This window comes from Rhineura floridana, chromosome 1 (genome assembly GCF_030035675.1).
Source record: "Rhineura floridana isolate rRhiFlo1 chromosome 1, rRhiFlo1.hap2, whole genome shotgun sequence".
NCBI lineage: Eukaryota > Metazoa > Chordata > Lepidosauria > Squamata > Rhineuridae > Rhineura > Rhineura floridana.
Genome location: NC_084480.1, coordinates 268,382,757 through 268,860,849, shown reverse-complemented (window position 1 = coordinate 268,860,849; position 478,093 = coordinate 268,382,757). Strand labels below are relative to the sequence as shown.

Genomic DNA, 478,093 nt, shown 5'->3' with positions numbered 1-478,093 from the left:
CGAGAAGCAAAAACTGAGGGGAACATGTGGGTGAATTCACCTTTCATTTCTGGGTTATTCAAAAGCAGCAAGGGTGAGCCCATCTATTTCCCCCCATTATTCCATCCAGGAGTACTATCAGAGCAAGCTTAAAGCCTGTATAATGTAAAGTGGTTGCAAGAAACTTTAAGATAACAGCCACTCCAAAACTTCTAGCTATTTCCTTCTGTCTATGGTGTGGTGAGATCTGCAGTGATATCGTATCTCTAGGCTACCTGTGTGTGATAAAAGATAGACGTAACACAGGGTTTACAAACTGAGTCCCTATCAGCAACTGCTACCCCAAAAACATTTATTTGGGAGACAAACTCAGATGATTAGCACATTAAGAACCACCCATACACACAAATCTGTATATGTTAGCTCATCAGGGTCTCTACCAGTACTATATTCAGTTGCTAAGTAACAGATCCCTTCTACACAGAAATTATAATGACAGAGGAAGAGGTTGCAAGTAAGTGGAGGAAAATAATTCTTCTGTGGTCTACAAACACTGACAGATTTTTCTGAGGAGGTATTGCAACCAAGTAGTACAGAAGGGAGTAGAAAAAGAGGAAGGCCAAACGAGATGGATTGATTCCATAAAGGAAGCCACAGGCCCGAACTTAAAAGATCTGGGTTGTTCATGACAGATGCTCTTGGAGGTCACTGATTCATAGGGTCGCCATAAGTCGTAATCAACATGAAGGCACATAACAGTACTGCTTCAGCTTTGTTGCACAACAGACCAGTATTCTCACTTGTCCTTAAAGACATAGGAAACTGCCTTATACCAAATCAGACCAGTGATACATCTAGCTTAGTATTGTCTACATTGACTGTGGCTTCCTAGGATTTCTAGCAGAAACGGGTTCCCAGCCTACCTGGAGATACTAGGGACCAGACCTGGAACCTACATGCAAAGCCATGTGCTTTGCTACTTGAGCCTTAGGTCTCCCTATCTTTACAGACCACAATTTACTATGTTGTTTGTGTTCCTATGAAATAAACTTGACTGTAGACTTACTTTACACAATACATAATTATACTTACAGAATCCACAGTTACAAGATATGTTTGCACAGGCATAGATGGCTTTAAAAAACATGCTGGGTAGTTCCATCAACTATTTATTAACCATGATAGCTAAATGGAATTTCATTTACCAGAGGCAATACACCTCTCAATACCAGTTGCTGGGGACAAGTAGGAGGGAAAGGCTGAAATATATATCTGATTCCTATTGGATACTGCTGAACTAAACAAACATTCTGATCTAGCAAAGCTCTTGGAAGTTTTTGCTCTGGTGTTTTAAAAGGTTTCCATATTAACTCTCTTTGTTGCATGTTAATGCTTCATTGAGGCCACATTTAAATGAGCACAATGGATAATTATGCATGTCAGGGGTGGCTAACGTTTCTCTGCTGGAAGGCTGTATTGACCCTCCAAGGGCCACTTGGTCAAGGGGATATGGCCAGAATGGAAAATGAATGCCTTTCCTGCAATTGCACCAAATGTATTTCTTTCTTAGTACTTCATTACCAGCACTACCACAATCTTTGCTTTCATTCATTTATTCAATACACTCCTTCCAAATTAATTCCTTTCTCTTAATTGTATTAATTATCCCTTCTTCATTAATCCCCAAACTAATTTTACTTTATCTCCACCCCAAAGTCAGTCCATTTCCTTCCTTCATCCCCCCAAAAGTCATTCTCTTTGTAACTTTACTTTTAAAATATTTTAACTGATTATTAGTGCCTTTTTGTGACTACTCACTGTCAGTACCAGCACCTCTTGTTTCTGCTGCCCATGCCAGCCATTTTGCGCTGGCACTCACCGTATTTTTGTCAACATATGAGATCAGTACCTCATTGTTTTACCAAAAAAGCACTCTTAGTATTATACCTTGTGTGCAGACTGCTTATTTTATGTTTGCACTGCAGAAGGGGGGGGGATCCATTTTTTACTGTTTCAAACCACTAAGTATAATTGAAGCAAGGCATAAATAACTAGCTTGCCTGTTATTTCTCCTTAAAAGAAAAGATGTTTATGAATACAGCACAGATGACAGAATTAAGCACAAGCATTAAAATTTTATTGGATTGGAAAGGATTTTCTTGGTTGGATTAGCTGTACTGTATGCTCACTAAAGAATAATGAATTATCAGGCTTATCTACTGGGGCACTACATATAACTGAGGTACACACCACTACTTAGGGTTATACTCCGCAACCTCTTGGACTGCTCTGCTGTGCTCTCCCTACCCCCAAGTCTCCCAAGTGCTTCATCAACTAACTACTTTTTTTGTGAGCGTTGAGCCATGAAATTGAAGCCTCTCCTATAATACTCTTTTCAGGGCTTTCCCTAAGTGGTCAAGGCGGTCACCAAGGCAGACATTCTGGGCCCCATTCAGTAGAAAGAGCAAGAAGGCCCTCAAACTCAGAAGGGCTAGTTTACCAGGTGAAGTATACACATTGCTCTCTAAAGAAGGGAGGGGCACTGCTTCTGTTTGTGAGATGATCATTCCTGGATGTTTCCAAGTCAAATTCCTCTCTGAAATAAAATGTATCTGATCACCCTGTGGAGGAGGGTCCTCATGTCAGGACCTAGCCTCAGTCTTTGGCGAGGCACAGAATCATTTTGTTGAGCTGCTTTCAGCTTCATACTTAGCATCAGTTTCAGGCCAAACAGTTGAAGAGCCAAAAGGGCAAGTCCAAGTATTCTAAGTACCACCTGCAATAGAAAACCAAGAAGGCACCTGGCTACCTCATCATACCCCAGCTGGCCAATTATGAAGGTGAACCCCCCTTCCCAAAAGTATACACTCCCAGGTGCTACTGGCAAAGAATACCAACAAAATTGCTACTTAACCCTAACAGGTAGGATAATTGCATACTGCAAAATCCAGGAATAGAGAGACCACTGCAGATGGGAGGTGGTGCCAGATTACAGCTTCTATTGACCCACCAATGGGGTTGAGCATCTTCAGCACTCATGCCTTATGCTTCCTCCAGTGGGAATGGAAAGCAAAGTCACTCCCACTCATTGGCCAGCAGGTTTAAATTACATTCTCAACTCCATGGCTGGAGAAGGCTTGTCTTAAGTACAAGTAACACCAGATAGGCTCCTCATGCTAATAGACTTTCTTGTAAAGGGGGAAAAGAGCCACTTGCACCCAGTCTAGATTATCTAGCATCTGAAAGTAATTCTGGATTCAGTTTATTGCTTGTTCTTATCTTCTGATAATTGATTGTCCAGCAATAAGGACTATGCGGACAGCACCACTCAGATATTTTCCAGTCTTCAGAGTTAGAGTCTCATTGAAAGGATGGTATAGGCTGCAAAATGCACCTGCTGGGAGCAACTCTGCTGGTGTGCAGGTTGTGCTTGAAAGGGAAACTGCACTGTTTCTTAGGATACAGGTTGGACAAATTTTTCTCCTTTAGTGATTTCCACTAGCACCTGCTTGATCTGATCTTGTCAGCTCAGCATATGGAGTACAATCTGCTGCATGTATCCAGAAGTAAGTCCCCAACTGGGTTTGATGGGGCTTACTCCCTTGTAAATGACTTTGATAGCAGCCTAAGACTGGAATCCTAGTAGGAAGTAAACCCCACTGAATACTGTGGGAGACTTACATGCTTATGTGAGTATGCACACCTAGGGCACACACAGGATTACACTGTTCATTAAGCTCTTAAGACTTGATAGTTACCTGTCATAGGTTAAACTTTTTGTTTTTTAGCCAGATGGTTTTTGTATACACTTTCTTCATGATGGCAGACAGTAATGAAAGTGTTCCTTTCAGAGTTTTAATTTGAGCAGTATCTCACTAAAGGTCATGCAAGTAAATAATAAAATCAAAACATGCACACAGCGATTTTTGCCTCAATTATACACCAAACTATAGGTTTTTAAGGCTCTGACCTTTGGTCCCTCTCGTTTTGAAGGGTGAAACCTGGTTTGGTTACATTTGGATGTCTAAGGAAGTCGGGACAAACATCATCATACCTTCCTCCTAAGGGCTTCCCACCAAGGCTTTGTTGTAGGGGTAAATACCGCCAACCATTAAAGACTAACAGAAGATGGGTATCTTCACCTTAAAGACGTGTAATTGAGAACATCTCCCTCTAGTGTCAGTAGAGCATATTTTCGCTTGAGTTTGGCTAGGCTAATACGTCATGAAAGCATGTAGTTAATAATCGCCTGGCTGCATATATCAGGGGATTTTTAAAAGGCATTGTTACTCCGTGTCCATTTTTTTTCATTCAGATAGCTTGCACGGGGAAGTCTCTCTGCCATGTACAACCTCTGACATTTGAATGAAGGCGAAAGTGGTTCAAACTAAACAAACGGAGTGAATGCAGGCTTGCAAATGCATTTACACCAGTTACTAGCCTGCCCAGCCATTAGTAAAGACATAAATTAAAAAGCAAATTAAAATTAAAAACTGCTGCTTATGATCCTCGTCCTGCTGTAGTGTACAGTGTACAGGGAGATTTTGTTGGGAAGTTTTTAAGAAAGGCTGTCAGTTTGTAATAACCTTAAGGATGATTGTGTAACGTATTCTCCTGTTATTCAATTTCACTAAAAATTCATACCTCTAGGCAGTGTTCAGTGGCTTCCAATCCAAGTTCGTGTTCTTGGTTCGTTGATTAAATTTTATGTGTAATTTGTGTCCACTGGGTGTCGATTTGGACACACTACTAGAAAAATATCTTGACATGTATAGAAACAAGCGTCGCAGCTCAAACACCCCAAGAGAGTTTCGGTGGCGCTTGGCATCCTTTCAAACAGTTCTTGACATATAAAAAACACTTCACACTTACCAAAGCTTCCGGTCATCCGATCATGACTCCACAGCGAGCCAAGCAAATAATAGACGCGAATCAACACTCAAATCCCTGTGGCATCGTGGAACGAACTTGGGTGGGCGCTGTGGTACCTGCTCCTGGACATGCTGCCCTGTGCGATGTGCAGCGAGGCTTTTGCTTTGCGTCCTGCGCCAGCTTGCTCTAGGCAGCCATGTCCTTGTTCCTTGCCTTTTCCTCCTCTTTCTCTCCCCCTCCAGAACTTCCTGGAGATGTGCAGGAGAGATGGCTTTGAATGGGATTGCTTAAAGAACTTGAATGGACGTTACAACGAGAGCTGATTTTAAAAAAAAAAAAATCTCCGGAAGCGCTCGAACAAATGCAACAATTCAGCCGGGAATCTCGGAGCACAGATTGAACGCAGGGCGCTCTTAAAGGACCTTCCTCTTTTCACCTTCCTCTTTTTGGCGTTTCCGAGTCGCTGAAGCCTTAGATGAATTCAGCACGCCCTGTTCTTTTCAGCGCAGAGCCAAATCTCTTTGCCGAATTTGCCGTCATTAGAGTCAGGCCCACACCCGCCGCTTGGACAGCTTCCGTTGATTGCTGACCAAGTAAGTGCGCTTGCAATTGAAAGCAAAGCCCCATCTCTGGTAGCCATTGTCCCATAAGAACATAAGGAGAGCCTGCTGGATGTAGTCCAGCATCCTGTTCTCACAGTGGCCAACCAGGTGCCTGGGGGAAGCCCGCAAGCAGGACCTGAGTGCAAGTCCCGTCGTTGACTGTAGTGCAGAGTTGAAAACACCTCTGCGGCTTGAGTGTCGGGCTGGCTTCCCCTCCAAGGTCTGCCGAGTCGTTGCAATGAGCCACGCTCCACGGATGGTGGCTGGCTTCCTTCCTTTTCGCCCAGCTGTGCTATCCCGGCGACAAAACCTACCTTGAATCATCTCAGCAGGACGGGGAGGAGTTGTACTCTTAGCTTCCTTCCCATTCCGAAAAGGTGCATTATCGTCTTGCACGTTGAAGGCCCCAATTGCAATACGTGCAGGCTGTTCCAAAGTCGCTTGTCGTGGAACACCGACGGCCAAGGACAAAAGGACAGGACGCCTGCTGCCCCTTTAATCACAGGATAGGAGCGGGGCAGAGGACAGGCGATCGGGCTTACCGTGTAAGCTTCACCTGCTCGAATTCTCTCTTAATGGTGCAGGAGGAGCCCTGCCCTCTTTTCCATCTAACGCCCCACCCCCACCCCCACCCCCACCCCCACCCGGAAGTGAAAGTCCCATAGAAATAAATGGGGGCCTGCTTTTCCTTCTGTTTCTTGCTTCCTTCTGTTTGTAATCTTATCACATTATTTAATGAACGTCACTAAAATATACCCTAACGACAAGATAATAAATTAGTATTGACAGCTTATTGATAGTTTGCATACATTGACTACATTGTGTATGTGTTTTTAAATACATTCTGACTATTAAATATCATTGGGACTTTCTTCCAAGTAAATGTTGTTGGAACCGGGGACAGTGTCGGGATGTAAATAGTAAATATTTAAATGACTTTTTGTGTACACAAATCCCTCAGATATTTTAAAGCCATCCTTTTTATTTGTATGCCGCTTTTCCACACAACAAATTGTACTCAAAGTGGCTTACAAGTCGATTCAAACAACTATCTTTCCAAAAGCAAAACAGACTGATAAAAATGTATGCTTTGGAGGTACTTTGAGCACCAGTTTGGTAGAATTCTGCATGGTTTTTAATACTGAAAGGATCGATTTAAATACAAATAACATTTTAAAAATCTCAGTATGTATCAAGGGGTGGGCGCTGCTCTAAAGGGCACTTGGGATATGGGGGAAGAAATTGTCCTTGGCTTTAAAAGCACCCCTAAATTGTAAATATTTCCCCCGTGCCTGCCACTTCAAGTTCTTTTGAAACTCCACGCTGCTGGTGTGCATGTGTGAAAGAAATAGAAGCCGGATTGAATCTGACTACTCAGAGTAGACCCGCTGGAATCAATGGACTTAAATCCACATTTATTTCAGTGGGTCTACTCTGAGTATGACTTAGTCAGATTCAGTCCGTAGTCTTCAAATGCTCCTGTATCAGATCTTTAATCTATTGGTGGCAAATGCGGAAAGGTGAGTTTATATTTTAATTTCAGCTTTCTTGCGTTTTTTTGTATCAGTGAACACAACTGTCTGAAGCGCACAACTATCTTAGTCTTTCACACACCATTCCCCCCATGGAATAGCGTCCCTCCCTCCCGCCACACGTCTGCATGTATAGAAGTGTTAATTTTATTAACAGGCACCATTCCCTTACGCGATTCCTCCTCTTCCATGATTGTGGACATCTGTATCACGAGGCATTTCTTTCACATTTTGGTGAAAATTACAAGGTCGAGAGAAAGCCTCTTTGCCTGCTCACCCGCCTTTTCCCTTTCAAGTTATAACCGGAATCAGTAACATTATCAAAGGTTTCCTTACCTTTATCAGTTTCATCAGCAGAATGTGAAATTTAGAGGACATCGGTATTTTGGATGAAATTGATACTACTTTCTGTTTGTCATTTTCAACTGAAACTAGACCCGAGCACAGGTGAAATTGACAAGACTTTCCGGAATACCAAGGAATGATGGGCAGAGAATAATCTGCGAACGGTGGTAAAGCATATTCTTGAATGATCCTTAAAATGTTTGGAAAATGCACGTTTTAAATTTTTTTTAAGGAATATGCCTCCGAGATTTATCCTGGGCAATCTAATGTATTATTCCTGCAAGTCTGGGAAGGATCGCACCCCCCCTTAAGTAGTGATTGAAGGAAAGAGGGAAGAATGTAAATCTGGGCAGTATTCCTTTAGGTGCCTTCGAAATTCACCTAATTTCCGTTTAAGATCTGCGGACTCTTTCACTTGGAGATCAAAGGAACAAACTTCGGACTGCGGATATTTTCACTTCGCTAATATCAAAGGGACAAAACATTCTTTCAATTAAATGTGTTTATGAGACAACAACCAGTCAACGCTGGCTTGTGCTGCTTAGGCAGGGTTCTTGCACCTTTAACGGTGGGGGAGGAAACTGAATTTCAGCAGGTGTAATAGGTTACATGAGGAACCGTGCGCACTATAACTCCCGTTCCTAAGCTCAGGCACTTCTTTCTGTCTAGCCCCACGAAGAGCTGTTGGCAAGTATCTCAGCTTCTTCTCAAATTCGAAAGTGTGAACGGAGGGGGGGGGAAGCAGAGGTGGTGAGGAACTATTACTACCTTCGGAGATCTTCCTACCAACTCGTTCTTAGTCTGTTTCAACGGCCCTTTTGCAACATTCCAAGTAGGAAAATAATTAAGGATCGTGGAACGCGGTTTGGACCAGTTATTTTCCCCCCTGATTCCTCCTATTAGTTTGTCATTCCATTCTACTTTTAAATAAGGCTATGTTTAAAGCTATAGAACTGTTATCATTATCATCATCTCTTTCTCTGCTCCAAATATTTATCTTTAGTTGACCTCCATTCGCAGGCGATGCCTGTTTTTCTCTCCCTCCTCCTCCCTGGGGGGTCTCCTCCTAGTGTGCGAGGGGGAAAGCCTCGCGCAGCGCAATTCTATGCGAGATTGGTCAGCAGGAAGTTTAATGGGGCTTATTCCCTGGAAGATGTACGGAGAGTAGCAACCATGAAGTGGGATCTACAGGATAGTCTTGGAACATTTAACAGACGAACGGATTTATTATGGCATAATAAGTTTTCCTAGACTTTTCAACTGCATGGAGAGTTTTCTTGAGTTGCATATGCCTATGGGTTTTTTTGACACGGGAGGAGAGGTATTGTAAAAAGTGAAGTCAGAGGGTTATGACAAACAAGTGCTGATCACATAATTAACATATCTGCTTACATATGGCACATTCCACAGAATCAGGCTCCTGTAATGAGGCATAATTTACAGCTCGCTGTTCGTTCTTGGCTAACGCTAACTCGGCTTCGATCATAAGCATCCGTAGAAGTGGTTCGAAACGAAGGCGCTCAGCTGAGTGGGTGGCTAGACTTGGATGTTGAGGAACTCCTCATGTTTGAGAGGTCTGGAATAAACGCTTTTTTTCTTTCCTAGTGCAAGTGGGCCTACGGATGTTTTCCCATTAAGGCTGAAAAGACCTTTCATTCGCACTTCATGTACCTAAAAGCTGTTAAATTGGAGCTGGTGGGGAGAACGGAAGAGAGTTTGAAATAAAACTGAGCATCGGTGCAGGTTACATCTTAGGTGGCTGTCGCCAAGATGTGGTGCTGGAGAGAGTGTTCTCCACCTCCTCCTCTAAGCCAAGCCGGTCTTTTGACCAATAGCTGGTGCCGTCTGGGCGGGCGGCAGGGGGAGGGGAGTGATGGGCCTCAGAGAGACGTGCATCCCCCCTTCCTCTCAGCGGGCATCTTTCAGCACCATCTGCCCGCAAGGCACGTGGCTCTTCCTTAAGTGGCTGCTTCTCACTAAGTACAGCGTAGATCGTGGCAGCCGGACGAACCATCGCGGCCCTTGAGCAGGGCAGAGGAAGTTGAGCAACTCCATAGTGAGTAACTTCCCCGCCAAACCTGCCTTCCCTGCGGCCTCTAACTCGGGGAGAGTCTAGTCTTGGCTGGGAGGAGTGGAAAGAAGCGCGGGGCGATCCGAACGCCAGCCGCCCGGGGCGGCTCCTGCCGCCCAGAGACCGGAGCTGGTCCAGTGGTTCGCGTGGGAGACCTGACGCCGCTAGCAGGAGCGAAAGGATCCTTCTCTCCCCAGATGTTTGGGAAGAGCACTGCGACCAGAATGGGGCCGCCGGGACCCTCCGCCTGTCCTCCAGGGTGACCCTCCGGTTGAGGCAGCTAAGCGCCAAATGTGCTGCCAAGGTCTGCCGGAAACAACCGCTGCTAGCCCGTTACGCGGCGCGCGTTTGCCAGGCGCTGCATGAGGGTGGCTTTTCTTTCTCTTCCTCTCTTCCCAGTTTTCTGCCCTTGTTCTATGTGGTGGGTAGCCACGTTGTGCAGACCACGAGACTTGTGACTCTTTAAAGACGACATTTATTGCAAGCAGGGAGCATAAATGAGTCTTTAAACTAAGGCACCGGCAACGTCTCTGGGGTCCTTTTTATTTCATATGCATAGATAACTTCCCACTTGGGATCTGAATAGTGTATCTAGCCTTTTAGTGTCTATACTAGGCTTGATCATTCCACTTTGTGTCGGATGTGTGAGGCAAGCAGACCTGTGCGCCACGTCCTACATGCGGCATACAAGTCTACCCAGAAGTCAGCGCTCTCATTGAGTTCAACGGTACTTAGCTCCTAGATAAGGGAATATGGTCTGCAATCCTACGAGTGCATCATCTAAGCCTATGAGGGGATATTCATCGTCAGTTCTCGTCAGGCTAGACCCACTGAAGTTAATAGCCATAACTAACTTTTGTTGTTATGTGCCTTCAAGTCGATCACAACTTATGGCGACCCTATGAATCAGCGACCTCCAACAGCATCTGTCATGAACCACCCTGTTCAGATCTTGTAAGTTCAGGTCTGTGGCTTCCTTTATGGAATCAATCCATCTCTTGTTTGGTCTACTCGGAGTAGGGCTTAGTTGAATATGACCCTAAGTGTGCAGAAGGGTGGCCAGATGCAAAAGAGTCCGGAGCTCCTGTACGATTACTAGCTGTGTAGAAGAGGGCATTAAAGATGCAGGAGCCCTGAACTCTTTTGCGTCTGGCCACAGTGGAGTACGCCTATCGAAGTATTCTAGAGAAGGCAGCACTTTAAGGACTAAAAGATTTGCTGCGGCATAAACTGTCCTGGGTCACAGCTTTCAAAAATCCCTTACAGCCCCGTCCTGTGTGTGTTTAACTTACAACCAGAGTTCAATGGAGCTTATTCTTTAATATGCACAGGGTTCATAGCCTAATCTTATGCAGGCTTACTCGGAAATAAGCTGGTATAGTGTCTTGATCCAGCAAAAATGTTTTGATATATTTATATATGTTTATAGAGAGAGGTTTTAAATGGTGTAAATTATACTACACGAAGCTGATCTATAACGCTTGAAAGACAGCTTTGGGCTTTTTTTCATCTCAGCATTGCTTGGGTAAACAAACTACCAGTCAGCTGGTTTTCATTGGATGTTTTGCCCCAAGCGCTGTAAAAGTGTGGCGGGATGCATTTCAACTCCGTTTTTCAACATGATTGTTTAGCAGTACAGTCTAACAGCACAATCTCTTGCAGGTCTATTCAGAAGCCAGACCCTTTGAGACCAATAGGACTTACCACCGCCTTACTCTTGTCATGAGCCACCAAATTCTCATTTGTACATACAGTTAGTGTTTTCAAGAATCCATGTTGCCAAACGGGAAAAGGTTCAGGAGGTGATGGCAAGTCACGGAAAAAAACCTTGACAAGGAAAGGCTGAAGGGAACTAAGCACGTATGGCGGGTATACAAAAATGGAGACTGGGCTGCAATCCTACGGTGGGAGGAAGATGGCGATCCAATGTGGGAGTAAGTTCCATTGAACTAGGCGGTGCTTACTTTTGAGTAGACCCTTATAGGAGGGCACTGTAACGGCTGGTTTCTGAACACAGACACGGATAGGATTGCACCGTGGTAAGGCATGTTACAAGCTACTACTTATAGCGTCCGCTGCCATCGTCCAGCTCTCCTTTCATGAAGCGCCGCTTGAAAAATACGTCTTGTATAGACATTTAAACTTGACAATACAACTGTCACAGCTGTGGCTCTTGTGGGTTCATGGCTATTTGCCTCCTGGTCCTAGCTCTTGTGTCCGTATGTGGTAGGTGGGTACGCCCCCTTCCCACCCAGGAGAAAGACCCAGAAGGTAGCGGGAGGGTCCTCCTGGGTGGGAACTTATGAAAGCGTCTCGGGACAATAGGCTGGAGAAAGTGCCAGTGTGCTTTATATAAGTCTCTGGGGACAGAAGCTCTCAGCAGTTGAGGTAAACCCGACAGTGCCCAAGGAAAAGTTCTCCTTCCATCAGTTTCCTCACCAGCGTCTTATCCTATGGCTCGTCATGAAAACCTCCTTCCCAAGAAAGTAGCTTCAGCTTCTAGGTTGACGGCGACCCCTTCGTGAAGGCGGCGCGCCTAAGCTCACATTTGTGTCTCGTTTCTCCTCGCAGGTTCCCGCGCTTTTCCTTGCTCCCGGCACTTCTATGGCCGCTTCACTGCCGGGAAGCAGCTCCGTCTCCAAAGAGCCCAGCGGGGGAGATACCGGCAGCGAGTCCTTGCTGCTGCTGCTGCGGAGCTGTCCGGCCAGGCCCGACACCACCTCCTTCCTGCCACCGCCGCGTTTTCTGGAGGCCCTGCCCTCAGCGGGCCCTTTCCAGCCCCGGACCATAACAGCTGGAGGACCGAGTCCCGGCTCGCTTCACCTGGCGCCCTTCCCCTTCTCGGGCCTGCCCGCTGTCTTCGTGGCCCCTCCGCCCGGTCTGCCTCTGCCCCGGCCCTCGCCTCTGCCCCGGCCCTTGCCGGTCCTCGCCGCGCCCTTCCCCGGGAAGCGAGACTCGCCGCGCCGGCGCATCCCCGAGGGAGCCTCGCCCAAGAAGAGAAGCCCCGACGGAACTCAGGACTGCGAGAGGGGCCCGCCCAGCTACCACTTCACCGCCCAGGAGCTCCACGCCGTCCTTTACGGGACCATGCCAGGCGTGAGGCAGCAGCGCGCCGCCTGTGGAGTCGGACACCCTCCCCGCAACCCGGGTAAGGAAGCCCTTCACCACCACCACCCCGGACTCCCTCGGCCTCGGCAGCAAGCGCCGTAGGGCGGGAAGTAGAAGGCGGCGAGGGAGGGTGGTTCGGAGCATGCGCCTTGCTTTGTCCTGCCGGGGGATATAGCTGTATAGAAACTGCAGATACCTCTTCTCAAACAGCAACTGGTTTTCAACTTTTTTGGGGGAGGGGGGGAGGGAGAGTCTTCACTACCCCAAGCCAAATTTCAGTGTATCTCAGGATACTAAAATGTCCAGAAACAAAGACGTGTGTGGTGTCAGAAGAGAACAATTCTTTCTCCCATCAGTCTTTTGTTTGGGGGGAAAGGAAGAATGTGGCATTCCGTTCTGCGATACTTGCCATTGATTGGAGTGAGAAGTACCCCAAATAGCGGAGTCGGTTGAGAGTTTGGGGGATGTTTGAAAAGTCTCTATACGGGCACTTTGCTTCCATGGATCGGTTTTCGCTGGAAAACGTTTACAGATTCTCCCACACGCAGCCCATCAAATACAAGGAATTTTTTGGGGGGGGGGATTTTTGTTCTTCTGGGCACGTTCTGTGTACAGAAAGAAAACTACAAATGGTAAGTGGCCGCAATTTGGAGGCGATATTGTTATTGTGCAGGTAACAATATCCCAGAAGGACTATGGTGTGAGGTGTGGGTCAACTTCTGTGTAAGTTCTGCATAAATAAAAATACACCTTGGGTTGATTTTTACCCCATTTCATTAGAAGAAGATGGGGGGGCAGTGAAGTAGTAGTTCGGTCTATTATTTGGTGAGAGGAATCAATACATTAATTAGAGATAAATTTAAATTGTGGGTTTTTACAAATGGGAGCATTACTCTGGGGAAACTAGAGAAGCCTAATGGCATAGCTGGAACCAATTCATATCTTTATTTCAACCTAGTAGCTTCTTTAGACTATTTGTCTATATGGGTTAACTGCTTTCTTTCAGTGAGGAATTAGTATAATTATTTTATTCTTTTCAATGTGTTGCTTAAATTACGTTTTCAAGGCAAAAACCTCTCACTGGAAAGAGAATTTCTGAATGCTTCAGGAGAGTGTTATGGTTATTTTTCTGTCAACTTTATCCCCCCCCCAAAATGAACCTAAATTTGGCTCACAAGGGTCCCTATTCCAAAATAAGACCCAGATCATGCAGTCCAATCCGTTTGCTAGACAGAATTTTTAACAGCATTCTTACTAAATAAAGTAGCTCCTAACCCAGTGGTAGCCAACATGGCACTCTCTAGTTGTTGGATTCTTGCACTTATCAGCCTCAACCAGCTTGGCCAATGATTAGGGATGCTGGGAATTGTAGTCCAACAGCATCTGGGGGGAACCACATTGGCGATGCCTGCCCTAACCCATTGTAACCATCAATTTCCTAAGCCTAATAGAAGTGGAAACTCTGGACACACACATGCGGGTGTGGAGTTGGTCTCTAATATTGTCTTTCTTACTCGTTGTCGGTATAGAATCAGGGTGTGCGGTAGCTTATTTCGGATTCATTATTCTGGTGTACCCGGGTTTGAGCTTGTATCGACACTTCATTTCCCCTTGACTCGCAGCGCAATTTTATGCGCGTCTGCTAAGAAGTCTCCATGAGACGAATGCTGTCGGTTGCAGCCTGTTTTGTTATACCGTCACAGACCCTGTAAAACTGTAACCCGAACTCTTCCTTTCCTGGGAGTAAACTCTATTGCATTCAGTAGGACTTCCATCTGAGCAGGCATGATTAGGATTGCGCTGTTGCTCCCAGTTAAGGATGCATAAGATTCCCGCCTGAGTTGTTCCCATTCGCTTTCCCTTTAGGCGCAGTTGACGGGCAGCCGCCGCTCCTAGACAGGTCGTCTCTGCAACTCCCCGAAGGTAGCTCCGTTTGTCTGGTCTAGCTTCGCTTTTGAAAGGGGGGGGAATCGCCGGTCCTATTTTGAACTATCCCCTCTTCCTCCAACCTGCAACCCATCTCTCCCTTCCACAGGGCTGACTGTGTTGCAGACTGTCTACCAGGACGGCCCGCAGCTGGGCGTGTTCTGCACCGAAACCCTTCGGAAGGGGGTTCGTTTCGGCCCTTTCCAGGGCAAAGTGGTCAACACGAGCGAGATCAAGACTTACGATGACAATTCCCTGATGTGGGAGGTAACCGAGCTTCCTCCTTTGCTTTCTCTGAGGGGAGGGGCTGGGGCTACAGGCGGGCTGGGAGCGGCAAGCCTTCTGCCTCCCAAACTCGGCTGGGCTGAGGCACCGCTGGTCGCCGCGCTTAGCGGGGAAGGGAGTTTCGTTGGGTTCCCCGGGGTCTCACTCGCGGGTACGTGCGCATGGGACTGCAGAGGTTTATTAAGCTGTTTTGGTTCCTGATCCCGAACTCCAGCGCTGGAGAGAGCGCATTGCCTTCCTTGACCACACAGGTTAAGGACAGCCGGTGATGCCTGGGTGTTTTAGGTAAAGACAGGGCCTGGCGCAGCACGAGATATTACCCTGATTCCTGAGTGTTTAGGGATGGACGTGCTGTTCGTGGAGGAGGAGAAATATTGATTCACCTCGGAGAAAGCGGCGGCGGGGGGAGGAAATCCCTCTCAGCCTTATCCTCACAGGCTTGATCCTCTCCTAGCCCGTCGTGCTCACATCGCTGCGTGCTCCTGTGTAAATAGTGGTGCGATGGGGCAGCTTTTCCTCCACCCCATTTCCTGGCAAAGGAATGTACAAGCTTCCCAGCTGCACAGAAATTCTGTGGCTAGACTTTAGAGCAGGGGTGGGGAACTTGTAGTTCTCCAGATGTTGCTGGACTCCCATTGCCCCCAGCCAGCATGGCCAGTGGTTAGGAATGATGGGCGTTTTAGTTCTCCAACATCTGGAGGGCCGCCACCCCGACCCGTAGAAGAATAGATGGCTGGATACAAAAAGATCCCCGTATAGATTGGCTTGGAAGTAATCCCCGCCGAGCTCAATGACACTTACGCAGAACCAAGGGTGTACATAGGTACTGCAGCTGGCTGAATGCCAGTTTCCCTTCCTTTGAACTGGGGTGGGGAGTAGGATGGAGTGCCGAGAGCCCTCCTGCCGGGAACAGCTGCTGTCTATTATAAGCGGGCAAGAGTGGGTTTGCGTGTTGGTCCCGCAGATTTTTGAGGACGGCCGCTTGAGTCACTTCATCGACGGCAAGGGCTCCTCGGGCAACTGGATGTCCTTGGTGAACTGCGCCCGCTTCCCCGAGGAGCAGAACTTGACGGCCCTTCAGTGCCAGGGGCAGATCTACTACGAAAGCTGCAAAGAGATCACGCCCGGCCAAGAGCTGCTGGTCTGGTACGGGGATTGCTACTTGCAGTTCCTCGGCATCCCCATCAGCCTGAAAGGAACGGCAGAAGGGAAGCCGGCCCAACAGCACAGTGAAGGTCAGTTGGCAACCTTGTAGGCTCAAGAGGAGGAGCGGGAGGCCGCTCTCAAAATCTGGATGGTCTGCTCTGTTCTTATCCTGGCCTTCCCTTCATCCTTTGTAATTTTTTAAAGTTAAAATGCTTCATTTTCCATTGCTGTCTTCTTTGTCTTTAAACTCCTCGTTTCATTGTTTTCTTCTTCTTCCACTCCTTTTATGTGCATCTTTAAACTTGTGAAACTAGCTGCGATAGTAAATAAAAACAACTCTGACGATGGCTTCCTCCCCCCTTGTCGCCTACCCCCCCCCCCCAGAGCCTGTGGAGGGCTATAAATGCGAGCGCTGTGGGAAGGTGTTCGCCTACAAATACTACCGGGACAAACATCTGAAATACACCCGGTGCGTGGACCAAGGGGACAGGAAATTCCCGTGCAGTCTTTGCAACCGATCTTTTGACAAAAGAGACCGGCTGAGGATCCACGTTCTCCATGTCCACGAGAAGCACAGGCCTCACAAAGTAAGGACCGCCTCGGCATCTTTCCGGGCGAAACTAACTCATATCTGAAATATTTAAAGAAAAAGCTAGCTGGCTGTAGCTTTGTCCTAGAATGTGGAGATGAGGAACCCTCCCTGCCCTGCAACACAGCAGGAAATAAGAGCGTTTTTAAGCACGTGCAGCGTGCCATCTCCCCCAACACACGTCTGAGTAATGAAAGCAAGCCCCAGGGAATTAGGGGAGGGCTTTGCGGCAGGCACCTCGGATAGGAGATTGAGGACTGCCAGAGAGAGATATCGAAATTGCATGCTTCAATTAGCCTTGAACAGAGGGTGGAGAGGAGCTGAACAATCAGGGTGTCTATTTGTTTTTCTATATTTTGCTCGTGTGGGATTTTTTTCAGCCCATGAAATTTTTTTTCAAGGCTTTGGTCGTTTTCATAAGGAGCGCAGACAGAGTAGCTTCACTTGGAGTAAGTCCCGTTAATCGCAAATGGGACTTCACTTCTGAGTAAAGAGATTAACCCAAATGAATCTCCTACTGAGACCTAAAACATGGTGTCCCAAATAATGTCCTTGAGAACGTCTGGCGCTGTTGTGTTGTTCACGTGTGCGTGTGTATGAAGATGACATGGATGACGCGGAAGAGTAAAATAGCATTTGTGTCCCGTCCTTCTGGCCAGTGCAGGTGTTCCGCTGGCACTTCCTGCTTTAAAGGGCATGTAGCTTAAGCTGGACCAGATCGCTGCAGTGGAGTTAGGGACCGTTGTCTACGTCCCCCGTCCCTCCAGTTAGAGTGAAGGAGAACTACCGACACACACTCAGGAAGGTGTCCTGTTTGTGCCCCCCTCCGCCTGGTTGGCCTAGGAAAGAGCAAACAAACAGCGCAGAGAGTTAAAGCCGCCTGTCTGTTTCCCTGAAGGAAGTGGGTGGAGCCTTGATGCCGGTTTCTAGACTTCTCCTGAGACTCTGAAAGCTTTTTTGTTGCTGTTGTTACAATTCTTTCTTCTTTGGTATCCATAGTTTGTTAATCCTCCTTTTTTTGTTTTCTGGTGTTGTTGTCCTCATTTTATTGGCTTACTCACGATTTATTGAGCAAATGTTCAGCCTCAACTCTGGAGCACGCTTGTCTGGGAGTAGATCCTATTCTATCAAAACCAATGGGATTTGCTTCTGAGTAAACTTTTTATGACGGTAGTGATCTTCACACAGCACTCTTAAGAATGAAATCAGGTGGAGCAAGTTCTTCAAGCTCTTAAGGTAGTATTTTGGATATATATCACCTGCCAGCTGAAGGGAATTATAAAATTTAGAGCTGTGGTTTTGCATTTAATTGTAACTGCACCACACTTTTAGAAACAGAATCACCTAATGGAAAGGTTATGAAACTTCTAAATGTAACCGGTGGTGTAGTTTGTCTCTCTCTCCCCCCCCTTCTTAGATCCAACTATTCCACAGCACTGAAATGTTTGGTAGTCTCTCCAGTATCTTCAATAGGCTGGAATAATTAAAGATTCTTCAAAGGGGGAGAATTCCCATAAGTGCCATATTTTAAAGAGCAGTTCCCTATTTGGATTGTGTTAGAGCTCTTGGCAGGGGGAAAGGAGATCTTTCATTCATAACTTACAGACTGATCTATCTGTTTTACCTTAAAAGTAAATTATACTGTGTTTTTATTGCAATGTAATTATGAATAGAACTGCAGTCTGAGGTTGCAATCTTAGATATTGGGTAAGTCTAACTGAATTCACTGGGGCTTACTTCTGTAGGAATGTGCTCTTAAATTCTAAACAGCTACCCAGATCAGAGGTGTCACTTGCCTTGAGTTCTATTTCAGACAATAGTTAAACACTACCTATGTTTAATTAGTCAGCTGACATAAAGGTTGGTAAATCTAAATCCAGACAATTGAAGGATTAGATCCAACATGAAAAAAAATTGCTGATGCCTCTGGGTTCTAACAATTTTTTCTTTAAAACAGAATAGATAGTAGTAACAAAGAATTACTTTGAATTTATTTTGTTTTGAGAATGTTTTTAATGCCAATAGCTTTATATTTAAACAAGCAAAATTGTTTCTATGTTATTATTTTGAACATTGCAAAATGCCTTTTCTGTCATGATTAAAATAACAAAACCTCTGCTACCTTTGATATAAATATTCTATAGGTTTGCTTCCTAATTGAGTTTTATTATAATTAAAGTTTTCTTTTAAAGCAGGTTTGTAAACTTTAATATAATCTTGTGACTGTAAAACTGCAAGCATCTTAGTAATAATGTACACTGTATAAAATAATGTTCTATGCATTTTATATATAAGAAAAGCAATTTATCTATCCCCAGGTTAATTAGTCTCTGTTCAATACAACAAGCTTAGGATAGCTTTACAATACTTCAGCTGCATCTTGATTTGGGCCACTAGATAGAGTTTAGATAATCTAAAACCTGCGAGGAATGTCTCAGGAGCACAGTAGGCTCCTTTCTTCACACATTTGCTTTCCACAAATTGGAGGTGGTAGGGATGGGAATGGAGCTAGCACATTAACTTATTAACATCCAGCAACAACTGCTGAAGAAGGATGCATATAGTTAAAAACAAGCAAACAGTAACAACTATTTCTGAACAAACAATATCCTTCCTCAAGTCTAGCTGATCATAAATCAAGGCTTGGCATATAAAGCTGACTTCAGCTTGGTTGCCTCATTCCCTATCCTTTAAATCTGATCTGAGGGGAGAGAGAAGCAAAAAAGAGGTCTCCTTTTTCTCTCCTCCTTTGTGTCCAATGGTTAGCACCCTGGGGTTGCTCCACAGGCTGCTATAGGCATGCATTTTCATCTGTCTGTTAAGTCACAGAATGAAGCACAACTTGGTGGCAATTAAGTGAGTTATTCCCAGACAGTAAGCAATGTTAAAATAGTTGTAAATAAGGTATATTTTTAATTTTAATCAGCTTCTGCTTTAAAAGTATCAAGTGCTTTGAAATGGCCCAATACTAGCAGGCACAGAAACTGGAGTACTGGGTAAGACTATAGCCCTGTGCCAGATGTTGATAAATGTATATGTGGGCGGGGAAATATTATGATCCTAGGCCTTGCTGTCGCTGTGCACCCAAGTGTTCATACATTGATCAAAACATCTTTATAGAGGACATAAAGATTACTGTGTAAACCTTGGGTACACAGTACAAATAGGGACTGCTGCTACAATTAAGTTTTGATGGTCACAGAAATCATCTTCTTGATGTGCTTCATATGTATAAGCTGAAAACTTGTTTATTTCTAAATAAATTGTTCTTATAAAACAGATTGCTTTATCAATTTTGTCTCTCTTATATTCCTATCTAAATGCACATACTTGCTGCACACCAACATAAATGTCTGTAACTGTTGCTACAGCCACAGAACTGTTAAATGTGTTCTCTCTTTTCAGTGTTCCATATGTGGTAAAAGTTTCTCTCAGTCTTCCAGCCTCAACAAGCACATGAGGGTGCACTCTGGAGAACGACCCTATAAATGTGTGTACTGCAACAAGGTGAGGATAACTATGCCCCTTTAAATTCTTTTGAGGAGGTTTCAGTTGCTTGTAGAATGCTATTTTCTGCGACCAGTGCCATTTTCTCTGTTTTAATGTTGCAGTTATTTTTGAGGCCTACTATACTAGATATAATGCAGAAGACACATAGCAGGTCTCTCAGTTATATATATATATATTATTACTGCATGTAGGAAAGCATGGCAGTGCCCTCCCTCATACATATCAAAATTGTACCTCCAACTGCTTCATTCTTTGCAGTGAAAATATGCTATATTCCAGCCAGTGGTGGAAGATGCCAGTTTGACTGGGGAAAGAACCTGACAGTGTTAAGTGTGTGTACACTTGCCGCCCTGGGCTCATGCTGGGAGGAAGGGCGGGCTATAAATAAAATAATAAATAAATAAATAAAATGCCTCCCTCCCAAAACAACTACTGTATTCATCAGACTGAGTGCTCTACAACTGCAATAAAGATTTCATGCGTCTCCCATGGCACATCTCATTTTGGTCTATGCTTATGTAACTTGGCCTGTAACCGTAGCTGTAACCTTTACTTGGAAGTAAACACTATTGAACTCAGTGTGACTTACTTTTGAGTACACATACCTAAGGTCAGGTTGCAGGAAACTCTTAAAGTATCACTTTATAGCCTTGTAAGAAGACTGTGGTTAATGCGCTTAACCATAGTTTGAAATGTGTGCCTGATTGTGATACTTTCCTGTAGAAATAAGCAACCTAGCTTAACTATGCATTTTGTGAGCAAGCAATTACTTTCTCCTCCCTTTGCCACTTGAAATCCAAAAGCAGCTGGGTTAAATGATTTAAGTGCCAAGCTTTATCTTTGCCTTGGTTGGTTATCTGGGCTAGGTTTTTATTTCTAGGAACTTGGGTCTAACTGTTGTTTTTCTTCTCTCCCTTTCTCCTGCCCCTACAATTCCTTCTGTTCACCATCCCCACAGGCATTTACAGCCTCCAGCATCCTGCGTACCCACATCCGCCAGCATTCAGGAGAGAAGCCTTTTAAATGTAGACACTGTGGCAAAACATTTGCTTCTCATGCTGCCCATGACAGCCATGTGCGGCGCACACATGCTACTAAAAAGAATGCCCGCACATGTGCTCTGTGTGGCAAGATCTTTCTAGAGGCAGAAGAATTCCGCTTCCATATGAAGTTCCACACAGGCCTTTAGCCAGCAAGCTAATGGTTGGGTCCTTCCTCACTTGTACATCTATGGTATTGTGTGTTTTGTTTTAAAGAATCTCTAGCTACCCAATGATCTGGAGATGTATGGTTGCATATTTACAGTTTCTCAGGGCATGATCTCTCCTCTTTCTTAGTACCAGGGACTAGGAACCTCCCTCCCCACCTCCTAAGGACCACATTCCCTTGGGCTAACGTGATCAGGGGCCATATAATGGTGTCCCACAATCTCTCCCTTGAACACTCATGCACAATAATAACTTTTCCATGCAGATCAGCTGAGGAAGAAGGGTTATTTTCATTCTCATTGCAGCACACTTAGCAAGGAGGTTTAACCCTCCCCATGTGTTAATGGGCCCTCCCCACTCCTCTGGTGATATGTGCATCTGAGGAATGGGAAAGTCTGCATTTTCAACACATTGTTCCCCCCCCCCAGCCAGTGCACTGCAGTGGGGATGAAAACCATCCACTGGTCCTTGGTTGATCCCACTGTAATCAGCTGGAGGGGTAGTTTTCATACCCATCCTACCTAGCAGGCCACAGTGGGAATTACCCCTCCCCTCACCGAGCTGATTGGAGTGGTTCAGCTGAGAAGTGGTCACTTGCTATTGCAGCAAGCTGGGCCTGAAAACAGCTTTCCCCTCTCAGCTGAGGATGGGGAGGACCTGCCTAGTTTTCACCTTCGTCATGGTATTCAAGGAGGCATAGTGATGGAAATGAAAACTGGGTCCTCCTAACCACCTGAGGAAGTGGGCATGGCTCCAGGAAAGTGCTGAGGGAAAGAGGACTGATGGGCTCAAGGTTCCACATGCCTTCTTTTGATAGAAGAATCCAGTAAATTTGGTCCTGAGATGCCAAAGACTTTTTAGTAACCACCTATACCAAATTAAAATACAACACTCTATTATGGCAAATACTTCGGCACTTCAAAAAAAAAAAGTCTTTTCTGTCAGCTTTTTAAAAAGGCATTTATGCAGTTTTTTCTGGGTCATTTCTAGGATTTTGTGCTGGTGGAATTGTTGGAAGATTTGTTGACTTGAGTTGTGTGTGTGTTTGCTTTTAGAGATACTGGATTGTATCCAGCTGTGTCCTTCAACTGATAAGACTTGCCTCAGCAGAGCGAGTGAAGCAATTTTCAGCTGTTTCTTCTGCCCCCTCCCCCCAGACTGCTCTGGAGCAGGTTTAGGGGTATTGCAGAGGGGAGGGAGAATTGCTGGAAATGGCCTCCTTCCCTGTTCTTGGTTCATTTCTTTGATTTCTGTTATCAGTAGGGAGTGTATCCAACACCACAGCTCCACTCACACAACAGACTTCTTGGTGTGCAATGGAATTTCCTTTCCTGTCTCCTCGAGCCCTCAAAATTGGCAATGGAAGATTAGGGGACACTTGGAGCAGATTTTAGGGGCACATGGGAGGAGGAAACGGAAGTGGTGTTGGTGTGAGTAGAACTCCACTTGCACAGAATTAGATACAACCCCTTCAGTCTCTTTGGAAAATTAGGATTTTTTAAAAATGTTCATAATGTTCTGCTTCAGAGGGAAATGCATGCCCAAGTAATTATTGGTACCTTCACCTTTGGGTGATTCCCTGCTTTGAATTGCTGTTTAGACTTAACAAACCCCACCACCTCACAATTTGAGGGGTTAATGTGAGAACAGCTGGAAAGAGACCTTGCAGGGCAGTAGTGTGGTGGAAAAGCTGTTTATTTAGAAGCAGCCTTCACTTCAAGTCCTGAAACTGCTTTTTAAACAAATACGAAGCTTAAAAGTAATTTAGGAATTCCGTAGGTAGACATTCTGAAAGGAAGCAACACCTGTTATTTTCTGTTTAGGTCCTCATATCTTTTGATGTATCATAACACTCTGTGTGACTTATGCCTTATAAATCAGTGTACTCCTATTTTACTTCTGGTGTGCTAGTCATAGTTCTTTATTTTTTTTATTTAACAAGATATACATACTGCTTATTCATCAAAACCTCTAAGTGGTTTATCTAAAATATGCATTAAAATTACTGATAAAAACAGTTTTAACTTTTTTCAAAAACCTGATTTTTCAAAATAGCAGCAGTTTTTTAAAAACAAAATTTAAAAAATTACATATTAAAATCCATGTCAAATTTACATGTGTGGGTAGGTTTTCCTAAAGCTTTCAACAGGTGTCTGCCTATTATCAATGGGCAGAGAATGAAAATTATGTGGTATTTGTAGTGCCATCTAGAGAGCCAGTGTGGTTTAGTGGTTAGAGTGTTAGACTATGACCTGGGAGACCAGGGTTCAAATCCCCACACAGCCATGAAGCTCTCTGGGTGACCTTGGGCCAGTCACTGCCTCCCAGCCTCAGAGGAAGGTAATGGTATACCAACCCTGTTTATCATGAATACCCTATTCATAGGGTCGTCATAAGTCAGGACTGACTTGAGGGCAGACCCATTTTTCCCCCCATAGTGCCATCTGTGTGAATGGTGCTTCTAAAGAGGAGAGGTCCCTGACCTGAGTAGCTTACAACATAAAATCATCACAGGGGAAACAGAGGAAGAGTTATTTTAATGTTTTAAACTTACAGATAAATATTCTTAAGATAAATTTTGTAAAAGCAAACTTAACTCTGAGCTTGCAAGGTGAGCCTCATGGACCAGCAGCAGACTGGGACAGTGGTGAAGTAAGTGGCAGCTCACAACCCATCCAGAGAGAGAAAAGCTAGGTGTGGTGTGACTAGCTACCATCCTTCCACCCAACTGCTGCTGCTTCACTTGCTGTCTCCCACCTGTTCTTTCCCTCATTCTCCTACTTATTTGCTCTATGTCCGCAAGTGCTCTTGGCTGACTAAGCAATTGGCAGTACAGTGGTGTCCACCTCCCTTCCTGCCCAGTGTGTCAGCCCATCAGTCACTTAGGACACACCCATCTGTCTATTACAGCTGGAGAACAGAGCAGCGAACCCCCGCAGGTATATCTATCTTTTTTCATTACACTTATATTCTGCCTTTCCTACAGGAGCTGAAGGTATGATGTAAATAACCTCTTCATTTATATTCTTGCAATAGCCCTCTGAAATAAGAGGCTGAGAGGCAGTGATTGGCCCAAAGTCATCCATTAATGGGGGAGAGAGAGAGAGACATAGGAAGCTGCTTTATACCAAGTCATACCACTAGTCCATTTAGCTCTGTACTGTTAGCACTGACTGTAGTGTTGCTCCAGGGTTTCAGATGGGGACCTTTCCAGCCCTGTTGTGAGATTCCAGGGATCGAACCTGGGATTGAAAGCAGATGCTCTACCACTGAAAAGGACATTTGCTGGTCTGCTTTGGGTAGTAACATGTCTTGCAGTGGCCCATTCTATAATGAGACAAATGTATCTTGGGTGCTCTACTCACTTTTGTTACTGGCCCCTACCCACCATTGACATATGACCCCCCAGAAGGTTGCTTGGCAGGGAATGCAGCTCTCTGATTGAAAATGCACCAGGGTCCAATTGGTAGAAATGACTCATTTTAAAATGTAAACCGTTCTACCACTTGCTTTTGATTTCAGAACCCCAGATCGCAGGAAGTGCTGAGTCTAGATTGTCGCCATAATGGGAGCATTTAATTTTTGAAAATGAGCTCAATTTTTTTCAATAAAACACAAATGTGAAATTAATCCAGTACAATAGTTGAGAACTACTGAGGCACTCTTGGAGTGACAAGACTTCTAGATAATGCCTTATTTGCACTTTTAAGTGGTGAAGGAAAAAAAGTATGACATGTTATTTAAGCATTGTCTACAGTAAATTGGAATATATGAATTTATGTATTGTGCATAAATATAAGAAATATGGGCTGGCATGTTTGTGGCTATGGTTTGAGAGTTGCCCTGTAAATATGGTGTGATTGTCAGCTGCCATTGGAACTAGAATGCAATTTTTTGTTTGGGTATGCTTGGCTAGTGGATTGCATGGATCTATTTATTGTTGCTCAAAAGTGATGTATGTCTTGCTGTTTTGATGGGTGAAATCCTGTAAAGATAGAGTTGTGTTTTAGCTTTGGATTTTTCATTTTGCATGTTGGTACTTGTTCTGTAGTCTTTAAACAGTTATCATGTACACAGTAGCATCAGTTTCCTCTGGGTTGGGCTACTGTGAATTGGTGTATGTGCGGCTGTCTTTGAAGATGTTTTGGAAACTATAGCTAATTCAGAACACTGTTGTTGAACTACAAATTGGGACTGGGCATTTAGGTCATATCTTGCTAGTGCTCAAATAGTTCCACCAACTCCTAATTCAACGTTGAGCTCAATTCGGACTGCTTATACTTGTACTTGGTTTAGAGCAGGAGTAGTTAGAAGATCGACTGAGTGATCTGCAAGGATTTCTGACTCTCAAATTCTGATAATGCCTACTGTATAAAGATAACTCCAACAAGACACTGGCTTTTTCCACCTAAATTAGGCTGCTAAATAAAGAGCCATCCAGAAATGGACTTCTGTGTGAAGAAGATGAACCAAGTCCAGTTCTGGTAGTGGAAACAAAATATGCTCAGGGGCACCCTGTTTAATTATTCCATCACTTTGCTACCAGAAAAAAAGTCTTCCCCCATGCTTAAAAAACCTTTCATTGTGGTGATTGTGTCCTGTTTCTGTTTTGATTTTTATGAATGAACTGCTATTGATTTTTGGTATGCATTTTTATTTTTATGCAGTGCTGTTTTTGGTTAAAAAAAAAAAGTGAAGTGCTGGTACTCATATATTGATAAAGGTGCTGAGTGTGCCAGCACAAAATGGCTGCCAGGGGCAGTACACCAAAAAAAGAAGTGACAGTACTCCATACCAGTGAGTACTGTCATAAAAAGCGCTGTTTTTATGTATGAATTGTATTCTTTATTTGTGAGCTGCCCTGAATGCTTTTATGCGGAAGACGTGGCATATAAATAAACCAACATTATTTTAAAATGTGATTAGTCTCTGTCTTTTTCATGAGATCAATAGGCCCAGAGTTAATATGTGCTTTTTGCTGCAGAAATGACTTAAGAGCCCCAAAGCTCATCAGCCAATTACACGTGGACTAATATGAAATTTTAAGACTGCAGTTTCCTGTACCAGGGATGTGGGCAGGGCTGTAGAGTCAGAGTCAGAGTCGGGAGCAATTTTGGGTGGAGTCGGAGTCGGTAGAAATGTACCGACTCCGACTCCAGCTTCAAAATAAATTTTGATTGACACGTTTTTTAAAATATAAATTCAAAATGTCAAAGAAGCTTCCCATGAAGTCAGCTGTAGTTGAGCATTTCACCATAACTCAAGATGGAAAACATTTTGTGTGTCAGTGTATGACACAGGACCCAGATGAAGACAAATGCTGTGATGCAAAGATCAGCACATATTCAGGCAGCAATAAAAATGCTCCTATGAGAGTTTCCATTTTAAAAACACATTTACAGCCCTTTCCAGGGCTGTGGAGTTGGAAGCAATTTTGGGTGGAGTCGGAGTCCTAGTCTGAGTCGGACAGTAGAAAAACAGAGGAGTCGGAGTCGAAGGTTTGGTGTACAGACTCCACAGTCCTGGATGTGGGAACCTGTGGCCCTCTATGTGTTGGGACTCCCAGCTCTATATCAGCCCCAGCCAGGTTGGCCAATGATCAGGGTTGATGAGAGTTGTAGTCCAACAACGTCTAGAGGGCAACAGGTTCCTCACTGCTGCTCTGCACACTGAAGTGGCAGTAAGTCACACTGAACTCAATGAGTTTGAGTTCAGGATTTGAACTCAACTTCTACATAGACATGTATAGGTTTGCATTGCAAATAACTTAAATGCAGGATACCTCTGTCACACAGTTTACACACTGAGAATGATAGCTATCCCTGTATAAAGAGCAAGGTACACTTTTAAAATTGACTTCTGTTTAAGGGATATAGGAATAGAAATAATTTAAGTAGTACGTGCATGCTAGAATAACACCCTATCATTTCAACTGGACCTGCTCATTCAATGTTTATACCCAAACAACAAAAAGTCATCTGGAAATATACTTTGAAGTAAACCTGCTAAAATAGCGAGGAACAATAATGTAAAAGTTTTCACGTGCACTTGGAACCAGACTAAGCATATAGAATAGGGCTGGGAAACCTCAAATGTGGCTCTCCAGGCCTTGATCAGACCCTTAGGATTCCCCCTGGGCCACATCCTTCTTTGCACCCTCCTTGAGTGTGTTTGTCTGGCTGGAATATGTCATTGGATTCTAATAATGCCTATTGTGCAATGGTAAAGATAATAATTGCTCTGCTCACTTTTATTACTGCCCCCCCAGAAGGTTGCTTGGAAAGGAATGCAGCCCTCTGACTAAATGGTTCCTCACCCCAATATAGAAGAGCAAGTCTTGCTGAAGAACTGCCATGGTTTCCATGAGGATATGTTCTGTCTCGCAAACCTTTCTGAGAATATCAAGCATATGGACATGGATGATCTAGTCACACTGTGTTTGGACTTCAAAAAGCTTTCAGTAAAGTCCTTTACCAAAGATACCTCAGTAAATCTAGCAGTCATGCGATAAGGGGACAGGCCCCCTCATGATTCAGTAATGTTAAAAAACAGGAAGTAGAGTAAAAATAAATACATCTCAAAATCGAGAGGTGTAAGAAGTTGGGTCCCTTAAGGCTCAATATGGGGAATGTCACTTTAAGTCTGCTGATGACATTGCAAAGAACTCTAGAAGGATCTCTGCAAACTGGGTGACTGTTAAAATGCAGGTGTAATTATTTAATTTATTAATTTGTCAGAATTGCTGCTCAGCATAGAACTACCTTAGCAGTGTACACTAATGTAAAAACATAAAACTATATATATGCAGTTCAGTAATGAAATATATGGCTAGGTAGGTCACACTGCAGGGAAAGCCTGTGTAAATGAAGTATTGAACAAGTGCCTAAAACAATACTGCGTGTATCTATCTAAGGGAGGGATTTCCTCTAGAAGAGGAGTTTTAAAGGTCCTGCTCTGAATGATCAAGGAGCAGACCTTGAGGGGCATGTGGAACAGTCAAAAGTGACTCTCCTGAAGACCTCTGTCACTAGACAGGTCCATATGGCATAAGGCACTCCCTCAAATGAGCTGGTCCCAAGCTTCATATTTATATACCATCAGCAAGACTTTAATGTTGGTGTGGAAGCATCCTGGCAGTCAGTATGGTTCCTTTAGCACTGGTGTTTTATGCTGACAATAGGCTCCTTAAGTCATGGACCTGGCTGCTGTGTTCTGCACTAGCTGCAGTTTCTGGGGAAACCTCCTTAAGGGTAGTCCCACGTAAAGCAATCTAATGAAGATGTGATTCAGCATAAGCAAGTGTGAAATGATGCACATGGGGACACAATACCTAACATTATTTGCTTATGGCAGGAGGGAGAAACAGGATCTGGTCAGAGAGTTGGATATGGAAGTAGCCTACTCTCCATGGGCCACACTTCAGAGTGTACTCCCAACCCTTCTTTTTTAATTTGGCACTGCAGGTTTACCTATCCATCACATGATGTCAGATGACAGACGGGGGGCTTGAATTGGGCCAAATAATTGTAGTGAATCTAGTAAGGCCCCCAGGCCAGATGTTCCCCACCACTGGCTCATGGGGCCTGTACTAGTTTGGGGCTGTGATGGATTGCTCAAATTTCATTTTAGGGATCAACAAGAAATGGGCTGAAAACAAAACTGCCAAAATCATCATGCTGTCATACAAATATGTGACCCAGCTACATGTGGCATACTGCATAGGGTTCTCATTTTCCCAGCTCAAAAAAGGGTTATTATTGGAAAAGATACAACTCCCCAATTAGGAAAGGTTGTAACATTTGGGGCTTTTCAGTTTGATAAAACAGGGAGTTCATGACAGAGGTATATAAAATTATGCAAGATTTGGAGAAAACAGATAGAAAGGTCTTTCTCCCTCTCTTGTAACACTAGAACCCAATGAAGCTGAATGTTGAGGCAACAAAAGGAAGTGTTTCATATAGCACATAGTTGTTGGAGAATTCACTACTATGAGAAGCAGTGATGGCTTTCAACTTGAATGACTTGGGATAAAGTTATCAATGGGTACTGACCATGATGGCTGTGTAGTACATCCAGTATCATAAACTCTGTCTCTGGACACCGATGGCTGGGGGACACAAATGAGGAGAATGCTATTGCAATTTTGTACACTTGGTACTTTCGATAGACCTCTGGTTGGCCCTGTGAGAAGATGTTGGATGGGCCTTTGGCCTGATCCATCAGGGCTGCTCTTATGCACTAATTTTCTTACCAGCGATTCATGTTCATTCCTTACGTTTTAGAGGGCATGCAGGTAAACAGCTTACTAAGTAAGGAGTGATTTCGCCATTCGATACATTTTCATGTTATGTTTGGGTGTTCTGTTTTTCTTCTGAACACATAAGCCTGAAGAAGAGTTAACTGTTAGCACTTCTGAACTTATGAAAAGTGCCTTTCACTTTTGGCTTTGAAAAGGACAGATCTTAATGTCTGAGACCAAAGAGCTAGCCTGCCTCTTCTGATTATGGGCCTCAACAATAATGAACCTCAATTCAAATTAGTCACTTCAGTTAGTCAAATTAGTTCCTTTATTGCCGTAGCTGTCTGTCATAGTTTCCTGCCACATAAAACTAGCTGGATGACATGTTAAGTCCAGTGCTCACATTATGATGGGGGAGTACAAAGATGTCCTGGCCCCCTTTTATTTTTGTGATGGTCCCTTAACTACTAGAAGGCAATGGGAATACAATTTTGTATTTTTGGCTAAATGTGATGGGTGTCAGGGGGCTGGGGATTTCCTTAAGATCCTTCTGTGTTATCTCACAAGTTGAGTATTGATTTAAGTGCACCTGTATAGGGAATAATCTGTTATCAGAGGTGGGGAACCACTTTGGACATGACAGCCGGATCTGAAAGTGGCCAATCCTCAGTGGGCCACATTGACAGATGGGCAGGCCTGCCCACCTGTTAGTCACCTGATGTCATATGACCTCTGACATGGGAAAGTTCAAGTCTCAAGTCAGTTAGTGCTCTCCCCATCATTCCTTTGCAGTCACAGCTTGAACTTTCCACTGCCTGGTGTCATTTTATTTATTTATTTAGATTCTCTCTATGAACTACTTCCCATAAAATATCTTGAAGCAATTTCACGGAAAAATCATGAACAATAAAAAACATTTCAATGTGTAAAAACAAACAATTTTATCTATAAAAACAACTGCAAATCTAATACAGATATAGACTGGGGTAAAGACTGACATACCAGGTGGACATTGTTTTCCTCAAACTGCCTGGTGGACCAAATCAAGAGGCCTGGCAAGGATCACTAGCTGCTTCTGTTGCTCATCTTCTTCATCATTGCTACCATCTGCTTCTTTACTTGCTAGCGGAGAGCCAATGACCAAGCAGGCAGTTATCTAATGCTGCTCCTTACCACCAGCATTGTCTGGGCCAGAACAAGAGGTGGGTGAACAAGCAGGTTGCAAAGATGAAGAAGAGGAGCAGGTTCAGAAGAGTCTCTTGTTAGCGGCTTCCTGCTGGGGTGTAAGCCTTCAGCAGATGGCCAACCATGCCAACCCTTGGCATCAGTCCTGCTTTTAAAGTTGTTAACTTCTTCTGAACAAATGGGGAGGGGTGCTGCAGGGGGAGGGGGAATTGCCAATGATCACCTCAGTCCTTGTTCTTCTGACGGAAGGCTTTGCTGGATCGAAGAGCTATCAGTAGTGGGGCACAAATTAGATGCAATCCCTTAACCTCATAATCAAACAAAACAGGAGTTTGCAGGTGGAGGCATGGCAAAAGATTTATTTTCACAAAGCGCAGGGTTCATGGCAAGAGCTAAGCTTGTAGCAAAATGGAGGCGGCGAGGCAGAATGGGGCAGAGCAAAATAAACTGAAGTAAGTCAAGTCAGGAGTTCCAGATTCATATAAGCACCCTGGACAGCTCCCTGGGGAAGCTCAAGCAAGAAACTTTGTATGAACAAGGCTTGAATGTTCCAGCCGCAGGCAACTGCAAGCCAGGTCTGCCTCCAGTATGACAAGTATATTCAACTAAAGGGGCCTGTTTCAACAATTGTTAACTTGGATGTAGGGGAGACTGGGGTTGTTCTGGAGCAGTGGTTCCCAAACTTTTCTCCCAAGGACCACCTGAAAATTGCTGAGGGTCCTGCCAGACCACTTAATTATTATTTTTCTGCCTCTTGTAGAAATTGTGATGCACTGTGCTAGATGCTGCATTATTTCTAATTTATTTTATTGCTTCTTTTGTTTCTTATATTTTATTGTATTACAACTTGAATTCCATATAACTATTTAGAATTCAAATTGTGTGTTTTTCACAGATAAGCCATGGACCAGCTTAATGAAGCTCCCAGACCAGTGGTGATCCAGAGACCACAGTTTGGGAATTGCTGCTTTGGAGGCTTGGGACTGAGAGTCACAGGAAGCACACAATCTCCTCCAGTTTAGGAGTTGTGATCAAATAGGCTTCTATTGTACTGGAATTTTCAGGGCAGTAGAAATGTCCTGAACTGCTTCTGAGGGCAATTCTTCTTTATCCCCATCTGATGCTTCAAATTCCATGGGTTAATCTCTCTAAGATGGGTAGTTGGCCCCAGGGTCATAAGAGGATCTTTGAGTGTGATGTGAAGCCATGTAAGACCCCCCACATTGCTGAATCCAATCATGTCTGGATCTGGTCAGTGCCTGGAAAGATCTCCCAGGAACCACACATTGGGTTCCAAGGTGGAAGAAAGGTAGGATATATATACATAGTGACTCTCTTTCTCTCTCTCTCTCTTTCTTTGTACATATGTATGTGCCTGTGCATGCATGTGATTTTTCAAGCCATAGAAGGGGAAGTTCTTAAATATAACTTTTACTTCTGTAGTCCTTCCTCTCTGGAAATAGCTTCTCCTGTTTTGTGTGTTTAAATGTCCACTGAGTAATGTTATATGCCTCTGCTGCAGATAATGTCTACACTTGCTTTCTTCAGCCAGAGCAGAGCTTGGAAAAGTTACTTTTTTTAACTACAACTCCCATCAGTCCCAGCCAGCATGGCCACTGGATTGGGCTGATGGGAGTTGTAGTTCAAAAAAGTAATGTTTCCAAGCTCTGAGCCAGAGATAGAAATGCAGGAGACAGCTACTATTGAGGCTGACTCTCTGGCATCAAAAACAGGGTAAGGGTCAAGCTCCAGTGCAAATTTAGCCCCACACATTCTCTGGAATATGTGTTATAGGAAGCAGGAGAGAGGTCAGTAATATAGAATGCTTTAGAAATCTCTTGTACCTTGTATACATCCTGGCTAGGAAAGACTGATGTTTTGATGTATACAGAATTTAAAATAGAAGAATGTGTGTTCTGTCTGTTGAAAGGAGGAGCTTGGGAAAAATTAAGGGTATCCATTTGCCAATTCAGGTGGAAATAGGATTCCATGTATTTTTTCTATGTATACACTTAGTAAGTGTCTGAACTTAAGAGAGGTATGTGTGCCTCCATGTTTACTGTATTTTTTAAAACTGGGTTGATCCCTGAGGGTTACCATAAATTAGACTTTTAGAAATGTACTTTTGGGAAGCACTAACGCTGTTTGTGTTCTGTTGGAGGCAGAATAATTAAGATGGAGGAAAAAGGTAAATTCTCAAAAAAACAACCTCATTCCTCAGAGGACTGGGTCCTATACAATCGTTCTTTGAGCATAACACCTTACAATTATATTTATCATTAGCTAATGCAGCAGCATCTGCAGTTATCTGTTACTGCATTTGCCCTTTCACAGTTCAAGGGCTTGTTCCGAAAGTATGTTTTAGATGTTCTTCTTAAAATTTTCTTCCTCTAATTTTTGTCAGGTGGCCTTTATATTTGTGCCCATTCGGTGGATGTCTTTTCCCATCTGGCCTACTGAAACTAATCTCTCTCTCTCTCTTTCTGTCTCACTCACTCACTCACTCTTACTTTTCATGGTAAAAGCCCTCATAAAGCATGTATATATGAGATATATTTGCCTATATTAGGATGGTTTTCAGTGTTTTTCCATGTTCCTTTAAGCAATATCAAGTCTCAGACCTAATGCACAGCAGTGAATTGTACTGGGCCAAATGAACAGAGGCAGCTGCAGAAGTGGCCATGTTATAATGTGGCTAGAGGGCCCCTGGTCCCCTTATATTTTTGTGATGGTCCCCTTAGCTACTGTTTTTTAAGACAGGAACAGGTGGGGCTGGGTAGTTAATTAATTGGGCAAAAAGTGAGAGAAGTTGGGGTTGCACTTCATACTTTCATAAAGGGCCACATATCACTTCCTCCATAATTCAAGTATCATTCTGCTGGGAAGGTCAGAAGAGGACCAAAAAGTAAGAGTAATAATGATGGCTGAGTTTGTGGTTAATGCAAAGGGCTTCTCTCACTCTCCTACTTTCAGTTTTAGTGGGAATGTTAGTTCCTTTTCAGTGCACAAGTGCCCATGCACCTCATATTCCTCCCCTCCCCCCACATACACAGAGATGTGGTTGGTCAATCACCAATTAATTCAGTTCAGCACTGATGCAGGGAAGCCACTGTGGCTGATTGCAAGCCTGCAAATATTAGATGCTGGAACAGATTATAATAAAAATGGATAATATTCAATATCGTTGATGTATCTCTGGAAAATGTGAGTATAGGCATATCTTTGTATTATACCCAGTTTGAGATGCTGAATATTTTTCTTCTGTCTATTGATCTATCAAAAGAAAAAGGCACCGCGTAAGTCCCAGCAGAAAGTCATCACAATGAATCTAACCTATAGGAAGCTAATTTATTTTCACTGCTTTGCATTATCTCCCTAAGAGTATTTTAAATGCTAAATAAGAAGTCATCTAAGCACAAGCCAGAGGCTCCTGGCAATCCCTTGTTGGGATTTTAAACAGAGGGGAATGTCTCCTTAAAACATGAATGACAATAGAGCAGCTAAAACAGTAGTATGGCCCTTAAAACTCAGGCTTGGGGACTTGCAGCACAACAAAAGCCACCCCAGTGACATCTGGTGCCCTTTGGCTGAATCCAGCATGTCTTGCCAAATGTTCAAATGTTTTCTTCCTCTCTCCCCCTCTCTTTTTCAAATAGTGCTTGTTTTACTGTACTTAATGGGGGTAGGGTGGGTAAGAGAATGAAAGGAGGAGAGTTGCTTCCCTCCATGGAATGGCAGAAAGCAGCAAGAGATTAGTGAGCTGCAGATAATGCAGCAAACAAATATTGATTAAACCAAACTGTTCATTAAACAAGGAAAATCATTCTACCCAACATGCTTCCCAACTCAAGTGCTGGGAGAGATCAGCATTCTCAGTTGGATTCCAAAGGGTTAAATGGAATATGAGTGTTCACTCTTTCTCTCACTGTCCCCACCCCCATCCCAATTTTTGCAGGTATAGGACTGCATGGGGAAAGATTAATTTGAAGTGAAGGGACAACAAGGACACAGAGTCAGGTGCAACCATTTCCATGAACTTGCCAAATGGAATAAGTGAGCCACTATCTCTGCACAGCCCTTCCAGCTCTTAGGGTGAGCCTCTGAAGGGCTGTTGCAAACCCGCTGCATATTACATAAAGATGTCTACTTTTATAAATAGGCAGCCCTATTTGACAGACCCTGAGAGGTCCAGTCCAGGTCTGATTTAAAGAGAAAGAACTATAAGTGACCCATTCACAGTTTAAGAACATAAGAATAGCCCGCTGGATCAGGTTAGTGGCTCATCTGGTCCAACATCCTGTTCTCACAGTGGTCAACCATATGCCAATGGGAAGCCCAAGAGCAGGACCTGAGTGCAAACAGCATCCATCTAGACAAGAAAAGTCACCTGGTCACAGTCTTCCCTCCTACGGTGAGATGAATTGTGTTTCTGTTGAAATCATAGCAGTTATTCCTAAATTTGAATCTATACATTTATTTAGAAGAATGATAAATGGCTTCATCAAAGAGAGTGTAGAAATTAGCATATGCAGATCTGTATCTCTGTTATTACAGTTGCGTATATCCTGCCTTTCGTAATGCAAACTCTACCAAGGTGGCTTACAAGTATCATTCAGTTACATATTTCATAAATGCAATAAACAATATTAGCACACTAACAACTCATTGGATTCATCCTACAGGACAGTGGATGGCAGCACCATGTGAGGGGGGGTGAGGATGGGAGTGTAGCTGGAAGATGCCCTGAGAGGTGGTCTTCATCTCCTTCTCTTTCTTACAATTCTTCCTACAAGGCAGCTTTTGTCCTTTTTGTTGGTGATGCTTTTTTTTAGTGATACATAAGTGGGCTCCTACTGCGAGGAAGCGTGAGATATAAATCAAATAAATAAGTGGCAGTTCACTCTAACTCTCAGAAAATGGCTTTATACAGAGTTGCACCATGGTATTGTTTCAATACAGACAGCAAGATTTTATACAGAAGTCTGTCCCAGCCCAATTTAAGGATGCTAGAGACTGAACCAGGCAACTTGTGCATGCAAAACATGTACTTTACTACAGACAGTAGAGGCTGGTGGCTCCATGTCAGTGGGGCAGTGGAATCTACTCTGGGTTTTAATCCAACCTTTCAAGTTCACACTAAAACCTGGAGCAGATTCCATTGCCCCACTGACATGAAGCCACTAGCTGCCACTGACTACCAAAGCCTATTTTTTTAAAAAGGCAGGACAACCCATAGACTCCCATGGTATATAGCCTTTGGTATTAGGAGCATTATGCCTCAAATCTAACACTCAGCTGTGAGGTACTGTTGGTAAAGTTTGGGTGAGTTTTTTTAAAGATTGATTATTAATGCACATACAACAATGCTAATTATAAATTCCATTTGATACACAGCTTTTTCCCCTTGGTATTTTTGTCCCCCTGCCCTAATCCATTATGCTGGAAATTGAAATTGAAATATGGTTGTTGTTTTTCAATTGCAAGCAGGATTAAGGGGCTTGTCACTGACTTTTCCCTGTTCTGCTGGTATAACGATGAAAGTCAGGCCTTGTACTTCCATGAGGATTTTAGCAATGGTTAGAGTTCCATTTGGGAACATGCAGCTTTGTTTCTGTTACCTGCCAAACCATGAAACTCTCTGGATGGCGTTATTCAAAACAGTCTTTGTGCCTCTTATTAACCTAAGAGTTATTACGAGATTAAATGCCTTGAGCTGCTTGGAGGAAGTAGGATTTCATATGTAGCTAGCAACAAACATTGCCCAGGTGCCACCCATACCTTTATGGTGCATCTCTAGAGCTGTGTTCTAGTCCCTTGGTACATTTTAGCATTGACCATGAAAGCTCACCAGCAGCATGGGATTGCACCACATGGAAGTGACACACACACACTATGTGTGTGTGTGTCTGTGTGTGAAGTGGGCAATAGCTTGGATGCTGCTGTCAGTGCTGCACTCAGTTAAAACAATTCAATATGAATCCGAAAGATCCGAGTTTGAGTGTTGCCACAGTCATGGGTCCATAGCTTGGCCAACTCACTCTTATTCTCAGTTTCCAGCTGTAAAATGGGGATAATATGTGGCCTAGCTCACAGACCTGTGTGATTGTAAAGAAGCTTTCCAATCAAAATTCTATGGAAGTGATTGACAGAAGCTGCAACTCAAAAGATCAAGATTTGAGATTAAAGTTAAGTAACAAGACACATGAGAATTTCCCCAGCTATTTCAGATTATGTCTTCCAAAGAGGAAGAGGCCCGAATGCTTCCTAAACCCTTCTGAAATTCATGATACATGTTTTGATTCTCCAGCAGCTCATTGGACAGAAGGTCATTTCCCCCCTTTGGTTCAAGGGAAAAATGCAGTGGTGCTCTGTGAGGTGTCCAGCCTTTGTGCCATCTCTCCAATCCTGGGGCCAGCTGGGGCATGCTGCTGCTCCCTCAAGGAGCTTCACTTTTCAATGTGTTTGACCCACAGACTCTAAGTGGCTACCTGTCAGTTTCCATTTCATCCTTACCTTACTATTTACAAGAGTGCTGACCACTGCCTGACATATTACCTGTATTGATTCTCTAATAGCTGTCAAGGTGGAGAGAGAGAGAGACTATTCTAAGACAAAGCTCTTGAAGCTCTTAGCCGAGTGGGATCATAAACGCCCCCCATTAAAGGTTCCATTCAATAACAATCTTTACTAAAGTAAATGGACATCAGTGACCTCCCCAGCAAGCTGCCTAATGCAAAGGCCATTACAAAACAGTGAGGCAGTGCTAGTGGAAGGTTATGGCTGCGGTATCAGTTTCAACAATGTTTTCAACTGATTCCTTTAATGAAAAGTGCATTCTTTTTCTCAGAGCCATAAAATAAGGAACACATCCCATTCGAGTTGTTTAGAATTGTCCTGAAGACATAAAACCATATCTGCCAAGAAAAAAATGTTATTTTAGCCAACATTTACTGGGGGATAACAGTAGCAGGGCAGATGCTAAAAAATCTAAAAAAAGGAAAGAATTAAATTAAATTAAAAAGAGTTCAATTTGATGGATGTGCAAGGCACTGTCCAAATATTAATGAAATAATCAGTCCCACTGCAGTGCTTGGAAGCAATATAAATCATAAATCTTAATCTGCCAGATGCTGGCTTTGTTGTGAACAGATGTAACTTTCTATATTTTTAGCAGAGCTCTGAAGACTAGAAATTTGATATCTTTTTTCTTTTCTTTTTTTAAATAAAAACTCATTTTTTTCAGGATGCAGGTCCCCTTATTTAGGAATTTACTGTTTAGACACAGATTCCTGGATCTCCTTACCTGTGCCTGTCTTATTGTAAAATTGAAACTGAAGGCCACACTGGGCATGACACAGTTTGCTGTCTTGGAAGGCATGGTGGTTTGGGATAAGAAAACATTAAGAGTAGGCATGGGGGGAGACTGATGCTCATTAGAATTGCAGTGCAGAGGATGGAGAGATTTAACTCTTTCCTTCCCTTCCGTAGCCCTGACAAAAGTCATTCCCCCCCCTCCACAAGCCTGCTATTACCCCAGAAGGGAAGCTCTCATTAGTACCAACAAAGGCTTCCCTCCTAGGGCTAAAACAAGCAAGAGAGAGCAATTATTGTGTCAGGACTACAGTGGAGAAGGAAGGGTTAAACCTCCCATTCAATGGATGTGGTTGCCAATGACATGTTTAACATCATGCTTAGTTTGGCTCTACCATTCTCCTTGCTTCAGCAGATTCATTTTCAGGACAGCTGTGAGCAATTTGTCTGAGAAAAGAGGATGGCCTTCACTGGAGCAAATGAGAGTTGCAAGGCTGCCTAGTATGTCAGCTTAGTTTGGTCCATATCTTTATTTCTTGACACAGCAACCCTTCCAGTCTGCCATGCTGGAGGGGGTTTGGATGAGGTGTAAGTGTCCCTCTACCCACCTCTGCCTGACTGTGCAACACTTTACTGGTGTTGGGCTTCTACTGCTGCAGAGTAACTGTGCCCACCTAAACTATGGCTAGGCAGAAACTACCACCAGCAGTATCCTTGCAATTTGGGATGCCCTGAAATGGGGTGTCTTCAGGGTTGGGAGAGGAGTAGAGCTAGGCTGGCTAAGGATAGCTTAAATGTTAAGCTGGTCAAGCTACTGGCAAGTGGCCGCAATAGGCCTGATCTGTGCCTCTCTGCTGCATCAGTCTAGAGCTGCTGCAGCAAAAATATCAGTTTTCTGCCCATTCCTTCAGTCATCCGCCCTGGCCTCCATGAGTGGCAAGGCTCTGGATGCAATGGTGGCTCTGCTGCTCCATTAAGCCCTGATGCTGCCTGCCAAGAGTTTTGAGTTACTCCATGTGCCAGGACCATAATAGTACAGCCTATCCTACTGGTGCAACTTATCCAAGGTACAAAGGAGGATGGGGGTTATTAAAGGCAAGCAAGGCAAATTTTCTTGTATGTGCAATAGGATGGTGCATTGACTGTCACAGCCAAAGTTTTTGTGTGTGTCCCAACAGCACAAATGGCAGTGTGGGATTAAGCTGTGAATTAAAAAGTGAATGCACTCCCCTTGCCTTGATGTTTTACTTTGTTGACTAGGAAACAGGTGCATTAGTGCCTTCACTTTATTTACATGCAGGGCTTGAAAGGATGCAGAGCAGATGACTTTACAACAATGGCAGATGGTGAGCATGCTTCTTGTGGGACCGGCTGATTAAGGCAATGTATTTTCTTCTTGATCCCCAAGGAGCTGTGGCTTACAAAGACTCCCCCTTGAAAGCTGTTGTTTGGCATGGCCTAAGCTTCTATCTCTGTCTTTGTGAAATGTCCATGCTATAGTGAAACACTGAAAGAAAGGGCCTTCTTGAAATACTGTAGGGTTGCTTGCAAGAAAAGAGTAGAATAGTTGTGGGTCTATAAGGTAGCTTCATTAATGCATTAGTTTAACATATTAGTATTGATCACCCACAGACTTTCAGCCATAGTTTCAGTGACTTCTACAAGGAGGCAAAACAAAGATCAATTGGTAAATAGTTCTAAATCTGAGGTCAAAGGTGAATGTATACAATCATTAAAAACAAATCACAGTCGATTAAGTGCTGTATTTAATTGGTGGCATATGACAACTCTCCTGAAACAGTTTAAGGTGTGATTGGCTCATCAACCTGGCCAATAACAAGGAGAGTCAGGCATTAGATTTCCCCCCCAACCTGATTATTTAGAGCTGGTGGAATGAGGTTCTTCCTCTCAAATTCAAGCTGGGCAGGTCTCTTGTTAGTAAGAAACTCAGATAGCAGCTGTAAGGCTGAAGTATTCATATGCATATGAATTCCTATGGACCTCTTTAACCAATTTCTTGATCTATTACTGCAAAGCAGTCTTGTGGCTATACTGCAATCTGACCACTCCAGCTTTTTGAATTGCATTGGGAAACAATTTAGATTCTTCCCTAACAGTCTTTTCCGTGACCCGAAGGACCTAAGAATGAATACTAAAAATATAATAATTAGATAAGAGGAAATGAGAGACAGTGTGAAAATATCTCCAAGAATTGTAGCTTATAAACCCATACAAAACAACAAATCTCAAGAAACAAATTTTGTTGCTCTCCTATGTACTCTATGTAGATTTTTAAAATGGGAACACTTTATCCAGCTCAGATCACTTTATGGGATTAAACTAGGATTGCCAGTGCATTATCTTCCTGAATAAGGCTCTGTGCATTTCACATTTGCATGGCAGGCGTAAATTCAACAGGGAGCCTCTTTTCCTGTTGCTTAATGTCAAAGCCAGAAATGCTCGTCTTGTGGAACTTTGTCATGCAGATGTGAAATGCATAGAGCTTCTGTCTGGGGTGAGATTGGGGGGAGGTTATAACCTTAGATTAAACTGATGATTTATCAGTTTACTTTATCTTAAAAGCAACATTTTCCAGAATCATTCCTAATGTGTTGGGACCCTTCTCATTTCCTCAGTCTAGCAGTAGATCCAGCCCAGGTAGATGCTGTTGGTTTCAATACAGAGGAATGTGAAACAAGCATTTAACTTTCCCATTCAAAGCAATGGATTTTAAATGTACTTTGGTTAGGCTGTGCCCATAGTTTTAGATTACATGTTTTCTAGGCTGACCAAATCCATGCAAACTTTCAGTCTACGTATTAAATCTAAACCATGAAGGATGCGTCTTCTAAATATTTTTATTTTTTGGTCCAGGCTTTCCCTTACCCACAAGGTTTGACCCTGTTAGTAATGTTCTGTTTTTATCATACGGTTTTACCATGTGGTGTGTTTATTTTTTGTTGGCATTTTTGAGTCAGTGTGGTGTAGTGGTTAAGGTGTTGGACTACGACCTGGGAGACCAGGGTTCGAATCCCCACACAGTCATGAAACTCACTGGGTGACCTTGGGCCAGTCACTGCCTCTCAGCCTCATGAAAACCCTATTCATAGGGTCGCCATAAGTCGGAATCGACTTGAAGGCAGTACATTTACATTTATTTTTTTATTGTAAACCGCCCAGAGAGCTTCGGCTATGGGGTGGTATATAAATACAATAAATAAATAAATAAATAAGTGTGTGTGTGCAGTGTTATATGGCTCAGCTGTAATGCTGTCTGTTTCTCCTACCTTTCTTGATAGGCTACAACCTTTAGCCTTGAAATCTTTAAGGCAGGGATGGAGAACTTGTGGCCCTCCAGAAGCTGTTGGACTTCAGCTCCCATCTTCCATGACTATTGCCCATCCTGCTTGGGGCTAAAGGAAACTAGAATCCAACAATGTTTGGAGGGCCACAGGTTTCCCAATCCTTGCTTTAAAAAGAATCCCAAGCTAGGAGATTTTTAAAATGGAACATTTAGCTCTGTACATAGAGCTAAACTTCCCTGTCATTCAGCAATATGAATCACAGAGTTAAGGAAATTAGTCTTTCCCTTCTTAACAATTTGTGGTACTTTTCACATGCTTCACTCTCATGGATTTCAATGGGATTTAAGTGTCTAGAATGGTGCTTTTGTCTACTTTTTAAAAAAATAATGCTTTCCTTTCATTTATATCAGGGTTCTCAAACTGTGGTCCATGGACCACTAGCGGTATGCAAGCTTATTTCAGATGTTCCGTGGCATGTCAATATTGATTTTAATTGTATTTTTATTACTGCTTTTATTTCTTATATTTTATTTGGTTGCATTAAAATTTGAATTCTGTGAAATTCAAAGTGTAATGCAATCAAATACAGTATAAGAAATAAAAGCAGCAATAAAAATACAATTAAAAACCATACAGCACCTAGCAGAACACATTATAATTGCTGCAACAGGCAGAGAACTCATTAAGTGGTATGCCAAGAGCATCAACAATTTTCAAGTACTCTGTGGGGGGCAATGTTTGGGAACTACCGCTTTAGATGCCTTTTGCCTACTGCTAATGCACTGCATTTTTACCAGTCATCTTGGACTGCTGCATTACTGTCAAATTACTGGAAGGAAATTTGTTGTCACACCAATAGGAACTCCAAAATGCCGACCACATATTGTAAAGCTGAACAAGCATATACTGGTTTTTGATGTTGTTTGAGAGTGGGGTAACCTTTTCTGGGACAGCCAGGAAGGAATAGGAAGCTAACCCCCCAAATCCATGAGTACTGTAGGGTGGTAAGGGCTTGAGCATATAACCCAGACTTTGCCAACCTGGTGCCCTCCAGATGTTTTGCACTAGGCCCCAGGTTGGCAAAGGTTGCTATAACTCAGTCTTGCCCACAAACAGATAGCATAGTAAAGGTTTGGCAGGCAAGTGTTTGCCTGATTGACAACAGGGGTGATAAAGTGAAGCTTATCAATAAATGTCACTGAGAATTAACCAAGCTGATAGGAGTAGAGCCAGAAAGAAGGCTAATTTATCTCTGAGTTGCTTCCTTCTCAGTTGAGCTTTATTGCCCACACTAATAAAGTCTAGGGTCTTTCCCCCCTGATAGATGCCTGGAAGGAGGAGCAATACATTTTCATGATAATCATGACAATGACAGTGATAATGGTTGGCTCCCTGATGATGGGTTTGTCTGAAAAGGAGCAAAGGCCAAAGGATACCACTTCCCTCCCTTCCTGCGGAGAGATTATCTCCACCTTCAGGAGTTTAACTTTTCTTGACAAGTCAACCCTCGCTGACCCTAATCCATTCTGGGTAAAAGAATTGTTATGTAAACGTATCTTAAATGCTCTCTATGGCAGGGGTGGACAGACTTTGACAGAAAGGGTTGTACCCCACTAAGACATAAGCTGAATAAACCTGATTAGTGGGCCCAAGTTAGTCCTGCAAAGGAAAAAGGTTTGACTACCCTTAACCAAATATAACTCGAAAAGAAGAGGGTTAAGGTAAAACATACAATTGTAAATTATATAAATATCAATGTTTAATTTTCCATACAATAAAATGAAAAACCTATGTTGATATAATTTAGAGTGGTATGCTTTACCTTACTCTGTTCTCCTGCGTTAGTCAAGGCCATTATTTTCAACAGGTCTTCTCTGAGTATGACTAATATTAGATACAGCTCAAAGCCTGGTGCAGCTTGGTACAGTTAGAATGAAAGAACTCTGAGGCCAGTGGTTTGTTTTCAGCAACAGAACTGAATGGAGCTCATAGTCCTGCTTCCATGAACACATCCATCTCACCCCCAAGTCCATCATTTTAGTGTTATAATTTGTAGGGGATGGGTGTTCTTTTGTTGTTGCCACTGTTAAACATTTGGGAGTCAGAAATCCTTCCTTATCTGCTTCAGATCACTCAGAGGCCTACCCACAGATTCTGATCTACCTTCTGCCCAACTCTGCTACAGTACAGCAGATGCCTATGAAAACAATAACTCAAGATTCTTGAATCATAGCTGAGTTGTGGGCTCCACGCCAACACACAACAGGGGTTCCTCAGGCAAAGGGGTTCACGTGGCAGGCCATTCCAGTCAATCCCTGGAGCAAGATATATCACCTCCCTGGCTTCTGCTAACTGCCAAATACAGAACAGATCTGTTGGCCCACAGAGATATCTAAGACTACAGGAACCAGAAGGGGCTGGAAAAATGTCAGGATGCTAAATATTTTTCAGTATTTGTTTTCTTTTCCTTTGATTCCCAAGGAAAATGCATTAGCATGAGCCTGCATCAAATTATATTGGATTGCATGTTGTAAATAAACGTATGTCTGGTGCAGTTAATACATTAAGGGGCAGTTTTAACAGCCATCTTGTGAGGGCTATTGTTAAGTTGCCTCACGTGGTGTGTGCATTAGTATCCTTCAGGAAATGTAACATTTCAGAGTGCAGGCAGGGCATCACATGATTGGATGCTTTAATGTATCAGATATTCCCTGCACATAGAAAAGTAGTTTTGTCAGGGAGAAGGGTTTAAAATGCAGTGGAGCCAAAAGTGTGTGTGTGTCATTTTTGTAGATTTGTTTTTTTTTGAGGGGGCGGGAGTGTGGTGTTATACAAGAGAAATGTAGGAAATGCTTTGTAGCACAGGTAAAAGTACTTAATTAGCCAAGGATGCAATCCAATACACACTTACCTAGGAGTAAGTCCTATTGGACCCAATGGAGCCTACTTCTGAGTAGACATGTATTGGATTACAGCTGAAGTTGCCTAGCGCAGCTTTGCTAGAGTATATGCTTTGCTCTTCTGCCTATGGAGTCATGAATAAATGCTAATGCTTACAGAAGACTGTCTTGAAGTTTATTTGAATTGCATCCTTAAGTAGTACGCATTGCAGGGTGTCAGACGCCAGCATGGATTTCTTTGCAGTTCAGAGCTTATTGGTGTGCTTTTGCATGGATTGAGAAGGCCAGCATTTGTGAATACAGATTCTTTCTGGCCTCCACTAGTTCAGTAAGGGAATTTTCTGAGAATTGGAAGAGTTGGGAGCAAGCTTTTCAACTCAGTCTCACTGAGACTGGAGTTGATCACACCCCTAAGAAACAGCAAGTAGGCCAGGCAAGGCGTGTTCAGGTTTTTTAAACTCTGCAGTATTTGTCACAATGCATTCCAAGGGAGGTAGAATTGATGGTGCATTTGAGAAAATTGTTCAGGAAGGATGCAATGTTGCAATTGCTTCCAGAATATCAGAACACTTTTGAAATGGTGAAAGAACAGTTGTGACAGGCGCCAATTCTTCAGAATTTTAATATCACCTTAATGTCACCCAACCAATTGCTGTGCAAGCTGTATCATCAAAGGATGGCCTCAGAGCATGATTACTTCCAAAGAATAGACTCAGGGCCGGTTCCAAAGGGCGGCCAGGTTGGGCACTGGCCCGAGGGCCCCGCAGTTCTAGGAGCCCCTGAGGGGCCCTCTGCTCTCCTTCCGCGATTCCACGGATCACAAGACAAGCTTCCGAGCCACCCGCCATCCCCCGCACTTCACCTACCTTTCTCTGCTGTTCGTGCAGGGTTGCCATCAATAAAGATGGCGACCGAGGTTTCCATAAGGGACTGAAGCCTCTGCCGCCATCTTGGTTGATGGCAGTAATGCGCACGCTGCATGCCATCAACCAAGATGGCGGCAAAGGCTTCAGTCCCTTATGGAAACCTCGGCCGCCATCTTTATTGATGGCAACCCTGTGCGAACAGCAGAGAAAGGTAGGTGAAGTGCTGGGGATGGCAGGGGATGGCGGGCGGTTCGGAAGCTTGTCTTGTGATCTGCAGGATTGTGGAAGGGAAGCAGAGGGGCCCAGGGTAGGCTAATGCCCAAGGGCCCCCGCATTCCTGGAGCCGGCCCTGAATAGACTGGCATTCTTTGTTTCTGGATCACTCAGTTCTTCAGAACCAAATTATATCCAGTGACAGAGTTTCATCAGAGAGGACTGAATTCTAGTCATTTTGGGGGGAGCAGGGTGGGTTTAAAATGAGGTGGCTGAAGGTTTAAATTATTATTATTTTCCATGTTACAAAAAGCTTTGCCATTGCTTCAAGTGGTGGCAGTGCTACAGAGAGCAGCCTGCCAGCATTTTCCACTTGTATAAAATGCCCCAATGGGAATGACATCATATCATAACATAATGTTGTTCCTAGAGGCATTGTAGGCCCCATTGGCCAGTGGGTAAGGCTTCACGTTCCCCCTGAAAACAAGAGAAACTATGCATCCCCTTCTTGGCAACATTGTCCTGGCTGGGGCTAATGGGAGTTGTAGTCCAAAACACCTGGAGGGCACTAGGCTGCAGTAGGCTCAACTACACTTCCATGATACCCACCTTCAGCAAAGCCAACTCTCCAGGAAAACAAAAGGGCACTGTTCTTTGAAGGCAAGGAAATGCTATGTACTTCCCTTCTCTTCAGTCTTAGTTTATCTTAGAAGAGGGGTTGCCACCCTTTTTGGACCAGAGGGCACATTTCAAATTTTGAGAGAGTGCTGGGGGCACCAGTCACAAAATGGCTGCCATGGGGTTATGGCATAATACAAAATTAGAAAGTAGTCATGGTGAAGCATTTCCCATAATTGTATTTCCATACTAGAAAAGGCTTGACCTATTGAATTTCTGCTTGCCATACAACTGTTAAAGGCACAAGAACCCCGTTTTTCTCCAATGCTAACCCTAAACCAAAGCCTAGGCTGCCATCCTGTAACCACTTATCTGGAAGGAAACCATATTAAATATAAAGAGACTTCCTTCTGAGTAGACATATATACTACTGTACTGTAAATGAATTATATAGTGGATATCAGCTCCTGCACAGCAGGAGACATGCCTAAGCCTCTTTGCAAAGTTTTCAGATTTGCCTTTGGGGTGGGGCATTCTTTAACATTCACCCACACTTATTTTGTAGTGGGATATGCAGAAAATAATTTCTAGACACTTCCTGGTCTCAGGTGAACCCAGCACAGGAAAGATGTATCCTGGTTGCTAGAGAAAAATAAACTATGGAGATACCAAGGACTAGGGGGTGGGGAAAGACAGAATCAGGAAAAGGACAAAATAGCAGTTCTTTAGGACTCCAGCGATCCCTATTACCTGGTGTCCAAGTAACTCACTTATCAATCACAGCTCTGACTTCACTCATTGGCTTATAACATTGACAGGCAGGAGCAGCCAGGCTGGCTCATTTCACATAAATTGCTTAGAAGGGTACTCACACATTTTGCTCCACAACTTTCCTGGAGGGCTAGAGACTTACTTTTTTTATATATATATGAAAGCTTGGATTCTGCACTGTCTGCTAGGGACACCACAGCCGGCCTTTGTGAGCGCCAGAGTGCCTGTGGGTGATGGATGTGGCATTTCAGTATCTGCTAAAAACTTATTTTTCTCTCAGGCTTTTGCTTGACATAGCCACTAGTTCACTGTAATAATGTAAACTTTTGGCCTAATGTTGGTGGCTCTTTTATTTATTCTATAAATAGGTTTCAATGTATTTTGGTACACTCCCTTATGATGACATGAAAAGTGGTGTAGAAATAGTTTTAATAAATAACGGAGCAGCGAGGCATCTATCTAATGGAGGATGTGGACATGTGGTTTTTTTGCTTAAGAGCCTTTTAAAAAAAGTCAAATTGAGCCATTGTCACCTGATTTGTACACATTATATTGAACTCTGACAGCCTACTTTTAATAAGTATTAAGAGTAAGAAGGCTTACTTTAGAAGTAAGATCCATTGATTTCAATTAGATTTATTACACACTGTGTAAGCATGTATGGTATGGAACTGAAAACCAAAAATTATATATGCATTGAAGTACAATTAGGGAGAAACACTGTTGAGGGTATTGAAAATGTAGCAAAGTAGAATGTAGAAGGTCATTTCATTATCCATTGCTGGTTTTTTGCTATGTGCTTGCAGTTCCCTCACAAAATTTGCTTCACTTTATAGATTTCTTTTCCTCCATCAAACCTCAATATAAAAAAGCTCAGTCAAATAATAGGCACGAGTAATCTAGGACATATATATTCTCTCGTGTTTGCTGGATGTAATAGTTACCTTTATTTTCATTGGTGGGCGCTCCCTTTTTGGCTCCTTCTGAACCATGCTGAGATCTGTACAAATATAATTTACTTCTGACTTAAAATAATCTTTCAGTGAGCAGCTCTCTGGAATTTGTCTTGGTGTTAGCTTCCAAGAATATAGATGTCCTTGGCCACTTTTCATCAATAACGTGGTGCAAGTCTCCTTCTGCATTTTTCTGCAATGTCTGGAAGACACACACACAAAAGAGAGAGATGGGAAGAACATTTGCTCGTCTTTATACTGAACGCTTCTTACTAGAAATTGATTTCTTGATTTTGTTAATGCCTTTTAGCATAAATGCCCCCATTAAATTTCAGTTTTGAAGTAGCAACAAATCTGATTGACATCTCCAAGTATGTCTATGTGCTGTATCTGTACCTTTTCCAGCTATGATATTGAACATGTTTCATTTTTTAAGAGGAATGACCTTGAGTTGTCATTGTTTTAGAAAACTCACACTGGTTAGGAAGCTTCCATTAATGTCCTCAAGTGAAAGCTACAGCCAAGTTCCCATGGGGTATGTGAGGGATAAAGGAATTTTACTGTCCTCTGGACACTAAAATCCATTTGTTAAAACATATGCTAAGTGTGGTGGAAACTAGCATGCAGTTATTGAATTCCTTTGTGGGATGAAATAGGCTGTATAGAATAGCTTTGCTTTTATACTTCGATTCTCCAGTTCCATGGATTTTGGAGGCAACCATTACAATTAAAGAAATGGCTTGATGGGAATATAAAAGATAGCTGGTGGAAAGCAAGGATCCATCTGTAAAGCAAAGTGGTGCATTGGATTTGATTCCTACTGAACTCTTTTCTGCTGGTCTTACCACCTATTTTCTTCTTTGTGGTATTTTAGGATAAAATATTTCTAACGGACCAGAATTATCTCCAACCCACTTACACAAAAACTTAACTAGGCTATAAAAACAGCAAAGAGTTTTGTGTCGCCTTAATACTAAGGCTGCAATCCTATACACAGTTAATTGGGAGTAAGGCCCATTGAGCTCCATGGACTTAACTTGCGTGCTCATACACACACACTCTTACACATTTCTCAGGTGACTTCAGTGGGAAATCATTGATTGTCTAGAAAATAGGAAAACTAAATGTTTTTTTTTTTAATTGTCTTGTGGCATCTTAACGATTAACAAATTTGTTATAGCATAAGCTTTTGTAGGCTACGGCCCAGTTCATCAGATACACTTTAAGATGCCATAAGACTCTTTCGTTTTGCTACAAAAGACTTAACACAGCTACTCCTCTGGAAATAAACACTGGTACTATTTGGTCATGTTTCAGTAGACTGGAAATAAGTATTTGTAATATCCAGTGCCCAAAAAGTTCTGAAGACATAAAATAAGGATTTTTTTAAAGTGCTTCCCACCCCCCCCAAAAAAATGGTAGCATGTGTCTTTTCCATTCAGAACGTCACTTTGCAAATGTTAAACAACACTTAAAGCCACTTACAAATGGAAGGAAGTGACTCTATTCATCCAATCTTCAAGATGCTTATCAGAGCTGGCAAAATGCTCTGAGCAGGTATTGCAGTTCTTTTATAACAGCAGTTGGGATTTCCAGTGAATTTGTAATCTGTGAAAAGTTAAACCGTTTGTGGAGTAGGGAGATAACTGATGGAAAGATTCCACCCTACCCCTCTGGCAGGACCTGGGGCAGTGTTTCTTAAAACTTGCATTTACTGAAGTTAATTTCTGTTTTGTGGACTGAAAACCATTTTCTAATCTGTACTTCCCTAGTTAGCTAAGAGCTGCAATCTATGTCTTGATTTTTGGTATACTTCCAGAAAGTACTATATGTGTGCTTTAACATGAATATTGAGCCAGTGTGGTGTAGTGGTTAAGGTGTTGGACTATGACCTAGGAGACCAGGGTTCGAATCCCCACACAGCCATGAAGCTCACTGGGTAACATTGAGCCAGTCACTGCCTCTCAGCCTCAGGTAATACTGCTTACTATGAAAACCCTATTCATAGGGTCACCATAAGTCGGAATTGACTTGAAGGCTGTCTATTTCCATTTTTTCAACATGAATATTAACACATACATTGCTGTAAAAGTAAATCTCAAGAAGTTCTTGGAAAGCATTTAAACATCACTTACTAAATCAATGACACTCCAGCCTGGTTTGTAGAGACCTGTGCAAACCAGGCCAGCAGATAATGAGAGCTGCAGTCCAACAACAGCTGGTGACCACGTTTTCCCATCCCTGAACTAAGCTATGGTTTGTTTAACATAGAAGACCCCCCCCCGCCATTTGTAGGCCAACTTTGACAGGTAGGCAGGAACACCCATCTGTCAATTACCTGATGTCATAATGACTTGTTTCTTCAAAGTTTGGTTTGTTTTCCAGCTGCTCTCGTCTTCAGCTTTTGTAGCTTGGTGAGTGTTGAGGGGCAGCTAAACAAACCATGCTTTTGGACTACAGCTAAACATCTGGTGGCTGCCAGGTTGGGGGAAGGCTGCAGTAAATTATGATTCCTTCAGCCCAGCATGTTTTTTCTCCAAAACGTTTTATTAAATGCTGTAAAGCACCACATAAGATTATTACAGTTACAATAAAAATTCAGAGGAAATAGTATAACCCACTTACATGACGTTTCACGGCAGTACACAGTAACACAAAAATTCCATGAATATAATTTAAAAGCAACCTAAATAACTATTATTCCACCCTAATGATACCCTAAAAATGCTAAAAGAATTTCTATTTGTAAATGTATTCCTTTTGAGCTCTCATAGTTACTTTACTGAAAATCATCAATTCTGGATGGGGTTGCACACCCCTGGAAGGAGCAGGTTCATAGCTTGGAGGTACTCCTCGATCCAGCATTGTCACTGGAGGCTCAGGTGGCCTTGGTGGCTGGCAGCCTATTTCCAGCTTGGGCTGGTTTGCCAGCTATGGTCCCTTTTGGGCAGAGATGATGTGGCAACAATACTCCATGCTCTGGTAACTTCCAGGTTGGATTATTGCAACATGAGGGTGCCCTTGAAGATGACTCAGAAACTTCAACTGGTCCAAAATGCAGCAGCCAGATTACTGCCTGGAATTCCTTTCAGAACTCATATAACTCCTGTTTTAAAACAGTTGCATGGGTTGCCAGTTCGTTTCTGGGCCCAATTCAAGGTGCTCGCATTAGTGTTAAAGCCCTAACAACTTAGGCCCTAAATATCTCAGAGACTGTTTCCTACCCTACAGACCCTCTTGGGTGTTAAGATCAACAGACAGAGCCTTCTTGGTAGTTCCACCACCCTCAGAACTTCAGCAGATTTGTCCCAGGAGAGAGAATTCCCTCCCTACAGAAGTGCATCTGGCACCTTCACTATACAGTTTTTGGCAAATGCTGAAGACACACCTCTATACCCTACCCTTTGGCTCCTGAGATGTATGTTTTCAGAACCCACTCTATTCTTGTGATAGAAATGTGTTTTAATTCTTTTTAATATTGTATTTTAGATTTTGTAACCTGCCCTGGGTGGGTAATTATTAAATAATGATGATGATGATGATGTCCTGGGCACCCTTTAGTTTTAGAACCCATGTTGTGTGGTGCTAGAAGTTGAAATATTGCAATATGTATATGTTGTTGTTGTTATGTGCCTTCAAGTCGATTACAATTTATGGTGATCATATGAATCAGTGACCTCCAATAGCATCTGTCATGGTTCATCCTCATGGTTCTGTTTTCTTGACTATTGTCTCCATTTTGTTTAATGACTGTGCTGAAGTATTGATAATCCTTGACAATGTCCTCATTGTCAACTTTAAAGTTACATAAAAATATCTGTTGTCATTACTTTAGTCTTTTTGACATTCAGCTGTAGTCCTGCTTTTGTGCTTTCCTCTTTAATGTTCATCAGCATTCGTTTCAAATCATTACTGGTTTCTGCTTAGTAGTATGGTATCATCTGCATATCTTAAATTACTGATATTTCTCCCTCCAATTTTCACACCTCCATCTTGGGCTAATCCTGCTTTCCGTATGATATGTTCTGTGTATAGATTAAACTAATAGGGTGATAAAATACACCCCTGTCTTGCACCCTTTCTGATGGGGAACCAATTGGTATTTCCATATTCTGCCTTATAGTAGCCTCTTGTCCAGAGTATAGGTTGCGCATCAGGACAATCAGATGCTGTGGCACCCCCATTCCTTTTAAAGTATTCCATAGTTTTTCATGATCTAAACAGTCAAAGGCTTTGCTGTAATCTATAAAACACAGGGTGATTTCCTTCTGAAATTCCTTGGTGTGTTCCATTATCCAACGTATGTTTCCGATATGATCTCTGGTGCCTCTTCCCTTTCTAAATCCAGCTTGGATGTCTGGCATTTGTCACTCCATATATGGTACGAGCCTTTGATGTAAAATCTTAAGCATATGTATATGTATATAGTATATGTATATATCTTAGGTGTTACGATCAGCAGAGAGGGCCTTCTTGGTAGTTCCGCCACCCTCAGAAGTTCAGGAGATTTGGCCCAGGCGAGAGAATTCCCTCCCTACAGAGGTGCATCTGGCACCTTCGCTACATAGTTTTTGGCAAATGCTAAAGATGCACCTCTTTGCCTTGGCCTTCATCTCCTGAGATATATGTTTTTAGAACCCACTCTATTCTTGTGATAGAAATGTGTTTTAATTCTTTTTAATATTGTATTTGGGACCTATTGGTGAAGGGTGGTAATTATTAAATGATGATGATGATGATGATGTCCTGGGCAGCCCTTAGTTTTAGAACTCGTGTTGTATGGTGCTAGAGGTTGAAATATCGCAATATGTATATGGTGGTTGCTAATCCTATCTTCTTTCTGTCTCCCTTAGACCTGAAGCAATCCTGGAGCCAATACTGCTGATGTTATATTAGTTATTATTCTGTACCAACCACAATTTCATATAAGGTGGGGGGTGTCTTAAAGGTTGTTGATGAGTTGTGAATACAATAAAGTCATACCAACCTGGAATAAATGTGTCTTTTTTATTTCGTCCACTAGCCAATTATCTTTTCAGTTAGCTTTTCTAACAAGGCCACTTACCACACCTGAGTGTTCCACATGTCCAAGTCCTCACAATGATTGCCCTTGCTGTCCTTAAGCCCAGAATATTTTGATTACAATCTTCATCAAATAAACTATAAAACAAAACAATGATCGTGTGTTCTGTTATGAAGTTGAGTCACTGGATAAATTATACTTTCATATACCTCAAAGGTTCTCTCTTTTTGTTCTGCTAGAGCAGATACAAAATTGGCAGGTGAGCCCTTTTTGGTGATGCTGCTCCTGGGGGCTGCCCAGTTGGAGCTGATTCATGGCAGGGCCTTCTCAGTGGTAGTTCCCCATTTGTGAAATGCCCTTTCTGGTGAGGTCCATCTGTCTCATGATTGACTTTCAGGAGGAATTTAAAAACATTGCTGTTTACCAAGGCATTTGATGGCTTGCAAGGATTGATGGCAACACTAAAGTCTTTCACTGAGAGAAAGCGATTGGTTTTAAACTGTTTTTAAAATGTTGTTAACAAGCTTATCTTAATGTGTTTGTCGCCCTGGGCTCCTCTGAGAGGAAGGGCAGGATATAAATTGAATAAATGAATAAAACCTGTTAACAATAAGATTACTCACCACCAGGCCGAAAAGGTAGTTTGACCAGCATGGCTGGGCTAATGGTCTGGCCAGCTGGTAGCCCAGCAATAATTCACCAGCACCATTCATTGGTGTAATAGGTCTGATTTGTAAAGTGATATGGGACAAAAAGATGACCAATGCTTTGGGAGCACAGTCAGTAGGCCCACGATATAAAGGCACTAATCTTTTGTGACACAGATTAAGGTTTGGGGAAAAGAAGGCAGTAACTAGAGAGAGTGGGTGCAGATGCACCCTTTTCTGCCACTCCCACCTTAGAACAGAAGGTTTTAGGTTGCTTTTCAACAAAATATGATCAACAGTGCCATACAGAGCCAATATTTGGGGCAGAAGTTTAGGGCCCCACTCAGCAAAATTTGCAGCAGGGGGTAGCTTTCCACATTTGAATCCAGTGAACTAATACACATTTCTATCTAAAGTGCTAAGTTGGGGAAGGCTGCACTAAATTATGATTCCTGAGCCTGACATGTTTTGATTGCAATCTTCATCAGGGCCACTAAAAAAGAGAGCAACATTCTTTCTGCTCTGTTACGAACAGAATCACTGGATCACTGAATAGGGGGTGGGAGGGAAGATCTGTAAAACCAGACCTGTAAATGTCTGGAGCCTAAAATTACCTAACTGCAGTGCTGCATGTAATAATTCTACAAACCAGGATATGAGAGCCCTCTCCAGTCGTTACTTGTAGGTTGGTTCACACATTACACTGAACCACAAGTAGGAGTTGTCTTGGCACATGTACACGTGCTTGTGCGAAAGGCACCTTTTTATTTGTACAATTCAACATTTCTGTACACAGGTACACAGACTATACACTCATTGAATGTAATGTGTGAACTCCCCTCAAGAGGACAAGCAGGGTACAAAGGAGCTGTGGGGCCACACCTTTAGCCCTGCCACTGTGCTGCCCATAATTCAGCAGTAACCTCTGCAATGGGGCACATGGGTGTTGGGGAAGGGCACTTGCCCTCCTCAGTGAACTGTAATCCTCAGTTTCCCAGCATTTGAAGAACCTGAGATATGAGGCAAAATGTACAGGCACTATTTGTCTCATTTTGAGGGCAGGGGAGCAGTTTGTGGTGTTGAAAAACTAGCCTGCTACTCCCTTTCAGTTTCCCTTTACTTTTGCAGGGGGCGGGGCTGAGAATTTCCTGTGGGCGCCCATGTCTATATCTGTTCCTCAGGCTTGGCAAATCCCCACCCCAGGCAAGCTAAGCAGCTTGGGCAAAGGACCCTTGTACCCCATGGAGTCTTCTCTCCCATCTTAGAACTCCGATCTTCCAGGTTCTGAACTACGTGGGAAACCACCAAAAGTAGCGTTACAGCTGAGCCTTGTGAGCAGCTGGCCTGACCCAGCGCAATGGTGGGGGTGTGCTCACGTTCCTTCTTCACATGAGTAAGGAGGGCTGAGGAATGAAGGAGTATCTGGTTGTCCAGAAAAAGCAAACTGGAGATGTGTTTTTTCACTCTCTCTTATACTTTGTGCCCCAATCACAGTCTTTGTGTGTTTCACTTTGGAAGAAAATAAAGTCACGACCATCACAGAAGAATCTACAATCTGCAGGGACGGGATACAATATCAACAGGATCAGAACTTTCTGTTTCCACAAAAGCATCAAGGTGCAGAAATACACATTCCAAAATACCGCTTCTCCAAATATATGCCTCCCCAGATGGGTCTGTCAAGTGTTTGTAAGTCGGGCTGGATATGACAACATAGTCTCTTCTTTTTTTTCTTTTTTTTACTTCCGATTTGTTACAGATCAGCTATAAGTATATAATATATATCAAACCTGTCTCCTAAAACATACGAAATTCACTTTTTTCCAGAGTCTATCTTAATTAATCGTCAAATCCCATTATCATCATTTCATTTTTTTCTTTCAACAAAAAGTCCAAAAGAGGCTTCCATTCCTTAAGAAATGTATCTGTCGTTTTTTCTCTAATAAGACATGTCAATTTGTCCATCTCAACTACGTCAATTAATTTCAATAGCCATTCTTCCATTGTTGGTATCGATTCCATTTTCCACTTTTGTGCATATAGTAATCTTGCTGCCGTGATCATATATAATATTATTCTTCCATATTTCTTTTCCTTTTGTTTATCCATAAAACCCAATAAAAAAAATTCTGGTTTTGACTGAATATTTATCTTTAAGATTTTTTGCATCATCCTACCTATCTGTGCCCAAAATAATTTTGCCTGTTTACACAACCACCACATATGATAAAAAGATCCTTCTTGTTGTTTACATTTCCAACATACATTAGAAACAGTACTATACATTTTTGACAACTTTTCTGGAGTCATATACCAACGATATATCATTTTATAAAATTTTTCTTTAAGATTATAGCATAATGTAAATTTCAAACCTTTTTTCCACATATTTTACCATTGATCCATTTGTATATTATAACCAAAATTTTTTGCCCACTTAACCATACACTCTTTTACTTGTTCTTCTTCCATGTCCATTTTTAATAAAAAATTATACATTTTTGCAATTATGCATTCATCATTTGTACACAAACCTATTTCAAAATCAGATTTATTTATTTCAAACCCATACATTTTCTTGTCCATTTTAAATCTTTCTAACAATTGTAAATAAGCAAACCATTGTGAACTATATCCTTCCTTTATTAGTTGTTCTCTCTCTTTCATTATATATTCACCATGCACATTTTCTAATAGTTCTTGGTAAGTTAACCATTTCTCTTTTCCAGCCATTTCTCTTCTATAAAATGCTTCTTGACTTGAAACACATAGTGGTATTTTCGAAAAGAACCTTGTTTTGCATTTATTCCATATATTCAACAAAGGACGTCTTATAAAATGATTATTAAAATCCACATTAACTTTTACTTTATCATACCATAGATATCCATGCCATCCCCACTTCAGGTTGTGACCCTCCAAATCCAATAATCTTTTATTCCTCAATAGAATCCATTCCTTTATCCAGACTAAGCAACAAGCAGCAAAATAAAGTCTCAAATTTGGTAATCCCAGCCCTCCTCTTTCTTTGGCGTCTTGTAATAATTTAAATTTAACTCTTGGTTTTTTCCCCTGCCAAACAAATTTAGAAATATCTTTTTGCCATTGTTTGAAAGGTAGATCAGAGGATATGACAGGTATTGTTTGAAATAGAAACATCATTCTCGGCAATACATTCATTTTTATTACAGATATTCTACCCATTAATGACAACTGTAATTTATCCCATTTTAACAAATCTTTCTTAATCTCTGTCCATAGTTTTTCATAATTATTATGAAACAACTTTGAATTTTTATTTGTCATAATGATACCTAAATATTTCACCTTTTCTTCTATTTTAAAATCTATCTTCTCCATTAACTCTTTTTGATCTCTTAAAGATAAATTTTTCACCAACATCTTCGTTTTTTGATTATTGATCTTAAATCCTGCTAATGGTCCAAATTCTTCTAATTTATCCATCAATACTTTGATTCCTTCCAAGGGATTTTCTAATACAATTATCAAGTCATCAGCAAATGCTCTCAATTTATATTCCTCTTTTTTTATCTTTATTCCGGAAATCCTTTTGTCTTGCCTTATGTCTCTAAGCAGCACTTCTAAAACCAGAATAAATAGAAGGGGGGACAATGGACATCCCTGTCTTGTACCCTTTTGTATTTCACAAAGTCCGTTAAATCCCCATTGACAATTATCTGCGCCTTCTGTGATGTATAAATCGATCTGATCCATTTTATAAAATTATCTCCAAAGTCCATTTGGTCTAGAACCTTAAACATAAATTTCCAATTCAAATTATCAAATGCTTTCTCAGCATCCAAGAAAATCAAAGCAGCTTGTATGTCATTTCGTTGTTCTAGATATTCCAACACATTCAAAACATTCCTGACGCTATCACATAATTGTCTTTTAGGTAAAAACCCCGCTTGATCTTCCTGAATAAATTGTTGCAATATTATTTTCATTCTTTCAGCTGTAAAAATTTTATAGTCATTATTCAGTAAAGATATTGGCCGATAATTTTTTGTTTTAGTTAAATCCTGCTCCTCTTTAGGTATTAATGTTATATTGGCATTTTTCCAACTATCCAGTATCTTCCCCTCTTGTAAAATAGAATTCATTGTATACTGTAAAGGTGGTAAAAGTTCCTCCTCCAAGCATTTGTAATACATTGCTGATAGTCCATCCGGTCCTGGCGCCTTTCCTAATTTAATTTTACTTATAGCCTCAGATATTTCTCTTGACGTAATAGGACCATTAATAGCTTGTCTCTGAAGATCTGTAATTTTAGGCAAATTGATACACAGGAAGGGATGGACATGTTCCAGAAAATTATGGAGGGATTTAGTGATTTTAAACAAGAGTTGAAACAAGAGATGAAACAGGACAGACAACAACTTAAAGATGAATTTTGCAATATGAAAAAGGATTTTAAAGATTTACAAGATCATATTAAAACAGAAGTGGGTGAGATTAAAAATAACATTGGGCAATTAACACAGGATGTAAAAAATGTTAAAGATAAGGTGCAAACCTTAGAGAATAGAATAGATATTACAAATATGGAATTGGAAAAAAATTTGGACTATATTGCTGTTATTGAACTTAGAGATAAAGAACATTGCTTGAGATTCCGTGCAATTCCTGAGGAAACAAGTGAAGATATCAGAGAGAAAATTGTTAATGTTTTGGCAAAATCCTTCGACAGGAACGAAGATCGGATGGAATTTGAAATAGACAAAGTTTATAGAATTAATTCCAGATATGCAACAATAAAAAAAATCCCAAGAGATGTGCTTGTTCATATTTTAAAAAAGAGGACCAGATATATGGTTTTGCAACATCATTTTAACAATGTCTTCAAAATTGACGGTAAAGAAATACAGGTGATGAAGGAAATTCCTGTTAGGCTTCTACGTAAGAGAAAAGATTACGCTTTCTTCACAGAAAAACTTAAACAATGTAAAATTCAATTTAGATGGGATGTTCCAGAGGGAGTGATTTTTACATTTAGACAACAGAAGTATCGATTAAATACTGTTCAAAAAGCAAGGGATTTCTTGAGAAAAGCTTCAAAAGACATGGAAGAAGATAAACTCAAAGATATGGATATAATTCCTGGGAAACAAAGTCAACAGAAACAGGTAGAGGAAGAAAAGGATGATGATGGATCAAAGGGAGCAACAGGCACAGACTTTTCTAAAATACATGCTTAAAAATGGATTACAAATATCTAACTTGGAATATAAATGGAGCTAATTCGTTGCAGAAGAGAAAGAAATTATTTCATTATTTGAAAAAATTAAAATTGGATATAATTTGTTTACAAGAAACTCATATTAAGAAGAAAGATTCTAAATATTTAATTTGTAAAAATTTGGGTGAAGAATTTATTTCGGCAGGATTCAAAAAAAAATGGTGTGGTTCTTTATATTAATTCACAATTGTCTCCTAAATTGATATTATTGGATGATAGTGGCAGATTTGTGGGAGTTGAAATCACCATTCAGGGTACAAAAATTTTGATAGTGGGCATTTATGCTCCTAATGAAGATAAAACAAGGTTTTATACTGGACTTATGGAAAAATTATCAGAGTTTGCATATGATCATTGGTGTGTCATGGGTGATTGGAATGGGGTAATTTCACCAAAAATGGATAGACTTTCTGAGAAAAATATTAAAGAGACACAGGGCAAACTGCCGAAGATCTGTTTCGAATTGATGGAAAATTTAGAATTGGTGGATGTTTGGAGATATATAAATGACAATGCAAAGGAATTTACTTACTTTTCAGAAAGACATAAAACATTTTCGAGGATTGATATGATTTGGATGTCTAAAAATTTAGTGAAAGATATTTCCAAGATGGATGTGTTACCAAAAACCTTTTCGGATCATAATCCAGTGATATTGACTTAAAAAAAAAAAATCTTGGATTTAGATGGAGACTAAATGAATCTTTATTACAGAATGATAAAATAGTGCAGGAATGTAAGAAGAAATTAAAAGAGTTTTTTGAACACAATTTACATAAAGGAACAGATGAAAATATTGTTTGGGATACAAGTAAAGCATTTATGAGGGGATATTTTATTAAATGTAATTCTGAATTAAAAAAGAAGAAACAACAGAAAATGCAATTGATCTTGGAAGAAATAAAACAAAAAGAGGAAGAATTGAAAAAGAATCCAACTAAAGCTTCTACTGTAAATCAAATTAAAATGTTACAGGAACAAGTGTCAATGTTGACAGTTAGAGAAATTGAAAGGAAATTAAATTTTGCTAAACAAAGGACTTTTGAATTTGCAAATAAACCGGGGAAATTGCTAGCATATAAATTAAGAAAAGAACGACAAAAAAATCTTATTTTAAAGATACAAGAAGGAGATGAGATGTTGACAGACAATTTAAAAATCCAAAGGGTTTTCCATCAATATTATTCAACTTTGTACAAGTGTCAGGAAATTCCCTCAGAAAAAATAGAAGAGTATATATCCATAGTATCTTCTTTTTGAACGCTCCTGCAAAAAAAAAGAAAAGAAAAAAAGAAGTAAAGTAAATAAGAAAGCAACATTTGAAGCTCCATATATTGAAATAAAAGTACTATCCTTAGTTTGCCCTTGTACTGTTAAGCATCAGTGCTTTATTGATTGGAATTAGGAAGTTAATAAGCTTCAGGCTAATTAATCAGATGGGTAGGGACTGGAACTGCACAGCAAGGCTTAATCAAGTCATCAAAACTGTCAAGGCATGGAGAAGGTAATTAAAGAAAAAGGATGCCGGTTATATAGTAACAGGAGTATAGGAAAGGACAAGAACAAGATAGAGAACTTCCATTTTCTTTTGTACATTTTTCTGAAATAAATCAGCCCAATGACCAAGGTACTGTTTCCAGCTTCCTATCAGCAAATGATGCTGGACAAATGTATAAATCAGTCCACAGAACTCATTTAGTCCAGCTTGTCGAATTGACAATGAAGTTATGTTTATTTGAAATAGATTTATTTTGGTACTATTGGGGCCTTCAGCAGAAGCTACTTCTGCTTGTGCCTGTTTACCCCAAGGTAATTTGATTTACTGATCTTGGGCTTACAAGCCTAATCAAGAAAGTTTATTTGTTAAGACAACAGATCAATTAGCACACTGGAAAATGCTATAGTTTATTGCAAGACTCATGCCATGAAATTAAAAATAAAATAGGAAAATAAATACAAAGTTTTCTGTTTTACTTCATTCGACTGAAAGTGAATAAAATGTGGTTTCATTCGGAGACAAATTTATAGTTCCTGAGGCTGTATTTTGGAACTAATTACTGTGATTTTTACAGTCACATTGGCTGGTTGTTAGCAGAGAGGACTACATGGGAGACACTTCATAATAGGTTTAATGTATTTTCAAAAAAGGGTGCTAAACTAAAAAAAACCTTTTCACCAGTTAACCTTTGCCTTTCTGATAAACAATGGCAAAAGGCGATCGTTTTTCACATCATACAAATTTAAGAACACAATATATACTATGCTTCTGGAAGTTTCCAGTACTTGTCTATAGCTGACTCTGCTTTAGTACCAGAGAGTCATATAGTTGCTCTTTTTCCTCCTGAAAGGATTGGGTCATTCTTGCTCTGGACAGTTACAAATACTTCAAGGTAGCTGCCACAAATGTAATCCTGCATGCCATGCTTCCTTCAGTCCTGGATCTGACCCCCCTGATTTGACCTTGGCTTGCTTTGAGATCAGTGCACTGTCAAATTCCTAATGAATGTCAAGAGTATCAAAAAGGGGAGATCAGGGCAAAGCTGGTCTCGCCTTGTGTGAGGCCAGTGAGCCAGGCCAGTTATCTTCTGCCGATTGCAGTCATGGGTCCTTGGCAGTGGGAGTTCTTCAAGGTGAAAGGGTCCTTGGGAGATGTTCTCTGCAATGGTTGCTAGTGTGCCTGGCATATTCAAATGGCATGGTGGTGTAAGGTGTATGAGAATGTCACACAGAGCAGTTCCTGGGGTGTAAGGTTATATACAGTAAGAAAAGTGAAGATAAAATACTACCTTTTAGATAGGTGGGGAGTAGGCTGTAGTGGAAGCATCTGGCATATGAGTCCTTTTCTGGGATTTGTGTTGGTAAGTTGAAGATAGATCTTCTGACACAGTCTGTGGCTGGAGAGAGGGGCATGGCCCAGGCTCCTTCTGTGGGTGGTGGTTGCACATTCTCTGGGAGTGTCTGAGCCACTGGCTTCTCAGCTGACTCAGGTCTTCAAGAGGTTTTGGCTTTTACCTGTGGAAAAACTCACTGGCCTTGTCCACAACACAGTGTTGGGTCTTGGCTTTGACTCCATTTGGGGTAAGGCCAAGAGACTGGGTTTCCCCCCCTCACAGAGGAGGAGGGAACAGTTTGTGGCTTGCTTCCTCTGGGCATAGTGGAGCAAGCCTGCAGTAGAACCCGTCCCCTGGGTTAGAAGAGTGAGGCTTTTATTTGGGATCTCGTTGGTCCATCCCCATGTTGATTATGAGGATGAACCATTTGTGACTTCCCTCCTCTGGGGTCGGGGGGTGAGCTGGTTCCTCATACTGGCAGTGGCTTGCGATGTGTTCAATGTATATATCCCGGGAGCACCGGATGGTATCTGACTCCATCAGCTTGCGCATGAGTTTGGCATAGTGTTAGCCCATGCTGCAAGCTCTAAGTATGGGCTTGCTATCAGGATCCCAGCCTCTTAGGGCTCCAACGAGTGTGGATGGAGACTTCATACTTCCTCTCCCTGAGTGGCTCTGCCAGGAAGGCATACTTGCAGCATTGTGTTCTCTGGCTTCCTTCATGGCTGCTTTTTTGTCCTCAAAGGGGATGATTATGTCTACCAGGTGAATGTGGCCCTTTGGCCAATTATGGTTACCCACCCACCTACCCCTGATTTAAGCTCTTGATGTCTAAGTGATATCTAAGAACAGACATTTGTAACTAGATTTCAGTTACCCAGATATGATCCAACTAAGAATTATTATCCTAATTCCCACTGAAATTATGCACCTATGTCTAGGGTTTATTTCTTAAAAACTACAGCTGAGGCTCATTTTTTTTTTATGGTGTTCCATAGCACAGTGGGGAGGAGAGCCTGGCTGGGAGTCCAGAGTCTGTGAGTTCAAATCCCTGCTCGTGTCTCCTGAGTGTAAAGGGCCAGCTAAAGATCACCCCCACAGTGAGTGGCTCAGGGGTTACGTGCCCTGCCACCTGTGCAGCCGTGGGCAAGCTGCGTAGTCCCAAGGAGCCCAGTTGCCCCCCAGCTGGCAGTTGCGGACAAGGAAGGGGCTGGCTTGTGCAGCTGTGGCAAGCTGAGCAGGCCCTAGCCAGGTGGGGAGGACTAGCCTCAGAGGGGGGCAATGGTAAAGCCCTCTGAATACCACTTACCATGAAAACACTATTCATAGGGTAGCCATAAGTCAGGATCGACTTGAAGGCAGTCCATTTCCATTTCACCACAGAGAAAAGTCACAGGGGAGCATTCAGTTATGTGACACACACACACCCCGCAGCAGTCTGAAGTGGTACAGTTCAAGCACAGATTTAGAAAATGAGAGAAAACTAGGCAATCATCACACCTGGGGGAGAGATATAAATAAGTTTCATTCAGGCTAGGACAAAATTCCTTTACAGTTTCTTGCTGGCACCTTCTATGACATGGAAATGGAAGTGACCTGCCCTCTATACAGTAGTGTATAGTAGCACATCTTTGATGTGCTAATGCTTAATCTCTTTTGTTTCCTAATTTAATCAAGCCAGCACTTTGGACACTGAACAAACAAGGTGTTATGCCAAAAGGGCAATTGCAACACCAGCTGGAGTCAGTAGAGGTCCTGGAGTTGCATGTGGTAGCCCTATCATGACCCCTCCCATATTTATTTATTTGATTTATATCCTGCCCTTCCTCCAGCAGGAGCCCATGAAGTGTGAAGGTCTAAAGAAGAGAGGGGCATTGTAAGCATGTTCAATTAAATGATACAGGGGGTGCAACTTTGGTAAAGTGTAGTATGGTATAGTTTATTCATATGCTGCTTTTTGGCCCAAAGCAGTGAACAGGGTTAATACATATTACAAAAGAAATATACAGTAGAAATGTAATACATACAACAGATCAATCAAAAGAGAATATTGATTATGTCCCAGGCTGTGGTCTGAATGAGGCCACCACCTTGCTGAGTCTGATAAGTGCCTGGATGGAAGACCACCTAGGAACCACATGTATGCTGCCTTGGGTTCTATGGTGAAAGAAAGGTGGGGTATAAATATAAGAAATAATAAAACAATAAGATCTAGTTATCAATATGTGCAACACACTGAAGGTGGAAGAAATCTGCTGCTTCTTTGCAGAAGGAAGTCATCAAAACCACCTTGTTGGCTTTCTTCTTACAAAACATGTTTGATGTTAGCCTGCCCAAAGGCTATCCCAAGTCATCTGCCCCCCCCAGTAACATCCCCAAGTGTGATACCAAGTAGGCCCTTACCATTGCACTTTGCGCGACAAGGTGTGTGCCCAGGCACTCCCTCTGGCTACTCTGTCCTAACACTAACAGAGAACAGGAAGAGATGGTATCAGGCTTGAATGGCAGGCTGAGAGCCCACCATAGCAACATAGTCTAGGTACCTGATAACCCTGAGAGGGAGGTGCAGAGGGGGCTATCCAGAGTCAGCCAGGCTGACATTTTCCCCAACAGGACCTCATCTCAAATCACCTTAAGTTTAGGGGCTCAGAGGTATGAGAAGAGACACCTAACTGAGAGCTGCAAAAGCCAGGCAGAGTGCCTGAGTTTGAAGAGTGTTAGACTCCTTAAGTGTTCCTGTGGAGACTTCCTGGAATTTCACTAAATTTTATGTTCCAAGTCCAGTTATAGTTTTAGAAAACAAATAATACAGGAGACTGAGGTGGTCTTGGAACAGTGATGATTTGCAGCCAAACAAAAGAAAGATGATTGCCTTTTCCTATTTAACAAAAGGAGGGGCATAGGGTGTCTTGCAATACTTTTTGTGAGGATACTAGAAAACTCAGGTCTCTCTGTAGGCATTTCAACAGTGATATATGCCCAATTACAGTCATAGGCATGAATAGGTAATGAGAACACATTTAGGGGTGTGTGGGGTTATGAACGCTGGCCCCACTCCCAATATCCTTGCATATACTGGCCACACCAGCTTCACCCCCAAGCTTCCAGCGTTAAGTGGAAAGGTTTGAGGGGGGTATCTAAGCACAATGAATGTGCTTTGAAGCCTTCTTGTTATCAGGGAACCTGATATAACACAAGGTTTCTGGGCCAGCTCTACCAGAGTGACCATAGCCCAACTTCCAGTCGAAAAGAACTAGGGCCACAATGGGGAGTGATTTTTGCATGGTTAGAGCTCAGTTCTTCCCAAGGCATTTGTTGTGGAGTCAGGAAGGTAATGCATTGACCAGTATGTGTGTGGGGTGGTGGTGGTAGTGAGGATGTGGCAGAAAATGCCCTGTATGTATTTCATACATCCTGCTCCCCATACTAACTTCATACACAGGCAGCAGTCCCAACTCATTGGCTTAAAGTTGACTGCACAATCCATTAGAGTGCTGACATCCCCCAGAAATGCAAGTCATTAATATTGTCATTGTGAATGTCATTAGTGTTTTCTTCAAATGTTATAATTAGTCTGATGAAAATGGGTTCTTCTAATAATGGTAAGAGATTACTGTTTTGTGTTTATTAGTCAATAATAGTGTAAATGCATAGCCTGTAAATCATTAATTTAATTATCATCAGTGTTTGTCATGTGCAATATGTTTACCTAAGTGATACATTGGCATTCAGAAGAATCTGACATGTTTTATAGATAATGATGGGTTTATCACAGGGATTATGGATAATTACTGCAGCCTTGCTTCTTCAGCCAGGTATGGCATGATGGTTTGATTTAGGAGTCAAGAGTTGAGTAGGGCGAATCATATACCTTCCTCACAAATCAGCCCCAAACTTTTTACAAAGGGGTCCCTGAAAATGATTCTGACTTGGGAGCCTGCACCCGTTCCCTGTTTGTCAAACAGTGAGATTCATGTGTTAGTACTTCAGACAATTCATTTTAGTAGGAGTTTAGAAGACTATGCAGGCCTGCTTCTGTAATTTTTTGCCCCGATACAACATTCAAATTTGGCTACTCACCTAGAAAACATCTTTTCTGTGTTAGAATCCAGCTAAATAAAAAGAACATGCTCCATAATATGTATGTATGATGGGTTGCATGTATAGGGATAACAACGGACAATTTCTCCCTGATTACAAGAAGTTAAAAGGATATGAATATTCTCCTTTTAAAAAACAAATAAATAAACAATTAATTTTCTTAATGAAATTGAGTGCCTTGATTCATTCTGAAATCAAAGTCATAATGACCATCCAAGCAAATATCATGACGTTTATTCCTTCAGAGATGGAAATAACACAGGAGAGACCAGAGCAGCTAATAAGTCTCTTTGGGTATTATCTGTGGGGAAATCATATTTGGCACACAAAAAGTGAGGTCATTATGAGGGTGATCCAACCATATTGAAATAGTACAATTAGCAAAGCTAGGTTTCCTCCATTCAGCCCAGCCCGAACCCAAAGGAAATGGGACAGGGAAGATGGTGAGTCTGTGTGAGAAAGAGAAGGTGAGCAAGAAAAAGGCAAATGGAGCAGAAGGCAGCAGAGTGGAAAATGATTTGTCATAGGAAGCTGCCTTATACAGAGTCAGACAGTTGGTCCATCTACCTCAGTATTGTCTACTAGCAGTGGCTCTCCATGGTTTCAGACGGCAGTCTTTCGCATCTCAACTTGGAGATGCCAGGGGTTAAACCAAGGTTCTTCTGCATGCAACGCATGTGCACTACAACTGACCTATGGCCCTTCTTCCATTTGACCCCCTCTATCCCCCATAATTCCTTGCAGGTACCCAGTCATCTTTTTCTTAATGCTTAGCCTAAATCTGCCACACCCAACATCTTAACATAATTATAGTGAACCTAGGTAGGCTAACATACCTAGCTGCTTATCTCAAGTTGCATATTTCAAGAATAATAAAGAGCCCACCTCAAAGGAATGTATGTATCTAAGTATGATGATTGCGTTTTTCTTTCTTTTGCCACATACCAGTGGTGGGAGACCTCCAGCCTGCAGGCTTAATGAGGCTTGCTAGGCCTCTGGGTGTTGTTTTGGCCCTTGAGGTTGTTTTGAGCAAACCATGCCCACCTTTTCCACATCTGGTGACATGAAGTCAGGGTTAGGTAGGGTCAAGCTTTGGCTGGAAAGGAAGATTCTTCCTTTGAAGAGTGGCTTGAATTTGATGCCTTTTGAATTGAATTTGTGGCTGAATTCCCTGGGGGGTTAATTTTTAAACCACTCTGGAAGTAGCTCTGTGAGGGGAATGGGGGTGTCCTAACAACTCTCGGCACCCTTAACAAATGGCAGTTTCCAGGATTCTTTAGGGGAAGCTGTGACTGTTAAAGTGGTATAATAGTACTTTAAATGCATGATATGGATGTGGCCTGGCAAGTAAAACAGAAAAGGTAGTGATGAAAAAAGGCCATGATCTAGCTAAAGTTAATTCTGTTTAAATTCCATTGATTTCAGCTGGACATTAAACAGTTGTGCTCCTGTTTCTCATTGAAATTAGTGGCATGTACACATTATTTTCAGTTTTGTTTGGTATATCCACACAAGATGTACACTGCTGTATGCTGAATGATGGATGGCAAACAATTTACGGCATGATACTTCAAAGACCAATCTGTGAATCTTTTCTTGGGTTTTCCTATATGCACTGATATATAATTAACGGTTATTAAGCAGATATTGCAGCCAATCAGTAAGACATATTTATTATATGATGGTTACTTTTAAAGGGAAACCCTTTGCCCTCTGGAATTAATGCTTATTAACCTTGGTCTAATTGTGCTCTTGAGCTGACATTCATATATTATTTATTGCTGTAGCCTCTAACCTGGTTCTCTATCCATTTCAACAAAACAAGGCCACCTTTTGAAATAATGGCTGTTCTAAAGATGTAGAAACCTCCAAAGTGGGAAAGGCCAGAGGATGTGTCAATCCTTTGAACTCTTGTGGGAAAAGGTCAGCTTCTGTCATGGCAGGGGGAAAATGGAGAGGAACATGATTACAAATCCTGCACCTTCTTTGCTACATATATGATCTAAGTGTGTGTGTGTGTGTCTGTGGTGTTTGAGCACAGGGCCAATGTGAGGGGGGCAGGAGAACCATTTGGACTGGACCAAAGGAGGCCTCAAATTTAGACACATTAATTTTTTAGTACTTCATAAGTTTTGCAACTTGTTTAAATGTGCATCAGACAAAAATGTGACACATTTTTAAAAAGATGCAAATAAGTTCATTTGCATACAAAAACACTAGAAAAAATTTTTTTTAAAGGATCGTTCTTTTTTCTTTTTGTGCCCATTCCTTTTCCTTCTTGCATGTGTGGGCCTGAGGGGGTGCTGGGATTTCTGGGAGAGTGGACACTCTTGGGTCTGACATGGCTGCAAGAATGACCCTGAAGGGTGATGGTAGCAACAGCAGATCACCAGTCCACCCACAGCTCAGATGGTAGAATCTAGCCCCTGTCAGCAAAACACTGCCACATCGACATGAACAAGAAGAGTTGGTTAAACAAGAGAGGTGAATACATCAAAACTTAGAGACCCAGATACTTCCTCCTGAAGAGCAATGGGTCATTCTTTGGGTTCAAAGAGAAGCCAGAAACATCTGACCACAGCCTGTACCAACTGAACAGCTTTTCTGTGGCAGAGGATGATAGTCAAGGGGCCCAGGCCCAACATCTCCATCATCTGCTGTTTGCAGTGGATGGCAGTAATTGAAAGGACATTATATAATAGCCCTCCTGGTGAGCAGGAGGAGTTGATCTGTGTTGTTCAGATGGCTGGCAATAGCTTAAAGAACCAGGAGCCAGAAAAGAATATGATGGATGAGTGTGCCTTTCCCAGCGGAGGAGATGGAGGCGGCCATGAGTCTGACTGTCTGAAGCTCCTTGGGAAGGGCACTTTTGGGAACAGTCATTGTGCATGAGAAAGCCATGAAGATCCTGCACAATGAAGTCATAATTACCAAAGACAAAGTGGTCCACACCATCACGGAGAGCTGAGTCTTGCAGAACATGAGGCATCCCTTCCTCATGGTACTGAAATACACTTTCCAGACCAACAACCACCTCTGCTTCATCATGGAATATGCCAAGGAAGGGGATATGTTCATTGAGGATTGTCCCTGTTTCTACAGAGCTGAGATTGTCTCTGCATTCCTGGGACATAGTTTACCATGTCATCAAGCTGGACAACCTTGTGCTAGATAAAATCAGAGACTTTGGGTTGTGTAAGGAGGGCATCACTGATGGTACCACAATGAATAACCTGGGCCTCGAGGTGCTGGAGGACATTGGTTAAGGGCAGGCTGTGGACTTGTAGGGCATGGACATGTATAAGATGATGTGTGGATGCCTCCCCTTCTACAATCATGACTATGAGAACCTCTTTGAGTTTATTTTCATGGAGGAGATTCACTTCCTGCGCATACTCAGCAATGAGGCAAAGTCCTGCTGTCTGGTTTGCTCAAGAAGGACCCCAAGTGGAGGTGAGGGCAAAGGAGTTCAAGCTGGGTTGGTGTACTGGGAACAGAGGGGTCACCCATGTCATCAGCTTTTGCCATGACATGCATTCAGAGGACGGCCCTAGCACATACAGAGTGTTAACCCAACCAGTTTTGGTTAGTTTTGTAGTATTATGATTTTTAATTTAAATTGTACTGTTTTCCTTTTGACATTTTTACAACCCACTCTGAAATCATTCAGTGAAGGGCAGGCTATCAGTACAAATTATAAATAAATAAAATAAATTAAAAAATGAATACTTCAATGACTGCCTATCCCCACATAAACCAACCCGGACCTTGCATTCTTCATCTGAGGCCCTTCTCTGTGTGCCCCCTCCAAGGGAGATGCAGAGCATGGCGACACAACAATGGACCATCTCAGTGGTGGCTTCTCATTTATGAAATTGTCTCCCCAAGGATACATGCCTGGCACCATCACTATCTATTTTTAGGCTCCTGACAAAAACATTTTTGTTCTCCCTGGCATTTGAACTTTAATTTTCTGCTCATTTTTTTTAGTAGGGAGGTTGAGTTGGATCTGTTCTTTTATATGTATTAGAAAAGTTTTTACACTTGTTTTTAATGTTTGTTTTTGTACGTCACTTTGAGTTTCACTTTTCTAGGGAAAAAGCTAACAGCAATAATAATGTCTTTTTTATTATGGCATGGGGCCATATTTCAGAAGCCGGAAGTGGCCCAGGCCTTTTTGGACCTCTAAGAGGCCTGTTTCAGCATATGAAACAGAGCAAGATAGGGCCCATGCTATTTCCTACACGTAGCTTCATCAGAACTAAAGTTAGGAGATCTCCTTCTGTGTCCTATTGCCACCTTCCTAGCCAAACAGAGATGCTGTCCCACAGCTTGTTATGCACAGAACAAGCCCATGGAACAGCAGCACAAGGCTAAAGAAGGAGCTTCCTCATAGTGAAGCTGCAGTAGCATTGAACAGTTAGGAACTGAAGATTCTTAGGGAGAGTCTGTTGGCTTCACCTCTTCCTCGAACTGCTCAGGTCAAAAAGCCAAGCACATGTGGTCCTTGACTCCCCCCCCCCCCGTAGACCAAATGGATGGATCAAAGGCCTTCGACCTCTAACCAGGTACCGGTCCTGTTGAACTGCAAACTACAGTTCAAACTATTTCCTGTCCCAGGAAATGTTCAGATTGAGGGGTTTTTTCCGGTTTGCAAAATATCCATAACATTTTGGTAGCTTTTGTGAAATGAGGCTGGTTTGTTGGTCTTCAGCATGGATGATTTTAATTATGATTGCAATGAATAAAATTGTTTCAATTTTCAGAGACTCTAAAACAGAAGATTTCATATGTATGTGTTCCCCACAGCTGGATCAGTTTGTTGAAATTGTAGGAACCAGCTCTTAAAATTCTTGGAAGAAACAAATCACCAGGAATAGATGGCATATCAACAGAGTTGCTACAAGCTACTGAGATTGAATCTGTCCAAATTTTGACAAACATTTGTCAAGACATATGGAAAACTAAACAATGGCCCACAGACTGGAAGCATTCAATATATATCCCACTTCCAAAGAAAGGGGATCCCAGGGAATGCAGTAATTATCAAACTATTGCTTTAATATCCCTTGCAAGTAAAGTAACGCTCAAGATTCTACAACAAAGGCTCTTACCATATATGGAGCGAGAAATGCCAGATGTCCAAGCTGGATTTAGAAAGGGAAGAGGCACCAGAGATCATGTCGCAAACATACGTTGGATAATGGAACGGACCAAGGAATTTCAGAAGAAAGTCACCCTGTGCTTTATAGACTACAGCAAAGCCTTTGACTGTGTAGATCATGAAAAACTATGGAATGCTTTAAAAGAAATGGGGGTGCCACAGCATCTGATTGTCCTGATGTGCAACCTATACTCTGGACAAGAGGCTACTGTAAGGACAGAATATGGAGAAACCGATTGGTTCCCAATTGGAAAGGGTGTGAGACACGGGTATATTTTATCACCCTATTTGTTTAATCTGTACGCAGAACATATCATACGGAAAGCGGGATTGGACCAAGATGAAGGAGGTGTGAAAACTGGAAGCAGAAAAATCAATAATTTAATATAGGCAGACGATCCTCCGTGGCGCAGAGTGGTAAGCGGTGGTAACGCAGCCGAAAGCTCTGCTCATGGCCGGAGTTCGATTCCAACGGAAGGAGGAAGTCGAATCTCCGGTAAAAGGGGTCGAGGTCCACTCAGCCTTCCATCCATCCGTGGTCGGTAATATGAGTACCCGGCATATGCTGGGGGGTAAAGAAAGGCCGGGGAAGGAACTGGCAATCCCACCCCATATATACAGTCTGCCTAGTAGTCGCAAGACGTCACCCTAAGAGTCGGAAACAACTCGCACTACAATTGCGGGGACACCTTTACTTTTTACCATACTCTTAGCAGAAACCAGTAATGATTTGAAATGAATGCTGATGAAAGTTAAAGAGGAAAGCACAAAAGCAGGACTACAGCTGAACGTCAAAAAGACTAAACTAATGACAACAAGATTTATGCAACTTTACAGTTGACAATGAGGACATTGAACTTGTCAAGGATTATCAATACCTCGGCACAGTCATTAACTAAAATGGAGACAATAGTCAAGAAATCAGAAGAAGGCTAGGACTGGGGAGGACAGCTGTGAGAGAACTAGAAAAGGTCCTCAAATGCAATGATGTATCACTGAACACCAAACTCAGGATCATTCAGACCATGGTATTCCTGATCTCTATGTATGGATGTGAAAGCTGGACAGTGAAAAAGGCGGATAAGAGAAAAATCAACTCATTTGAAATGTGGTGCTGGAGGAGAGCTTTGCGCATACCATGGACTGCGAAAAAGACAAATAATTGGGTGTTAGAACAAATTAAACTAGAACTGTCACTAGAAGCTAAAATGAGGAAACTGAGGTTATCATAGTTTGGACACATCATGAGAAGACATGATCCATTAGAAAAGTCAATAATGCTGAGGAAAACAGCAGGGAGTAGAAAAAGAGGAAGGCCAAACAAGAGCTGGATTGACTCCATAAAGGAAGCCACAGACCTAAACTTACAAAATCTGAACGGGGTGGTTCATGACAGATGCTGTTGGAGGTCGCTGATTCATAGGGTCGCCATAAGTCGTAATCGACTTGAAGGCACACAACAACAACAACAACAGTGTCCCAAGAATCGGTGCATGGAAGGAAGCACTTCTGAGGACAGCAGGCGAGAATTGAAACCTAAGATAACTTTAGATAAGAATGATTAGATCTTTATCACCACTACACACATCTGGTTCTTGCAGATGTGTTTAACAGCATCAGAAACAGTCCAATTCAATGCATTACAAATCTGATCAAACTGCTTAGTGCCAGCAGTATTTTATCAGCTGGTAGTTATCACTGGAGTCAAAGACTGGAAACAAATGGATCAATTTGTCATTGATCGGTTTGGTCCTATAGGGAGCTCTTTGGGGAGTGAATGATCCAATACTTTACAGCTTTGAAGACATTATGAGAGCTGATAAAACTCATTATCTTCCAGTTTTTCAGTTTCCTTCTGGCTACTACGAGGGTGTTAATTTACCATTATAGAGTTATAATTACCTAGGTTCTATTGTAGCCTATACTGATTGTATAAATACACCACAAGTTAGAAACAAGAAGTAATAAAATACAATGATCTCTCTCTCTTAAGAATGATTATTTAAATTCTGAAGGAAGGCTATTAAAATCTGTTCTCAAGGGCTCTGAGGGACAGTGATCCATTGTAGATAGCACCTTCCTCTTATAACAGATTCATTTTATATTCTCTGCTGGGTCTCACTTATTTATTTGCTGAGTTTTTCAGCCTACCCATTTGTAATGGGTAATAACAATGCTTCAAGCTGTGTTGAATCAAATAGTCACTGAGTAAAATTCAAAATGCTGTATACTAACAACAGCCCAGCTATAAAGGTCTTACAGTATTTCTGCAAGACATTCATTATTGGCCTTTAGCAAAACTTCAGAGGATAGACATTTACACAGATGCAGTAGCATTATTCACAATGTTCTGAATTGTGAGGGAGATCCTACATTTGCTCAAAGTCACATCTTGCTCAACAGCTCAAGACACTGAGGGATAGGGAAATAAAGCCAGGAAGGATGGACATTTCAAATTCAAAGCATAGGAAACAAATGTAGGATGTTCTGTTCTGTGCAGCAAGGAGCATTTGAATGGTTAATGAAGCAACAATGTGAAGAGCAGAGAAGAGGCTTTACTTGCACCATGGAGAGAATTATACCATAACAGCGCCAAATCATGCTGGCATTCTGTGATATCGTGCACTTAGCATAATGGTTAATCCAGATCTGGACAAGGAACAGAAATTAAAACAATACGAACGACAGCAATATTGTTTACGTAGTTTAGTGATTATATTTATACCCTGCCTTTCTTTTCATGATAGAAACCGAAGGCAGATTACATATGGTTCCCAGGTGGTCTCCCATCCAGGCACTGACCAAACCTGACCCTTCAGCAGGCAGCTGGTTTTACGTGACTTCAGTCCATAGACTGGGACCAAGTAGTTATACATATGGATAGTTTATTTGCTTTTCAAATAAAGAAAAAATTCAAGTGGATATTAAAGATACTGTATTACAGGCAAGGTCATTCATATAACATCAAAATGAGCCTTAAAGGACTATGACTACTTTTATTCTGCTCCAAAGTGGTTTGGTGGGGAACCTTCCATTTTCATTAGTACATTTAATAAACAACATAGAAACTAATTGAGGTCTGGAGTTGGGTTCCCAAAGGCACAGCTGAAACAACTGTAGTGCTTGGGGATTATTTTTCTATAACACATTTTCCTAGTATAGACAGAGCTTCTACTTATAAAAGCAATTAAATATGCTACAGTTGCAGCAGCTTGCTCAGCAGAGAAAACTCTTATGAACGAGATGTTGCTCAGAGTTTAAATAATTCTAAGTAGCATATTACATAAAAAGATGCCTGATCTAGAAAAATGGATATTACAGATCAGACGTAGACATGATTTTGGAAATTGTCAAGCCCACCTATGAACTAGATTTGTAGATAGCAGAATAGCATGGCAAAGAAACAAAGTTTGTATCAGTTGAGGATTTGAATATGTCCTAACCCAGTGGTTCCCAAACTTTTCCCCCATGGACTATTTGAAAATTGCTGATGGTCTTGGTGGTTTACTTAATGATTTTTCTGCCTGTTGTAGCAGTTGTAACACACTCCTAGGTCTGTGTGATTTTTAATTTTTATTGCTTTTATTTCTTGTATTACAATTTGCATTCCATAGATTTCAAATTGTACTACAATAAAATACAATATGAGAAATAAAAGCAGCAACAGAAATACAATTAGAAATCAATATGAATATTTCATGTGGACAGGCCACGGACCACCTGAATGAAGCTTGTAGACCACAGTCGGAAATCTCTGTCCTAACACATAGTCACAGCATTAGGACTATAACCCAATATTTAAAAATGTGATAGCAAACTTTGGACTATGTTGTCTTTAGGATTAAAGCAGCAAACAGGCTTATAGAGCCTTAAAGAATAACAAATGTATTATGTCATAAGCTTTCATGGCCTCAAGCCCATTCTGTCAGATACATGTAGTGAAAACTTAGTTGGCAGGTATATAATGGTGAAAAGAATAAGATGGGAGTTGAATGACAATGAGATGTAATAATTATAGTGATAATTAGAGTTCAAAGGTATGTTAAATAGGCACAGCTTTTATGGGAGCAGATTGGTGATAATTTACTCAGCATTGCTGAGATGACTGTATTTACATCTGTAGTAGGGCAGAGAACCATTCACAGGAAACAATCATAGATAGCACAGATATGCTGGCATTAGTAAGCACACTTTTGTTTCAGAATGTACACTCATTGAAAGTGAGACTTTCTTCTATGTAAACATGCTTAGTATTGGGATGTAAGTCATTCTGTTAACTGGATGACTGATCTTCATTTATTCCTTGGGATATATCTCTTGGGACTTAGCCCCTATTATGACCTGCAACTCCATTAATAAATCTAGTTCTCAGAATGTGCTGCCTATAATTCCACTATGCAAGTTCAGCTCTGCTCAGAGAGAACAAAATAGATAATGTAGCATGTGTAAATGAGATCAGACTACAAGCTGAAATACTGACCCGAATTACCCTTAATTTTATGAAAAGTAACTTACAGTGCAATCCTTTGGATATCTGCTCAGAAATAAGTCCCACTGAATTCATTTGGGCTTACTCCCAGGTAAGCGTGCATAGGATTGCAGCCTTAATTCTTCCTTGTTTATTCAGCTTACTTGCTACCCAGTGTCTCTGGGTATAAAAAGTGATTTATAAGTAGATAAAACTGTGTGTAAAATGAACATATACAAAAAATATGAGTGGTAATCATTGTTGTGTAACAATTACAACAATTTCTCCAAACACCTGAAAATGCAGTTATTATGATAAGATCTCTTCAACATTCAAATGTGTGACATTATTTAATGCATTGTACTTTTAAAGATGAACTTAGATTAACAGGTTTGAATAGTCAAAAAAGGAGCTATAAGGGGGTCTGCAGCAGCCATCTGTGAGAAATTCTCCATTTTGCTCTGATGAAGCACGAAACAGGATGCAATCCAGATCTCATTATAATTATGTAAAAATGTGACGCGTTTGGAGAAATTGTTGTAATTACTACAGAACAGTGGCTACCACTCATATTTATATATGTTAAATTTACATGCAGTCTTTTGTCTATTTATAAACCACTTTTTATACCATTTTCATTGTTTTGGGGGTTTGAGTGATTTTGTCTGTTGTTTATTAGATGCTTCTACTGAATCCTGCCCCCTGCCTATCTAAAATGTAGTACTTTATCTTTATTTTGCTTACTGTATGTAACCTTGCACTCCGGGAACTGCTGTGTGGGACATTCTCAGACACCTTGCTTAACCATGCCATTTGAATACGCAGGATACACCAGTAACCATCACAGAGAACACCTTTGAAGGACCCCCTGACCTCGGAGAAGAACTCCCGCTGCCAAAGACCAAGAACCTGAGGCTACAATCAGTGGAAGATTGCTAGTCCCACACAAGGTGAAACTGGCTTTGCCCCAATCTCCCTTCTTGATTCTCTTTCATTCATTGGACTTTGACCTTGACCTGCCGCCTTCCCTAAAAGGACTTGCATGCCTTATTATATGCTGCTTCCTACTATTATCTGTCAAAATCTTTTTCTGCACACACCCGACTTCTGCTGGAGTGATATATGCTGCTTCATTGCCGGTACGTTGATCTGTAATCAAACATACTCTTTGGGACTTTCTCCTTTGCTTTGGAAGAGCTTTGGGCAACAGAGTTGTTCATAGGGTTACAACCTTAGAATGAATATGTCAGTACAAGATTCAATAGGGTAAGTTCTTTTAATATTTCAGTTTTAGAGCTTTAAGATCCCCCCATCAGCTTTAATTGTTCCAAACAGTTTGCATGAATTAGGATTAGATTTAGTCAAAAGTCTACATACCTATCAGATCCTTCTAACAAAACACTGTAGATATTACCTTAACCTGCTGAGACATTGTCTGATTTCAAGTACATCCTGCTTCTAGGTATGCCATCTTTGATGGGTCCATGCAAATGAAGCCTAAAAAGCCTTATCAGACCTTTTGTTAGGCAAATAAAGGAATCTAAAGAATCCCATCATACACAAAGTAATTTCATTACAATATATACGGTATATAATTTTTTTTTGCATATCTGATTTATACAAAATACTGCTAAAAGATTTTTCAAGCTTGCAAAGAGCTAAGCTGTATTCGTCATTCTGGATCGTTCTTATATCCTCCTTTACCATATACATTACTTCCTTTTAATTGTAAATACCCTTTTCCAACCCTTTTTTTAAACCTACAAATTTTTATCGTACAATTTATTTGATTTTTATCGTACCTTTCTGCCCCAAACAGTTGTTGTTATGTGCCTTCAAGTCGATTATGACTTATGGCGACCCTATGAATCAGTGACCTCCAAGAGCATCTGTCGTGAACCGCCCTGTTCAGATCTTGTAAGTTCAGGTCTGTGGCTTCCTTTATGGAATCAATCCATCTCTTGTTTGGCCTTCCTCTTTTTCTACTCCCTTCTGTTTTTCCCAGCATTATTGTCTTTTCTAGTGCATCATGTCTTCTCATGATGCGTCCAAAGTAGGATAACCTCAGTTTCCTCATTTTAGCTTCTAGTGACAGTTCTAGTTTAATTTGTTGTAACACCCAATTATTTGTCTTTTTCGCAGTCCATGGTATGCGCAAAGCTCTCCTCCAACACCACATTTCAAATGAGTTGATTTTTCTCTTATCCGCTTTTTTCATTGTCCAACTTTCACATCCGCACATAGCCCTAAACAGTACATATGTGTATATTGTGGAGTAAGATGTCTGGGGAGATAGAAAGGTAATTTGTCTGCAAAGTTATTTTTCCATGGCATGTTGTGGTCAAATCTTAATGTACACAATTCAGTTGAAGTCACTGTGAAACCATTTCTCACCAGTTCCACACCTTCTGTCCTTGGGATTTATGAGACGTTTTTCTTTTGCCCCCACTTCCTTTTTTTGACCAATCTAGACCTTCAGCTCCTACCTCCTCTGCACCTTCCCCCACTATCTTTCCAGGTAATGGGCATAGCCTCTCTTAGACCTACACAAAGTGTTTCCCCAACTCCCAAGGCTTTATTGCCACTCCTGCTGCTCCCAGCTCCTGCACCTGCATTCATTAAATTATGTTCTCTTACATAGCAGTCTCCTTCCTTTTCCATGCAGAAATCTTTGTAGGTCTTTATCTCCTTCTAAGAAAAGGAGGGAGCTCTTCAGCTTTTGGAGAAAACCCAAAGGACAGCATATTTATTTACTAATTTATATTAAAGTGAAAAGAACAGCTAGAATTCCTGGCAGAAACCCATGGAGGAATTTGATCTTCAGCTTTAAAAGCAAGCTTGTTGGAAGGAAATAACAACGAAAATGGTTTAAAAGGGATGGGGAGCCTGTGGTCCTTCAGATATTGTTAGACTCTAGCTCTCATCATCCCTGACAATTGTCCACTATGGTTGAGGCTGATGGGAGTTGAGTCCAGCACCATGTAGAGAGTCCACAGGTTTACCATTCTTGCCCTAGGCAGAGTAGTGGGGATCAGGCCTGGGGTGCTCCCTTGGGAGAGTGTGATTGGCTGAGGGAGTGGTGATAGAAATGAGGAGGAGGAGCTTTTGCCATCGCTGCCCCTTTGCTTGTGCTTCCACTGTCCCAGGAAGTGGGAGGAGAGACACCCCCACCCATGGTGGCCGTAAACGTTGCCCTTGACTCAAAATACGGCTTCCTTGTGAGTAAAACTTACTTGCAAGCAAGGTTCAAGAGTCAAAAGGAAACAGTCAATGTTGGAGAGCTTCATATAAAAGGCAAATTAAGGGAAACTCTTAAGAATAAAGGCAAATAGCAATATTCCAAAAGCCGTTTTGTAACTGACATCTACTGTTGTGGTCTTTCCTTAACTGTGTTGCGTTAGTTCCAGCTTCACTGCTAGGGACAGGAAAGAGGCATTTGTGGGATTTTCCACCTTTGCTGCCTGAATAATCAGCAGAGGGCTCCATGGTGGGGCAGTGGCACTTTCCTGACCTCCCAACAGCTGAGTCGCTGCTGCTTACTGAGAGGGGAGGAGCAAGGCAGCGGGAAGGTTGGTGCAATGCAAATACACCAGCAGGAGCACTGGGTTGGCTTTACCAGTGCATATGAACCACCCCAACCTCCCCTGCTGCCTTGCCCCTCTCACTCTCCCTCCTGGGTGACTCAGCTGTCAGGAGGTCAGGTAAGCCCCCCTCCCACCCCATCCACTACTATTAATAACCTCGCTGGCCTAGGACTGTGCACCTTGATGTGAAGCAGGACAATAGTTTGCTGCTCCACCTGAGGCAGCAAAATGTCTTGGGCTGGCTCTGCTGAAGGCAATCCTCACTAACAGGACTTTTACAAGCGCACACACACAGGCAGTGTAGACATCCAATGGATTTGTTTGTTTGTTTGTTTGATTTATATCCCGCCCTTCCTCCCAGCAGGAGCCCAGGGCGGTTTATAATCCTATCATTGTTTCTAGGCCGTTCATCATGATTTCCAGTCCATATGGGGAACGGGGTGGGGGTGGGGTTATTTAACATATCCCCCCTGCCTTTCTACAAACTGTGGATTTAAAAAAAAAAAATTAACTACTACATTTTTTAATAATCTGAGGGATGATCTAGCAACAGATACACAGTTTTAAGTCTTGATAATTTCCATGGGATTTAAGCATGTGCTTGTGTATCCATTGAAATCAACTGACGCAGAAGTATTTCAGGGAAAGGCTGTATCATACCCTCAAGTGCACATGTACATTAAGATTGCAATCTTATATCCAATCACCTGGGAGTGAGCCCCCTTGATCTCAGTGGGACTTACTTCTGAGTAGGCATAGGATAGGATTGTGCTGTAAATCTCTTACAGATATTCTCATCTTCCTGACTCTTGTAGTAATCCTGTTGAAAATGTTAAATGACCCTCCAGCCCTTGCTGAGAAACATTACCTACTCAATTAATGGACCATAAAATGATCTAGATAAACGACAAGGTGCCATCAGAAGCCCAGCTAAAGAAAGCTAATACTGATTTCATAAAACTTCATGGATTTAAAAGGCTTTTGGAAATTGAGAAGTTTCCTTGCACTAGATTCTGAATAACACTTTAGGAAACTGGAAACCAGAGACATGACATTTGCTGGTTGCATGGAGATTACTAATATATTATTTCTTTCATATATATGGTTTTCTTGGCGCTCTAAATTTTGCAGTTTTTAAAGAAATAATGAAGAAACAAAGAAAAAGGAAAATAAAGTTTTCAGAAATTGAAAGGTTTTTTTAAAAAATTATTTTTAGAAAGTATGACAAGCACTAAGGTGGCTGAGATGAATTTAAGTTTTTTAAATGTTAGAACTGTTTCTGTGATACCACCTTGTTGCCATTGTCTTGGATCAGTTTCTGCTAACCTACATGCCATCTAACAAAGATGATCCGTGGTTGCCATCTGCAGGACAAAAGGAAAACGACTAAGAGAAAGATAGGTTTGCATTCATGGAACTGATGTACAATCACTGATGGACAGACATATGATGATACTATTTTCTCTCCAATATGTGGTTGTGATGTGCCACTTTTCAAAGATGGTCAGAGTCAAGCTTTGATGAGCATCTTGGCATAAATAATTCCAGAGTTGAGGAGTGGTCCCTACTCAGAATTCCTCTCTGACTGGTAAAAGCTGGCATTAAGACAGCCACTCAGTCATAGAGGTCATGATGGAATAAAGATGGGAGGGGATAAACTTCTTGTCACCGCAGGCAAACCTAATAAACTCAGGCAGGGAGTCTGCTGTGCAATGGTTATTCCACCCATCACACTCCCAGGGAAGGTTTGGCAATTCTAACGGTTTCTTTATGTACAACTTTCACCAAACTTGGCCATTCTGGTTACAGCTGCTGTTCTGTTTGCTGATTCTATTGCATAGCTTCAAGGTGAGAAAAAGGTGGGGACACCAGTAAGGAAGGATGGAGACAGGAGGGGGGCATGGGAGAGGCTTGCAGGGCAAGCTGGAGGGGCTCTGTGGGTCTGACACTTCTAGCTCAAGGGTGGGGAACTGTTGGCCCATGGGCTGGATGTGCGCCATGGGAGCCCTCCCTAACTGCCCTGCAGGCTCCTCCCCCAGCTATTATACAGTCACAAGAGTGGCCGTATACTATAGCCAGCGTGGAGTTTTCACATTCCGCAATGTTAAATTGAAAATACCCCCCATGCCATTCTGATGCTTCCCATAAGCTCATTTCAAAATAAAACCTTACCAAACTTACAGTCCTGAACCCAGAAACGCTTGCTTAACAACCCTCTCAGTTTTCATGGTGATACACAAAACAGTCGGAGAGAATAGAGAGTTCAAAGTCTAAAAAGAGAGAGAAAAAACTCAGAGCCCTTTTGGACTTTTTTCTCTGAGAGTTCTCATAATCTGTTGAAATTAATTAAAAATCAGTCATGTTCACAGAGTACCTGTAATCCTAATACTGACTTTGCCCCATACTCTGACCATCTTCTGCAGTTTAAAAGTTAACAAAATGCCTGGCTGATTTTTAATTAATTTAAGAAATTCTGGCTTGAAGCCAATGATAACGCAGGGCATGCTCAGTAAGAACCAACTGTCAGTGTTCTAAAAGCCTCACAGCTGCTGGGCTTGGCTAATCAGAGGGCCACACCCACACCAGACTTGATTTCAGTGAGACAGTCATGGCTTCCCTCAAAGAATCCTGGGAAGTGTAGTTTGTGAAGGGTGCTGAGAGGAGACTCTTATTCCCCTGACAGAATGGTTTAACAGTCAGCCACACTGATTGAAGGTCTGGGAAGGGAACAGGGCATCTCCTAGCAACTCTCAGCACCCTTCACTAACTACACTTCCCAGGATTCTTTGAGAGAAGCCATGGCTTTGAGAGAAGCCATGATAAATTGTTTTAAATTGTTTTTAAAAGATGTGTTTTTAAATTTGTATATTTGTTTTTAATGTTTTTAGTTATTGTAAACCACCCAGAGAGCTTCAGCCAGGGACAGGGACAGCTTTGTTTTAAATTTGGGTGGGAGGTAGGGTTGCCAGATTCAGGGCCTGAGACTGATCCTGTATCTTTAGGAGAAGAGAAAGTCAGCCAAGTGCAGGTGTTCTTGCAACATTGTAATGGGAAAAACCACAAGGTGGAATTCTCCCTCCCCCCTGCACAACTTTTAAAGATACAGAAGACTTCTCGGTTGCCAGGCCCAGCCTCCAAGAGGTCTTCTGTATCTTTAAAAGTTGTGCAGGGGAAGGGAGAATTCCACCTTGTGGTTTTTCCTGTATCTTTCCTCTCCCTTCCTCCTCCCCTCTCCTCTTCCTTCTTCCTCCTCCCCTGCCCACTTCAGCCCTCCGGTCAATTTTACCTATCCTAAGCATGACTGCATGGGAGTAAATCCCACTGAACTCAATAAACATGCAAATGATCACATTTGCCTTTCTTCTCCCCTCCCCCTCCTGCCTGCTCCCATCCCTGTCCTCCCCTCTGTCTTTCCATCCCTGCCTCCTCCTTCCTTCCCCATCTCCAGTGGTCAGTTTCACCTATCCTAAGCATGATTGCAGGGGAGTAAATCCCACTGAACTCAATAAGCATGCAAATGATCAATCCATTCTCAGCAAACTTGCACAGGATCCTATTTCTTACCTCCTGGATTAAAAAGCAGGGGAATTCACTAATAGGCAAAAAAACTTGCTGTTTAAGAACGTACCTAAAGACCACAGCTATTTCTATCCAACTTTTAAAAGCAGGGAAATTTTGGGCAGCTACAGTGGAGCAGGACACCTAACCTCCTCTCTGAGATATTGGACTACCCTACAAATTTGTCAAAATGCAAACACAATTTGGGTTGGTCTTTCACAATCCAATCCACTTGCTTGTGTAGCTTGGAAGAATTTGGTAACATGTGCCTTGAGCATATGGTGGCTCAGTGGCTAACATATTCCCTTTTCATGCTGATTGGCTTGTAGGACACCGGAGACATAGGGACCCTGCTGGGACCCTTTCCATAAAAGCAAAGGGTCTAAGACCCCCCAAGACCCTGGACAACTACATCCTTGCTCCCACCCTTCTCTCTCTCTAATTACCTCTTAGTCAGTTGCAAGGACTGCAAGTGCCTTGGCTAGATGGAAAGAGGAAAAGTTATTTAATGGGATCCCCACCACTTTGTGCTACTTTTAAAAAATGGGTTGTCATTTTTTACCACTTAGCAGAACTAGGATAAAATGCACAGCATGGATTTTTGAAATAGAGCAGAAAATCTGTCTTTATAAAAAAACCTCGATGCTTCCTAGTTCCAAGAAGTATTCTATAGCACTATTGGAGAAGTTCTACAAATAAACATATTTTGTAGGCAGTTTAGACTAATGTAAACATTTTTGCAAGTCATTTCTTATCATATAATGCATTTTTGTATATTACTTCCCCTCATATACTCATCTTTATGCACATTTCCCCCTAACATACCATGTAAAAATATAATTAAAAATATCAGCTTTAAAAAATAATTTATTTGCAAATTTAGGAATAAAGTTGGGAGCAGCCTGTAAAGTCAGATTGTTCATGTTTCTTCAGAGAGCTAATATTTCACAAGAGCAAACAGAAATGTGACAATACCCACTCAACATGGTTGTCTTAGGATGTACACATCCATGAGTTAATGTGCACATGGGTTGCACAGATTAGATTTTTCTGCGTGTGCTTTTGTGCACTTTTGTCCACACATGTGTGCTTTCAGTTGAACCTTTATCTCAGTGTTTCCTGTCCACATTAGTGGGTGGTGCTTGATAGGATGGGATGTATTGTCTCTTCTCCTTAATTACTATTTCCCCACCCTCCCTGGGTTCTGGAAACCTGAGATCCATTGTGGGCATGTTCAGATATGTCCAATTTCTTTTTAGATACAAGTTTTCCAATATACCAGATTTGCACAAAACAGGATTTTAAAAAAATGGTACAGTCCATCCTCCCTGAATTCTAGGAACTTGAGGTCCATTGTGGTCACACAAACATTTTGTTTACCCATGCACAGACCAATGTATATATATATATTTGAGACACAAGTTTTCCAGTATATCAGACTTGCACAAAACATCAGGTTAAAAAACAAGTGTGTGTCTTTCCCCTCACCACTACCCCATCCTGCCTGAGTTCCAGTATGGCCAATTTTTATTTTTAAAACAGCTTTTCATTCACAAAAAAATCACAAAACAGTAGGATGATGATGATGATAAAAGTGTGTGTCTTGCCTGGCCTCACTGGTGTAGCCCACTCTGGAAATCTGAGGTCCATTGAGGGCATGTGATATGTGCCAGCAGAGCCTTTTTTTTTTTTTTGAGGTATTCGTTTTCCACTATACCAGAGCTGCACAAAACAAAGAGTTGAAAAAATAAAGAAAAATATGTGTGTGCCACATCTGGCTGCACCTCACCAAGGGGATGTAGTGGCAGGTGGCACCCAGCAAAACATGACCAGACATGTTAAAAAAACACAACCACCCAACAATGCGCTTCAGTATGTCCACAGTTGGGTAACATGCAATTTCTCTTAGCATGTTATCTGTGGATCAGGAAAATGTGAATTAGATGGGGGGAAAGTGTGAGCTGCTGCTTGAATGAGGACAATATTGTGTGGAGAATGCAAAAAGCTACTTTAAATTGCTGTGTGTACACAGCCTAATAGACACTTATCGTTCCTCAGTGGGACTTGCTTCTCAGTCGACATGCATAGGACTGCACTGTTAAAATCAGGTAAGAAACCACTTTGTAAATCTGAGACAGGTTCAGGCACATCTTCACCAGAGCAGAGAGAGTTGGGGGCAGGGGAACGAAGAGTGGAAAGTAAAGGACAGCAGTAGAAAATATTCCAGCGTTGCAAAACTCAGAGGTTTCTACACATACATCTCTCTGTCCAAGCAAACAAGAGGCATTACCACACAGTTCAAGGATATGTTCCAACAAGGCAAAAGCACACAAGATGGGTGCAGAGCAGAATGTGGCCTGGGAGAGTCCAAAGGGCTGGATAAAGAATGCGGCCCTTGGGGCTCAGGGTTCCTCACCCCTGATAGTGGCATATGTGAGGAGGGTTGGAGTGTCGGACTAGGATTTGGGACATTTAGCCATGAAGGGAAGGACGTATTGGTGGCGGAGTCGCTCTATACGTGAAAGAAGGCATTGAATCCAGCAAGCTCGAAACCCCAAAAGAGGCAGACTCCTCCACAGAATCGTTGTGGGTGGTGATACCATGCCCCAGGAGGGACTTAATACTGGGAACGATCTATCGTCCCCCTGATCAAAATGCTCAGGGAGACCTTGAGATGAGATATGAAATTGAGGAAGCATCCAAACTAGGAGATGTGGTAGTAATGGGTGACTTCAACTACCCGGACATAGACTGGCTACATATGTGTTCCAGTCATGACAAAGAAGCAAAGTTTCTAGATATTCTAAATGACTATTCCCTAGACCAGTTGGTCATGGAACCGACCAGAGGGACGGCAACCCTGGACTTAATCCTCAGTGGGGACCGGGACCTGGTGCAAGATGTAAGTGTTGTTGAACCGATTGGGAGCAGTGACCACAGTGCTATTAAATTAAACATACATGTAACTGGCCAATTGCCAAGAAAATCCAACACGGTCACATTTGACTTCAAAAGAGGAAACTTCACAAAAATGAGGGGATTGGTAAAAAGAAAGCTGAAAAACAAAGTCCAGAGGGTCACATCACTCGAAAATGCTTGGAAGTTGTTTAAAAACACTATATTAGAAGCTCAACTGGAGTGCATACCGCAGATCAGAAAAGGTACCGCCAGGGCCAAGAAGATGCCAGCATGGTTAACGAGCAAAGTCAAGGAAGCTCTTAGAGGCAAAAAGTCTTCCTTCAAAAAATGGAAGTCTTGTCCAAATGAAGAAAATAAAAAAGAACACAAACTCTGGCAAAAGAAATGCAAGAAGACAATAAGGGATGCTAAAAAAGAATTTGAGGAGCACATTGCTAAGAACATAAAAACCAACAACAAAAAATTCTATCAATACATTCAAAGCAGGAGACCATCTAGGGAGACAATTGGACCCTTGGATGATAAGGGAGTCAAAGGTGTACTAAAGAACGATAAGGAGATTGCAGAGAAGCTAAATGAATTCTTTGCATCTGTCTTCACAGTGGAAGATATAGGGCAGATCCCTGAACCTGAACAATTTGCAGGAAGGGATTCTGAGGAACTGAGACAAATAGTGGTAACGAGAGAGGAAGTTCTAAGCTTAATGGACAATATAAAAACTGACAAATCACCGGGCCCGGATGGCATCCACCCGAGAGTTCTCAAAGAACTCAAATGTGAAATTGCTGATCTGCTAACTAAAATATGTAACTTGTCCCTTGGGTCCTCCTCCATGCCTGAGGACTGGAAAGTGGCAAATGTAACGCCAATCTTCAAAAAGGGATCCAGAGGGGATCCTGGAAATTACAAGCCAGTTAGCTTAACTTCTGTCCCTGGAAAACTGGTAGAAAGTATTATTAAAGCTAGATTAACTAAGCACATAGAAGAACAAGCCTTGCTGAAGCAGAGCCAGCATGGCTTCTGCAAGGGAAAGTCCTGTCTCAGTAACCTATTAGAATTCTTTGAGATGTCAACAAGCATATAGATAGAGGTGATCCAGTGGACATAGTGTACTTAGACTTTCAAAAAGCGTTTGACAAGGTACCTCACCAAAGGCTTCTGAGGAAGCTTAGCAGTCATGGAATAAGAGGAGAGGTCCTCTTGTGGATAAGGAATTGGTTAAGAAGCAGAAAGCAGAGAGTAGGAATAAACGGACAGTTCTCTCAATGGAGGGCTGTAGAAAGTGGAGTCCCTCAAGGATCGGTATTGGGACCTGTACTTTTCAACTTGTTCATTAATGACCTAGAATTAGGAGTGAGCAGTGAAGTGGCCAAGTTTGCTGATGACACTAAATTGTTCAGGGTTGTTAAAACAAAAAGGGATTGCGAAGAGCTCCAAAAAGACCTCTCCAAACTGAGTGAATGGGCAGAAAAATGGCAAATGCAATTCAATATGAACAAGTGTAAAATTATGCATATTGGAGCAAAAAATCTTAATTTCACATATACGCTCATGGGGTCTGAACTGGCGGTGACCGACCAGGAGAGAGACCTCGGGGTTGTAGTGGACAGCACGGTGAAAATGTCGACCCAGTGTGCGGCAGCTGTGAAAAAGGCAAATTCCATGCCAGCGATAATTAGGAAAGGTATTGAAAATAAAACAGCCGATATCATAATGCCATTGTATAAATCTATGGTGCGGCTGCATTTGGAATACTGTGTACAGTTCTGGTCGCCTCATCTCAAAAAGGATATTATAGAGTTGGAAAAGGTTCAGAAGAGGGCAACCAGAATGATCAAGGGGATGGAGCGACTCCCTTACGAGGAAAGGTTGCAGCATTTGGGGCTTTTTAGTTTAGAGAAAAGGCGGGTCAGAGGAGACATGATAGAAGTGTATAAAATTATGCATGGCATTGAGAAAGTGGATAGAGAAAAGTTCTTCTCCCTCTCTCATAATACTAGAACTCGTGGACATTCAAAGAAGCTGAATGTTGGAAGATTCAGGACAGACAAAAGGAAGTACTTCTTTACTCAGCGCATAGTTAAACTATGGAATTTGCTCCCACAAGATGCAGTAATGGCCACCAGCTTGGACGGCTTTAAAAGAAGATTAGACAAATTCATGGAGGACAGGGCTATCAATGGCTACTAGCCATGATGGCTGTGCTCTGCCACCCTAGTCAGAGGCAGCATGCTTCTGAAAACCAGTTGCCGGAAGCCTCAGGAGGGGAGAGTGTTCTTGCACTCGGGTCCTGCTTGCGGGCTTCCCCCAGGCACCTGGTTGGCCACTGTGAGAACAGGATGCTGGACTAGATGGGCCACTGGCCTGATCCAGCAGGCTCTTCTTATGTTCTTATGTTCTTATGATGATCTTGGGCCACAGACAACTCTCAGCCTAAACTACCTCACAGGGTTGTTGTGAGGATAGTATGGAAGGGGGGAAGCCATATATGCCACCTTGAGCACCTTGGAGGAAGGTTGGGGTATAAATGCAATAATATCTGACTAACTAAAATCTGAATAATGCTTACCATGAAAACCCTATTCATAGGGTCCCCGTAAGTTGGAATTGATATGAAGGCAGTCCATTTCCATTTCAACCAAAAACAAGACTGAGACACACATATGTGCAGAAGGGGAACTGAGCTGAAACTGAGACTTTCTCCATTCCTGAATCAGATAGTGACATATGTTAGGAGAGGAACTGAGACTGTGACATAAACGTACACTATTCTGGAGAAGAGAAACTGAGGCACGCACGCATGTGCGCACACACACACCCTAGAGAAAAAAACAGGCTATAACAAAGGCTGCGTACACACCAAACATTTAAAGGACATTTAAAGTACATGACTTCTCCCAAAGAATCCTGGAAACTGCAGTTTACCCCCCACAAAGCTACAAGTCCCAGCACCCTTAATGAAATACAGTTCCCAGGATTCCTTGGGGGAAGTGGTGTGCTTTAAATGTATGGTGTGCATGCAGCCACACACACCTGGGGAAGAGAAGAGACAAACCTATGCTGGGAAAGGAAACAGGCTAATTGAGGCACACATCACACACACACACACACATATATGATTAACAAAACAGGTTTTTATTGTATTAACAAAATGTTTCAGCTTCCGTCTTCATCAGCTGCGAACATACAAATGCTGTTACCAAGGTACCAATATATATATATATTAGGGATGGGAGAGAAATTTGATTCAGTTTGCATTTCAAGTATTTCAAGCAAAATCTGTCAAATCCACACTTTCCAAAACAATATGAGAGCTGAAACTCACAGCCATCCTTTGAAATTTGAATTTTGCAATACAGTTCACCAATCAAATAATGTTTACAAAAATGCATATGTTAGGGGAAGGTGTACATAAAGATGAGTATATGAGGGGAAGTAACATACAAAAATGCATAATATGATGAGAAATGACTTGCAAAAATGTTTACATTAGTCAAAACTACCTACAAAATGTGTTTATTAGAAGAAATTCGCACTAAAATGCTGGAGAATTTTAATGAGGATTTTTTTAAAAAAAAAATTGCAAATTGCTGCCGAAATGTGGAGTTTAAGAATGGGAAAACGAGAAAGGGAGCGAACCAAAGCGGACAGATCCTTCCATCCCTACCTACCTACCTCGTCTCGAATATAGCTAGAGCCAGGCACAGTAGACTGAGGCTAAATCAACAAGAAAAGGAGGAGGAGGAGGCCTAAATTCCAGAGTAGCCCTATTAGTTTGTTGCAGCAAAAAGCACAGAATCTTGTGACATCTTAAAGACTAGCAAATAGATTGCTGTATATGCTATTGTGGGATAGAGCCCACTTTTTAAAAAACATTAGTAATATACTAATATTTTTCATTATTTGCAAAAAAAAAAACCCAAACAACCAAACCCACCAATAAATAATAATAGAAATAAAAGAGAGCAATTGTAAATAAAATTAGAACCAAAACTTTTATTAGTCAGCAGCACCCACTCCATAAGCTACATAAAGTGATCATCTAAGTGGATGTATTCTGATATAAGAAATATTTTTATTATTGCTTATTTACATTCATTTAAAGATTCCAGTCCCGTACGTCAGCCAGAAAAGGCGCCTAGAATTGCTTGCAAATTAATGAAAACAAGACAGTACCTGCCTACATGCTTCCAATATCATACATATATTTAGGCCCAAGGGCCATGCAATGCTAGAAATGTGTCTCACCATCATTATGTAGAGTACAAATTAATATAACATTCAAGCAAATTACTACAAAATCCAGTCAGCTCCATGTCAGACAGGAGACAAGACCAAGAGAACTGATATATTTTGGGTCCAGTCAGGCTGCTGTTTCATTTCTCTCTCAGCATTTTGAGATTTCTTCTCCTCCTTTTTGCCATCCCATTTCCCCATCCTTCTCTACCTGTATGTCAGTAGCAGCAGTAACTCTCCTACTGGTTCCTTCCTTCCTTCCTCCTTCCTTGTTTACTTATTCATTCTGGTCTTTATGCAACCACAGAACAGTGTAGCAACTTCTTCATTTTGGAGGGCAGAGAAGTGCCTGATTTCCTTGTCCTGGGGCCTGGAATACATACTATTGCACCAGGGGTCGCCAGCATGGTACCCATGAGTATCTATCAACTTTCTGAGCCCTCCTCCCATTCACTGTCCCTGGTAGGGTTGCCAGGTCAGAAGCATCCCAAAACCTGAGGTTTTAGGGGCGGGCCCAAGTGATGTCATGGGGCGGGCCCAAGTGATGTCATTAAGCATGATACATTAAGCATCAATCACAGTTGCTTGGAGCGTACAATTAAAAAAAAAATCTGACTGGAAATTAAGCTAGACGTCTTAGCTAAAAGATGGAGCCTGGGTAGGGAACATTTAATCTAGCCTACTTGCTTTCGGCAACAAGGGTTTAAGTGCCTTCAGGCCAGGCCAGTCACCAGAAGGTCACTGTAGGAAGAAAGGAGCCTAGTGTTGTGGAGATGTTAGATGGGAGCATTCGGGAGTAAAGATGGATGCCCCTGAAGGCTGCAATTCTAAACACACGTACTAAGGGACTAAGCCCCCATAGAACTCAACAGGACTTACTTGTGAGTAGATATAGTTTGGATTGTGCTGTTGGTAAAGCTTGACTAGGGATCCTCTGCAAAGACATCCATATCCAAGCAGGGTTGGCAACCCCCTGCCTGGAATGCCCTGCCCTTATCTTTTAATGTGGCTGCTCCAAACTTCTTTACAGATTTGACCCTTCACTTCAGAAAGAGGTTTGAGAAATGAGTAAGAGTAAGAAGATTCTCTACCCTTTCTGTCTGCATAGATGCCCTCATCCTTCCCCTGCGCCCAGCAGAAGCTCTGGGCCAGGCGGGATGCAGTGACATCTGATAAAGGACACCCTCCCCTTTCATGGGGTGTATGATTTGTCCTGGCCCAGAGCAGATTTTGGGGTGGGCACCCCAAATTACTTATTTTTCCTGTATGTCTTCTGCTTTGTTTTTGTATAGATGCCCTCTTCCATGCCCTGCGCCCAGCAGAAGCTCTAGGCCAGGCGGGACGCAGTGGCATCTCGTAGAGGACACCCTCCCCTTTCCTGGGGCATATGATTTGTCCTGTCCCAGAGCAGATTTTGGGGTGGGCACCCCCAGTTACTTATTTTTTTCTATGTGTTTTTGTCCATTTTGATTTTGCATAGATTCCCTCCTCCGTGCCCTGCGCCCAGCAGAAGCTCTGGGCCAGGTGGGACGCAGTGGCATCTTGTAGAGGACACCCTCCCCTTTCCTGGGGTATATGATTTGTCCAGGCCCAGAGCAGATTTTGGGGTTGGCACCCCCACTTACTTATTTTTTATGATTTTATGACATCATTATGTATTTATGAAAATATCAGAAGCCTGATGGTTTTGATTGCATAAATGTGTTGTTATTCTTGATGGGTAGAGTCCCCCGATCACAGTGATATATCATACAGGGTACCCCAACATATATTTTGGGGTTTCAGAGACATGTTAAGTTTGGTTTGAAGTTGCTGTAGTTGTCAACTCTTCTTTTTTTTAGTGTTCTGAACTTTCAAGCAAATAAGGAACTGGGAACTAGGAACCAACTTCAGCGTCGTATCAGTTAAATAGATTAAACTGTTGCGGGGGGCGGTGGCTGACGTTTTGGTGTATATCTCGGGAACCAGACCACCTAGAAATTTAATTTTCTTTTAATTGAAGCTGAGAGTCCAGAGATTAATGGGTGCTAGCCGGAGAGCCGGAGCCCCCCCCAAAAAAACCGGAGACTCCAGCCGAAAACCGGAGACCTGGTAACTCTAGTCCCTGGGGCCATGAGATCGTGGTGAGGGTGATTATCTTTTTCTCCCTTACATAGAGTACACAGAGCTGCAGAATAAAGTACGAAGAGCATAAAGTGTGCAGGATAAAGTACATAGAGCTGAAGGAGGAAGTTGGAAGAGCGATGATCTTTCCCATTTCCTGTTTGAGCTCTACGTGCTTTTCAAGACTCAAATTAATTCTGCTGGGTCTGACTAGATCCCTTGGATAAGCTGTGTTCATGCTATCTTTCTGTCTCTCAGGGGAAAGAGGTACTGATAGGGAAGGAAGTAACCAGAGAGGGTGGCTCCCACAGCACTCACTCAAAAATCAAAATGTGTCCATGGGCCTAAATTGTTGGCAAGCCCTATATTACACTCTCCCCACTTTTCTGATAGTGAGAAGTTCCAGGGGCTCAGCAATTACCTGGGTTCAGTTTTCTTGGAAAGGAGGGCACTGCAGTCTTACGGTGCTTTGAATGCACATGTGTCTTAGGTAAAAAAATTCTAAATACTACAATTGTATGATTGTCCAAAGCCATGCTGGTGTTATTAATTATTTTATGAACTGTGGTCATATCATCTCGTTTCATGTATGTCACTGTGTATTATACTATGTTCAAAAAGAAAACTCTTTCTATTGGCCTTGCTAGCTGATGCCATCTAGAAAGCACTATGTTGCCTAACACAGGAAGAATGCCTTCTGGTCTGCTGTTGGTGAGGTATTGTGCTTTACATGTGAAAACAGAATGTAAAGCAAGATATATCACATTTGCCTGCACATGTGAAAAGCGGATGCTGTACTTCACCATGTGCTCTAATTTGGATAAATATGACCCCGCAAGTAAATATTTAGGAAGTCTCCTGAGTAAATGGCTGAAAATTATGGATGACAAACTAAGGAAAGTATACTCTAAGCATTAGAATTAGTTACCCACTATACATTTGCCCATCCTGGCATAGAAGTGTTTTAAAAGGCACATGATGCCTCAAGCAATTCTGGCATTAGTGTAAAATTATGAATCCCTATCTTATTTACTGTTAGTCATTCTGCTGATGGTTGAATTTTTGAAAATTCTCTGCAAAAACAAATCCACAAAAAGAGGTCATGCACAGAAGGGATGAAATATAACCACTCTCTTCTTCTAATACATACACAAATGTTAGCCAATTAATTCTTAGTTCTTATTGTCATTGAATTGTTAGGGGGTGGCCTGGAGGAGGCTGAGAATATTTTTACTTTGCTTGTAGGCTGGGCACATTACAAACACCATGCTGACCCCAGCTACCTGCCATCTTAATTGGCGCAGAAGCAGCTATACATAGACATTAACATATGCAGATTTTAGGGAAATTTGCACATGGGCATGTGGCCTAGTCTATTTGAGTACCTAGTAATGCTTATTCCCATGCCCCCCAAATTCGCCTATTAGATCATGTGCAGCATGAGAAGAGTCAAACATGGCATCTTTGCAAGAAACATTGAATGAAAGTGCCAGCAGAAGAAGCCACAGCACCTGAGTGCTATAGACAGTATGCAGAATCATTCTGAAACACTGGCAGGGAAGTGGTAGGAAAGGGAAAATGAAATGCCCTGATTGTGCGTAAAATTGTACAGTCTGAGCAAGAAGAGGAAACTCTACTACCAGTCAGGAAAAAATGATTAAATGTACCCTTTTCTTCTAATAATTAAAGGTAATGAATATTAAATTATAAGCTATCTCACACTTCCTTTAATATCTTAAAAGGACACTTATATCCAGAGTCTGGTTTGTAATACACAGACATATTTAAACAGAATCTATAAAATAATTCATTTATCATCTGTCTTTTAAGCAATTCAATCAACTAAAACATCTTTAATTGGTTGACAGGTATAGTTGACTAATTATTCATACCTATATCTTCTTTCCCGTGCAAAAAACTTGGCTCCTGAAGTGGTTTAACTGCCTTCTAAACAAAGCTAGCCTTTTCAGTCAACTGAAGCAAAAGGCAAATCCTAAATTGAGCACAAGGCCATCGAAATGAGCACAAGTCCATCTTTTGATTGCTTCAGGTCAGTGATGAAATGGCAAGTGCCAGAAAAATTAGCTCAAATATCTTCTGTTACTTCATTCCACTGGTGTTATTGTCAGCCCTAGTCAGACTGTTCGTATCTTCTGGCCATGGGAGGAAGACATTTTTGTTTCATTGGGGACAGCTTAACTATGGGTTTGGGTTACATCCCAAGTATAAAAAGCCACCTTTTTGGCAGGCTAAGTTCCTCTAGGTTGCTAGGTCATGTGACTGAGCTGAAAGGGGTTTGGAAAAGGTGTAAATCTCTCCTTGCCCTACCCTTGCCACCCCCCAAATGCTTCTCTTACACCAGCTTAAGTTACTCTAGTTTTAAGCAGAGCTTGGAAAAGTTACTTTTTTGAACTACAACTCCCATCAGCCCCAGCCAGCACCATGCTGGCTGGGGCTGATGGGAGTTGTAGTTCAAAAAAAGTAACTTTTCCAAGCTCTGGTTTTAAGGTATGCCAACTGAGGCCTGGCTGAGTCAGGATGAGGAACTTACACTGCTGAGAGTGAGGCCTGGCTGAGTTGGGAGTGGGGGATTTATGCTGGCTAGCTCTAGCTGAGCCCTGGCTCAGCCAGGAAAGTCCAAGATCCTCTGAATTCAAATTCTCTCGTCCTGAGTATGGATTATTGCATTGTTTGAAATTGTTTTAAAATGATGTAGCCTAAAGGATATGGTTCAATATAAATGTAACTGCAAATGATAAGAAATAATGATTCCTTCTCCTTTACCAGATTATTTGTCCTATATTTGGAATCAGAATGCTCTAAACATTCTTTCCATTGTCCTTGTCTTCCTTCTTTTTAGAGATGAAAAAGAAGTGAGAGTATGTGAGCGTGAGAGAGACAGAGAGAGAGAGAGAGATTCAGTCCTGAGGTTTGACTGGCTTGCCCAAGCTCCATCTGGCTCTTACATTTGCTTGTTAGCACATATGTCACATGGTTGATGACAAAGAGATCTCATAAATACAAGTGTTCTACAAACAGTGTGTGCAGCAAGTACTCTTCACAAATCTTGTTATTGTCACTGGATTGCATGTGACTCACTAGGCATTGACTTAAAATGTAGCCTTTTATATAAAAAGACTTTTGATATTTCAGCAACAGATTTATAGGGAGCTACAGAAAATGTCCTTGATGGGATTAAACTATATTGTTTTATTTTTCCCACCCACCCATTCAGCAATCTAGAATTAGCCTTAGGTTCATTAAATGGATAAAGGTATGCATATTTAATGACAGAAAAATACTGTGTTACTATTTTTAAGTGCTTTGGAGAAAAAAGCCCCAACGCATTCCTTGATGCCTCAGCATGAGAAAGCTAGCATGCTTAGGATTTTTAAAATATTTTTTCTTACTTTCCTTTCTCAAAATGAAAATGATATAAAGCTAAACCCTTTGAAGTTTGATTGTTTCTGAGTTGAACCTGTACTGAAAATTTGACACCAACTTGATTAAATCAGTGTAATAATGTTTTCTGTTCTCTAAAAATACCACAGAATTTGGTGACCTATTTTATGTTACCTTATATTTGTTTTCAGAAGTTTGAGTATCTGCATTTAGATAAAACACATGAAAGTCTGCACACTCAGCTTAAGCAAAGTGCATTTGTAAATGGGTTAATCTCTCTGCCTGCTGAGTTTATTTTTTGGGAATCTTCAACTACCACCCTAATATCCTTGTCCATGAAAACTGAGCGACAAAATTGAGGTCAGACCTGAAATGAGGGGCAGAAGATAGGCAAGGAGAATCCAATCAGTTCCCACATGTCATGTCAATGCAATGTGAAGGGATCATTGGTAATGATCCAGTCAAAACTGGTGACTCTCATCATGTGTCCTATGTGCTCTGCAAAAATGTATTGAGCCAGCTTAACAGGATTTTTCAGATGTAAACAATCTATAGACGTAAAGAGGAATTATGTTGCTTAAAGAAAGGTGTGTTTATGTGTGTTTCTCTCTGTATGATTTTGTCTTTATAACAACTGGATCCTGTTGTCACGTAATAATCCCCAGGGTTGGCATCCTCATTGGAGGAGTTGTATGAAACACTTTAATTAAAAACCTCTTTGTAATGAGGGGATTAGAGGCAATTGATGTCTTGGCTTCCCATTGCTGGAGTAATAGGAAGAAACATTATTAAGTTCAGATTTTTGAGTGGGTGGGATTCAGAGATCTTGAATACATCAATGGGTAGGCATGCACGCACGCACGCACACACACACACACACACACACACACACACACAGAGAGAGAGAGAGAGAGAGAGAGAGACTGTTGTCTACAAGGATTTCCTCCAAATAACAGATTGTCGTACTATTAGCTTTGGCAGTGCAGATTACCTAGAGAGGAAGGAACCTGCACTTCCTTCCACCTTATCTCCACAGCTGATCAATGATGTCAGTGCTGATTGCTTAGCACCAGCTATATGTTGGACTGTGTGCTCACAATGCAAGAGCATCATATATCTAGCTCAGGAAGGATGCTGGATTTGAATCTTGGATAGAACACATATTTACTTTCTCATCATACAGGTCTTTGATCAAAAAAGTATACAATCAGTGACATTTTATACTTGGCACCATCCAGCACACCAGCAGTACAGTACATCACCATGCAATGGATGGTGAGGGGGTAACCTTGTAACAGTGGGGGCAGCATTGCTGTTGTTTGCTGTTTTCAACAGGGATAATGATGAACACTGTGGTACTGTACACAGCATAACAAGGAAGCACGTAGCTAGCCAGGAAAGGAATAACAACTGCAATCATATTACATGTTTACTCACATGTAAACTTGTTGAGTTCAGTGGGACTTATTCCAGTCCAGAGGAAGATAAAATTGCCTTGCTGTTCTTCAAATTTTAATTTTAGTGCTAGATGAATAGTTCAGTACACCAAACCAATGAAAAACTCGTGTCTTTTCCTATATCAGCAACAGCAGAAAATGTTGCAATGGAAAATGTTTGGTAGATGCTTCAGAAAGAGGTTGACTTCAACCCCAGAATCAGATGCTCAATTTACCTAAACCAGGGGTGGAGAATCACAGACCTAGGAGTCAAATGCAGCCCTCCAGGCCATTCTGTCTGGCACTTGGGACTCCCTCCAGGCCACACATTTCCCCAGCCCTCTTCCGCATCCTCCTCAAGTGCTTTTGCCTGGGGGGAATGTGTTGTTGAACTATGATGATGTCTCTTGCTTGCCTGGATGGAAGATGGAGAGGTATATGTGCATTGGTGTAGAAACCTCTGACTTTCATAAGGCTAGAATGTAGACTATAATACAAAGTATTCACATCTGTTGCTCCACCTACTTTTTGATTCTGGTCCTGTTCACCACTGGCACATAGCCCCTGGATAGGGTTGCCAGGCTCAGGGCCTGAGACTGGTCCTATATCTTTAGGAGAAGAGAAAGTCAGCCAAGTGCAGGTGTTCTTGCAACACTGTAATGGGAAAAACCACAAGATGGAATTCTCTCTTCCCCCTGCACAACTTTTAAAGATACAGAAGATCTCTTGGAGGCCAAGCCTGGCAACCAAGAGGTCTTCTGTATCTTTAAAAGTTGTGCAGGGAGAAGGGAGAATTCCACCTTGTGGTTTTTCTCATTACAGTGTTGCAAGAACACCTGCACTTGGCTGACTTTCTCTTCTCCTAAAGATACAGGATCAGTCTCAGGCCCTGAGCCTGGCAACCCTACCCCCGGAAGGTTGTCTGTGAGGGAATCTGGCCCTCAAGCTAAAAGTTTCCCCACCCCTGATCTAAACATACCTAACTAAGCATTTGAGTTGTTGAAAGCAAGCAAGCTAGATTGCTATGTCTCCTAGGCTGCAATCCAATACATACTTAACTGGGAGTAAGTCCCATTGAACCCAATGGAGCTTACTTCTGAGTAGACATGTATTGGATTGCAGCCCTAGTTACTAAATGTATGAATAATAACCTATGTTTATGGGGAAAATTTATTATTTAAAATCATTTATATATCACTTTTGGTTTCAAAATAAATAGCAAGGCAATTCAGGAGGCAGCAAGCCAATAACAATGCGCAAAAATAAAAAACATGCTGATGAAACAGCAAAAAAAAACTATTATAGTAGTCAGAAATGCCAAGAGTTGGCATTAATGGTCAGGAAACACCCAGGTAAATACATCATCATCCATACCAACCCCCAAGTCCTATAACGCTACCTCTTCTCCTGAAAAGGTCTGTCCTAGACCTACAAACAAATAAGGGAATAATTGCTTTCACTGTAGAGAAATAACAGAAACAGGTGAACAACAGCATTGAAACATACACCATCAAAAGCACGGAGTCATAGCACTGTTACATTTCCACCCAACACCAGAGCAAAATTAATCCATTCCTTTAAAGCAAGTTTTCAGTTCACTACACTCTCTACAGACTTTCCTCTTCTTTCTTGGTGCTCACAGTCACAGTTCTGCATTCAAACAGCTTACCCAGTCCCCACACTTGGCATGCCTAAGATAATGGGTTTCTGACATGTTTAAGCCACGATACAGTCCCAGTACCAGAACTGCACCACCAAAGGCCTTGGTTCTATCTCTTGCCTTGTGCTACTGGAGCAAAAGCAGACTTCATGCACACACACATACATTTTCCCCTTGCTTTTCTAAACAAGTGCATGTGCACATGCGCACACATGCGCACACATGCACACACATGCACACACACACACATTCTAACAGGCATTCGATAGTGAATCTTAAACATCAAAACCTACTGCAGAAAGCTTTCAGAATAATCCTAAAAATCATTAAACAGTTCCCATCACCCTAACATGCAAAAAACACAAACCAAAAGCATATCAAAGCCAATACCAAAACTGTCAGGAAAACAATCCTACAGCAAATCAGTAAACAGTCCCAAAATTATAAACCCCATCTCCAAACCCTGCAGCTCCCAGCCCAGGTTGATCCCTGCTGTTGCATGAAAGATATTGGGACACATCTCCAGGAACATAACTGTTCTCTCACAGGCACACTGTAGACTGCATCCGTCTTTCTCACACTCGCTGCCTTAGAACAAGTCCTTGGGCCAGTTCACTTCATCTCATGTCCTAAACTGTTAATCAAAGTTCTGCCACAAGTCTTTATCTGGGGGTAACTTCTTCCGGACTAGCTGGCATAGTCCACCCAGGTTGGCAGCAAGACATTTTCCTCTCCCATCACCATCTCTCAAGTAAATAATGGACTCAAACTGAGGCAGGTAACTCTCCCAGTGCCTTCAAAACTCAGAAGACCTGGGTGATCCTTGCTGCTGGAGCTTGCTTAAAGGCTGCACCTACTATACGGACTGGATCCCATCCTGTAAGGCCATCATGGGGCACCCAAGTGGCAAAGTCAGTTGAGGATTTTTTCTAATTTATATCTCCAGGTGCTGGCAGCGCCTCTCGCTTATGCTCACACGGCTCCAATGTCTCCTCCTGCACTTTTTGTTCTATAGCTAGCACATACAGAGTGAAGACATCTATCAGCAGCAGCTCATCTCCAGCCTATAGTTTACTCTTCACCAACGCACTTTCATCCTCCTTCTCTGGCCTGACCCCCTTCAGTTCTTGGGGTTTCACCTCTAGCTTTCTGGTGGCTTTCCCACTGGCAGGCTTCTGGACAGTCAAATCTTCTTCTTCCAGGAAACTTGATCCCACCCTTGACACCAGTGTTGTGCACACCTCAATCGAGTGGTGAGAGACTCTAGGGGTTGCAGCACTTACTCATGGTTTGGTTTCCTTGGAATAAAAGTCAGCAGAGACTGTGGTATCTTTAGGATATATGGTTTTATTTACACCTATACAAATCTGCAGGTTGGTTCTTGTGTTTATTTACATCTATATACAACCTTACAGCTACAGAATCACAAGCTTGGAGGGTACCCAAAGACATCCTCCTTACCAACCCTCCAGTCTTATAATAACCCAAAGCCCTGGTAAAATTGAAACCAGGTATTCTGTAAGGCAGGGATGGGCAGATCAGAATCTACTGGTACTTCTTGGGGTAATGTGCAATAAATAACCAAGAATTTCTGAGTTACTTTCTTCCAAAAATTAAGTTGCTGAAGATAAGCAAACTTGGGGGGGGGCAGAAGTGGGTTTTTGTGTGTGACAGGACTGTGAGCTCATTTCTGGTACTGAAAACAAATTCCTGGGATGAGGATGAGCACAGAGGCAGTCTGTTCCTTTAATAGTATATTGCCTCCCTACCCCACTACTTTGTGCTTGGCTCTCTTTAGTAGATCCTCAAGGTTCTAGTAAAAAACCAAAGCAGAACAAGGCTATGCTGTGCCCATTCCTCCTGTGTGGTGGCCAGATGCAAAAGAGGACAGTGTTCCTGTTTTTTTAAATAGTTCTGAAGACAGGGCATGCTGAAGCAGATGTCAAAATTCCCTCTTCTACACAACTATTAAAGGTACAGGAGCCCTGTCTTCTGTTGCAATGGAGACATTATTTGGGTGTTTGCCTTTAAAAGCTGCTAGGTATAATCACTGACTACCATTGATACAAACAGCCAAATAAAACACAACAGTCTGAGAATGATAGTGGGGAAGGTAGGGGTTTCTTGCCTGTTAAATTGTTACATTAATTAATCATTTTAATCTGTTTCTGAAAAGTAGAGATATTTTGCTTTTCTGTCATTTTGATCTGAATGGATGCATTTTAGTACTTTTAAAACAGTAACATATCTAGAGAAAAGCACATCTTTACACAAAAAAAATTAAGAGTAAATGCAAGATAACCAGGAATAGGCTTTAAAGGGCAGGATAATCCAAAGAGCTATTTTTGTGTTCATGATGCAGAACTTTATACAATCATCCTTAAGAGACAAAACCAAGCAACTGTTTAAAAGCTGCTTTTTCTGTCTCTCTGGTTGGAATGAGATTCAAGGTTCTTCAACAATAAAAGCCCAGGGTACATTTCAGGTGAAACCATTGAAACAGCAGGAATCCTTTTACATAAAATAATGAAACCACATGTGGGAGCTTTTAGTCATGAATGACCTTGACATTTAAGTCAGACGCAGTATTTTTAACGTAAATTGGGAATAAAATATTCAAAACTGTCCATTTAACTTAGATCTGTTTGGAATAAAGCACTGTGTGGGGTGTTGAAAATTTATAAATGCTGGTTTTTAAAAATTTAATACTGTCCCATTTCTAGAGTTTAGGAACAAGAGAGTTCTAGCACTTTCAGGGATAATGGTGAAAATATTACCCATATTATTGTCAGCATCAATTGAACAAAAGCCAAAAGCAGCAGAACATCTGTGTCAAACACTTTTTTTTTTAAAAAAAATACACATTCTATGCTCTTTTTCTTCTCAGTTCTCTGTAGTAGACTATAGTATGTGTGAGAGCAGCAACAGCTGTGAAAGTGATTCCACCACCACATTTGAGAATTAGAGAAATTGGCAAGGAACAGAAACTGCCCTTTTCTTTCACATCCATCTTTATGGGTCTAATGATGGGCAAGTAGAATGATAGTATAGTATAGTGACTGGTATTCTGAGAGACATATTACCTCCAACAGTGGAGGTAGAACCTAGCCATCATGGCTAGGACACTGACTCCTGTCTCGTCCTCCTGTTTTTGCTGCTGCTGCTGGCAGTGTGGGTGTACCAAGGCTCTCCAGCCCTCCCCCAATGCCTCGCTCTGATGAAGGACCCTAGGGTCACGAGCAAGTAGTTGTAGGCAAGGTGGCTCTAAAGAGTGTTTGTATCACTGCTGCCTTGCTGCCACAAATAGTATTTAAAGTTTAAGAGTAGTAGTGGTGTTGTGGTTAGAGCGTTGGACTATGACCTTGGAGGCCAGGGTTTGAATCCCCACACAGCCATGAAACTCACTGGGTGATTTTGGGCCAGACACTGCCTCTCAGCCTCAGAAGGAGGCAATGGTAAACTACCTCTGAATACTGCTTACCATGAAAGCCCTATTCATAGGGTCACCATAAGTTGGGATCGACTTGAAGGCAGTCCACTTCCACTTCCTTCCTTCAAGCTGTTAAGTCTTCAATAGTTTATTGTTTTGTTGTTGTTATGTGCCTTCAAGTTGATTACGACTTATGGCGACCCTATGAATCAGTGACCTCCAAGAGCATCGAACATGAACTACCCTGTTCAGATCTCACATTCCATGTTCCTATTGTGTGCTTCGTACAACTCCTGACTCTCCTTTCGCATCTATGCGCATCAGCCTCTGGGCTTCCTTTCGGTTTTGACCCAGCTGAATCATTAGTTACAGCTCTACTCGTACTTGTCCTTTGTTCTTCCCCAGTAGCTGGGTGAGTGCCTTCTGACCTGGGAGTCTCATCTTCCAGCACTATCTCGTGTTGCATTTTGGATACTCTGTTCATAGGGTTTTCGTGGTAAGAGGTACCCTTTAAATAATAAATGCTGCTGCAAAACAGCAGTGGCACTAGTGATCTCTGGGGCCATCTTGCCCAGAATGCCTCATTCTGAGGAAGGACCTTCCCTCAGAGTAAGGTGTGGGTGATTTAGCACCTCTGGAGACCTTGTAGGAGCACCACTGATGACTTTGAAACAGCTGCAAAAGCAGAAGAGCACCTAGAATGCTAAAGGATGGTGGGTGGGTGGCCTGGCTGGGGAGGATGCACCAGTCTGCTGCTCTTCCCAATTTGCCACCTGAGGCAAAGGACTCAGTGAGGCTAACAGGCAGGCTGGCCCTGCTAAAGACAAAAGGGGACAGGGCTCATGAACTATAATAAGTGAATAGAAGAGGGAATCTTATCAAGTGAAACTTTTCCTTACCCCTTTGTTTGAGGCAGCACCTGCTAAAACTCCCTTTTCTACACAACTGTTAAGAGGTAAAGGAGTTGTGTCTGATGCACCTAGTCCCTCTTGCCTCATACAGGAAGCTATTTCAGCAATTCTTTTCACCCTAGTAGCTACAGTTAGTGCTGAGATTTATTTATTATGTATTTATTATGATGTATTTTAACTGAGTTGTACATCGCCTAGAGTGGCCATTGGCCAGATAGGCGACTTATAAATTAAAATTATTATTAATTATTATTATTATTATGAGATGGAGATGTCTGACTGTAATGCTATGTATGTACACAGAAGTGTGAAATTTCTGCAGAATTGCAACACAGAAGAACAACTGATCTGCTGAGCTCTGTCTTACATCATAAATAGATTTAAGATCTGTAGCCTACTAATCAAACTCTGTGTGTAGGCACATTTAAAAAACATTATGGATAAACCAGCATAGTTGTATACATTGCTAGTTCCACTGCCAGTTCCATTCTCTTTCTTGTTTATATCTAAGCTTAAACCACAGACTAATATAATGTACTGTAGTTTTAGTTATCCACATCTCAGTTCAACCTCTGGGCTGGAGCAACCAGTATTATACTAGCTTGGCTCATGGACATTGGGAGCAGTCCCTGTTTTACTTGTGGAGTGTGCTAGAAGAAAAAGTTCAGTGAAAGACTTATTTGTAGCTAGAGACTCTGTAATTATTGCTGTAATGATGTTCAATCTCCAAAGCAGTTGCTCAGGGTGGCCAAACTTCTCCATGCAGAAACTAAATGGCATAGCATAGGAAAGAGGAGTCAAAGGCAAAAGTTAAAAGGAATACTACTTCTAAATATTTATTTTATTATTAAATTTATATCCCACGCCTCCTCCCAAAGGGAGCCAAAAGAGGGGAATGCACTTTCATACTTAGCATACTTTATAAAAATAACCAATATGTTACAGCTTCAAGACATTAATGCATTTTAAGATTGTCCAGATTTCAATACAGAACTGGTTTAGATAAAGTAGATTTTTTGGAGCCCAGGGAGATTTGTTTCATATTAAGAGATGGAATTTGTTCATGTTGAACCTGATCTAGTTGAAGAAGAAGAAAGTATTGCATGTGATTAGCAGCATGAGAGAGTTGATGGTATCAGAACTGGGCCACAAGTGGCACCCATCAAGTGACACCCACCAAATAAGACTGACAAGCCAGTGAGTATTGTTGTTCAAGAAAGGAAATCTTTATAGTCTTTCTGGGCTGGGAAGAGCCAATGGGCAACCTTAGTGGGAAGAGTTATTTAGAAGCCCAGGAACCTTTAATTGGTTAGGAAATAGTTCAACATGTAGCCTGGGTAGCTTTCCACACAGGGCAACAATATGCAACATGTCCATAGCTTTGGGGTACTCCTTGAATCATCTTTGTCACTAGAAGCTCAAGTATCCTCTGTGGCTAGGAGTGTCTCTTACCAGCTTTGTATGGTTTGTCAGCTACAGTCATTCCTGGGCAGGGATAGCCTGACCACTGTAGTCCATGTGTTGGTAACCTTGAGGCTGGATTACTGCAGTGTGCTGTATGGGGGGCTGCCCCTGGGCCTGGTTTGGAAGTTCCAGCTGGTGCAAAATGAAGCAGCTAGATTGCTAATGAGGGCAAATGGCCGACACCATGTGGCACCACTGTTAAAATATCTGCACTGGCAGCCCATCTACTACCGAGCCAGGTTCAAGCTTCTTGTATTAATTTACAAAGCCCTGAACAGGGTCAATGGTACCTAAACAGGGTCAATGGTACCTTAGGAACTGCCTGAACCCTTATATTCCAGTTCGATCTCTGAGATCATGTAAAGGAGCGGCGCTGGCTGTCCCCCGAGTTGGTGAGGCTCATTTAATATCAACACAAAATCGAGCTTTCAGTGCCCCAGTTCTCTGAAATGCTCTGCTAACAGAGATTCAGTAGGAACCTTCTGTTTTAATCTTTAAATGTCTGCTGAAAACCTTTCTGTTCCGCCAGGCTTATGCAGGCATTTAAGAAGATGTCTTTTTGCAATAGTTGACCTTTTTTAAAATTGTTAATGGTTATTATTATTATTATGCCCACCTTTCACCAGTTGGTCCCAGGGCAAGTTACAGAATTATAAAATACAGTATTAAAAAGTTAACACATTGCATTAACAAGAATAGGATGGGTCCTAAAAACATACATAACGTTATATGGTTTTTACATGTAAACCTCTGTGATGTTGTTTGAAAGGAAGTAGTGATATACAAATATGTTTATAAATAAATAATAAATAAATAATAGATGAATCTGTGCATTACATCTTTGTTGCAAGGCAGGTGGGAATACATATCTACAGCAACAACATGCATCTTTCTCCAATTTACTGTTGCATTTTCAAGCACAATGAAATTAACCACAAGCAAAGGTATCACTAACTTCCCGAGCCTGCTGCCCTCTACATCTTGTTGGATTACATTATCTCTAATCATTGGCTATGCTGACTGGGGTTGAAGGGTTTTAGTCCAAAACATCCGGAGGGCACCAGGGTGGGGAAAGCTGAATTAATTTGTCAGTGTATTTAACAGTACCACCCTCTGCATATTTACTGAGAAGCATGCCCCACTGTGTTCAATGAGGCTTAGTCCTGAGTTAGTGAGTATAAGACTGCAGCCTAAGAAACGAAATAATTGGCCTGTAACATTTCATCATAAGCAGTGAGGGAATTTTCTTTCCTGATTGGATCCCACTTTCATCTTTGCTCTGTGATGTAGTAAATGTAATTAAAACAGCCCTATCTCCAGTTGATCTGAAAATAACCTAGACCAGTGGTAACTCATTCCTTCAAACTAGCTGACGTGCTAAAGAGAGCACTATGGTTATACAGTTCTCTCTCCTAACCAGTTCTCATATCACAGCTGGATTGGTTAGATCTATGTCACACCGGGTTCAGTGTTGAGCAGGTAGGTACAGACATGGAGGCAGACGCACATGTGGGACTCTGGATTCTCAGCACAGATGACTAATCAGGTTCATACAGCAGCTACTCAAGGTGACTTCATTTTCATAAACCTTGTATCTCTCCTTATTGCTAATCTGTAATAGACAATACAGACTGGTTGAGCATGAAGTATCAGGATTCACTGATATGTAACCCTACTTTCCCTACCAGCAACCCTTTGTGGGGCAAACAATCAGTCCAAAACTATAAAGCGATGGATGGGAGGAAGAATGGCGCTCCTGCCCAAATAGTGTGTGGTGCCTCCAGCCCAGCCTCCAGCCCATCAGTTCCATTTTCCAGAAAGGCTATAGAGAGAAACCAGTAGGCAACTTTAATAAAGTAGGGATAAAGTGACAACAGCTAGCATGTACTTGACAAGGAGGAGAAAAGGCAAAAGGAACAATTCCAATAAATACAAATCTGTAAACAAAAATAAATAAATAAATAAAGACCAATAAATCAGTATCCACAGGTGGACGATCAGAGTCTCTCCTCAGTCCTAGGTTCAAATACATGTGTAGGCCTCAGTCTCTGTCACTCACTGGCATGAAGTTTGCTGTTTTCTCCTCCCTTTTCTTTGGACGATTTATTCTGTCCCTCTGTACACTTATCAGCCTCTTTCCTCTCTGAAAGCTTCAACTGTCCCTCCGCAAGAATCTTCCTCCTCAAGAGTCTTCCTCCGCAGAATCTCAGAAACTCCTTCCAAAATCTCCTCAGGAAAAAAACTCTTCAGGCCCTCCCCGCCCCCTTGTGGGGAAAATCCTGATTCAGTAAGCAGGGTGGGTGGGTGTAGAACTTGAAAACAGGATGAAAAACTCAAAGGATACTATTGTGAATACAGTAAAGGGTTATCTGGTTCCATAAGTTGTGGAATCACTTAATCAAGGACCCATAATATCACATGGTGGCAGTGCTGTGGATTGCACGCACTCACAACTTGACTGAAAAAGAAAGGGAGAAAGAAAGAAAAAGGACATGAAGAGAGATCATGGTGTGCCAAGAACAGCAAAAGTGAAAGGAGGCCTATATTTTGGGCAGGGACAATCATTTACATTTACAACCGCTGAAGAATGGTCCAAATGGAGAGACAGATTTGAGAGGTTCTGGACAGCTTCATAGTTAAAAAGCAAACTGGAAGAGGAGCAGATTATTTATTTATGATTAAATGTGTATCTCACCCTTCCAAAAGGAGACCAGATTAGTATACATAAATATACAGGGGAATCAGACAAATGATACCATGCTATTGTTTGGACTGATTGTGGATGAATTAAATACAATATAAATAGCTCAATGTAAAGTTTTATGAGAAGAATTTTACTTCTCTGTATTTCCTAGCTGAGCATCGTGAGTATGGCACCCTTCACAATATTATCAGGGATGGAATTGTTGTGGGGGTCTGGGATCTCAAAGTGTCTGAAAAACTACATTTAGATGAGGGGCTCACCCTGGAAAAGTAGTTACCACTGTGAGGCAGCATGAGAGTATGAAGAAGCAACCATTAGACTGCAGCAGCAGCAGTAGTATCCTTCACGTAGACAAGTGTTCAAACACTGAGGGCAAAGTCACAGCTAAGGGGAAGTATAGTAGCAGTCCAGAAGAAACCCATGAAACAGGGAAGAAAAATGCCAGTGATGTAGTAGAAAAAAAATACAGGAAGGGTAGTTACCCAAGAGATTTGTTTTTCTTCAGCTGTAAGAAAAGGGGACATTTTGCAAGAGCATACTTTGCAGGAGCAGCAGTAGGACAAATCACGACCAGCCCAACTGGCTTTCTGGGATGCTTGGCAATCAAGCAGTAAAAATGAGAATGTGGACAATAGAAATCAAGATGGATGGAAACCCAGTAGAATTCGTGCTAGACTCTGGGGTAGATGTCCCAGCTATCCTACCGCTTGTATTTAGACTACATTCAAGACAGAGCCAGAGTCAGCTAAGAACCTGAAAGGATCATCAGGAGAACACTTAGGTACAGTGGGAAGGTTCAAAGGAAGCATACTGTGGGAAGGGTCAAAGCAATTTTGCCTGTAATGGCAAAAAATAATAAAAAAATAAGAGAAATTATGTGGTGAAGGGATTATAACAACCTCTGTTAAGATTCAGAGCATGTGAGGACCTGGAGTTGACTAAATGGGCTCCTGCTGGGAGGAAGGGTGGGATATAAATCAAATAATAAAATAAATAATAAATAAACTTGCCTGGGGACAAGTGACATTAGAAATAAAGTCACTCATGGGACATGTTTGTAGTTTATATTAGAGAGCACAGACCTGCAACAGGAATGATTGTATTTATTTATTATTTAAAACTGGGAGTATTCCTCAGGCTCTGGGACAATGACTAGAATGGTTTCAGGCCTGGTTATGGGACGGAGACGGCTTTGGTCGCCTTGGTGGACGACCTATGCAGAGAACTGGACAGGGGGAGTGTGTCCCTGTTGGTTCTGCTGGACCTCTCAGCGGCTTTCGATACGATCGACCATGGTATCCTTCTGGGCTGCCTTGCTGGGATGGGACTTGGGGGCACTGTTTTACAGTGGCTCCGTTCCTTCCTGGAGGGACGAACCCAGAAAGTGGTGCTGGGGGATTCCTGTTCGACTCCTTGGCCATTGGCCTGTGGGGTCCCTCAGGGTTCACTTTTGTCCCCCATGTTATTTAACATTTACATGAAACTGCTGGGAGAGGTTGTCCGGGGGTTTGGGGTTCGGTGCCATCAGTATGCTGATGACACCCAACTCTACTTCTCCTTTCCACCTAACTCCAAGGAAGCTGTCCTGGTCCTGAACCAGTGTCTGGCGTCAGTGGTGGACTGGATGAGGGCGAACAAATTGAAGCTTAATCCAGACAAGACAGAGGTGCTCCTGGTCAGTCGAAAGGCAAATCAGGGAATAGGGATTCAGCCTGTGCTGGATGGGGTTACACTCCCCCTGAAGACGCAGGTTCGCAGTTTGGGTGTGCTCCTGGACTCAGCTTTAAATTTGGAGGCCCAGGTTTCTGCGGTAGCCAGGAGCGCTTTTGCACAATTAAGATTAGTGCGCCAACTGCGCCCGTTCCTTGAGCCGTATGATGTGGCCACGGTGACACATGCCTTAGTTACATCCCGCTTAGATTACTGTAACGCGCTCTATGTGGGGCTGCCTCTGAAGACTGTTTGGAAACTTCAGTTGGTGCAACGTGCTGCAGCCAGAAAGTTAACTGGGGCTGGTTACAGGGACCATACTACCCCCGTTAAAAAAGCTCCACTGGTTGCCTGTCTGTTTCCAGACGCAATTCAAAGTGCTGGTGATGACCTATAAAGCCCTATACGGCTTAGGTCTAGGCTATCTGTCAGACCGTATCTCCCTATATGAGCCTGCCTGGGCCCTGAGATTCTCAGGAGAGGCCCTTCTCTCAATACCTACGTCCTCACAAGCACGACTAGTGGGGACCCGAGATAGGGCCTTTTCGGTGGCTGCCCCGAGGCTTTGGAACTCCCTTCCTAGGGAAGCAAGAATGGCCCCCTCCTTGCAGTCCTTCCGTCGGCAAGCAAAGACTTTTTTATTTCAACAAGCCTTTGGAACTGAAAGCTGTTAAGGACAGGACTTGAAGGGTGCTGCATTGCTGTTGCCTAACTGTATTATTTTAAACTTAGTTTGAATTATTTTAACTGTATGTATGAATGGTTTTAATACTGTAAATTGTTTAATTTGATTTTAATCTAGACTTTTGTATGTTTTTAATTATATGTGTGCTTTTATCTGGAAGCTGCCGTGAGTTCCAGTTTTGGAAAAAGGGCGGGGTAAAAATAATGATAATAAATAAATAAATAAATATAGAATGCGAGACAGAATTGTTGCAAAAGCAGAAAATCCTACCTCTCCCAGTTGGTTTGCAGGAATTATTAATGCTGTATATTTTATTTGTACTTAGCTATACTGACCTGTGTAATGCCATCATTAAACTGAAATCATGCCCCAAATCTTTCTCCATCTGCATTTCCAGACTAGTGTCAATTCAATTTCTCAACAAAGATGTAAGAAGCTGAGTTGCAAAATGGAAATGTTTGTATCTGTGTGGATGTAAGGGGCTGGGTTGCTGACAACAGTCTCCATGCTTCAGTGCTCCCAGACTGACCACAAGAAAAACAGGAGGGATTGTGTGGCTGTGCCTGGTTGCTCAGAACACTCTTATTTCCTCCACTAGACCATAAAGGGGAAGACAAGCAGAGGAATTGTCCTAGCTAATGCCCAAAACACAACAGCAGGTGCACTTCTTATAAGTAAGGAAGTGATGCTTTATTAAAGCAGATTAAGAGGCATGGAAGAGCCAGATACAGTCCAGGAGCTCTAAACAAGCATGAGCATGACTAGATGGTTGTCCTTTCAGTGAGTGTGACCTGAGGGAAATGGGTTGGCCAAGATAACCATCAGCTGTAGAATTTGCCCAAACCTAGCTGTGAGCACTTTACGGAAGTGTTGTAGGATTTACTTGAAAAATTAATTAATTATACTTATACCCTGCTTTTCTACCAATTTGCTTAGAGCTAACCAGGTTATGTATGGTTCCCATGCAGTCTCCCAGTAAGGGAGTGCTCAGAATCTGACTCCTTAGCTTAAACTGTAGAACTGCATGGTGTGCACCACATGATATTTTGAGGCCAGTTCAACATTGCTCCTAACAGCTAGAGTCCAAGCATGGGGATGGGGAAAACGGCAGGCATGGAGAGACCACTGTGGCAGTGGATGACTTGCCCAGTGCAATTCTTTACAGAGCTGGACTAATGGAGAATCAGGTGACTGGAGCTGTGCTGCTTTCTATTCGAGCAACTGTTTCCTTTACTGCCTGCTGCTCATCCCTATCTATCCCCTGGTAAACTTTTGGGGTTCCACTTGAAGGCACTTTGGCCAGGATTGCATCAAACATGGTGTTGGCCCTGACAAACAAGTTGACTTTGGCAAGCCCCAGGAATCCAGCGGGATCTGGTCTGGACTGCAGGTCAAATCCATTATCATGAGGGAAAAATGAGACTAAAATATAGGCTGTGTTTGAGGATGTTTATAAAACATCCCCCTCTAGGATGCAAACCTTAACATGGTGAGGGGTTTGAGAGTGTCGAAGAAGTTGACAGCAATGCTGAGAGCAATGCCGTCAGGAGTATAGACCAAGAGGCTGTACCAAAACAGTTCATAGTTTTGAACTGAATATCAGGGCTCACATCTTTATGTCAATCAGACCCTTCACCATGGAAACCTGTTATCTGAATCGCAGATTTGTAGAAACTGGTTACTAAGTACTGAACATCTGTGCATGTTCAGATACAGTCTTTTTTTTCATTGCCTCAGTGCCAGTAATGAAAATGGATTCAGTTTAGCAGCATGAATAATGCCGAATTGGGGCTTTGATGTGGCATTGAGACAAATTCACAGGCTAAGTTGGATCATACGATGCAGCTGCTTGCAGTCTAAGCATCATTTCTCTGTGCCTGTCACAAACTTGTAGCACTCTCCCTCTCAACCCCTCACCTCCCCATGATTTTGTATGTTTTGAGATTTCAGCTGAAAAGCAGTATCAACCAAATTAACAACAGAAATAGTCTGTAGACACATGACAAAACAACTTTACTGGAGCAACAGAAGTCTGGGTCTGTCTGTGTTCAGTGCCAGGAAGTGAAACTGTCTAAGACACCCATGTATGCCACCTCGTGCTCCATGAATAAATGGTAGGATTTAAATGTAATAAACAAATCATATGTGTTCTGGCTCAAATGTAAATTATGGCTTGAGAGATTTCTGTACTTAAAAGACATCCCACACTGAATGGTAATCTTCACATTGCTGTTTAAACTAGCAGTCAATCTAGCTCTTTGTTGTGTCATAATCTTCTTTCAAGAACCTTTTTGTTCCTCACATAAAGGGTCACTGAAGACTTTTTCATTCTCAAGGTGCTTTTAAGGGAAACTTGCTGTTGGTGCATTGTTCCCACATCCTTTAAAATGCTGTTTTCATCTTTGTGACTTTATTATTATTATTATTATTAAATTAATATCCTGCTCTTCCAGTAGGAGCCCAAAGGGCAAACAAAAACACTAAAAACACTAAAACATCATAAAAAACACTTTAAAATATATTAAAACAAAACATCTTTAAAAACATATTAAAAACATCTTTAAAAAACCTTTAAAAACATATTTAAAAGCAATTTCAACACAGACACATACTGGGATTAAGGTCTCTACTTAAAAGGCTTGTTGAAAGAGGAAGGTCTTCAGTAGGTGCCAAAAAGATAATGGAAATGGTGCCTGTCTAATATTTAAGAGGAGGGAATCCCAAGGGGTAGGTGCCACTACACTAAAGGTCCGCTTCCTATGTTATATGGAACTGACCTCCTGAAAAGATGATGTCTGTAGGAGGCCCTCACCTGCAAAGAGCAGTGATCGACTGGGTATATAAGGGGTAAGACCGTCTTTCAGGTATCCTGCTGTACTGCCTTAATGTGCATCAATTGGATTTTATTATATTCGTTGAAGTGCCCCAAATTTGTTTTGCTGTATTCTGAATAAATGTTCAAGATTATCATTCCTTCTACCGTTTCTAATAAAAAAGCTGAACAGCGCAATGCTAAGCGACTTTACTCAGAAGGAGCTCCCGCTAAATTCAACGGGTTTTTTCCCCTCAGTGTGCATAGGGTTGCAACTTATAATAGATTAAAAAAAAATCTCTGGAGAAAGTCCACTTGAACTGAAGGGCGAATCCATTTGGCTTCAAGGAGAACGGCGGGGCGCTAGCGAAGCGAGGGTGTGTGTCATGGAATCTTGTTTTGGAGGACTATTTTTTCCCTCCCGGAGGGAGTTCTTTGTGGCAAATTGTGCGATTCTTTACCGGCTCCCTCGCTGTCTCCAGGGAAGCCATTCTGCGTCCCTCTAGGAAAGGCAGGAGCAGGTGGGCCGACACAGCCGCTTGGAGACGCGTCTCCTCACAAAAGAGCGAGGAGGGGAGGGAGTGCGCCTGCGCGCTTTACTTGGCCTCGCTTCTGGAGACAGGGGAAACTCCGCATTGAGTGTCAGGCCGGGTGAGGAAGGGAAGGGAGTTTAAGGGGAGACGCTTGGGCTCATTACCTGCAGACGGGAACCATCTGGCTAGAGTTGGTGCTGCTGGCTTTCTGTCCTTCTGCCTCTCCCGCCCCTCCATCTCCCCTCCCAGCTTCCCACAGATACAAGCAAGCGAGCTGTGTGAGTAATAGGCTATTTCTTCATCTCGGAAGGGTACTGATGAGGGTTGGGATGCCTTGTGTTATAATCCCTCCACTGTTCGTTCCCATCCTCCTTCCCCTGCGCGGTTCTTTTGCGGGTTCTCTTTAACTTCTTTCGGATCTGCCTTCCACAGATTCACCAAGGTTTGGACTTGGCGTTGGACGGAGCGAGTCCGCACAGCCAGAAAGGAGCCGGGGGGGGGGGCGGGCGGCGGAATCTGAGGCAGTTTCTACCTGGCTGATCGTTAAGTGAACAGCTGTATGTGTGTATGGGAAGCGGGGAAACGCAGTCCACAAGGATAGAGTAATAGCATGGGGTGGAATAGGGAGACCTTACGGAAATAGAAGTCATCTAAGGTGACAGTCCTATGTCCGCTTAACTGCCAATGAACTCGGTGGAATTTACTTCAGAGGATTGGTCTGAAAGTCCTGAGATTTCAGAGATTAAGATATGTACAAACAGGCTTACATGTGCAAACTAGGTTTTAGCTTTTGTGTATCCTGAGTGCATGGAACTTATTGTGAAGTGTGTTGCATGGCAGTGGCAGCTGTCTAGATAAATAGATTCCCTGTGCCTTCCCTGGCCTTTTAATTATATATTTTTTTATCCCAGCATGTGGTAATGCCTTTGTACAAAGCCCAGGCAAATGCTCATAAAGCTACACATGGAGCTTTGGAAATGCATGACTGAGTTACTCTTCCAGATGGAGACGCAGATGGGTGCTTTCTTCTGTCCAAACACACGATGCATATGGCTGTGTGGATGACTTTTTGTGCCCCAAGAGTGCCTGTGGTGCTTCTGAGCATGAAGATGTGTGTATGAAATTGTATTTGCTTGCTGGTGCTGTATGTGCCAACAAAATCCAAATAAATTTTGTCTTGCATGTCAATATTGGGTTGGCACATGTCCATCAAATGTGCGTTGAGATTTTCTTTGTTTCCTGTGGCTATTTCTTTCCTTGTCTTTGGGAGAGCCTCCTATGAAACTTGAGTCTTTGTTATCAGGAACCCAAGGAAACAAAATGGATGGGGTGCAGACAGTCTGTGATGCCTTGATATTTATAATTAAATATTTATTCCAGTCTATTTATTTTTAGCCAGGAAAATAAAGAGTTAGTATGTTGACCTATGCTACTGCATCTGAATAAATGAAAGGTGCTGTAGTGTCTGTGTAAGGATGCTTACGTGTTATATGCTCACACCTGTGTCCTCTTTTATAAATATCTCTTTTCACAAAGAGTCTGGTGGTGGGGGAAAGAAATTGCTGAAATGAACCTGATTTTGCCTATAGACATCTCATCACATTTTGTAGGAGAAATTAATAAAGTGTTGGTCTTCTAATAGCTTCTTATGTATTAAAATGAATGTCATGTCTGATAGGCTGCTATTGCTTCTGATTTAGACTGGGTACAGGCAAAAGGGAGGGGGAGTTGTAGTGGAGGGCAAGAAGATTCCAGCCCTCCTCCTTTTATTGTTCAGGGGAGAGTGCTTGATAATAGAGATTGCTGTGTCCTTTTCTAGCCCCGGGAAGCAGTAGCTGGCAAAACAGGACAAAAGCAACATGCTGACCTTCTTTACTTGATCTCTCTCTCTTTCTGCATTACAGATTGGTAGATTTGCCATCTGAAGGCTTTTAACTGGAGACAGGGAGAAGACGTCCACCGGGTCTGCAGCCTGGTGGCCAATGATGCAGGTGGTCAGGGACTCTCTTCCAGAGTGGCTGGGCTTTGCTAGGAATTCTGTCACTTTGTCGCTGCTAAACGTGGCCAATTAATCCACGTGGGAATGTGCCTGCAGAAAAGGGAGAGGCCCAGTCCAATTTGTTTATAGCACAGCTGCTGGCAGAGTGGAACAGGTCCCTAAGCAGTGCTAAGAAGGATGGAGCCACAAAAGAATCTGCTGGACACGTGCTCTGATGCATTGATGTGACAGTGTTGAATTGTAAGCTCCCTTATTCCAGAGTGGCTGGGACTGGTTTTGAAAGCCACAGGGAATGCTTGAAAAGGCAGCAACTATTTTCAACAAGATTATGCATTTGATTGGAAATTGGTAACTCATCCCAAGCCACACTTGTGATCAGCATGCTTTTGTCAAGTATCACAAAGCAGCAGAACCACCAGCGCCCCAGTTCTCTTGGGGGAGAGCAGCCAGAAAAGCAAAATGAGAGCTTCAGGTCCAAGAGCTTACCGGTGCTGAATGGATCTGTTCCACAGATTAACACCTCACAGAGTGCTCTCATTGCAGCCAAAAGGAACTTCTTGCAGAGCTTCCAGGGGGGGGTTGATCAGAGGTGTGGCCTTGTCCCTGACACATTAGCACATCACAACAATGTTGCTGCTGCTACTGCTTCTTCTAGGACTATGTTGTCTTTTACAGCTTCCAGTTTTTCAAGAATTGGGAGTTTTGCTGAAAGAACAGGCTGCAATAACTCTACTGGCGTGAGTAAAGGGGTTTCACCAGCTTCTACTCTGCTAGCAATCCCAGGTAGAAAATTTCTCAACATAGTATTGATAGACTCCCGGTTCTTTTTGGTATGCATGTGCTTCCTGACTTTCATCCAGTCCCTAATGGTCTCTGGCTATCTGAGCAGTGTTATCACCACCATTGAAAGGAGGTACAGTCTGAAAAGTTCTGAGTCTGGACTGTTGGTCAGCTGTTTTGATATTGGCAGCCTGGTGGTAGTGGTTTTCATCAGTTACTTTGGGGGGCGAGGGCGAAGGCCTCTGTGGCTTGCTGTCGGTGGTTTTTTTATTGCACTTGGGGCTGCCATGTTTTCTTTACCTCATTTCATCTCTCCACCATATCAGATCCAGGAACTAAACTCCTCTGTCTCTAATGATGGCTTATGCATGTCTGGCAATAACTCAGTCAAAGACCATGTGGAGTCGCCAGCATGTTTCATGGATTCAGGTGGAAATGACCACTCACTCTATGTAGCTTTATTTATTTGTGCCCAAATTCTTATTGGCATGGGCTCCACACCCATCTATACGTTGGGACCAACCTACTTGGATGATAATGTCAAGAAAGAAAACTCATCGCTTTACTTAGGTAAGGTGGCTGTATGTATGTTGTAGTACGAGATCACTTTCCACTTAAAAAATCTCTGAAGATTGTGGCAACAACAGTGTTGGCTCCATATTTAAATATACTTGCATTTATGTAGTGTAAATGTAGCAGTTAATGTTCCATAGGAGCTCAGACTTTGGCAGCTGTTTCTGAGTCCTCTGAAAACTTTATTTCATTTGGCTATGCCTTATATTTTAATCTATAATGAAGTACTTTCCAAGTCTGATTGGGAGATATTTAAGCAGGTACTTGATTCTGCCATTGAAATCAATGGGACGAGACAGTGCTTCAGTTTCAGTGGCTCATGCCAGTAGCTGAAGTGTTGATTTTTATAATATAGTGGCCAGCTTGTTAGGGTAACTTGAGTCTGCTTTTTATAATGCCTGATAATAAAGTTCAATCCACCTAGGTCAGTGTTCATTAACCTTGGGCCTCCAGATGGTGTCGTCCTACAACTCCCATCATTCCCAGCCAGCCAGTCAGGGAAGATGGGAGTTGTAGGGTAACAATATCTGGGAACTTAAGATTGAAGAATGCTGACCTAGGTGAGAGGAATTATGTTTGGGGCCCAGGATATAAAAGATGATTGGAAGCAATGTGATGAAGTCCCTTTAAATACACCAGTGCTAGCAGGAATGGAGGTCCCTCAGTGCCATCTGGTCAGAGAGCTGAAAATGGCTCAAGATACCTTAATCTAGTTATTCAATGTACACTTGACAAAATGCCATACTTTCCACCAGCATTTGACCAAACCAGCATTTGACCAAAAACAGACTTTTTGCTGTGTGATGTTCTTCTGTGTATATACAAATATACACACAAATGTACTTCCAAGGAAGTGTTGGTTAACTAGATACTTAAGTTTCAAAACCTACTTTTTGGCTGAAATTCAGATTATATCAGCAACATTTGAAGGCTGACACGGCTGAAATTTATCCTCCAAACTGAAAACTAAATCAGAGATCAAATTATGAAATTTAGATTCTAAGACTTAGAGTTTTTGCTATCTATATGCAGTTTTTTGCTTCTTAAATTTGGGATTTTGATTTCTCCCTCACTTGTAACTTGGTGTACTTTGTATCTGATGTATTCATTTAAGTACACACAATGGATTTCAGTTTTATTTCTGTGAAATTATGTTGTTATAATGACATAAAATTACCATTTAATTTGTTTTAATAAGACTATTATGGTACTAATGTATATATGGGCAATATACTTGTATGATAAACCACGTAAACTTTCTTACTCTGTGTCATATTGGCTCATATGGATTTTACTGTGCTTGTAGCATCTCGCTCTACTACCAGTAACTGACCTTAGTACAAGCTGGTGCTTTCAGGTATCTTCTGTTCAGTCTGAGCAGAGTTCACCTTTCTGTAAGTCATAAATCCAGTTAAAAAATACTGGTAGCAGTTCAGTCTATTCCCTGTTTCCCTGATTCTTTGCTTGGAAAAATAGGTTTTCAAAAAAGATGACTGGTAAAAAGCAGTATGCTTTCATATAGCAGCATATCAAGAATTGAAAATGGATTTAAAAAGCTTGATGTTGCTGGAGAAAACAAACTTGATTTATGTAGCTTTAAAGAGAGCAGGAGTTCTTGAGACTGAAGATGCATACATAAAATAATTTTTCTAAAAATGTTCATGCCACCAGATAAATGAAAAAAAAAAAAAGCCCCAACCCTATGGGTTTTAATATTTTCTTTTTTTGCAAGTGAACGTTCATCATCTGGTAGCTTCTCATACTTAGTCAAGTGGCAGTAAATAGAAGATGAGCTGTGCTTTCTCCTGTAGGACAGTATAGTCTTGACCTTTTGTTTCTACACAAACTTTACAGTCTTGCATTACATTATGAATGTGTAAATCCCATTGATTTTTTTAATAGATTGCAGCCACTAAGAAAATTACTAAATTGTAATGCAAAATCATTTTTTCTGGAAATAATAGTCATCATTGCCTTCCAACTTTTTAGTTACTTTTGTCTTCCAGCTGTTGTTCTACATAATAATACAATAATATTAATTTTAAGAGTGTTTACTATATTGAGATATTATTTCTGAGCATTTAAAAGTGCAGTGCTTTACATGTTATAAAGAGAAGTGTCACCGATTTGTTGATTATACTTGCTGCAAGGAAAAGGGGCTGCAGTGGTGCCGGCTGCTTTGGGCCCTGCCGACTAGCTGATCGCTGGCGAGCGGCAGCTGCAACTGCAGCAGAAAGACCGGGTGGGGAGGGGGTGGACTCGGGTGCCCCATTTCAGTGTCCTGGCCCCAGCAAAGAGGACTGGGCAGAACCAGCGATGGGAGCTGCTGAAGGGCAAAGGGGTAGTGCCCTCAGGAAAATGCTGGGGGATGACTGAGTTGGGCTCCTGACCACGCAGCCCCAGCGGAGTCAGTCAAAAATGGTGCCCGTTCGTGCCCCAAACTGTAATATACGAAAGGAATATGAAAGGAAGAAAATCTGGGAACTAAAGGTTGGTAAGAACTCATGTGGAGAGTACTTCTGATATGTCTGCCTTGGACCAGGACAGGAAATGAACTGGGGCCTGCAAGCCAGCGACGCCTCCTTCAAGCTGCAAGCTTTGGAGCATTTCCTGTTCTTGGACTCAGACGACAAACTACTACCCACGTGATGGACTGGCATCCAGGGAAAATCTAGATGTTCTTAAAGTGCTGAGTTTTCCTGTTGTAGATGGGTTCTCATTTACTGTATGGGAGAAGGTTGTCATAAGTTGGTTTTAAACCTAGATTACTGCTATAGAAACAGCCAGTGGCTGTGACCAAGATTTTTTTTTTATCATCCCTGTCTGAAACACTATTTTATTTATTTATTTTATTATTTCAATTTATATACCGCCCTTAGCAGAATAGCTCTCAGGGCGGTGAACAAACAGATAAAATACAATATATCATAATAAAAATAATAAAAACATATACAAACAAACAACAAAAAACCACTACAAAAACACAATACGACAAAAATTAAAAAATACGGATTAAAAGATTAAAATGGTTAAGAAAATTAAAATGCCTGGGAGCATAAAAAGGTCTTTACCTGGCGCCGAAAAGATAGAAGTGTAGGCACCAGGCGTACCTCTTCGGGGAGGCTGTTCCACAACTCAGGGGCCACCACAGAAAAGGCCCTAGATCTAGTAACCACCCTCCGGGCTTCCCGATGGGTTGGTACCCGGAGGAGGGCCTTAGATTCTGAACGAAGTGAACGGGTAGGTTCGTATCGAGAGAGGCGTTCCACAAGGTATTGAGGTCCCACGCCGTGTAAGGCTTTATAGGTAAGAACCAGCACCTTGAATCTCGCCCGGAAGCAAATAGGAAGCCAGTGCAGACGCGCCAAGACAGGTGTTATATGCGAAGACCGACTGGTCCTCGTCAGTAGTCTGGCAGCTGCGTTCTGCACCAGCTGAAGCTTCCGAATTGTCTTCAAGGGCAGCCCTACGTAGAGCGCATTACAGTAATCCAATCTCGAAGTTACCAGAGCGTGAACAACGGAGGCGAGGTCGTCCCTGTCCAGATAGGGGCGTAGTTGGGCTACCAGACGAAGATGGTAAAACGCATTCCGTGCCACCGAGGCCACTTGGGCCTCGAGAGACAGGGAAGAGTCGAGAAGAACCCCCAAACTACGTACCTGTTCCTTCAGGGGGAGTGTAACCCCATCCAGAACAGGGTTAACATCCACCATCTGAGCAGGGAAGGCATTCACCAACAATGTCTCGGTCTTGTCTGGATTGAGTCTCAGTTTATTAGCTCTCATCCAGTCCATTATCGCGGTCAGGCAACGGTTCAGCACATCAACAGACTCACCTGAAGAAGATGAAAAGGAGAAATAGAGCTGCGTGTCATCAGCATACTGATGGCAACGCACTCCAAAACTCCTGATGACTGCACCCAGCGGCTGCATGTAGATGTTGAAAAGCATGGGGGACAAAACCGACCCCTGAGGGACTCCACAATGGAGAGTCCATGGTGTCGAGTGATGTTCCCCAAGCACTACCTTCTGGTGACAATCCGCGAAGTAGGAAACCGGATTGAAACGGATCTAGATAATCGGTTTCATCCAAGAGCGCTTGGAGTTGGCTGGCAACCACCCGCTCCAAAACCTTGCCCAAAAAAGGGACATTCGCCACAGATCTATAGTTGTTTAAATTATCTGGGTCCAAGGAGGGTTTCTTTAAAAGAGGTCTCACTACTGCCTCCTTGAGGCTACGAGGGACCACTCCCTCCCTCAAGGAGGCATTAACCACCTCCTTGGCCCAACCGGTGGTTCCAGCCCTGCCAGCTTTCACTAGCCAAGATGGGCAAGGATCTTGCCACTGTGATCTAGGATACCCAGATGCAAAAGAAGAAAGGGCTTCTGCACTTTTAATAGCTGTGTAGAAGAGGAAATTCAGCAGGTGTAGATTGTCATGCAAGCTACACCTGCTGAAATTCCTTCTTCTGCATTACAAAGATGCAGAAACTGTATCCTCTCTTGCATCTGGATATCCTACTGTGATTTGTGGTCATGTGACATTCAGAACTGCCTAATCTACAAGGGACATCCCTTTGAAAATATAGCTGGTGCAGATTCTTGCAACCTGTCTTCTAGATGGCGCTGGGAACATGTAAAGCCAGTACTACAGCAATAGCACTAACTTTCAAGGCCAGTTCAAGGCTGTTATTGTAAACTCCCTTGATTCTTTTTATGGAAAAGTGGGGTAGGAATAAATAATCATTCTGATTCTGACCTTATGAAGCCTTTCACAACCTTGAGATGTGTATATATATCAGCAAGTTCTTCGTTCCCATATGAACTTAATTCTTTGCTTGCTTGCTTGCTTGGAGGAGGCCTTGCCCAGAGGTCTGTTTTTTAACGAAATAAAAATAGCTTCACTGCAAGGAAGATGCTCCAATGTAGTGGAATGTGGTCCATGCCAAAGTGTATAACTTAAACTGGGGGTTACTAGAGCATGTATAGCCATAATCAAGTTGCCTCTAAGCTTGCAGCTGATGTATCAGCCTCAGCTAGTGAAAGGTGCTCTGTGTCACTGGCACTACTTGGGCTTCCAGCAACCAAGCTGGTTCAATGAGCATTCCAAGCCTGTGAATGTCATTCTTTAGGAGGAGTGAAATCCCTTCCAGAACAGGTTTAATGTCACCTCTGTGGACAGAGAAACCAAGTACCTGCATTTTGTCAGCACTGATCTTTATTTTCTTGGCCTGTATCCAGAGTCCATTACTGGTTCCAAGCATTGATTCAGAACTTTAACTGCCTCACCTGAATCAGATGTAAAGAAATGGTAGAACTGAATATAATCTCTGTATTGATGACATCAGACTGGAAGACAGTGGATGTTCTCATTCAGTGGTTTCAGGTAGCTATTAAAAGTTCTAAGATGGAATCCTGCAGGACTCAATGGCATGGGCTGAGCAGTAGTCTCCCAACACCACCTTCTGGAATTGGCTGTTCAGATAGGAGTGGAAATACCATGCTTCTAATTCCAAGTTTAGAGAGTATGTCTAGAAAAATACAATAGTTGATGGTATAGAAAGCCATGTTCCCCATTTCCTTCTCCAGTACAGGTCATCCATGTGGATAATGCAGAAACTGAGGTTGAAACCAGATTGCCTCATTCACATATATTACTAAACCAAACTTTCCCATAGTGTGTACAAGGAAGCATGCTAGTACACATTTAGAAAATCATGGCTGGTTCACTCTTGCTGCTATGCTACTGGGAGCTAAATCATAGTTTGCTTAGTGGTACATACGAATACAGGCCTGTGGTTTGTCTCACTCCAAATATACCATGAGCTGTAACCAAGGTTTGTTCTTGACTTGCTTGAACTTGCTTGATCCCTCACCCCCGCCTCATGGTTGTTAAATAAGATTTTGTGTAGCAATGTAAAGACGTGTGCATGTGGTTTACTGGGACTAACTAGAAGGGAGCAAAGCAGCTGTAGAAAATATGCAAAGGAGAGGGAAGGTCACTTGGCTGCACGTGGACTTTGTACTCAGTGAAACTAACAGCGCAATATCCCCTCAGAAGAAAGCCCTATTGAATTCAGAGGGGCTTATTTTGAAATAAGTGGGGTTAGGATTGCCACCTAAGCCAAATTTTAGTCCAGTTTTTAGTTGCCACACAGAATCGTTACACGTGGTTGGGGCTTCATGTGATTGCAGTGCTTCTGGGAACCAGAGGAGCTGGTGCGGATAACTTAATATGTGATCAGAAAAACCCATGTGAGAAGCAGATTCAAACCTTAATATAGCTAAAAACCAAGCACAAGTTTATTTTTGAAAGAAAGTCTGAACTGGCTTGAGTTCACAAAGTTGGGAAGGCACAGTGAAAACCGTGTTCACAAGAGATGCTACAAGTGAATCTAGTAGGAAATCAAAGAGAAAAGCTACAGAGCGAGCAAGCTACACTAAAGAAGCAAGTCCAGCCCCATTTTCCTCCTTTGGGGGAGGGTAGAGGGAGAGGTGATAATCTAATTAGTCTGATCAGCATTTCCCTAGCATCCAGTAAAGATCGGATTAAAACAGATAATCAGAAGTACTGTACTGAAACATTGCTCCTTTTACTGGCTGTATTTCAGGCACTGAAATCCAGCTGAATTTTTTAAAAAAAGGAAAAGAAAGTATTTCCCTATTTCTCAGAGGTATTGAGGGTTAGGTGAACCTCCAGAGAAACAAAGATCCTAGTCTTTGTGGCCGGGAGATCTAGAGAAATTTTCCCATTTCACAAGTATAAACGCTAAAGTCTGTGTGCGTGACATTTCAATGTATGGAACATTTATATGATTAATCTTTAGGGCCTGGAAGTTCAGAATTAAGGAATAGGATTTGTGAACTTTTCTCTCATCTCCAGCCATCCCCATTTTTGAAAAACACCTCTATCTGACAGATTGATTTCAGGAGGCCTGAAGGTGGAAAGCTGCTCAGGCAGTTGGAATGTGGGAATAAGCTCTGCTCTAAATGGATTAGTCAAATGAGCAGAGGGCAGGTGGGGTAGCCAAGGGCACATGATAAATGGTATTTCTCTGCTGCTCAGTCACATAGATGTTTCTTAAACTTATATGACATTCTTTCTGATGTTCAAATTGCTAAGAGTTCATTGTTCTCAATGGGGTCAACATACATGTGTGAGGGCGAGACTGTGGGACTCACATGGCCGCATTTAAGATGCGAGTCAGAAATACTTTCAAGAAAAGTTACATGGATGATGCTTAAGTGAAAAGGGCATCAGTCTGGCTTTGTGTGCCTGTACTTATAGATAAAAGGAAGAGACTCCCTTGCTTTATCCCCCAAAAATAGAACTCAGGTTTTGAATGGGGAGGTGAGAGCCAGTGTGGTGTGGTGGTGAAGGTGTTGGACTACGACCTGGGAGACCAGGGTTCGAATCCCCACACAGCCATGAGGCTCACTGGATGACCTTGGGCCAGTCACTGCCTCTCAGCCTCAGAGGAAAGCAATGGTAAACCACCTCTGAATACTGCTTACCATGAGAACCCTATTCATAGGGTTGCCATAAGTCGGAATCGACTTGAAGGCAGTCTATTTCCATTTTTTTTTAATGGGGAAGAGTTAGAAATGGGGGCGCTGAATTTTTGAAATGCATTTCTAGTGAAGACTTGTCATGTTGTAGTTAAATCACAGAATATAAACTGTCTCTGAATCATTTCTCCTGTACTGCACAACTCCTTTGAACTCAGTTCCCTGAAATGCTTTAAGATCGGCCCATTTCTACACTAATTCTACAAAGTAGTAATCCTGATTTTACAAAACTCACCTTATATAGATGTGGGAGCTATTTTATTTGTTGTCCCAAGTTAATCCAGGTCAGGGTTGAGTGGCAACGTCATATCCTCTTAAGGGCAGGCATCCAAGCTCAAGCTGGACAGCTGTTTTGACATTCCTGACTGGGTGTCCTGCTCTTAGAAAATGCATTTGATGCTTATACATAATTTCTTGGCTGTCTGCATCCCAGTCCATCTGTCAGGATGGCACTGTGCCAGTTTACAAGGTAAAGTGTCATTTTTATTCAGACTAAGGTGCCAAGCAATTATATGTTTAACAGGATAAGCCAGCAAAGTACTGTGGTTTTTCTTGCCATCTCTTTTTCTCTCCTCTCTTCCCCTGCAGTTGGTTTCCTTGCAGATGGCAATGAGCCATGAATGAATCAGTCCTCTTATTGTGTGATACTGTATTGATATTTTAAAATAGAATAATAGTAGAGTTGGAAGGGGCCTATAAGGCCTGTGAGTCCAACCCCCTGCTTGATGCAGGAATCCAGCTTAATGTGTACCCAATAGGTGGCTGTCCAGCTGCCTTTTGAATGACTCCAGTGTAGGGGAGCCTACCACTTCCCTAGGTAATTGGTTCCATTGTTGTACATCTCTAACAATTAGGAAGTTTTTCCTGATGTTCAACTGAAATCTGGCTTCCTGTAAATTGAACCCATTATTCCATGTCCTGCACTCTGGGATGATGGAGAAGAGATCCTGGGCCTCCTCAGTGTTACAACCTTTCAAGGTCTTGAACAGTGCTATCTATCTCCCCTCAGTCTTCTCTTCTCAAGGCTAAACATGCCCAGTTCCTTCAGTCTCTCCTCACAGGGCTTTGTTTCCAGTTCCTTGATGCTCCTTGTTGCCCTCCTCTGAACTTGTTTCAGTTTGTCTGCATCCTTCTTAGTGCAATGTCCACAACTGGATGCAGTACTCGAGATGAGGCTTAACCAGTGCTAAACAGAGGGAAACTAGTACTTCACACAGTTTGGAAACTATACTTCTCTTAATGTAGCCTATAATTTCATTTGTCTTTTTTGCAGCCATATAGCACTGTTGGCTCATATTCAGTTTGTGATTAACTGCAATTCTAAGATCCTCCTTGCATGTGGTGTTGCTGAGCCAAGTGTCCCCCATCTTATAACTGTGCACTTGGCTTCTTTTTCCTAGGTGAGGAACTTTGCACTTATCCTTACTAAACCTCATTCTATTGTTTTCAGCTCAATGCTCCAGCCTAGAATCATAGAATAGTAGAGTTGGAAGGGGTTTATAAGGCCATCAAGTCCAACCCCCTGCGCAATGCAGGAATCCAAATCAAAGCATTCCCGACAGATGGCTGTCCAGCTGCCTCTTGAATGCCTCCAGTGTCGGAGAGCCCACTACCTCTCTAGGTAATTGATTCCATTGTCATATGGCTCTAACAGTTAGGAAGTTTTTCCTGATGTCCAGTCGAAATCTGGCTTCCTACAACTTGAGCCCATTATTCTGTGTCCTGCACTCTGGGACAATCGAGAAGAGATCCCGGCCCTCCTCTGTGTGACAACCTTTCATGAACTTGAAGAGTGCTATCATATCTCCCTTCAGTCTTCTGTTCTCCAGGCTAAACATGCCCAGTTCTTTCAGTCTCTCCTCATAGGGCTTTGTTTCCAGTCCCTGATCATCCTTGTTGCCCTCCTCTGAACCTGTTCCAGTTTGTCTGCATCCTTCTTGAAGTGTGGAGACTAGAACTGGATGCAGTATTCAAGATGAGGCCTAACCAGTGCTGAATAGAGGGGAACGAATACTTCACGCAATTTGGAAACTATACTTCTGTTAATGCAGCCTAATATAGCTAGCCTATCAAGATCACTTTGAATTTTGCTTCTGTCTTCCAGGGTATTAGCTATCCTTCCCAATTTTGAATCATCTGCCAAGATGTAAATAGCAGTATTAGTGAGAAAAAGAATGTTTTGGATTTTATTACAAATAGGAGCTGCAGAACTTAAAAATCATATGACTTTTGGATCCTGATAACATAATGTCTGACATTAGGATGTATGGAATTTGTCCAGTCAGATCTGTCCATTTAAAGGAATTCTGGTCACAGACATGTGATCTGCATCTTTGATATGAATATTGTTCCACTAGTGGAGTGGAGCTCCAGAGAATTGTCTGAAGTCACATGGTGCAGTTGTACTGGGCTCCCTTTGGGAGGAATGGCAGGATATAAATTTAATAATAATATTGGTGAAGTAAGCAAGTCTAGTTAAGTTGCCTGGCTGTGAGACTGACTGGCGACCATATGTAAACCACTCTCTGAATGAAAGATTTACCCATAGTTTCTCATTCTGCGGAATATGCTTGCAAGTCTTGTAAAGTGTTGAATGTGTATTGGGTGCAGTGTGTCCATGCTGAGGTTTAGAAAGGGATATCAACTCCTACAGTAAACATATAGTGGGAGCAGCAAGGCCATGTTTAAGCTGCAGGAATAGCCCCCAAATTTGTTCTAGTATTCTCTCTCCTCTCCAATATTCTTCTGGCTCTTCTCTTCCTCACCCTTGTGCAGTGTTTTATTTTTCACAATAGAAGTGAATGGTAGCTGTTGACTTACACAGGAAAAATTAAACTGATTTGCTCGGCATATTATTTGGGCTGAAAGTAGACTTGCATATTTGCTCTGATGACTATAGTTATGGAGAATCAAGCTAGCTTTTGTACAGCCTTCTGCTTGGTTCTGTTCCTTGTGTGATGGTGTGGCAGGACATTGAGAAATGGATTTGATGTACAGATCCATAGCTTGAGGGTTGGCACTTCTGCAGGGATGGAAGTAAATTAATACTTCAATCAGCTGCATTGGGGGGGGTGCCAACCCAGTGGTCCTTCATTATTGGTGCTCACAGGCAGGGGCCCTAGACTCTGAGTTTTCATTTTTTAAAAAATAGTAAAAGAAATGGGGGTGCCACAGCATCTGATTGTCCTGATGCACAACCTATATACTCTTGACAAGAGGCTACTGTAAAGACAGAATATGGAGAAACTGATTGATTCCCAATCGGAAAGGGTGTGAGACAGGGGTGTATTTTATCACCCTATTTATTTAATAGGTATGCAGAACATATCATACGGAAAGCGGGATTGGACCAAGATGAAGGAGGTGTGAAAATTGGAGGGAGAAATATCAATAATTTAAGATATGCAGACGATACCATACTACTAGCAGAAACCAGTAATGATTTGAAAAGAATGCTGATGAAAGTTAAAGAGGAAAGCACAAAAGCAGGACTACAGCTGAACGTCAAAAAGACTAAAGTAATGACAACAGAAGATTTATGTAACTTTAAAGTTGACAATGAGGACATTGAACTTGTCAAGGATTATCAATATCTTGGCACAGTCATTAACCAAAATGGAAACAATAGTCAAGAAATCAGAAGAAGGATAGGACTGGGGAGGGCAGCTATAAGAGAACTAGAAAAGGTCCTCAGATGCAAAGAAGTATCACTGAACACCAAAGTCAAGATCATTCAGATGATGGTATTCCCAATCTCTATGTATGGATGTGAAAGCTGGACAGTGAAAAAAGCTGATAAGAGAAAAATCAACTCGTTTGAAATGTGGTGTTGGAGGAGAGCTTTGCACATACCATGGACTGCGAAAAAGACCAATAATTGGGTGTTAGAACAAATTAAACCAGAACTATCACTAGAAGCTAAAATGATGAAACTCAGGCTATCCTACTTTGGACACATAATGAGAAGACAGGATTCACTAGAAAAGACAATAATGCTGGGAAAAACAGAAGGGAGTAGAAAAAGAGGAAGGCCAAAGAAGAGATGGATTGATTCCATAAAGGAAGCTGCAGACCTGAACTTATAAGATCTGAACAGGGTGGTTCATGACAGATGCTCTTGGAGGTCACTGATTCATAGGGTCGCCATAAGTCGTAATCGACTTGAAGGCACATAATAACAACAGTCCTCCAAGAAAGTTATGAAGCAACTTGATTTAGTACATCTATATTCTAGCAATCCCTCTGGAAAATATGTAATCCAAGGGTAATATGAATATTTATTTAAGGCATTTATATATCACTTAATCATTTACCTTTCTAAGCAGTAATAATATTATTTTGAAGTCTCTTACAAGATGTGTGCACTTCTCTTAAACTGCTTTCTGGCAGTTATGCAATAGTAATGACTGATCTTTCAGGATCTAAGACATCATCTTATACACCCCTGCTTTGTGCTCCCACAAGGGGCAGTAATGGCCACCAGCCTGGACGGCTTCAAAAGAGGATTAGACAAATTCATAGAGGATAAGGCTATCAATGGCTACTAGCCATGATGGCTATGCTCAACTCTATTGTGGGAGGCAGTATGCTTCCAAATACCAGTTGCTGGAAACCGCAGGAGGGGAGAGTGCTCTTGCACTTGGGTCCTGATTGTGGGCTTCCCATGGGCAACTGGTTGGCCACTGTGATCCAGCAGGCTGCTCTTATGTTCTTATATTCATGATGTCAGAGGAGTAGTAATTCCTTCGCCACAATAATCTTTACAGGTTATCCTTATATATTCCTTATTTTATCCCAAAAGCAAAATTAAAAAGTAAATGAAAAATGAAAAATTAGTAAAAAAGTAAATTCCTTATTTTATCCTAAAAGTAAAATTAAAGACATTAAAAGGATGGGACAGATAACATAGACATGAGAAGGCAAAGGTGATTTGCTATGTTTTGATCTGTCCTCACCCCTCTTAAACGTTGCTAGTATGTAATGAAGGAAGGACTCTGGCTTAAGAAAACAGAATTAATTTTGAAAATATGCTATGTGACAGTCACTACAGACATTCATTTTAGAGAAGGTTGCCCAACTCTGTCTCAGGGCGTGTGAAGACACAACATGGCGTGGCTTGAAACACTTACAGTAATTTTTAGGGGTTGTAATTGGCTGAGTTTTACAGTGTTTGGCTCTTTATCTTTACAAAAAAACCAACAGCTAGCAGGTCATTTTTATTGTTTTGAGCTGCCTTATAGGCCCATGAAGTAGAAATGTGGAGGATAAATGCAAAAGAAAAAAAAAACCCTCCCATTGTATTGATGGGACTAAGGATGAGTTAGGAACTTGCTCAAGCCGTGAATTGCTGAGGTAGGCTTCTATGGAGAAAACAGCCAATTATATTCAGGAATATTATATTTTATTTAAGCTCTGCCTGGCTTATTCCCTGGTATGCAGAAAGAACCTCTCTGACCTGTAGCAGTGTATATAGGTATCATGGATAATAGTTATTGCCTAAAGATTTCTGGAGTTTCTTTCTTAAACAAATAAAACCAATCCTGTAAACTGTCAGCTCCCATTGCTCAGAGAAAAAGATAGGGCAGGTGGGAAAAACAAGAAGCCATAATTAGAAAAAGGAGTCTTTCACACCACACAATCAGTTCGAAATACTGTAGCAGACGTCCCCCAAATTCCTCCAGTATTACACTGACGTGGGGACTCAGACATTTGCACAAAGTATAGTGAAGTCTCTCGGTTTTTATAAAAGCAGGGATTTGCTTAACTCCAAGTTCCTTCTCCTTCTGATCAACCACATTTGCCCAGGTTCCACCTCTCCATTTAAAGCAAAATTGGGGCTATGTGCAACAATCCCATGCGTGCCCTGCTAAATGGATTACCAGTGCCAGGATGTCTGTGTAATCAACTACTCTCCTCTTCCCCAGCCCCCATCATGAAAGACACAGTCCTAGATTCAGAAAGAAAATAAACATCTGGTCTTCTTCAAAGTACTCCTAACCTTTTTGCTTTAATTACAATAATTTCTTGCTCTTATCCCTAATGGGTGTTGTTAATTTTGCATAAGCCAATATCAACTTTTCAAATACTTTAAATAAATAAAAAAGGTCCAGCAGTTTCAGCCTGGCAATAAAAAAGGTCTAGTCCAGGTCCAGCCCATTAAGAAAAGATTCTCCCCCCTCCCCCCCCTTATGATGGCAGCCAAACATTTTTGGGGGCGGCTTGCCACCAAGGATGGCCTCTCCTTCCCCACTTCTGAAAATAAAAAAGGCCCACCTTGGCCCATGAAAAAACCAGATTCCCCCTCCAAGATGCCAGCCAAATATTTTTAGGGGCAGCTTACTAAGAATCTCCTCTCCTTTCCCAACCCCCCTCAATAAATAGGGCGCAGCCTGGCCTACGAAGAAACCAGATTCCACCCCTGCCCACTGCCAAATATGCATTTGGGGTAGTTTGCCGCCATTCCTTTCACTGATATGTGTATTTATTTGATTCTGATACAGGCTAAGGCTACCAAGTAGAGCTGTTCTTGAATCAGTCCACGCTCCTCGCTTACTCCCTAATTTGCTATAGTGGCTGTGTTAGAGAAGCCTCATAACAATAGATGTAGGAAAATTCTAGGAGGCCTAACAAGCAGGCAGACCAGGGGGAGGGACCTCTTTGCCATAGCTACACTTTTGGGTTATGATTGGCTGAGAGGCACAGAGAGGTTATTGGTCAGAGAACAACAAAACAACAAGCTGATTGGTCAGAGAACAGTAGATTGACAACTGTTTGCAGAGCTTCTCTTGAGTTCAAATAAAGTATAAAATGTGCGTGGAACAAGAAAGAGTGTGGGGCTTTGAGATTTCGGGGGAGGGATTTTAAAAAAAAATAGCTTGACATTCTCATTGGGAGGGCTGTGTTCCAGTATCCCCAAATGGAGGTATTTGAATGACATTGCAGTGAGGGACTTGAGGAGGCTTTAAAATGTTGGCAGTAGTACAGCCAAGGGCTGGCTGGCTGTTGGTGGATGTATGCCCAGTACATTGCAGTTCAAGGCCATCAGCAATGTCATCTGGCCCTGTTGGCACCCTTGTGAAAACAATAATTCAAGGGTTTGACAGTGATGAAAGGCCTGCAGGACATCTGTGAGGAAATGAGTAGGAGCTTTTGGTCTTCATTTCCAGTCTGATTGGAATAAATAGTAAGTTGGGAATTTATGGATTGTGAATTGTATTCCAAAACAAATAATTTTACCCTTTTAATGTTATATTTTCACACATGTTTTCACCTGTAAAGAAAATATGCTAGCTTGGGGAAAGGCCATAGCTCAGTGGCAGATCACATACTTTGCATGTGTACAGTTACAGGTTCAATCCCTGGAGAGATTCCTACCTGAAACCCTAGAGGGCCTGCTGGCAGTCTGTGTTGACAATGCTTCTCAAGATAGGGCTTATCCAAACGGAGCGGGATAATCCACGGTTTCCATATTCGGTTTGTCATCTGATAGTCCTCACTTTGCCTTGTAGTTCGCTCTTTCCCAACTAAAAAACCCGCTTTTTTGCACCCGCACCCGCAGCAGTAAGACCCCTACATTCTTTTTGCTTTTTTCAAGCTCCGCCGCTAAAACCTCCCCCTATTAACCAATTGGTCAGCAAAAAAATTACATATGCTCCTTTCCCCCTTTGCAAGGAAGCACAATATGGCTGTAAAGGAATTCTCCCCTCTGAAGGAAAGGCTGCTGGTTGGTTTCACGCCTGCCTTGTTTGTATTTGCAATATTACACTTAAATGAATGTATGCTTTTCTGCCTTTATTGATATTTAAGGAGATACACACGCTGGCAATTGCACTTATTTCTCCAAAAAAGCAAGAAACTGTAACCCCCCCTCCTCCCTTTCCTTCCCAGGAGAATGAAATTGACAAAAGCTTTCTGGAGCAGGCTTGAAACCGACCAGCAATTTGCAATATTACACTTAAATGAATGTATGCTTTTTTTATTTGAAACAAAAACCCCAGCAAGTAGAATGAAATTGACAAGGCTTTCAGAGGCAGGCTGAAACCGACCACCCCCCTTTCTTGCTTGCTGTGCATTGCAGATCTCACCCAGAGCGGCCGCCCAGTTTGCAGGCTGGCAAAAAATAAAATGCATCTGCACAGTAGTTGCAGACCCCCCCAACACCCCACCATTGTGATGATTGGTTCAATTTTCCCCGGCTTATTCTCGCACATGCGCAAAAGTGCAGATACATGATTGGCTGGAATGAGGAGAAGGGGCAAGGGGAACCACCCAAGAACCGCCAATCAGCTGTAAAGTCCGCGGTATTGCATCCTAACTCCTGAAGGCACAGCGGATGATTCCCGATTTTAAACAGCAAACCACATTTTTGCCGGTATTGCAAGGAGCGGATTTAACCCGCAAAAATGCATAACAGCGCAAGACGTCATTTGGATGACTGAAAAATAATGAACACACATAGCGGGCGTGTCACACATTTTACAGTCGTCTGGATGAGCCCATAGTCTGTCTTGGTACACTTATTTTTTTATTTATGACATTTCTATCCCACCTTTCCTCCAAGGAGTACATAGTTCTCCTCCCTCTCAATTTTATCCTCACAACAACCCTCTGACGTAGGTTAGGCTGAGAGACTGTGACTGGCCCAAGGTCATCCTGTGGGCTTCATAGCTGAGTGGGGATTTGAACCCTAGTTTTCCAGGTCCCAGTCTGATACTTTAATAACTCCACCACACTGGCTGTTTTGTTCTATGTATGTTGTTGTTATATGCCCTAACTTATGGCGACCCTATGAATCAGCGACCTCCAATAGTATCTGTTATAAACCACCCTATTCAGATCTTGTAAGTTCAGGTCTGTGGCTTCCTTTATGGAATCAATCTGTCTCTTGTTTGGCCTTCCTCTTTTTCTACTCCCTTCTGTTTTTCCCAGCATTATTGTCTTTTCTAGTGAATCATGTCTTCTCATTATGCGTCCATGTACAGAGAAATTTTTAAATGGTGGAAGTTCTCAAATATGTGATTTCTTACTGGCAGACTGAGTGATACACACTGCGAAGAGATGTACCACACATTGTTTCTGCCTGTTTGAGATAGATTAATGTACTGGTTTACAAAGAGATTACTACAATAAGCTGCTGCTTGGTAACTGATTGTGAAGTAATATATGTGTATGTTCTTTGGCTTGATATATGATGGTTCATTTGATTAGTCTTTTTGACCAGCCAAATATTTTTAAAGCATCATTAAAACATAATTCTAAATATCAAATTTTTGTTGTTAGAAGAAACATACATTTATCATCAACAGATCTGATACTTACGTTAATTACAGAACAAAGAAGTTTACTGAACTTGTGAAACAATGAGATTAGCTTTAAAATTGTAATGAATTATTACAACTTTTAACAATGTTATGATTTTTGTAAATGTGAATGATGCACAGAACAGTTCTTCACTTTTGACTTTTATCCTGGAATCCCAAGGCTAGCCTACAGTTAGAAAACAAAAAGGCAGAAATTTAAGCAGAAGGAAAGGTACAGCAATTGGTTACAAAAACAATTATCAGCAGTTGTGTTAAGCAGGCAGTAGGCTACTACTTAAAATTTCATCAGGTTCAGCTTCATCATGGAAAGGTGCTTCTACCAAACAAGATGGGCAATCCTAGGCAGTGATCTTTTCCACTGTTGACTACAGTAGGGCCCCGCTTTACGGTGTTCCGCTTTAAGGCGTTCCGCTGATGCGGCGCCTTTCATTTTCAATTTTAAAAGTTTTTTCCCCATTTTGTGACATTTTGTGCCGTTTTCGCACGATGTGGCCCATTAAAGTCAATGGGGTTCCGCTTTACAGCGTTTTCCACTTTACGGTGGGGGTCCAGAACGGAACCCGCCGTATAAGCGGTACGTAAACAGACCAGAAAGTGGCAATGTGTGTTGCAAAATCCCAGCATATCCAAGTCTTCTATAAGCACCAATATTTATTAATATGACTTAGACATGGCAAAGTGCAACATATACCTTGAGAGCCTCAAACTGAGACTAGAAATACTATGGTCCAGTTCACAGAACTCCAAGGCCCCAGCAGTTGGCCCCAGTTCACATTTACTCAGGAAGTGTTTCCTATAGTTCTCTGAAAGGGACTGTTCACCACAGTGGCACATAAAGAGAAAGCTAACACATGAGAGTTTGTGTCACCTTTTATTATTTGATCTGTGACTTTAACACATTGGAACAAGTCTACATATGTTTTGGCATTGTTTTAAGGCAAAATTAACATTATAGAGTACAAATTCAAGTGTAGAGCACAGAAGATCATAGTGAGAAAAATATGAAAAAGCAAAAGTTTATTCAGCCTATTTGTTTCAAAAATCATCATGAAAGTGGTGAGGGAGATAATGAAAGCCAATTGTTGGATGCTCAAGCATTATTCAAAGATGAAAAAGCTAATGAGGATTCTGCGGAAGTAGAACAGAGATGCACTAGGACTACTCAGGGTAAGGATAAATTGGTCTCATATTCATTATTGAGTACTTTATTGTGAATTAATTTACCTGTGCATTTAACATGCCAGAAGAAATTTGCATTTTTTAAACCTTTCCTTTATTTTTGTGAGTAAAATCAAATATGAAACACTTGTTCTTCAAACAAGTTAATATTAGTGTACAGCACTTGCAGAAAATTTAGGACCACCATGATTTTTCTGGACCTCCTTTGTAGATCCTGTACTAAGTAAAAAGAAAAAAAGGAAAACTATTTACTTCACTGGAAACAGCATAAAAATTAGCCTGAACTGATATAAAGTGCATATCTCAGTGATGAGTATATTTTAAAAACTCAGTTTTTTGAAATTCCAAAATTATGCATTTTTCAGGTGTTATTTTGAACAGTTTGATTTTTTAAAATAAACATGACCTATTCTGTTCTGATAAATGTTTTTCATTTGTTTATAACTTTTCCTGCCCTAAGTTAAACTTAAGTCGGTTTAAAATTTGTTCAAAGAAAGTAGTAACATTTAGTTTATAGGAAAATTTGGGGAGAGAGGGCTGAACACGCACCTTTCCAAAGACCCACTAGCTCTCAGTAGCCGTAGAAGTGAGTTGTGTTTTAGCAACATCTAGAGGTGAGCTTTCTCACGCCTAGTTTAAGTTACATGATGTACAGAAGTTCCTAAGGCAACTTGCTCCTCATACTCGTTCATCACTGCATAGATGGATGTTTTCCCATGCTTTAGGCCTACATGCCTTTTTAAATTGTAAATAGAAAAAAATTACTATCGGAAGTGGTGTGGTTCCTTTGGAATGAGGAAGGGACTCTGTGAGTAGGCAAGAAATTCTAGGGGACCTTCATGCAGGGGAATTGAGGCACACACATGCTGTACACATTGAGGACATTCCCCTCCCATACATACTCTGCCACTATATCTTGCTATCTGAAGATCACAGAATCTGGATTTCAGAGCTGCTTGTTTGTAAAACAAGTACAGTAATACTTGAACTGATGAAGTATATGCATTTCTGGACATTACTACTTTAACAGAAACATTGGTACTATAGGTAAGAATAATGGAAAGAATAGGGATGGATTCCTACACCACAAAAAAGAGCAGTTCAACATACTTAACCAACCCGTAGATGGTGAGGTGGCTTCAATGGGTGCTGAGAGGTGTGTGTGTGAGAGAGAGAGCAAATGGAGAAAGGCATTGGTGGGTGCTTTAAGGGGCATCATACATTTTGAACTGGGGCATGCCATCCTCCCCTACACTTGAGCCGGTAGGCAAGGGACAGCAACCCCCCCGTGCACTCTCTCTCTCTTTGCCATCCTCCCCTATACTTGGGCAGGCAGGCAAGTGGCAGCCAAACCTCCCGTGCTTGCTTGCTTGCTCTCTCTGCCATCCTCCCCTACACTCAAGTAAGCAGGCCAGGGACAACCACCCCACCAACACTCCAGAGTAAAATGCAGCAGTCGCAATGAAGGAGGCAAGGAGGACTGATTTATTGGGGCTGCTGCAGGAGGCTGTCACACATGGCTTTCAGGGCATTGGAAGCACTGTTTACTACAGAGGTGTCTGCGCTCCTTGGCAATGAACGCAATTCCAGCTGCACATGAGAGAGCTGCTTGCAGCAGCTGCAATCCAGCAGACAGGGAGCCACATTTTGACTCTGTCAGAGTGTGCATCCCTCTCCCCACCGCATCCAAAAAAAAGCTTTCTCTGAAAGGAGCTTCATTCCTGGAGGATTTGTTAACTAAGATATTATTATAGTTCTCTTTAGAAAGAGATACATTTAAAAATGTCAGAATTGGAAGTTTTGTTTTCATAAATTTTAGAGGTGTGTTGTGTGTCATGGTGGTAGAATAGGAAACTATTGTCCTTTCAACCAAGTTTGCCTGAATAATATACAATTTGGGGTTTTGCAGCTTGTTACTCTCTAGCCTCACTGATAGGAGAAGAATGTGACTGAGGGGACAGATGATGACAATGGTGTTGCAGTTCAGTCTTCTTCACTGTGTCAGTTATTATCTATTGTATGGTTTGTACTGATTTCTGTTACGCATGTTGCCAAGGTAAATCCTCTCTGCTGTATTCTGAAGCAAGCAGTAAGAGGGCACAGATCAGTGGCAACAGTTCAGAGCTGTCTTTTTATTTTTAAGGAAATGGAAATGTTACATATTTTAAAATATTTTAATGCCTTCAAAATTGATTCCAAGGTTACAGCAAAATAAGAGCAAAAGACAAAAATTAAAATGCAACATACTAAAATAGGCCATAAATAAAAATACGTATTGCAATACTTCTCATTTGATTACATGGCATTTTGTCTCTCATACTAGCAGTACTTAAACTTAGTAACTCATTCTTTCCTTTTTTAACTGGAGCTGTTTAAGTATCACTGAATTTTTGTATTGCAGGGAGTTGAAGTTAAACAACATCTGGAATGGCACTGGTTCCCCACCCCTGGCTTACAATGATAGGAATCTGCCTCTGCCCTAATACTGGTTTCAGAGGCCCTAACTGTGTTTATCTGTGTCTCCCTGTTGAAGTGATGTTTGAGGGAAATTCTGGATCTTCAACATTTTTATTTTATACAATCACCAATCTGTAAAGAAGCAGACATGAACACAAATCCACATAAATCCATAAAAATATAAATGCATTTCTAATATTTGTAGGAAGGCATATCGCATTGAAAATCTGCAATGGACATATCTTAAAAAACATTTAAAAATTGTGTGTGTAAGATGCGTAAAGCTAGCTATTTCTGATGAAATAATATTTATTCACAGACAGGTGTATTCTTATGATTGATTTCTGAGAAATCCACATCTGGGAGTAATTTCTCTGAAAAGTCCACCTTTGCAATATTAACTTCTCTAAACTTAAACATCTGCAATAATTTATATGTGGCACTTTTTAACTGCCCTAAAAGTAGAGTTACTTTTTGTCAAAATCTTAAAACATTCTGTAACATATCCTGATTCTGCTTTTCACAGATCTTTCTCTCTGAGATATTGTACTGCCCTACAAATTTGTCAAAATGCAAACACCATTTGGGTTGGTCTTTCACAGTCCAATTCACTTCCTGTGTAGCTTGGAAGAATTTGGAAACGTGTGCCTCTGAGCATATGGTGAGTGGTGGCAATACCTGCAGTCAGCCCAAATAATAGAAAGAAGACATCTGCTGTGCTGATCTTCTTTTAGCAGGGAGGAAGCAACATTATTAAGACAGTTGACATAGTTCAGATAGTCACTTTAAAAATGTCTTATTTCCTTTGCAATTTTAGTGACATTTCCTATAGGAAATCATTTTCTTTTGCTTCTGTTTCTGTGAATATATGAAGTACAGCAACACTTTGCAAAATTTACACTAAAAAGACTCCAAAAATAATTGTGGAATAATCGCACTGACTATTCTGCAGAATAGTCTCCAGTGGACATGAGGAGTGTCTCAGTTTGCACAAGATAAAACAGTGGGAGGTGAAATATATTCTAGCAAAATTCTAGGTGTGCTCTATGTTTTTAATTGACCGTGCCCATCTTGCCTTAAACGAAGTGGTTTAAACATAGCAAGCTGAAAACATGCATCTTAGGCAGCCTAAGTTTGTTTTTTCCAACAGCTAGAGTCATTCCTGAAGGAGCAACATATTGTAATCAGTCTGATTTTACATCAACTGTTAAAAAATGTACTGCCTTCAAGTCGATTCCGACTTATGGCGACCCTATGAATAGGGTTTTCATGGTAAGCAGTATTCAGAGGTGGTTTACCATTGCCTTCCTATTGCACCCCAAATAGAAATAGAACATAAGCTCCAATTTGAAACACAAAAGGCTGTCTTCACCATCATATGACATTGACCAATAAAAAGGCTCTGAAATTAATAAAAATAAATTTGACAGATTTCTAGGATGAATAATGAGAGAAATAAATTTTTCTAGATTAGATTCTCTGTAGAAACCATAGTAACACAGGAATGAAGCAAAGTAAGAACACCAACAAACATACAAAAATGTAATTCTCCATCTTTGGAGATGGCAGGTTTTGCCACCATTCACCATATGCTCAGAGGCACATGTTACCAAATTCTTCTAAGCTACACAGGAAATGGATTGGACTGTGAAAGACCAACCCAAATGGTGTTTGCATTTTGACAAATTTGTAGGGCAGTACAATATCTCAGAGAGGTCAGGTCTCCTGCTCCCCTGGTGCATTCACGTTGGCTGCCCAATTTCCCTGCTTTTTAAAGTTTGATAGAAATATCTGTGGGCTATAGGTATGTTCTTAAACCGTAAGTTTTTTTGCCTATTAGTGATTAGTTCTAGATTCCCAATGCAAGTAATTTTGCAATAATTGGGACTTTCAGCAGATTTGGAAGTATAATCTGAGGAATGATGAAGGAATCAAAGACAGATGACCAGTCTTTGAGGTCTCTTGTGACTATAATTCTGTGATTCTGTAGGAATAGCTTTGCAGGCTGTTTTAATTTATAAACTGCTTTAGTAGTTACTGAAGATATGTAAAAATGTACATCAGGCATTTTGTGAGTGAGTATTTGTAGAAGAAAAAATATCTTCTTTATTCTGTCAGACATACATAATAATATTCAGCAGTAGTACTTTGATCTCTGCTGTCATCCAGTTACGTAAAAGAGAACATTAAAGTTAAAATAGAATTTTGCCTTTAATGGTTTCTTCAGTTCAGCAGATGGTGACTTTAATTAACCTGATTCAACAAAAACAGAATGTAGCACATTACATATTTCCATCTCAAAGGCATTTTGCAGAAATGAGCAAAATATTGGCAATGCAGTTTGCAAATGTAGCAGACATAATTAGTTCAGCAACATTTTACACAGACTTGCATATTTGAGTCTTATTTCAGAAAAGGGTATGCTAGTCTAGTGTGTACATGAACTGATCCTGAAAAGACTGTAAGTGATTGGGGGAAGCAGAGATGAGCAATTAATAAGCCATTGGTTTAGTTAGATTCAGCTTCTTCCTTCCTTGGTAACTAACTGGGAGTAGATGTTAGATTTAAAATAGGCAATGTGAGGTAAGTTAATGGTTCTGAGAATACAGAGGGATGGAAACAATTATTGGAAATCTGGTACTTCCCATATAAAAAGGATGTATATGTGTTCAAGAAGATTTTAAACGGTTTTGTTCTCCAAGGTAGTGTATGACTCCTGGCCTATTCTGTCATTTTATTTTCCTTCTAATCTCTTTGGATTGCTTGGTTTCTCTTCTACTTCAGGCAAACACAACTTTGGTTGGTACCTTTTATATTTATTAGTGCATGTTTCTATCCTACTTTTAAATTTGGAAAAAACGTCCAGGGTGGCTTACTAAATAATAACACTAACAAAACCAAATAGAGTCCTGCATAAGTTGTTCAGGCTTGCTCTTGGTGGCAGGTGGCATGCGGCGGGGGTGGCACCACTCACCTGGTCTCAGGTTGGTTATGTCACTGCTGCTTACTGGGAGGTAGAGGGGGATGGGCGAGGTAGTGGCCAGGCCAGTGTGGTGCAAGCTCATCGATGGAGCCAATCCAGCACTCCTGCTGGTGTGTTTTCACCACGCCAACCTCACTGTTACATTGCCCCTCCCCCTCTACCTCCCTTTTTAAAAATTAGCAATTACTGATATCTGGTTCAGTGGATGGTTTGTTCAGAATATAACTGGGAGGGCAAGCATCTTGCCATCATAATATACAATATTTATTACTTTTTTATACAGTTCATCAATAAACCTCTGGACGGTTTATAAAAACTATGAATCAATAAAATACAAAAAACCTGTTAAAACAATATCAGTACAACCAGCATAAAATCTGCATAAAGACCAGCAGAAAACCAGCACACAATTAATATATCAAATTAAATAGGAGTTTCAGATATTTCGTCTAAGCAAAATGTGAGCTCATCTAGACTTCTTAACATGCGCTATTGTTCTTGATTCTGGGATTGCAGGGTTTTTGGTTTGAACTGGAAACTGATCTATGATTTGGTTCCTGTTTCAGTAACTAATGGAGGCCTCGTAGAAGCTAGCATTAGATATTTGAGTAATGCCAAAATAGCTGTGGTGAGTGGAATGCAATTGGTGCCCTTGCATTCTTAGAAGGGCTTTTCATCTAGTGGATGCCTTTGTTGACTGAAGAGAAGGGGATGTGAGTTTTGCTCATCCTCCCCCATGTAGCTTCAAGTGCCCTCCCCTGAAAATTGGCCCCAGAGAGTTGGAAAACCCTCCAGAACAAGGTGGAGGGTGTTTTGGGGGGAAGAGTGAATCCGCAATATTCCCCTTCTTCTGTTATTTGGTTAGCCGAGGTGCCTGCTGAATCAAAAGCCCTTTGTCTCCAATTTGATTCTACCAGATGCTTCTGCAGCATGATTGGTGTAAATGGTACATAGTAAAAGCAAAAAATGCAGGCTGTATACCCCAGATTTATTGTAAATTTTGCTAGCAAGGGAGACAAAAGTGGAAGAGAGGCTAGGAAAGATGGAATGGAAAGGCAAGGGTAGTAAGCAACAGAGAAATGAGAGAAAAAGGAAAACATGGAAAAATAGGGATTGATGTGACTTAGTGCAGTTAGTTGTGCTTAGGCTCTGCTGAAATCAGTCGGACTTAAGTCAGTGAATATGACTAACTTAAATCTCATTTCTTTTAATGGCAACTAAATGAAACTACCTTGGTGGGGATCCTACAAATTATTTTTTTGCTCAGCCAAATACGCTGAATTCCCAATATTATGTGTGTTGTGTTTTTATTTTTATGTTACTATTTATTTATTTATTTATTTATTTATTTATTTATTTATTTATTGTCATTTATTTATTTATTTATACCTTATTGAAATACTTTCCTATTATCTAAACACCAGGAAAATGTGTCAAGATGTTCTGGGATAACCTGATCTTAACAATAAGTGGTGTTGATAATATTTGACTATGCTTTCCTTCGACTGTAGAGATACTGATTAATGGTCTTTACTTGACAGAAAGCAGTTGTGTTGCTACTGTTCCAGTTATGGAAGTTGAACATTCATTGGTGTGAGTAGATGCAATCTGTGCCCTCTAGTTACACTGGCAGTGGTCCTGAAGAAGTCATACACTGATGGAATCATAAATTCTATACTGTAGTCCTTTTTTAGACCTATCACCAGAAGCTACTACTCTTCTCTATTGAATTTTCTCTGCTCTTTAGCTTTAAGAATATAGTCAGTGGCGTCACTAGGGTTGGTGTCACCCGGTGCGGTAACTCATGGTGTCACCCCCATGGACCTCCTCCCGTACCAGACCATACAGAATCCTTAGTAATGTTTTTTGTACTAATGCTACTCGTAAATTGTAATTCCCGTATATCACTGAATATAATAGCACACACACACAGAGCCAGCTATGGGATCGTCACACAAACAACCTAGAACATTTTCTCCCTTTCACAAGGACATGCAAAATATTGAACCCAGGACCTTCTGCATGCAAAGCACATGCTCAGCCTACCACTGAGATATAGGATAGAAAAGCACTCACTGTTCTGCTGGCCTGGGGATAATTCTGAGGGCCAGTGGGAACCACAGATGTGATGGGAGGCAGGGAGAAGTGAGTGGGCAAAGAGTGCAGGTGCAATGCCGAGGTGCCGTCTCAGCAAAACTGACGCCAGTCCAAGTGGGTAAGCCCCATTCAACAGGGTGGGATTTACTTCTGAGTAAACATGCAGAGGATTGCAAGGTGGGGGGAGCAGCAAATCCCCCCTCCCTCAACCCCAGCTTAGCCCTTCCCTACTTTACAGTTGACAATGAGGACATTGAACTTGTCAAGGATCAATACCTCGGCACAGTCATTAACCAAAATGGAGACAACAGTCAAGAAATTAGGCTAGGACTGGGGAGGGCAGCTATTGGAGAACTCACATGCAAATATGTATCACTGAACACTAAAGTCAGGATCATTCAGACCATGGTATTCCCCATCTCTATGTATGGATGTGAAAGTTGAACAGTGAAAAAAATGGATAAGAGAAAAATAAAGTCATTTGAATTGTGGTGTTGGAGAACTTTGCGCATACCATGGACTGCAAAAAAGACAAATAATTGGGTGTTAGAACAAATTAAACCAGAGCTATCACTAGAAGCTAAAATGATGAAACTGAGGTTATCATACTTCGGACACATCATGAGAAGACCTGATTCACTAGAAAAGACAATAATGCTGGGAAAAACAGAAGGGAGTAGAAAAAGAGGAAGAACAAACAAGAGATGGATTGATTCCATAAAGGAAGCCCCAGACCTGAACTTACAAGATCTGAACAGGGCGGTTTACAACAGAAGTTACTGGAGGTTGCTTATTCATAGGGTTGCCATAAGTCATAATCAACTTGAAGGCACATAACAACAAAAACCTTGAAATGCAGGAAGCTGCTTTAGACTGAGGATAATTGGTTCATCTAGTTCAGTATTGCCTGCCCTGATTGGCAGCAGCTCTCCAAGATTTCAGGCAAGGGGTCTTTCCCAGAAATGTCGGTGATCGAACCTGGGCCCTTCTGCATCCAAGGAGGTGCTCTTCTAATGAGCTTTGTTTCGTTCCCCAAATGGTGAGTCCCCATTCAAAAGAGCCACCACGTGTCCACTGCTGAAGTGTATCCAGGGGGTGGAAGGTGGTGAGCAGCCTCAATGTCAAAGCAGGGGCAGAGAAAGGGCGGGCCTTGGCGTTGTTGGAGGAAGGTGTTCGTGGGGGCCATTACTGGCCCTGGGCTCACAGCCCCCCAAAAGTCTGGTGCCAGCCCTAGACCAACCCCTCTCATAACATCAGAGGAGCCTGGCTGCTGGGTCAGGCCAAGAGCCCAGCATCGTGCCCTCAGTGGCCAACCAGAGGCCCCACTGGGAAGCCTGAAAGCAGGCTTCGAGGGCAACAGCAACACTCACCCCCAAATGACATTCCCAGGAACTGGTATTCAGAGACATTTCCTGCGTCCGACAGTGGAGGGAGCAACAGAGCCATCGTGGTCAGCAGCCATTGAGCCTCTAGAAACGTGTGCAACCCGCTTTGAAAGCCATCCAAGTTGGCGGGCATAGAATCATAGAATAGTAGAGTTGGAAGGGGCCTATAAGACCATCAAGTCCAACCCTCTTTGGCATCCCAAAGTGCAGCCGCTGTTCCCACCCGCCCCATGCAAGGCGGCTTTCTCTGCACCAGGACAGCCCCCCCCCAAATCTGGAGGTTGCAAGAAAACCAGGCAATGGAAGCAATGGAGTTTGGGCTCTGTTTTGCATGACATTGGATTGGAGTTGATTGCACGGAGAAGCCCTCAGATTCTTAAAAGGGGTGGAGCCTGGGAGTTTATTCCCCCCTCCTCCGTCCCCGCTTTCCCCACCTTCTTTGCAAAGGAAACTGACCAGGCTGGAACAGGGAGGTGCAACGACCAGAGACTCAGAAAAGCAGTGGAAGACATGCAGCCTTCCGGTCCTCATTCGGAGGCTGGAACTGGTTTCATTGCCGTCATACCTCTTTCATCCCCCCTCCTTGTGTTTCTTTGGACTGGCACCCTTCTGCATTGCTGCTCTTGTTTGGGAACTGGAAGTGTTTCGGAGTCTAAGGACCACCCTACTCCTTTGGCCCATTAACCATTAGAGTTTCGTTGACCCTTTCCTCCACCGGAGGAGCCGCTCGCTCTCACATTTGTCATTCAATTTGAGAGCAAATCTAGCTCGAGGGAGTGCGAAGGAGCCAGCCTGTGAGGTGGCAGGGCGGGCACTGAGGGAAGAGGGCAGTCGCAGTGCTCGCTCCTGATCTCTCTCTCTCTCTCTCTCTCTTCCTTGGCTGCGCCTGCTGCTTCCCGGCGGCAGTGCCTAGGGTGGGGGGCGGCTCTGGGTGTCACCCTGTCTCGTGGTGTCACCTGGTGCGGCCCACACCGGCCGCACCGCCCTAGTGACGCCCCTTAGTACTAGTTTTCCTCAGTTGTACGTATATATAATTTACCTTCTTAAATGCTTCATTTGATGAAGGAAGCTGTTGCCCCCAAATGCTTATGCACTGAAAAACATTTGTTGTTTTTAAGGTGCCATAGGACTTTTTGTGATTTGGCTTTAGGCCCAAGAAATTACTTCATTTTCCCTCCCAATTTCTATCACTGCTTTTTTCCTAAAATTGATTTGACAGCATTTATTTTGTGGTCAGTTTATTGACTCAAATACAACGATTTAGTTAAGGATGAGATAGTGCTATCACTCATAGTAAAAATAACAATTCATTAAAACAATTTCAAGAAGATTTTCGTTGGTCTCTGATAACTCCAGTCAGTGTTACCCTTACAGCAAACACCTATAGAAATATTTTGTGCCATAATTAAAAACAGGATGTTCAATGCACAATTCTATTTTAAAAAACATTTCCATTCCTATCAGGAACTGGAACTCTGGTTGCTCTTTAGATATTCCAAGGGTCAAGTTTCAGTAAATTTCACTTTTATTATTTTTATCATTTATTGAATTTATATCCCGCCCTTCCTCCAGAAGGAGCCCAGGATGGCATAGATTGATTAAAAATTTGGGAATGAAGATTACTTTCTGTATGCTTGGGCAAGGTGTTATTGAAGCAAATATAATTATAGAGTGAACATGATTACAGGTATATGTGGAGATCTTGCAGCCAGATTTTGTTTTTGTTTTTTGCTTTCATACCATTAAAATTATGATTCAGTGAGGCGAGAAGCAGTCCTGTGAACCAGTTCTTAGGACTAAAGTAAATATGAGGCTAAATGTGTGTCCTGATGTAATTGTGATGTGTGCCATCCTAATTATTGTTGTTTAGGTTGTTTTTTACAGTTTTAATTGTGTGTTTTAAATTTGTTGTAACCCGCCCTGGGACCTCTGGGTGAAAAGTGGATAATAAATTCTAATAATAATTAACCTAACATATACATAAACCGAAAAATCAGAATATACAATCATGCTGCTTTCTAGTTCCATTAATTTGATTGATGTTTTGGAGAGATCCCATATTTTTTAAAAAAACTAAAAATCATACAGATTCATTTTCCATTTTTGAATCTGACTGGCCCCCACAGCAGCCACTGTATGACTGGCCACACCCCACAGCCATTCTGTGATTGACTATGGTTCCAGAGCACATTTTGTAGTGGTACCCACATGTGACTTACGTGCCTGCTTAGTCTGCTGGCCAGGTGATGTTTTGATGGGCAACTTCAAAGTACCTGTTCTCCCTTCTTATGGCTCTTTATCTTTTAAATTGGAATTGAACTGGGCAGTCCTTCAAATAGAGGATGCCTTCATATAGCCCTCCATATAGAGGACTGCCTTCTATAAAACAGAACATATGGATACCCTACCATCTGTGACTGCTAACTTCTAAAGAGATGGAAGATCTGATCACAGATCTTCATTGTCTTTTCTAATTAGGCCTTCATTATGGCTTTATCTCAGGAAAAATGAGGTGCACAGACAGATATCAGTTGGCTGTGTTTCTATGGCCCAGGATAATTTAATTTCTTACGCTTAATTAATGCAAACTGAAAATAAAAACCATGCAACAAAATCTGATTTATTTATTTCTAGTGGCAAAAACACTTTGTTAAAAATTTATAATTGTCCTATTTCTTTTATTAATGATAATAGCACAGCTAGATGGATTCACTGTCTCAAGTTGAAAAATAAAATAATTACTGCTTATGTGAAAGTTCCCTGGAGCTTACTTAGTGACTTTAAGTTATGAATGTGTGTATATTTGTTATATTTATATTGACATTTTGGGAATGTTTATAGAACTTGTGTATGGAAACTAACAATGATAGAGGGTCTCTGCATTTAAGTTGCTGTTAACATATATTTTCCGTCAATATTCTGAATGTAATTTTATTTTGGTAGAGTAGAAACATCGCTGCACATTGCCTAAGTCTTTTAGGAGTTGCTAACAAAGATTCCATACAGCATTTTTGGTTAATATTTGGGATAGTAAGTTCCAAAAAGATGGAGATGGAGACCTTAGGCCAGATACATCCATATATTTGGCTGCCTCTGTTGGTAGCTGCGTTATAATGCAAAAATTCAGAGCTTGGAAGATTACTTTTAAAAAGTAATAAATTACAGCTATAATTATATGGCCCCAAAAGTAGCAATTAGCGTTACAATTACAATCGCTCTGAAAGTAACTGATTACATTACTTTTTCTCAAAGGTAATCACTACAATTACATTTCAGTTACTTTTTTAAAAAAAACAGCTACAAGGTGCTGGCCTTGGCTGCTGCACATCTAAGTAGCCTAAAACAACTTTAAAAATAAACACTCATACAGAGGTAGTAGAATAATTCTTTTTATCCATAAGATAGCAATGGTGGTCTATCCTCTGGTAAGGGAGGTGGGGAGGGAGGCTGAGGCCCAGAGTACACAGAGAGGGTGGAGGCCACTTTCTGTGCCAAGTGCAAACACAGTACAGTATTCACACACACACACACGTTGTCATATTTCACCTCTACAGTTCTTTCTCTCCATTCTGCTGCTGCCTCCTCTTCCTCCTTTATCCATGTTCTTGCCCTCCAGCTCCTTTTCCCCTCCACTCCATTCTTCACCACCACCATCCATTTTGATAAACAATTGTTTTCTCCACTCCACCCTGTCTCACTCTCCACCTCCTCCCTCGTTGCCTCCTACCCACTCACAAAGTATGAGGGAAGAGCAACACTGCACAGAAGCCCACTTTGAGGCACATGATTTTCATCCACAAATCAGAGGAGCAGAAGACTTCTCCTGCTTTCCCCTCCCCCCCAAGTAATGCCCAAAAGTAATGCTGGAAACATTACAATTACTCCACAAAAGTAATAAAACTACTCCTAGTTCTATTACAATCAAAATGTAAAGGAATTATCCACTTGTTCCTCAAAAAAATAATGAATTACTTCCAGGTTCTGCAACAACCTGAGCACAGTTCCATGCACTAAGCTATAAGCAATTCCTCATGTACCTCAGGGAGATTTTGACCGTATCAGAAGAGAACTCCTGAATCTGGAATCGGCATTTTCAGAGAAAATAACTACATAGGAACCAACATGGAACCTGCATAGGAACTAATTTAATCAATTTACTTTGATCTGAGCATTGGAAAACATTTTCTATAATGCAGGCGTTGCCAATCTTTTTGCACCAGCAGGTACATTTTGAATTTTGAGAAGGTGATGGGGGACCAGTCACAAAATGGCTGCCATGGGGTGTGGCATAACCTGAAATGGGTGTTGTGAGGGTGTGACATAACACATAATTAGACAGAATACAGTCAATGCTGCTCCCCTGCCCCCGGCAACCTCAGGCTTACCATGGGAAGTCCTGCTGGTCCTGATAATGGAGAGCACACAGTCTTTTTCTCTCTCTCTGTCTCACGTGCGTGTGCACACACACACATTCACACTGATGCTGTTGCTGTCTAACAATAATAGGGAGCATTCCCAAGTGTCACGAAAAATATATGAGGTGGCCAAATTACACTCTCTCGTGTACATGCACACAGTCATCACACATAGACAACAGACACACGTGCATCTCTCTCACTCATACACACTTCACATGTACATCTCTCTCTGCCGATGTGGATTTTTCCCTCTCTTTTACAGACAACACATATACATAAACCACAAACCGTTTCTCACACACATCACATGTACACATCTCCCTCTTTTACACACATGGAGGTCTGCAGGAATGTTTTTTTTTGGTGGGGGATGGAGACAAAATAAATAACTGTAAGGGTGGAACCGGCTAATTTCTCACAAAAAAATGGGAAGAATGGTATCTGTACATTTTGCTTCATATCTCAGGTTCTAAAGAGTTAGAAACTTTTTTTAAAAAAATGAAAGCTGGGAATCTGGGGATTGTGGTCCATCCTGGGGGGGGGATCCATGGCACCTGTAGGTGCCAAGTTGGCTGCCAAATTATTTAAGACTCTTGGACTGGATTGGTTCAGCGTTTAAAGACAACTAACAAAGAAAATTGAGGAGAACTCATGTTAAATTAACTATTGTTTTTAGGAGATAAGTACATTTAATTTAAAATGATCAAATATTTAATTTTTCAGTAATGGACATCAGTATTCTTAGATGCAGAGAAAATGTTAAGAGAACTATACTTTTCATTTGGCTAAGCCCTTAATGTGTAAAAAATAAATAAATTGCCATTTAATAATACTTGTGAAAGAATTACATGTGTAAAAATTATTCAGTACATTACTGTTCACCATCTAAAATCACTAGGTGTTATGGTACTTGTGTTGATCCATAAGAAAAATTCCAAAATTCATATTAGGGCAATACCTTTATTAGTCCAGCCAAAAATATATTGTGACATTTGGGTTTGCCTATTAAAGGTACTACTCTAATACTGATTTTAGAATGAATATGGGCATCTTCTTAAGATGTTTGGGAGAACAATGAGAGGTTGGATGTATAGGGAAGCACATGAATATGAACAGCATCCCTTCTGCCTTTGGCCTTACAGATCAGTAAGTGGCTACTAAGGAGAGGAAATTTCTTGTAATGGCACCTCTACTGTGGAACAGCCTTCTCAGAGGGGCTCACCCGGTGCCCTCTTTATAGTGTTTTCAGTGCAAGGTGAAGACCTTTTTATTTACTCAGGCTTTTAAACTGTGTTTTAAATCTTAACTGTTAAAATTATTTTATGCTGCCTGTGTGCAGTCTCTCTTCATTTGTTAATTTTTAATTATTGAATATTGTGTTTTTAAAAAATATTTTGTAACCTGCCCAGATAATGTTAATTGGTAGCTATATAAATTTAATTGATAAGTCCCTGGGTCTAGTACAATCTCTATCATGAACTCAAACGGTGCTTTAAGCATGCTGCTCTCTCTGTCTGCCCTCCCCCATCTGTAGTGAAGATGAAGATGGCGGCATAGGAGGACAACGCTATAGTCGGAGCTCCACAAGCCGAATTTTAACATCTATTTTACCGCCTTTTAACATCTTTTGGGGGCTCACGTGAGGGGAGCTGAGTAGTCCTCACCCCCCCTTATGAGCCCTACCTCCCATACCTTGGGGAGAATGACGGTGGCAGCGAAAGAACATTGCGGCGGGCAGCCAGTGAGAGAGAGACCGGAGATTGGACGCGGTCTATCTTCCCTGCCTGTGGTGTGGACAGCCACGGAGAGCATCGGCCCGGTGGTGGTGAGGGCGCGGCTCGGCGATGACGGGAGAGCGCAGCAGAGGGCGGCCAGACGTGGAGGGGCCGTGGAGGGGCCATGGGGAGCGTCGGCCCGGTGGTGGTGGGAGCGCCGCAGAGGACAGCCAGGCCTTGGGTGCAGCCCGGCGGTGGCGAGAGAGCGCCGTGGAGAACGGCCGGGCGTGGAGGAGCCGCGGAGAACATCGGCCCGGCGGTGGTGAGAGCACCGCGGAGGGCGGCCAGGCTTTGGGCGCGGCCCGGCGGCGGCGGCGAGAGAGTGCCGTGGATACCGGCCGGGCGTAGAGAAGCCGTGGAGAGTATTGGCCCAGCGGCGGCTAGAGAGCGCCGCAGAGAGCGGCCTGAGTGTGGGTGCGGCCTGGCGGCGACGAGAGAGCACCATGGAGAGCGACCAGAGACTGGGTGTGGCCTGCCTCCCCTGCCTCGGCGGGTGACGACGGCGGCGAGAGAATGCCGTGGAGAACAGTCGCAGCCTGCGCCGATGAGGGGGATTGGGGGGCATCGGCCCGGTGGGCGCCCTGGTCCGTGCCTTCTGGTGGACGCTGGCGTTCCCCATTGCCGGCTTGCCGCTGCGACTCTGCTGTCGATATTTCTTAGGTGTGGGGGTTGGCTGGCTGGGGGCGTGGAGGACGTGGAGTGGCGGATCCAGGCACTGCCTGTCCTCTGTGGCTTGTGCACAGAGGAGAGGAGGAGACAGAGGGGTGGAGGACCACGAAGCACTTTAACACTTTTACGTGGTTTTGTTTGGGGGTGGGGGATTTTGCTCGAGTCCCAGGTGGGAGGGGGACATGTGCATATCGGAAAGGGCTCCTGTGGGGAGGGTGGGAGGCCACGATATTGAGAGGCTAGGTGGCAGATGCTGGAGGGTGCGAGGAGCAGGCCAGGCCAGTTTCGGGGAACAAGGGACAGATGCATAATATCCATCCCCTGTTCCGGGCCTGGCCATCACCAGAAGACAACTGGGGGATGTACGACTCCATCCAACCTTTGGCTGCTGTTGTGTAATGCCAGGTCTGTGGTACAAAAAACATCGCTCATCCATGACATGATCGTGGATGAGAACGCAGACCTTATGTGTATTACGGAAACCTGGCTGGATGAGGCCTCAGCTCCTGTGCTTGAGGCCATGTGTCCAGCCGGTTTCCAGTACGCGCAGCAGCCGAGGATTGGTAGGCGGGAAGGGGGAGTGGCAGTTATATACCGGGGGTCCTTGAGTTTTGCCAGACTCCCTCTCCATGAGACCAAGTTTGTTGACTGCATGTACTGGAGGTTGGGCCCTAAGGGCAGTTTAGGGATTCTGCTTGTGTACCGCCCACCCCGCTGCACAGCTGCCTCCCTGACCGAGGTGCTCGAGGTTGTCTCGGGCGTGCGGGTTCTCTCCCCCAACCTTTTGGTTTTGGGGGATTTTAACCTGCATGCCGAGGCAGTTCTCATAGGAGCTCCTCGGGATTTCATGGAAACCATGACTTCCTAGGAACTGCACCCTAGTATTTTGGGCCCACCCATGTAGCCGGACATGCTCTTGACCTTGTGTTTGTCTCGGGAGGGGGAGGAAGTGCTCTGAAAATGGGGGCTGTTTCTTCGAACCCCGTGTCATGGTCAGACCACTATATGGTGAACATGGACCTCTCATTGCCGCACACCCTCCGTAGGGGAAAGGGACCTATTAGGATGGTCCGTCCCAGATGCCTGATGGAGCCAAAGGGATTCCTGAATGCGCTGGGAGATTGGGAGCCGTCAGAAGGTCGCCCGGTTGAAACCCTGGTGACAGAGTGGAATGGGGAGATCACCAGGGCTATAGACCGGGTGGCTCCGAAACGTCCTCTCCCCCTGAATAGAACTCAGATTGCACCCTGGTATACACCACACTTACGGGGTCTGAGGCAGGAGGTGAGACGACTACAGCGCCGGTGGCGGAAATCTCGCTCCGAAGACAATCGGACACTGGTTAGAGCAGCAATTGCTGCCTATCAAGTGGCAACAAAGGCAACAAAGAAGGATTTCTTTGCTGCCTCTATTGCATCTGCAGAGTGTTGTCCCAGGAGGTTGTTCCAAGTGGTCCGAAGCCTGGTCGGTCCGGTTGCGCAAGAACCCGTTGGAGCATTCTAAAGCCTCCTGTGACACATTTGCCAAACACTTTGCTGATAAAATCGAGCGCCTGAAGAACACGATTCCGTACGCCGTGGATACAGGAAGTGGGCCAGAGTCGGCCAGTTGCATCCCAGTCCGGTGGGATCGGTTTCAGCCTCTTCCCTCTGAGGAAGTGGACAAGGTGCTCTCTACTGTGAGGCCGACCACCTGTCTGTTTGACCCTTGCCCTACGTGGCTCATTGTGGGCTGCAAAGAGAGACTGAGCGAAGGGATCAAGGCAGTGCTTGGAAGAGGGTGCACTGCCATTAGCCCTTAAGGAGGCAGTAAACAAGCCCATTCTGAAAAAGTCCTCCTTGGATCCCTAAGAGTTGAACAACTTTCGCCCAGTCTCTAATCTACCATTTTTGGGCAAGGTGATCGAGCGAGTGGTGGCCACACAGCTACAGTCACACTTGGATGAAGCAGATTATTTAGATCCATTCCAATCGGGCTTCAGGACTGGACATGGAACTGAAACAGCCTTGGTCGCTCTGGTGGATGATTTGAGGAGGGCGTTGGATAGGGGAGAACATGCCTTCCTCGTCCTCCTGGATCTCTCAGCGGCTTTCGATACCGTTGACCACGGTATCCTCCTGGATCGCCTGGAGGGAATGGGAATAGGGGGCACGGTTTTACGGTGGTTCCGTTCCTACCTCTCAGACAGGCACCAACGGGTGGCACTGGGAGATGAGGTTTCAGACCCTTGGCCTCTCAACTGTGGTGTGCCACAGGGTTCTATCCTCTCTCCCATGCTATTTAACATCTATGTAAAGCCGCTGGGGGCCATCATCAGGAGACTTGGGTTGCAGTGTCACCAATATGCGGATGACACTCAGCTCTATCTCTCATTTAAGTCCTCACCAGAGTTGGCTGTGGATACCATTTCCAAGTGCCTGGAGTCTGTAAGTGAATTGATGGGAGGTAATAGGCTGAAACTGAACCCCGACAAGACCGAGGCACTGCTTGTGGGAGACAAGAGGAGGTTGGGTGATATTGACCTGGTGTTAAATGGGGTAAGATTGCCCCTAAAGGACCAGGTTCGCAGCTTCGGGGTCATTCTTGACTCCCAGCTGTCCATGGAGGCTCAGGTTTTGGCAGTGAGCCGGGCAGCTTGGTATCAGTTATATCTATTACAGAGGCTGTGTCCCTATCTTCCTGTCCATCTGCTCCCACGGGTGGTACATGCCCTGGTCTCCTCTCGCTTAGACTACTGTAATGCGCTCTACGTTGGGTTACCCTTGAGGACGGTCCGGAAACTACAGCTGGTACAGAATGCGGCGGCACAGTTGATTAAGAACAGCTGCCACCGTGATCATATCACTCCAGTGCTAGAAGATCTGCACTGGTTACCAGTTGTTTACCGGGCCCAATTCAAGGTGTTGGTGTTAACCTATAAAGCCCTACACGGTTTCAGTCCAGTTTATCTAAAGGAGCGCCTCCAGCATCATCAAATATGCCGCCTGACAAGATCAGCCTCACAAGACCTTCTCTCGGTCCCGCCAGTTAAAACAGCTAGGCTGGTGCTGACCAGAGAGAGGGCGTTTTCGATTGTGGCCCCCACCCTCTGGAACTCTCTGCCATGTGACCTTCGCCATGCCCCCTCCCTGGTAGGTTTCCGCTGAGAATTGAAAACCTGACTGTTTAGGCGGGCCTACGGGACTTTTGGGTAATTTAGTTTTATTCTGTAAAGATGTGGGTGGGTTTAGATTAAGTAGAGTCTGATGTTGTATTTGTATTTATATGTTATATTTTACTTTTCTGTACGTCGCCTAGAGTGGCCGTTAATTTGGCCAGATAGGCGACTTAGAAATAAAATTTTATTATTATTATTATAGTGACTTCTCTTACAGGGTTGTTGTAAGGGTCACAACAAGATAATATATGTGAGATTAGATTGGAAATCCAGGTCTAAATGTAGAATTGTTGTTATTCATACAAGTATTTTGGAATGCAGTAGGTCAGCTTTGCTCTGCCATTTGAAAGGTCCTGTAAATCCATTCCATGTGATCAGATTAATATTTACCATGCGCTGGAAAATGTTCAACATTTGCCATGATGACAGTTGATATGAATCTTGCCATATGAAAGTACGAAAGCTACATGTGAAAATCCATAATTTCCTTCTAATAGTGACCAGCCAGATACCCCTGCAAGCTCACAAGCATGATGGCCTTCTCTGCTTATACTGAGTATCTGGAACTTGGATATGTACTGTTCTCTTTCGTATTGTAGCCGATACTTCAGTTGATATAAATATTGTATAATATATTCTGCATCAGAATCTACCTGTGCCCTAGAACTATCTAGTCTTTGGAGAGCCTTAATTGTGATTTTGAGTGAAATCTATGCAGACTCCATAAGGTCTAGGTGAATTAAGTTTGGCAAGACCACAGAGTGAATCCAAGTTTGTCCCTCTGGTTGTTGCTTTTAAAAGCAGTCTCTCTTCATTTGGAAGCACTCTTCATTTATACGAATGTAAGCCTGAAGTTTCAAAAATAGCACTGTTACCACAAGAGAGGAACTATGATTAATTTATAACATGGGAATAGTGCTTGACTTGAGAAGTTTTAAAGACAGTAACTGGATATAATAATTGTAAAAAAAGAAAAGGTTTAGCTGGGTAGGACTCTAAAACTTATCCAATGGTCACAGTTCCCATGGGGCTTGATGGAGTGGTATGGTCACTGCTGCATCTGTAGCCCCACCACTCGTGCCGGCTAAGGCAGAAGGTTTGGGGGGAGGGGGGAGGAAAAAAGCCCCTTGGTTGCACCCCCTCCCAGGCTGGTGCACCAGCAAAGAGTCCCAGTTTGAGCCTGCTGCCATCATGTGATGGCAGCAGAGCCAGGTCAGGATCCTGTGGGTTTCCACTGGCTACCACTGGTTGGGTTACTACCAATGGTAGCTTCTGTCTGCCTGCGCTTTAGGAGAGCCCATCTTTCTTCTCAGTAATTCAAACTAATTATGGTATGACATGATTCTTTAAAAATATACAGACCAGTATGGTGCAGTAGTTAAAAAGGCAGACTAGAATTGGGGAGACTGAGTTCCAACCCCTGCTAGGCCATGAAGCTCTCTGGCTGATCTTGGACCAGTCCCTAACTTACCTCACAGGATTGTTGTGAGGATGAGCTGGGGAGTGAGGATGGGGAGAAACATGTATGCTGACTTGACCTCATTGGAGGAAAGGCAGGACATAGATTAAATAAACAAATAGTGTTGGAGTAGGACTACGGAGACCTAAATTCAACTACCCACTCAGCCATGAAGTTCACTGTGTGACCTTGTGCCAGTTGCTCTGACCTAGCGTACCTTAGTTTGTTGTGTAGATAAAATTGAGGGAGTGGGGAAGAGGGACAGCAGTGTTTGCTGCCTTGAACTCCTTGCAGGAAAGGTGGGATATAAATGTAATAATAAAGTAATATGGTGAAATATCAAAACTTGAGGAAGTGAGTCTGTGCTTTTGAAAAGGTCCTTTTGAGAACCTCTTGCCTCATAACAATGGATTGAATTTAATGACCTGTATTCCAGTCGTTCAGTTCCATGATTATAAAAGCTGATTAGTGACTAGGGTTGCCAGGTCAGAAGCATCCCAAAACCTGAGATTTGAGGGGTGGGCCCTAGTGATGTCATGGAGGCGGGTCCTAGTGATGTCATGGAGGTGGGTCCTAGTGATGTCACGGGGCGGATCCAAATGATGTCATGGGGTGGGCCTGAGTGATGTCATTAAGCATGATACATTAAGCATCAATCACAGTTGCTTGGAGCATACAATTAAAAAAAATATCTGATTGGAAATAGAAATCTTAGCTAAAAGATGGAGCCTGGGTAGGGAACATTTAATCTAGCCTACTTGCTTTCAGCAAGAAGGGTTTAAGTGCCTTCAGGCCAGTTCAGTCACTAGAAGGCCACTGTAGGGACAAAGGAGCCTAGTGTTGTGGAGATGTTAGATGGGAGCACTCAGGAGTAAAGATGGATGCTCCTGAAGGCTACAATTCTAAACACACTTACTAAGGGATTAAGCCCCATAGAAAACAGGACTGACTTCTGAGTAGATATAGTTTGGATTGTGCTGTTGGTAAACCTTGTCTAGGGATCCTCTGCAAAGACATCCATATCTGAGCAGGGTTGGCAACCCCCTGCCTGGCATGCTCCTGCCCTTATCTTTTAACGTGGTTGCTCCAAACATATTTACAGATTTGACCCTTCACTTCAGAAAGAGGTCTGAGAAATGAGTAAGAGTAAGAACTATTTTTTTAAAAAAATCTTTTCAATTCACTCTTGAATGCACATCATACCTAGGGCAGATCCACACCATTCATTTAAAGCACATTCAACACCCATTTGAAACACATGAATCTCACCACAGAATCATGGGAACTGCAGTTTGTTAAGAGTGGTGAGAACTATAACTGTGAGGGGGAAACGACATTTCCCAGGATTGTTTAGGGGAAGTCGTGAGCTTTAAATGCGAGTTGGATGTGCTTTAAACGTATTGTGTGAATCCACTTAATAAATTTTGCCTGCATGTAAATTGTTTTAATTAATTTTCAAAATGGAAATGAGCTATAAACTGTAGTGGGTGACCATGGGCTACTCACCATCTCTCAGCCTATCTGCCCCTCAGGATGAAGACAATGGAGAACATTGACCACCCCAAGGCTACTTAAAATGTAGAGGAAGTATTGTACAAACATAGTGTGACATCGAATAATTATTGGGACACAGTATGACAAAATATTTATATAAGCATGACTATCAAATATGTTTATTATTTACACAACCTGTAAAGATATTTACAGAGCTTGGAAGATTACTTTTAAAAAGTAATAAATTACAGTTACAATTACTTGGCCCAAAAAAGTAGTAATTACCGTTACAATTACAATTGCTCTGAAAGTAACTGATTACTTTACTTTTTCTCAAAAGTAATCACTACAATTACATTTCAGTTACTTTTTTTAAAAAACTCCTACAAGGTGCTGGCCTTGGCTGCTGCACATCTAAGAAGCCTAAAACAATATTAAAAATAAACACACACACACACACAGGGGGTAGTAGAATAAAAAAAATTATCCATAAGATTAACATAATGGCATAACAGAATCTCACATCCCCCCAAGCAATGAAGATACCCCAACTCTTGAAATCAAATTTTACACTTGAAATGCTTTTATAATATGTTTCTGTTATGTCTCAAAAGAACAAGATGCTCAAAGAGCATGTCAGACAAGGAATGTCTTTTTACAGTCATTACGTTGCCACCAGTACTGAACAGGCGTTCTACTGCGGCGCTTGAAGGCATGCCTGTGTTGTGCTGCAAAAAACACCGCAGCACACGTGGAAAGCCATGGAGTGATGACACTTCCCTGCTGGGAGACCTCAGGTACCTCACCAGTTCCTCCTCAGCAGTGTCCACTGCTGACTTCTTGCCCTGGGGCAGAAAGTTAAAGAAGTCATCTTCTAAGTCATCTCCTTCCTGGTCTTTATCTGAAGACTGATCACTGTCCTCATTAAGTACACCCATCTTTATTTCAGCTTTCAACAAGGCTTCCATTGTGTATCTAAGAAAGAGAGAGGATATGTTAACACATATATGTTAGGAAACCATCATCTGCTCTTCATTTCCTGATGCTTGTCATGTCCCCTGGTTCAGGGTCTAGCCTGAGCCTGTGGATGATGACATGGAAGGTAGGAAGGTGACCAAGTCACCACACTCATGGGGCAGCACAGCAGACCCTTAAGGATTACCTGCAGCAACCCAAGGTTGTGATGAGGAGCCCCAGGAAGAAAAGGCCCAGCCCCTGCCTACCACCTTAAGCCCTCTGATGCCTCCCTTGAGACAACATTTCCCTTGGAGTAATCCACCCAAAGGGCTTCCCTAATGTTCTTACTTGTTGGTATGGGTGGTGGCCTGACACGATTCCAGCCAATCTAGTTTGAAGCGAGGGTGTAGGCAGGCTGCCAGAAGAAGCCTCTTGTCCTCCCAGATAGCTGCAAACCGCTTTCTTAGGGCTTTGCGCACACCTCTCAGCAGCTGAAAACAGTATGTGTACCTCTCAGGTTTGTTTTCCAGTCCTTCTAACTTGCGGTCCAGATTGCAGAGCGTTGGTAGCAAATACCCCATGAACATGCCGTTCTCCCATTGCAGGATATCTAGGGACTGGGCTAGTGGCTCCATAATCTCTGTGTATTCCTGTACCACTTCAATCTCAGCAGCTGTGATCCTGGACAAGGAGCAGCGGTCCATTATGGCATGCACTTTTAGTGGCACAGTTGACAGGAGCTCATGTAGTTGCTTCAACGCATCAAAGGTGGAATTCCACCTGGTCTTATTCGGTACCTTCAGATACACACCACATTGCGCACGGATATACTCAGCAATCTGGGCTGACTGGTTCTGCTTGGACCACAACTTGCTGCACTTTCCCATCAAGGAACGAAACTGTTTCTTGAAAGGACCAAGAAGACTACTTTTGGAGGAGTCAGAAAGCATGGCCTCTATGTCTTGTGTTGCCACAAGGTTGAGGGTGTGGCTAGCACATCTCTGGTGTGGTGGTAAAACAAAATCCTCTCCTGAGTCTACAGCTTCTTCCTCTGCCTCAGGTCCTGTGTCCAGGATCTCACAGATAGGCACAAACTCCACCTCAGCCTCCTCCTCCTCCTGGTTATCACCATCATCGTCACTGGTGCCTGCAGCTTCCACTGGTTCTTTGGCCATGAAAACTCTGAACGCTTTCACAAAGTTGGAGCCATTGTCTGTAGTAGTGCACATAACTTTGTTGTGGATCCTGTACTGCACATGTACATCATGCAGTGCTTTTGAAAAGACATCGTATGTATGGCACCCCTTCAGACGCTTACAAGCCAAGGCCCCGACCTCACGTTTCAGGGTAGTTGGGTTGATCCAGTGGGCTGTTACCCCAAAGTAACTCTTCTTGCCATTGGTCCAACAATCTGCAGTGGTTGCTATATATGCCACAGCACCCATTCTGTTTGCAAGCGTTTCTCTCATGTGGCATGCTCTCTTCTCAATTCTGTCTCTCAGAGTCTTGGCACATATGATGGTGAGATCTTTGGGGAGTCCAATGCGAACCAGATTAATGAATGATGGTTTGTCCACAGTCTGAAGTGGTAATGTCTCCTCTACAATGAAATCAATGATTCTCCTGTCGAGATTGCTCTGGGTGACAGGCTCCCTGCCAGATCCCCACCTCTCAAGGGTTGTCTGCTGCTGCTTCAGCATTTTGGGAGGAGGGGTGTCATGCATTGGTTCAGGAAGGCCACGTCTCCTTGCCTTTATTGCTTCTTCAATTGCTCTCAGCTTCTCAGGGTGTGCCCTCTGAGGAAGAAGAACAAAGCATGAATCCAAGAAAAAATGGAAGAGGAACTTCACAATTTAAACATAAATAGACAATGGACACTCTTTGAGGACCAGCATGACAAAGGCTTACCTCAAAATATTTCTTCACATTGGATGAGGAGGAAACAGCTGATCTCAGATTTTTGATCCTTGGAAGGCAGTAATTGCATCGTACAACATTTTTCCCACTCTGGCTCACAAATGTACAAGCTTTCTCAAAGCCAAACCATGGTACTTGCTGTTCTGCAGATGTGGCTGTGGGCAACTGGCACTGCTTCATGCCCTCCTCCTCCTCGTGCACAGGGCCTCCTTTCTGAACCTCACTTTCTAGTTTTGCCTCTTCAGGATCAACAAGCTGTGACTCAAGTGGCCGCACTAACTGACTGCTGCTCTCAGCAGCAAAACCTGCAACAGGCGTCTCTGTAATAAACAAGAGATAATGCTCCTATATGGGTGAACTTCAGCTGTGATGTGCCCCCATCTCTTCCCCATGCTGCAAGATGCCCCAGTCAGAGTGGAAGTAAGCAGGTCGATAGCACAATTAAAAGAGATCCTATTTGCATCATTTTTGCTCACTGAATAACCCTGCCTGGGCCAGTCTAACCTACTATCTCACAGGGTTGTTGTGAGAACCAAATGAGACTAGGGTTCAAATCCCCACATAGCCATGAAGCTCACTGGGTGACCTTGGGCCAGTCACTGCCTCTCAGCCTCATGAAAACCCTATTCATAGGGTCACCATAAGTTGGAATCAACTTGAAGGCGGTACATATATTTTTTATTTTGAATATGATGATTATGATAATAAATATGCAGCATTTCAAATTAATTCTGTATGAGAAGCATTCCATGCCAAGCTTGGAAAACCAAGGATGAGGTATAAAATGTAGACAAAAATACTTTTGACAAAATGCCGTTTATCTTTTATATCTATATCTATAATTAGCAATACAGCTGAATGATGTATGTAAAGTATTTTTTCTTTCCCTTTTCTTTTTTATTAATATTTTAGTACTACTGCTAAAGTTCTGATGAAAGAATAAAGCATTCATTAGCCAAATTCAAATGATTAGAACACATCACATAAATTCCACTGAAGTTGGAGTTTTTGCCATAGAAAATGAAAAAAACATATAACCTATGATAGCCCAATAGACAATCAGAACTAATATAAAACCCTATTGCTTCTCATTTGCAAATCTTGCAAGATCTAAGGTAACTCTAGATCATGCGAGTTCAGGTGATGCATGTTATGTACATTTGTATAGATATTAGCAGAGATTGTCAACAGTCTATCTCTCTCTGGGACTGGGAATCTCTCTCTTTCTCACAGAACATGAGTTTGAGAGCTGGGGGACTGAGAGGAGGAGCTGCAAGGACCCTACTTCTCACCTCATCTCTGCCAAGAACAAAAAAATCAGCCTTAAGCCATTTATTATACGCCTAATGATTTATTATTATTATTATTATTATTATTATTATTATTATTATTACTGAGACAGTATTTGTCCCACATACAATTCAGTCTTGTGATTAAACAGGACAAAAATACAAATAAAAAGAAAGATGGAGTTCAAATAAATATACAATAAAAAGCTAGCTGGCATTTTAAAAGGCAGCACACAGGTATGCATAGGAACAAGGGGGAGAGTTCAAAAAGGGGGGGAAGGAAGAGAAGTAGGGTAGGCCGCAGTTTCAGAAGTGCCTTGTGATTGATGGGGGGGCGGCAGCAAGGCAAGGAGAGGCAGTGGGAGGGGCAGAAGGGGCCGCGGGGGGGCAAAAATGCCACGGGGGGGCGGAAGGGGCCGCGGGCCACACACACACACACACACACACACACACAAATCATTGTCACTCACCTCCACAGCTCTTCGCCATTCTGCTGCTGCCTTCTCCGTTGTCCTTGCCCTGGTTTTTTCCTCCGGCGTCCATTTTTTCCTCTCAGACGCTAGCAGGCCCTGCCTATTCACCTCTTCCCTCATGCCTCCTAACACAGATCACGAGGGAAGAGAGAGTCTGCGCAGAGGTCCAGTCAGTGTGAGGCACATGTCTTGTGTTAACCAATCACAGCCAGGAGCTGACTTCCCCTTGTTCCCGCCCCCAAGTAACGTCCAACCTAACGTGGAAACGTTAAAGTTGCAGCTGAAAAGTAGGGAAATTACTAGTCGTTCCGTTACTTGCCAAATGTAATGGAATTACCCACTCGTTATTTAAAATTGTAACTAATTACAAGTAACTCGTTAAAAATAACAAGTTACTTCCAAGCTCTGGATATTTATAGTGCAATCCTATGTTTGTTTACTCAGACGCAAGTCCTAATGTATTCAATGAGGCTTACTCAACCAGGGAAAACTGTACCCTCAAGTGATAAGGAACTTGTTCTTTTTGTTGCGCTGTGTGTAGTTGTGTGTGCTTAATTTCATTGAAAGCAACACCACAGCAGCAGAGTAACAGCAGATGTTGAAATGCGAGTGTGCCAGCATGTGTGTGTGTTTGCCTAAGAAAGCAGGCTTTTACCCTGCATCAGCATCACTGAGACTTGAGACTTAGCAAAATAAGAAAAGCTACTTTATTTATAGAAATACATAGTAGATAGAAAAGCACACCTAGTTCTAACTAACTAACTGAGTTGGAGGCATAATGCCCAGGTGTAGGGGTTAGCCTCATGGCTTGGAGAGAGCAGAGACAAAGGGATGTCTCCTCTCTCCAGGACAGTCAGAGAACAAAGGAATGAAAAGGGCAGGAGGCGGAGGGGCAGGTAAGCTTCCCTAAAGACGTAATAGTCTAGCAACAGAAGGAAGTCAGTCACAGCATCACAGGTAAAGGTAAACAAGCCTATACATCTGGAGGACCCTAGCTCTATCTCCCTTCTGGAGCTTAAACAAAAAAACAAAACAGGAGTTGTTCTTGCCCCACTTCCAACACTTTTAACAAACCTTTTAAGTTGAGACCTTATCCTAGTCTGTTGGAATTGCTTTTTAATATGTTTTTAAACCTTTTCTTTTTAAAAAAAAGTTTTTAAAGCTTTTAAAAATGTTTTTAAAGATGTTTTGTTTTAATATATTTTAAAGTCTGTTTTTATGATTTTAAAGTGTTTTTAGTGCTTTTGTTTGCGGCCCTGGGCTCCTACTGGGAGGAAGGGTGGGATATAAATCAAATAATAAATAAATAAAAATAAATAAATAAACTTCATTCACCCAACCCAAAATTTGGAATGATGCCACTTTAAGCTGTTTTGCAACTGTTGATACTTGTTTTATGGTTATTGGTTTTTAAAGGGATTTGTTTCTTATTGTGAGCTGCCTTGGTTTCCAATCACCAACCCTACCTCACAGGGTTGTTGGAAAGGCTCTCTCTCTCTCTCTCTCTCTCTCTCTCTCTCTCTCTCTCTCTCTCTCTTTCTTTCTTGTAGGTGTAAAAATATACCCCATATAATAGTTTATTGTCAAACCAGTTGGTCATTGAGGAACATTTTTTAAAAAAACCAGTATTAGTTTCCTACATAATAAAAACTGTGATACCTAGGTAAACCCTGCCTAATTTCTTTAAAAATAGGATTGGAGAGGGAGAGAAAGATTTACAACACAAACACAAGTCTGTGCTATGTTTACTCAAAAGTCCCATTAATTTACAGCACAACCTTAACCATGTCTATTCAAAAGTTAAGTCCTAATGGAATTCAATGGCGTTTACTCCAGGTACATGGAAAGCAAGTATTGGATTAAATACTTTCATATTTCATAGCCCAGGGTCTGACTCTTGCACACAAGAGAAAAAAACCTTTAAGCCATATTACTTACGCAAACTGCAAAATCTCAAAGCCACCATTTTCTGATGTTGAAATTAAGCCTAGGCATGCCTAGATCAACAAGTCACAACCCTGGCTTCATTTATTGGCTACAATCCTGAAAGGGTGGGGTTAGAGCCAGAGCTTGGAAAAGTTACTTTTTTAAACAACTCCCATCAGCCCCAGCCAGCATGGCCACTGGATTGGGCTGATGGGAGTTGTAGTTAGAGTTAGAAGCGGTTATAAAGATCTGTAAAACAGATGTAATAGTCATGTGGGGGGCGGTGGTTGATGTTTTGGTGTATATCTTAGGAACCAGACCACCTAGAAACTTAATTTTTAAAAAAATTGAAGCTGAGAGTCTGGAGATTAAGGGGTGATAGCTGGAGAACCGGAGGGCCCCCCAAAAAACCTGAGACTCCGGCTGAAAACCAGAGATCTGGTAACCCTATTAGTGACCTCAGGTTTTTGCTCATGCTGGATTTCCATTGTGGTATATTTTCATTCCCTCTAGGTCTGCACTTTCCAGAAGCTAAGTATGACAAATGTAGAAAATGTCTTCCTGCACAGGAAGTAGACTTTTCACCCATGAGGTCCAGGCCCTGTTTTTTTTCTTCTGGTCTCTGTTCTTGTACAAGAAGAACTCGGGCTATCTTTGCACCTTCGTTGTAGTGATGGCTTGTAAATCCATTGATCTTTTCTCTAGCAAAGAGGAGCTTTGCTACTTCTATAATAATAGGCAAACATATATTGCCATTTCAAGTGAAATAAGGCAGTGTTTCTCAAACTGTGTTCTGCGGAACCCTAGGGTTCCATGAAGAAAAATGTTGTAATGGTGGACAAGTACACAATGTGCGATTTCCACTGAGCTACAGCCATAGGGATTAAATGCACTACTCAGGCAATTGCCCTGGGAATACCTCCCCTTTCTTTACATTCCTCAGTGCACTTTCCAAGGGTTAAACCAGTACAGACTGGCAAGATGGCGCAGGCAGGGTGGTGTTGCTTATCTGGTTTCCCAATGCCATTTGGTGTTGCTGGTTATGGGAGGGGGAGGGGTGCGGCAGTGGGGAGCTTGGTGCAGTGCGGGGACAGTAGCAGAGTCAATCCGTTGCTCCCTGCTCTCTCTCCCCTCTCTCTTTTGGTAATTGGCAGTGAGGCATGGCATTTGGAAGTCAGGTAAGAACGCTGCCCTGCCTGCGCCACCTCACTGCTTGATAGGGTTGCCAGGTCGGGACCATTCAAAAACCTGAGAAAATGGGGCGGGCCCTAGTGACATCACGGGGTGGGCCCTAGTGACATCACGGGGTGGGCCCTAGTGACGTCATTAAATGTGATACATTGTATCAACCACAGTTGCTTGGAGCATACCATTCAAAAAAAAATCTCTGATCAGAGATTAAAATAGAAATCTTACCTAAAATACGGTGTTCCTAGGTCCATCTGAAGTGACAAGGTCATTCTTTCTCACAGGCTTAGGGAGTATGGATGGAAAATGGAAATGGAATGCCTTCAAGTCGATCCCGACTTATGGTGACCCTATGAATAGGGTTTTCATGGTAAGAGGTATTCAGAGGTGGTTTTCCATTGCCTTCCTCTGACTTTGGACACGTATACTTTGGACACATAATGAGAAGACATGATTCATTAGAAAAGACAATAATACTGGGAAAAACAGAAGGGAGTAGAAAAAGAGGAAGACCAAACAAGAGATGGATTGATTCCATAAAGGAAGCCACAGACCTGAACTTGCAAGATCTGAACAGGGTGGTTTACGACAGATGCTATTGGAGGTCACTGATTCATAGCGGTGCCATAAGTCGTAATCCACTTGAAGGCACATAACACACACATACAATATGAAGAGAGATTCCATTCTATGCTTATATGTAATTAACCTATGAAAGTGATTGTCACATAACATCTACTAGGATATAAGGGTAGACTTATAGTTGGCTAATAGCATCATTAGGCAGAAGTGAAATCTCCATATTTTTAGAGATGATACAGTACATCTGACTACCAGGCATAAAGGAACCTAGGGGAAAGAGATCATCATGTCATGCTTGAAAAATTCTCGTTGTGTCTTCTGGCTGGCAACTATCGAAAGAGAAAGTTCTGAATCAGATGCATCATTGTTCTGATACTGCATGGCAATTTTGTTGGAGTAGTGGAGGAATTGGTCAGAATTTAATAATCAGAATTTGGTGATGCAAGCCATGTTGCATATATGACACCCTGTCTTCTAATGATGAAAGTTTCTTGCTGTTTAATGCTAGAAGAGTAAGAGACATGACATCTCATCCCATCCCATCCTGTGGCTCAGTGCAACATACAGTAAAGTGATGTTAGTTGTGCACCCAGCTATATCATTGCAATGGGCAGTTTGCATCTTGAGTACTCACCTGGGTTTTTGCTCAACATGTTTCAGATTTTTTTTGGAGGGGAGCAGAATTTGGAAAACATTGTTTCTTGTCACAGAGTTGGGAAAGCAACTTGGGATGTGTAGGAAAAAATAGAAGCAATAATTTAGAGACAGAGGAACCCAAATGTAGAATCCTAGGGAGGAATTTTTGCTGACTGAAGACCTATTTTCTTGAACACCGCTACTTGGATGGGAACTCTACCCAATTCTTTTTCTATTTATTTACTACATTTGTATTTTGCCTTTCCTCCAAGGAGTTCAGGGTGGCATACATGGACTGACTCAAGAACACCTAGTGAGCTTCACGGCTGAGTGGGGGTTTGAACACTGGTCTATAGTCTACTACTCTAACCACTACATCACACTGGCTCTCTGGTGCTTATAAAAAAATTTACCATGCTGGTTCTGTAATTGCCTATCTGCAGCATGGGCAAGTAAGGGACAAGTATGTTCTGAAGTTGTTACTACAGATGACTGTGTATATGCCTTGGGTTAGCATTACATCTGTTGCTGCTCTGAATAGGAAAGGCCAAATGCTCTTTTGCCACTGAATGACTTAGTGCAAAAGTCACATCTACAGAAGGTGATGGAAAGAGAATGAGTTGGGGGGAATCAAGAAGATACAGATGTATTTCCATGCTTTATAAAACAGTATTCAAGCTTTCTACAGCAGTGGATATGGGCAAGATATACTGGAAGGTCTCAATTTGTTGACATCACTAAATCCCTTATTATTTCCCTTGATACGGTATTATCATGTTCCCTGTTTGAGGAATGTGGAATACCGCTCCCAATGGAAATTACCCTGCAATTTTCCAGTTTCCCAATTTTTAGCTTGTGTGCACACATTTTATTTTCTGTTTTCTAATCTTTCCAGTCCTTATTAAATGTGAAGTATTTCTGGGTCTGTACTTTCTCCGTATTCTTTCTTAATAGGGACTGGATGAACTGTACAAAGAGATTGCGTTTGGTTTTCTAAGTCAGGCCACCTCTCTTTAGATTACAGGGATAGTTTGCAGAGGCAATGTACCGTTATGTCAAAATTTAATTAAAAATTGAATGATGCAGTGGAATATGAAGCGTGTGCTTCCTGATTCTTATTAGGTCTGGAGTCTGTGGTGAACCTGCCTTGAAGTAAGTTAAAATAGCACAAAGACACTGCAGGTGCAGCCAGGAACAGAACTCAACTTTTCCTTAACTGATGTTTGAATACTGAGGTGTAGACTTCTAAGCATGGGATGTGGCCTAATGACGCTTTTGCAGGGGAAGGTATAATCCAAGAGCATAACATTTTTTGAGCAGGTGAAGCTTTGTAGGAGAAAATAAATGGAGTACAAAGAGGCTTCAGATCAGCCTTAAGAGTTTTAAATCTGGATAATGTGCAGAGGCATGTTATTTTGCCTGCACTTGGAAACTAGGCAAAGATGGCAAGAATGAGCCTTTCCATAACTATTTCCTGTGGGTTTTTTGTTTAGTATGTTTATCAAACAAGGAATTTGGGGAGATTGTTCATTGCTTTAGGTAGAAGTGGTGGTCTTAACATGATGGCATACTGTATCTAATGTCTGGCTCTACTTCTGTAAATTAAGAGAGCTGCCTTATAGATAAATACATACCACATTGTCCTTGCCTCAAGAGAGCTCCCAGTCACCAAAGAACAGTGAAGTGGTACAATGAAAGAGAAAATAGGGATTCAGTACAAATGTAGATTGCTTCCATCATCATGATCTAGAATTCTAACTTCTTGGTCTGCCTTTTCACATTTTTCTGATGAAAGGGAAGTATCCTCAGGATTTTTTTATATTGAGTCCAGTTCAGGCATAGCATCAAGGAGGAGATTTTAAAGTTGTGTAGATCCTCCATAAACTAACGGCTTGTGGATGACTATAGGGACAGCACCATGTAAAGGTTTGGTAGTCAAGCTTGAACAAATCGGAGTTTCTGTTTGGTTATTTTACCCTCCCAACTGTGATTTCAACATTCAGATTAAAACAAGGTTTGGAAACTTTCTTTAAGCAAAGCTCAGAGATTTGCTACTGATAATGGCAGGGGTAGTAAGATCTAAGAAATTCTCTTTCTCTCCAGCCTGTCTCTCTTTCTCTCCAGCCAGCCTCTCTCTCTCTCCAGCCAGCCTCTCTCTCTCTCTCTCTCCAGCCTCTCTCTCTCTCTCTCTCCAGCCTCTCTCTCTCTCTCCAGCCTCTCTATCTCTCTCTCCAGCCTGTCTATCTCTCTCTCCAGCCTCTCTATCTCGCTCTCCAGCCTCTCTATCTCTCCTGCTCAGGCTGCAAGGCCGCATGGGCCCCGTCTCAGCAGTGGTTGCTAGGAGACGGCTTCCGAGTGGCCTGCAAGCCTCAGCAGGAGTGGAGGCCGGCCAGGGCCGGCTCCTTCTTAGCCCCGGAGCCGTTTCTCCTGCTCCAGAAAGGACGGCCGGCCCGGCGGCTTCACCCCTCCTGCTGTGGGTGCCACTGGGCAGCAGCGGCCGCGATGGGGCTCAGCAGTCTCTGGCTGGGGGGGCCCATCGCGGCCGCTGCCACCCAGTGGCACCCACAGCAGGAGAGGTGAAGTGGCCGGCCGTCCTTTCCGGAGCAGGGGAACTGGCTCCGGGCCGGGGCTAAGAAGGAGCCAGCCCAGCCTGGCCTCCACTCCACTGCCACCGCCTCTTCACGGGCTCCTGCTGAGGCTGCCAGGCCGCTGCTGCTGGGGGGGTCGCTGAAGGGGTGGCGGCTGGATGGAGCCCACGTCGTCGTGGCAGACGCGGGCCAGGAGGCTGCCCTCGCTCAGCCAGGCGGCTGCGGGCTCCACGTCCAGCAGCACCCTCACCTGCAATTGTGTGTGGGCTCTGGGTGGTGGCTGCTGCTGCAGCTGCGTGCTGGGGGGGTCCCTGCAGGGGCGGCGGCTGCTCAAGTCCACGCTCTCCAGTGGTCCCTGCCTGACTGACAGGGCGGGAAGGCGGCTAGCCACAGCCCAATGTATGCGTGTGTCAATCACGCATGCGTGGCTGAGGGGGCCAATGAAAAGCCGGAGATCTCCCTGTTTAAACAAAGTATTGCCGGAGGCCGGAGACGGCCCCCTTTTGCCGGAGACTCCAGCAGAAAACCGGAGACCTGGCAACCCTACTGCTTGAGCACTTTTCACTGGAATCTTTCATTCCTCTCTTAGCACCTTCCACTGAGCTGCAGCCTGGTGGCAGCAGTTAAATATGGTGCTCCTTTAATGCCCATGGAGATAAAGATTAAGGATGGCAAACAAAGCAAAGGTTTATTAGAGGAGATCAGGTCAGAAGTTTGACAGCAACGTTTTTCAAAGTTGTTGCTTTTAAAAGTTGCTTGCTCTCCCAAAAACCAACTCCCTCCCCCCTTTAAAAAAACAATTTAAAAAGTTTACTGCAAGGGTTTGGCTGTAGCTTTGTTGAAAGTGAAGGGATATGCCAGTGCAAAACGTTTGAGAACCATTGAATAAGACTTTAGGAGAGGAACTCTTGTTTGATACTGGCAGCTACTAGATACTTAAAATTTCATAGTGGGAATGGATAACCTGGTTATGGAGGTGACCTCTTCCTAATCTCTATTTTTGTACTGAAGAGTTAAGTACGTTATTTTAAGGGTCAGAGTGTTTAATATTGATATTGCCAGTAAGGTATATTTACAGAAGTTGAGAACCTTGAGAGCATACAGTATCTTTACAATAATTTTTAAATTTTAGGCATCATTCCCATCTCTAATGGAACATAGCCTGCATTTGTTATTTTTATCTCCACAATACAGTGTTTCTGCTTACTGAGAAATTTGTCTTCAGTGTTACTAAATAAATGCCTATAATGTCTGTACATTCCAATGTCAAATGCAGAAGATTTGAGCCCAAACAATAAATTCTGCAAGAGATCTGTGACTGGAGCTCCTAACAACAACAACAATAATAAATTTAAAAATCCTTGAAAAGCTGTAGAAGTTTCCAAAATAGATTGGAAAAGTGGCACTGAGGGAAAAGTGTGTTTCTCTTCTATGCCATGCAATTTTTTCAGTCTCAATCCCTTCTCAAAGCTACTATTAGCCCTTTATTTTGTTTAAATGTAGGTCACTGAATTTTAGAAAGGTAGTTAAAGCTTGATTGGGACAAATACGTATTTCCTTGTTAATGTTGATGATGTTTACAACATTACTTTAAAAATACTTTTTGTTGGGCTGTGGTTGAGGTTAAATTAGAAGAGTTTTAGTTACTTAATGTTTATCTTTAGTTTTAAGAATTTTTTTATTTAGTCACTTTTATATTCTTTTATGAGTTTGAAAAAAATCGTATTTTACATAGTCCTGGCAGATATGGTAGAAAGGAAGTTTTTTACATTTTGTAGAGAAATACAAATTGCAAAGTGAATGCATATCCAGATATGCATCCTTGTTTGAACTGCACTTGGTTCTTGCTCCAACAAGAGACAATCTCTTGGTATAAAGAACATTGTTTATCACCTTTTTAGAGTGATGTCACCAGTGAAGCCTGAGGGATGGTGAGTTGATCAAGGGCCTTTTCAGTTGTGGCATCCTCCCAGTGTGCCTTTGCAGGTCCATTGGTCATAATCTTTACTTCACTTTCACCAGTTGCTAAAGTAGTAACCCTTCCTCTGAGGCCTTCGGGCCTTCTTATTTATTTATTAGATTTATTAGTCGCCCATCTGGCTGGTTGTCCAGCCACTCTGGGCGACGTACAGAATAAAAACATACAGTAGGGCCCCGCTTTACGGCGTTCCACTTTACGGCATTCCGCTGATGCGGCGGCTTTCAATCAGAAAAAATTCCCTGTTTTAAAGCTGATTTTGCCGTTTTGCAGCATTTTGCAGCATTTTTGCACGATGCGACCCATTAAAGTCAATGGGTTCCGCTTTACGGCGATTTCCGCTTTATGGCGGGGGCCTGGTCCCTAACCCGCCGTATAAGCGGGGCCCTACTGTACAAATACATTAAAACGTTAAAATCTCAACAATATAAAAAATCTAACCCACCCCAAAAGCCTGTCTGAACAGCCAGGTCTTCAAGGCCTGGTGGAAGCTCATCATAGCAGGGGCGTGATGGAGATCGCTTGGGAGGGAATTCCACAGAGTGGGAGCCACAATAGAAAAAGCCCTCTTCTTGAGATTGACAAATAGACTCAAGAAAATTTGGTGTGTAGAACAGTCTATGGGACTGTTTACTTTCTGTCCTTTTCAGGGTGAAGTTTTTTCGAGGGGTGCGTGTTTTTGATTTGCTCTATTTGACAGTTTGATTGTCAACCGCCCTGTTTTTTAAAAAATTAAGCCCACAGCAGATAACGGTGTTTAATAAATAAATAAATAAATAAATAAATAAATAAGTTTGTGAAGTCCTGCTTTGTGCCCAGATCTCCATTGCCTCATCAGGATATGTTCAACTGTTTGTGCTGATTTAAAATGTGTTAATCATTATTGGTATTTCATGAAGCAAATGTTATTTTGGGGGCAATCGTATACTAATTGGGCAGCTGAGGGGCTGCTGGATGTGCCCATGGAGAGGGGTTTCTGCCACTGGAGGCTTCCTTGGTGCAGTGGCAGACAGCTCCCGTAAGTGGTCCAGTGGTAGGCAAAAATGAGTTGTCAGGGGTAGATTAGGGTAAACCTTGGATCCATAGGATCCCAAACCTTTCAGATTCTCTGACACCTCCCTCCCCCCTCCTAACAAGAAACAAAAATCTGTTGTAGTTATTTTCCCTTCTATTAAAATACCTAATTTTTTAAAATGGGGGTAGTCTTCTTCCCTGGCCAGCATGAGTCTGTTGTTCCCCCATCATCAGCAATCTCCACCCCACCACCAGCTGTAGGATTGCTGCTGTAAGTTGTTCAACTCCTGAATCTGGAGGTGTTATTTACTTATTTCTGAAAGTACAACTTTTTAATATGAAATATGGGTTAGGTAAGTCCTTATCAGTAAGAGATTTATTGTTCTTTGACTTTGAGAGGGTCAGGAGTGTAGTGTGGGAGGAGCAAAAGGTAAGGTATCCTCCTTACCTGTGCTAAATTTACACGTGATTGTAACAATTCCAAGTGTATTTGATAAGCAAACTGCAAGTATTTGGCCAGTTTGTTTGCAAGTTCAGATGGCTTTAAAAGGAAGCAAATTCATGGAGGCTATCAGTGGCAACTCGCCATGATGGTAATGCTCTTCCTCCACAGTCAGAGGCAGTATGATTCTGAATACCAGTTGCTGGAAACCACAGATGGGAAGAGTGCTCTTGTGCTCAGGTCCTGCTTGTAGGCTCAGAGCCACCCCTAGGCACTGGGAAGTGGGGAAGTGGGGAAGTGGGGCAGTTGCCCCGGGCCCCATGCTTTGCCCCCCCCACGCTTGGTGATCTGCTCACCAGCTGGCTCCTCCCTCCCTGCCTGTTCACCTTCGCCACGCCAGGCAAGGCAAGGCGCTCGCTTGCTCACTTTCTCTCCTGCCCACCTGCCATGCCAAAGCTGCTGCCACCACCGCTGCTCCTGCTGCGGTCAGTGAGCAGTAGCCGCCCCGGGGACAGCAAACTGGGCCGGCAGTTCCGGGACTGGTGCCTGCGCACCTACGGCGACTCGGCCAAGACCAAGACGGTGACCAGGAGCAAATGTGGGGGGCCCCCAACTATGCTTTTGCGCCGGGCCCCACACATGCTAAGGGAGGGCCTGTGTAGGCTACCCATAAATATTTGGTTGGCCACTTTGAGAACAAAATGCTGGACCAGATGGGCCATTGGCCTGATCCAACAGGCTTTTATTATGTTTCTATGTTTAAGAAATTTCTTAGTATCAAACATACTCAGTATTTAATAGATTCAAGAACGTAATTATAGTAATTCAGAGGCAGGACAGAAAACCCTTAGGTTATCACATGATTTTTTTCTATGTTGGTTTAAGATCATTTTATTGTTAGTGAGCAGAAGTTTAGAAAAGGATGACAGTTATTTTAAGTCATAGCCGTAAACATGTTCTACTTAATGAAAAATATTAAAGCATGTAAATAACTCCATCAATTAATTTGAGTTTGGAGGTTGACTCATGATTTTCCCCCTGATCATAATCCAAAAGACATTTCACTGGCAAATTTTTCTGGGCTATTTGTTAACTTCGATAGGCCTTTTACCACTGATTGGGCTAAATTCTGCGATTAAATATGCAAAGTATTTATTTATTTATTACATTTATATACCGCCCCATAGCTGAAGCTCTCTGGGCGGTTTACAGCAGTTAAAAACAATAAAAACAAATATACACATTTTAAAACACAAAACACAATTTAAAAAAAATAAAAATTAAAGCAGAACTTGAATGTATAGAACAATCTTCTCTCACTTTTAACATCATACTCTCAGGCTTAAGCCCTTTTGCTTTAAATTGAGTAAGTTGCTGTTGTGTATTGTACTGTTACTTATTTTGACTTCTGGTGGTTTTGTATTTTTTTATACGGAAGCTGTGTTGAGAATTTTTATAGAAAAGCAGGATATAAATAAAAATAAATCATACTTTTTATCTAAAAAGATCAAACCAATTCATGTACAGTATCTCAGCAATTCAGACTTTTCAGCAACCTTGTAAGGTGGGGCAATATTATTTTATTCTTACTGCATATGGAACTGAGTTGGAGCTTGTCCCTGGAGAATTTATGGGGACTGAACTGAAATTTGAAGCAGGGACTCTGTAGCTCAAACTCTTAATCACAATAGTAGGGACCTTTTTTCTTTCAAGATTTTAATTGGTCCATCAGAAGAGCTTTGGCTATAGTTTGCAAAGCCTTATCTTAAAAACAATGGTTGGGAACCTTTTAATGTTGTTTATTATTTATTTATTATATTTATATCCCACTCTTCCTCCAGAAGGAGCCCAGGGCAGCAAACAAAAACACTAAAAGCACTCTAAAACATATTTAACTAAATATTTTAAAAACATATTAAAACTAAACATCTTAAAAACTTTTTTTAAAAAAAAAACAGCTTTAGAAACATCTTAGAAAGCAATTCCAATACAGACGCAGTCTGTCTCAACTTAAAAGGCTTGTTGAAGGCCACATTCCTTCTGGATAATCTCTTTGGTGCCATATACTGATGGTGGGTGGAACCAGAGCCAAAAGTGAGTGGAGCCACTTCTTTTCACTGTCTTTTGCCTCTCTTGCTTTGGTTTCATGCTGGGTAGGAAGAAAGAGGCCCAGCATGGAAATACAACTGGCTATGGGGCAGGGCCATGAAGGAGAAGTGGGGCTGATGAGAAGAGGCCATAGACTGGACAGGAACATGCTGTGGGTCAGATCCAGCCTACCCATTGTGTTGGTTTCCCACCCTTCTCTTAAATATTGCCAGTAATCATAAGAACATAGGAACATAAGAAGAGCCTGCTGGATCAGGCCAGTGGCCCATCTAGTCCAGCATCCTGTTCTCACAGTGGCCAACCAGGCGCCTGGGGGAAGCCCGCAAGCAGGACCCGAGTGCAAGAACACTCTCCCCTCCTGAGGCTTCCGGCAACTGGTTTTCAGAAGCATGCTGCCTCTGACTAGGGTGGCAGAGCACAGACATCCTGGCTGGTAGCCATTGATAGCCCTGTCCTCCATGAATTTGTCTAATCTTTTAAAGCCATCCAAGCTGGTGGCCATAACTGCATCTTGTGGGAGCAAATTCCATAGTTTAACTATGCACTGAGTAAAGAAGTACTTCCTTTTGTCTGTCCTGAATCTTCCAACATTCAGCTTCTTTGAATGTCCACGAGTTCTAGTATTATGAGAGAGGGAGAAGAACTTTTCTCTATCCACTTTCTGAATCTCATAAACTTGCTCTTTTGTTACGCAAAGTGACCCTTCTCCACATTCTGGTGTGGACTGGTCTGTGATGGGCCATCCAGTTGTCTCTTGTGCAAAAAGACCAGCTAGGACTATCATTAGAGATCTCTTGGAGGTCACTGATTCATAGGGTCGCCATAAGTCGTAATCGACTTGAAGGCACGTAACAACAACAGGAATATCATACTCTTGTATTAGCATTTCCAGTTTCATTTTGGTCAGAGAAAAAGAAACTGGCTGAAGTTTTGGAGCTGGCTGGCAAAGAACAGTCTTGGTCTATAGAGGGCTGATGCTGCTTTTGGCCTAGCAATGCCAGTGTGCCTGCTTGCTTCCCACCTACTCTACATAGGGAAATGCAGAAAAAGCAGCAATTGGCTCTTGGTGCAAAATTATAGGAAAGTACTCTGTTTCCTGTCCTTTTGGTCTGTGAAATATTTTGTTACTTCAATATCCTGCTTTAATTATGCAGTATCTGTAATACGGTGTAATTTGATGACTTCTGGGTTTCTTTATTGTATTTTTACAGCCATCATGTATGTAATGGGAGCTCTTGGTCCTGCAGCAGGATATTTATTAGGAGGAGTTCTTATTGGATTTTATGTGGATCCTAGAAGTACTGTTTATATTGACCAGAGTGACCCTCGTTTCATTGGGAACTGGTAAGTTGTAAGTGTGTGTGTGTAATAACTGGGACCAACCATTGACATTGGTTTAATGTCCAGCTAATTAAATATTTTTGAAGGTGGTTGTGGCGGCTTTACATTTGACCTTGTCCTTGACAGGGCTGAGTTTAGTAGCTACTTTATGTGATGTATCTGTAGATTGTTTAAATGTTCTGTAATCCCATGACTGCTAGATTGTCGCTTATATTTTCTTTTGTTTGCTAGTTGTATATGTAATACTTTGAGCAATATCCAAAGCTAAAAAGTTTTTTTTTTTTTTAAAAAACAACCCAGTAATTTAACATTTGCAGCAGAGCCTATGGATTGTATTCCTTCCTGGAGTGTGTGTGTGTGTTTCATTTTCTAGTTACCCTCCTGCACCATCCAACAGTACAGCAAAGCTGCCATGTTCAAATAATTCTATTTGTATAATTAGTAATATTTTTTCATTTTACAGCTTGTTTTTATGAGACGTACTAGCACAAGTTTTGCTGCTTCCACGTGTCTGCTTAAATCAGCAAAGGGTTTGTCAAAACAGATCCTATAAAACATTTATGCTAATTTGTGGCCATAATAGCTTAATGGAATCTCCAGATACAGAGATGGTGCATCTTTAACTATCAGTTGCTGGGCGCAAACAACAGAGATGGTCAACACCTTCATGCCATGCTTGTGAGTTTCCCAGAGGTGCCTAGCTGGCTACTGTTAGAACTAGAATGCTGGACTAGATATACCTTTGGTCTGAACCAACAGGACAGTTCTTATTTTCTTTGCCACACTTCGCCATTTTGATATTTACATCTTACTTAATTGCACTCCCCTTCTTTTGGAACTCCAGAACAACTTACAGTGGAGCTCATGGGACAGTCTCTCATCCAGGCACTGACAAAGGTCAGTGTTAACAACTTTTAACACCCTCATTTCTTCAGAGTATTCTCTAAGTTGAAAACCATTGCTTGTTTAAGCAGCAACCGGCCTAGCAACAGCTGCAGCAACAATAAGGGAGTAGCAATAATTATGTAAAAGTCACAAGGATGGGAGTTACCAGTCTAACCATGACAATAATAGTTGTGGTCTTAATTTGAAGAAGTATGGGCTTCGATTTTCCAGACATTAAGTGCCAAACATCTGCCAGATAGAAATAACTGGGTACTGTACTATAATTAGGCACATTTATAAGGCACTGAGTAGCCATAAAGCCTATGGCTTCTTATTTCTACCAGATGCTCTTTAATTGGTGTTCTGCAGATGGTACATTCAGCTACTTAATGGCTGTTTCAGCAAAGCTGAACTTGGCAGCAGCTGGTGACTGGAAATGTGGAAGGTTTTCATCTCTTATCTGCTTGTATATATTCATGCTGGAAAATCTAGTACTGGTAACCCATGTGAATCACACAGAGTAGAATACTGGGGTTGAATGTCCACAGTATCCAGTTCTGCAATACTCATGCTCTAGAAAATCTTTTCCTTCAGAATGGCTGGCTGGTTTCTGTACATCAACCATACTGATAAAAGGAAAACCCTCAGTGAGCTGGAACTGACCTTGAACATAGGAAGCTGCCTTATAATGAATCAGACCTTTGGTCCATCTAGCTCAGTATTGTCTGCACTGACTGGCAGTGGTTTGCCAGGGTTTCAAGACAGGTAGTCTTTCCTAGTTTTTTCCAGAGATGCCGGGAATTGAACCAGGGATTTTCTGCATGTAAAGCAGATGCTTTACCACTGAGCTATGGCCCTTCCCCCATATGCTGACCTTTTTTCCAAGAGCCATATCTAGCTTCGTAACTAGAGACGTAAGAAGTGTTGAAAAAGTAGCATCAGTAGCCACAGAACTCTCTAGTAGGTATAATGACCAGGACTTACGTTATCTAGCTGTGGAGTAGGCTAGTATTTGGATTAAACTATGTTATGTTAAACATGTGCAGCTGTGGGTAGGTGGGTGATGAGTCAGTATTGGGATTGTGGTGTGTAGGGAGTGGAATATTAATTTCCCAGTGTTAAGAGACCCTGTTTCAATTACTGTCTTCTAGTGTGTTACAGAAGTACAAAACTTTTACTGGATCTATAAAAAGCATTTACTTTTCCCTCTTTAATGCTGATGAGGACACACTTAACTTGCTGATGAAATATACTTATGCTGTCTGCCTTGGCATCTGTTTCAAACTTTTTCTGTGTGTACTGTGAGTGCCATTTGCCTCCATACTTAATACCCTGCCTTCTTAGATTCATAGAATAGAAGAGTTGGAAGGGGCCTATAAGGCTGAGTCCAACCCTTGCTCAATGCAGGAATCCAACTTAAAGCATACCTGACAGGTGGATGTCCAGCTGCCTCTTGAATGCCTCCAGTGTTGGAGAGCCCATCACTTTCCTTGGTAATTGGTTTCATTTTCATATTTCTGTTACAGTTAGGAAGCTTTTCCTGATGTTCAGCTGACACCTGGCTTCCTGTAACTTGAGCTCATCATTCTGTGTTCTGCCCTCTGGGATGATCGAGAAGAGATCCTGGCCCTCCTCTGTGTGACAACCTTCAAGTACTTGAAGAGAGCTGTCATATCTGCCCTCAGTCTTCTCTTCTCAAGGCTCAGCATGCCCAGTTCTTTCAGTCTTTTCTCATAGGGCTTTGTTTTCAGTCCCCTGATCATCTTTGTTGTTCTCCTCTGTTTCAGTTTGTCTGCGTCCTTCTTAAAGTGCGGTGCCAAGAACTGGATGCAGTGCTCAAGATGAGGCCTAACCAGTGCCAAATAGGAAGGAACTAGTACTTCATGTGATTTGGAAACTATATTTGTATTAATGCAGCCTAAAATACCATTGGTCTTCTTTGCAGCCACATTGCATTGTTGGCTCATATTCAGCTTGTGATCAATGATTCCAAGATCCTTCTTCAATGCAGTATTGCTGAGCCAAGTGTCTTTCATCTTATAAATGTGCATTTGGTTTCTTTTTCCTAGGTGTAGAACTTTGCACTTATCCCTGTTAAATTTCATTCTGTTGTTTTCAGCCCAATGCTCCAGCCTATGAAGATCCCTTTGATTTTTTTCCCTGTCCTCCATGGTATTAGCTATCCCTCCCAATTTTTGTATCATCTGCAAATTTGATAAGCATTCCCTGCACCACCTCATCCAAATCATTAATAAAAATGTTGAAGAGCACTGGGCACAGAACTGAACGCTGCTATACCCCTCACATTACCTCTCCCCAGTGTGAGAAGGAACCATTTGTAAGCTCTCTTTGAGTATGTTTCTGGAGCCAACTGTGGATCCACCTGATAGTTGTTCCATCCAGCCCACATTTAACTAGCTTGCTAATCAGAATATCATGGGGCACTTTGTCAAAAGCTTTGCTGAAGTCAAGAGATATTATGTCCACAGCATTCCCACAGTCTCCCAGGGAGGAACAAAAATGAGAAAAAATTAGTCTGGCGGGATTTGTTCTTGACAAATCCATGTTGGCTTCTCGTAATCACTGCATTGTTTTCAGTGTGCTTACAGACTGACTGCTTTATAAACCGCTCCAGACTTTTCCCAGGGATTGATGTCAGACTGACTGGTCTGTAGTTCCCAGGTTCCTTCTGTTTGTCTTTTTTGAAGATAGGGACAACATTAGTCCTCTTTGAGTCACCCAGCACTTCACCCATCCTCCATGATTTCGCAAACATAATAGACAGATGTTCCAAGAGTTCTTCAGCCAGTTCCTTCATTACTCTAGGATGCAGTTCATCAAGCCCTGGAGATGTGAACTTGTTCAAAGTAATTAGGTATTCTTGACCATTTGTCTATCAATCTCAAGCTGCATTCCTGCCCCTTCAACTTGTACTTCACATTTGCCTAGAGGGTCATAGATCCTCTTTTGGGAGAAGACTGAGCCAAAGTAGGAGTTGAGCACTTCTGCCTTTGCTTTGTCATCCTCATTGAGTAGCTGAACCATCATTTCTTTTCTCTGTCTTTTACTACGGATGTACCTGAAGAAGCTTTTTTGTTGCTTTTAGCATCCCTCACTAAGCTCAGCTCATTCTTAGTTTTAGCCTTCCTGATGCCATCCCTGCAATTCTGTGCTATCTGTCTGTACTCTTCCTTTGTGGTCTGGGCTTCCTTCCACTTCCTATATGTGTCCTTGTTTGTTTTCAGGTCATCTCTAAGCTTTTTGTGAAGCCACATTGGCTCCTTCTGCTGTCAGCCCCCTTTTTTCCTTGACAGAATTGTTTGCCATTGTGCCTTTAGTAGTTCCTTTTTTAGAAACTCCCACCCATCTTGGATTCCTTTTCTCATTACGGTTGCTTCCCATGGAACCTTACTTATCATTGTTCTTATTAAAATTGGCTTTCCTGAAGTCCAGGGTATGCATAAGGCTATACTCAACTTTTGCTTCCTTTAAAATCAGGGAAAGTATAATCCTAGGATATAGATCCTAATTGTGGCTCTTATGTCCATTATTTGTTTTCAGTCACCATGTAAAGAAATATTTCATGTGATAAATAATAGCACAGTGGTGCATTTTTCTTTTAACATGCAGCAGTTCTTAGTACATTTGTAAACGATGTTAGCTATTACTTTTTTCCCATTTCTGTTTGCATTAGACACACAGCACTAGTTGCAATTGCTCTTTCTTATCTCCTGACTTTAGGTGGAGTGGATTTCTCCTTTGTGCCACTGCAATGCTTCTTGTTATACTCCCAATGTTTACTTTCCCCAAAAAGCTTCCACCTCGACACAAGAAGAAAAAGAAGATGCACTCTGATGATGTTTTAAGTGATGATGACATTGTGAAAGAGAAAGCAAACAGCAAAAGTCAGGTAGACAATGAAGTTCCTGCTTCAATGGGATTTGGAAAGAATGTTAAAGGTAATGTGCTTTTTTTAAAGACAGATTGGAGTGAGGTTTAAGATAATACAGTTACTCTTAGTTTCTGTTGAAAATTGATAAACACTGATGACATCTATTTATTTCATCAGAAGTGTTATTTGTTCTCTTGGGAAATGGGAGAGTGAGCCTCCTTGTATTTTGGGCCTTACATGATTCTGTCTCAGGGCCATCTATAATCTTTGGCTAATTCCACAGTGGCTGTTGGGTAAACCTCTGCATCCTGGCACATGCAGCCCACTTAAAGCATGTTAGGATCATTCAAGACATTGGCTATGTTCACTCACAGCTTCATAAGTCATGATGTGGCCTCATCTCTCCCCTCCTGCCCCCACTCCTGTTGCATACTGGCTTTGGTGCTCAGATGGATTATGCAGCTATAGACAAGAATGTAACCTATTGTTTTTGTTGCTGTCCTTGATACGCTGGGACAGCCTCTGCAGGGTGACTCTTCTCATTACCACCAAATATAGCACCAGTCTCCACTTTCTAGTTCCTCATTATGTGGATCGTCAACTGAGTCAGTCAACTGAGGCTTGGGACAATTGGGATCATGGCTACTATCCAGAAATTGGATGTTGTGAAACTGCGATTTCCAGTTAGAAGGAACCTTACTGAGCCAGGACAGTTCTAATTGATTAGCTCATTTGGCAAGAAAAAAAGTTGTAGCCAAAAGTTGCAATAATGTATACTAACCTGGGAGTAAGCCTCACTGAACACAGTGGGACTTCTGATTGGGTTGGAAATGACTGCTATCTCATTCAGCAGCCAGTGTGAGGGGTTGAATCCAGACCAACGCTATAATCCTTACCCCACTTACCCAGAGTAGTAATAGTAGACCACCTCACGTCAAACCGCTATGCCATGCCCCTTTTGAGTTTGATGGGTGACATCAGCAGAAGTCCCCCCGGAAGGCCCACCCCGGAAGGCCCACCCGCGATTTCCGTTTCCCTTGGTGACCTCACCGGATATCCTGTCCCCCAGAAGCCCCAGCCCTCGTGCCCCACCCCGGAAACGGTAGCCCTGTGACCCCCCAGGAGCACGTGGTCCTCACTGGACCAATGGGTGTATTTTTACTCAAAACGGGGTCCCGGATTGGTCCCTATAGGGGCATGTGACCCCTCTATGAGCACGTGGTCTCCAGGGGACCAATCTGAAGAGGTTTAAAACCCCAAAGGTGAAAACAGGGTACCGGAATTGCACCCCGAATGGGTGCATTTCCACCCCCTCTCCAGACTGCTCCCTATAGGGGCATGTGACCCCTCTACGAGCACGTGGTCTCCAGGGGACCAATCTGAAGAGGTTTAAAACCCCTAGGTGAATTTAGGGTGCCGGAAATGGACCCCGAAGGGGTCCATTTCCACCCCCTCCTCTCCAGAGCAGCCCAATAGGGATAAGTAACCCCTCTACAGCTATGTCACCCAAGGGGGAGGTTTTGAATCCCCAACCAATCAGGAGAGGGGACGGAGAGACCTGGTACAGAGGTGTATTATGCATGCCCAGACACGCTCTGAGGATCGAACATGGAACCAGTGTGCGAATCAGTATATGGGCTAGTAGGTTTTTCCTATCCTCCAGCCCCTTTGAAAATGCGCTCAAAAAGGCGGGTAAAGCCTCGGAGATTATCGTTTCCACCAGCGAGTATAAAAATTAGCAGTGGAAAGGAAGAATCAAAGCATTTTAGAAAAAAAGGTCTGTTTCAACCCCAAACTTACCTGTAGCGGTGTTCACGGCCGGCCAGTATCCAGACCCTGAAACCTCATTCCAGGCAAATTCTAGTGAATCTATGTCCGACACAGAGTGTGATTGTGGGTGTGATCTGAAGGCTCATTTCCTGAAGGAAGAACAACTTATGAAATCTGCTGAGGTTGTGGATGGAAGTGTACTTTTTAAACCCATGGTGGAAATGGAGGCTGAAGAAAACGAGTGGCTGGAAGATTTAAATGAAGGCATGGAGCAAGGGTGTCTACAGGTAGGTGCTTCTGAGCTGTATTTTTATTAGTGTGTTATTTTTCCCAGTTTGGTGCAACCCCGATGCTAAAGTGCCTCTCTTTTTTTTTTTCTATAGGAAGATGTGACGCATGATGGTGATATGGAAAATCTACACATTGAGAGTTCGCAGGCTGTTAATATTTCCTGCATTTCATGTGTCTGTCCCAAGCCTGAACCCTGAAAGCTTGAAGCAGGAGTTTTTTGTACCAATAAAAATAGTTTACTTTAGCCATCGGTGTCCATACCTGTATAAACCAGCAATATGGGAGAGCATGATGAAATTCTAAAAAACACATATTACACACCTGAGGAGGCTGGGAGCTTTGGGGGAGTGAACCATCTATTTCAGGAGGCAAAAAAGCATAGTAAAACACTAAGAAGGAAACATGTTATGACATGGCTTTCAGACCAAGATGCTTACACATTGCATAAGCCAGCCAGAATCCATTTTAAAAGAAACAAGACTATTGTGTCTGATATCGATGCTCAATGGCAGGCTGACTTAGTAGATATGCAACAATTTTCTAAGTACAACAAGAACTACAGGTACATTTTAACAGTCATAGATATTCTGTCTAAGTATGCACGGGCATTGCCTTTAAAAGACAAGACAGGCAAAGAGGTCTCTAAAGCTTTTAACGTTATATTCAGTCAGAGCGGAAGAAAGCCCCGAAAGCTCCAAACGGACTGTGGCAAAGAGTTTCTAAACAGAGTCATAAACGGCTTGTTAAAGCAGCATGGAGTTCACCACTTTGTCAGCAATAATGAAGTAAAAGCTGCTATTGTTGAAAGATTTAACCGTACTTTGAAATAAAAAATGTGGAGGTATTTTACAGCTAACAATACCTATAGTTATATCGATATCCTGCCACAACTCTTAAAAAGTTATAATCATAGTTTTCATAGAACTATCAGAGCAAGGCCTATTGATATTAACCATTCTAACGCCCTGGCGGTATGGAAAACCATTTATGGAGACTGTATTTACAGAAAAGAGGTATCAACGCTGTTCAGGAAAGGAGACCACGTGAGGATTTCTAAAAGCAAGGGGGTATTTGTCAAGGGTTATGAACAAAATTTCACCACAGAGCTGTTTATAGTGGATCAGGTCATCAGAAGAGGAAGGAAACCTGTCTTCCTGTTAAAAGATTATGCTGGGGAGCCTGTAATTGGTTCTTTCTATTCTGAAGAGTTGCAGAAGGTTAATGACAAACAGGACAAGTTGTACAGGATTGAATCAATTCTGTCAACAAAAGGCAGGGGTAGGAAAAAGTATCATTTAGTGAAATGGTTAGGCTGGCCCAGTAAGTTCAACAGTTGGGTACTTGCTTCTGATCTTTGTGAACCTGCACAGAAGAATGGGGGATAGTGGTTTTTACATTACTCTCCCTAGCAATGTCTGTGTAACTGTTTTTCCGCAGAACACTAGCTCAGCTTTTACTATTCGGCTAGCAAGGCCCCTGGATCTACCAGGGGCGTGGGAAGTAGGTCTGGTTGAGATACATTACCCACACTGTTGGAACAATCTAACATCTGATTCCCGATTTGAAATTGGTAATGGAGAAAAAACATGGTCCTATCGTCTGCGAAGTGGTTATTACTCAAGCATCCCTGAACTGCTGGAAAACATGAACAGCCTTATACTAGACCAGAGCAGCGAGCACCCCGATATGGTCCTACACTATGACCAAGTGACTAGAATGGTTAGACTTAAATCAGATGATGGTTGCACGTTTAAAAGCAGTGAAGAACTAGCCCACATGTTAGGGTTGTTTCCCAACATCCATGTACGTCAGCTGCCTTTTACAGCAGACATTACAGGAGGCTTCAACACTTTATACATTTACACCGACATCGTAGAGCATCAGATAGTTGGGGACTTCTATGTACCCTTATTGCGCTCTGTACCAGTGCGTGGACAGAATAACGATTGTGTCAACATTGTTTATGACAAACCACACTATATTCCTGTGAGTAAGCATCATATTGACACTATCAATGTTGAAATAAAGACGGATCAGAACAAAAACGTACCATTTTGTTTTGGAAAGGTGATTGTGAAGGTACACTTTCGCCCACGCAGAGGTTTGCCGTTTTAAAAAATGGTGATACTGAAAACCTACGGTGACCCAACCCTTTACCGGAATTATTACAGGGCCCAGGCTGGAAATGCTCTTCTGGGGTACCATGGTACGCCTGTTATGTATGGGGCAGGAATCGGGGGGATATTCAGGAGCCTTTTTCGAAAAGCCGTACCACTTTTGAGAAGAGGCCTAGAGATTATTAAGCCATATGCTAAAACAGCTGCTAGGAATATTGCTAAAGATGTGGTAGGGCAGGTTACTCAGGCAGTTTTGAATAGAGTTAATCCACAACCCCAACAAGAGGGCTCAGGGCTGATGTATATTAAAAGGAGAAAGACCTTGAAAAGAAAAGCATCACGGGTACAATTAACAGGCCCTCCTCGACCTTTTAAAAGAGCACAGCCGTTGAGGAAAAAGCCTCAGAAGCAGAAAACTTCAAGAAAGAAGAGGCAAACAGTACCGGCCCGAAAAAGAGATATATTTTAAACCAGCATGGCCTTCATCCATTGCAGTTCTGAGGAATGCACTAAATCTGAATTAGATCTATTCCAGATAGGGCCTACCCAGACCAGTATTGAGAGAAGCCTATTTATCGAGGTCCCTCCATTGGCAGCGCTAACAGAAACTGCACCACTAGAATTCTACATTGCTGGAAATGGCGAAGATTATATGGATTTAAACAATACAATGCTATATGTGTGCTGCAAAATTGTGAACCATGATGGAACAAACCTGGCCAGAGATGCTAATGTGGGTTTAGTGAATTATCCGTTGGCCTCCATCTTTAGTCAACTGGATGTGACCCTGGGAGACCGTCTCATCAGTCAGAGCAATAACTGCTACCCTTATAGAGCCTTCATAGAATCTGTGCTGAACTACAGTGATGATACGCTAGCCACACAATTCTCTGCAGGGCTATTTTACAAAGACACACCTGGAGAACACAAAACAGCAACCCTGGATGGGGATAATTTAGGATTTGTTAGAAGGGCTGCACTGACAACTGAAAGCCAGAAAATAGACCTCCTAGGACATCTCCATGCTGATCTGTTTTTTCAAGAAAAATTGCTTTTAAACGGTGTGGATGTGAAAATTAAACTAACACGCAACAAAGACACTTTCTGCCTGATGACAAATGATGCAAACAGCCACCACAAATTGCAAATTTTATCAGCTTCACTTTTTGTAAAGAAGGTGAGAGTGGCATGAGGTGTCCGGTTAGGACATGCAGAGGCATTGTTGACATCCAATGCCAAATACCCTGTGGATCGTGTCAGCATGAAAGTGTTTAGCATCCCTGAAGCCGTGTCAGCAATCAGGAGAATCTGTTTTTGGGCCAGCTACCCAAGCAAGTAGTTATAGGGTTGGTGGATAATGATTCCTTCAGTGGAATATACAATAAAAACCCTTTTAACTTTAAGCATTATGACATCAGTTTTGTATCTCTGTACGTCGATGGTTTCCAAATTCCCACAAAGCCTCATCAGCTAGAATTTGAAACCGGAAACTGTGTTCGAGAATACATGAGCCTGGTGCAGACAGCAGGCAAACATATGAAAGATAGGGCTCTTTTAATTAACCGCAAGGAGTTTGCGAGAGGCTACACTCTTTTTGCTTTCGACCTATCTCCAGACCAAGAATGCGGGGATCACTATTCTTTGATCAAAACAGGGAATCTGAGAGCAGAAGTTCGATTTGCTAGGGCTCTCCCAGCTACAGTCAACATGATAGTGTATGGAGTTTTTGACAGCGTGATAGAGATAAATCACAGAAGAAATGTATTGTATGACTATATGTAAACATGGACAGCGTGCAGTTAACACGCATCCTCTCTTCAAACCCCTACACGCGAAAACCTTTCTACGGTGTGTTTCCCTGTGACAGACTCCCCAAAGAGAGATTACTACAAAGACCTGTGGGGCTAGTAGTCAATACCCACCCAAACAACATGCCTGGAGAACATTGGCTGGCCATCTACCTGACAGAAGATAACAGTGGTGAATTTTTTGATTCCTATGGGCATCCTCCAGACCACCCGCTGATTCCCAAGACCATTATAAAATTTCTAAGGAAAAATACCTCTAGGATTGCTTTTCAACCCCGACAATTACAAGCCCCAGATTCTGTCGCCTGTGGCTACCACTGTGTATTTTTTCTACAACAGCGTTGTAAGGGTTTAACATTTAAACAGGTTCAAGAACTGTATTCTCATGATTTAGAGAGAAATGATCAGATGGTGGAACAGATTGTAAACAAGAGAAATATGCCCAGACCTTCCTCATCTGTGTTTCAACCATTCCAGAGCTGTATATCCTGCAATGATTTTCATAGCCGTGTTTCCCAATAAAGCACCCCTGAAGGTTTAAATAATTTATACTGTTGTGGTGGTTTTTATACCTGTAAAACAATCAGACACAGTCAGCATATAAGGTTAAGCACACATTTGAAAGTTTTATTTCTTTATAAAACATTCAGCAGAGATACTATAGGTCAAGCCATGCAGCAACATGTTTTTTAGAAGAGATAGAGGGGTTCTTTAACATGTCTAAAGATTCCCTGTTGGCAACATTGCCCACAACAAATGTAGGAATGTTTAGTTCAGCTAGGGCTGTCATAAAAACATCCCATCCTATGGGTCGGTGCTTTACAGAGAGGGCGCAGGACTGCGTGATTCCTTTAATCAGGTCCAATATATTGGATCCATCTATAGCGTTGCCCTTATATACAAAGACGCCGTTGTCGTTCCACGTGGAAACACTCTTGTTCTGTAGCATTTTGTTTAACAGCAACCTAGCATGATTCTTACATCTAGCAGGCAGACTGTCCAGTATTTCTTGAATGATTGCATCAGAATTTACAGGGGGTTCTGCAGAGGCCTGTTGGGGCTGTGGTAGAAATAGGTTTAGTTTTTCTTTCTCAGCCTCCCTATGTCTTACATGAATTAGATATCTCTGAAGCAGGGCATCATAACGTTTGGCTTTTTCATCCTGAGATAAATCCACCCTGTGAAGAATTTCCTTCATTTCAGTATTGAGTGAATAGATAGTGGCTTTTCTGATGTCTTCCTCCTTAGGAGGGGTTCCTTTCAATTGTTCTAATTGTTGGCTGGGAACCAGGTACATCTTTTCAGCATACTCCATCACTGTTTAGTTAACAGTCCTGTTATTAGAGGGATGGCAAAACTTAGTAGCGGTGCGAGAAAACCCCCAGACTGTTTGACTATTTGTTTCTTCCTTTTTATGGAGACCCTTTTGTTGCTGAGGCTTTTGATAAGGCTGCATTTTTTTTGTTAATATACGCACCTGGCGGGGAGACAGAGGAATATTGCCTTTTAAAGTGCTGAGGGCTATCTCTGAGATTGCAGCAATGAGATCATCTGATGCTGCACATAAAATGGCTTTCCTCTGATGTGGAGGAGCCTTAATAAGAAGATTTAAGAGAGGGAGGTTTCTTTTTACGCGGCTGGACATGTTGACCAATTGGCTAACCAGACTCAAAGAACACAGAGCGGTTAAGCTACCGCCTTTTGTAACCACGAGTGGCCTTTTTCATAGTGTATACAACAGGCCAGTCTGGAGGGAAAAGCCCTGATCTTAATCTGTAAGATTCAGGTGTGGAGGCATTTAAATCAACAACCAGGTAACCATAAGGTTTTTGTGTTGCATCTGCAAAAGCTTCCATGAAGAACTGGGCATTCCTAGGGTACATCTGCCGTGCTAAAGTTGCAATCTGTAATTTATCTCTGGGGTTCTTAAATAACACCATATATTTAGCGTTTAGGCTGATGGTGCGATTGCTTTTTCCCTTGCAGAAAATATTCTGCGTAATGAAAAAAATACTCAGATTTCTATGATGTACGTACTGTGTAAAAGCTTTTTCCACTTCTTGATCCTGTGATGCGCAATTCATCAGATAAACAATAATAACATAATTTGTTTTATTAGGAGGCAGCAAATTGTCATCATCAAATTTCTCTGGCAAACCCTTCACAAAATTAATAAAAGGGTATTTACATAGTAATTCCTGATACAACGGTTGCCAGACATTGTAAAACCATACAATATTATCAGGCATAGCTGCAAGTACGCTGTGAGCATTGTCCATCATGTTTTTTATAAAAAAACTTTTACCACAGTTACTAGGACCTGCTAGAATGGCCGAGAAGGGGTGGTGCCACTGTGTATCCATTTTAAAACCCATAAGGAATGGTTTTAAACCGTTTGGTAATCACTCTCTTGTCATAGACAACCTTCTGGGTTTTCTTGAGAGTTTTAGTTTCAAGAGTCCAGGACCTTTTGTGTCGAACAATACCCTGTTGCTGCACTACTATCTCACGCTGCGGCAACTCTTTACTGTCTGAGACGTGGGCAAAAACTAAGTCTTTCAGACTGTCGAAATTAATTTTTGTACAGTTATCAGCTGTTAAGGTTATTCCTTTGACCTTCAGGCATGCAGTCCCTCCTGACAATTTGTAACCATACATTTTAGGACGTGCTGAGACATACTCTGTGATATATTGACCTGCAGGGATTTCACTTGTGAGTTCCCCTAAAAAATCACCTAGAGGTGGAACCCATTGTCCCTTCTGACTCACAAATATAACAGAGTCTGTGTCATGATACAAACAACGCTCCTGCAACTTGTCAAGCAGGCTGTAGAGCTCCAGGCGAGAATAGGCAGTTGTAAAACATGCTATGAACACATTCTTCCCACCTGAGACTGTCATACGATCTTTTGAATGTTTCCAAGTCACACAGGCAGCAGCAGCATCAATAAATTCACACATCGAAACCTCAAAAGCATCAAAAAACAGAATGTTAAACAAGTCATCAGGATCTCTCAACACCTGGGTGTTAGCCAGATTGGGTTTCTGAGCAAATTTCCCTCACAAAGAATTTAAAAACAGTTTGGCAATATTACGCTTTGCTTTGTTTTCAGAGATCAGTTCATGGCGCAAGAACACCCCCTCTTTTTTGAGAAAGTCCTCTACATATTTCTGTTTATCGTCTCCACTGACACACCATTCAGGGTACCCTGATGCCTCCTGTTTCTGACGCAGGTGCGTGTCTATATATTCTGAAAACAGCTGCGTGGATGTCCTTTCAAAATGCCACACTTCATAGATTTCTGCCACCCTGTATCCCTTCTCTATAGCAACATCCAATTCCACGGTACACCACGTTCCTATCAGAGCCCGTTCATCATCGGAATGGTTGCAGGATTCCATGTGTGCTTTTGCACAGGTTGCACAGAGGGGAAGCATGAGTTTTCCATTCATCTTAACAGGTAGTACAGGGAAGAAAAGACCCCTGGGAGGGTACACCTTTACCTTCGCAATCCCAAAATAATTAGAGATGGGTTCAAAATTCTCATATATTACCTCTGGATGTGCTAAGGGATATTCTCTATTTTTAAGAACGAATGGATACAAGCTGCAGACATCAAAATATTCTAAATGTTCTTCAGCATTTGGTTTATAATAAAGACTGATAGCATTAGTGCATCCACCATAGAGAGCATCTCTAGGTTCTAGAGGCTCAGGAAACCTTGCTGAAGTCAGAAAGTTTTTAAGCTCCTCATCTGATTTCAACATTTGCTTCCATTCATGCTCCCATATGCTCCTGACCTCATACCCCAGCCCTCTAAGTTCAGCAGTTTTTTTCTCTGTAGAGTTGTAAAGAGACTCGTAAGATTTACCCATCAAAGGATTCCTATTTTCAGGAGGATAACATAGGACACAGCCGTGCCAAAAACACCCATTAAATTCAAAAGCCGTTTTCTTATTGTCTATGACTGCATAGCCATCAAGAAAATAATCACCAGCTTTGAATTCACCACCCTTTAGGGCATGCTGAATCTGAATATTTTCTTTATGTTCTAAGTATGATAACCATTGTACTGAAGAGGTAGAGAATCTCTTACACTGTCTGTGATAGTTGTCTGGTTGGGGTAGGGCTATGGTTGCCTCCTTCAGAAATTTAAACCGGAACATTGCTAAACTCACACTAGCCAGTGTGAGGTATTGGAATGGATCTATAGTGCGCCATTCAGTGCCAGACTTTGCTGCTTTCTGAGCCTTGGTCATTTCTATGATTTCATGTCTGTACTTGGTACAGCCTTGTACCAAAATTGCTACATCCTGCTTGCAATAAAACGCCAACTCTTTCTGCATGTCAAAAATGTTTGATTTGTTCTTCTCATACCAAATTAAAAATTTCTCCCTTTCCTCGGGCATCATCTGATGTACACCATAGTCCTCGACTCTGGGCATTGGTCCCACATAATTCCAGTTCTCTGGAGTATTAAAATAATGGGGAAAATAGCCCTTACAGCCCTCAAAACCCAAAGCAGATGGAAATTTAGAGAGGGCCATGGGTAAATGACTAAGGGAATCAATGAATTTGATACCTAGCCTGTTTACTGTCACACAGAGCAGTTTCCCCCCTTGAGCAACAATATCTACATCCATTTTTTCCTTGATCAGTTGACTAATAAAATAACAGTCATAACCTTTAGAGTTGTGAGCTATAAATGTGCTGTTGCTGAACTGGCTATCCTTAGTGAAGGTGTTTATAAACTCAGCAAGGCATGACTCACCCTTAAACTCCCAAGATTTGCCTGCAGGGGGCCACTCATTCTTTTTCTGGCTTGGCTTCTTCCTCTGTTTGTTCCCCCTTTTCTTTTTGCAATCCTTGTGCCTACCCTTAAAACATTCCACAGTTTCCCCTGCAAACGCTTGTGCAAAACAATAATTTGGAATGTGAATGCCTGTTGACTGATGACATTCAAAATCATAAAACACGTATTTTACAGACACTTTAGGTTGCTTAATAGGTGCCATGTAACACTGATGATTCTTGTCCAATGTGATAAACCCCCAGCAAACACTACATTGTCTTCCTTTACATTTTTGGTCATCATGCTCTGGATTCTGGAGAGAGGAACACTTTACACAGTAGATTCTGTGTTCACATTTTACACTTTTCTTAGAGGCCAATTGTCTGTGTCTAAATAAGCAGGATGCAGATCTGCATACCATCTTACAATTATTGCATCTCTGCAGTGTACCCACATTACTAGCACATTCTGTGCTAAGACACAGCCTGCAGCGATACATACAGTTATGCATGTGTGTGTATAACGTATTGCAATACTCACAGTAGTTTTTAGATCCAAAAACAGCTTTTACATTGTGTACTCCATAATAATGTTCATCATGAAGAAGCATAGTATAGGTTTTGGGGTATTTCGGTCCTATTGTGTGATACAGATTCCATCCCTTTTTTTTATTGAAGTGGCCTACTTGGATGTTGACCTTTAAAAGGTCTTCAAAAAAGGAAACATCATTAAGGGCAACTTTATTTTGATCACTCCAGCCTAGTTCCTTATGCAACTCCCCTGCTGCTGTCAACAATTCGTTATCTGTACGGGACTTCTCAGCCATAACAGCTAAGAGCCCCCCAGCAAAACAGAGATTGTTACCCAACGAGTTTAAATCTACCAGATATTGTCTTTTTTTACTGATGATTGCACTGTTGGGTATAAAACCTATTGCCCTATGGCCTCCACCATTTGGAGGCCTCACAATTGTAACAACCAAACGCAGAGAGACATCTGCAAGTATTTGTGCATTGCTCTGCAAGAGGTTGCTCATGTGCGTTAGAAAGTTCTCAGCATTCAGGTCATCCCTATTCCTTCTGACTGAAAATAGTGGATCTGATAGACCCTCACCCTCTAACCTTATTTGAACAAAATGCTCAGGAGCGATTCTACTATTAATATCCTGTAGAACCATCTGGATGGCATTGTATAATTCTGATACAGTGTGGGCATATGATCTGATACGGTCTAGATTAATAAATCAGAATACATCAGTAACGCGCAATGCTTGGAAGCCTTCAAAATGTCTTTGGTATGTAGCAACACGTTCCACATATACCAGCCCCTCATGATCACTGGGTGCACATTCACCTTCACTATCTGGGGGTGGTGTAGATGAATGTGAGACATAAGAACATAAGAACATAAGAACATAAGAAGAGCCTGCTGGATCAGGCCAGTGGCCCATCTAGTCCAGCATCCTGTTCTCACAGTGGCCAACCAGGTGCCTGGGGGAAGCCCGCAAGCAGGACCCGAGTGCAAGAACACTCTCCCCTCCTGAGGCTTCCGGCAACTGGTTTTCAGAAGCATGCTGCCTCTGACTAGGGTGGCAGAGCACAGCCATCATGGCTAGTAGCCATTGATAGCCCTGTCCTCCATGAATTTGTCTAATCGTCTTTTAAAGCCATCCAAGCTGGTGGCCATTACTGCATCTTGTGGGATCAAATTCCATAGTTTAACTATGCGCTGAGTAAAGAAGTACTTCCTTTTGTCTGTCCTGAATCTTCCAACATTCAGCTTCTTTGAATGTCCACGAGTTCTAGTATTATGAGAGAGGGAGAAGAACTTTTCTCTATCCACTTTTTCAATGCCATGCATAATTTTATACACTTCTATCATGTCTCCTCTGACCCGCCTTTTCTCTAAACTAAAAAGCCCCAAATGCTGCAACCTTTCCTCGTAAGGGAGTCGCTCCATCTCCTTGATCATTCTGGTTGCCCTCTTCTGAACCTTTTCCAACTCTATAATATCCTTTTTGAGATGAGGCGACCAGAACTGTACACAGTATTCCAAATGCGGCCGCACCATAGATTTATACAACGGCATTATGATATCGGCTGTTTTATTTTCAATACCTTTCCTAATTATCGCTAGCATGGAATTTGCCTTTTTCACAGCTGCCGCACACTGGGTCGACATTTTCATCGTGCTGTCCGCTACAACCCCAAGGTCTCTCTCCTGGTCGGTCACCGCCAGTTCAGACCCCATGAGCGTATATGTGAAATTAAGATTTTTTGCTCCAATATGCATAATTTTACACTTGTTTATATTGAATTGCATTTGCCATTTTTCTGCCCATTCACTCAGTTTGGAGAGGTCTTTTTGGAGCTCTTCGCAACCCCTTTTTGTTTTAACAACCCTGAACAATTTAGTGTCGTCAGCAAACTTGGCCACTTCACTGCTCACTCCTAATTCTAGGTCATTAATGAACAAGTTGAAAAGTACAGGTCCCAATACCAATCCTTGAGGGACTCCACTTTCTACAGCCCTCCATTGGGAGAACTGTCCGTTTATTCCTACTCTCTGCTTTCTGCTTCTTAACCAATTTCTTATCCACAAGAGGACCTCTCCTCTTATTCCATGACTGCTAAGCTTCCTCAGAAGCCTTTGGTGAGGTACCTTGTCAAACGCTTTTTGAAAGTGTAAGTACACTATGTCCACTGGATCACCTCTATCTATATGCTTGTTGACACTCTCAAAGAATTCTAATAGGTTACTGAGACAGGACTTTCCCTTGCAGAAGCCATGCTGGCTCTGCTTCAGCAAGGCTTGTTCTTCTATGTGCTTAGTTAATCTAGCTTTAATAATACTTTCTACCAGTTTTCCAGGGACAGAAGTTAAGCTAACTGGCCTGTAATTTCCGGGATCCCCTCTGGATCCCTTTTTGAAGATTGGCGTTACATTTGCCACTTTCCAGTCCTCAGGCACGGAGGAGGACCCAAGGGACAAGTTACATATTTTAGTTAGCAGATCAGCAATTTCACCTTTGAGTTCTTTGAGAACTCTCGGGTGGATGCCATCCGGGCCCGGTGATTTGTCAGTTTTTATATTGTCCATTAAGCTTAGAACTTCCTCTCTCGTTACCACTATTTGTCTTAGTTCCTCAGAATCCCTTCCTGCAAATGTTAGTTCAGGTTCAGGGATCTGCCCTATATCTTCCACTGTGAAGACAGATGCAAAGAATTCATTTAGCTTCTCTGCAATCTCCTTATCGTTCTTTAGTACACCTTTGACTCCCTTATCATCCAAGGGTCCAGTTGTCTCCCTAGATGGTCTCCTGCTTTGAATGTATTTATAGAATTTTTTGTTGTTGGTTTTTATGTTCTTAGCAATGTGCTCCTCAAATTCTTTTTTAGCATCCCTTATTGTCTTCTTGCATTTCTTTTGCCAGAGTTTGTGTTCTTTGTTATTTTCTTCATTCGGACAAGACTTCCATTTTCTGAAGGAAGACTTTTTGCCTCTAAGAGCTTCCTTGACTTTGCTCGTTAACCATGCTGGCATCTTCTTGGCCCTGGCGGTACCTTTTCTGATCTGCGGTATGCACTCCAGTTGAGCTTCTAATAGAGTGTTTTTAAACAACTTCCAAGCATTTTCGAGTGATGTGACCCTCTGGACTTTGTTTTTCAGCTTTCTTTTTACCAATCCCCTCATTTTTGTGAAGTTTCCTCTTTTGAAGTCAAATGTGACCGTGTTGGATTTTCTTGGCAATTGGCCAGTTACATGTATGTTTAATTTAATAGCACTGTGGTCACTGCTCCCAATCGGTTCAACAACACTTACATCTCGCACCAGGTCCCGGTCCCCACTGAGGATTAAGTCCAGGGTTGCCATCCCTCTGGTTGGTTTCATGACCAACTGGTCTAGGGAATAGTCATTTAGAATATCTAGAAACTTTGCTTCTTTGTCATGACCGGAACACATATGCAGCCAGTCTATGTCCGGGTAGTTGAAGTCACCCATTACTACCACATTTCCTAGTTTGGATGCTTCCTCAATTTCATATCTCATCTCAAGGTCTCCTTGAGCATTTTGATCAGGGGGACGATAGATCGTTCCCAGTATTAAGTCCCTCCTGGGGCACGGTATCACCACCCACAACGATTCTGTGGAGGAGTCTGCCTCTTTTGGGGTTTCGAGCTTGCTGGATTCAATGCCTTCTTTCACGTATAGAGCGACTCCGCCACCAATACGTCCTTCCCTGTCCTTCCGATATAGTTTATATCCAGGGATAACCGTATCCCACTGGTTATCCCATTCCACCAGGTCTCGGTTATGCTCACTATATCAATGCTCTTCTCTAAGACCAAGCACTCCAGTTCTCCCATCTTGGTTCGGAGGCTCCTAGCATTAGCGTACAGGCACTTGTAAGCAGTGTCTCTCTTCAAGTGTCTTTGGCACTTGTGGTTAGGCCTGTGGTAATTTTGCTCTTCTGAATTTATATCCTGTGCCCCTGCTCTCACAATGCCTACTTCTAGGCCTACCCCTTTTAAAATTTCATCATTTCTTTGGTTTTTATCCCAGGGGGGAGGTTTATTCCGAACCGGACCTTTCTCAGGTCCTGTCGGGTTTCCCCCCTCAGTCAGTTTAAAAGCTGCTCTGCTACCTTTTTAATTTTAAGTGCCAGCAGTCTGGTTCCATTCTGGTTCAAGTGGAGCCCATCCCTTTTGTACAGGCCCGGCTTGTCCCAAAATGTTCCCCCGTGCCTAACAAATCCGAACCCTTCCACCCGACACCATCGTCTCATCCACGCATCGAGACTGCGAAGCTGCGCCTGTCTGGCTGGTCCTGCGCGTGGAACCGGTAGCATTTCAGAGAAAGCCACCTTGGAGGTCCTGGCTTTCAGCATCCTACCTAGCAACCTAAATTTTGCTTCCAGGACCTCACGGCTGCATTTCCCCATGTCGTTGGTGCCAACGTGCACCACGACCACTGACTCCTTCCCAGCACTGTCTACCAAACTATCTAAACGACGGGCGATATCCGCAACCTTCGCACCAGGCAGGCAAAACACCTTGCGGTCTACACGCCCATCACACATCCCACTGTCTATGTTCCTAATGATCGAATCACCCACTACAAGGATCCCTCCAGCCCCTGGAGATATATCCTCGGCACGAGAGGATAGCTGCTCATCCCCCAAGGAATGGGTCCCTTCTAAGGGATCGTTTCCCTCTTCCTCAGCTGGATGCTCTCCTTCCCCGAGACCATCGTTGTCCATGATAGCAGGAGAGCTATCATCGTTGGAGTGGGACACAGCTATAACGTCCCTGAAGGCCTCCTCCACACACCTCTCTGCCTCTCTCAGCTTTTCCAGGTCCGCCACCTTGGCCTCAAGGAAATGAAGTCATTCCCGGAGAGCCAGGAGCTCATTGCACCGAGAGCACACCCACGACTTCTGTCCAACAGGCAGATAGTCGTACATGCTGCAGGCAGTGCTAAACACTGGAAAGCCCCCACACCCCTGCTGGCTTCTTACCTGCATAGTCTTGTTTAAGGTTTATTACGTCAATGGGTTGGAGACTGTGGTTTAGTTGAGGTCAGGGAACAGATGGGCAGAGTGGGGGGCCCTGGCCTCCTCGCCTTGCTGCCGAACTCGCTCTGCTGCTTAACTCGCCTTGACGCTTCATCAGCTGGGGCTCCCTCTATCTCGTGGAGCAGGCTCCCTCGCTAGGGTGCTCTGACTTTATATGTGTGGCTGGTTCCTCCCAGCTACTGCTGCCAGCCAATGATATGTTACTTGAGGCTGATGGCTATCAGCTGGGGCTTAACACTTTAGTATTCTCTCAGGCTTCCTTCCTTCCTGAGCGAGGGGCAGGGCTGTTTAAACTTTTGGCTGCTTTTAATCTAAGCAAGGGGCTGCGCCTTCCAGGCAAGTCTTTTGTGTTTGTTGTTTTCCCACCTAGAACAGCCTGACCTTTCTTTAACCTAGGGAAACAGAGCTTGTGGTTGTGTTTCAGGAAGGCTGAAGCTGCCCTTTTTAGCAAGGACTGAGCTGACTCTCTCCCTGTATGTGTCGGTGGAGTTTCCTTTTCCCCCTTCTCTCCGACTGGAATTTAGCCTTGTTTACAGTGTCCCCTGAAGCTTTCCTGCTAGGGTGGTGTTGAAAACTAGCTTTCTATGGGCTTCCTTCTCCTAGGATCTGTCTCCTAAGATATAGGTTCTTTCAGGATTTGGCTCCTAGCTCAGGGTGACCTTGGGCTGCCCTTATTACTTATTGCTCTGAGCTGTTTTACTTCAATTAAATAATGGAATAAATGGGAGCTACTTACCCTCTTTTCGCTCTGCTGCTTAACTCGCCTTGATGCTTTGTCAGCTGGGGCCTTGACGCTTCGTCAGCTGTGGCTCCCTCTAGCTCATGGAGACATCCTGAGCTTGTGTAGACATGTGTGAATCTGAAGACCCTGCATCCTGTGGTGTTTGGAAATGTTTTAGAACTGCTGTGCCTAGAGAAGGAGTATTTTTACAGCCTTTTTTACCTGACCACTTATGGCTTTTAGAGGCGGAGAGTGTTTTTTTAGCCATGCACAGTGTTTTTTTTAATCCTTCTCCAGTACAGCTGGGACTGGGTTGGTTTGGTTTTCCCGAACCTTTTTTTGGGTTTACCGCCACCCCTTTGTACATGCTTAGCAATACTATTAGCACTGCAGTGATACTGTTGTTGTTTTTTAATCTCTTTAAGAAGTGTTGTCATGGCTGGGGAATCAATACAGCCCCCTCTACAAAACTGATTTGCAGATGTTTGAGACTGTTTGGCATTCATCATCAGCATGCTAGCTTTTTTAAACATATTCCTAGCTTTTTTAACCATGTTCTCAATAGCTTCATATGTGTTTGATACTAGTCTATACTGCTCAATGCAGTTATGTAGATCTTGCTCCTCAGGCCCTTGTGTGGGAATCCATAATTTTAGGGATCCTTGTGATGAATGTAGGGGGCTGTCACACCTTCTCTGTATAGGTTCTGGATCAGGAACAGCCTGGATCTCTATGTCTGTAACTTCAGCTGTTGGTGGTGGTGGTTTGTTGTACACTGTGAGGAATAACAAACATATTAGCTCTTTTGATGGTTTCCTTATTGACCTTAAATGACCACTACAACTTGAAATATCTTATTTACCTATACCATCTGAGGTCTGCGGTCCTTCTATGTGGTGCGTTTTCTTTGTTTTTTTAACGGACGGTCCTGCCACCTCAATTTCCTGACCCGTTACCTACAGCCAGAAAACATCCGCGTTACACGTATGAGAATTTTACTGAAATTAGAAATTGGTTCTTTTCATAATCCTTTATCATACCATTATTTGAGATCCTGGAAGGGGTGGTGCTTATCTTTCTCTTCAGTTTAGAAACATTGCGAAAGCTTGGACCTGGAGCTTCTGAAGATAAGGAATACATGTTGAGACCTGCCCCCTTGGAACCAGTATAGAGCATGACTAGCGTTTAGCAGCACATTCAGAAAAAAATGGAGGGCCATACATTCACCATGGTTCAATGCTCCTTAAATTTTGTTTGTGGGAGAACAGTACCTAAGATACAACAATTCAAGCCGGTCCTAGTTTTTGAAAATATTGCCCGCCCAATTCAAGAGGAGATTGAAGAAAAAATAGCCCCATTTTTGAACTCTCTTGAAATTAAATCTACAGAGGCAGCATGCAATACTTTTGGTAGAGTTGTAGAATCAGTATTTGCTGATGGAAAATCAAATTGGCGTCGTCTTGTAAACTCTTCTGTTTGGAGGTATTATCGCTAAAAAATTACAGATGTGTCGAGTTCCTCTGACACAAAGCAATGAGGATCAGCTTATACATTACATCACAGCATACATCACAAGTACAAAATCAGAATGGATCTTGGAAAATGGAGGATGGGTGAGTATAACAAAAATATATTGTTCTTAAGTTTGAGAAGTTAGCTGCCTTCAGCCATAACAAATACTCTCTATCTTTATTGCAGGAATACGGTTTTGTTAAGCATTTTGAGAGACCTTTCCACAATATGAAGATCAGAATCATGGACTTATTGAAGAATTACTATCCGCCGTTTTGGTTAATATTCCCTGTTTAATATATCCTGTATAATTTCTATCTGAGAAATAAATGTACAAACCCAATAACAAGCATAAACTACCTTCAAACAGATTGGATGAATTTTGCTCCATTGTCTTTGATGCTTTCCCACCCTGAAGAACAGAATCTGTGGGGAAAAAAGGGGAAATTCTTCACGTGGGACCAGAAATAAACTATATGTTGCAAACTTGATGAGAAAAAAAAAAGAGCTTACTTGCAGACATTCTCTTATGATGCTGGGGGCTTTTTCTATACTATATTTAAAAAGAAAAGTAATTTTAAACCCTGTTATCGCAGCAGAGCGCTAACAGCTTCAAACTTATTAAAATGTGCTAGAAAAACAATAGATGTTTAAACTATGCATCGCATTAATGATTTAAAAAGGTCTAGAAACAGCCACATGGCCTCAAACTTATTAAAAAGTGCTAGAAAAACAATAGATGTTTAAACTATGCATCGCATTAATGATTTTAAAAGGTCTAGAAACAGCCACATGGCCTCAAACTTATTAAAAACTGCTAGAAAAACAATAGATGTTTAAACTATACAACGCATTAATGATTTTAAAAGGTCTAGAAACAGCCACATGGCCTCAAACTTATTAATCATGCTAGAAAAACAATAGATGGTACTCACCAATGCCTGGTAATGAAAGATAGATCCTGAGCTGCGTAGGCCCTTTTATATCATCACACCTAATGTATGCAGACCTTGGCTTTGTGATTGGTTTACACTACACCCTGGAGAGCTGCTATTTTTTTTACCTATAGAGAGCGTCCTGTATTGGCCGTTCCAATACCAGGTGATCTTCTCTAGAATCAAATGACCATACCGTGTGGTCGCGGCCATTTTTTTCTCCTGGCCCATGTGGTTGCTGCCATTTTTTCTGTCCCATGTGGTCACTGTATGGCTGGCTATTTTCTAGAGTGCCATGCAAAAACTATGTGTTTTACAAAAATAACCTGGGATAACTGCATCCTGAAAAAAACGGTATCTTTGATCTGTGATTGGTTCCACAATATTACAGGTATGTTGCAAAGTGGCTCTTTTTTGTTGTTGTTAGGGGGTGGGGGGTGGGGGTGTTATAACTGAAGCTCTCTGGTAAGCCTGAATTTAACACAGTTCATTCAGATTGTACAGTATAAAAACCCTACATCTTACAAGCATGCTGCATGCAGGGGCAGCTTCTTTAGCTCACGGGTAACCCTATATTTTAGTTTTCAGAAATTTACCTAGAGGGATATAAAAAACAGATCCTGTACATTTATTCTGTTTAAACCGTAATCTCCCCAGTTTGAATTAAGATCTAGGAGAAGCTAGGATTAAATATAGGATTAAATCCTAGGAAGCTGCTCATGGTCAGCATCCATTATATTTATTTACTTTTGGCATTAAAGCAGAAATGGTGAGGATGATTAACTCACCACCGTGAGGGCTGCCTAATTTAATCATTCATGTGTTCCACAGGAGGAGATTATTTACATCTTTATTTTAAAAAAAGAAAGAAAAACACACTGTGTTTCCAAGAGCGTTTTATTCAGAAGATTCATTGAGAGATGTAAGAAAAGTTTTGTGACTTCTGTTCTTAATAACATTTAAAATGTGGCTTAGATATGACGGGTCAGTGACTCTCAGTATCTTTTCAACAAATTTGACAGACTTCTGGGAACGGCCTACTCTTGTAACAAGGGTTAATACTGCATCAACAGTTGCTTGTGTTAGAACAAGACAATTCAGACTGTGTGCTGCTAAGATAACAACATGGAGCACACTTTTAAAACAGATCTTTCCACATATAATTCTCAACATTCTAGAAAGGATAGGATTTGTCCAGGTCAGACAGTCATGTCTTTTCTGAGATGGGGCCTGAATTAGGCACCCCTCACAAGAATTATACATATTTTGCATTAAACATTGCTTCAAAATGGCATACACAGTTGCTCTGACAATGCATTTCATTGCTGTCTTCCGTTTTCTTGGTAAAATATTGTCTGTTTCATAGGTTTGAATGCCGAGGAGGCTTCTAAAGATGAGCTGGCTGGAATGATTTCTTGGCAGATCTGCAGAGTTCTAAAGAAGAAAATAAAAAATTAGAAAAATCAAACACATACCTCTGTTTGTTTTTATAATACACATGCATATAATCCCACTACAAACCTGCATGTGAATGTTTTCTATTGATACCGTCTTCCATAAGGGTGTTGGACATGGCAGGGAGCTAGCTTCAGCAGAGTTTTCAGTTACTGAAGATCCCTAGAAAAGTAAGGACATGTTTTCACATTTTTTTTTTTGCCTCTCCTATATTTTGCAGTTCTCCACGAATGGAGTTCACACTTAAATCTTACCGGCATTACAGCGTTATCTGTTGCAATGGTCTCCAACATGCTGTTCCACATTTGGCTGTTCTCTTCCTCTTTTAGCAGTTTGGTTGGTGAAAAACGTTCATCTTCATTAGAACTTGTGCTAATAAAGCGCTTTCGAGGGTTAGGCCTCTCTGCAGGTGGCAGCATAGTTAATTCCGTAGGACTCAAAGGGGTGCTGGCAGGTTCCATGTTTGATCCTCAGAGCGTGTCTGGGCATGCATAATACACCTCTGTACCAGGTCTCTCTGTCCCCTCTCCTGATTGGTTGGGGATTCAAAACCTCCCCCTTGGGTGACGTAGCTGTAGAGGGGTTACTTATCCCTATTGGGCTGCTCTGGAGAGGAGGGGGTGGAAATGGACCCCTTCGGGGTCCATTTCCGACACCCTAATTTCACATAGGGGTTTTAAACCTCTTCAGATTGGTTCCCTGGAGACCACGTGCTCGTAGAGGGGTCACATGCCCCTATAGGGAGCAGTCTGGAGAGGGGGTGGAAATGCACCCCTTTGGGGTCCATTTCTGGCACCCTAAATTCACCTAGGGGTTTTAAACCTCTTCAGATTGGTCCCCTGGAGACCACGTGCTCATAGAGGGGTCACATGCCCCTATAGGGACCAATCCGGGACCCCATTTTGAGTAAAAATACGCCCATTGGTCCAGCGAGGACCACGTGCTCCTGGGGGGTCACAGGGCTACCGTTTCCGGGGTGGGGCACGAGGGCTGGGGCTTCTGGGGGACAGGATATCCAGTGAGGTCACCAGGGGAAACGGAAATCGCGGGTGGGCCTTCCGGGGTGGGCCTTCCGGGGGGACTTCCGCTGACGTCACCCATCAAACTCAAAAGGGGTGTGGCGTAGCGGTTTGACGTGAGGTGGTCTACTATTACTACTCCAGGTAATAAGCCCCATTGAATTCAGTGTAACTCACTTCTGAGCAGACATGGTTAGGATTGTGCGGTCAGGTATGCTTAGTCATGACTTATTAAGTCCTGTTGATTTCACTGGGTCTGGATCCAACCCAGTGGGCTTCATTTTTAGTGGTCAATGGAAATGGGGAAGTGCATAGCATTCAGAGCACACAACAGAACAAGGTTGCCCTGTATGTAGTAAAGATTTAGTCATTGTTCTACACATTAGAAAAAAAATCAGGAGAGCAAAGGAGATATGCGTTGTTGGTTGTTGAATAAATTTTTATCTAGATGAATTCTGTCTATATATTTTGTTATATGCCTTCAAGTCAATTTTGACTTATGGCAACCCTATGAATTAGCGACCTCCAGTAGCATCTGTTATAAACCATCCTGGTCAGATCTTGTAAGTTCAGGTCTGTGGCCTCCTTTATGGAATCAATCCATCTCTTGTTTGGCCTTCCTCTTTTCTACTCCCTTCTGTTTTTCCCAGCATTATTGTCTTTTCTAGTGAATCATGTCTTCTCATGATGTGTCCAAAGTGTGATAACCTCAGTTTCATCATTTTAGCTTCTAGTGATGGTTCTGGTTTAATTTGTTCTAACACCCAATTATTTGTCCTTTTCACAGTCCATGGTATCCGCAAAGCTCTCCTCCAGCACCACATTTCAAATGAGTTTATTTTTCTCTTACCCACTTTTTTCACTGTCCAACTTTCACATCCGTAGCTAGAGATCGGGAATACCATGGTCTGAATGATCCTGACTTTAGTGTTCAGTGATACATCTTTGCATTTGAGGACCTTTTTTAGTTCTCTCATAGCTGCCCTCCCCAGTCCTAGCCTTCTTCTGATTTCTTGACTATTATCTTCATTTTGGTCAATGCCTGTGCCAAGGTATTGATAACACTGGTCAACACTAATTTTATTGCCAATGATGTTTGATTGATTTTAGGGTAACTTTGTGTCGCTGATTCCGAATATGGCATCGGTTTTGCTAGATTGGCTCTAATTTTTGAGATAATGAATGCCCCCATTGAAAAACATAACAAATTCAAAAAATTTAATGGTCAGGCATAGCCTACCCACAAATGACATGGAAACTGTCTCAAATCATACAAAAGTAAACACATGATATACCTAATGGTGTTGTATTCAGTACAATAACATTAAAACAAAGTAAGCTGATTCAGATAATCACAATTAATGCATAGAAAAACGCTGTGTGTCCGATTTTCTTTTATGTGGGGCATCAGGACAATCACGTTGGAGGCTCCAGCAGTAGTCTGCCGTCATGTGTCTGTCCTATCTGCCTTGATACCTTTCCTCCATCACCTTTATATCCTGATGGAACCTTTCCCCTTGTTCCTCACTAAAATCACCAAGATTATCCGGAAATCTGTCTAAGTGGCTATGTAGATAGTGTACCTTTATGCTCATATTAGTACCCAAATGTTTAAAGTTAGCGAGCATGTTTTGCACCAATTCTTCATAATTGTCTGCTTTGTGGTTACCCAAGAAGTTCTTGACAACTGAGACATAACTGCACCAGGCAGAAGCTTCAACATCATTCATAAATTTAGTGAAATTCAAATCATTGATGAGTTTACGAATTTTAGGACCATCAAAGACTCCTGCTTTTAGTTTTTCCATAGTCAGTATAAGGAATGATCTCCAAATGTATTTGAAGCAATCACCATCTTTGTCCAAGGCCTTAACAGATTGCTTCATCAGTCCAAGCTTGATATGGATTGGTGGGAGAATGATTTTTTCTCTGTCAACCAATGGCTTGTTAATGATCGCTGCACCTAGTCATGTGTTCCCTTGAAGGCCATGTCACTTTTTTCCAATGATCTCGCTTTGCCCTACTATCCCACAAGCAGATGAAACAAGGGTACTTCGTGTATCCACTTTGCTGCCCAAGCAAGAAGTTCACCATCTTTAGATCAACACAAATAGACCACTGGTGCTCATGATAGCAGAGGTTCTGCAAGACCATTTTGATATTTTCATATTCTTCTTTAAGTTTTGTTGAGTGAGCAATTGGAAGAGATGCATAGCGGTTACCATTGTGCAATAAAACACATTTCAAGCTTCTGGTGGAGCTGTCTATAAAAAGCCGCCAATCTTCTGGTTGATATTCCGGTAGTCCCATTTGGAGAACAAGTCCAGGAATGTTATTGCAGTATACAAGTTCTTCATCTTGGCTGAAGTATGGAAGAAGTCCCTCCTCTCTTGTCCAATAAGCTGTTATGTTAGCTCCTGGCTGTAGACAGTTCTTTTCCATTAGCCTGGATGCTAAAAGTTCAGATGCTTGCTTTGACAGACTGAGGTCTCATATCAGATCATTGAGTTCTTTTTGGGAGAACTGCTCAGGTGTTGAAAAGCTTTCTTCATATCCACTTCCAGGGCTACCACTTGTGCTACACTCCACGTCCAGCATTTCTTCAACATCTGACAATGGAAGGTCAGGCAGTGAGGTAAACACTGGTATGGGAACATCTTCGCCGTGTGGCACAGGTCGCCTTGCTGAGTCCAAATCAGGATACTCCCACTTACGTTTCTTGTAGCGATTGAAGCCTTTCACATTCACAACACAAAAATAACAATCATCGTGATGGTTTTGCGGCTCTCTCCACACCATAGGCATACCAAAGTTTAAACGTTTCCTTTCTCCATTTTTCCACTGTCGTAGGCACTCTACACAGGTTTTGCAAACCTTATGGGGAGCCCAAGACTTATCTTGATCTCCAAGCTTCACTCCAAAATAAGCAAGATATGCTTGTTTTACAAAGTCAGTGATGCTTTTTCTTTGTTTTTGCAGCGTGCATTGCTGCCATCACCCAAGATGGCGGCAGAGGCTTCAGTCCCTTATGGAAACCTCGGCCGCCATCTTTATTAATGGCAACCCTGCACGAACAGCAGAGAAAGGTAGGTGAAGTGTGGGGAATGGCAGGCGGCTTGGAAGGTCGTCTTGCGATCCGCGGGATTGCGGAAGGGGAGTGGAGGGCCCCCAGGGGCTCCTAGAGCTGTGGGGCCCTCAGGCCAGTGCCCAACCTGGCCGCCCTTTGGAACCAGCCCTGTTTGCCACAAATGTAGCAGAATGCAGGATTGTTTAAGCAGCCTCTTCGTGACGAACTCATATTCCTCTTCAAAAAAAAAAAAGTATCAATATGATATTATATGCAATAGATAAACTTGCAGAGCAATGTTCAAGAGTAAAAAGACAGACCAAACCCTACTGCATATGTCACCAGCTACAGGTCATATTGGGGTACAATCGTCATTTGAGGGGTATCCATTATCTCAAAAACTAGAGCCAATTCGGCAAAACTAATGTCATTTTTGGATTTAGCACCCCCAAAATACCCTAAAGTCATTCAAACATCCTTGGCAACTAAAAAAAAATTTTTTTTTGTTGGGCTGTGTAATCCATGACAACTTCAATGTCCTCGTTGTCAACTTTAAAGTTACATAAATCTTCTGTTGTCATTACTTTAGTCTTCTTGACAATCAGCTGTAGTCCTGCTTTTGTGCTTTCCTCTTTAACTTTCATCAGCATTCGTTTCAAATCATTACTGGTTTCTGGTAGTAGTATGGTATCGTCTGCATATCTTAAATTACTGATGTTTCTCCCTCCAATTTTCACACCTCCTTCATCTTGGTCCAATCCTGCTTTCCGTATGATATGTTCTGCGTACAGATTAAACAAATAGGGTGATAAAATACACCCCTGTCTCACACCCTTTCCGATGGGGAACCAATCGGTTTCTCCAATTCTGTCCTTACAGTAGCCTTGTTCAAAATATAGGTTGTGCATCAGGACAGTCAGATGCTGTGGCATCCCCATTTCTTTTAAAGAGTTCCATAGTTTTTCATGATCTACACAATCAAAAGCGTTGCTGTGTTCTATAAAGCACAGGGTGATTTCCTTCTGAAATTCCTTGCTCCGTTCCATTATCCAACGTATGTTAGCGATATGATCTCTGGTGCCTCTTCCCTTTCTAAATCCAGCTTGGACATCTGGCACTTCTCGCTCCATATATGGTAAGAGCCTTTGTTGTAGAATCTTGAGCATTACTTTACTTGCATGGGATATTAAGGCAATAGTTCGATAATTACTGCATTCCCTGGGATCCCCTTTCTTTGGAATTGGAATGTATATTGAACGCTTCCAGTCTGTGGGCCATTGTTTTCTTTTTCATATTTGTTGACAAATTTTTGTCAAAATTTGGACAGATTCAATCTCAGTAGCTTGTAGCAACTCTATTGGTATGCCATCTGTTCCTGGTGATTTATTTCTTCCAGCTTTCACCTCACGTTCTAAAATTTCTGGTTCTTCATCATACAGTTCTTCCATGAATGAATCTGTCATCCTTGCATCTCTTTTATAGAGTTCTTCATTGTATTGCTTCAATCTTCCTTTTATTTTATCTCAGTCAGTCAGTGTGTTTCCCTTGTTGATTATTCACATTATTCAAGTTATTAAACTCTTGTTTTAAATTTCTCTATAATTTCTCTAATCTTTTGGAATAGGGCTCTTGTTCTACCTTTTTTGTTGTCCTATTTCTACACAATAACTGTTGTAATAGTTCTCTTTGTCCCTACGTACTAGTCGCTGTATAGTTGCATTTAGGGTTCAAACTGTGTTTTTATCTCCTCTTGCTTTTGCTTTCCTTCTCTCTTTAACTGTCTTGTCAGTCATCCATTGAGGTCTTTCTCTCTTTTTAACTAGAGGGATTGTCTTTTTGCATTCTTCCCTGATAATGTCTCTGACTTTAATCCATAGTTTTTCTGGTTCTCTGTCAACTAAGTTTAAAGCCTCAAATCTGTTCCTTATTTGATCTTTATATTCTTCTGGGATGTTCTTTAAATTGTATTTTGGCATTATGATTGCTTTGTTCTTCTTTAGTTTTACTCTGATTTTTGATATGACCAGTTCATGATCTGTACCGCAGTCTGCTCCTGGTCTTGTTTTTGCAGAAAGTATGGAACTTCTCCATCTTCTGCTACCAATTATATACTCAATTTGATTCATATATTGACCATTTGGTGATGTCCACATGTACAGTCATCTTTCTGGTTGCTCAAAAAAAATGTTTGTAAGAAACAAATTATTGACTTCACAGAATTCAATAAGTCTTTCTCCTGCTTCATTTCTATCTCCTAAGCTCCATTTCCCCACAATTTCTAGTTCTTCTCTGTTCCCTACTTTTGCATTCCAGTCCTCCATGATTATCAGCACATCTTGTTTTGGTATGTGATCAATTTCTTCCTGTACTTATGTGTAAAATCTTTCCAATTCCTCTTCTGCGTTTGCTGTTGGAGCATAGACTTGGATGATGGTTATGTTAATATGTTTCCCATTAAATCTCATTGACATCACTCTCTCAAACCTTGCATTATAGCTCCTAATTGCTTTTGCTACATCACTTCTCACTATTAAATCAATCCTGTTTCTTCTTAATTTCTCATTTGCTGCATAAAATATTTTGTAATTGCCTGATTGAAAGTGTCCTATTCCTGTCCATGTTAATTCACTCACGCCAAGTATTGTAATGTTGATGCGTTCCATTTCTTGCTTGACAATTTTGAACTTTCCCTGGTTCATGCTTCTCACATTCCATGTTCCTATTGCGTACGTTGTACAACTCCAGATTCTTCTTTCGCATCTGTGCACATAGCCTCTGGGCTTCCTTTTGTCTTTGACTCAATTGTGTTATTAGTCACAGCGCTACTCATAGTCCTTTGTTCTTCCCCAGTAAGAACATAAGAACATAAGAAGAGTCTGCTGGATCAGGCCAGTGGCCCATCTAGTCCAGCATCCTGTTCTCACAGTGGCCAACCAGGTGCCTGGGGGAAGCCTGCAAGCAGGACCCGAGTGCAAGAACACTCTCCCCTCCTGAGGCTTCCGGCAACTGGTTTTCAGAAGCTTGCTGCCTCTGACTAGGGTGGCAGAGCACAGCCATCATGGCTAGTAGCCATTGATAGCCCTGTCCTCCATGAATTTGTCTAATCTTCTTTTAAAGCCATCCAAGCTGGTGGCCATTACTGCATCTTGTGGGAGCAAATTCCATAGTTTAACTATGCGCTGAGTAAAGAAGTACTTCCTTTTGTCTGTCCTGAATCTTTAGCTTGTGAGTGTCTTCTGACCTAGTGGTCTCATCTTCCAGCACTATCTTGTGTTGCATTTTGGATACTCTGTTCATAGGATTTTCGTGGTAAGATGTATGCAGAGGTGCTTTACCATTGCCTTCCCTGAGTTTGGATGCATCTTAGTCTGGTGTCTCAGCCTTGACCATTCCACCTTAGGTGCCTCTGCTAGGAGTCTAGCCTCTTGGACTAGACTCCTCTCAGCATTGCTGTCAACTTCTTTGACACTCTCAAAGTCCCTCACCACGTTAAGGTGTGCATCCTAGAGGGGGTGTCTATATATTAATCTAATCAAAACCACAAGTATTTTAAGACTTTGATATAGTTATCTATGAGAACCAGTGTGGTATAGTGGTTTGAGTGTTGGACTAGGACCTGGGAGATCAGGGTTCAAATTCCGACTCATCCATAAAGCTTGCTGGGTGACCTAGGGCCAGCCACAGTCTCTCAGCCTAACCTACCTCACAGGATTGTTGTGAGGATAAAATGGAGAGGGAGGAGAATCATATACTCAACCTTGAGTTCCTTGGAGGAAAGATGGGATAGAAATGTAATAATAAATAATTTAACAGCCAAGATCTTAAACCATTGTTTGAAGTGACTTTAAGATTCTGGCTTATTTTATAGTTGGTTTCCAGTGTGACTGTCCTATAGTGTTAACGATTTTTCCTTTCAACCTTTTGTTGTCTGTAATATAATTCCAGCACCATTTGGTGACCTAGTTGTGGCATTGTTATAAAACTGCATCATCATTTCATGAACATATTGGTCCAATTTCATTTTCACTTTTTAAAATGTCACCTTTTTGTTTTGCTTTGACATTGCAGTATCACAACTGCTCAGTTAGCAATTCAGCAGATTTAATTACCTATAAGAAAATGTCCTTTGTGCCATATTTTAGTTTAGGGTTTTTTTCTTTGCATTGAAACTTTGGGATGCAGTTTCCAAACGATTTAGCTATAGATCCAAGCAAGTCCTTTGGAATAAAGACTTTCAACATTGCCCTGTAAAGGATTGTGTGGCAGGAAAAGTTGCAGAGTTGCATTTTGTTGAATTTCTGCAGTGACTGCTGTATGTCTCCATTATTTTTGATGAAAAATGGCTGCTTCCCACCTTCACCCCCCTGTGGCGTGCAGTGGTGCTTCTCTTCTTAGGCCCTTATTGAAAATATTCATTACAAACCTCTGGGGGGAATCACCCTATCTGCTGCTTGGCTGAGCTGACCTGAAAATGGTCAGGCTACGTTGCAAGATCCTCACAGTTTTAATTAATTATATTTGGCTTTACAGTCAAATTTGGCTTACAAAGTGGCTTACAACAATTCAGTACATTGCAGTGATATAAAATGTTAAGAAATATGACTGTGTTTATGGCAAGGAGTAGTGGAGGTTGGGGAGGAGGGTATTTGCTGATAATTTAGTTTTAGTTTTTCCTGTTTCTTATGTTCTGTATTGCTTTTTCATAGCCTTCTTGGCTAGTCTCTTTCTTCTTCAGCACTTTTTAATTCAGATCAGTTGCTGAAACATCAGGCCTACAAAATGTCCCTGTGAGGAGGAGGCTGGAGACTAGTGGAGGATTTCTGATAAGAAACATTGAGCAGTTCTCGCCATGCTCGTCCTGTCTCCACGTTGACCCCTTTGTCTAGTCCCACACAGAAGTGGTGGGTACATTGGGATGGACTGGATGAGAAGACGTGATAAAGAGTTTACAGAATATGGGATATCCTGTATCTACCTGCTCTGTTTGGAAAAGGTTTAGAAATTAAGCTAAGTTAGCTGACATCCCCTCCAAATATTCGTTAAGCACAACTTGAGTAGGATGAGATCTAAAGCTGTGGATACACTACTAAACACATGAAATGCAACAAGGTTCCTGTAAACAGAAAGATCTTTAATGTTTATTTATTTAAAATTTTATATACCACCCTTCATGAAAAGACCACAGCGGGGTTTACAACACAGAACATAATAAACAATATGTGTCAAAACATAACATAATATCCAGACAATATAAAAAAATTAAGCAGTATATAAATACCGTATATTCTGGCGTATAAGACGACTGGGCGTATAAGACGACCCCCAACTTTTCCAGTTAAAATATAGAGTTTGGGATATACTCGCCGTATAAGACTACCCCTGCTTATGACATGCAAGTACTTAGCAGGAAAACTGTCACTTATAAACATAAGGCTGTTTGTCATCAAACATGTAACCATAAAACAGTGCAAGTGGATTAAACTTTTCCTAATTCACTCTAAAGCTGAAAGGAAGGAAATTCCCTAACGGCTCTCAGGGAGACCGCGGCTGCAGCTCCTTTCGTTTTTTCCCCCAGTAAATTGCCTACAGCTTTCAGGGAGGCTGTGGCTGTGGCTCCTTTTGTTCTCTGGCGGCTGACGCAGCTCTAATCAGGAGCTTGCGATCGCGGCTTCCTGGCCCGCTCCGCGGCATTTTTTCCTGACTTCTTCGGCTTACTTACATAAGGAGCCTGTACATACGGCTTCCTTTTGCCTCCTGAAGCTCAGTGACGTTACGGGAGACCGGTGCTGCGGCTCTCCCCCCCCTACATAAGAAGCCTGTGCATACGGCTTCCTTTGCCTCCTGAAGCTCAGTGACGTTACGGGAGACCACGGCTGCGGTTCTCCCCCCCTCAGCAAGCCACCTAGAATTAACTGAGAGCTTGCGGCTGCTGCTCTCAGTATTGCTGCCACTTTACCTTTTTCACGGCAGCTCCAGAGCCTGCAGCTGCGGCTCTGTGTCAGAGCCCCTATCTGGGGGGGGTTGCTCTGCCTCCCCTGGCTCGTCTGCGGCATCTTAAGCCTACCGCAACTGCCTTTAGAGCCCGCAGCTGCGGCTCATTCTTTCCCTTGTTTGCTGAGCCCAATCGTGCTCTCGCAGCCCAGCGGCCCCAGAGTTTTGGTTTGAGCTTGCTGGTGCGTTCCTATGACCGCCATTGCTTCTTTATCACCCCAAGCTTCTCTGATTGGCCAATTTTCCCGCTGTTTTTTGCGGCCACCATTTCACCCAGCATATAAGACGACCCCCGACTTTTGAGAAGATTTTCCTGGGTTAAAAAGTCGTCTTATACGCCGGAATATACGGTGTATATATATAAATAGTAGAGAATAATAAATAATACATTTTGTTGTTCTGTTGTTGAGTGTTGCTTTGATTCCCCTCCCCCCATTTCAGAGATAATGGAAATAATTAAATTGACAGTTATTTTTCAGGGGGAGTTGTAAGCAAAAAGTAATTTGCCATGTTAGTCAGAACAATGCATTTGCTACAGCGAAGCCACAGTTTTCCTCTCCTTTGAGAAGTGTTGCCATAGCCATGGGCTGTATGGCATCTTTGTTGATATCTGTGTGATATACCTAAGATCATTTCTCTTATTGTAGTGCAGACCCATGTGTCTGTAGGCAAATGTGTGCTTTAATTAGTGGGCAGAATAATTTCTTAATCTTTTGAATGATTTCTTCTTGGAAAGTCAGATACTGTTTTTCTCCAATGTCAACACGTGTAACCTTGAAAGCCTCTTCTGATTTAGTAAAATGCCTTCCTGTGATGAGGCTCTGAAGTCCTTCATTATTCTCATTAAATGGATTCTGCCTTTTTCTGATGAAGCACACATAGGGATATAGGAAGCTGCTTTATACTGAGTTAGACCATTAGTCCATCTAGCTCAGTATTGTCTACATTGATTGGCAGCAGCACTCCAGGTTTCAAGCAGGAGGCTCTCCCAGCCCTACCTGGAGATGCCGGGGATTGAACCTGGGACCCTCATGCTTGCAAGGCACATAACTCCACCTTCAAGTGATCAACTTGAAGAAAACTCATAATGTAACTCAATACTCATCATTCTCCTGAACACCACACATTGTGAGATAGAACTGGTTTATACATGTCTTTTCATATCGGATAAGACTCTTTGGGCAACAGCTTGCTTCCGATGACTGATTCCTATGATTCCACCAGGACCTTTGGCTGGCTTGTTGTACAGTTGCTTGAGTGCCTGGTCCACAGCTACATCTGTGAACTGAAATAATAATAATAATAATAATAAAATTTTATTTCTAGGCCGCCTATCTGGCCGAATTAACGGCCACTCTAGGCGGCGTACATAGACTAAAATATAACATAGAGTAAAATATAACATATAATACTAAACAAAACCCCAGTAGTCTATAGACATCCCGAGCAGCAGGTTCACGCACACATACACACACATGGTCTCTGGTCCCTTCAGCAGTTGCTGCTTTTGCAGCTGGAGAGAGACAGGGCCCCGCCCTTCCAGGCCAGGTGGAAATCAGCCAGAAATGCAGGGAGCAGGTCTTGCAGAAACTCACACAGGTAGATGGTCTTTGGCCCCTTCAGCAGTTGCTGCTTTTGCAGCTGGAGAGAGACAGGGCCCCGCCCTTCCAGGCCAGGTGGAAATCAGCCAGAAATGCAGGGAGCAGGTCTTGCAGAAACTCACACAGGTAGATGGTCTTTGGCCCCTTCAGCAGTTGCTGCTTTTGCAGCTGGAGAGAGACAGGGCCCCGCCCTTCCAGGCCAGGTGGAAATCAGCCAGAAATGCAGGGAGTAGGTCTTGCAAAAACTCACACAGGTAGATGGTCTCTGGCCCCTTCAGCAGCTGCTGCTTTTGCAGCTGGAGAGAGACAGGGCCCCGCCCTTCCAGGCCAGGTGGAAATCAGCCAGAAATGCAGGGAGCAGGTCTTGCAGAAACTCACACAGGTAGATGGTCTTTGGCCCCTTCAGCAGTTGCTGCTTTTGCAGCTGGAGAGAGACAGGGCCCCACCCTTCCAGGCCAGGTGGAAATCAGCCAGAAATGCAGGGAGCAGGTCTTGCAGAAACTCACACAGGTAGATGGTCTTTGGCCCCTTCAGCAGTTGCTGCTTTTGCAGCTGGAGAGAGACAGGGCCCCGCCCTTCCAGGCCAGGTGGAAATCAGCCAGAAATGCAGGGAGCAGGTCTTGCAGAAACTCACACAGGTAGATGGTCTTTGGCCCCTTCAGCAGTTGCTGCTTTTTAAGCTGGAGAGAGACAGGGCCCCGCCCTTCCAGGCCAGGTGGAAATCAGCCAGAAATGCAGGGAGCAGGTCTTGCAGAAACTCACACAGGTAGATGGTCTCTGGCCCCTTCAGCAGCTGCTGCTTTTGCAGCTGGAGAGAGACAGGGCCCCGCCCTTCCAGGCCAGGTGGAAATCAGCCAGAAATGCAGGGAGCAGGTCTTGCAGAAACTCACACAGGTAGATGGTCTCTGGCCCCTTCAGCAGTTGCTGCTTTTGCAGCTGGAAAGAGACAGGGCCCCACCGTTCCAGGCCAGGTGGAAATCAGCCAGAAATGCAGGGAGCAGGTCTTGCAGAAACTCACACAGGTAGATGGTCTCTGGCCCCTTCAGCAGTTGCTGCTTTTGCAGCTGGAAAGAGACAGGGCCCCACCGTTCCAGGCCAGGTGGAAATCAGCCAGAAATGCAGGGAGCAGGTCTTGCAGAAACTCACACAGGTAGATGGTCTCTGGGCTTTTCAGAAATGTCCCTCTGTCTGCTGAACCACAAACCGTCCTCTCATGAAGTCTTCATAAATATTTGGATATGTTTCCTTGAGCTTCAAGCAGTCTTCAAGATGAATAGCACCCCATCTGGGGAAATTAATTTTGCCATAAACAACAACAAAAGGAAGTGCCGTACAAAGTGAAGAAACATGAAGTTCCCAGTTGCCTTCCCTGTCAGCGCGGATTATATCTTGTAAGACAGGGAACAGTAATGTAATGAATGTGTTCCAAAATCTGAACATGTTTGAAGCCTGGCAACCTTCCTGAACAAATAAATTGAAGTCCTCATTTACTTGTTTCATGACACTGGATAATAGAACAACGTCTAGTTGTATTGATTCTGTGTCTTCATGTTCACGAGACTTTTGCAGGGACCGTAATGCCACAAATAAATCGATATACTTCTTTGGAACATTATTTTTAAGAATTGCTGCCACTGTAAATGCAGAATGGATTCTGTTAAAAGGGAGAGTCTGTGGACGCCTCATGAGTAGTGACTGCCATTGAGAACACTATCAGTCACTTTTGATCCAAATATCTCTGTTTCTGTATGTATTTATTTTACACCACTGCCACTTAAATACTTTCTGATGCAACGAATTATAACCTTTCTAGTATGGAAGCAGCCAAGGCCGAGGAAAATAGCTGAAAATAGTGCTGGGAACCATACTTGTATTTTGTTTGCTAACCTGTCCACTCCCTCATCACGCCACAATGAGCTGGACTCTTTTCCAGTCTGAGACAGTGCATCTTGGCAATTGTGTAAACAGCAAACATCTGGTGGGATGGGGCAAAATCAGTGTACGTACAGTGTTGACCTTTGGAAGAACACTTACTGAGGAAATAACTGAAAGTGCTCCAAGAAGGTATGTGTTTGCTCTCCGGAAGATCAAAAACAGAGATGTTTAATGACTGTAGAAAATGGGTCAGTTACCAGATAAGATTCATTTTTGATGTTGTCTTTTGTACTTCCTTTTGCAATCATAAATGCAAATGAACAAATTCAGGTGAAATATCACCATGTACCTTTTGGCTTTTGACACTTTACAAGCTTTTGACACCCCAGGATGTCACCTAAAGTCCCCCCCCTTTTTCTAAGGTTAAGGTTGTCAAGTGTGGTCACAGGAATTTTTTCAGGAGAGCATTCACTGTCCTGAAAGAAAACCAATGCTATATCATGTGTCCTTCCAATACCAGAAACAGTGTCGTCTTCCTGACTGAAGTTATCTACTGATGCCAGTGTTTTGTTCTTTACAATAAGAGGCTGTAGTGGAATCCTGTGACCATCACTGAGAGCAACCATTTTGGATGCAAGGAGAGGACTCATGGCAATCACAGAGGTCATATAACATTTTCCTTGTCCTAGTCACAAACATAAACCCATGTACAGCATTTTTCCACAATGTACAAAATTGTATTGCAAGGCAGTCAGATACAAAGGCATAATTTACAATTACTTTTTGAATGTACTCACTTTCCTTAAAAAATGCTGTTTATAGGGCAATAAGTGTTATGAATGAAATTGTTCAAAATGTTCTTAGGAACAAAGTTTATAATAATAATTGTCTTCCTAAAATCAATGGTTTCTGAAAAAAAGACAATTTATGAAGCAAGGAAGCATAGTGACCGTTTTGTAGATTTGTGGCCATTTTGGAAAAAATTGATGTGGTTAGGATGATGTGACCAAGCCAGACAATATCGTATGCTATCCAAGAACACATCCCAGAAGAGAAACTCTCTATATGCACATTTGCCAACAGGCACATGGGTGGCCCCTAGACTATTTCTGTTTTTGGTTTCCAGAATATTCCTGTGAGTAAAATCGCAACATGGGAAGGAAGCATGAGTTAAGGCCCTTTCTTATGTAATGCTGGTAGCATGTCAGTCACAGTAGTATAACTCCTTATTGTATCACTCAGATAATACAAGGAGCACAAATCAAGGTCCTACTCCAGGCCAACTTTGCCCCAATATCCAGTGGCAATGGTGAGATAGGAATGAGTTGCAGTGTGGGCTCCTTCATAGCCAGTGGCTTCTGGCATTACCTGACCAGCACAGGAAGGAGTCACACTGTAATGGCTCCCATACCTCCAGCGATACATCAGCAGGGACCTTTTGATATCAGTATATTTTGCTGAACTGCACCCATCTGTTCCCTGTATTCAAGCCTACCACATGGCTGAGAATGCACATATGTGCATTTAGTTTACAATTTTAACTCCTGGAATTTGGATATATGATGCTGGCTTATGTTGAGTCAGAGCACTGATCAATCTAGTCCAGAACTGTCTACTCTGGCTGTCACTGACTCTCTAGGATCTTTGACAGGATTTTCCCCATCACTTATGTGGTCCTTTTAACTAGAGATGCCTGGGATTAGGCCTGGGACCTTCTACGTGCAAAGCAGGTGGTCTATTACTGAGGTATGGTACTGCTCCATAAGACATCTTCTTGTGGAAGCACACTTAGAAATGCTGGAAAGGACCTATGTTGAGATTATTTTGTGTTCACATAGTGGAACCCTCAGGTAGAATCACATTGTGTCTTGGGTAGGTAACCATTCCCTATAGTTCATTTCAGAGCAGGCTGATTTTCTTTTTGTTTTCTATACATTTTGTTTGTATAATGTTCATGTGTCATGCTTCTGTTTTTATTTAATTTGTTTTGTCATTTTGTAGAACTTCCAAGAGCAGCTGTCAGGATCTTAAGCAACATGACATTCCTTTTTGTGAGTTTGTCATACACAGCTGAGAGTGCCATTGTTACTGCTTTTATTACCTTCATTCCCAAGTTCATCGAGTCACAGTTTGGCATCCCAGCTTCCAATGCTAGCATCTACACTGGTAAGGTATTGCCATTAGTAAGGAAACTTGTAAGAATTATTTTTCTGTGACCAACAAAAGAAAACCATTAGAAAAGTCTCAGCAATGCTGTTCATAATTGTTTGTTTTTCAGTTTACAGTTATTCTGCCTTATAGGTACCTGTTGTTAATGTAAAACAATTTGCCATATGTGTAGTGTAATAAGTCTTTCTCATGGGGAAATAACATTGATCTGGCAATGCCAACACTATTCAAAAGGTTGTTCTGACCTGTTAGATAACTACTAATTGCTTAAGAGCGAACTTTACTGCTCTCTCAGCATGTCTTGCTCTCCTGTTTGCAGGTCATTCATTGGTCAAGTGACCTGTCCATGTCTTTATTCATTCCTCATCTCAGCAATAACTGAAGCTATTGTTGTTATTTAAATTCATATATCTCGTGTATGAGTGGCTATTTAAAGTCATGAAAACACAATTGCCAAGCTGGATCAGATCAAAGGTCCATCTACTGTAGGGATGGGTGAGAATTCCTCTGAATTCATGTTTAGCATGGATTTTTCAGTGGTCCACATATTCTCCAACTTTGCAGAGTGATCCTGCTTGCTGTGAACTTCAGCAGATTTCCCCCCTTAAATATTCCTTTGTATATATTGTTCTTTTATTGATTTTATTCACAGTACAGTACAGCAATATAGCTCTCTCTTGCTCTCTGCCACTCCCCCTCCAATCAAATAGCAGGGAAGAAGCAAGCCAAGCCCATAATATCCTTTAATAGCCAAGGAGGATGAGGATGTGAAGCCGCTTTCCTTTCAAAATATCACTAGTTTCTTTCAAAATATCAGTAGTAATATTGATATTTTTGGGGAGGAAAACAATTGGACTGGTAAAAGCAATGGATAGCAGACAAAGAATGAACTCAAATTGATACTGCCTGTTGGGTCAATTGAATGCTTTCAAAGCAGCACCAGCCAGCAGATCCCATCTCTAATTTACTGTCTTCCAACGGGGACAATTTGTATGCCTCTGACAATTACAAATGGCCATTCCATAACGTTTGCTTCCAGCATCTGGGAATCAGAGAAATGTTGCTTTGAATTTGGAGATTACAGTTCTAGTGATTGTGATAGGCTTTATATGCCCTCTTCTTTTAACCATACACTCAAAGCACCTTACAAAAGATATTAAATATTAAAACCAGCATTATAATTGAGACAGCATAAAATACAACTAAAACAATTAAACTAAAAAAGGTGGCATCATAAAATCATCCTGGAAATACTAAACCTGATGCCAAGATTATCCTATATGAATTTGTTTAACCCTTTTTAAAAAGCCAGCTAACATCATGATAGTGGTTTACATAGGTACTTAGAAAGAACCCATTTAGCTAAACCAAAGTAGCCTAATGCAAATTGCATCTTGGCAAAACTTCACTGCTGTAGAATGGGAAAACACTTTCTATTTACTGCAAAGGAAGAGCTCTAGGAAGAGTAGTTAAAACTGTGTAGCTAGAAGAGCTGAAGATAAGTAATAAAAGCAATTTGACCTGATGTTTCTGTAGAGGCAGGAGACGCTTACAGTTGAAATCTTACATATTTTGATCATTTTGTATAAGGGAAGAAACAGAGAAAAGTCTTGTACAAATAGTGAAATAACAATGAGAAAATAGTTGAAGGCAAGCCTGTAAAGAACATAAAGATGCCTCCATAGTTTGTGGAAGCTGTGGATTATATAACATAAATAAAGGCGGTTTTGATTGACAGGTTTATAATTCCAAGTGATCAGTACAGAAGCTTCGCAAGCCGTCTGAATGTTGCTTCTTGTTTTATGGCATACCCAAGAGCCTTAACAGTATCATTACCCAATATTAGATGTCTACTCCAAAACATAAAAGTCAGAGTAAACCAAGAATTATACATGACACAGAAAATTCTAATATCAAATTTAGGAGAGACGGAAACTGATAAGTTGATGTATTCCATTGGATCAGCTTAAATTGTTGAAAAAGCTCTGAAAAAGCACTGATACAACAAATATATTTCCATTCTCAGTTGGTATCTCTCAAGATGTTTTGAGAATTTGAATCTTTCCTGAATAACCTGATTATGGAGTTGCTCTGTAGGAGCTGTGCTATTCAAATGCTTTTTGGTTCCCTCCAAAGAAAAGCTCTCTGTCATTTGGTTTCAGGTCAGTCTTGGCATTGCCTACACCCAAAATTTGGTGCACTTGACATTGGATGAACTTTACATTCCTGAATGTTGTAGGCATTCACTAAAACAGTTAATTCTCTGTGGCAGCCCCTAAGTTGTGGAACTCCCTCCCTACCGAGGTGCATCAGGCAACTTCACTATACAGTTTTTGGTGAATGTTGAAGATGCACCTCTTTATTCAGACCTTTGATACCCAAAACATATATTTTAGGATCCACCTTATTTTTTTTTTTAGGTTGGTTTTTATTGCCACATTTTAAAATGGTTGTAATCCACCCTGAGACCTCTGGGTGAAGGGTGGGTAATAAATAATGATGGTGATGATGGGCTAATTCTAATGTTCCTTCAAAGAATAAACGTGTTATAAGGAGCTTTCCTGGTTAGGTGTGTGCCAAATTAAGTTAGAAAATGGTCACATTTACTTCAGTACTGAAAGGCAGATACAGTGCCTTGCAAAAGTAATCAGACCCCTGACCGATTCTCTCGTATTACTGAATTGCAAATGGTACATTGTAATTTTGTTCTGTATGATACTGTATTTTGAAACACTGAAACTCAAAATCAATTACTGAAAAGTAATGTTGGTTTTATGCTGGGAAATGTTTGTAAGAAATATAAAAAACTGAAACGTTGCTTGCATAGGTATTCAACTCCTACACATTAATATTTGGTACATATTTGGGTAAATATTTGGTAGAGTCATCTTTTGCTGCAATAACAGCTTTAAGTCTTTGGGGGTAGGTATGTACCAGCTTTGCACACAGTGTCAGAGGGATTTTGGCCCATATTTCTTGGCAGATTTGCTCCAGGTCATTCAGGTTGGTTGGATGTCGCTTGTGGACTGCAATTTTCAAAGAGCACCACAGATTCTCAATGGGACTGAGATCAGGCCTTTGACTGGGCCACTATAGGACATTCACCTTTTTGTTCTTGAGCTACTCCAATGTTGCTTTGGCCTTGTGACTGGGATCATTGTCCTACTGAGAAGTGAATTTCCTCCCAAGCTTCAGTTTTTTAGTAGACTGAAGCATGTTCTCTTGCAGTATTTCCCTGTATTTTGCTCCATCCATTCTTCCTTGATTTTAACAAGATGCCCAGTCCCTGCTGATGGGAAGCATCCCCACAGCATGCTGTTGCTACCACCATACTTCACTGTAGGTGTGTCTTGAGGCATGGGCAGTGTTAGGTTTGCGCCACACATAGCACTTTGAGTTTTGGCCAAAGAGCTCTATCTTGGTCTCATCTGACCACAAAACCTTTTCCCACATTGCAGCTGAGGCACTGTCATGCTTTCTGGCAAACTCCAGTTGTGCTTTCAGATGGTACTTTTTGAGTAATGGCTTCTTTCTTGCCACCCTCCCATACAGGCCAGTGTTATGCAGAGCTCTTGATATGGTTGACTGGTGCACCATTACTCCACTCCCAGCCACTGAACTCTGTAGCTCCTTCAAAGTGATGGTTGGCCTCTCTGTGGCTTCTCTCACAAGTCTCCTTGTTTGAGCGCTGAGTGTTGAGGGATGGCCTTTTCTTGGCAGTGCCTGGGTGGTGTGATGCAGCTTTCATTTGGTGATTATTGATCCAACCGTGCTCATTGGGATATCCAAACACTTGGATATTATTTTGTACCCTTTTCCTAATATATGCATTTGCATTACATTATCTCTCACTCCTTTAGAATGCTCTTTGGTCTTCATTTTCCTTAAGATCCACAGCCTGACCAATGATCCTTCAACCGTAGGGTTTTGATCCTGAGAATGTGATGGCAACTTGAACGGTTCACAGGTGGAGGTCAGTGGTAAGGTAACTGTGTCCTCGATAGGGCAATTTCTTTCACCTGTGTAAACTGGGAACTTCCACAGCACAGGGGTTGAATACTTATGCAAGCAACATGTTTCCATTTTTTATGTTTCTTATAAACATTTCCCAACATAAAACCAATGCCATCTTACAATAATTGATTTTGAGTTTCTGTGTTTCAAAATAAAATATACAGAACGAAATTACAGTGTACCATTTGTAATTCAGTAACATGAGAGCATTGGTCAGGGGTCTGATTACTTTTGCAAGGCATTGTAAATTGGGCTGCCTTCCCTGTACTTGTGTATCTATGTTGAAATAGCATCATGCCGATTCTGAAGCTTTAGGAGGAATATTTAATATGGAAGTAATATCTGAATCAGCCTTAAATTAGAGTGGGAAAAAATACTTAGGAAAAAAAGTCTTAAAAGCTAAAGTGGCAAAATCAACATGAGTGAGCAGGTCTTCTGATTGCTCCAGTATGTGTCAGATAGCAAATTACCACACCCTGGAAAATTTTGGTGAAATATGATCTACACATTTGTTAACATTCACAAAGAAATGCACCCCAGATTAAAAGACGTTCTCACAGCCTAATCCTCTGCATGTTTTCTCAGACCTAAGTCTCACTGTGCTCAGTGGGGCCTAGTCCCTTACTTAGGATTGGCCCCCATGCCACTTGTGAAAAACCCTCCAATAGGAATTTGTATAATTCTCATCTCCTCGCCTTTGCCCTCCAATGTTAGGAAACCTTTTGCTGCAACCTTTTGACACCAAACCAAGGATAGAAGTGGAAAGTAATGACTGAAAACTGATCTTGATTTGGGGCACTTAATGCAGCAGCATCTTTGACACATTCAGAATCCATTCCTAAGCCGTCTCTAGAAAATTAAGTTATGTGTGACACAGTAGCAAGCAGTTGCATATTAGATTTGAAAATGACATATGACACTCTTGCTTAGCGTATCCTTTACACTGGAATCTCCTTTGAACAAACCAAGGCATAACTGAGTGCTCTTTTTAGAATGCACTGCCTTGCATTTCACATTCATCACCAAAAGGATGGATGGGTCATTTCCCATAAGAACTTTAGACTTTTTAAAAAGTCAGCTTGATTTTAGTCTGCTTATTAAAGTCTATATGTTGTTTACCCCTAATTTCTAGGGGTTCAGTTGCTGATTCATATAAGGACCTATGCCACTACAGGGAATATAAACTAGTATCGCCTCGATTTGAAACAGAAAAACAAAATAATAATTGGAATTTAGCACATTTGGCTCACAGTTTGTCACACTAATTTTATTTTTCTTGATTGAGAAAGAATAGAAGATTTAAAAAAGAAGGAAGTCTGCATGCAGAAGATGAAAGGGATAACTCTGAGTTCAGACATGAATAAAGCAGCTGGTAGATGGAAAGAGCAAATGGGAAAAGTTATGAGGAGGTTTTGTAGAGACAGGTGAATGGTAGGGACTTCACTTAGGTTCTGGTTTGCTTCCTGGATATTCTAAAACTTCTTAGTACAGAATTTCTTACTGCAAAGCAATTAATTGCAGATTCAGAGTGGTATTCAACTAATTCTTTTGCACTAGTGTTTTGTTAGCGCTGGCACAACAGGTTTCTCCCTCCTTGCCACATGCCCTGTGCAGTCCCTGTATTCGGAAAGGAGAGGGGGAGATTGAAAACTACCCTCAGTTAATTCACTATCCTTCCATGTCTTCACTTTGCTTTGCCATGTGCATGGTTGGCTATATGGTTGCATACATGTAAAGGAATTATTTAGGCCATACTATAGAATTATGTTGAAATTTATCAAATCTATACATTTGTTGACAAACTTTTCATATTCTAGCATCAACAAAAGACAGAGATCAATAAAACAATCCTTAGTCATGAAGTCCCATGTAACAATATATTATGATCTACACCATTTGTATCTAAGTAAAGAATTATCACCCAGTTTGACCCTAAATTTGATTTTTTTCCATCTGAATTTCACATATCTTCTAACAATGCTTGGAGCTTGTTCTCTTCCCAGCTGAGCATAAAAACAAATCAATATTTCTGTTTGTATTTAACAGTAGTTCTATTTACACTATTTCTGCTGCTTGTGGGAAAATCATAAGGAAGCTTTTATTATCATTGAAGGGTGCTGAAAATTATGATACTTTTTTGCTGTAGTAAAGTTCTCTATTGAGGATGGTTAAGACGTGGTTTCGGCTGCACCACTTTTGAATTAAGATAATGGTTCATATGATGAAATGTACCTCCATGAAAAAAAAATCCTATCAGAAAAGTAGAATGTCAGGGAGAAAGCTAGGCTAGCTAGAGTCCTTCTCATTCATTTCCATTTTTTTTAAATTTTGGCATGGAAAATTATGCAACCATGTACGTACGTATTTCAGAACTTTTAGCAGCCATTCTGTGAAATCCTTTCTGAAACATAAATACAGAATTTATCATATACTTTGTAGACTCATAAAAATCATCAAACTGGAAAAAAATAAAAACATTAAAGTATTAAAACAGCAGTTAAAACAATGCAGAGTATCACATGTATTCATTAAAAACAGCTTGAAATAAAAAAGTTTACACAAAATCCAGTAAAGAGGGGATGGCACTCCATGTATATTTTTCTAGGGAGGGCATTCCACAAATATGAGGCCACCACCAAAATAGCCTATCTCTAGTTTCTGCCACTCTGATAGATGTTGATGGTGGGTCCACAGCCAGGGCCTCTGAGGCTGATCTTAAGCTAATTCCGATGTGTGCAGGCAATCATGAAATGTTATAGTCTTGGTACAATTATCACCTTATCTTCTGTTGTGAGAACTAACCTTAGGCAATGGGATCATATTGTTTTATCTTTGTAAGCCACCCTGAGAGTTCTAATTGAACTCAAGGGTGAGATGCTAAATGCTATATAACAAAAATATGAAATTTTACAGATTTCACTGGTAGAGAAGGTATCCTTCCTTCCTTCCTTCCTTCCTTCCTTCCTTCCTTCCTTCCTTCCTTCCTTCCTTCCTTCCTTCCTTCCTTCCTTCCTTCCTTGCAACATAGTCAATGTTTTAATTTTACCCTTTCCTTTCCCTCTAACCAGGTGTGATTATTGTTCCAAGTGCTGGTGTTGGCATTGTCCTAGGGGGTTACATTATAAAAAAACTCAAACTCAGTGCAAGAGAGTCTGCAAAATTGGCAATGATCTGCAGTGGTGTGTCTTTGCTGTGCTTTTCAACACTCTTCATTGTTGGATGTGAAAGCATTAATCTAGGGGGGATAAATATACCATATACCACTGGGTAAGTACCTTTTGGCTTTCTAAATAATTCATGCCTGCATCAAAGCCAGCATTTTTATATAATGGTAGTAACTTGGCATTTTTTGTAAGGATATTAAGTGCAGCCTGTAATCAAACAAGAAAATAGGGAGTTCCATTGGATAGCCACAGTTTTAAGCTCTTGTGCAGGAGTGGGGAAACCTTTTAGCCTGAGGGCCGTATTTCCCTGTGTACCATCTGCAGTTGCATGGTAGTGTTGGGTTGGGCCAGAGGCAAAAATGAGTTCGTCTTGAAGCAAAACTGAGCAGAAAAATGGTTCTGACTTTACCTTTTGTATGGTAGGTTATATTCTAGCCATGTAAAAGTCAGAGGTTTGAACACACTCACCCACATATACATCTTTCCATCTTCCATCCAGGCAAGCAAGAGGAATTTTCACAATTCAGGAACACATTCTGGCTAGGTGAAAGCACTCAAAGAAGGTGTGGAGCAGGGCCAGTGATGGGTGTGGCTTGGAGAGTCCCAAGGGCCACATAGAGATGACTGGAGGACCATATTTGGCCCTGGGCATGTGGTTCCCCATGTGTTCTCTAGCGCAAGGATGGCTAACTTGTGGCCAGATGTTGTTGGATTCAGACTACCGTCAGCTCCAGCTAGAATGACCGGTGGTCAGGGATTATGGGAGTTGTAGTTCAACAAGATCAAGAGGACCACAGGTTCCCCATTGCTGCTCTAGTGGTAGGCTTCTCCAATAGGATACAGGATTAGAGCAAGACACATCTCTGCCTTCTTCAGGCAAGGAGCAATCTCTAGAAGATATTACACATTCTATGCAGTTTACACCTACTGAAGGGCAAACACCCATGTTTTTCTAGGTAAGCTCCCCCTACACCCAAGAGATGGCTCCTAGATCATAATGTAGGCTGTGCATTACTATATTGCCTTATTTTTTCTAGTGATTCTTAAAACATTGATTTTTAACGTTCCAGCCAACTGTGGGTAAACTGTGGCAGAACTTTCCGAACCTTGGGAGCAAAGGAACTGACTAATCCCTGAGTTTCTGTGACCAAACATGAGCATAATCAGGGATTGTAGCTTTTTTTAATGTTGTGGGGAAAGCGGATAGATTTATTTTTTTCTCGTGAGAAATCAAAATCACCCAGTGAAATTGAATGGTAGTAAATTCAGGGTAGATAAAAGAACGGAATACCTGGGTTCCAGGGCATGATGTGAAGTCATATTCAGCAACCTTCTGAAGCTAAGCTGGTCTGGGACTGCCTAGGAAAACCATGTACACTTCCTTGAGTTCTATGATGGAAGAAATAAACTCCCATTTAATATATGTAGTTCTTTGTATAATGGGTAATAGACATTATTTGTTTATTTTTTGTATGTAACAAAATTTATGTATTGCTTGATTGTAAAATAAACCTCTAGCGATTTACAAACATTAAAAATTATCAATAAAACAATTAAAAACAAGTAATTAAAATCATTTTTAAAACAATTAAAGCACCACCAAATAAAAAGATTAAAACACATCAACATCTATGTGTCTGGGTGGGTTTGCCTAAACAAAAAGGTTTTAAGCAGATACCGCAAGGAATACAGCAAAGGGACAACCAACCAACACCAAGCTCCAGAGTGAGAAGAGAGGACTTAATAGTCTCAAGTAACAGGAGAATAAATGTTGCTTGAACATTAGGAGAAATGTCTTGATGGTAAGAGCAGTTGGACAATGGAACCAATCACCTGGAGGGGTAATAGGCTCACCCTTGCTCAAGGTCTTCAAACAGAGACTAGACAGCCGTTTATTGGAATATTGTGATTCTGGATTTTCTGTATCAAACAGGGAGTTGGATTAGGTGGTTACAAGACCCTTTCCAACTGTATGATTCTCTGAGTGGCAATAAATTTGGATATCGAGTTAGACTTTATCCTCAGTACATACTGATGATATACCCTACTGTATATCTTCAGCGTTACAGGCTACACGGATTGATTTGAATCCTGACTCTGGCATGTTGACAGGTGCTGTGTGTTTTTCTCCCATTAACTTTGCTGGAATTTTTTTTCTTCAGAAAGATTTCTCTGTTTCTGCTGCATCGTATGAAAAATAGTTTGTTGTGTTAGGTCAAGGGAAACATATAGCATGTGCTTTCGTCTAATAGTGTAATATGTTTGTAGTTCTTGTTTGAAATGCATTTTTTGTGGCCAATATTAGTCAGTAGATTTGCTTATTCTACTGTTGCTAGGCAGCAGTTTCTGGCAATCTTAGCCTCTGGAAGTAAAGAAGCATGCTGTTGCTAAGCAAGATTTTCATAGCCTAGGCCTCAGCCTTGAAGGGTTTACAGTTCATATAGGCCAAGAGATTAGAAGTTAAATCAAAAAGAGATAGGGAGAAGAAATCACAGGAGATGAGTAAAAGTAGTTTGAGAGGAATGGGCAGCATTTGAAGGTACAGGAGAACCTTCAAAAAAAGGGGGGGAAGATTTAGAGGATTTGAGTGTGATTTATGCTGAATTCCCTCTTTCCCATTGCAACGTTTAAAGGCTAGCCTTGCCACTTGACCTGAAAATCCTATTATCAATAATGTGTCTGTTAAGGGTATGGCCCTTAATGTAATTTCACAGCATTTTGGAGCTTGAAAGAACATGTAAAGTCCTTAACACAATCTATTAAACTGAAAAAGTTATTTGGGGGAGAATTTTGTGGATTAAAATAAGTTTTTTCACATTCTTTGTCCCTTAACTGTGTGCATTTTCAAATATTTATAAGTTTATTTCACTTGATACAGAAAATGGAGGAATTTGAGAGAAGTGAGAAGGAAGAAGAGTCAGAGCCATGTTACACTCAGACATTGCCATTGTGCTGCAGGAGCAGTATGCTTGGCATACCCCTACTTTGGACCAAATGCCTGAAGATGCTCTGTATTCTGCAACTTTTGAAGTACTTTTCCAACATTGAGTGCTGCATCTTTAGCATATGCTCCAACTGTCCTTGATTTATGGTACCAGTTCTCTGGTAAATTGTTGTCCCTACTTTTATCTTTGGGGAAATGTCTTGTTGGCGTGAGTTGTTGTCAGTTTTCAGGAGTTAGCTCCCTCCCCAGGGTCTTTGGAAGTAAATTGAGGTTACTCTACTTGGGGAATTATTATATTTTATATTTACTACTCTGTGCATGTAAATGTGTGTGCATGAACAGTAAGGCACTGTGCAGTGCACAGTCTGCTGTTTCATATGCTGGCAAGGGTCATCTTGAAGGGTCGTCTTGTAGAACATTTTTCAAGTATATCTTTAGCCCAAATAATAAATATCCTTAGAATTTAAATCGGTGCAGGAGAAATTATTGCAAGGTAAACAAATGCAGCAGGAGTGTCAATGGGAGTTATGAGATGGTAGTGTCAGGAGAAGGGATTTTGGAAGACAGTGGGGAACATTTTGGAACAAGCCAGGCCTGTACACAAAGGACAAGCTTCTCTTGAACCAGACTGCTGGCATTTGAAATAAAAAAGATAGCAGAGCAGCTTTTAAACTGATACCTGGGGGGTAAAGCTAACAGGAACTGAGAAGTGTGTGGTGTAGGATGAATCCTCCCATAGGGATGGAAATATTTATGATTGTTGGTATGGGGGTGAGGCAGAGCTAGGCAATGCAAGTGCAGGGAACATGATAGCCATTCAAAGAGTCCAAAGCATCATAGGGGAAAACACACATGCCAGAGACACTTTGAGAGAGAGATTGTGTACAGTTGTTTATGTGCTTATCCTAAAAGCCTGTGAACCAAGGTGAGTGGAGTGCTTGGGTTTTGAAGAATATAGATATGGTAGGCATAGTGGAAATCTGGTAGATTACTAATGGGAGACTGTTCCCTCTGGATACAAACTCTCTAAGGACAGGAAGAAGCATACTGGAGATGGTGTTGCTTTGTACATGAAATATAACATATAGCCAAGCAAGCTAGAAATCCCAAAAGGGGCAGATTCTTTCATAGATTTATTGTGAGTGGTGTTACCAGCCCCAAAAGTAATTGAGTACTGGGGATGCTCATCACCCACTGGACCAAATTGCTCAGGGTGATCTTAAGATGGAGAACGAAATGAAGGAGGCACCCAAAGGAGAAAATACTAATGGTCAGCTTCAGCTACCCTCACATTGACTGGGTAAGTGCATGCTCCGATCATGGCCAAGAGGTAACATTCCTAGATGCCCTAAATGGCTGTGTCATAGAGCAGTTGGCCATGGAACCATTGGAAAGGGAAGCAACCCTGGACTTCAGTGGCATCCAGGACCCGGTTCAAGATGTGTTGTTGAACCAACTGGGAACCTTGACCACAGTGCTATTAAATGCAGCATATATTTAAGTGGGCAATTACTACAATCACATTTGACTTTAAAAGAGGAAAGTTATCAAAATGAGAGGAAGAAGTTGAAAGGAAAAGTCAAATCTCTTTGAATGCTTGGGTGTTTTAAAGAAGCGTGACTTGAATATATACTGGAAAGGTACCACCAAGAACAAGGGCATGCCAGTGTGGTTAAGGATCAAAGTCAAGGAACCTATGAGAGTCAAGGATGCTTGCCCAAATGAGGAGAACAAAAAGAAACACAAACTTTGGCCAAAGAAATGCAAGCAGAAGAGTTGTGGGGGAGGGGGAAGAATTATAGGACTACATAGTTAAAAGCATTTACGACCAGCAATAAAAATTATTTACATACAGTAGAAGTGTGATACTTACATTACAGCCTCTGAATCTGATCAAATAGTATTGTAGCAATGTAATTGGCTGTACCTATATTAAAGAGATTACTCATTTTCCCCCAAAACTGTATTTTTCCAATGGAAAAATGAAAAGGGAGAATCATCCAGAAATTAGAGGAAACCCCCCTCCCTCTGATTTTAGTTATTTTCTCCCCCCACCCACCCAAGCATTCACATATCAGGCTCTGCCCTTTTGGCAGTCTTTTTTCCATTCAGAAGTTGGCACCCTTGTGACGTCAGTAGATCCTATAATTAATTCTGAGGCTTTGAGATGCTGGAGACTTGGCATCCAGGCCTTGTGCAATTTGGCTCCAGCAAATCAGAAACAGTGTTACAACAGAAGTACTCAGCAAATTTCTTCAGGCCAAGGGCTTTCTCTAGGGCAGAGCAGGGAGAAGAGAAAAGAACACACATACAGGATTAGTTTTGAGGGACAGAAGTATGCAACCTCAACCTCTCAAGATCTACTAATTTCAGTATATATGTATGTATTTATAAAAGTATTTACATACTTTCCTCTTGCAAAATATCAGGGCAGGGTACAGGAGCATAAAAACATTTAAAAGCAATATAAAACAGTCATTAAAATAACTGGCTACTCAAATTTTAAACAATTGCATAGGCCTGTTGGCATAAAGTCTGCAAGAGACACCTGAAGTTAAAAGCAGGGATGCCTGCGGAATCTCTGCTGGAAGAGTGTTCCACAGCATGGGATCAGAGACACTAAATGCCCAACTTCTGGTTGATGCCAGTCAGGCCTCTAAATAAATATTGATTAGTTGCTGCAGTCTTTTCCTATACTGAGGCATAGAGATGAAGGAGAAATTAGATTCAGTTTGCATTTAAAGCTGAATCTGTCAAATTTGCACTTTGATACAATATGAGAGCTGAAATATAATCCTTCAAAATTCACACATCTGAATGTATTAGGGGAAAGTGTGCATAAAATATAAAAAAGGTAAAGGTGTCCTCACACTTATAGTGCGAGTCGTTTCCGACTCTTAGGGTGACGTCTTGCGACGTTTACTAGGCAGACCGTATATATGGGGTGGGATTGCCAGTTCCTTTCCCGGCCTTTCTTTACCCCCCAGCATATGCCGGGTACTCATTTTACCGACCACGGATGGATGGAAGGCTGAGTGGATCTCGACCCCTTTTACCGGAGATTCGACTTCCTCCTTCCGTTGGAATTGAACTCCGGCCGTGAGCAGAGCTTTGGCTGCGTTACTGCCGCTTACCACTCTGCGCCATGGAGCATAAAATATAAGTATATAAATTAGTGAAAATAACATATAAAATGCATGATATTAGGAGAAATTGCTTGCAACAATGTACAAAACTGCATACAAAATGTGTTTTTAGGAGACTTTTGCACTAAACTGCTAAAGAATCTTCATGATGATTTTTTAAAATAAGAATTTGCAAATTGCAGCAGAAATGTGAACTGTATTGAAGACTGAAAAAATGAGAAATGGAGGGAATTGAAATTCACAGGTCCTTTCCTCCCTACTAATGGAACCAGAGTGGGGAGGGATAAGCAATGTTATAATCAGTGATATTGACATCCCTGGGATATTTGGAGTTAATGCTGCTGTTAGGATTTACAGGTCTGAGAGCATAGTGAAGAAACAATTTATTCCTTTAGTCTCCAGAGTGCAAACTGTGATACTAAATCATGGTACAGGGAAGTGTCCAAAGGGCATTTGTCGCTCATGTATAATTAATAGAATCCATACTATCCTGCCATGTCTGGCTATAGATATAAATCAGACAGTCAGCAAGGAAATGAGTTTAAGAAAGGGGACAAAAAGGCACTAAAGGACACTGTTCAGTCCTCCAGTTCTTCTCTCCTCCTCCCAATAGAGAAACCCTGTGGACGGGGGTGGGAGGAGATTCCTCAAGGAATCTGTCTAGCCACAGTTGGAAACAGGATGCCGGACTTGATGGTCTGTTTCAGCAAGGCTCTTACATTCTCCTATCTGCATGTTTTCATATTTGTGTATCATACCCTTTTCATTTATTAATCTTGTATTTTAGGTTGTAAGCTCTTTAGGGAAAGGACTTGCTTCTCCTCTTGTAGCTTAACATACATGTAGATGCTCTATAAATACAAATGGATTGATTTCTTGTGCACAGAACCAAAAGCAGAATCTTCTTGTTAAAAATCTTATCTTAACAAAAGCAAAACACAATAAAAAGCTTTGCTTTTTGAAAAGTGTATGTATCCTAAAACTATGATGCCACTGTAATAGCAAGAGTAACTGCAGTACTGATGATTCATTGTAAAAAGGCAGGTTTTAGCTGGGAAGAAACATTAATGTTTCTGTGCGTGTTGCTTACACTTGGCTGCAGAAGTTGGGAAACTACTTGAAAGTTTAGGCTGAAAAGATATTCTGCAAATTTATGTTGATGCACTCAGCCTGACACTTGCTGATGTGCCATGTTTTTCTTGATCATCTGAAAACTTAACGACATTCTGTATATATATCTTAGCATCAGTACTGATGACTCTAGGCCTTTGCATCTAGTTTATTTGGTGGGGGGGGAGGGAAGACAGTCAGAGGCATAAGAGGTTTATAAAAAAATATAAATACTGTGGAGAAGGTGGATATTGGTTATGGTAGTCAAAAGGAACCTCCACATTCCAAAGCGATATGCCTCTGAATCCCAGCTTCACGTGTGTGACAAAGAGTGGAGACGTGTTATTGCCTTTCATTAATTAAAATATTTTTATTAAGTTTTTCATGTGTGGTTGTTAATAATTTTGAAACACAAAATTGTTAAATCCAGTTGAAGTGCTAGAGTATTCAAATGCAGAGTATTCAAACCAATGGTCAAGGAGAAATTCAGGCAGGTAAAGGAAGATGGGAGATTACAACCCAATTAATATTGCACACCAAATAAGAGTAAGTTTCCAAAATGAGGCAGACGGACAGAGGAGCCCAGGAAGCTGCTGCCTTTGGGTCCTGCTTGTGGGATTCCCCAAAGCCTCTGTCTGGCCACTGCTGAGATAGGACACTGGAATTGGTGGACCCTTCCTTTGAACAAATAGGGTCCTTAGGCATACACTGTATCTAGTCTTCATTGTATTGACTAGAAATGGCAAAATAAAAATAGAACAGCTTCAGCAGTGAGCTGTTGACAAGCAAATTCAGTAGTGAGGGGTCTGTTGTTTACAAGCTGCATACATTCATGCTGTTGTTTGGGTTGGCTGCAGCTGTATCTGACTGCTACATGACAAGCATTAAGGAGCTCACAAAATGTTCTAGAGGGCAGCCAGAAATCAGCCATTATACCACTTCTTAAAGCACCAGGCACAACAGCTTCCATTCATCCTTTCTTCACCAGTTTTGTTGTTGTTATGTGCTTTCAAATTGATTACGACTTATGGCGACCCTATGAATCAGTGACCTCTGATAGCATCTGTCATGAACCACCCTGTTCAGATCTTGTAAGTTCAGGTCTGTGGCTTCTTTTATTGAATCAATCCATCTCTTGTCTGGCCTTCCTCTTTTTCTACTCCCTTCTGTTTTTCCCAGCATTATTAGCTTGATGCAAAAATCAAGCAAAGCAGACATTCATTTTTAGTGCCTTTTTAGTTGTTGTTGGGGTTTTTTTGGGTTGTTTTTTTTTGCTATGCCTAGCCTCCTTTAGGGCTTAACAGATTAAATAAATGTTTTTATATTTGGGGCTTTGAATCTGGCCCCTGTGTTTTTGTCCAGAGAATGCTGCAGTTTTGAACTGGAATTTGCATGCTACAAATTTGAAATGCAGCTCAAGAATGAATTGGTGGGAGGCTTGATGAATATTTTACTATCTTATCTAACTGAAGTAGATAGAGAACTTTTCTCAGATAGTACATACTTGACAGGAGGGCTGACTGAGGGGGATTTCCTTGTTACTTCGTTCAAAGTACTTCGAGCCATTTCGTACATTTTGCAAATCCAGGTTTGCTTCCGAGGTTACACTCCACAGAGAGCTGTAGCTAATTGCTGCTTAACGTGCTTCCTCCTATGATACACATGTTGACTAATGGATTCGCCATATTCACACTTCACATTCTTAGGTGTCCACCCCCCCAATACAGGGTTGTATTATCCCTTGTGCTTGTGCTATGTTGGAAACTCCTCCTCCCCTCTGCAGCCCCCTATGCCTTCCAAAGAGCAAGGGACTCTCAGGGAAGGCCTGGGGTGAGTAACAGGAGAGCTGAACTTGGAGAGGGGAGTTGGAGAACAATCAGGTAGAGGCAGCTAGCATGGGTTGAGTCCTGTGTGATCCCCCCCGATTCCCTCCCGCTACAGCCCCCTTCTCCACATCACAGCAGGGCAGCTGAAAGCTGGCATTGTGCCAATCCCTCCCCAAATCTTTCTACAAACCAAATGCTACCTCTTTCTTTAAATATGTTTTTAAGTGACTTGGGTTTAACTTAGGGTGAGAAAAATTGAAAATAAATGAGAGAAATTTATCAGAATGAGATAGTTAATATGTTTATTAGAAATAACACTGCTCACAAACCCAAGTGAAAATAAGCTTAACGTTTTTAATATTGCATTACTGAACTACTTAATTAGTAATATTAATACAGTTCTGTGTACTGTGAACTGAGGCTTACTACTTAGTTCTAGTCTCAAGGTATATGTTGCGCTTTGCCATGTCTGAATTGTAATAATAAATGTTGGTGCTTATTTTTAAAATTTATTTTTTTTATTTAAACAAAATTATATACCGCTTGATTGTAAGACATTACAAAAAAATTAAAATTATCGTTGCAGCAGTTAAACACAAGTAATTAAAATTTTTTAAACACAAGTAAAATAGTAACAGACTAAAATTATTAAAACCCATCGGTGTCTATATGTCTGGATAGGCTTGCCTAAACAATTTTTTTTTAAGCAGGCGCCAAAATGAATACAGTGAAGGTGTCTGCCTGATGTCAGTAGGCAGGGAGTTCCAAAGAATAGGTGCTGCCATACTAAAAGAACAATTTCTTAAAAGTGCTTAACGAGTATTATGCGGCACCTGGAACAGGGCCAGTTCCATAGATAGAAGCACTCCAATGGGCACATACGATGTACGACAGTCCTGTAAGTAAACTGGTCCCAGGTTGTTAAGGGCTTTATATACCAACAGTAATACCTTGAACTTGGCCTGGTAACAAATTGACAAGCAGTGCAGATCCCAGAGCAGAGGTGTTATATGCTGTTAGGGTGTCGCTCTCCGCAGCAGTCTGCCGGCAATGTTCCGCACTAATTGCAGTTTCTGGGTCAAGTGCAAGGGAAGCCCGGCATAAAGTAATCCAGTTTTGAAGTCACCAATGCCTGAACTACTGTGGTCAGGCTCTCTCTGCCCAGGAACGGTTGTAGCTATCTCACCAGGCACAGCTGATAAAAGGCACTTCTAGCCACTGAGACTACTTGGGCCTCCAGTGATGAAGCTGGATCCAGAAGCATCCCCAGACTATGTACCTGTTCCTTCAGGGGAGTGCAACCCCATCCAGGGCAGGCAATTGACCAATGTCTTGGGCATGGAAACCACTCACCCACAGTGCCTCCACCTTGCCATGATTCAAGGTTAGTTTATTTTTCTTCATCCATCCCACCACTGCATCCAGGCAATGGTTCAGGGCACACTTTGCCTCTTCTGATTCTGATGTTATGGAGAAATAGAGCTGGGTGTTGTCAGCAGGCTGATGACACCTTGCCCCCAAACTCCTAATGACCACTCCCAGCAGTTTGATATAGATATTACATAGCACTGGGGATAAGATGGTATCTTGCGGCACCCCACAGCACAACTGTCAGAAAGCTGAAAGACAATCACCCAATGCTGCTATCTGGACTGGGTTCTGTAGGTAAGACTGGAACCACTGTAACATGGTGCCGATCCAGGAGGATACCATGGTCAATTACATCAGGAGCAAGGTCCCACTCCCACGTCCCACTCTCTAAAAGTTATCCCAGAAGACTTGGATATGCTGAGATTTAGCAGCAAACATAGCTACTTTCTGGTCTGTTGAGATACCAAAATCTATTTGTAATGTATTTGTTTTTTCTTGGTCCAGGCCTCTCCTGGGATTTCCCCCCACCCTCGGCCCTGCATCCCAGGTGTTCAGTAGTGAGTTTTTTGAGGGTGCGGGAGGGGGGCTGCAGTGGAGAGGAGGAGCAAGGAGTTGTGAGCAGTGAGCATGCTTTGTTCTTGCACTGCATTGGATACAACCTATAATCTTTGAAATAACCCTAAGGATGGTTCCACTCTTTATGTGGTAGTTATGTTTACTGCCTGCATCCTATGTTATACTAGTGCACCTGTGGCTTAAAGTGTCGAGCTGCTTTTAGAAGTGCTTAGGTAACAATGAAGGTGAATACAGCTTCATTTGGAAATCAGGGTTTTTTTTTAAAAAAAGAGCCAAGTAATGCTTCCAAATCCAGCGCACACCATAAAATAAAATGATGGTTCTAAAGTTTTTCAGTGCTGCATTCTTACTTCAGTCTACTGCTTATCGACAGTATCGAATTGCTCAACATGTGTAAATAGAATCAGCTTTCGAAAAGCTTTTATGTTTTGCAGAATGTTGTTTGTTGAGAGCTCAGTCAGCTTCAGTTGGTGATGTCTTTTCAGTGTTGATCATGAACATTCAATAGAATTTCTGATGCAGAAGACGCACCCTTTGTGTTTCCCACCATTGCATAACCTCCTCCCTCCACTAGTACAGTAGGGCCCCGCTTATACTGTGGGTTAGGGACCAGGGCCCCGCCGTAAAGCGGAAACCGCCGTAAAGCAGAACCCATTGACTATAATGGGTTGCGTCGTGCGAAAATGACGCAAAAGCGCAAAATCAGCTTTAAAATGGGGAATTTCCCCTAATTGAAAGCCGCTGCATCAGCGGAACACTGGAAAACAGAACGCCGTAAAGCAGGGCCCTACTGTATAGCTGATTGAAGCCCATACTTCAGTCCAGTACTATAAATACAATGATTATAAAATTAGGAAATGCAGTGATAGATGAGGAATACATTTAATAAAGTGTAAAAAAATAATTGCAGATAATTTGGGTAGGAAAAGCTATAGAAAGTCACTATATATGTAAGAATAATATTAGCACACCAGGGCACACTATAAATTAATCTATGGTCTCATGACTACAATAATTAAGGATGATTTAAAATGGCAAACAGGTGCAAACTCTCACAAGTCTCATTCATTTTATTTAAATATTTATAAGCTGTCTTGCAGTACCAAGTCCAGATTTCTATGGAAACCTGTGTTATTTTTTTGAATAGATATTTATGAGAATTTCATATCAAACTAACCTATGCAACAGTATATGCCTAGAATTTTCATATTCTGGTAGATATGTATGCTCACCAGACTGATGTTTTTGAGAGGCAGGAATAGTTACTGTGCAGCTAATTTGTCCAACCATATGCAGGCATTCCTGTCGGTGAAAGGATTTCTGCTTGAGCAATGGGACTTTCCCCTCTCCTCCTCCCATGCCCTCCCCAAATCTGCTCCAGAGGGTTGGGAAAACCCCTAGAACATATTTAGGGGGCATGCAGCGGAAGGAGAGGGGAAGGTTCCACTGTGCAAGCAGAAATCCTTGCACTTACGGGACACTTACTTAATGCTATGTTGGATACGACTTCCGCTATTTAGTTGGAAACACTGATTAATGTTTAAACAATGAGTTCCATTTAAGTAACTTTTACTCAGAGTGGATCCATTGAAATTAATGGCCTTGACTAACTTAGGCCCATTAATTTCAATGGGTCTACTGTGAGTAAAGGTTCATTGAATACAGCCCAAGATGAGTATCCTAAAGATTTGGCATGTTGAACGTGGTATAAACTTGCATCTGCATGGATGGCCACAGAATGCTTTTGTAGTGTGAGCTCTTGTCCTCTAGCAGAAGTAATTAAGAGCTGATTTGCATTTTACTGCATCAACCACACACCAGTGTACATGTGATGTGTAAGCACAAATTGTGACGGGAAGATGTACATCTCCAATCATACAGTGTGCAAGTGCAAGAAACACTGCTGTCCCTGCAGTGCCACATAAAATGTGGATCTGTCTGGATACAAATTAATGGTTGCATCATATATTAGTAATTGTATAGCTGGAGAAAATAACTACTAAATTATTTGTATCGGTTGGGAATATGTCTATCGTCATTTAACATTTTCTTCAGCTAACATGTAATGTAATCTCCTTTTTTGTAGTCCTACACTCACCATGGCACATAGGAATCTGACTGGTAGCTGCAATGTCAACTGTGGCTGCAAAATCCATGAATATGAACCTGTGTGCGGGTCAGATGGAATCACATATTTCAACCCTTGCCTGGCTGGTTGCGTCAGCAGTGGAAATCACAGCAGAGGGGTAAGTATGTCCACAAGTACACAAAGCAGGTTTTTTTTGCAGAAAAAGACTTTTGCAAGTAAAACCTCGCCCCCTTTTTCCATTTTCAGTGCTATCCATCCCAAAACTGCTCCCTTAGGAGAAGATAATAGCTCAGTGGCAGAGCACATGCTTTGCATGCAAAAGGTCCCAGATTCAATCCCAGGCATCTCCAGGTAGGGCTAAAAAAGGCTTCTGTCTCCCAGTCAATGCAGGCAACACTAATCTAGATGGACCAATGGTCTGGCTTAACAAAAGACAACTCCCTGTGTTCCTAAAGATACTGACATATAACTTAACAAAAAATGGCAGGTGCCCCTATCCAAATGATTGTCCCTGCCATAAGCATGGAAAAATATCCTGGGTGCAAAGCTTAGATTGAAATACGAGACATTCTCCTTTTTCTTTGAGCAAATACCTCCAGGCGTCACAGAATCTGCTGTCAAATAAACACATTTCTAGTAATCAGCTTACTAGCTTCAAAAGCCTTTTTGTGCTTTTGCGCTTTGTCCCAAAGAGGATGGCCTTCTTCCTGCCATAACTAACTGAGGGTGTGTAGTGCCCTTTTCAGAGCACTCACCAAGATGGGGCACTTCTACTCTGGGAGAGTACATTTGGATTTTGCCAACTATGTGTATGAAGCGCACATCAGCTAACCTTTTAAAAGAAGCTGCTGGCCTGCCTGAAACTACCTGGTCAGTACCTCTAGGCTCAGCCTTCCCCAACCCTGGCTCCTCCAGATGTTGTTGGAATACAAACTCATCATCCCAGCAGTCAGGAATAATAGGATTTGTAGTTCAACAACATCTGGGAGACCTAAGTTTGGGGAAGGTTGCTTCAGCTAAATCTTGTCTGCTTTTTTGTAACTTACTTGCTTATATATTGATATTCTCCCTAAGTAGCTAAATTCTGTTTCCTTATTTTCCTATCATGCTCACTCTTTCAGCTTCACTCCTGGCTTGATTATCAGCTTGGGCCTTGCCCAGCTCTAACAGTGCCCAGCTCTACTGCTGTCTAACCTTTCCTGATAGACCCACAATAGTGAGGATCTAACTTCTTTGGCCTTGATCTGCGCTCATTTCTCTTAGACTCTAAAGTCTGTAGGCTTAATCTGCAGAGATTTAAGACTTCTCGAGTCTATAGATTGAGGGGGCTACATGATGATTTAGAATGGAACACCAATTTACTTCTGCAAATCCATGTTCCAAAACCCATGGTCGGCTGAGGTAATATGAATTTAGGGTGAAAGGTGAATTTTTAGGATAGAATAGGGGGTGGAAGGAGGAGGTACTTAATCCTTCCCACTGATTCTCACCTGCAATTACCTGTAGTCTCTTCATTAGTGTTACATGAGATCAAGAAGCCAGGTTTTTTTGTAACTCATTGTTTTGCCCATAGCAAGTGAATTGTGCTGACTCTGTGGAAGTATAGATACAAATGAGAAATCTTAGTATTTGATGCTCCCTGTCTTTGATGCTTCACAGATAAGAAATTATACAGAATGTGCCTGTGTCCAAAGCAGACAAGTTATCACACCACCGACAGTTGGACAGCGCAGCCAGCTAAGAGTGGTGATCGTCAAAACATATCTCAATGAGAATGGTTATGCTGTATCTGGGAAGTGTAATCGGACCTGCAATACACTCATCCCGTTCCTCGTTTTTCTCTTCATAGTTACACTTATTACGGCATGTGCCCAGCCATCAGCAATCATAGTAACGCTCAGGTAAGAGGTGCCTCAATCATTACACTATCACTAGAGGACTGTGAAAAAGACAAATAATTGTTGTTGTTGTTGTTATGTGCTTTCAGATCGATTACGACTTATGGCGACCCTATCAATCAGTGACTTCCAAGAGCATCTGTCATGAACCACCCTGTTCAGAGCTTGTAAGTTCAGATCTGTGGCTTCCTTTATGGAATCAATCCATCTCTTCTTTGGCCTTCCTCTTTTTCTGCTCCCTTCTGTTTTTCCCAGCATTATTGTCTTTTCTAGTGAATTATGTCTTCTCATTATGCGTCCAAAGTATGATAACCTCAGTTTCATCATTTTAGCTTCTAGTGATAGTTCTGGTTTAATTTGTTCTAACACCCAATTATTTGTCTTTTTCGCAGTCCGTGGTATGCACAAAGCTCTCCTCCAACACCACATTTCAAATGAGTTGATTTTTCTCTTATCCGCTTTTTTTCACTGTCCAACTTTCACATTCATACATAGAGATCGGGAATACCATGGTCTGAATGATCCTGACTTTAGTGTTGAGTGATACATCTTTACATTTGAGGACCTTTTTTAGTTCTCTCATAGCTGCCCTCCCCAGTCCTAGCCTTCTTCTGATTTCTTGATGATTGTCTCCATTTTGGTTAATGACTGTGCCAAGGTATTGATAATCCTTGACAAGTTCAATGTCCTCATTGTCAACTTTAAAGTTACATAAATCTTCTGTTGTCATTACTTTAGTCTTCTTGACATTCAGCTGTAGTCCTGCTTTTGTGCTTTACTCTTTAACTTTCATCAGCATTTGTTTCAAATTATTACTGGTTTCTGCTAGTAGTATGGTATCGTCTGCATATCTTAAATTATTGATATTTCTCCCTCCAATTTTCACACCTCCTTCATCTTGGTCCAATCCCTCTTTCCGTATGATATGTTCTGCGTACAGATTAAACAGATAGGGTGATAAGATACACCCTGTCTCACACCCTTTCCGATTGGGAACCAATCGGTTTCTCCATATTCTGTCCTTGCAGTAGCCTCTTGTGCAGAGTATAGGTTGTGCATCAGGACAATCAGATGCTGTGGCACCCCCATTTCTTTTAAAGTTTTCCATAGTTTTTCATGATCTACACAGTCAAAGGCTTTGCTGTAATCTATAAAGCACAGGGTGATTTTCTTCTGAAATTCCTTGGTCCATTCCATTAGCCAACATATGTTTGCAATATGATCTCTGGCGCCTCTTCCCTTTCTAAATCCAGCTTAGACGTCTGGCATTTCTTGCTCCATATATGGTAAGAGCATTAGAAGCTAAAATGATGGAACTGAGGTTATCATACTTTGGACACAATGAGAAGACATGATTCACTAGAAAAGACAATAATGCTGGGAAAAACAGAAGGTAGTACAAAAAGAGGAAGGCCAAACAAGAGATGGATTGATTCCATAAAGGAAGCCACAGACCTGAATTTACAAGATCTGAACAGAGTGGTTTATAACAGATGCTCTTGGAGGTCACTGATTCATAGGGTTGCCATAAGTCATAATCGACTTGAAGGCACATAACAACAGATGTATAGTGTGCTATTATCACTTTTTCAGCATCTGTGTCAGCTTCAGCAGCGTATGTCTTATCCTCATTTATCTGATAATAAATCATGTTATGCTGTTTTGAGTTGCAGCCTTTTGATGTGTTTTATTTATTTAAGATTTATATACTGCTTAATCATTTGCATTTTTAAGTGTACATAAAAACAAGCCAGACAGTGTTACATTCACCCAGTTTACAGAGAAACTTGGGAGTAAGAGAGTAGGAGTGGCCCATTGCAGATGAAACCGCTTAATAATTTTTCTAGGAGCTGATACAGTCAGAGAGAAGTGGATCCCCTGCTTCATTCGACAACACTGTTTCAGAATATATATGGTGAACTGCTTTTTTAAAAAATTTAACATTCCCATTTCTAAAACCCTCTGAATGTGGAAAATTTTAACGTATCAGGTTTGTAGAAGCAATAAGTGGCGTTATCACTTCTGCAACATGTTTCATACTTCTTGTTTGTGGAGTTAGGACTCCCCGCTCAGAAGCTGCAAACAGCAAAGTTTGATACCAGAGTGCAGTTTTGCTGCACCTGGCAGGACAAAACTGATTATTTTTTTATAAATAGCCAGAGCAAACTAGGAAATGTCGATGGTTCCATACACCGTCACTTTCCTTTTAATAGGTTGAGGGAAGTGATTAAGATGACCTGTGATCTCTTCAGCTGGCTTGACACACTATCCATAAAATCACCAAGGTCCTAGGATTGTAGGAATTGCATAGAAACTGCTTTACTTCAACTATTTCTGAATAAATCAATACATTTATGCTGCCCTGGGCTCCTTCTGACAGGAAGGGCGGGATATGAATTTAATAGATAAATACAGTCACCAACCTTCACAATTTAGTACAAACAGAATAAAATTCATGAAAGGAATTCAAATATCACAAAAGGGATTTCTTACTTGCCATCAGCTTCCTATTTTGTAATGAAGATAGGAAAAAAGTAGCTACTTTTGTAGTGAAGTAAGTGGAGTCATGAATTAAAAAAAAAATGGAAAGTTTCAGTGGATCTCCTGGGTAACTCTGTAATGCTGCAAATCAGAAGATTCTCCCCATCTCCCACACACACACTCACAAAAAAGTAAATATTTATTTTATGAATTTTATTGGGTGGCTGGTAGGGACTTCTTGTTTGCTCTGAGCTCTCCAAGTAGGATGGAGGGGCAATTAAATAGGCAACAGAAAAAAAAAGCCAGATAAAATTTTGATTGAGTTCACTCTTCAGTCTGGGCATACAAAGCTTGTTAGTTTGCTTCCTCACTGAAGTTACTTTCTGTGAGCGTTTGGATTTGAGTCTACTAACAAATGTTGTCTGCATTTATTATTATTATTATTATTATTAGCATTTATATACTGCTTAATATTTCAAAAATCTCTAAGCAGTGTAAAATTGGCTTGGGAGGTAAAATGCGTTCAATGACGCATGCATTTTCAGGACTCTTGCATTTGCAAAGCGCACTTCTCAGGCACTTTGACAAGGTAGGTTGGTTATTTACTCTGTAATACTCTGTAAATATTAGACAGGCGCCATCTCTGTTATCTTTTCGGCGCCTGTTGAAGACTTTCCTCTTTCATCAAGCCTTTTAAATTGAGACCTAGCCCAGTCTGCGTCTGTGTTGGAATTGCTTTTTAATATGTTCTTAAACCACCTTTTTTAATCTTAGAAGATGCTTTGAAAGCTTTTTTTAAAGAAACGTTTTAGATGGTGTGTTTTAAAGTTTGTTTTTATGATATTTTAATGTTTTTAGTGCTTTTGTTTGCCACCCTGGGCTCCTGCTGGGAGGAAGGGTTGGATATAAAACAAATAATAAACAAACAAACAAATAAATAAATGCTTGCTGGCATTTAGATAAATGGAATCATGCTCCCAGCTTATTCTCAGTAAGGAATATTTTTAATTAAAAATTGAAGGTTTTAGCAAATATGCCTTGCATTTTAAGGCTTTAAGTATCATGTGTCTTTTTTAGGTCTGTGGAAGATGGTGAGAGGCCTTTTGCACTTGGAATGCAATTTGTTTTATTAAGAACCCTTGGTAAGTGCAGAGTCAAATAGGGGTAACTTCTCTCTTCTCAGCTCATATTATTAAGCAAATCTGTCAATGCAAAATACATAATTGGAGAGAGTTAAATTTATGATGCTAGGTTTGACTTGAACCCCAGTCAAGTTGCTCAGTTAAATTTGAGCATTCCCTTAATTTCTGAACCCAGTTACTGATAATCACATTACTCACAAGACCTTCTTCCCTTCTTACATTTTATGTATATGATATTATTTTTAAAGTATTTTGGCCTTAACCACCAGATAGAATCAGCTTTACTGTGTAGTATATTAAAATTTTATAGTAACTATTTTAATCTGCGAGGCAATTAATGTTAGTTTTCCAATTTTATTTCAGCATACATTCCTACTCCAATTTATTTTGGAGCTGTCATTGACACTACCTGCATGCTGTGGCAACAGGAGTGTGGCGTGCAAGGCTCATGCTGGGAATATGATGTGACGTCATTTCGTTTCGTCTACTTTGGTCTAGCAGCTGGTCTCAAATTTGTTGGATTCCTGTTCATTTTCCTTGCTTGGTACTCCTTGAAATATAAAGAAGCGAAGCTGCAAAGGCAGATGTGGAGGGGGTCACCTATCAACACAGTGAGCGAGGTGGTGGGAAACACTGGAGCTCAACAAAACTATGCACGGACTAGATCCTGCCCCACTTTTAGCTCTCAAAGCGAGCATGCTGAAGATGCTGGTCTGACAATAGGAGTACATTACATAGCACAGACCTATCCTGGCCTCCTTATAGAAGCAATAAATGCTCCAGTTGAAAAGGCTCCAGAAGAGGCCACTCCTGAGATACAGGACCCTCCTTTTTAGTAACCTCAAATTTGGTTTGCTGGTCAATTTTTATGTATGGGGCCTTTTGAAACACCTGTGCCTTCTTTTCTTAACCTGATCTGTAACAGATAACAAACCAACAAAGCTTAATGCACAGAGCCATGACGTATCTGAGGGCTGGATACCTCAAAACAACCCAGGTAGCTCTTTCTTCCCTTTTGGGGAAGGGAGTTTTAAAGTATGTTTGTAAGTATTTCAGCTGTGTCTGTTAAATCCCCTAGTTCCAGGCAAATGTTAAAAGGTCAGAGATCGTAAATGGCAAGAGTCCTGACAGAAATGCATACATTCCTGATAACAAAAAAAAAAATGCATCCACAACTCTTGGACTGGGGAGGAATAAGTAATTATTTTGATTTCTGGTTCAAAGCACAACGAAAACTTCTCTCAGCTATGCAACTTGGATTGAATAACTTTTTTGTTCTGTGTATTTATTTTTTTCTCAGTCACCTCATTTGAAGTAGAAAAGGGTGGAGCCATAAAATGTAAAGCTACGCAATATGTCCTTTTTATTCTGTTTTAAATAAAAACTACTTAAAACCTTAAAAGCGCAGTTAAATATACCAGGTACTGTCTGAAACTGTAAGGCATAACAGTTTTAGTCTGTTAATATTTATTTAATTTTAGCATAACAATGTAATATTTCTTAGTTTAGCACCAAGATCGCAGAATTATAACCACCAGTAACTTCAGAACTAATCTGTAGTAACATTAGGGCATTTAACAAATGTGCATAAAGACCAGCTTAGTATTTACATAGTCATTCTTGCAACAAGGAACTAATCTGCCATATATACTCTACTATGGCTTCCCTCAAATTCATACTTGAATTTTCCTAGAATGAACTGACACAAAGAAAAATTGACCTCTTGGGGTGTGGCCGTTTGAGGAGAACCTGATCTTTGTTATGCCACATGGACAGATTGCTGTTCACATACCTCATCATGCACTAACTGTCAGAGTATGCAATAGTTCAGTTAAATGCCTGTTTTGCCATGAGGCCTGCTGTAACGCACACTGAATTCTTGCCAGTTCCCCAAGGGTTAATTGTTGAGTAGGTGACCTTTGGCTTCAGGGCAGCCAGAGCTGATCTCAGCTTGCTGCAGTATTAGAGGATTATAGGTTCCAAGATGTAGAGAAACTGAGGCTCAAAGCTATATAAATATTGTGTGATTATTTCATCTCACAGTTAGGTGGGGTTTTTTTTAGTGCAAAGCAACCACAGGAAGCTATGATCTAGAGTGGAGCATTGGCAGGAGGAGTTGCTTAATGCTTTCCCATCCTGCCATTTGTTCACTCAAAAATAACATCCTTCTCCCTATCATCTTTTCCTCTGTGAGTGGGAAGGTAGCTTGAAGAGGCAGTGGAATTCTGAGCAGGCAAATAGCAAGAAGGCTTCTCTCACTCTGCCTGCTTTTGATCCTAGTTTCTGATGCTATTTTCTTTTTAACTGTTCAGGAAATAATCATGCAGCTGTGTTGCATGTAGTTCAAGCCAAAGTTCCAGGCGGGCTTGTTCTGTTTAAGTTTATACAATTTTGTTAAGCATCAGTTTTGAGAGGGTATAATTTACAGTTTAAGCAGTTATATTCCCAGTGAGATCAAAAGCCTTCTGAGTGCTTAGTGAAATGGTCAGTTATCTCTTGGAAATGTTACTTGCTGTATTACATATTGCATCAAAGTTTTTGGTGTCATAAAGGATTTCTGTTGTGATTGTTTTTCTTCTTGAAGTTAAAGGGCTGTACAGTGAATTCTGTGCATGTAGTGGACTTTCTAAGTCTTCGCAGATTCAGTCATCTGTGATCCTAGGCAAGATGCTCATGAATGCAGAGGAAGTTCAGGTGAGGCTTCTAATACAATCTAAGGAGTTGCTGTCAGAAAGTTGAAACTGGAATCTGCCCTGTCTGATCACAAGCCCTTGTGGACCGATAAAATAGTGTTTTGGTTTGCAATAGATGGGAAATATGATGAGAAAAAATGCTTTATAGTAGAAGAAAACATTAAGAGAAACACTCTGGTAGAAAATGGGAAGCACATGAGGCAATGTGTGTGTAAATGGCGCTCATGGTTGCTGTGGCAGAGTGCATATGCAGTGCTGACCCTCTAAACCAGGGTTTGCATTGATGAATATTTAATGCAGAACCATGGTTAATGTTGGAAGGGAATGGCTGAGGGAGTGTAGTTCTGAAAACGTTCTGAGGCGAGTGAAGGAAGTGCTTAAATTTATGAAGCTGACTCCTGATTTTGCAAATCATGGTTTGCAGAGAGCCAACCTTGCATATGAACTAGAACTGAATGCAGTAGCCTGCATTTCAAGGAAAACGAATGCACTTCCGGTGAAAGGGTGGACTGCCCTCTATTCAGTCAGTATCTTTCAAGCGGTGTGCATTTCTGTGCAGATTCATGCTCAAGGCACCTTCAGTGTCATTGTTAAAAGCAGCAGCAAGAGGTCTAGTCATATTAATTACCTCCCAACATTATTGTTCCTTGGTTGGGCTGTTTAGATGCCATCCCTTTCAGATGTGGAAGAAGGGGAAGCACCTTAATACTTCCAACATGTAATAAAAGGGTTCCCCCTCCAACAGTGTTTTGTTTTAAAGTAATATTTTGATATGTTGAATATAATGTAAATAGAAGTAGGCAGCCATACATATTAATGTAAATAGATGTTTATACTTGTAGTATTAAGGGTATTTGTACAAACCTAATATTGCCTCAAAATCTTCAAATTCTTCTTCTAACTGCAGTTATTTCAGTGTTGGTTTTATACCCTTGAAATTTGAAACATCCAAAGTTGCCTCCAATGTACTGCATTATTCTGAGCTTATTTATTTCAGATCATTGTATCATGTATTTATAGTGTGTTACTTACTCTTGTATCCTGCGTGACATTGTCATATATAGAGGGTGTAAGGCTTAGATTTGTTCTAGGATTGCTGTGACTGTAGTTTTCTAAAGTTCCCTTTTTAGTAGAGGAAATAATGAACATTGTTCCTCCTGTAGAAACAATTGAGGCAACTGGATTCCCCTTTGAACTAGGCTGCTCTGGTGCTAATGTGATAAGTCGTCCTCTCTCTGGCATGAGAATGTTTCATATAGATTTAAACAGCTGCATGTGCTTGCCTTCTGAAATTCTAATTGTCTAAAACATAGGTGCACATAATCATTGGTATGTTGGGCATACATTCCTGCTCCACATGTTGGTCATTTGCCTGAAGTAGTACAAAATTTAAACCAATGTTTTAAAGATATTTTAGGCTTGAAGAATCAGCTGTTATTAATTCACAGCTGATCTGTAAACATAACATTCAGGAGGAGGGTATTAACCATTCAAAGACATTGCAATACCCAGTTCTGCAAAATAAATATAAGCAGCAAGTTATCAAGGTTTCTGTGGGACCTTTTGAACACACATAATATGTGCATATTGGTCACGTGACACTTCTAATTATCTCCCACCACCATTTGTTCAGGTTAATACTGAATGAATGTGGTAATAGTGTCAATGGAGAAAGGCAAGCCATGTCATTTGGCTTGTGAATTTGCAAAACAGTTGGGAAGTGTATAGTAACAACGTATGCTCAATACTCACTGAGAATATGTAATAATTCCATCTGAGAGGAAACTAAAATTGCAGGGATTAACTAAATAGAAATATTTCTAAAATATGCAATTTTGAATCGCTGTTACATTTTTTTATACTCAGATACATCTCTCTCAAGCAAATGGGACTTTTGCCATTGGTTGCACTTGCACCTAATGTTAAACATGTAACGTTAAGCACTGAATGAGCTTAAGTGTCAGGCTTACAGGTTCTCTCCTCTGCTCCTCCTGCATAGCAGGAAGAACTTCACCTGAGTTTGTTTCATTTTTAAACTTTGTGAAGTTTCATAATAAGCTGACTTCAAGCCATAGATTATGATGCTGGTTTATTAAATTAACCAATGTTTTAAACCAAGATTCTAGGATGAAACTAAATTGTAATGCTACATCAGAATTTTTTAAAAATGAAAAAAAGGTGAAACAAGGGAAAAGGGATCTTGTGAGCCTGATGCATCACTCATCTATGTAACACTAAACCATGGATAAACATTTTGTGCAAATGTGGCTAGTGATTTCAAATGAAACACCGTTATGTTGTATTTCAAATCTGATTCCAGAAAAACAACAACCTTGTATTAATCAAGGAGCAAGCTAGTTAAAAATGTTACACCGAGTAAATGTTTCTTGAAAGTGTCATACAGGAAGGTGTTTATCTATTGTGCCTGTGGTGACAAGCAATGCAGATTTGATGGACACAGTAGGTTCCTTTATAGTGAAGATTTTTCAAATGCTTCTGTCTCTGTGGAACACAGAACAGTTTTCCAAACCTATGTGCAAGCTCATGTAAAACAAACCGTATGGACAACATTTGGTGTAAACATTTGTTTGCAAGTGAACCCCTTGAATACTTGATATTTTGAAATAAAAATGGCTTCTCATTGTGTCTCATTCATGCACATTCCCTGCCTTGAATATATGTTGGAGGAAATCAGTTGCAGGAAGCAGCAGCATGTGAGGGAGTGGTTATGTATCAGTTCTCCACTGCCACTCTCTCTTCCTGTCATTTTCAGCAGAAAAATGGGGGGATGTCATGAAGTATTGGGGGGAGCAGACTTAAAGGCCCCCAAGCCCCATGGAACACAGAATGCTTTGGTTTGCAGCCTTAGTAAAAGAAAATACTTTATTTAGTGTCATGGCATGCCTTATTTTGTTCATTATTCTCTTCGCTCCGGCCCTGGGGCAAGGAACTTGTCACACTCTCCAGAAATAGCTGAACTACAACTATCAGCCCCAGTTCGCATCTCTAATGTTTGGGATGATGGGAGTTGTAGTCCAACAACATATAGAGGGCAAATGATAATGAATAAGCTATAGCTGCCCATCCACTTTACATTGCTTTTATTTGCCCATCTAAATTATACCTACGTGCTTCCCCACCCAGTGAAGATGATCCGTGCAGAAGTCTTCTTCTGTGGAACAGAATGTAAATGTTAACTACTTTAGTAATTGTGTTTGTTCAGGAACTGATGCATTACAAAATGTAAAACTCAACTTTAATTTTGGTGGGGTTTTTTTTGTCTTGCTGAATTAAATGACTGACATAAATTGCTTTGTTTTTAAATCAGTCCACACTGATTAGAGGATCCACACAAATATTTATCATCAGGTGTAATGTGGAGGTGTTACCTAAATGACAAAGAAATCTGTTTTATAAACGGCCGGGCATAGCACCCACTAACTTTACTTTTCTGAATGTTTCAAAATATCTGTAAAAAGGCCATGTCTCTGTAGAGGCTGAGCGTATTTTGCAGCAGGGCATGCTGTTAGTGTCACAGTGACATCCAATGGCAGATAAGGAACAACAGACCTATGAACAAGCAGTTTTATGCCTTCTGAAAGGACAGGCCTGTGAAAGAAGTGTGCTTATCTTATAATATTTAGCAGGCTCAAGAGATGGAAAACTGAAATCAGAGCATACCCTGCCCATGCATGCCTAATTTGATACACTTGCCAAGCCGTGTCAAGCTACTGAGTTTATTCCAGACATAACTGGGGCAGACTTGGCTACCACTAGCCGTTTTTGTCTCTCTATAGGACTAGGATTCTATAGAAGCATTGCACTGTACATCTACAAGTTCTTGCTAAGTTATTTGAAAGTCCCACTTAGAATTAACTCAAATCTGCATGAATTTGCTAATTACAGAATGTAGTTGTTTTGGCAGACCATGCTCAGCCCAAGCAAGAACACACTGTATGCTTGAATTCAAGGGATACAAACCAGGCAGCCCACTTCTGAACCTAGGGTAAGCCTTGTCTTTAGTAGACTTTTTAGACTTCAGAGTACTTCAGATAATTCAGTTAATCTACAAATTGTTCACTATACTACTGTGTAACTATTGCTCACTTACATACAGTAGACATTCGTAACTCACAACTGAGCCTACCAGTAGTCTTTACTATAATGGTAATATCAGCTTACCTTCAGGACCACTATAAAGCATACCTAAATGTCCTAAGTGATTGAAGATTGCACAGTATTAAACCATTTATTATATAGCAGCATGAAGTTTTGGTTTCACTCATTATAGCTGCTTCTGAATGTTTTTTACAGCAATTAAATTGCTTTAATTAAGTTCCTTGATTTAAGAATGACCCCACCCCTGCTTATGAACATTTGATTTGGCAAATTTCTATGAAACAGGTACAGGAACTCTTTATTTCAAGAAATATTGCTTCTAGACTTTCCTGAAGCCAGAATTGTTCTATAAAAGTATTGCAGAAGAACACAGTTTAAAGCCTAATAATGGAAAATCTATATACAAACAGCATCATTTCATGCTCATAAATAAGTTTGTTCGGTCATTCAGCTCATGACACATACATGACCTAGTTAATGTCAGCAAGTTTACAGAGTCTATCACAAGTCTGGTGACAACCTGGAACACTCAACTGCCAATTTTAACCTGTAGTAGTTAACACTTGCTTGTTTTTTTAACCATAACTCTGTTACCAAGCATAAGACATGTACTCTCCTATAGATCAGACAGCAGAGAAATAGGACTTTATAATTCAAATGCTGAGGCTAAAAAAAAATCCATAAAATGTTTGGCAAAGTCTAGCAATTAACTTTTAAAGGCATTGTACTAAAATTAAGAATTTGTCTGCCATTGTGTACCTTAACAGAATTCTGTATTTATGGCTATTGTTTTTCCACTCAACTGTTTTGTTCTAAAGCACTCTACTGCAATGCATGTATAAGCTTCACTATTCACTTCAAGTGCTCAGGGCTTTATGGAAGGTGGTGTTTTTCCCTCTTGTTGAAGTCAGTGAAGAAGCCCTTCTCTGTACATATCTTCCATGTTCACCTTCAAGATTTCCTGTGTTTAAGAAGCCTCTACAATAAGATGCATGGCTATTATTATTTATTAGATTTATATCCCACCCTTCCTCCCAGTAGAAGCCCAGGGCAGCAATCCAGGATTTATATGACTACTTAGAGATAAGGCAACACAACTGTGTAGTCTCCCACTGGGTTGGGCAAAAAATCATAGTGGCTCACCACAATGCTCCTGTTCATAAAATGCATATTATGAATATACTGGTATGAAACACTGCCATTGCATATTTGTGTAGGCACATTTTTGCATGTACCAGACCCTTCTTTGGATTGGAGTTCAATCAAAACCAGGGGTGGTTAACCTGGGGTTCTCTAGGCGTTATTGGACTCCAACTCACACCATCCCTAACCCTTGGCCATGCTGGCTGAGGCTGATGAGAGCTGAAGTCCAACAACATCTGGAGGACCACAGATCACTACCCCTATTCTAAACTCTAAAAAATAATCTTGAGTTGTTTCTGAGCACATCCATTGTCTCAGAGTAATGGAAATTAATTTTCTTTCTTAACAAAAAAAACCTAGAAATTGTAAAACCATAATTACTTATAGGCCCCTATACTTGGCAGTCTGAAAATTTAATGCCTTCTCCATTACATCTTTTGCTAGCTGTATCTGAGAAAAACCATAAAAGCAATTTGAACATAGAGGTTTAAAATCAAACATTACTTTTTGCTCCATGTTCAGATAATTGGTTTTCGCAATCCATGCTGCATATCATTTTTGCTACCAACCTATTTTATTTTGTGGCAATTGCACACTATTTAGCAAAACTAAGAACATGTAAAAGTACCAGATTAATAAAGGATATGGCACACAGATTATAAAAGTGCAATATAATTTTACTTGTCAATATGAAATTTCAGTGATTAGTTAATAAAAAATTCATTATTCAGAGAGCTTAAGTGGACAGAAACATTCATTTGTGGTGAGCCATTTTGGGAACAGAAAAAGACAAATGATTCAGACTAATTTGCAGATGCCTTTATATTGTAGAAAATCAGGGTATCACTGCAAAGTGACTTAACTGCTTCTTTTAACACTGGAACTCTGGTTCCTTCAACTACACTCTAAAAGTTCATAGATGTGTATGTAGAGCACACATCGTAGGATTCATTTTGCTACAAAAAGTGTGATTATAGTAAAATTTGGAATGTCAGTTGTGAGGGCTACTTCTATTTGTCAACTAATTGATAAGGAAGAATGTATTTAAACAACCTAATTTGAGGACAGTGGAGATGAGGCACTGCCTTCTACATTTAGAAGCTGTGAAGAATCTGGAAAATGTTTCCTTTTTGTCAACATCCTCTCTGTTTTATGCTCCACAATAAGTATGTTTAAAGCCTGGTGGATTGCATCTGAGTTCATGGGAAGATAGATCTGCTCTTCAAAAATATCTTCTGCAGAGTCATCATCTGGGACAGAGTCTTTCTGAAGAATGCTAATGGGTTGCAAGGTGAAGCTATGGCTAGACTCAAGCTCTGTCAAGTCATTCCCACTGAATTCCATTTCAATACGAACTGGTTCTTTGGTCTCCAGCCATGTGTTGGCTTGGTGACTATTCCAGTGTGATGGATTTGGACTCATGTTTGCAGGAATAACATTGCTTAATTCAGGTTTGCTCTCCTGACTTAACAAAATGGTGTTCAAAGCCAGTGTTCCAAAATCTGTTGGCATAATAGGCTGTGCCTCTTGGGCTGTCAACCAACTTGAACCTTCGTCTGATTCAGCAGAGCTCATTTCCAGCAAGGCAAATGGTGTGGATGATTCATCCAAATACTCACTGGCATGAGTAGTCTGAGTCTTTGCTCTTCCATTTTGCTCAGAGTAACTGTTCAGCAGTGCAAAGATTCTATCTACATCCTTCAAGTAATTTGACCAGTCATTAGGACTAAGTCTGTAGTCATTTCTGGCTTCATATAAACTTTCGTTCACACTGTACAAATCTTCCAGTCCTCGCCAGTTAATGTTTTCCATGAAGATTGGCAGCTTAGCCTTCCCATCCATGCCATAACTGTCCTCTGTCAAAAGAGAAGAAATAAAATTGTAGCTAGCCTAGAGTTCAGAATCAACTGTATTTGCTATTACTGTCCTATCTTGGTTCAGTAGCTGAGAATAAATGAAGCTCCTTAGATACTGAAGGCCTTTTTCGTGTTGATTGGTTATGGAAAGATATAAAGATCACAGTATGGGAAGACCCACAATGAAAACACCCCATATAACTATAGATGGGGAAAAGGCACTTTGATCCAAGTAGCAATAACCACAACAAATGACAGGAGCAGTCCACAATAAAAGCATGTGGGAGCAATGAACCTTGAACCTTGTTTGTTTTCCAACTCTGTATCAATAATAATAATGAAAGCAAAGAAGTAAAATATATGGTGGTTCCAATAATACCTTTCATGACCTACCATGATTACCAAACTGTTGTGAATAGCCAAGTTGCTGTAGGTTTTCAACTTTAAAAACATAGCAACAATGTGGTATCAGAGAAGGGGTGCTACAATACAATATAAAAACAAGTGATGGCTTCTAGCATATCACAAGTAGCTCTATGAACTTTGACAACAGAAATATTACTGAGTACTGGGCTCACTGAGGCAATCCCAGGAGTTAATCATCACATGCCTAGAGGCAAACAAATGTTTATCCTGTGTAATAATAATAAATTATTGGGTATAGAATTAGGAGGGCTGTGTAGCTAATATGAGGCTACTGAAAAACAAGAGTAAAATATTCACATGCTTGGGAGAACCCTAAGGTCTCTTCTATTGCTATCTCCTTTTACTCTACATACACAATCACTTTTCACCTACGTACTCAGGTATCCCAGTCTTTGCTTTGGTAATGAACTCCCCACACTCTAATTACAAACATGCAGAGATTTGGTTTAGCTATCCACTTACCTTTGAGGAAAAATGTTTTCTGCACAGGATTTGAGCCAGCTAATGTGGTATAATGGTTAAGAATGTCAGACTAGGAATAGAGAGACCCAGGTTCAAATCCCCACTCAGGTACAAAGCTCACTGGGTGACCTTGGGCAGGTAACTATCTCCAACACTAATCTAACCCACAGAGTTGCTGTGAGAGAGGGGGCAATGTATGCCACTTTTGAGGGAAAATGGGATATAAGATAGTTACCTACAAACCAAATAGAAACAATTGCTTAGATTGAGGGTGGGAACATGTGGCGTTCCACTTGTTGCTGGACTCCAGTTCCTATCAGCCTCAGCCAGAATGGCCATCTGTCAAGGATGAGAAGAGTTGTCCAACAACCTCTGGAGGGCCACAGGTTCCCCACATCCAACTTAGATGCTCTGAGCGAAAATGCTGATAGTCAGTGGGAATTTAAGCAGCAGAAATCTAGACAAGTTCTTGTACAAGTGGATTGCTGCAAGTAGTACAGAACGTAAACCATGATCCAACTTTACTGATCTGAGTCTAACATGTAAAGGCCCAACTTTTCTTGAAGTTTTTCAAACAGTCCAAGGATTGCTATGGCTACTCTTTGTCATTCAGGCAAATAGGTATTATCCAATAGGTCTTCCAGCCCGGCTCTCATCAGGTCCACATCTCCTTAGCGTCACCAATTGCTATGGCATCAGATGCTCTCAGACTACATACTCAGCAGTGCAACTTTTCACTTGGGTCATAGATTCAGGAAATACAAAATACATTTTGCATATCTCTTGTAGAAATGCCTCAAGTGTCTGAACATCCTGATCCAGGTTCAAATATTGCAAGGCAGTACCCATATGATCATAGTTTTACAAAATACCAGTTCCTAGTGAGCGTTAAAGTCGACAATTATGCAGTTGTTTATATGACATATAACACAGATCTAAAGTATTTTAAATTCCTATATCAGTGAGCTTGATTGCTGTTGACAGTGGCAAGAAGGTCAACATATTTATAATGTAAGATTCTGGAAAGAGCATGCAAGACAAACCTGTAACAACAAAAATGCTTCCATTGTTGTAAAATGCAACAAAAATGGGAAACCCGAAAAGGAACTGGAAGTAGAAGCAAAAAGCAATAGAATAATAAAGATAAAATTATTGATCCAATATGTTTCAGATCATACTGGTCCTCCTTCAGGGAAATTCAGAGAAACAAAGATTCAACATTTAGATGTAATCTTTTCTTACACTATGATATCCAAAACACATTGGATCAATATACATATCTTGATTGTCCATTGCTTTTTGCTTCTACTTCCAGTTCAATCATTGTAAACAATAAAGATTTTAATGGCACAGACAGAATAATGTGATGAAATGTTCTGTATAAATGTCCCCTTGTATATACTGAATGTGGTGAGAGGGGTAAGTTTGCACCCACTAGCCCTGCCATTGGTGTCCATGTGTTCAATGTTCACGTGCAAGGAGCCTACAACTGACAGCATTGGTGACAGGTTTGAGGGGGTCCTGGACAAGGGGTCCTTCTGGACCCCTCAAATACTCTGGTCATCTCTGCCCTCCATGCCACCTTCTTAGCGCCCCCCAGTAATCTGCCCAGGCAGCTGATAGGTGTCCATTTTTGTTTTATCTTAAAAAACATTTCTGCTAGAGTTGTTGGTGAACTGTAAAGCAAAGCACCAGCCAAGGCCACAGCCATCCGCCATATTCTTTCCCCCAGAATGCCATTGGGCCCTGCTACATCAAGGTCCAGATGCATTCTGGAGCTAAGGTGACAAGTGGCTGCAGACAATTTGCTTTGCAGTGCTTTCACTGTGTAAAGTGATGTGAGTGACTGCCATCATTCCTGGTGGGCCCCAGCATTGGCTGTCCATGCTGGTGACTCGGACTGACAACTGTGCATGGGTAAGATTCCTTGTCTCAAGGAACCTAATTGTATGGAAAAGCCTTATGACTGTAGAGCTGTACATGCATAGAATCCTTCCATACAAAATGCTAAAAATGTAGATGTGGAGCCAGCGGGTGCAGCTCTATTTTCCCAATATGCATCAGGTGAACATGAACAACTTTATTGAACATTTACAACTTTACTGAAACAACATACCAGAGAACTATGCCATGCCTCTCCCACACCTCCCTTCACCCCAGTACAAGGATGATGAGTGAATTTCCTGAAGCATTACTAATGCAAAATGAGCTGCATGAAGTCTCAATGTAAGCAAAGTTACATGTAAAGTGGAAGATGTAAAAACCAATGGCCAGGTGAAGAACATAGTTAGCGCTTGCATGCAGCAAAAGCTATGCAATGTGCAGCAAGAGGCAGGATACAGACATTAATTGAAATGGACCAGGTCATGCAATTATTTGGAAAGAAGCTGCTGAGGAGAATAATAAAGTGTGGATACCTGTGTGGATCATAGCTTCCTCCATCTTTATTTCCTGATATAGGAAAATACAAGAGTAACTTTTGTTAGTGCTTAGATTTGGTAAAATCATTCACAATGTAGCGTCCCATGCACAGCATCTAACTCCTAAAAAGAAATTTATTGTGTTATAATTAGGTAAAGCGGCAGTCCAACAAAGATACCTAGTAAGGAGTGTTCTAAAATAAATCTAAAATAGAAAATGTACTACAAATACAAGAGGAGGAAAATGTTACATACTGATAAAAGGAACAAATATTTGCAAAATTTGAGACACAGATTTTCCTGGAACAAATTCCATGATCTCTAATGGTTTTACATGCTTCAGATTACAGAAGATTAATATAGCTCCCCTTTTTTAAGGGAAAGTGGAACGCTAAACACAGGGAACTCAGCTCTGTACTTTCCCAGTGGGGTTTGAAGACTCTTTGCAGGTCCAGATCCAGTGCAAATTCCCATTTGTCCTACTGGCAAACCAGGCCTTTTTTTGGTCAAATCCATATAAAAGAAGATGGTGGCCTCAAGCCTTCTCTGGCCCCAAGGGAATACCTGGTCAAGAAAGGGCTGCAAAATCAGTTTCTACTAACATCTTGAGTGGCAAGGGAGACATGCATAAAATGAACCCACACATACACACTTCTTTAAGGACTCAAAACCTCACCTCCTAAAAGAGCAGTTAATTTATACAGTGAAAAGAATCTGAGCAGAAGGCTGCATGGAAGTAACATTTCCAGGTGTTTTGGATGCAGCTGGAGTTATTCAGAGATGAGGGAAAGAAGTTGCATTGTTCAAAGGCAATGACCTCTTTGTTATTGCTTCACATATCCCAAGCTGACCCCTAACAGGGAGGAAAAAGTGTCAGGGCTATTCAATACAGCATAGCCTAACAAAAAGAAGAAAATACATATGTGGAGCATGGTAAATAATGGAATTAACTCTGCTTGCTTTTGTAATATTCAATTATAATGAAGTGTCATGTATCCACCCGCTCCAAGTAACAACTGGGCATGTTTAGCCTGGAGAAGAGAAGACTGAGGGGAGATATGATAGCACTCTTCAAGTTCATGAAAGGTTGTCATACAGAGGAGGCCCGGGATCTCTTCTCGATCGTCCCAGAGTGCAGGACACGGAATAATGGGCTCAAGTTGCAGGAAGCCAGATTTCGACTGAACATCAGGAAAAACTTCCTAACTGTTAGAGCCATACGACAATGGAACCAATTACCTGGAGAGGTAGTGGGCTCTCCGACACTGGAAACACTCAAGAGGCAGCTGGACAGCCATCTGTCGGGAATGCTTTGATTTGGATTCCTGCATTGAGCAGGGGGTTGGACTTGATGGCCTTATAGGCCCCTTCCAACTCTACTATTCTATGATTCTATGATCTACATGGCTAAAAATACTGTGAAATATTCCATTCTGATTATGCTTAGAAACATTATTACTCAAACACGTTTTTCAGACGACTTAACCATTTCTTGCAGTTATTAAGGGGGGAAACAGCATTTAAAAATACCCAGAGTTTTATCTTCATTTATTGTTACCTGTTTCAAGCCCCTTAGGTCTTGGATTGCATTGCTTATAGCCTTGACAACTCCGCAGCTCCATGAGCTGTATGTGTAGCTGGTTCAAGATGCCTCTTTCTACAGTGTGTACTGTATTTGTCAGCTAGACACAGAAAGAAAGAAATGACATTTTATGAGGACCTGCAACTTCAAAGGGTGCAAATGAGCGAGGTCTATACACTTGCACATAGGCCAAACTTGGGGGGAGGCCCATAGTTCAGTGGTAAAGCACGTGTTTTGCAGGCAGAAGGTCCCAGGTTCAATCCCTGGCATGTCCAGGTAGGGCTGGGAGTGTCTCCTGTCTGAAGCCCTGGAGAGCCACTGCCAGTCAGTACAGACAATACTGAGCTAGATGGACCAATGGTCTGACCCAGTGTAAGGCAGCTTCCTAGGTTCAAGCTACCACTGCTTCTTACATAAGACTTGGCAGTTAATAGCATTTCCTTTTCAAAGAAGGCCTTTTCAGGTGTGTTCCCCTTGCATGATGAGGGGTATGCACTAGTTAGTTTTGCCCTCTATGTTGCATCCCTGTTGACGCCCTCCATGCATTGGAGGGCAAATGTCTGCAGCAGGCCGCCTGCTGTACTCGTGGAGGCTTCTCATGCAATTAGAGTTCTAAACCGCATGGAGAGCCTCCGTACATGCAGCAGGCTCCCCACTGCAGAACTCCACTCTCCTCTCCTACATGTGCAAGGCTGTGGGCTGCAGTAGCACCGTGGCAAATTCAGAAGTGCAGGGTTCCTTTATGTTAGTCACAGCCACCACCACCCTTTTTTTTTGCTGCTGGGTTAAGAATGAGATCCTTGTTAGTGCCTTCTCCCACAACAACAGACATCCCTACGATCCAATAAGCACAAAAGGGGAGAGTGTTAGCTACTGAAAAGAGTCTTCTCTGTGGCTGACTCACCTCCTTTCACTCTGATTGCTTCCAATCAGCAGGAACGGGCAAGGAAGCATGTTAGAAGATTCTTCTCAGTGACTAACACACTCCCCTTTCATGCTGATTGGCTCGTGAGATGCTAGAGACATAGGGACCCTGCTCCTAAAAAAGTAAAGTGTCTAAGACCCCCCAAGACCCTGGACCACTACACCACTTGTGGGCAGTGGAGGCCAGTCAACTGGCGCTAGTGGGGCACTCCCCCCCAACTTCAGTCTGCCCTCAGCCAGCCCTCACCTGCATACCTTTTTTCTTACAACCTGTCAAGGGGTGGTGGCACTGGCTGTCAGCTTCCTCCTCAATCTCAGTGCTGCCTTGTAGAATGCAGCAGGAAGATGGGGACAAAACTAGAATTAGTTGACTCCATCCAGCATTGGCCCTGGTTCCCTGCCTTTAGCCCCACCAGTCCCAATGGGCACCAACCACCACTGGCTGTGAGGCCAGGCATAGAGATGCAACAGAGGGGGCAGAGACAGCCAGCGTGCCTCTGCTCTTTCTCCTGCAAATTCTTAAGGGAGGCAGGAACTGAATGCCCAAATGGGGTTACATATAACTCTCAGATGACAGACATGAGTATTTGGCTGAAACTTACATGCACCTCCCCCCGTTACTGATAGCAGCCACATGAATTTTGCATACAGCCTTCCAAATCTTCATACCAAAATGTTGGAATGGTCGTCGCTCAGTGGTTGAGCACATGTTTTGCATGGAAAAGGTCCCAGGTTCAATCTCTGGCATCTCCAGGTAGGGTTGGGATTGTCCCCGCCTGCAGCCGCTTTCAGTCAGTGTCAACAATACTGAGCCAGATGGACCAATGGTCTGACTCAGTGTTAGTGGGGTTCCTATGCTCCACTTAAGAAGTGGCCCTTAGACTCGGTCCCAGGTCTGTGATTAGAAGGCACATGATGAAGCACCTTGTTGAAGTGGATGTGAAACTGCCCATGAACATCCATGAACATGCTGCCTTCAGGTCCATCATGGAAGAAAAATGGAATATAAACATACTATGTAAATAAAAGTACAGTGGCTCAACTAACCTGCAAATGGTGTACCAGTTCTGAATAATTTCATTTCATTTCTGAATTGCTTCCCATGAAACATCCCAAAGTGATTAGCAATAAAACCATAAAAACAATTTCAAATCCAGTACAGACTGAGATAAGAATTCCCACTTAAAAGCCTTGTTGAAAAATGAAGGCTTTCAACAGTGCTGAAAAGACAACAGACATGGCACTTGTATGTGATGTAACAGGAGGGACACATATTAACCACACATTTACCTGGTAGGGGTCTGTGTTCAGGTCAAAATACTCCAAGAATCCTGTAGCAAACTCACAGAAGAGGAAGTTATGTGTTTCATTTAGTGTTCGTAAGCACCAGTAAGTGTTGTTGTTTGAGCTTGTACAAGCACAAAATGATCCCACTGTTGGAAAAGGAAAAAACAAAGTTTTAAGGAAGCGCAGACTCGCTTCAATCCAGGAAGGGCAATCTGTGCGTAGCATCAAATGCAGATCACCTTTCTGTATTTCAGGCATGGGGAACCTTTGGCAAATGTGGCCAATGGCAAGGGATGATGGGAGCTTTAGTTCAGCAACATCTGGAGGGCCAAAGGTTCCCCACATCTGCTATATACAGTCTCTCATGCCTTAAAGGGCAATGCTTTAGGAAATATGCACTTGCATCCAGCATCTGAAAGTGCACACATAGGGCTGTATTTCATCACCTGGTGTGCACTGAGTAGGCACTGCTAATTTTGACAATACTGGTCATCTGTATGAGCGCCCTTTCCCTCCACTTAACGTTTACACCCAACAGCATCAACTCTCTGTTTAATAGGACAGATCCTTGTACTGCTGCTGCACACAAATTCTCTGGCTTAGGGCCACTGATGTTAAATCGATTTTCATTAAGAAAAAACTGCACTAGACAACCATAAATGCAAGCTTCGAAGTTTAAGGCTTGAACAAATGGTTTTCTGCATAAGAAAAAAATGTTTAAAATGAGCATGGAACTTTCTTGTACGTAAATATTTCCTTGCAGTTTACAGACATGAATCCATCTATGTCAAGTATTTTTAAGACCCATTGATTTCAACAAGAAAGAGATAAACACTTTGCTTAAATATCTCTCATTAAAATCAGTGGGATTCAAAGATACTTAACTGTATCACCCTGCAGTTATCTTTTGACTCTGCCTAAAATTTGTGGCTGGAAAATGTCTCACATTTAAAGTTTTTAAAAAACATATTTTCATGAATTATATTCAGGATGCTGGGATACATAATCTCTAAATGATACCAGCACTCCAATATAAATAGTTCATTTTAACAAGAAGATAAATATTGATTATAACTAACACCTGGAGCACCCCAATATACGCATGCTTAACATCCATAATATGCAGGCAACATTAACACCGACATTGGGTTGTATGCAACAAAGTCATTCTGTGAGTGCAAAGACTTCCACCTGCACAATGGGACTTCCTCTTCCCCTGAATGGAAGGGAGGCATAGGGACATGTGAGGAGAGGAATTCCCGTTGCACAGGTGGAGTCTTTGCACTCATAGAAAACAAACCGTCTTTCTTATTCTTGAATATTTGCAACCTTGAGATCAAAGTTTTATTTGAAGGGAATCACCACCATAATCTATTGACCCTGTGGAAGATTTCAGATCAAAACACGTTGGATTTTATGGCTTTAGCTCTTGAAGAATATACCTTCCATTCTTTCTCAACTGGAGGCTTGTCTCTTTTCTTCATTTTCTCCCCCTCAGCTGGTGTTGCCCCCCCTCTATATATACACACACACGTATGGGAAGACCATTTACTTGAAGTCTGGCTGCACAATTATTTGGGGCCAAGCACCACTGTCTTCAATGGGATGTATTTCTGAGTAAACTAGCATAAAACTGGTCTGGACATGCCTAGAATAGTTCAAGGAGAAAGCTTATGGACTACAGGGTAGATTCATAATGTGTCAACAGAACAAATGACAGAAAGAGGTAAAGCAGACAATATAAGACAAGAGGAAGATATCACCCAGGTGAGGTCAGTGAATGAGAGATGACATCAGGATCCTCCTGCCATGATTTTTCCGCAGCATCAAGCCTATAATAATGCAGCACATGGTATGTTGTGCCATAACCTCACAGGAACTGTAATTTTAATGTGCCTGTATTAAAATTTCTATTTTATTTTATGAGATTACTTTTTTTAATTGTTTGAAATTAAGATTACTTATTTTAGATTACTAATTGATATTAGTGCAATGCTGTCAGGAGTCTAGACCAAGAGGCTAGACTCCTAGCAGAGTCACCCAAGGTGGAATGGTCAAAGCTGAGACACCAGACTAAGATGCATCCAGACTCAGAGGAAGGCAATGGTAAATCACTTCTGAATACCTCTTACCATGAAAACCCTATGAACATAGTATCCAAAATGCAACACTAGATACTGCTGCAAGATGAGACTCCCAGAGGTCGGATGGCACTCACCGAGCTACTGGGGAAGAACAATGGACAAGAACGAGTAACACCGTGACTAATGATGCCACAGGGTCAAAGCTGAATGGAAACCCAGAGGCTGATGTGCACAGATGTGAAAGGGGAGTCCGGAGTTGTATAAAGTACACAATAGGAACATGGAATGCGAGAGGCATGAATCAGGGAAAGTTAGAAATTGTCAAGCAAGAAATGGAACATATCAACATTACAATACTTGGCTTGAGTGAATTAAAATGGACGGGAATGGGACATTTTCAATCAGGCAACTATAAAATATTTTATGCAGGAAATGAAAAATCAAGAAGAAATGGGATTGTTTTAATAGTAAGAAGTGATGTAGCAAAAGCAATTAGGAGCTACAACACAAGGTCTGAGCGAGTGATATCAATGAGATTAAATGGGAAACCTATTAGCATAGCCATCATCCAAGTCTTTGCTCCAATGGCAAATGCAGAAGAAGAGGAACTGGAGAGATTTTACGCAGAAGTACAGGAATAAATTGATCACACACCAGAAGATGTTCTGATAATCATGGGGGAGTGGAATGTAAAAGCAGGGAACAGAGTAGAACTAGAAATTGTAGAGAAATGGGACTTAGGAGATAGAAATGAAGCAGGAGAAAGACTTATTGAATTCTGTTAAGCCAATAATTTGTTTGTTACAAACTCATTTTTTGAGCAACCAAAAAGATGACTGTACACGTGGACATCACCAAATGGTCAATATAGGAATCAAATAGACTGACCGTGATAAAATAAAAGGAAAATGGAAACAATACGCTGAAGACACTAAGAGATGCCAGGATGACAGATTCATTCATGGAGGAACTGTATGATGAAGAACCAGAAATTTTAGAATGTGAGGTGAAAGCTGCTCTTAAAATACTTGAAAGAAACAAATCACCAGGAATAGATGGCATACCAATAGAGTTGCTACAAGTTACTGAGACTGAATCTGTCCAAATTTTGACATAAATTTGTCAACAAATATGGAAAATAAAACAATGGCCCACAGACTGGAAGCGTTCAATATACATCCCAATTCCAAAGAATGGGGATCCCAGGAAATGCAGCAATTATGGAACTATTGCCTTAATATCCCATGCAAGTAAAGCAATGTTCAAGGTTCTACAACAAAGGCTCTTACCATACATGGAATGAGAAATGCCAGATGTCCAAGCTGGATTTAGAAAAAGAAGAGGTACCAGCGATCATATCACAAACATACATTGGATAATGGAATGGATCAAGGAATTTCAGAAGACAATCACCCTGTGATTACAGCAAAGCCTTTGACTGTGTAGATCACAAAAAGCTATGGAATGCCTTAAAAGAAATGGGGGTGCCACAGCTTCTGATTGTCCTGATGCGCAACCTATACTCTGGACAAGAGTCTACTGTAAGGACAGAATATGGAGAAACCAATTGGTTCCCCATCACAAAGGTGTGAGACAGGGGTGTATTTTATCACCTTATTTGTTTAATCTATATGCAGAATATATCATACGGAAAGTGGGATTGGACCAAGATGAAGGAGGTGTGATAACTGGAGAGAGAAATATCAATAATCTAAGATATGCAGACAATACCATAACTAGCAGAAACTAGTACAGTAGGGCCCTACTTTACAGTGCTTTGCTTTATGGCGCTTCACTAATGTGGCAGTCTCAATTAGACGCAATTAGACTAAAGCCCCACTCATACGGCGCTTGTTCTGCTTTATGGCAGTTTTCGGGCATCCCGCACCATTCTATTGAATGAGTTCTGCTTTTCAGTGGTTTTAGCTTTTTAGTGGGGGTCCGGAACGTAACCCGCCATATGAGTCGGGCCCTATGTAATGATTTGAAACAAATGCTGATGAAAGTTAAAGAGTAAAGCACAAAAGCAGGACTACAGCTGAATGTCAAGAAGACTAAAGTAATGACAACAGAAGATTTATGTAACTTTAAAGTTGACAATGAGGACATGGAACTTGTCAAGGACTATCAATACCTTGGCACAGTCATTGACCAAAATGGAGACAACAGTCAAGAAATCAGAAGAAGGCTAGGACTGGGGAGGGCAGCTATGAGAGGACTAGAAAAGATCCTCAAATGCAAAGATGTATCACTGAACATTAAAGTCAGGATCATTCAGACCATGGTATTCCCGATCTCTATGTATGGATGTGAAAGTTGGACAGTGAAAAAGGCAGATAAGAGAAAAATCAACTCATTTGAAATGTGGTGTTGGAGGAGAGCTTTGCAAATACCATGGACTGCGAAAAGACAAATAATTGGGTGTTAGAACAAGTTAAACCAGAACTATCATTAGAAGCTAAACTGATAAACTAAGGTTATCATACTTTGGAGACATAATAAGAAGGCGTGATTCACTAGAAAAGACAATAATGCTGGGAAAAACAGAAGGGAATACAAAAAGAGGAAGACTAAACAAGAGATGGATTGATTCCACAAAGGAAGCCACAGACCTGAACTTAAAATATCTGAACATGGTGGTTTATAACAGATGCTATTGGAGGTTGCTGATTCATAAGGTCTCCATAAGTCCATAAGGCACATAACAACAATACTAATAACCTCATTAATATTCAGTTTTAGATACAAATCAGGTATGACTCTTGATATATGCCGCCCTGGGCTCCTGCTGGGAGAAAGAGCGGGATATAAATCAAATAACAAATAAATAAAATAAAATATCTGGCTTGAAAAACACAAGGGTCTAAATCTCTCAACTCTGCAAGAGCTCACACCAGCTCTTATCCCCAGGAAGACGCATCTGCTAGAAGTGGTTCTCACAGTTCCAGAATGGTGCAGTTTGCCAGTGATTGTTATCATGGGTAAAGCAAGTGAGTCCAGGAAGGCTGCATTCGTCTCCTTTCTTCTGGCGCTTTTTCCCTTTCCTTTCTTTCTTTCTCCTCCGATTCTCTTTGAAGAGCTGAAGCTTACCATCCACCTCTTGTGCTGCTTCCCTGGTCAAATTCAAGAATGTTTAATAAACAAAGACATAACCCAATAGTTTTCATAGAGCACCTAAATGGAGTTTTCATGCGAGCAAATGTTAAATGTGTTGAACTGCTGAAGGGAAGAACTGGGTTGTTTCAGTGCTGAATGGAGAGGTTACCTCCCACCTGTGCTTGCTGCTGAAATCCCCTTCCCTAAGCAGTGATTCGGATGGCACAGAATACAATAGGGTCCCGCTTTTCGGCATTCCGCTAATACGGTAGCTTTCAATTAGAGTAAGGCGCTTGTTCTGCTTTTATGGCATTTTTTGGGCATCGGGTGCCATTTTATTGACGGAGTTCTGGAGGGTCTGGAATGTAACCCACTGTATGAGTGAGGCCCTAAATGTAGATGACACACTCCAGTGTTATTTGTTGTACCAGAACTGTGCAAAGCTGGAATGTGAATGCAAAAAACAAAATCAATGTATTCAATAATATATTTCTGTACCATATATAAAAGGCTAAAAAATAACTTCACAAGGGCAATCTTACAGCCAAATCGCCAATGAGATATACAAATATAAACAATGTTTTCAAATAATAATATATAGCTTCACATCAAAGCAATGTATTCTGAAGATACTGACTGTGCTAACCAGGTATGTTCTGGAAAGTGAATGCTCCACACATTAAGTTTCTTTTACTGTGCATGCGCCTATGTTACTTCTGCTGTGCAGATCTCTAGCAATACATAGTTTTAGTGGCTTCCACAGGCATGGGTACCCACAGGGTACTCAAGGCTGCATGCATAGTTAAACTATCAAATTTGCTCCCACAAAATGTAGTGATAACCACCAACTTGGATGGCTTTAGACAAATTCATGGAGGATAGGGCTCTAATTGGCTACTAGCCGTAATGGTTATGTTCTACCCTCACTGTCAGAGGCGGCATGCTACTGAATACCAGTTGTTAAGAATCACAGGTGGGAACAGCATTGTTGCACACAGGTCCTGCTCGCAGGCTTTCCATATGAGAACTGTGAGAACAGAGTGCTGGACTAGAAGAGCCTCCAAAAGGACTCTTATGCCCTTGGGGTAGACACAAAGAGGTGATGAGGATGCTTCAGTAGTTCTCCAGGTGAATAGTTATTATTAAAAATGTTTCTATCCCACCCTTCTGCCCTACAATAGGGCACTCAGGGCATCTCACAATAAAATCATACACAATAAAAAATGCAACCCCCCCATTAAAATAGGTAAAAATGCATAAAATACAGTAAAGAAATCCAGGGGAATGATATTAAAAGGGGACTAAAGAGGTAAAACTAAAACGGCGTGGGGGGAATAAAACCAGTTTCAGGCTATGCCTTCAATCCCTCCCAAAGGCACTCCGGAACAAGAAGAGTTGGACAGGATTGTCCCTCAGGAATGGTGGAGGTGGGGAAATTTTCACAAGACATTCTTAAATACAAAACCAACAATAAAATTTTATTGTGGTTTTGCTGTCTTATAATTGCACTTTATGTAACTGAGATTCTTACCTTTGCCACTGTTTTCCCTTGTGTGGTCCCCAGAAATTACTGGCAGATTATTAATTGAACAGCAAATACAAAATGTGATTGATGGGGAAAGAAGTGGGGATGTCTACTTCTCATGGAAGGGACTGAGATCCAGCAGGGGCTCCCTTTGGAGAGGACGTGATTTTGGTCATTCCTCCATGTGGACCCCCATACCACCTCCCACACCGTTCTGGAGAATCTACCTGCTTTTCAGAGGGCATGGGGGAATCAGCAATAATCTCTGATTATTGGGAGTAGATGCTTATTCAGGCTCAGTGGAGGCACTGCCCCATCAACCTCATTCTGGCCCCTCAGCCACCTCTCATCCGCCTGCCTTCTTCCTTACAACCAGCCCGGTGGAGTGACACTGCCTGCCAGCTTCCTCTCTTCAGTCTCAGTGTTGCCCCTTGTTGAACTGCATAGGGAGGAAGATGGAGGCAACACCAGGGATGGAATTCCCCCCACCCCCTGCATTACAGAGGAGGAGGAGGCAGGAAAAGAGGGGCCCTCCCTAGGTGGCAGGACAGAGCGGCTGTTGCGCAAAAGCAGGGCCAAACCGTAGAGGAGGAAGTAGAACAGGAACTGGAGGCACCACACTGTGGGGCAAACAACAGGCAGCAACAGTTGAATATCCATTTAATTCTGACCCCCTGTAGTTGTAATTAAGCAGATTTTTTGGCCATCCAAGCCTGCAGCCTGTCGCTTGCCCTGAAGTGTGGCGCCTCCTCTCTTCCTCTTCCTCCTCTGCAGTCTGGTCTTGTGAACAGAGCAGATTGGTGAGGGGCAAAGCTCATCCCTAGACAAAACTAATATGAGTGCACGTACACACACTGCATGATAATGTGCATTCAGGGCTTGGTGCAAGTGCCTTTTAGGGGTGCCTACACATGGCCTCATCCCCATTGTTATGGAAATATGCAGAGATACTCAGCGTCTGAGCTGTGCGTGTGCCAGTGTGTATTTACCTAAGTAGCAGGCTTTTACCCTAAATTTAGATCACTGAGACTTAAGACTTGGTAAAATAAGAAAAGCTACTTTATTTATAGAAATGCATAGTAGATAGGAACGGCATACCTAGTTCTAACTAACTAAGTTGGAGGCGCAATGCCCGGACTGGTGTAGATCCAAAACTCATGGCTCAGGAGAGAGAGCAAAGACAAAGATGTCTTCTCTCTCCTTGGACAGTCGAAGAAGACAAAGGAAGGAGGGGCAGGTCAGCTTCCCTGATCATATCAGTTTACAATGGAAGGAAGTTAGGCAGAGAAGAGCACAGGTAAAGGTTGGCAAGCCTAGCCAGTTGGAGGATCCTAACTCTATCTTCCTTCTGGAATACAAACAAAAGAACCCAAACAGGAGTTGCTCTTGCCCCACTTCCAACACCCATATCATCCCTTTCCTACACTATTTGTCGATCTAAAGTGCATTCTCCTGGAATGGTTAAAATCCCTTTTGTCCCAAGAATGCACTTTGCAAGCACTTGCTGCCTCAATGTGTACACAGAGAGAGCTTCTTCAGGCGTTTTCCGACTGAGCAGACCTGCTGACACTGTAGGGCTGTACCACTTCGCCCCACCAAGTTTAAGCTACGTGTAAATGGAACAGGCAAGCTAGGAAGCAGTACAGTAACTTTGCTGCCTTTGTATTCCTATATATACAGCCCCAATCTTTCAAAAGACCGTGAAAAAAATACTTAAATAAATAAATAAATGTGAAAACTGAAGGGAGTTTGAAAACACACCCGCCTGTGTACAAACACGAATAGCAGCTGCCATTTTAGATGACGCTGTCGTGCAAAGGTGTCTACAATTGCAAACTGCTATGTACAAAAGCGCACTGTAAAAAAAAAAATCCCTGTGCATTTCAAAGGCTATGTGTGTACACAGCCTTACTCGGCTCTGCCTGTCACTGGCTCCATCTACTGTTTGTCTTCCTGCCTTTCGTCCTGCTTGCCCTAACAGGCATCGGCTACCACTGGTCAGGCAGCCTGTAAGTTAAGATGGTGATATGTAGGATTAAGGGGGAAAGAAAAGAGAGAAGAGCTTACTTGAATGGATGCAGGTGACTCGTCTTAAGCTTTTCTTGACCCTTCACCCCCTTTTCTTTATTGTAATAGCTGTAAGGAAATATGACAAAATGAGGCTTCTCATAAAAATCGCCATTTAAAAAGAGGAGCACAGCCGTAATTTTAATTCCTTAAATATCTGTACACACACTGCACCACTAGTTTTTAAAGACTAATATATGGGACTAGAAATACTCGGACACTTTATTTATATCTTCACATATTATATAAAGGAATTCAGTTTATTGTATAGGCACAGAGGCCATGGAACAATCTGTTTTTACATTAATAAAATACTGAGATGGTCATGAAATGTAACTGATATAATCCATAACAACAACAATAACAATTTATACTGACAATAGAATAACTTATTTCAAATTTATTTCAGAAATGCAAGTTACTGTTGGGTATGGAACTCTATAGCAGCAACACTTCGAACTGGAACAAAAACCCAATGAAAGCATACCTGAAATCTGGCAAAAAAAATGTATGAGGGCTCTCTTTATGCCTGAGCCCATTTTAACCAGAAAGCCAAACCTTGGGACTGATTATCCTCATCCTCATGTACATTGATTTTCCACCTGGAATTATGTACATGAGAAATTGGGATTCCTGCATGAAGCAAGGGGTTGGACTCGACGGCCTTATAGGCCCCTTCCAACTTTACTATTCCATGGTTCTATGAAAAATACATTTTGCTACCTCTTTTTACTACAGTCACAGTCATCAGGTTTTCGCCTTTTTAGGTGTCCTCTCACTTCTCGTAGGTTCTTAATTTTATCTTGGAGAGCCTCAATCTGCAAAGCAAATTGCAGGTTTAATAAGAATGTTATTCAATACTTTTATCAGTGTAGCACAGCAATACAACTAAACTATTTAATATATTTTTACTGAAATATTACCAAGAGTAATATTAGTATTTTTCTATTACCCTTTTAAAACATCCTGCACATTATTTATTGTTTATTTATTTATTGTATTTATATACTGCCCCATAGCCAAAGCTCTCTGGGCGGTTTACAGTACATTACACCTTGTACATTGCAATTACAATTAAAAATCCACTTTTTACCACTTCAGAGATGGTAAAATGACACCAAGAAATGATTTGGCCAGGGTCTCAAACATCATGTTAAACTGTGGTTTAGTATACCATGCACAAGTCCCAGCCTCACACCCTTCCCTCCTCTGATGGAGCCACTAAGTTTGTTGCTATCTGCAAACCTAGAACTATGGTTAGTTTTAGCTATGGTTTAGAGAGACAGGCCAGAATCAGAAAGTATGGCTTGTTTCCCTAAACCAGTGGCAGCCAAAGTGGTGCCCTCCAGAAATTGTTGGACTAGAGCTCCCATCAGCTCCAGCCAGCATGGGAAGATGGGAGTTGTGATCTAGCAACATCTGGAGGGCACCATGTTAGCTACTTCTGCCCTAAACCATAGTTAAGAGTAACCATAGTTTGTCCAGGTTCACACATAATGGTAAACCATGTTAGTTGAAAATAGAAGCAAAAGGATTCAATCTTCTCATAGCTGCTGGCAATGGAGGAAGAAGCTTGCAAGACCAAGGCTCATTTATACAATTCTAAGCTATGGCTTAGCATTACATCCAAACACAGACAGCATGTTTATGGGTAGCAGAGATTTGAACCTAGATCTCCCATTTCTGGTTGCAATCCCAAAATGATACATTTTGCTAGAATAGCCTTCAGCAAGATACCAGGACAGATTGTTAATGAAGGAAAAAGTCTTCAAACCTCTTTGTCAATGTAGGCTTTGTGGTCTTTCCAGGCTCTAGATGATTGATATAATTCCCTCTCGCAGTGAATAGAGTCATTTGGAAGGATAAAGCACCTGTAAATGGAAAAACAGAATAAAATATGGGTGGTATGCGTATGAGATATCTTGGGTAATTGCAGCCTAAATCCTATGAATCTGCATAGCAATAAAAAAGTATAAATGACTTTTACTACTATAGTTCCAGCATCTCATTAGAGTCAATGGGGACAAGTGCTTGCTCAGTGTCCTGCCTAGGGTGGAAGGACAGCTGGGTGGGACGAGAGTCAATAGCTGCAGCCCAATTACGGAATAGCTTGTCCCATGAAGTGCAGTTGCCCCCCCCATGGTTTTTTGACAGTTACCAAAAACCTTTTTATTCCTGAAGGCTTTCATTTTATAGGCAGACAGTGTCTTTATGATTTTTAAACTGCTGACTTTTTTTCCTTTTTTTTTGGTAATTATTTTATATTATTTTACAAAATTGTTTTGTGTTGTAAGGCACTCCAAGTAGTGTTTTTATACACTCAAAGGACAGGATATAAATGTTTCATAAAATAAATGAATAAGCCCTTATAAAGGAAAGCATTACCAAAGATCGATATATGGTGCATGTGTGTGTGTGTCTCTGAAGACATATGGAACACCATATCTGAAAATGAACTCAGCCTAATGAGTTCAAATAGACTGAACAAGGTAAAAAGAGTCATTCCAATAGCAGAGGATTATTGCTTTCAAACATATTCTAGAAACATAGGAAGCTGCCCTACCTATACTAAGTCAGATAATGGTCTACCTAGCTCAGCACTGTCTACACTGACTGAAAAACACAGACAGCACTCAAAAAACCAGAAAAAAGGAAGAGGGGGAAAAATCCCAAAATGCTGTAATCAGATTTATTTCTTGAACAAGCCCAACGCATTTTGGCCTTCATCAAGGAATGAAGTTAAAACTGTCTGTAGAGATCTCTAGTAGCAAAAATGCTTAAGTCTTTTAAGATTCTTAGTCGTTACTAGGCCGAAATGTGTTGTGCTTGTTTAAGAAATAAATCTGATTGCAGCATTTTGGGATTTTTCTCTCTCCCCCAGCCCTACCTAGAGATTGAATCTGGGACCTTCGGCATGCAAAGCAGATGCTCTAGCACTGAGCGATGGCTCTTCCCCCATATTAATTATCTACTAAGTATTTTGGAAAGATGTTCGCTATGCCTTTGGACACCTCTTAAGAGATCATAACCAAATGTTGCATGATGGTTCCTGAGGTCAAGAATAATGTTTTGTCTATGCTTGGAGACAATTTGATGACATTTTGAATCAAGATAGTAGATTAAACCACTGATTTCAAAACTGCAATGATTTTTTGGTTTCTTAAAATTCCTGAGCAGCACGGGATATGAGGCTCCTGATTCTAAATAATTCACCTCATTTCCAAACTATGCAAAGCCCCCTTTAAAATACCTGAACTAGCTCCCATTTCCTTCCACATCTAGAACAAATTTTTCGCCCTTACCTTAAAAGCTCTCCTGGCTTCCCTCCCACCCAATATAGTTTGGCTCATCTACTTGCTCCTCCAACCCTACCAGTCAGCTGCCAGAACATGTCCTCATCCCTCAAATGACTCTGCCCATTCCTCCTGCTCGCCCTTCATGCATAGAATTCCCTCCTAGAAGGCATTTTCTTTTGCCCACCTCTCTTCAATGTGCAGTTCAACACACACTTCATGATACCCTTGGCTTCATTCCTTGGTCTGCATCCCCAATGGAAGCAAAGGCTGAGCCTTTGGAATTCCTTATTCTCACTTGCCATACCCTTCTTTCTCTCTTTCCATTGCCTACCCCCATGCCTTCATATAAGAGTAGCTGCAATCTACTCGGGGCAGGGGTCTTATCTTTGTTTCCCTGTAAAACCACATAAACAAACAATCAATAATAGCAGCTGGAGCAAAAGCATTCCTACTTATGAGTCACTCGGACAGAGTCTGGTTGGCCAACTGCGTTGGTTCCATCGGCTAGCATAGCTTCTTCTTCACCAGCAATATCTTCTGAAAGCCCCTCCTCCTCTTCACTGTAACTTCCATGCCGCTTAACAATGCCTTTGGGTTGAAGAATGTGCAGTTCTTCCTCCTCCAGGTTTATATCATATATCTCCCCTTCAAATTCCACGGACAAGGAACGAGTCTGGCGTGTGTGGACAAACCGGGGTTTGTATTCTACATTGGTAAAAGCACACAGGCATGCCATTATACAACTACAAAACTGAACTCTTTCAATAGATGGCAAGTAAGTTGGACCTGGGACTGAAGCTGGTTAGTAGGGGGTAGTAAATTCATGTTGATTTCCACTACAGAACTGTTTAGTCTGAACAGTCAATGTAACAGACAAGATCTGTCCCAGCCCTGCACTGAATATTTTGCTTTGTTGTTTAATAAACTGGGACCCCACTTTTCAGAGCAAAAATCCCTCCGATTCCTAAAAGCTACTCCACATATCTGCTCAGACCTGCTATACACACAAGGTGGTTAAATCCTGAAGCGGTCGAATAGACTGTGCTACTTTTCTTCTTGGAAAGTTTTTAATTTTATTTTTAATAGAGAAGCATTCACAAATGCTATTCCCCCTTTCAAAATCTGGACTGGAACAGTCTTTTCTATAATCTCACTCTGTTCCATTTGTCAGATTTGTCAGGCAAAGTGAGTTTCCAAAGGGAAAGGAAGTTCCTAGGCATAGGGAGGATATGAAATGCCTCTCTGCGCATCTTTACTAGCTTACTATTGCACAAAAATTACAGAGGGATGGGAACGTGTGGCACAGCAGACGTTGCTGGGCTTCAACTCCCATTAACTCTAGCCAGCACGGCCAACAGTCAGGGATGATGGAGTCCAACAACATTTCTCTCCCCCGTTCCATTTAACATCTATATGAACCTGTTGGGAGCAGTAATTAGGGGTTTTGGAGCAAGGTGTCATTAAGTAGGCTGATGACATGCAGCTCTATTTCTCCATAACATCTGAATCAGGAGAGACTGTGAACGCTTTGGATTGGTGGCTGAATGCTATAGTGGACTGGATGAAGGCCAACAAACTGTGCTTGAATCCTGGGAAGATGGAGGCTCTTTGGCTAGATGGTTCCCATGCCTGGGATACAGACAAATTACCTGTTTTGGATGGGGTTGTGCTCCCTGTGAGGTCCGTATCTTAGGAGTACTCCTGGATTCATTTTTGTCACTAGAGACTGAAGTATCCTCTGTGGCTAAAAGTGCCTTTTACCAGCTTTGTCTGGTTCGTCAGCTACAGTCATTCCTGGACAGGGATAGCCTTTGGTAACCATGAGGCTGATTACTGCAATGCACTATATGTGGAGCTGCCTTTGGGCCTGATTTGTAAGTTTCAGCTGGTGCAAAATGCAGCGGCCAGTGTTGATGGGGGGCACATGTCCAACAACATGTGACATGGTTGTTAAAACATCTGCACTGGCTGCCCACCTACTAATGAGCCAGGTTCAAGCTCCTTGTATTAATTTACAAAGTCCTGAACAACTTAGGTCCAAGGTTCCTTAGGGACCAGCTGAACCTTTATATCCCAGCTTGATCACTGAGAGAATCTGAAGGGGCAGTGCTGGTTGTCGTCCCTCCCCCCCCCTGAGTTGGCGAGGCTCATCTCACATTGACATTAGATTGAGCCTTCAGTGTTAGTGGCCCAGTTCTCTGGAATGCACTGTCAGCAGAGATTCAGCAGGCACCTTCTGTTTTAACCTTTAAACACCTGCTGAAAACCTTTCTGTTTTGCCAGGCTTATGCAGGCAGTTAAAAAGATGTCTCTCATTTTTACTGTATTTTCAATCATTTTTATTAGTTGTAAACTGCCTTGGGTGTTTTGGAAATGAAATAGCAGTATACAAATATGTTTATAAATAAACAAGCAAACATCTGAAGGGAAAGAGGTTTCCCATCCCTGATTTAAGAGAGATTCACATGGAGCCCATTATAAGCACGAATGAGGCATGTGATGCTCTGCACAATGGTCTGGATTTCCACTCCCTTGTTGCTTCCTTGGATTTTTTTCTATCAAGTGTAGATGTGTTGCAAAATTATCTTCTCCACTTGCTGGGAAAATATAGGCTTGTAAATTGGCTACTTTACACCATAGTAAATTGCCACTTGTAAATTACTGGCAAATAGTAGTTTCTGTTCAGCCTCTCTGTCTCTTTAATATGAGAAGTGTACACTTTATTCAGTTTGAAAACTGGTTCATGTCCACTTGAGGGCACTGCAGAAGCATCAAAACTAGCTAGACAGGAAATTCCCTTTGAGAGAAATCTGGATGCATTAAAATGCAACTGGAACAAAGATTTTCTTGCAGATGGCTGAACAATTTAAACTTTATTTAGGGGTGAACAAAAGTGGTGAGCTGAGTGAGAGTATTGTCACAGCCATGCTGAAGTAAATAGTTAATTCTCTATGTTTTATTCCCCACAGAAAATGCAAGATCTAGCCCATATAAACATGGCTCTTTATCCTATTACACAAATTTTGAAGGCAGCAGGTACTTTTCATTAAAGATGCATTTGTTAGATATATACATCTAGATGAGAAATAACCATTCAGTAAGAAGAGAATACAGAACAGGTATTTGGGTATTTTTTTTACCGTAGTGGTTCCCAAACCTTTCCCCGCATGGACTCCTTGAAAGTTGCTGATGGTCTTGGCAGACCACTTAATGATTTTTCTGCCTGTTGGAGCAACTGTAAAGTGCTGTGCTAGATGCTGTATGGTTTTAATTGTTTTTATTGCTTCTTTTGTTTCTTATATTATATTTTATTGTAGTACAATTTACATTTCACAGAATTCAAATTGTAATATAATAAAACACAGTATCAGAAACAAATGAAGCAACAAAATATGATTAAAATTGACACAAATATTTAATGTGGACATGCCATGGGCCACTGGAATTAAGCTTGTGGACCACTCACTTTGGGAAGCTCTGTTTTATGAGATCAATTAGCCTTTATAAAAATTTGCTGGAAGCAAACTTTTGAGTTACACTACAATCTTTTCTTCAGATACAGGTATTCACATATTATTTTAACCTGGCTGAGCTCAGTGATGTTGTTTCAAATAAAACAAAACTAAATAAAACAAAACAAAACTGGAAACACACCACTCACAGTCAAACTGAGAGCAGACAGATTTAGGTTGCATATAGATGCCTGTAGAACGTATAGTTTGTAGAACACATAGATGTTTGTAGCCGCCCTGGGCTCCTACTGGGAGGAAGGGCGGGATATAAATCTAATTAATTATACAGCCACAAGGGTGGCTGTATACTATAGCCAGCATGTTTTCACATTCCGCAATGTTAAATTGAAAATACCCCCTTCCCATTCTGATGCTTCCCATAAGCTCATTTCAAAACAAAACCTTACAAAACTTATAGTCCTGAACTCAGAAATGCTTGCTTAATAACCCCGTAAATTTTCATGGCGATAAACAAAACAGTCAGAAAGAATCAAGAGTTCAAAGTCTAAAGAGAGAGGAAAAAAACCCAGAGCCCTTTTGGACTGTTTTCTGTCAGAGTTCTTATAATCTGTTGAAATTCATTAAAAATCAGCCATGGTCACAGAGTACCTGTAATCCTGTTACTGACCTTGCCCCATACACTGATCTTTATCTTCTGCAGTTTAAAAATTAAAAAAATCTCTGGCTTATTTTTAATTAATTTAATAAATTTTGGCTTGAACTCAGTGATAATGTCAGGCATGCTCAGTAAGAACCAACTGTCAGTGTTCTAAAAGCCAGACATGTAACCAAATTCTTCCAGGCTACACAGGAAGTAGATTGGACTGTGAAAGACCAACCCAAACTGTGTTTGCATTTTGACAAATTTGTAGGGCAGTCCAATATCTCAGAGAGGTCAGGTCTCCTGCTCCCCTGGTGCATTCACTATAGCTGCCCAATTTCCCTTCTTTTTAAAGTTTGTGGGCTATAGGTACATTCTTAAACCGCAAGGTTTTTTGCCTATTAGCGAATAACAACAAAAGAATCAGGAGCTGATTTACTTTGGGATGAACTCTGCTTTCCCCACAGATTTCTATACCATTTCACATATTTGGTTGGGTCTGGCCCGAAAGCTGATTGGTTGCCCCTTCCTCCATGCTTCCAGTGGGCTGTGTTGTCCTCCCTCCTCCACTTGTATAGTTATTCAATCAAAAGTGTGGTGCCCTATTATTTGTTTATCACACTTCAAAATCTGCTTTGAAGGGGTAGATGGCTTCATGACTGATGAAAGAGCCAGCCAACAAGTGCTGTGCAAATACAACTTCTGGTCTAACAAGAAAAACAACTTCCACATGAACCTGATCCTGGGGAGAAGGTTGTATGGTTGTCAAAAACTGGTAGGTTTCTGCATCAAGCTCATTGCTGAAACAGTGTACATCTGTGTGCTCCCTTATTAGAAGCCCTATTAGTCATCAGAATCTTTCAAGAGTGATGGAAGTTGGTTACAAATTTTCCAGGCATTCTTGTAGTATGATGACATCAGCATTCTAGGGTCAGGGATGAATGTGAGTGAAATGCTTTGCCAATATTCCATACCTTGAGGTACTTGAGCTCTTCACCACTAACCCTCATGGATTTAAAGGCAAAAGGCAATGAGTCTAATAAACCCTCTACAGCTTTCAGTGATATAATCTATGGTCTAGATAAGAAAGTTTCTTTCCAGCCTTTCCCATGAACTGTGATATCAACTTCCTCAGTGCCAACTCCCTACTGTATGCACCAATTCACTAACAGGCAAAAAAATCTTGCTGTTTAAAAACGTACCTATAGCCACAGATATTTATATCAAACTTTACAAAGCAGGGAAATTGGGCAGCTCTAGTGAATGCACCAGGAAGTAGGAGACCTGACCTCCTCTCTGAGATATTGTACTGGCCTACAAATGTGTAAAAATGCAAATGCAATTTGGGCTGGTCTTTTACAGTCCAATCCACCTCCCATGTAGCTTGGAATAATTTGGTAATATATGATTGACTTAAGTTTACTGGTTTCAATGGGTCTACCCTTGAGTATGACTTAGTCAGATACTAACCACAGTAATTTGTATTAAGTGGCATAATTTTTCTTTTTACAGTCTACAGTGATCTTGCAGAATTTGTCTCTCCAGATTGTGGAAGTGTGATGTCTAAACGTGCAGCAAATTAAGGTCTCTGACCCTCCTGAAAGCCTCTGATCCACTATCACCTACTTTGTACACCGGAGTTTCTCACAAAAGCTTTTCGATTTTTTCTTTGAGTCCTACTGCTTTGGTAATCAGCCTCTCCACAGTCACAGTCATTTTCTTTGCTGCTGTATCCTCGGGAATGAATGCTTCGTGTTCTCTTTCTGATAGCAAGGATGTCACTGGACCCTTTGCATTTGTGAATGCGGAGTTTGCCAGATGTGTCTTCAATGCACTGCCATTTCTGTAAGGAAAAGAAAATGAGTATGCTGTTCAAATGTATGCCTTTGAACCCTGTAGTCTGAATCATTTTTTGAGAAATATAGCAGACAATGCCTTCCTAGTGATCTTTAGTTTCTTTTTGCATTCTTCTGAAACATTACCTTTAGCTCTATGTAAAAACTGAGTTTGCATAAAATGTGAATAAAATACACTATTGCAGCTATGGGAGACACACAAAACCAAACAGATCAACTATGCAGGCAGCTGCTGGGTAGAAGCAAGAGCTGCCCTCCCAACAGCAGCACTTGGGTCACGTCTCCACTACATGTTTAAAGCAGCATTAAACCACTTTGAACAGTCATGACTTCCCTCAAAGAATCCTGGGAACTGTATGTAGCTTGTTAAGGATGGTGAGAGTTGCTAGGACTAGAGACCACTGTTCCCCTCCCAGAAGTACAGTTCCCAGAGTTCCCCAGGAAGAGGGATTGATTGTTAAATCACTTTGGGAATCATAGCTCTGTGAGGGGAACAGGGATCTCCAAATACCTCTCAAAACCCTTAACAAACGACATTTCCCAGGATTCTTTAGGGGAAGTCATGACTATTAAAGTGGCATCATACTGCTTCAAATATATAGTGAGGATATGACCTTGGATGGCATGGAAATGGGGAAGAATGGTAGCCACTGCTCTCATCAGTGCCCGTGTGGCCCCAATTTTACCACAGCCCTGCCTCACATCATTCCATTAAGCAATGCCACTATATCCCCCATCCCACTGTACCAGCCATGTCTAAACTATACATATTCTTCAAATGAATTTTGGAACAGGGATTCTGTAATTTATCAAAACTCTCAAGGCTAATTTCATGAGCCCCCTCCACCCATCATTTTTAAAACAAACTTTTTACTCTTTTTTATAATTGATTTTTAATAGGAAATTTAACAAATAAAGAAAAGACAGAAAGAATAAAACAAAAAGTGACATAAAGGAAAAACTCATGTTTTTTTAAAAAAATCATTAACACTTCCATCTAAATTTAAACATATACATCAGTATATGCCATCCAAACATCCAGATGGGTAGCCACACAAATTTGGTGATTATCAGAAATGTGTTCAAATGTAGCAAGGGCAGAAAGGTCCTCAGACCATTGCATAATAGATTGCGGGTGTTTATCCTTCTAGGCTTGAAGTATAAGTCTCTTGGCGACCATAAAGGTTCGCAAAATCCATTTTTGTTGTGCTGCTGTTAATCTCATACTACAAGAGTATAATTTAAAAGTACATTGCCATCTGTAAATACCAAGGATTTTGCCAATACAAACTATGGACAACATCCTCAGACCAAAAATAATATAACACTAGACATGCCCACCGTCATGTGCCTTATTTCTAGCATTACACCTCCAGCAACTATCTGGATTGAACAGTGCCTTCCTGTAAAGATATTGTGAAGTCCAGTATCAAGTTTTGTTGAATTAATCTCAATTTTAAGTTGAAGGGAACATTCCATATAGATTCTAAAGCAATTTTCTATTCAAAACCTTTTCATCTAGCACATCTGATGTCATATTCCTTAAGCAATTCAGGAAGCAAAGCTATACAGGACCAGAAGATTGAGGTCAGATTAGTCAGGAAAATCTGCAACACATGCATGCTTAGGATGCCAGTGTTAGATGTTTAAAGCATTCAGTGGAAATCAGTGGTGTTTGCAAGTAAGATGGTTTGTTGTCAGTACTATAGTCTGAAAGTATATGATACAGCACTTTTACTAAAGTGAAGGAGGTCTAGTACCTGATGCGATGTTTTCAGATAACCCTAATGCAAACCCACCCTGAGTTCTATTGAAGAAAATGTGGGGTATATATTTTATATGTACAATAAATACATTAAGGATTTGTACATAAAGGTCATTCAGCCTGGGTTTTTCTTAAAAGAGGGAGAAATATCTGAAGATATGCATCTTCATCAGCAAGTCATATGTTCAGTCATATACCCTGTTTTACTCCTGAAGACATGAGGGGAACATGTGGTCCTCTGGAAGTTGCTGGACTACAACTCCCATCATCCCTAACCATTGGCCATGCTGGCTGGGGTTGATGGAAGTTGAAGACCAACATCTGAAGGACCACAGATTCCCCACACCTGCCTTAAGACACAAAGTGATCCTAATGATCTGCCTCAACAGCTCATTCAGGGCTAGCTCACCAACTCATTTTTGGGCTTCCATTACCCCCATGTGACCATCACCTGTGCCATAATGTAACTGCATTTAAGTAACCCTGAAGTACACTATGCAACAATTCCTGCAAAAATAGATGAGTTTATAATGGAAGCACAAGATAGAGGTTTTGTAAATACCACTCATATTTCTATTCACTGAGACCACCCTCAAAAATACAGGGGAGAACCCCCCAGATAATTCCCTCCCTTTAGAAACAGGTTGATAGAGACCAAAAAATGAATTGCCATAAGATTTCTCTCTACAATCACATGCACTGCCAACTAATCCCACTACAGCTCTCCTTTCTCATTCTTGCATCTCCTGCTCTAGGCAGAGCCCTTGGAAGAGGGCAGGCACAAACCCTTTCCTATCCCTACTAGATGCTCCTCCCTGGTTATTACTTATTGAACTGTCTGAGCAGGTTAAATGGAAGCTATACATGTCTGAGACCAAATAAGCTGATGCTTGGGCTCACGTTCTGCAAATGATTATTGCTTTCAGTTTTTATGTACACATTTTAAAACATTTCAGTTCATCTGCTATAACCTAAAACTTTCCCCACAGGCTAATGAAAAAAGAGAATGTAGTCCTCGAGAAGGAAGTTTTCTAACAGGCACAAAGAAGTGCTTAAGCATGCTCTGCTATTGTATAAAACAGCACTTTTCATACATTGAAAATAATGGTTTCTGAGTGAAAAGAGATCTGGAGCACATCCACATCTGCTGAAGTCCAGCTTTTCCTGCTAGGTCACAGAATATCAAGAACAGCTGCGAATTGTTCCTAATGGAAGTTAAAAGCCGCATTCAAGTGACCTGCAATATCAGGGTCCTCTACTTGATTCCATATACAGCTGGAGCAGAGCCATACACACATTGCATACAGACTAGGAGTGGTGACAGAGAAAGACAAGAAGAGTCAGACACACACTCCAATGGATGTACTGCTGCTGGAACAAGTACAGACTCTGTCTGCAGGTATCAGTAAACTACAATGGACATTTAGCTATGTTTAGAAGGACCTATCCGTGTAGCCCAGTCTGTTGCAGAGTATTTCACTTAACTATGGGCATGCTAGATGCCAAAATATCAGATAGTTTCACTGCATTTGGAACAGAGCTTGGAAAAGTTACTTTTTTGAACTACAACTCCCATCAGCCCACTCCAGTGGCCATGCTGGCTGGGGCTGATGGGAGCTGTAGTTCAAAAAAGTAACTTTTCCAAGCTCTGATTTGGAATACCAGGGTTACATGGAGTTAGTTAAAATAATCCGCCTAAGTTGATGAATATCTGAGGGCAGTGCCTAACCAGCTCTCTTTGCACCACTATTGTTTTCAAGTTACAGAAATAGACAATTCATTCACTGGCTGTACAAGGACGTTTCCTCAAATTATAGCTGCCAGCAGTGCATTAAATCATCAGTGCATCTTGCCCTCACCGTGCCATGTGCATCTCCTTTAGGAAATCATACTATATTCAGTGGACCTGTGTATTTTGCTTCCTGCCGTTGCTGCTGCTGGCTCTTCAGTCACTAACCCAGATGGCTTTTCTTCAGAGCTACAGCAAGCCACCTATTGGCACAATGCCATTTTGCAGCCTGCAAAAAGAAAGTCTTGACTATCCTTACTTCTTTTGACATATTTTATGCGCTAAGCTTAAAGACATAGCCCTGAACTCCCTAAGCTGGAAAAACGCTTGGAATGTTTGCAGAAATATATAATGCTATGATGTCCACTCAGGGCAGGTTAGCCCACCAGATGTTGTTGAAATACACCTCCCATCACTCCTGGCCATTGGCCATGTTTGCTGGGGCCAATGGGAGTTGTAGTTCAGCAACATCTGGAGGACCAGAAGTTCCTCACATCTGAGTAGGGATGAGTGAGATTTTTTGCTAAAATCAAACTTGACTCTGGACTTCTCGATAGTTTACAGGCTCACTATCTTTGCAGACCAATCCTGAATACTGCAAGTTTCCCTGGCTTTTTCGGATACCAGATTATAAAAAAAAAAACAATCCAAAGGCATGGAACTTTGCTGTGCTAATGTGAAACTGACAGGTCTGCCTCTGTTTGACTGAGGTGCAACTAACGAAGCATGTTTGTTTTACTAATAATAAACTGACAAACCTTTGCTTTCCTAAGGTGAAACTGACTAGATTGTGTCTTTGCTTTCCTAAAGTGAAACTGATGAGACTGCGTGTTTGCTTTCTAAAGGATAAACTGACAAGCCTGTGTCTTTGCTTTGCTAACATGAAATTGAACAGCATGTGTCTTTGCTTTGCATTAAAGCAGTATCTTGGGGAAGAAGCCAATACCATGAGGGAGGGGGAAGAAGGGGGATTGGGTGGGTGGGCATTGGGCAGATGGAAAGCCTCTTTCCTTTCTTCTCCAAAAGGAAGAAATTGATAACCCTATCATTTTTTCAGGAGGGGGAAAACTGGAATGGTAAAAGCAAAGGATAGTGGAGAAATGGAGCTGTCTGCCAGTCTGACAGAATGCAATCAAACAGGCACCAACAAGTGGATCCCATCCCTACATCTGATCCAGGGAAACAGATTTTTACCTGAGGAAATTACTGCTGCACCTCCCTCCTGTTACAAAAAGGGGTGGTGCAGATCTCTGGGCACAGTTTAATTTCTTGACATTTTTACAAGGAATTTTCTTTTCTCTTAAGTTTTAATGCGATAACACCTACTGGTGTAAAAATAATTAATTTGCTGCCACTGAAATGCCTATGTTCGCCAGATAGTGATCAGTCCATGGGAATAATTAAATACATCCCTTACCCACAGGTAAGTTGGTATGCTGACCTTAATGCCACAGCAGCAGATTATAGCAGCCTGCAATATTAGGTCTTCCATATACAGCTCCCACAAAGCACCAATTGCTTATCTGGTACAGCATACCAAATCTAGTGCAGGCCCTGCCATATGTGTTGGGCATCTTGGACACTAAGACAGCCCAATGGTTGTCATGGTGACCACAAAGCCCTGGGGTGCCTCCTTGTCTGAGACTGCTTCCATCAGCTCAGACAGGGAATCTGCTATGCAGAGGCATGATCAGTAATGAGGTACTGATCTGCATAGTCTCTCTGTGGCCCAACACCAGGTATAAGCATTCAATATATGTTGTCTGCGTTGCAGGATACCTGCTGAATATAATTTAAGGTCATTGGAGGATTTTCTGGTATTGATTATGAATCACAGCACAGTGACAGCTCAATCCAGCCCAATGAGTGCTGAGATAAGATAAAGGAAAAACCTAGCAAGTCCAACAGTCATCTCTCTTACTGATTCCTCATAGGCTTAACAATCATATAAAAGGGCAAATGCTTAGATGTTACCTCTGCTTTTCTAAAGAGGTTACGGCAGAGAGTACCCTCCTAGAATAAGTTCCAAAGGCTAGGAATGTACAGAAGCTGTAATTATTTTCTGTTGTCAAGACAATATTCTGACTTAAGCAAGTGCATGGTTCTTTTGACATATAAAGGTTGTACCCATTCCTCATTACCCAAATAATGATTTTACCTAGCAGGAAGAGAGAATTTACAAGCACAGAGGATATTTAAAATATCAAGTATAGTTAACACACACACTTACTTTTATATTCTGCCATACATAGAATAAAAACAACAACTAAGTAACAAAGCAGACATGTGTCTTTACATTTAATATAAAGATTTTTAAAAATGCAAACAACATCAGCTGGGGGCAAGCTGATAATAATTAGAATTATTAGTAGAGAAAAAATTAACCCTTTTCTCCCCTGTTGAAGTCCTGACAGAAATCCTTCTTAGTGTCCTAGTCCTATAGACCAGTTTTTGCAACCATGATGCAACCCAAACTTTGTGCCATTACAGCTATAGCAGTATAGACATGACTCAGGCAGTGGGACCAAAGAATTCTGTTGATTAAGGAGCATTAAAGACTTTATCTGAGATGACTCAGACTGAGATGACTGAAGTGATTGGAACAGTAGCCCTTGGAAACAAAGCCCTTGATGCTGGGTACATTTCAGCCGTAACATATTTCTAGCAGTGAAGACAGCAGAGGCAACATTTTAGCTTTTCCTTTTGCAAACCTATCCAGCTCCCCACAGCCCTCTAGGAAGGAGCTTCAGTTCCTTTGAAGCCTTGCTGCTAGAATGGTGGAAGGTCCATTCTACTATCAATCCATGTGCCTCAAACAGAAGTCCCCACCTAGGAGTTCTTGGCGCATGAGACTGAAGAGCCCCTACTCAGGTCTTTGCTCTCATCCAACCACTTCCTCTGTTCATGCCTGAAAAATTAGTCTCATAAATTTAGTTAGCTAAAAGGAGCTTGAGCAGCCTCTTCAAGGAACTGCCAAGAGAACTGGTGGTGAGATGCACCATTCTGGAAAGACTTTCAATAAACCACAAGACGCAGATTATGACACCCTACACTTACTGGTTTCGTAAGAGTGTTAAGATAGCTTTACATTCAACATTGCTGAAATGCAATAAAGGCCCCAGTTAAGTATTTAAAATGAACACAGTTTACTTAATATGTTGTGACAGCTTTGAAATGGAAATGAACTGCTTTCAAGTCACTTCCGACTCATGGCGACCCTATGAATAGGGTTTTCATGGTAAGCAGTATTCAGAGAGGGTTTACCATTGACTTCCTCTGAGGCTGAGAGGCAGTGACTGGCCCAAGGTCACCCAGTGAGCTTCATGGCTGTGTGGGGATTCGAACCCTGGTCTCCCAGGTCATAGTTCAGCCACTAAAGCCTTTCATGTAATGAGGAAATTAATTGCACCATCTACAAAAGATGCCTCAGCGGTAGGTATGCTTAGAGGTTAAGGAAAATTTGGCAGCTGACTATTTAGATTTTAAGCATGTTGGAAATGCTGATCACCAAGATATAAAAAGTACAATCCAGAGTGCAGGGAGATTTAAGTTTGTATAGCTTTGCTGCATTGCACCCAGGGTCTTGAAAAGCAAAGTTTGAAAGCAGCAATAGCTCCCAAAGGAACCTTTCCAGTCCTGGCAGCCTTTAGAGAAAACCCTGCCCCTGCTTTCTCAACCTTGGTTCTCCAGTTATAGAATGTCTTCCCTCATCTAGCTCACCAAAGTCCCACATCATAAGCATTTTTGAAGCCAAGTAAAAACCCATGTGTTCAAACCGGCCTTCTTATGAACTACTGGAAGGATGTTTTTCACATTTGAAGGGGCCTTGTAAGCCGGGGGTGCGGAATATTTGGCCCTTCAGATGTCACTGAACTACAGGTCTCATCAGTGCCAGCAAGGATGGCCAATGGTCAGGGATGATGGGAGATGTAGCTCAGCAACACCTGGAGAGCAAAGGCTTCCCCATACCTCTTATAAACTTTTGTACAGGTTTTGAGTGACTGGGTAGAAAGAAATGGGAGCTGCAGCTCATATTAATCTTGACCACTGAGCGCTTAGTACAAAAGTACTCATTGCAAAGTGGATTCTGTGTGCAAGATCTGGGACAGAACAGTTTAAACCTTAAGAAATGCAAGTGATCATTCTTTCATTTACAGGTAGAGAGAAGCCCTCTTCAGGCATTAATAAAAGGGTAAGGTAAGGTAAACATGTTGGTGGGCAGGGAAGAACATGTTACTTCCGCCCCCTTCATCAAGGTGACGGAGCAGGTGGGGGAGGAAAGGTTATAAAATCCACTTTTTCTTAAAGGCTTTTGCCTGTCAACCTTTAATGAAGCCTTATTGCTTTGCATTGTTGGTTGTTGCTGTTTTAAGTATCAATATTCCTAAAATGTGTTTTCTGTTTAATTAGTATTGTGTCCCCTTGATGGAGGGAGATGGTTGCTACACCCAAGCAGCTTATCATATGGAGTCAATCTACATTCAAAGCAGCTACCTATGGAGCATGGGTAAATCAAACTTTAGCTCAGTCTCAGAAAAAATGAAAACAAAACCATTCAAGGAATTTTCACTGTACAGTTGCATTTCTCTACAGAAGGAAATGTAAAGCTCAAATTTAGCATCAAAAACTTAGGTGTTATTTCAGATTTAAAACATGATAGATTAAATGTAACAAACAATAATAAAGCAGATCAGCCTCTAGCTTAATCACCAATTTACAATGAAGAGATTTAGCTCATTGGAAGTATCTCCTATGAAAGAAGGTTCTGTAAATGCTACTACTGTAAATGGTGTCCTTGATTCAAGGTCTGCATTTAAAGATAACTTCCCAAAATGCTCTGTGTGTGTCAGTGTGTGTTTTCTTGTTTTGGGAAGCAATTTATTTTCACTGAATGCCCCCAAATATCCCTAACCATCCCTGCAGGACACTCAGGACAAAGAGATCACCTTCAGCTAATTAAATCACATTAAAGGTAACTGTGATTGTAGCACTTGCTTACAAGGAGGCATAAAATAACTGAGAGCAAGGTGGAAGGCATATTGTTTACATGTCAGTTTCCCCACTAAGTTTTCCATTTCCTAGACAGTTTAAAAACACTTTTACTGGGAGGAATGTCTTTATAGAAACTACATACACTACATGGGGCAAGTGTTATTCTGAACACATTAATATAGTGGATAAATTTAAAGTTCACAAGAGCTTGTGGCTGCCTTTGCCAGCATGCTATACTCATCAATACAGATAGCATCTATGAAAGTTTCAATGGCGTTTATAAGGAATGTGCAAATTCAGACTGAAAGATAAACTTATCATTGCTATTAATATTTAGACACACCTTTTCTATTACAAAGAAGGTTATGACCAGATTAAAATATCACCCAATTTTAAATGCACATTAAAATCTAGACTAGACCAGAAAAGCAGGGTTGGGTGTGGGTATGGGGATAAATAAATGAACAAACTATAGGACCAAAGAAATATCACAGTTGGGTGAGGACATAACCCTTAAAATGCTCCTTTCAATTGCCTTAATGCTCCTAAAAATGTATGGTACAACTCTGGAAAAGTTGCTTCACAAAGCTGTTATATGGTTGTGCTAGCACAACTGAGAAAGTCCTGTTCTAGAGTTCTGCAAGATTTTTCCCCAAAAGATGGGCTCCAAAGAAGGGACTCTACAGCATGTTTTATTGCAGGAATGCAATTAATCTCCATATTTTATGTTATGCACTTAGCAACCATGAGGGGACAAAAATGGCTTCCCCAAAGTTGTTACTTGCACTACAAGGAGAGCTCCCACTGGTGTCAATGAACATTTTCCTTGAAATGCAAATAGCAGCTTTGGACAGGTGATTTGTGCCCCAGTCTCACCCCCTATAGTTTAGAGCATTGTTCTTCAGCATTGGATCCCCAGATGTTGATGGACTACAATTCCCATCATCCCTCACCATTGACCATGCTGTCTGGGAATTAGGGGAGTTGCAGTCCAACAACATCTGGGGACCCAACATCTGGGGACCCAAGTGGTTTAGAGGATGGTTAGGCTTCCCCACAGCTGCTATTTACAGTTTGGTCCTTAACATATGTGATTGTACAGACATGAAGGGATGTTGCATCCAAACTGTACCTTGAATTGGGCCCAGGAACTATCTGAGTAAGACGTCAGTATGTTTGCTACTGCATATTTTTAAAAATAATGCCAAATGAGACTTAAGTGAGGAACAAAAACAATTTACTTAAACACTGTGCAGCTCTTACAACTAACCTCAAAATGGATTTCTGCCCTAGAATTCAGTTCTTTTCCTGTATCCCCCAGGACTACTTCTCTCATGGAATACCTTGTTCTTACTACCATCACAGTCAGTGAGAATTACCAGCCACCACAGCCATCATACATTCTACCCATCCTACTCTGCCATATTCTAAAAGACACCTAAATGGGGCTTGCACAAACAAGCAACAGTTATAACTGAAGATTCTCTGCCCAGCTGTAGGTTTGATGTTTTAAAATGTTTCTTTGGAGTAGGTACAATCTGATGCCAGCCTAAGATGTGATGCAATCCACACAGCAGTCTAGACAGGATATACTACTGCTGGCACTTGCCATTTTAAATAACTCCTCCACAATGCCTCTGAGGAGCTGACATAGTGCTGCTCTGGGTAGATTCCAGCCCAGCCAAAAGCCAGCAGGTGTCTGGCACTGAAAGGAACATCAGGCCCAGGAAGCTAGGGGCTCAGGCCAATGGCAACTGGCCACAGATGCCAACATCTGGTGCCAAGTCTGTGTGAAGTCAGCAGTACTCTCCTATTTGTCTTCCAGAATCCAAGAGATCAGAACCTGGAAGTTTCATTTAGCTATCATGGATAAGACAGAAATCTCTCTGCCATGAACTTGTCTAATCCCTTTTCAAAGTCATCTAAGCCTGTGGCCATCTCTTCATTTTATAGCAGTGAATATGCGAACCATCAGTTGGCAAACTGCAGATGCCTCTGTATAGGCACCATTTAGCTATGTCTGGACCAGATGAACCTGCCCTGTTTCTGCTTGGATCTCCCCCCCTTGCACAATGCTCATCTCCGCATGGTGACAACAAACAGGTGCACAGACTTTGCACAGATGATGACATCACCACATAGGAAGCAGCTGCCAAAATCTGTTCAATATTTTTGTTTATTTTGCTGGGAATTTTAAAACATAAACCTGGAGGGCTGGTGCCTTTCAAAAGTTTGCTCCATTTGTGAATATGTGTTGCACTAGTCCAGTTTGGTTGTGTTTGAGTAGTAGCTGAACTAAGATGAGACTAAGGCCAATATTTTGCCCCATTTAACTGCATATAAATTAGTCCATCATTAGATTGGACCTGAGAGACCAGGGTTCAGGGTTCAAATCCTCAGTCAGCCATGAAGCTCACTGGGTGATCTCAGGCCAGTCACAGATTCTCACAGGGTTGTTGCGAGGATAAAAGGGAGAAGGAGAAGAACCATGTACACAGCCTTGGACTCCTTGGAGGAAAGGTGGGATAGAAATGTAAGAAATAAAAATAATTATAAATTGTGTCATCACTTCATCTCTCAAAAAGCCACATTTGGAAAAGACATAATGAAACATTGAGAGATCATCTGTTGCTTACCTGGCCAGGCTGCTCACAAGCTGTTTGGTAACTTGCTTGCTGACATAACTCCTTCACTCGTTCATATTTTGGCAAGTGATTTGACTGCTGGGCATTTTTGCTCGGTTCTTCCTTCTTGCGCAGAAATTTACTTTTTAAAAAAAAGGGGAGGCATTAAACCACGAGTCAGAGACTTCTGCAGATCTATGGATCCAGAGACTTCTTGACATCAAACAGCTAAGAAGAGTGATTAAGAGAGAAGTTGAAGAACAATGGGATTTAGAAAATTGCTTGGAGAAGCTACGCTGAGGCAAGGAATGAGCTTCATAGATGGCCCTGTTAATGGCAGCAAATTGACCAAGCTTTAAGCAAGAAGGAAGCTAGAACTGTGAGTCTGCACACAACATCTATTGCTTTGCTGTCCATCAAAAAAAACCAACAACCAGTTGCCCACCAGGCAGATTTTCCCAGAACTCTCTCAGCCCCAATAATTACCCTCTTTCCACTAGGAATGTGTCACGCCAAACTTTGGTTTTCTTGCTTGTTCGAAACCTGAAATCAAAATAATAATATTTACTGTTGGCATCCATGACTATGTTTGTCTATGCAATTAAAAGGTGAACTATTTATTTTTCTCCCAAACCAACTATCTGTCCACATGTTCCCACAGTTATAGAAATATGCTCTTCAAAATAGTCTTAAGCTGGGAAAGCAGGAGCTGACTCCGCTAGTTTTGCCAGAGTTCATTTTCTATCCATTTATTGATTTACTCAGGCATTTGCTACCAAACAAGAGAGAGCTTTAACTCACCTGTTTCCTGGTTTTTCAAGGTCCAGGAGTTTTAGAATAGATTTGCCATCCATATCTGGAGGCGTGTCAAGTCCTGCAATATCCAAAACTGTTGGAGCAAGGTCAATATTCAGCACTACTTGAGATACTCTGCAAATTAACAGAAAAGGTCAGAGCTGTATTATGCACATTACAAGTAACTTTTCACATCCTTGTAGAATTTGAATGGTAAATAATTCTGGTGTGATACTTTGATGTAAAATTGTATATAAAGGAATGAAATCTACACATTTCCCCTTCTAAGACTGTGTGATTAGGAGGAACATGCTAACTTCAAAACATTTTTTAACATGAATCTAAGTTAAGCAGGGAGATGAAACAGCCAACCATTCTGCTCTCACCAACCGATTCATGACAAAATCAGTATTTATGCAGCCTGCTAAGTCACAATGAGTACAATATATCCTCACATGACCCCATTAACTCTTTAGCAGCAAGCTACAAAAGAAGATCTGTACAGGGCTATAATAAAATAATGGACGCTCCATTACACCTTTTAGCAAGCTCTTTATAAGTAAGTAAGTAAATAAGTATTTTCAAGAGAAGGGAAGACTTGTTCTTCATAGCCAATGCTATAATCTTGATGAAATAAAACCAGCCACTAAGAATGACAATCAAATGTGCTTACAAATATTTTACATTAGGTACAACAGCTGTGCTGCAGACATAGGAGAACGTACACTGATCCCGGCTCTATACTTGGACCACGAATAAAGAAAGGAACACGAATATCAAAGTCATACGGCATTGACTTCCCCTTGACCAGTCCAAACTGTCCAATATGGTAACCATGGTCAGCAGTGTAAATAACGTAAGTATTCTCCAGTTCTCCAGTCTCCACTAGCATGTGATATAACTGAAATGCAATAAATAAGAAAAATAAGTAGGGATGCTAAATCAGTTCTATTACACACACACATCAACTATATACAAGTATTTATATTTAAATGATCCTATAGGGCTATTTCACTGGTAAACTAACTAAAACCCAGCAGTTTTGGTGTTTGGCCAAAAGTACAACTCAGCAACTTTTCATATTGTAGTTTATGAAGGTTTTGAAAGGATGTGTGGCTTTTCTATAATGTCCACTACAGATATCCTGTACAGTGAATAACCATATTCCACAGCACAGAAGTCTGTGAACTTTTAAAGGGCTCTGTGAGTTGTAACGGTATCTGTCTCAATAGCAGAGGATGGACGAAAGCAGTTGTAATTCCCTTGCTACTGATAGGCCTTCCTTTTGTGTGATTGTGGAGCCACATGGATATGTTTTAGACATATTATCCAACTACTCATATCCAGGGTCAGTTAGTCTGGACAAGCAGTAGCTCCCCAGGGCCTTCAGTGAAGATCTTTCCCATCTCTTCTGTTAGAGATTCCCTATCGGTGGAGATGCCAAGGAATGAACCTGGAACTTTCTACACATATAGGATGTGCTCTATCAAAAGAACAACAATATAGTGAAAGTTTCACAGAAACACAGAAAGTGCTTCACGGAAATGGTGCCTACAAAACTAATGGCTCCAGATTATTTAAGCCAATGGGTCGGATTTGAGGAAGCTTCCTCTGATGGACATAGCTCCTCTGGATACAACCCAATGAGCGCAGCTTTATATATTCTTCTTTGTATTTTCTCTGTGACCTAAATGCAATCCAATCTTTTCATATCGACCATGGAATTACTTTTCTGCCACATTTAACAATAGAAAAGGATCTCATACAACCGTTGCATAGGATTATAGATGCACAATGCAGATATTTATCCAAGGAGCTCTGAGTAAGCAATATCTGCATTCAAAGCCTTCTTCTCACCCATCAGGAGCTGCAAATCTCCTTTTGAGAAAAGGTCGTAGACAAGGGAAGAAAAAGACCTCCAGAACACAAGTTAAAATGCAATCTAATCCTGCCCAACTGCTGAGAGAGATTTCATGGATTCGATTGCTTTTCAAAAAATTGCTTGTTAACATTATGAACAATACCACATTCATTCTATGGCCTTGCCCCTCATAGGGCTATGGGAGAGTACAGTTGTTGGACACGTCCCTCCTAACTCCACTAGATGCTGCAGGACTTTTATATATGCACCTATTTAGGCTAGAGAAGGCATATTCTTTTCTTGCCCACTTCCTTCCTCCCCCTTTCAATAGCGAAGTATGAACTGGTGAAAGAAAGAGGGGAACGGACCTTTCTGGGGTCAACATCAATAGGGGATATAGTACAATTCTGGGTCAAGATTTCATTATCTTACTAACACAGACTACGGGTTCATAACAGCGGTAGTATTAAAGAGAGTGGAAGATAGTGCTGAGGTACTGTTTTCAGCATTTTCATTTGCTCACCCTTTCCATGGAATCATCAACTGATAGCAGAGTTTGAAGTCGTTTGCGCTGCAAGATATTTGTAAATTCCATGTGGATAGGAAGCATGGGGCCCGTATACTGCATGATCCAATGCTTATCCATATTTGGTGCATAGTTGTAACTGGGAGTTCTGAAGAAAGAAGAGAATAATATAGAATCTTCAAAAAGTTTATTTCCCTTTGGTATTCCCTTTGTTAATATCTCCACTCTTTGCCCATATGATTTGTTCTGATTTGCATTCTTAAGCATACAAGGTTTTTGAACAAAAAATGTGATAAAAATGATGAGATAAATCAGGAGTTAAGACTAAGCAATATAACTAAATAAAGCCAGCTGTATCCACTGCAGATCTGGGATCTGACCCGAAGTCTCCCAAGCATTCTATGCGTTCACTCTCACTGAGACTTTTTCTGAAGTCTTTCATCACAATAAATGTGTGCCTGGGAATGAATACCAAGGTCAGCCAAGATTTTCTTTTCTTTAAAGCAGATTAAAATATACTGTCATATATAATTGTACCCCCAAACCTATAGGCCTCCTGTCCCTGGGTTTTTTTTCTTCTATAATGAAAAATGCACCGAGTCCAATGTTGGTTAGCACTGATTGTGTTTACATTCCAACATGGCACAGTGCTTTTGAACAGAAATGTTTTGCCTGAACACCCTCACCAATTCCTCTACATAGGTAGATTTCATCAATTCTCTGTTGGTTTGTTTCTTTGCTTTGCTCTTACAACATATATGATAGGATTGAAGAGGAGGAGTACAACTGCTAGACACAAGACAGTTTAGTACTAACAAATGGCTAACACAGAGCAGGAGCGTTACTTCAGCACTATGTATCAAGTGGGAAGGCTAGGGACAGTGGAATCTGTTCCAGGTTTTAATCTGAACTTTGAAGGAGCTGCACAAGGTGTTGGAGCCAATTCCACTACCCCACTGACATGGAGCCACAAGCCGCCACTGACTAAACAGTTACCCTATCAGGGTCCAGGCTTCAGCTGAGATGTAAAAAAAAGAAGATATTTGCATGTGCAGAAAGGAAAACAGATTCTGGACTGCACCATTACTGTTATGATTGCTTTTCCAATCTCCAATAAACTCAACCTCTCCCTTTGGCCCCTTGTGTGAAACCTTCTAAGGTTATAACACAGAGAAATACTTTAGGAACATAGAAAGTTTCCTCATGTGCTCAGTAGGAGTTTGTAGTTATTTTTTATTAAAGAGAAAATCCACCCAACTCTGCTGCATCCCTGACTTCAAAAACAGTTTGCCATGCAGTATGAGGGTGGTGGTGGTGAGGCTGAGTTTCAAACATCATAAAGCTTAGTGGGACATCTGGAACTAGTTATGGAATTCAAGGCACCCTTCTAGAAACAAAATGGTTCAAATCATTATTTCATTGAACTGGCAAATTCACAGGATCATGTCCAGCATCAAGCTAAAATCAGGAGCACCATCAGAAAGGTCTGAAGCTGTTTCATAAGTTAAATGTTTCATCCAATCCTATGTATGTGTAGTTAGTAAGCCCCACTGAGAGCAGTCTGTAGTATAGGATTACAGCCTAAACAAAGTGATGCTAAACTGGGATGCGTTTCCCATGAACAATCTCCCATTGCAAAAATGCAAATTTGATTGTCAAACATTACCTTCCACTTTCTATTGACAATTGTCAGAAATGGTTCATTGTAGATTAAGAAGCATTCCTAGTGCCATGAGTGAAAACTCCTTAACCATAGTCTCTTAGGTTGAGAAATCAAGACAACTGTATGTTTTTACATCTTATATTTCCAGACACATCAAGGGACCAAAATGGAAAGCAATTAGTCCAAGAAGTTTCCATTACAGCAAGTGACCATTTACATATTCCACAAGAGGCAAAATATGGAACAAGCTTCCTCTCTGCGATTAATCCCTGTCAACTAGTGTAAAATTAGGTACAACAAGTTGCTTCAGACCAAGTAGCCTAGCAATCCAGCACACTGTCTACCATAATCAGCAGTGGCTCATGCAGAGGCCTCTCTTGAAAAGTCCGTATTAGCAAGTACCTGCTTTATCACTGATCTAAAAGTGATCCTCGAGGGGAGAAAGTGCAATAACAGTAGCATTCCTTATTAGTCTCACTAACTTGTTTCGGCACTTATGCCACCACACCACACCTTTCTGAAGACAGTATAAATCCAAAGTACATTTTATCAGCAAATGGCAATTCTCAATATAGATTGTAAGCCTTGATCTTGTCTTCTGATGGGAATTTAAATGTGGGATTCTATGCTGAGATCCACTTGTTCTGGCAGAGCCCCACTGACTTCGACAGAGCTGTGCCAACAAAAACTTCAGTTAGAATTGCAGCCAGAACATACATGATTTTTAATGATAATTCTTGTGGTTTTCCTATTGCTTTGTCTCATATTTGTTCTTATCATTTAATGTATGTTGCATGCTTCCACTTGGTTAACGTTGAAAAATCACCTGTACTACAAACACATTTGGCACACATTACATACATTGATAAAATCTTTGTGAAGCTTTTTTTTTTTTAGCCTAAATAAGCTTAAAGCTAAATGTTTCTCATATTTTATATTCCTAACTTGGCAACTTCATAACTTGGAGAAGGCACACAAAATATTTGGACCCACTTGAGGAGCTAATTTTACCATCATGTAACTCTCAGAGCTCAATATGAAAATGAACAAATTGCACATCCCTTGCCTTCAGGGAGATCTTGAAAGGAGAAAATGACAGTTACTTCTTGAAAAAGAGATACAAGTGGTCAACGTTTTTTATGCTGATATAACATTAGCCATGTTGATTCCTGTAGGTATATGGAAGCATATATTGTTTCCAAGATAAATAGTTTACTGTATGCTTGGTTAAGGTGCTGGACTATGACCTGGGAGACCAGGGTTCGAATCCCCACACAGCCATGAAGCTCACTGGCTCACCTTGGGCCAGTCACTGCCTCTCAACCTCAGAGGAAGGCAATGGTAAACCCCCTCTGAATACCGCTTACCTATTCACAGGGTCGTCATGAGTCGGAATTGACTTGAAGGCAGTCCATTTTCATTTTTACTATGACTGCTTTCACACCATACATTTATCCCAAAGAATCCTGGAAAGTGTAGTTGGTTTTTTTTTTAATCATTAATTTTATTCAAATTTTCAAACAAAACAAAACAAAACAGAAACAAATTAAACAATAAAATAAAATGTTGACTTCCGATTTGTCGCAGATCAGTTATAGGTCTATGATATATGACAAACCTGTCTCTTAATATATTACAAAATCACTTTCCTCCAGTAGTTATCTTAATTAATCATCAAATCTCATTAACATCACTTTATTCTTTCCGCAAAAAGTCAAAGAGAGGTTTCCACTCCTTGAGAAATATATCCCTCGATTTTTCTTCAAATAAACATGTCAATTAATCCATCTCATCAAGTCTACTAGGACCAGTAATTTCAATAGCCATTTTTCCATTATCAGTATTAATTCCATCTTCCAACTTCCATCCTTGCACCCATAATAATCTTGCTGTCATAGTCATATAGTAAGAGTCTGATGGGAATTTCCTTCATCACAAATATTTCCTTGCCATCAATTCTGAATGTGTTGCTGAAATATTGTTGTAAAGTCATATCTCTATTCCTCTTTTTTACGAAATGCACTAGCACATCTCTTGAGAGTTTTTCCATTGTCACATATCTGGAATTAATTCTATAAATTTTCTCTATTTCAAGTTCCATCAAATCATTCCAGTCCAGAAATTCCGTCGAAACATTGATAGCTTTATCTCTGATATCTTCATCAATTTCTCCAGGGACAACGCCGAATTCCAAACAGTAATCTTTATCTCCAGGATCCACAAACTCCAAATATTTTTCCAGTTCCACACTTGATATATCTGTTCCAATCTCCAGGACTTGCATCCTCCCTTCAATTTTTGCCATAAAGTCCAAATCTTTTTCCAATTCCACATTTGATATATCTGATCCAATCTCCAGAATTTGCTCCTTCCCTTTAATTTCTTTTTCATATTCTATTGCTTGTCCATCTGCTTCTTTTCTCATATAATCCTTTATTTCTTTCAACTCCTGTTTCACTTTACCAAATTCAGTTGCCATCTCTTGTCTACTCTGTCCCAGTTCTTGTTTCGTTATCTTAATCTCATCCATTATCTTCTGAAACATATCCAGAGGGGAAAACCCTTCCAGGGGTACATCCAGGGTCTCTGCCACTTCTTTGATTGTCATTCTTAAAGCCGAAAAAAAAAACCCTTCAAATTTCCAATAAAGCCACAATTCCCAAGCAAAGAGTAATTTGCTTCTTTTTCCAGCAATAAGGGAGTTAATATTCCAGGCCTGTTGACATCTGGCCAGCACAGTTCTTATCTCCCCCACGTCCAAGAATGCAAAACAAATTTGGTTCACAGCGCCGAACAATTAGTAACATACACGAACAGCAGATTCATCTAAAGAAAGTAGCCCAAGAAAAAGTAGTCCCAGACATATATCAATCAAATAATCATCTAAACCAAATTTTCTCTTCGGGTAAGTTGCCCCTCATCCGTTTTAATCTTTATAGTTTCCAAATTCAGGCCTGCTTTTTGCCATAAAAAATAAGATAAGCTTTTTAAATTTTCTTTCCTCCTCCTTAATTCCTTGTATAAAGGAGAGAAGTGTAACTCACCCAGGTATCTCAATTGCTGATTCCCAAACAAATCTCTTTTACTGTAGTAATTTAAGCCAAATGATAAGGTTAGACAGAAGAAAGCTCGCCCGTTGTGGATCGTTTAAAAGAAAAAACGTCTCGCTTTTTTTCAGCCCAGCTTGCTGGAAGTCCTAACTCCGTCCTTGGCTGCTAGGTATGCCTTCCTTTCCCAGGGAATTCCTGATCAATTCCAGCCACCAACAGCCCAACGAAGTTTCTGTGGATAATCTATTTGGTTCACCCTTGCCTGGGAGAACATTTACACCAGTCAAAGTTCCCTTTTGACTGATTTTAAACTGAAAAAAGCTTCCTCTGAGACAGAGCTCATCTCAGAGGCAGCCACAAGCGGAGCAATCTTCCGGGAAGTCCGGAAAGTGTAATTGTGATAGGTACTGAGAGTTGTTAGAAGACCCCTATTCTCCTCATAGAGCTACAATTCTCAATTCTCAGAGTTCTCTGGAAAAATGGACTGACTGTCAAGCCACCTTGTGAGGAGAATAGAAGTATCCTAAAAACTCTCGGCATCCTTCACAAACTACACTTCCCAGGATTCTGTTTGAAGTGGAATGATTCTTCTATGTTGGAATTGCTTTTTAATATGCTTTTAAACCTTTTTTTTTTAAAAAAAATGTTTTTTAACCTTTTAAAAAAGTGTCTTCAAAGCTTTTAAAAATGTTTTTAAAGTTGTTTTAATGTATTTTAGTGTCTGTTTTTATGATGTTTTGGAGTGTTTTTGGTGCTTTTGTTGCCGCCGTGGGCTCCTCCTGGGAGGAAGGGCGGAATATAAATCAAATAATAAATAAATAAATAAATGATTGTAGAATAAATTTATGGTATAAATGTGGCTTCTGACAAACGATACTGACATCCTTTAGACATCAACATAACCATGATCTGTGGTGGGGGCCTCCTAGCCACTTGCCATCTTGACATTCCTATAATGCCTCAACACAGCATCACTTTGGGGCAGCTTCCTAACTGCCCACTGATGGTGCTTAGTAAATTCAGATTCAAGAAGCTGTATGGGAGAAGGTTTCAACAAAGGTGCCAGTGGGCCATCCCAGGGTGATGGACCTCTCCCTGTTGTCCTTTGACTCTGCTTTCTCTCATGGGGAAGAGCAACACAGATACTGAATAGATATTAAGAAAATTGTGGTATACTCTTGTACAGTTTTAGCACATATGTTAAACCTTATTTTCAATTTTCAATTTGTATGCTGTTCCCTAATATTAACTTTTGTTTTAGCTTTAATTTTTGTCCTTTTCATTAAATCATTTAAAAAGCAAGAGAATTTTTTTAAAAAAAATCAGCAGAGCAATGAAATTATCACCCTCTTCATCATCATTATAAACATTTTTTTAAACATATATTTCCCTGACACAAAGGCAGAAGGAAAACCTACTGGCATTAGAATGTTAATTGAAGAGGATATTTAAGCTAATGGTTAATTAACAGGAACTCTTCTTACATGCTGTATCTCAATTCTTCAACTCTTAACCTACCACCTACATTTGCAAAGCCTGTAAGCAGCCTTTGTCCTGGTTTCACTTCTCTGCAGGAGGCAATTGCTACAGTGACATACCAATACTTCTTCATTTTTAAAAAGTAAAACGGTTAGATGTCTGTAACCCAACATCAAGGCAAGAAAAACTGATCCCAAATTATGCCTGAACACCAAAGAAGAAAAATGCAAAAGGTTAAATGTTCCAATTACACACACCGCCTTGCAGGAGGACTGTGTTGCTGTGTACATTGTTTTCATGGAGTGTGTCAATTTCTTCTCTCTTTCTGAGAGACATTACATTTCTTTTCATCCCTTGGCAGTGACAAGCTGGCAATGCATCTTGACTGTAGAAACCAGCCCTTTAGCAGCTTCATTCACCAAAATTGGCAACTTGTCTGCAATTTGTCTCACTTCTTCCAAATGAACTCTCAACCTGTGCAGCCTTTCAATGTTCACACAAAATAATCCACTATCTCCTACAGCAGCCACGGAAGAAATAGTTGATAACATACCAGGGATATAAAGACAACTAGAAAGGAAAGGAGAGAGAGATTTCTGACTTGTGCTTTCAGACTTCCAGAACAATCAGTTAAGCACAAGTTGCTTTGCCTGCAAAAAAGTGTCCTACTTCTCTGGGTACCTTCTCAGGACAAAACAAGCTTCCGGAGTTACCAAACGCTCATATAACACAAGGCTTAGTGGAGACATAACATTTGCTGATCTCCTAACCATGAGATCAGAAGTTCCCCTCTGGCTCATGTGCTCTTTCCCCTCAGATTTGTGTTATCTTCCTTTCTTCTGCTCAAATTCCTCTCGCTTTTTCCTTTTCAGCATTAAGGGGGGCTAAGCCATAAGTCGTAATCAACTTGAAGGCATATAACAACAACAGCAAGGTTATGTATATGCCATGCTCACTGCTAACAATGCCTTGCTTCAAGCTGCTGTAAGAAACCTGCTCCTAACCACAGTTTCAAATTGTGGTTTGCATTTAGGTCATACCTACGCATGCAGCAGAAAGAGAGGGCAGAATTCTGAAGTGGTAAAGTGGACTGTACCACTTCTGACTACAGGAGTGTGCATCACTCATTTTGAGTGCAGTTAAAAAAAAAGTCCCCTACAAGGGAGAACTCCCACCCTCACAACAGCATTAGAGAGAAATGTTTAACTGTGCTGTGCCAGTTTAATGCTGTGCCAGTTTTGACTTGTGGGTAGATTTTAACACAGGGGAGACGTTAAACAAAATGTGATCCTCACCTACAATCTAAAGCGGTACTATCCATTCTTTCATCTCAGGTGGTACCAATATTGAATGCCAACTGCTAATCAGCTGGTGCCAACTTCTAAAAGAACAAGCGGCAAAAGCTTGCTCACTCTTGCTAAAACCAGGAATCACATGCCCAAATGTACAGCAAGTTTAAATGCCAAAGGAGAACTTTTGCTAAATCACATTTAGGAAACTTAAATGCCTCTGACACCACTGACACCATCACCCACCCAACCCTTCTTCCCACTATGAGAAGGGAATGGATGAGGAACAGCACATTCTGCACATTGCAGGAGGTCCTATGATCAGTCCCTGGAATCTCCAGTTAAAAGGCTCAGGTAGCAGGTGATGGGGAAGACATTTGCCTAAGATCCTGGAGAGTTTCTCCTAGTCAGAGTAGAAAGCACTGGGCTTGATGGACAAATAAACTGCCCTGGTATAACAGAAAGGCAGCACCTATGTTCCTAAGAAACAATATACAATAATAAGCAGATGCAGAGGCAAGGGATGGCCTTTCCTGCACTGCACCTGTGAACTATCACTACACCGTGGTTGCAGGAACATTTCTCAGACTGGGAAAGGAACACTGACACCCATTTCCTGCCAGATGATATTGTATTGGCTTCAATATTCTGAGCTGCACACACACACACACACACTTCAAGGCAGTCTGAAATGGCAGTCTGAACAAATGCATGGTGCCTTAGTGTCAGTGCACGTATATTTACATGCATTTGCCCTACCGATAAAACACACACCCCTTAAACATTTACAATCCCATATACATATTTTGAGTTCAGTGGGGCTTACTCACAGGTAAGTGGGCATAAGACAGACCGTGCGAAAAGCAGGGAGAATTGGTGTATATGACAGTACACAAAGACGTGGAAGCCTCCAAGGTTCTTCTGTACTCTTCAAAGAGGCTGAACCCTCTAACAGACAACATAATCTCCGCAGAGAAAATAATGGGCTGTTATCCTGAAGTCTAACAGCATAGTACACAATTGAGAGAGAGCCCATTTTTCCAGTTTAAATGGCAATGTCACCTTCTATGCAGAGGTATTTAAGTTGCAGAGCAAATTGTCGGCACAGCCATAGGGAAATGTTTAACTTACATGTGCTGGGAAGCATTTGGATAGAGCTCGGAGAACTGTGGTGCAGAATCCTCAGGGCCATGGGGAGCTGCATGGCTGATCACCATGATTATAGGTCTATGGGGATACATCCTCTTAGACATTTTGAAATAATTAATGCTGTCATTAGTGATTAAATCTGTGAAATAGTCCTGAAAAACATTCAACAGAAAAAGAACCATTGACAAGTGCACTGCAATATACCAGACCACATTATAGTACTTAATTTTATGGTAAGTTATGAACAAGTGTGATTTCTGTCAGGCTGTGGTTTCAGGAACTGGGCTGAAGACAAGGACATAATTCCCAGGAAAAAAGACCAGAATTACAATTCTGTTCCAAAGTCAAGTCTTTGCCCAGATGAACAGCTGTGTTCTGGGAAGGATTTATAAAAAGGGATAGCAGGGCAGAACTGAAGCAAAAGGCAGTAGGGCAAAGCAAGAAAAAAGTGGGTAGAACTGAATAGGAATGCATCTTTATAACAATGCTTGAAATATTACACCCATCAGGGAAGCACTAAAACAAGACAGGGTGGCTTAAGACTGTAAATTCAGAAATGAAAGAATTGAATGCAGGTCTTTCTGGCCCAAGCACAATACACTGATTACATATTGCAGTAATGCACAATTTAACAGAATGCAGTTAGAACATAAAATACGCAATATATTAAAAACAAAAAACAAGAGGGTTTTTTTTTTTTTGCCTTTTTCAAAATGGCTCAGGTCATAAGTAACTATAGTCATAGTTTAGCATTATAAGAACAAGCCACAGAGAGTCTCAGGCTCACACACTCCCCCCACTTTGGCACAGCTGCAAGGAGTTTCGCATTAAGTACAGTGTAGAGTTTTGTTCAGACTGACAAACTATGGTTAACATTAGCTATGATTCATTTAATCAAGCCATAACCCATGGTTTCAAACAAACCATAGCTAACATTAACCAAGTTTGCTGATCTGATTGACACAACAAGCTATGGTTAATGGAAAAAAGAAGACAAAACTCTTCATGGTTGCACCCAAGGAGGGAAGAGGGGAGTGCATGAGACAGAGGCTTGCAGCTTATTGTTCTTGTCACAATAAACAACATTTATTTATTTTTATTTATTTAGAAAATTTATATCCCACCCTTCTTCCCAGAAGGAGCCCAGGGTGGCAATGTTTAGCAGAATGTTCAAATGCAGCAATTGACTGAAAGCACAAAACACTGCCAACCTCCCATTTTTATCATATGTATGTGTTTTGTCTGAAGCATCCTAATTTTATTTCTGCATCCAGTAGGGTGGGGGATGGGGAGTTATCTGAAACTCGCATTGGTAAATTAATTATACTTAATTTATGTACTTTCAAAGCATTAGAAGCACCTGCAATCTACCTGCAGTCTTTACAAGAACCCTGTAAGGCAGTCATTATCCCCTATATTGCAGATGGAGAGGACTGTCACTGATAATGGCAAACTACTCTACGTAGCGAGTTCATGACAGAAGTGAGATCTGAACCAGGAACATTGACCAAGATCACAACTCAGATTCGTAGCCACTACACTATCCAGGGCTGTGGAGTCGGTATGCCAAACCTTCGACTCTGACTCCTCTATTTTTCTACTGTCCGACTCCGACTCCACCCAAAATTGCTTCCAACTCCACAGACCTGGAAAGGGCTGCAAATGTCTTTTTAAATTGGAAGCTCTCATAGGAACATTTTTACCGCTGCCTGAATATGCGCTGATCTTGGCATCACAGCATTTGTCTTCATCTGGGTCCTGTGTCATACACTGACACACAAAATGTTTTTCATCTTGAGTTATGGTGAAATGCTCAACTACAGCTGACTTCATGGGAAGCTTCTTTGACATTTTGAATTTACATTTTAAAAAATTTGTCAATCAAAATTTCCGACTCCACCCAAAATTGCTTCACAGCCCTGACACTATCCCCGCTCTCACTGAAAACCAGTCTTCCCATTTCTTAAGATCTGATTAAGCCCTTCTCCGATTGCTTTCTCTAGCAGAAGAACATTACTCAGCCATAAGGGAGATGGCTCACCTGGCACCCTCACTGAACATAAGAAGAGCCTGCTGGATCAGGCCAATTGCCCATCTAGTGCAACATCATGTTCACACAGCGGCCAACCAGACGCCTGTGGGAAGCCTGCAAGCAGGATGTGAGTGCAAGAGCACTCTCCCCTCCTGCGGTGTCCAGCAACTAGTATTCAGAAGCATACTGCCTCTGCCTGTGGAGGCAGAACAAAGCTATCATGGTTAGTAGCCACTGATAGTCTTATTCTCCATGAATTTGTTTAATCTTCTTTTAAAGCCATCCAAGTTGGTAGCCATCACTGCCTCTTGTAGGAGTGAATTCCATAGTTTATGAGCTGTGGGAAGAAGCACTTCCTTTTGTCTGTCCTGAATCTCCCAACATTCACTGCAATCATTTTGATGCTAGGTTAAGATATTTTTTATTTATTCAGAGGTACAATATTGTCTAAGCCTTCACATACATTGCTTCACATACATTTTAATTGCTGCATTTTATCATTTTTAATATGGTAAACATCAGTTATATATATATTGTTGTACACTGCCCTGGGATCCAAATCAGCTGAGGGGTGGCATATAAATATTTTAAATAAATTTTAAAAATGAACATTCATGCATCTAACTATCTGTGGCAGTCCTCTGTTTAAATGGCAGCAGTGCAGCTGCTGATGTTAAACTAGTGCCTTGCTAAAAAGACAAAAAACAGAATCAACTTAATGGACAGCCAAGGTAGTAAGTAGAAGCCTGCAACAAAGAGGAGAGAACAAAAATTAAAGAAAAAGATGAAAACTCAATAATTAAGCCACCTGCCACCTCTAAATGTTCCTTTTTTTGGCCCAAAGAATGGGTGTGAGCTCCAGTGAAGAGTTGCAATGTGTGCAATTTCAAACACTTCCAGGCATGACTAATCAATCAAACGATGTGGATACACGGCCCTGAACAGCTGGAAAAGCAACACTGAAAGGAGGCAGAGTGCATGTCGCACAACACTGTTAGGGCTACCCAAACAACTGTGATTGATTCCCCCCCCCATCCTGGAGAACCTACCAATTTACTGCCCACACAGAACTCCCATAAGTTCAAAATAGGTTTGAGGAGGGAATATAAGGTATTTCAAAGGGAAATTCACTCTCCACTCCCCAAAATTCCCACTATGCTTTCTCACACCTGAACCTCAACCTTCTTTTTGAGTTCAAGGGAGTTTTAAAAATGTAATAATTTTTTAAAAATAATTGTATGTCATTCTATACAATATATATACGCACAGCAGCTAACAAAAAAATTAATACATACCATAAAATACAAAACCTGGTAAAATCACATTTAAAAACTGAGAAAAAACCATTACAAACGCATAGCAGTGCAGAATAGTTTTCTCCCTTCCACGAATACACTTATGCTTTAAAGAAAGTTCTGATTATAAAGATCAGCACACTAGATTTAAGACCACGGGTGCACAGAAGTGAAGGAATCTTGAATATACCAATTCTTCTATCATGAAGAAAAAGGGGAGTTTTACAGATAGCAAAAGGAAACCTATATGTGCAATACCTTTGCATATTCAAAACCATGCTTCTCTTTGAGGCCATTGCGACAAATAGTGTAGTTATAGAAGCGAGAGTTCTTGATTAATCCAACCCATTCTCGCCAGCCAGGAGGAATGTAGCTGCCATTGTATTCATTGAGGTATTTCCCAAAAAAAGCTGTAAAAACAGAAGGGTGAAATCTAGGTTATTTGTACTTCTCAGCGTGGATCCTTGGCCTGGGTCATACTCATAATTCATGGATGGACAGACATTTGTATTAGGAAATACAGAAGGTGGTAAGAATATGTTGATGAGTTTACAGCGAACACTTGCTTTTTCTTCAAAGCCCACAAAGTTGAACCGCAGCTAGAAAAAACATGTTTAAAGTGTTCATAGAACTTGACTTCTCCTTTGTTAATACAAGAGTTAATAATTTGGGCTCCATTTTGGAGAAAGGGCAGGATATAAATTTAATAACACTAATGAATTAATTAAATAAGTCAGAGATCGGGGACCTCAGGCCCTGGGGCCAAAAGTGACCCTCCAGGCCTCTAGCTCCCCAGGGCACCCCCTTCTTTGTACGGGACACTCCTTGCCAGCCTTACTTTGTATTGGGCGCTTTTGCCTGGCTGGAATGTGCTCTCAAACTCTGATAAAGCTTCTTGCCTGCCTGGATGATGGATAGAGATGTGTGTGCGAGTGGATGTAGACACTAGCCTGCTGTACAAAGGTAAAATTAACATCCACTGTTTTTCCACTTTTGCCTCTCGCCCTGCCCAGGTTGCCCAGAAGAGGATGTGGGCTTTGTGCTGAAAAAGGTTCTGCACCCCTGAAAGCGCACATTAACTTTATTCATCGTCACACAGATCACTGAGCAGGCAGCCTCAACACCTGATCTGCAGCTGACACGGGCAACTGGAACTTCCCAAGGACACTACTATAGTTTTTCCAGCTTGGAAGGGAAGAAGATCAGGAAAAGAGATCAGCCACTACTAAGCATCAAGACAGGAATCCCCTCATGATGCTGCTGGTGGAAACGACTTTCCATGCATGGATTCAGACCAGGGATGGAAAGATCTGTCTGTTCTGGTTCTCTCAGTTTCTCATTTTTCCAATGTTAAATTCAGTTCTCTACATCTCTACAGCGATCTGCAATTTTTGTAAAAAAAATCCTCATGAAAATTTTCCACCGTTTTAGTGTGAATTTCTCTAAATAAACACAGTTTTGTAGGCAGTTTTGACAAAGATACACATTTTTGCAAGCCATTCTCATCGTTTCATGCCTTTTTGCATGTTATTTTCACTCTTGTATTCATTTTTATGCACACTTTCTCCTAACATATGCATTTTTGTAAATATTGTTTAGTTGGTGAACTGCATCCCAAAATTCTAATAAATGCGAATTTTGAAGGATGGCTGTTTCAGTTCTCAGATTGTTTTGGAAATTGCAGATTTGATAAATTCTGTTTGAAATGCAAACTGAATCGAAATTCTCACCCATCCCTAATTCAGACACAATGATTATCAGATTTCACTCATTCCGTGATTTACCCAATGGCTGTTGCTTTAATTACCACATGGAGGGACATGGAATAAATCCATCTCATCCTTTTTAACAGCAATTAATCTGGTGTTAATTCAATGAATCATCTTCTTCTAGAGTTAAGCAAACACGAGACAACTTTTTGCTTCCAAGTGACAGTGCTCTAGCCAGTGTGGAGTATTCATTAGAGAGTTGGGCTCAGCCTGGTGAAAGCCAGATTCAGATCCACAAAGTTTACCTGGGTGACCCTGGATGGGTGCTCTTTTTGACCCTACTCACAAAAATCAACCTTACAGATGACGAAAAAGGCAGTGGACCATACTCATTGCCCTGCGCTCTTTGAAGGAAGGGCCGAGACAAAAATAAACAAGACATGCTACCATCTGTGAGGTTGAATCTGATGTGAACTGAAGTCAGGATTTCCTGTCAAGACAACTTGAGAAAAAACCGACCCTAGCATCAAATCAAAATAATGAAAAAAAATGTAGTGGAGTTACCAATATAAATAATTATTTAAACTAGAATGACATGCCAAGTCAATTAATATATTCAAATGTCAGGACAGAAAGTATTACTCTTTTTCTAGTTCTTTTATACTGTGTACACCACTTGGAATGCTTTATTGATTCTCATAATAGCCAGCCCAATACGGATATCTTATTGCCACTGTACTGCAGGAGTGTCCAGTGTAGTGGGGACCATGGAGCCACCCTCCAGATACTGGCATTGCTACAGCTTTACCTGGACAGTGCAGGGGAGGGTGGTGCCAAAGTTCAGGCACTGCAGGCATACCAGCAGAGCCAATCTATTGTGCTCCACTGTGCCAGCCAACTATCCTAGTATGGAAACATGTATAATTCGGGAGGAGGAGAAGAAAGGAGATCACAGAATGGAAGAGTGAGTGGCTTTATAACAAATAACTTTATAACTCTAATACACAGATATGGACATCAGATATCCTGATCTAAAACAAAACAAGTATCAGCACCTGGCATCTTTGCCAGGGCTCCAGCACCCTGGCAGGGTGACTCTGACACCTGACCTGCCCCCCTTTAACTTTTCTGCCATATTAATCTCCTGCTTAATGCTCTGGGTATTTTGGAATATTAACATGGCAACCCTCAGCCACCCAACATGTCTCAGAGTATTGCTGCAGCCACTGCTGCTGCTATGTAAGTCTGCCAGGGTCCACCAAAGATCTGCTCTAACTAACATGGAGATATGCTACCCATTAATTGAAATATATACAGCTGATGCATGTGAGCAAAGGGATGAACACAGAATCATAGGATTGTATTCAACTAGGTCCTACTCAGAGTAGACCCATTGAAATGAATGAAGCTGTTAATCATGTCTATTAACTTTTCTGGGTCCACTCTGAGGAGTAGCAGCACTGAATACAACCCATAGAACTGGAAGGGGTGTTGTACGCTATCTATTCTTATTGCCTGCTCAACACAAAAAATCTAGAGCGAGGGCATCCCAAATCAGAAAGTTGTACCGCCTCTGCTTAGAGAACCCCAGTGAAGGAGGGTGCTCTGCCGCACTAGGTAACTGGTTCCATTGTTGAAGTGCTCTTACTGTTACAAAGTTTCTCTTATATTCATCTGAAAATTGCATTGTCAAAGGCAGTACACTTCTCAACACCAGTTGCTTGAAACCACAGGAGGACAGAGTGCTGTTGTGTTCATGTCTTGCTTTCGGGACTCCCATAAGCATCTGGTTGGCCACTGTGAGAACAGTTGTCGGACTAGATGGACCACTGGCCTGCTCTTCTGTTCTTAACCTTCTGTAACTAAAGCCCACTAGTCCCATTGGTCACAGTAGTCAGTCAGCTAATAATAATAAATTTATCCTCTTTTGGAGATAACAGACACAACTTTGCAGGTAGTTTAGAGATATATAGTGATGGTCAAAAATGGTTGTTGCCCACACTGAATTGGTAATTTCTATATGACAGCCAAAATCTGAGTCCTCCCAATATAGAATTTGGCAATATTCTTGTTCGAAAGTCTAGGAAAGTGTGCTTGGTGACTATGCATAGGTTTTGTTGTACCAGGAATTTAAATTTTAAGCTCTCCATAACTCCTGAATCATCTGAGATGGCTTCCATAATCCAAAATGGCCAACCCAGTGATCTACACTGGGTGGAGCGACTCCCTTACGAGGAAAGGTTGCAGCATTTGGGGCTTTTTAGTTTAGAGAAAAGGCGGGTCAGAGGAGACATGATAGAAGTGTATAAAATTATGCATGGCATTAAGAAAGTGGATAGAGAAAAGTTCTTCTCCCTCTCTCATAATACAAGAACTCAGGGACATTCAAAGAAGCTGAATGTTGGAAGATTCAGGACAGACAAAAGGAAGTACTTCTTTACTCAGCGCATAGTTAAACTATGGAATTTGATCCCACAAGATGCAGTAATGGCCACCAGCTTGGATGGCTTTCAAAGAAGATTAGACAAATTCATGGAGGACAGGGCTATCAATGGCTACTAGCCGTGATGGCTGTGCTCTGCCACCCTAGTCAGAGGCAGCATGCTTCTGAAAACCAGTTGCCGGAAGCCTCAGGAGGGGAGAGTGTTCTTGCACTCGGGTCCTGCTTGCGGGCTTTCCCCAGGCACCTGGTTGGCCACTGTGAGAACAGGATGCTGGACTAGATGGGCCACTGGCCTGATCCAGCAGGCTCTTCTTATGTTCTTATGTTCTTACAGGACTGCAGAACAAAATTTTTATCATTGATATAAGTTGGAAAATGAGAAATGAGAAGATGGCTGTGGTAATGATATATGCTTATTATGGGTATGGTAATTCAAGAGGTCCTTCCCCCCCCACACACACACTGACACACCCATAAAACTTTAATGTTAGATATTGTTATATAGTTATAATAATGTCTGAATAATAATTATGAAAATAAAGAACCCTGTTGAATAATAATGGTCCATTTAGTATGTGATCTCTGATATGAGTAATTTAGCTCATTGGCACAGAAGGTATTCCTGATGGTCACATGGGTGCCAAGCAGCAGAGCGGATCTGGTATTCGATGTGTACAACTTGTCTTCCATTAAAGACACTGAGAGAAACCGCAGTTCAGAGAACGCTGCACCAACAGGGGTAATTTACAGCAGCATTATGGAGTCATATGAAATCAAGGGATGGAGACAGTTCATTCAAGAATCACAAAACAAAACAGAACCTGTCAGGTTTCTTGTCAATGAATAAAAAAAGACATTCAGAGACATGCTGGGTGATAGAGAATATATGTAACAGTTGGCCACGTGTGTTGGCGAATTTGTAAAGAAGGTGCCACACATATTCCAGAACATACTTGTGTACATGAGGAGGCTGATACCAGGATGATGGTACATGTTGCACATGCAACAGACAAAAGATATGTCTTGCACACTGACGACACAGATGTTACAGTAATTGTACTCTGCCCATACCATTCAACACACAAAAGTGGCTATAGCAGTCAAAAGCCTGCAAAAGCCTGTTATGATCTTGTGATGCAGAAGATTCAGCATCTGCTTCCTGATAATATCCCGCTGCATGATTTCTTAACAGCGCTTCCTGGTATGCATGCTTTGTCTGGATGTGATTCAGTTTCTGCATTTTGCAGTAAAGGAAAACTGGATATTCTGAAGTTGTTGCTGAAATCACTGAAACATGTTAAAGCATGCATGCAACTAGGCTCATCCTGGGATGTATAGGAAGAAACGTTCCCAGCAACAGAATCACTGATGTGCCAGTTGTATGGCAAGATAAGTGATGTTAATCTATTACGATATGAGTTACATTGTGTAAGGAGTAGTGATATGCAACCAGAAGCTATGCCTCCATGCCATACATCCATGTGTCTTCATATTCAAGGGGCAAACTATCAGGTTGCAATTTGGAGACATGCAGTAATTCCAAATCCTAAAATACGCTCTCTGAATGGGCACGGTTGGATTATAACTGTTGACTACCTGAAAATCAAATGTCTCAGCAGCAAAGCTGCACCAGACATGATTTTAGAGTTTTTGGCATGTAAATGTGGGAAGTCATGTGTCATTGAAAAGTATTCCAGTTTTGTTCTGTTTTGTTTTTTGTCTTTGAATGTTTTATGATTTTGTTTTGTATGTTTTATGAAAATTTGAATAAAAATTATTGTAAAAAAAAAGAAAAGTATTCCAGTTTAACAGTAAGATTGAAGTGCACTGACATGTGCAAGATATAATGCGACAATATGAAAGAAGGAAATTATTAGACAAGAAATATAATTCACAGATGTAATATCAATGGAATTTTTTATTATCGTTTTTGTTCCAAATAAAATGTTTCTTGGAAATGTATATTATTGTATTACGTGATTGCATAACTTTCCCAGCATTGGGGGGGGGGGAGCAGGTGTAGTTTCCATAGCTTTATAAATCATTATGGTGATGGTCATTTCGGATTATGGTAGCCATCTTCGAGGATTCCAGAGTTATGGAGACCTTAAAATTTAAATTCCACATCCAACAAAACCTATACCTAAACACCAAGCACACTTTCCCATATTTTAGAACACGAATATTGCGGAATTCTACATTCCAAGGACTCACTCTTGGATTTTGGCAGCCATATAGAAAAAGCTACCGATTCAGAGTGGGCAGCAACCATTTTAGACCATCACTCTATGCCTCTAAACTACCTGCAAAGTTGCTTCTGTTATATCTGAAAGATGATAAATTTAGTTCTAACTGACTGAATATGGGGTATGGTCTTAAGACACATGAGGCCATCACCTTGCTGAAGCTAACCAAGTCTGGGTCTGGTCAGTGCCTAGATGGAAGATCACCTGGAAACCAAATGTATGCTGCCTTGGGTTCCTTGATGAAAGAAAGGCAGGATATAAATGTAAGGGGGAAAAACAAAACCAGATCTTTGCTAACCTAGGATTTGAAGAGCGCTATCATGTCTCCTTTTGATCTTCTCTTCTCCAAGAGAAATATACCTTTTCTTATAGGACTTGTTTTCCATACTGCTGACCTTCTTTGTTAACCTCCTCTGAAATTATTCCAGTTTGTCTATATACATCTTAAAGAGGTCTGACTAGGGCAGAATAAAGTGGAACTATTACTTCGCATGAGTTGAAAACAATGGTTCTATTAATGCAGCCTAAAATCACACTAGCTTTTTTTTTGTAACTGCATCACATTGCTGACTCGTATTTTACTGCTTCCATCTAGATGAGCTGGATGATCACATTGAATTCATTTAAACAAAACTTGAATTGGGGAGAAAGCCTTCCAATCACATGGTATCCTACTAGTTTAGAGAAAAAGTGAGTGACATGATACAAGCATTTAAAATTATGCATGGTGTAGAGGAAGTGGACACGGCAAAGTTTTTCTTCCTCTCGCATAACACTAGAACTCATGGACATCCAATGAAGCTGAATGTAGGAAGATTCAGGAACAACAAAAGAAGGTACAGCACATAGTTAAACTGTGGACTTCGCTCCCACAAGAAGCAGTAATGGCCACCAAATTAGATGGCTTTAAAAGAGGATTAGACAAATTCATGGAGGATAAGATTATTGGTGGTTGCTATGATGGCTATAGCCTCTGCGGTCGGAGGCAATATGCTTCCAAATACCAGTTGCTGGAAACTGCAGGAGGGGAGAGTGCTTTTGTGCTAAGATCCTGCTTGTGGACATCCCATGGGCATCTGGGTGGCCACTGTATGAACAGATGCTGGACTAGATGAGCCTTTGGCCTGATCCATCAGACCCTTCTTATGAGTAAAGATAAGGCCTCATGGAAATATCACCTCATAAAACAAGTTATTTTACTGATGGAAGGAACATGTACAGAGATACTAAACCTAATCAACTTGATGTAAAGACAGCTATCTTTTCAGTAAAATGAAAAAGGTCAGCCACTTTTCTATTAGACACCCCAAATATCATAGGGGTATTAGAGAACACAGCACCCCAAAGCTCAAATGAAGACTAGGTTTTTGACAAGTGGTGTCATGCAAAAAATATGGGGGCTGAACTGCAGCCTAAAAACAGGTAATACTGTATAGGACAATGTACAGTGCCTTACGAGAAATATATCATAGGCCTAACCAGCATCCTGCACTGGCCTTTGACATTTCCACAGTTCTAGTATGTGAACATTGTTCTCCAGTTCTTTGACGCTTGGCTCATTAAAGCAAAACAAAACCCTATCTACATGCTCCAGCCAGCTGCAACTGTAAAGTTTTTGATTTGCTCATGTCTGAGTACTATTCATGATGGCCCCAGGCAATATGCATGTTTAGAAACAGAAGCAAGGAGAATTAGGAAGTAATTTCTGTTTGTATAATTAATAAAATACGAAGTACAGCTGAGTGAATAAAAAGTCTCATTAAAAAGTAATATCATTTCAGGGAACATCTTTTCATTATTGTATCTAATGGTGCCCACAGGGATAATAGCAAATATAAATGCAGATTTTTGCATTTTAATGAAACAGATTTTATCTGCATACTGGCAGTTTTGCTAACAGTTCCCAGGACACAGTGCCATTGTTTAAACACATGTAACATACTTTGCCAGCTCAAAATAATGGCAGTCTCTTTAACTATGCCTAATTGAGCTTGTGTAAACAACCACCCTTGGCAAGGTGAACAGTTATTATACTTTATACCCACACAATTAAAAAGCATTTGGTGACAAATGAGGACTTGGTCAGGGGAAAATTACACTGTACTCCCTTAAATTTGCTTTACTTTCATTTTTCTAAGCAGCTGATTGAAGAATCTCAAAATAAATTATAAAATAAAATGGTATTGCTCAGTAAAATCCTATTGTTTTCAGGAGGAGCAGCCCTACCGTTTGGCAGAATAAGGCAGCTGCCTCAGGTAGCAGAGGCTAGGTGGCAAGGAGCGGCAGCAAGGTGTTCAAAGACAGTGCTGTGTGCCCATATAAGCTAGCCAGATGCCCTCAAGTGCAGCGGATGATGCTGTCCCAGCACCAATATTGAAGTAAAATTCAACTACCAGTTCAGACAGTTTCTGTATGTGGAACTGGTGTGGTGGTGGTGTCATCTTGTCCTTCACCTCAGGTAGCAAAATGGCTTGAGCCAGACTTTTAAAAAAACAAAACAAAAAATTCTCATGATGGGTGCATCCAACATTAGCCATACTCAGAATAGACCATTGAAATTAATGGACATGATGAACTTAGATCCATTAATTTCCAAGAATCTACTCTGAGGGGAACTTAGTCGGATACGATCTTATCGTTTTTAGACCCTTTTTGTTAGCCTTAGATGCTAATGGGTCATGGTGCTTTCCACATAGTATGTTTCAAACCAAAGCTGACTTCCCAATGTCATTCCAGTGTCTACATACACTGTCTGTAGCAAAGGAGAAGCAGCTAAGGGGCTGCCGGACCAATGCAAGCTCCCCTGTGAGAGCTGTGGACACTTGAGTATATGCCATAGGAAGAGGAATTTCATCCAAGGACATTTTTATTCTAGAACATCCTTGTAAGAGAGACGATGCTTGATAAATGTGCCATCCAGCTGCTGTTACCATTTATGCCAGGTCGATTCTACTTGTGAGACTCTTGTAGATTTAGGCCTCATCAGCTGTGATGCTGCAGTCCTTCTCCAACTGTAACAGCAGAAGGACTGGCAGATAAATCCGAGACTGTGGGGGAAGTCTTTTTTGGGGGTGGCTGTGGGTGGTGGGGTTGTTTTTGATGGTTTTAAGAGGGGGGGCTGCCTGATCTGGGGTCACCAGTGTTGGGGGTATGTGCCAAACGGAGGGGAGCGTTGGGGAACGGGAGAGGGGCCAATATATAACGAGGCTGGGAGGCAGACGCTGGTGGGGTGCTAGGGGCAGGCCATGTCAGGTAAGAGGAACTAGGGAGAGATGCATAATATCTGTCCCTTGCTCTGGGCCTGTCCAGAACCGAAAGATAACTGGGGGATGCATGGCTCTATACTCCGGCCTTCGATTGCTGCTGTGCAATGCCAGGTCAGTTGCCCAAAAAACATCTCGCATCCATGACATGATATTGGATGAGGGTGCGGACCTGGCATGCATTACAGAAACCTGGCTGGATGAAGCCTCGGCTCCTCTTCTTGAGGCCATGTGTCCAGCTGGGTATTTGTACACACAGCAGCCAAGGGCCGGTGGTCGGGGAGTGGGAGTGGCAGTCATCTACTGAGGGTCCCTGATTCTGGCCAGACCCCCTCTCCGGGAGACCAAGATTGTCGACTGCATGTACTGGAAGTTGGGCCCGAAGGGCAGTGCAGGGATTCTGCTCGTGTACCATACACCCCGCTGCATGATGGACTCCCTGGCCAAGGTGCTGGAGGTGGTCTCCGATGTGCGGGTGCAGTCCCCAAATTTGTTGGTGCTGGGGGACTTCAATGTACATTCAGAGGCCACTCTCACAGGGGTGCCTCAGGACTCCATGGAAACCATGGCTTCCTGGGAGTTGCACCTTATTCCAACCAGGCCCACCCATGTAGCTGGTCATGCACTCGACCTTGTCTACGTCTTGGGAGAGGAGGGAAATGATCTGAAAGTGGGGGATACATCTGTCACCCCCTTGTCATGGTCAGATAATTACTTGGTAAGAGTGAACCTCTCGATGCCACAAACTCTCCACAGGGGTAGAGGACCCATTAGGATGGTCCGCCCCAGGCGTCTGATGGATCCAGATGGATTCCTGAATGTGCTTGGGGATTCTTTGGAGCATGCACACGGGCACTCGGTTGAGGCTCTGGTGGAGAGGTGGAACACTGCAATCACTGGGGCAATAGACCAGGTGGCTCCGAAACGCCCTCTCCCCCTGAATAGAGCTCAGATGGCGCTGTGGTATACCCCACGGCTGCGAACTCTGAGGCGGGAGGTGAGACGGCTTGAGCGCCGGTGGCGGAAATCATGCTCTGAGGACGATCGAACACAGGTTAGAGCGGCGGTGGCAGCCTACCATGTGGTGATAGGGGCAGCAAAAAAGGATTTTTATGCTCCCTCTATTGCATCTGCAGCGTGCTGTACCAGGAGGTTGTTCCAAGTGGTCCGGAGCCTGGTTGGTCCAGTTGCCCCGGAGCCGATGGAACAGTCTAAGGCCTCCTGTGACAAATTGGCAAGGCACTTTGCGGATAAAATCAATTGTATAAAGAGTGCAATTCCGTGCGCTGTGGATACAGTAAGTGAGCCAGAGTCGGCCAGGGGCATCTCGGTGGGCTGGGATCGGTTCCAGCTTCTTCCATCCGAGGAAGTGGACAAGGTGTTTTTAACCTAAAACCCTACCACCTGCTTACTTGACCCTTGCCTGTCATGGCTCATTATGAGCTGCAAAGATAGACTGAGCAAGGGGATCAAGGCAGTGGTAAATATGTCCCTGGAAGAGGGAATAATGCCATCAGCCCTCAAGGAGGCAATAATAAAACCAATTCTAAAGAAGCCCTCCTTGGATCCCCAAGTCTTGAACAACTTTCGCCCAGTCTCGAATTTACCATTTCTGGGCAAGGTGGTGGAGCGGGTGGTGGTACAGCAGTTGTAAGTGCACTTGCAGGAAGCGGATTATCTTGATCCATTTCAATCCAGCTTCAGGCCTGGACATGGGACTGAAACGGCCTTGGTCGCCTTGGTGGATGATATGAGGATAGGGGCGAATGCACCTTCCTCGTCCTCCTGGATGTCTCAGTGGCTTTTGATACCGTTGACCATGGCATCCTCCTGGACCACCTGGAGAGGCTGGGCATTGGGGGCACTGTACTGCAGTGGTTCCGCTCCTTCCTCTCTGATAGGTACCAGAGGTTTCAGACTCATGGCCTCTCACTTGTGGGGTGCCACAGGGTTCCATCCTCTCCCCGATGCCATTTAACATCTACGTAAAGCCGCTGGGAGCTATCATCAGGAGATGTTGGCTGCAATGCCATCAGTATGCGGATGACACACAGCTCTATCTCTCATTTAAGTCTTCACCGGGGTTGGCTGTGGAAACCCTGTCCAAGTGCCTGGAGTTGGTGAGTGGCTGGATGGGAAGGAATAAGCTGAAGCTGAACCCTGACAAAACCGAAGTACTGTTCGTGGGAGACAAGATAAGGTTGGGGGATGTTAATTTGGTGCTTAATGGGGTACAATTGCCCCTGAAAGACCTCATGTTGGTGTGTGTGCGTTGTTGCGTGAAACAGCATACATTACGTTGGAGTTAAGTTGAGCAAGAAACTTCTTCAGAGCATTAGAGCATGTTAAGAGTCTTTTATTAAGACATTATGGCTTAAGGCTTAAGAGTAAATACATGTAGAGTTTCTTCAGTCATCCCCCCCTCTGGTACATCTCTCTCCAAAGGTAAACACAAAAGACAACCTCTCAGTTCAGAGGCAATATTCAGAAGACACAACTTACAGACTCTGTTAGAACTTTCCCAGTTGCTATCTCACGTTACCATGACAACCGCTGGCCTTGAATGTCTGCTCACTCTCAGGCCAAGAGATAACAGTTACTTCTCCAAACTTGCAGGCTTTATGGAAAACAACTAGAGACAGTAATGCCCATGGGTCACAGCCCAACAGTCCGCAGCCTGGGGGTCATTCTTGACTCCCAGCTGTCCATGGAGGCTCAGGTCTCGGCTGTGAGCCGGGCAGCATTGTATCAACTCCCTCTAATACAAAGGCTGAGCCCCTTCCTTCCAAACCATCTGCTCCCATTGGTGGTACATGCCCTGGTCTCCTCTCGCCTAGACTACTGTAATGCGCTCTACATGGGGTTACTCTTGAAAACAGTCTGGAAGCTGCAACTGGTACAGAATGAGGCGGCTCGCCTGATTAAGTGTAGCTGCCGGCGAGACCACATCACTCCAGTGCTGAAGGAGTTGCACTGGTTACCAGTTGCTTTCCGGGCCCAATTCAAGGTGTTGGTTTTGACCTTTAAAACCCTGCACGGTTTTGGCCCAGTCTATCTGGAAGAGCACCTCCAGCATCATCAATGTTGCCGCACAACAAGATCAGCCTCAAAAGACCTTCTCTCTGTCCCACCAGTTAAAACAGCTAGACTGGTGAGAACTAGGGAGAGAGCTTTTTCAATTGTGGCACCCACTCTGTGGAACTCCCTCCCAAATGACATCCGCCATGCCCCCTCCATGATGAGCTTCTGCCGGACCTTGAAAACCTGGCTCTTCAGGCAGGCTTTGGGGGCGGGTTAGGTTTTAGTCTTATTGTTGGAATTTTAAGGTTTTAATGTGAATTATATGTTTTTATGTTGTACGTCGCCCAGAGTGGCTGGTAAACCAGCCAGATGGGCGACTAATAACTTTAATACATAATAATAACAACAACAACAATAATAATGTGTCTGATTTCCAAGGAGACCCTTTAACTGCAACACTCCAAAACATAGCTCTGCAGTTCTCATAATTGAGAGACTGTCAGAGACAATCACAGGCACAACCCTTTCCAACAAGTACATGCATAGAAAAAGGAAGGACTTGTAGAAGCCACTCCATGTCCCAAACACCCATGTTTAGCCTGCTCCAACTATTTGCTGCGACATGACGACTCTGGCATACAGAGGTACCCCTGCCCATTTCAACTGAGTGCCTTATGTAAAATTAGAGAACACGTGCTACTCTGAATTAAAACGTGTGTGAAGCAGAAGTCTTCAGTATCTGAACTACTGTAGTACAGTATATGAGGTCATCAAGGATGTTTATTTATTTAAGAAAATGTATTATCTCACTCTCCTAGTGTAAAATCACAGTTCAGAGATAATCACTTGCATACAGGAAGTATACTCTAGATTGAAAGGGTATCTATTATTTTGAGGAGGCTTTCAAAGAAGAATAGGAGAAAAGAATGGGTCTTCTGGAGATTTTTGGGTGGAGCACTCGGTATATTGGTTTCTACCAATGAAAATATACAGTGCAAAGAATGCTGGCCTTGCTGCTATACTCACAAAGGAGTGTGGCCACTGGCGATGAGAGCAAAGACCGTAGCCAGAAGACTGTGCTCATTTTTGAGGCTTTTTTCTCATCAGGAGATGACCTGCTGGTTGTTATTGACAAGTACTCCCAATACCCTCAAGTGGAGCCTGCAAAATCAAAGTCTGCTAAAGCCGTTATCCCCAACTTGGGAAAAAATGTTTTCTATACTTGGAATCCCAGGCACACAAAAATAGACAATGGCCCATCCTTTTCCAAGGCTAATTTGCACACTTTGTACCTAATGCAGGTTTCATCTCACAGAAAAATAAGATCTTGTTGGGCATAAGTACAGAACCACACCACACAGAACAAAGGCTCATGTTCCAGTTGCAGTAACGTTCTACAGCAGAGGATGGGAACTGGACCCAGCAAGAGGGCAGGAACCTTATTTCCCCTTGTGGGCCAACTTTGAGAGGTGGGTGTGGCCACCCATCTGTCAATCACCTTAAGTCACAATGATGTCAGATGATGCATTTCACTTTGCCTGCACAGTCTGAAAGCAAACCACTGTGAACAAAGGCACAGTGCCTTTCAAGCACTGATGACCAGCTGATCAGTAGTGGTTGCAAAGTGCAAGGTTTTGCAGGCGACAATCATCATCTGATTAGTGGTGCTTGAAAAGCCTGGTGCCCTTGCAAGCATTGCCATGATTGGTGGTGTTTGCAAAACATTGTGCATCCTTGGCTGCACTAGGGAGTTTCTGATAGGTAACCCCCTAGTATAGCCAATTCCAGAATGTGAGAAGAGCCTGCTGGATCAAGCCAATGGCCTATCTCGTCCAACATCACTTTCTCACAGTGGCCAACCAGAGGCCAATGGGAAGCCCCAGAGCAGAACCTGAGCTCTCCCCACTTCCCAGCAACTGGCATCATTAAGAGGCATACTGCCTATGCAACACTTAAACCCAATCACCAGAATACTCTCCTCTGCCACAAGCTGAATGAGAAAGTTAACATCATAACAGAGAAAAGAAACTGTGCAGCCACCAGAAATTCTTATCATTTCAAGGTCTTTCAGGAACAGTTTGCTAAGGAAGAAAGAGATGTACAGCCATTCAGCAACCAGGTAACCAAGAAAACAGAGCATGCCAACAGAATAAAACAAACAACAATACCCGTCAAGACCAAGGCATGCATGAAAGTACTTGGGGGACTATTTTTGCAGAGCAGAGTTTATATAACATAGCAACTGAATGTAGCTGTTGAGTGCATTTTAAGTAGAAGAATGCAAGCTGGGAGGGATAGAATACCATAGAGAAAGAGATGTAGAAGGACTGGGGGGGGGGAACTTGTGCCTGGAGAATACTGGCTATGAGACTGACCTATAAAGCCCTGGTATGAAACTCACTTCTGCCATGAATCCCATAGCTGGCCTTAGCCAAGCCACTTTATTTCATTCTCTCACCTGCAATAACATTTACCTTCCTTATCCGGTTGTGTGATGGTTATAACAACATCATGTATGGTAAGCATTTTAAACACTCTCAAGTACTGTACAACATTAGAAGAGACTACTGCAGTTTTGTTCTATAAAAGCTCTGTTAGTGTTTGAATTAAATACTAAGAGGCATACTACCTATAAAACATTCAAACCCAATTACCAGAAGCAGTTCTTCATGATCATCTGTGCATATATAGTTATAAGTTTAGTCCAGGGGTAGCAAAAGAAATGTCCTCCAGATGTTGTTGGTGTTACAGTTCTCATCATCCCTGACCATTCACCATTCTGGCTCACTGGAGCTGGTTAGCCTGACCATTCCTGAACCAAAATAGCCTTGCTACAGTGATCTAAGACCTGGTAACCCTACCTCTAGATTACTATAATGCACTCTAGGTGGGGCTGCCCTTGAATGCAGTTCAGGGGCTGCAACGGATACAGAATGACACTCTTCAGTTTTTGAGTGGTGTGTATGGTAGGAGTCATTACACCTATTCTGAGCAATCTGCACTGGTTGCCTTTGATCTATTGAATAGTCACTTGATTGCATTATCTTGCTGCTGTTTGGAGCAGATGACCTGGTTTCAGAGTTTAATAGCATTGTCCTTTATGTTATTATCTGTAAACAGCACTGCGATTTTTTTTAGTGAAGAAAATTTTATAAATGAAATAATAAAGTAAGTGAATATTTTCATGATTGATGCATGACCAAAAATTATACCAGCAAAGACAACACCGAATAGAAACCTAATAGTGACCTAGTAAATAGTTCTGTGCCTAAATTGGCCTGCTTCATATAATACAGTGCTACATATAAACTATCTGTTATATTAATAAGTGTTTTTTCTACACAGTACAGCATGTATGCTAAGAAGATTCCATTGCACTCAGGCCAGTTTTAATCATACAAGCAAATTCCTTCAACCAAAATAAGACTTTTGTTTGTGTGCTTAGAATTAGCCTGAACCATGTTGGAGCTGATTTCTAAAGGGCTTCCCACACAGAAGGCATCTGTGTGGTACGTTTTACTCAGTGACAGCCATGCAGGCAATATAATGCATGAAACAGGTCCCAACTACAAAGTGAAATTTTCCTATCGGCATAACTCTGTTATAAAACAGAAAAGCCTTCATGCATAGCCATAAATCCCACTGTTAATCAAAAGCAACTCAATGCTGCCTTAGAAAAGTATTCAACCGTTTATCACAGGAGGGAAAAGCAAGACAAATGAAATTGGAAATGATTTTATCAGATTCATGCGACACATCTATATTAATCCTTATTCAATAATGTACCATTGACTTTGCAGCATAATCATGTGTGTGGACAGTTTCAGATTTGTGATCTCAAGTATTTCCCCCTCTACAAGTTCAGCCACTAGCAAAAACCTTGACAAAGTGGTGAGTACAGGAGGACCCTTCTTAAACGTGCAAGTAAGCACATTTATTTGGACATGACTAAAAGCACATATGGTGGTTACAATGTGGTTGAGACATAACACAAAACAATTTCAAAACAGTGAATCAGACTCTACAGTCCAAATTAAAAATAAATCAATTTTGTCTGACCTTTTGACATCTTTCCACAATATAAATGCTTCTTTGCAATTATACTGTTTGTCACTGTCCTTAAGTATGTAAGAGGTGCCTTGCTAGATCAGACCAAAAGGTCCATATAGAACAGTAGTTCTTTTCCAACAATGGCCAGCCAGATGCTTCCAGCAATACATAAATGTAGCACCCCTCACCTGCCTATCCCCTGAATCTAGCACTCAAGAGCTATGCTGCCTCTGATGGCTAACAGCAAGGCCCTCCAGATGTTGTTAGACTCTAACTCCCATCAGTCCCAGGCTACATGGCCAGTGGTCAGGGATATCAGAGCTGGAGTCCAACAACATCTGGAGAGCCAAAGGGTCCCCAACCCTGGTTCACAGCCATTGATATGTCTATTCTATGAACCTGTCTAATCCTTGAAAATGTTTTAGGTGAGGAAGGGAGAATCTGTGGCCCTCCAGATATTGCTGGACTCCAGCTCCCATCATCCCCAGGCAGCATAACCAATGGTCATGGGTGATGGGAGGTGCAGTCTAACAATACCTGGAGAGTTACAGGTTATCCATCCCTGGTTTAGGCCTTTAATCATACAGCACTCTCTCACTCTGCTCTACAAATATAGTGCAATACAAAGTTACCACTGTATTTATTTATTACATTTATGTCCCTTCAGTAGAACAATGAATCCCATCCAGGCAACAAGACCCAGCTCTTGTGTCAGCAAGGTTGATGTGCCATGTGCTGTGCTTTCCAACAGTAACCCTGGTGGCATTTTAAAATGCATCAATAGCTAGGAGGCAAACTGCTTTTATCAAAGGTTTAAAAGAAAGAAAAAAACTCTTACCAGTCCTATATCCAGTGTTGTTGAGATACACCGCAAACGTACGTGGTTCGTGTGTTGCTTGCCAGGACGGGGAAGAGCAATTCTCATTGTTGGTATAGATGTTGTGGTTATGAACATATTTTCCTGTCAACATTGAAGAACGAGATGGACAGCACATTGGGGTAGTTACAAATGCATTGACAAAACTGGCACCCCCATTCTCCATTATCTTCCTGGTTTTATTCATCACTTGCAACGAGCCTAAAAAACAAAAGCAACTATGTCAGAAATATTGTTTTATTGCACATTAGCAAAGTCAGTCAGAACTCATACAATGAGTCCATGTTCCCGTGGCATTACCTTCAAGGTCTGTATACCAATGTGGATCTCTCATCTATACATATGCTAAGTTCTATTTTCACCTAAATTAAACATTTAATTTCACCAAAAGCAGCTACAGAAGGTGTAGAGTGCAGCTGCTGAGGGGGATTACTTGATCATGAGGCTCAGGCTCTATCTAACATTCTGAAACCTTTCACTCGTGCAATCATAGAGGTTTTCACATAGATGGATGTGAAAGTTGGACAGTGAAAAAAGCTGATAAGAGAAAAATCAACTCATTTGAAATGTGGTGTTGGAGGAGAGCTTTGCAAATTCCATGGACTGCGAAAAAGACAAATAATGGGGTGTTAGAACAAATTAAACCAGAACCATCACTAGAAGCTAAAATGATGAAACTGAGGTTATTATACTTTGGACACATCATGAGAAGACATGATTCACTAGAAAAGACAATAATGCTGGGAAAAACAGAAGGGAGTGGAAAAAGAGGAAAGCCAAACAAGAGATGGATTGATTCCATAAAGGAAGCCACAGACCTGAACTTACAAGATCTGAACAGGGTGGTTTATAACATGCTATTGGAGGTTGCCGATTCATAGGGTTACCATAAGTCACAATCGACTTGAAGGCACATAACAGCAACACAGTACCAAAAAAAATTCATTTTATAAAAAAGAGTTTAGTCTTCGGGAAGATATAAAGAGCTCCTTCACATCTCATGGTAAATCATAGTTAAAAATAAAAGTATGGTTTACTGCAAACCAGCAGCTTGTTGCTCAATCATGTCCACTTTGCTCCTTCCTTTCCCCCACTGGGAGGGAACGACAGTGCTGACTTGGCGTTATGAGCAAACCAGCACTTGTAATTTGTTTCTTCCTTCATTTCTGCTCATGGTTGGTTTGGAAAGAAACAAGCCATGAGTGCTGGTTCACACTAAAAGCCAAGTCAGCACTGTGGTTTGTTTCCTCTAGGTTGGAGAATGTAGGAGTGAGGTTGTGAGACTGACCAGCATTCTGCAGTTTGCTGTCCATTTGTGGTAAACCATGCTTTATTTTTAACTATGACTTACTATAACATGCAAACAAGCTCAAAGAAACATGAAACTGTACATTGGGCTTAAATTGAAAGAAGTGAACACTCAAAGTTATGTAACCCTCTACAACGGAGCTCCCTGTGGGATCCCTGGCCTGGAACAGATTCCTTTTCTGGTCTGTCGAAATCACTGTAGGGGCTGAGAGGTTCTCTCTGAGGAGACTGGAAAGAGGGTGAAGAGACTGAGATTACAGAGGAGGGGGAGTAAACAGGAAGTATCCAGAGAAGACCACTACTGACTTGTGCACTCCTAGAGAAGCACTGATTCAGTAGCAGCTCCACTGCCAAGGTGTGTGCCAGAGCCTGAGACCTAACCTTCATCTCAAGACTGTGTGCACTAGAGCCAGTGACAGGTCTGAGACACTCTGCATGCTCACCTTTGCATTACCCCATTATTGGGCTTCATTTTACCAGGTGCTGCAAACCACAGGAGGGGAAAATGTTCTTACACTCAGATCCTGCTTGTGGGCTTCCCATGGGCACCTAGTTGGTCACTGTGTGAACAGGATGTTGGACTAGATGGGCCACTGGCCTGATCCATCAGGATCGTCATATCCTCTTATGCTATGTTCTTACTCCTATTGATTAGATTTTTCCTATAAAGTTATACAGCTACCTGAGTTCTTCCTCCCCCTTCCTTTCCCCTTTTCCCATCTCTGTTAAATAAGTCCTGGCTTTTATTTTCCCCATCACAACCATTCTATTAAGTTGGCCAGTGGTTGCTTCCTCTACCTCCTTTCAGGACGTGTGGGGGCTGGTAATATCTGCTCTATTTGGGGCTCTGGCATTCCCTCCCCCCCGCAGCTTGAACCCAGGTTCCATAGTTCTTCCTTCCACCACAGATGGGTTACTGGCAGGAAAAGTGGGCTTGCACAGCTAAACAAAAATAAATAAATACCAATACAGTCTGCATCTGTGGTGGAATTCCTTTTTAATACGTTTTAAAGCTTTTTTAAAAAATATGTTTTTAAAGATGTTTTGCTTTAATATTTTTTAAGGATGTTTTGTTTTAATGTATTTTAAAGTATTTTTTTATGATGTTTTAGAGTGGTTTTAGTGCTTTTGTTTGCTGCCGTGGGCTCCTACTGGGAGGAAGGGCAGGATATAAGTCTAATAAATAAATAAATACAATTTTATCAGCATGCAATCATAGAATAGTAGTTCTGTTATTACTAATCTATCTACTAAGAACTAATGTCATTAGAAATTTGTTCTCTTAAGTGTAAAACACAAATGGCCATTTAAAGCCAAGTTAAATGCAATTCTGCTATCTCCTGGAAAATGAAAACACTCTTCTGCTATAATGTTTTCTTTCATCAGCAGAACTGTAGTCCTTACTAGAGGCTAGATTGCCATGCCTTGTACATACAGGGAATCCCACAGTAAAGAGTAAAGTATTAGGTTTTGGCTTATGAACCTTAAAGTCAACAGATATTTAATTACGCATATGCCAAGCACTAGGGGAAAAAATGCAGTTAATTTTTAAACTTAGACACACACAGTGCAATGACAATCAGTCAGGGGTGAAATTTGCTTAGTGCATCAGACCAACTCAGGAGGCTCTCCTAGGCTGATGCTCCGAATCTGCCTTAATATTTTTAACATCCGCCTATTGCCTCCAAAAAAAAGTGTACACAAGTCCCACTAAATTCACTGTTCCCAAGTAAGTATGACCTATTCTCCAGAATAAAAATAAAACACTACACAACTGCATTGCTGCTCTCAGTTCAAAGAGAGACTTGAAAGACTTTGCAATGGAAAACCAAATTCTGTTTACAGCTTTGGAAAAAGCAATGGAGTAGCTGTACTCAGGGCTGCTCACAGATAAAAGGGTATGTTTCTAAGGGCCAGCAGGAGCCCAGACTCTACGCTTTCTTTTTTCTTTTCTTTTTTAAAGTAAACTCCTACGTGGTCTAGAAAAAAAAGATGTAGACCTGTGAAATAAGCTAGTCTGCTGCTCCAAGTCCCCACCCTTCCAGGTTTTTAGCTAGTAAAGTCACTCCAGAGAGAGAGAGAGAGAGAGAGAGAATGGACCAGGCTGGATCTTGAGAGGGACCCACATTGTTTAACGGCTGCTGCTGCCCCATTTACTCATGAGTTGCATGAGGCAAACAAGCTGATCCAGATGCAGCAGGTATCTGATCTTTGCCTTGTGCCTGGCAGCAGCAAGGAAGAGCAGAGGAATGAGGAAAAGGGACTCTCTCAACCCACCCCAACCCTGCCTCTCAGCTGCCAGCCTCCCGCTCCAGAGAGAGTGGAAAGTATGGGAGTATTTTACCCCTATCCTAGTCTAGACTACTGCCAAGACCGAAGATTCAGGTATATCGCCTCAAGAAACTGATTGCACTACTAAAGCTAAAACACCCACATTTACGGCCTGTAATGAAACATGAAAATTATTTATACATTAAAATACTTAAAATATTAAATTGGTACTTTTATCCAAGGCTTTATTCTGCTCCCAACATTTTCACTGACTTAATTGCCAGTAACAGTGGTATATCATTATGACTTGTAGCACCAGCAAATTGATAATTAGAAAAGCATGCATGGATCTCTGACCAGGAAAGATGGAGATATGTTTTTCTAATAACCTATTCATTGCTGCAACAAATCACAGTGAACACGTCATTAAAAACAGTGTACAAGTGTGCTGCTATTGAACAACATCCAGGGATTAAAACCATGTGCAATAGATAGGGGATGGAGATGCACATTACCATCTAAAGCACAAGAGCAATGTGAAGATGTGCTTACATTCACATCTAAATGGGAAATGTGCAATGTGATGTGAATTCAATTACAGGCATCCAGCCAAGGAACCTTCCTACACAGCATCCAAGTCATTCCAGGGAACTCTCAAAAGGAAGCCTGCTTGCATAGATGGATCTGCCTGGATAAAGTAGGTCTTCTGTTGGGGCAATAATATATAACAGGCATAAAAAGCCAAATTCAATAATAGCCTATATGATTTCAATATTCATTCTCAGCTTATTATGCTATTGTATGTAAACTGGACAAAATAACCAGTATAAAAGTAAAATATGAATACACACAAGAGAATATATCCACTGTGTGTGGTTAGTGCCATTATATAGCTTAGTCACTAGATGGCACTGGATTTAGTTGTATCTGGGTGGAGTCAGGAGTTTCCTTCTTATGGCCATTTGTTGGGGAAAGGCAATAAAGTTCTAGTCTAGTTTTCTGAGTGGAGTTTCCATGATACACTATTTCAAATGCTTAAATGCTGTAGAAAAATTATTAGCAAAAATTGACTGCTGTTGACAGGCAGCTTCCTGCTTTTCCAAAGAGGACTTGCTGCACACAATGTTAGAAAGTGTTTCATTTAATCAGAGGTAGCTGAATATTAACATATATTGATTCTGCAATGTACCTCTCAGCCAAATGGGAATCAATTAAGACATATCAAATGCAGTGAGAAAATGGATGTAATTTTTCCCCTTGAAACAGGATTTACAAATCTGTCAAGTAAATATAATAAAGTGCAGGAAAAGCAAATATGTTAAGGATCATTTACAGAGAAGAAAGTGATCTTTAAAAAACTACTAAAGACGATTGAGTGAAATTATGCTGTAAATCATAACAGACTCACCGAGCTCCACATCTTGGTCATCTGTGAGTACAAGGATAATGTTTGGCCTGATATTTTTTCGCTCCTGCTGTACACGTCCTCGGAACCTTGGGGATTTGACGGTAGTACAGTGGCTCCTTAACAGTTCAGTGCCAAGCACAGTCCACATAAATGCAATGCAATAATGATTCATTGTATCTGTCCAATACTGCAGTTAAACCCTTGTGCAAATGTTTCTGTTCCTTAATATTCAGGTTCTGGAGAATGAAATAGAGAGGGAGGGGAAAGAAATTGAGCAAGTGACAGAGAAACAAACCATTAAAGTTCAAGTCTTAAGCCAAAAAAAGCAAAAAACTGCATGAAGAAAAAGTGATAGACCAGCTGAGTCAGATATGGTTAGGCTTCAAGCCGCGACTCATGTACCAAGTTAGTAGTAAATTCCATTGAACTCAGTGAAGCACACATTTGATTAAATATACATAGGCCAGAACAGAAAGCTGGTTTTGCAGCTTGACATGGCTTTTTGAAAATAAAATATTTTCTTCAGCCCTGCTCTTTGTTTACCCTCTCCAAGTTTTAGGGCTAGCTGTCTTTTGTGTTTTCTGTTACGTTATGAAAATACTTCAGCTTTGTTGACAGCACAATTTAAAAACAAACAGAACTCTCCATCATTAAATTGATCCAATAAAAAGTATTTTAAGCTTCTTTAGGAAAAGCCCTCTGAAAGAGCTATGCAAACCCATAACCTTTTGATTCTCTGTTCAAAAATAAGTCTCGTGTAGTATAGTAGACATCCTTTCCCAGGAGCACTGAAAGTGAGAAGCCAATTAAACCCTTTTCTTCATAAATACTTTAATTTAAATGAGTACTTGCCCTCATGGTTGGCAAGACTAAGGTTTTCTTGGGAAAAACCAGCAAAATTAATGTGCTGGCCTTCTTCACTTCTACAAACATGATTACGTTTCTTCAAATCTTTTTTATTTAAGAGCATTAAAGTCCCAAAGTACCAGCAAAATAGCAGAGCTGTTTTAGATCAACTCACCTGCACTTAGAGACAAAGACATGGCTGTTGGCTGTAATTTGGAACATTATTTGATGCTACTCCATTTCTATTTTGCAACTTAATAGAGAGCTCCTATTAAGTGACAGTCCAGATTATATCCCGGTCTTTCATCAATCAGCAGAGGGGTTGAGTGCATCATCTATAATGCACAACAACTCTAACCAAGCCCTTGTTCCCAATTCTCCATTTCCAGATTCTGCTCACTGAGCCTATCAGAACCCCTTTCTCAGTGGCTGTCAGTCAAACAGCCTCACTATTGTAAGCCCTAATGCAACCTCAGGAGGGGTCTCTTTGCTGCGGCAGACTTAAACCCACAGCAGAAAATGATTGATGGGCCTTGTGACTAAACGGGTTAGCCATTTACACTTTAGCATTCTCTGGCCTGTTGACAGAAGCTCCACATCAAGAGGTGGAAACTTGCGATAATGCTAACTTGTTTTAGAGCTTAACTGGCTATATATTTTTATGTCAAAATACACACAGGGCTTGATGGCAGACAAAATTACAGGAGGCTTGTTCCATGGGAAAGTCTGCTTGGAAAAGACACAACACCAGCCTTAATGAGAATGGAACACAACTCATCAGACAATCAGTACTCCCACACCTGAGACTTCATATTTAGACATGCAACATTAACTAGTAGGAGATAAACCAGCAGAACTAATTAAATGGAAGCATAGCACAGCAGAGAAGGAGGGAGTGGTGGGAATGGTCCCATTACTCATTCCAAAACACAAAGGAGGGATGCAATTCCTTGGGGAGAAATTTGACACAGACCACCAGCAATATATTCTCTCTCTATAAATCTTTTAAATACTGGATTCTTCTTTCTTCTCTCACACACCCAATACTTGAAGCTTCACAACATATCCTACAGTGTCATGCACTTCACTCTTCAGGAGATAATTGCACTAGGAGTGTGTGAAGGCATTTAAAAAAACAACACCAAGCGTCTGTAAGCAAAGAAATACCAGCCTCATTGTCTGTGCATAAACATTCCAATCTCTGATTGACATCACAGCAACCTAAAGGCAGGATGCTGGAGGATTCAGCATGCTAAGTTAATGCCATTGCCCTGACTGCATGACATTCAGATAAGCAGACTGGAAGTCAGTAATTAGTTTGGGCTGTTTTTTTTAAAAAAATGTTTTAGTTCCTATCTATTTGCTCAGGCTCATATAAGATAGAAGAGGTTGGAGAACAGGATTATTGAGGAAATAAGTATTTTCTTGCCTAATACAGCACCGTCACTTGCACTTGGTGAAACAGCTAAACAGACATTTCTCCTGGGGTTCCTCCTTAAAGCACAAACCGTGGACTTCTCTCACATAAACCCAAAGGAAGAACATGTGGGAGTAAAAACAGAAATTTTTAATTTATTTATTAGATTTATATCCCGCCCTTCCCCCCAGCAGGAGCCCAGGGCAGCATTTCCTGAATCAGCTGTACTGCCTAGAAAAGTTTTTCAGATAATGTTGTACCAGAAAAGATGGCCTTTCCAGATGCACTAAAGTAAACACTGGTCACAATATGGTTTAACAGTCCCAGGTTTGACAGGGCCCTGGGTAAAGTGATCTCCAGTGGGTCCCCTCATCCATCACTAAACCCCAGCAGGCATATCTGGTGATGGCAGCAGCAAGATGGACAACTGGATCCAGTCTCCATTTTAATTTCCCACAATGCACTCAAAGCAGCATTGCTCTGAAGCATTATGGGCCATTTAAATGGCAACTAGGCACAGTTACCCAGTTAGCTGCACCTGGCCAGCAGGCATACAAGTCACCTGGCATCTTCCACGCTAGGGTGGTGAGATGCATTCTATATCTATTTAAATTATAGTAAATTATTTCGAAGCCTGCACTTCCGCATATAAATTAACTTATGCAAAGTTTATGCAAATTACCCTCCACTAAGGTTTATGAGTTGTTACTACAGGTCACTGGCAACCCACTCCAACCACTATTAGTATTTAGAATGCGGACACCTTTGTGTGTGAGTGATAAAGTGACAATTCTGAGCATGCGATTAAAAAAAATATATTTTTTTAAAAAATCAATTTGTATTGAAGCACTTTTGTACTTAGGCCTGCTGCATGATTACATTATAACTTATTTCTTTAAAAGGTAGGCTAGAAAGTGTTCAGTGCTAATTAAAAGAGTGGCTAAAAAGGAAATATGGTGCTAAAGTAATGCTAACTAGGAGAATTATTTTTTAAAAAATCAGTTATTAAATTTGCACTGTCACATATTTTAGTTAATGAGCTACTGCACAGATGCTTCAATATTTAAAAATATATATTAAAAGGGCATTTTAGCAGCAATAAAAATGTCCATTTAAAAAACAATGCTGATAAAAATGACAGACAAAAAAAGAAAAAATGAGACGTGAAAGGTGTGTTTTGGATGTGGATGCATGGCTATAGGGTAACCCACCCAATACATCACTATCATGCCTCCTAAAAAAGACAGAGGAGTGATCTACACATATGGAAATTGTGTTGTTTTTTAAAAAAAGGTAAGACACAGGAGAAAAAAACCAGGAGAACAACAATTTCCCCCGTAAAAAGTTAATTAAATTGTGGCTATACCAAAGCAAGCAGCTGATGGGAAAGCACCCAAAAAGAATTCACATAGAAAGCCGCACAAGGAATTTTGTCTTGGTCTTAACTGCATCAGTCAATGTGGGAATTAAGAAGCTGATTACAAGAGCCTGAAGAGTAGAGACTGGGATGTCTAGCACACTAACTCAAATCAACAGACATCTAGCAACCACATTTGCTAAACTATTTAACTAATTTCTTTTTAAAAACTCATTGCAAGACTAGAGCTCATGAGTTGACAAACCAGGATGTGAACTCACATAAATCAGTGGGGTATGAGTGGTTAGAGGACCAGATTAGGACTAGGGAGACCCAGCTTAAAACCTCCACTCTGCCATGAAACTCAGTGGGTGACCAGATCACTATCCTCCTATCCCAACCTACCTCAGAGAGTTTTGAGAGTAAAATGGGATTTCCAAGATGGAAATCAAGTCACCTTGATTCCTTTGGTAAAAAAGGTGGGGAAAGACTGTAGCTCTGTGACAGAGAATCTGTCTTGCATGCAGAAGGTCCCTTCAGCATCTCCAAGTAGGGCTAGGAATTTCCTCTCTCTGAAACCCTGGCAAACTGCTGCCAGTAAGTGTAGACAATACTGAATTAGATGGACCTATGATCTGACTCAGAATAAAACAGCCTCCTATGTTCCTACGATATAAATGTAATGAGTGAGGGTGAGAGTGCATGTGCATGTGTGTGCGTGTGTACACACATTTCAGAATCATGGTAGCAGGCCACGCCTCTAACTTCTGTTCAAGTTCTACATCAAGGGTTCTTAAACGGGTCCATGGACCACAAGTGGTCTATGAGCTTCATTCAGGTAGTCTATGCATTTGTTGTTGAAGACAGATGGCACACCCATTGCATTAATCATTCATATTGATTTTAATTGTACTCTTATTGCTTCTTTTATTTCTTATATTGTATTTTATTTATTAAAATTTGAATTCTATGGAATTCAGATTGTAATACTATCAAATACTATATAAGAAAGTACTATACAGTATACGAAAGAAGCCATAAAAATACAATTAAAGTCACACAGCACCTAGCACAGCACAATATGCTATAACAGGCAGAACAATCATTATGTGGTCCACCAAGACCCTCAGCAGTTTTCAAGTGGGGAAAATATTTTAGGAACCATTGGCCTAAATAGATTGTACAGACCTGTTGCACAAGCAGGCACCTTGGAAAAAACTGGGTTCCTAATGATGCAGAGAGGTGTCTAGGCACATACTGTGTTCTCTGTGCCCTCGAGCATTCATATTTGCATTTGGGGGAAAGCTGTAGTTCAGTGGTAGCGCATCTGCTATGCACTCTTATCTACTCGCTACATGCATTTCCATGTCCCCCTTGCACGAGCACTTCTTTCTTCAAAGGCCACCTTTTAAAAACCTGCCATCCTCTCACTGCCTGGCTTCTAGCTCCTGACGGAAATGAAGCAATGAAACACCCCTGGAAAATCTAGGGCTTCACAGGGGATACAAGAACATACTGTAGTGTTTGTGTTGGCTACTTTGCCCAAGTCTACAAGTGTCCTCAGAGACACTGCAATTTGTCTTTGAGAAACAGTCAAAAGCAAGAAAAATTAAAGAGAGGCCTTGTTCTTCACACATGGTAAGTGAACGCAAGGCATTGTGCAGTGTCCAAGAATCAAGAAGAGACTACAAGTTGCCTTTCTTCCATAAGGTAAATGAAAACATATTGACTGCTGAAAAATATGCTATGTGGGAAAAGTATAAATACTTCTTTTGTACAGGCATGCACGTAATCAGCAGATTTCATAGATGGAATCAGAGCAGATACATTTTGAAGTAACCCGTTTCCACATACGTTCTGATCCTACAGAAATCAATTTTGCAGCAAGATTTACATGGATCTGTAAAACTATAAACTGTTTCTCAAATAAAAATTGTACAAAGAGATGGCTCAGCCTGCTTGACATTCTGACATCCATTACAATATGCATGACCCTTCCAGCAATTACACACCTGAGCATGACTGATTTAAGGTCAGTGGTGACCAATTTCTTCAGCCTGTATTTCCCACCCCTCTTTTCCCAACAACATCAATGCAACCTCCAGTGGCCTGACTAGGGAGGGTTCTGTCACTCAGCTACAGAACCTTACATACACCCACCCCCAAAGCAAAATGGGAGGATGGATCATTCCTAACGGAGATCTTTGGAACATCCTGTCATATCTCACAAGAAGGGATGTCTGCCAAAACTGGAAGCTGGCTGTGTAGAGCTTCATGTATAGTTTTTGATCTGGAAGCACTGCTCTCTGAAGGACTTTACTTTGGAAGTAGCATTGCCTGTGACATTTGGACTGATGTCACCCCACCAGGGAGGCATCCAGGGGAAACTGTGCTCTAATACAATCCTTTGACATTGCAACAACTCTAGGGACCAGTGTGGACATGGATGTGACATTAGGTGCATGTAAGCAGTTGATGTGCATATTTTTTGAAAATGTAAATAGCCACTGAGCAGCATCAGGACCATACTATGTGGGAAAAATTACAATTTCCCCACTGCAATCCTGACACCATCCCCAACCTGCTATTTACAATGGGAAAGTGCCCATGGGAGCTCTCCTCCCAATATAAATAGCAGCTTTTGGTGTGGGTAATTAAAAAAAACCTGGATCATGCTAAGGAAAAGACAAACTTCCTTTCTTTTCTTGCACTAGAAATCCTGCACATTAACGGTGTACAGTAGAGCCCCGCTTTCCGGCGCTTTGCTTCTTGGCCCTTCGCTAATGCGGGTTTTTGGAATTGTATCCATGTTCAATATGCATAGTTTTACTTTTGTAATTTGCAATGTATTATTAATGTTTAAGCCACTGTTTTCCAGTTCTGAAATCACATCCAATATTAAAAGTTACATAAAACAGAAGTATTTTAAAGATTGCAATTTTATCCTGGGAGGCACCCCACTGAGTTCAATGGGGCTTAATTGCTATTATTATTATTATTATTATTATTATTATTATTATTATTATTATTATTATTATTAGTAGTAGTAGTAGTAGTAGTAGTAGTAGTACTATCTTCAGCCAAAAACTCTTCCAGAGTGGCTTACAATCAATCAATCAATCAATCAATCAATCAATCAATACAAGACATAAATACAGATAAACATGTATGGAACTGCACTCCATTTTTTTTAAAAAAATGTATCAGTTTTATAACTAGACAAGTTTTCTATACATATTTGCTAACTTGTTAGTAATAAATATTTAGTTACTTATAATCATTTAATATTCCATCAGATCATAGGAATATTGCAACAATTTACAAATAATTAAAAATACCAAAATTACAATTGTAAGCCAAAGGAAATCAAAATGGCAAATTTGACACACACACAAAAAAGTTAAATATCAGCCAGCTTTCACCAAAAAAAAGCTCAAACCTGCACCCCGTTATTTTAATCAATTAATTTTTATTATTGTCAGTAAAAAAGCCCTAGTGTGGTTAGCTTCTTGCAGAACCTCAGATAGGAAAGACATCCTAAGCAATGCGTCTTTTAAAGGAGGTACTTCTTCAAATGCTCTAGACCAGAGGTAGACAATGAAGTGCCATCCAGACATTTTTGGACTCCAACTCCCATCAGCCCCAGACAAAGTGGCTAATAGCCAGGTATGATAGGAACTGACCACCAACATCTCTAGACCGAGACCATTTAGGATTTAAAGGTAAAAAACTGCACTTTGAATCAAACTTGGAAACTAACAGGTAACTAGTGCAGTGGTTATAGGATCCCAGATGCAATCTAGGCCAGCTGTAAGTTATAAACATTTTTCAGATGTCAGTTCACTGCAGTAATCAAATGTGGAGGTTATTGGGCCTTTTCTCCCCAAAACCAAATATCATCAGTTAGGAGAAGCTCAGCTCGTGCACCAAGTGAAGCTGGAATAAGGCACCTTTGGCCACAGATGCCATCCAAACATTAAGTAGAAATGCACTTTCTATAGGAACTATCAAAGTGCAAACCTAATGGAATAAGATATCACCTATAGGTCAACCATCCATCCAAGACTGACAAGATTGCATACCCTCAAGAACTGTATCTTGTTTGGATTGAGTTTCCATTTATTAGCATTCATGAAGCCTATTTCCAACTCTAGATAGTTCTTCAAATATCTCACTGGGTCTGGGTAGAGGGAGAGCGTTTGGTGCCATCCACATATTGATGACACTAAACTCCAAATCTTACCAGAATTGCTGCCCTAGGCTCTTTTTGGGAGGAACAGCTGCATATAAATGTAATCATCATCTAATTTTGACCATCTAAGTTTGATCTTCCTTGTGTGAAGGTGACTGATATAGGATCAAGTGAGCTGCTAACTTTCTTTTAAGTACAAAGCTCTCAAGATCCTTCATCACTTTTGCAGCTAAAGAAACAGGAATATGGCTTGCATTTGTTGATTAGTAATATTGTTCATTGGAAAGTCATAACAAAATCAGTATCATCACTTCTATTCTGACAATGAAATAGCAAGAATTCCCCAAATGATCTGGCCACTCACCTTTTTGGTGTTAACTTGAGGAATAAATATTCATAAGATGTGGAAAGAAATGCAAAACAAATAAAATTTAAAGGGGGGGAAGCTAACACTCTTTGTTGAGAAGAAATCTTCAGTAGTTTTATTTTTCCATCAGAACCAAAATGTCAAACACACAGAAACCCCATACTTCAATTTAGAGATTAATATTAACTTCCACCAGTTAATCAACTAATTCATCTTTAACTGAGTAACATACCTATCCTGCCTGAACCCACTGAAGTCAGACATGAATGTGGAGGTAAACTTTTCTTTAGTCGTTTTAATAGAAAGATTCAGTTCAGAACGCTTCATGAATCAGTTTACAGGTTACACAGGATTCAGCATCACTACTAGGATTAACAAGGCATGACTACACCACACTAAGATGTTGTTGCAACAATGAGAAATGCCTCCTTATTGATCTTAAGTAAGGATAGGCAGGCATTTTAGTTGCATGGACTGAGAGTCACTATGCAGAGCGAGTGCTCCTTCTCAGAGGGACAGTGAAGGTTTGTTGAGATTGCTGGTGCCACAGCCTCTGAGTCCAAGGTGAGGGTGTCTGGACTGCTTCAGCAAGGAGGAGGGCAGCAGTGACAGTGGAATGGGCAAAGGAAGGGGGTGAAAGGTAGGCGAAGGGTCATCTTCCTGATTGGATCAGGCTTCCTCACTGGCAACGGGATCTATAGGGGCAGAACTGTCACTGGCTACAGTGTGGGAACTCACAGTCTCCAGCACGCTTGTAGACACATCACTGGTGCCTTCTTCCCCTTCAAAGTCTTACTCCTCTCCATTCTCACCATCCCATACCCTACAGTAATGACTGAAGCCCAGAGACCAAATCTTTGCCATCTCCAGTTAAATACATATAAGAAGGATTTTGACATTCCTTATGTTGAATAGGTCTCTGATGTAAAATCCTTGATGATTTACATATACAGAAGTTTCAAAGAGTGTGTGCAGGTGCGGAAACAAACCACACACACTCTCTCTCTCTCTTTGAAGCTTCTGTATATGTAAATTTATCCAGCTCACATGCATAGTTTCCACTGATCTTCAATTACTGTTATCATAGAGAGAATGAAATCCTACTGTATTTGAACAGATGCACTTTTAAGGAGTTTGAGTAGCTCATGAAATTAACAGCATGGAAAATGTAAGTTTTAGGATGATCCTATGTCCTACTTTGAAAAAGATATTCCTTTCATTGAAGAAATGTCAGCAGGAATCCTCTCTTTGAAGGAGTGTCCAGTCTACGCTCAGGTTTAAAGACAAAGAACCATAATATAGGAGAGCAAAGGTCTTGATAGGAACAGGTTACCTGGTCACTGATTACCCCAAAATGGTGAGGTGTATTACATTTCTATTTAACATTGAAGTAATTTTAAATATGGAGAATTTATAGTTCCAAATATGTAAATTAGGATATGCACATTGTTATGCAGATTTGCATCATGCTTTGTGCTTTTTTTGTTATGAATCCCTAGTAAGATTACATAATAGTAAATCACATGAGATTTGCTGATGAATATTGGCCAAAACCAATTCAAAATTATGGTGACTTTTCTTTTGGAAGCATACGGCTGTTGAAAAACACTAGTTTTTGCTGAGGAAAACGTATAGTCCTTGAAATAAAAGGTTTAAAAGAAAGCAATAATCCCACACTTATACTGCAGGAAAACAAGCATAACAATCATTTCAGCAAATCAGGAATAGCAGTTTAATTTCCTATGGGATATCAAGCCTCTCAGCATGGAAAATGCATTTATAATACAGCAAGTTAAGAACAGCAGGATCTACTGCCTCCTCTTAAAGGTTAATCCATTAATCTTAGTTGTAAAGCACTGGATTTATACTAAATACAAAGAATGTCATTAAATATCTAGGCCCAGCATTTATCTGTCTAATCTTCAACATATTTATCAGTCAATCAGAATTATTTGCTCACCTCTAAATAAGATCTGCCTGCAATTATGATGTTTAACCTATGCCTAGGGATAAATTAACATTCCCACCAACTATAACTTAGTTTAAATGCAAGCATGGGAATCTGTAACCCCATAAAAAGTGCATTGCAATTTCACAAACAAACTACAGACGGGATTGTCACATAAACTCTTCTGCAAACATACATTCCTACAAAGACACAAAAATGCAACACACATTGTAATACACCGTAATAGCAGTGTATATGCTAAGCAGCATCTTAAACAAGTCAAAAACTTTCATTTATTTTAAACGTGTAGGAAATGTATTCATAACTTTGGGCTGTTTTTGTCCATGTATTCATTCCCAACCAGCTCCTGGTAAATAATTACATTCATAGGAATAAATAAATTATGCACCCACATATTTAGGCTTGGATCCAAAGAACTACGAGTGGGAGGAGAAAATGGATTAGTGCTGTTCTATATGGCCTTTAAAAGAGCTCATCGAAGACTTCTCATAGCCCACTACTGAAAAGTAGCAGAGCTTATACTACAGTATACAAAACTGTGAGTAAGGAAAATGCAGGCTATCACGTGTAAATTATCAGACTTTAGAATAACCTTGTAGGAAGTCTTCCAAAAGAGCGTGCACAAACAAGGAAATTCTTGGGATTTGGGCTCACTTTTCTCACAGATTTTCCACTTGGAAACAGTCCTTCAATGAACAGGAGAGGCTTTCTGGTAGCAGGAGGACACATTGAAATTAAATCCACAGAATGTGAAGGGGGCAATCAATTTTAGCAAGCAATAACTTCCATGATTACAGAAGCACTTTTGCCAGTCACTAGGGAATCACTGCAGGCATTCTCCTCTTCGCTTGATCCAGGGGCTCCAAGTTCTCACTGTTGGGGGGCTATGTATACACAGGATATATTGGGCTGGAAGGCAGATTTGTCCTCAGAATTAGCCCTCAGTGTCCCTGCCTGCTTGGGAGTTCCAGCATCAGAGAAGCCCATCATGCCAGCACCTCTCCAGCCTGAGGACTACTAATTAGAGTCAGTGGCTCCTAAAACAGGATGGGTCCCTTTAAGAGCAGAGGCGTCACTCTTCAGGGGCAGAACTAGCTGCCCAGAGGAAGGTGCAGTCCCACTGAAGGCTCAGTCTGAGTTTCCTGGGTTTTGGAGTGACTTTCAAGTCTGTCCTGTCTGACTTCCGGTCTACACCCTACCCAGAGCTATCCTGGGTGCTACCCAATTTGCTTATTTTCCTTGTTGGATCTTGATCTCTGCTGCGCCCAACCACATTTATCTGGACTAACACTCTCCTTTGTTTGACTGACCTCACTGGGACCTGACCTTTGCTTTTTCTGCCCATGCTTGTCAGAGTCTGACCTCAGCTTGTTTGACTTTGCCCTGTTGGAACTTGACCTAACTTTGCTTGCTGTATCCTGACCTTGGGACCAGCAGTATGTGATCTTGTGTCCCTGGGTTCTGTACTTATCGCACGCCTCTCAATTGAGCTAGACAGAACACACGATTAAAACTGCATGAGAATAGGGATGCACTAGCTAACTTCATCCCCAGATGTCAGCAGTGGGAGCCTGCTGTGGTGATGGAGGTTCCTTGCACAATTTGCCTTGCTGGCAGCAGGGGCCCTGCCGGATTCACCCCAGGCAGAGATCTTACCTGCTGGCTTATTCAATGAGGGCAGCTGTGACTTCCACTGATGCCCCCAAAATGCAGAAGGACACAGAATCTAACAAAATGCTAATGAGAGCAAGGTTATTAAAAAGACCTGCCCGGTAGCTAAGATCATAATCGGAGACTCTCGTGGTTCTGCCACAGCCCGCAACAACCAGCAAGAGGGCCTTTACTGTGGTGGTGCCGACTCGTTGGAATGGCCTCATTATGTGTCCAAGGTAGGATAACCTCAGTTTCATCATTTTGGTTTCTAGTGACAGTTCTGATCTAATTTGTTCTAACACCCAATTATTTGTCTTTTTTGCAGTCCATGGTATGCACAAAGCTCTCCTCCAACACCACATTTCAAATGAGTTGATTTTTCTCTTACCCGCTTTTTTCACTGACCAACTTTCACATCCATACATAGAGATTGGGAATACCATGATCTGAATGATCCTGAGTTTGGTGTTCAGTGATATGTCTTTGCATTTGAGGACCTTTTCTAGTTCTCTCATAGCTGCCCTCCCCAGTCCTAGCCTTCTTCTGATTTCTTGACTATTGTCTCCATTTTGGTTAATGACTGTGCCAAGGTATTGATAATCCTTGACAAGTTCCATGTCCTCATTGTCAACTTTAAAGTTACATAAATCTTCTGTTGTCATTAGTTTAGTCTTTTTGATGTTCAGCTGTAGTCCTGCTTTTGTGCTTTCCGCTTTAACTTTCATCAGCATTTGTTTCAAATCATTACTGGTTTCTTCTAGTAGTATGGTATCGTCTGCATATCTTAAATTATTGATATTTCTCCCTCCAATTTTCACACCTCCTTCATCTTGGTCCAATCCTGCTTTCCGTATGGTATGTTCAGCATATAGATTAAACAAATAGGGTGATAAAATACACCCGTCTCATACCCTTTCCTATTGGGAACCAATCTGTTTCTCCATATTCTGTCCTTACAGTAGCGTCTTGTCCAGAGTATAGGTTGCACATCAGGACAATCAGATGCTGTGGCACCCCCATTTCTTTTAAAGCATTCCATAGTTTTTCATGATCTACACAGTCAAAGGCTTTGCTGTAGTCTATAAAGCACAGGGTGATTTTCTTCTGAAATTCCTTGTTTAGTTCCATTATCCAACGTATGTTTGTGATATGATCTCTGGTGCCTCTTCCCTTTCTAAATCCAGCTTGGACGTCTGGCATTTCTTACTCCATATATGGTAAGAGCCTTTGTTGTAGAATCTTGAGCATTACTTTACTTGCATGGGATATTAAGGCAATAGTTCGATAATTACTGCATTCCCAGCTGCAATAGGTTCCTTTAAAAAAACCCCTGGAAGTACAAATCTCTGTGTTTTCCCCTATAGTTGGTAGGATACAGCTGAAATACAAATCTCTGTTAGAGCAGTGCTGTGCTGTGGAAAAAAGAAGTACTGGGGGGGGAAGATTCACCCCACATCATTATCTAATGGTAGGACTGGAGATGGTGATAATAAAAATATTATAGCATCAGTCAAAGTTTAGGGTTTTTATTTTTTAAAAAAGTGTTAGAAGTGTAGTTGTGATTACTGCATTTAACCTTTAAATTTCCAAAAAACCAATACATAGTTTTCAACCACCACGGCTGAGATCGCACTGATAAGATGCAGTCCAGATTTGTATGGCAGCAAATCTGTATGGGATTTCCCATATTTCTGTATGGGAGCAAAGGAATATTCAAAAGGACTGGATTAAGAATGTGCCTCTGTGCCAGTTAGTTTACAGGGCTCAACAAAGTTAAAGTGTATCAAGCTTTAGGTTTATACAGTATTAACCATATGTGACATAAAACAATCCAAGAAAAAGTCTTTCAGCAAAAATGAGAGCTTTTACAAAACTGTGGTGTGAGCTTTTAACACATTTTCCCCTAACTTTGTTTTCTCACTATCCAGTTTGCTTTGTTTTAAAGGTTCATATTTCAACTCACTGAGAATTGCACTTGTCACACAAAAGGATGTTGATATAATTAAGCCAGATGATGTACCCCACAAGTAAAATCAGCCATTCATGAAAGCTGGTCACCAGAGGCCATTTCAAACAATGCATATTTCAGGGTAATCTAAAGTAATCCCTTCTCTCTGCTGATTTGGTTTCCAGGCAGTCTTAAGCACATGTGTGCTGCAAACAGGAGGCTTATTAAAACCCGATGTTATATTAGAGATTATTAGGGCAGTGGGCTCATGACTGAATTCAGTGTCTATTGCCCTTCAAAGTTAAAATATCAGTATGGAGATGTTTATTAAAATGGAGATGTGTCATGATACACCCAACAAGTTCTTGTTAAACGATCAGGAAAAGTAACTGAGAATTTTAGCCTCAAACCTTTTGAAAAAAGTTGGTCACAGCCCAGTTTTACTAGCTACCAGGAAATACATGACAAAACTCCAGATCTTTTCCAGCCATAAACAATGACCTTTATGTTTACAGGAATTTAAGCTATTTTCACATTCTCTTTATAAACTGCATAGTTTGCTGTGCTTCTACTCCTCAATTGTGTAAAGCATTATTTACAAATGGACTATAAAATTACTTACCTAGAATTTAGTGAACCAGTAAAAAATCTCTCAAGTCAGGATATCAAAGCTTCAAGTAAGAGGCATAATTTTTATATTTTAAATCAGAATGCTTGAAATTACAAAATGCGTGTATGTGTTTCTCGTGTAGAAAAGCACAATTTTTGGGAAAAAACCCAAAGACTTGATAAGATATATTTTACATACCAGAAAAAGTCAGCCAATCATCTTATGAAAGCATTATTTTAAAAATAATTTTTGTACATCAATGGACCTCAGTCACATCGTGCTGAACTTCATTATAAACAGTAGCCCTATTCATGCATTCAAAGAACATGTGTAGGCATAAAGTATGGAGGGATCACAGGGCTGCATGCACCAGCCCTGCCCCCACCCCCAAGGTCCCTCCTGGCTCCACCCTGATCTTTCCACATTGAGCAGGAAAGTATGAAGGAGGATTCTAAGCATGTTCAGCCAAACATACTTAGGGTAGAGACACACTTACTGTTCTGCTGGTTCCAGTGCATCTCCCCCTCTCTTTCCTTAAAATGGCGACACACGATGCTAGTCAAACTCTGCCCCTTTTTACTGTAAAATCTGGTGGGATCAGCTCAAGTGCATTTTTTTAAAAAAATTCAGCTTCAAACAGATTTTGCAATTGACTTGTGACTTACAGCACATTTTAAAAGCATACAATATACAAAATTTACAACATATACATATACTCTGTTATCAAAACTACTGTAGTAATCCAGCACCAGGGTGAATTTCTTCCTAATCACAAGTTTCCATGTTTTGCCATGTGTGTATTATCACATGTATGTCCTGAACTACTCCTGTTGTCAAGAGTTTTTTTCAGGATGTTATAAAATCCTTTTATTGCATTAGCAACTCTTTCACCTAAAATGAGAGTGAGAATTGGTCTCATAAAGATCACAGCTGAGTCAGCACTGTCCTCCACATCCCTATTTACAGTAGGGCCCTGCTTATACGGCGGGTTAGGGACCAGGCCCCCGCCGTAAAGCGGAAATCGCCGTAAAGCGGAACCCATTGACTATAATGGGTCGCGTTGCGCGAAAATGACGCAAAAGCACAAAATCGGCTTTAAAACGGGGAATTTCCCCTAATTAAAAGCCGCCGCATCAGCAGAATGCCATAAAGCGGGTCCCTACTATATAGACTTAAGGAAACCAGCAAGGAGACACTTGCTTTCCACTGGCTTCTGATAATCACAGACAGAACAGCAATTGCCATTTTTACCTTGAACATATGGGGGGGGGGTCTATTTCTAAGAAGTCCAGAAGGGTTTTGTATTTGTGTGTGTGTGTATTTGAAACGTGAGTTCAGATATGGGTATTTTCATGTGAATTTATATACCTCAATATAAACATGGGTACACTAAGACCCAAGGTTTCCCAGATGTCACTTTATAATAATAATAATAAATTTTTATTTGTTAGTCGCCCATCTGTCTGAAAAAACTTTGGAATGAAATCACTATGAAACTGACACATATGTAAGATAATGTAAAGCTTCATGAACATATCCAATTAAGGCATAAATACAAGGCCAGTAAGTAATCATGACAGAAGTAGCCTTAATAAAAATATATGTATGTCAATAAATGCTTCCAAAGAGGGATTCCAGTTCTGCAAACTCTCTCATGTGACTAGACCAGGCTTCACCAATCTGGTGTCCTTCAGATGTATTGGACTACAACTCCCATGAGCCCCAGCCAGTGTGGCCATTCTGACTGGAGTTGATGGGTGTTGTAATCCAAAACATTTGGAGGGGACCAGGTTAGCAAAAGTGGGACTAAACCAAGAACTTATATGACAAAGATTTATAGAGAAGACTAAGAGAGGGGGAAATGGTTAAGCAAGGTGTTTAAATAAAGAACTGTCTTCCATAACGGGCAGGCAGCTATTTATACTGTGCAAGTTAAAATTGTGTTACTTCTCTTCTACTTTTGCCATATTGACTAGTTGTGTAACTGACTAGTTGTTACAATGTGTTATGTTATATTTATAGTGTTGGTATGGTTTTTGTGTTGCTGTTATACCTGCCATTTGTTTTTTCTCTATTATTGTTGTATTATTTCGCTTGAAATTCTTTTTGCCATTGTTTGACTTGCTGTAAACTATTTCATATGCAGTGTGTTTTTGTTTTCCTTTTTGTACGTCGCTTTGAGTCCTATTTTTGAAAAAGCGACTAACAAATGCTATAAATAAATAAATAAATAAATAAATAGTGCTAATATTTTAATTACCCTTCTTTTAGTTTATAGAGGCACCCCTACATGTCTAAGCCATATAAAGAAGTCATCAGCCTTAATAAGCAGAGATGCAGACAAAAGTCCCTTACAGAAAACAGATGTTCCAATATCCCATTCCATAAAAGCTACAACCAGTAAGGAAGTTACTTTCACTTGAGGCTCTCTCTAAGCACATTATCACTTGCATTCATTTCCTTGTAGATGCTTTCTTTGTTGTTATTCATTTATCTCCAGAATATTTCATCAGCCTCCAAAACAACAGTCTCATTTTCTATACCCTTATGTATTATTTTAACATTCAGCCAGAGCTGACGGACCCTCACAGTCCATCATATTCTTGGAAGAAACTCTTCGTGACCTGTAATTGACCTGGTACAACAAACCCAAGAATGCTGTCTCCACAATGCTCATGATCCAGTGCCAGAAGAAATAGCAGCATTCCAGAATCTGCATACCAGAATCTGCATACCAGAATAATGCCAGGTGAAAAAAACAGCACGTTATTAATACAAAATGCCCCAATAGAGACAGCTGGTGAATACAGGTGTGTCTTAACTTACATTTGGGTCTGATCCTACAAGAACTTAGACAACCACTTGCCTAAGCGCATTAGGCTTCCCAGAGAGACCACAGCTACATACCTGTTTCAATTTAAGCAGTTTGTCCTAGCATGTAATTACTTGATCCTATGGCTTTCTGTGACCGGAAGTAATTAGGATGGAAGCCATGCCCTCCCAGCATTAATGGGTTACATCTGTGTTGTCTGCACAAATATACAGGATCACAATGCCAAACGATAATCCTATAAATTTCAAATACTGGCTTTTTAAAAAAAATGAAGCTGACATACCTAGTCTGCCATTTTTCAACTCTCCCCATGATCTTAGGCAGAAGTCTTTCCCAGACCAGTAACCGGAGATATATTGAAAATATTGATGCAAAGGACTGAATTAGGACCTTCTGTAAGCAAAGCACATGCTCTACCACTGAACTAAGATAATAGCTACATTTTATTTATTTATATTAAACAAATTTCTACCTACCGTCCCGTCTTCAGGATGGTTTACAAATATTTTTAAAACAATGACATTAAAGCAAGAACTGTTTAGCATAAAAATGTTTTAACCTGATGGTTTTTGTTCACTACAAATAGACAGATGATTGATTGAAAAGACAGACAGAGTTCAGATTATAAGGGTTCTCTACAGGTAAAAAGGTAAAGGTGTCCCCGCACTTATAGTGCAAGTTGTTTCCGACTCTTAGGGTGGCATCTTGCGACGTTTACAAGGCAGACTGTATATATAGGGTGGGATTGCCAGTTCCTTCCCCGGCCTTTCTTTACCCCCCAGCATATGCCGGGTACTCATTTTACCGACCACGGATGGATGGAAGGCTGAGTGGACCTCAACCCCTTTTACCGGAGATTCGACCTCCTTCTGTTGGAATCGAACTCCGGCTGTGAGCAGAGCTTCGGCTGCATTACCGCCGCTTACCACTCTGCGCCACGGAGAATCGTGCCTCTCTACAGGAGGAGTTCCCAAATTGTGGTCCATGGACCATCAACGGCCCATGAGCCTGATTCAGGTGGTCCACGGCATATCTGTAAAGAACACTATGGAATTCAAACTGTTATACAACAAAAATACAATATAAGCAATAAAAATACCATTAAGATCATACAGCCTCAAGTACATTGCATTGCAATTGTTACAACAGGCAGGAAAATAAGTAAGTGATCTGCCGTGATCTTCAGCAATTTTCAATTGGGGAAAATAGTCAGAGGACCACTGCTGTACAGTTGATTTCCAGGCCTAGTTTTTCAATGAAATGTACAGGAAAACTGGTTTAGCATTTGGAGAAAAAATTGCCCCCATATATTAAGGTTTCCCAGTTATTTCATGTAACATCCCTATCCCCTGCAGGGTAAGGCAGAGGGGCACTTGACCCCCTGGAATTCTAAATGTAAAGGTGGGTGGAGTAGGTTGCCAGTGACCTATAGGTAGGGTTGCCATATTCCAGTTCCACAAATCTGGGCAAGTTAATTTGCATATTATGCAAATTATTTGCATGTTATTTGCATATTATGCAAATATTTGCATATTAATATTTGGATTGTCCAGTTGTTTTGTTTTTGTGCCTAGGAATTACCACCAAAAACTGGGGAAAGATGTGAGAAATCTTTTTTTTTAAGCAACATTTTCAGCCTTAAATGCCTAGACTCTAGTTTCCAACACTATGGAGTATTTATTGATTGATTAAGAGAATTTATATCCTGCCCTTTTGCTGTTAAAAACAGAGCTCAGCACAGCTTACAAATATAATAAAAACAATAAAAATACACAATCAATATAAAAACATAATAAAAACACAAAATAGCAACAAACATAAAGTAAGTCAGGGCAGCAGCACGGTTAACCATAACATATACAATATATTTCAGATATGTGGTGGGTGGAGAAAAACAAGCCAAAATGTTAGGAAAAGGAGTCTTTCACACCACATGCTCAGTTCTAAATACTGTTGCAGCAAGTTTTACAAGTTCCTCCAGTGTTCCACTGGTGCAGGCACTCAGACATTCAAAGTATCTGTATGTTTCTTAGGTTTTATAAAAGCAGAGCTTTGCTTAACTCAAAATTTCTCAACCACATCTACACAGGTTCCACCTCCATACTCAAAATGAAACTGGGCCTGGAAGTGTGCAACAACCCCACACATACCTTGCTAATTAGATTACCAATGCCAGGATGTCTGTCTTATTGACTACTCTCCTGCTCCCCCCCCCCACCGGGCATCATGAAAGACCCAGTCCTGGGCTCAGAAACAAAATAAATATCTGGTCCTCTTCAAAGTATTGATAAGCCTCTTGTTTTAATTGAAATAATAATTATAAATTCTTGTTCTTATCACTAATGGGAGTTAATTATCTTGCATATGCTGCTGTTGCTTCTATGGCTGTAACGGAGTGAGGTTAAAGATAAGTGAAATGCAAATAGGAAAAAAAAACACAGAAGGCAGTAACACTTTCCTAAATGTAATACCATACCAACCACAACAAGATTCCTATGAGTAAGGCAGAAAACTAAGCATCTCACAACCAGTCAGGATTCCTAACCAAAAACCAAAAATATGATAAATGAAGAAATATGTATATAAGCATGACTATCAAATATATTTATTATTTACACAAACTGTAAAGATATTTATAGTGCAATCCTAAGTTTATTTATTCAGAAGCAAGTCCCAGCATATTCAGTGGGGCTTGCTCAAACAGGGACAGAACTGAAACCTCAAGTGATAAGCAACTTCATTCACACAACCCAGAATTCCGAATCATGCCACTTTACGCTGTTTTGCAACTGTTTATACTTGTTTTATGGTTATTGGATTTTAAATGGCTTTATTTCTTGTTGTGAGCTGCATTGGTTTCCAACCCTACCTCACAGGGGTGTTGGAAAGACTCCATACACGCACACGCACAAACAGCAGATGTATAAATACATACAGGCCATATAATAGTTTATTGTCAAACCAGTTGGTCATTGCAGAAAAATCAGTATTAGTTTTTTAAAAATCAGTATTACTTTCCTACAGAATAAAAACTGTAATACCTAAGTAAGCTCTGCCTACTTGCTTTAAAATTGGACTGGAGACAGAAAGAGTTAGAACACAAACATAATTCTTTTTTACATTCACTCCAAAGTCCCATTGATTTTCAGCACATTCATAATATGTCTACTCAAAGTAAGTCCTATTGAATTAAATGGGATTTACTTTGGGCATATGGGATTAGCATTGCTTTTACAAAAAGCAAGTATTGGGAAGGTTTTCAAAACACTGCCCAAGCTCTGACTCCTGCACACAAGAGGAAAAAAACCTGAAATGTATATACTTACCCAATTTATGAGATTTTCAGATAAACGGTGTGTGTGTGTGTGTGTGTGTGAAACCACCATTTTGTTTTCTAGACACTGCCTGAGGTCAATGAAACTGAAACACAATCCCTGATTGGCTGCAATGCTGAACGGGTGGGGTTAAAGCTACAAAGTGCTATAGTACAGTACTGCTTAAAGAAAGGTTTAACAGTCGAGGGGGGTGGCTGACGTTTTTATGTATATCTCGAGAACCGGACCACCTAGAAACTTTTTTTTTAAAAATTAAAGCTGAGAATCCGGGCCACGTAAGGGGCTAGCCGGGCGCCGGGTGGCATGCATAGAATCCAGGTAAAACCCGGCTATCCAGGCAATATGGCAACCCTACCTATAGGAACAATTCATAGATCTGCCCCCCCCAAATATTTCTATGGACACTCTTGCCTATCTGCATATATTTTAAATGAAATAAGTTCATTAAACATTATGAGGAATCTACCCTAACATATATCTAAACAAGGAAAAACAAAAACAAACCATGCTACTATGAAGCACACAATTTGTGGGGCTTGCCCAGCGTCCAGGCCCTCCAGTTAAAAGGACCTCATATATCAGAAATAGAAATAATCAGTGCTTCAAAGCCCATGACCAATCAAGATAGTTAGCACCAGTCTAAGCATTAGGCAGCTTCTTGTTTATGTTTACCTGCTATACTGGGTTTAAACATTCAGCACATTAGACTGCCTGCTAGCATATCATGCATGCACTTATTACACTAGCCTGGTAGTACATGCTCAATCCACCCCTCCGCCCCTTGCCTATGGCATGCATTGAAAGTTCTCAAATACAATAACCCAAAATGCTCATGGCTTTCTTCCATGTTTTGAACCCATTTGCTTTGTTCCTAATTCAGTATACAGTAGGGCCCCGCTTATACGGCAGGTTCCATTCCGGACCCCTGCCGTAAAGCGGAAATCGCCATAAGGCAGAACCCCATTGACTTTAAAGGGGCGCGTCGCATGAAAATGACCCGAAACGCCACAAAAGCACAAAACCGGCTTTTAAAGAGGGGAGGAAAGCCGCCGCATTAGCGGAACGCGAGCAAGCGGAGTGCCGGGAAGCGGGGCCCTACTGTATAGGTTGGCCAACATGCTTCAAAAATGTTTTGTTTACAAAGTAGCATTTGCCATTATTGAAGGCTTTTAAACACAGACCCAGCTGACGAAGCGTCAAGGCCCCAGCTGACAAAGCGTCAAGGCCCCAGCTGACAAAGCGTCAAGGCGAGTTAAGCAGCAGAGCGAAAAGAGGGTAAGTAGCTCCCATTTATTCCATTATTAAATTGAAGTAAAACAGCTCAGAGCAATAAGTAATAAGGGCAGCCCAAGGTCACCCTGAACTAGGAGCCAAATCCTGAAAGAACCTATATCTTAGGAGACAGATCCTAGAAGAAGGAAGCCCATAGAAAGCTAGTTTTCAACACCACCCTAGCAGGAAAGCTTCAGGGGACACTGTAAACAAGGCTAAATTCCAGTCGGAGAGAAGGGGGAAAAGGAAACTCCACCGACACATACAGGGAGAGAGTCAGCTCAGTCCTTGCTAAAAAGGGCAGCTTCAGCCTTCCTGAAACACAACCACAAGCTCTGTTTCCCTAGGTTAAAGAAAGGTCAGGCTGTTCTAGGTGGGAAAACAACAAACACAAAAGACTTGCCTGGAAGGCACAGCCCCTTGATTAGATTAAAAGCAGCCAAAAGCTTAAACAGCCCCGCCCCTCGCTCAGGAAGTAAGGAAGCCTGAGAGAATACTAAAGAGTTAAGCCCCAGCTGATAGCCATCAGCCTCAAGTAACACATCATTGGCTGGCAGCAGTAGCTGGGAGGAACCAGCTACACATATAAAGTCAGAGCACCCTAGCGAGGGAGCCTGCTCCACAAGATAGAGGGAGCCCCAGCTGATGAAGCGTCAAGGCGAGTTAAGCAGCAGAGCGAGTTCGACAGCAGGGCGAGGAGGCCAGGGCCCCCCACTCTGCCCGTCTGTTCCCTGACCTCAACTAAACCACAGTCTCCAACCCATTGACGTAATAAACCTTAAACAAAACTATGCAGGTAAGAAGCCAGCAGGGGTGTGGGGGCTTTCCAGTGTTTTGCACCGCCTGCAGCATGTACGACTATCTGCCTGTTGGACAGAAGTCGTGGGTGTGCTCTCGGTGCAATGAGCTCCTGGCTCTCCGGGAATGACTTCATTTCCTTGAGGCCAAGGTGGCGGACCTGGAAAAGCTGAGAGAGGCAGAGAGGTGTGTGGAGGAGGCCTTCAGGGACGTTATAGCTGTGTCCCACTCCAACGATGATAGCTCTCCTGCTATCATGGAGAACGATGGTCTCGGGGAAGGAGAGCATCCAGCTGAGGAAGAGGGAAACGATCCCTTAGAAGGGACCCATTGCTTGGGAGATGAGCAGCTATCCTCTCGTGCCGAGGATATATCTCCAGGGGGTGGAGGGATCCTTGTAGTGGGTGATTCGATCATTAGGAACATAGACAGTGGGGTGTGTGATGGGCGTGTAGACCGCAAGGTGTTTTGCCTGCCTGGTGCGAAGGTTGCGGATATCGCCCGTCGTTTAGATAGTTTGGTAGACAGTGCTGGGAAGGAGTCAGTGGTCGTGGTGCACGTTGGCACCAACGACATGGGGAAATGCAGCCGTGAGGTCCTGGAAGCAAAATTTAGGTTGCTAGGTAGGATGCTGAAAGCCAGGACCTCCAAGGTGGCTTTCTCTGAAATGCTACCAGTTCCACACGCAGGCCCAGCCAGACAGGCCCAGCTTCGCAGTCTCAATGCGTGGATGAGACGATGGTGTCGGGTGGAAGGGTTCGGATTTGTTAGGCACTGGGGAACATTTTGGGACAAGCCGGGCCTGTACAAAAGGGACGGGCTCCACTTGAACCAGAATGGAACCAGACTGCTGGCACTTAAAATTAAAAAGGTAGCAGAGCAGCTTTTAAACTGACTGAGGGGGGAAACCCGACAGGACCTGAGAAAGGTCCGGTTCGGAATAAACCTCCCCCCTGGGATAAAAACCAAAGAAATGATGAAATTTTAAAAAGGGTAGGCCTAGAAGTAGGCATTGTGAGAGCAGGGGCACAGGATATAAATTCAGAAGAGCAAAATTACCACAGGCCTAACCACAAGTGCCAAAGACACTTGAAGAGAGACACTGCTTACAAGTGCCTGTACGCTAATGCTAGGAGCCTCCGAACCAAGATGGGAGAACTGGAGTGCTTGGTCTTAGAGAAGAGCATTGATATAGTGAGCATAACCGAGACCTGGTGGAATGGAGAAAACCAGTGGGATACGGTTATCCCTGGATATAAACTATATCGGAAGGACAGGGAAGGAAGTATTGGTGGCGGAGTCGCTCTATACGTGAAAGAAGGCATTGAATCCAGCAAGCTCGAAACCCCAAAAGAGGCAGACTCCTCCACAGAATCGTTGTGGGTGGTGATACCGTGCCCCAGGAGGGACTTAATACTGGGAACGATCTATCGTCCCCCTGATCAAAATGCTCAGGGAGACCTTGAGATGAGATATGAAATTGAGGAAGCATCCAAACTAGGAAATGTGGTAGTAATGGGTGACTTCAACTACCCGGACATAGACTGGCTGCATATGTGTTCCAGTCATGACAAAGAAGCAAAGTTTCTAGATATTCTAAATGACTATTCCCTAGATCAGTTGGTCATGGAACCAACCAGAGAGATGGCAACCCTGGACTTAATCCTCAGTGGGGACCGGGACCTGGTGCGAGATGTAAGTGTTGTTGAACCGATTGGGAGCAGTGACCACAGTGCTATTAAATTAAACATACATGTAACTGGCCAATTGCCAAGAAAATCCAACACGGTCACATTTGACTTCAAAAGAGGAAACTTCACAAAAATGAGGGGATTGGTAAAAAGAAAGCTGAAAAACAAAGTCCAGAGGGTCACATCACTCGAAAATGCTTGGAAGTTGTTTAAAAACACTCTATTAGAAGCTCAACTGGAGTGCATACCGCAGATCAGAAAAGGTACCACCAGGGCCAAGAAGATGCCAGCATGGTTAACGAGCAAAGTTAAGGAAGCTCTTAGAGGCAAAAAGTCTTCCTTCAGAAAATGGAAGTCTTGTCCGAATGAAGAAAATAACAAAGAACACAAACTCTGACAAAAGAAATGCAAGAAGACAATAAGGGATGCTAAAAAAGAATTTGAGGAGCACATTGCTAAGAACATAAAAACCAACAACAAAAAATTCTATAAATACATTCAAAGCAGGAGACCATCTAGGGAGACAATTGGACCCTTGGATGATAAGGGAGTCAAAGGTGTACTAACGAACGATAAGGAGATTGCAGAGAAGCTAAATGAATTCTTTGCATCTGTCTTCACAGTGGAAGATATAGGGCAGATCCCTGAACCTGAACTAACATTTGCAGGAAGGGATTCTGAGGAACTAAGACAAATAGTGGTAACGAGAGAGGAAGTTCTAAGCTTAATGGACAATATAAAAACTGACAAATCACCGGGCCCGGATGGCATCCACCCGAGAGTTCTCAAAGAACTCAAAGGTGAAATTGCTGATCTGCTAACTAAAATATGTAACTTGTCCCTCGGGTCCTCCTCCGTGCCTGAGGACTGGAAAGTGGCAAATGTAACACCAATCTTCAAAAAGGGATCCAGAGGAGATCCCGGAAATTACAGGCCAGTTAGCTTAACTTCTGTCCCTGGAAAACTGGTAGAAAGTATTATTAAAGCTAGATTAACCAAGCACATAGAAGAACAAGCCTTGCTGAAGCAGAGCCAGCATGGCTTCTGCAAGGGAAAGTCCTGTCTCAGTAACCTATTAGAATTCTTTGAGAGTGTCAACAAGCATATAGATAGAGGTGATCCAGTGGACATAGTGTACTTAGACTTTCAAAAAGCGTTTGACAAGGTACCTCACCAAAGGCTTAGCAGTCATGGAATAAGAGGAGAGGTCCTCTTGTGGATAAGGAATTGGTTAAGAAGCAGAAAGTAGGAATAAACGGACAGTTCTCCCAATGGAGGGCTGTAGAAAGTGGAGTCCCTCAAGGATCGGTATTGGGACCTGTACTTTTCAACTTGTTCATTAATGACCTAGAATTAGGAGTGAGCAGTGAAGTGGCCAAGTTTGCTGACGACACTAAATTGTTCAGGGTTGTTAAAACAAAAAGGAATTGCGAAGAGCTCCAAAAAGACCTCTCCAAACTGAGTGAATGGGCGGAAAAATGGCAAATGCAATTCAATATAAACAAGTGTAAAATTATGCATATTGGAGCAAAAAATCTTAATTTCACATATACGCTCATGGGGTCTGAACTGGCGGTGACCGACCAGGAGAGAGACCTCGGGGTTGTAGTGGACAGCACGATGAAAATGTCGACCCAGTGTGCGGCAGCTGTGAAAAAGGCAAATTCCATGCTAGCAATAATTAGGAAAGGTATTGAAAATAAAACAGCCGATATCATAATGCCGTTGTATAAATCTATGGTGCGGCCGCATTTGGAATACTGTGTACAGTTCTGGTCTCCTCATCTCAAAAAGGATATTATAGAGTTGGAAAAGGTTCAGAAGAGGGCAACCAGAATGATCAAGGGGATGGAGCGACTCCCTTACGAGGAAAGGTTGCAGCATTTGGGGCTTTTTAGTTTAGAGAAAAGGCGGGTCAGAGGAGACATGATAGAAGTGTATAAAATTATGCATGGCATTGAGAAAGTGGATAGAGAAAAGTTCTTCTCCCTCTCTCATAATACTAGAACTTGTGGACATTCAAAGAAGCTGAATGTTGGAAGATTCAGGACAGACAAAAGGAAGTACTTTTTTACTCAGCGCATAGTTAAACTATGGAATTTGCTCCCACAAGATGCAGTAATGGCCACCAGCTTGGATGGCTTTCAAAGAAGATTAGACAAATTCATGGAGGACAGGGCTATCAGTGGCTACTAGCCATGATGGCTGTGCTCTGCCACCCTAGTCAGAGGCAGCATGCTTCTGAAAAGCAGTTGCCGGAAGCCTCAGGAGGGGAGAGTGTTCTTGCACTCGGGTCCTGCTTGCGGGCTTCCCCCAGGCACCTGGTTGGCCACTGTGAGAACAGGATGCTGGACTAGATGGGCCACTGGCCTGATCCAGCAGGCTCTTCTTATGTTCTTATGTTCTTACCTATTTCATATAATGACCATAAACTTAACATCCAATTTCTTTAAGTAAGAAGAGTAACTAAACATCTTGCCCATCTGACAAGATGGATTTTTTTTATTATTATGCTCTATGAAATATTTTAATGCGAATGATTGCAGAAGCAATGTGGTTTATGACACAGTACACTACTTGCTAATTATGCATGACATCAATTTTTGCAAGTATTGCACATCGGCCTCTGAAAGACTGCATAAATTTTACAATCCGGCTTGCATATCAGATTGCTGAAACAGTATCTAGGTTTCATTACTACCCTGGCTTTTTGTTCTCAGTCTCTCTAAAAGGAAAAAAATTCTCATGGAAAAAGGCTCTTAGTCACTCCAAAACAACAAGACTCAGTTGGCATGTAAAAGCTCTACCAGCATTTTCCACCTGTCAGTCACTGATACAGAACAGATACAAGCAAAAGCCAAAAGATGCTGTCTGACAAGAAGAGTTTCTAAGGCTGCTTTCAATAGTGAAGCTAACACGCATTTTGTCTAACACTCTTTTTAAAAGGGCTTTTGAATACAGCACAGAGGATAGTGGAAAGCAGCTATTTTCATTCAAAACAATACTCCCATAATTTGAATGCAACTAGAATGACTTGGTTGGCATACGTTTTACTGTGCCAGGCTACACTTGCAGTCTGAAAAATAGGCATTATCAGCACTTGTCGCTTTTTCCCCTTTTTGTCACAGAGCAATGCAGTATCCGTGCTATCAATGAAGATTCTCCCATGCCAGAAATAAGCCAGTGTAATACTTCCATGAGCTTGACAACATTAATATTCAAACATATATAATGCATGCTAGTGTGATACCACATTAATTGTACAGACATGGTTAGTACTCGAGCATCATTCCTCCACACCAGGTACAAACTTGTAACACAAGTCCCTTTTTCCTCTCAATGCAAGAATGGCTTTTACGATTTTTGAAAAATTAGAGGATTGATTGGTGTCTTTTAGTTCTTTTAGATATTCAGAAGCATGCTGCCTCCACCATGGAGGCAAAGCATAGCTACTGTGGCTAGTAGCCACTGATAACCCTATCCTCCATGTATTTGTCTAATCCTCTTTCAAAGCCATCCCATAGTAGTTTTAATTTTAAAAATACATCCAATATCACAGCAAGAATCATACGAGAAGAGAGACATTCTCTCTCACACAGAAGGACATGCTTACCCATCTACAGATTTCATTTGTACTTTTATTCAAAATATTAGAAGTTTAAAAATCTGCTACACCTGACGAATTGGGGCCACCTTTGTGTACAGTTAATAAGAATACTGTTAATCCATTAGATCAATCAAGTAAACACTGGAGCCCTTGAAATAACAATGAGCATATTCATGGAGTTGTTGTGGAAATTGACATGATCAAGACTAAACAATTCTTTGCACATTAGAAGTACTGTACAAATTATCAGCATCTTATGTCTATGGAAAAGGGCAAATGCATGTCTGTGGGGGAGGAAGAGAGAGAGAGAAGCAGTGGTACAGCTAGGTAGCTGTAGATTTTAGACTTAATGCTCTTATGGGGTAAGACCCTTTGGATGGCAATATCTGTTAGTTCACTTACTTCACATTGTAGTAAGTGAGCCCTGCTGCTGTGCTTGGAGAACCTTCTGTTCGTTCTGCTACGCAGGGCCCTGGATTTGTGCCCCTAAGTCCTACCCTGATGGCACCAGTGTTCTACATGCAGTGTGTGTGTGTATGAGAGAGAGAGAGAAAGAGAGAGTGCAAATCCACCTACCTTTTGATGGTCCTCCAAACTACTGTTTTTAGAAGGCTATGGGAGGCATGACTTGACTAAAGCTGGGGGGCAGGGTGAGTGGGGTTGTTCATTTCATTAAGGACCTCCTGTGTCCCCCCCACCCTGAAATTCAAGCATTTGCCACTGCTCCAAAATATTTATAAAAGGACCTCCCTATCTAAGTACTTTACAAAAAAATAGAGCCTAGCCCTAGGGTTTACAAGTGCACTCTTTCTCACCCACACAGTCAAATGGTTGCCTTCACCTAGCTAGTTATCAGTTCTTGTTTGCTTTCATAATATAATGGTTCCTTGAATCCTATCATTGTCTCATTCAATTGTGTGGCAATGGATACGTGTACTAATCACTATCCATTAATTTTGGCTCCCTCACTGTACCAAATTAATCTTTTACCGAGGTCTTCGAGAGCTAATTATATTTATAAATAAGTTCAGCTTGCACTTTCTCAAAAGCTTTTTGAACTCAAGGCATTTTAATGAAAGGAACTACAGAGCAAATAAACATTTCATGCCACTTGCTTCCTTCTTCCAACAAGAAGAGCACTTTTAACAATTGAATGTCCGCAACAGCCCTCTTCGTTTACGATCTCTACTTCCAAGGCAATAAGGACAGTTTCCTAGATGTGAAATTGCTTTCCTTTGTCCCTTGCTGCTGATGTAGTAAAAATAATTGCAGGATTAGGAAGGAAGCAATCTAGCTGTCCAGTGATTTTCAGTCTTCACATAATGTCTTTGATGTTTAGGTTCTTTCAGATAGACAATTAGTCACATACTGGCTCTGATAAAGGCAGCTATGGAAATCCCCTATACACCAGGATTTAATTTCTACTATTTATTTCTAAGAATCTAGTTATACTTACTGCGGGCTAAAAGATATCACACCAGGTACTTCATATCACCAATATTGCTGGAGAAAATTCAGCATTCTACTTGCTGTAAGCTAGAAACAGGAAATTGTCCTCTGAGATAAAGTCTTTCTTCAGTAAGGAGCCTAAAACATTTTTAATTGCCATTAACTTTACAGAAAGTTGTCTGAAGGCATAACAACTAATCAATGTAAATTTGGCTATCATTTCCCCCCCAGAATGATTTTGCATAGTAATATGATGTTTAAAATGCAGTAGCACTTCAAATCACTTGAGTGGCATGCAGATTTGTTCTTAATGATTAATATTAACATTTTCTTATCCTATTGGAGGAAGGACTTGCACTACTCTGCAGCAATTATTCTCGGTTCAACAATAAAGACAGCTTCTATTTGTTACACTGGCTGTCATTTGCTATCAAATACTAGACACTTTTGTAACATACTTTCTTTTGCTCAAAATACCTCTAGGTTGCTACACAGATGAAAGTCATCCCTACTGTGCATTCTTCCATGTTCCCTTTCTGCCATATTCTATACCATGCAACAGGTTAGCATTAAACAGATAGCATATAGAGACCCTGCAGCGCAACATCTGACAATTGTAGCTGTAGTCGGCATAGCAGAAAGATGGTCTGATGCTCCATTGACATGATATTGCAATTAGCACACAACGCTAGTGCAACACTTCATCTATCATGTCACCTAAAAAACATAAGGTGCTATTCAGTTCTAGTTCCACTCAGAGTAGACCCACTAAATTTAATATACATGACACACTTAGGCTCATTAATTCTGATGGGTTTATTCTGGGTAGGGCTTATCTGAATGCAACCCAAAGGGTAGATCACAGCACTATTGAGAAATTTTATGCTGCGCCAAGTTGCCATGCCCCTGCTGTCAGCTGTACCAGCTAGCTCCTGCCCCTGGTGTCTGTGCAGTCATCTGCAGGACTGACACCTTTGGACATACAACATTACATGTAAAAGCTTCCATGCAAGATGACCAGGGTTCCAGATCACATGGAAGCCTTCACATATACAGCTGAACCTGCAAAGGGCTCATCCCTGCAGACATTTGAGCTGTGTGTGCAGGCACCAGAGAGAGGGGTGTGTTAGCATGCACAATGTTGGGGGATTTGCTATTCAGCATGGTACTGCTCCCCACTAATGCACTGGTCTGATTGTATGTGTAAAGCTTCTAAACAGGGATCATGTGCACTTCTCCTCTGGTGGTAAGCTGGCAGTGAACTCCAAGATACTGTAAACCACAATTTTTATTCAATGTAAAGGAAAACTCTGCTCCTTTGCCAGCTATCATCATCTTATTGCAAGTACGTTGCAGCCTAAAAGACTGCGCACACCAATTTTAAATTGCAGAAATGATAAATTAAGTAGTTGGGCGGCTGTGTGTGTGGAGGTTGGAACTACTATTTTTCATTTAGCTCTGAAAGCAAAATTGTGGTTTTATGGCTAATTAAAAATCTTAAGCAACAGAACATATGCAATGAAGTTTAAGTGCTGGCACCTGTAAAAGGGAATTCACTGTCAACTGTCCCTTGAATTGCATCCCAGCCTCTAGTCATCCCTTGGAAAAACCCTGATTCAGGCCTGTTTTGTAGAACCCTGACAGGAAATTGTACATAACCCTGTTAATAAACCTGTTCAGTGACCAACCCTGTGTGGAACTTGAAACTGAAAGGTCAAGATTTGGCAGACAAAACAAGTCCAACATTCGAATGATGACATTCCCATGATGATATGCAGCTGAAATATGACCCAATTCACATGTATTCCAATCCTGAGAATGAATCTGAATCTAACTTGATGAATATAAAAAGATAAATTTTATATGATCAAACCATATAATATTAGTTCTACTGTTAGAGTTGTACACATTAGCCATACATATGGAAAGCAGTTAACATACTCAGTGAAAAAAGTAAAATTTAGAAAACCGATTTAGAAAATAAAGAAGGGAACACAGCACAGAATTCCTTCCCCAAAGAGGGGAAAACTGGAGTAGTTTCTGCCTCTAAATAAAAATATGAAATGTATTTCAGTATTGTGATATTTTCAGGTAGCCACATGTCACACTACACTAGAATTTAAAAACGTATGTATTTATCCTCCTCCATCTGAATGCTATGCCGTTCATGTGTAAACTTGTCTTTCAGAATCCTGGGAAAAAGAAGTCAGCCATTATCCTCTCAAAGGTCACTTGGCTACTCAAACACCAATCCTCCCAATATTGGCTGCTTCAAACTTTGCACAAGTAAGGCCACAACCATTTTCTTTCCTTCCTGTGACTCTTGTTGGTTTTATTTAATCAGCTTACGAGACCTCCCTTAGTTTTCTTGAGATGCACTATGCTAAACATCAAAAAGGTTTCTTTACCGCTGTTTTGTTTATAAAGGGGATATAAAAGAATAGCCATTTAATCATGCTGTGCTACAGCTCCAGTCTGAGCATTTTAAGAGCCATAATCCCTTTTCTCCTCAACCCTCCCAGAAGAAAGTGTTAAATTATACACACATGAGCCCCATTCTGCTCCCACTGAAAATCAGCAGGAAACTCCTGGCTGTTTTCAACAGGAACCTTAAAAGAAGTATTTAATCACTGCACATGCAAGCACTGAATTTTTATTATTTTGAAATAACACCACTTTGGAGGCATGAGCATAAGTGTGTGCTTATGGGACTGGAACAAGCACTCCCTTAATACCATCTCAGCTACAGGCAGGATACAGATCACATGGCCAACTTCAATTACTCATCTTTATGACTCAAGAAATACAATACTGTGAAAGCAAGTTACATAATAATATATTCAAGGAGACCATAGTCACAACACACACACACACACACACACACACACACACACACACACACACACACACACACACACACACACACACACACTTAGAGGTAGGTCACATCAATTTAAATGGATCATACTAACATCTAAATGTGCTTGGAATTGAAGCACCATGATTTCTCTTTAGTTGTCTTCATATTTTCTGCTCCTTACAGTCCCTTAGCAACAGAGGAAGAGCCCAGAACAGTTAACCCCACCCCATTTTTTGACCTCACAAATATCATCTTTACAAGTAAACAACCAACAATAGACAACAACCACCAATTATGAAGGTAGAAAGCCAGCAGGGCTGTTAGACCTATGTGGCGTATTGCACAGAATGTCACATGTATGAACACCTACAGGAATTAGCTTCTGGCTCTCAGGCAACAAGTTTGTTCCCTGGAGGGCAAGGTAGCAGACCTGAAGACATTCATGGATGAGATCTTCAGGAATGTATTAGCAGCATCCCACTCCCAGGGTGACAGGTCCTCTGTTGTAAAGGAGAAAGAGGATGTTACTCCAAGGAAGATAGAAATTATGCCTCAGAGGAGACCCATCCCTTTTGAGAACAACGGATACTCTATTGCACCAGGAATATGCCTGCAGAGATGGAAAACTCCTAGTAGTGGACAACTCAAGTCATTAAAAACAGAGAGATTGCTATGTAATGAGCATGTAGACTTCCTGGTGTGATGATAGCTAATATCACACTTTGGCTGGATAGGCTAGGAAGGGGTCATAAATGTAGTTATGTAGTCCTGAATGTGGATTTGTTAGATAGGAAGTTGAAACCCAGAACCTCCAAGGTAGCTTTCTCTGAAATACTATTTGTTCCACACATAGGGCCAGCTAGACAGATGGAGCTGAGGGGGTCTCAATATGTGGATGAGAGAGTGGTATCAGGAAGAGAGCTTTGGATTTATCTGGCACTAGTGCACATTTGGGGACAAGCCAGACTTGTACAAAAGGGACAGGCTTCATTTGAACCATAATGGAGCCAGAGTACAGGTACTTAATATCAGAAAGCTTGCAGTAGCTGGTAAAAAGCTGGCAGGACCTGAAGAGCATCCAGTTCAGGATGAATCCTTAAGGAATGAAGGTGAAAATGTTTCAAATGGGGATGGTGTAGAACTAGACAATAAATGTACAGTAGGGCCTGACAGCCAGTCAAAGAGGACAAATGGCTATGGGGAAAAAGGCAAACACCACAGACATTTGGAGAGGGATAGTATCTAATGCTAGAAGCCTCTGAGCCAAGATGAGGGAGTGTTTTCTTTTAAATGAGAGCTGGGATATAACAGACACCTGGCAGAATGGAAAGAACCAGTGGGATACAGTTATCTCTGGGTATAAACACTCTAGGATGAACAGGGAAGGGTGTACTGGGGGTAGGGTTACTCTGAATGTCAAGTAAAAGGGGACATAGAGTCAAACAAACTAGAAATCTCCCTGTACGATAGTAATACCAGGCCCCAAAAATAATATACTACTGGGGTTATACTGTCACCCCCAACCAGAAAACTCAGGGAGTCGTTGAGCTGGAGAATGAAATCAGGGAGGCATGCATGAGAGAAAGTGCTGAAGAAATGGGAGACTTAAATTACCCTCACATAGATTGGATAAATTCTTGTGCTGGTCATGCCAAAGAGCTATATTCCTTAAACATCTATGGCCTAGAACAGTTGGCCATGAAACTGACCAGAAGGGAGGGAGTCCCAGACTTAATCAAGAGCTCCTCATAACTTGGGATAAACTGTAAGTGTTGCTGAACCAATCAGAAACAAATCCCATTATCAAATTCAACATATAAGTAAGTGGGAAATTGTCAAGGAAATCTATACAGTCACACTGGAATTCAAAAGAGGAAACTTAAAAAAAAAGTAATAATGAGGGGTCTGGTAAAGAGGAAGCTGAAAGTCAAGAGGGTCAAATCTTTCCAAAACACTTGGAGATTATTCAAAACAACAATTATAGAAGCTCAGCTAGAATGTATATTGTAGATTAGGAAAGGTACTACAAAGTTTAAAAGGTCACCAGTGTGATTAACAAGCAGAGTCAAGAAGTGGGAGTTTTGACTAAATAAGGAGATCAAAAAGGAGCATAAACTTGGAAACAGACAATTTGGGGTGCAAAAGAGTTTTTTATGAGTATATTACTAAAAATATTAAGATCAGTAATAAAAAAGTATTTGAATACATCAGAGGCAGAATACTGGCTAGAGAGGTGGTTGGATCATTGGATAACAAGGGAGTCAAAGGTGTGGTCAAGTAGAATGACAGGTCTTCAGAAAAGCTGAATGAATTTGTGTTTGCCTTTTCTGTGGAAGATGAAAGAAAGATTCCTGTGACTAAACTGACATTTTCAGGAAGGGAGTCTGAACAGTTGAGGCAAACAGTACTGAGAAGAGATGAAGTCTAGACCTTATCGACAAATTAAAAATTGACAAATCATCAGGCCAGGATGATCCCAAGAGTTCTTAACACACTCAAATGTGAAATTGCTGATCATCTTAACAAAAATATTTAGCTTATCCCTAAATTGGCTTCCATACCTGATGACTGGAAAACACCAGTTTTTAAAAAGGGATTCAGAAGGGAATGCAGGAAATTACAGGTGAGTGAGCTTCAAGTCTTTTCCAGTTAAAATTGGTCAAAGCAATATTAAAGAAAAAATAATCAAGCATGTAGATTCCTCTGTATTATAGAACAAGTTTTGCTTTAAAATAATCAACATGGCTTCCACAAAAATAAGTTCTGTCTCACTAACCTTCTAGAGCATTAATAAGCACATGGATGGGGTAATCTAGTAGATGTTGTATATTTGGACTTTCAAAAATTCACTCACCAAACGCTCCTGAGTAAACTTACTGGGGATGGGGAGGGGTTAGTAAGGGATCCTTGCAGAAGTGGAGTAGTGGGGAAAGAACATAGTCTGCAATCCTATACCCACTTGCCTTAGACTGAGCAAGCTCCATTAAACTTAATTGGATTTACAGGATTAATTAATTCCGCTGTTAATTTTGCTACCAGACAGGAAAGTCCAGCACCTGATGCAAGGACAACTTTGTCACTTCATTGGGAGTATCAAACTGCTTAAAAGGCCAGCGAATTTACTGAAAATCAGAATGTTCTGGTTCACTCTTCAGCACACATACACAAAATCATCTCTCTTTACACTTTATGATCAATAAGGAGCCAACGACTTAGGCAAAATAAGCTCAATATTCCTCACTGCCTAGCAAAAGGTACATGAATTCCTTGGGCAGGGAATCCGAGCTAAATCAAGCTACAGATTGCAGTCTAGTAGAGGTTTCACAATTCCCTCAGCTGCATACTCAAAAGGTATACAGCCTTTCCTTTCAGGCAGACACTGTTCTATATCCCACCACTAAAAGTGCTTCACTGAATGCATGCTAAAGACGACCCTCACCTACTCAGACACAGAAAGCCTGTCCTTACTTGCTCCAGCTTTTTCCTGAAAACATGTGACCTTTGCCGCTGGTAACTTTGTCTAGCCCAGAGGCACGTTCAATGAGCTTCTTTCAGATCTACTTTGACATTACTATTAATCTACAGCTCGTGAATTTAGTAGAACCACATAACCTTTTCATTATAACTCCAGGCATTTCATAAGAGACTCAGTTTAGTCTACTATTATTATTGAGAGAAGAAACATGTCCTCTCGACCCTTGCCATTCTTGGCTTATTAAAGCTTGTCGAGGGGATTTGACCGAGTGGATCCAGGGTGTGGTCAAAGCATCATTGCGTGAGGGAGTGGTTCCAGCTGCGCTGAGAGAGGCAGTGATCTCACCACTCCTGAAAAGCCCACCCTGGACTAATTGGTCTGTGACAATTACTGACCAGTCGCAAATACCCCCTTCTTAGGAAAGGTGATTAAAAGGGTTGTGGCGCAGCAATTGTAAGTACTCTTGGATGAAGCAATTTATCTTGACCCATCCCAGTCTGGGTTCAGGACTGGTTATGGGACTAAATTGGCCTTGGTCGCCCTGATGAATGACCTTTATCGGGAGAAGGACAGGGAGAGTGTGACCCTGTTACTCTTACTTGATCTCTCAGTGACTTTTGATAACACTGACCATGGTATCCTTCTGGGCCAACTTTGTGAGCTGGGTATTGGAGGCACTGTTTTACAGTGGTTCTGATCCTATCCTCCAAGGTTGTTTTCAGAGAATAGCATTGGGTGATTGTCTTTCGGCCCCCTGGCAGTTGTGCTGTGGGGTGCCGCAGGGTACCATCTTGTCTCCCATGCTGTTTAACATCTATATGAAGCCCTTGGGAGGGGTCATCAGGAGATTTGGGGCAAAGTATCAGCAGAACACTGATGATACCCAGCTCTATTTCTCTGTAATATCTGAACTAGGAGAGGCCATGCAAGCCCTGGAACAACCTGGACTCGGTGGTGGGCTGGATGAGGGCCGATAAACTGTCTGAATCCTAGCAAGACAGAGGCGCTGTGGATTGGTGGTTCCCGAGTTCAGAAAATTGGTCAGTTGCCTGCTTTGGAAGGGGTCATACTCCCTCTGAAAGAACAGGTCCGTAGTCTGGGGGTGCTCCTGGATCCATCTTTGTCACTAGAGGTCCAGGTGACCTCTGTGGCTAGGAGTGCCTCTTACCAGCTTTGGCTGATAAGACAGATGGAGCCGTTTCTGGACCGGGATTGCCTGACCACTGTTGTCCACACACTGGTAACCTCTAGGCTCAATTACTGTAATTCGCTCTATGTGGGGCTGCCCTTGAGGTTGGTCTGGAAGCTGCAGCTGGTGCAAAATGCGGTGGCCTGACTGCTCACTGGGGCAGGGTATCACCAACATATCGCTGCTGAAAGAATTGCACTGGCTGCCCGTTAGCTACGGGGCTAAGTTCAAGGTTCTAGTCTTGGTGTACAAAGCCCTATATAGCTTAGAACCAGGATACCTGAAAGACCGTCTTATCCATTATATACCCAGTTGATCACTGCGCTCTGCAGGTGAGGACCTCCTGCAGATACCATCTTATCAGGAGGTATGTTCCGCACAACATAGGAAATGCACCTTTAGTGTGGCGGCATCTACCCTGTGGAATTCCCTCCCCTTAAATATTGTACAGGCGCCATCTCTGTTATCTTTTCGGTGCCTATTGAGGACCTTCCTGTTTCAACAAGGCTTTTAAGTTGAGACCTTATCCCAGTCTGCATCTGTGTTGGAATTGCTTTTTAATATGTTTTTAAACGTTTTTTTAAAAATGTTTTTAACCTTTTTTTAAAGATGTCTTGAAAGTTTTTAAAAAAATGTTTTTAAAGATGTTTTGTTTTAATGTATTTTAAAGTCTGTTTTTATGATGTTTTAAAGTGTTTTTAGTGCTTTTATTTGCCGCCCTGGGCTCCTGTTGGGAAGAAGGGCGGGATATAAATCAAATAATAAATAAATAAGAAAGTGCAAAGTATATATGTTTCAGTAATTCCATCTTGAACTGTCTAGATGCCCTCCATAGGCTGAGGACAACACTTTACATTGCACTTCATTAAACTGTTGCAAAATTGTATGCAAATCACTGTCCACTTTTTTGGTGATGCATAAGTAAGCTACTTTAGGAAGGGAATGTCACCTCTGGGGTACTGCCACATAAAAGGCTCTGTCTTGGGCTTCCGCCTACCAAACCTTTTTTAGTGGCGGGGTACAGAACAGGCCTCCGAGGTTGATCTCTGGGCAGGTTCAAATGGGACCAGGTGGTCTTTCAGATACCCTGGCCCTAAACCCTTTATAGGCAAGCACCAGTACCTTGAACTGGGTCTGGAAATAAATCTGAAGCCAGTGCAATCAATATAAGACTGGAGAAATGTGATCTGAAAAAACTATAATAGACAGCAAGCTTTCTACCATTATTCTGCAGTAGCTGCAGTTTCCAATTTTTTAATGGGCAACCCTGCAGAGAGTGTTTTGCAGTAATCTAATATAATTTACCACTGGGGAGCATGCACTTAGCATCACTGACTCTGCTTTATAGGATCCAGCCATCAAATACCAATAACTCTTGAATAAAAAGCAGTGTTTCCTTGCAACTTCATGCTGGCAAAGAAACCTTTGAAAGTGTGCAAGCAGCATCTGCTGGCACAAAGCGGGCTGCACACAATACAGACAAACAGAGGCGGGCCTTCTAGCTGTTCCTTCTTCAAGCTGGAAGCCCCTTTTCAATGGCCCTTACACATGTATTGCCCTCCCTTCCCCAACACATTATAGATGCCTTCCGCCCCGCTAAATACACAGTCACTACTCAAAAACTGAAATGCCACAGCTAGAATCAAGTAAGAAAATTTAAGGACATTTCTGATATTTTTCATCTATTATTCTGACAACAGGATGACAATGACTTCTCTTGTTGCAGAATTTTAGAGTGACAACTCTCAAGGTGGTCGAAATTTGCAAGGAAAATAAAAATGGAGGGAAATTAATCCACCCAGAAAGGCACTTTTATCACCAAGAGGAGCAAGACACAGAAGTGGTAAGCCCTTACCTGCCTGATTATGCGGTTTCCGGTTTCCGGTAAGACGTATCCATCTCTCTCTCTCCTTCTCTCTCTACTATAGTGAACTTTAAAACCCCTATTAAGGGAGCTGTTTGGAGAATTGAACTTTTTATAAGGACTGAGGAGTAAGGAATAGAAAGAGTTGTGGGTGTATTAACCCTAATAATAACTTACAACTCTAATCTCCGACTGCCGACCTGTTTGTATAAGGACGCTGACATGCAGGAGGCACCGCCATTAATCCTTCCTGTTAACATCCGTGCCTGACAAATAACTTGGAACTGTCGGACATAATTGCATGCTTGCAATTATTCCTGTACTATCTTCAAACCAACTTGGCAGAACCGGAGAACAGAGCCTGTTTTTTTTTATTAAATTATTCAGAGTACGGAGTGCGGAGACCAAATGGTTATGACCAGAAGGAATTATCATGAGCTGGGATTAACGCTGAATGATACTGATATGTTAAGTAATGCTCAAACTAAAATCATGAGCTACTTTCCCCCCGCACGTGACCTACCATCCTCACCATCACAGACAATATCAACACAACATCTGACTTCACAGCGGGATGATAAATGGACCTTAGGACACCCCTTAGCTGCTAAATCCTTTGTGACCTTTCCAGCTGCTAAAAGCCAGAGGAGTTGCAGGATGTGGGTCTAAACTTTTCCTTGAATGTATCTAATGACAAACCTCTGTCAGAAATCATAACCATTGACTCCTATTGTCCTTTTAAAGGGCAATCAATGACCGCTTCAGACAGCGAAAAGGAGCAGGGAAATTCCCCTCCACTTGACTCTGGTCAACAATGGTACTCTGTCCTGCTTGATGAATTCAAGTTGATTAAAGTCTATATTTCAGAGACTAACAACCTACTCACTACGTTGGTGCGGGCACTAATGATATCTCAACGCGAAACAACAGGAGCCCACAGCCCCACATTGCCACCAGTTCTCAGCCCCGAGCAGTTTCACAGTCGCTCCTGTGGAGCGGATAAGAAAAGGGGCAGAGGCAGGAAGAAACAGTCACCTCCAGCCCCAAAAACAAATAAACCAAAAAACCCTAAGAATATTAAGAATTCGAAGTCTCATAACTCTGAGAAATTGAACTTCAAACCATTATTTAAACAGTTGGATTCCTCAACGAAGGAAAATCCTCAAAGAGCTCATGGACAAACAAATCTGAGAAAATCTGTTTCCTTGAATACAGAGTCATCTTATGATCTAAAGAGCCCCTTTTCTGATGTGGATAAGCCAGAAAGAGCTTTATTTGTGAAGAGCCATCCAGCAACTAGGGGCGAGGAAAATAGAAATTATCGGAGCCCATGGTCCCTAGAACTACAACCGAAAAAGCTGGTCATTTCCTGCAACCGAAGTGTCTGTGGACGACGCCCCCTATACCCGAGCATCTCATTTCTGGACAATTGCTTTCGACAGTTTACGTACGCTTTGAGACGCATTAATTACATTAGGTCAATAACTAACATGTCTTATAATTTGCATGACTGGCATCTGATTGTCACTTGCCATACGTGTAAGGAAGCCAACCAAATTCTCAGCATAAGAGACAGTCTAGAAAAAAGGGGGATTACTGTGCAAAGATACTATATCAACACTGCACCCCTGTCGCCGCTAATCGGTTCCTTTGCTAAGCTTTCACCTATAAGCACTGTCATATCAGATGCAACCCCAAGGACCAGTAATTGCCACTTGGCTCACTCAGTTTCGGATATTTCAGATCCTCAACTCTCTCCAGCTGGTGAATTTTTAATAATGCCAGCTTTATTACAGGATCTGGAACCAGAGGAGCTTCAGCTTATGGAATTGTACTCTCAACTCCCAGAGTTTGAACGACCGGCACTTATTAATAAGCTGTGTCAGCTGATCGAACGTCTTAGAGCGGTAGACAGTATTCCAACTCTGTTGCCCCTGCCTCAATTATTCCAGCCGAAAATCCACTAAATTCTATTTCAATGGATACTAGGAATTATAAAGATATATCATCCATTCAACCACCAAGGGCAGCGGCGGAACGGGGCAAAGCTAGGTTCGCCCTTCGAAATTGGATTCTTGACCATGACGCTGCACAGGACCGTGCATCTATTGAGATGGTCCCCTTCTCAAGATGGTACCCTTGCATCAAACTCAATCACCATATCTCAAACTATTTAGAAGCCATAGATAGACCCACCATTAGAAGAGCCTTTACGGCTCTCCGTTTCCAAGTCATGCCTACGGCCTATCTTGAAGGACGGTTTCGGGGTATTCCTGTGAACCAGCGCCAATGCATTTATGGTTGCAAGGCCATCGAGGACATCGTGCACTATTTACTGCACTGCCCACTTTTTGATGACCCCAGACAAAAATTTCTTTCTCCCTTTTTAAATTTCTTAGGCCCTTGCTCTGACAGCGAAAGAGTTTACGCGCTTTTATCCGATGTTTTTAGTTTAGTGACCTTTGCAACTGCCAATTTTGCGGTTGCAGCTCAAAAACTGAGAGAGTCCTTTGCCGCAGAGACAAATGTCCTGCCAAGTCCCACATGAAATGCTTGGACATGATGTGTTAATTTTATACCTAGGTTCCTACATCCGGAGAAACTAGGTACCTTTACCAAGCAAAGATCATCCTCAACAGAAGCGTGGGGTTTCAGTAACACCCAACCTGGCCACTCCCAGAATGGTGCAGTTTTATGGGATGATGTAGGATCCCTAAATCAAATTTCGGAAACAAATTGACATTCCTTAGTCCCCGGTACCTTTTTTTCCAGTGATGAGATAAATATCCCGCAAGACTCGCTTCACACTTACAGGCCCCTTCCACTACTTAATCCTGCCCTTCAGTTTTTGTCGTGGAACATAGCTGGTTGGAGAAACAAACAAAATGACTTAGAGCTGATTTCGTATCTTAATAAATTTGATATAATACTTTTACAAGAGACTTGGGCAACTTGCAAACCTTTCCTGAATGGTTTTTCTTCTAGGCACCTTCCAGCAGTGTCTTCGGCTTCAAGAAGAGGTAGAGCAGAAGGGGGCCTGGCAATTTTGATACCAACTGGCCTGGCTATCCAAGTCAATGATTTGCAGCCCTTGAACTCCATTGCCATGGCAGTCCTTCTGAAACTTAATGCCTTAACTATACTGTGTATTAACGTATATATGCCTCCTAATTATTCGCGAGCTCACGCGGACCAGATATGGGATGAGCTAGATAACTATCTGCTAGATCTGGAGTCCACCCATCCTGGAGCGCACTTGATTATCATGGGGGACTTCAATGCGAGGATAGGCCCCAATAATGCTGCACTTTTTTCTTCAAATTTATGGCGGGGTAAAAACTGTGAACATCTCATCCCTGCCTTTAACAGACAGTTGAAGGACAATAGGATTAACTATGGGGGGATCTGCCTAGCACGTTTGGTAGGCAATCATAACCTGACAATTCTAAATGGCCTTGACCAAATAGATGGTTGTGCGGAATACACCTATATTTCTAACCGCGGAAGCAGCGTAATCGATTATGCGATAATTTCATTCCCACTATTCAAACTAATTTCTGTTTTTGACGTAGGTAATAGACAAAACAGTGATCATCTTCCACTTAATATTAACTGTCTTTTCCCAGATAATCCGCGCCTAACAAATTATTATAAATCCACACTCAATAATGCCTATTTTATAGGCAAAAGGACTATATGTTCGGCATCCTTGGCCCTTAAGATAAAAAATTTCTTCTCATCCCCGACGGCAATGTTCATTTCAGAGAACCTAAAGAATTCTAATAACTTTCAAGATGCTCTAGATGAGTATTCTTCTTTAATCTTAAATTTAAATGCCATCCTTTTCCCGAATCCACACGCTGCCAAAACAAACTTGAGTGCTAACCCGAAATGGTTCGATACTGAATGTTTGGACCTTAAACGTCAGCTAAGGTTGGCCTACTTGAAATATCGACATCATAATCTCAACCAGTTGCCTCCTGAATACTATGCTATCAAAAGGGAATATAAATTGCTGCTGGCCAAAAAAAAAAGGATGGCTGTGCTGAGAGATTGGGAGACTTTAATTTATGTATCAAGATTTAAGGACTCCAGAAACTTCTGGGCCATTATCTCTAGTGCCTTTAAATCTTCACACTCTGTAGTATGCAATATCCCCCCTCAAGTGTGGGAACAACATTTTACCTCTATCTATGCGGAATCCCGAGGTAATGATTTAATCCCTTTTGATCCCCCTGATCTTATGGCCCTCCCTCCCTGGCTCCCTGTTTCTCAGGCTGAAATTAGAGATCTAATTGCTGGGTTGAAATTGGCTAAGGTGCCTGGCCCCGATAATATTCCTCCAGAATTATTAAAAAACTTTCCAGACTGGTGGGCTCCCATCTTAGCCAATCTCTTCACCAGAATTAACAACACTGGTCAGTTTCCAGTTGCATGGCGTGAAGCAATAGTTGTACCCATATTTAAAAAAGGGGACAGAGAGGACCCCCACAACTATAGGCCTATTAGTCTACTATCAGTAATAGGTAAACTTTACGCAGCCTACTTGAAAGTTAAACTTGTCTCTTGGATAGAGGAACATGAGATACTAGGACAAGAGCAGGCCGGGTTTAGGAAAGGACGTTCAGTTCTTGATCACTGCCTTGTACTGAGTCATCTTGCAGAAAAATACAACAAGCCAAGGGGAAACGGACTCTATGTGGCTTTTGTTGATCTTAAAGCTGCTTTTGACTCCATCCCCAGAGATAGACTCTGGTCCAAGTTAGCAAACACGTCTATTGACTAAAGGCTCCTATTCCTGATCTATAATCTTTACCAACACACTTCTTTACGTGTTTGATGTGGCCATGAGGGTGGCTTATCTAATTCAATCCCCTCTAACATGGGGGTGAGGCAGGGCTGCGTTTTAGCTCCCCTGCTATTCAATTTATACCTAAATGATCTGAAAGCATGCTGCCTCTCCCAGGAATTCCATGCCCCAAAAATTGCTGATGCAAGATGTCCCTTGCTTTTATATGCAGATGACGCTGCCCTTCTCTCCTTTTCTAAAGTGGGACTTAAACCACTACTACGGGCCTTTATGGTCTATTGTAGTGAGAACCTGTTTTTTATAAACTTTTGCAAAACAAAAATCTTAGTATTTTCTAGATGTACAGCATCCTCCTCCTGGACAATTAACTGTCATCAAATTGAACAGGTCTCTCAATACAAATATTTAGGCATCATTTTTCACTCTTCGTTGAGTTGGGCCACCCATATAAGAGCGGCAATCTTGAATGCCCGGAAAACAGTAAAAGGTCTGCTGCAATACTTTCTTCTAAAGGGGGGCAGTATGTGCCAGCTGCTATTCAGGTCTTTAAAGGTAAAGTCATTCCCCAGCTCTTATATGGAGCACCGATTTGGATACACTCATTTAATCCCGCAATGGAAACAGTCCTCTCCCTTTTTTTAAGGCGAGTGTTGGGTGTACCTAGATGTGTTCCCTCGGCAGCCCTTAGATTAGAGTGTGGTTTTACTTCCTTAGAGTGCCAGGCATGGTTGATGGCTTTTAATTATTGGACCAAATTAGCGTCTAACCCTCTCCCTGGATATCAATCAGCCCTTTGGAACGATGTATATATATCTAATTTGAATAAAAAATATATTGCAAAACTCCCACGGTTAGGTCTCTCGGGAGAATATCTATCATCTCAACCTTTTAACACGGCTAAATTTTTGATTCGGACTCGGCTTAAAGACTTATACCTGCAATCTACTATAGCCATGGCTTCTAAAACATGTTCTCCTATTTTTTTTGAAATTAAAAGCGGATTTCGGTAATTCCGCCCCCTATTTGGATTTCCTTACAGTCCCTAAGTTAAAGCTGGCCTTTACCAAGGCTAGGTTCAATTCTTTACACTCAACATTGTTGGAAGGAAGGTTTGTGGGCCGTCCTTATGAGCAATGCCTTTGTCCATGCGGAGTGGGTTCTATTGAAACTCTTCAACACATGCTCCTAAACTGTACCCTATACTCCCAGATACATAACAAATTTTTATCCCCCTTACTTGCAAGACAGGTATACAACTCTCCTGATACCATAATATCTTATCTTCTATCTGGCGTAGATAGAGGGATCTCTCACCGAGTAGCGAAGTTTATCTATGCAATTCAACAAACATGATTATCCCTGTTTTCTGGATAAGAAAGGTCCCGAAATTTTAGATTTGGCACTAGTGTACTTTGGATTCAATTTTATTTTAATTTGAATTTTAGTTTATCCTTATTTTACTTCTATATGCTGTATAATTTGTACACTATATGGGTCTTTGACCGTAATAAACTGTGTGTGTGTGTGAGTCAGCCTGATTATGCAGTAGCCTGAAATGGAGCTGTATTCTATGAAATGTACTCTATGCAGAAACTTTAGTATATAGCCATTTAATCCTCTACAGCCACTTTGCAATAATCAACATTATCTGCATTCTGAACTCTTAAGTCCCAAGCATCACCAATTGGCCAATGTAGGGCTGTATTGTTTGGTATGATACTGATGTGGTTGATTAGTTTCATTCTGGGTTTAAGCCAGGAAAGGGATTTCATTCTCAGGATTTTTTCCATGCCCCAAATGCATAGCTGTAATCCTAATGATGCTATAGGGTTCCCTTCATATTAGACAGCTTGGAATACAACAGCCCACACTGGGATCACGTTACTAGTAGAAGCATGTAGTAAACAAACTATACATTCTTCCTGATTGTGGATTCAAGTATTTAGGGAGGAAAATAACCTTGATCACCTTGCAAAATATATTTTTAAAGGAGCACTCTGAAAAACATTGTTTGAAAAGTCTGTGTACCTAGCAGTTAGGTAACCACATCAACTTCCCATTAAAACTCAATAAGACAGCTGATATCGACAGGACAGAAAAAGATTCTGGTAATATGGAACCAGCAACCTAAATACAAGAAGAAATTTTTGGAACCCTTCCAAGTATCTAACAATTAGATTTACTTGCGTTGAGGCAATGGCCACAATACACATTTTGAATTTCTTGGGTATTGAGTCTCGTTTATTGGACATTGTTTACCAGTTACTTTTCATGTTCAGATTGGTTTTGTTTTTATTATCTCATTCTTTATCATGTATCAACACTGAGTTGCTCACTAAAATTCTTTTCTGGCTATCTTTGTATTATTACACGAGAACTCCTATAAGCATTTTATATTGTCTGTTTTTATATACATATTAAAAACATTTTTTGACATTATTTTAAAAAACATTGTATTTTATATCTGTACCTTAACTCCTCACTTGTAGATACGTCTTCATTATGGCCAGGGGGAGTTTCACCAAATCAGTGTATTAACTTGTAAATTTAGGTCACATAGGAACATCACTGTCAGATCAGACCAAAGACTCATCTATTCCAGCACCCAGACTATTGCTAATGTTCAATGGAAATGACAGAAGGAGAGATGGGAAGGGCAGCAACTGGCTGTGGGTGTTTCACTTGCCTTTTGAGACTTCCTCTTGGTTTCACCACCTGAATTATCCTTCCTGCCATTCTCCTCTCACAGTGTGGCACTTAGGGTGCCAGACTAAGGACTGGGGAAATCCAGGTTTAGATTGCTACTCATCTATGAAACTCACTGAGAGATTTTGGGTCAGTCACTCAGCCCAAGTCACAGGGTCACTTTGAGCATAAAAAGGGAGGGTGACTTCCTGGACCTCCTTGGGCCACATTCACACTGTAAAGTGGAATAAATGTAAACAGTCATGGTTTCCCTCAAAGAATCCTGGGAAGTGTGGTTTGTGAAGGGTGCTTGGAAGTTGTTAGGAAAGCCATATTTCCCTTACACACCTGCAATTCCCAGCATTCTCTGGGAAGAGGGACTGACTGTTAAACCACTCAGGGAACTGTAGTTCTGCGAGGAGAATTGGGGTCTCCTCGCAACTCTCAGCACCCTTCACAAACTACATTTCCCAGGATTCTTTGGGGGAAACCATGACTGTTTAAAGTAAAATAATAGTGGAATAAATGTACAGTGTGAATGTGGCCTTGGAAGAATGACAGGATATCACATCTAATAAAAAAGTAAAAAATAATATTCAGAAGCACAGCGGCTTTACCAATGTTGTTAGAAAGACCAATTAAATCTGCTTCAGACTAGCTTCAGAGTAAGGATAGTGGACAAATTTAGTTTGGTTTGCAATGTAATATAAAATGACATAAGTTGCATTTCCTGAAACAATACATGAACTGAAACACAGTTATCTTTGGAAATTTGCACTTCAAATTTTGAGATGCAGTTTTCCAACCATAGAATATATATACACAAATGTGTATATCAGGGGAAAGCATGCATAGATGCATATATTTGTGAAAACAACATTAAGATGCATTATATTTGGGGAAATTGTTTTCAAAAATGTGTATATTAGGAGAAATGTGCAGCAACATGCTGCCAAATTTTCATGAGCCTTAAAAAAAACACTTTAGAAAGTGATGTGGAAATGTGGAGAAATGGATTTAAGAGTAGAAAAATGAGGAACTAAATAACAAGGAACTAAATGAAACCAGCATTGACAGATTTGTCTATCCCTACTTCAGAGACAGTGAGGTGTTCCTCCTACTGGGGGATATCTTAAATCACCAAGACGCCATATTGCCCATGTTACCAAATTCTTCCAAGCTACACAGGAAGTTGATTGGACTGTGAAAGACCAACCCAAATTGTGTTTCCATTTGGACAAATTTGTAGGGCAGTCCAATATCTCAGAGAGGAGTTCAGGTCTCCTGCTCCCCTGGTGCATTCACTATAGCTGCCCAATTTCCCTGCTTTTTGAAGTTTGATAGATATATTTGTGGGCAATAGGTACATTCTTAAACCGCAAGGTTTTTTGCCTATTAGTGAATTAGTGAAATATATTTGTTTAGAGGTATATTGGGAAATTTATTTATTATATTTATATCTCTCCCTTCCTCCCAGTAGGAACACTTCACTCTGAGACAGGGTGAGTCTAGGGTGGGAGTGTGTGTAGCAGATGGACTAGGTCAGCACTATTTTTATTTATTTATAAACAAATTGTATACCACTATTTTGTTAAAAACATCAAAGCAGTTTACAACACGTTAAAAAACAACCACAATAGAATAAAAACATTAAAAACACAATCAAAACAAAGGTCAACGTTTGCACCAAAAAAAAAAAGCATCTTAATTAGGGTTGCCAGGCTCAGGGCCTGAGAATGATTCTGTATCTTTAAGAGAAGAGAAAATTCAGCCAAGTGCACGTTTTCTTGCAACATTGTAATAGGAAAAACGACAAGGTGAAATTCTCCCTTCCTCCTGCACAACTTTTAAAGATACAGAAGACCTCTTGGAGGCAGCAATCTTAATTGCTTGCAGAAGCCTGGCGGAACAGAAAGGTTTTTAGCAGGTATTTTAAGGTTAAAACAGAAGGCACCTGCTGAATCTGTTGGCAGAGTGTTCCAGAGAATTGGGCTGATGACACTGAAGGCTCAATTTTGTGCCAATGTGCAATGAGCCTCGACAACTGGGGGGATGACCAGAGCTGTTCCTGCAGATGATCTCAGTGATCGAGCTTGAGTGGACAAAAACACTTTATTCCCATTACCCAGAAGGCTGTCATTGTGGTTTGTGATCAAAATACTTTAGCTGCAGAAAACTCAAGATGACATAGACCCTTGGTTTTCTAGAAGCAAGTACAGAAGGCATTAACTATAGCAGAACTAGGGAGTAGATTAAAAGTGGGAGAGCTTTGGCCACGAGTCACAAATGTTTAGGTTCACATTACAAGATGAACTGCTGATTCAAAGAACACTGGGAGGGTATGTTCATTTTTTAAAAACCTCATTTCTGTGATTTAAGTGTTTGGACTGATTTTTCTTTCAATTCATTATGTATCTGAATATTAAGTATGTAATATAGTTAAAATATCATTCCAAACTTTTTTTATTGACATGCATTTTAATATTTTTAATTGTGCTATCCTTTCAAAAACTTCCTCTATCGTGTTGTATTTGGGATTGCACTTCATTCCTCCGGGTGGGGTCCCTGATGGGCTAGCCCTGCAAAGAGACAGTTTAGCCACAACCCAACGCAAAATCATTTATTCATGAAATTCATGAAAATCATTTAGCTAGTTAAAATCATTTAGCTGGTTAATTTATTCATGAAAATCATTTAGCTAGTTAAGCTGCTTATACTACCATTTACTGATTCACCACAGTACACAAATTCCTTAGCTGTTTGACAGGATGGGAATAGACTCAAAAAGATTTACTGCTGCTTAACTCCTGACTGGTGATGCAGATCATGCCAATGCCTTGTTTGGTCTAATTGATTAACCAATATAGTGTTTGATTTGGGTGCCCTTTGAAGATTTCCTGCAGGCACTGAAACCAAATCAGGATGCCCAATGATTGTGATACAGTCAACACGTACAATACCAGTCTCCCCCAGCCTGCCACCTTCCAGATGTTTTAGATTGCAATTCCCATAAATGCCATCAAGCATCGCCAATGGTCAGGGATAATGGAAGCTGTACCGGCAAATTGGTGGAGAATACCATATACTTTCATCCCTGCCCTGTTGTAATGGTGTACAAAAAAAGGTACCAGAAAGCAACACAATTTTATGTGCATCTGATTGAAACAACTTCAGCATGGGTATGCGATACCTGCTCTTGGATGTTTATTCCAATGTACATCTAATTTATCTGATTTTCGATTTTGTATCCAATTAAACTCTGCAGGGAGTTCAGAATTTTTCCATTACTGTGCCATATATTCCTAGCCTGGATTTAAGATCATCTCCCTCCTGTCTCCTCTGCGTGCCTGGAATGAAAGAACTTAGATTGTCAGGCACGTGGGAGAGAACCTTTTCAATTGTGGCTCCCAGACTTTGGAATTCCCTGCCCCAAGAATCCCGCTTTGCTCCCTCCCTGATAGTCTTCTGGAAACTCGTAAAAACTATTTTGTTCCGGAGAGCCTTTGGTTGGGACTGACGAGTCAACCTGACACTGTTTTAAGTTTTTTATCTTTTATTTTTATCTTTTAAGTTCTTTTATTCTCACCTTCTTATATGTGTATGCACATATATACATGTTTTATGTTTGTATGTGTATGCATAATGCCTTTTATGTATGTATGTGCATAATGCATTTTATGTATTTTAATAGTATTTTATACATTTTAATTTACTGTGTTTTTAAATGTTTTATTGTGTATTTTATTGTGTATTTTATTATATATGTGTGCGATTTTATTGTAGCACTCTGAGTGCCCTATTGTAGGGTAGAAGGGCAGGATAGAAATATTTTAAATAAATATTGCCAAGCACATTGCAGCTAATACACTTTGGATCACCTCTGTGTAAGAACGAGTACTATTTTCATTATTGTATTAACACAATGTTGTATGATTTTTTTAAAAACCATTGAACATTAGGGCAGGTCCAAAAAGTGGAAATGTATACCTGAATCCATAGATCTTTTCTAGAGCAACTGGAACATATACAGCAAAATTTTATCAGGGTTAAATATTAACAAATTAGAATTTTCTTTTTTATAAAAAATATAAAAATCTAATTTTAAAACATAAAACAATTAGAAGTTCTAGAAATATTGGCCAGCAATTTGGCCTAGATCAAGTAGCACTTCCCATCCTTTTAATGTAAAAAGTCTTCACATCCTGTTTCCTTTAATAACAATGGATAAAGATGAGGCTCTAGTCCCTTCCCAATATGTTCTGCATTTTCTAATAACTCAAAAGACATTAGTGACCCAGTCACTTGCAAATATAATAGATCGTTTCCCCTCATAACTCCCTTTAGTTCCATATGTTTGAGCCATGAAAAACTAAACATCTGAAGGCTGTTGTTGCAGAATGTCCAGAGGAAATTATGACAGTATTGATCTGAAAGCCTCATAAACACTTTTATTGAGGGGGAAAAAAGCTGTGTTTGATATAAAAGCTATTTTAGGAAACAGTAAGTGCATAGGAAAACATGCTAACAGATGTTCCAGAACTTTCCACCCAATAAAATCTCATGACAGGCCTCACAGTCAGATGTCTATAGAAGCATGGATCTCTTTGTGGTTTCAGCTATGCATGTTTACTCAGAAAAAAGTCTCATTAAGTTTGATGAGACTTGCTCCCAACCAGGAGTGTAGTCATCTGGGGGCTTGGGAGTGTTATCAGGGCCAGCCACAGGCAAGATTGGGCCCCTGATCACCAGACTGCCCATGCCCACAGCACCATTCACCCCAACACCCCAGGGGGTGCAGGACTTATATAGGCCCACCTGTCCAACCTACTTCTGGTGTCAGTTTGCATGCCCCATGCACTGCGCATGCATACCTGCCATCACCCAAAATGATGGTGGGAGCATGAACCTCTTCGGAATGCCCCCGCTGCCATCTTGGGAGATGGCAGGCATGTGCATGCATTGCATGAGACATGCACACTGATGCATTAACGCAACAGGTGGGTGAGGCAGGTGGGTTTATTTAAGCCCACACATCTGTATTAGGAGGTTGCCTGGGAGCTCCTGTTCTGCAGCAGCATCAGGTCACATGATCCAAACTGCCATGGATGGCAGAGCAGGCTTCACCCTCCCTACCAAAGGAGGGCCCCCAATCTGGCTGCATGCTGATGCCAGGCCTGGGTCTTCGACCCCTTACTCTTTTGGGATCAGGCTCCCAGCAGGCTCCCTATGTCTCCAGCATCCTGTGAGCCGATCAGCATGAAAGTGGAGTGTGTTAGCCACTGACAAGTATCTAACATGCATCCTTGCCCTCTCCTCTCTGATTAGAGCCAATCAGAGTGAACAGAAGTGACTCAGCTACTGAGAAGACTACAGTAGGGCCCTGCTTTGCGGCGGCCTGCTTTGCGGTGTTCTGCTAATACAGCGGCTTTCAGTTAGAGTAAGGCCCCACTCATACGCCGCTTATTCCGCTTTTACGGCATTTTTCAGGCATTGGGCGCCATTCTATTGAATGAGTTCCACTTTTTGACGGGTTTCGCTTTTAGGCAGGGGTCTGGAATGTAACCTGCCGTATGAGTGGGGCCCTACTGTATTTTCAATAGTTAACACTAGTCCTTTTCACTCTTATTGGCTCCTAGGGCCATATGTTGTTGTGGGAGAAGGCATTAACAAGGATCTCATTCTCAACCCAGCGGCAAAAAAGGGGGGAGGGGCATGGCCTGTATCATGAAGGGACCCTGCACTTCTGAACTTGCTGCTGAACTACTGCTCCCTACGTATATACTTGACTGCAGTCTTAGTAATCCACAAAAGCAGGAATCTCTTTGTGGTTTCACCAAAGCATATCTACTCAGAAATAAATCCCATTGAGTTCAGTGAGACTTGCTCTCAGACAGGTATGTACAGGATTGCAGTGTTTAACGGCTTCAGGTGACATGGAGAATATTCCCTACCATTCAAATTTCAGCCCCCTCTTGACATTACACTGAAGTATTGCAGCATGGCTACTTCCTGTACTACCAAGGTCATACAAAAAGCCTTAGCATATGAGAAGAGTCCACACTAGAGCTTCTCCCTATGCCAGTGCTGCCCCAGTTTCAGGGGGAGTCCCAGGACAGGCTCTTCATATGGGGCCCGGGGCCATGGGAAAGAGCATAAAGAAAGAAGGTAGCACCAGTAGAACTGGCAATTAAAAATTCTGAGAGTTAAATGCCTGAGAGTTCTTTGGAGGGAAAAAAGCTCTGATATTTTACAAGTTCCTATTAACATAAGAACATGGCCCATCTCGTCCAGCATCCTGTTCTCACAGTGACCAACCAGATGCGTATGGGAAGGACCTAAGTGCAACAGTGCTCTCCTCTCTTGTGGTTTCCAGCAACTACTATTTGGAAGTATACTGTCTCGATTATGGAGGCAGAGCATAGCTATCATGGCTAGTAGCCATTGATAGCCTTATCCTCTATATATTCATCTAATCTTCTTTTAAAACCATCCAAGTTGGTAGCCACCATTGCCTCTTGTGGGGGCAAATTTTATAGTTTAATTATGCACTGTGTGCAGAAGTACTTCATGCAGAATTTGTTGTTGAGAAATAGAGTGAACCTGGGATTGATGGATTTCATCAATACAGGGTGAGGTTTCAAGAAAATTGTGGTGTTCCCAAGATGGAGAAGAAGCCATGTTTACACGCATCTCCAGGCAGCAGATAAGATTCTTTTTTATGCTGCAGTTAATCAAAATTAGAATTAAGCAGTCACCATTCGTGCCCTCATCTCACTACGTTTTATCCTCTGCAAGATACATTTCATAAATTTGAGTACTTATTCTGCTACTTCACTTTCCGGTAGCATCCATGAATTGACCTTTTACTGAATTCACATCATGTTAACTTCATGTATGTATATTCTCATTTTCATCTTACAATTAATGTCTTTTACCCTTTCAGGACATTTCAAAGGTTTAAGACCTCAGAGACTTTATCAAAACATATTTAAAAGTCTATGAAGTATACTGGAAATGTCACTTAATGTGAGAGTGAGACCAGTGAAAAGGAAGCCAAAGCACTCAAAGAAATGGTGAGTCTGCAGTCCCAAGCTGGGAGATATAAAGAACTACGCCAGAGATAGCTGGAATTCAGATGTCTTGAAAGAGCAAGTGGCTATAATGGATTGCCAAAAGTGTGCATTTCATTATTACCATCTCTACTGCAGAACAAGACCATGGATTTCCTGGAGCTACACATCTGGGGAGACACAAACCAAAATCTGTAACAAAGTTGGGGAATCTTTTTCAGGCTGAGGGCTACATTCCCTTGAGGGCTACATTCCCTTGAGGGCTACATTCCCTTGAGGGCTACATTCCCTTGAGGGCAACCTTCCAGGGTGTGTGTGCCAGTTGTGGACACAGGCAGAAGAAAGTGGACAGAGCAGAGGGTGGGACACTTACCTTTATACGGTAGTAGCCTTTCCCAACCTTTGGCTCCCCAGATGTTAGAATCATAGAATCGTAGAGTTGAAAGAGGCCTATAAGGCCATCGAGTCCAACCCCTTGCTCAATGCAGGAATCCAATTTAAAGCAAATCCAACAGGTGGCTGTCCAGCTGCATCTTGAAGGCCTCCAGTGCTGGAGAGCCAACCACATCCCTGGGTAATTGATTCCATTGTTGTACCACTCTAACAGTTAGGAAGTTTTTCTTGATATTCAGTTCAAATCTAGCTTCCTGGAACTTGAGCCCATTATTCCATGACTTGCACTCTGGGTCAAGAAGAGATCCTGGCCCTCCACCTTGTGACAACCTTTCAAGTACTACTGTTGTTTCCAGTACTGTTGTTGGACTACAACTCCCATCAGGCCCAGCCAACATGGCCAATGGCCAGGAATGATGGGAATTGTAGTCCAGCAACATCTAGCGACCCAAAAGTTGGAAAAGGCAGTGGTAGGGTACATTCCAGCCACACAGAAGGCAGCAGTTTTTCTACTCCCACCGACCCACACCTTTTCGTCCTCTATCCAAGCAAGCAAGAGACTGAAGGACACATTCGAGCCAGGCAAAAGCACTCAAGGAGAGTGCAGAGCAGCACCAGTGAGGAGAGTGTCCTGGAGAGAGTCTCAAGGGCCAATTACAGAAGATTGGAGGACCACATTTGGCCCATAGGTGCAAGGTTTCCCACCCCTGTTCTAGACCAATATAGGTTTACATATATATTTGGAGCCAAGCAACATGTTACACTTAATGTGTAGCATGAAACTATGGATTCTGTTTTTTCCATAATTAATTAATTAATGGAACACAAATGCACACACTCCTGTAGTCCTGACTGCAGAACACAGAGAAGGTGCTTTATTCCTTCCTACCCACAATCACGATGGAACTTGCCTCCCATGGCTATGGGTTTAATAAACAAGTTATGAAATGATTTGTAGTAGTTGGAGATGGGATTCCCTCCCCATAGTGGCTAGGGAAGGAAGGGAAGGCATTGAGCACAGTTGGAGGGCATAACCAACATGGCAATGAAACATTGAGGGCTGGACAAGAAGTGGGGCCCTGCTGCAGCTGGAACCTTGAGTGCCTACATGCAAATAAAGCACCAATAGGGTTTGTAGCTCTGTTCCCAAGAGCATGGACTGTGACCTCAACTTCTTGGGGGCCACCACTTAAGTCCCATAGGCCCTGTAGCTGTTCAGGTACTAGGTTTTTGTGTTTCAGAAGCAGAAAGCTCTAGTGAAAGCTCTAGACCTGGCTGATATCTCAGTGTTGACCCTTGATTCAGACTTATGACCTCCCTAAGTTTTACTTTGGGCTATCTAAAAGGTAGATAGCCACCAACTTGCAGGGCAAAATCATGACTGTGAAACCTATCATGTTATAAAACAGATTATGATACCACTTGCGAGGAATACCTTCATTATAGAGCCCAGAAGAGAAAACATACATGTGAGGACACAACAGATCCCACCTGAACCAGCCTATTAATTCTATAACTTTGGAGATATGTGTGTGTGTGTGGGGGGGCACAATTAACAGTTAAAGAGAGATGTAACTCATTAATGTAGATCTCCATCTCCATTATCTTTATGAAAACAAAGAACAGCCAGAAAGGAAGTGGTGTCGCCTTTTCAGTATGATTTGATGGAAGTTAATGAGCTCAAAATTGTGTCTTCTCTGCACTCAGGCATCAGCATTTTTCTCAGCTACTGCCTTGTATTTCTGACAAATTAGTGTTTTTTCCCTGAAGCAGTCAAACATGGTCCCTGGATTAGAAAATTATGCTAACTAGAAACAACTATGGTTTAGGTTTATGCTAAAAAATATTTGAAGGCTGCATTATCAAATATTCACACAAATATACACTGTGATTTGCAAACTGTCTACTTCATATTCACCACCTGCATTCTAAACATAGAATCTTGATTCACAGCCAGATAGAAATATGTATTTTCAAAAGGAAGAATATGTAACAATCTAACAGGAAAACTGTTGGCAAGCAAGCTAGCCGATATGAGGAACAAAAATATAGTGTAGTGGCTAAGAATGAACTACAGATCAGAAAGTTCTTGGGTCTGCTCACTACTAGTCCCTAGAGCCCCTTAGCCCTAATCTCTTCTTCCCCCTTACAATCACTACCTGTTGTTCAGCTGCCTACAAGCAGTGATGAAAGAGAAAACAGGACAACATCCTTTATTGGCTTTGTGCCCCCGGCAATTATATTTATCAGGCAAATGAAGGAGTATTCCTATTCAGGGAGGGCGCCCACTTAGCAGAGTTGGCCCTGGAATAAGGCAGATTGAGTCAAACTACACAGGTGGCAGATTTGGGGGCAACTTTAAGGATGACAGATTGGCCAGCACTTGTGGAATTATCTGTCTCAAGTGCCCTCAGACACAATACACCTTGATTTTAGAGGTAAGGAGGCCACGTTCTGCATCACCTCAGGGAGCAAAATATCCAGATCTAGCCCTGCCACTGAGTGCTCTTTGCCGAAGGGTTCCCCTAAACCTGGAGCCAGCACTGAATATGGGGGATAATAGTGATCAACCTTAGGTTGTAAGAACTACAACCAGATAATACATGGAAAGTACTCTGAACACTTGAAAGCATTATTGTGATATTTATACTGCTAGGCTCTATTAGCTGCATATAGCTAAAAAGAATTTCTATTTTCTAATTTACCATCTTCTAATTATCTATTTTCTAATTTCTCCTAATATAATGAATTTTTTATTGTTACTTTCGCTAATACGGGGTTCCCAAACTGTGATCTGTGGACCACCAGTAGTCTGCAAGCTTCATTCAGGTCAGCGTGTCATTCAGGTCAGCATGTCTATATTAAGTATTCATACTAATTTTTAATTTTATTTTTATTGCTTCTTTGATTTTCTTATATTGTATTTTACTGTATCACAATCTGAATTCTGTGGAATGTAAAATGCACTACAATAAAATACGAGAAATAAAAGAAGCCATAAAAAGACAATTATGACTCATACAGCATCTAGCACAGCGCATTACAATTGTTACAACAGGCAGAGAAATCACTGAGTGGTCCGCCAAGACCATGAGAAATTTTCAAGGGGGTCCATGGAGAAAAAAAGTTTGGGAACCACTGGTCTATGTTGTAAACTGCCTTGCAGTGTTTTGACAAAGGTTGGTATATAAATTGTAATAAAATAAATAGTACCATAAATGCACACGCACACAAAACAACCCACTTTGTATTTGATAGCTAGGGAAAGAAGCCCTGTATCACACATACAAGAATTAGTCCACGGGAACAATAGTCTGGGAACCACTGCACGAATATATTCATTTTCATCCACCCTTTCCCCTAATATAGGCATTTTGTAAACATTGTATGGATGAAGAAGGGCACTGCAAAATTCAGATTAATGCAAATGTTGAAGGATGGCTATGTTTTGGTCCTCAAATTGTTTCAGAAATTGTGAATTTGAAAGATTTGGCTTTAAATGCAAACTGGAGACCCTGTGCCTGCAGGAGGAAGGGGACCACCACTGCCCAGGGAAGAAGGAGAGCCGTTTGCTGTTGCTGTGTGCCTGCTTGCTTGCCGCTGCTGCTCAGCTACCACCACTGCCCTCTCCCTGTTGGACTTCTGCTCTGCAGGAGTCATGCCTTACAGGACCAGGCCAGCAGGCACTCAGCCAGCTGTTGCTGATTTCGTCCACCTATCCCTTCCCTGGAGGGGATACATAAGCTGGCTGGCTGAGGTGGCTCCTGCTCTGCAGGTTGCCTGGCTTTTTGTGGGACTTGCAGGTCTTGAATCATGTGCGTGGGAGAGAGGACTCGGAGCCAAGTGGGGAGATTTGAAGGGGCCCCAATCAGTGTAGTGACGGGTAGAGGGAGATATGGCATTGTGAGGAGGACTTGCCAGGTAAGGGGAACGCAGCCCAGGCAGTTAACGGCTATGCCTTGTTCCAGTCCTCCCCACACCCGCAGGTTTGTTGGTTGCCCTATCAGCCAGCTCTCAGACCTCCGGATGCTGCTCCTAAACGCCAGATCGGTGCATAATAAGGTATCCCTCATTCATGATTTAATTGTGGATGAGGCAGCCAATCTGGCATGTATAACCGAGGCTTGGGTGGGTGAGCAGGGAGGAGTCAGTCTCTCCCAGCTATGTCCGCCAGGGTACCTGGTTCAGCATCAGGGTAGACCTGAGGGTTGGGGAGGAGGGTTGCTGTGGTCTATAGGAGCTCCATCTTCCTTTACAAGCACCCTGTCCATGTGACTACTGGTCTGGAGTGTTTGCACCATATGTTGGGTCAGCGGGACAGACTGGGGATCCTGTTGGTGTACTGCCGACCCCGCTGCCCAACAGGCTCCCTAGCTGAGCTGACAGAGGTGGTCTCGGGTATACTGTTGAGATCCCCCAGACTGTTGGTTCTGGGGGATGTCAACATCCATGCCGAGGCCACCTTATACAGGGCAGCTCACAACTTCATGGTCTCCATGACAACCATGTGACTGTCCCAGTATGCCATGGGCCCAACACAGGTAGCAGGGCATACTCTAGACTTGGTTTTTGCAACTGGACATGGAGATGGTGATCTGAATGTGGGGGGCCTTACATCACTCCCTCTGTCATGGACAGATCACAGCTTGCTGAAGTTTAGACTTACAGTGGCTTTTCCCCTTTGCAAGGGTAGGGGACCTATTAAGTTGGTCCGCCCCCAGAGACTAATGGATCCGGATGGTTTCCAAAGGGCTCTGGGGAGTTTTCCAGTTGATAGGGCTGGCGCTCCTGTCGAAACCCTGGTTGAACTGTGGAATACAGAAATGACCTGGGTGGTTGACATGATTGATCCTGAGTACCCTCTCCTATGTAGAGCTCGTATGGCTCCATGGTATACCCCAGAGCTGAGAGGGATGAAACAATATAGAAGATGGCTTGAGTGCAGATGGAGACAAACTCCTAGTGGATGCAATTATACACTGGTAAGTGCCTATGGTAAGCTGTATTTAGGGGCAGTGAGGACAGCAAAAAAAATCTTGCTGCCATTATCAAATCATCAATCTGCCGCCCAGCAGAGCTCTTCAGAATTCTCCGGGGGCTATTACACGCTGGCCCCAAGGACATGGTAGAACCATCTGAGGCCCGCTGTAATGAATTTGCTAGGCACTTCCAGGATAAAATCTTTAGCATCCGCCAGGACTTAGACTCCAGTGTTATAGCAAGTGAATCAAGCGAGGTATCCAGAGCACAGCCTTGTCCCGATTTCTTGGATGAGTTTCAGTTGGTACAGCTTGAGGATGTTGACAAGGTACTTGGACAGGTTTGTGCAACTACTTCTGTGCTGGATCCTTGCCCTTCTTGGCTAATAAAAGCTAGCAGGGATGGAACAGCCAGCTGGGCCAGGGAAGTGATTAATGCTTCTCTGCGAGAGGGGGTGGTCCCTGGCTGCCTGAAAGAGGAGGTAGTGAGACCACTCCTGAAGAGACCCTCCCTGTACCCAGAAAATTTTAATAACTATAGGCCAGTGGCAAATGTTCCATTCCTGCGCAAGGTTCTTGAACTAGTGGTTGCAGACCAGCTCCAGATCCATTTCAGTCGGGTTTCAGGCCTGGTTTTGGCATGGAAACAACCTTGGTCACCCTGTACGATGACCTCTGTCAGGAGAGAGACAGGGGGAGTGCGCCTCTGTTGATTCTTCTTGATCTCTCAGCGGCTTTCGATACCATCGACCATGGAATCCTTCTGGGAAGACTGGCTGAGTTGGGAGTTGGAGGGACTGCATGGCGGTGGTTCCGCTCCTACTTGGCGGGTTGGCTCCAGAAGGTGGTGCTTGGGGAACATTGCTCAGCACTCTGGACTCTCCAGTATGGGGTTCCACAGGGGTCAGTTCTGACACGCAGCTCTATTTCTCCTTTTCATCTTCTTCAGGTAAGGCTGTCAATGTGCTGAACTGGTGCCTCACTGCGACAATAGACTGGATGGGGGCTAATAAACTGAGGCTCAATCAAGACAAGACTGAGATGCTGTTAGTGGGTGGTTCTTTTGACTGGATGGTGGATATCCAAGCTGTCCTGGATGGGGTTGCACTCACTCTGAAGGAGCAGGTTCGTAGCTTAGGGGTCCTCCTAGAACCATCTCTGTCACTTGAGGCTCAGGTAGCTTCAGTGGCACGGAGTGCCTTCCACCAACATTGGTTGGTGGCCCAGCTATGCCCCTATCTGGACAGGGATAACCTGGCTTCAGTTGTCCATGCTCTGGTAACCTCCAAGTTAGATTTGCGCTCTACGTGGGGCTGCTTTTGAAGATGGTTCAGAAACTGCAGCTTGTGCAAAATGCAGCGGCCAGATTGGTAACAGGAAACAGAAGGTTTGAACATATAAAACCAATTCTGGCCCGCTTGCTTTGGCTGCCTGTATGTTTCTGAGCTCGATTCAAGGTGCTGATGTTAACCTATAAAGCCTTACATGACTTGGGACCACAATATCTGATGGAACGCCTCTCCTGACACGAACCCACCCGCACACTACGCTCAACATCCAAGGCCCTCCTCTGGGTGCCTCCTCCAAGGTAAACTGGGAGTCTGACAACAAGGGAGAGGGCCTTCTCAGTGGTGGCCCCCAAATTATGGAATGATCTCCTTGACAATGTGTGCCTGGCGCCAACACTTATCTTTTCGGCGCCAGGTCAAGACTTTCCTCTTCTCTCAGGCATTTTAGCATGTGTTTTTAAAAAATGTGTTTTTAAATTTGTATATTTGTTTTTAATGTTTTTAATTGCTCTAAACCTCCCAGAGACCTTCGGCTATGGGGCAGTATATAAATGTAATAAATAAATAAACTGAATTGAATTTTGTTCCCATCCATACCCATAATACACAGTGCTTTGGGAATATTAAATGACTTATTTCAGGCTTCACATTAAAAAATGTAGATGTTCTTTTATTTTTCCAGTGAGGTTTTAAACTTCTGAAATTGAAAACATGCTTTAAACCAACTCAGTGTGCATTCATTTCGATTAATTAAGACTGCCTCTTTTATGTTAACACAATAATAGTGGAACATTTGCAATGTATTTCTTGAGGTCTAAACAGTTAGAAATAAATTTGTGCAATGATGGTGGTAGCCTTAAGCGAATGTCTTAACAAACAGTTGCCATTTAACATCTAATAAGTGGCTTAAGAGGGTAATTAGATACATGTTTAGGAGTCTTAATTTAATGAACTGCACCACAAATATGTCTCTAAGCACAAGCTTGGGCTTTCTCCAAGCATTATTTAAACTCTTACAGATAACGAAGCTAAATAAGGAGGAATCGTATACATAATTATTCCAAGTTGGGACAAATTGTGTATTCTAGTTATGATATAACAGCATTCCATTAGCATCCCACAATTACTGGTGCCACTGTTTTTACTATGGAAGGTTTTGCCTAACCAAAATAAATGGATTTCTTAAAAAAAACTGAGGGGCATCTTAGGCCACCCAAGACTGAAAATGTTTAAAGACATTTTATTCTTACCCTCATTATTGAATATGGTAAAAGCAGCATTGGGACTAACAGCAGTCTTGTCCTCCTCACCCCACTCAGCTAGGTATTTCTAATCTTGATAATATACAAGTCCCTAAGAAATGTAGCTCAGAAATTCAGAACCCCTGTCATTTTCTTAATTTCATGCACAATTCCTTAAGGATGCTTAAGGAATTCAGTCTTTGGAAATTCCAAACGATAGGGAACCTGTGACCCTCCAGAAGTCGACGGACTACAACTCGTCATCTCTGACCATGAGGCATGCTGACTGGCTGGTGGGAGCTGGAATCCAACAACATTTAAGTAGAGACCTTATGCCAGTCTGTGCATTACTTTTTAAGATGTTTTTAAAGCTTTTTAAAAAAATGTTTTTAATGTTTTGTTTTAATAGTTTTAAAGTATATGTTTTAATATATTTTTGTTTTTAAGATGTTTTAGACTGTTTTTAGTATTTCTGTTTGTTGCCTTGGGCTCCTTCCAGGAGAATGGGTGGGATATAAATTTAGTAAATAAAATAACTAACTGACATCTGCGAGAAAGGACTTTATACAAACTTGGAATGCAATCCTAGCCATTTCTACACAGAAGTGAGTCCTGTTGCATTCAATTAGGCTTACTTCCAGATATGTGGGGTTAGGCTGCAGCCTTAATTTACTTTAAAATATCAGACAATATTTACATAACAAGATATGGTATGGTAGAACAGATACAGAGAACACAATAGTGAGTTTTAATAAGCAAAAACACATTTTAAAAGTAGCTAGCCTTTCTTTCAAAAGAAGGGGAGAAGCCAAGATGATGTGAGGGGCTAAGGTGTCAAAAGCCTCCTGAAAAAAAAAATTCTCTGAACTATTTCCTAAATATTTATAGTCATGTAAATCAGCAATAATCTCTATTTTTTTTTAAAAAAATGGATCATCTCTTTTAAATGTGCTGTCTGAACTTCAGTTTTATCAACTGAATGCCAGCGTTTCCTAAGTGATGATTTTCCACAAAGACTCAAAAATGAAACGATCGACTTTAGGTCAGGTTTGAGTTCCCTACCTGTGACCCCCAGTATAACTGCTGCAAAACTGCAAAAATATTTAGTTTCACTACATGTTCATCTTGTCATAGCTTGCAATATTAACAATACTAGATTAAGCAAAGTTCCCTCCCCTGAAATACTTTCTTTACTCTTCCAGAGATAGGAATAAAGCAAGTGGAATGCAGATGAGCAAATAAGTTCAATACTAATTACTAAAACACTGAGATAAGAGGAAACAGCTAGAAGAAAAGGTGAAACGGACAAAGATGAAAAGTTAGCTATATCAAGCTTAATAGGAGCGTGAATATAATTCACATTTTCATCCTCTTATCATTTCTGTGAGATCTCTGGCAAAATCCAATTATGAAGCAAATATTACCAGGCAGGCTATATAGGCAGCAAAATTTTACAAAGTTCATTTTAAACTGAATGAAATTATGTATGAATCACTAGAGCAGAGACATCTGGGATCAGAGTTAATCTATTTTTCTCTAATATCCATGACACCCTATCCCTGTTCTATACAAAGTGACTTGTTCCGCATCTCTAATGTGCGGATCAGAACTTAGCTATCCATCCTTCAAAATGTTGACGACTCTGGGTAAGCCACAGCTATGTTAAAGAATCTGTCCCCAGCAACACTCTCTCTCTCTCTCTCTCTCTCTCTCTCTCTCACACACACACACACACACACATTCTCTGGTCTACACCACCATCTTTTTACACTCTCTAAGGCTACAATCCTAACTCTGCTTATCTGGGAGTAAGTCCCATGGAATTCAATAGACATGCTTCTGAGTAGACATGGTTAGGATTGCATCATTAGCCAGTTTTCCCCTAATCTGGTGCCTTCCCGGTTGTTTGGATTACAGCTCCCATCAACCCCAGCCAGCATGGCTAATGGTCAGGAATGAAGGGAGATGTAGTCCAGGACGTCTGGTATGCACTAGGTGAAGGAAAGCTGTGTTGAACCTCATATGAAATTACTTGGGCTGCAACAGTTAGACTATTATCCTATGCATAAGAACATAAGAACATAAGAACATAAGAACATAAGAACATAAGAACATAAGAACATAAGAACATAAGAACATAAGAACATAAGAACATAAGAAGAGCCTGCTGGATCAGGCCAGTGGCCCATCTAGTCCAGCATCCTGTTCTCACAGTGGCCAACCAGGTGCCTGGGAGAAGCCCGCAAGCAGGACCCGAGTGCAAGAACACTCTGCCCTCCTGAGGCTTCCAGCAACTGGTTTTCAGAAGCATGCTGCCTCTGACTAGGGTGGCAGAGCACAGCCATCATGGCTAGTAGCCATTGATAGCCCTGTCCTCCATGAATTTGTCTAATCTTCTTTTAAAGCCATCCAAGCTGGTGGCCATTACTGCATCTTGTGGGAGCAAATTCCATAGTTTAACTATGCGCTGAGTAAAGAAGTACTTCCTTTTGTCTGTCCTGTATCTTCCAACATTCAGCTTCTTTGAATGTCCACGAGTTCTAGTATTATGAGAGAGGGAGAAGAACTTTTCTCTATCCACTTTCTCAATGCCATGCATAATTTTATACACTTCTATCATGTCTCCTCTGACCCGCCTTTTCTCTAAACTAAAAAGCCCCAAATGCTGCAACCTTTCCTCGTAAGGGAGTCGCTCCATCCCCTTGATCATTCTGGTTGCCCTCCTCTGAACCTTTTCCAACTCTATAATATCCTTTTTGAGATGAGGCAACCAGAACTGTACACAGTATTCCAAATGCGGCCGCACCATAGATTTATACAACGGCATTATGATATCGGCTGTTTTATTTTCAATACCTTTCCTAATTATTGCTAGCATGGAATTTGCCTTTTTCACAGCTGCCGCACACTGGGTCGACATTTTCATCGTGCTGTCCACTACAACCCCGAGGTCTCTCTCCTGGTCGGTCACCGCCAGTTCAGACCCCATGAGCGTATATGTGAAATTAAGATTTTTTGCTCCAATATGCATAATTTTACACTTGTTCATATTGAATTGCATTTGCCATTTTTCTGCCCATTCACTCAGTTTGGAGAGGTCTTTTTGGAGCTCTTCGCAACCCCTTTTTGTTTTAACAACCCTGAACAATTTAGTGTCGTCAGCAAACTTGGCCACTTCACTGCTCACTCCTAATTCTAGGTCATTAATGAACAAGTTGAAAAGTACAGGTCCCAGTACCGATCCTTGAGGGACTCCACTTTCTACAGCCCTCCATTGGGAGAACTGTCCGGTTATTCCTACTCTCTGCTTTCTGCTTCTTAACCAATTCCTTATCCACAAGAGGACCTCTCCTCTTATTCCATGACTGCTAAGCTTCCTCAGAAGCCTTTGGTGAGGTACCTTGTCAAACGCTTTTTGAAAGTCTAAGTACACTATGTCCACTGGATCACCTCTATCTATATGCTTGTTGACACTCTCAAAGAATTCTAATAGGTTACTGAGACAGGACTTTCCCTTGCAGAAGCCATGCTGGCTCTGCTTCAGCAAGGCTTGTTCTTCTATGTGCTTAGTTAATCTAGCTTTAATCATACTTTCTACCAGTTTTCCAGGGACAGAAGTTAAGCTAACTGGCCTGTAATTTCCGGGATCCCCTCTGGATCCCTTTTTGAAGATTGGTGTTACATTTGCCACTTTCCAGTCCTCAGGCACGGAGGAGGACCCGAGGGACAAGTTACATATTTTAGTTAGCAGATCAGCAATTTCACCTTTGAGTTCTTTGAGAACTCTCGGGTGGATGCCATCCGGGCCCGGTGATTTGTCAGTTTTTATATTGTCCATTAAGCTTAGAACTTCCTCTCTCGTTACCACTATTTGTCTCAGTTCCTCAGAATCCCTTCCTGCAAATGTTAGTTCAGGTTCAGGGATCTGCCCTATATCTTCCACTGTGAAGACAGATGCAAAGAATTCATTTAGCTTCTCTGCAATCTCCTTATCATTCTTTAGGACACCTTTGACTCCCTTATCATCCAAGGGTCCAATTGTCTCCCTAGATGGTCTCCTGCTTTGAATGTATTTATAGAATTTTTTGTTGTTGGTTTTTATGTTCTTAGCAATGTGCTCCTCAAATTCTTTTTTAGTGTCCCTTATTGTCTTCTTGCATTTCTTTTGCCAGAGTTTGTGTTTTTTTATTTTCTTCATTCGGACAAGACTTCCATTTTTTGAAGGAAGACTTTTTGCCTCTAAGAGCTTCCTTGACTTTGCTCGTTAACCATGCTGGCATCTTCTTGGCCCTGGCGGTACCTTTTCTGATCTTTCTAGAAGTAAGGCCCAGTAACTACAGAGAGACATACAGCTAACTAAACATACATTAGATTGTAACAGAATTAATTCTAACATTGGCCAATAAGAACCATGTTGCAAATGGCAAATGCTACAATGGGAGAGGACTTCCCTCCTTTGTGAGGGAACAGGGAGTGCCTCTGCAACAGGGAGTACCTCAACCTGTAGTAAGCATGTGTGTGACAGCTAAAACATTTTCCTTTTGTCAGAATCCAAAAAATCCACTCTTACCAAAAACTTCAAAAACAGTTGTGCGCAATCTCTCTGCAGATATAATAGCCTTAGCCCTACTCTTTCACCTTTTTGAACAGTGTTGGTTCATCCATTAGGACAAATGGGACACTGCCCCACCAACTTCAGTCTGCCCTCAGCCAGCTCCCCACTTGTCTATCTCCTTACCAGAGGTGGTAAGGGGGTGGCACTGGCTGTGCTCCTCCTCCTCCTCAGTCTCGTTGCTGCCCCTTGTAGAACTTAGCAGGGAGGAGAATGACGACAAAACCAGAATTAGCTGAGTCTGGCTGTTATTGGCTTTGGCACCACGTGCTGTTGGGCCTCTCTGCCAGGGCTTAATGATGGAACAAGTGCAATAACTATTGAGAAAAGATTATCATTGACACATCTGCTGTATTAGGAGGGCCAGGATCTCTTCTCAATCGTCCCTAGTTACAGGAAGTTGGATTTCGACTGAAAATCAGGAAAAACTTCCTAACTGTTAGAGCCATACGATAATTATCTAGGGAGGTGGTGGGCTCTCCGACACTGGAGGCATTCAAGAGGCAGCTGGACAGCCACCTGCTGGGTATACTTTAATTTGGATTCCTGCAATGAGCAGGGGGTTCGACTCAATGGCCTTATAGGCTCCTTCCAACTCTACTATTCTATGATTCTTTTCCTTAGCACTTAGCAACCGCAATCAAACTGGTCTGGTGGCATAATGCACCTGCATTGATAACATATGCATCTCAAAACTATTTGATCTTAAAAGAATATACATCCATGGATCCGTAGTAAATATCCTAAATTATGTAGCAGTAAAAAATCTGTATGTAGAATCTGTATTCTTGAACATGTCTAATTTTCAGTACAGGAGCAGCAGAACGAATGGCCCAATTACCACAAGGTTTGCCGTCTGGTCCCGAGTTCAGGATGCTACTGCAGATACAATGGCATCATGGAAACCAAAGAGAACACTTATTCTTAACTGGTTACTTCCCCCAATTTAGCTTGCATCAGAATCCCAATTGTCTCCCATTGTTCTCTTGAAAAAATTATTCACTTACCTCGTCTGCAGTTTGAAAGAAAGGAAAGGTCAAACATGCATCCTGAGGTGTATGACCAACTGTTGAGAGAAATAAAATTACCCATGAGTAAATACATGCACTTAAAAAAGACTTTTGACCCCACTTTTAAAAATAATTTAGAGAGCATGGAAAAATAAAAGGATATACCAACTGTTGCAATACAACACACAGAGAATGTTGGGATTGGGACAGGGGAAATCAAGATCAAGATTCACCTCATGCATGAACTCACGAGATGGCTACCGGCCATTTGAGCCTCAGTGGCTATTTATATAATGAGAATGTGAGCAATTAAGTAGCAATTCGTAATATGACAGTATGATGAAGAAATTGGACTATGTAGCCCAGGGATTACTCAAAAGCCTCCTCCAAACCCCAGCCACATAATCGGCCATTCTCACAAAGTTTGAGAACTGGTGCATCTCAAGCCTCGTTACTTCATGTGGGTGTCCAGAGAGTTGAAATTGTGTTTCCATTAGGACAAGATGCCACCTCATGGTGGCATACCCCATACAAAGGGGGAAGAGATGCCCCTAAAAGACTTGGCAAAAATGCAGGGGCTTCTGGGACACCTGCCAAATTGGATGCAGTGTCTCATTTGGTGCTTGCACTGGGCAAATTGTTGCACTGCATATGAATCTGCAGATACACCAGCCTTTTCTCCTAACAGCAAAAGAGTCTTCCTGGGGCAGCATTGGCTTCATGGCTGAGGCCTGAGCTCCAGGCTGGTCCACCATAGTGTATAATTTGACCTGGACCAGCTACTCAGTTATTTTCTCTACCCCAAATGTTTCACTTTTAGGGCAAGTAAAATGTAGATATGATCCTGCATGTGCATAGTAATCAAAGCAGAGAGACATGCTGGCAGGATATCATGGCAACCTATCATAGGAACACAGGAAACTGCTTCACCAAGTCAAACCATTGGTCAAGCTCAGTACTGTCTCCACTGACTGGTGGCAGCTCTCTAGGGTTTCCAGCAGAAGACTTTCCCAGTCCTACCTGGAGATGCTAGGGACTGAACCTGGGATCTTCTGCATGCAAAGCAGCTGTTCAACCACTGAGCTACAGTCCTTCCTCAAAATACCAAAATCCAGGCTATCAAAATTGCAATCCCATACCAGATTTTGGCCATCATAAGGTGGTGTGTCAAGCTATAGAAATAATGGCTTTTTTGCACAGTATTTAGCACAGAATTATAGTAACAATATGCTGACCATATCCTAGCATTTCTCATTAAAAATACTGAATGGGATGCTTATGGCATTTACCCCTTACAAGCTCAGCGACATGATTTGTTAAGGGACAAACTTTCAGATTGGCTGAAATAATCCCAAGCACTCCAAGGCAAAAACTATAGTGGCCAAGGAGATATACCAAGAGATATGAATCCATAAGGCACAAATATGATATGCAACCTCCCTAGTCAACCCAGCTAGGTATCATAATGACCTTTGTCTCATTACTATCTTTAAAGAATATTGTATATTATACTTTCTTTAAGGAAGGTAGTATACCAAAAATAGCATACATTTATAGCCTTCTCATGACACAACAGAAATCTTGCATTTAAGACCATATGCAAAATATTCTTAATTTGACCTTTTTGTCAAACGTTGCACATCAAAGCTTGCAGCACATAGATAATGAAATATATTTATTATCAGATGCTTTTGCCTATGGAAAAGGACTAAAGATTTATAGTGCAATTATCAAAATTGCACTTCTTCAAGCAGAGGCTAGACAGCTATCTGTGGGAGATGCTCTAGCTGTGGATTTCCTGCTGTGAGCAGGGGGTTGGACTCGATGGCCTACAAGGCCCCTTCCAACTCTATGATTCTATGAAAAAATTTGGTTATAAGAATTCATTCAGATTGCAGACATTTGTGGCTATTGCAAAACTGAGTGGTTCCTATTTAGGAAAAATAGGCAGGTTGAGTAAAATGATGATAAATGTCTAGGTATTATGCAGAAGCCTTATCATATATTGTTTTATTGTAAGTATCTGGTATGCTTAAAAATCATTTAGAAAAAGTTTCTAGGAAATAAGCCAAATATAATTTAGCATGGAGCATAATAAAAAGGGGAGCTTGGGAGTGCCTTGAGATAAGATCTTTATTACAGAGATGTCAAAGTTTTTAAGGGAATGAATTATTTAATGACTTTGAATTCAGTACAAAAAGTTTGACTGAAAGCCTACTGGATGAAAAGTCTTCATTCCACAGGTCAGGATAACATACAGGACTACACCACATTAAGATCTCTAATCTACCAAGCCAACAGCAACAAAGCTTCCTGGACTATTGGCCCTTTTAACATTTACTTGAAATTATTTTTATCACTTTAATAAATTTATTGATTTAAAATAGTTTTCTAAGGCTGCTTCTAGATAAAAACACACACAAAAGATATACTTAAAACACCAAACACAGCATATCAATCAGTGGAGCTGTTAGGCCCTGAGATCTGCCCTTAAGATCGGCCACAAGACAAGTGTCCTGCAGCACAGTGCTCCCCAAACAACAGCCAGAGAGAAGCAGAGGATGGTGACAGTTGCAAACAGGCCCAGCATCAGCACCTGGCATGGGGATACTTGGGTTAATGCTGGTTATTGTTAGTTTGTTTTTCATTTTTTAAAAAAGTATTTTACAGTGGCCTCATTTGCACATAATACTAACTCATGATTTATGGGTGTATTTAACCATGGTGCATTTAACCATGGTTCATTTAACCATGGCTTAGGGCAGTGATTCTCAAATGGTGCGCCGGGGCACACTGGTGTGCCGCAAGAGGTGGCTAGGTGTGCTGCGAATATTATGAAAGTATATTATTAAGTTATTTTTATTCATAGTTTAAAATATATTAATATATTTTTAATTTTGTATATGAAGTGCACCAGAAAATTTTTATATGTTTTACAGTGCGCCGCGAACCAAAAAAGTTTGAGAACCACTGGCTTAGGGTTTAACTATGCTTAGTTTACTGCCAACAGATCAAACTATGAAGCCATGGTTTGATGTTACCTTAAAAACTTGGTTTGTTTTAACTATGGCTTGGTGTTCTGTGTGAATCCAGCACCTTTTCCTAACCATAGCTTCTTTGGACACCCACCCCACATGCTCACTAAGCACAAGAGGAAAGAGCAGCTGGAAAACAAACCAACGTTTGAAAACACAAGCCATGATTTATTTTATTTTCTGTGGGACAACTCATGGTGGTATGTTAAACCATGGTTTAGTGTTATATGTGAACCAAGCCAGTGGGTAGATTGGGTGGGTAATGCATTATGCAGCCAAGTTCCAGCCTAAAATGTGTCTGGATCCCAACCTGTAAAAGTTTTCTTAAATGAAAGAAAAGGAACCGGTTCCCTTCCAGTCAGTAAGCTTGGGGAAGGAGGAAAAGGGAGACAATTAAGGAATCAGGGTGATGGTGGGGTGCATGAATAGATGGGGAGAAAGTATTGAACCAACTAGCCATGGCAGGGTAGGGAGACAAGAAGAAAGCAGGACTAGGAGATGGGTGGGAGAAAAGGCTGAGTGGTAACCAGCGTGGCCCAGGCTGGGGGCAGAGAACACTTTGCCACAGAACTTTTTTGACATCAATTAAATTATTAAAATAGAAGCAAGACTGGGGCATGAAATAACTGGGCCAGCTGACTTTTAATCTGCCTTAACTTCCTATTGTGACCATGTATTTTTTAAAGCCACAGAGGAATAAAAAACTTTTATGCCACTTTAAAGTTCAAAAGAACGGGGGAAAGGGAAACCTATTTTGGGAAGGAGCTTGACAATCTGGTGCTGCTACCAAGAAGACCTATTCTCATGTCCCCACCAAGTGCATCGCCAAAGATGGTGGAACATGGAACAGGTATAAATGCAGTGAATATGCAGATTCATGTGGGAAGAAGGATCCTTCAGATAAGCTGGTCCTAAGTCATTTAGGGCTTTATAGGTAATATGAAACACTTTGAATTGTGTATGGAAATTAATCAAATCCAGAGCAAATGAAAAAGAACTGATATAATTATACTATAGCCAGCATGGATTTTTCACATTCCAACATGTAAAATTGAAAATACCCTTGCATGCCATTCTGTTACTTCCCATAAGCTCATTTCAACACAAAATCTCACAAAACTTAATAGTTCTGAACCCAGAAACACTTGCTCAACAACCATCTAGGTTGTCATGGCAATACACAAAACAATCTGACAGGACCCAGAGTTCAAAGTCTAAAACAAAAGAAAAGAACAAAAGAAAAGAAAAAAAACACAGACCCCTGTTGAACTTTCAGTGGTCTCATACTTTGTTAAATTTAATTAAAAATCAGCCAGCTCTAGTGGTCAGAATAGGGCCCTCTTCTCAGAGAATTCTGGCGGATTGTAGCTCTGTGAGAGGAATAGGGCGCCTCCTAACAACTCTCAGCACCCTTCACAAATGACATTTCCCAGGATACATTAGGGGAAGCCATGACTGTTTAAACTGGAATAAGTGTTAAGTGTGGATGTGGCCAGGGAGAGCTCTGGTACCAATTTGGTTGGGAGTCTACATGTGTCTGCTGTAGAATGAAAAGGTGGGGAAAACCCTGGGGGAAAAATGTTACTGTTAACAATATTTTCCTTTTGGAAAGGAAAAGGGCTTTCCCTCTGCCCACTGCCCACCCACCCAATCTCCACTCCTCCCTTCCCTTCCCCCTCATTCCCCCAGATCAGTTTCACCTATCCTAAGCATGATTGCACAGGAGTAAATCCCACTGAACTCAATAGGCATACAAATGATCTAACCTGCCCTCCCCTCCTCCCCTTCCTCTTCTCCCTTCACTCCTGCCCCTCCCCTTCCTCCTCCCTTTCTCTTCTCCCCTCCCTCCTGCCCCTCCCCTTCCTCCTCCTTCTCCTCCTCCTCTCCCCTCTTTTCCCCTCCCCCTCCCTCTCCTCCTCCTCGCCTGTGGTCAGATTCACCTATCCTACGCATGATTGCATGGGAGTAAATCCCACTGAATTTAATAAGCATGCAATTGATCAAACCTGCCTTTCCCCTCCCCTCCACATCCTTTCCCCTCTCTCCTTCCTCTGCCCTGGTTGCCATCACTCACCATATGCTCAGAGGCACATGTTACCAAATTCTTCCAAGCTACACAGGAAGTGGATTAAACTGTGAAAGACAAACTCAAATTGGGTTTGCATTTTGATAAATTTGTAGGGCAGTCCAATATCTCAGAGAGGTCAGGTCTCCTGCTCCCCTGGTGCATTCACTATTGCCACCCAATTTCCCTGCCTTTTAAAGTTTGATAGAAATATCTGTTGGCTGTAGGTACATTCTTAAACTGCAATTTTTTTGCCTATTAGTGAATATATCCTTAGAATACCAGAAGTTACTCTAGCTACTGCATTTTGTAATAGCATCTTGTAACACTCTTCAAAGGTGGCCCCACGGAGAGTACACTGCAGTAGTCCAAAGTAAAAGTAAGCAGGAGTGAGACAGTGAAGAGATCTGCATAATCCAGAGATGGGTGTAGCCGGCACACAAACAAAAGCCCCAAGCCCAGATCAGTGTTCCTACTGGCCCAAACATACTTTTATCTGGTTTGGATTAAACCTCAGTTTATTAGCTCACACTTAGTTCATCGAGCTCAGGCTCAGGATTACCATATGTTTTTAACAGAAAATAATTAAAAGGGATAGAAAGAGCTGGTAATGTATTGATGGTACTCAACTCCAAATCCCCAGAAGCCTCTTCACCCCAGTGATTTCAGATAGATCTTGAAAGCTTGAAAGACAAAATAGAACCCTGTGGAACCCCATAAGCTGAAGGATCCAATGTGCATGATATTTGGGCTGTTTGCTCTACGAACATTTCAACATAACTATACTGAAGCTTATTTCGCCTCAAACTAATACAGAAATATATTCCTGTTGCTGATTCGGCAATGGAACTGCTCTCATTTCCAGATAGACTGAATTACACGGACTGTTTGCGGGAACAGACTGATTATTTGTTAAATATCCCACAAGAGTGACATTATTGCACACTCATGTGGTATAGGAATAGAGATAACAGTTGTGAAAGGAACATGAGGACACCGCTTCTGCTCACAGACACCAGCTGCAGTATAATTCACAGGGCTTTAATCCACACACATTTTTGTAGCATGAAACAAGATGACTCTTTTCTGATTCAGACCAAGTGCCCATCTAGTCCAACATCCTGCTTCCTCCTGTGGCCAGCCAAACACTTGCATGAATCCAACAAGCAAAGCATGATGGCAGGTCCTACCCTCCCAGATTTGTCCCCAGCACCGGGTTTTCAGAGATGTACTGCCTCTGAACATGGAGACCTCACAGAGACAGACCAATGCTCCTGGCATTTCTTGGTTGTTGGAAAGGGCTTGCCAATTAACTTTTTTGTTTGAATAGTTTGCAAGCTCTTTTATGGGAGCTGATTGTCAGCATTGTGTCTGAGAATAAAAACGTAAGAGCATTAAAAAAATAGGTATAAGTCAGTGGCCATCACTATGTCTTGTGGATGTGATAATCACTTCAGAGTGATACAGTTGTGCACTGCAACACCACCATGTCAGTGTCCGTATATTTCATTGCAAAAAATATCAGAATGTGCCTTGAACTACAGATATTGTATTGGAAGGGCTATAAATAAAGCCAGTGCAGACTCTGTGCAATGCCAGGATGTATTCTGGATTTTCAATCCTATTAAGAGGCAAACCTCACTAGCTACAGTGTTAAACAGCCTTTGCTTCAAAAGCAAGTTGTCACTGTGCAAGAACAGAGATTATAGGAGCAAGATTTCACCTGCGAAGATCCTGAAATAACACACAGTGTAACTTCCAATAGAAACTGGGTCACAACAATCATCTTCATTCTTCCACAGACTGCAAAGTAAAGATTTTTTCCCACCATAGTGCTTCCTGATGTAATGTAATGTTTTACATTAAAGTTTCATTAAGTACAAATAATTGTCAGAATTGGTCAACCACAGATTTTTTTTTGTGTGTGTGTGTGTGGGCGAAATCATGAGCAACAATTTAAGTTGTAATCCTACATATGCTTACTTAAGAATACCAATGAAGTCAATGGGACTTTTGAGTACACAGCAAGCATAGGTGTTTTCTTGTAAAATCTACGTAGATGATATTCCAACTAGATGATCTTGTTTAGACCATTTAGTTCAGCCTTCGCCAACCTGATGTCCTCCAGAAGTTGTGCACTACAACTTTCTTCAGCCCCAGGCATCACAGCTGTAGGAGCAACAACACTGTGCGCATAAAATTAGATTTGCCCTTTTAAAAATTCACCATGCCCAGTCTTCAACAACCAGTAGCAGGACTATGATGATCCATGATCATAAAAGAGGATGATAGCACCCAGCAGTGTTTAGAGTAATGGACCTAAATTAAACATTCATTTCAGCTTGTGAAGTACTTCAGGGGGAAAATGTATTAGATGTAGCGACACAAAAGACCATGATGGCTAATGAATACTTTGTGTGTATTAAAAGCATTTTACCAAATAATTTCCTCCTGAAGAAAGCCTTCACAGCCCAAATTGTGCTGGGACACTGAGCCAATTAAGTACTCAGTAAATCTCATGTGCACTTTCTCAAACACTGTGCCACTATGATGACCGGAACATTATCTGGAAGTAACTGTTATTGTCTCATGTCTGAAACATGACTGGAAATCATCCACCAACGTCTGGAGGGCCACAGGTTCCCATCCCTGTTATAGAGACTTAAGAACATAAGAACATAAGAAGAGCCTGCTGGATCAGGCCAGTGGCCCATCTAGTCCAACATCCTGTTCTCACAGTGGCCAACCAGGTGCCTGGGGGAAGCCCGCAAGCAGGACCCGAGTGCAAGAACACTCTCCCCTCCTGAGGCTTCCGGCAACTGGTTTTCAGAAGCATGCTGCCTCTGACTAGGGTGGCAGAGCACAGCCATCATGGCTAGTAGCCATTGATAGCCCTGTCCTCCATGAATTTGTCTAATCTTCTTTTAAAGCCATCCAAGCTGGTGGCCATTACTGCATCTTGTGGGAGCAAATTCCATAGTTTAACTATGCGCTGAGTAAAGAAGTACTTCCTTTTGTCTGTCCTGAATCTTCCAACATTCAGCTTCTTGGAATGTCCACGAGTTCTAGTATTGAGAGAGGGAGAAGAACTTTTCTCTATCCACTTTCTCAATGCCATGCATAATTTTATACACTTCTATCATGTCTCCTCTGACCCGCCTTTTCTCTAAACTAAAAAGCCCCAAATGCTGCAACCTTTCCTCATAAGGGAGTCGCTCCATCCCCTTGATCATTCTGGTTGCCCTCTTCTGAACCTTTTCCAACTCTATAATATCCTTTTTGAGATGAGGCGACCAGAACTGTACACAGTATTCCAAATGCGGCCGCACCATAGATTTATACAACGGCATTATGATATCGGCTGTTTTATTTTCAATACCTTTCCTAATTATTGCTAGCATGGAATTTGCCTTTTTCACAGCTGCCGCACACTGGGTCGACATTTTCATCGTGCTGTCCACTACAACCCCGAGGTCTCTCTCCTGGTCGGTCACTGCCAGTTCAGACCCCATGAGCGTATATGTGAAATTAAGATTTTTTGCTCCAATATGCATAATTTTACACTTGTTTATATTGAATTGCATTTGCCATTTTTCCGCCCATTCACTCAGTTTGGAGAGGTCTTTTTGGAGCTCTTCGCAATCCCTTTTTGACTTAAGCCCCCTTCACCCATTATATGCACAAAGGAGGCTTTGTATGAAAGGGGACCTCTGAAAAAAGGAAACCTAGTATATAGGCTTCCCTACTTCAGTCATCCATATTTATGGAGTGGGGCCAGTGGTGTCATTGGGCACCAGGGCGGTGGGGGCGGCTTCAACTCCTTGAAAGTTCAGACTAAAACCCAGAGCTGATTCCACTGCCCACTGACATGTAGCCACCAGCTGCCCCTGCACCAGGGGTTGGGTCAGCAGTGCACCCAAATTCTCCTTCATCACATGAGGTCTCCTTCACACAAAAAACACATGATGGGGGGTTGACTGTGGCAGCATACCAAAGACTAAAATCCTACACTGGAAAATTCTAAATGAGGATTTAAAAAAAATCTAAGTCTCCGTAACTCTGCCCAGTTATACTTAAGTGCCATTGAAATTGCATGATTGCCTTTCACAGCCACTGGAAACAGAAGTCTATGTTTCCCTTTTTTTGTGACATCACTATCCTCAGTTTGGGACTAGCTTGTCTCCAAGTTTCCTAGACAACCAGGAAATGTGATGGTGTAGGAGAGGACATAAGGCTGGGATGTAGGGCAAGATAAAACGTCTAACTATTCAACCTTTATCTTGCCCTGCACCTCATTCTTTTACTTCCAGTCTTCCATCAGGCCTTACTTGTTTGTTTCATCACAGGATGGCTCCATAGGTATTATCCACTTTTGCAAACCAATATAATTTTAAAAATCTGGAAGTGTTTTGTTTCCCCAGCCTTGCTCTTTAGATTCTGAGTCTTTTCCTCAAGCCATGATGGGAGGACAAATATTAGTATAAAAGTATTATATTTATACAAAGAAACCAACTGGTGTTGAAAAAGACTAATTAGCTTGCAAAAGAGTCAAGCTATTTTGCTTTAAACAAGCAAGCTCATCCCTTGGAAAGCTTTCTTTGAAATTGCATTTTCCACCTTTGCTTGTCTTGAGAGGTGGAGGTAGAGCAGTACTTTAAACATAAAACTAGAGTTTTCCTTGTTAAAGATCTGATTTTCTGGGACAGATGGTAAGCCTGTCCCACAGAATCCCATATTTGACAATAATGCAGACTACAATTTTAGTGACAGTTTCATTTATCCATTGTTTAATTCATTGATTTCAATAATAATAAAAAGTGTCTTCAGTGCTTGCCTTCAGGACACATACAGCCTAAAGATGCATACCCAAGACCACACCACAGATTAGTCACCACTAAACACACTTTTAATGATTCATTTCTACAAGCAGGGCAGTTGGATAATAGTAGAAGGGTGCATTTTTCTCACATATCAATAAATGTTTATTGGGTGATGTCAGCACCCGCATCTGTGCTTGGATGAAACCATAAAGTGTTTCTTCTAGTTTTAATTAATCCAGAGTAAAAAGAAAAAAGTATGACCACACATTAAGGTTGCAATCCTATGTGCCTATACCTGGGAGTTAATCTTGTTGAACTCACTAGGGATTACTTCCAAGTAAACATGCACAAGAATAAACCAGAGCTTGGAAGGTTACTTTTAAAAAGGAATAAATTACAATTACTGTTACATGGTCCCTAAAAGGAATAAATTACCATTACAATTACAATTGTTCTGAAAGGAATTGATAACTGTTACTCAAAACTAATCACTACAATTACAGTTAAGTTACTTTAAAAACTGGAGGGGCTACAAGGTGCTGGCCTTGGCTGCTGCACACCTAAGTAGCCTAAAACAACATTAAAAATAAACACACAGGTAGTAGAATAATTCTTTTTATCCGTAAGATAGCAGTGATGGTCTCTCTGCTGGTAAGGGAGTTGGAAAGGAAGGCAGAGGCTACCGCTCAGATCTTTGCACGTCAAACCAAGTGCAACCCCCCCACACACTCAGCCACCTCCTGGACCCTGCCCTACCATCAACTAAGGCACACCCACCCAAGCAAACATTCTCCCATGGGGTGCAAAAAAGGTAAAACACTGCAGATGCAGCAAAGTAGCTAGGGAGGGCGGCGGAGGCCATTTTGTGCGCCAAGTGCAAGAGGCTCAGAAATGACAACTGGCTAAATGTCCCAAAGCGTGCCAGTATTCTCACACTCTCACACTCACACACACTCTCTCTCCCTCTCTCTCACACACACACCGTCATCTCTCACCTCCACAGTTCTTTATTTCCATTCTGCTGCTGCTTCCTTCTACTCCTTTCTCCATGTTGTTGCCTTCCAGCTCCTTTCTCCCTCCACTCTATTCTTCACCACCATCAATTTTTTAAAACATTTTTTTCTCCACTCCACCCCATCTCACTCTCCACCTCCTCCCTCCCACCTCCTAAACACCCACAGAGCACGAGGGAAGACCAACACTGTGCAGACGCCCAGTTTGAGGCACATGATTTTCATCAGCTAATCAGAGGAGCAGAAGACTTCCCTTGCTCCCCCCCAGTAACGCCCAAAAGAAATGCTGGAAACATTACAATTACTCTTCATAAGTAATAAAATTAGTCCTCATTCTGTTACAATCAAAATGTAAACAAATTACCCATTCATTCCACGAAGAAGTAATAAATTACAAGTAATTCTTTTTTGTAACTAATTATTTCCAAGCTCTGGAATAAACTATAATATATGCTTACTGTATTTTGCACTTAATGACTCCAGCGAGGCCCAACACCTTAAGCTAAGCTAATATAGCCTTGTATTCCAAGATTAGGTAAAAAACTTGGTTTACAGTTCTGAATTAGTCATCTCTTAAATAATTGCAGTAATTCCCAATCCCATATAAAAATGGCGAAAACAAGAAAAGAGTAATCATCCAGTCCTATAAAAATGGATTTGAAGCAACCTGCGGATATACTGATGGGAAAGGAAGTCACCTCCTGCCTGGGTAGGAGCAAGTAACACTGATATAAATAAAAAAATAGTTCCTGGACACAAGTGTGGATGGTGGGTGAGGTGTTCCGAATGTCAAATAAATAGTGAAAAGATTAACAAAGTCTCTCTCTCTCCCTCTCTCTCCCCTCCCCCCCTGTGTGTGTGTAAGTGATTGCTTTATCTTAACATCCTTCATAAGCTTATCATGGCCAGATGGAACTCCAAACATATCCCTGGTGACACAAGCCTAGTAGAAATCAGTTGAATTTTGACCATGAAAGCACTGAATTACTGATATATTCTCATTTTCCCCATGCATGCTCTACACAGATCACCACCAGTACATTTCTCTCCATTATATCAATAGAAGCATATGGGGAAGTGATGGTGGCAACTGCTGGTATTTTCTGAACATTAACACCAGACCATCAAGGATTCCTTTGAAGAGGCTCATAGCATTCAGACTAAAATAGCAGCAGCATTGACCAAAGACATTTTGATGCCTGATGCTGAGCAGCAAATAGCATCTCCCCCCCCAAGCAGAGATACACAGTACCCAAAAAGCTGGTTACAGTATCCAAAGTCATTCAAGTTATTTTAGCGCTTGAGACCACAAGTCTCTCCGCAAGTCTTTCAATTCCAGAAGTGCCTCTCCTGCTCCCTGGCAATAAACATAAAATAAAAAACAAATAACTAACAACTTGCTGATCTTTTCATGGTACCCAAAATCAGCTGCTTGAGGTGGCTGACTCACTCTGCTTAACGATAGTGCTGGCCCTGAATAGCAGAAGCCATTCAACATTAGTGCCTAGTTCTCTGCTCTTATGATGTCATTACTGCTGCTAAATTCAGAGATGCTGAAACCTAGCCAGAACAAAAATCTTCTTAGTTTAGTTCTTGGCTAGAAACTTGGGCAGTACAGGAACTGCCTTTTTGTGTTACGAATCTCACAGCTCACCAGGCAACCAGGAGTAAATCAGGAGGAAAACCACCCATCTTCACATGAACAAATCCCTGGATGTTAAACAGTCATCCTTATATTTTCAAAATTACAACCAAAAAGCCTGGCTTCGTATGGTTGCAATAAGCTATACCAATATACAGAAACACTGTGTGTGTGTGTTTTAAAGCTGGATATGCCTAGACAGCTACATGATTCTGTGCAGTACAAGGCTCAAAGCCTTGTTAGAAACCTTCCAAAATCCTTTGCAATAGATGACCTAGTCAGAACACTATTTGAAAATCATTCAAAAATCATTCTTTCCATAGATGCCTAACTTCCTGTGAGTGTTGGTTCATAATGCCTTCCATATTTGGAAATGCTGTCCTGTACCATCTCAGCATGTTTCACAATCTGTTTTCATTAGTCCCTGCCCAGAATGAAAATCCACAACACGATATCACTGGGATCCCCATATCTGCAACTATTTCAAAGTACAGAGGGGCGCAAGCCATTTTCTCTCAACTCTCTCCAGGATGAGCATGGCAGCATGTGGAACAAGACAAGACCAGGTCCCAAGACAGTCACAAGGTCTGCTCCATTTCTTTCATTATATTTATCTATTCCATCTTTTGTGTGTATGTGAAAGATACATTGGTAGACATTGCTCTGAGAGATTTACATAAACCAGGAACAACTTAAAGCAAAACACCGCCAAGTTGAGCAGGCGCACCTATGCTGACTCCGAAGTGCCAAAAGGAGCAACCCCCTGCCAAGTAATAAACTAACACACAATTAAACCAATCTACATCAAAGTATGTTCATCCTCAAACAAATTATTGCATTCCTTGCCAGTTGCCTGACAAAAGTAAAATAAAAACGAACTGGGTTTAAGGAAAAAATGCTTCTCAGTTCAGTGAAATTACATTTCTGCCTCTGAGTACAGGTGAGAAACTGTTGTGCGGGGGGAGATAGATCTCAGGCAAAACCCCAACATTTGATCTTTCAGTTCTGCTCTGTCTGAATACAACTGTGATGTCTGCACCATCACACAGTTGTATCCCATCCTTCTGCCATGAAGTTTATCCTCAAAAACTTTGGGGAAGGGCTGTAGCTAGAGGCACAGCATCTGCTTTGCATGCAGAAGGACCCAGGTTCAGTCCCTGCTGCCAGTCAGTGTAGACAATACTGAGTTACATGGACCAATAGTGTGACTCTATACATGGCAGTTTCCTATGTTCCACTGGTAAATTTTGATATGCAGGAGCTCATCACAACAATCCCCACAGTCATGCCTCCATGGATAGTCCACAGCCACACTCTCAAGGAGAGTCCAAAAATGTAGACAGCTGTACACAAACCCCCATTGCTGAATAGTGAGCTGGCAAAGGGCGGTGTAGTGGTGAACATGTTAGAATTTAACTGGAAACACCTATGCTTACATCCCAGATGCGCCAAATGGCAAGACTGCACTCACATGCATAGTAACCAGGAACTAAGCCCCATCAAACGCAATGATAGTTACCTCTAACTGCATAGGTTCGACTTGCAAAACACAGAACTTTAACAAAAGATCTTCACACAACCGAAACGCAGCATTTAATCATGCAAACTATCTTGCAAAGAAATGTTACCATTTAAATTGCTTTCATGAAGTGGGAATCCCAAAGGAAAGAAGTATCCAGCTTCTGCTTGATTATTTTCTTCATTCTCTGACACTATTATATCATCATTGTCTCACTTTTTATTATAAAAATAATCCCAGAGCAGGGTATGTTTAATTAAAAAAAACCAAAAAAACAGTTGCCACACTACAAGGGTTTATAAAACAAGGAGGGGGGGGGAAGTTAACCACCACACTTGAGAGGAAAAATAATACTAATACCATAAAGTAATCAAGATCAGGTAGTAACCGTCAGGACCCTGACGAAAGGAATATTCAGCTGGTGCCAAAAACACAACAGAATTGGCACCAACTGGGAGGGGATTCTCCTGGGGCACTACCACCCTTCCTCTCTATGCTAATCTGTCACAAACTATAGTAAAATTTGAAAGCCTCATTATCACCTCATTTACATGCCAGAGCAAGGAGAGTCCATCAATTAACCTGGTGCTCTGGTAGATGACAGAATTTTGCTCCTGCTCTGAAATGTTCCTAAGAGTTATGCTCTCCCTCTCGTCTGTTCCAGCTCTGCTTCACCACTGCCCACAGCTGAGAAGCATCTCCAACTAAGACTGTGAAAGACCTCATCTGAAATCCTAGAAAGCTGCTCCCAACTCAGGTCTGAGCTGGGAGGGACCAAATTTCCTGACCCCTTAAAATTAACTTCCAATAAACTATAATTCTAGGTTGAGAAATAACAACTCGACCAAAACTACTTAGCAGTCCTCATAGTGGAGCAGTGATTTCTAGCCCAAGTCTTACCCACTACACCACATCAGCAAAAATGCCTATTCCACCCAAATTGGAACCTCCTTCTGTGTACTAGCAGAGCTGTCAGCCACAGAGCTTTCTCATACCTCCAAGAACCTTTTCCTCCCCCTTATTCTTCAGATAATCTCCCTCTGCAACATGCTGTAAGTTCTGAACAGTTTTACAGCTGTTGAGTCGCTAATGGGAACTTCATGTGTGTGTATCCAGCACAAGTGCTGTCAGGAAGAAACCAAATGTCAACCTGAGGTATGCAGCAGTAGCCATAAATATTCCTTTGAACATTTACCATCTGGAACAGTAGATTATGGTTCGACAGAGAGCCGGACTAGCTTAAGGGTATTGTCTTTTTCTTTTTAAAGACAGTCCCAACAGGTCAAGTGATGGGAGAAAATAGTTTCTGTTCCTGGCTCAATCTCTCCCCCTCTGTCTCTTGTTAAACACAAACATAGGCACCCAGAACTTCTAAGGGAAACTAAAAGCACTAAGACTGCAACCTTACACACACTTTCTTCCTTATTACTTTAATCAAACTTAGGGGGACAGACTTCTGGAGTGACAATGCACATGATCAGGTTATAGGTCAGTTACCAAAAATACAGCGACAGAGCAGGAAGCAATCAGACTATGTGGCACACAGTGGGGCACACCAACATTTGTTACACCCCGCACCTTGCCTTTGTTGTCAGGTCATCAAATCCTATAAGGTGGCTGGCAGACAGAACTGGGCTTGCCAGCCACATTTCTCCAGGGATATAAAAGGGCAGCTGGAACACTTCAGCCCTTACCCCATTTAACCCCCATTTCTCTCTCTTTCTTTTTTTGCCTTTAAAAATCTCTGGGAAAGTTTCCACCTCTCCTTGGGAGCTTTGAGTGGGAGGTGGTGGGGTGGAGTGGGGTGGGGGTGGGGTATCAAAATACGTCCATTTTAGTCATTTAACTTCCAAACTAATTAGCAGTTGGCTAATACTCTTATTTGCTACCGCTGGAGAGCTTGTTTAGAAAGAGGATGCTTTCTTGCAGAGAGAGGCACACTTGAGAATCAAAGCAGGGTTATAATCTGTAACCCAGCCAAGCAGAGGGAGGAATGCTAACGTGCGTATTATGCTTAACTTGAAACAGTTTTAGGGGTGCTGTTATTCGGTGTAGTCAAGTGCCAGAAGCACAGAGCTTCCATCATGTCACACACACCCTCCTGCATTCTACCTCCTCAGATCTTTTTCCGGAAAGGATTATACACAGGTATCATTGAGAGAATCTCTCACCTGCAAAAGCTAAGGGTCCTGCTAAGCTTTCCCCCTTATCCAATGGGAGAGACTAATATTTCATAATTCTTACATTCCAGCAAAATGTGTACATCAATGTCCTTTAAAGCAAAACATTGTTATTTAGTGGCAGATTAACACGCACACCACCACAAGGCAAACCCCGATACCTTCACATGGTAACTAGACAACCACTCAGAGGAGTAAAATAACTAGCTAACAAACCCAGCGTCCTACTTATGTAACTTGCGCCATGCCTGGCAGGAGCCTGGGAAACAATAAAAAATTTACCCGCCAAGTAAATCCCACTGAATCCACTGGGTTTACTCCCAAGTCGATGGACACAACATCGGTTGGTAGAGAATCCTGCTATATAGCAATCCCCACCGCGGAGCAGGGCTCACGCTGGAGGCGGCAGTGTAACAGGATCGCCCTGAAAGCCGTCGCTTTAAACGTACATTAAGGAAAGGACCACTGTAAGTCTCTCGGGGTTGTTGTTTTTTGCCTTCCCCGCATATTTCTTTTAAAAAGAAAAACCTCTTGCAATTTAATTAACACTTCAGATAGCCTGCTTCGAATCTATAAATAAATACGGCTAGACTTTAATGATCCGTTATGGCGCTGCTACTTAGTTTTCAGCGAGTCGTAAAACTTTCACAAACAGACCTGCAAATGAATTACATCCATCTGCTCCACCGCAGCTGCGAGGGCAGCTCCTCATCGCCACATTGCTAAGCTGTTGCTTCCAGCTTGCTTCTGCTTCTCCCCCACCCCCACCCCTTTGGAAATCCCTTCGGCAATCCCTTCGGCAGCTTCGTCAAGACATCGACGTACCCCAGCATAGCCCAGCCCAGCCTTTCCAAAAAGAGCCCTCCCGAGAAGTAGACAGGAGACCTCGGCCAAACAAGCTGGTTGCCCAAAGAACAAACACCACACGGCTGTCTTGCCATTGCAATGCCCGTTGCGCGCGCCGGAGCGCGCGCTTCAAAGCGGCATCCTGGAGAAACTTTTTGATGAGCATCTAAGACCATGAGCATCTAAGAAAAGCGTTTTAGCGGCAGAACCAAGGTAGAGGGCAAAAGCGTGTGCGTGTGTAAAAAAAAAGACACACCCACGTCCCAGTCCCCCCCCCGTGCCCACAAGAGGCTGCTACACCTTCCAGAGCGTGACCTCAAATTGCATCTAGAGGATTAGGTCTGCGAGGACAGGCAGGCAGCGATCTAGCGGCCACTGATATCTGTCAGCTATACAATAGCAGCATTGATAAGGCAGCCGCAAGGGGCTTTGACAAGTGTGCTGCGCTAGCATGCCATTCAAAACCAGGATAGCAGAGAGGGGAGGGTGGGAAAAAGGACGGGCGGCCGTGGTGCAATCCTTCCATGACTTTATCTCTTTACCTGAACGATCTGCTGCTTGCTACCGGGAAAAAGCACCCTCCGCCGCGCTCCCCCGAAGAGGAGGACAAGAAGGAAGGAAGGGAAAAGAGAACCAGGCACGTTTTCTGCTTAGCTTGGGCAGAGGGGAAGACCACACAGCTCCAGCTCGGCAGCCCTCGGCGAGCCTAATCCCCCCTCGAACGCGATCACACGCACTAACCCCAACCATCTGTTGAAACGCGTCCTCAAGCCCTCGGCGCGCCGCTGTGTCAAGACCGCGGGGCTGCCCGAGCCAATCGCCGGCGCTGGGTGGCTGGAGAGGCAGCGGAGGCGAGGCAGAGGCAGCACCACGCTGGAGGTCGGAGCGCGCCCTGAGCCAAGTAACCTGAAATTTGCCGAAAAGAAAGGGCGGCTATTAGGGAAGACGAGTGGGCGGGGTGAGCGGGGAAGGTAGAGGGGCGGGGAGGCGCCTCCTCCTGATACGCGGGCCGCGTGTAGTTGATTGCGTCTCCCAACTCCTTGCATTCCCAAAGGACCCGCACGGTGTGAGGTGCATGAGAGGCATCCTCGTGGGGGAAAAAAAATCTAAACCGCTCAGACGCGGCAAGGCTATGGAGAAAGGGGGCCCCTCCCCCGGTGCCTCCCATCCTTCCCCGCAAAAAGGAAAGAAAGCTCCTCAGCTGGAGGAGGAGATCAAAAGCTGCGCAAGTGTTAATGTGCGGATCGTTTGCACTGCAATGGAACCATGTGCATCTCGAAATCGCGACAATCACCTCCTCGGGACGGCGGCCTGAGGCTCTAAGGGGGCTGCTTCTGGGCAACCGGGGGCGGGAGGAATGGCGAGAGAAGAGAATGGGCGAGACGCCAAACTCTTTCTCATGCGAAGGGAGGCTTTGGCCTCTTAGCTGGTGTAGATCTACTGAGCTCAAGGCATTTCTTACCCGCGACGAGGCGTTCGCTGCCCGTGCAAACGGGTGGGTTATCTCTCAGGCCGAGAAGTAACAGCGGGGCCAAAACCGACCATCAGTTGAACGTTTCCTATCAAATCAACGCATTGGGTTAGGTGCCCAGTCCACACGCCTGGGGACACCCTATGAGCTGTAAGGCCTAGCCCAGAGAACTCAGTGGGACTGACAAATGCAATCCGATACAGAATCAGTCTACTCAGAAGTAAGCCCAATTGAATTCATGGAATTTTACTCTCGGTTTAAAGTGTCTGGAGGATTGCAACCTGACTTACAAGTAAACACACACAGGATCATGCTTCACTCCAGCAAGTTATCCTCCCCCCCCCTTTTAAAGCATAACTGGCCACATAAGTTTAAAATTCTCTTATATGTTTCTCCTCACTCTTGGATCAGGTCAGAAAATAACACACTCTTTCTGAATGAGAGAGGTAATTTAGGAGAGATAATTTTCTTTTTAGGATAAAATAAAATGCTTCTATATTGTTGTGATGTGCCTTCAAGTTGATTTCGACTTATGGCGACCCTATGAATCAGTGACCTCGAATAGCATCTGTCACAAACCACTCTGTTCAGATGTTGTACAGGTCGATGGCTTCCTTTGTAGAATCAATCCATCTCTTCTTTGGCCTTCCTCTTTTCTACTCCCTTCCGTTTTCCCCAGCATTATTGTCTTTTCTAGTGAATCATGTCTTCTCATTATGTGTCCAAAGTGTACTGCCTTCAAGTCGATTCCGACTTATGGCGACCCTATGAATAAGGTTTTCATGAGGCTGAGAGGCAGTGACTGGCCCGAGGTCACCCACTGCGCTTCATGGCTGTGTGGGGATTCGAATCCTGGTCTGCCAGGTTGTAGTCCAACACCTTAACCACTACACAACATTGGTTCTAGTTTCGTCATTTTAAGCTTCTAGTGATAGTTCTGGTTTAATTTGTTCTAACACCCAATTATTTGTCTTTTTCGCAGTCCATGGTGTGCGCAAAGCTCTCCTGCAACACCACATTTCAAATGAGTTGATTTTTCTCTTATCCGCTTTTTTCACTGTCCAACTTTCACATCCATACCTAGAGATTGGGAATACCATGGTCTGAATGATCCTGACTTGAGTGTTCAGTGATTTGTTGTTGTTATGTGCCTTCAAGTCGATTACGACTTATGGCGACCCTGTGAATTAGTGGCCTCCAACAGCATCTGTCATGAACCACCCTGTTCAGATCTTGTAAGTACAGGTCTGTGCCTTCCTTTATGGAATCAATCCATCTCTTGTTTGGCCATCCTCTTTTTCTACTCCCTGCTGTTTTTCCCAGCATTATTGTCTTTTCTAGTGAATCATGTCTTCTCATGATGTGTCCAAAGTATGATAACCTCCGTTTCATCATTTTAGCTTCTAGTGATAGTTCTGGTTTAATTTGTTCTAACACCCCATTATTTGTCTTTTTCGCAGTCCATGGTATGCGCAAAGCTCTCCAGTACCACATTTCAAATGAGTTGATTTTTCTCTTATCCGCCTTTTTCACTGTCCAACTTTCACATCCATACCTAGAGATCGGGAATACCATGGTCTGAATGATCCTGACTTTGGTGTTCAGTGATATATCTTTGCATTTGAGGACCTTTTCTAGTTCTCTCACAGCTGCCCTCCCCAGTCCTAGCCTTCTTCTGATTTCTTGACTATTGTCTCCATTGTGGTTAATGACTGTTCTGAGGTATTGATAATCCTTGACAAGTTCAATATCCTCATTGTCAACTTTAAAGTTACATAAATCTTCTGTTGTCATTACTTTAGTCTTTTTGACATTCAGCTGTAGTCCTGCTTTTGTGCTTTCCTCTTTAACTTTCATCAGCATTCGTTTCAAATCATTACTGGTTTCTGCTAAGAGTATGGTATCATCTGCATATCTTAAATTATTGATGTTTCTCCCTCCAATTTTCACATCTCCTTCATCTTGGCCATGGGAATGCCAAATCTGAGTTTTCCCACCCATGTGACCATCTGTCCTCTTTGTAAAGTTGATGTAAGCTTTAAGAGGCTGGTACCAAGGCAAAGAAGGTGCATTCTATGACCAGTAAACAAACAGGATTTTCATTTGCAGGTTCTGTCAAATAGGCAAGTGTGGAAAGAAGTGGGGGGAGGCTTTTGAAGGTTTTTTTTAAAAAAGATTCATTCTAAAAGTGTCTGACTTGACACTTGTGTTAAATCTGCATTTCACATGAGGACAGATGTTGAATTTCTTTGAACTGGAAAAGGAAATTCTAAAAAGAGAGCTGTCATTGAAAGTGCAAAGAGCTAAACTGTAGAAAGGCTTGCAAATATGATCTGTTTTCAGTGATGTGCACATCTAGTTAAAATAAAATTACCTTAAAGCTCAGAAACACTTATTTGGTTTGCCTGGCTTTTGAAATCAATACGCATTAATGGAAGGTATTTTAGACTCACATTTCATAAAATATTAAGGAGGTATATTTTTGTGTCCAGTTAAGTAAGTGGCCTGTAAATGGAGAAAATGAATAGTTCCTCATTTTATTTGCTACAAGTCCTTCCCAGAAGTGATGATATAGTGTCTCTTTCAGCTTATTAAACTGCAGCTGCTTTCACAGTTGCTGGTATTAACTTGGACACAATTTCCTCATCTTCTCAATCCAGATAAACAAGAAGTAGAACAATATTTTCAGTGATGATAAGTGGCTAACTCTATTATCCCTTGGGTTTTAAGATTTTAAACAGTGCCATTTAATGCTAGAGAGCGAGCTTTGTTTTATTCTATTTCTTTCCCTACCAGACTGTGGTCTTGAAAGACTCTGGATAACCTTGTCGCTTTGGACAACCCTGGGGGCATTCTGAAAGCTAGCTTTGACTTTTCTCCGACTGCTGAAGTAAAACCTAAGAAGCTGTGAAAGTATACCCGTATCATGTCCATAACATCACATCAGAAGTGCACAGGAAATCTAAAATATTGCAAACAGATGTTAGAACAGATAGCCAGGGCTGAATTAAGCTACAGAGACATAACAGGTGAAAAAAAGTTTGCTGTTATTTGCATACTGAAAACAATTCAGACAGGTTTTTATGGCCAAATTGTGAGCCATTTAAGGATAGAGAGAATGAAATTGCCGTGAGCTGTCCTCAGGCAAGAGAACGGATGGGACACAAACAATGGATATATAAATATAATTACATGGTCATGTTAGCATAGTGGAAATATTGTTTCTGAAGTTGCTATAGTGCACACAAACTATGATTGCATTTTAAAAAGCAGTGCTGACTTTCTTGCACTAGACCTAACGGGACCTAATTTTGTTAGCTGTTTATGGCAGTATAAATTCAAACATGCCCATGCAAGCATTAATGAAATAGTTGCAAGCTGACCATCAAAGGAGAAGAACGGGCAAGGGTATGTGGCCTAGTAACAAATGATATAATGCATGGCCTCTTTTGCTGTCTGGGGCCCTTCCACAATATTGGTCAAGGCTATTATTTTTCACTGTGCTCCACTGGCTATAGCTTCCCTCTTCCCTTCTTCCACGCATGGTCCCACAAGCGTTGCTCCCCAAGTCTCCCCATTCATATACTCAGCTGTCAGCCCTAATGGGAAACAGCTGGGGGAAGAAAACACCTATCCAGGATGAGGATTTTTCATGAACACATCTACTCTGAGTGATCAAACTTCCCTTTGCACATAAGAGAGATTTTGGAAGACATGGGTATATATTGTATCATTGTTAGAATTTAGATAATCCTCAGTTCCCAGTTACAGTATCTAAAGCAACCTATCATGCCTTCACCTTCACGGAACTCTCTTACTTTCACTTCTTATTCAAAGACAATAGTCTCAAGTCTCACTTATCCCACCCCTCAAAATCCTTCAATAAACAAGGCTCAGTGTCATATGAATGGGAACTCTGATATACATACAACTTACTTTTTTTAAGAACGGTATTTTCTTTAGAAATTACATTAGAAACTTTTGGTTCCACAAAAAAAGCTTCCTGTGAGATTTAAGCTGTACTAATTACAGTACTTTGGGGAAATTTCAGAGAGTTACGGTTCTCCAGATATTTGTTTTTACAAAATTTAACACTACAATAATCAATTTCTTACAACCTGTAACAACCCTATCCCTTCACTATTTGCTGACTACTTACCTCTTCCTATCCCTCATACTTTAGTTAACTACTGAATTCAAGTTGAAGTGTCAACTATCCAATTCCCCTCAAATTTAGGATGAATCATAGACTCGTTGAAATGAGTTGGAGTCCTGCTACTTACAATTGTGGGTGAGTACTGCACACTTCACTTATTCTTACATTTACTGGCCCTACCATTAGACAGAGTGAGGCAGGTGTCACAGGCAGCAAATGCTGGGAGGTAGGGAATGGTGATGAGGGGCTGGAACACGGAGTTGTGTGTGCCCTACATAGCCTGCTCTGAACCACTACGCTAGCCTGCTGCCCTCAGTTGTGGTGGAGGATGCTGTTCCATCACTAATGCTGATGTACAATTAAACTGAAAGTCTCATTGGCTTCTTATGTTGAGTTGTGGTACAGACTCTACCTAAGGCAGCCTTTCCCAACTAGTGGGCCACCAGATGTTGTTGGACCACAATTCCCATCTTTCCTGACCATTGGCAATGCTGGCTGAGGCTGATGGGAGTTGTGGTCCAGCAACATCTGGTAGCCCACTAGTTGGGAAAGGCTGACCTAAGGTAACAAAATGTCTTAGGCTGACCCTGTGCAGAACAGAGCTCACTTTTCCAGGGCTGAAAAAGACTGCTGTGAAGCTTAAAAGGTTGCTTAATTTATCAACATACATTTGTACATTGTTTCCTAATTCTGGGTTTTTCTCCTGTTGTTCTCATAAGAACAATTGTTTTAGCAGACTGCTACGCTCAAACTGCCCACCTTAAATGTTGAAAGGAAAATGGAAATCCTGGCTGGGTCAGATTGACCTCATTGAGATAAGATTTAGAATCAAATAAATAATATATTGCTGAAAAGAAAGTCAGACAAACTTAACATGCAAGGTTAATTGTTGGTAAATACAGTGTTGCAAAATGCACACTTTTATTTTTGTTCCCATAGCTAACATATACCTCTAACTTACTCAGTTTTATGTCTATGGTAACCCACAGGTCTTTGTAAACGTGCATTAAGTACTGCTCATGTTGGTTCACTTCCAGAAGTTCTGTATATTGATTTCTTTGCACAAAGATTGTGGGGAAGCAATACATCATCAGCTGTTTATTTAGCATTCCTTCTGATTTGTTTCCTGGGAGGTTTTATGAGGTTGAATCAAGCATCCCACACTATCCAGTATATTTTCCCATCACTTTCCTTACTGCAAAAAGACACACACCCCTTTTAAAAGCTGGTTGGTTGTGCAAGAGTGTCGAATCCACTTTAACTGCATAACCTGAGTTTGCTTGTATACCATTGAATCCTACCTGCAAAATAACAGCAGTCTGGAAGCATCCTTGGCCTAGAATGAATTTTCCACTTTCCTCCCTCTTCTTTGCACCAAGGTAGATGCAGCTATACAGACTAGGGTTGCCAGGTTCATGGCCTGAGACTGATCCTGTATCTTTAGGAGAAGAGAAAGTTGGCCAAGTGCAGGTGTTCTTGCAACTCTGTAATGAGAAAAACCACAAGGTGGAATTCTCCCTCCCCCCTGCACAACTTTTAAAGATACAGAAGACCTCTTGGTTGCCAGGCCCAGCCTCCAAGAGGTCTTCTGTATCTTTAAATGTTGTGGAGGGGGGAGGGAGAATTCCACCTTGTGGTTTTTCTCATTACAGAGTTGCAAGAACACCTGCACTTGGCTGACTTTCTCTTCTCCTAAAGATACAGGATCAGTCTCAGGCCAAGAACCTGGCAACCCTAATACAGATGCAACATGATTCTATTTAGTTACTAAAGAATTTGCAATCCTATACTGGAAATAAGCCCCACTGAACTCTACCTCTAAGTCATGCGTAGGATTATAAACACATTCTAGGATACACAGCTGCAACTGATGCTGTGGTCTACAGTGTTGAACCAAGTACCAGAATGAAAACAAGTGAGGAGGTCATGAGGTCATAAAAAGTGGCATTGATCACAAGCCTTTAGATATCACCATTTCCAGCAACATACAGCCTGGTGAGAAGGTTAAAGGGGAACCGCAATGGTTGTCAATCCTATTTTTGTCTTGCTTCTTAAGCATCATCTATCAACACACGTGTTTTTTAGTTGCTTCAAGTTTTCTGCCTTTGGTAAGGAATTGCTTGTAGTGGTTTAATGGCCAGGGCAAGGTCTGAAGGCACATGACACAGAAAGTAAGCAGCTGTAAGCCTGAGCACTGCCCGGATCAGAAATCATTTGGCAACTCTTTGAACACTGTTTTGAGCTCCTCTAAGTAAATACGGAATATGAATGTAACGAACAAAGTGGTTTCTCAGTGTGCCTGTGCAATCCAAAACAAACAGGAACTTTTTCCTCCCCAAGAGGAAGTACTAAGGTCAGGTAACAATATAAAATGCCAAAAAACCAGGCTTACACCACAGCCCTGTATGTGTCTACTCAGAAGAAAACACCTTTGCATTCATGTTAAAGTGTGTAGCATTGCAGCCTTTCAGTGTGCAATCGTATGCATATTTACTTAGAGGTATGTTCCACTGTGTGCAGTGGGGCTTACTGCTTTAGGTTGCAAGCCTAATAATAATAAATTTATACAAATACAAAAATAATGTCTACTCAGAAGTAAGTCTCATTGAATTCAGTGGGGCTTACTTCTAGGAAAGTGGGATTAGGACTACAGCCTTACCCAACTGTCAAAACACCATAAAGTCTTGGGGTAGGGGAGAGAAAGAAGGAAAACATGCATTATATAAATCAAAACCAAATAGCATCTTTATTCTATAGAGGTTACTGTGTTTGTGGAAAAAGACAGCCAAGTCACATTTGGTTTTTATTAAACAATTCTTCCTAAATGTTTTAAAGCTTTTAAATATGAAGTGCTTAAGGGAATATTATAGAGACATGGGTGGGGTGGGAGGGAGAAAGGAAAAGCCTTTCCTAACTCCCCACCCAATACGTGACAGAGACACCTGAACTTTTAACAGAACTTTGAATTGTGGAATCAACTCCCCTTTGAGCTCAGACAGGTGCTGGCACTATTGGTGTTTCCATCCCTTTAAAGAGGCATTGCTGTGTTCTCAGGCTGCACTGACGTTTTCGTTGTATTGCGTTAATCTGCCCTAGATCACTGCTGTATTGTATTTTCAAATATTGTACTGTTGTTTTAATGTTTTATTTATTTATTTATTGTTTGATTTATATCCCACCCTTCCTTTCAGCAGGAGCCCAGGGTGGCAAACAGAGGCGCTAAAAACACTGTCATAGAATCATAGAATAGTAGAGTTGGAAGGGGCCTATAAGGCCATCAAGTCCAACCCCCTGCTCAGTGCAGGAATCCAAATCAAAGCATTCCCGACAGATGGCTGTCCAGCTGCCTCTTGAATGCCTTCAATGTCGGACAGCCCACTATCTCTCTAGGTAATTGGTTCCATTGTCGTATGACTCTAACAGTTAGGAAGTTTTTCCTGATGTCCAGTTAAAATCTGGCTTCCTGCAACTTGAGCCCATTATTCCGTGTCCTGCACTCTGGGATGATTGAGAAGAGATCCCGGCCCTCCTCTGTGTGACAACCTTTCATGTACTTGAAGAGTGCTATCATATCTCCCCTGAGTCTTCTCTTCTCCAGGCTAAACATGCCCAGTTCTTTCAGTCTCTCCTCATAGGGCTTGGTTTCTATAATTAATTAATTAATTAATTAATTAATTAATTAATTAATTTGTATCCCGCCCTTCCTCCCAGCTGGAGCCCAGGGCAGCAAACAAAGCACTAAAACACTTTAAAACATCATAAAAACAAATCTTAAAATACATTAAAACAAAACAGCGTTAAAAACATTTTTTTAAAAAACAACTTTAAAAAAGGATTAAAAACATTATTAAAAAACATATTAAACAATTCTGACACAGATGCAGATTGGGATAGATCTCAACTTAAAAGGCTTGTTGAAAGAGGAAAGTCTTCAAAAGGCACCAAAAAGATAGCAGAGATGGCGCCTGCCAAATATTCAAAGGGAGGGAATTCTACAGGGTAGGTGCCGCCACACTAAAGGTCCGTTTCCTATATTGTGCAGAACGAACCTCCTGATAAGATGGTATCTGCAGGAGGCCCTCACCCAGGGCCGGTTCCAAGGGGCGGCCAAGTGGGGCACTGGCTGCGCGCTCACATCCATGCCATGAACCAAGATGGAGGCTTCAGCTCCTTAGGGAAACCTCAGCTGCCATCATTCTTAAGGGCACCGCTGCGTACGCAACCACAGAACAAGGTAAGTTAAGCAAGGGAATGGAAGAGTCCCGAAGCTCTCACCGTGCGCGAATTGTGGAAGGGGAGTGCTGGGGCCTGGGGCAGGCTTTTGCCCAAGGGCTCCAGTGTGTCTGGGGCTGGCCCTGGGCGTGCACATGCATGTATGTGTGCATGCACACATGCATGCCAGGGCCCAGAGCAAGCTGGTGCCCAAGGGCCCTGGCATGTCTGGAGCCGGCCCTGCCCTCACCTGCAGAGCGCAGTGATCTACTGGGCATATAAGGGGTAAGACGGTCTTTCAGGTATCCTGGTCCTGAGCTGTATAGGGCTTTGCACGCCAAAACTAGAACCTTGAACTTGGCCCTGTAGCAAATGGGCAGCCAGTGCAATTCTTTCAGCAGCAGGGTGACATGTTGGCGATACCCTGCTCCAGTGAGCAGTCTTGCCGCCGCATTTTGCACCAGCTGCAGCTTCCGGACCAACCTCAAGGGCAGCCCCACCTAGAGCGCATTACAGTAATTCAGCCTAGAGGTTACCAGTGCGTGGACAACAGTGGTCAGGCTATCCTGGTCCAGAAACAGCCGCAGCTCTCACCAGCCAAAGCTGGTAAAAGGCACTCCTAGCCACTGAAGTCACCTGGGCCTCTAGCGACAAAGATGGACCTAGGAGCACCCCCAGGCTGCGAACCTGCTCTTTCAGAGGGAGTACGGCCCCATCCAAAGCAGGCAACTGACCAATTATCCGAATGCAGAAACCACCAACCCACAGTTCCTCCGTCTTGCTAGGATTCAGAGTCAGTTTACTGGCCCTCATCCAGTCCACCACCGAGTCCAGGCAGCAGTCCAGGGCTTGCACGGCCTCTGCCGATCCAGATATTACGGAGAAATAGAGCTGGGTATCATCAGCATACTGCTGACACCTTGCCCCAAAGCTCCTGATGACTGCTCCCAAGGGCTTCATATAGATGTTAAACAGCATGGGGGACAAGATGGTATCCTGCGGCACCCTACAGCACAACTGCCAGGGGGCCGGAAGACAATCACGCAATGCTATTCTCTGAGAACGACCCTGGAGATAGGATCGGAACCACTGTAAAACAGTGCTTCCACTAACCATCTCACCAAATCGGCCCAGAAGGATACCATGGTCAATGGTATCAAAGACGCTGAGATATAAGTAAGAATAACAGGGTCACACTCCCCCTGTCCTTCTCCCAATAAAGGTCATCCATCAGGGCGACCAAGGGCAATTCAGTCCCATAACCAGGCCTGAACCCAGACTGGGATGGGTCAAGATAATCTGTTTCATCCAAGAGTACTTGCAGTTGCTGCACCACAACCCTCTTAATCACCTTCCCTAAGAAGGGGTTATTTGCAACCAGTCGGTAGTTGTCACAAACCAATGGGTCCAGAGTGGGCTTTTTCAGGAGTCCCCTGATCATCCTTGCTGCCCTCCTCTGAACCTGTTCCAGTTTAAAACATCATAAAAACAGACCTTAAAATACATCAAAACAAAACAATGTTAAAAACATTTTTTAAAAAGCTTTAAAAACATCTATAAAAAGGGGTTAAAAACATTATTAAAAACATAGTGTTGCGCGCCTCCCCCAATCTCTGAGCGGTGAGATTTCAGGGGGGTCCCTGCGCCCATCCAGGGTTTGGTTTCCTTTGGGAAGAAGGCCAGCGGAGACTGCGGTGTCTTTATGAAATATGGTTTATTTATGCACACACATTCCAACCTGAGCTTAGGATGGAGGGGTTCAAGGCATCAGCAGTCTAATATCCAGCTTTTCCATCTAGGTGCAGGGGCATCCTATCGCCACGATGCAGGGAGCCAGCCTCTCCGCATGCCTGCAGCCCTAGTTCTGTCCCGAACACACACTACCAACTACAAACACACTTCTGCCCGCCCAGGAGTGGGGGGGAGAGACTCTCCTCCAGTAGAGTTTAAAATGACAAAAAGGATCTTCCTAGCCCCTTTCACCAGTTGCCGGGGCAACTAAATAGGACCATTAACTACCTAGCCACTCTATTTGATTAACAAAGGAGATTCATCTGGCTAGCAGAGCCAGCCTTCCAGGCATAGGATTCCAAATCACAGGCTGGAAAGGTGTCCCACAGAAATCATCCATTCCAGCCCCCCCCCCGCTCATAACACTACACCCTTCTCTGAAAGAGGTCTGTCCCAGACCTGCAAAAACAACAACAGAATAACAACTTTTCCTACAAAGAAATAACAGATACCAGTTAGCAAGACATTGCAATATACATCATTAAAAGCATAGTCATATTACAGTCTCATTTCCATACAGCACCTTTTTCCATTAATTACTCTCTCTTTGGGCTTCCTCTTCTTTCTTGGAGCTCCCAGTCACAGTTCTGCATCCAACAGCTTACCCAGTCCTCATAACTTGGCAGTTGCCTGAGTTCCTGACATGTTTAAGCATGCCCTCAACCACATGTACATTTACTCCTTGCTCCCCGAAACAGTTGTACATACACCCACAATCCAAGTCACAGAATAACAAATCCTAAACATTAACATCTTATTACAAAAAAAACCTATCAGCATGATTCCTAAAAACCCATTAAACAGCTCATATCCCCACCAGCATGCAGAAAGGCACAAATCAACAGCATTACACAGTCCCATAAGCACAACTCCCACCCCGAAGCCATGCGGTTGCCAACATGGCCCTTTGTCTTGGGGCTTCATGGCGTTCCCAGTCCAAGCTGATCCCTGCTGCTGCCTGCAGGGGGTTGGGACTCCTTTCCAGGAACAGATTTGTTTCCTCCCCAGCACATGGCAGGCTGTAGCCATGTTCTTGCCACTCTCTGCTCTGGGAAAAGTCTTCAAGCCAGTCCACTTGGTCTCCTGCCCCAAACGCCAAATCAAAGTTCTGCCACAAGTCTTTATCCGGGGGGATCTTCTTAAAGATTAGCTGGCCTAGTCCACCCAGGCTGGCAGAAAGAAATCTTCTCTGTCCTCCCTCACAATCTCCGGTATGAAACATGGGCCCAAACAGAGGCAGGAAACCCTCCCAGTGTCTCTTACCCTCCAAACTCACTGGGTACTGGGTGCCTCTCACTGCTGGAATTCGCCCAAGGACTGCACCCATCATAGGAGCTGCATCCCACCCCACAAGACCATTATGGGGCACCCAAGGGACAAAGTCACTTGGGGATTTTATCTCACCCATCTCTCCAGGCGCTGGGAGCTTCTCTTGGACTTGAACTCCCTTCTCACGTTTCTCCTGCTGCACCTTTTCTTTCACAGCCATTTCTCCAGGCGCTGGGAGCTTCTCTTGGACTTGAACTCCCTTCTCACGTTTCTCCTGCTGCACCTTTTCTTTCACAGCCATTTCTCCAGGCGCTGGCAGCTCCTCTCCAGCCTCTAGTTCACCTTTGTCTGAAGCTTTTTCTTCCTCCTGCACTTTCTCTTCCACAGCTGGCACACAGGGAGCAGAGAAATCTATCAGCAGCATCTCTTCTCCAGCCTCTATTTTACTTTCTTCGAAGGCATCTTCCTCTTCTTTTTCCAGCCTGTCCTCCTTCAAATCTTGGGGCTTCACTTCCAGCTCTCTGCTGTTTCCCCCCCTGGCAGGCTCCTGGACAATCAAAACTTCTTCTTCCTCCACTACTGACTGCAACTCCTTACAGCCCACTCCCTCCAGCTGCCCATCCACTTTCTGGATCTCTTTAGCCACCTCCATCTGGGTGCCCTGCAGCTGGACTCCTGGGTCACCCTTGACCCCTTGTAGTGGCTGATCAGGCAGAGCTCTCACCTCCTCACATGGGGTCTCCTTTTTCTCTCCTCAGACGCTTTCAAATATCTCTCCCATTCGTTTCCAATGCTCCTGCCGCTCCTGTTGCCTTTGCTGCTGGTCCTCCTGGCGTTCTTTCTGCCTTTGCTGCTGGTCCAGCTGGAACATCAGTCTCATCTGTTCCAGGAGAAATGCTGTTCTCCCCTCCATCTTGACTCAGGCACACCTTGCTCCCAAGGCTTGTTCTAGGAAACTCAATCCCACTTCTGACACCAGTGTTGCACGCCTCCCCCAATCTCTGAGCGGTGAGATTTCAGGGGGGTCCCTGCGCCCATCCAGGGTTTGGTTTCCTTTGGGAAGAAGGCCAGCGGAGACTGCGGTGTCTTTATGAAATATGGTTTATTTATGCACACACATTCCAACCTGAGCTTAGGATGGAGGGGTTCAAGGCATCAGCAGTCTAATATCCAGCTTTTCCATCTAGGTGCAGGGGCATCCTATCGCCACAATGCAGGGAGCCAGCCTCTCCGCATGCCTGCAGCCCTAGTTCTGTCCCGAACACACACTACCAACTGCAAACACACTTCTGCCCGCCCAGGAGTGGGGGGGAGAGACTCTCCTCCAGTAGAGTTTAAAATGACAAAAAGGATCTTCCTAGCCCCTTTCACCAGTTGCCGGGGCAACTAAATAGGACCATTAACTACCTAGCCACTCTATTTGATTAACAAAGGAGATTCATCTGGCTAGCAGAGCCAGCCTCCCAGGCATAGGATTCCAAATCAGAGGCTGGAAAGGTGACCCACATAAATAATCCATTCCAGCCCCCCCATGCTCATAACAATATTAACAAGCAATTCTGACACAGACGCAGACTGGGATAGGTCTCAACTTAAAAGGCTTGTTAAAAGAGGAAAGTCTTCAAAAGGCGCCGAAAAGATAGCAGAGATGGTGCCTGCCTAATATTCGAGGGGGGGAATTCCACAGGGGAGGTGCTGCCACACTAAAGGTCCGTTTTACATTATGTAAATGTAATTTGTGCACCGTTTTTGGATGCCATATAACTATCTAAACAAATAAAATAAATAAAGGATGCGGCTTCTATCATACTATCGCAATGGTGGAAGAAATGGCACTTACTGAAGTTATCCCTTCTTTAAAACTACCAAAGGCTTGGGAATATTTCCTGTACTGAATGTGGCAATCTTTAAATCAGATTAACCAGGCAAAATCCTCAGTGCTCTGTGCCATTCTTGTATATTTGGACCAGATGTGGGATAGCTTGTTGTTGAAGGATGTATATGTTAAAGCATTTTTAGTGCTCACACTCTGATTGTAAGTACTTTACCAGTACTTAAGATAACCCGATCTTTAAATATGGAGATGTCAAGGCAGCCTTGATGAAAACTGAATATTACTGAGACTCCATCTCAATGCTGGAGAAAGAACAACAGGTGTTCCTTGAGAAGAGTTCAGAACATCAAAGAACTGTGGGCAGTGGCAAATAAAGAGAAAAAAAGTAATAGACTTTTAAGGAAATCACAGGGCTAGTTAGATTATCTTGACAACCTGGCAAGTTCTATGCCAAGCAGAAAACACATAATGCTTTCAAACTGGAGAACATGTAACCATGACACGATAAAGAATTAACAGAGTGGAAGAGGGCAAATTACATCCTCATAAGACAGAATGCCTTGAAGTGTTGGGAATTTATTGCTGTATGAAATTTACCAGGCGTTCGAAAACAAAAAAGTCAGAAGATTTAAATATTAGTGGTCTAGTTAGTTTCTGCTACCATTCCTGAGTGCGCCAGAAAGATCCCCACAAATACTAGCCCCACAAATACACCTGCTATTCCCAACAAAAAAAGAGTTCTCCTTATACATCCCAGGGTACAACCTATGGATTTTCCTTTAATAACCATGGAGATCAAACTAAAAATGACATTAAATGCATGGCTGCATTTAACATATCTAGTTTTTCTTCTTCTAAATAACAGCTATTGGGGTGGTGGTGATCAGGACCCATATCTTCCTTGTGATGGTCCCAGTGAAAATCTGCAGTGGTTGAGGACCTAGTACAAAGGTCTGCCCTTGGAGATTTATGGAATCTGATGGATTCCTGAATGCTTTGGGGAGTTTGGGCTGACATGGCCGGCACTCCTGTCAAAGCCCTAGTCTCACTATGGAATGGTGATTTGGAAAGGGCCATTGACATGGTCTCTCCCAAGCACCCTCTTCTATAATGTACAGTTACAGACTCTGAAACAGGCAGAACAACAGCTAGAATGCAAGTCACATAGTGACTATTATGAGTGAACTCAAGAGTATATTCTGAGGTCCCAGGCTATGGTCTGAAGGCACATGAGGCCAGCACCCTGCTGAAGCTAAGCAGGGTTGGGTCTGGTTAGTACCTGGATGGGAGACTGCCTAGGAACCATATGTAAGCCGCCTTGGGTTTCTATCATGAAAAGAAACGAGGGGTATAAATGTAGTAAATAATAATAATAAATTAATATACCTACTCTGTGATGACAACAAAGCTATCCCATTTCTCTGCCACCATTGTGTGCACAGACAACCATCCACCAGAGCTACAAGGTTACTGAAATTAGACCAAGGGCTGAAGATGGTAGAATGCTTGGAAGCCTACTGTGACAAATGTATAGGACACTTTGAGAGTAAGGTGGTTCATATTTGTGCTAAACTTGACCCTGCTGTTAATACAGTTCCTGTGGAGATGTCCAGAGTGTGATGCAGTTATGCTGTCCCCAGGCTGTCATTTTAAGATTACCCAGGCCTCCACTGTGTGTAAATAGAGGGAACTTCCCTCCAAGTTCCCAATACACACCTGGAGTAAAAGTTTCTGTCTCACACCCTGAGAGCCTCCATCTCCTGCCATTGTCACCCCGCTTGCTTCATTCCCTAGTCCCTCGGCATTTTCCTAGCTAGGTGACTGCCTTCTAATTAGCTAGGAAATGCCACATGTCAATCACCACCACCCCTGGGTAAAAGGTCTTTAAAGATGCCAGTTGCCAAACAATCCTTTGTCCCTCTTGATCCTCACCCCCCCACACACTGATGCCTGAAGCTGCCAATGCCAGAAGTGAAGATGGAGAGTAAGTTTTGCAATGTTAGTTTGGGCTAGTGCAGGAATAGTTAGACCAATATTCTGACAAAGAGTTTTATTGTACAGCCACGAGAGTGGCTATATACTATAGCCAGCATGGATTATTGGCATTCCATAATGTTATATTGAAAATACTCTCCATGCCATTCTGATGCTTCTCATAAGCTCGTTTCAAAACAAAACCTTACAAAACTTATAGTCCTGAACTCAGAAACGCTTGCTTAACAACCCTCTAAATTTTCATGGTAATACACAAAACAGTCAAGAGAGTTCAAAATGTAAACTGTCAGAGTTCTGTTTGTTGAAATTAATTAAAAATCAACCACTTTCACAGAGTACCTGTAATCCTATTACTGACCTTGCCCCATACTTTGACCTTCATCTTCTGCAGTTTAAACTTTTTAAAAATGCCTACCTCATTTTTAATTAATTTTAGAATTTTAGCATTGAACTCAATGATAATCCTGGGCATGCTCAGTAAAAACCAACTGTCAGTGTTCTAAAAGCCAGACTCACAGCTGCTGGACTTGCCTAATCAGGGGGCCACACCCACACCAGATCTTTATTTCACTCGACACAGTCATGACTTCCCGCAAAGAATCCTGGGAAGTGAAGGGTGCTGACAGGAGATTCCTATTCCCCTGACAGAGCTGCAGGGGCCAGAGTGGTTTAACGGTCAGCCACTCTGATTGAAGATCTGTGAGGGGAACAGGGTGTCTTCTAGCAACTCTCAGCACCCTTCATTAACTACACTTCCTGGGATTATTTGGGAGAAGCCATGACCGTCTAAACGGAAATAAAAGTCTGGTGTGAATGTGGCCAGGGACAGCTTTGGTTTAAATTTGGGTGGGACACTGCATGTGCCTGCTGTAGAATAAAAAGGTAGGGAGACCCTGAAAAAGAATGATACTGTTCATAATGTTTTCCTTTTGGAAAGGAAAGGGGCTTCCCCTCTGTCCAGTACCCACCCATCCAATCTCCTCCTCTCCCCCTCCCCTCTGCCTTCCTGCCCTCCTCCTCCCCTCCCTGCCCTCCTCTGCTCCTCCCCCACATCAGTTTCACTTATCCTAAGTATGATTGCACAGGAGTAAATCCCACTGAACACAAAAATCATGCAAATGATCAAACCTGCCCTCCTCCTCCCTCTTGCCCCTTTCCTCCTCTCCCCCTCCTTTCCCCTACTCCTCCTTCCCCTTCCAATTCCCTCCCCTTCCAATCCCCTCCTTCCCCCTACTCCTCCCCCCTTCCCTCCTCCATGGTCAGTTTTACCTATCCTAAGCATGATTGCATGGGAGTAAATCCCAATGAATTCAATAAGCATGCAAATGATCAAACCTGCCCTCCCCTCCTCCACCCTCCCATCACCTCCCTTTTGCCCCTTCCCTCCCTTCACCCTTTCCCTCCCTCTCCAATCCCCTCCTTCCCCACCCCTCCTTCTGCTCCCCTCTCCCCCCTTCCCTCCCTTCACCCTTTCCCTCCCTCTCCAATCCCCTCCTTCCCCACCCCTCCTTCTGCTCCCCTCTCCCCCCTCCCCCCTTCCCTCTTCTCTCCCTTCCTCCTCCTCTTCTCCCATGGTCAGTTTTACCTATCTTAGCCATGATTGCACAGGAGTAAATCCCACTGAACTCAATAAGCATGCAAATGATCAGACCTGCCTTTCCCCTCCTTCCCCTCTCCTCTGCCTTCCTCCTCCTTCCCTGCCCACTCCAGGCCTCCCTCCCCATGGTCTGTTTTACCTATCCTAAACATGATTGCACACTGAACTCAATAAACATGCAAATGATTAAACCTGCCCTCCTTCTCCCCTTTCTGCCTGCTCCCCCCCCTGCTCCCCTCCCCATTCCCTGTGGTCAGTTTTACCTATCTTAAGCATGATTGCAAGGGAGTAAATCCCACTGAACTCAATAAGCATGCACATGATTTATCCATTCTCAGCAAACCTGCACAGGATCCCCTTTCTTACCTCCTGGATTAAAAAGCAGAGAAATTCACTAATAGGCAAAAAACCTTGAGGTTTAAGAATGTACCTATAGCCAATAGATATTTCTATCAAACTTTAAAAAGCAGGGAAATTGAGGAGCTATAATGAATGCACCAGGGGAGCAGGAGACCTGACCTCCTCTCTGAGATATTGTACTGCCCTACAAAACAATTGTGGAATAATGGCACTGACTGTTCTGCAGAATAGTTTCCATTGGAAATGAGGGGTGTCTCAGTTTGCAGAAGATAAAACAGTGGGAGGTGAAATATATTCTAGCAAAATTCTAGGTGTGCCCTATGTTTTTAATTGACCATGCCCACCTTTCCTTAAGTGGAGTAGTTTAAGCATAGCAGACGGAACACATGCATCTTGGGCAGGCCAAGTTTGTTTTTTCCAATAGAGTCATTGCTTAAGTAGCAACATATTGTAATCAGTCTGATTTTACATCAAACTGCAGTTTCAGATTCAACTGTTAATGCGCCCAAAATAGAAATAGAGCATAACCTCTAATTTGAAACACAAAAGGCTGTCTTCACCATCATATGACATTGACCTATAAAAAGGCTTTGAAATTAATAAAAATAAATTTGACACCGATTTCTGGGATGAATAATGAGAAAAATATAATTATAATATATAGAATCTAGGTTAGATTCTCTGTCGAAACAGTAGTAACACAGAAAAGAAGTAAAATAAGAACACCAACAAACATTCAAAAATGTAATTCTCCATCTTTGGATGCCACCACTCACCATATGCTCAGAGGCACATGTTACCAAATTCTTCCAAGCTACACAGGAGGTGGATTAGACTGTGAAAGTCCAACCCAAATTGTGTTTGCATTTTGACCAATTTGTAGGGCAGTCCAGTATCTCAGAGAGGAGGTCAGGTTTCCTGCTCCCCTGGTGCATTCACTATAGCTGCCCAATTTCCCTTCTTTTTAAAGTTGGATAGAAATATCTGTTGGCTATAGGTACGTTCTTAAACCTCAAGGTTTTTTTTGCCTATTAGTGAATATCAGTTTTGATCTGCATACTCCTACTTCTCCCTCTCTTCCTTATTACCTATACCCTTTTTGAATAAACTGCTAACTTGAATTCCTGGTCTGTCCTGGTTGCTGAACACACTCAAGGTCTGGTTGTCTTCCCACAGATCCTTATGCTGCTTGGGTTATGCTACTGGTTGTTAAAGTGCATAGGAGAGCAGGAGGGGAGTTGGCTGAAGTGCCAAGTAGGAAACATGGCATTCAGCTGGTTGTTCCCTATGCCTGAGGAGACCACCGTAAGGCAGTGGGAATTGTATGCCCCTTGCCATAGGTGACACTTAAGCAGGGGTTGGCAGCCAAGAAAGAGGAACAGGGTGGGATTTCTAGGGTTGCTAGGCTACCTTGCAGGTTTGGCACTGGAACTGGGGCCTCCCTTCCATTACACAGAGCAACTGCTTGGGATCAACTTCAGTTAATGCATCCTGAGGATGTGGAGATAGAGATTGAAGGGGTTTGGCCAACTACTTATAGAATCATAGTATAGTAGAGTTGGAAAGGACCTATAAGGCCATCAAGTCCAACCCCTGCTCAGTGCTTGACACTTGTATGATTGACCCATGGGATGGCTTGAGACCCAAGTACCTGAAGTACCTTGCAGTGGTGTAGTGGTCCAGGATTTTCATGGGTCTTAGACCTTTTACCTTTTTGGGAACAGGGTCCCAATGTCTCTAGCATCTCACAAGCCAATCAGCATGAAAGGGGAATGTGTTAGCCACTGAAAAGTATCTTCTAACATGCTTCCTTGTCCTTTTCTGCTGATTGGAAGCAATCAGAGTGAAAGGAGGCGAGTCAGCCACAGAGAAGACTCTTTTCAGTAGCTAACATTCTCCCCTTTCGTGCTTATTGGCTTGTAGGGATATTTGTTGTTGTGGGAGAAGGCATTAACAAGGATCTCATTCTCAACCCAGCGGCAAAAAAAGGGGTGGTGGTGGCTGTGGCTAACATAAAGGGACCCTGCACTTCTGAATTTGCCACTATGCTACTGGTACCTTGTATCAGTCAATCTGTGTCTTAAGTTCTTTGGCTGTTCTCAGTGTTCCATCATTAGGGAAAGATCACGTTGTGGCAGTACAGGAGACAGCCTACCCTGCAGTGGTGCCCTGGTTGTGAAATGCCCTCCCCTAAGAAGTATGAATGACGTCTATAATATTGGTGCCAGATCAGAACTTGTTTATTTGCCAGGGGATTTTAAGCTTTTAAAAGTGGTGATTGATTAGCTTGCTCTGTGGTTTTAGCTACCAGTTTGCCTTTAATAATGTGTTTTATAGTTGTTTATGGTGTGATTTGTCTTTATGCCAGCCTTCCCCAACCCCAGAGATGATCTCTGGTCCAAAACATCTGGAGGCACCACCTTGGAGGAGCTGCACTAGACCTAGGCTGCAATCCTATGCACTTGCCTTGGAACAACCCTCATGGGCTGCATTCAGCTAAGTCTGACTCAGAGCAGACCCAATGAAATAAGGAACTGAAGGTAACCATGTCCACTAACATCAATGGATCAACTCTGAGTAGGACTAGTGTGAACAGAGTTAGGACTTGTTTCAGAGAAAACATGGATAAGATTGTGTTACAATATGTATTTCCCCATAATGCACTGGAGTTTCAGATTCTCAAGTATTTTTCCCCTAGTTTCTCATTTCTAAGTATAAAGTTAATTTTATCCAAGTTAAAGATCTGGGAGGAATACAAAACATAGCAAAACCTGTCTACGATTACAGTCGATTTAGGAACTAAGAGGACTTAAGAGTGTTAAATGTGAACAAACTACAAACAGATGATCAGAATTAAATCTCTCACTTTCGCCAGATCTCACCATGTTGATTCCTTCCTAGCGCAGCCTGACACAAACCTGGCTCAAAACAGGAATGGAGAGATATGAAAAATCCACAAACCTCTACATAAATTTATCTTATCAGCATTCAGTTTGAACATTTTTCCTTGAGCTTACTTCTATTATTACACAGAGCTGAGGTACCACTTTCCAAAAAAACCCACAACCCACTATAAGAAGGGCAACATGACTCTCAACAGAGAGCATGGGAATGCATACAGTTAAATATATACCAATTCACTTTCCCCCAATAGCAGTTAAAGGAAATGAATACTATTCCTGGTGACAACTGATCACTTAAATCCCACAATGTTTTAGAAAGGTAATGCTTCTGTCGTGCCCGATTGAAGAGGTGCCCCAGCCTGATCGGTGGCTCCCCTCTCGACTACTGCCTGATGCTTCATGTTATATCCTGGACTCGGGAGTATGATGTTTTCCTTCATTGGAAAGGTAATGCAAGTAACCCTTTATGTTGCAATCCTCTGCACATTGACTCAGACTCACATCTCATTTACTTCAGCGGAGCTTCCTCCCAGGTAAGTGTGTTTAGAATTGCAGCTTTCAGGGCAAACTAGATGTGGACTTAAATGCTTAGCAGGCAGCTTTATCCTTCACTAATTATAGGGGTAGAGAGCCAGTGTGGTGTAGTGGTTAAGGTGTTGGACTGCAACCTGGGAGACCATGGTTCGAATCCCCACACAGCCATGAAGCTCACTGGGTGACCTTGGGCCAGTCACTGCCTCTCAGCCTCAGAGGAAGGCAATGGTAAACCCCCTCTGAATACCGCTTACCATGCAAACGCTATTCAAAGGGTCGCCCATAAGTCGGAATCGACTTGAAGGCAGTCCATTTCCAATTACAGAGGTGGAGAGGAGCCCAGTTGTCACTGTGGAGGCAGCCGGCAAAGGAGGCTTACCTCCTCCAGCAAGATTGGTATAGAGATAAATCCCCACCCACAGCAGGTAGGAGGGGAAAAATGTCCTAATGGCACCAATAGGGGACTCTCCCCCGTTTAAGCCCCTCAATCTCCATTCCGATCTTGGTAGAGGAGTGAAAAGATAAACTTTCGCTTCCTGCATGTTGTCTTCACACTGGAAATTAGGCTCTCCCACCTTTCTAATTAGTTAGGGAAACATTAAAAGCCCAAAAGCAGGACTACAGCAGAACATCAAGAAGACTAAAGTAATAACAGGAGATTTATGTAACTTCCAAGTTGACAATGAGGACATTTATTTAACTTATCAAGAATTATCAATACCTTGGTGAAGTCATTAACCAAAATGGAGACAACAGTAAAGAAATCAGAAGAAGGGTAGGACTGGGGAGGGCAGCTATGAGAGAACTAGCAAAGGTCCTCAAATACAAAGATATTTCACTGAACGCTAAAGTCAGGATCATTCAGACCATGGTATTCCCGATCTCGAGGTATGGATGTGAAAGTTGGAGAGTGAAAAAAGCAGATAAGAGAAAAATCAACTCGTGAACAAACCAGAATTATCACTAGAATCTAAAATGATGAAACTGAGGTTATCATACTTCGGACACATCATGAGAAGTCATGATTCACTAGAAAAGTCAATAATGCTGGGAAAAACAGAAGGGAGTAGAAAAAGAGGAAGGCCAAACAAATATGGATTGATTCCATAAAGGAAGCCACAGAACTGAACGTACAAGATCTGAACAGGGTGGTTTATAACAGATGCTATTTGAGGTCACTGATTCATAGGGTCGCCCTAAGTTCTAATCGACTTGAAGGCACATAACAACAAAAGCTTGCTCCACATTCAAGTGCACTTCTAGTTTGGCCCTTAGACTGACATCTATCTATGAAGCCATAGTAAGGGATGTTGCATACTGGAAATCAGTTCCCAGTTTGACTGTGCAGCTGCTTATCCTTCAACACAGAAGTGTCTGGATGTCAGGAACATTTACAATGCTCACTCCTTTTGCCAAACTAGAGATGATACAGGAAATCTGTGATTTGGAAGTCCCATGCTTGCTTGTTTGAAGCAAGAGACAGCTCATGGGGGAGCTGTTTTATATACTGGGAAAGTAGTGCCCGGTAGGGTTGCCAGGTTCGTGGCCTGAGACTGATCCTGTATCTTTAGGAGAAAAGAAAGTCAGCCAAGTGCAGGTATTCTTGCAACACTGTAATGGGAAAAACCACAAGGTGGAATTCTCCCTTCCCCCTGCACAACTTTTAAAGATACAGAAGAGCTCTTGGTTGCCAGGCCCAGCTTGTTGCGACAGGCAAAAAAGCAGCCTTATTTACTGTTGTTTCTAATTTTATTTATTTTATTTATTTCTTAAACTTATATACCGCCCGACTAGCAATAGCTCTCTGGGCGGTTAACATAAAATACAATAAAATTACAGAATCTGATACAACAAGCATATAAAAACTACACAATCTAAAACCAAGTTACAAACATTTAACTAAGATTAAAATGCCTCAGAGAAGAGAAAGGTTTTAACCTGGCGCCGAAAAGATGATAGTGTCGGCGCCAAGCGTACCTCCTCGGGGAGACTGTTCCACAATTCGGGGGCCGCCACTGAGAAGGCCCTAGATCTCGTCACCACCCTCTGGGCCTCCCTATGCGTCGGGACCCAGAGGAGGGCCTTCGTAGTAGACTGTAGTGTACGAGCCGGTTCGTATCGGGAGAGGCGTTCTGACAGATATCGTGGTCCCGCGCCATATAAGGCTTTATAGGTTAACACCAACACTTTGAATCTGGCCCAGAAGCGTATTGGAAGCCAGTGCAGGCGAGCCAGCACAGGTGTTATATGCTCAGACCGCTTAGTTCTTGTTAGCAGTCTGGCCGCCGCATTTTGCACTAGCTGTAGCTTCCGAACTGTCTTCAAAGGTAGCCCTACGTAAAGCGCGTTGCAGTAGTCCAAACGCGAGGTTACCAGAGCATGTACTACTGATGTAAGGTCCTCCTTACTCAGGTAGGGACGTAGCTGGGCTACCAACCGAAGTTGGTAGAACACATTCCGTGCCACCAAGGCTACATGAGCCTCGAGTGAGAGGGAAGAGTCTAAAATGACTCCCAGACTACGAACCTGTTTCTTTAGGGGGAGTGTAACCCCATCCAGGACAGGGTATATATCCACCATCTGATCAGAGAAACCATCCACCAACAGCATCTCAGTCTTATCAGGATTGAGTGTCAGCTTGTTAGTTCTCATCCAGTCCATTGTCGTGGCCAGGCAACGGTTCAGCACATCGACCGCCTCACCTGAAGAAGATGAAAAGGAGAAGTAGAGCTGCGTGTCATCAGCGTACTGATGACAATGCACTCCAAAACTCCTGATCCTAAGATCTTATGCTGGAAGTGCTCAGCGAACTCATTACAGCAGGCCACCGATGTATCTACCGTGTCCTGTAGGCCTAGATGGAGTAGCCCTCGGACGACTCTAAAAAGGTCCGCTGGGCGGGAGAGAGATGACTTAATAGTGGCGGCGAAATGTTGTTTTTTCACTGCTGTCACCACTCCTACATACAGCTTAGTGGAAGCACGAACCAGCACATAATTGCATTCATCGGGTATTCGTCTCCATCTCCACTCAAGCCGCCTCCTATCTTGTTTCATCGCTCTCACCTCTGGAGATACCAAGGAGCTGAATGAGCTCTACAGAGGAGAGGGCGCGCAGGAGCGATCGTGTCCACAGCCCGGGTCATCTCCGTATTCCACAGATTAGCCAGGGCTTCGACAGGAGCGCCAGTCCTATCAGCTGGAAAATCCCCCAGAGCCCTTTGGAAACCTTCAGGATTCATTAGTCTCCGGGGGCGGACCAATTTAATAGGTCCCCCACCCTTGCAGAGGGGAAAGGCCACTGAAAGTCTAAACTTCAGCAAGCAGTGATCTGTCCATGACAAAGGGAGAGATGTAAAATTCCCCACATCCAGATTACTATCCCCATGTCCAGTAGCAAAGATAAGGTCGAGAGTATGCCCCGATGTATGTGTTGGGCCACTAACATATTGGGACAGCCCCATGGTTGTCATGGCGTCCATGAAGTCCTGAGCCGCCCCGGACAAAGTAGCCTCAGCGTGGATGTTGACATCCCCCAATACTAATAGTCTGGGGGATCTCAACAATACCTCTGAGACCACTTCTGTCAGCTCAGTTAGGGAAGCCATTGGGCAGCAAGGTGGGTGGTACACCAAAAGGATTCCCAGTCTGTCCCTCTGGCCCAACACAAGGTGCAAACACTCCAGACCAGTAACTGCATGGACATGGTGCTTGGTGAGTGAGATGGAACTCTTATAGACCACAGCAACCCCGCCTCCCCGACCCTCAGATCTACCATGATGCTGAACCAAATACCCCGGTGGGCAGAGCTGGGAGAGACTAACTCCTCCCTGTTTGCCCACCCAGGTCTCGGTTATGCATGCCAGATCGGCTGCCTTGTCCATAATCAAATCATGGACGAAGGAGGTTTTATTATGTACCGATCTGGCATTAAAAAGCAGCAACTGGAGATCTGAGAGTTGGCTGAGAGGACAACCAACGACCCTGCGGATATGAGAAGGACCGGAACGAGGTACAGCCACTACATGTCTGGGCCGCGTTCCCCTTACCTGGCACGTCCTTCTCATAACACCATACCTCCCTCTGCCCGTCACTACGGCAATTGGGGCCCCCTCAAGTCTCCCCGCTTGATGGAAAAACCTCTTCCCCAGGCACATTGTAAACTATAAATGCAAAAAACTCATATACTTAAAAATACACACTCACTCATAACATACTTTCATACAAATACCCACACATCCAATTCAAATCCGCACAGTAAACATAGTCCCGCTCTCTGTACGAACGAATGCCAACTCTGGACCTCTCTTCCACGATGTTATTGTGGCTCCGCAGAAGGTTGCAACTCAGTTCTAATTGTTACTTAGATTTTTTTAACTTCATATGAAGATGTCCATATGTTGGAGGTGTAGAGGTGTCCACCACAGGCTTGGCTGTCTTGATCTTCCCAGTACAAGCAGTTCAACGAGAAGCGCAGCAATGATGACAATCAAGAGAAGACAGGAGCAAACAGCAATAATAGCTCTCACTCCCTGGGCAGCTGGAACAAATGCTGTGTGTAAGAACCAAAGTAGCAGCCACAGCTGCTCTCTTTCCCTAAGCAACAACAATGTTCCTCTTCCTGCAGGCAAAAAGGTCTCCACACGTCCCTCAGTCCGCAGTCAACATATCCCTCCAAAGGGTAGATGGAAAAAATAAACCACGGCCGGCTAAGGTTCCTGGGACCCAATCCTGCAGGATATAGTGCAAATCAAACAACAGCAATCCAACAGGGAGGGATGATGATCTTGTTTTACATTTCTTTATTGCTGTCGCCAAACTACAGATGCAAAGAGAGACACATCTATGTGGCATTGTTCTTCAAAGTAGAATCATTTTCTTGGTTTTGGTTTTACCTTGATATTTTTGTTCATGTCCTGTTTAAGATGGATAATGCTCCTTTCACTGCCAATAGTGACAGTGACAGTGAAATTCACACTGAGGTTTCAATATGTATTGAATTGTGGGCCAATTAAAACTAATCAAGCTAAGGAAAAACCTAGATCAGGTGGATATAGAGCTATTTTGCAGCCTAACCTCTTGATTATGTCAGCCTGAGACACAAAATGCTACAAACAGTTCTTCCAAATCACTTTCTGAAATCTAGGCCCTTCTAGGGGCAAACTGTGCTAGGGATGACCCTTTGAACTGTCCTTTCTTTGCGGGCAAAAGTAGGACAATACCACTGCTCCACACAGCTCTATTGCAACGCATGTCTAAAGGAAAGACCTCCGAGAAGCAGATGGGAAGCAGCTGCATGAATGCACTCACTGATCCAGTAACCCTGTTAAAACAATGTTAAATATGCTTTCTTAATAAAATCATGGAGGGGGGAATCTCTTCAGTACACAGAAGACTTGTGATGAGCGCAGAGACTTTAAAAAAAAAAACAAAGAAGATGGCAAGTACTACTTCAGTGAACTGAGGAAAGAATTTTGACAAGCCAAAGCCTTTTCTTTCTTTCATTTTAAAAAAGCCCACTGCCAGCAATATTTATCCAGCAGCATCTGAGGAGACTGTGATGTTCCTGCTTTTCCCACTGAATCACAGAGTCCAGCTCTAAGGTGTAAACAATTGCATGCAGGCTCTGCCCCTAGGTAGTAATTCACAAACCAAATGTAGCTGGATTAGCATAAGGCAGTCAGTACCAACCTGTCGCCCTCCAGATGTTTTGGATACCCCACCCTGTACTGGCTGGGGGTACTGGGAGTTGTAGTCCAAAACATCTGGAGGACAGCAGGTTGATGAAGGCTGCCATAGGCCCAGGTTACAGTTGCAACATCCAAACCCTGAGGGGGCTCATAAATCTCAAGTACCTTTGCCAGGGTGTAAAAGTTCCAGTGGACCCACTGGGATTTACTTCTGAGTAGTCACATTCATGAGATCACACTGCAGGAGTTTCAACTTTCACAGAAAGAGAAAAGTTTTGCTTTTATTTATTTATTTATTTATTAAATTTATATCCCGCCCTTCCTCCCAGTAGGAGCCCAGAGTGGCAAACAAAAACATGAAAAACACTCTAAAACATCTTAAAACAGACTTTAAAATATATTAACAAAACATCTTTAAAAGCATCTTTAAAAAAAAAAAGCTTTAAAAACACCTTTAAAAGCAATTCCAACATAGACACAGACTGGGATAAGGTCTCTACTTAAAAAGCTTATTGAAAGAGGAAGGTTTTCAGTAGGCGCCGAAAAGATAACAGAGATGCTTCTGTCTAATATTTAAGGGGAGGGTATTCCACAGGGTAGGTGCCACCACACTAAAGGTCCGTTTCCTATGTGGTGCAGAATGGACCTCCTGATAAGAAGGCATTTGCAGAAGGGGTAAGATGGTCTTTCAAGTATCCTGTTCCCAAGATGTATAGTGCTTTGTATACCAAAACCAGAACTTTGAACTTAGCCCCGTAGCTTACGGACAGCCAGTGCAATTCTTTCAGCAGCAACATGTTGGCGATACTCTGCCCCAGTGAGCAGTTGCACTGCTGCATATTGCACCAGCTGCAGCTTCCAGACCAACCTCAAGAGCAGCCCCACATACAGCGCATTACAGTAATCCAGCCTGGAGGTTACCAGTGTGTGGACAACAGTGTCAGGCTATCCTGTCCAGAAACACTCACAACTGTCTTATCAGCTGGAGCTGATAAAAGGCACTCCTAGCCACTGGGCCTCTAGTGACAAAGATGGATCCAGGAGCACCCCCAGACTACAAAACTGCTCTTTCAAAGGGAGTACCCCATCCAGAGCAGGCAGCTGACCAATTATCCAAAACTGGGAACCACCAACCCACAGCGCCTCCATTTTGCTAGGATTCAGACACAGTTTATTGGTCCTCAACCAGCCCACCACCGAGTCCCGGCACCAGTCCAGGGCTTGCATGGCTTCTCCCGATTCAGATGTTACAGAGAAATAGAGCTGGGTATCATCAGCGTATTGCTGACACCTCACCCCAAATCTCCTGCTGACTGCTCCCAAGGGTTTCATATACATGTTAAACAGTATCGGGGACAAGCAGATACCTTTTGGCACTCCACAGCACAACTGCCAGGGGGCCAAAAAACAATCACCCAATGCTATTATTTGAAAACAACCCTGGAGATAGGATCAGAACCACTGTAGAACAGTGCCTCTGATACCCATCTCACCAAGTCAGCCCAGAAGGAGACCATGGTCAATGGTATCAAAAGCCACCGAGAGATCAAGTAAGAATAACAGGATCATTCTCCCCCTGTTTTTCTCCCAATAAAGGTCATCCATCAGGGTGATCAAGGCCGATTCAGTTCCATAACCAGGCCTGAACCCAGATTAGAATGGGTCAAGATAATCTGTTTCATCCAAGAGTACTTACAATTGCTGTGCCACAACTCTCTCTAACACTTTTCCTAAAAGGGGGAAATTTGCTACTGGGCAGTAGTTGTCACAAACCAATGGGTCCACAATGGGCTTTTTAAGGAGAGGTCAGATCATCATATCTTTCAGGGAGGCTGGATCCACTCCCTCCCACAATGACGTGTTGGGTGCATCCTGAATCCACTCAGTCAAACCCCTCAGTAAGCTTTAATAAGCCAAGAATGCAAAGGACCGAGAAGACAAGTTGCAGGCGGCATTGTTGCAAGCACCTTGTCCATGTCATCAGGCACCACCTTCATAGCCAGTCATTCATTCAGAGTATTTTTCTTTTCCTTTCCACTCTTCTTCTAAGTACCGGAAGGATGGACAAGACAGATATCTGGGCCTCAAAGCCTTTAAGTTTCCTTTCCAGAGCTTCAAAGTCTGACATGATTTCTTCATAGCTCTGCTTGGCAGTATCATTTGTTTCCACATGGATGAGAAGAAAGGGATACCTGTCAGCGGACTTTATGAGCGATGGCAACCCTTCCGTCACATCTCTAATCTGTCCTCCAGGGAAGCAGCATACCTGGCGAGTCCATGGATCTTCTCGGCATGCAGTAGGGAGTGTCCCACTACTACTGCTCTTCCATTGTTGTTGTAGGGTGTGGTTTGATTGCCTCTACTTGACTGAGCTTCAGCCTCTCGCTCGTTGCAGTGTGGGGTCTCCTGTAACTCTTCCCCTGCAGACTGTCCTCTAGTCTCATCCTCAAGTACCTGGAAGGAGTTCTGTAGTTCCACCCTTCCCCACGGAGTTTCCTCCACTTTGTTGTTGCTCTCCACAACAGTCTGTTCTTCTGCTTCAATATGCTGTTGTTCTTCCACCTCCTGTACTTGTCTTTGCTGTTGTTGATCCAGCGTTCTATCTAAGAACTCTTCGTCTTCTCTTATACTCTTCAGTGTGAACACCCGCCGTTCCAGGCCCCTCACTTTTTCTTCTAACAGCGCCACCAGCTTGCACTTGTTGCACATGTACACCATGTTGTCCTCAGGCAAGAAAACAAACATTGCACAGACCTTGCAGGTCACCACCACTGGAGTGTCTTTCCCATCTATAATCTCTGCTGCCTTTTCTTTTTTTCTTGTCAAGAAATCAGAAGAAGGCTAGGACTGGGGAGGGCAGCTGTGAAAGAATTGGAAAAGGTCCTCAAATGCAAAGATGTTTCACTGAACACCAAACTCAGGATCATTCAGACCATGGTATTCCCGATCTCTAGGTATGGATGTGAAAGTTGGACAGTGAAAAAGGCGGATAAGAGAAAAATCAACTCATTTGAAATGTGGTGTTGGAGAAGAGCTTTGCGCATACCATGGACTGCGAAAAAGACCAATAATTCGGTGTTAGAACAAATTAAACCAGAACTGTCACTAGAAGGTAAAATGATGAAACGAAGGTTATCCTACTTTGGACACATAATGAGAAGACATGATTCACTAGAAAAGACAATAATGCTGGGAAAAACAGAAGGGAGTAGAAAAAGAGGAAGACCAAACAAGAGATGGATTGATTCCATAAAGGAAGCCACAGACCTGAACCTACAAGATCTGAACAGGGTGGTTCATGACAGATGCTATTGGAGGTCACTGATTCATAGGGTCACCATAAGTCGTAATCGATTTGAAGGCACATAACAACAAACTTGTATTGGAATGGCCTGTGCTTTGTCCTGTCCTCCTTCAGGGTCAACAGGAGAGTCCCACTGGTATGTGATGCACCATATAAAGGAAAAAATATTTTAGGGACCTCCCCTGCCAAACTCGTCTGGCAAACTCCTGTTCGCTCTCCCTGTTTGTTTGCTTTCCGAGAGCTGGCTCGCTTGTATCTTCTCTGGATCACGTGACACAGCTCCCTCTATTCTGCTCAGTTAGGAGTCCAGAAACAGAATGAAAACTCCCAGCACACACAGCTGCTCCTAGTAGCACTCAGCAGCTATCAGGCCACACCCCTTCCAATCAAGCTGCTCTGGGGCCTTCAGAGCACACAGCTTCAGAGTCCTCTTTGTCTCTTGCTCCCTACATCTCCTCTGCCAAACCCTTGTTATCTCTCCCTGTTTGCTCATTCTGTTCTCTCATCTGGAGCAAAAACCAAGTCAAGGGTGTGCCCTGCCCTATGTGTTGGACCAGTGACAACTTGAGACAGCCCCATTGTTGTCATGCAAGCCATGAAATCTCAATCCAGAACACTAGAGGCAGCCTCAGCATGGGCATTGAAATCACCTGGGACCATCATTCTGGGCTCCTCCAATACCACAGCTGAGATGGCCTTTGCCAGCTTGGTCAGAGAAGCTGCTGGGCAGCAGGGTGGACATACATCAGCAGCAACTCTGGTTTACTATCTCCTTGGCCCAACATCACGTGCAGGCCCTCACAACCAGCTCCAAGACAGAGTGGTTTCCTGGTGACAGAGATGGAATTTCTGTAGGTCACAGCAACTCCTCCCCCCCATCCCTGCAGCCTGTGCTGGTGTTGCATCAGGTATCCAGGTGGGCAAAGCTGGGTCAGATGAACTCCGCCCAGCTCATCCACCCAAATCTCAGTAATGTACACCAAATCAGCCCCTTCATCCATGATCAAATCATGGATGGGTGTGGTCTTATTGTGTACTGATCTGGCATTAAACAACAGCACACACAGGCCAGTGGACACAGCAGATGAGCAATGAGGAACCGGTCTATGGAAGAAGTGGGAGCGAGGAACAAGGCATAGATAGCCTTGCTTTATTTATTTATTTATTTGTTTGTTTGTTTATTTATTTATTTATTTATTATTTAATTTGTATCCCGCCCTTCCTCCCAACAGGAGCCCAGGGTGGCAAAGTGCTAAAAACACTTTAAAACATCATAAAAACAGATCTTAAAATACATTAAAACAAAACAGCATTAAAAACATAAAAAAACAACTTTAAAAAAGGGTTAAAAACATAAAAAAACATATTAAGCAATTATTTCATCTTCTATGGTAGCTCATAACCTCCCCATGATCACTGCAATTGTGGTGGCATCATCCCATCCCTCCTTACTAAGACTCCTCCTAAAAACCCGATATGAACACAACAAGAGCCCACGCACAACACCTACCAGAACCAGTTATACCAGTATGCCTCTGAGAGAATTAGAATACTGGGATAACTAATTCTGGTAGGTTTTGTGGGTGGGGTCTTGTGTCCATATCAGGTATTTAGACCCACTCAATATATTTTACACAGGACACAGGGCCAGTTCTAAAGGGCGGCCAGGTTGAGCACTGGCCTGAGGGCCCCGGAGCTACAGGAGCTCCTGAGGGGCCCTCTGCTCCCCTTCTGCGATCCGCGGCCGGAGCCACGGATGACAGGATAGGAGCCGCCCACCGAGCCGCCCGCCATGCCCGCCATCCTCCCGCTTCACCTACCTTACTCTGCTGTTCTTTGCGGCTGCGTGCGTTGCACACGCAGGGTTGCCATCAATTAAGATGGTAGCCAAGGCTTCAGTAAAGGACTGAAGCCTCTGCCGCCATCTTGGTTGATGGCAGCAATGCGCGTGCTGCATGCCATCAACCAAGATGGCGGTAGAGGCTTCAGTCCCTTACGAAAACCTTGGCCGCCATCTTGTTTAATGGCAACCTTGCACGCGCAGCCACAAAGAACAACAGAACAAGGTAGGTGAATGGGGGCATGGTGGGCATGGCGGGCGGCTCGAAAGCTCTGGACTGTCTTGCGATCTGTAGCACGGCTCCTGCCACGGATCGCGGAAGGGGAGCGGAGGGGCCCGGGGCAGGCTGATGCCCAAGGGCCCCGGCATTCCCAGAGCCAGCCCTGACAGGACACATCTACTCCCCTCCATCTCACACTCAAGAAGGACCAGCCTTCTGCCAGTTGCAGACTCTCACTCCAAAGGTATCTGACAACTTTCTCCTATCATTCAATTCACTGCACAGGCTCTCGCCCTGCGCAGGAACTACACATGCACCTTGCACCTTCCCCACTACCAATCTAGATTGGTTTTTAAAAAAAAAAATAGAAGGGGTAGCACCCCACCCTCAGGATTCCCCAAGGGATGACTCCCTTTGGTGATGACCCCACCAACAGCAGACCCGCTGCCCAACGGCTGCCGGGCTTTTATGCCCCCTGACCCAGCCAGAAGCTGATTCAAGAGGCTGCAAGATTGACTGCAGCCTCTCTCTGGATTCAGAATCAGGCAGGGGGTCCCATTCCATACATCACTCACCAGAGACTGCGGCTATCTCAAGCGGCAGCATCCCAGAGGAGCAAGCAAGTAAGCACCTAGACGCTCAGTACTCACTCCCAGGGGCAGATCTTCTCCAGTCCCTCAGTGCTGCAGTTTTTCCCATCAAATGCCTGGAGAAGCTGAACCCAGCTAAAGTCTTTCCCATGCAGGAAGCCCAGAAGTATTTTTAAGATGGGAGGCCCAAAGTTAAACTTGAAAGGGATGCCAGCTGTGAAGAGACGTAGTTCATTAATATTATAGAACAGAACAACAAGAGTTTAAAGCTCCCCATACAGAGCTAACCTCTTCTTCACTCTCTGCCTCACATCAGCTCAGCTCAGCATATACAGCAAGCAAGATGTTGCAGTGACTGGATCCTAGAGCGGTACTTCTCCTTTATCAGTTAATACAACAGCAACTTTTTGCCTGGTTAATCTCTATTCCTGTAGTCATGATGGTGCTAATGAGTTTAAAATGTGAAAGTGCACGTGCTCAGAGTATTTCTTTTTTAAATCAGAGCTGGCAAAATAATCTTGCTCTGTCATATGAGGAATGTAGAAGCAGTTGTGTAGCATGGAATGGTGGGGAGAAGGGGAAGAAGAGAAATGTTGTGTGATTCACAACTGAAGTAATGCTGATGGCTATCCAAAGCTCCTTCCACCCCCATAAAACCATTTAGTCCAGGATCTAAAATTACCTAGCTGTACCAACATATTTGAGGGATCAGCATTTCATAGGTAGGCTTGGGTATTGTGCATATTTTAGTCCTTGTTTTCCCTGAGCCATAAACGTGGATCCTGATGTGACTGAATTTCTTTTTATAATACTGTTTACTGGGTTTTATGACGCATCTTTGTTTTTATGATGCTGTTTTATTGCTTTCATGGTGCATTTTTGCATATCTCTTAGAGATCTTTTATATATTAAGCAGTTTAGAAATGTTTTTAAATAAATAACAAGAAATATCTCTGCCTTCCCTTCTTTTCCCTGCCACTGCATTTTTCTTCTTCAAAATCAAGTGGCCAGTTTTAGAACGTATTGATTGAAACCACTAAATTCCAAGAATTTTAGCTGAGGGAAAGTCTGCCAAAGTATTGTGCCTTTTCCAGAACATAACCTTTAAGTTTAATTAATTTAAGTCTAATTGCACCTGCCTTTAACTGTGTTGTCACATTGTCTCACTGAAAACTCCCCTCAAAGTTCTACTCAACCACATGGGAATTATAGAAGAATATCTGAACAGAGTGGTTCATGACAGATGCTCTTGGAGGTCAATGATTCATAGGGTCGCCATAAGTCGCAGTTGACTTGGAGGCACATAACAACAACAACAACAACCAGTAAAATCCGCAGCAGCAGCAGCAGCAGCAGCAGCAGCAAGGCTATTAAGCAAAGCACCACCAGGTTGACCACCTCACATTAACTGTTATATCATTGTCTTTATGCATGACATTTAGTGATGGTATATCATCAGCTCTGCAAACCTTCCCCTAATAATAGACAGTGCAATCCTGTACATGTCCACTCAGAAAGTTCCAATGAATTTTTTTTTTGAAGCTTATTCCCAGGAAGGTGAGTGTAGGATTGCCGCCTAAGCGCTCAATCCTATCCTTGGCACCAGCTATGAGAAGGGGGAAGGGTTATGCCAAAGTCCTGTGTGCCAGTGCATTGGGCCTGGGGAAGCAGTTGTGCATTGGTTTAGGTCCAATTTCAGTGTTCTTGCACACTGCTGGATCAGGCCAGTGGCACATTCTAGTACAACATCCTGCTCTCACAGTGGCCAGCCAGAAGCCCATGGGAAGCCCGCAAGCAGGACTTTAAGTGCAAGAGCACTCTCACCTGCTGCAGTCTCCAGCAACTGGTATTCAGAAGCATACTGCCTTCAACCACAGGATTGAATGGTACATTGAAAATGAAAAGTAATTGTGTTAGTTAGCTTCTCCAGATATGGCTTATATGGAAGACAAACTGGCCGCAGAATGCCGTTCTTCTCTGCATTAGGACCAAACTCTATGTTAGAAAAGTTTTGGAGCTGCTGCCATTCCAGAGGTGATATTCAGCCATAGTCCATTTTGAGCCTGAGGGCAGCATTCCTTCCTGGGCAACTGACTGCATACCAGAGTGGGGGTGGTTGGGGCCAGATGCAAATGCGACTCTTACCTTTGTACAATAGATTACATTCCTGTCATGCAAAAGTCCGAGGCTTGAACACATGCACACGCACAAACGCCTCCAGGAAAGCAAGAGACATTATTGCAGTTCACGGACCTGTTCCAGCCAGGCCAAAGGAAGCAGTCAAGAAGGTGTGGCCTAGGAAAACTCCTAAGGGCCAAACAGCGAGCCAGGAAGGACAGCATTTGGCTCCCAGTCCAGAGATTCCCCAGCCCTGTTGTAGCCAGAGTAGACCCAATGAAGTCAATGGATTGAAGTTAGTCATGACTACCTTGTCCATTGGTTTTAGGGCATCTACTCTGGACTATGACTTAGTGGAATGCCACCCCATGTCTCTCCTTTCCTCATAATGTCTAATACAAACCATGTGTTATGTGCCTCTTGAATTGTGCATCTGCCCCTGGGGAGATGCTTCATGCATTTTTTGTGTTAAACCGTCTTGGGGCAGAGAAGGCAGAGACACAGTCTCTTTTAACAGCCACTCTTGTAATGATGTATCTCTTATAATGTCTGCTTTGTCCCTTAGGGTTCTTATTAATGTATCCTTAATCTAAATTAAAAGCGTGAACCTCCATTTGAAGCATTACATAATCAACAAAATGTTTGTCTATTAAATTGTATTGGTTGATGTTGTTTGCAAAGAAAGAAGGACTGTAGATATTTCCAGACTCAGCCCTTCTTTTGGAAAGTGCAGCCTAAAGCGGTAACTCTTTCTTATGCGAGGAGTCCTTGTTAGTTTAAGGGAACAAAAGCTTTGATTTAAAGAGTAAATACACATGAAAATACAGAGTCAGTGGCTTGTTCTGAATAACTTGCATCAGTGCAGGTTTCCAAATAAAGATTTAATTGCATCCACTTGCAGCAATTATAATATCAAAGCCATGGACTTAAAAAAAAAACACACACACATAAAACCAGAGGGTTCTCATACGCAATGACTGTTTTGCAGTGGGTTTTGAAAACAGGCTAAATGCAGTTATAATGGGCAAGCTCTTCAAAGCAGCTTAAAGAAGAGTAACGCAGCAGTATGTGGTTTTAAAAATCAAACAAAGTCATGGGTTTCTTATCATCTGTAGTTTGTTCATGTGAACATCTGTCAGAAATGAAATGGAATGCCTAAGATAAATGTGTGCTTAAAATGTGGACGATCAGAGTTTTTAGCACTGAGATCCAAGCATCAGTACTTGTAAATGACTGGACAGCGGAAGAAAATGCCCCAAATTTAGTAGATTTCCAAATATGATAAATTAATGAGGAAGCATAATATTTATGTAAGAAGAAAATAAAGCCATATCCTTTATTCTTCCATCACTTAGTCTCCCCCCCTCCTTTGAATGTTTTTAAGTGAATCATAACTCCATTGTGCTTTACAGCAACCCGTGAAAAGGACTAACTGGACATTACAGGCATTTGCAACCCAGCACTGCAACCCAGCACTGTTCTCTTTTCTTTCAGCAGAACGCTGCTTCAGAAGGGGACAGGAACATAAGAAGCGGCCTTATCCCAAGTCATTGGTTCATCTTCCTCAGAATTGGCTACACTAAATGGCAGTAGCTCTCCTGGGTTTTAGATGGGGATGTTCCCAGCCTTACCTAGAGATGCCAGGGACTGAGCCTGGGACCTTCTGCATGCGAAACAGATGCTGTACCACTGAGTTGTGGCCCTTCCCCTCCATCTTGGAATGGAGAATCAGCAAGGGTAAAAACACACTTTGAATTCTGTAGGGGTTGATTTAGAGCAGGGAAGCAGCAGGGGAAAGCACTGATGTCTGTGCCTCCCTTTGTATAGGATCACAGTGCCAGAACTAACCAAATAATGGCATGAGCTACATGCAGTCCAATTGTTGCTTGGAAACCACATACAGGTTACAATTGAGTCAAACATAGTCTAGGGAAGTGTTTCTCAATCAAGGGAGTGTGCCCCCCGCCACAGAGCTGTACTAAGATCTTGGGGGTGACTGTTTTAAAAATGTACAAAAAACAATGTTAAGATATCAAAGTATGAAATGTTATGCTCAGAAGGTGGGAAGATTGTATGCAGCTTATTATGTGATCTGCACATCATTGAAAGGGCACTGTAGTTCCGGCATTGGAAACTTGTGAGGAACCCTTCTATCACTGATGTTCAGTCCTTGCCAGAGCATCTCCAAGAGGAGGTTTTTGAACTCAAGTTTGATTCAAGTGCAAAAGATTATTTCAAACAATTCACTTTGGAAAAGTTTCGGTTGAAATATCTCCCTGCATATGTCAAAACAGGAGAGCGGGATTTGCGCACCATTATTCCATTTTCATCCACAAACCTTTGCAAAGGTGCTTTTTCTGCTCTTATGGCTATTAAAACAAAGCAATGCAACAGATAGGATGTTAAAGTTACCTAAAATGTGCTCTGTCTTCCACAGTGCCCAGAATCTAAAAGGTTGTGACAAACCTGCAGCATCAGTGTTCACATTAATAATTGAAGCCAGTTGTTTGAAATTTAAAACTTAATGTGGATGTTTCAATAATTTGAATAAATATATATATATTTAAATTATAAGTACTTTGATTCATTTTTGTTAAGTCCAAAATTTTATTTATAGTTAAAAGTAAAAATATTTCAGTTCTTCAGGCCAGGTTTGAATGAGAAAGTGGCATGGGTTTAAAAAGGTTGGGAAACACTGTTCTCGGGTGATCAGATAGCAAAGGAGGAGAGTACTTCTGTACCTTTAATAATTGTGTACAAAGGAAATTTTGGCAGGCACAGCTTGTCATGAGAAGGGTTCACTGCTGAAATTCCATGATAGTTCCATGACATTTCATATGAGGAAAGATTTCTTCGCACGGTGCATAGGCAGCCTATGGAATGCACTTCTACACAGTTCAGTGAGAACCACCAACTTAACTTAGCAGGAGAGGGCTATTGCTCTCATGTCCTGGTTGCGGGCTGCCTAGAAGTATCCATTTGGCCACTATGGGAAACAGGATGATAGACTAGACTGGACTTTGGTCTGGTTCAGCAGGGCTCTTCTTATGTTTTTATGTTCATCTTCTATGTACCTATTAAAGATACAAGAGCCTCTCATGTCGGATCACACTATGCCAGGTGTGGGGAACCTTTGGCCCTTCAGTTGTTGCTGAACTACAACTCCTATAAACCCCAGCAAACATTTGCTGGAGTGCCAACAGTTCCCCACACTCCCCTTATCTGTGGGGTCCCATCCATTTCAGAAAAATCAGGGTTCTAAAATGCAAAGAGCCTACAGAGAGTATAAAAAGCTTCACCAAATTGTTATGGCTGAAGAGAGCTAGAGGCAAAGTAGGTGCTGCTGCTCTTTGCCTAGGTCTCAATCCATACATTATTCTTCAGCACAGGAGCTTTAGCAGAGCTTGGAAGTAACTCGTTATTTTTAACGAGTTACTTGTAATTAGTTACAATTTTAAATAACGAGTGGGTAATTCTATTACATTTGGCAAGTAACGGAATGACTAGTAATTTCCCTACTTTTCAGCTGCAATTTTAACGTTTCCACATTAGGTTGGATGTTACTTGGGGGTGGGAACAAGGGGAAGTCAGCTCCTGGCTGTGATTGGTTAACACAAGACATGTGCCTCACACTGATTGGACCTCTGCGCAGACTCTCTCTTCCCTCGTGATCTGTGTTAGGAGGCATGAGGGAAGAGGTGAATAGGCAGGGCCTGCTAGCGTCTGAGAGGAAAAAATGGACGCCGGAGGAAAAAGCCAGGGCAAGGACAACGGAGGAGAAGGCAGCAGCAGAATGGCAAAGAGCTGTGGAGGTGAGTGACGATGATTTGTGTGTGTGTGTGTGTGTGTGTGTGTGTGTGTGTGTGCGCGCCCCCCGTGGCCCCTTCTGCTCCCCATGGCATTTTTGCCCCACCCCCACCCCCCCATGGCCCCTTCTGCCCCTCCCACTGCCTCTCCTTGCCTTGCTGCCGCCCCCCCATCAATCACAAGGCACTTCTGAAACTTCGGCCGGCCCTACTTCTCTTCCTTCCCCCCCTTTTTGAACTCTCCCCCTTGTTCCTATGCATACCTGTGTGCTGTATTTATCCAGATAGAGCACTCCTGCCTTTTAAAATGCCGGCTACCTTTTTATTGTATATTTATTTGAACTCCATCTTTCTTTTTATTTGTATTTTTGTCCTGTTTAATCACAAGACTGAATTGTATGTGGGACAAAAACTGTCTAAGTAATAATAATAATAATAATAAAAAATCATTAGGCGTATAATAAATGGCTTAAGGCTGATTTTTTTGTTCTTGGCAGAGATGAGGTGAGAAGTAGGGTCCTTGCAGCTCCTCCTCTCAGTCCCCCAGCTCTCAAACTCATGTTCTGTGAGAAAGAGAGAGATTCCCAGTCCCAGAGAGAGATAGACTGTTGACAATCTCTGCTAATATCTATACAAATGTACATAACATGCATCACCTGAACTCGCATGATCTAGAGTTACCTTAGATCTTGCAAGATTTGCAAATGAGAAGCAATTGGGCTTTATATTAGTTCTGATTGTCTATTGGGCTATCATAGGTTATATGTTTTTTTCATTTTCTATGGCAAAAACTCCAACTTCAGTGGAATTTATGTGATGTGTTCTAATCATTTGAATTTGGCTAATGAATGCTTTATTCTTTCATCAGAACTTTAGCAGTAGTACTAAAATATTAATAAAAAAGAAAAGGGAAAGAAAAAATACTTTACATACATCATTCAGCTGTATTGCTAATTACAGATATAGATATAAAAGATAAACGGCATTTTGTCAAAAGTATTTTTGTCTACATTTTATACCTCATCCTTGGTTTTCCAAGCTTGGCATGGAATGCTTCTCATACAGAATTAATTTGAAATGCTGCATATTTATTATCATAATCATCATATTCAAAATAAAAAATATATGTACCACCTTCAAGTTGATTCCAACTTATGGTGACCCTATGAATAGGGTTTTCATGAGGCTGAGAGGCAGTGACTGGCCCAAGGTCACCCAGTGAGCTTCATGGCTATGTGGGGATTTGAACCCTAGTCTCATTTTGTTCTCACAACAACCCTGTGAGATAGTAGGTTAGACTGGCCCAGTCAGGGTTATTCAGTGAGCAAAAATGATGCAAATAGGATCTCTTTTAATTGTGCTATCAACCTGCTTACTTCCACTCTGACTGGGGCATCTTGCAGCATGGGGAAGAGATGGGGGCACATCACAGCATTATCTCTTGTTTATTACAGAGACGCCTGTTGCAGGTTTTGCTGCTGAGAGCAGCAGTCAGTTAGTGCGGCCACTTGAGTCACAGCTTGTTGATCCTGAGGAGGCAAAACTAGAAAGTGAGGTTCAGAAAGGAGGCCCTGTGCATGAGGAGGAGGAGGGCATGAAGCAGTGCCAGTTGCCCACAGCCACATCTGCAGAACAGCAAGTACCATGGTTTGGCTTTGAAAAAGCTTGTACATTTGTGAGCCAGAGTGGGAAAAATGTTGTTGTACGATGCAATTACTGCCTTCCAAGGATCAAAAATCTGAGATCAGCTGTTTCCTCCTCATCCAATGTGAAGAAACATTTTGAGGTAAGCCTTTGTCATGCTGGTCCTCAAAGAGTGTCCATTGTCTATTTATGTTTAAATTGTGAAGTTCCTCTTCCATTTTTTCTTGGATTCATGCTTTGTTCTTCTTCCTCAGAGGGCACACCCTGAGAAGCTGAGAGCAATTGAAGAAGCAATAAAGGCAAGGAGACGTGGCCTTCCTGAACCAATGCATGACACCCCTCCTCCCAAAATGCTGAAGCAGCAGCAGACAACCCTTGAGAGGTGGGGATCTGGCAGGGAGCCTGTCACCCAGAGCAATATCGACAGAAGAATCATTGATTTCATTGTAGAGGAGACATTACCACTTCTAACTGTGGACAAACCATCATTCATTAATCTGGTTCGCATTGGACTCCCCAAAGATCTCACCATCATATGTGCCAAGACTCTGAGAGACAGAATTGAGAAGAGAGCATGCCACATGAGAGAAACTCTTGCAAACCGAATGGGTGCTGTGGCATATATAGCAACCACTGCAGATTGTTGGACCAATGGCAAGAAGAGTTACTTTGGGGTAACAGCCCACTGGATCAACCCAACTACCCTGAAACGTGAGGTCGGGGCCTTGGCTTGTAAGCGTCTGAAGGGGCACCATACACACGATGTCCTTTCAAAAGCACTGCATGATGTACATGTGCAGTACAGGATCCACAACAAAGTTATGTGCACTACTACAGACAATGGCTCCAACTTTGTGAAAGCGTTCAGAGTTTTCATGGCCAAAGAACCAGTGGAAGCTGCAGGCACCAGTGACGATGATGGTGAGAATCAGGAGGAGGAGGAGGCTGAGGTGGAGTTTGTGCCTATCTGTGAGATCCTGGACACAGGACCTGAGGCAGAGGAAGAAGCTGCAGACTCAGGAGAGGATTTTGTTTTACCACCACACCAGAGATGTGCTAGCCACACCCTCAACCTTGTGGCAACACAAGACATAGAGGCCATGCTTTCTGACTCCTCCAAAAGTAGTCTTCTTGGTCCTTTCAAGAAACAGTTTCATTCCTTGATGGGAAAGTGCAGCAAGTTGTGGTCCAAGCAGAACCAGTCAGCCCAGATTGCTGAGTATATCCGTGCGCAATGTGGTGTGTATCTGAAGGTACCGAATAAGACCAGGTGGAATTCCACCTTTGATGCGTTGAAGCAACTACATGAGCTCCTGTCAACTGTGCCACTCAAAATGCATGCCATAATGGACCGCTGCTCCTTGTCCAGGATCACAGCTGCTGAGATTGAAGTGGTACAGGAATACACAGAGATTATGGAGCCACTAGCCCAGTCCCTAGATATCCTGCAATGGGAGAATGGCATGTTCATGGGGTATTTGCTACCAACGCTCTGTAATCTGGACCGCAAGTTAGAAGGACTGGAAAACAAACCTGAGAGGTACACATACTGTTTTCAGCTGCTGAGAGGTGTGCGCGAAGCCCTAAGAAAGCGGTTTGCAGCTATCTGGGAGGACAAGAGGCTTCTTCTGGCAGCCTGCCTACACCCTCGCTTCAAACTAGATTGGCTGGAATCGTGTCAGGCCACCACCCATACCAACAAGTAAGAACATTAGGGAAGCCCTTTGGGTGGATTACTCCAAGGGAAATGTTGTCTCAAGGGAGGCATCAGAGGGCTTAAGGTGGTAGGCAGGGGCTGGGCCTTTTCTTCCTGGGGCTCCTCATCACAACCTTGGGTTGCTGCAGGTAATCCTTAAGGGTCTGCTGTGCTGCCCCATGAGTGTGGTGACTTGGTCACCTTCCTACCTTCCATGTCATCATCCACAGGCTCAGGCTAGACCCTGAACCAGGGGACATGACAAGCATCAGGAAATGAAGAGCAGATGATGGTTTCCTAACATATATGTGTTAACATATCCTCTCTCTTTCTGAGATACACAATGGAAGCCTTGTTGAAAGCTGAAATAAAGATGGGTGTACTTAATGAGGACAGTGATCAGTCTTCAGATAAAGACCAGGAAGGAGATGTCTTAGAAGATGACTTCTTTAACTTTCTGCCCCAGGGCAAGAAGTCAGCAGTGGACACTGCTGAGGAGGAACTGGTGAGGTACCTGAGGTCTCCCAGCAGGGAAGTGTCATCACTCCATGGCTTTCCACGTGTGCTGCGGTGTTTTTTGCAGCACAACACAGGCATGCCTTCAAGCGCTGCAGTAGAACGCCTGTTCAGTACTGGTGGCAACGTAATGACTGTAAAAAGACATTCCTTGTCTGACATGCTCTTTGAGCATCTTGTTCTTTTGAGACATAACAGAAACATATTATAAAAGCATTTCAAGTGTAAAATTTGATTTCAAGAGTTGGGGTATCTTCATTGCTTGGGGGGATGTGAGATTCTGTTATGCCATTATGTTAATCTTATGGATAAATTTTTTTATTCTACTACCCCCTGTGTGTGTGTGTTTATTTTTAATATTGTTTTAGGCTTCTTAGATGTGCAGCAGCCAAGGCCAGCACCTTGTAGGAGTTTTTTTAAAAAAGTAACTGAAATGTAATTGTAGTGATTACTTTTGAGAAAAAGTAAAGTAATCAGTTACTTTCAGAGCAATTGTAACTGTAACGGTAATTACTACTTTTTTGGGCCAAGTAATTGTAACTGTAATTTATTACTTCTTAAAAGTAATCTTCCAAGCTCTGAGCTTTAGTAATGCAACAGTCTCATTTTTTGACATTATCCCGTGATGTGTTTTCCCCATCACCACATCATTGCCTGCTGTCAGAGAAGGTCAGGAAATGCCATGGAGAAGTCTATCATTTGGGGCAATAGCCCCATGTCAGGTATAACATCTAGTTCAACCCTTATTGTGATCTTTCCCCAATGGACAAGCTCCTCTGAATTCTCATCAGATTTCACATTAGGCAAAATTATGTATTGGTTCTAATATTGTTCAGGAAGATACAGAATTTTCTCATATATATCACCCCAGATAGGATGCTTAGTTGCCACAGAATGTAGTGTCAGTTGGAAAAGAAAAATGGAAAACTGTGGGGAGTCCATTCATTTCAGTGTGTCTACTCTGCATATGACTTGGTTGGTTATCACCCCAAGTGTCTAGTCCTTAAGGTTATGAAATAAGATTGACAGTGATGAGCAATAGCTGGTGAAATCTCAAAAGACATGAGTCAAGACTGATCAGCATTTCAACTAGTCATGGTGATACTAAATTTTGACAAAGAAAGATGCTGGGGCTCAAGTCCTTCTGAACACAATTCCTTTTCTTCTGAAAGCCTTTGCTTGCCTCTAACCTCCAATGTCTCATCTGTCATTAGTTGCCAGGGAAGTGCACCATGCACTTGCTCAGGACTTTTTTCATCTATTTTTACTTAATACATTCTAGAGTTGAGCCTCTGACATGGAAAAGAAATGCCAAAGCTGTGCCAGTCCTGCAAATCTCATTGGTTCCTGCCCCCCCTTTCGAACAGTATCAGAATAAAACTATGTAAAATAAGCAAACGCATGCAGAACACCAGAATTTACAGCACAATCCTATAAATATCTACTCTGTAGGTAAGTGCCATTGAATCCGGTGGAGCCTACTTCCAGATAAGTGCATATAAGGATTGCAACATTATATGGGCAGCATTATTTTTCATTCCATAACATTTGGGCTAGCTTTTTAAAAAAAATGTAGGCTATATGCACTATCTCTTGCAGTCAAGTGTTTACAGCCAGTGGTTTTCCTGATTTGCCATACAAAAGGCCATTTCTGAGAAGGTACAGAGAATGTGTCCCAAACAGTTAAAACAAAGCATAAGCTTCTATCAAAATTCACTTTAATGTTTAAACTTTAAAAATGCACCTGTCATTGTTACCTTTGCTTGTTAATCTCTATCCCTCATAATTAAACTCTGGGGATAGTGTAAATTTTTTATTTGAGAAAGATAATATTTTAATCACCCTCTTATGATGAGTATTTGGTGATATATATTCACTGTATAATCAGTATTCAAATTAAAATTCTGCAGAAATGAGAACTAATTTAACTCTCTTTCTCTCTCTCTCTCTCACACACACACTTTCTAAAGGAAGCAGAAAATAGAGACAATAAGATAGTCAAAGGGGACTACCATGATTCTAAAGCAGAATTTGCTGCTAGTGTTTTGGTGTGGATGGTTTTGATTTTGTTATGTATTTTTATATTGAAAGGTGGGATGAAAGTTCCTCTAATAAATATATTCTGTTAAACAAAAATGAGTCTGCTGTGGATTTCTTCCTCCATGATGAGGAAAATGGCCATATAGGGTGGTAGGGATGGGGGATGAATTCTATTCAGTTCACATTTAAAGCATATCTATCAAATCCGCACTTTCCAAAACAATACGAGAACTGAAACACAGCCATCCTTTGAAGTTTGTACTTATCTGAATTTTGCAATGCAGTAACAATGGTTACAAGATGCATATTTAAGGGGAAAGTGCATAAAAATGCATATACTAGTGAAAGTAACATGTAAAATGCATCATATAAGGAGAAAATGCTTGCAAAAATGTGTACAAAAATGTGTTTATTAGGAGAAATTCACACTAAAATCTGAAGAATTTTCATGAGGGATTTTTTTTAAAAAAATCTCAAATTGCTGCAGAAAAGTGGAGAACTGAATTTAAGACTGGAAAAATGAGAAACTGAGAGAACTGAAATTGACAGATTCTTCCATCCCTATAGGGTGGTATTCAGGGACTTGCTCAGAGAATATTCATTGAAATTAATGGACATAACTAACTTAGTTTCATTAATTTCAGTGGATCTACTCTAAGTAAGACTTAGTAGACTACCACCCATTAAAATCAAGGCTAGCCTAGGCCATTTTGCTGCATGAGATGAAGAAAAATATGACACCTGTCACGGACCCGGCATAACGAGGGTGGAGCGGCAAGATGGCAGAGGAAGAGGAGGACTATGAATGGACTGACACTTCCCATGCTGAGCAGCCGGGCACAGAGGACTCTGAGACATTGTCTCATTCTGGACAATTACAGTTCCGCCCCTGAAGCTCAGGTTACCCATGAGAAGGCTCAGCCCAGTTAGGCAGTTGCCACCCCGCCTGATGTGCCTCCTCTACCCACACCTACCCTGCTGCTCCCCAGCGCATCGCCCCTCCCTCTGATGAGGAGGTTCCCGCTGAGGCAGAGTGGCCACCCTTGTCTTGCTCATGGAGGCACCAGCACCGGCAAGAACAACACCCCAGTGGCTCCCCTTGAGGCAGAGCTCTTGGATGCATTTGTACTCCCAAAAGTGAAAGTTCATACAAGTAGGGTGCCCACCCAACCTTACTTAAGCCAGGTGAGGGGATGAGTCTAGCTGCTGTGACAACCTCTTAGTGCAGTGTAATCGTGTCTAGCCTAGTAACGATGCTGAATCCTGTGTAACACATAGTTGATTCATGACACACTCTGAACCAAAATCTTTTAATAAACCTATTAAAGAAAAGCACAGCTCCTTGTTCTTGGCTGACTTCAGGGTTTGGGGCAGGACAACACCCTTGTGTATTCCAGGTACCAAAATCAACAGGATGATCAGTTGAATCTTGCTTCATGGATAGAATATTAGACATTGACTGGGAAAATCTAAACTCAAATCCCTGAATATTCACTGGTGTCCTTAGGCAAGTTACTCAGGCTATTCTTCACATTATTGTTGTGAGGTTAAAAGAAGAGAAACAATGTTTCCTGTCCTGCGTTCTTTGGAGGAAGGGCATTTTACAAAAATAAAAATAGTAATTTAATAATAATAATAATAATATGTTTCCAGAACACTTATGTTTAGACTTGTGCCTATCATTCAGATATTACAAAGATGCTGACTAGATTTTCCCCTGCACTTTTTAAGATCCAAGTAGGAAAAAAATATTTTTGGAAGCAGCCCCTAAAAAGAATAGGAGCAAGCTTAGCAGGATAAACTGTTAAACTGTCCAAACTACATATTGATTTAATCTCTTCCAGACTTGTCACACATATTTATAACCTTTCCTTGATTGTACTCTGTCTTCTGTCTGAACAGATCAGGAAAAGCATGCACACCTGTCTTTTTCTGATTACTAAATAACTTAATCAAAGAAAGAGAAATTACAGTAATTGGGCATTTAAATATTCTTGCACATAATTAACTGAAGATCTTTATTTAACATGCAATCACTTTCCACTTACTCTAACAAGATTTCTATATTGGGTTTCCAAATCCATGTTTGCAGACAAAATTCATTGTTTGAATAATCCATGTTTGAGGGCAAAGTGTTCAATTTAATGTTCTTGAATAGAAACTAAGGGCCAAATTAGACATGATGCTAGGGTTGCTGCTGCATTTTTTAAAACTAATAGGAGATATGAGGTGGAAGGGGCTTGATTCATACTGGACCACATAACCCTCCTCCCTACATGTCACGGTTCAACAAAATTCCCCAAATCATGTGACATGATTTAGTGTTCTGTCTAGTTTGGTTCTTAAGTATTACTAATTAATGTAACATACAATCAGAGTGACAGATCTGTTATATATTTTGGAAAGTTGTTTGTTCGTTATGCATTTGAACACTTCTTCAGATATCGTAACCACATTTTGCATGAAGGTTCCTAAGATCAAGGAGTATGTTTTTATCTATATTTGGATACAATTAGACACCATTTTCTGAATCAAAATGATGGACTTAACTTTTCAAAACTGCACTTATTTTAACCACTAATTTCAAAATTACACTGATTTTGGGGTTTCTTAGAATTCTTGAACAACACCGGGTATGAGGCTGCCATTGTTCCATATATCATTGTGGAATGACTGGACATCACTGGACTCTCCCATCTGACAAACTCACCCTTGTAGAGTGGTTAGGGAGACTAGCAGCAGAGAGTAGTGGTGGAATCAGAAGTGATCTCACATAGGGCTAGACCAAAACATTTTGCTGCCTAAGGTGAAGGACAAGATGGTGCCTCCCATATTCTATGTACAAAAGCTGATCAGAGTAGGAGTTGAATCTTACAATAGTGTCCTCCACTGCACCTCAGGGCAACAGGAAAGCTTAGAAGGCACAGCGCAGACCACATGGCACACACAGTTCTATCAACTCCCTGCCCATCAGCATAAGCCACCTGTAGCGGTTGCCTCACTCTGCCTAAGGGTAGGGCCAGCTCTGATCTCACAGACCTCCTCCGGGAACCCTTTATTCTGGTGTTTCTTTTATGTCTTCATCAGGATAGGCTTGCTTGGGAGAGGGTGAGAACAGTGGGAACAGCTGGTGGGAAGGGAGCCGACCTCATTATAAGCCAGGATGGGTTGTTAAACTACTCTGACAATTGTAGCTCTGTGAGGACAATAGGAGTCTCCTAACAACTCTCAACACCCTCACAAATGACCCTTCCCAGGATGCTTTGGGGGAAGCCATGGCTGTTTGAAGTGGAATAATAGTGGAATAAATGTATGATGTGAATGTGGCCTGGATGTGAACATGCAGTTTAATCAGTGCAAACAAGACTAAAAGTTGTCACTAGTTTCTAGAAGGACTTGCCTATTGGTTAAAACACATATAAATGAAAAAAGTCACTGGATATTGTATTAATGTCTAATTAAAGCATTCCACCCACCCACCAAATAGTAACTGCCCATGCAACAGCAATGATAAAAAAGCCTGACTTCAGTATATCAGGCAGTAGAATCAAAAGAGCAATCTATAATGTTTGCAGCAAGTATTTGCACAGAGAATTTGTTTCCTGCCTCTTTAAAATGACACCTTCTTTCTCCTTGTCAATTTTATACGTCTCCTTGGACATTGAAAACTGGTGGCCCACATTTCCCCGCCCTTATAACAGCCCTTCACCCTTCTAGCTCCCACATCCTTGCATTCTGTAACCTTTGCCCTTTCAGCCGATCAGAGGGAAAACGCTAGTTTTCTAAAGGTACCAGAGAGAATGGAAGTTTGCTGCTATGGAAGTATGCAGCTCCCGACATGCCACTATTCAGTTCATTCTGCTCCTGACTAAAACCTTATTTATTTGGAGCTTTGTCAGCTTTGAAGGAGTGTAGCGGTTTTTGCAACTCAACCCTCTTTGCCAGGTGGAACCCAAACTGCAGGCTTGGTTTTCCACTTAGCACTGCAACCTTTTGAAAGCCAGGTCTTTCTAGAATGACCTCTTTGATGTAAAAATAATAACAAAAAAGCACTTTACATCACCAAGGGTTTCCTGGTAGCTCCTCTCAGCTCCCTGGGAATGGCCTTTCTGTAAACCTTCTGTCTGACACAATGAGAGCTTCACTTTCTTTTTGATCCCAAAAGTGAAACCGTGTGGAAATGATTGAGAGTGACGTCACATATTCAGCATTATGATTTAAATCGAAGATTGAGGAGGAGGAGGAGAGGAGGGAAGGGGCATTTTGCCTATGGTGGTGGGCAACCTTTGCAGTTAAGACAAAACAAATTATGAACATTTACAGGGAGATTTGCATGCCTAGAGCATATGGGTGGAAGTTAGGAAAATTAAAGTTCTGTCTCTGTGAGCTTCAGAGAAATGCATCTTTCCAATGAATGGTGCTTCACTGAACCTATTTGTTTCACCGCAGAGCTTCATTTAAGTTGGTTGGAACAGATCCATCTAGTTTTGGTGTGTGTCATTTTCACATTTGTTCATTCACAAATCTGCTTCATCCCATTTCAGCCTTAATCTGAAATTAAGAAACAAAACAAAACCTGCAGGGAAATCTATGTTTAAATATGGATTTAAATAGATTTTATATTACAAAATATTATTTAAATATATATTTTATTTCAGTGTGAACATGTCTAAATTATTTGATCCTAAAATACAATTTTAATACATTTTGGTACTTTTTTTTTTTGAGCCAAGAACTGTATTGCAAAATTTGGATAAGTCTCAAATCCAAAGGACAATGTGTTCTGATCCACATATTAGGGTGCAATCCAACTCGCATTTATGCCAAGCTGAGAGAAGTTGGATGTGGCAGATGTCCAGCTGGGTCCCAATTCAGTCGGGCTATTCTGGCATAAGTCCCTCAGCCCGGCTCAGTCAGGATTCAGCCAGCTTAGCTGAGACCAGCGTAAGTGAAGCTGGCATAAGTCCTTAAAAAGGGGTGTTCTGGAGGGGTGTTGGGGGATATGTCAGTGGAGGGGCTGAAGTGAGGGGACTTAGGTCATGTCCAACTCATGTTCACAGCTCTCCTGCTGGTTCAATCCAGGCAAAAGTTACACTGGGAAAAAGGTTGGTCTAAGACAGCCTTTCCCAACTAGTGGGCCACCAGATGTTGTTGGACCACAATTCCCATCAGCCTCAGCCAGCATTGCCAATGGTCAGAAAAGATGGGAATTGTGGTCCAACAACATCTGGTGGCCCACTAGCTGGGAAAGGCTGGTCTAAGAAAATAATTGCAATGGAAGTCAATGGAGACAGCTTACTCCCCAGTAGGGGTATTTGGGAGAGCAAGCTTTTACTTTCTGGTTCCTGCACACAGCTCCTGGCTGAGCCAGTGTTCAGCCAATTCAGAGGCTCCTGAACGGCAACTGGTTGAGGTGGAACTTTACACCAGCTTCTCTTGTGCCAGCACCACTTGCGCCAGCTTCCCCCGAGTTGGATTGCTTTATTAGTCCAGGAAGCGAGGATCAGGTCAGTGCTCATCAGAATTTACAGAAACTGAGTTCTTCAACCATTCCTACATTGAGCCTTGGCTCAATTATAGCAATTTGACCGTTGAGACATCTGAAGTCATGAAAATAGTTTTATTTATTTATAACATGTTTATCTCACCTTTTGATAAAATATTTTCAAGGTGTTTTAAAACATATGTTAAAAACTCCAATAAAAAAAATTAAACAAATAAAAAACAAAATTTTCGAGTACCACCACCACCAGTAAAGCTCCATCTAAAACCCAACTGGAAAACTATTTGTAGCCCAGCATATACCTGACACCTGGAAATCATCAGGCTTGGTACTAGGCAAACTGATACAGGGAGGAACTCCATGGCTAAGAGGCCACAACTGAAAAGGCCCTCTCCCTGGTAGCCACCCATCACCTCTCATCTCAGGTCCAAGCTAGACACACTATTAAATATGACTTAGCATTTAATATGCAGGGTTTTTTAAAACAAAAAATGCAGATACCATTGGCTGGGTGTGATCACAGCAGGAATGGAAGGGAACTTTGCTCCTTCCATCCCCTACTATTGTCTTGAAGCTCATACTTGCTTTAGGAGGAAATCCCCAATTGGCACCTCTCTCAGTCTTTCTGTCTCTTTCTCTCTGCCTCTCTCTGTGTATTTCCTCCCAATATTTATCAGCCTCCCTCCAAGCTGATGTTACTTGTATTTGCATGTTAATTCTCATTAAATAAATTCATCTTTGTTTTATTTAATGTCTCATCTAGGTTAGTCACCAGAAGGTGAGGGTGATCTAGATCAGGGCTGGTAATATTAGTAATTTTGCAGTTTAGTTGGTCATTCAAATATTTCTGTATGGCTTGTTTTAATGTACATCACTTAGAAATGTGAAAGATTAAGTGGTATATAAATGTCTTAAATAAATAAATATCCTGGCCCTTGATCGTTTAGTTCTTTAAAACCTGAATAGTGCTAGAAAATGAACTGGCAGCCAGTGAAGCTCATTTAGTACTGACAAGTTATATTTATTTCTAAATGTACCCATTATACTGAGATGGCTTTGCAGCTGTATTCTGGACCAGCAGAAGTTTCCCTTAAGTCCTTAAAGGCAGATAATGTTTTGGAAAAGTGCTGCGTGCTTTTCCATCATAGGGTGGTCAAGTGTCCTCTATTTGAAGGGTTGACAGGTCTAAATCAGGTTTAAAGATTAGGAATCATTAGAAAGGAGTCTAGGGGCCTTGAAGGTGCACAGACCACAGGTCACCTGGTCCCCACTATGATAAGATGTATTGCATTGTATTTCTATTTAAGTTATAGTGGTGGTTGCCAAGGAGTACAAGTGGGCAGAATGCTGTCATGCTTATGTTGTGATTGTGGGTTTCCCATAGGCATCTGGTTGGCCACTGGAAGAATAGTTTGCAGGACCAGATGGAATTTTGGTTCAATCCAGCAGGCCTCTTCTTTATGTTTCCAGGCCCAATTCAAAGTGCTGGATTTCCCCCTCCCCCGTTATATCGTTCAGGACAACGATAACTAAAGGACCACTTTTCCCCATATGAACCTGTCCAGAATGATATCATCATCTGAGGACCTTCCCTGTGTGCCACCTCCAGGGGTGGTCTGGGCGGTGGTGACAACAGAATGCGCCTTTCCTCATTTATGGAATGTTCTTTCTGGGGAAGCCCACCTGACACCAACCTCTGGGGAAGCCCACGTGACACCAAGCTTTTGCCTTTCAGTACCAGGCAAAAACATTTTTGTTTTCCTGTTCATTTGGGCAGCACCAGTGATATACTGTATTGTTAAATATGTTTCTAGGTTTTTTAAAAAAATATTATTGCATTTTACTTGCTTGTAAATCACTTTGAGACTTTTTATTTGGAAGCGATATACATATTTAATACACCTGTAAACCTAAACCTATGTTCTTACGCTATTTTAAAAATTAAATGGTGATTTGGTGGCTAATATTATGCTTGACTCTGGGGAAATGTGGCTTCAGATTCCCTCACAACCCTAAATATACAGACTGACTTGTTCAAGAACAGGGAGAGCAAACAGGAGTTTGACAAAGGAGTTCAACAGGGAAGGTCAAGGAGAAGGTCACTAAAAAAAAACCTTTCTAATTCTTCTTGTACACCGTACCGCATACCAGTGGGACTCTCAAGTTTTCCCTGAAGTAGGACAGGACAAAGCACAGGCCACTCCAAAACAAGTAATTAGACAGAAACAAAAGGTAGAAAAGAGTATGAACAGAAAGGATACTCCAGTGGTTGTGACCTGCAAGGTGTGTGCCATGTTTGCTTTCTTGCCTAAGAACAACATGGCATACACGTGCAACAAGTGCAAGCTCATGGCACTGTTGGAAGAAAAAGTGAGAGGTCTGGAACTGCAGGTGGCTATACTGAGGACTATAAGAGAAGATGAGGAGATCTTATACAGAACGCTGGAACAACAGCAGCAAAGAGAAGTGGAGGTGGAAGAGCAACAGCATGTGGTAGCAGAAGAGGAGGCTGCTTTGGAGAGGAACAACGATGTGGAGGAAACTCCGTGGGAAAAGGTGACAGGAGCAGAAGAGCCTCGAAGACACCCTTCACCAGTGGAACTATGGAACTGCTTTCAACCACTCGAGAATGAGACTGGAAGACAGCCTGAGGTGGAAGAATTACAGGAGACCCCATGCGATAACGAGCAAGAGGCTGAAGCTCAGTCAAGCAGGGGCAATGAAACCATGCCCCACAACAATAAGAGAAGAGTACTAATAGTGGGAGACTCCCTACTGCATGGGATCAAAACCCAAGTATGCCAAGAAGATCTGTGGACTCACCAGGTATGCTATCTACCAGGAAGACGGATTAGAGATGTGACAGAAGGGTTGCCATCACTCATCAAGCCCACCAACAGGTATCTCTCCTTATCCATGTGGGAACAAATGATACTGCCAAACGGAGCTATGAAGAAATCACATCAGACTTTGAAGCTCTGGGAAGGAAACTCAAGGACTTTGGGGCCCAGATAGTTTTTTTTATCCATCCTTCCAGTACTTAAAAGAGGAGTAGAAAGGGAAAGAAAAATACTCTGTGTGAATGAATGGCTCCGAAGATGGTGCTGATGTTAGAGATTTGGATTCTGGGACCACGGGCTAAGCTTCCGGGAAAATAAGACTGCTGGCAAGTGATGGGTTGCATCTCACAATGACTGGGAAGAATGTGTTTGGCCACAGCATGGAGAAGTTCATTAGGAGGGCTTTAAACTGGATCCTAAGGGGGAGGGAGACGTAAACTTGGTGCTAACGACTGATGAAGGCTTGTGCACAGTAACGGGAACAGAGAGATTGGCTCTAATACGTCCCAGTAACAGTCATCAGAAAAATGTAGTAAGGAAGCCAGGCCACAAATCACATGGTCTTCAATGTCTGTATACTAATGCGCAGAGCATGGGAAACAAGCAGGACGAACTTCAACTCTTAATACAGGAGGGTAATTACTACTTGATAGGTATAACTGAAACTTGGTGGAACGACTCCCATGACTGGAATACAGCAATTGAAGGATATAACTTGTTCAAAAAGGACAGCAGGAATAAAAAGGGAGGTGGAGTCACGCTACATGTTAAAAATATATATCCCTGCACAGAAATACAAGAAGATAAGCTTGGTAGCCCCACTGAGGGTATCTGGATTAAAATTAATGGGGCAAGTAATAAAAGGGAATGTGGTGCTTGGAGTATACTACCGACCACCCAATCAAGGAGAAGACGAGAATGTAACTTTTGAAAAGCAAATTGCCAATGTTTCAAGGAGGCATGATGTAGTGGTAATGGGGACTTCAATTATCCCGATATCTGTTGAGAGACAAATTCTGCCAAGAAATTTCTGACTTGTGTTGGAGATAGCTTTCTCCTACACAAAGTGGTGGAGCAACCAGAGGATCAGTTATCCTGGACTTGATTCTAACCGATAGAGAGGATTTGGTGGATGAAGTGGCAGTTACAGGAACTCTGGGGAAAAGTGACCACACCATACTTGAATTCTTGATTTTAACAGAAGCAAAAGTGCAATGGCAAGCAATTCCAACAAGGAAAAAAGAGGAAAACAGCAGAAGAAGCCAATGTGGCTTCACAAAAAGCTTAGAGATGACCTGAAAACAAAAAAGGACACATACAGGAAGTTGAAAGAAGGCCAGGCCACAAAGGAAGAGTACAGGCAAGTATCATGGAATTGCAGGCATTGCGTCAGGAAGGCTAAAGCTGAGAATGAGCTGAGGTTAGCGAGACATGCTAAAAGCAACAAAAAAGCTTTCTTCAGGTATGTCCATAGTAAAAGATAGAGAAAAGAAATGGTGGCACAGCTACTCATTGGGGATGGCAAAATGATAACAGATGTCAAAGAAAAGGCAGAAGTGCTCAATTCCTACTTTGGCTTAGTCTTCTCCCAAAAAAGGGTCCATGACACTCCTGGGAAACATGAAGTAGAAGGGGCAGGATTGGAGCTTGAGACTGATACAAATGGTCAAAGAATACCTAATCACTTTGAACAAGTTCAAATTGGCAGGGCCCGATAAACTGCATCCTAGAGTATTGAAGGAACTGGCTGAAGAACTCTCAGAACCACTGTCTATTATCTTTGCGAAATCATGGAGGACTGGTGAAATGCTGGATGATTGGAGAGCTAATGTCCCTATTTTCAAAAAGGAGGAACTGGGGAACTACAGACCAGTCAGTCTAACATCAATCCCTGGAAAAATTCTGGAGCAGATTATAAAACAGTCAATCTGTAAGCACCTTGAAAACAATGGAGTGATTACTAGGAACCAACATGGATTTATGAAGAACAAATCCCGACAAACTAATCTCATCCCGTTTTTTGATCTGGTAACCTCCCTTGTAGACTGTGGGAATGCTGTGGACATAATATATCTCGACTTCAGCAAAGCTTTTGACAAAGTGCCCCATGATATTCTGGTTTGCAAGCTAGCTAAATGCGGGCTGGATGGAACAAGTATAAGGTGGATCCACAGTTGGCTACAGAATCATACTGAAAGAGTGCTTATCAATGGTTCCTTCCCAAACTGGGTGGAAGTAACGAGTGGGGTACCACAGGTCTCAGTCCTGGGCCCAGTGCTCTTCAACATTTTTATTAATGACTTGGATGAGGAGGTGCAGAACATGCTTATTAAATTTGCAGATGACACAAAATTGGGGGGGCACAGCTAATACTGTGGAAGACAGAAACAAAATTCAAAGGGATCTTGATAGGCCGGAGCATTGGACTGAAAACAACAGAATGAAATTCAACAGGGAGAAATGCAAAGTTCTATACTTAGGAAAAAGAAAACCAAATGCACAGTTATAAGATGGGGGATACTTGGCTCAGCAATACGACATGTGAGAAGGATCTTGGAATTGTCGTTGGCTGCAAAAAGGCAAATGCTATATTAGGCTGCATTAACAGAAGTACAGTTTCCAAATCACGTGAAGTATAAGTTCCCCTCTATTCAGCACTGGTTAGGCCTCATCTTGAGTAGTGCGTCCAGTTCTGGTCTCTGCACTTTAAGAAGGATGCAAACAAACTGGAACAGGTTCAGAGGAGGGCAACAAGGATGATTAGGGGACTGGAAACAAAGCACTGTGAGGAGAGACTGAAAGAACTGGGCATGTTTAGCCTGGAGAAGAGAAGACTGAGGGGAGATATGTTTCAGTTTTTTATGTTTCTTATAAACATTTCTCAACTTAAAACCAATGTCACCTTACAATAATTGATTTTGAGTTTCAGTGTTTCAAAATAAAATAACATACAGAACTAAATTACAATGTACCATTTGAAATTTAGTAATATGAGAGCATTGGTCAGGGGTCTGAGTACTTTTGCAAGGCACTGTATATCTGTAACATAAGACACCCACAACCAGTGGTGTGCTGGAGCCGGCTTGTACGGGCTTGCGAGAGCCGATTGTTAAAGTTTCAAGAATTTTGCTAGCTGGAGCAGGGGAAGTCTTCTGCTCCTCTGATTGGTGGACGAAAGACATGTGCCAGAAGCATAGGCTTCTCGGCAGCTTTGCTTTTCCCTCGTGCTCTGTGTTAGGAGGCACGAGGAAGGAAGTGGAGAGAGAGGAGGGAAATGCTACCATGGTGGAGGGAAAAAGCCGGAGGAGAAGGCAGCTGCAGCATGGAAGTAAAGAGCTTTGGAGGTGAGTGATGATGATGTGTGTGTGTGTTACCCTTTCTGGCTTGCAGGGGTGAACTTCGCACTCTCCTTACTGCCCCCCACCCCAGCTCTTTCGCCTCCCTGTCTGCCCCCCCACTCTGTTTCTGTCAACAGCACAAGAAAACTGGGAAATAATGAAACGAGCAATTCCTGTAATCACTGCTGACCTACCCCAACACCAAATTTGTTTTCTGGCTTTTTTGGGGTAGGGCTACAAATGACACAGCTCAGTGTAGTTTTAAGAAATATAATTATAGTGATTAGCATTACTCATTTTGAGATGGCAGCAATTCTTTTCATGTACTTTGTCATGTTGTGCTATACAGGACTCTTTTTTTGACCATTCTGGGTCAATCATGCAACGGAAATGTGCATGGTTTGCAATTGTGCTGGGATTGTGGAATAATGCCAGAACTAGAGAGCAAAATCTAATTGCTGTTAAAATAATCTTGATATTCTGAGAGTATTTTTTTTTTAAAGGGCAGGTTTCTGGAACTAATGGTTCTGGTTTCTAACTATTTAATTGACACTGGCAATTGTTTGAAAACAGTAATTTTGACAGTCCCCCTAGGTGCCTTTTCATTGTTTTGGAGTAAAACTCCCATGAGCCCCAACCAGCACAGCCAATTGTCAGGGATTATGGGAGATGTAGTCTACACCACCTGGAGGGCACCATATTGGCTACCCCTTCCCTAGAAACAGTACAAGAAAAATAATTCCAGTACTAATAGGATGAAATGGGTGTGTTTCCCTTGGCTTAGAAGCCCGTTTCAGAAGCTGTCATATTGGGTGGTATTCAGTTAACACATCTTGTTAATGCAAGGATTTCCATTTGCACAACAAGACTTCCGCCTCAACCCTCTGCTTATCCCCCTTTCTCAAATCTGTTCTGGAGGGTTGGGGAAACCCCTACAACAAATTTAGAGGGTGCATGGGGGAAGGAGAGGGGGGACGTCCTATCCTATCACTCAAGCAAAAATCTTTGCACTGATGGGACCATGACTCAATACATTGGATACAAGCTATTATGTTAAATAGTGTTGATCATCAGTTCAGAGAAGAGGACATAATGGAAGTCTAGATTTAGTCTTTCCCTCCCCCCCTCCCACCACCCTAAATGGATGATAAGTGGTACCAAGCATAGCCTGACTGCTTCATTATTGGACTTTATGATTGATGGAAAACGTGCATGTAGCATGCATTTGCATGTGCATTTCCTCTTATTGAACTGAGCTGCTAGAGAAAGGGAAATGGAGAACTACAAGAAGTATTGTCAATATCCTATGCTAGTGGCAGAATTATTATTCATTTAAAAAAAAATCAAGTCTCCAGGTCATATATGTCAAGCATACTTCAATTAATTTTTGAAACTAGCAAATTTCTCTTTGTGTTCTGTTATTTCATATCTGAGTAATTAAATCCTGATAGTTATTGAAAACTTCCATCCTGATGAATATATTTATTTATTAATTAAAAATTATATAGTGCTGGATTGTAAGAAACCTCTAAGAGTTTTACAAAACACATTAAAATTATCGACAAAACAGTTAAAAACACTTAAAAACATTTTAAAACAAATTAAAAACAGCAACAGAAACCCACCCACAAACATCAGTATCTATGCATCTGGATAGGCTTGCCTAACCAAAAAAGATTTTAAGCAGGCACCGAAAAGAATATAACAAAGGCACTTGCCTAATGTTAATGATTAAAAAGAAAGGGCATATTTAATTTGTTGTTATCTTGCAATCATTTATTTCTTTTCTTTTTTGCTCTCTCTTTTAGTTTTGAGTGATTCACATCATGGTCAATTTTCTAATGTAATGCTCTAATTTTAGGCTCCTTGTATGGCTAAAAGACATTGAGGAAGACTGCAGAGTGGTTCTAAGGCAACCACCGTTTGGTATGAGAGTTCAGAAATTTGTTGTTATGTGCCTTCAAGTCGATTATGACTTATGGCGACCCTATGAATCAGCAACCTCCAATAGCATCTGTTATAAACCACCCTGTTCAGATCTTGTAAGTTCAGGTCTGTGGCTTCCTTTATGGAATCAATCCATCTCTTCTTTGGCCTTCCTCTTTTGCTACTCCCTTCTGTTTTTCACAGCATTATTGTCTTTTCTAGTGAATCATATCTTCTCATTATGTGTTCAAAGTATGACAACCTCAGTTTCATCATTTTAGCTTCAAGTGACAGTTCTGGTTTAATTTGTTCTAACACCTAATGATTTGTCTTTTTTGCAGTCCATGGTATGCACAAAGCACTCCTCCAACACCACATTTCAAATGAGTTGATCTTTTTCTTATCTGCTTTTTTCACTGTCCAACTTTCACATCCACACAGAGATTGGGAATACCATGGTCTGAATGATCCTGACTTTAGTGTTGCATTTGAGGACCTTTTCTAGTTCTCTCATAACTGCCCTCCCCAGTCCTAGCCTTCTTCTGATTTCTTGACTATTGTCTCCATTTTGGTTAATGACTGTGCCGAGGTATTGATAATCCTTCACAAGTTCAATGTCCTCATTATCAACTTTGAAGTTACATAGATCTTCTGTTATTACTTTAGTCTTCTTGACGTCCAGCTGTAGTCCTGCTTTTGTGCTTTCCTCTTTAACTTTCATCATCATTCATTTCAGATCATTACTGGTTTCTGCTAAGAGTATGGTATCATCTATATAAATTACTGATATTTCTCCCTCAATTTTCACACCTCCTTCATCTTGGGCCAATCCTGCTTTCCATGTGATGTGTTCTGCATATAGATTAAACAAATAAGATGATAAAATACACCCCTGTCTCACACCCTTTATCATGGGGAACCAATTGGTTTCTCCATATTCTGTCCTTACACTAGCCTCTTGTCCAGAGTATAGGTTGTTCATCAGAACAATCAGATACTGTGGTACCCCCATTTCTTTTAAAACCGTTCCATATTTTTTTGTGATCTACACAATCAAAGACTTTGCTGTAATCTATAAAGCACAGGGTGATTTTCTTCTGAAATACCTTGGTCCATTCCATTATCCAGCGTATGCTTGCAATAAGATCTCTGGTGTCTCTTCCCTTTCTAAATCCAACTTGAATTTTTTTTCCCCGGAGAGCCAGTTGTTTAACATTTGCCAGCACACCACTGCCCAAAACCCACGTGGCATAGAAGTTCGTTCTAACATTAAGAGTTTCTTTGTCCACAGCAGCCTTCTGTCAAAGCATCTGGCACAATACAAGTAAAACAACATAAAGATTTATAAGCTAATAAATCACAGATTGTAAAGTGCAGGGCATCACAAATGACTGCTAGTAAAAATGTTATATCCTTTCTCTACCCACAGCAGCATATGTTCTGTATTTGTAACTCTCTTTTAAACAAAAGAACCAATATAAAATAGTTTAGGATTTTTTAAAAAATAAGATTCATTTTTATATTCTGTCCATCTGTAAAGCTTGGTTACCTTAATTATTATGGGTCTGAAGTGTAGAAAATAAAAGAAAATCTATGAAATATTGGAATATAAAAGAAAATAAAAGAAAATCTATGAACTATTGTATTTTTAATTGCAGTGTGTTATACCAATTGGTTAGATGCATCAGGCAGATGGTTCGTAAAACTAGGCACCATATTTGCTGGAAATGATGCTTCCAACTGAAAGTCATTGTGTTTAGTTATAGACAAGAATTTTGCCCTTCATTCATAGTCTGGCTATGCTCCTGATAATTGACTAAAATGTCTTGCAATGCAATCCTAACCATGACTACTCAAAAATAAGTCCTACTGAATCCAAAGGAGCCTTCTCCAAGGTAAGTGGGTTTAGGATTGCAGCCTTAGTTATCATTCTGCAGTATGCAATTATTGCACTTAACATATCTGTCTTTGGTGTGTCATTTAGCTGACAAACATAAATGTGCCAGCTATCTTTATTATAAAACTTATTAATATATATTTGTAACATAGAAGCATAGAATCGTAGAGTTGGAAGGGGCCTATAAGTCCATCAAGTACAACCCCTTGCTCAATGTAGGAATTCAAATTAAAGCATACCCAACAGGTGGCTGTCCAGCTGCTTCTTGAAGGCCTCCAGTGTTGGACAGCCCACCACCTCCCTAGGTATTTGGTTCCATTGTCGTACCACTGTAACAGTTAGGAGGTTTTTCCTGATGTTCAGCTGAAATCTGGCTTCCTGTAACTTGAGCCCATTATTCCGTGTCTTGCATTCTGGGACAATCCAGAAGAGATCTTGGCCCTCCTCTGTGTGGTAACCTTTCAAGTACTTGAACAGTGCTATCATATCTTCCTTCAGTCTTCTCTTCTCAAGGTTAAACATGCCCTGTTCATTCAGTCTCTTCTCATAGGGCTTTGTTTCCAATCCTCTGATTATCCTCATTGCCCTCCTCTGAACCTGTTCCTGTTTGTTTGCATCCTTCTTAAAGTGCAGAGACCAAAACTGGACGCACTACTCAAGATGAGGCCTAACCAGTGCTGAATAGAGGGGAACTAATACTTCACACAATTTGGAAACCATACTTCTGTTAATGCAGTCTAAAATAGCATTTGCTTTTTTGCAGCCACATCATACTGTTGCCTCAAATTCAGCTTGTGATCAACAACAATCCCAAGATCCTTCTCACATGTAGTATTGCTGAGCCAAGTATCCCCCATCTTGTAACTGTGCATTTGGCTTCTTTTTCCTAGGTGTAGAACTTTGCACTTATCCCTATTAAATTTCATTCTGTTGTTTTCAGCCTAGTGCTCCAGCCTATCAAGATCCCTTTGAATTTTGTTTCTGTCTTCCAAGGTATTAGCTATGCCCCCCAATTTTGTATCATCTGCAGATTGGATAAGCATTCCCTGCACCTCCTCATCCAAGTCATTAATAAAAATGTTGAAGAGCACTGGACCCAGGACCAAGCCCTGTGGTACCCTGCTTGTTACCTCCCTCCAGTCTGAGAAGGAACAATTGATAAGCACTCTTTCAGTACGATTCTGTAGCCAACTGTGGATCCACCTGATAGTTGTTCCATCCAGCTAGCTTGCTAATCAGAACATCATGGGGCACTTTGTCAAAAGCTTTGCTGAAGTTGATATATATTATGTCCACAGCATTCTCACAGTCTACAAGGGAGGTTACTGAATCAAAAAATGAGATAAGATTAGTTTGTGAGGATTTGTTCTTCATAAATCCATGTTGGTTTCTAGTAATCACTCCATTGTTTTCAAGGTGCTTATAGATTGACTGCTTTATAACCTACTCCAGAATTTTTCCAGGGATCTATGTCAGGCTGACTGGTCTGTAGTTCCCAGGTTCTTCCTTTTTGCTCTTTTTGAAAATAGGGACAACATTAGCTCTCCTCCAGTCATCTGGCCCTTCACCCATCCTTCATGATTTTGCAAAGATAATAGACAGTAGTTCTGAGAGATCTTCAGCCAGTTCCTTCAATGCTCTAGGATGCAGTTAATCAGGCCCTGGAGATTTGAACTCATTTAAAGTGGTTAGGTATTCATTGACCATTTGTCTATCACTCTCAAGCTGCAATCCTGCCTCTTCAATTTCACAGGAGGTCATAGACCTGTCATGGCCCCGTCAGAGGACTCATCAGATGAGGATGACTCAGGAGTAACAGCAGCAGACCCAGAAGCAGCAGACCCAGAAGGAGAAACAGAGGAAACTCCTGAGAACCCATCTCCTTCTCTCCCTCAGCTGCAGAGCACCCCAGACACACCTGAAGCCCTTCAGCCAGACACAGACAGTGAACAGGATACTCCCCCTTCACCTGCAGAACGTAGACAGCAGAAGGTCAGGCAGAAGAGGGGCAGGCCTGTCCACTTAAGGCCAAAACGCTGAGGGCTCACACCTGCTGACAAACCTGCTCCTTAAAAGTCAAACCTTGGGTTCAGCTTGTTGCTGACTACAATGTCAGGTGTGACCACTGTGTGTCTTCCTATCCCCTGAACCTTGGCTTGGACTGATCTCTCGGCAAACTAGACCCGGACCTTCACTGGCGTCTCTTCTGGATTTCTGGCTTGGCACGTAAGCTTCGAACGGCCTCTATCCTTATCTTGCTTCCTCCTTGCTAGCCTGGCAGATTTATAGCCAAGCTGCCGGCTGAGGACTTACGGCCTGGCAATTACCAAGGAATCTCCAGCCCTGCCTGCACCCCCACCGACACTGCTGTCTCAGTGAAGAGCTGACAAGACCCTCTTTTGGGAGAAGACTCAGCTAAAGTAGGAACTGAGCTCTTCTGCCTTTTCTTTGTCATCTGATATCATTTTGCCATCCTCATGTACCACCATTTCTTTTCTCTGTCTTTTACGATGCATGTATCTGAAGAAAGCTTTTTTGTTGCTTTTGGCATCTCTTGCTAACATCAGCTCATTCTCCACTTTAGCCTTCCTGACACCATCCCCTGCAATTCCGTGCTACCAGTCTGTACTCTTCTTTTGTGGTCTGGCCTTCATTCCACTTCCTGCATGTGTCCTTTTTTGTTTTCAGGTCATTTCTAAGCTTTCTGTGAAACCACATTGGCTCCTTCTGCTGTCAGCCCCCTTTTTTCCTTAACAGAATTGTTTGCTATTGTGCCTTTAGAATTTCCTCTTTTAGAAACTCCCACCCATTTGGTCTACTTTTCTCATTAGGGCCACTTGCCACGGAACCTTACTACCACAAATACATTAATGTAGCACAGAGATGTTATCTTTTGTTTGGAGGTAACATAATATCTTTTTTTCCATTGTGGTTCCAATGCAATAATTTTTTATTCATGTTTGTAAAGTTATTATCATCATTGGGTGGTATCCAAGTCATACTTGGAGCAGACCCACAGTGAAATCAATTCACTTAAGTTATTTATTTATATCTGTTGTTATTATTAAACAGCAGCAGAAACAACAATAATTGAAAAAGTTCTAGAAGCATTACTAATTAGGAAATTCAGTGCTATTTAAATGTATGTAAAGGGCTTATCCCAGCCAAGTGGCATTTTGGACTATTTACTTAGAATAGCTGACTGCCCCTCTCATGGCACATAATAAATTGCTTCAAAAACACTCCTCCATTTGAAAAATAGTTTGCTATTAAGTCACATGAAAAACAAAATCCTACCTTAGGTTCATGGACTAAATTTTGCTGGATCTTGGCCAAGCTCCTAATTCAGCATTAGATTTTCTGCATCTGGTTATTCAAAATTCTAGTGAAAGGATTTGGGGCGATGATCCTGGCACCCAGGATCCAGTGCAAAATGAAAGCGTTGTTGAACTGATTGGGAACAGTGACCATAGGGCTATTAAATTAAATCTACATGTAAATGGCCATTTGCCAAGAAAATCCAATATGGTCACAGTTGACTTCAAAAGAAGAAACCTCCCAAAAATGAAGGGATTTGCAAAAAGGAAATTGAAAGGGGGTCAAATCACTCCAAAGTGTTTGGGAGTTGTTTAAAAACAGAATATTAGAAGTTCAACTGGAATGTATACCACAGATCAGGAAAGGTACCACCAGGGCCAAGAGGATGTTATCATGGTTAACCAGCAGAGTCAAAGAAGCTATTAGAGGCAAGAAGGTTTCCTTCAAAAACTGGAAGTGTTCTCCAAATGATGAGAATAAATAAATGCAAGCCAAAAATAAGTGATGCCAAACACAATTTCAGAAGCAGATTGCTGAAGACATATAGACCAACAAATATATATATATATATATATATATATATACACACATACACATTCAAAGCAGGAGACTGTCTAAGGAGGTTCTTGGACCTTGGATGGCAAGGGAGTCAACTGTGTGCTAAAGCAGGATAAGGTGACTGTAGTGAAGCTAAATTAATTCTTTGCATCTGTCTTCACAATAGAGGATATAGGGCATATCCCTTTGCCTGAGCTAACTTTTGCAGGAAGGGAGTCTTAGGAACTGAGGCAAATAGTGGTGATGAGAGATGAAGTTTGAGGCTTAATAGACAAAATAAAAACTGACAGATCACCGGGTCCAGATGGCATCCACCCCAGAGTTCTCAAAGAACTCAAATGTGAAATTGATGATTTTCAAACAAGAAACATTACACAAAAATATACCTGAGGACTGGAAAGTGGCCAATGTAATACCAATCTTTAAGACGGGATCTGGGGAATCCTGGAAATTACAGGCTGGTTAGCTTAACGTCTATTGAGAAAAAGAAAATAGTCAAGCATATAGAACAACAAGCCTTGCTGAAGCAGAACCAGCATGGCTTCTGCAAGAGTAAGTCTTGTCTCAACGACCTATTAGAGTTCTTTGAGAGTGTCAACAAACATGTAGAGGTGATCAGGTTAACATAATGTACTTGGACTTTCAAAAATTTTTCAACAAGTTATCTCACCAAAGACTCCGGAATAAGTTTAGCAGTCGAGGAATAAGAGAAGTCCTCTTGCGGATCAGGAACTGGCTAGAAAACAGAAAGCGGTAGGAATATATGGATAATTCTCCCAATGGAAGGAGGTAGAAAGTAGAGCCCCCCACCCAAGGATCAGTATTGGGACCTGTGCTTGCAAACTTGTTCATAAACAATCTAGAGTTAGGGGTGAGCAGTGAGGTAGCCAAGTTTGCTGATGATACTAAATTGTTCAGGGCTGTTTAAAAAGGAATTACAAAGAGTTTCAAAAGGACCTCTCCAAACTGACTGAATGGGCAGTAAAATGGCAAATGCAATTCAATGTGAGGAAGTGTAAAGTTATGGATATTGGCGCAAACCCCCCTTAATTTCACATATACAGCCATGGGGTCTAAACTGGCAGTGACTGACCAGGCACTAGACCTTAGGGTCGTAGTGGATAGCTCAATGAAGACGTTGACCCAGTGTGTGGTAGCTATGCTAGGGATCATTAGGAAGGCATTGAAAATAAAACTGCTGATATCATAATGGCATTATGCAAATCTATGGTGTGGCCACATTTGGAATACTGTGTATAGTTCTGGTCACCTCACTTCAAAAAGGATATTGTAGAGCTGGAAAAGGTTCTGAAAAGGGCAACCAGAATGATCAAGGAGACGGAGCGACTCCCCTATGAGGAAAGGTTGCAGCATCTGGAACTTTTAGTTTAAAGAAAAGGCGAATCAGAGGTGACATGATAGAAGTGTACATAATTATGCATGGCATGGAGATGGTAAATAGAGAAAAAAAATTCCTTTCTCATAACACTAGAATTCATGGACATCTGATGAAGCTCAATGTTGGAAGATTCAGGGCAGACAAAAGAAAATACTTCTTCACACAACACATAGTGAAACTATGGAATTTGCTCCCACAAGAGGCAGTGATGGCCACCAACCTCGATGGCTTTAAAACAAATTAGATAAGTTCATGTAGGATAAGGCTATCAGTGGCTACTAGCCACGATGGCTGTGCTCTGCCTCCATAGTGAAAGGCAGTATGCTTCTGAATACCAGTTGCTGGAAACTGCAGGAAGAGAGTGTGCTGTTGCGCTGAGGTCCTGCTTGTGGGCTTCCCATAAGCATCTGGTTGGCCACTGTGAGAATAAAATGTTGGACTAGATGAGCTGTATTTAGGGGCATATACATATTTCTTTTTGATGCTCCTTTCTTTTAATAAATGAAAAGGGACAGACTGGTAAAGAAATAATAACTCCTAACCATAATAATTGCATATTCAAGTAGAATTTCTCTCACTTGCTCCACAGGAAGCCTGTCTTCCAGGAGCTTGGTAAATCGCTTGTCTATATGCAATGCAGACGTTTCAGGTAGAAAAATTCCCTGGGTTGTATTATAGTTGTATATATCCTAGGCACAGAAATGTTTGACATGTACAAAGCTTAAAGATGTAGCTATGCAAAGTAACAGCAAGCGAGATTCTATATTGATTGTTGAGGTAACTAATTTTGTTAAGCATCATGATTAAGAGCCTGTTTACCCTAGTGCAGTGATTCTCAACCTGGGGGCCATGACCCCTAGGGAGTCCGTGAAGTAATCCAGAGGGGGCCGCGAACAATAAAGAAATGAATTTTTTTTCCCAAAAAGTCTTCAGTCCCTTGCTGCTGTCTGCTCCCCCTTGCTGCTGCAGATGACACCTTCCCCTTGCTCCAAACAAGAGGGGAGGACTTTGCTGAAGCGCCAGAGCATCTTTCAGGCACACCGAGGGCAGGCATCTGCCTGTACCACATATGGCAGATGCCAAAGGAGGCTGAGGGAGGTGCTACCAGGAAGAGGAGGTTACTATTCTGACTCCCATCTCCTCGCACTGCCACTGCTGATGACTCCCATACTCAGAACTAGAGGAGATGGCTTTTCGTGAAGCAGAAAGAAGCAAGGCTACAAGGAACGGCTGCTTTCCCCCTTCCTTCCTGTCAGCCCGCCTTTCTTGACTCCTGCTTCGCTGCTACTTCTTTAAAAAAATTATTCTTATTTGTGAGGCTGTCCAGATCATGCCTTCAGCCCAGATGGAGCCAAGCAGCAGTGAGAAAGCTCAGGACTTGCTTGTCCCCATCTCTGAGGCAGCAGAGCTCTTCAGAATTGTCCGGGGGCTATTACACGCTGGCCCCAAGGACATAGTAGATTCATCTGAGGCCTGCTGTAATGAATAGCATCCGCAAGGACTTAGACTCCAGTGTTATAGCAGGTGAATCAAGTGAGGTATCCAGAGCACAGCCTTGTCCTGATTTCATGAATGAGTTTCAGTTGGTACAGCTTGAGGACGTTGACAAGGTGCTTGGACAGGTTTGTGCAACCACTTCTCTGCTGTATCCTTGCCCTTCTTGGCTAATAAAAGCTAGCAGAGATGGAACAGCCAGCTGGGCCAGGGAAGTGATTAATGCCTCTCTGCGAGAGGGGGTGGTCCCTGGCTGCCTGAAAGAGGCGGTAGTGAGACCACTCCTGAAGAGACCCTCCCTGGACCCAGAAAATCTTAATAATTATAGGGCAGTGGCAAATGTTCCATTCCTGCGCAAGGTTCTTGAACTAGTGGTTGCAGACCAGCTCCAGATCCATTTCAGTCGGGTTTCAGGCCTTGAACGAGTGGTGGCAGGCCAGCTCCTGACACTCTTGGATGAGACTGATTATCTGGATCTATTTCAGTCAGGTTTCAGGCCTGGTTCTGGCACGGAAACAGCCTTGGTCACCCTGTATGATGACCTCTGTTGGGAGAGAGACAGGGGGAGTGTGATTCTGTTGATTCTCCTTGATCTCTCAGTGGCTATCGATACCATCGACCATGGTATCCTTCTGGGATGACTGGCTGAGTTGGGAGTGGCAGGTACTGCATGGCAGTGGTTCCGTTCCTACTTGGCAGGTCGGCTCCAGAAGGTGGTGTTTGGGGAGCATTGCTCGGCAACCTGGACTCTCCAGTATGGGGTTCCGCAGGGGTCAGTTCTGTCCCCCATGCTGTTCAACATCTACATGAAAATGTACGACGTGGTCATCCGGGTGCGGTCATCTGGAGCTTTGGAGTGCGCTGCCATCAGTATGCTGATGACCCGCAGCTCTATTTCTCCTTTTCATCTTCATCAGGTGAGGCTGTCAATGTGTTGAACCAGTGTCTGGCTGCAACAATGGACTGGACAAGGGCTAATAAACTGAGGCTCAATCCAGACAAGACTGAGATACTGCTAGTGAGTAGTTCTTCTGACCGGATGGTGGATGTTCAACCTGTCCTGTATGGGGTTGCACTCCACCTGAAGAAGCAGGTTCATAGCTTAGGGGTTCTCCTAGAACCATCTCTGTCACTTGAGGCTCAGGGAGCCTCGGTGGCACAGAGTGCCTTCTACCAACTTTGGTTGGTGGCCCAGCTATGCCCCTACCTGGACAGGAATAACCTGGCTTCAGTTGTCCATGCTCTGGTAACCTCCAAGTTAGATTACTACAATGC

General features: G+C 42.0%; 3 protein-coding genes and 1 pseudogene across 18 annotated transcripts; 3 read left to right on the top strand and 1 right to left on the bottom strand.

The window, feature by feature from the left end:
* Positions 1-7,978: 7,978 nt before the first annotated feature.
* Positions 7,979-23,069, top strand: PRDM14 (PR/SET domain 14). Of its 4 annotated transcripts, none has more exons than XM_061600947.1 (8): positions 7,979-8,017; positions 11,973-12,549; positions 14,376-14,432; positions 14,545-14,702; positions 15,685-15,955; positions 16,251-16,453; positions 19,861-19,962; positions 20,924-23,069. In XM_061600947.1, exons 2-8 carry the CDS (start codon positions 12,006-12,008, stop codon positions 21,152-21,154), a joined length of 1,566 nt encoding a protein of 521 aa, XP_061456931.1. In that variant the 5' UTR covers positions 7,979-8,017; positions 11,973-12,005; the 3' UTR covers positions 21,155-23,069. The 4 variants fall into 4 exon arrangements, with proteins under 4 accessions (XP_061456931.1, XP_061456913.1, XP_061456939.1 ...); XM_061600929.1 differs by lacking the exon at positions 7,979-8,017 and adding an exon at positions 11,064-11,335; XM_061600955.1 differs by lacking the exon at positions 7,979-8,017 and adding an exon at positions 11,527-11,627.
* A 44,792-nt stretch (positions 23,070-67,861) lies between these two features.
* Positions 67,862-68,853, top strand: LOC133377420 (RAC-beta serine/threonine-protein kinase-like; annotated as a pseudogene).
* A 43,313-nt stretch (positions 68,854-112,166) lies between these two features.
* On the top strand, positions 112,167-246,513 carry SLCO5A1 (solute carrier organic anion transporter family member 5A1). Of its 3 annotated transcripts, none has more exons than XM_061600906.1 (10): positions 112,167-112,293; positions 114,080-115,524; positions 173,799-173,931; positions 178,555-178,772; positions 215,237-215,401; positions 222,487-222,685; positions 235,642-235,801; positions 237,304-237,545; positions 241,101-241,165; positions 241,529-246,513. In XM_061600906.1, exons 2-10 carry the CDS (start codon positions 114,555-114,557, stop codon positions 241,999-242,001), a joined length of 2,625 nt encoding a protein of 874 aa, XP_061456890.1. In that variant the 5' UTR covers positions 112,167-112,293; positions 114,080-114,554; the 3' UTR covers positions 242,002-246,513. The 3 variants fall into 3 exon arrangements, with proteins under 3 accessions (XP_061456890.1, XP_061456881.1, XP_061456900.1); XM_061600897.1 differs by having other exon boundaries at positions 112,168-112,453; XM_061600916.1 differs by lacking the exon at positions 112,167-112,293 and adding an exon at positions 112,559-112,617.
* A 1,801-nt stretch (positions 246,514-248,314) lies between these two features.
* On the bottom strand, positions 248,315-415,993 carry SULF1 (sulfatase 1). Of its 11 annotated transcripts, none has more exons than XM_061600850.1 (22): positions 415,889-415,993; positions 391,838-391,896; positions 354,371-354,450; positions 325,020-325,255; positions 319,994-320,233; positions 302,682-302,833; positions 299,079-299,248; positions 290,464-290,614; positions 288,805-288,980; positions 288,086-288,214; positions 287,771-287,827; positions 287,297-287,426; positions 275,885-276,101; positions 270,598-270,850; positions 268,624-268,720; positions 267,573-267,667; positions 266,850-266,918; positions 263,102-263,274; positions 258,081-258,223; positions 255,843-255,966; positions 254,282-254,315; positions 250,854-250,976 (listed from the first exon to the last, which is right to left on the bottom strand). In XM_061600850.1, exons 4-22 carry the CDS (start codon positions 325,189-325,191, stop codon positions 250,946-250,948), a joined length of 2,613 nt encoding a protein of 870 aa, XP_061456834.1. In that variant the 5' UTR covers positions 325,192-325,255; positions 354,371-354,450; positions 391,838-391,896; positions 415,889-415,993; the 3' UTR covers positions 250,854-250,945. The 11 variants fall into 11 exon arrangements, with proteins under 11 accessions (XP_061456867.1, XP_061456834.1, XP_061456819.1 ...); XM_061600835.1 differs by lacking the exon at positions 415,889-415,993 and adding an exon at positions 409,503-409,915; XM_061600816.1 differs by lacking the exon at positions 354,371-354,450.
* Between the last annotated feature and the right edge of the window lie 62,100 nt (positions 415,994-478,093).

What these genes read in the sequence shown, in the direction of transcription:
- PRDM14 (XM_061600929.1), top strand. Translation starts at nt 11,264, where the DNA reads ATGGCGGGTATACAAAAATGGAGACTGGGCTGCAATCCTACGGTGGGA. An exon ending in GATGGCGATCCAATGTGGGA is followed by an intron (nt 11,336 to 11,972) that starts GTAAGTTCCATT and finishes TTCTCCTCGCAG; the next exon opens with GTTCCCGCGCTTTTCCTTGC. An exon ending in GTCTCTGCAACTCCCCGAAG is followed by an intron (nt 14,433 to 14,544) that starts GTAGCTCCGTTT and finishes TCCCTTCCACAG; the next exon opens with GGCTGACTGTGTTGCAGACT.
- SLCO5A1 (XM_061600906.1), top strand. Translation starts at nt 114,555, where the DNA reads ATGCTTTTGTCAAGTATCACAAAGCAGCAGAACCACCAGCGCCCCAGT. An exon ending in GCAATCATAGTAACGCTCAG is followed by an intron (nt 237,546 to 241,100) that starts GTAAGAGGTGCC and finishes TGTCTTTTTTAG; the next exon opens with GTCTGTGGAAGATGGTGAGA. An exon ending in TGTTTTATTAAGAACCCTTG is followed by an intron (nt 241,166 to 241,528) that starts GTAAGTGCAGAG and finishes ATTTTATTTCAG; the next exon opens with CATACATTCCTACTCCAATT.
- SULF1 (XM_061600883.1), bottom strand. Translation starts at nt 325,191, where the DNA reads ATGAATCATTATTGCATTGCATTTATGTGGACTGTGCTTGGCACTGAA. An exon ending in GAGAAACTCCGGTGTACAAA is followed by an intron (nt 270,851 to 275,884) that starts GTAGGTGATAGT and finishes TTACCAATGTAG; the next exon opens with AATACAAACCCCGGTTTGTC. An exon ending in AAGCCTACATTGACAAAGAG is followed by an intron (nt 267,668 to 268,623) that starts GTTTGAAGACTT and finishes TTTGCTTTGCAG; the next exon opens with ATTGAGGCTCTCCAAGATAA.